At 50.2% G+C, this 576,716-nt stretch overlaps 2 protein-coding genes, 1 long non-coding RNA gene and 1 pseudogene across 4 annotated transcripts; 2 read left to right on the forward strand and 2 right to left on the reverse strand.

Moving 5' to 3' along the window:
- Positions 1-44,202: 44,202 nt before the first annotated feature.
- Positions 44,203-55,236, reverse strand: LOC147084234 (uncharacterized). Its single transcript, XM_085979325.1, has 2 exons — positions 55,159-55,236; positions 44,203-45,768 (listed from the first exon to the last, which is right to left on the reverse strand). The coding sequence occupies exon 2, from the start codon at positions 45,658-45,660 to the stop codon at positions 44,203-44,205; it is 1,458 nt and encodes a 485-aa protein (XP_085835451.1). The 5' UTR covers positions 45,661-45,768; positions 55,159-55,236.
- Positions 55,237-61,145: 5,909 nt separating this feature from the next.
- LOC147084235 (uncharacterized) lies at positions 61,146-95,420 on the forward strand. The gene is made up of 2 exons (XM_085979487.1): positions 61,146-61,245; positions 87,683-95,420. Exon 2 carries the CDS (start codon positions 87,793-87,795, stop codon positions 88,663-88,665), a length of 873 nt encoding a protein of 290 aa, XP_085835613.1. The 5' UTR covers positions 61,146-61,245; positions 87,683-87,792; the 3' UTR covers positions 88,666-95,420.
- Positions 72,975-74,677, reverse strand: LOC147084236 (syncytin-2-like; annotated as a pseudogene).
- Positions 95,421-104,275: 8,855 nt separating the features above from the next.
- Positions 104,276-309,194, forward strand: LOC147084237 (uncharacterized). 2 transcript variants are annotated; one of them, XR_015075850.1, is made up of 4 exons: positions 290,726-291,747; positions 294,494-295,255; positions 304,216-304,411; positions 308,640-309,194. It is a non-coding gene; the product is annotated as an uncharacterized LOC147084237 (long non-coding RNA). The 2 variants fall into 2 exon arrangements; XR_015075851.1 differs by lacking the exons at positions 290,726-291,747; positions 294,494-295,255; positions 304,216-304,411 and adding an exon at positions 104,276-104,449.
- Positions 309,195-576,716: the final 267,522 nt, after the last annotated feature.

Here is a 576,716-nt window from a genome sequence, read left to right on the forward strand (position 1 = left end):
TGTAGATGGTACACACTGCAGCCACGGTACGCCGATGGTGGAGGGAGTGAATGTTTAAGGTGGTGGACGGGGTGCCAATCAATAGGCTGCTTTGTCCTGGATGGCGTCGAGCTTCTTGAGTGTTGTTGGAGCTGCTCTCATCCAGGCAAGTGGAGAATATTCCATCACACTCCTGACTTGTGCCTTGTAGATGGTGGAAAGGCTTTGGGGAGTCAGAAGGTGAGACATGCGCCACAGAATTCCTAGCCTCTGACCTGCTCTTGTTGCCACAGTATTTATGTGGCTAGTCCAGTTAAGTTTCTGGTCAATGCTAACCCCCAGGATGTTGATGGTGGGGGATTCGGTGATGAAAATGCCATTGAATGTCAAGGGGAGGCGGTTAGACTCTTGCTTGTTGGAGATAATCATTGCCTGGCACTTGTGTGGTGCGAACATTATCTGCCACTTATCAGCCCAGACCTGAACGTCGGCCAGGTCTTGTTGCATGCGGGCATGGACTGCTTCATTATCTGAGGAGTTGTGAATGGTGCTGAACACTGTGCAGTCATCAGCGAACATCCCCATTTCTGACCTTATGTTGGAGGGAAGGACGTTGATGAACCAGCTGAAGATGGTTGGGCCTAGGACACTGCCCTAGGGAACTCCTGCCTCGATGTCCTGGGGCTGTGATGATTGACCTTCAACCACTACAACCATCTTCCTTTGTGCTAGGTATGACTCCAGCCAGTGGTGAGTTTTCCCCCCCGATTCCCATTGACTTCAGTTTTACTAGGGCTCGTTGATGCCACAGTTGGTCAAGTGCTGCCTTGATGTCAAGGGCAGTCACTCTCACCTCACCTCTGGAATTCAGCTCCTTTGTCCATGTTTGGACCAAGGCTGTAATGAGGTCGGGAGCCGAGTGGTCCTGGCGGAACCCAAACTGGGCATCATTGAGCAGGTTATTGGTGAGTAAGTGCCGCTTGATAGCACTGTCGATGACACCTTCCATCACTTTGCTGATCATTGAGGGTAGACTGATGGGGCGGTAATTGGCCTGGTTGGATTTGTCCTGCTTTCTGTGGACAGGACATACCTGGGCAGTTTTCCACATTGTCAGATAGATGCCAGTGTTGTAGCTGTACTGGAACAGCTTGGCTAGAGGCGCGACTAGTTCTGGAGCACAAGTCTTCAGCACGATAGCTGGGATGTTGTCGGGGCCCATATCCTTTGCTGTATCCAGTGCACTCAACCGTTTCTTGCTATCATGTGCGAACAGTATGTTTAAATCTGAGACACTGATTGGGACGGGGAGGGAACAGAATTCCTGGCAGGGGCCAAAGACCAAGTCTTTGGTCTTCGCAATGTTTAATTGGAGAAATGTGTAGCTCATCACAGATGGACGTCGGACAAGCAGCGTGAGAAAGCAGAGTCAGCGGAGGGTTCAAGAGAGCTGGTGGAGATGTGGAGCAGAGTGTCGTCAGGGTACATGTGAAAGCCGATCACTTGTCTTCGGCTGTCTCCAAGGGGTAGCACGTAGATGAGAAATAGGAGGGGGCAAGGATAGATCCATGGGGAACTCCAGAGGGAACAGTGCGGGAGCGGGAAGAGAAGCCATTGATGGAGATTCTCTGGCTACGACTGGATGGGTAAAAGTGGAGCCATGTGAGGACAGACCCACTGAGTTGGACAACGGGGGAGAGGCATTGGAGGATGTTGTGCTCGACCGTGTCAAAGACGGCAGAGGTCGAGAAGAATGAGGAGGGATCGTTTACCATGGTCACAGTCTCATAATGTGACGACTGGGACTTTGGTTGCTGCCATTTCAGTGCTGTGGCAGGAGCAGAAACCCGATTGGAGAGATTCAAACATGAGGCTGTGAAAAAGATGGGCAGAAATTCGGGAGGCGGCAAAACATTGAGGAAAGGGAGGCTGGAGATGGAGATGTACCTGCCTGACTCTTCACCCATGTGCCAAACGGGACGAGTCCCGTGAAATACCCTCCTCTGTGAAATACACAAACCTTATTTGTGATTCAATGTTATAGAAACAGTTTAACTCATTTCACTTTTACAGAATATTCCACGCGCTCTGGCTGGGCGACTGGAATCACCAGTTCCACCGGAGCAGTTTGCTTGTTGCAGCTACAGAGTTAGAGCAAAGCTTCTGATGTTCTCTTTATACCAAACTGTCTCAGAAAATGCAGCATCGTCACCTCCTGTGTTACATGGAATTAACAGCAGAGAAACAAGCTATTCAGCCCAAGTGTTCTGTGGCACTTTATGGTCCACACGAGCCTGCTGCCAGCGCTCTTCATCTACCCCCATCAGCATAACCTGAGATTCCTTTCTCCCTCATGCATTTATCAAACATCCCATTCAATGCACCTTTTATTTGCAGTGAGGCTCAGCAACATGGAACTTACCTTCTGACCGATCCTGTACAATTCAAGTGATGCTGATCCTCCGTCCCCCCACGGCCACCACCCCCCCCTCAAACTGGCTCAGCCCTCTGCCACCTCACTGGCCCAGATACCCGCCCCCTCCACTGGGCCAGGCCCCCGCCGCCCCCTCCAGCCCAGCACTCCGCACCCTCCCCGCCACACTGGCCTTGGCCGCCGCACCCCACACCCACTGGCACAGCTCCACGCCCTAATTAAAAAGTAATGGATAGCATTAGATTGAAAGAAGAAGCTTATAATGTTGCAAAGAATAATAGTAAGCCTGAGGATTGGGAGAGTTTCAGAAACCAGCAAAGGATGACCAAAAAATTAATAAGGGTAAAAAATAGAATGAGAAAAGTAGCAAGAAATGTAAAAGCAGATAGTAAGAGCCTCCACAAGTATGTAAAAAGGAAGAGAGTAGTAAAAGTAAATGTTGGTCTCCGAGAGGCTGAGACAGGAGAAATTATTATGGGGAATAAGGAAATGGCAGAAACGTTAAAACAAATATGTTGCATTTGTCTTCACAGTTAGCTCTGATGAAGTGGAATCTGTATGGGTAGAATTGAGAAATACCAAGGGGCAGAAAACATTAGTGGGAGTGGTATATAGACCTCCAAACAGCAAGGCAGAGGTTGGGGATGGCATTAAAAGGATGCCACTGTCTGATCTCACTGGGCCCATCCTCCCCGGGTTACACACTGTCTGATCTCACTGGGCCCATCCTCCCCGGGTTACACACTGTCTGATCTCACTGGGCCCATCCTCCCTGGGTTACACACTGTCTGATCTCACTGGGCCCATCCTCCCCGGGTTACACACTGTCTGATCTCACTGGGCCCATCCTCCCCGGGTTACACACTGTCTGATCTCACTGGGCCATCCTCCCTGGGTTACACACTTTCTGATCTCACTGGGCCCATCCTCCCCGGGTTACACACTGTCTGATCTCACTGGGCCCATCCTCCCCGGGTTACACACTGTCTGATCTCACTGGGCCATCCTCCCCGGGTTACACACTTTCTGATCTCACTGGGCCCATCCTCCCCGGGTTACACACTGTCTGATCTCACTGGGCCCATCCTCCCCGGGTTACACACTGTCTGATCTCACTGGGCCCATCCTCCCCGGGTTACACACTGTCTGATCTCACTGGGCCATCCTCCCCGGGTTACACACTTTCTGATCTCACTGGGCCCATCCTCCCCGGGTTACACACTGTCTGATCTCACTGGGCCATCCTCCCCGGGTTACACACTGTCTGATCACACTGGGCCCATCCTCCCCGGGTTACACACTGTCTGATCTCACTGGGCCCATCCTCCCCGGGTTACACACTGTCTGATCTCACTGGGCCCATCCTCCCCGGGTTACACACTGTCTGATCTCACTGGGCCCATCCTCCCCGGGTTACACACTGTCTGATCTCACTGGGCCCATCCTCCCCAGGTTACACACTGTCTGATCTCACTGTCTGATCTCACTGGGCCCATCCTCCCCGGGTTACACTGTCTGATCTCACTGGGCCCATCCTCCCCGGGTTACACACTGTCTGATCTCACTGGGCCCATCCTCCCCGGGTTACACACTGTCTGATCTCACTTGGCCCATCCTCCCTGGGTTACACACTGTCTGATCTCACTGGGCCCATCCTCCCCGGGTTACACACTGTCTGATCTCACTGGGCCCATCCTCCCCGGGTTGCACACTGTCTGATCTCACTGGGCCCATCCTCCCCGGGTTACACACTGTCTGATCTCACTGGGCCCATCCTCCCCGGGTTACACACTGTCTGATCTCACTGGGCCCATCCTCCCCGGGTTACACACTGTCTGATCTCACTGGGCCCATCCTCCCCGGGTTACACACTGTCTGATCTCACTGGGCCCATCCTCCCCGGGTTACACACTGTCTGATCTCACTGGGCCCATCCTCCCCGGGTTACACACTGTCTGATCTCACTGGACCCATCCTCCCCGGGTTACACACTGTCTGATCTCACTGGGCCCATCCTCCCCGGGTTACACACTGTCTGATCTCACTGGGCCCACCCTCCCCGGGTTACACACTGTCTGATCTCACTGGACCCATCCTCCCCGGGTTACACACTGTCTGATCTCACTGGGCCCATCCTCCCCGGGTTACACACTGTCTGATCTCACTGGGCCCACCCTCCCCGGGTTACACACACTCTGATCTCACTGGGCCCACCCTCCCTGGGTTACACACTGTCTGATCTCACTGGGCCCATCCTCCCCGGGTTACACAATCATAGAAACTTACTGCACAGAAGGCCGCCATTCGGCCCATCTTGTCCGAGCCGGCTGACAAAGATCTATCCACTCTAATCCCACTTTCCCGCACTTGGTCTGTAGCCGTGTAGCTTACGGCACTTCAAGCAGTTTTTAAACGTGATGAGTGTCTCTGCCTCAACCACCCTTTCAGGCAGTGAGTTCCAGACCTCCACCACCCTCTGGGTGTAAAAAACTCACCTTAAAACCCCTCTAATCCTTTGACCATCTGCTTTAAATCTGTGCCCCCCTGGTTATTGACCTCTCCACTAAGGGAAATAGGTCCTTCCTATCCACTCTATCTAGGCCCCTAATAATTTGATACACCTCAATCGAGTCTCCCCTTGGCCTTCTCTGTTCCAAAGAAAACAACCCCAGCCTATCCAATCGTTCCACATAGCAAAAATTCCCCAGCCCAGGCAAAATCCCCGTAAGTCTCCTCTGCACCCTCTGGTGCAATCACATCCTTCCTGTAATGTGGTGACCAGAACTGCACGCAGTATTCTAGCTGCGGCCTAGCCATACAGTTCACTCATTACCTCCCAGCTCTTATATTCTATGCCTCGGCTAGTAAAGACCTTTCTCCCCAGTCCATCCACTAGAGGGTGCAGAGCAGATGTAATTTTTTTCACCCAGAGGGTGATAGGGGTCTGGAACTCACTGCCTGAAAGGGTGGTAGAGGCAGAGACCCTCAGCACATTTAAAAAGTACTTGGGTGTACACTTGGAGCCATAACCTACAGGGCTGTGGAGCAAGAGTCTGCAGGACAAATTCATGGAATCCATTCGGGACAGTTTCCTGGAACAAAATGTCATGGAACCAACAATGTTAGAACTTGTATTGTGTAATAAGACAGGGTTAATTAGCAACCTCATAGTAAAGGATCCAGTGGGGCAGAGTGATCATAATATGTTAGAACTTCACATTAATTTTGAGAGAGTGACTTGCCTAAGTCCGAAACTAGTGTCTTAAACTTAAATAAAGCCAATTACATAGGTATGAGGGGTGAGTTGGCTGAGGTAGATTGGAAAAATAGATTAAAAGGTATGGCAGTAGATTAGCAGTGGCTAGCATTTAAAGAAATATTTCATAATTCTCAAATAAAATACATTCCATTGAGAAACAAAAACTCCACGGGAAGTGATCCAACCATGGCTAACTAAAGAAGGTAAGGATAGCATTAGATTGACAGAAGCTTATAATGTTGCAAAGAATAATAGTAAGCCTGAGGATTGAGAGAGTTTCAGAAACCAGCAAAGATTGACCAAAAATTGATTAAAAAAGGGGAAAAATGCAATGACAGAAAACGAGCAAGAAATCTAAAAGCAGATTGTAAGATTGTCTACAAGTATGTAGGAAGGAAGACAGTAGCAAAAGTAAACATTGGTCCCTTAGAGGCTGAGACAGGAGAAATGATTATGGGGAATAAGGAAATGGCAGAAACGTTAAACAAATATTTTGTATCTGTCTTCACAGTAGAAGACACAAAAAGCATATCAAAAATGGTGGGGAACCAAGGGTCTAATGAGGGTGAGGAACTTAACGTAATTCATATGAGTAGCGAAAAAGTACTTGAGAAACTAATAGGACTGAAAACCGACAAATCCCCTGGACCTGACCGCCTACATCCTAGGGTTGTAAAAGAGGTGGCTGAAGAGATAGTGGATACATTGGTTTTGATCTTCCAAAATTCCCTAGATTCTGGAATGGTCCCAGCAGATTGGAAGGTCGCAAATGTAACACCGCTATTCAAGAAAGGAGGGAGAGGAAAAACAGGGAATGACAGGCCAGTTAGCCCGACATCAGTCATTTGGAAAACACTGGAATCCATTGTTAAGGAACTGGTATCCAGGCACTTAGAAAAATCATAACATGATTAGACAAAGTCAACATGGTTTTATGAAAGGGAAATAGTGTTTGACAAATTTAGAGTTTTTTGATGATGTTACTAGCAGGGTAGATAAAGGGGAACCAGTGGATGTAGTATATTTAGATTTCCAAAAGGCAGTCGATAAGGTGTCACATAAAAGGTTATTGCACAAGATTAGGGCTCATGGGGTTAGGGTAATACAGTAGCATGGATCAAGGATTGGTTACCAGACAGAAAACAGAGTAGGGATAAATGGATCTTTTTCAGGTTGGCAGGCTGTAACTAGTGGGGTGCCACAAGGATCAGTGTTGGGGCCTCAGCTATTTACAATCTACATTAATGACCTAGATGAAGGGACAATGTGTAATGTATCCAAGTTTGCTGACGATACAAATCTAGGTGGGACGGTAAGCGGTGAGAAGAACACAAAGACTCTGCAAAGGGATATAGATAAGACTGTGAGTGGGCAGTAAGGTGGCAGATGGAGTGTAATGTGGGGAAATGTGAGGTTATTCACTTTGGTAGGAAGAATAGAAAAACAGAATATTTTTTAAATGGTGAGAAACTTTCAAATGTTGGTGTTCAGAAAGATTTGGGTGTCCTCGTGCAAGAAACACAAAAAGCTAGCGTGCAGGTACAACAAGCAATAAGGAAGGCAAGTGGCATATTGGCGTTTATTGCAAGGGGGTTGGAGTATAAGAGTAAGGAAGTCTTGCTCCAATTGTACAGGGCCTTGGTGAGACCACACCTGGAGTACTGGGCACAGTTTTAGTCTCCTTATCTAAGGAAGGATATACTTGCCTTGGAGGCGGTGCAACGAAGGTTCACTAGATTGATTCCTGGGATGAGAGGGCTGTCCTATGATGAGAGATTGTGTAGAATGGGCCGATACTCTCTGGAGTTTAGAAGAATGAGAGGTGATCCCATTGAAACATGTAAGATTCTGAAGGGGATTGACAGGGTAGATGCCGAGAGGTTGCTTCCCCGGGCTGGAGTGTCTAGAACTAGGGGGCATAGTCTCGGGGCATAGTCTCACAATGTGGACCACTTTCCATACCTCGGGAGCCTACTGTCAACAAGGACAGACGGCGATGACGAAGTCTAACACCGCCTTTAGTGTGCCAGTGCAGCCTTCGGTCGCCTGAGGAAGAGAGTGTTTGAAGACCAGGACCTCAAACCCTGCACTAAGCTCATGGTCTACTGTGGTGATTATTCTTTATGTTTAGTAAGAAGTATTGTGATTGGTTGTTTGTTTCCTGCCTTGGGATATATGCTGTAATCTCATTGGTAGTTGATGTCATGTGATTTGTGGTGGCCATCTTAAATTCAGTTCTTTCCAGCCTTTAGTTGGGACTGGGTGTTGAAAGATGTGCTACAGGATTTTTAAGTTAATAAAGCCTAGATTAGAAAGGCAAATCTATTCTTCATCTCAATTTATTAACTTTATGTCAGAATGGAGCGATATCTTCAACCAGAACGATTCAATGCTGACCCTAATTCTGCAGGAGTGGATGATAAATGGAAACACTGGTATTGTACATTTAAAAACTTTTTGGGCGTGTTGGATCAAGAGTCTCTAAATAAGCTGAATATGCTGATCAACTACATTGCTCTGGATGTGTATAAGTATATTTTGGACTGTAAAACTTACGAAGTGGCTATTTCTACATTGGAAAAGATTTTTGTTAAACCAAAGAATGAGGTATTTGCACGTCACCTTCTATCTGCCCGTAGGCAGCAGGTGGGAGAATCTTTGGATACTTATTTACAAGCACTTCGGTGCCTTAGTGTTAACTGTAATTATAAGGCCGTGACGGCTGAAGAATATAAGGAAGAATCGGTACGGGATGCTTTTATTAATGGATTACTGTCGAGATCAATTCGTCAGCGGTTGTTAGAAAATAAGACTTTGGATCTTAAGAGTGCTTTTGAGCAAGCTTCTACATTGGATGTGGCTCAGAGAAGTTCGGATTCTTATGCTCTTTTTAATCGGCCTGTCACTGTGGTTTTGGCAGTTCCGGATGAAAAGGAATTATGTGGACTTAATAGGAGTGGTTTACTAGATTCTGAAACAGTTTCTACTTCAGCGGCTGTTGCCTCTAGGATTCAGAAGTGTTATTTTTGTGGGAACGTCCGGCACCCTTGTCTGAAGTGTCCTGCTCGGGAGGCTGTGTGTAGTAGATGTGGCAAGAGAGGTCATTACGCACGTGTGTGTAAATCATCAGGTTCAATTACCTCCTCTGTGACTATTCAGCCTTTAGATAGGGCGTTTATTGCATCAATTTCTGCTGCATTTGCTCATGGCCTAAACAAAGCTATATTTACGGCCCAAGTTAATGGGTTGGAAGTGAAGGCCCTTATAGATACGGGCAGTACCGAGAGTTTTATAAGTCTTCAGTTTGCAAAGGAGAAGCATTTGAAAATTTCGCCTGTTTCCTATCAGGTGTGTATGGCTCAGACGACTCTCACTTCACAAGTAGCTGGTTGTTGCCTTGTGAAATTGATTCTTCTAGGTAATACGTATACTGATATACGCCTATCTGTTTTGCCTAATCTCTGTGCGGATATTTTGATTGGTCATGATGTGCTTCAGTTACACGAGTCTCTCAGTCTTTCATTTGGAGGGACTAAGCCACCTTTATCTATTTGTGGATTAACCTCTTTATCCATTTCTCCATTATCACTTTTTTCCAATTTGATGCCAGATTGTAAGCCAATTGCTACCAAGTCAAGAAGGTATAGCAGTCAGGATAGAGAATTTATTCATTCTGAAGTTCAACGTCTCTTATTGGAAGGAATCATTGAACCTAGTTGTTCGCCTTGGCGGGCACAGGTAGTTGTCACGACTAACGAGAGACATAAGAAATGAATGGTGATAGACTATTCCCAAACTATTAATAGGTATACTCAATTAGATGCGTACCCTTTGCCTAAGATTGATGAGCTTATCAATAAAGTATCTCAGTATAAAGTTTTTAGCACTATTGACCTAAAGAGTGCTTATCATCAGATTCCTATTGTTAAGAAGGATCAACCATATACGGCCTTTGAGGCTGGTGGAAAGCTGTATCAGTTTTGCCGAATACCATTTGGTGTTACTAATGGTGTTGCTTGTTTTCAACGGGCAATGGATGCTTTTATAAGTGATAACTCTCTCTCTGACACCTTTTCATACTTAGATGACATCACCGTGTGTGGCAAATCAAGGGTGGAGCATGATTCTAATTTAGAAAGATTCCTTCAAGCTGCGGAAAAAGTTGGTTTAACTTTCAATAAAGAGAAGTGTACCTTTTCGACCACTGAGGTAAATCTACTGGGGTACATTATCTCGGGAAACAAGATTAAACCAGACCCAGAACGTCTGCGACCATTGATTGATTTACCTTGTCCTACTAATTCTAAGGCTTTGCAACGAGTTGTTGGACTGTTTTCTTACTATTCTAATTGGATTGCAAATTTTTCACAGAAGATCTGGCCTCTTATTCGGGTTACGACATATCCTCTATCATGGGAGGCCAGGACGTGTTTTGATAATTTTAAAAAGGATATCCTTGGAGCAGTTGTGCATTCTATTGATGAGCAGGTTCCTTTTGTGATTGAGATGGATGCTTCTGATTTTGCAATTGGGGCTACTCTGAACCAAAATGGAAGGCCTGTGGCCTTTTTCTCACGTACCTTGAACAATAGTGAAAAAAGGCATTCTTCAATAGAGAAAGAGGCGTATGCAATAGTAGAAGCACTCCGTAAATGGAGACATTATTTATCGGGGCGACATTTTACATTGGTAACTGATCAAAAGTCTGTGTCCTTTATGTTTGATGTCAAACATTTTGGAAAGATTAAGAATGATAAAATAATGAGGTGGAGGATTGAGTTGGCATGTTACCATTTTGATATAGTTTATCGTCCGGGGAAGGATAATGTTGCTGCTGATGCGCTGTCGAGGGCTTATTGTTCTGTGATTCACGGACATACGCTTATTAATCTTCACAATGCCTTATGCCATCCTGGGGTTACGAGGATGATACACTTCGTACGCAGTAAGAATTTGCCCTTTTCAGTTGAAGACGTCAAGCGGATGGCTTCATCATGTTCTATCTGTGCTCGGTGTAAACCGAATTTCTTTAAGCCTCAACGAGCTCATCTTATAAAGGCTACTTCTCCTTTTGAACGTTTGAGCATCGATTTTAAGGGGCCTCTTCCTTCAACTACTCAAAACCGATATATATTTACTGTTGTGGATGAGTTTTCAAGGTTCCCTTTTGCTTTTCCTTGCACAGATGTATCAGCTGCTACATTTATCAAATGTCTGACTCAACTTTTTGTCATCTTTGGGATGCCTGCGTATATCCATTCGGATCAGGGAAGTTCTTTTATGTCTTCCCAGTTGAAGGAATACCTTCAGAGTCAGGGAATCTCTACTAGCAGAACTACCCCGTATAATCCCCAGGGTAACAGACAGTGCGAACGATACAATGGGGTGATCTGGAAGGCAGTTATGTTGGCTTTGACATCCCGGAACCTTAAGAATACACAGTGGGAAATGGTACTGCCTGATGCCCTGCATTCCATTAGATCATTGCTTTCAACGGCTACTAATGTGACCCCCCCATGAAAGGCTCTTTAACTATCCGCAGAGATCTACTACGGGATATTCGGTACCTTCATGGCTTACTATGCAGGGACCTGTGCTGCTTCGACGCCATGTTAGATTGTCAAAATATGATCCTTTAGTGGAGGAGGTGGAGCTGTTCGAGGCAAATTCCCAATATGCTCATATTCGATTCCAAGATGGGAAAGAAAGTACCGTTTCAATTAAAGACTTGGCTCCTTGTGGTGGCCAGCCCACTTCTGAGGATATTAACAATAGTCATGATTCAGATAATGTGGATGCTGTTACAGATACTACGAATATTTCCAATCCGACTGCAGATAATTATACTTCTATTAGTCAGCCCTCGATGGATGTTCATGACCGTCCCAGTTTACCTCCTGATGGGATTTCTAATCCGGAAACCGTTGAAAATCGGGATATGGATAGCCTTCCTGCAGAAGATACTTCTGTGTCTCCTGGTGTGGGAGGGCAAGGAATTTCACCAAGGTTAAGAAGGTCGACACGAACAGGATATCCGGTCGACCGATTGAAAATGGACTTTTAAATTGATAGTAATATTTTTAAATTGTTGAAATATTATATTATATTGTTTTAGTTGATAGATACTTAATACTTATGTGCAATGTTACTATTTGTTGTTGCTCACTTAGTATTGTGTCATGTTGAATAGTTTTATTTTGTCTGTGCATAGTTTTAGTTGTAAATAATTAATTATAAATTGTAAAGGTTATTTAGGTTGGAGTATATTTTAAAAGGAGGGGTGAATGTGGTGATTACTCTTTATGTTTAGTAAGAAGCATTGTGATTGGTTGTTTGTTTCCTGCCTTGGGATATATGCTGTAATCTCATTGGTAGTTGATGTCATGTAATTTGTGGTGGCCATCTTAAATTCAGTTCTTTCTGGCCTTTAGTTGGGACTGGGTGTTGAAAGATGTGCTACACGATTTTTAAGTTAATAAAGCCTAGATTAGAAAGGCAAATCTATTCTTCATCTGCAGAGCAGCAGTGATACCCGCCCTGCTGTATGCCTCAGAGACATGGACCATGTACAGCAGGCACCTCAAATCACTGGAGAGGTACCGCCAACGCTGCCTCCGCAAGATCCTGCAAATCTATTGGCAGGATAGGCGCACCAACGTTGGTGTTCTCGCTCAGGCCAACATCCCCAGCATCGAAGCTTTGACCACACTCGATCAGCTCCAATGGACGGGTCACATTCTCCACATGCCCGATACGAGACTCCCAAAACAAATGCTCTACTCGGAGCTCCGACACAGCAAGAGAGCCCCAGGTGGGCAGAGGAAACGCTTCAAGGACACCCTCAAAGACTCCTTGAAAAAGTGTAACATCCCCACCGACACCTGGGCATCCCTGGCCCAAGACCGCACAAAGTGGGGGAGAAGCATCCGGGAAGGCACCGAACACCAAGTCTCCTCGCGGGAGCAATCAGAAGACAAACGCAGGCAGCGCAAGGAGCGCACATCAACCCAAACCCCCACCCCACCCACCCAAAGAACCATCCCCTAGAGCCCGCTCCCCCCCAACCAAGTGCCTGCTTCCAACCCCCCCTCCTCCTCCTCCTCGGGCCCCGTGCCCGCTTCGCCCCCACAGCCCGCTCCACCCCAACCAGGTGCCCGCTTCCTCCACCACCCCCCGGGGCCCGCTTCCAGCCCCCCGGGGCCCGCTTCCAGCCCCCCGGGCCCCGCGCCCGCTTCGCCCCCAGGTTCCCAGAGATTGCCTGAGAAAGGCCGGCGCTGCTGTAAATGCCGGAGATTCTCTGATCCACACTCACCGCACCATCCACCGCTCCTCAGTCCTGCCGCCATTTTATCTCCTTCCTCAAACCGGAACCTCATCCGGGGACTGCGCACAGCACCGAGCATGCGCACGGCGGGCACGCAGCCCGCGCTTAAAGTTCCTCACTGAGTCCGTCTCTTCTATTGGCTGCAACTCGCAGATGGACAGCTGCGCTCAGCAATCGCAGCCCGCAATGCCTCGGGGCCCCACCCACTGTGTTGAAAGGCCGCCGCCAGCTCCGGGGTCACGTGGCTCCTGATCGGCCGTTCAACCGCCTCAGCACGCGGGTGAGGTCATAGCCCCGCCCACCCATGAGCCCTTGTTGCCCAAGGTGCCGGCCGACTGCTGGCCCTTCTCCCCGGGCGGGCGGCGGCTGTCCTTCCCCCGGGGGTGCGGACTCCTATCTAACTCTGTTCTCCAACTGCTCCTCCCCGCTCCGGGCTGCGGCTTTTATAGCAGCCACCGGCCCCGCCCAGCCCAGCCCAGCCATGCCTTCTGATTGGCTGAAAACCCGGCAACTCTCCGCCTCTGATTGGCGCGTTTTTCAATCCGCTCCAACCTCGGATACCAACGAAAAAGGCGGCTTATAGAATAAGAGCTGGTCTGTGAATCAGACTGGTTATTGTTAAAGTGATGGCCCTCTGTGGGACTGAATATTAACCAGTTCTTAAAATCATTGCATCTGTGGGCCTGAATATTAACCAGTTAATGAAATCATTGCATCTGTGAGACTGAATAATAATCATTATTGTTTAAATTATTGCATCTGTGGGATTGAATAATAATCATTATTGTTTAAATTATTGCATCTGTGGGACTGAATATTAACCAGTTATTAAAATCATTGCATCTGTGGGACTGAATATTAACCAGTTAATGAAATCATTGCATCTGTGGGACTGAATATTAACCAGTTATTAAAATCATTGCATCTGTGGGATTGAATAATAATCATTATTGTTTAAATCATTGCATCTGTGGGACTGAATATTAACCAGTTAATGAAATCATTGCATCTGTGGGACTGAATATTAACCAGTTATTAAAATCATTGCATCTGTGGGATTGAATAATAATCATTATTGTTTAAATCATTGCATCTGTGGGACTGAATATTAACCAGTTATTAAAATCATTGCATCTGTGGGATTGAATATGAACCAGTTAATGAAATCATTGCATCTGTGGGACTGAATATTAACCAGTTATTGAAATCATTGCATCTGTGGGACTGAATATTAACCAGTTATTAAAATCATTGCATCTGTGGGACTGAATATTAACCAGTTATTAAAATCATTGCATCTGTGGGACTGAACAATAATCATAGTTGTTTAAATCATTGCATCTCTGGGATTGAATAATGATCATTATTGTTTAAATCATTGCATCTGTGGGATTGAATAATAATCATTATTGTTAAAATTATTGCATCTGTGGGACTGAATAATAATCATTATTGTTTAAATCATTGCATCTGTGGGACTGAATAATAATCATGATTGTTTAAATCATTGCATCTGTGGGACTGAATATTAACCAGTTATTAAAATCATTGCATCTGCAGGACTGAATATTAACCAGTTATTAAAATCATTGCATCTGTGGGACTGAATAATAACCAGTTATTAAAATCATTGCATCTGTGGGACTGAACAATAACCATAGTTGTTTAAATCATTGCATCTCTGGATTTAATAATGATCATTATTGTTTAAATCATTGCATCTGTGGGATTGAATAATAATCATTATTGTTAAAATTATTGCATCTGTGGGACTGAATAATAATCATTATTGTTTAAATCATTGCATCTGTGGGACTGAATAATAATCATTATTGTTTAAATCATTGCATCTGTGGGACTGAATAATAATCATTATTGTTTAAATCATTGCATCTGTGGGACTGAATAATAATCATTATTGTTTAAATCATTGCATCTGTGGGACTGAATATTAACCAGTTATTAAAATCATTGCATCTGCGGGACTGAATATTAACCAGTTATTAAAATCATTGCATCTGTGGGACTGAATATTAACCAGTTATTAAAATCATTGCATCTGTGAGACTGAACAATAACCATAGTTGTTTAAATCATTGCGTCTCTGGGATTGAATAATGATCATTATTGTTTAAATCATTGCATCTGTGGGATTGAATAATAATCATTATTGTTAAAATTATTGCATCTGTGGGACTGAATAATAATCATTATTGTTTAAATCATTGCATCTGTGGAACGGAATAATAATCATTATTGTTTAAATCATTGCATCTGTGGGACTGAATAATAATCATTATTGTTTAAATCATTGCATCTGTGGGACTGAATAATAATCATTATTGTTTAAATCATTGCATCTGTGGGACTGAATAATAATATTATTGTTTAAATTATTGCATCTGTGGGATTGAATAATAATCATTATTGTCGAAATTATTGCATCTGTGGGATTGAATAATAATCATTATTGTTTAAATTATTGCATCTGTGGGATTGAATAATAATCATTATTGTTTAAATTATTGCATCTGTGAGATTGAATAATAATCATTATTGTTTAAATTATTGCATCTGTTGGATTGAATAATGATCATTATTGTTTAAATTATTGCATCTGTGGGATTGAATAATAATCATTATAGTCTAAATTATTGCATCTGTGGGATTGAATAATAATCATTATTGTTTAAATTATTGCATCTGTGGGATTGAATAATAATCATTATTGTCTAAATCATTGCATCTGTGGGATTGAATAATAATCATTATTGTCTAAATTATTGCATCTGTGGGATTGAATAATAATCATTATTGTTTAAATTATTGCATCTGTGGGATTGAATAATAATCATTATTGTCTAAATTATTGCATCTGTGGGATTGAATAATAATCATTATTGTTTAAATTATTGCATCTGTGGGATTGAATAATACTCATTATTGTTTAAATTATTGCATCTGTGGGATTGAATAATAATCATTATTCTTTAAATTATTGCATCTGTTGGATTGAATAATGATCATTATTGTTTAAATTATTGCATCTGTGGATTGAATAATAATCATTATTGTTTAAATTATTGCATCTGTGGGATTGAATAATAATCATTATTGTTTAAATTATTGCATCTGTGGGATTGAATAATAATCATTATTGTCTAAATCATTGCATCTGTGGGATTGAATAATAATCATTATTGTCTAAATTATTGCATCTGTGGGATTGAATAATAATCATTATTGTTTAAATTATTGCATCTGTGGGATTGAATAATAATCATTATTGTTTAAATTATTGCATCTGTGGGATTGAATAATAATCAATATTGTTTAAATTAGTGTATCTGTTGGATTGAATAATAATCGTTATTGTTTAAATTATTGCATCTGTGGGATTGAATAATAATCATTATTGTTAAAATTATTGCATCTGTGGGATTGAATAATAATCATTATTGTTAAATTATTGCACCTGTGGGATTGAATAATAATCATTATTGTCTAAATTATTGCATCTGTTGGATTGAATAATAATCATTATTGTTTAAATTATTGCATCTGTGGGATTGAATAATAATCATTATTGTTTAAATTATTGCATCTGTGGGATTGAATAATAATCATTACTGTTTAAATTATTGCATCTGTGGATTGAATAATAATCATTATTGTTTAAATTATTGCATCTGTGGGATTGAATAATAATCATTATTGTTTAAATTATTGCATCTGTGGATTGAATAATAATCATTATTGTTTAAATTATTGCATCTGTGGATTGAATAATAATCATTATTGTTTAAATTATTGCATCTGTGGGATTGAATAATAATCATTATTGTTTAAATTATTGCATCTGTGGATTGAATAATAATCATTATTGTTTAAATTATTGCATCTGTGGGATTGAATAATAATCATTATTGTTTAAATTATTGCATCTGTGGATTGAATAATAATCATTATTGTTTAAATTATTGCATCTGTGGGATTGAATAATAATCATTATTGTTTAAATTATTGCATCTGTGGGTTGAATAATAATCATTATTGTTTAAATTATTGCATCTGTGGGTTGAATAATAATCATTATTGTTAAAATTATTGCATCTGTGGGACTGAATAATAATCATTATTGTTTAAATCATTGCATCTGTGGGACTGAATAATAATCATTATTGTTTAAATCATTGCATCTGTGGGACTGAATATTAACCAATATTAACCAGTTATTAAAATCATTGCATCTGCGGGACTGAATATTAACCAGTTATTAAAATCATTGCATCTGTGGGACTGAATATTAACCAGTTATTAAAATCATTGCATCTGTGGGACTGAACAATAACCATAGTTGTTTAAATCATTGCATCTCTGGGATTGAATAATGATCATTATTGTTTAAATCATTGCATCTGTGGGATTGAATAATAATCATTATTGTTAAAATTATTGCATCTGTGGGACTGAATAATAATCATTATTGTTTAAATCATTGCATCTGTGGAACTGAATAATAATCATTATTGTTTAAATCATTGCATCTGTGGGACTGAATAATAATCATTATTGTTTAAATCATTGCATCTGTGGGACTGAATAATAATCATTATTGTTTAAATCATTGCATCTGTGGGACTGAATAATAATCATTATTGTTTAAATTATTGCATCTGTGGGATTGAATAATAATCATTATTGTTTAAATTATTGCATCTGTGGGATTGAATAATAATCATTATTGTCTAAATTATTGCATCTGTGGGATTGAATAATAATCATTATTGTTTAAATTATTGCATCTGTGGGATTGAATAATAATCATTATTGTTTAAATTATTGCATCTGTGGGATTGAATAATAATCATTATTGTTTAAATTATTGCATCTGTTGGATTGAATAATGATCATTATTGTTTAAATTATTGCATCTGTGGATTGAATAATAATCATTATTGTTTAAATTATTGCATCTGTGGGATTGAATAATAATAATTATTGTCTGAATTATTGCATCTGTGGGATTGAATAATAATCATTATTGTTTAAATTATTGCATCTGTGGGATTGAATAATAATCATTATTGTTTAAATTATTGCATCTGTTGGATTGAATAATAATCATTATTGTTTAAATTATTGCATCTGTGGGATTGAATAATAATCATTATTGTCTAAATTATTGCATCTGTTGGATTGAATAATAATCATTATTGTTTAAATTATTGCATCTGTGGGATTCAATAATAATCATTATTGTTTAAATTATTGCATCTGTGGGATTGAATAATAATCATTATTGTTTAAATTATTGCATCTGTGGATTGAATAATAATCATTATTGTTTAAATTATTGCATCTGTGGATTGAATAATAATCATTATTGTTTAAATTATTGCATCTGTGGGATTGAATAATAATCATTATTGTTTAAATTATTGCATCTGTGGATTGAATAATAATCATTATTGTTTAAATTATTGCATCTGTGGGATTGAATAATAATCATTATTGTTTAAATTATTGCATCTGTGGGTTGAATAATAATCATTATTGTTTAAATTATTGCATCTGTGGATTGAATAATAATCATTATTGTTTAAATTATTGCATCTGTGGGATTGAATAATAATCATTATTGTTTAAATTATTGCATCTGTGGGATTGAATAATAATCATTATTGTCTAAATTATTGCATCTGTGAGATTGAATAATAATCATTATTGTTTAAATTATTACATCTGTGGGATTGAATAATAATCATTATTGTCTAAATTATTGCATCTGTGGGATTGAATAATGATCATTATTGTTTAAATTATTGCATCCATGGGATTGAATAATAATCATTATTGTTTAAATTATTACATCTGTGGGATTGAATAATAATCATTATTGTTTAAATCATTGCATCTGTGGGACTGAATAATAATCATTATTGTTTAAATCATTGCATCTGTGGGACTGAATAATAATCATTATTGTTTAAATCATTGCATCTGTGGGACTGAATAATAATCATTATTGTTTAAATTATTGCAGCTGTGGGATTGAATAATAATCATTATTGTTTAAATTATTGCATCTGTGGGATTGAATAATAATCATTATTGTCTAAATTATTGCATCTGTGGGATTGAATAATAATCATTATTGTTTAAATTATTGCATCTGTGGGATTGAATAATAATCATTATTGTTTAAATTATTGCATCTGTGGGATTGAATAATAATCATTATTGTTTAAATTATTGCATCTGTTGGATTGAATAATGATCATTATTGTTTAAATTATTGCATCTGTGGATTGAATAATAATCATTATTGTTTAAATTATTGCATCTGTGGGATTGAATAATAATCATTATTGTCTGAATTATTGCATCTGTGGGATTGAATAATAATCATTATTGTTTAAATTATTGCATCTGTGGGATTGAATAATAATCATTATTGTTTAAATTATTGCATCTGTTGGATTGAATAATAATCATTATTGTTTAAATTATTGCATCTGTGTGATTGAATAATAATCATTATTGTTTAAATTATTGCATCTGTGGATTGAATAATAATCATTATTGTTTAAATTATTGCATCTGTGGGATTGAATAATAATCATTATTGTTTAAATTATTGCATCTGTGGGATTGAATAATAATCATTATTGTCTAAATTATTGCATCTGTGAGATTGAATAATAATCATTATTGTTTAAATTATTACATCTGTGGGATTGAATAATAATCATTATTGTCTAAATTATTGCATCTGTGGGATTGAATAATGATCATTATTGTTTAAATTATTGCATCCATGGGATTGAATAATAATCATTATTGTTTAAATTATTGCATCTGTGGGATTGAATAATAATCATTATTGTTTAAATTATTGCATCTGTGGGATTGAATAATAATCATTATTGTTTAAATTATTGCATCTGTGGGATTGAATAATAATCATTATTGTTTAAATTATTGCATCTGTGGGATTGAATAATAATCGTTAAAATTATGGTATCTGGAACTGAATAATTAAAACTATGGCATTTGTGAGACTAAATAATAATCATTACTGCTAAAGATTGTCATCTGTGGGATTGAATAATCATTTGAATTAAAATTATAGCGTCTGTGGGACTGAATAATCATTAAAATGGCATCTGTGAGACTGAATAATTCATTATTAAATTTGAATTATGGCAAATTGATCCTTTAAAATTACTGGTTCCTGAATTGACAGATTTAATTTCATTTTAGCTTTTCAGCGACCCGCTTATAAATGAGTGCTTTGTATAAAACAGGGCATTGACAATACATCACTTTGTTGTATATTTGTTAAATTTCAATCTATTTTAAATTAACGATATACTGTGTTACAAAAACACACCAGCAAAATCTGAACATACGACAAAAAAATGCAAGTGAGGGTCAAATAAAGAAAGGATGATAAAACATTTTTTAAAAGAGTTTCATTCTTTATGCTGTCCATATTTCAAATGTCATTAGTCAAATGAAAATAAATAGTCCCTTCTGGATCTCGTGAGTGGCTCTGAAAAGAGCCTTTGGGTTGAGTTTTTAAGGTGGGAGGAACGAGAGGCTTTATTTGCAGCTGGTGTATTTGGTGACTGCTTTCATCCCCTCTGAGACGGCGTGCTTGGCCAGTTCCCCCGGGCAGCAGGAGGCGGACGGCGGTCTGGATCTCCCGGGAGGAGATGGTCTGGCGTTTGGTGTAATGGATCAGGCGGGAGGCCTCGCAGGACTCTGAGTGATTGATAGGGAATAAGGCGGACGTCGACCCTTTATATCAGAGGGGAGAAGAAGCTCTCCCGGTTTACCCTTACTGAAGTGCCAAACAACAGTCTGAATCCAAGAGGTTAAGGCTTATAACTCAAGGCTTTTATTAAGTAAGGACATAACATAATATTAACACAGGGCAACCATCATTCATCACCGACCCAGCCCTTATGAGTACAACCCAGCTCTTATAAGTAAGACTCACACCAATCCAGAGGGGCCGGGCTAGGGAAGAGCATTTGTGATTACACCTGTAAAACATTCCAAACATTAACAAGTACAACACAATAGCCAATACAAATGCCAGAACACAAATGCCAGAACACAGAGTTATTTCATCACATTCACCCCCTGCTATAGATTCAGTCTGTCAGGAGGTCTGATAGTCCTCTGGGAATGACGTAACTCTTGCTGAGGCTCCTCCCAGGGTACTAACTCCGGTTCATTCAAAGTCCCAGAATGATCAGTGTTTTCCACATTGAGAGTTTGTGTCTCTAAAGGTCCAATACCATGATTAAAAACTCTACTCTCAGAGTCAAACTCTTCTTGAGCTCCAGCAGGTGCAAGATCTTTAATAGAGACCGTATCCTCTCACCCATCCAGATATTGAATGTACTCATACTGGGGATTAGCATGGAGGAGTTGTACTTCCTCCACCAGTGGATCAGTCTTGTGGCCTCTCACATGTCTGCGCAACAGCACAGGGCCCGTGGTCGTCAACCATGTGGGTAACGATACTCCATTGGTAGCTTTTCTTGGAAAGCTAAACATCCTTTCATGAGGGGTGGCATTCGTCGCTGTACACAAAAGAGACCTTATGGAATGCAGCACGTCTGGCAGGACATCCTGCCAGTGAGAGGTCGGCAGGCCTCGCGACTTCAGAGATAGTACGATAGCCTTCCACACTGTCACATTTTCTTTCTCGACCTGCCCATTACCACAAGGGTTATAGCTGGTAGTTCTACTCGTTGCAATCCCTTTCGATAGCAAAAACTGTCGCAATTCTTCGCTCATAAAGGCAGAACCCCTATCACTATGTATATAGTTAGGCATGCCAAACAAAGAAAACAGTTGGCAGAGGCATTTAATTACAACAGCACTGGTCACATCCAGACAGGGGATAACAAAAGGGAACCGAGAGTACTCGTCTATAATATTAAGAAAATAGACATTACGGTCACTCGATGGAAGGGGACCTTTAAAATCAAGACTCAAACGCTCAAATGGTCGAGTTGCTTTAATAAGATGAGCTGGCTCGGACGGCTTATTGAAGCGGGGTTTGCATTCAGCACAAACACGACAGGTTCTGGTCATTGTCCGGACCTCCTCAATAGAGTAGTGTAGATTGTGAGACTTAATGAAGTGGTTCATTCTGGTAACCCCAGGGTGGCAGAGTGCGTCGTGGAGACTTTGAAGCTTATCTATACCCAGACTAGCACATACTCCTCGTGACAAAGCATCTGATGGCTCATTGAATACTCCAGGCCTGTACTGAATATCATAGTCATATGTTGACAGTTCTATTCGCCATCTTAAAATCTTATCATTTTTGATCTTGCCTCTCTGCTTAGTATTGAACATAAAGGCCACAGATCGTTGGTCAGTAATGAGCGTAAAATGTCGGCCAGCGAGATAATGCCTCCAATACCTGACTGCTTCAATAATTGCCTGTGCCTCCTTTTCCACTGAAGAATGTCGAACTTCTGGTCCTTGCAATGTACGAGAGAAGAAAGCTACTGGTCTACCAGCTTGATTAAGAGTTGCTGCCAACGCAAAATCAGATGCATCACTTTCCACTTGAAAAGGGATCTTCTCATCCACGGCACATACCACTGCCTTCTCAATGTCCCGTTTGATATTAAAAAAAGCCTCCTGAGCTTCCACCGACAGCGGAAAAGATGTCAACTTAATAAGAGGTCGGACTTTATCTGAGTAGTTAGCCACCCACTGGGCAAAGTACGAGAAGAATCCCAGACACCTTCTTAAAGCTTTTACAGTGTGAGGTAAAGGTAATTCCTTAAGTGGGCGTTGTGGCGTACCGATCACAGAAAGGACACAATCCGCTTTTCGGTCCGTAGACTATAAATCAGGCGTCATGCCTTTAAGAAGGATCACACCTTTAAGAAACTCGATCTGCAACATAGTTAAGCCCAGAGCGGGTGAGGAGCAGTCGAAGCTGTGGACTGATGAAAGGCAGTCGGACTTGGTGTAGTCTCTGATGCCATTTTTGTGTTCAACATGCAGTCTCAACAATTAAACCTTTTCTGTTGAACATCTCCGAGTTCAGTATTTTTTGCTAGGAGTAAGTAGACTCCTACATTGGTGACCCCGACGCTCAGGATGACTCCTAAGCGTAACCATGGCTGACACAAATGCAGTTTCTGTGAAGCTGCTGGAGTTCTGGGAGAACCTAGCCACCGCCTGGTTCCTTCAAGCCGAATCGCAATTCCGACTCCGCAGCATCACCACCGACACAACGATGTACGACTACCTCCTCACCTCCCTGGGCAGCTCCACGATCACAAAAGTCTGGACAACACTACAAAACCCTTTGGAGGAAGGCAAGTACGCACATCTCAAGGCCGCGCTCCTTAAAAAATTCACAGCCTCCCAATTTTTGCGCAACTGCCACCTCCTCGACCTCCCAGGCCTCGGTGACTCCACGCCGTCAGACTTGCTCTCACACATGCTTGCTCTGACCGACGAGAAACCGCCCAGCTCCCTCTTCTGCATGCTCTTTATCCGCCAACTACCTCCCAGCTTCCGCCCGGCGATTGTGGCGTCCAGCCTCACGGATCTCGAGGCCCTGGCCGATGAAGTCGATAAGCTCCTGTCCGTCGGCTCCAACGATGCCGTCACCCCCGACCTGGCCTCCGCAGCGTCGGCGCGCGCTCCACCCTCTATCGCGTGGCCACACAGCTCGGCCACGAGGCCCCCACGTCCCCCAAGCCCTCCGACCCAGGGCTACTGCTACATCCATACCCGGTTCGGCGCACGGGCACGCCGCTGCAGCCATCCCTGCACGTTTCAAACTGCCCCCACACCGGCCTACACGATGGCCATGGGGCAAGCAGGCACGCTGCTGTACGTTACGGACAGCGCCTCCGGACGCCATTTCCTATGCGACACGGGCATGCAGCGCAGCATCAAGCCCGCGTCCGCCCTCGAGATCCAGCGAGGCGGCCGCGGCCCTGCACTGGCTGTCACCAACGGCACCGACATCCGGACGTACGGCACCCGCACCGTCACCATCGACCTCGCAGGCCACCGCTACCACTGGGAGTTTTTCACCGCCAAGGTGCTCTCCCCGCTCCTCGGTGCAGATTTCCTGTGCGCCCACGGCCTGTTGGTCGACATGCCTCGGCGCTGCTTCGTGGACATGAACACCATGTCACCTATCCCGGGCGCTATGGCCCCCTCCCAACCCGCCGAAATGGCGTGGCAGTGCCGCGCCCACTCAACGGACGACTACTCAGCACTCCTGGCTGAGTTCCCAGCCCTCACCAACCCGACCTTCTCCGCGAAAGTTGCTAAGCACGGGGTAGAACACTTCATCCACACCACAGGCACACCGGTGTATGCCCACGCCCGCAGGCTGGACCCGGCCAAGCTGGAGATCGCGCGGGCCGAGTTCGCCACAATGGAACAGCTCGGCATCATCCGCTGCTCCAACAGCCCCTGGGCCTCCCCACTCCACATCGTCACCAAACCCGATGGGGGATGGCACCCCTGCGGGGACTACCAGCGCCTAAACTACGCCACCACGCCGGATCGGTACCCCATACCGCACATTCAAGACTTCTTGGCTAGACTGGCCGGCCGCTCAGTCTTCTCCAAAGTCGACCTGGTGTGCGGTTACCATCAGGTGCAAGTCCACCCCACGGACGTTCCCAAAACGGCCATAATCACCCCTTTTGGGCTATTAGAGTTCCTCCGAATGCCCTTCGGCCTCAAAAACGCGGCCCAGGCCTTCCAGTGGCGCATGGACTCGGTCCTCCGGGACCTGAAGTTCCTCTTTGTCTACCTGGATGACATCCTGGTAGCTAGTTCCTCCAAGCAGCAACACATCGAGCACCTCCGCACCCTGTTCCAGCGGCTCAGTAAGCACGGGCTCATCATCAGCCAAGCCAAGTGCCAATTCGGCCTCAGCAGGATCGAATTCCTCGGCCACCACATCACGCAGGACGGAGCCATTCCCCTGCCCGCCAAGGTGCAAGCCGTCCAGCAGTTCCCCCGGCCCACCACCAAAGGCCTACAGGAGTTCTTGGGGATGATCAACTTTTACAACCGCTTCATTCCCGGAGCGGCCTCCCTCATGCGGCCCCTATACGAAGCCCTCCGGGGTAAGAAAGACAGAATGGCGATCGAGTGGTCGGCGGACATGTTGACCGCATTCGACTCGACCAAAAAGGCGCTCGCCGACAGCACCATGCTTGCTCACCCACAGCCCAACGCCAGGGTGGCCCTCACCATGGATGCCTCCGACCACACGGTCGGCGCCGTGTACGAACAGTGGGTTGACGGGGCCTGGCAACCGCTGGCCTTTTTCAGCCGCCAACTGCGCCCCCCGGAGGCCAAATACAGCGCCTTTGACCGCGAGCTCCTCGCACTGTACCTGGCAGTCCGCCATTTTAGATTTCTTCTGGAGGGCCGCCCCTTCACCGCGTTCGTCGACCACAAACCCCTGACATTCGCGATGGTAAAATCTGCGGACCTGTGGTCAGCCAGGCAACAACGCCAGCTCACCGCGGTGTCCGAATTCACCACGAACATCCAGCATGTCTCCGGTCAAGACAACGTGGTGGCCAACTGCCTATCCCGCCCCGCCATCCACGGCGCCCACCTGGCAGTGGACTATGCTCAACTGGCAGCGGAGCAACGCACCGACGCCGATCTGCTCTCTGCGCCCACAACCCTCCCAGGGCAGCGACTAACCAACGTCGCCTGCGGCCCGTCCGCCATCACAGTCAAATGCGACACCTCCTTGGCGCAACTCCGCCCCGTAGTCCCGGCGTCCTGGCGAAAACGGTTGTTCGACATCGTCCATGGCCTCTCACACCCCGGCACCCGCGCGTCCATTAGACTGGTGGCCAACTGATTTGTCTGGCGTGGCCTGCGCAAAGATGTGTGCGTCTGGTCCAGATCCTGCATAGCTTGCCAGCGTGCCAAAATCCACCAGCACGTCAAAGCCCCACTCGAGGAGTTCACCGTGCCAGAAAGAAGGTTTGACCACGTCCACATTGACCTCGTCGGCCCCCTGCCGCCATCACAAGGTCACACGCACCTGCTGACAATCGTGGACCGTACCACCCGCTGGCCCGAGGCCATTCCACTGACGTCCACCACCACCGCCGACATCGCGAGGGCGTTACGGGGATAGGATGGGATATGTGTTGGTGTAGGGGTTACGGGGATCGGGTGGGATATGTGTCGGTGCAGGCTCGATGGGCCGAAATGGCCTCTATCTGCATTGTGGGGTTTCTGTGATTCTGTGATGACATCGGATAGAGGCCCGCAGTTCACTTCTGATCTGTGGGCCGCCATCGCCCGAAACCTCGGGGTGGCCATTCACCGCACCACGGCTTACCACCCCCAAGCCAACGGACTGTGCGAGCGATTCCGCAGGTCCATGAAGGCGTCCCTCCACGCCAGCCTCGAGGATGAGGCTTGGATCGACCGCCTCCTGTGGGTGCTACTTGGCCTACGCTCCGCGGTCAAGGAAGACCTGCAAGCCTCGGCGGCAGAACTTGTGTACAGCCAGCCGCTGCGCATACCCGGAGAGTTCCTGCCCAACACCACGACCCCCTGGTCGGCTGACCAGCAACGCCGCGCTTTCACCAACTGAGCACAACAGTTCGCTCCGGTACCCACCAGCCGGCACGGCGAACCAGCAACCCAGAGAAGGTCATAGACTTAGGTAGCAGTGGGGAAATTAAAAACCAGAGCGTGTCAGGAAGGGGCAGAAGGTATGGAGTAAAAGGTAAAGAAATAAAAAGGGCAAAAGCAGGAACTAAGTGTCACAAAACATCTTTGAAAGTTCTCTATCGTAGCATTCGTAACAAAATAGATGAGTTAATGGCACAAATAACAACATATGGGTATGATCTTGTGGCCATTACAGAAACATGGCTGCAGGGTGACAATGCCTGGGAATTAAACATACCAGGTTATTTAACGATCAGGAAGGACAGGCAGGAAGGAAGGGGAGGTGGGATGGCTATGTTAATAAAGGAAGGAATCACTGTAATACAGAGAAATGATATTGAGTCAAAAGATCAGGATAATGAAACAATTTGGGTGGAGGTAAGGAATAATAAGGGGAAAAAAACATTAGTGGGCGTAGTCTATAGGCCGCCGAACAGTGGCAACTCTGTTGGACGGAGTATCGATCAGGAAATAGTTGAGGCTTGTAATAAGGGAACATCTATAATTATGGGGGATTTCAACTACCATATTAATTGGACAAATAAAATTGGGCAGGGCAGCCTTGAGGATGAGTTCATTGACTGTATTAGGGATGGGTTTCTTGAGCAGTATGTAACCGAACTGACCAGGGGGCAAGCAACCTTAGATCTGGTCCTGTGCAACGAGACGGGATTAATTAAAAATGTCCTAGTAAAGGATCCCCTTGGAATGAGTGACCATAACATGGTTGAATTCCATATTCAATTAGAGGGTGAGAAGGTTGGATCTCAAACAAGCGGGCTAAGCTTGAATAAAGGAAACTATGAAGGTATGAGAGTGGAATTGAGTAGAGCGGATTGGGAAAATAGATTAAAGGGTAAGACGATACATGATCAGTGGTGTACATTGAAGGAGTTATTTTACAACTTCCAAAAAATATATATTCCACTGAGAAGAAAAGGGTGTAAAAGAAAAGACAGCCATCCGTGGCTAAGTAAAGAAATTAAGGATAGTACTCGACTAAAAACAAGGGCATATAAGGTAGCCAAATCTAGTGGGAGGATAGAGGATTGGGAAAACTTTAAAAGACAGCAAAAAATAACAAAAAGATTGATTAAGAAAGGGAAGATAGACTATGAAAGTAAATTAGCAAAAAATATAAAAACAGATAGTAAGAGTTTTTATAGTTATATAAAAAGAAAAAGGGTGGCTAAAGTAAATGTTGGTCCCTTAGAGGATGAGACCGGGAAATTAATGGTGGGAAATATGGAGATGGCAAAAACACTGAATGAATATTTTACATCAGTCTTTACAGTAGAAGACACTAAGAATATCCCAACACTGGACAAACAGGGGGCTAAAGGGGGGGAGGAGCTAAACACGATCAAAATCACTAAGGAAGTGGTACTCGGTAAAATAATGGGACTCAAGGCGGATAAATCACCTGGACCTGATGGCTTACACCCTAGGATCTTGAGGGAAGTGATGGTAGGGATTGTGGATGCATTGGTAATAATTTTCCAAAACTCCCTGGACTCGGCAAAGGTACCGGCAGACTGGAAAACTGCTAATGTAACACCCTTATTTAAAAAGGGCAGTAGACAGAAGGCTGGAAACTATAGACCGGTTAGCCTAACATCTGTGGTAGGTAAAAGTTTGGAGTCCATTACTAAGGAGACAGTAACAGGACATTTGGATAATCATAATTTAATAGGACAAAGTCAGCATGGTTTTATGAAGGGGAAGTCATGTTTGACAAATTTGCTGGAGTTCTTTGAGGCAGCACGGTGGCATAGTGGTTAGCACTGTTGCCTCACAGCGCCAGGGACCCGGGTTCGAATCCGGCCTCGGATGACTGTCTGTGTGGAGTTTGCACATTCTCCCCGTGTTTGCGTGGGTTTCCTCCGGGTGCTCCGGTTTCCTCCCACAGTCCAAAGATGTGCGGGTTAGGTTGATTGGCTATGATAAATTGACCCTTCGTGTTAGGGGGATTAAATACATGGGGTTACGGGGATAGGGTGGGATATGTGTTGGTGTAGGGGTTACGGGGATCGGGTGGGATATGTGTCGGTGCAGGCTCGATGGGCCGAAATGGCCTCAATCTGCACTGTGGGGTTTCTGGTTTCTGGTTTTCTGGTTTAACGTATAGGGTGGATAAAGGGGAACCAGTGGACGTAGTGTATTTAGACTTCCAAAAGGCATTTGACAAGGTGCCACACAAAAGATTATTGCTTAAGATAAAAAATCACGGGATTGGGGGTAATATTCTGGCATGGATAGAGGATTGGCTATCTAACAGAAGGCAGAGAGTTGGGAAAAATGGTTCATTCTCAGACTGGCAATCAGTAACTAGTGGTGTTCCGCAGGGGTCAGTGCTGGGTCCCTAGCTCTTTACAATCTATATTAATGATTTGGAGGAGGGGACCGAGTGTAACATATCAAAGTTTGCAGATGATACTAAGATGGGAGGGAAAGTAGTGAGTGAGGAGGACATAAAAAACCTGCAAGGGGACATCGACAGGCTAAGTAAGTGGGCAGAGATTTGGCAGATGGAATACAATACTGGAAAGTGTGAGGTTATGCACTTTGGCAGGAAAAATCGTAGAGCAAGTTATTATCTTAATGGCAAGAAACTGGAAAGTACTGAAGTACAAAGGGATCTGGGGGTCCTGGTGCACGAAACTCAAAAGGTTAGTGTGCAGCAAGTGATTAAGAAGGCCAATGGAATGTTGGCTTTCATTGCTAGGGGGATAGAATATAAAAATAGGGAGGTATTGCTTCAGTTGTACAAGGTATTGGTGAGACCGCACCTGGAATACTGCGTACAGTTTTGGTGTCCTTACTTAAGAAAGGACATACTTGCTCTCGAGTCAGTACAGAGAAGGTTCACTCGGTTAATCCCGGGGATGAGGGGATGGACATATGAGGAGAGGTTGAGTAGATTGGGACTCTCCTCATTGGAGTTCAGAAGAATGAGAGGCGATCTTATTGAAACATATAAGATTGTGAAGGGGTTGGATCGGGTGGATGCGGGGAAGATGTTCCCGATGATGGGTAAAACTAGAACTAGGGGGCATAGTCTTAGAATAAGGGGCTGCTCTTTCAAAACTGAGATGAGGAGGAACTACTTCACTCAGAGGGTGGTAGGTCCATGGAATATGCTGCCCCAAAAAGCTGTAGAAGCTACATCATTACATAAATTTAAAACAGAAATAGACAGATTCCTAGAAGTAAAGGGAATTAAGGGTTACGGGGAGCGGGCAGGAATTTGGACATGAGTCCAGGTTCGGATTGGTCATGGCACTGTGGGTAGCGGAGCGGGCCCAGGGGCCGTGTAGCCTGATCCTGCTCCTATTTCGTGTGTCTAATTCTGTTAGATTCAGGAGATGGTTCTGTGATAGGGGATTGGCGGTTAGGATCAGATCAGCCATGATCTTATTGAATGGCGGAGCAGGCTTGAGGGGCCGATTGGCCTACTCCTGCTCCTATTTCTTATGTTCTTATGTTCTTATGTACCACCTAGCCTGCACATGGCCAAATTTGTTTTCATGCGCCATGACGCCCACTGAGGACCTCTACGGCCCCCATACGACGGACCCTACAAGGTACTCCAGACGGGGAACAAGTTCTTCCTCCTCGAAGTGGGCGGCAGAACTGACAAGGTGTCGGTCGACCGGCTCAAGCTGGCGCACCTAGAGCCCGATGAACCCGTTCAAGTGGGCCAACCCCCACCGCGGGGCAGACTGCCTAAGAGCCCGACGCGTCCGACCGCCCCGCTCCCGACACCAACCGCCAAGAGCCATTCCGGCCGTGCCATCAAGCCGCCATGCCGGTTCGTACACTCCCTACTAGCGGATTCTGGGGGGAGCTGTGTGGCGTACCGATCACAGAAAGGACACAATCCGCTTTTCGGTCCGTAGACTATAAATCAGGCGTCATGCCTTTAAGAAGGATCACACCTTTAAGAAACTCGATCTGCAACATAGTTAAGCCCAGAGCGGGGGAGGAGCAGTCGAAGCTGTGGACTGATGAAAGGCAGTCGGACTTGGTGTAGTCTTTGACGCCATTTTTGTGTTCAACATGCAGTCTCAACAATTAAACCTTTTCTGTTGAACCTCCCCGAGTTCAGTATTTTTTGCTAGGAGTACGTAGACTCCTACAGCATAATCTTTCAGGATCCGGCCCAATTACCCCATTCTCCACACCACAACCAAGAATACACAAACGTGTAGTATTGAAGGTACACTTGTTTTCGTTGTAGGTCAGGTTTAACCTCTTTGCAGTCTTTAGGAACTTCGTGAGATTTTGATCATGCTCCCATTGGTCGTGCCCACGGATAGTAACATTGTCCAGGTACGGGAATGTTGCTTCCAATGCATATTCATCCACCATACGATCCATCTCCCGTTGGAAGATGGATACCCCATTCGTCACTCCAAAGGGCACCCTAAGGAATTGGTACAGTTGCCCATTAGCTTCGAAGGCCGTATAAGGTCGGTCTTCTATTTTAATGGGGAGTTGATGGTAGGCAGACTTTAAATCAATGGTGGAGAACACGCGGTACTGAACTATCTGGTTCACCATCTCAGAAATACGAGGCAAAGGATAGGCGTCTAATTGGGTATAAAAGTTTATAGTCTGGCTATAATCGACCACAAGTCTTTTCTTTTCATTAGTTTTAACCACCACCACCTGGGCACGCCACGGGCTATTACTGTGTTCGATGATTCCCTCCCGTTGAAGCCTTTCCACTTCCTCTTTTATAAATTTTTTATCTTCTGAACTATACCGTCGACTCTTAGTCGCTATAGGTCTACAATTAGGAGCAAGGTTCATGAACAAAGAAGGCGGACTTATTTTTAAAGTAGAAAGGCCGCAGACTGTGAGCGGAGGCTGGGATCCACCATACTTAAGGGTGACGCTCTCATGCTGACACTGGAAGTCTAAGCCTAAAATTAAGTTCACACACAACTGAGGTAATATGAGGAGTTTAATGTCCTTATACTCCGTATCCTTAATGGTCAATGTGACTTTACAATGTCCAGTTACCTCCGAAGTAAGGGACTTAGATGCCATCATGATTTCACTTTGAGTAGGATACACCTTCAATGAACAGGAGTTAACAAGGTTGGGGTGTATAAAACTTTCAGTACTGCCACAGTCTATCAAACACCCAGTAGGACGACCATTACTCTTGATGTCCATCATAGATTTCGACAAGGAACTCGGTATGGGCTGGTCAACCGTAACCGAGGCAACAGCAGAGAAAACATCGGGTACAGGATTACCCTTACACACTTTACTAAAATGTCCCCGTTTCTTACATTTAAAACAGGTAGCCTCTCTGGCTGGGCATCTTTGCCTGGGATGTTTAGATTGGCCACAAAAATAACACTTAGACCCATGGGGTACAGCCGCAACAATAGGATTAAGTGGAGGCTCCTTTGGTGTTATGGGTGCCTCCATACTCGGAACACACGAGGCTGAAAGAGATGCATGGGCTGATGCATACACTTCTAAATTCTTCTGGGCTACCTCTAATGATCGAGCAGTAGCGACGACCGTTTTTAAAACTAACGAGTCATTCTCGAGAAGTCTCTGTCTAATATAATTAGATCGGAGACCAGATATGAAAGAGAGCGGATGGCTTCTTCCTGATACACTATGGCAGAGATAGCCTTGTAGTTGCAATCCTTAGCCAAAGCCTTAAGGTCCTGCAGGAAATTGTCCAGAGATTCCTCGGGTAATTGCCTGTGAGTAGACAAAAGATACCTGGCGTATACTTCGTTGACCGACTTAAGGTACTGGGCTTTAAGGGCTGCCAGGGCCTCTTCATAAGTAGTAATATCTTCAATTATGAAGTAAGTTTGATGACTTACCAAGTTGGTTAAAAGACCCAACTTGTTAACCGTCGGATCAGTGAATGATGCGATGAAGTGTTCAAAACATCGAAGCCAATGCATAAATTTCTTCGACGCATCTGCCGAATGGGGATCGATATCCAAACGCTCTGGTTTCAATAATCGATCCATCTTCCAAAAGTTGTTACTTAATAAAATTGAAGTGCCGAACAATGGTCTGAATCCAAGAATTTAAGACTTAAAACTCAAGACTTTTATTAAGTAAGAACAGAACATAATATTAACACAGGGCAACCATCATTCATCACCGACCCAGCCCTTATGAGTAAAACCCAGCTCTTATAAGTAAGACTCCCACCAATCCAAAGGATCCAGAGGGGCACTCTTTTGGTTGAACCAAACATAAACAAATAGACTGTAGCTAATAAAACTTTAAATAAACCTTAACAAATCAAATTAAAATTTGGTTGTCCAAATCAATTATGCACTCCAGTCCCCGCGGCACCCACCGGTCGCGGAAATACTCGAGCGTGCCAGCGGACACCGCGTGCTCCATCTCCAGGGCCACCTGGGCGCGAACATGGCTGCGGAAGAGAGGCAGGCAATCCAGCTGGACGACCCCCTCGACCGCCCGCTGCCTGGACCAATTGATGGCTTTTTTAGCCAGGCCCAGGAGCAGACCCACGAGGAGGTCCTCCAACCTGCCCGCTCCCCTGTGCACTGGGTGACCATAGATCAAGAGCGTGGGACTGAAGTGCAACCAAAAATCGAGGAGCAGCCCCTTCAAGTAATGGAAGAGGGGCTGCAACCTCTCACACTCCGTATATATATGAAAAATGGACTCCTCCAGTCCGCAGAAAAAACAGGTGGCCTGGGAGTCCGTGAACCTATTTAAAAATATATTGCACGGGACTGCTCCGTGCAACACCCTCCAGGCCAAGTCCCCAATAGAACAAGGGAGGACTCCCGCATAGAGAGCCCTCCAGTGGGGACCTCCGCCTCTGCCGGAAGGCAAGATGGCACGCCAAGGCGTGTCCGGGCGGCAGGCGAAGATGGCAAAGTGGAGAGTGTGCAGGAGCAGCCCGTACAGGAAACACCTCCGTGTGGAATGAAAAGGCACGGAGGGTATTTCCTCGAGACGGCTCAAGTTGTGAGGCGCCGGTTCCCGAGGGGAGTTTCGGGGCCGGGCGCCGATGAGGAATTCCGTCCGAACGGGGGAAAGCTCAGGCGGGATCGCCCCACGAGCTTGAGCCGCCTCGATACACCTTGTGGCGCCGGGGCACAGTGTCGCTTCCATCGACTCGATGGCTTTGACCGCAAGCTGGACGTTGTCCCAAGACATGCGCCGCGCCAACTCCTCCGGCGCCATCCAGCCCACTCCTCCACCATCGAGCAGGTCCCCGACTCTAGTCACATTGCCAGGCACAGCCCTGTGCTCCGCCAGCCAACCAAACCCGCGGACGTGGAGGTGCGGATTCCTGAGCAGCGGCTCCCGAAGGACAGCCGCCATTCCTGACGGGGGAGAGCTCTGCCTGGAAGCGACATAGTTCCAAACCCATAGCAGTTCCTGGTAGAAAACAGGCAGCTCCCGCAGGCTGGCACGCCTGCCGCCCACTTTCACAAACAGGAGCTGCATGTCATAATTGAGGCCGTGCAGCTGGCGGAAGAACTACGTCGCCAGCGCACACCATCTCGGAGGATTCTCGATGTACAGGTATCTCTGCAGCATCTGAAGACGGAAAGTTGCAGCCTGGGTGCGAAGGCACACCAGCGCCTGACCGCCCTCCCTAAGCGGGATACTCAGAACCATGGCAGAGACCCAGTGCTTCCTTTTGCCCCAGAAGAAGTCGATGAGCTTCTTCTGCATCTTGGCGACAAACGCAGGGGGAGGGATCAAAGTGACCAACCGGTACCACAACATGGCAGACACCAGCCGGTTTATGACCAGCGCTCGACCCCTGTAGGACAACACTCGGAGCAGTCCTGTCCGGTGTCCTAAGCGAGTGGTGACTTTGGCCTCTAACTCTTGCCAGTTCGCCGGCCAGGCGTCCTTGGCAGGGCTAAGGTAGACTCCCAAGTAGAGGAGGTGGTGCGTGGTGCTCCAGGCGAAGGGCCTGAACTCCTCCGGCAGGGAGTCCACCCGCCACTGACTCACCAGGAGTCCGGAACATTTCTCCCAGTTGATCTTGGCGGAGGATGCGTCCGAGTAAATCTGCTGGCATTCCCGCATCCTCCGCAAGTCAGCGGGATCCGTGACCATGAGGAGCATGTCATCGGCGTAAGCCGAGAGGACCACCTCCATGCCCGGCCCTTGCAGAGCCAGTCCCGTCAACCTCTTCCGCAAGAGGTGCAGGAAAGGCTCTACGCAAACGGCGTATAACTGACCGGACACGGGGCATCCCTGACCCACCCCCCTCCCGAAGCGAAGGGGCACCGTCAAGGACCCGTTAACTTTAATCAGACACACTGCGGCAGCGTACAGAAGACAAAATGCGTCCCGAACCCGAAAGCGCACAGAGTCCCAAAGAGATACTCATGATCCACCCTGTCGAACGCCTTCTCCTGATCCAGGGAAAGGAAGGTGACCAGCAGACCAGCCCTCTGGGAATGGTGGACCAGGTCCCGGACCAGATGGATGTTATCGTGGATAGTCCGGCCCAGGACCGTTTGGACTGGTCGGGTGGATCATGTGGGCCAGCATGGTACCAAGGCGGGCAGACATGGCCCTGGCAAAAATTTTATAATCCGTGCTGAGAAGGGAGACCGGGCGCCAGTTTTTTAATAGGCGGAGATCGCCCCTCTTAGGCAGCAGGACAATGACCGCCCTGCACCAAGAGAGGGGCATCTCCCCGGTTGCCAGACTTTCCCCCAGGACCCGCACGTAGTCGCCCCCCAGGACATCCCAGAACACCCTGTGGAACTCCACGGTCAGCACATCCAGCCCCGGGGACTTTATATTCGAGAGCTGGCCGAGGGCGCCGGTCAGCTCTGCCAAGCTTAGCAGAGTGTCCAATTTTTCGGCGCCCTCCGGGCCGACCTTCAGCAAGACCTCCCACAAAACTCTGCACACATCCTTGCTGGACGGATCCGGAGAGAACAGAGCCCCGTAATAGGCCCGGGTCTCCGCGCTGATCCCCTCCGGATCCGAGACCAGAGATCCGTTGTCGGCCAGCAGCCCCAAGAGCTGCTTACGGACCAGGTCCCGGAGGATCTGGGTCTGCGACCTCATGTACGCGCCTCGGGACCCGATGAGCTGCAGGTCCTTCAGTGTGCCCTACTTCTCTTCGTACACCTTCTGCAGGGCCGGGTCATCGACGACTTGACCAAGATGGGACTCCAGGTCGAGCACCTCCCTCTCCAACTGCCTGACCCAGGCCTCCCGCCTCTTGGTCGAGCCCCTCGTGTATTCCTGACAGAAGAGACGGATGTGAGCCTTGCCCATATCCCACCATAGCCTCAAGGAGGGGAAGCCCCCCCGCTTCCTTCTCCAGTCGGCCCAGAACCAACGAAACGAATTCCGGAACCGCTCGTCCTTCAGCAGCAGGTTGTTAAAATGCCAGTACACGGACCCCCCGGCGTGCGCAACGCAGCGAGCTCCACCCACACCAGGTGGTGGTCCGTGCACGGCACCGGCCGCATGGAAGCCGCCGGGACGCAGGAGACGTACGCCCGGGAAATGTAAAGGCGGTCAATTCTGGACCTTCCTCCTCCAGACCTCACGTAAGTGAAGGCGCTGGAGTCGGGATGGAGATTTCGCCAGATGTCCACCAAGTCGAAGGACCCGACCAGGTCCCTCAACTTCTCCACCGATGCCAGGCTGTGCGGGGGACCCAAACGGTCCCTCGCCTCGAGGGTGCAATTAAAATCACCCCCGAGGATGACGCACTCGCCGACGTCGATGGAGCCCAGAAGAGCGGACACTTCTTCAAAGAAGCACACTTGCTGCGCACCGGCAACAGTGACCTGAAGCAAGCGGCCCGGCACGTGCTCCTTGACCCACTAGGTAACCGGCTGAAAATGCAGGGCCAGCAAGATAGCCACCCCGCTGGAATAGTTGGAGAGGTGACTCATGCTGACCCCTCCTTGCCACTCCAGGAGCCACGTGGCCTCGTCCTCCGGAACGGTGTGGGTTTCTTGCAGGAAGCACACTGCATACCTCCCGTCCTGGAGGACCAAGAAGTTATTAAATCTACGGCGCGCATCTCTGCTGCCGTTGATGTTGAGGCTGGCTATGGTTATCTTCATGACAAGAGCATAGTGCAACCTCTACTTAACCTAACGGGAGGAGGGAGAGCGGACGCTATTCGACCACCACTCCCTCAGCAGCCCAGCGAGGAACTTGTTGATCCGACGCTGCTCCCATGGCCCTGTGCCCTCGTCCGTGCCCATGGATTTGACAGCGGCATGTATGGAGCCGACGAGCAGCAGCAGATCCAACCATCTGTCTAGGGCCTTGGAGGCAGGGCAGTTCTTTTGTATGTGCCCCACCTCCTTACAGGCGTGGCACTGCACACCGTCTGATGTCGAAATGACGCGGTGGGGAGCCCCCTCATGGCACATGATAAAAGCGCCCTCGGTGTCCTCCTCCCGGGCCAGCTGAACAAAAAGCTGGTGCTGGAAGGAGAAGACATGCCGGAGGCTGGCTCCCTGCATCCGAGCGGGATGGGTGTGATCCCCAACCTCGCCTCCCCCAGTTGACGTAGGTGGGGGGAGGAGGAGCTCAGCCAAAACAAAGGGCGGAATGTTTGACAAGAGGATCCTTTGCACGGTGGCCTCGAGAGGATCCACTGGCAGGAAGGGCCCGCCCATGGTGAGCCCCTTGGTTACAGCCAGGGACACTGCCCACTCTGATGCCAGGAAGAACACCACCTTGCCGTACATTTGAGGTGGCGACGATGGCTGAAGGGCCGACAACCCCAGCCATGGCCTTCATGCACGCCTCGATAGTCATGTTGGGGTGAGTGTAGCTCTTCACCCCGTGTTTTTTAGTGATGAGGCGGAATGGTGACGGGGCAGCAGAAGCAGTGGGAGCAGCCATGGCCGTGGCTGCCACACTTGCGTATGACCTTACTGGCCCCGTCACCAGCGATGATGTGGTCGCCATCGTGGGGCGCTTATTATCAAGGGCTACACCCACCCAAGTCACAGGCCTGGTGATGTTAATGGCCTCAGTGGTTGTTTTCCCTGAGCAGAGGGAGCTTTAAAAGTGAAGGCACACCTCTCCCCTTGTTGATTAAATTGGGAGAGCGGCCTTCTCTCCTCTGCTCAATAGGCAATTAATGGATATGAGGTGCCTCTTTAGAGAGAGACAAAGAGAGAGAGAAAGGGGGGTGGGAAGGAGGGAGGCCGCAGGGGCTGGGTCTCCACTCAAGATGGTGGGTGGGTGCTCGCAGGGGTGCACTCTCCAAAAAATAAGACTCTATTGATGGTCTTCTTGTGGGGGGAGAAGATGTCTTCACCTGGGCAAATAAAGCTGGAGATGCCCAGGCTCAGTCCACCACCAGGTCTTAACGATGTGATAATTAAATGATGACTTCGCCTGGCCAGCTCCAGCTGTCCCAGGTCAAGCAATAGGGAGGGGTGTTTGCTAGTGGTGTGTGTGGCCTAGTTTTACAAGAGCCACACACACTCACACACACCCCTAGATGTTTTCTTTTCCTTCTTCTTTCCTCCTCCCCACTTAAATACAAAGTCTTTATGAGAGTGCACCATGAAACACCCACCTGTAGAAGTTTTCCAACGGCTCTCCCTCCTTCTGAACAGATGTAGGATGTTTGTTTTTCTCCCCTCTCTCCCTCTCCTGTAATGGAGACCAGTTGGGGAAACAGTGATGGGATGGCTTCCCTTTGTTGTTAGCTCTGGTCTGGTCTCCTGGTCTCTCCTCTCCTCTGGCACCCCAATAGTAGCTGCAGCAGCAACAGATGTGGTCTCTCCTCCTGGACACAGAGAGAGAGACCTCACCTGTCCTGTCCTCTCCTCTCCTCTCCTCTCTTCTGGCACAGCAGCAGCACAAGATCCTGGCTGGCTATCAGGGATCCCGAGGTTCATTAACCCGCTCCCTGAGCGTTCCAGATCCCAACAACTCTCTGAGTGAAAACATTTCTCCTCATCTTTGTCATCCGTTTGAGATTGGGCCATTTTTCACCACCTGTAGGGGTGACTCTGAGTTGCCCCAGTGACACCAGACGGGAGCAAAACCCATGAAGGCAAGTGCCCCAGTGCCCTCCAGATAATAAACAACCAATAACCGGTTACTTGGGTTTATAAACAGAGGAATAGAATATAAAAGCAAAGAGATGATGCTGGAACTTCATAAATCACAGGTTATGCCTCAGCTGGAGTGTTGTGGACAAGTCTGGGCCCCACACTTGAGGAAAGGTGTAAAGGCCTTAGAAAGGGTCCAGAGGAGGTTTACCAGGATGTTACCCGGGATGAGGGACTTCAGTTATGAGGAGAGGTTGGAAAAGTAATAAAATTAATTGAAATTAATAATCCGGTAGGGTTGTCCTGGTACATTCTACTGCCTTATGATTTGGGCTTTAAGCAGAAGTCCAAATTGCTCAGGCAGTATTGTGTAAGCCACAAAGAATATACTCCATCTATTATTCTATAATAAGGGCTGAGACTGAAGGTTTTTATGGCCACAGATCAAGAGATTATAATAGAAGCATATTGACAGACTGGTGAGGCCACACCTGGAATACTGCGTACAGTTTTGTTTTCCATATTTAAGAAAAGATATACTTGCTCTCGAGGCAGTTCAGAGAAGGTTCACTCGGTTGATTCCGGAGATGAGGGGGTTGACTTATGAGGAAAGGTTGAGTAGGTTGGGCCTCTACTCATTGGAATTCAGAAGAATGAGAGGGGATCTTATCGAAACATATAAGGTTGTGAGGGGGCTTGATCGGGTGGATGCGGTGAGGATGTTTCCACTGATGGGTGAGACTACTGTAGAACTAGGGGGCATAATCTTAGAATAAGGGGCTGCCCTTTCAAAACTGAGATGAGGAGAAACTTCTTCACTCAGAGGGTAGTAAATCTATGGAATTTGCTACCTCAGAGAGTTGTGGAAGCTGCGACATTAAATAAATTTAAAACGGAGATAGACAGTTTCCTAGCTGATAAGGGAATTAGGGGTTACGGGGAGTGGGCAGGGAAGTGGATGTGAGTCTAGGTTCGGATCAGCCATGATCCTGTTGAATGGCGGAGCAGGCCCGAGGGGCCGTATGGCCGACTCCTGCTCCTACTTCTTATGTTCTAAGTTCGGACTGTCCTCCTTGGAACAGGGAAGGTTCAGAGGTGATTTAATAGAGGTTTTCAAGATGGTGAGCGATTTTGATAGAATAAATTGGGAAAGAAACATTCGCTCTGGTGAGTGGGTCAATAACTAGAGAAGATTCAAAGATATTGGCAAAAGATCTAGAGGAGAGATGAGGAGAAATGTTTCCACTCAGAGTTGTGGGGATCTGGAACACTCGACCTGAAAAGATGGTGGAAGCTGATTCCGTTAATAATTGTAAAGCAGAGTTGGACGGGAACTTGAGCAACTGACAGGGTTACAGACAAAAAGTGAGGATGTGGGACTAAACACGACGACTCTTTCAAAGAGCTGGCACAGGCACGATGGGCCGAATGGCCTCCTTCTGTGCTGTAAGTCTCTATGAATCTATTCTATGAATAATAACTGTGTACAATACAGTGACACTCACAAATAATAATTCAATCATAATGTGATTGTGAGGATCGATTATCGCCTCTTAGAATCATAGAAAGTTACAGCACGGAAGGAGGCCATTTCAGCCCATCGTGTCTGCGCCGGCCAACAAAGAGCGATCCAGCCTAATCTCACTTCCCAGCTCTTGGTCCGTAGCCCTGCAGGGTAAAGCATCCCAAGTGCACATCCAAGTACTTTTTAAATGTGGTTAGGGTTCCTGCCTCTACCACCCTTTCAGGCAGTGAGTTCCAGACCCCCACCACCCTCTGGGTGAAGAAATTTCCCCTCAAATCTCCTCTAAACCTTCCACCAATTACTTTAAATCTGTGGCCCCTGGTTTTTGACCCCTCTGCTAAGGGAAATAGGTCCTTTCTATCCACTTTATCTAGGCCCCTCATAATTTTATACACCTCAATAAGGTCTCCCCTCAGCCTCCTCTGTTCCAAGGAAAACAGACCCAGCCGATCCAGTCTTTCCTCATAGCTAAGATTCTCTACTCCCGGCAACATCCTTATAAATCTCCTCTGTACCCTCTCTAGTGCAATCACATCTTTCCTAACTAGTGTTTTATACAGTTGAAGCATAACCCCCCTGCTCTTGTATTCTATGCCACGGCTAATAAAGGCAAGCATTCCGTATGCCTTCTTAACCACCTTATCTACCTGGCCCGCTACCTTCAGGGATCTGTGGACATGCACTCCAAGGTCCCTTTGTTCCTCTACACTACTCAGTGTCCTAACATTTAATGTGTATTCCCTTTCCTTGTTAGTCCTCCCCAAATGCATTACCTCACACTTCCCCGGATTGAATTCCATTTGCCACTGTTCTGCCCAACTGACCAATGTATTGATCTCTTCCTGCAGTCTATAGCTTCCTTCTTCAGTATCAACCACGCAGCCGATTTTAGTATCATCTGCAAACTTCTGAATCATACCCTCTTTAACCTGAGGCGCCCACCGGTCACAGAAGGCATCAAGCGTACCGGTCAAAACACCACCTGCTCCCTCTCCAGGGCCACCCAGGCACGGACAAGACCACGGGAGAGGGGCAGGCAGCCAGAGTGACACCACCCCATGGGCCCCGCCCATCCTGGACCTACAAATTGCTGTTTTCACCAGGCCCAAGAGCAGGTCCAGGAGAAGATCCTCTGACTTACCCACCCCCCTCCGCACCGGGCGGCCAAAGATTAGGAGCGTGGGGCTAAAGTGTAACCAAGAGTTGAGGAGCAGCCCCTTCAGGGAACTATACAGGGGCTGTAACCTCTCACATTGAATATATACACGGCCCGTGGACTCCTCTAGGCCGCAAAAAACACATCTGGACTTGCAATGCTGCAGGGAAGGACTCCCACATAGAGGGCCCTCCATTGGGAACCCTCACCTCTGTCAGACAGCAAGATGACCCACCAGTCTGATTGAGATTCAGCAATAAACAAAATGAATCAATAAATGACACAGAAACCCGAGTCCCCGGGTCCTCAGCCCTGGTGTGAAGTACGCTGGCCACCAATTTTCCGTTACTAACTGGCACCTCAGGCCCCGCCCAGTCTGGTTTAATTACTAAATGTTTTCTAACTCGGGTTCAGGCCTGTCATTCTGAGGGAAACAAGGCCTCATTTATTGGGGTGTCCCACCCGAGCGGCTGTTAATGGCTTTAATAAACTGGCAGCAAGGTTTTATTTAAAAGTGGAAAGAGGTGAAAAACGCAAATAGCGATGCCTCAAAACTCACAGACAGAGAAATCCACTTCATCAGCGCCCCTGCCACAGGACTCAATATCCACCCCCTCCACCACTGGTGCACTGTGTCTGCAGTATGTATGGTCTACAAGATGACCACGGTCAGGCCGTGTGGAGTCAAGGGCCAGGCAACAGAATGGATGGAAAGATCGCTACAAACTTCCCTTAACTCCAACCCTCTGAGTTCTGTTTTGTAGCCAGCTTTCCATCCATTCTGCTGCCTTGCCCTTCACTCCACACGGCCTGACCTTGGTCATCGTGTCGATCTTACATACTGTTTATGGCTAGCAAGCTGGTTACAAAACAGAAAACAGAGAGTAGGGGTTGGGAGTAGCTACTCAGACTGGCAAAAGGTGGGAAGTGGTGTTCCACAGGGATCGGTGCTGGGACCAGTTTTGTTCACCATTTACAGAAACGATTTGGACTTGGGAATCAGAGGTACAATTTCAAAATTTGTTGAGGACACCAAATTGGGAGGTAGAGTTAATCCTGAGGAAGACAAAATGCAAGAAGACATTAAAAAATTTCAGAATGGGCATGTAATTGGCTAATGAATTTCACTGTAGATCAGTGTGAGGTGGTGTGTTAATGAATTTCACTGTAGATCAGTGTGAGGTGGTGTGTTGATGAATTTCACGATAGAACAGTGTAAGGTGGTGTGTTAATGAATTTCACTGTAGTTCAGTGTGAGGTGGTGTGATAATGAATTTCACTGTAGATCAGTGTAAGGTGGTGTGTTAATGAATTTCACTATAGATCAGTGTGAGGTGGTGTGTTAATGAATTTCACTATAGATCAGTGTGAGGTGGTGTGTTAATGAATTTCACTGTAGGTCAGTGTGAGGTGGTGTGTTAATGAATTTCACTGTAGATCAGTGTGAGGTGGTGTGTTTATGAATTTCACTATAGATCAGTGTGAGGTGGTGTGTTAATGAATTTCACTGTAGATCAGTGTGAGGTGGTGTGTTGATGAATTTCACGATAGATCAGTGTGAGGTGGTGTGTTAATGAATTTCACTGTAGATCAGTGTGAGGTGGTGTGTTGATGAATTTCACTATAGATCAGTGTGAGGCAGTGTGTTAATGAATTTCACTGTAGATCAGTGTGAGGTGGTGTGTTGATGAATTTCACTATAGATCAGTGTGAGGCGGTGTGTTAATGAATTTCACTATAGATCAGTGTGAGGTGGTGTGTTTTGGTGGGAAGAATAAGGAGGCCACACACTACTTGGACAAGGGGGTGAAATTGGGTTGCTTTGTGCCTCCCGCGGTATTCAGCGGGAGTTTAGTGGCGGCGGTAGCCGGTAGCACCCCGCAGCACTGCACCGCCGGCAATGACGTCATCGCCATGCGCAGCACCCTGGCTGCAACCTTGGGTTGCGACCCCTGACCTATCGCCGGATGATATGTCCGACAGGGTCAGGGGTCATTCTTGCCGCCGCAGCAGCGCCACTTAAAGGGCAGGTGTCGGGCGGCAACTTTTTATTTTGGCCGACTGCCAGCACCTGCCCCCTTCCCCTTTCTTCTTCGGGGTGTCGGCTGCAATCGCTCAGCCCGGCGCTCCTCTTGATCCGACACCCCGCTCCCCGGTGGTCCAGCAGGGCCCCGGTGTGCGCAGTGCTAAATGGGCTGGAGGAGCAGAGGGATCCAGGGATACAGATACACAAATCACTAAAAGTAGCAACACAGGTTAAAAAGGCCATTAAAAAAAAAAGCACTGGGGTACATTCCTAAAGGAGCCTTCTGTTCCGTGCCTAGGAGCTCTGAACCATGGCAGAGAGCGGCTGGGACACGTTTCTCACACGCCTCGAGATTAACCCTCATGGGGACTTTGCTGTCAGTGAAGAGAGACGAGAAAGACCAAAGTGCCGTTTGCCCCTCTCAGTGTGACCCTGAAGGACTGTGTCCAGGCTGGAGTTCTGTTCCCACTGTACGATCCTCCCCCAGATTGTCCTTTCTGAGCTCCAGCCAGGTGATGCTAAACACTCAGGTGGGAAAGGCAAAAATCTACAACAATGTGTTTAAAACAAAGCTGACTTATTTGACATCTATCCAGAATATTAAACTCCAGCCCATTTATAGGGGTTATTAACATCAGCAGAAACAAACCCTAACTGTCAGAATGAACATGGTTCAGTCCTGGATGTGATTAACAGCAGCAACAACAACAGAATCCAACCCCTGCAGTCACTTGTGAACTCGCTGGTGTCTCAGCAGGATGGATGACTGAGTGAATCCCTTCCCACACTCAGAGCAGGTGAACGGCCTCTCCCCAGTGTGAACTCGCTGGTGTCTCAGCAGGGTGGATGAACAAGTGAATCCCTTCCCACACTCAGGGCAGGTGAACGGCCTCTCCCCAGTGTGAGTGCGCTGGTGTACAGTGAGCTCAGATGACTGCCTGAACCCAGTCCCACAGTGCGAGCACCTGAACGGTCTCTCCCCAATGTGAACACGTTGATGGCATATCAGTTCCCCGGAACTTTTAAAGCACTTCCCACAGTCCGAGCAGTTAAAAGGTCTCTCGTCAGAGTGAACTCGCTGGTGTCTCAGCAGGGTGGATGACTCAGTGAATCCCTTCCCACACTCAGAGCAGGTGAATGGCCTCTCCCCAGTGTGAACTCGCTGGTGTGTCAGCAGGGTGGCTAACCGAGTGAATCCCTTCCCACACTCAGAGCAGGTGAACGACCTCTCCCCAGTGTGAACTCGCTGGTGTGTCAGCAGGTGGGATGAATTAGTGAATCCCTTCCCACACTCAGGGCAGGTGAACGGCCTCTCCCCGGTGTGAACACGCTGGTGTGTCAGGAGGTGGGATAACTGAGTGAATCCCTTCCCACACACGGAGCAGGTGAACGGCCTCTCCCCAGTGTGAGTGCGCAGGTGTACAGTGAGGTCAGATGATCGCCTGAACCCAGTCCCGCAGTGAGAGCACCTGAACGGTCTCTCGTCAGTGTGAACACGTTGATGGCGTATCAGTTCCCCGGAACCTTTATAGCACTTCCCGCAGTCCGGGCAGTTAAAAGGTCTCTCATCAGTGTGAACTCGCTGGTGTGTCAGCAGGTGGGATGAATTAGTGAATCCCTTCCCACACTCAGAGCAGGTGAACGGTCTCTCCCCAGTGTGAGTGCGCTGGTGTATAGTGAGCTCAGATGACTGCCTGAACCCAGTCCCACAGTGAGAGCACCTGAATGGTCTCTCGTCAGTGTGAACACGTTGATGGCGTATCAGTTCCCCGGAACTTTTAAAGCACTGCCCACAGTCCGAGCAGTTAAAAGGTCTCTCATCAGTGTGAACTCGCTGGTGTCTCAGCAGGTTGGAAGAATCAGTGAATCCCTTCCCACACTCAGGGCAGGTGAACGGTCTCTCCCCAGTGTGAACTCGCTGGTGTGTCAGCAGGGTGGATAACCGAGTGAATCCCTTCCCACACTCAGAGCAGGTGAATGGTCTCTCTCCAGTGTGAACTCGCTGGTGTGTCAGTAGGTGGGATGACTGAGTGAATCCCTTCCCACACTCAGAGCAGGTGAACGGCCTCTCCCCGGTGTGAATGCGCTTGTGTCTCGATAGGTCAGAGGGTTGGCTGAAGCTTCGTCCACACACAGAACACGTGTACAGTTTCTCCCCGCTGTGAACAGTGCTTTTTGCTTCCATGTTCAGAGGCCAGTGATATTCAGATCCGATGAGTCGAGTGACTCTGTCAGATCTTGACGTGATGTTTGGTTTGAGTTTCCTGTCTGTAAATCCTCCCCTTCCAGTGCCCTGTAAAATTAATTTAAAACAGGGAGCGTGAGAGACAACCCACAAGAAAACAAAGGCAGGTTGTGAAATTGAGCTCAGTGAATCTGGTCATTTGTGGGGCCGGCACTAGAAAAGTGACCATGAAAGCTGCCGGATTGCCATAAAAACCCAACTGGTTCACTAATGTCCTTCAGGGAAGGGAATCCGCCACCTGGTCTGGGCCGACACAAGACTCTGGCCTCTATGGGAGGAGAGAGAGAGAGAGAGAGAGGTGGGAGTGGGAGGGGGAGGGGGCGAAGGAAAGGAACTTTATACATCTGCAACTCGACCAGAACTTTGATAAAACCTCCAAAACCCGCAACCTCCACCACCTAGAAGGACAAGGGCAGCTGTTGTATGGGAGCACCATCACATCCAAGTTCCCCTCCAAGTCACACACCATCCTGACTCAGATATATTCATCGTTGCTGGGTCATAATCCTGGAACTCCTTACCGAACAACATTGTGGGAATACCTTCACCACACGGACTGCAGTAGTTCAAGAAGGTGACTCACCACCCCCTTCTCAACGGGAAACTGGGGATTGGCAATATTTGCTGCTCTTGCGAGCTACGCCCACATCCCAAGAATGAATTAAAACAAATCTGTAGATATAAACTGGATTAAAAGCCTGTACAGAAATACTTGTTCCTAAAACAATACTCTTTTACATTGTACGGACAGTGTCTGTTTAACAACCTAATCTCCCCCAGAATCCACCTCCCTTGACAGTCTCACATTGGAAATTGTTGGGTCCTCCTGGACTCAGAAGTACTGGGGGTTTGTGGTAAACCACTGTTTGTATACTGTTTGTATTCCACTGTAGACATGCCTGGACATGCCTCGGCTGACTCCTCCCACAAGTCCTAGTATAAAGGTGGCTGCTCCCCAGCCCTTTGTATTCCTGGACCGGTCGACCACTCGAGGCAGACCTTCATTCTTTTTGTTAATAAAAGCCTTTAGTTACTCTCTTAACTCTCAGTCTTTTATGAGTAATTGATAGCGCATCAATTTTATTAACAAAATTTTTATAATGGAGAAGATCCTCACACCAGCATGCCTGGACTTAGATCATCGGGAGGCGGACTCATCCACCAAGTTTACTCACTGGCTTAAGTGTTTCGAAAAATTCCTGACCGCCTCCGAAGCAATCAAATCGGAAGAGGACAAACTGGATGTCCTGACCTCCAAAGTGAACCACCGAGTGTACTCGGTCATCCAAGACGCGACCTCGTACGCGGACGCCATCAAGCTCCTCAAGGACCAGTACACGCGCCCAGTGAACGAAGTGTACGCCCGGCACCTTCTGGGGAGTCGTAAACAACAACCTGGGGAATCGACCGTGGAATACCTTCAGGCACTGTCTGTGCTTGGCCGGGCCTGTGGTTGTAAGGATGTAAATGCCGCCGTGTACACAGAGGAACTTATCCGGGACGCTTTTGTAGCGGGCCACAGGTCCAACTACACCCGACTGTGACTGTTGGAGCAGAGTGACCTCGATCTCAACAAGGCCTCTGAACTCGCACTTTCATTGGATGCAGCCTACCAGGGCATGGATGCCTACTCCTCTGCACCGTGGACGCCGTGGGGAATGACAGCCTGGGACACGGTAGGACCGTCTCATAGCGCCGTGCCACCCCAGCCACACCCCAGCAACGGCCCAACTACCGCAGCAGTGTCCCAAGGCCAGACAGCAGTGCCCCAAGGCCAGAAATGCTACTTCTGTGGCCGGGCAAAACACCCCAGAGCGCGCTGCCCGGCGAAAAACACGACCTGCTCGGGCTGCGGGAAGAAGGGACACTACGCTAGCATCTGCAGGGCTAAAGCCACCCCGAACCCCAGCAGCGCCGCGTGTGGGCCATGCGGGCCGCCATCTTGGGCCTCCCCGGCCATGTGCGAACCACCGGTACAGCAGCCATTTTGGACGCCTCCAGCCACATGGGGATCATGGACGCCGCCATCTTGGACGACAGCCGGAACGCAGCAGGCCCCCAACACCGCCTCATCTGATACCCGCAGCGACACACCGACCCCTACGCTGGCATCCGTTACACTGGACCAAGCGAGACCGCACCAGCTGGCCAGCTCCACAATGGACATTAAGGTAAATGGTCACGATACAATCTGCCTTTTTGACTCTGGGAGCACGGAGAGCTTCATCCACCCCGACACGGTGCGGCGTTGCTCTCTCCCAGTCCTGCCTGCGCACCAGCGGATTTCTATGGCCTCCGAGTCCCAGTCGGCGGACATTGGCGGCTACTGCGTGGTGACACTCGTAGTAGACGGGACTGTGTATGATAATTTTAAACTTCTGGTCCTGCCCGACCTCTGCGCTGCCGTTCTACTGGGGTTAGATTTTCAGTGCCACCTTAAAAGTGTTACGATGGCGTACGGTGGACCCCTCCCCCCACTCACAGTCCGCAGCCAGCAGCTTCCAAATTGCCCGCCGCGCACCAGGTGCAACCTCTCCACACTCAGAGTCACCCCCCCCCCCACTGTTTGCTAACCTCACCCCCGACTGTAAGCCCATCGCCACAAAGAGCAGGCGATACAGTGCCGGGGACAGGGTTTTCATTAAAACCGAAGTGGAGCGGCTCCTGAAGGAAGGGATTATTGAGGGCAGCACCAGCCCCTGGCGAGCCCAGGTTGTGGTCGTTAAGACCGGCGAGAAGCAGCGCCTGGTCATCGACTACAGCCAGACAATAAATCGCTACACCCTACTGGACGCTTCCCCACTCCCCCGCATAGCTGATATGGTCAACCAGATCGTGCAGTACTGCGTCTTCTCAACCATTGACCTGAAATCAGCGTACCACCAGCTCCCTATCAGCCCTGAGGACCACCAGTATACTGCCTTTGAGGCAAACGGCCGCCTCTATCACTTCCTTAGGGTTCCCTTTGGCGTCACCAACGGGGTCTCCGTCTTCCAAAGGGAGATGGACCGGATGGTAGATCAAAATGCGTTGCAGGCCGCTTTCCCATACCTGGACAATGTGACCATCTGCGGCCGTGACTTGCAGGACCATGACGCAAACCTCGAAAAATTCCTCCGCACCACCCAACTCCTGAACCTGACATATAACAAGGAGAAGTGCATATTCCGCACAAACCGCCTCGCCATCCTTGGATGTGTTGTGGAACACGGAGTCATCGGCCCCGACCCCGACCGGATGCGTCCCCTTATGGAACTCCCACTGCCCCACTGCCTCAAGGCCCTGAAGAGGTGCCTAGGGTTTTTCTCCTATTACGCCCAGTGGGTCCCCTACTATGCGGACAAGGCCCGTCCGCTGATCAAGTCCACCTCTTTTCCCTTGACGGCAGAGGCCCGCTTAGCCTTCCACCGTATCAAGGAGGACATTGCCAAAGCCACCATGCACGCAGTGGACGAATCCATCCCCTTCCAGGTGGAAAGCGACGCGTCCGACTTTGCCCTGGCCGCTACCCTCAATCAGGCGGGGAGACCCGTGGCCTTCTTTTCACGAACCCTCCAAGGTCCGGAGACCAGACACTCCGCTGTTGAGAAGGAGGCCCAGGCGATTGTGGAGGCTGTGCGTCATTGGAGGCACTACCTGGCCGGAAAACGATTTACCCTGCTCACTGACCAGCGTTCAGTTGCTTTTATGTTTAACAACAAGCAGAGGGGCAAAATCAAAAATGACAAGATCTTGAGGTGGAGAATCGAACTTTCCACCTACAACTACGAGATCTTGTACCGGCCCGGGAAGCTAAATGAACCCCCGGATGCGCTATCGCGTGGCACCTGCGCCAGCGCGCAGATCGATAGACTGCGGGCCCTCCACAATGACCTCTGCCACCCGGGGGTCACCAGGTTCTTCCATCTCATCAAGGCCCGCAACCTGCCTTACTCTATCGAGGAGGTCAGGACCATGACCAGGAACTGCGAAGTCTGCGCTGAGTGCAAACCGCACTTTTATAGACCAGGCAGGGCCCACCTGATAAAAGCCACTCGCCCCTTCGAGCGCCTGAGCGTCGATTTTAAAGGGCCTCTCCCCTCCTCCGACCGCAATGTGTACTTCCTCAATATTATCGATGAGTACTCCCGTTTCCCGTTCGCCTTCCCCTGCCCGGACATGACCAGTGCCACGGTCATTAAATGTCTGAACGACCTCTTCACCCTGTTCGGCTTCCCCAGCTATATCCATAGCGACCGGGGCTCATCGTTTATGAGCGATGAACTCCGTCAGTACCTGCTAACTAGGGGTATTGCCACAAGCAGGACCACCAGTTACAACCCCCGGGGGAACGGACAGGTGGAAAGAGAAAATGCGACAGTTTGGAAGGCCGTCCTGCTAGCCTTAAAGTCTAGGGGCCTTCCAACCTCCCGCTGGCAGGATGTGCTACCCGATGCGCTCCACTCTATTCGGTCACTGCTCTGCACTGCCACTAACGCCACCCCTCATGAGAAAATGTTTGTCTTCCCAAGGAAGTCCACATCGGGGACATCGCTACCGCCATGGCTGACGTCCCCAGGGCCGGTCCTACTGAGAAGACACGTGAGGACCCATAAAACGGAGCCCCTGGTCGAGAGGGTCGACCTCCTCCACGCCAACCCCCAGTATGCTTACATTGCGTACCCGGACGGGGGGAGGACACAGTCTCCATAAGAGACCTTGCACCCTCGGGGGCCGCAGTAACCCACTACCCACTACCACCCCCCCCACGATCCGATATCCAGCCCCAGCAGACGGCAGGCCTGGGTCCCGCGACCCGCTCGACATCTACGAGGACGACACGCCAGCGCCACAGCCTACGCGGGACTTGACGCCGGAAGCTTCACGACCCCTGCCATCGCCACGCCGATCACAGCGGCAGACAAGACCTCCGGAGCGACTCCAATGCACTGACTTTTGATACACTTCACCCCGCCGGACTCAATTTTAAACAAGGGGTGAATGTGGTAAACCACTGTTTGTATACTGTTTGTATTCCACTGTAGACATGCCTGGACATGCCTCGGCTGACTCCTCCCACAAGTCCTAGTATAAAGGTGGCTGCTCCCCAGCCCTTTGTATTCCTGGACCGGTCGACCACTCGAGGCAGACCTTCATTCTTTTTGTTAATAAAAGCCTTTAGTTACTCTCTTAACTCTCAGTCTTTTATGAGTAATTGATAGCGCATCAGGGTTAAACCCAGCAGCTTCTCCTGCATCTCCACTCCAGTTCAAACTGAAACATACAAACACAGAAACATGGAAGATAGGAGCAGGAGTAGGCCATTCGACCCCTCTAGCCTGCTCCGCCATTCAATGCGATCATGGCTGATCATCAAAATTCAGTACCCGGTCCCTGCTTTCTCCCCATACCCCTTGATCCCTTTAGCCTTAAGAAATATATCCAACTCCTTCTTGAATATATTTAATATATTGTCCTGTACTGCCTTCTGTGGTAGAGAATTCCACAGGTTCACCACTCTCTGGGTGAAGAAATTCCTCCTCATTTCTGTCCTAAATGGCTTACCCCTTATCCTTAGACTGTGACCCCTGGCTCTGGACTCCCCGGCCATCGGGAACATCCTTCCTGCATCTAGTCTGTCCAGTCCTGTCAGAATTTTATAAGTTTCAATGAGATCCCCTCTCATTCTTCTAAACTCCAGTGAGTACAAGCCCAATCGTCCCAATCTCTCCTCATACGTCATTCCTGCCATCCCAGGTATCAGCCTGGTGAATCTTCATTGAACTCCTTCCACGGCAAGAACATCCTTCCTCAGATAAGGCGACCAAAACTGCACACAATACTCAAGATGTGGTCTCACCAAGGCCCTGTACAACTGCAGCAAGACATCCTTGTTCCTGTACTCAAACCCTCTCGCTACGAAGGCCAACATACCATTTGCCTTCTTAACCGCCTGCTGCACCTGCATGCTTACCTTCAGCGACTGGTGCACAAGGACACCCAGGTCTCATTGCACTTCCCCTTCTCCCAATCTATTGCCATTCAGATAATAATCTGCCTTCCTGTTTTTGCCACCAAAGCGGATAACCTCGCATTTATCCACATTATACTGCATCTGCCATGCTTCTGCCCAATCACCCAACCTGTCCAAATCACACTGGAGTTTTTCGGCATCCTCCTCACACACGCCCACCCTGCTTTGTGTCATCTGCAAACTTGGAGATGTTACATCTAGTTCCCTCGTCTAGATCATTAATATATATTGTGAATAGCTGGGGTCCTGGGACCGATCCCTGCGGTACCCCACTAGTCACTGCCTGCCACTCGGAAAAAGACCTGTTTATTCCAACTCTTTGCTTCCTGTCTGCCAACCAGTTCTCTATCCAAGTCAGTACCTTGCCACCAATCCCATGTGCCTTAACTTTACACGCTAATCAACTATACGGTACCTTATCGAAAGCCTTCTGAAAGTCCAAATACACCACATCCACTGGTTCTCCCATATCTATTCTACCAGTTACATCCTCAAAAAATTCTAGTAGATTAGTCAAGCATGATTTACCTTTTGTAAATCCATGTTGACTTTGTCCGATCCTGTCACTGTTTTCCAAGTGCTCTGCTATTACATCTTTTACAATGGACTCTAGCATTTTCCCCATGACTGATATGATTCCCCGTTTTCTCTCTACCACCTTTTTTGAATAGTGGGGTAATATAAGCTACCCTTCAATCCATGGGAACTGTTCCAGAGACTAGCGAATTTTGGAAGATGACCAGCAATGCATCTACTATTTCTTAGGCTACTTCCTTAAGTACCCTAGGATGTCGATTATCAGGCCCTGGGGAATTATCGGCCTTCAATCCCGTCAATTTCCCTAACACCATTTCCCTACAAATACTGATTTCTTTCACTTCCTCCCTCTCATTAGACCCTATGTTCTCCGACATCTCTGGGAGGTTATTTGTGTCCTCCTTTGTGAAGACAGAACCAAAGTATGTATTTAATTGGCCTGCCATTTCTTTGTTCCCCATTATAAATTCCCCTGATTCTGACTGCAAGGGTCCTATGCTTGACTTCACCAATCTTTTTCCCTTCACATATCTACAGTTAGTTTTTATGTTCCCTGAAAGCTTACTCTCATACTCTATTTTCCCCCTCTTAATTAATCCCTTTGTCCTCCTTTGCTGAATCCTAAACTGCTCCCAATCCTCAGGTTTATATGTCCTCTCCTTGGATCTTATGCTATCCCTAATTTCCCTTGTTAGCCACGGTTGAGTCACCCTTTTTGTTTTATTTTTATGCCAAACAGGGATGAACAAATTCTGTAGTTCATCCATGCGATCTTTGAATGTTTGCCATTGCTTATCCACCGTCAACCCTTTGAGTAACATTCCCCAATCAATCCTACCCAACTTGCGCCTCATACCATCGTAGTTTCCTTTATTTAAATTCAGGACCCGAGTCTCTGAGTCAACTACTTCACTCTCCATCTTAATGAAAAATTCTATCATATTATGATCACTCTGACCCAAGGGGCATCGCACAAGAAGATTGCTAATTAATCCTTTCTCATTACATAATACCCAGTCTAAGATGGCCTGATCTCTAGTTGGTTCCTCGACATATTGGTCCAGGAAACCATCCCGTATACACGCCAGCATTCCTCCTCCACAGTATGGATACTAATTTGGTTAGCCCAATCTATATGTAGATTAAAGTCACCCATGATAACTGCTGTGCCCTTATTGCACGCATCTCTAATTTCCCATTTAATGCCATCCCCAGCCTCCGCATTACTGTTTGGAGGTCTGTATAACACTCCCACTAACATTTTCTGCCCCTTGGTATTTCTCAGCTCTACCCATACAGATTCCACATCATCAGAGCTAATATCCTTCCTTTCAATTGTGTTAATCTCCTCTTTAAAATGCAATGCTACCCCACCTCCTTTTCCTTTTTGCCTATCTTTCCTGAATATTGAATACCCCTGGATGTTGTGTTCCCAGCCTTGGTCACCCTGGAGCCATATTTCTGGAATCCCAATCATATCATATCCGTTTACCTCTATTTGTGCAACTAATTAATCCACCTTATTACGAATGCTCTTCGCATTAAGACACAAGGCCTTCAGGCTTGTTTTTTTAACACTCTTACACCTTTTAGAATTATTATTTACTGTGGCTATGTTTGATTTAAAACCATGATTTCGCTGACCACCACCTTTGTTTTTCTCCTTCCTGTCTTTTGCTTCTATCCTTGTTTCCCTTTCCTCTGTCTCCCTGCTCAGGTTCCCAACCCCCTGCCATTTTAGTTTAAACCCTCCCCCAGAGCACTAGCAAACACTCCCCCAGGACATCGGTCCCGGTCCTGCCCAGGTGCAAACCGTCCGGTTTGTACTAGCCCCACCTCCCCCAGAACCAATGTCCCAGGAATTTGAATCCCTCCCCCTGGCACCATTCCTCTAGCCACGTATTCATCTGAAATATCCTTCTATTTCTACTCTGACTAGCACGTAGCACTGGTCGCAATCCTGAGATTACTACCTTGGAGGTCCTATTTTTTAAATTTACCTCCTAACCCCCTATATTCAGCTTTTAGGACCACATTCTGTTTTTTTTACCTATATCGTTGGTACCTATATGCACCACGACAATTGGCTGTTCACTCTCCCCTTCCAAAATGTTCTGCAGCTGCTCTGAGACATCCTTGACCCTTGCACCAGGAAGACAACATACCATCCTGGAGTCACGTTTGCGGCCGCAGAAACGCCTATCTATTCCCCTTACAATAGAATCCCTTATTACTGTAGCTCTTCCACTCTTTTTCCTCCCGTCCTGTGCAGAACAACCCACGGTGCCAGGAAGTTGGCTGCTGCTGCCTTCCCCTGATAAGCCATCCTCCCCAACGATATCCAAATCGGTATATCTGTTTGAGAGGGGGATGGTCACAGGGGACCCCTGCACTACCTGCTTGCGCCTACTACTCTGCCTGGTGGTCACCCATTCTCTTCCTGCCTGTGCAGCCTTTACCTGCGGTGTGACCAACTCCCTAAACGTGCTATCCACGATGTCCTCAGCATCGCGAGTGCTCCAGTATGTATCCACTCGCAGCTCCAGCGCCGCAATGCGGTCTGTCAGTAGCTGCAGCTGGATACACTTCCTGCACACATGGTTATCAGGGACACAGGAAGTGCCACAAGAATTACAGACACCCTATAAACTCCGCCGCCTCGCTCTTTATATCACCGCCACCGCTGCTGTGGGGCCTACCTGCTCCACCACCTCGCTTTATATCACCACCGCCGCTCCTCACAGGTCCGCCGCCACTGTGGGGCCTACCTGTGCCTCGGATAATGGATACATAGAAGATAGGAGCAGGAGTTGGCCATTCGGCCGCTCGAGTACTTGAAGGAAAGAAATTTGCAGGGTTACGGGGAAAGGGCGGGGAGTGGGACTCACTTAAGTGGTTTTGCAGATAGCCGGCACGGGTTCGACGGGCCGAATGGCCTCCTTCTGTGCTGTAACCATTCTATGATTCTATAAAATATTAGAAAGTTTGTTCCACAGAAGCACGAGGTTTATCTGCTTTTATTGATGAATTTAAAAAGTCTCTATTAAAACCTGAGCCAGTGTGTTGTGAGCCAAAGAGCCTTGTGTCCAATGCGGGGAATAAAGGCCCACAGCCTCCCCGGGCCCCGGGCCCTGAACAAGGGACTGGAGAAACTCGCTGCCCCGCGGATCAATCAGCCAGCACTAGTCCCGCCCCTCGGGCTCCCCGATTGGTTGGAGGACACGCCACCGGCTCGCTCCTCCAGCCCCGCCCACTGGGTGCCGCTAGTCCCGCCCCTCGGGCTCCCCGATTGGTTGGAGGGCCCGCCGCCGGCTCGCTTCTCCAGCCCGCCCACTGGGTGCCGCAAGTCCCGCCCCTCTAGCTCCCCGATTGGTTGGAGGACCCGCCGCCGGCTCGCTCCTCCAGCCCCGCCCACTGGGTGCCGGTAGTCCCGCCCCTCGGGCTCCCCGATTGGTTGGAGGACCCGCCGCCGGCTCGCTCCTCCAGCCCCGCCCACTGGGTGCCGCTAGCCCCGCCCCTCGGGCTCCCCGATTGGTTGGAGGACCCCCGCAGGCTTGCTCCTCCAGTCCCGCCCCGCTCGCTCCCTACTGGTGGGAAGCTGCCGTCAATCAGGCCGCGGGACCGGGTGACGTGTCCCCGAGGAGATCACGTGTACCGTCGACGTGCCGCCGCTCGGTCCGGGGCCTCGCGGACTCTGAGGTTTTTCTATTTCTCTCGATTCTCTCCCGATCCACCCCGCGCCATTTTCCACCCAATCGGAGCGGAGAAAACTCACTTCGCGTCACCGATCGCGACTCTGGAACCGACACCAAGGCCTTTCCCCGGAATGGCCCCGCGCCGACTCCGTCCGGCAGGATCCGAGTGCGCAGGCGCAGCTCCGTGTGGGGGAGGGGGTTTGGTCTTTTCTGGGCATGCGCGGTCATTACCCTTGGTGACCGGGAGGGGTCGCTGTGCCGGACTCGGCCCAAACCGCCGCTCCGTGTGCGCATGCGCGGACTCTCGGCTGTCAATCCACCAACCGCCAGAAGAGGTCGCTGGTGAGACCAGTGAAGGAAGAAAGACTTGCATTTATATAGCGCCTTTCACCACCACCGGACGTCCCAAAGTACTTTGCAGCCAATGAAGTACTTTTGCAGTGTAGTCACTGTTGTAATGTAGGAAATGCGGCAGTCAGTTAGCGCACAGCAAGCTCCCACAAACAGCACTGTGATAATGACCAGATAATCTATCATTTTTTATATTGATTGAGGGATAAACATTGGCTCGGACACTGGGGTTAATTCCCCTGTTCTTTCCCACATTACAACGGTGACTACTTCATTGTAGTACTTCATTGGCTGTAAAGCACTTTAGGATATCTGGTGGCACTATATAAATGCAAGTCTTTCTTTCCTGAAATAATGCCATGGGATCTTTTACATCCACCTGAGAGAGCAAACAGGGCCTCAATTTAACATCTCATCCGATAGACGGCACCTCCGACAGTGCCGCACTCCCTCAGCGCTGCACTGGAGTGTCAGCCTGGATTTTTGTGCTCAAGTCTCTGGAGTGGGACTATGAACCCACAACTTTCTGACTCAGAGGCGCGAGTGCTGCCCACTGAGCCACTGGCTGACACTAAAGAGCAAGCAGTTCTGATGAATGGTCATCGACCTGAAACGTTAACTCTGTTTCTCTCTCCACAGATGCTGCCTGACCTGCTGAGTATTTCCAGCATTTTCTGTTTTTATTAAAGAAACGAGGGAGTGATTGCTGACGGGAAGAATGTTGGGTCGTCCTGCGCATGCACACCTCCCTGGCGGCTGAGGCGGAACACTGACTTGCCCCCACCTGAGCCGCTCACGCGTACCAGATGTTGCGGCTCCGCATGCACGCCCGATGTTCCAACCGCGGGGTTTTGTGTGCTGAGCACGCGTGTTGCAGACTGATCGGGACGGGCGGTTGTAGAGCAGGAGGGAGAGCGCGGGGGCCATGAGCACATGCGCGGGACTCAGAGTCAACAGAGTGCTTTCTGGAGCGCGGAGGCTTGTGGGTATTACAGCCGCCATTACTGCTGATCCTTTCAACCAACCTGTGCAGCAGCTGGGGCCTGAAAATCAGCTTCACTGCCCCTAGGTTCGGAAAGGGGAAAATTAAACAACAGTTTGCCTCTGATCCTTTTCTGATCTCAATTTACAGGGTTATAGAAGTGGAGCAGTTACAGGCGGGAAGCTCAGACCAAACATCACGTCATGATCTGACAGAGTCGCTGGATTCATCAGGACCTGAATATCATCGGCCTTTGCACATGGAAGGAGAGAGCAGGGATCGCAACGCAGACAAAAACTGCACACGTGTTCAGTGTGTGGACGCGGATTCAGCCGATCGCCTGACCTGGTGAGACACGTGCACCGTCACACCGGGGAGAAACCGGGTAAAGGTGGGGACGGCGGGAAGGGCTTCAGTTCCCCGTCTGCATTGAAAGTTCAACGGCGCTGTCACACCAGGGACAGTCTGTTCACCTGCTCCGTGTGTGGAAAGGGATTTGTTTGTTCATCCCACCTGCAAACACACCAGGGAGTTCACACTGGGGAGAGACCATTTCAGTGTCCTGACTGTGGGAAGAGCTTTAAAAGCGCTCTGTATCTGAAGGGACACCAGCTTGTTCACACTGATGAGAGACCATTTCAATGTTCTGACTGTGGGAAGAGCTTTAAAAGCCCCCGGGAGCTGAAGAAACACTGGTTCCTACACACTGGGGAGAGGCCATTCACCTGCTCCGTGTGTGGGAAGGGATTCGCTCAGTCATCCAACCTGCTGGAAGATCAGCGAGTTCACACTGACGAGAGGCCCTTTAAATGTTCTGACTGTGGGAAGAGCTTTAAAAGCTCCGGGGAGCTGAAGGGACACCAGCGAGTTCACACTGACGAGAGGCCCTTTAAATGTTCTGACTGTGGGAAGAGTTTTAAAAGCTCCGGGGAGCTCAAGAAACACCAACACCTACACACTGGGGAGAGGCCGTTCAGCTGCTCTGTGTGTGGGAAGGGATTCGCTGATTCATCCAACCTGCTGGTACATCAGCGAGGTCACACTGGGGAGACGCCGTTCACCTGCTCTGTGTGTGGGAAGGGATTCACTCATTTGTCCAACCTGCTGACACATCAGCGAGTTCACACTGACGAGAGGCCCTTTAAATGTTCTGACTGTGGGAAGAGCTTTAAAAGCTCCAGGGACCTGAGGGTACACCAGTGAGTTCACACTGGGGAGAGACAGTTCACCTGCTCTTGTGTGTGGGAAGGGATTCACTCAGTTACCCAACCTGCTGACACATCAGCGAGTTCACACTGACGAGAGGCCCTTTAAATGTTCTGACTGTGGGAAGAGCTTTAAAAGCTCAGGGGAGCTGAAGGGGCACCAGCGAGTTCACACTAACGAGAGACCCTTTAAATGTTCTGAGTGTGGGAATAGTTTTAAAAGCTCCCGGGAGCTCAAGAGACACCAACAGCTGCACACTGGGGAGAGGCCGTTCACCTGCTCCGTGTGTGGGAAGGGATTCACTCGGTCATCCTACGTGCTGGTACATCAGCGAGTTCACACTGGGGAGAGGACATTCATCTGCTCCGTGTGTGGGAAGGGATTCACTCAGTCATCCCGCCTGCTGTTACATCAGCGAGTTCACACTGGGGAGAGACCGTTCACCTGCTCCGTGTGTGGGAAGGGATTCACTCAGTCATCCAACCTGATGACACACCAGCGACTTCACACTGATCATAGAATCTAACAGCACAGAAGGAGGTGATTCGGCCCATCGTGTCTGTGCCCATCGTGTCTTTGAAAGAGCTGTCCAATTTAGTCCCAAACCCCAGCTTTATCCCCAGAACTCTGCAAACTAGTCCTCTTCAAGGACTCGTCCAATTACTGTTTGAAAGTTCCTGTGGAACCTGATTCCAGCATCCTTTCAGATGGTGCGTTCCAGATCTGAACAACCCTCTGTATGAAAACAATTCTCCTCATTTCACCTATAGTTCTTTTAGTAACTATTTTAAATCTGTGACCTTTGGTTACCGACCCACTTGCCAGAGTGAACAGTTTCTCTCTACTTGCTCGATCAAAACCCCTCATCATTTTGAACACCTCTATTAGGTCTCCTCTTAACCTTCTCTGCTCTAAGGGGAACAATCCCAGCTTCTCCAGTCTCTCCACATAACTGAAGTCCCTCATCCCTGGTACCATCCTGGTCAACCTCCTCTGCACCCTCTCCAAGGCCTTGACATCCTTCCTAAAGTGTGGTGCCCAGAACTGTACACAAGACTCCAGCTGAGGCCAAAACACTGCAGCTGTACAAAACCCAAGTTAGACCACACCTGGAGCACTGTGAGCAGTTCTGGGCACCACACCTTAGGAAGGATATATTGGCCTTGGAGGGAGTGCAGCGTAGGTTTACCAGAATGATACCTGGACTTCAAGGGTTAAGTTACGAGGAGGGATTACACAAATTAGGGTTGTATTCCCTGGAATTTAGAAAGTTAAGGGGTCATCTGATCGAAGTTTTCAGGATATTAAGGGGAACAGATAGGGTAGATAGAGAGAAACTATTTCCGATGGTTGTGGATTCTAGGACTGGGGGCAGAGTCTAAAAATTAGAGCCAGACCTTTCAGGAGTGAAATTAGGAAACACTTCTACACACAAAGGGTGGTAGAGGTTTGGAACTCTCTTCCGCAAACAGCAATTGATGCTCGATCAATTGTTAATTTTCAATCTGAGATTGATAGGTTTTTGTTACCCAAAGGTATTGAGGGAAATGGGCCAAAGGCGGGTGTATGGAGTTAGGTCGCAGATCAGCCATGATCTCATTGAATGGCGGAACAGGCTCGAGGGGCTGAATGGCCTCCTCCTGTCCTATGTTCCTAACTAGTGATTTGTAAAGGTTTAGTGTAACTTCCTTGTTTTTGTATTCAATGGCACTATTTACAAAGCCAAGTATCCCATACGCTTTCTGAACCGCCTCACCAACTTGCCGTGGCACTTTCAAAGACTTGTGAATATGGACCCCCAGGTCCCTCTGCTCTTGCACCCCCTCAAAATAGTCCCATTTAGATTATACGGCCTCTCCCTGTTGTTTCTCCCAAAATGCATCACTTCTCACTTATCCTCATTTAATGTCATCTGCCTTGTGTCTGCTCATTTCACAGTCTGTCTCTGTCCTTCTGAAGTCTGCTACTACTACACTCACAAAACTTGGCAACATAGTAAATAGTATCATCCGTAAACTTTGAAATTGTTCACCTATACCCAAGTCCAGGTCATTTATATATAACAAGAAAAGCAATGGTCCTAATCCCGACCCCTGGGGGAGCCCACTGCATACTTCCCTCCAGTCAGAAAAACATCCCTCAGCACTGCTCACTGCCTCCTCTCCCTTAGCCAATTATATACCCAAATTAGCATCAGCCCTAATAAATTCCCCCGAGGGAAAAAACTTGTCCTTTAACTCCCAAATATTAAAAAGTTTGTGCCACAGAAGCACGAAGTTTATCTGCTTTTATTGATGAATTTAAAAAGTCTCTATTAAAACCTGAGCCAGTGTGTTGTGAGACAAAGAGCCTTGTGTCCAATGCGGGGAATAAAGGCCCACAGCCTCCCCGGGCCCCGGGCCCTGAACAAGGGACTGGAGAAACTCGCTGCCCTGCGGATCAGACAATCAGCCGGCGCTAGTCCCGCCCCTCGGGCTCCCCGATTGGTTGGAGGACCCGCCGCCGGCTCGCTCCTCCAGCCCCGCCCACTGGGTGCCGCTAGTCCCGCCCCTCGGGCTCCCCAATTGGTTGGAGGACCCGCCGCCGGCTCGCTCCTCCAGCCCCGCCCTGCTCGCTCCCTATTGGTCGGAAGCTCCCGTCAATCAGGCCGCGGGCCCGGTTCACGTGTCTCTGAGGAAGTCTGACCCGCTCCGCGAGGCTGAATCCGCTCCGTTCGATTCCCGGGACCCTCGGACTCCCAGGTTTGTGTTTACCGTCAGTTATTTCCCCGTCTCTCTCCGCTCGTCCGTCCAGATGAAAAAACTCGCTTTCGGCCGGTAATTCCGACTCTTCAACCGTTAACGACCGTCACCCAGAGTGTCACCCCTGAGCATGCGCATTAGCAGCTGGTCCTGGGACTCTGCTCCTGAGCATGCTTACTAGCAGCTGGTCCTGGGACTCCGCTGCCCCTGAGCATGCCCACTAGCAGCTGGTCCTGGGACTCTGCCCCTGAGCATGCCCACTAGCAGCTGGTCCTGGGACTCTGCCCCTGAGCATGCCCAGTAGCAGCTGGTCCTGGGACTCTGCCCCTGAGCATGCCCACTAGCAGCTGGTCCTGGGACTCTGCCCCTGAGCATGCCCACTAGCAGCTGGTTCTGGGACTCTGCCCCTGAGCATGCGCACTAGCAGCTGGTCCTGGGACTCTGCCCCTGAGCATGCCCAGTAGCAGCTGGTCCTGGGACTCTGGGCCCCTGAGCATGCCCACTAGCAGCTGGTCCTGGGACTCTGCCCCTGAGCATGCTCACTAGCAGCTGGTCCTGGGACTCTGGGCCCCTGAGCATGCGCACTAGCAGCTGGTCCTGGGACTCCGCTGCCCCTGAGCATGCCCACTAGCAGCTGGTCCTGGGACTCTGCCCTGAGCATGCCCACTAGCAGCTGGTCCTGGGACTCTGCTGTCCCTGTGCATGCCCACTAGCAGCTGGTCCTGGGACTCTGCCCCTGAGCATGCTCACTAGCAGCTGGTCCTGGGACTCTGCTGTCCCTGTGCATGCCCACTAGCAGCTGGTCCTGGGACTCTGGGCTCCTGAGCATGCCCACTAGCAGCTGGTCCTGGGTCTCTGCTGCCCCTGAGCATGCCCACTAGCAGCTGATCCTGGGAGTCTGCCCCTGAGCATGCCCACTAGCAACTGGTCCTAGGACTCCGCTGCCCCTGAGTATGCCCACTAGCAGCTGGTCCTGGGACTCTGGGCTCCTGAGCATGCCCACTAGCAGCTGGTCCTGGGTCTCTGCTGCCCCTGAGCATGCCCACTAGCAGCTGGTCCTGGGACTCTGCCCCCTGAGCATGCCCACTAGCAGCTGGTCCTGGGACTCTGCTGTCCCTGTGCATGCCCACTAGCAGCTGGTCCTGGGACTCTGGGCCTCTGAGCATGCCCACTAGCAGCTGGTCCTGGGACTCCGCTGCCCCTGAGCATGCGCGTTGTAAACCCCAAGAAGCATGCGGACGTTGAGGTGCCCAGAGAGGAATCTTTCATTTGCCTTTGATCAATAACCCTCATGGTCTTGAGGACCTCTTTCAGGCTGGCCCTCATCCTTCGCTGCTTCAGTGCAAAGAAAAGCCCCAAACTTCTCCAATCTCTGTTACTAACTGCTCTTTGGAACAGAGGAGACTGAGGGAGACTTGATTGAGGTGTATAAAATTATGAGGGGCCTGGATAGAGTGGGTAGGAAGGACCTATTTTCCTTAGCAGCGAGGTCAATAACCAGGGGCCATAGATTTAAAGTAATTGGTAGAAGGATTACAGGGGAGTTGAGGAGAACTTTTTTCACTCAGAGCGTGGTCGGGGTCTGGAACTTTCTGCCTGAAAGGGTGGTAGAGGCAGAAACCCTCATCTCAGTTAAAAAGTACTTGGAGATGCACATGAAGTGCTGTCACCTGCAGGGCTACGGGCCAAGAGCTGGAAAGTGAGATTAGGCTGGAAAGCTGTTTTTTGGCCGGCTCAGGCACAATGTGCTGAATGGCCTCCTTCTGTGCCCTAAATTTCTGTGATTCTATGATAACCCCTCCATTGCTCGACAGTCTGGGTCAAAATGGAGTGAAAAAGAACTTAAAGAAAGAAAAGAAAGACTTGCATTTATATAGCGCCTTTCACGTCCATCGCACGTCCCAAAGCGCTTTACAGCCAATGAAGTGGAGTCACTGTTGTAATGTAGGAAAAGCGGCAGCCAATTAGCGCACAGCAAGCTCCCACAAACAGCAATTCCAAAATTCTATAGATTATGGAACAGTTCCTGCAAATTGGAGGGTGGCAAATGTAACCCCGCTATTAGCCTAACATCAGTAGTAGGGAAAATGCTAGACTCGATTATAAAGGATGTGATAACACGACACTTAGAAAATATCAATGGGATTAGACCGAGTCAACATGGATTGATGAAAGGGAAATCGAGTTTGACAAACCGACTGGAGTTTTTTGAGGATGTAACTGGTAGAATAGATAAGGGAGAACCAGTGGATGTGGTGTATTTGGATTTTCAGAAGGCCTTTGATTAAAGTCCCACATCAGAGGTTAGTGTGCAAAATTAAAGCTCATGGGATTGGGGGTAATATACTGGCATGGATTAAAAATTGGTTAACAGACAGGAAACAGAGAATAGGAATAAATGGGTCTTTTTCTGGGTGGCAGGTGGTGACTAGTGGGGTACCGCAGGGATCAGTGCTTGGGCCCCAGCTATTCACAATATAGATCAATGATTTGGATGAGAGAACCAAATGTAATATTTCCAAGTTTGCTGATGACACGAAACTAGGTGGGATTGTGAGTTGTGAGGAGGATGCAAAGAGGCTTCAAGGCGATTTAGACAAGTTGAGTGAGCGGGCAAATACATGGCAGATACAGTATAAAGTGGATAAATGTGAAGTTATCCACTTCGGTAGAAAAAACAGAAAGGCAGAGTATTATTTAAATGGTGATAGATTGGGAAATGTTGATGTACAAAGGGACCTGGGTGTCCTTGTGCACCAGTCACTGAAAGCACACATGCAGGTACAGCAAGCAGTTAGGAAGGCAAATGGTATGCTGGCCTTCATTGCAAGAGGATTTGAGTACAGGAGCAAGGATGTCTTACTGCAGTTATACAGGGCCTTGGTGAGACCACACCTGGAGTACTGTGTGCTGTTTTAGTCTCCTTACCTAAGAAAGGATATACTTGCCACAGAGGGAGTGCAGCGAAGGTTCACCAGACTGATTTCTGGGATGGCAGGGCTGTCGTATGAGGAGAGATTGGGTCGACTAGGCCTGTATTCACTAGAGTTTAGAAGAATGAGAGGGGATCTCATTGAAACGTATAAAATTCTGACAGGGCTAGTCTGGGTGCAGGGAGGATGTTTTCCCTGGCTGGGGGTTTCGAACAAGGGGTCACAGTCTCAGGATATGGGGTCGGCTATTTAGGACTGAGATGAGGAGAAATTTCTTCACTCAGAGGGTGGTGAACCTGTGGAATTCTCTACCACAGCAGGCTGTGGAGGCCAAGTCACTCAATATATTTAAGAAGGTAGATAGATAGATTTCTAGACACAAAAGGCATCAAGGGGTATGGGGAGAGAGCGGGAATATGGTATTGAGATAGAGGATCAGCCATGATCATATTGAATGGTGGAGCAGGCTCGAAGGGCCGAATGGCCTACTCCTGCTCCTATTTTTCTATGTTTCTATGCAACGTAATAATGACTAGATAATCTGTTTTTTTTTAGTGATGTTGATATTGGCCAGGACACCGGGGATAATTCCCCTAATCTTCTTCGAAATAGTGCCCTGGGATCATTTACGTCCACCCGAGAGAGCAGACGAGGCCTCGGTTTAACGTCTGATCTGAAAGACGGCACCTCCGACAGTGCCGCACTCCCTCAGCACTGCACTGGAGTGTCAGCCTGGATTTTTGGGCTCAAGTCTCTGGAGTGGGACTTGAACCCACAACCTCTGACTCAGAGGCGAGGGTGCATTTACTCGCCGCCCTTCACGACCCCAGGATGCCCATAACACTTCAGGGCCAATTCATTGATTTTGAATTGCTGTCGCTGTTGTAATGTGGGGAAAGGTGCCAGCCAATTTATACTCGGGGACCCTCCGTTATTCCTTCCCCTGGCTTCCCTCAGAATCCTCGGATGGAAACCATCATGTCCCTGGGATTTGTTCCCCCTCCGTTTGAGGAACGTCTTCAGTCCCGTATCTTGTAGCTTTTAAAAGCTCTTTAGAATAATTTGTCCGTGACGACACTGTTGTGGAGTATTTTAAACCAACACTCGACACAAGGTTTTAGATCGATAGTCAAGTTGTCTTTATTGCAATGGTGGGGAAACAGTCTGCTCTGTCTTAGCCAGACCTTTCCAAATTGGTACAGCAAACACTACATTTTTATACATTACAATACACATGTCAAAATTCATTCCTGCCACCCGATTGGACCTTGGCCCACATGCACCTTCACTGATTGGTTGCCTATGCTGCGTTACATTAAAGCACCACCTTTATCATCGGCCGTTATCCCACAAGCTGTTGTTGCACCCATGACCTTTGTTTATGCCAGATGGGTCTCATCAACATTGTACTTCTGACTCATTGTCCTCCTTTCCTGCCTCTCTCGGCCTCTTTCATTGGTTTACTTCCCTGCCAGAACAGAACTTACATCCTCTTAGGTCTCTTATGGTTTCCACATCCAACTATGTTATCAATTTAGAAAAAGCTTACTACTGCAAAAGGCCCATTAGATTATTGTCTTTATTACACCATTCAGTGAAACTGCCAGCGATGTCAGTTTAACTCTTTCCCCACTGCAATCCCCCCTTTTGGTACTTGGCCCTTGCCCAAGTTAAACCACATGTAGAAGCAGCGCTGTGCCTCCTGCCCCATGCGGTGATCAGGCGCTGGTTCGGGAGGCCCTGCATACCCATCATGTTTAGAGCAATCTTGTGTTTTCTGACTCGCTTTAGCTCTTTGTTTGGTCCGTTTCTTTTTACAAGTGGTGCATGCTGCTATTCCCCATCCTATAGCCATGACTAACTGTACTATCACTAATATATGAGAAATGATGCGGATCCATGGGTGTATGTTGACATTCACTCCCCAATCCCACAGCTTCTCATACCACGGGACGTCCTGTAGCTCTACCTCGATGTCCCTTTTGTCGAAATCTCGACTCTCAGTGGGACTCTGAAACGATCAGCTCCAGTAGATGTTCTTTTTTAATAAATTTTTACTTGTCACAAGGAGCGTCCCGCTCAGTCAAAAGCTAGCAGAGACTCTCCAGAATTACAGATTAACAACACATTTATACAGTAAAGTAAACAGGTTATGGTTTCTTCATGTGTCTTTCAAGTCAGACAAAGGGACAAAGAGTTCTTCAATCCTTAACTAAGTTTCTACATATTTCTAAAGTCTGGCGTAGCGAAAGACTATTGATAATACAATGGGTAGTTATTTATTCTAGACTATTTAATTAAGACCATCAGTATTGAATGGAATGTAGATACTTCATACAGTATGTTTCTTCTGTTATCTGGTGGCCAAGCCTCTGGCCAGGTGGCTTGCGTAAGGTTCCCTTTACTCATGTAAATGGTCTTTGTTTGCAACGCAGATAAGCAACAGTTTACAGTGTTTAGTCAAGGTTAATATGTTTAAGGAAGGAATAGAGGACATTTCTGCAGAGGCTTCTGGGAGGACTGGGACTCCATTTTGTTTGTCAAAAAGGGGCACATGTAACTATATTCAGCTTTAAAAGGTACATTTCCACCCTTTCTAACTCCCCAAGATCCCTTTGCAGCACTATGTACTGTTTCACCATCTTACTTAAATCCTCTTTCATTTCTTGCAGATCCTCTTGCAGGCGGGGTATTGGGGCCCTGACTGGATCTTCATAATTAACCAACTCGTCCTTTAGACTATCTGGCACATTTAGTTTTATCTCCTCCCTTGAATGTACATACACCAATCTGGTGTGTCCAATTGTCACAGGGACCTTTGGCGTAAAGCAAAAGTTAGGCATTGTGATTGCACATACAAGGTTACTATATTGGTACTCAGTCTCTGTGGTGGCTATACAATACTCCCCTTCGCCTCTATATCTCGAGCGGGTGTGATGGTGATCAACATGTGATAATTCCAACACACATCCCTCTGTCTTATTATAGCCGCACTCATCCTTACGGCCTTCTCCTACCGGATGTGGGCATATCGTAAGCGTGCCTTTCCCGTGGCATCTGTTTAGGGAGACTCCTCTCATAGTACCATTCTTCCTGATGGCATAGGTATCAATTGGATAGTATTGGAGACATGTCTCACCCCTCACTATGCCTATGTTTGTTACCTGGTACTGTGGGTATGGAGTCGTGTCTAGTCCCACCACTGGTATCAGGAGTACCATGCCTATCATTGCTGTCACTTCTGCTTTACATTTTTGTATCACTGGATATACTCTGGTTATCCCTTTGAGGGTGCAAGCACTCCGAGGGCCTGGATTATGGCTCAGGCCATAGAGCTGTGTGCTGTTAATCCAGTCTGGTACCTCGCCTTGCTGTATCTGTGCCAGATTATGTTTTAACTGTCCGGTGATCCATTGGCCATAGGCATGACACAAGCCTCTCCCTACCCCATCTTTTGCCTGTTCCTCATCTCTATGGTTTAGTTTGTTGATAATGCTAGCATGGTCCTCTATAACCTTGATTCCCTCGAGTAATTTCCTTATCGTATGTCCTCCCAACTCTGATCCTTGTCGAACCAAACTAGTTTCCTTCTCTAAAATCTGTTGTATTACCCTTTGTAGTCGTTCCACATGGCTCTGGACTCCTTGTATATCTAGGGCATTAATGAATGATGTCCCCATGTTTATTCCCGTGAGTATATTGGTTCCTAAGCTCCTCTTAATCCTTTGGTGGAATGCAGCATGTCCCCTGAAACTAGTGGCCCCTGTCGGATCATCATCAGCTTGGTTAATTACATTCTTCATCATATATGCTTACAATTCTCTAGTTTTAGTAAACCTTTCACAATATCCTGGCCATTGTAACATGGTTAAGTTCATTAGTACCGGTACAATTTTGTGTGTCCCGTTACCATACAATTGTTCTCCCTCGGTAAATAATACTAGTCCATTCATGGGTCCAGGTTTCATATCTGGACATTGTAGCATCCTCGGTTCGCTTGTCTCTTCTTTCTGTGTATTGGGAGCCGTGGATGAGACTCCGAATGTGATTGTTCCATTAAAACATGGTGCTTCTTCATCATGTACTTGTCGTGTAATGTGGGATATCCCTTTGCTTATTTCGTGTCCCAGCAGTAATCCCACCTTCATGGTGAAGTTTCCCTGTAAATTAAGCAGAAGCCCGGTCGTCACCAGAGGTTAGTTTATCTCCGGTGTTTATTCCATTGTTCCTGTGGGATTTAAGATCAGATGGGTTATTGCTTTATTGTTTTAATTGGGTCCAATGTTTCCATCTAACCTTTCCCCCTCCTATCTATACATGCGCACGTATCGCTGGTCATGATAACCTCAAATGGTCTGGTCCATCTAGGTGAGAATGCCGATCTCTCTGGCAATATTTTAACAAATACCTGCTCGCCCACCTTGGGTAGGGACTCCGAGGCCCCCTGCTTTTGTGTATTTTTATCTCTGATGTCTTGTTGTTCTTTAACTTCTTGTTTGAGCTCCTTCAATTGATTATCCAATGTTTGTACGTATTTCTTAATTTTATCTTTTAAGGGTCCTAGTCCCTCGCTACCAGATGCTGCTCCTTTTAAAGGGAAATTAAAGAAGCGTGCAATAAGGGCACAGCAGTCATCATGGGTGACTTTAATCTACATATAGATTGGGCTAACCAAATTAGTAACAATACTGTGGAGGAGGAATTCCTGGAGTGTTTACGGGATGGTTTCCTGGACCAATATGTCGAGGAACCAACCAGGGATCAGGCCATCTTAGACTGGGTATTATGTAACGAGAAAGGATTAATTAGCAATCTTGTTGTACGAGGCCCCTTGGGTCGGAGCGATCATAATATGATAGAATTCTTCATTAAGATGGAGAATGAAGTAGTTGAATCAGAAACTAGGGTCCTCAATTTAAATAAAGGAAACTACGATGGTCTGAGGAGCGAGTTGGGTAGGATTGATTGGGGAATGGCACTCAAAGGGTTGACGGTGGATAGGCAATGGCAAACATTCAAAGACCGAATGGATGAACTACAGAAGTTGTTCATCCCAGTTTGGCATAAAAATAAAACAAAAAAGGTGACTCAACCGTGGCTAACAAGGGAAATTAGGGATAGCATAAGATCCAAGGAGAGGACATACAAATTGGTCAGAAAAAGCAATAATCCCGAGGAGTGGGAGCAGTTCAGGATTCAACAAAGGAGGACAAAGGGATTAATTAAGAAAGGGAAAATAGAATATGAGAGTAAGCTTGCAGGGAACATAAAAACTGACTGTAAAAGCTTTTATAGATATGTGAAGAGAAAAAGATTGGTGAAGTCAAGCGTAGGCCCCTTGCATTCAGAATCGGGGGAATTTATAATGGGGAACAAAGAAATGGCAGACCAACTAAATACATATTTTGCTTCTGTCTTCACAAAGGAGGACACAAATAACCTCCCAGAAATACCGGGGAACTTAGGGTCTGCTGAAAGGGTGGAACTGAAAGAAATCAGTATTTGTAGGGAAATGGTGTTAGGAAAATTGATGGGACTGAAGGCCGATAAATCCCCAGGGCCTGATAATCTACATCCCAGGGTACTTAAGGAAGTGGCCCTAGAAATAGTAGATGCATTGCTGGTCATCTTCCAGAACTCAATAGACTCTGGAACAGTACCCATGGATTGGAGGGTAGCTAATGTTACCCTACTATTCAAAAAAGGTGGCAGAGAAAAAGTGGGGAATTATAGACCGGTAAGCCTGACATCGGTAGTGGGGAAAATGCTAGAGTCCATTATAAAAGATGTAATAGCAGAGCACTTGGAAAGCAGTGACAGGATCGGACAAAGTCAACATGGATTTACAAAAGGTAAATCATGCTTGACTAATCTACTGGAATTTTTTGAGGATGTAACTAGTAAAATAGATAAGGGAGAACCAGTGGATGTGGTGTATTTGGTCTTTCAGAAGGCTTTTGATAAGGTCCCGCATAAGAGATTAGCGTGCAAAATTAAGGCACATGGGATTGGGGGCAAGGTATTGACTTGGATAGAGAACTGGTTGGCGGACAGAAAGCAAAGAGTTGGAATAAACGGGTCGTTTTCCGAGTGGTAGGCAGTGACTAGTGGGGTACCGCAAGGATCAGTCCTAGGACCCCAGCTGTTCACAATATATATTAATGATCTGGATGAGGGAATTGGATGTAATATCTCCAAATTTGCAGATGACACAAAGCTGGCTGGGAGGGTATGCTGTGAGGAGGATGTCATGAAACTCCAGTACGATTTGGACAGGTTAGGTGATTGGGCAGAAACATGGCAAATGCACTATAATGTGGATAAATGTGAGGTTATCCACTTTGGAGGCAAAAACAGGAAGGCAGATTATTATTTGAATGGCAATAGATTGGGTGAAGGGGAAGTGCAGAGAGACCTGGGTGTTCTTGTGCACCAGTCGCTGAAAGTAAGCATGCAGGCGCAGCAGGCGGTTAAGAAGGCAAATGGTATGTTGGCCTTCGTAGCAAGAGGGTTCGAGTACAAGAACAAGGATGTCTTGCTGCAGTTGTACAGGGCCTTGGTGAGACCACACCTTGAGTATTGTGTGCAGTTTTGGTCGCCTTATCTGAGGAAGGACGTTCTTGCCATGGAAGGAGTGCAGCGAAGATTCACCAGGCTGATACCTGGGATGGCAGGAATGACGTATGAGGAGAGATTGCGTCGATTGGGCTTATACTCACTGGAGTTTAGAAGATTGAGAGGGGATCTCATCGAAACCTATAAAATTCTTTCAGGCCTGGACAAATTAGATGCTGGAAGGATGTTCCCGATGGTCGGGGAGTCCAGAACCAGGGGTCATAGTCTAAGGATAAGGGGTAGGACATTTAGGACTAAAATGAGGAGGAATTTCTTCACCCAAAGAGTGGTGAACCTGTGGAATTCTCTGCCACAGAGGGCGGTGGAGGCCAGTTCATTAAATATATTCAAGAAAGAGTTGGATATATTTCTTGAGGCTAAAGGGATCAAGGGATATGGGGAGAAGGCAGGGACAGGGTACTGAATTTGAATGGCGGAGCAGGCTCGAAGGGCTGAATGGCCCACTCCTGCTCCTATCTTCTATGTTTCTATGACACATTGCTCGTCCAGTCCTGAGTTCAGATGGTGTCAGTCCGGTCACCCTGTGATCCTTTTTCCATATTCCATCTCTACCTCTGGCTGCGCCTCTCTTTGTCCACTGCTCCTGCTCCTCCATTTCAGTCTCCTCTTGGATTCTTTTAATGTTCACTTCCTTTGCTGTTATTCTACCTGCTGCTCTTGCCTGATCAGCTAACATATTTCCTTTTTGTTGCTCGTTCACTATCTTGCGGTGTGCCTTTATTCTAATCACTGCTACCTCTTCTGCTCCTTTTACCACTTCTAGGTCTCTCACTACCTCCTCATGCTGTATTTGTCCTCCTCCGGAGGTTACATATCCTCTCCTATTCCACGCTATCATATAAACATGCACTACCCCAAACGCATACCCACTATCGGTGTATATATTTACTCATTTTCCCTTTGCCAATTTCAATGTTTCTGTGAGAGCCACTGGTTCTGCTACTTGAGCTGAGGTTCCCCCTTCAAGCCCTCCCTTTGCGACTGTTTCTCCGTTCTCGGATACTACTGCCCGACCGTGTGTGGCTCCCCATTTATATATCGGCGCGATCCGTCAACATAAAAGGTGTTTTGGGGATTTTCAAGGGGCGATTCTGATACGGTTCCTCTGACCTCTTCTTCGATTACTAACTGACACTCGTGTGCCTCACCCTCTGTTAGCATTCCCTCTGCGGGGTTGACTCTGTGTTCCCTTATGATCTGGACTAATCTGTCCTTGGGTATCAATACTGCTTCCCAAGCCGCCCTCCTTCTGTCTGATACAGCCTTCATTTTGCCTGTGTTTAGCAGGTCCACACTGTGTTGTGTGTGTAATATCAGCTGTCCTGACATAGTGACGGGCTCGCATATCCGCACCACCCATGTGGCGCAGTCGAGGGCCGCCACACATCTCGCCATTCCTTTAGCCACGGGGGTTTGTTGGGTGGAGTAATAGGCAATTGGCCTCATATCTCCCCCGTACTCTTGGGTGACTACAGCATTATAGAAGTTCCCGTCTATACTATAATATATATGGAATGGTTTGACTATATTTGGCAATCCTAGTGCGGGTGCGGATGTCAGGGCTGCTTTTAATTTTACATAAGCCTCGTCATGCTCCGATTCCCATTCTATCTTATCAGTGGCGGGTCTCCCCCTTTAACTAACCGTTAAATCGGCTCTGCTTTCCCTGCAAAGTCTGATATAAAATTCCTGCAGTAGTTAAACAGTCCCAACACTTTCCTTACTCCCCGGACGGTCACTGGCCTTGGCATGTCTTTTATGGCTGCCTTTTGTTCCTGCGGGAGTGCCTTATACCCCTGGCTAATTTCGTGCCCTAGATACTTGACTTTGGACAGTCCAACCTTTGCCTTTTTTTGGGGGGTTCAGTTTAAAGCCAGCTTTCTTAAGTGTCTGGAGGGTGGCTAGTAATGCTCCCATGTATCCTTTGGCATCCTCTGATGCAATCATTATGTCATCGACATATTGGAGTAGGGCTCTCTGGTACTTTGACAGGTCTAACCCGTCTAAGGCTTGACTCAGTACATGGTGGAATATATTTGGACTGTTGTGGAACCCCTGCGGGACCCTGGTCCATGTATACTGTCTATCCTGTAAGAACCGGGTTTTTCTGGTCCTCTTCTTGAGTTCCGTAGTGCGAAGAATTCCAGGCTCGAGGGTTCGGAGAGTTAAAACAACATCATTTTATTCATTACTGTTCGGAGTGGTCATACAGCATATCGACAGTACATTCGTGTCCCGAGGGTCACACCGGGTTAGACACGTGGTGCCAGCATTTACGTTCCCGGGAGATGTCTGACCCTCTTGATGTTCCACACGCCTTCTGGCTAAGAGAGAGAATACCTGTGGGGAAGCCCCTATTATACCTTGGGACAAGGGTCACTACATCACTTTCCTGGCAACAAGTGTTTTGTTACATCACTTCCCTGGCAACAAGCGTTCTCCAATGGGAATCACTAAAGCCCTTTCAGTTTGACCATGCTCTGTTCTTCAGTCTGGCAAGCAGGTCCTGACTTGTCTCACTGCTGTGGGCACCGAACAATGGCTAGTCAATCATTCTCTAGTCAGCAGTTAGGCCCTTTCAGTGACCCTGATCTGGTCGTTAGCACTTCGTTAATACTTGGCCTCAGGCTGGGGCAGGTATTTCTCTGTTCTGCTAGCTTTTGCACTCTGCAAAGCTGGGGCTGCTTTTTAATCTAATCTAGACTTTTCTTGTGTGAAGCCATTTTGTAAGCCAATTCATTGTCCATTTTATTCACGTTTCCACATCCCTCCCTTTGATTCTTTATACAACCTACAAGAATCATTATATACAAGGTATCCTCTTGATAGTGCACTTTATCAAGAACATACCCAGTGGCTCCGTTTTGTTTGTGTTCTGGCCATGAACACAACCAAAAGGGTTTTAATTTTGAATTTACAGATAACTGTGTAGGACCGAACAGGCTTCCTCTGGGGGTTTCCCCTGCTTTGCTGTGTCTACTTCTACCCTAATTCGGGAGAGGCGAGGGGGTATAGTAGCTCCTGCACGACTTATACAACATTTGATAATATTTACAAAAATAATAATTCCCAAAATTACACCACTTATAACAATCAAACCATACAGTAATTTCTGTCCCAATGTTTTCAGCCATGTAAACCATCCTTCACCCCCTCCGGCTTCAATGAAGTCGGCCAGTTGATTTTTAATCTTGTCTATAGCGTCTTGGATATTTTGTCTCTCTCTATTGACGTTTGTAATGCATTTGTCTCCTATAATCATACACACACCTCCCTCTTGTGCCAAGAGGTAGTCCAAAGCATATCGGTTTTGCATGCTAAAAAGACGTAGGGTTGCCATTTCCTTATTTATGGCGGTTAATGCTTTAATAGTGCTATTGCCCAGGAGGGTGATTCCGCACATTAGATAATTCCTATTCTTGGCTGCTATCACTCCTGCGCCCCCTCCCAATGATATGGCCGATAGAATACCCCACCCTACTGAGCTACCCAGTGTGGTCGGATCTCGCCAATCTGCACAGAACTCCTCGGAGACTGCCCGGCATTTCCGTCTGGATGGTGTACTGGTGGGGCAGGGAACAGCTACGGGGGCGATTACTCCTACTGCGAAGAGAGAGGGGAGTTTTGGCGTTGCTGTTGTATACGTTCCATTGAGGAGGAACGCAAACCCGTGCTTTGCTCGGTAACATTTGACCTCCCGGTTATCAACCTTCGCAAACTGTGTATAATAATAGTTAAGGGGGTCATTTGAGTTCCCCCAGACCCGGACAGCTGGAAAGTATCAAATGGGAAGATCCATTTACCGGATGATACATGGGTCCCGTTACACTGACCACAAATGAATTGTCTTCCTGCTGTGACATTAAAGCACCTTTGTTCCTCGCATGTACAGGCCAGCTGGCCCCTGTGTACCTGACAGTGGTGTCGGGCACATTGTTGCTGTATGCAGGTATTGTCCTGGGGGACAAGGGCATATACGCATCCCCATCCTTTACCCGTAAAACACAGGGGATAGCTACCTGACGTTGTGCAATTCTCACCCACGAGCCCTCGGCAACCGGGGTCTGTTGAGCTTATTAGCTGCACGCATTGCCCCCGAACGCCCTGGCTATGTCGACCCGTCTGGCCCTTGCATGTCTGTTTCGTTGTGTCGGCGGTATATAGTGGGAGGGGTTGCCAACCTGGTGTGGCTGCAAACAAGGATTCCACTGATGTGGCCAGGGGGTAGCATACACTCCGGTTTCCGTGTATCTGTAGGTGGGTCCGATAAAATAAGTTATTCTCTATGCCTCCTACCCATGTTAGAAAAGGGGTAAAGGAGATGGCTAGCAATATGTTGATGGGAATCATGGTACACAATAAGTCCAATTTATTCTTCTGTTGGGGCTCCTGTCGTATCTCTTTTCACGTGTGACGTGTGTATCCAAGCCTTCTTTCCTTGTACTTTCACGGCTGCTCCTGTGGTCAACAGGATGACATACGGACCTTCCCACTTGTCTTCCAGGGGGGCTGGCTTTATTTTCTTTACCCAAACTTGTAGCCCGGGGACTAAACTGTGTCCTCCCGGTGGGGGTTCTTGCCAAGCTGCGCTGACCTGTTGGGAAGCAAAACTGACAGCATCTGTTAGATCTTTGCAATACTTTAGTACTGTGTCACTTAGAAGATGAATGTCAGCCCTACGTAGATCTATTGTTCCGGGTAGCGACATTGGTCTACCGGTAACGACCTCATAGGGGCTGAGTCCAGTGGTCCTATTCGGAGTGGCTCGAATACTACATAGGACAAGGGGTAGGGCCTGAGGTCATGGCACTCCTTCAGAGTGGTACTTAGTGAGCCGTTGTTTAATTGTCCTGTTTGCTCTTTCCACTTGTCCCGATGATTGAGGGTGGTATGGGCAATGCAATGACCATTGTATTTGTAGTAGTCTGCAAAGTTCTTTTTCCCTTGTTTCATGGGGGCCGAAACACAAGGTCATTTTGTGGGTTCTATCGAATTCTGTTGTAACCGCCCACCCTGCCAATCGGGTTCCTTTTTTCACAAAGGATGACCCATCCGTGTAAAGGACCATTTCGGGATTGTGTAAGGGTAGTTCCTGTGTCTCAGCCCTCTGCTGCTCAACTTTCGGCACTTTCTCGAGAGCCAGTTTCTTCCCCGTGATTTCCCTCGGTCGATTACACTGTAGTTAAAAGTCTCACTTGCTAAATACACCACCTTAGTCTTTCCATCTAATGGGCAGTCTTGGGCATATTGTGTGGGGAAGACCGTTAATTCTGCTCCTGTATCCAATAGGCAGTCTACTTCCAGTGGGGGTGAGTTATCTATTTTTCCCGCCAACAAAGTCATATAGAGGCCGTCCCTGGCTTGGGTGATTAAAGCTCTCAGTTGCCAAGGTACCTCTACCTTCGGGGGTTCGTTGGTGGGGTCTATTAGTTTTTTGAATGCTGTCGGGCCATGTTGTCGAAGGTTTCCCTTCCGGTGGAGTTTGAGTTCCGGTACATTTCTACCATCGCCATCTCTCCAGGGCTAAGGGTCGGTGGGGAGGGGGTAATTGCCTGGGTGTCATACAGGCCGGCGGCGCCCAGGGTCTGCCACGGATTTGTGCCGGGTTGATTATCTGGGACTGCCTGTCCTTGCCATTGTCCTCCCCCACCTCTTCCTCTACCCCTGTTGCCCACTCGGCATGTTCTAGCCCAGTGTCCCTCTTTCCCACATTTGTGGCAATTGCCTGGTTTCTTATCTGGGTTTTCCCAGGGGGGTGCAGAGTTTACTCGCTCCAGGGGGTTTAGTTTCATGGCTCGGAGCTGGGCACAGTGTCCTCTATCCTGGGTTACGGCTTGTTGGGTCAGGTCCGCAAAAGAAACTGCGTTTGTTTTCCAGTTTGCCATTGTTAATTTTACCAATTTTGCCAGGTCAGGTCGCAAACCATTCATAAAGGCGTTTTTCAATGGTTCATGGGTGCAGGCATCCACCTCTGCTTCGGTATTCTGTCCCATGCCAGAGTACTCTAACCACTGATTGGCGAAACGACCGGCGAAGTCATTGGGGTCTTCTTTTTCTTTTTGGACACAGGAGGCTATTTTGGACCAGTCTGGATTGGTCGGGCCCCTTTCCTGTAGCCAATTTCTAATGGCCGTCCACCCTTCTGTCCTATCGGCTTCTGATTCTATCAGAGCTAGGTCAGGGGGGACTATTAAGACTGGTGGTGCTGGAGGTGGTACGGCGGGGGGTTGGGCTCCGACAGCTGGAGGTGGGTTGGCTGCTTGGTGCGCCGCTAAGGCCACTTGGTGTGCTTGTCTGGCTGCGTTAAGTAGGGCGTTTGCTCGTCTGGTGACGGCCATATTTACTATTGCCGTCAGGGCGGCCGACTCTCTTGCGCTAACTACTACTGCTATAACCTGGCATCCATCAAATGGGTGCAGGTTATAGATTGTCCTTTTTCGTTCCAGGAACTGCCAGGCTTTTACTCCGCTTTTCTTTGGGTGCAGCATATCAGTTGCCCATTGATCCATATCTTTTGGGTTGGCCGGGTAGTAGGTATAAATTCGGAGATTTCGGCCGCCTACTTCATGTTTTTGTAACCTGATGGGGGCAAGGCGTGGGGGTGGTTTCTTGGTTATATCTTCTTCGCCTGATGAGTCCGTAAGAGGTATTTATTATAGCAATATGGGCTTCGTTTGATCGGGTTTGGAGCGTGGGCTGTTCATATGCCGGAGGGGCTGTAGGGGGCGCTGCAGGATAGGTAAGGTACAAGGGCGTCGGAGTAATTGTCACCACTCCTGGGCTTTCCCTGTATGCCTCCCTTTCCTTCTTGGTTTTTGCCTTCCACTTTTCTGCTCTTTCATTTGCTTTTTCAAGGCATTTTTGGTGTTTCTCTAACTCGGTTTTGTATTTTGTTATCTGTTCATGGAGAGCTGTTTTTTGCTCTTTCTCTTTGGCCTCTGCCGCCTTCCGAGTAATTTCCCCTCTCTGCCTACACTGTTTCAAGGTGGCCAATACCCAGCCCGTTTTTCTTTTCCCTCCTTTCATACGGGTGGTCTTGCCCCATGCTCTTTTTATATCATCAAGGGACCATTGTCCTTTTGAGGCACCAAATTTTTGTTCGATATTATATTCATGTTGTGGGACATCGAATGTACTTTCTATATACTGTTTGAGTTGGATTACTATTTCTTCTAACGTGGTCTCAGGAGGGGCTCTGCCTCCTTTTTCCGCCGTTGGTTTTCTACTTGGTTCCGTCGTGTTGCCACAGGTCGTAGACTTAACGAATAAGTTTAAAATAGATTGGCGTCGTCCCGGACTCCGCCGCGTGCTAGCTAGCAATGGGACCTGTGCTCCTGTTGCCACAGGTCGTAGACTTAACGAATAAGTTTAAAATAGACTAGAGTCGTCCCGGACTCTACTGCGTGCTAGCTAGCAATGGGACCTGTGCTCCGTTAACCGCCAGCCAGAGGGTACGCTACCCGGTTGGTTCGTTCAATAAAGATCGCAGAGACAGGATGTAAAAAGGGCACAATAAATTCCAGTGCTTACCTTTTTCCCCTTTCTTGATGTCTTGCGATCCTGCCGACTACGCCAAGTTGTAAGAACCGGGTTTTTCTGGTCCTCTTCTTGAGTTCCGTAGTACGAAGAATTCCAGGCTCGAGGGTTCGGAGAGTTAAAACAACATCATTTTATTCATTACTGTTCGGAGTGGTCATACAGCATATCGACAGTACATTCGTGTCCCGAGGGTCACACCAGGTTAGACACGTGGTGCCAGCATTTACGCCCCCGGGAGATGTCTGACCCTCTTGATGTTCCACACGCCTTCTGGCTAAGAGAGAGAATACCTGTGGGGAAGCCCCTATTATACCTTGGGACAAGGGTCACTACATCACTTTCCTGGCAACAAGTGTTTTGTTACATCACTTCCCTGGCAACAAGCGTTCTCCAATGGGAATCACTAAAGCCCTTTCAGTTTGACCATGCTCTGTTCTTCAGTCTGGCAAGCAGGTCCTGACTTGTCTCACTGCTGTGGGCACCGAACAATGGCTAGTCAATCATTCTCTAGTCAGCAGTTAGGCCCTTTCAGTGACCCTGATCTGGTCATTAGCACTTCGTTAATACTTGGCCTCAGGCTGGGGCAGGTATTTCTCTGTCCTGCTAGCTTTTGCACTCTGCAAAGCTGGGGCTGCTTTTTAATCTAATCTAGACTTTTCTTGTGTGAAGCCATTTTGTGAGCCAATTCATTGCCCATTTTATTCCCATTTCCACATCCAAACCCTTTTTGTAAGCCAATCCATTGTCCATTTTATTCACGTTTCCACAATCCCCACACAGGTTTGAATCCTGTTTGTGATGCCAATTGTTGTGGAGTATTTTAAACCAACACTCAACACACGGTTTTAGATCGATAGTCAAGTTGTCTTTATTGCCCCGGTGGGGAGACAGTCTGCTCTGTCTTAGCCAGACCTTTCCAAATTGCCACAGCAAACACTACATTTTTATACATTACAATACACACGGCCATCTCATGCACAATTCATTCCTGCCACCCGATTGGACCGTGGCCCGCATGCATCTTCACTGATTGGTTGCCTATGCCGCGTTACATTAAAGTACCGCCTTATTATCGGAAAAGTATATGTCAAGCTGTTGTTGCACTTCTGACCTCTGTTGGTTCCATGTCTGGCTATGTTATCTCCACTGCCAATTCAGCAACTTCGAAAAAGCTTATTACTGCAAAGTATGGTCTTTATTACACCATTCAGTGAAACTGCCAGCGATGTCCGTTTAACTCTTTCCCCACTGCAACACTCCTCCTCCTTGATTGCAATGTCTACATCGTCCCTCTCTTTTGTGAAAACAGACGCAAAGTATTCATTAAGAACCATATTCATGTCTTCCGCTTCCACACACAGGTTACCTTTATAGTCCCTAATATGCTCCACTTGTTTTCCTTGCCAATATTTTTTCATGCCCTCTCTTTGTTTTTCTTCTTTCAAATAGTGCCATCGGATCTTTGATGTCCACCTGAGAGAGCAGACGGGGCCTCGGTTTAACGCCTACTCCAAAAATCGGCACCTCCAACAGTACAGCACTCCCTCAGCACTGCACTGGAGTGTCAGCCTAGATTTTTGTCCTCAAGTCTCTGGAGTGGGACTATGAACCCACAACTTTCTGACTCAGAGGCAAGAGTGCTACCCACTGAGCCACTGGCTGACACTAAAGAACAAGCAGTTCTGATAGGTCAGAGCGATCATAATATGATAGAATTCTTCATGAAGATGGAGAATGAAGTAGTTGACTCAGAGACTAGGGTCCTCAATTTAAATAAAGGAAACTACAATGGTATGAGGCGTGAGTTGGGTAGGATTGATTGGGGAATGTCACTCAAAGGGTTGACGGTGGATAGGCAATGGCAAACATTCAAAGATTGCATGGATGAACGATAGAATTTGTTCATCCCTGTTTGGCATAAAAATAAAACAAAGAAGGTGACTCAACTGTGGCTAACAAGGGAAATTAGGGATAGCCCTGACAACATTCCGGCAATAGTACTGAAGACTTGTGCTCCAGAACTAGCTGCACCCCTAGCCAAGCTGTTCCAGTACAGCTCCAACACTGGCATCTACCCGGCAATGTGGAAAATTGCCCAAGTATGTCCTGTCTACAAAAAGCAGGACAAATCCGATCCGGCCAATTACCGTCCCATCAGTCTATTCTCAATCATCAGCAAAGTGATGGAAGGTGTCGTTGACAGTGCTATCAAGCGGCACTTACTCAGCAATAACCTGCGAACTGACGCCCAGTTTGGGTTCCGCCAGGGCCACTCAGCTCCTGACCTCATTACAGCTTTGGTCCAAACATGGACAAAAGAGCTGAACTCAAGAGGTGAGGTGAGAGTGACTGCCCTTGACATCAAGGCAGCATTTGATCGAGTGTGGCATCAAGGAGCCCTAGCAAAACTGAAGTCAATGGGAATCGAGGGGAAAACTCTCCATTGGTTGGAATCATACCTAGCACAAAGGAAATTGGCTGTGGTTGTTGGAGGTCATTCATCTCAATCACATAACATCATTGCAGGAGTTCCTCAGGGCAGTGTCCTAGGCCCAACCATCTTCAGCTGTTTCATCAATGACCTTCCCTCCATCATAAGGTCAGAAGTGGGGATTGTTGTATCCGTGTGTTAATGAAGACACGGAATGCAGGAGTTGGTTTACAGGTGTTTACTGGACAAAGTCTGCAGGTGAACTAACATACAAGACAATATACAGGCTTATATAGCCTGAGTGGCCATCACCGGCACTACAGTACACAGGGGGCTCTTAAAGGCACATACACCACAATTCCTCCCCTTTTAGACAACCAGTACATAATATTTTAAGTAATCATTAATTAACATGTTACAAGAACAATAATCTACACATTGCTGCAGTTAATCAATTATAAGTCAGTCTCTCTGGAGGCTTCCTGACTCGGTCCGGATAACGCCTCGGTGGTGTAGTAGTTTCTGGTGGTGTAGTAGGTTCTTTTGGCAAGGCTGATTCGGTTTGAATGCCAGTGTCGGGTTCATCTGGCTCCAGTATCACCGGATCGGAGGTAGATACTATGGGTATCTCTACTTCATCATTAGGCGTACAGAGTTGTGGTGTAGGTTGTCCCTTTTCGGATGACTCTATGATCTGGTCAGCATGGCGCCTTATTATGCTTTCTCCAATGTCCACGGTATACATCAGCGGTCCTAGTCGTGTGCAAATAGTTCCAGGCTGCCATTTCTCGGTACGGTAGTCCCGGGCCAAAACTTGTTGACCTATCTGGAAGGTTCTAGTTGGCCTTTCATTCATGCCTTGAAATTGCCGGTTCTCCACGTCCCTTCTGATGTTTGGCTTGATCAAATCCAGACGGCATCTTAGGCTTCTATTGAAGAACATCATGGCGGGAGTTTGGTTTGTAACCACATGTGTTGCATTCCTGTATGCAAACAAGAAGTTATCTACCTTATGCTGCAGTTTTATGTCTTCAAGAAGGCCATAAAGGCCATGGGTAATGAAGGTCTGGACATACCTTTCAGCCAATCCATTGGTGGCGGGATGGTATGGGGCGGACGTGTAGTGCTTAACCCCATTGTTTTTTAAGAACTTCCTGAATTCTTCGGACACAAATTGCGGTCCATTATCAGAACAGATCTGTTCAGGCAGCCCATTCCTGGCAAATATGGTCCTTAATACTGTGATGGTTTTTTCCGTGGTGGTGGAGAACATCTTTAACACCTCCGGCCACTTGGAGTGTGCATCAACCGCGATTAAGAACATTGAGTCCATAAATGGACCAGCAAAGTCGATGTGTACCCTTTGCCAGGGAGATGAGGGCCACTCCCATGGATGTAGAGGGGCTTGTGGTGGGGCGTTTTGGACCTTCTGGCATCCTAGGCAGCTCTTGGTCATTTCTTCGATGTCTCCATCGATACCTGGCCACCACACAAACACTCTGGCTAGGTTCTTCATTTTCACTCCACCCAGATGCCCCTCATGAAGCTCCTTTAGCACTTTATCCTGGAGTTTGGGTGGAATCACCACTCTGGATCCACACATCAAGGTTCCTCGGCACACTGACAGCTGTTCTCTTCTTTGCGAGAATGCTGGAAACAGTGGTTCGCCATGTGCTGGCCATCCCTTCACCGTTAAATCGTAGACTCGTGAGAGAGTCGGGTCATTTCTCGTTTCCTTTTCAATGGCAGAATTTGTTACTGGTAGACATTCCACTATGGTTGAGTGGAACATCTCCACTGGGTCTACTGTAGGTGCCTCTTCTACTGTTGGCAATGGTAGGCGCGATAAACCGTCAGCATTCCCATGCTGTTTTGATCCTTTGTATTCTATGTCATATTGGTGTGCCCCTAGGAAAAGGGACCACCTCTGTAGCCTTTGCGCTGTCATAATGGGAACACCCTTTTTAGGGTTGAATATGGAGACGAGGGGTTGATGGTCAGTCAACAAGGTAAATTTTTGTCTGTGTAGGTAATGGTTGAATTTCTTCACTCCCCATACCAGGCTGAGTGCTTCCCTGTCAATCTGGGCATAGTTACGCTCCGCTGAGTTCACTGAGCGTGACGCAAAAGCTATCGGCTGTTCTGAGCCATCAGGGAATCTATGTGATAATACCGCTCCTACGCCGTAAGGGGATGCATCGCACGCCAGTCTGATTGGCAGTGATGGGTTGTAATGAGCCAAAATTTCCTTGGACGTGATCAAGCCTTTACATTTATGGAAGGCACGTTTACAGTCCTCTCTCCATTCCCAAATTACACCCGTTTGTAGCAGTTCATTAAGAGGGTGCAGAATAGTTCACAAGTTCGGTAAAAATTTATGGTAGTAATTTATCAATCCCAGGAACGACCTTAATTGTGAGACATTTTCAGGTGCTGGTGCTTTTATGACCGCTTCAATTTTCTCAGGGGACTTATGCAACCCTTCTTCATTAATTATGTGGCCACAATATGATATTTGTTTCTGGAAAAATTCGCACTTGGGGCGGTTTGCTCGTAGGCCCCGTTCTCTCAGCCTAGTGAGCACCTTCTCCAAATTGGCAAGGTGTTCGTTGTCGTTTTCTCCTGTTACAAGGATGTCGCCTAGGTAGCATTGAGTCCCAGGAATCCCTTGCAGGACTTCTTCCATAGCTCTTTGCCAGATTGCTGGAGCTGATGCTATTCCGAAAACCAGTCGATTGTACTGGTACAGGCCTTTGTGTGTGTTTATTGTGAGATACTTTTTCGAGGCCTCCTCAACCTCCATCTGTAGATATGCCTGTGCCAAGTCAATTTTTGTGAAACGTTTCCCTCCGGATAGTGAGGCAAAAATATCTTCTATCCTCGGAAGAGGATACTGTACCGTGTGAAGGACTGGGTTTACAGTCACCTTGAAGTCCCCACAGATGCGAATTTTTCTCTGTTCTTCAGATTTATCATTGTTTAACGTTTTCTTTATGACCGGGACGCTGGGTGTTGCCCACTCACTCCAATCTATCTTGGATAACACGCCTCTCTGTTCCAAATTCTCCAGCTCTGCCTCGACTGCTGGACGAATTGCGTATGGCACCGGCCTTGCCTTAAAAAACTTGGGAATTGCCGCATCTTCCACCTTTATTGAGGCGGTGACACCTTTCAAGGTTCCTAGTTCCTGTTGGAACACTTCTTTGGCGTTGGCCAAGATGTCTTTTAATCGTTCAGGTATGATGTCATCATCATTTTTTTTTCTTACTGGTCACCGTCAGTGCCTGAATGGAGTGCCAGTCCAAACGTATCTTCCTGATCCATTCACGTCCCAACAGCGGTGGACCACCATCTTGCAGAACGTATAAATACAACTTCTGTATTTCTTTGCCGTTGTATACAACAGGCACCCTTATTTTTCCTTTGGGGTATACTTTCTGCCCCGTATATGTTTTTAAGATAATGGATGTGTCTTTTAGAGGTATATGCGAAAATAGCCTCTCGTAATCCCGTCGATTTATTACGGTTAGAGCTGATCCTGTATCTAGCTCCATTTTAACTGGGGACCCTGCTATCGTGAGGGTAACCCAAATGGTTTGGTAATCATCTTTGGCAAGTACATTATGTAATTTGAGACAACTTAGTCTCTTGTTTTCGAAGTCGCTATCACTCTTATGGTCTTCGGAGCTACTGTCCGTCATCATTTGTACCTTCCTGTACTTTTCTTTATTGATTTTTTTTCTGTCTGTGGATTTATTCTGTCCAGATCGGCATACCTGTGCAATGTGTCCAATCTTTCCGCATTGCCTGCATGCTTTGTCCTTGAACCAGCAGTCCCTCTGGTTATGGGTGGATCTGCCGCAGCGATAACATCTTTCGAAACCCTGTGTCATTTCATGGGTGCCGAAGTCCTGTGTCTTTTGTTGTATCTCTGCAGCTCCTCTTGCTGCTGCTTCGTAGGATACAGCCATACTGAAAGCTTTGTCCAATGTTAAATCTTTTTCAGAAAGCAGCCTTTTTTGTATTCCTTCACTTAAGAGACCGCAAACGAATTTGTCTCAAAGATAATCTGATAGTCCTGCCCCGAATTGGCAGTACTTTGATAGCTTTCTTAATTTGGTTAGGTAATCAGCGTTACTTTCATTCTTGTGTTGATTTCTCTTGAAGAAGTTGAATCGTTCCGCTATCAGCAGCGGTGTTGGGTTTAAGTGCTCCTGCAGGGTATCAACAATTGCTTTAAAATTCTTGTCCTTTGGTTTGGCTGGAGTGATTAAATTTTGTAACAGCCCGTATGCCTTTGCGCCCATTAAGTTCAGAAGTACTGAAGCTTTTTTTTCATCTTCTATTCCATTTGCAGTGCAATATACCTCTACTCTTTCCACGTATGTGGTCCAATCCTCTATTTCGCTATCAAAAGCATCAATATTGCCAGACTTAGGCATTTCAGAAAAGATATGGCGCTTCCCGCGCTTTTTTTTCTTTTCTGCAGCAAAGATATGGCGCTTCCCGCGCTTTCCAGCCGCTGCTGCCGATGACAACGCTGTTTACTGCGGTTTCCGTTCTTTTTTTTCTTTTTTTATTTACTGTTGGAGACTCGTTCCCGCCGGAGTTTCTCTCCAGGTCTAAACGCTGACCTGCTTGCCGCGCCGGCCATCTCCCGAGTGCTCCCTCCCAGTCCGTTATTGCTTGCCTCCGATTTCGCTGCCTGTCTCAGCTGTAGAGCCAGCCACTGGAGCCCCAGCCTGACGCCCAGGAAGGATTAGCGCAGTACCTGCCACCAGCTTGGCCAGCTGGTGAAACCACAGCTTCTCTCACTTTCTTGAGTCTTCTGGATGCCCGAGGAATCGATGTCCTTGAGGTGCTGCCGAATTGCAGGTAAATCCGTTTCCACTTCGTTGCCACTGTAGTGTCCGTGTGTTGATAAAGACACTGAAGACAGGAGTTGGTTCATAGGTATTTACTAAGCAAAGTCTGGGGGGATGTTCTAACGGATATACACAATATACAGGCTTATATAGCCCGAGTCGTAATTACCGGCATTACAGCACACCTGGGGCTCTTAAAGGCACATACACTACAGTGCTTGACTAATCTACTGGAATTTTTTGAGGATGTAACCGGTAAAATAGATAAGGGAAAACCAGTGGATGTGGTGTATTTGGATTTTCAGAAGGCTTTCGATAAGGTCCCGCATAAGAGATTAGCGTGTAAAGTTAAGGCACATGGGATTGGGTGCAAGGTATTGTCTTGGAGAGAGAACTGGTTGGCAGACAGAAAGCAAAGAGTTGGAATAAACGGGTCTTTTTCCGAGTGGCAGGCAGTGACTCGTGGGGTACCGCAGGGATTGGTCCTAGGACCCCAGCTATTCACAATATATATTAATGATCTAGATGAGGGAACTAAATGAAATATCTGCAGGTTTGCAGACGACACAAAGCTGGGTGGGCGTGTGTGCTGTGAGGAGGATGCCGAGAAACTCCAGTATGATTTGGACAGGTTGGGTGATTGGACAGAAGCATGGCAGATGCAATATAATGTGGATAAATGCAAGGTTATCCACTTTGGTGTCAAAAACAGGAAAGCAGATTATTATCTGAATGGCAATAGATTGGGAGAAGGGGAAGTGCAACGAGACCTGGGTGTCCTTATGCACCAGTTGCTGAAGGTAAGCATGCAGGTGCAGCAGGTGGTTAAGAAGGCAAATGGTATGTTGGCCTTCGCAGCGAGAGGGTTCGAGTATAGGAACAAGGATATCTTGCTGCAGTTGTACAAGGCCTTGGTGAGACCACATCTTGAGTACTGTGTGCAGTTTTGGTCGCCTTATCTGAGGAAGGATGTTGTTGCCATGGAGGGAGTGCAGCGAAGATTCACCAGGCTGATACCTGGGACGGCAGGAATGACGTATGAGGAGAGATTGGGTCGATTGGGCTTATACTTGCTGGAGTTTAGAAGAATGAGAGGGGATCTCATTGAAACTTATAAAATTCTAACAGGACTAGACAGACTAGATGCAGGAAGGATGTTCCCGATGGTGGGGGAGTCCAGAACCAGGGGTCACAGTCTAAGGATAAGGGGTAAGCCATTTAGGACAGAGATGAGGAGGAATTTCTTCACCCAGAGAGTGGTGAACCTGTGGAATTCTCTACCACAGAAGGCAGTAGAGGCCAATTCATTAAATATATTCAAGAAGAAGTTAGATATATTTCTTAAGGCTAAAGGGATCAAGGGATATGGAGAGAAAGCAGGGACAGGGTACTGAATTTGGATGATCAGCCATAATCACATTGAATGGCGGAGAAGGATCGAGGGGCCGAATGGCCTACTCCTGCTCCTATCTTCTATGTTCCTATGTTTATGACGAAGGGTGATCGACCTGAAACATGAACTCTGTTTCTGTCTCCACAGATGCTGCCTGACCTGCTGAGTATTTCCAGCAGTTTCTGTTTTTATTAAAGAAATGAGGGAGTGTTTGCTGACAGGAAGAATGTTGGGTCGTCCTGCGCATGCGCACCTCCCTGGCGGCTGAGCCGAAACACCAAATCGCCCCCACCTGAGCCGCGCAAACGTACCAGATGTTGTGGCTCCGCATGCGCGCCCAATGTTCCAACCGCAGGGTTTTGTGCGCTGAGCATGCGCGTTGCGGACCGATCGGGATGGGCGATTGTAGAGCAGAAGGGAGAGCGCGGGGGCCATGAGCACATGCGCGGGACTCAGCGTCAACAGAGCACTTTCTGGAGCGTCGGGGCTTGTGGGTATTAAAGCCGCCATTACTGCTGATCCTTTCAACCAACCTGTGCAGCAGCTGGGGCCTGAAAATCAGCTTCACTGCCCCTAGGTTCAGAAAGGGGAAAATTAAACAACAGTTTGCCTCTGATCCTTTTCTGAACTCAATTTACAGGGTTATAGAAGTGGAGCAGTTACAGGCGGGAAGCTCATAACCAAACATCACGTCAAGATCTGACAGAGTCGCTGGATTCATCAGGACCTGAATATCATCGGCCTTTGCACATGGAAGGAGAAAGCAGCGATGACGAACCGCACATGTGTTCGGTGTGTGGACGCGGATTCAGCCGATCGCCTGACCTGGCGAGACACGTGCACCGTCAGACCGGGGAGAAACCGGGTAAAGGTGGGGACGGCGGGAAGGGATTCAGTTCCCCGTCTGCATTGGAAGTTCAACGGCGCAGTCACACCAGGGACTGTCCGTTCACCTGCTCCGTGTGTGGAAAGGGATTTGTTTGTTCATCCCACCTGCAAACACACCAGCGAGCTCACACTGAGGAGAGACCATTTCAATGTTCTGACTGTGGGAAGAGCTTTAAAAGCTCCGGGGGGCTGAACGGACACCAGCGAGGTCACACTGATGAGAGACCATTTCAGTGTCCTAACTGTGGGAAGAGCTTTAAAAGCTCCTGGGAACTGAAGCGACACCAGCGAGTTCACACTGATGAGAGACCATTTCAGTGTCCTAACTGTGAGAAGAGCTTTAAAAGCCCCCAGGGACTGAAGGGACACCAGCAAGTTCATACTGATGAGAGACCATTTCAATGTTCTGAGTGTGGGAAGAACTTTAAAAGCTCCGAGCATCTGAAGGGACACCAGCGAGTTCACACTGATGAGAGACCATTTCAGTGTCCTAACTGTGAGAAGAGCTTTAAAAGCTCCGAGGATCTGAAGGTTCACCAGCGAGTTCACACTGATGAGAGACCATTTCAGTGTCCTAACTGTGGGAAGAGCTTTAAAAGCCCCGGGGAACTGAAGCGACACCAGCGAGTTCACACTGATGAGAGACCATTTCAGTGTCCTAACTGTGAGAAGAGCTTTAAAAGCCCCCAGGATCTGAAGGGACACCAGCGAGTTCACACTGATGAGACCCTTTAAATGTTCTGACTGTGGGAAGAGCTTTAAAAGCTCTAAGATCCTTAAGAGTCACCAGCGTCTTCACACTGATCATCGAATCTAACAGCACAGAAGGAGGTGATTCGGCCCATCGTGTCTGTGCCGGCTCTTTGAAAGAGCTGTCCAATTTAGTCCCAAACCCCAGCTTTATCCCCAGAACTATGCAAACTAGTCCTCTTCAAGGACTCGTCCAATTACTGTTTGAAAGTTCCTGTGGAACCTGATTCCAGCATCCTTTCTGATGGTGTGTTCCAGATCTGAACAGCCCTCTGTGTGAAAACAATTCTCCTCATTTCCCCTCTAGTTCTTTTAGCAACTATTTTAAATCTGTGATCTTTGGTTACCGACCCACTTGCCAGAGTGAACAGTTTCTCCCTACTTGCTCGATCAAAACCCCTCTGTTGTGGCGAAATTAAATAATTAAGTCTGCACACTAGTCTGTAAATGGTAAAGAGCCAAGCAGTTTATTTAAAACACAAAACTATTCAACAGTACAATACAAACAGTCCGCGGAGGTAACTAAAGGCTGATCAGGGAGTACAGCTAGAGCTCCTTTAGCTTGTTCCTGGCTGTCTCCTCGATTGACTTCAATTTCTATTATTTAAGTGTACAAAAGCCGTGGCTACCTCGTGCACATTGTTCTAATTGGCTTAAAGCCCACATGCACAATTCGTTACATTGTTTTAATTGGCTTGAAGCACGCATGCACAATTGCTGATTGTCACATGATCTTTACGACATTATCTGTTGTTCCCCACGTGGTTTTACTTCCCTAGTTCGTGGTTGGTGCTTCTGTCTCCGCTGTCATCCTGTGTGCAAGCTGCACTGTTAACCCCTTAAGTCCTGAAGGGCACCTATGTTACCCTTCACTAAAAATCCACTTCAAACCCCCCTTTGGTCCTTGGCTACCCCAGCCCATGAGACCACACTGAACTAAGTTATGCCAATTTGTCCGGCCCCCTGTTTGGTGATCAGCCGATGGGTTAGGGAGGAATAGGTGCGTGATGTCAGCGGTTAAATTCCACTACTCATCAGATTCTTCCTTTTCTCGAGTACCTTTACTATCTGCTGGGCGTGGCGTCTTCTGCAGGATGAGCAAAACATGAAAGCATAACCAAGAACTAAGGCTAATTGTGTTGCCACCAATATGTGTGATATGATACGTATCCACGGGTGGATATTAACATTTAGTCCCCAATTCCACGCCTTCATATACCACGGAATGTAGCGAAGGTCTGTCTCAATGTCCTTGCCCAGCTGGCGCAGCTCCTTCTTGAGAACGTGGTATTTCTTATTCTTGGGCAGCTGGGGTATTGGTGCAGCCTATTCACTCTCATACTGGTACAAATCGTATTTCAAATCATCTGTTACAGTCAGGATAGTGGTTTGTCGCGCATATATGTATGTCATTCACGCTTGTCCGATCATGACCGGTAGCCTCGGGGTCAAACAGAAATTAGGATTAGTAATATTACATTCCAGACCATCATAGCCATATGTTCACTGATTTGTGACTACGCAGTATTCCCCCTTTCCGTGGTAGGCTGAGTGTGTGCGTTCGCACTCTGATGGGCTTATTTCAAGGGCACAACCGATTGGTTGGTTGAATCCGCACCCATCCTCACTTCCCTAGCCTACTAGGCTTCCTACCCTGTGGCACCCTGTTTATGAGACCCCTCTCATGGTTCCGTTCCGTTTGATCCCATAGGGTAGTACCACATGTAGTCCTCGCCCCGGATGAGTCCCAAGTTCTCTACCTCAACCTGGAGATATGGTCCCGATTCTCCCCTTGCCATCACCGGAATCATTAGGACCATTCTTACCAGGGCCGAATGTGAGTCTGTGCACGCACCAGTCACGGGAAAGACCCGAGTCGTTCCCTTCAAGGTGCACGCGTCTAGCGACTCTGGGTATTGTGCTAGGTGGAACAGGTGGGTACTGTTTATCCAATCTGGGACTTCGACTCGGTGTATTTGGTCGAGGTTCAACCATCCATCCCCCGTAAGCATGGCAGAGATCCCTTTGGACCTCCGTTCTTTCAGAATCAAATTCTCGATCGATTAGGCGATTAATGGTGGCAGCATGGCCCTCCAGGACTATAATCCCTTTGGCTAAGCTCCCTGCTGCCCCATCACCTTCCCACACAGCTCCTTTGTGTCTGCCTGCCCCTGCAGCAGCTTTCTGACTGTGTCTCTAAGAATGTCCGCCCGTACAGATTATCCATTTCCCCATGTCTGTCTTCTCCTCCTGACCCCGTTGGCCATGTATCGGGGAGAGGATGTCATCCCGGTATTCAGATGTTTGGACTCAGTAGTGTCCTTCCATGGCCATGCTGGGTTTGAACTTTACTCGCCCCCTGTTGAGATGCGTCGCTTCTGTTTTTTTTTTTATGGGGGTTGCTCTGCAAAGTATTAGGATCACAAGTCTTCTGCATAGTTCCTTCATTCTGTTAATTCGATATAGGCCCCCGAATGGGGTGTGTTAGATTCGTTTCAGTTGGGACCAGTGTTTCCATCGTCCCACACCATTCATACCCACACATGCACACGTATCACCACTGATCAATAGCTGTTTCATGGTCGGGGCCCCAGTCCACCAGCTCCTGGGATGGTTTCCCCCTTTGATCAGATCTTGTATAGGCTGGGCCATTTCTGCATATTCTGGGATAAAGTTCTGGCAATAATTAAATAGCCCTAGTACCTGCTTGACCCCCTCCCCTCTCTGGCGCGGTCCCTTCCTGCTAGCTTTCCTCTTTGTCCTAGTGCCCCTCCCATCTGTCTTCAGGCATTTGTCTCTTCCCTTGTGTTATTATGTATCCTAGGTAGATTACTTCGTCCTTCCCTACCTGTACCTTTCTAGGGTTTACCTTTAGTCCCGCATTCTGTAGGGCTCCCAGTACCGTAGTCAATTAAATATTGTAGAGGGACCTGTCACTATCGGATGTTCTTGCGGAGCAGAGTTATCTTATTCAATTCGGACTACACCAATTTACACCAACCAGAATTTAACCATGGCCACAATGGAAGTCTGGTTTTAGTAGATTAATTAACCTCATAACTCCAATTTAATCCAGATCAATTTCTTTTAAACTAACTTGGAAAACAAAGCAAGAAGCCACATTAACAAAGAAACAATTTTCTTCCAAGCACATTGGCAACTGTAACTTCAAGGCTGAAGCTTATCTTTTGTAAAACAGTGAACAGATAAAACAAAACAAAATAGCACATTCTTGCAGAAAACAGTAAATTACGTCGTATTTCTTACTGTCCTTTCTTCAGATATCTTTCCAAAATACTGTAAAAACATTGAATATAACTGGAGAAAAATTAGTTTTTCACATTTAAACAAATCAAATCAAACTGCTTTGGAAGATTTCACCATAGCAACCGCGACTCCACGGTTAAATCTTAGACTGAAACTTAATCTTTTGTTAAACAAACTTTAAGAACATAAGAAATAGGAGCAGGAGTAGGCCAATCGGCCCCTCAAGCCTGCTCCGCCATTCAATAAGATCATGGCTGATCTGATCCTAACCTCAAATCTACTTCCACTCTCCATCCCACCCGAACCCATGTGATCTCCCGGGAGAGGCGAAAAACCAGATAAAAAACCCAATGGCCAATTTGGGAGAAAAAATCTGGGAAATTCCTCTCCGACCCATCTAGGCGATCGAAACTCGTCCAGGAGATCACTCTGTCCCTGTATTTCCTGCAGTACTTTCCTTCTGTAAAAGTTGATCTCCACCCCAGCCAGGAACAGGCCCAATTTACTCTTGAAGGACTCCTAGCTGGCAGCCTGTTCCCGAGGTCTCCACTAATCCCTGTGAATAGAACCATCTCCTGAAATCTAACACAGAATTAGAACACAAGAAGTAGGAGCAGGACCAGGCTAAACGGCCCCTGGGCCTGCTCCGCCACCCACAGGGCCATGACCGTTCCGAACCTAGACTCATGTCCGATTTCCTGCCCACTCCCCGTAACCCCTAATTCCCTTTACTTCTAGGAAACTGTCTATTTCTGTTTTAAATTTATTTAATGATGTAGCTTCCACAGCTCTCTGGGGCAGCAAATTCCACCAACCTACCACCCTCTGAGTGAAGAAGTTTCTCCTCATCTCAGTTTTGAAAGAGCAGCCCCTTATTCTAAGATTATGCCCCCTAGTTCTAGTTTCACCCATCATTGGGAACATCCTCACCGCATCCACCCGATCAAGCCCCTTCACAATCTTTTATGTTTCAATAAGATCGCCTCTCATTCTTCTGAACTCCAATGAGTAGAGTCCCAATCTACTCAACCTCTCCTCTTATGTCCCCCCCACTCATCCCCGGGATTAACCGAGTGAACCTTCTTTGTACTGCCTCGAGAGCAAGTATGTCTTTTCTTAAGTATGGACACCAAAACTGTATGCAGTATTTCTGTTGGTCTTCTCAGTTTTTACACACCAGCTTAACTTAAATTAGTTCAAAGTTTTTTTATCAATTCTGGGGGCACAATCTTATTCACACATTCTTAAAACTTCCAAAATCCAAGACGACAAAAGGGTTAAATGCTTTTTTAACACAGAGAAGTGAGTGGAGCTAAAACAAACATGACAGAATCTTTCTTTTAAAGACAGACTTTCAGACAAAAGAAATACTGTAATTCTTAAACATTCATAGTCAGGAAAAGTTTCACACTTTAACACACATTCTCATACAAACTGAAATTCCAGCATATTTTTAAGGTTCCTTTCACTCAGCAAATCTTGTGTTTTATTTGTCTGGGCACAGATGATAACTTCCATGTTGGTAAAGCTTTAAGTTTCTCTTTTTTTCTTTTTAAATCGGTGACTCAGCAGCTTTTCCTGGCTTTCCAAATCCCTTTTTTCCCTCCTTTGCTGAGTTTTCAAATTGGTTCGCCTGCAAATTCGATCTTTTTCCTTCTTTATCTCTCCCTTCTGTTTCAATTCCTTACATTGTTTCTGGTAACAAGCTAAGATTACCATTCCCCCTTTTCCCTCTTTATCTTTGGTTTGTCCCCTCCACCAAGCCCTGTGGATCGATTAACGCTCCCAATTGTTCGAGAATGTCGATTCCTAATATTGTACCCTCCTTATTGGGACAAACATAAAATTGTGCAGGGGTTAGAATCTCTCCAATAATATTACTTCACTTAAATGCGTTCTTGTGGCAGATCCCCCAACCCCGGTGATCAAAACTGCCCATTGATTTGCTGCCTGTGCTCCTTGTGTCACCGTCAAAGGTGCAACGGCGAGGCCTTCTCCCTCCTCACTATCAGCATCATCTCCTTCCTCTGTTTTATTATACGGAGGAGGTGGTGGAGCGGTAGGTGTACATGATCGGGGACCAAAGAGTCCCCTTTCACTCTGACTCGCCTGAATTTCTCTCAGTTGTCATTTATTTCTGCTCTGGCTGCTTTTAATTCCTCTATTTTTGGTTTCAGTTTAAGGGGGTACATTGTAAAAGCTGTCGTACTATTATTACACCGGCCTTTTGGGTACGTTTAGTTTTCTCTTTTTGCCACCAAGTCTTTTGAATGACGGGTTCCTGACTTGGATCCCATCTGTCTCTTAACATTTTGTCGATTAAGCCCTTCCGGTCCTCTGCATAGAAGTAAGGGTTCCTTCCACACCCCAGTCTAATTCTTTCCCCGACGCCATTTTGTGGTCTGACCTTCCCCGGCTTTACATACAACTTCTACTTGAGTTTATGTCCATTCGGCCTCTCCACGCGACTTAAATCCTATCCCAAAATGTATTTACACAATAATATACGTAGTAAAAGACTCGACGTCAACACTCGTGCATTTACCTTTCACTCTGACTGGCTTTTATCGCAATGACAATGTCTCTTCCAATACTTTGTCTAATGTTTACGCGTAATATATCAAGATTATACTCACTACACGTCCAAACGCGTCCGTCGTTTTACCGCTTTATAGACTCGTCACGATTCGGATACTCGTTCCGCAGACAGATGGGTGACCGCCTGGATCACGTAATTTTTCCGGGTGGTGTCTCAAATCTACTCACCCCCTTGTGTCCTCGTGGCCGTTGTCCGTCTACATTCCGACATATCTTGCCGACTACGCCAAATGTTGTGGTGAAATTAAATAATTAAGTCCGCACACTAGTCTGTAAATGGTAAAGAGCCAAGCAGTTTATTTAAAACACAGAACTATTCAACAGTACAATACAAACAGTCCGCAGAGGTAACTAAAGGCTGATCAGGGAGCACAGCTAGAGCTCCTTTAGCTTGTTCCTGGCTGTCTCCTCGATTGACTTCAATTTCTATTATTTAAGTGTACAAAAGCCGTGGATACCTCGTGCACAGCTCATGACATTGTTCTAATTGGCTTAAAGCCCACATGCACAATTCGTTACATTGTTTTAATTGGCTGGAAGCCTGCATGCACAATTGCTGATTGTCACATGATCTTTACGACCTTATCTGTTGTTCCCCAAGTGGTTTTACTTCCCCAGTTCGTGGCTGGTGCTTCTGTCTCCGCTGTCATCCTGTGTGCAAGCTACACTGTTAACCCCGTAAGTCCTGAAGGGTACCTATGTTACCCTTCACTAAAAATCCACTTCACCCTCATCATTTTGAACACCTCTATTAGGTCTCCTCTTAACCTTTTCTGCTCTAAGGGGAACAATCCCAGCTTCTCCAATTTCTCCACATAACTGAAGTCCCTCATCCCTGGTACCATCCTGGTCAACCTCCTCTGCACCCTCTCCAAGGCCTTGACATCCTTCCTAAAGTGTGGTGCCCAGAACTGTACACAAGACTCCAGCTGAGGCCAAAACCCTGCAGCTGTACAAAACCCTGGTTAGACCACACCTGGAGCACTGTGAGCAGTTCTGGGCACCACATCTTAGGAAGGATATATTGGCCTTGGAGGGAGTGCAGCGCAGGTTTACCAGGATGACACCCAAACTTCAAGGGTTAAGTTACGGGGAGAGATTACATAAATTAGGGTTGTATTCCCTAGAATTTAGAAGGTTTTAGATCTGATCGAAGTTTTCAGGATATTAAGGGGAACAGATAGGGTAGATAGAGAGAAACTATTTCTGCTGGTTGGGGATTCTAGGACTGGGGGCAGAGTCTAAAAATTAGAGCCAGACCTCTCAGGAGTGAAATTAGGAAACACTTCTACACACAAAGGGTGGTAGAAGTTTGGAACTCTCTTCCGCAAATGGCAATTGATGTTAGATCAATTGTTAATTTTAAATCTGAGATTGATAGGTTTTTGTTAACCAAAGGTATTAAGGGATATGGGCCAAAGGCGGGTGTATGGAGTTAGGTCACAGATCAGCCATGATCTCATTGAATGGCGGAACAGGCTCGAGGGGCTGAATGGCCTCCTCCTGTCCCATGTTCCCAACTAGTGATTTGTGATGGTTTAGTGTAACTTCCTTGTTTTTGTATTCAATGGTCCTATTTATAAAGCCAAGTATCCCATACGTTTTCTGAACCGCCTCACCAAATTGCCGTGGCACTGTCAAAGACTTGTGAATATGGGCCCCCAGGTCCCTCTGCTCTTCCACCCCCTCAAAATAGTCCCATTTAGATTATACGGCCTCTCCCTGTTGTTTCTCCCAAAGTGCATCACTTCACACTTATCCTCATTTAATGTCATCTGCCTTGTGTCTGCTCATTTCACAATCTGTCTCTGTCCTTCTGAAGTCTGCTACTACTATGCTCACTATTTACTATGTTGCCAAGTTTTGTATCATCCGTAAACTTTGAAATTGTTCACCTATACCCAAGTCCAGGTCAGTTATATATAACAAGAAAAGCAATGGTCCTAATCCCGACCCCTGGGGGAGCCCACTGCATACTTCCCTCCAGTCAGAAAAACATCCCTCAGCACTGCTCACTGCCTCCTCTCCCTTAGCCAATTATATACCCTAATTACCATCGGCCCTTTAATTCCCTCTGCTTCTATTTTCCGAGTAAGTCTCTTATGTGGTACTTTATCAAATGCCTTTTAAAAGTCCATATGTACAACATCTGCTGCACTACCTTCATCAACCCTCTGTTACTTCATCAAAGAACTCAATCAGGTTAGTCAGACAGGATTTACCTTTAACAAATCCATACTGGCTGCCCCTTATTAACCCATGCTTCTCCAAGTGAGAATTAATTTTGTCCTTGACAATGGTCTCTAGTTGTTCACCCACCACTGACATTAGACTGATTGGCCTGTAGTTGCCAGGTTTATCCCTCTCCCCTTTTTTAAACAGGGGTGTAACATTTGCAATCCTCCAGTCCTCTGTCACCACTCCCATATATCTGAGGGAGATTGAAAGGTTGTGGTCGGAGCTTCTGCTATCTCCACCCTAGCTTCCCTCAGCAATCTAGGATGCATCCCATCTGGACCGGGTGACATGTTAACTTTCAGTGATGACAACCTATTTAGCACCTCCTTTCTATCCATTTTTATCCAATTTCTCTACTCCCCCTCCTCTACTGCGACATTAACTTCATCCTCTTTTGTGAAGACAGCTGCTAAGTACTCATTCAGTACCTCAGCCATGCCCTCTGCTTCCGTATGATGAGCTCCTATTTGGTCCCTAATCGGCCCCACCATTCCTTTAACTATCCTTTTACTTTTCATATGTTTATAGAAGATTTTTGGGTTCTCTTTTATGTTACCTGCTAATCTTTTCTCATATTGTCTCTTTGCCCTTCTTATATCCTGTTTCATTTCCCCCCCCCACTCTCTGTATTCTCCTGGTTTTTGACTGCATTCTGTACCTGACATTTGTCGTAAACCTCCTTTTTCTGTTTTATTCTAACCTCGATATCCTTTGTCATCGGGAGCTCTAGCTTTGGATGCCCCATCATTCCTCCTTATGGGAATATGCTTGGTTTGTACCCGAACTATCTCAGCCTTGAAGGCCTGCCATTGGTCATTCAGTTTTCCTGGACAATCTTTGTTTCCAGTCCACCTGTGCTCGATCCCTTCTCACATCACTGAAATTGGCTCTCTTCCAACTGGGTATTTTCACCGTTGATTTTTCTTTGTCCCTTTCCATGACTACTTTAAACCTATTGATATTGTGATCACCGTTAACCAGATCCCTCCTGTCCCAGAACCGATGAGAGACCCTTTAAATGTTCTGACTGTGTAAAGAGGTTTCAGAGTTCATCCAACCTGCTGACTCACCAGCGAGTTCATACAGATCCTCAAAGACAGGAAGATGTTTTAGAAAGGCTGGCGGCACTAAAAGTTCGCAGCCATCTCAGAGTAGTGACCCTTTAATTACAATCTCGCAGAACAAGGAGAATCACTGTCCCTTTAACTACCACAAATGCCTGTGTGGAGGAGAGGGGGAAGATACAGTCTGTCCCAGTAACTGTCGCAGAACAGAATTAGTGACCCTGTCCCATAAGGGCTTCACCCTCCCCCACTCCCTGCTTTTCCTCAAGTGTCTCATCCTTAAAATTCTTATCCTTGTTTTCAAATCCCTCCGTGGCCTCGCCCCTCCCTATCCCTGTAATTTCTGTTGTATCCGTGTGTTAATGGAGACACGGAATGCAGGAGTTGGTTTAACAGGTGTTTACTGAACAAAGTCTGGAGGTGAAATAGAAGATACAAGACGCCATATAGGCTTATATACCCGAGTGGTCACTACCGGTATTACAGTACACAGTGGCTCTTAAAAGTACATACACTACAATTCCTCCCCTTTTAGATTATTAGTACATAACATTTTAAGTAATCATTAATTAACATGTTTACAAGAACAATAATCTACACATTTGCTGCAGTTAATCAATTATAAGTCAGTCTCTCTGGAGGCTTCCTGACTCGGTCCGGATAACGCCTCGGTGGTGTAGTAGTTTTCGGTGGTGTAGTAGGTTCTTTTGGCAAGGTCGATTCGGCTTGAATGCCAGTTTCGGGTTCATCTGGTTCCAGTATCACCGGATCGGAGGTAGATACTATGGGTATCTCTGCTTCATCATTAGGCGTATAGAGTTGTGGTGTAGGTTGTCCCTTTTCGGATGACTATGATCTGGTCAGCATGGCGCCTTATTATGCTTTCACCAATGTCCACGGTATACATCAGCGGTCCTAGTTGTGTGCAAATAGTTCCAGGCTGCCATTTCTCGGTACGGTAGTCCCGGGCCAAAACTTGTTGACCTATCTGGAAGGTTCTAGTTGGCCTTTCATTCATGCCTTGAAATTGCCGGTTCTCTACGTCCCTTCTGATATTTGGCTTGATCAAATCCAGCCGGCATCTTAGTCTTCTATTGAAAAACATCATGGCGGGAGTTTGGTTTGTAACCACGTGTTGCATTCCTGTATGCAAACAAGAAGTTATCTACCTTATGTTGTAGATTTATGTCTTCATTACCCATGGCCTTTATGGCCTTCTTGAAGGTCTGGACAAACCTTTCAGCTAATCCATTGGTGGCGGGATGGTATGGGGCGGATGTGTAGTGCTTAACCCCATTGTTTTTTAAGAACTTCCTGAATTCTTCGGACACAAATTGCGGTCCATTATCAGAACAGATCTGTTCAGGCAGCCCATTCCTGGCAAATATGGTCCTTAATACTGTGATGGTTTTTTCCGTGGTGGTGGAGGACATCTTTATTACCTCCAGCCACTTGGAGTGTGCATCAACCGCGATTAAGAACATTGAGTCCATAAATGGACCAGCAAAGTCGATATGTACCCTTTGCCATGGAGATGAGGGCCACTCCCATGGATGTAGAGGGGCTTGTGGTGGGGCGTTTTGGACCTTCTGCCATCCTAGACAGCTCTTGGTCATTTCTTCGATGTCTCCATCGATACCTGGCCACCACACAAATGCTCTGGCTAGTTCTTCATTTTGACTCCACCCAGATGCCCCTCGTGAAGCTCCTTTAGCACTTTATCCTGGAGTTTGGGTGGAATCACCACTCTGGATCCACACATCAAGGTTCCTCGGCACACTGACAGCTGTTCTCTTCTTTGCAAGAATGCTGGCAACAGTGGTTCGCCATGTGCTGGCCATCCCTTCACCGTTAAGTCGTAGACTCATGAGAGAGTCGGGTCATTTCTCGTTTCCTTTTCAATGGTAGAATTTGTTACTGGCAGACATTCTACTATGGTTGAGTGGAACATCTCCACTGGGTCCACTGTAGGTGCCTCTTCTACCGTTGGCAACGGTAGGCGCGATAAACCGTCAGCATTCCCATGCTGTTTTGATTCTTTGTATTCTATGTCATATTGGTGTGCCCCTAGGAAAAGGGACCACCTCTGTAGCCTTTGCGCTGTCATAATGGGAACGCCCTTTTTAGGGTTGAATATGGAGACGAGGGGTTGATGGTCAGTCAACAAGGTAAATTTTTGTCCGTGTAGGTAATGGTTGAATTTCTTCACTCCCCACACCAGGCTGAGTGCTTCCCTGTCGATCTGGGCATAGTTACGCTCAGCTGAGTTCAATGAGCGTGACGCAAAAGCTATCGGCCGCTCCGAGCCATCAGGGAATCTATGCGATAATACCGCTCCTACGCCGTAAGGGGATGCATCGCATGCCAGTCTGATTGGCAGTGATGGGTTGTAATGAGCCAACACTTCCTTGGACGTGATCAAGCCTTTGCATTTATGGAAGGCACGTTTACAGTCTTCGCTCCATTTCCAAATTACTCCCGTTTGTAGCAGTGCGTTAAAAGGGTGCAGAACAGTTGACAAGTTCGGTAAAAATTTATGATAGTAATTTATCAATCCCAGGAATGACCTTAATTGTGAGACATTTTCAGGTGCTGGGGCTTTTATGACCGCTTCCATTTTTTCAGGTGACTTATGCAACCCTTCTTCATTAATTATATGGCCACAATATGAAATTTGTTTCTGGAAAAATTCGCACTTGGGGCGATTTGCTCATAGGCCCTGTTCTCTCAGCCTAGTGAGCACCTGCTCCAAATTGGCAAGGTGCTCATTGTCGTTTTCTCCTGTTACAAGGATGTCGTCTAGGTAGCATTGAGTCCCCGGAATCCCTTGCAGGACTTGCTCCATAGCTCTTTGCCAGATAGCTGGAGCTGATGCTATTCCGAAAACCAGTCGATTGTAGTGGTACAGGCCTTTGTGTGTGTTTATTGTGAGATACTTTTTAGAGGCCTCCTCAACCTCCATCTGTAGATATGCCTGTGCCAAGTCAATTTTGGTGAAACGTTTCCCTCCAGATAGTGAGGCGAAAATATCTTCTATCCTTGGAAGAGGATACTGTATCGTATGAAGGACCGGATTTACAGTCACCTTGAAGTCCCCACAGATGCAAATTTTTCTCTGTTCTTCAGATGTATCATTATTCAACATTTTCTTCATGACCGGGACGATGGGTGTTGCCCACTCGCTCCAATGTACCTTGGATAACACGCCTGCTTTTTCCAAATTCTCCAGCTCTGCCTCGACTGCTGGACGAATTGCGTATGGCACCGGCCTTGCCTTAAAAAACTTGGGAATTGCCGCATCTTCCACTTTTATTGAGGCGGTGACGCCTTTCAAGGTTCCTAGTTCCTGTTAAAACACTTCTTTGGCGTTAGCCAAGATGTCTTTTAATCGTTCAGGTATGACGTCATCATCATTTTTTTTCTTACTGGTCACCGTCAGTGCCTGAATGGAGTGCCAGTCTAAACGTATCTTCCTGATCCATTCACGTCCCAACAACAGCGGACCACCATCTTGCAGAACGTATAAATACAACTTCTGTATTTCCTTGCCGTTGTATACAACAGGCACCTTTATTTTCCCTCTGGGGTATACTTTCTGCCCCGTTTCTGTCTTCAAGATAATGGATGTGTCTTTCAAAGGTATATGCGGAAATAGCCGCTCGTAATCCCGTCGACTTATGACGGTCAGAGCTGATCCTGTATCTAGCTCCATTTTAATTGGGGACCCCGCTATCGTGAGGGTAACCCAAATGGTCTGGTAATCCTCTTTGGCAATTACATGATGTAATTTGAGACAGCTTAGTCTCTTGTTTCCGGAGTCGCTATCGTTCTTCTGGTCTTCGGAGCTACTGTCCGTCATCATTTGTACCTTTCTGTACTTTTCCTTATTGATTTTTTTTCTGTCAGTGGATTTTTTGTTTCCAGATCGGCATACACGTGCAATGTGTCCCATCTTTCCGCATTGCCTGCATGCTTTGTCCTTGAACCAGCAGTCCCTCTGGTCATGGGTGGATCTGCCGCAGCGATAACATCTCTCTCAACCCTGTGTCATTTCATGGGTGCTGAAGTCCTGTGGCTTTTGCTGTATCTCTGCAGCTCCTCTTGCTGCTGCTTCGTATGATACAGCCACACTGAAAACCTTGTCCAGTGTCAAATCTTTCTCAGAAAGTAGCCTTTTCTGTGTTCCTTCATTTAGGAGACCGCAGACGAATTTGTCTCGTAGAGAATCTGCCAGTCCTGCCCCGAATTGGCAGTGTTTTGACAGCTTTCTTAATTCAGTGAGGTAATCAGCGTTACTTTCATTCTTGTGCTGATTCCTCCTGAAGAATTTGAATCGTTCCGCTATCAGCAGCGGTGTTGGGTTTAAGTGCTCCTGTAGGGTATCAACAATCTCCTTAAAATTCTTGTCCATCGGTTTGGCTGGAGTGATTAAGTTTCGTAACAGCCCGTATGTCCTTGCGCCCATCAGATTTAGAAGTACCGATGCCTTTTTATCATCCTCTACTTCATTCGCTGTGCAATATACCTCCACTCTTTCCACATATGTGGTCCAATCCTCTATATCACTATCGAAAGCAGTAATATTGCCAGTCTTAGGCATCCTGAAAATCAAAAATGGCGCCTCCCACGCTTTCCTTTCTTCCCTGCCAAGAAAAATGGCACCTCCCGCGCTTTCCCGCCGCTGCTGCTGCTGACAACGCTGTTCTCCGCGGTTTTTCAATTACACAGATATTTTTAATAGTTGGAGACTCGTTCCCGCCGGACTCTCTGGGACTTTTCCCTCCCTCTGCTTGGTCCGAACGCCGACCTGCTTTGCAGCGCCGGCCGTCTCCCGAGTGCTCCACCCTCCGTCTCTGTTTGCCTCCGCCTTCCGACTCGCTGCTCGGCCCCGCTGCAGAGCCACCCGATCGAACCCCAGCCCGCCGCCCAGGAAAGATTAGTGCAGTACCTGCCACCAGCCCAGCTAGCTGGTGAAACCACAGTTTTTTTTTTCTTTTTCTTTGACCTTCGTCTGAGGAATCGATCTCCTTGAGGTGCTGCCGAATTGCAGGTAAGTCCATTTCCAATTCGTCGCCACTGTTGTATCCGTGTGTTAATGGAGACACGGAATGCAGGAGTTGGTTTAACAGGTGTTTACTGAACAAAGTCTGGAGGTGAACTAAAAGATACAAGACGCTACACAGGCTTATATACCTGAGTGGTCACTACCAGTATTACAGTAAGAAATCACACAACACCAGGTTACAGTATTACAGTACACAGGGGCTCTTAAAGGTACATACACTACAATTTCTTTCAGCCCCTACAATCTTCCGAGATATTAGCGCTTCTCTAATTCTGGCCTCTTGAGCATCCCCAATTTTAATCGCTCCACCATTGGTGGCTGTGCCTTCAGTTGCCTGGGCCCTGAGCTCTGGAATTCCTTCCCTAAACCTCTCCATCTCTCTACGTCTCTCTCCTTTAAGATGCTCCTCTTTGACCAAGCTTTTGGTCATCTGCCCGAATATCTTACGTGGCTTGGTGTCAAATTTTGTTTTCTAACACTCCTGTGAAGATCCTTGGGACGTTTCATTACATTAAAGGTGCTCTGTAAATACAAGTGGTTGTTGTTGTTTCCTGAAACTAATAACAAATTCCCCAGAGGGAAAAAAATTGTCCTTTTACTCCCAAATATTAAAAAGTTTATTCTACAGAAGCACGGGGTTTATCTGCTTTTATTGATGAATTTAAAAAGTCTCTATTAAAACCTGAGCGAGTGTGTTGTGGGACAAAGAGCCTTGTGTCCAAGACGGGGAATAAAGGCCCACAGCCTCCCCGGGCCCCGGGCCCTGAACAAGGGACTGGAGAAACTCGCTGCCCTGCGGATCAGACAATCAGCCGGCGCTAGTCCCGCCCCTCGGGCTCCCCGATTGGTTGGAGGACCCGCCGCCAGCTCGCTCCTCCAGCCCCGCCCACTGGGTGCCGCTAGTCCCGCCCCTCGGGCTCCCCGATTGGTTGGAGGACCCGCCCACTGGGTGCCACTTCTCCCGCCCCTCGGCTCCCCGATTGCTTGGAGGACCCGCCGCCGGCTCGCTCCTCCAGACCCGCCCACTGGGTGCCGCTAGTCCCGCCCCTCGGGCTCCCCGATTGGTTGGAGGACCCGCCCACTGGGTGCCGCTTCTCCCGCCCCTCGGGCTCCCCGATTGGTTGGAGGACCCGCCGCCGGCTCGCTCCTCCAACCCCGCCCACTGGGTGCCGCTAGTCCCGCCCCTCGGGCTCCCCGATTGGTTGGAGGACCCGCCGCCGGCTCGCTCCTCCAGCCCCGCCCACTGGGTGCCGCTAGTCCCGCCCCTCGGGCTCCCCGATTGGTTGGAGGACCCGCCGCCGGCTTGCTCCTCCAGCCCCGCCCACTGGGTGCCGCTAGTCCCGCCCCTCGGGCTCCCCGATTGGTTGGAGGACCCGCCGCCGGCTCGCTCCTCCAGCCCCACCCCGCTCACTCCCTATTGGTGGGAAGCTCCCGTCAATCAGTCCGCGGGCCCGGGTCACGTGTCTCTGAGGAAGTCTGACCCGCTCCGCGAGGCTGAATCCGCTCCGTTCGATTCCCGGGACCCTCGGACTCCCAGGTTTGTGTTTACCATCAGTTATTTCCCCGTCCCTCTCCGCTCGTCCGTCCAGCTGAAAAAACTCACTTTCGGCTGGTAATTCCCACTCTTCAACCGTTAACGACCGTCACCCAGAGTGTCGCCCCTGAGCATGCGCATTAGCAGCTGGTCCTGGAAATCTGGGCCCCTGAGCATGCCCACTAGCAGCTGGTCCTGGGAGTCTGCCCCTGAGCATGCGCACTAGCAGCTGGTCCTGGGACTCTGCCCCTGAGCATGCCCACTAGCAGCTGGTCCTGGGACTCTGCCCCTGAGCATGCCCACTAGCAGCTGGTCCTGAGACTCTGGGCCCCTGAGCATGCCCACTAGCAGCTGGTCCGAGGAATGTGCCCCTGAGCATGCCCACTAGCAGCTGGTCCTGGGACTCTGGGCCCCTGAACATGCCCACTAGCAGCTGGTCCTGGGACTCTGCCCCTGAGCATGCCCACTAGCAGCTGGTCCTGGGACTCTGGGCCCCTGAGCATGCCCACAAGCAGCTGGTCCTGGGACTCTGCCCCTGAGCATGCCCACTAGCAGCTGGTTCTGGGACTCTGCTGCCCCTGGACATGTCCACTAGCAGCTGGTCCTGGGACTCTGCTACCCCTGAGCATGCCCACTAGCAGCTGGTCCTGGGACTCTGCCCCTGAGCATGCGCACTAGCAGCTGGCCCTGGGACTCTGCCCCTGAGCATGCCCACTAGCAGCTGGTCCTGGGACTCTGCAGCCCTGAGCATGCCCACTAGCAGCTGGTCCTGGGACTCTGCCCCTGAGCATGCCCACTAGCAGCTGGTCCTGGGACTCTGCCCCTGAGCATACCCACTAGCAGCTGGTCCTGGGACTCTGGGCCCCTGAGCATGCCCACTAGCAGCTGGTCCTGGGACTCTGCCCCTGAGCATGCCCACTAGCAGCTGGTCCTGTGACTCTGCAGCCCTGAGCATGCCCACTAGCAGCTGGTCCTGGGAATCTGGGCCCCTGAGCATGCCCACTAGCAGCTGGTCCTGGGACTCTGCCCCTGAGCATGCCCACTAGCAGCTGGTCCTGGGACTCTGGGCCCCTGAGCATGCGCACTAGCAGCTGGTCCTGTGACTCTGCAGCCCTGAGCATGCCCACTAGCAGCTGGTCCTGGGAATCTGCCCATGAGCATGCGCACTAGCAGCTGGTCCTGGGACTCTGCCCCTGAGCATGCGCACTCGCAGCTTGTCCTGGGACTCTGCCCCTGAGTATGCCCACTAGCAGCTGGTCCTGGGACTCTGCCCCTGAGCATGCCCACTAGCAGCTGTTCCTGGGACTCTGCGCCCCTGAGCATGCACACTAGCAGCTTGTCCTGGGACTCTGTCCCTGAGCATGCCCACTAGCAGCTGGTCCTGGGACTCCGCTGCCCCTGAGCATGCCCACTAGCAGCTGGTCCTGGGAGTCTGGGCCCCTGAGCATGCCCACTAGCAGCTGGTCCTGGGACTCCGCTGCCCCTGAGCATGCGCACTAGCAGCTGGTCCTGGGACTCTGGGCCACTGAGCATGCGCACTAGCAGCTGGTCCTGGGACTCTCGGCCGCTGGGCATGCCCACTAGCAGCTGGTCCTGGGACTCTGCCCTGAGCATGCGCACTAGCAGCTGGTCCTGGGACTCTGCCCCTGAGCATGCACACTAGCAGCTGGTCCTGGGACTCTGCTGCCCCTGAGCATGCCCACCAGCAGCTGGTCCTGTGACTCTGCTGCCCCTGAGCATGCCCACTAGCAGCTGGTCCTGGGACTCTGCTGCCCCTGAGCATGCGCACTAGCAGCTGGTTCTGGGACTCTGCTGCCCCTGAGTTTGCCCACTAGCAGCTGGTCCTGGGACTCTGCCCCTGAACATGCCCACCAGCAGCTGGTCCTGGGACTCTGCCCCTGAGCATGCCCACTAGCAGCTGGTCCTGGGACACTGTCCCTGAGCATGTCCACTAGCAGCTGGTCCTGGGACTCTGCCCCTGAGCATGCCCACTAGCAGCTGGTCCTGGGACTCCGCCCCTGAGCATGCGCACTAGCAGCTGGTACTGGGACTCTGCCCCTGAGCATGCCCACTAGCAGCTGGTCCTGGGACTCTGTCCGTGAGCATACCCACTAGCAGCTGGTCCGAGGAATCTGCCCCTGAGCATGCCCACTAGCAGCTGGTCCTGGGACTCTGTCGCTGCGCATGCGCACTAGCAGCTGGTCCTGGGACTCTGCCCCTGAGCATGCGCACTAGCAGCTGGTCCTGGGACTCTGCCCCTGAGCATGCCCACGAGCAGCTGGTCCTGGGACTCTGCCCCTGAGCATGCCCACTAGCAGCTGGTCCTGAGACTCTGGGCCCCTGAGCATGCCCACGAGCAGCTGGTCCGAGGAATCTGCCCCTGAGCATGCCCACGAGCAGCTGGTCCTGGGACTCTGCCCCTGAGCATGCCCACTAGCAGCTGGTCCTGGGGCTCTGGGCCCCTGAGCATGCTCACTAGCAGCTGGTCCTGGGACTCCGCTGTCCCTGAGCATGCCCACTAGCAGCTGGTCCTGGGACTCTGGGCCCCTGAGCATGCGCACTAGCAGCTGGTCCTGGGACTCTGCCCCTGTGCATGCCCACTAGCAGCTGGTCCTGGGACTCTGCCTCTGAGCATACCCACTAGCAGCTGGTCCTGGGACTCTGCCCCTGAGCATGCCCACTAGCAGCTGGCCCTGGGACTCTGGGCCCCTGAGCATGCCCACTAGCAGCTGGTCCTGGGACTCTGTCCCTGAGCATGCCCACTAGCAGCTGCTCCTGGGACTCTGCAGCCCTGAGCATGCCCACTAGCAGCTGGTCCTGGGACTCTGCAGCCCTGAGCATGCCCACGAGCAGCTGGTCCTGGGACTCTGCCCCTGAGCATGCCCACTAGCAGCTGGTCCTGGGACTCTGCCCCTGAGCATGCCCACTAGCAGCTGGTCCTGGGACTCTGGGTCCATGAGCATGCCCACTAGCAGCTGGTCCTGGGACTCTGCCCCTGAGCATGCCCACTAGCAGCTGCTCCTGGGACTCTGCAGCCCTGAGCATGCCCACTAGCAGCTGGTCCTGGGACTCTGCAGCCCTGAGCATGCCCACTAGCAGCTGGTCCTGGGACTCTGCCCCTGAGCATGCCCACTAGCAGCTGGTCCTGGGACTCTGGGCCCCTGAGCATGCCCACTAGCAGCTGGTCCTGGGACTCTGGGCCCCTGAACATGCCCACAAGCAGCTGGTCCTGGGACTCTGGGCCCCTGAACATGCCCACTAGCAGCTGGTCCTGGGACTCTGCCCCTGAGCATGCCCACTAGCAGCTGGTCCTGGGATTCTGGGCCCCTGAGCATGCGCACTAGCAGCTGGTCCTGGGACCCTGCAGCCCTGAGCATGCCCACTAGCAGCTGGTCCTGGGACTCTGCCCCTAAGCATGCGCACTAGCAGCTGGTTCTGGGACTCTGCTACCCCTGAGCATGCCCACTAGCAGCTGGTCCTGGGACTCTGCCCCTGAGCATGCCCACTAGCAGCTGGTCCTGGGACTCTGGGCCCCTGAGCATGCCCACTAGCAGCTGGTCCTGGGACTCTGCCCCTGAGCATGCCCACTAGCAGCTGGTCCTGGGACTCTGCCCCTGAGCATGCCCACTAGCAGCTGGTCCTGGGACTCTGGGCCCCTGAGCATGCCCACTAGCAGCTGGTCCTGGGACTCTGCCCCTGAGCATGCCCACTAGCAGCTGGTCCTGGGAATCTGCAGCCCTGTGCATGCCCACTAGCAGCTGGTCCTGGGACTCTGCAGCCTTGAGCATGCCCACTAGCAGCTGGTCCTGGGACTCTGTCTCTGAGCATGCCCACTAGCAGCTGGTCCTGTGACACTCCTGCCCCTGAGCATGCCCACTAGCAGCTTGTCCTGGGACTCTGCCCCTGAGCATGCCCACTAGCAGCTTGTCCTGGGACTCTGCCCCTGAGCATGCCCACTAGCAGCTGGTCCTGGGACTCTGTCCCTGAGCATGCCCACTAGCAGCTGGTCCTGGGAATCTGCCCCTGAGCATGCCCACTAGCAGCTGGTCCTGGGACTCTGCCCCGGAGCATGCCCACCAGCAGCTGGTCCTGGGACTCTGTCCCTGAGCATGCCCACTAGCAGCTGGTCCTGGGACTCTGCCCCTGAGCATGCGCACTAGCAGCTGGTCCTGGGACACTGCCCCTGAGCATGCCCACTAGCAGCTGGTCCTGGAACTCTGGGCCCCTGAGCATGCCCACTAGCAGCTGGTCCTGGGACTCTGCTACCCCTGAGCATGCCCACTAGCAGCTGGTCCTGGGACTCTGGGCCCCTGAGCATGCCCACTAGCAGCTGGTCCTGGGACTCTGCCCCTGAGCATGCGCACAAGCAGCTGGTCCTGGGACTCTGCCCCTGAGCATGCCCACTAGCAGCTGGTCCTGGGACTCTGCCCCTGAGCATGCGCACAAGCAGCTGGTCCTGGGACTCTGCCCCTGAGCATGCCCACAAGCAGCTGGTCCTGGGACTCTGCCCCTGAGCATGCCCACTAGCAGCTGGTCCTGGGACTCATGGCCCCTGAGCATGCCCACTAGTAGCTGGTCCTGGGACTCTGGGCCCCTGAGCATGCCCACTAGCAGCTGGTCCTGGGACTCTGCCCCTGAGCATGCCCACTAACAGCTGGTCCTGGGACTCTGCCCCTGAGCATGCCCACTAGCAGCTGGTCCTGGGACTCTGGGCCCCTGAGCATGCCCACTAGCAGCTGGTCCTGGGACTCTGCCCCTGAGCATGCCCACTAGCAGCTGGTCCTGGGACTCTGGGCCCCTGAGCATACCCACTAGCAGCTGGTCCTGGGACTCTGCCCCCCTGAGCATGCCCACTAGCAGCTGGTCCTGGGACTCTGCCCCTGAGCATGCGCACTAGCAGCTGGTCCTGGGACTCTGGGCCCCTGAGCATGCCCACTAGCAGCTGGTCCTGGGACTCTGGGCCCCTGAGCATGCCCACTAGCAGCTGGTCCTGGGACTCATGGCCCCTGAGCATGCCCACTAGCAGCTGGTCCTGGGACTCTGCCCCTGAGCATGCGCACTAGCAGCTGGTCCTGGGACTCTGGGCCCCTGAGCATGCCCACTAGCAGCTGGTCCTGGGAATCTGCCCATGAGCATGCGCACTCGCAGCTGGTCCTGGGACTCTGCCCCTGAGTATGCCCACTAGCAGCTGGTCCTGGGACTCTGCCCCTGAGCATGCCCACTAGCAGCTGATGCTGGGACTCTGCGCCCCTCAGCATGCCCACTAGCAGCTGGTCCTGGGACTCTGCTGCCCCTGAGCATGCCCACTAGCAGCTGGTCCTGGGACTCTGCCCCTGAGCATGCCCACTAGCAGCTGTTCCTGGGACTCTGCGCCCCTGAGCATGCCCACTAGCAGCTTGTCCTGGGACTCTGTCCCTGAGCATGCCCACTAGCAGCTGGTCCTGGGACTCTGCTACCCCTGAGCATGCCCGCTAGCAGCTGGTCCTGGGACTCTGCTACCCCTGAGCATGCCCACTAGCAGCTGGTCCTGGGACTCTGCTACCCCTGAGCATGCCCACTAGCAGCTGGTCCTGGGACTCTGCCACCCCTGAGCATGCCCACTAGCAGCTGGTCCTGGGACTCTGCCCCTGAGCATGCCCACCAGCAGCTGGTCCTGGGACTCTGCCCCTGAGCATGCCCACTAGCAGCTGGTCCTGGGACTCTGTCCCTGAGCATGTCCACTAGCAACTGGTCCTGGGACGCTGCCCCTGAGCATGCCCACTAGCAGCTGGTCCTGGGACTCTGTCCCTGAGCATGCCCACTAGCAGCTGGTCCTGGGACTCTGGGCCCCTGAGCATGCCCACTAGCAGCTGGTCCTGGGACTCTGTCCCTGAGCATGCCCACTAGCAGCTGGTCCTGGGACTCTGGGCCCCTGAGCATGCGCACTAGCAACTGGTCCTGGGACGCTGCCCCTGAGCATGCGCACCAGCAGCTGGTCCTGGGACTCTGCCCCTGAGCATGCCCACTAGCAGCTGGTCCTGGGACTCCGCTGCCCCTGAGCATGCCCACTAGCAGCTGGTCCTGGGACTCTGCCCCTGAGCATGCCCACTAGCAGCTGGTCCTGGGACTCTGCCCCTGAGCATGCCCACTAGCAGCTGGTCCTGGGACTCCGCCCCTGAGCATGCGCACTAGCAGCTGGTCCTGGGACTCAGCCCTTGAGTATGCACACTAGCAGCTGGTCCTGGGACTCCGCTGCCCCTGAGCATGCCCACTAGCAGCTGGTCCTGGGAATCTGCCCCTGAGCATGCCCACTAGCAGCTGGTCCTGGGACTCTGCCCCTGAGCATGCCCACTAGCAGCTGGTCCTGGGACTCCGCCCCTGAGCATGCGCACTAGCAGCTGGTCCTGGGACTCTGCCCTTGAGTATGCACACTAGCAGCTGGTCCTGGGACTCTGCTGCCCCTGAGCATGCCCACTAGCAGCTGGTCCTGGGACTCTGCCCCTGTGCATGCCCACCAGCAGCTGGTCCTGGGACTCTGGGCCCCTGAAGATGCCCACTAGCAGCTGGTGCTGGGACACTGCCCCTGAGCATGCCGACTGGCAGCTGCTCCTGGGACTCTGCACCCCTGAGCATGCCCACAAGCAGCTGGTCCTGGGACTCTGCAGCCCTGAGCATGCCCACTAGCAGCTGGTCCTGGGACTCTGCCCCTGAGCATGCCCACTAGCAGCTGGTCCTGGGACTCTGCCCCTGAGCATGCGCACTAGCAGCTGGTCCTGGGACTCTGGGCCGCTGAGCATGCCCACTAGCAGCTGGTCCTGCGACTCTGGGTCCATGAGCATGCCCACTAGCAGCTGGTCCTGGGACTCTGGGCCCCTGAGCATGCCCACTAGCAGCTGGTCCTGGGACTCTGCCCCTGAGCATGCCCACTAGCAGCTGGTCCTGGGACTCTGCAGCCCTGAGCATGCCCACTAGCAGCTGGTCCTGGGACTCTGCAGCCCTGAGCATGCCCAACAGCAGCTGGTCCTGGGACTCTGCCCCTGAGCATGCGCACTAGCAGCTGGCCCTGGGACTCTGCCCCTGAGCATGCCCACTAGCAGCTGGTCCTGGGACTCTGTCCCTGAGCATGCGCACTTGCAGCTGGTCCTGGGACTCTGGGCCCCTGAGCATGCGCACTAGCAGCTGGTCCTGGGACTCTGGGCCCCTGAGCATGCTCACTAGCAGCTGGTCCTGGGAATCTGCCCATTAGCATGCCCACTAGCAGCTGGTCCTGGGAATCTGCCCATGAGCATGCGCACTAGCAGCTGGTCCTGGGACTCTGCCCCTGAGCATGCGCACTCGCAGCTGGTCCTGGGACTCTGCCCCTGAGTATGCCCACTAGCAGCTGGTCCTAGGACTCTGCCCCTGAGCATGCCGACTAGCAGCTGTTCCTGGGACTCTGCGCCCCTGAGCATGCCCACTAGCAGCTGGTCCTGGGACTCTGCTACCCCTGAGCATGCCCACTAGCAACTGGTCCTGGGACGCTGCCCCTGAGCATGCGCACTAGCAGCTGGTCCTGGGACTCTGCCCCTGAGCATGCCCACTAGCAGCTGGTCCTGGGACTCCGCTGCCCCTGAGCATGCCCACTAGCAGCTGGTCCTGGGAGTCTGGGCCCCTGAGCATGCCCACTAGCAGCTGGTCCTGGGACTCCGCTGCCCCTGAGCATGCGCACGAGCAGCTGGTCCTGGGACTCTGGGCCACTGAGCATGCCCACTAGCAGCTGCTCCTGGGACTCCGCTGCCCCTGAGCATGCGCACTAGCAGCTGGTCCTGGGACTCTCGGCCGCTGAGCATGCCCACTAGCAGCTGCTCCTGGGACTCTGCAGCCCTGAGCATGCCCACTAGCAGCTGGTCCTGGGACTCTGCAGCCCTGAGCATGCCCACTAGCAGCTGGTCCTGGGACTCTGCCCCTGAGCATGCCCACTAGCAGCTGGTCCTGGGACTCTGCCCCTGAGCATGCGCACTAGCAGCTGGTCCTGGGACTCTGGGCCGCTGAGCATGCCCACTAGCAGCTGGTCCTGGGACTCTGGGTCCATGAGCATGCCCACTAGCAGCTGGTCCTGGGACTCTGCGCCCCTGAGCATGCCCACTAGCAGCTGGTCCTGGGACTCTGCCCCTGAGCATGCCCACTAGCAGCTGGTCCTGGGACTCTGGGCCCCTGAGCATGCCCACTAGCAGCTGGTCCTGGGACTCTGCCCCTGAGCATGCCCACTAGCAGCTGGTCCTGGGACTCTGCAGCCCTGAGCATGCCCACTTGCAGCTGGTCCTGGGACTCTGCAGCCCTGAGCATGCCCACTAGCAGCTGGTCCTGGGACTCTGCCCCTGAGCATGCGCACTAGCAGCTGGTCCTGGGACTCTGTCCCTGAGCATGCGCACTAGCAGCTGGTCCTGGGACTCTGGGCCCCTGAGCATGCCCACTAGCAGCTGGTCCTGGGACTCTGGGCCCCTGAGCATGCGCACTAGCAGCTGGTCCTGGGACTCTGGGCCCCTGAGCATGCTCACTAGCAGCTGGTCCTGGGAATCTGCCCATGAGCATGCCCACTAGCAGCTGGTCCTGGGAATCTGCCCATGAGCATGCGCACTAGCAGCTGGTCCTGGGACTCTGCCCCTGAGCATGCGCACTCGCAGCTGGTCCTGGGACTCTGCCCCTGAGTATGCCCACTAGCAGCTGGTCCTAGGACTCTGCCCCTGAGCATGCCCACTAGCAGCTGTTCCTGGGACTCTGCGCCCCTGAGCATGCCCACTAGCAGCTGGTCCTGGGACTCTGCTACCCCTGAGCATGCGCACTAGCAGCTGGTCCTGGGACGCTGCCCCTGAGCATGCGCACTAGCAACTGGTCCTGGGACGCTGCCCCTGAGCATGCGCACTAGCAGCTGGTCCTGGGACTCTGCCCCTGAGCATGCCCACTAGCAGCTGGTCCTGGGACTCCGCTGCCCCTGAGCATGCCCACTAGCAGCTGGTCCTGGGAGTCTGGGCCCCTGAGCATGCCCACTAGCAGCTGGTCCTGGGACTCTGCCCCTGAGCATGCCCACTCGCAGCTGATGCTGGGACTCTGCCCCTGAGCATGCCCACTAGCAGCTGGTCCGAGGAATCTGCCCCTGAGCATGCCCACCAGCAGCTGATGCTGGGACTCTGCCCCTGAGCATGCCCACTAGCAGCTGATGCTGGGACTCTGCCCCTGAGCATGCCCACTAGCAGCTGGTCCGAGGAATCTGCCCCTGAGCATGCCCACTAGCAGCTGATGCTGGGACTCTGCCCCTGAGCATGCCCACTAGCAGCTGGTCCTGGGACTCTGCCCCTGAGCATGCCCACTAGCAGCTGGTCCTGGGACTCTGTCCGTGAGCATGCCCACTAGCAGCTGGTCCGAGGAATCTGCCCCTGAGCATGCCCACGAGCAGCTGGTCCTGGGACTCTGTCCCTGAGCATGCGCACTAGCAGCTGGTCCTGGGACTCTTCCCCGGAGCATGCCCACTAGCAGCTGGTCCTGGGACTCTGCCCCTGAGCATGCCCACTAGCAGCTGGTCCTGAGACTCTGGGCCCCTGAGCATGCCCACTAGCAGCTGGTCCTGGGACTCTGGGCCCCTGAACATGCCCACTAGCAGCTGGTCCTGGGACTCTGTCCCTGAGCATGCCCACTAGCAGCTGGTCCTGGGGACTCTGCCCCTGAGCATGCCCACTAGCAGCTGGTCCTGGGACTCTGACCCTGAGCATGCGCACTAGCAGCTGGTCCTGGGACTCCGCTGTCCCTGAGCATGCCCACTAGCAGCTGGTTATGGGACTCTGCCCCTGAGCATGCCCACTAGCAGCTGGCCCTGGGACTCTGGGCCCCTGAGCATGCCCACTAGCAGCTGGTCCTGGGACCTCTGGGCCCCTGAGCATGCCCACTAGCAGCTGGTCCTGGGACTCTGTGCCCCTGAGCATGCCCACCAGCAGCTGGTCCTGGGACTCTGCCCCTGTGCATGCCCACCAGCAGCTGGTCCTGGGACTCTGGGCCCCTGAGGATGCCCACTAGCAGCTGGTGCTGGGACACTGCCCCTGAGCATGCCGACTGGCAGCTGCTCCTGGGACTCTGCACCCCTGAGCATGCCCACAAGCAGCTGGTCCTGGGACTCTGCAGCCCTGAGCATGCCCACTAGCAGCTGGTCCTGGGACTCTGCCCCTGAGCATGCCCACTAGCAGCTGGTCCTGGGACTCTGCCCCTGAGCATGCGCACTAGCAGCTGGTCCTGCGACTCTGGGCCGCTGAGCATGCCCACTAGCAGCTGGTCCTGCGACTCTGGGTCCATGAGCATGCCCACTAGCAGCTGGTCCTGGGACTCTGGGCCCCTGAGCATGCCCACTAGCAGCTGGTCCTGGGACTCTGCCCCTGAGCATGCCCACTAGCAGCTGGTCCTGGGACTCTGGGCCCCTGAGCATGCCCACTAGCAGCTGGTCCTGGGACTCTGCCCCTGAGCATGCCCACTAGCAGCTGGTCCTGGGACTCTGCAGCCCTGAGCATGCCCACTAGCAGCTGGTCCTGGGACTCTGCAGCCCTGAGCATGCCCACCAGCAGCTGGTCCTGGGACTCTGCCCCTGAGCATGCGCACTAGCAGCTGGCCCTGGGACTCTGCCCCTGAGCATGCCCACTAGCAGCTGGTCCTGGGACTCTGTCCCTGAGCATGCGCACTAGCAGCTGGTCCTGGGACTCTGGGCCCCTGAGCATGCGCACTAGCAGCTGGTCCTGGGACTCTGGGCCCCTGAGCATGCTCACTAGCAGCTGGTCCTGGGAATCAGCCCATGAGCATGCGCACTAGCAGCTGGTCCTGGGACTCTGCCCCTGAGTATGCCCACTAGCAGCTGGTCCTAGGACTCTGCCCCTGAGCATGCCCACTAGCAGCTGTTCCTGGGACTCTGCGCCCCTGAGCATGCCCACTAGCAGCTGGTCCTGGGACTCTGCCCCTGAGCATGCCCACTAGCAACTGGTCCTGGGACTCTGCCCCTGAGCATGCGCACTAGCAGCTGGTCCTGGGACTCTGCCCCTGAGCATGCGCACTAGCAGCTGGTCCTGGGACTCCGCTGCCCCTGAGCATGCCCACTAGCAGCTGGTCCTGGGAGTCTGGGCCCCTGAGCATGCCCACTAGCAGCTGGTCCTGGGACTCCGCTGCCCCTGAGCATGCGCACTAGCAGCTGGTCCTGGGACTCTGGGCCACTGAGCATGCGCACTAGCAGCTGGTCCTGGGACTCTCGGCCGCTGAGCATGCCCACTAGCAGCTGCTCCTGGGACTCTGCAGCCCTGAGCATGCCCACTAGCAGCTGGTCCTGGGACTCTGCAGCCCTGAGCATGCCCACTAGCAGCTGGTCCTGGGACTCTGCCCCTGAGCATGCCCACTAGCAGCTGGTCCTGGGACTCTGCCCCTGAGCATGCGCACTAGCAGCTGGTCCTGGGACTCTGGGCCGCTGAGCATGCCCACTAGCAGCTGGTCCTGGGACTCTGGGTCCATGAGCATGCCCACTAGCAGCTGGTCCTGGGACTCTGCGCCCCTGAGCATGCCCACTAGCAGCTGGTCCTGGGACTCTGCCCCTGAGCATGCCCACTAGCAGCTGGTCCTGGGACTCTGGGCCCCTGAGCATGCCCACTAGCAGCTGGTCCTGGGACTCTGCCCCTGAGCATGCCCACTAGCAGCTGGTCCTGGGACTCTGCAGCCCTGAGCATGCCCACTTGCAGCTGGTCCTGGGACTCTGCAGCCCTGAGCATGCCCACTAGCAGCTGTTCCTGGGACTCTGCCCCTGAGCATGCGCACTAGCAGCTGGTCCTGGGACTCTGTCCCTGAGCATGCGCACTAGCAGCTGGTCCTGGGACTCTGGGCCCCTGAGCATGCCCACTAGCAGCTGGTCCTGGGACTCTGGGCCCCTGAGCATGCGCACTAGCAGCTGGTCCTGGGACTCTGGGCCCCTGAGCATGCTCACTAGCAGCTGGTCCTGGGAATCTGCCCATGAGCATGCCCACTAGCAGCTGGTCCTGGGAATCTGCCCATGAGCATGCGCACTAGCAGCTGGTCCTGGGACTCTGCCCCTGAGCATGCGCACTCGCAGCTGGTCCTGGGACTCTGCCCCTGAGTATGCCCACTAGCAGCTGGTCCTAGGACTCTGCCCCTGAGCATGCCCACTAGCAGCTGTTCCTGGGACTCTGCGCCCCTGAGCATGCCCACTAGCAGCTGGTCCTGGGACTCTGCTACCCCTGAGCATGCCCACTAGCAACTGGTCCTGGGACGCTGCCCCTGAGCATGCGCACTAGCAGCTGGTCCTGGGACTCTGTCCCTGAGCATGCCCACTAGCAGCTGGTCCTGGGACGCTGCCCCTGAGCATGCCCACTAGCAGCTGGTCCTGGGACTCTGCCCCTGAGCATGCCCACTAGCAGCTGGTCCTGGGACTCCGCTGCCCCTGAGCATGCCCACTAGCAGCTGGTCCTGGGAGTCTGGGCCCCTGAGCATGCCCACTAGCAGCTGGTCCTGGGACTCTGCCCTGAGCATGCGCACTAGCAGCTGGTCCTGGGACTCTGCCCCTGAGCATGCACACTAGCAGCTGGTCCTGGGACTCTGCTGCCCCTGAGCATGCCCACCAGCAGCTGGTCCTGTGACTCTGCTGCCCCTGAGCATGCCCACTAGCAGCTGGTCCTGGGACTCTGCTGCCCCTGAGCATGCGCACTAGCAGCTGGTTCTGGGACTCTGGGCCCCTGATTTTGCCCACAAGCAGCTGGTCCTGGGACTCTGCCCCTGAACATGCCCACCAGCAGCTGGTCCTGGGACTCTGCCCCTGAGCATGCCCACTAGCAGCTGGTCCTGGGACTCTGCCCCTGAGCATGCCCACTAGCAGCTGGTCCTGGGACTCTGCCCCTGAGCATGCCCACTAGCAGCTGGTCCTGGGACTCCGCCCCTGAGCATGCGCACTAGCAGCTGGTACTGGGACTCTGCCCCTGAGCATGCCCACTAGCAGCTGGTCCTGGGACTCTGCCCCTGAGCATGCACACTAGCAGCTGGTCCTGGGACTCTGCTGCCCCTGAGCATGCCCACTAGCAGCTGGTCCTGGGACTCTGCCCCTGAGCATGCCCACTAGCAGCTGGTCCTGGGACTCTGTCCGTGAGCATGCCCACTAGCAGCTGGTCCGAGGAATCTGCCCCTGAGCATGCCCACTAGCAGCTGGTCCTGGGACTCTGTCGCTGAGCATGCGCACTAGCAGCTGGTCCTGGGACTCTGCCCCTGAGCATGCCCACTAGCAGTTTGTCCTGGGACTCTGCCCCTGAGCATGCCCACGAGCAGCTGGTCTGAGGAATCTGCCCCCGAGCATGCCCACTAGCAGCTGGTCCTGGGACTCTGGGCCCCTGAGCATGCTCACTTGCAGCTGGTCCTGGGACTCTGCCCCTGAGCATGCCCACTAGCAGCTGGTCCTGGGACTCTGCCCCTGAGCATGCCCACTAGCAGCTGGTCCTGGGACTCTGGGCCCCTGAACATGCCCACTAGCAGCTGGTCCTGGGACTCTGGGCCCCTGAACATGCCCACTAGCAGCTGGTCCTGGGACTCTGCCCCTGAGCATGCGCACTAGCAGCTGGTCCTGGGACTCTGCCCCTGAGCATGCCCACTAGCAGCTGGTCCTGGGACTCTGTCCCTGAGCATGCCCACTAGCAGCTGGTCCTGGGACACTGCCCCTGAGCATGCCCACTAGCAGCTGGTCCTGGGACTCTGTCCCTGAGCATGCGCACTAGCAGCTGGTCCTGGGACCCTGCAGCCCTGAGCATGCCCACTAGCAGCTGGTCCTGGGACTCTGCCCCTAAGCATGCGCACTAGCAGCTGGTTCTGGGACTCTGCTACCCCTGAGCATGCCCACTAGCAGCTGGTCCTGGGACTCTGCCCCTGAGCATGCCCACTAGCAGCTGGTCCTGGGACTCTGGGCCCCTGAGCATGCCCACTAGCAGCTGGTCCTGGGACTCTGCCCCTGAGCATGCCCACTAGCAGCTGGTCCTGGGACTCTGCCCCTGAGCATGCCCACTAGCAGCTGGTCCTGGGACTCTGGGCCCCTGAGCATGCCCACTAGCAGCTGGTCCTGGGACTCTGCCCCTGAGCATGCCCACTAGCAGCTGGTCCTGGGACTCTGCACCCCTGAGCATGCCCACTAGCAGCTGGTCCTGGGACTCTGCAGCCCTGAGCATGCCCACTAGCAGCTGGTCCTGGGACTCTGCCCCTGAGCATGCCCACTAGCAGCTGGTCCTGGGACTCTGCCCCTGAGCATGCGCACTAGCAGCTGGTCCTGGGCCTCTGGGCCGCTGAGCATGCCCACTAGCAGCTGGTCCTGGGACTCTGGGTCCATGAGCATGCCCACTAGCAGCTGGTCCTGGGATTCTGGGCCCCTGAGCATGCCCACTAGCAGCTGGTCCTGGGACTCTGCCCCTGAGCATGCCCACTAGCAGCTGGTCCTGGGACTCTGGGCCCCTGAGAATGCCCACTAGCAGCTGGTCCTGGGACTCTGCCCCTGAGCATGCCCACTAGCAGCTGGTCCTGGGACTCTGCAGCCCTGAGCATGCCCACTAGCAGCTGGTCCTGGGACTCTGCAGCCCTGAGCATGCCCACTAGCAGCTGGTCCTGGGACTCTGCCCCTGAGCATGCGCACTAGCAGCTGGCCCTGGGACTCTGCCCCTGAGCATGCCCACTAGCAGCTGGTCCTGGGACTCTGTCCCTGAGCATGCGCCCTAGCAGCTGGTCCTGGGACTCTGGGCCCCTGAGCATGCGCACTAGCAGCTGGTCCTGGGACTCTGGGCCCCTGAGCATGCTCACCAGCAGCTGGTCCTGGGAATCTGCCCATGAGCATGCCCACTAGCAGCTGGTCCTGGGAATCTGCCCATGAGCATGCGCACTAGCAGCTGGTCCTGGGACTCTGCCCCTGAGCATGCGCACTCGCAGCTGGTCCTGGGACTCTGCCCCTGAGTATGCCCACTAGCAGCTGGTCCTAGGACTCTGCCCCTGAGCATGCCCACTAGCAGCTGTTCCTGGGACTCTGCGCCCCTGAGCATGCCCACTAGCAGCTGGTCCTGGGACTCTGCCCCTGAGCATGCCCACTAGCAGCTGGTCCTGGGACTCTGCCCCTGAGCATGCCCACTAGCAGCTGGTCCTGGGACTCCGCTGCCCCTGAGCATGCCCACTAGCAGCTGGTCCTGGGAGTCTGGGCCCCTGAGCATGCCCACTAGCAGCTGGTCCTGGGACTCCGCTGCCCCTGAGCATGCGCACTAGCAGCTGGTCCTGGGACTCTGGGCCACTGAGCATGCGCACTTGCAGCTGGTCCTGGGACTCTCGGCCGCTGAGCATGCCCACTAGCAGCTGCTCCTGGGACTCTGCAGCCCTGAGCATGCCCACTAGCAGCTGGTCCTGGGACTCTGCAGCCCTGAGCATGCCCACTAACAGCTGGTCCTGGGACTCTGCCCCTGAGCATGCCCACTAGCAGCTGGTCCTGGGACTCTGCCCCTGAGCATGCGCACTAGCAGCTGGTCCTGGGACTCTGGGCCGCTGAGCATGCCCACTAGCAGCTGGTCCTGGGACTCTGGGTCCATGAGCATGCCCACTAGCAGCTGGTCCTGGGACTCTGCGCCCCTGAGCATGCCCACTAGCAGCTGGTCCTGGGACTCTGCCCCTGAGCATGCCCACTAGCAGCTGGTCCTGGGACTCTGGGCCCCTGAGCATGCCCACTAGCAGCTGGTCCTGGGACTCTGCCCCTGAGCATGCCCACTAGCAGCTGGTCCTGGGACTCTGCAGCCCTGAGCATGCCCACTTGCAGCTGGTCCTGGGACTCTGCAGCCCTGAGCATGCCCACTAGCAGCTGGTCCTGGGACTCTGCCCCTGAGCATGCGCACCAGCAGCTGGTCCTGGGACTCTGTCCCTGAGCATGCGCACTAGCAGCTGGTCCTGGGACTCTGGGCCCCTGAGCATGCCCACTAGCAGCTGGTCCTGGGACTCTGGGCCCCTGAGCATGCGCACTAGCAGCTGGTCCTGGGACTCTGGGCCCCTGAGCATGCTCACTAGCAGCTGGTCCTGGGAATCTGCCCATGAGCATGCCCACTAGCAGCTGGTCCTGGGAATCTGCCCATGAGCATGCGCACTAGCAGCTGGTCCTGGGACTCTGCCCCTGAGCATGCGCACTCGCAGCTGGTCCTGGGACTCTGCCCCTGAGTATGCCCACTAGCAGCTGGTCCTAGGACTCTGCCCCTGAGCATGCCCACTAGCAGCTGTTCCTGGGACTCTGCGCCCCTGAGCATGCCCACTAGCAGCTGGTCCTGGGACTCTGCTACCCCTGAGCATGCCCACTAGCAACTGGTCCTGGGACGCTGCCCCTGAGCATGCGCACTCGCAGCTGGTCCTGGGACTCTGCCCCTGAGTATGCCCACTAGCAGCTGGTCCTAGGACTCTGCCCCTGAGCATGCCCACTAGCAGCTGTTCCTGGGACTCTGCGCCCCTGAGCATGCCCACTAGCAGCTGGTCCTGGGACTCCGCTGCCCCTGAGCATGCCCACTAGCAGCTGGTTCTGGGACTCTGGGCCCCTGGTTTTGCCCACTAGCAGCTGGTCCTGGGACTCTGCCCCTGAACATGCCCACCAGCAGCTGGTCCTGGGACTCTGCCGCTGAGCATGCCCACTAGCAGCTGGTCCTGGGACACTGTCCCTGAGCATGTCCACTAGCAGCTGGTCCTGGGACTCTGCCCCTGAGCATGCCCACTAGCAGCTGGTCCTGGGACTCCGCCCCTGAGCATGCCCACTAGCAGCTGGTCCTGGGACTCTGCTGCCCCTGAGCATGCCCACTAGCAGCTGGTCCTGGGACTCTGCCCCTGAGCATGCCCACTAGCAGCTGGTCCTGGGACTCTGCTGCCCCTGAGCATGCCCACTAGCAGCTGGTCCTGGGACTCTGCCCCTGAGCATGCCCACTAGCAGCTGGTCCTGGGACTCTGCCCCTGAGCATGCACACTAGCAGCTGGTCCTGGGACTCTGCTGCCCCTGAGCATGCCCACTAGCAGCTGGTCCTGGGACTCTGCCCCTGAGCATGCACACTAGCAGCTGGTCCTGGGACTCTGCTGCCCCTGAGCATGCCCACTCGCAGCTGGTCCTGGGACTCTGCCCCTGAGCATGCCCACTAGCAGCTGGTCCTGGGACTCTGTACGTGAGCATGCCCACTAGCAGCTGGTCCGAGGAATCTGCCCGAGCATGCCCACTAGCAGCTGGTCCTGGGACTCTGTCGCTGAGCATGCGCACTAGCAGCTGGTCCTGGGACTCTGCCCCTGAGCATGCCCACTAGCAGCTGGTCCTGGGACTCTGCCCCTGAGCATGCCCACTAGCAGCTGGTCTGAGGAATCTGCCCCCGAGCATGCCCACTAGCAGCTGGTCCTGGGACTCTGGGCCCCTGAGCATGCTCACTAGCAGCTGGTCCTGGGACTCTGCCCCTGAGCATGCCCACTAGCAGCTGGTCCTGGGACTCTGCCCCTGAGCATGCCCACTAGCAGCTGGTCCTGGGACTCTGGGCCCTTGAACATGCCCACTAGCAGCTGGTCCTGGGACTCTGGGCCCCTGAACATGCCCACTAGCAGCTGGTCCTGGGACTCTGCCCCTGAGCATGCGCACTAGCAGCTGGTCCTGGGACTCTGCCCCTGAGCATGCGCACTAGCAGCTGGTCCTGGGACTCTGCCCCTGAGCATGCCCACTAGCAGCTGGTCCTGGGACTCTGTCCCTGAGCATGCCCACTAGCAGCTGGTCCTGGGACACTGCCCCTGAGCATGCCCACTAGCAGCTGGTCCTGGGACTCTGGGCCCCTGAGCATGCGCACTAGCAGCTGGTCCTGGGACCCTGCAGCCCTGAGCATGCCCACTCGCAGCTGGTCCTGGGACTCTGCCCCTAAGCATGCGCACTAGCAGCTGGTTCTGGGACTCTGCTACCCCTGAGCATGCCCACTAGCAGCTGGTCCTGGGACTCTGCCCCTGAGCATGCCCACTAGCAGCTGGTCCTGGGACTCTGGGCCCCTGAGCATGCCCACTAGCAGCTGGTCCTGGGACTCTGCCCCTGAGCATGCCCACCAGCAGCTGGTCCTGGGACTCTGCCCCTGAGCATGCCCACTAGCAGCTGGTCCTGGGACTCTGGGCCCCTGAGCATGCCCACTAGCAGCTGGTCCTGGGACTCTGCCCTGAGCATGCCCACTAGCAGCTGGTCCTGGGAATCTGCAGCCCTGAGCATGCCCACTAGCAGCTGGTCCTGGGACTCTGCAGCCCTGAGCATGCCCACTAGCAGCTGGTCCTGGGACTCTGTCTCTGAGCATGCCCACTAGCAGCTGGTCCTGGGACTCTGGGTCCATGAGCATGCCCACTAGCAGCTGGTCCTGGGACTCTGCGCCCCTGAGCATGCCCACTAGCAGCTGGTCCTGGGACTCTGCCCCTGAGCATGCCCACTAGCAGCTGGTCCTGGGACTCTGGGCCCCTGAGCATGCCCACTAGCAGCTGGTCCTGGGACTCTGCCCCTGAGCATGCCCACTAGCAGCTGGTCCTGGGACTCTGCAGCCCTGAGCATGCCCACTTGCAGCTGGTCCTGGGACTCTGCAGCCCTGAGCATGCCCACTAGCAGCTGGTCCTGGGACTCTGCCCCTGAGCATGCGCACTAGCAGCTGGTCCTGGGACTCTGTCCCTGAGCATGCGCACTAGCAGCTGGTCCTGGGACTCTGGGCCCCTGAGCATGCCCACTAGCAGCTGGTCCTGGGACTCTGGGCCCCTGAGCATGCGCACTAGCAGCTGGTCCTGGGACTCTGGGCCCCTGAGCATGCTCACTAGCAGCTGGTCCTGGGAATCTGCCCATGAGCATGCCCACTAGCAGCTGGTCCTGGGAATCTGCCCATGAGCATGCGCACTAGCAGCTGGTCCTGGGACTCTGCCCCTGAGCATGCGCACTCGCAGCTGGTCCTGGGACTCTGCCCCTGAGTATGCCCACTAGCAGCTGGTCCTAGGACTCTGCCCCTGAGCATGCCCACTAGCAGCTGTTCCTGGGACTCTGCGCCCCTGAGCATGCCCACTAGCAGCTGTTCCTGGGACTCTGCTACCCCTGAGCATGCCCACTAGCAACTGGTCCTGGGACGCTGCCCCTGAGCATGCGCACTCGCAGCTGGTCCTGAGACTCTGCCCCTGAGTATGCCCACTAGCAGCTGGTCCTAGGACTCTGCCCCTGAGCATGCCCACTAGCAGCTGTTCCTGGGACTCTGCGCCCCTGAGCATGCCCACTAGCAGCTGGTCCTGGGACTCCGCTGCCCCTGAGCATGCCCACTAGCAGCTGGTTCTGGGACTCTGGGCCCCTGGTTTTGCCCACTAGCAGCTGGTCCTGGGACTCTGCCCCTGAACATGCCCACCAGCAGCTGGTCCTGGGACTCTGCCCCTGAGCATGCCCACTAGCAGCTGGTCCTGGGACACTGTCCCTGAGCATGTCCACTAGCAGCTGGTCCTGGGACTCTGCCCCTGAGCATGCCCACTAGCAGCTGGTCCTGGGACTCCGCCCCTGAGCATGCCCACTAGCAGCTGGTCCTGGGACTCTGCTGCCCCTGAGCATGCCCACTAGCAGCTGGTCCTGGGACTCTGCCCCTGAGCATGCACACTAGCAGCTGGTCCTGGGACTCTGCTGCCCCTGAGCATGCCCACTAGCAGCTGGTCCTGGGACTCTGCCCCTGAGCATGCACACTAGCAGCTGGTCCTGGGACTCTGCTGCCCCTGAGCATGCCCACTCGCAGCTGGTCCTGGGACTCTGCCCCTGAGCATGCCCACTAGCAGCTGGTCCTGGGACTCTGTCCGTGAGCATGCCCACTAGCAGCTGGTCCGAGGAATCTGCCCCTGAGCATGCCCACTAGCAGCTGGTCCTGGGACACTGCCCCTGAGCATGCCCACTAGCAGCTGGTCCTGGGACTCTGGGCCCCTGAGCATGCGCACTAGCAGCTGGTCCTGGGACCCTGCAGCCCTGAGCATGCCCACTCGCAGCTGGTCCTGGGACTCTGCCCCTAAGCATGCGCACTAGCAGCTGGTTCTGGGACTCTGCTACCCCTGAGCATGCCCACTAGCAGCTGGTCCTGGGACTCTGCCCCTGAGCATGCCCACTAGCAGCTGGTCCTGGGACTCTGGGCCCCTGAGCATGCCCACTAGCAGCTGGTCCTGGGACTCTGCCCCTGAGCATGCCCACCAGCAGCTGGTCCTGGGACTCTGCCCCTGAGCATGCCCACTAGCAGCTGGTCCTGGGACTCTGGGCCCCTGAGCATGCCCACTAGCAGCTGGTCCTGGGACTCTGCCCTGAGCATGCCCACTAGCAGCTGGTCCTGGGAATCTGCAGCCCTGAGCATGCCCACTAGCAGCTGGTCCTGGGACTCTGCAGCCCTGAGCATGCCCACTAGCAGCTGGTCCTGGGACTCTGTCTCTGAGCATGCCCACTAGCAGCTGGTCCTGGGACTCTGGGTCCATGAGCATGCCCACTAGCAGCTGGTCCTGGGACTCTGCGCCCCTGAGCATGCCCACTAGCAGCTGGTCCTGGGACTCTGCCCCTGAGCATGCCCACTAGCAGCTGGTCCTGGGACTCTGGGCCCCTGAGCATGCCCACTAGCAGCTGGTCCTGGGACTCTGCCCCTGAGCATGCCCACTAGCAGCTGGTCCTGGGACTCTGCAGCCCTGAGCATGCCCACTTGCAGCTGGTCCTGGGACTCTGCAGCCCTGAGCATGCCCACTAGCAGCTGGTCCTGGGACTCTGCCCCTGAGCATGCGCACTAGCAGCTGGTCCTGGGACTCTGTCCCTGAGCATGCGCACTAGCAGCTGGTCCTGGGACTCTGGGCCCCTGAGCATGCCCACTAGCAGCTGGTCCTGGGACTCTGGGCCCCTGAGCATGCGCACTAGCAGCTGGTCCTGGGACTCTGGGCCCCTGAGCATGCTCACTAGCAGCTGGTCCTGGGAATCTGCCCATGAGCATGCCCACTAGCAGCTGGTCCTGGGAATCTGCCCATGAGCATGCGCACTAGCAGCTGGTCCTGGGACTCTGCCCCTGAGCATGCGCACTCGCAGCTGGTCCTGGGACTCTGCCCCTGAGTATGCCCACTAGCAGCTGGTCCTAGGACTCTGCCCCTGAGCATGCCCACTAGCAGCTGTTCCTGGGACTCTGCGCCCCTGAGCATGCCCACTAGCAGCTGTTCCTGGGACTCTGCTACCCCTGAGCATGCCCACTAGCAACTGGTCCTGGGACGCTGCCCCTGAGCATGCGCACTCGCAGCTGGTCCTGAGACTCTGCCCCTGAGTATGCCCACTAGCAGCTGGTCCTAGGACTCTGCCCCTGAGCATGCCCACTAGCAGCTGTTCCTGGGACTCTGCGCCCCTGAGCATGCCCACTAGCAGCTGGTCCTGGGACTCCGCTGCCCCTGAGCATGCCCACTAGCAGCTGGTTCTGGGACTCTGGGCCCCTGGTTTTGCCCACTAGCAGCTGGTCCTGGGACTCTGCCCCTGAACATGCCCACCAGCAGCTGGTCCTGGGACTCTGCCCCTGAGCATGCCCACTAGCAGCTGGTCCTGGGACACTGTCCCTGAGCATGTCCACTAGCAGCTGGTCCTGGGACTCTGCCCCTGAGCATGCCCACTAGCAGCTGGTCCTGGGACTCCGCCCCTGAGCATGCCCACTAGCAGCTGGTCCTGGGACTCTGCTGCCCCTGAGCATGCCCACTAGCAGCTGGTCCTGGGACTCTGCCCCTGAGCATGCACACTAGCAGCTGGTCCTGGGACTCTGCTGCCCCTGAGCATGCCCACTAGCAGCTGGTCCTGGGACTCTGCCCCTGAGCATGCACACTAGCAGCTGGTCCTGGGACTCTGCTGCCCCTGAGCATGCCCACTCGCAGCTGGTCCTGGGACTCTGCCCCTGAGCATGCCCACTAGCAGCTGGTCCTGGGACTCTGTCCGTGAGCATGCCCACTAGCAGCTGGTCCGAGGAATCTGCCCCTGAGCATGCCCACTAGCAGCTGGTCCTGGGACTCTGTCGCTGAGCATGCGCACTAGCAGCTGGTCCTGGGACTCTGCCCCTGAGCATGCCCACTAGCAGCTGGTCCTGGGACTCTGCCCCTGAGCATGCCCACTAGCAGCTGGTCTGAGGAATCTGCCCCCGAGCATGCCCACTAGCAGCTGGTCCTGGGACTCTGGGCCCCTGAGCATGCTCACTAGCAGCTGGTCCTGGGACTCTGCCCCTGAGCATGCCCACTAGCAGCTGGTCCTGGGACTCTGCCCCTGAGCATGCCCACTAGCAGCTGGTCCTGGGACTCTGGGCCCTTGAACATGCCCACTAGCAGCTGGTCCTGGGACTCTGGGCCCCTGAACATGCCCACTAGCAGCTGGTCCTGGGACTCTGCCCCTGAGCATGCGCACTAGCAGCTGGTCCTGGGACTCTGCCCCTGAGCATGCGCACTAGCAGCTGGTCCTGGGACTCTGCCCCTGAGCATGCCCACTAGCAGCTGGTCCTGGGACTCTGGGCCCCTGAGCATGCGCACTAGCAGCTGGTCCTGGGACCCTGCAGCCCTGAGCATGCCCACTCGCAGCTGGTCCTGGGACTCTGCCCCTAAGCATGCGCACTAGCAGCTGGTTCTGGGACTCTGCTACCCCTGAGCATGCCCACTAGCAGCTGGTCCTGGGACTCTGCCCCTGAGCATGCCCACTAGCAGCTGGTCCTGGGACTCTGGGCCCCTGAGCATGCCCACTAGCAGCTGGTCCTGGGACTCTGCCCCTGAGCATGCCCACCAGCAGCTGGTCCTGGGACTCTGCCCCTGAGCATGCCCACTAGCAGCTGGTCCTGGGACTCTGGGCCCCTGAGCATGCCCACTAGCAGCTGGTCCTGGGACTCTGCCCCTGAGCATGCCCACTAGCAGCTGGTCCTGGGAATCTGCAGCCCTGAGCATGCCCACTAGCAGCTGGTCCTGGGACTCTGCAGCCCTGAGCATGCCCACTAGCAGCTGGTCCTGGGACTCTGTCTCTGAGCATGCCCACTAGCAGCTGGTCCTGGGACTCTGCAGCCCTGAGCATGCCCACTAGCAGCTGGTCCTGGGACTCTGTCTCTGAGCATGCCCACTAGCAGCTGGTCCTGGGACTCTGTCCGTGAGCATGCCCACTAGCAGCTGGTCCGAGGAATCTGCCCCTGAGCATGCCCACGAGCAGCTGGTCCTGGGACTCTGTCGCTGAGCATGCGCACTAGCAGCTGGTCCTGGGACTCTGCCCCTGAGCATGCCCACTAGCAGCTGGTCCTGGGACTCTGCCCCTGAGCATGCCCACTAGCAGCTGGTCTGAGGAATCTGCCCCCGAGCATGCCCACTAGCAGCTGGTCCTGGGACTCTGGGCCCCTGAGCATGCTCACTAGCAGCTGGTCCTGGGACTCTGCCCCTGAGCATGCCCACTAGCAGCTTGTCCTGGGACTCTGCCCCTGAGCATGCCCACTAGCCGCTGGTCCTGGGACTCTGCCCCTGAGCATGCCCACTAGCAGCTGGTCCTGGGACTCTGGGCCCCTGAGCATGCCCACTAGCAGCTGGTCCTGGGACTCTGCCCTGAGCATGCCCACTAGCAGCTGGTCCTGGGAATCTGCAGCCCTGAGCATGCCCACTAGCAGCTGGTCCTGGGACTCTGCAGCCCTGAGCATGCCCACTAGCAGCTGGTCCTGGGACTCTGTCTCTGAGCATGCCCACTAGCAGCTGGTCCTGGGACTCTGGGTCCATGAGCATGCCCACTAGCAGCTGGTCCTGGGACTCTGCGCCCCTGAGCATGCCCACTAGCAGCTGGTCCTGGGACTCTGCCCCTGAGCATGCCCACTAGCAGCTGGTCCTGGGACTCTGGGCCCCTGAGCATGCCCACTAGCAGCTGGTCCTGGGACTCTGCCCCTGAGCATGCCCACTAGCAGCTGGTCCTGGGACTCTGCAGCCCTGAGCATGCCCACTTGCAGCTGGTCCTGGGACTCTGCAGCCCTGAGCATGCCCACTAGCAGCTGGTCCTGGGACTCTGCCCCTGAGCATGCGCACTAGCAGCTGGTCCTGGGACTCTGTCCCTGAGCATGCGCACTAGCAGCTGGTCCTGGGACTCTGGGCCCCTGAGCATGCCCACTAGCAGCTGGTCCTGGGACTCTGGGCCCCTGAGCATGCGCACTAGCAGCTGGTCCTGGGACTCTGGGCCCCTGAGCATGCTCACTAGCAGCTGGTCCTGGGAATCTGCCCATGAGCATGCCCACTAGCAGCTGGTCCTGGGAATCTGCCCATGAGCATGCGCACTAGCAGCTGGTCCTGGGACTCTGCCCCTGAGCATGCGCACTCGCAGCTGGTCCTGGGACTCTGCCCCTGAGTATGCCCACTAGCAGCTGGTCCTAGGACTCTGCCCCTGAGCATGCCCACTAGCAGCTGTTCCTGGGACTCTGCGCCCCTGAGCATGCCCACTAGCAGCTGTTCCTGGGACTCTGCTACCCCTGAGCATGCCCACTAGCAACTGGTCCTGGGACGCTGCCCCTGAGCATGCGCACTCGCAGCTGGTCCTGGGACTCTGCCCCTGAGTATGCCCACTAGCAGCTGGTCCTAGGACTCTGCCCCTGAGCATGCCCACTAGCAGCTGTTCCTGGGACTCTGCGCCCCTGAGCATGCCCACTAGCAGCTGGTCCTGGGACTCCGCTGCCCCTGAGCATGCCCACTAGCAGCTGGTTCTGGGACTCTGGGCCCCTGGTTTTGCCCACTAGCAGCTGGTCCTGGGACTCTGCCCCTGAACATGCCCACCAGCAGCTGGTCCTGGGACTCTGCCCCTGAGCATGCCCACTAGCAGCTGGTCCTGGGACACTGTCCCTGAGCATGTCCACTAGCAGCTGGTCCTGGGACTCTGCCCCTGAGCATGCCCACTAGCAGCTGGTCCTGGGACTCCGCCCCTGAGCATGCCCACTAGCAGCTGGTCCTGGGACTCTGCTGCCCCTGAGCATGCCCACTAGCAGCTGGTCCTGGGACTCTGCCCCTGAGCATGCCCACTAGCAGCTGGTCCTGGGACTCTGCTGCCCCTGAGCATGCCCACTAGCAGCTGGTCCTGGGACTCTGCCCCTGAGCATGCCCACTAGCAGCTGGTCCTGGGACTCTGCCCCTGAGCATGCACACTAGCAGCTGGTCCTGGGACTCTGCTGCCCCTGAGCATGCCCACTAGCAGCTGGTCCTGGGACTCTGCCCCTGAGCATGCACACTAGCAGCTGGTCCTGGGACTCTGCTGCCCCTGAGCATGCCCACTCGCAGCTGGTCCTGGGACTCTGCCCCTGAGCATGCCCACTAGCAGCTGGTCCTGGGACTCTGTCCGTGAGCATGCCCACTAGCAGCTGGTCCGAGGAATCTGCCCCTGAGCATGCCCACTAGCAGCTGGTCCTGGGACTCTGTCGCTGAGCATGCGCACTAGCAGCTGGTCCTGGGACTCTGCCCCTGAGCATGCCCACTAGCAGCTGGTCCTGGGACTCTGCCCCTGAGCATGCCCACTAGCAGCTGGTCTGAGGAATCTGCCCCCGAGCATGCCCACTAGCAGCTGGTCCTGGGACTCTGGGCCCCTGAGCATGCTCACTAGCAGCTGGTCCTGGGACTCTGCCCCTGAGCATGCCCACTAGCAGCTGGTCCTGGGACTCTGCCCCTGAGCATGCCCACTAGCAGCTGGTCCTGGGACTCTGGGCCCTTGAACATGCCCACTAGCAGCTGGTCCTGGGACTCTGGGCCCCTGAACATGCCCACTAGCAGCTGGTCCTGGGACTCTGCCCCTGAGCATGCGCACTAGCAGCTGGTCCTGGGACTCTGCCCCTGAGCATGCGCACTAGCAGCTGGTCCTGGGACTCTGCCCCTGAGCATGCCCACTAGCAGCTGGTCCTGGGACTCTGGGCCCCTGAGCATGCGCACTAGCAGCTGGTCCTGGGACCCTGCAGCCCTGAGCATGCCCACTCGCAGCTGGTCCTGGGACTCTGCCCCTAAGCATGCGCACTAGCAGCTGGTTCTGGGACTCTGCTACCCCTGAGCATGCCCACTAGCAGCTGGTCCTGGGACTCTGCCCCTGAGCATGCCCACTAGCAGCTGGTCCTGGGACTCTGGGCCCCTGAGCATGCCCACTAGCAGCTGGTCCTGGGACTCTGCCCCTGAGCATGCCCACCAGCAGCTGGTCCTGGGACTCTGCCCCTGAGCATGCCCACTAGCAGCTGGTCCTGGGACTCTGGGCCCCTGAGCATGCCCACTAGCAGCTGGTCCTGGGACTCTGCCCCTGAGCATGCCCACTAGCAGCTGGTCCTGGGAATCTGCAGCCCTGAGCATGCCCACTAGCAGCTGGTCCTGGGACTCTGCAGCCCTGAGCATGCCCACTAGCAGCTGGTCCTGGGACTCTGTCTCTGAGCATGCCCACTAGCAGCTGGTCCTGGGACTCTGCAGCCCTGAGCATGCCCACTAGCAGCTGGTCCTGGGACTCTGTCTCTGAGCATGCCCACTAGCAGCTGGTCCTGGGACTCTGTCCGTGAGCATGCCCACTAGCAGCTGGTCCGAGGAATCTGCCCCTGAGCATGCCCACGAGCAGCTGGTCCTGGGACTCTGTCGCTGAGCATGCGCACTAGCAGCTGGTCCTGGGACTCTGCCCCTGAGCATGCCCACTAGCAGCTGGTCCTGGGACTCTGCCCCTGAGCATGCCCACTAGCAGCTGGTCTGAGGAATCTGCCCCCGAGCATGCCCACTAGCAGCTGGTCCTGGGACTCTGGGCCCCTGAGCATGCTCACTAGCAGCTGGTCCTGGGACTCTGCCCCTGAGCATGCCCACTAGCAGCTTGTCCTGGGACTCTGCCCCTGAGCATGCCCACTAGCCGCTGGTCCTGGGACTCTGCCCCTGAGCATGCGCACTAGCAGCTGGTCCTGGGACTCTGTCCCTGAGCATGCCCACTAGCAGCTGGTCCTGGGACTCTGCCCCTGAGCATGCCCACTAGCAGCTGGTCCTGGGACTCTGCCCCGGAGCATGCCCACCAGCAGCTGGTCCTGGGACTCTGTCCCTGAGAATGCCCACGAGCAGCTGGTCCTGGGACTCTGGGCCCCTGAGCATGCCCACTAGCAGCTGGTCCTGGGACTCTGGGCCCCTGAGCATGCCCACTAACAGCTGGCCCTGGGACTCTGCCCCTGAGCATGCCCACTAGCAGCTGGTCCTGTGACTCTGCTGACCCTGAGCATGCCCACTAGCAGCTGGTCCTGGGACTCTGCTACCCCTGAGCATGCCCACTAGCAGCTGGTCCTGGGACTCTGCCCCTGAGCATGCCCACTAGCAGCTGGTCCTGGGACTCTGCCCCTGAGCATGCGCACTAGCAGCTGGTCCTGGGACTCTGCCCCCCTGAGCATGCCCACTAGCAGCTGGTCCTGGGACTCTGCCCCTGAGCATGCGCACTAGCAGCTGGTCCTGGGACTCTGGGCCCCTGAGCATGCCCACTAGCAGCTGGTCCTGGGAATCTGCCCATGAGCATGCGCACTCGCAGCTGGTCCTGGGACTCTGCCCCTGAGTATGCCCACTAGCAGCTGGTCCTGGGACTCTGCCCCTGAGCATGCCCACTAGCAGCTGATGCTGGGACTCTGCGCCCCTCAGCATGCCCACTAGCAGCTGGTCCTGGGACTCTGCTGCCCCTGAGCATGCCCACTAGCAGCTGGTCCTGGGACTCTGCCCCTGAGCATGCCCACTAGCAGCTGTTCCTGGGACTCTGCGCCCCTGAGCATGCCCACTAGCAGCTTGTCCTGGGACTCTGTCCCTGAGCATGCCCACTAGCAGCTGGTCCTGGGACTCTGCAGCCCTGAGCATGCCCACTAGCAGCTGGTCCTGGGACTCTGTCTCTGAGCATGCCCACTAGCAGCTGGTCCTGGGACTCTGCAGCCCTGAGCATGCCCACTAGCAGCTGGTCCTGGGACTCTGTCTCTGAGCATGCCCACTAGCAGCTGGTCCTGTGACACTCCTGCCCCTGAGCATGCCCACTAGCAGCTTGTCCTGGGACTCTGCCCTTGAGCATGCCCACTAGCAGCTTGTCCTGGGACTCTGCCCCTGAGCATGCCCACTAGCAGCTGGTCCTGGGACTCTGTCCCTGAGCATGCCCACTAGCAGCTGGTCCTGGGACTCTGCCCCTGAGCATGCGCACTAGCAGCTGGTCCTGGGACTCTGTCCCTGAGCATGCCCACTAGCAGCTGGTCCTGGGACTCTGCCCCTGAGCATGCCCACTAGCAGCTGGTCCTGGGACTCTGCCCCGGAGCATGCCCACCAGCAGCTGGTCCTGGGACTCTGTTCCTGAGCATGCCCACGAGCAGCTGGTCCTGGGACTCTGCCCCTGAGCATGCGCACTAGCAGCTGGTCCTGGGATTCTGGGCCCCTGAGCATGCCCACTAGCAGCTGGTCCTGGGACTCTGCCCCTGAGCATGCCCACGAGCAGCTGGCCCTGGGACTCTGCCCCTGAGCATGCCCACTAGCAGCTGGTCCTGTGACTCTGCTGACCCTGAGCATGCCCACTAGCAGCTGGTCCTGGGACTCTGCTACCCCTGAGCATGCCCACTAGCAGCTGGTCCTGGGACTCTGCCCCTGAGCATGCGCACTAGCAGCTGGTCCTGGGACTCTGCCCCTGAGCATGCGCACTAGCAGCTGGTCCTGGGACTCTGCCCCTGAGCATGCGCACTAGCAGCTGGTCCTGGGACTCTGCCCCTGAGCATGCCCACTAGCAGCTGGTCCTGGGACTCATGGCCCCTGAGCATGCCCACTAGCAGCTGGTCCTGGGACTCTGGGCCCCTGAGCATGCGCACTAGCAGCTGGTCCTGGGACTCTGCCCCTGAGCATGCCCACTAGCAGCTGGTCCTGGGACTCTGCCCCTGAGCATGCGCACTAGCAGCTGGTCCTGGGACTCTGCCCCCCTGAGCATGCCCACTAGCAGCTGGTCCTGGGACTCTGCCCCTGAGCATGCGCACTAGCAGCTGGTCCTGGGACTCTGCCCCTGAGCATGCCCACTAGCAGCTGGTCCTGGGACTCTGGGCCCCTGAGCATGCCCACTAGCAGCTGGTCCTGGGACTCTGGACCCCTGAGCATGCCCACTAGCAGCTGGTCCTGGGACTCATGGCCCCTGAGCATGCCCACTAGCAGCTGGTCCTGGGACTCTGCCCCTGAGCATGCGCACTAGCAGCTGGTCCTGGGACTCTGGGCCCCTGAGCATGCCCACTAGCAGCTGGTCCTGGGAATCTGCCCATGAGCATGCGCACTCGCAGCTGGTCCTGGGACTCTGCCCCTGAGTATGCCCACTAGCAGCTGGTCCTGGGACTCTGCCCCTGAGCATGCCCACTAGCAGCTGATGCTGGGACTCTGCGCCCCTCAGCATGCCCACTAGCAGCTGGTCCTGGGACTCTGCTGCCCCTGAGCATGCCCACTAGCAGCTGGTCCTGGGACTCTGCCCCTGAGCATGCCCACTAGCAGCTGTTCCTGGGACTCTGCGCCCCTGAGCATGCCCACTAGCAGCTTGTCCTGGGACTCTGTGCCTGAGCATGCCCACTAGCAGCTGGTCCTGGGACTCTGCTACCCCTGAGCATGCCCACTAGCAGCTGGTCCTGGGACTCTGCTACCCCTGAGCATGCCCACTAGCAGCTGGTCCTGGGACTCTGCCCCTGAGCATGCCCACCAGCAGCTGGTCCTGGGACTCTGCCCCTGAGCATGCCCACTAGCAGCTGGTCCTGGGACTCTGTCCCTGAGCATGCCCACTAGCAACTGGTCCTGGGACACTGCCCGAGCATGCGCACTAGCAGCTGGTCCTGGGACTCTGCCCCTGAGCATGCCCACTAGCAGCTGGTCCTGGGACTCCGCTGCCCCTGAACATGCCCACTAGCAGCTGGTCCTGGGACTCTGCCCCTGAGCATGCCCACTAGCAGCTGGTCCTGGGACTCCGCCCCTGAGCATGCGCACTAGCAGCTGGTCCTGGGACTCTGCCCCTGAGCATGCCCACTAGCAGCTGGTCCTGGGACTCTGCTGCCCCTGAGCATGCCCACCAGCAGCTGGTCCTGTGACTCTGCTGCCCCTGAGCATGCGCACTAGCAGCTGGTTCTGGGACTCTGCTGCCCCTGAGTTTGCCCACTAGCAGCTGGTCCTGGGACTCTGCCCCTGAACATGCCCACCAGCAGCTGGTCCTGGGACTCTGCCCCTGAGCATGCCCACTAGCAGCTGGTCCTGGGACACTGTCCCTGAGCATGTCCACTCGCAGCTGGTCCTGGGACTCTGCCCCTGAGCATGCCCACTAGCAGCTGGTCCTGGGACTCCGCCCCTGAGCATGCGCACCAGCAGCTGGTACTGGGACTCTGCCCCTGAGCATGCCCACTAGCAGCTGGTCCGAGGAATCTGCCCCTGAGCATGCCCACTAGCAGCTGGTCCTGGGACTCTGCCCCTGAGCATGCCCACTAGCAGCTGGTCCTGGGACTCTGCCCCTGAGCATGCCCACTAGCAGCTGGTCCGAGGAATCTGCCCCTGAGCATGCCCACTAGCAGCTGATGCTGGGACTCTGCCCCTGAGCATGCCCACTAGCAGCTGATGCTGGGACTCTGCCCCTGAGCATGCCCACTAGCAGCTGGTCCTGGGACTCTGCCCCTGTGCATGCGCACTAGCAGCTGGTCCTGGGACTCTGCCCCGGAGCATGCCCACTAGCAGCTGGTCCTGGGACTCTCCCCCTGAGCATGCCCACTAGCAGCTGGTCCTGAGACTCTGGGCCCCTGAGCATGCCCACTAGCAGCTGGTCCGAGGAATCTGCCCCGGTGCATGCCCACTAGCAGCTGGTCCTGGGACTCTGGGCCCCTGAACATGCCCACTAGCAGCTGGTCCTGGGACTCTGTCCCTGAGCATGCCCACTAGCAGCTGGTCCTGGGACTCTGCCCCTGAGCATGCCCACTAGCAGCTGGTCCTGGGACTCTGACCCTGAGCATGCGCACTAGCAGCTGGTCCTGCGACTCTGCCCCCCTGAGCATGCGCACTCGCAGCTGGTTCTGGGACTCTGCCCCTGAGCATGCCCACTAGCCGCTGGTCCTGGTGCTCTGGGCCCCTGAGCATGCGCACTAGCAGCTGGTCCTGGGACTCCGCTGTTCCTGAGCATGCCCACTAGCAGCTGGTTATGGGACTCTGCCCCTGAGCATGCCCACTAGCAGCTGGTCCTGGGACTCTGGGCCCCTGAGCATGCCCACTAGCAGCTGGTCCTGGGACTCTGCAGCCCTGAGCATGCCCACTAGCAGCTGGTCCTGGGACTCTGTCTCTGAGCATGCCCACTAGCAGCTGGTCCTGGGACTCTGTCCGTGAGCATGCCCACTAGCAGCTGGTCCGAGGAATCTGCCCCTGAGCATGCCCACTAGCAGCTGGTCCTGGGACTCTGTCGCTGAGCATGCGCACTAGCAGCTGGTCCTGGGACTCTGCCCCTGAGCATGCCCACTAGCAGCTGGTCCTGGGACTCTGCCCCTGAGCATGCCCACTAGCAGCTGGTCTGAGGAATCTGCCCCCGAGCATGCCCACTAGCAGCTGGTCCTGGGACTCTGGGCCCCTGAGCATGCTCACTAGCAGCTGGTCCTGGGACTCTGCTACCCCTGAGCATGCTCACTAGCAGCTGGTCCTGGGACTCTGCCCCTGAGCATGCCCACTAGCAGCTGGTCCTGGGACTCTGCCCCTGAGCATGCCCACTAGCAGCTGGTCCTGGGACTCTGCCCCTGAGCATGCGCACTAGCAGCTGGTCCTGGGACTCTGCCCCCCTGAGCATGCCCACTAGCAGCTGGTCCTGGGACTCTGCCCCTGAGCATGCCCACTAGCAGCTGGTCCTGGGAATCTGCCCATGAGCATGCGCACTCGCAGCTGGTCCTGGGACTCTGCCCCTGAGTATGCCCACTAGCAGCTGGTCCTGGGACTCTGCCCCTGAGCATGCCCACTAGCAGCTGGTCCTGGGACTCTGCCCCTGAGCATGCGCACTAGCAGCTGATGCTGGGACTCTGCGCCCCTCAGCATGCCCACTAGCAGCTGGTCCTGGGACTCTGCTGCCCCTGAGCATGCCCACTAGCAGCTGGTCCTGGGACTCTGCCCCTGAGCATGCCCACTAGCAGCTGTTCCTGGGACTCTGCGCCCCTGAGCATGCCCACTAGCAGCTTGTCCTGGGACTCTGTCCCTGAGCATGCCCACTAGCAGCTGGTCCTGGGACTCTGCCCCTGAGCATGCCCACTAGCAGCTGGTCCTGGGACTCTGTCTCTGAGCATGCCCACTAGCAGCTGGTCCTGGGACTCTGCAGCCCTGAGCATGCCCACTAGCAGCTGGTCCTGGGACTCTGTCTCTGAGCATGCCCACTAGCAGCTGGTCCTGTGACACTCCTGCCCCTGAGCATGCCCACTAGCAGCTTGTCCTGGGACTCTGCCCTTGAGCATGCCCACTAGCAGCTTGTCCTGGGACTCTGCCCCTGAGCATGCCCACTAGCAGCTGGTCCTGGGACTCTGTCCCTGAGCATGCCCACTAGCAGCTGGTCCTGGGACTCTGCCCCTGAGCATGCGCACTAGCAGCTGGTCCTGGGACTCTGTCCCTGAGCATGCCCACTAGCAGCTGGTCCTGGGACTCTGCCCCTGAGCATGCCCACTAGCAGCTGGTCCTGGGACTCTGCCCCGGAGCATGCCCACCAGCAGCTGGTCCTGGGACTCTGTCCCTGAGCATGCCCACGAGCAGCTGGTCCTGGGACTCTGCCCCTGAGCATGCGCACTAGCAGCTGGTCCTGGGATTCTGGGCCCCTGAGCATGCCCACTAGCAGCTGGTCCTGGGACTCTGCCCCTGAGCATGCCCACTAGCAGCTGGCCCTGGGACTCTGCCCCTGAGCATGCCCACTAGCAGCTGGTCCTGTGACTCTGCTGACCCTGAGCATGCCCACTAGCAGCTGGTCCTGGGACTCTGCTACCCCTGAGCATGCCCACTAGCAGCTGGTCCTGGGACTCTGCCCCTGAGCATGCGCACTAGCAGCTGGTCCTGGGACTCTGCCCCTGAGCATGCGCACTAGCAGCTGGTCCTGGGACTCTGCCCCTGAGCATGCGCACTAGCAGCTGGTCCTGGGACTCTGCCCCTGAGCATGCCCACTAGCAGCTGGTCCTGGGACTCATGGCCCCTGAGCATGCCCACTAGCAGCTGGTCCTGGGACTCTGGGCCCCTGAGCATGCCCACCAGCAGCTGGTCCTGGGACTCTGCCCCTGAGCATGCCCACTAGCAGCTGGTCCTGGGACTCTGGGCCCCTGAGCATGCCCACTAGCAGCTGGTCCTGGGACTCTGCCCCTGAGCATGCCCACTAGCAGCTGGTCCTGGGAATCTGCAGCCCTGAGCATGCCCACTAGCAGCTGGTCCTGGGACTCTGCAGCCCTGAGCATGCCCACTAGCAGCTGGTCCTGGGACTCTGTCTCTGAGCATGCCCACTAGCAGCTGGTCCTGGGACTCTGCAGCCCTGAGCATGCCCACTAGCAGCTGGTCCTGGGACTCTGTCTCTGAGCATGCCCACTAGCAGCTGGTCCTGGGACTCTGTCCGTGAGCATGCCCACTAGCAGCTGGTCCGAGGAATCTGCCCCTGAGCATGCCCACTAGCAGCTGGTCCTGGGACTCTGTCGCTGAGCATGCGCACTAGCAGCTGGTCCTGGGACTCTGCCCCTGAGCATGCCCACTAGCAGCTGGTCCTGGGACTCTGCCCCTGAGCATGCCCACTAGCAGCTGGTCTGAGGAATCTGCCCCCGAGCATGCCCACTAGCAGCTGGTCCTGGGACTCTGGGCCCCTGAGCATGCTCACTAGCAGCTGGTCCTGGGACTCTGCCCCTGAGCATGCCCACTAGCAGCTGGTCCTGGGACTCTGCCCCTGAGCATGCCCACTAGCAGCTTGTCCTGGGACTCTGCCCCTGAGCATGCCCACTAGCAGCTGGTCCTGGGACTCTGCCCCTGAGCATGCGCACTAGCAGCTGGTCCTGGGACTCTGTCCCTGAGCATGCCCACTAGCAGCTGGTCCTGGGACTCTGCCCCTGAGCATGCCCACTAGCAGCTGGTCCTGGGACTCTGCCCCGGAGCATGCCCACCAGCAGCTGGTCCTGGGACTCTGTCCCTGAGCATGCCCACGAGCAGCTGGTCCTGGGACTCTGGGCCCCTGAGCATGCCCACTAGCAGCTGGTCCTGGGACTCTGGGCCCCTGAGCATGCCCACTAGCAGCTGGCCCTGGGACTCTGCCCCTGAGCATGCCCACTAGCAGCTGGTCCTGTGACTCTGCTGACCCTGAGCATGCCCACTAGCAGCTGGTCCTGGGACTCTGCTACCCCTGAGCATGCCCACTAGCAGCTGGTCCTGGGACTCTGCCCCTGAGCATGCCCACTAGCAGCTGGTCCTGGGACTCTGCCCCTGAGCATGCGCACTAGCAGCTGGTCCTGGGACTCTGCCCCCCTGAGCATGCCCACTAGCAGCTGGTCCTGGGACTCTGCCCCTGAGCATGCGCACTAGCAGCTGGTCCTGGGACTCTGGGCCCCTGAGCATGCCCACTAGCAGCTGGTCCTGGGAATCTGCCCATGAGCATGCGCACTCGCAGCTGGTCCTGGGACTCTGCCCCTGAGTATGCCCACTAGCAGCTGGTCCTGGGACTCTGCCCCTGAGCATGCCCACAAGCAGCTGATGCTGGGACTCTGCGCCCCTCAGCATGCCCACTAGCAGCTGGTCCTGGGACTCTGCTGCCCCTGAGCATGCCCACTAGCAGCTGGTCCTGGGACTCTGCCCCTGAGCATGCCCACTAGCAGCTGTTCCTGGGACTCTGCGCCCCTGAGCATGCCCACTAGCAGCTTGTCCTGGGACTCTGTCCCTGAGCATGCCCACTAGCAGCTGGTCCTGGGACTCTGCAGCCCTGAGCATGCCCACTAGCAGCTGGTCCTGGGACTCTGTCTCTGAGCATGCCCACTAGCAGCTGGTCCTGGGACTCTGCAGCCCTGAGCATGCCCACTAGCAGCTGGTCCTGGGACTCTGTCTCTGAGCATGCCCACTAGCAGCTGGTCCTGTGACACTCCTGCCCCTGAGCATGCCCACTAGCAGCTTGTCCTGGGACTCTGCCCTTGAGCATGCCCACTAGCAGCTTGTCCTGGGACTCTGCCCCTGAGCATGCCCACTAGCAGCTGGTCCTGGGACTCTGTCCCTGAGCATGCCCACTAGCAGCTGGTCCTGGGACTCTGCCCCTGAGCATGCGCACTAGCAGCTGGTCCTGGGACTCTGTCCCTGAGCATGCCCACTAGCAGCTGGTCCTGGGACTCTGCCCCTGAGCATGCCCACTAGCAGCTGGTCCTGGGACTCTGCCCCGGAGCATGCGCACTAGCAGCTGGTCCTGGGATTCTGGGCCCCTGAGCATGCCCACTAGCAGCTGGTCCTGGGACTCTGCCCCTGAGCATGCCCACTAGCAGCTGGCCCTGGGACTCTGCCCCTGAGCATGCCCACTAGCAGCTGGTCCTGTGACTCTGCTGACCCTGAGCATGCCCACTAGCAGCTGGTCCTGGGACTCTGCTACCCCTGAGCATGCCCACTAGCAGCTGGTCCTGGGACTCTGCCCCTGAGCATGCGCACTAGCAGCTGGTCCTGGGACTCTGCCCCTGAGCATGCGCACTAGCAGCTGGTCCTGGGACTCTGCCCCTGAGCATGCGCACTAGCAGCTGGTCCTGGGACTCTGCCCCTGAGCATGCCCACTAGCAGCTGGTCCTGGGACTCATGGCCCCTGAGCATGCCCACTAGCAGCTGGTCCTGGGACTCTGGGCCCCTGAGCATGCGCACTAGCAGCTGGTCCTGGGACTCTGCCCCTGAGCATGCCCACTAGCAGCTGGTCCTGGGACTCTGCCCCTGAGCATGCGCACTAGCAGCTGGTCCTGGGACTCTGCCCCCCTGAGCATGCCCACTAGCAGCTGGTCCTGGGACTCTGCCCCTGAGCATGCGCACTAGCAGCTGGTCCTGGGACTCTGCCCCTGAGCATGCCCACTAGCAGCTGGTCCTGGGACTCTGGGCCCCTGAGCATGCCCACTAGCAGCTGGTCCTGGGACTCTGGACCCCTGAGCATGCCCACTAGCAGCTGGTCCTGGGACTCATGGCCCCTGAGCATGCCCACTAGCAGCTGGTCCTGGGACTCTGCCCCTGAGCATGCGCACTAGCAGCTGGTCCTGGGACTCTGGGCCCCTGAGCATGCCCACTAGCAGCTGGTCCTGGGAATCTGCCCATGAGCATGCGCACTCGCAGCTGGTCCTGGGACTCTGCCCCTGAGTATGCCCACTAGCAGCTGGTCCTGGGACTCTGCCCCTGAGTATGCCCACTAGCAGCTGGTCCTGGGACTCTGCCCCTGAGCATGCCCACTAGCAGCTGATGCTGGGACTCTGCGCCCCTCAGCATGCCCACTAGCAGCTGGTCCTGGGACTCTGCTGCCCCTGAGCATGCCCACTAGCAGCTGGTCCTGGGACTCTGCCCCTGAGCATGCCCACTAGCAGCTGTTCCTGGGACTCTGCGCCCCTGAGCATGCCCACTAGCAGCTTGTCCTGGGACTCTGTGCCTGAGCATGCCCACTAGCAGCTGGTCCTGGGAATCTGCTACCCCTGAGCATGCCCACTAGCAGCTGGTCCTGGGACTCTGCTACCCCTGAGCATGCCCACTAGCAGCTGGTCCTGGGACTCTGCCCCTGAGCATGCCCACCAGCAGCTGGTCCTGGGACTCTGCCCCTGAGCATGCCCACTAGCAGCTGGTCCTGGGACTCTGCCCCTGAGCATGCCCACTAGCAGCTGGTCCGAGGAATCTGCCCCTGAGCATGCCCACTAGCAGCTGATGCTGGGACTCTGCCCCTGAGCATGCCCACTAGCAGCTGATGCTGGGACTCTGCCCCTGAGCATGCCCACTAGCAGCTGGTCCTGGGACTCTGCCCCTGTGCATGCGCACTAGCAGCTGGTCCTGGGACTCTGCCCCGGAGCATGCCCACTAGCAGCTGGTCCTGGGACTCTCCCCCTGAGCATGCCCACTAGCAGCTGGTCCTGAGACTCTGGGCCCCTGAGCATGCCCACTAGCAGCTGGTCCGAGGAATCTGCCCCGGTGCATGCCCACTAGCAGCTGGTCCTGGGACTCTGGGCCCCTGAACATGCCCACTAGCAGCTGGTCCTGGGACTCTGTCCCTGAGCATGCCCACTAGCAGCTGGTCCTGGGACTCTGCCCCTGAGCATGCCCACTAGCAGCTGGTCCTGGGACTCTGACCCTGAGCATGCGCACTAGCAGCTGGTCCTGCGACTCTGCCCCCCTGAGCATGCGCACTCGCAGCTGGTTCTGGGACTCTGCCCCTGAGCATGCCCACTAGCCGCTGGTCCTGGTGCTCTGGGCCCCTGAGCATGCGCACTAGCAGCTGGTCCTGGGACTCCGCTGTTCCTGAGCATGCCCACTAGCAGCTGGTTATGGGACTCTGCCCCTGAGCATGCCCACTAGCAGCTGGTCCTGGGACTCTGGGCCCCTGAGCATGCCCACTAGCAGCTGGTCCTGGGACTCTGCAGCCCTGAGCATGCCCACTAGCAGCTGGTCCTGGGACTCTGTCTCTGAGCATGCCCACTAGCAGCTGGTCCTGGGACTCTGTCCGTGAGCATGCCCACTAGCAGCTGGTCCGAGGAATCTGCCCCTGAGCATGCCCACTAGCAGCTGGTCCTGGGACTCTGTCGCTGAGCATGCGCACTAGCAGCTGGTCCTGGGACTCTGCCCCTGAGCATGCCCACTAGCAGCTGGTCCTGGGACTCTGCCCCTGAGCATGCCCACTAGCAGCTGGTCTGAGGAATCTGCCCCCGAGCATGCCCACTAGCAGCTGGTCCTGGGACTCTGGGCCCCTGAGCATGCTCACTAGCAGCTGGTCCTGGGACTCTGCTACCCCTGAGCATGCTCACTAGCAGCTGGTCCTGGGACTCTGCCCCTGAGCATGCCCACTAGCAGCTGGTCCTGGGACTCTGCCCCTGAGCATGCCCACTAGCAGCTGGTCCTGGGACTCTGCCCCTGAGCATGCGCACTAGCAGCTGGTCCTGGGACTCTGCCCCCCTGAGCATGCCCACTAGCAGCTGGTCCTGGGACTCTGCCCCTGAGCATGCCCACTAGCAGCTGGTCCTGGGAATCTGCCCATGAGCATGCGCACTCGCAGCTGGTCCTGGGACTCTGCCCCTGAGTATGCCCACTAGCAGCTGGTCCTGGGACTCTGCCCCTGAGCATGCCCACTAGCAGCTGGTCCTGGGACTCTGCCCCTGAGCATGCGCACTAGCAGCTGATGCTGGGACTCTGCGCCCCTCAGCATGCCCACTAGCAGCTGGTCCTGGGACTCTGCTGCCCCTGAGCATGCCCACTAGCAGCTGGTCCTGGGACTCTGCCCCTGAGCATGCCCACTAGCAGCTGTTCCTGGGACTCTGCGCCCCTGAGCATGCCCACTAGCAGCTTGTCCTGGGACTCTGTCCCTGAGCATGCCCACTAGCAGCTGGTCCTGGGACTCTGCCCCTGAGCATGCCCACTAGCAGCTGGTCCTGGGACTCTGTCTCTGAGCATGCCCACTAGCAGCTGGTCCTGGGACTCTGCAGCCCTGAGCATGCCCACTAGCAGCTGGTCCTGGGACTCTGTCTCTGAGCATGCCCACTAGCAGCTGGTCCTGTGACACTCCTGCCCCTGAGCATGCCCACTAGCAGCTTGTCCTGGGACTCTGCCCTTGAGCATGCCCACTAGCAGCTTGTCCTGGGACTCTGCCCCTGAGCATGCCCACTAGCAGCTGGTCCTGGGACTCTGTCCCTGAGCATGCCCACTAGCAGCTGGTCCTGGGACTCTGCCCCTGAGCATGCGCACTAGCAGCTGGTCCTGGGACTCTGTCCCTGAGCATGCCCACTAGCAGCTGGTCCTGGGACTCTGCCCCTGAGCATGCCCACTAGCAGCTGGTCCTGGGACTCTGCCCCGGAGCATGCCCACCAGCAGCTGGTCCTGGGACTCTGTCCCTGAGCATGCCCACGAGCAGCTGGTCCTGGGACTCTGCCCCTGAGCATGCGCACTAGCAGCTGGTCCTGGGATTCTGGGCCCCTGAGCATGCCCACTAGCAGCTGGTCCTGGGACTCTGCCCCTGAGCATGCCCACTAGCAGCTGGCCCTGGGACTCTGCCCCTGAGCATGCCCACTAGCAGCTGGTCCTGTGACTCTGCTGACCCTGAGCATGCCCACTAGCAGCTGGTCCTGGGACTCTGCTACCCCTGAGCATGCCCACTAGCAGCTGGTCCTGGGACTCTGCCCCTGAGCATGCGCACTAGCAGCTGGTCCTGGGACTCTGCCCCTGAGCATGCGCACTAGCAGCTGGTCCTGGGACTCTGCCCCTGAGCATGCGCACTAGCAGCTGGTCCTGGGACTCTGCCCCTGAGCATGCCCACTAGCAGCTGGTCCTGGGACTCATGGCCCCTGAGCATGCCCACTAGCAGCTGGTCCTGGGACTCTGGGCCCCTGAGCATGCCCACCAGCAGCTGGTCCTGGGACTCTGCCCCTGAGCATGCCCACTAGCAGCTGGTCCTGGGACTCTGGGCCCCTGAGCATGCCCACTAGCAGCTGGTCCTGGGACTCTGCCCCTGAGCATGCCCACTAGCAGCTGGTCCTGGGAATCTGCAGCCCTGAGCATGCCCACTAGCAGCTGGTCCTGGGACTCTGCAGCCCTGAGCATGCCCACTAGCAGCTGGTCCTGGGACTCTGTCTCTGAGCATGCCCACTAGCAGCTGGTCCTGGGACTCTGCAGCCCTGAGCATGCCCACTAGCAGCTGGTCCTGGGACTCTGTCTCTGAGCATGCCCACTAGCAGCTGGTCCTGGGACTCTGTCCGTGAGCATGCCCACTAGCAGCTGGTCCGAGGAATCTGCCCCTGAGCATGCCCACTAGCAGCTGGTCCTGGGACTCTGTCGCTGAGCATGCGCACTAGCAGCTGGTCCTGGGACTCTGCCCCTGAGCATGCCCACTAGCAGCTGGTCCTGGGACTCTGCCCCTGAGCATGCCCACTAGCAGCTGGTCTGAGGAATCTGCCCCCGAGCATGCCCACTAGCAGCTGGTCCTGGGACTCTGGGCCCCTGAGCATGCTCACTAGCAGCTGGTCCTGGGACTCTGCCCCTGAGCATGCCCACTAGCAGCTGGTCCTGGGACTCTGCCCCTGAGCATGCCCACTAGCAGCTTGTCCTGGGACTCTGCCCCTGAGCATGCCCACTAGCAGCTGGTCCTGGGACTCTGCCCCTGAGCATGCGCACTAGCAGCTGGTCCTGGGACTCTGTCCCTGAGCATGCCCACTAGCAGCTGGTCCTGGGACTCTGCCCCTGAGCATGCCCACTAGCAGCTGGTCCTGGGACTCTGCCCCGGAGCATGCCCACCAGCAGCTGGTCCTGGGACTCTGTCCCTGAGCATGCCCACGAGCAGCTGGTCCTGGGACTCTGGGCCCCTGAGCATGCCCACTAGCAGCTGGTCCTGGGACTCTGGGCCCCTGAGCATGCCCACTAGCAGCTGGCCCTGGGACTCTGCCCCTGAGCATGCCCACTAGCAGCTGGTCCTGTGACTCTGCTGACCCTGAGCATGCCCACTAGCAGCTGGTCCTGGGACTCTGCTACCCCTGAGCATGCCCACTAGCAGCTGGTCCTGGGACTCTGCCCCTGAGCATGCCCACTAGCAGCTGGTCCTGGGACTCTGCCCCTGAGCATGCGCACTAGCAGCTGGTCCTGGGACTCTGCCCCCCTGAGCATGCCCACTAGCAGCTGGTCCTGGGACTCTGCCCCTGAGCATGCGCACTAGCAGCTGGTCCTGGGACTCTGGGCCCCTGAGCATGCCCACTAGCAGCTGGTCCTGGGAATCTGCCCATGAGCATGCGCACTCGCAGCTGGTCCTGGGACTCTGCCCCTGAGTATGCCCACTAGCAGCTGGTCCTGGGACTCTGCCCCTGAGCATGCCCACAAGCAGCTGATGCTGGGACTCTGCGCCCCTCAGCATGCCCACTAGCAGCTGGTCCTGGGACTCTGCTGCCCCTGAGCATGCCCACTAGCAGCTGGTCCTGGGACTCTGCCCCTGAGCATGCCCACTAGCAGCTGTTCCTGGGACTCTGCGCCCCTGAGCATGCCCACTAGCAGCTTGTCCTGGGACTCTGTCCCTGAGCATGCCCACTAGCAGCTGGTCCTGGGACTCTGCAGCCCTGAGCATGCCCACTAGCAGCTGGTCCTGGGACTCTGTCTCTGAGCATGCCCACTAGCAGCTGGTCCTGGGACTCTGCAGCCCTGAGCATGCCCACTAGCAGCTGGTCCTGGGACTCTGTCTCTGAGCATGCCCACTAGCAGCTGGTCCTGTGACACTCCTGCCCCTGAGCATGCCCACTAGCAGCTTGTCCTGGGACTCTGCCCTTGAGCATGCCCACTAGCAGCTTGTCCTGGGACTCTGCCCCTGAGCATGCCCACTAGCAGCTGGTCCTGGGACTCTGTCCCTGAGCATGCCCACTAGCAGCTGGTCCTGGGACTCTGCCCCTGAGCATGCGCACTAGCAGCTGGTCCTGGGACTCTGTCCCTGAGCATGCCCACTAGCAGCTGGTCCTGGGACTCTGCCCCTGAGCATGCCCACTAGCAGCTGGTCCTGGGACTCTGCCCCGGAGCATGCGCACTAGCAGCTGGTCCTGGGATTCTGGGCCCCTGAGCATGCCCACTAGCAGCTGGTCCTGGGACTCTGCCCCTGAGCATGCCCACTAGCAGCTGGCCCTGGGACTCTGCCCCTGAGCATGCCCACTAGCAGCTGGTCCTGTGACTCTGCTGACCCTGAGCATGCCCACTAGCAGCTGGTCCTGGGACTCTGCCCCTGAGCATGCGCACTAGCAGCTGGTCCTGGGACTCTGCCCCTGAGCATGCGCACTAGCAGCTGGTCCTGGGACTCTGCCCCTGAGCATGCGCACTAGCAGCTGGTCCTGGGACTCTGCCCCTGAGCATGCCCACTAGCAGCTGGTCCTGGGACTCATGGCCCCTGAGCATGCCCACTAGCAGCTGGTCCTGGGACTCTGGGCCCCTGAGCATGCGCACTAGCAGCTGGTCCTGGGACTCTGCCCCTGAGCATGCCCACTAGCAGCTGGTCCTGGGACTCTGCCCCTGAGCATGCGCACTAGCAGCTGGTCCTGGGACTCTGCCCCCCTGAGCATGCCCACTAGCAGCTGGTCCTGGGACTCTGCCCCTGAGCATGCGCACTAGCAGCTGGTCCTGGGACTCTGCCCCTGAGCATGCCCACTAGCAGCTGGTCCTGGGACTCTGGGCCCCTGAGCATGCCCACTAGCAGCTGGTCCTGGGACTCTGGACCCCTGAGCATGCCCACTAGCAGCTGGTCCTGGGACTCATGGCCCCTGAGCATGCCCACTAGCAGCTGGTCCTGGGACTCTGCCCCTGAGCATGCGCACTAGCAGCTGGTCCTGGGACTCTGGGCCCCTGAGCATGCCCACTAGCAGCTGGTCCTGGGAATCTGCCCATGAGCATGCGCACTCGCAGCTGGTCCTGGGACTCTGCCCCTGAGTATGCCCACTAGCAGCTGGTCCTGGGACTCTGCCCCTGAGTATGCCCACTAGCAGCTGGTCCTGGGACTCTGCCCCTGAGCATGCCCACTAGCAGCTGATGCTGGGACTCTGCGCCCCTCAGCATGCCCACTAGCAGCTGGTCCTGGGACTCTGCTGCCCCTGAGCATGCCCACTAGCAGCTGGTCCTGGGACTCTGCCCCTGAGCATGCCCACTAGCAGCTGTTCCTGGGACTCTGCGCCCCTGAGCATGCCCACTAGCAGCTTGTCCTGGGACTCTGTGCCTGAGCATGCCCACTAGCAGCTGGTCCTGGGAATCTGCTACCCCTGAGCATGCCCACTAGCAGCTGGTCCTGGGACTCTGCTACCCCTGAGCATGCCCACTAGCAGCTGGTCCTGGGACTCTGCCCCTGAGCATGCCCACCAGCAGCTGGTCCTGGGACTCTGCCCCTGAGCATGCCCACTAGCAGCTGGTCCTGGGACTCTGTCCCTGAGCATGCCCACTAGCAACTGGTCCTGGGACACTGCCCGAGCATGCGCACTAGCAGCTGGTCCTGGGACTCTGCCCCTGAGCATGCCCACTAGCAGCTGGTCCTGGGACTCTGCCCCTGAGCATGCCCACTAGCAGCTGGTCCTGGGACTCCGCCCCTGAGCATGCGCACTAGCAGCTGGTCCTGGGACTCTGCCCCTGAGCATGCCCACTAGCAGCTGGTCCTGGGACTCTGCTGCCCCTGAGCATGCCCACCAGCAGCTGGTCCTGTGACTCTGCTGCCCCTGAGCATGCGCACTAGCAGCTGGTTCTGGGACTCTGCTGCCCCTGAGTTTGCCCACTAGCAGCTGGTCCTGGGACTCTGCCCCTGAACATGCCCACCAGCAGCTGGTCCTGGGACTCTGCCCCTGAGCATGCCCACTAGCAGCTGGTCCTGGGACACTGTCCCTGAGCATGTCCACTCGCAGCTGGTCCTGGGACTCTGCCCCTGAGCATGCCCACTAGCAGCTGGTCCTGGGACTCCGCCCCTGAGCATGCCCACTAGCAGCTGGTCCTGGGACTCTGCCCCTGAGCATGCCCACTAGCAGCTGGTCCTGGGACTCTGCCCCTGAGCATGCCCACTAGCAGCTGGTCCGAGGAATCTGCCCCTGAGCATGCCCACTAGCAGCTGATGCTGGGACTCTGCCCCTGAGCATGCCCACTAGCAGCTGATGCTGGGACTCTGCCCCTGAGCATGCCCACTAGCAGCTGGTCCTGGGACTCTGCCCCTGTGCATGCGCACTAGCAGCTGGTCCTGAGACTCTGGGCCCCTGAGCATGCCCACTAGCAGCTGGTCCGAGGAATCTGCCCCGGTGCATGCCCACTAGCAGCTGGTCCTGGGACTCTGGGCCCCTGAACATGCCCACTAGCAGCTGGTCCTGGGACTCTGTCCCTGAGCATGCCCACTAGCAGCTGGTCCTGGGACTCTGCCCCTGAGCATGCCCACTAGCAGCTGGTCCTGGGACTCTGACCCTGAGCATGCGCACTAGCAGCTGGTCCTGCGACTCTGCCCCCCTGAGCATGCGCACTCGCAGCTGGTTCTGGGACTCTGCCCCTGAGCATGCCCACTAGCCGCTGGTCCTGGTGCTCTGGGCCCCTGAGCATGCGCACTAGCAGCTGGTCCTGGGACTCCGCTGTTCCTGAGCATGCCCACTAGCAGCTGGTTATGGGACTCTGCCCCTGAGCATGCCCACTAGCAGCTGGCCCTGGGACTCTGGGCCCCTGAGCATGCCCACTAGCAGCTGGTCCTGGGACTCTGGGCCCCTGAGCATGCCCACTAGCAGCTGGTCCTGGGACTCTGCAGCCCTGAGCATGCCCACTAGCAGCTGGTCCTGGGACTCTGTCTCTGAGCATGCCCACTAGCAGCTGGTCCTGGGACTCTGTCCGTGAGCATGCCCACTAGCAGCTGGTCCGAGGAATCTGCCCCTGAGCATGCCCACTAGCAGCTGGTCCTGGGACTCTGTCGCTGAGCATGCGCACTAGCAGCTGGTCCTGGGACTCTGCCCCGGAGCATGCCCACTAGCAGCTGGTCCTGGGACTCTGCCCCTGAGCATGCCCACTAGCAGCTGGTCTGAGGAATCTGCCCCCGAGCATGCCCACTAGCAGCTGGTCCTGGGACTCTGGGCCCCTGAGCATGCTCACTAGCAGCTGGTCCTGGGACTCTGCCCCTGAGCATGCCCTCTAGCAGCTGGTCCTGGGACTCTGCCCCTGAGCATGCCCACTGGCAGCTTGTCCTGGGACTCTGCCCCTGAGCATGCCCACTAGCAGCTGGTCCTGGGACTCTGCCCCTGAGCATGCGCACTAGCAGCTGGTCCTGGGACTCTGTCCCTGAGCATGCCCACTAGCAGCTGGTCCTGGGACTCTGCCCCTGAGCATGCCCACTAGCAGCTGGTCCTGGGACTCTGCCCCGGAGCATGCCCACCAGCAGCTGGTCCTGGGACTCTGTCCCTGAGCATGCCCACGAGCAGCTGGTCCTGGGACTCTGGGCCCCTGAGCATGCCCACTAGCAGCTGGTCCTGGGACTCTGGGCCCCTGAGCATGCCCACTAGCAGCTGGCCCTGGGACTCTGCCCCTGAGCATGCCCACTAGCAGCTGGTCCTGTGACTCTGCTGACCCTGAGCATGCCCACTAGCAGCTGGTCCTGGGACTCTGCTACCCCTGAGCATGCTCACTAGCAGCTGGTCCTGGGACTCTGCCCCTGAGCATGCCCACTAGCAGCTGGTCCTGGGACTCTGCCCCTGAGCATGCCCACTAGCAGCTGGTCCTGGGACTCTGCCCCTGAGCATGCGCACTAGCAGCTGGTCCTGGGACTCTGCCCCCCTGAGCATGCCCACTAGCAGCTGGTCCTGGGACTCTGCCCCTGAGCATGCGCACTAGCAGCTGGTCCTGGGACTCTGGGCCCCTGAGCATGCCCACTAGCAGCTGGTCCTGGGAATCTGCCCATGAGCATGCGCACTCGCAGCTGGTCCTGGGACTCTGCCCCTGAGTATGCCCACTAGCAGCTGGTCCTGGGACTCTGCCCCTGAGCATGCCCACTAGCAGCTGGTCCTGGGACTCTGCCCCTGAGCATGCGCACTAGCAGCTGATGCTGGGACTCTGCGCCCCTCAGCATGCCCACTAGCAGCTGGTCCTGGGACTCTGCTGCCCCTGAGCATGCCCACTAGCAGCTGGTCCTGGGACTCTGCCCCTGAGCATGCCCACTAGCAGCTGTTCCTGGGACTCTGCGCCCCTGAGCATGCCCACTAGCAGCTTGTCCTGGGACTCTGTCCCTGAGCATGCCCACTAGCAGCTGGTCCTGGGACTCTGCCCCTGAGCATGCCCACTAGCAGCTGGTCCTGGGACTCTGTCTCTGAGCATGCCCACTAGCAGCTGGTCCTGGGACTCTGTCCCTGAGCATGCCCACTAGCAGCTGGTCCTGGGACTCTGCCCCTGAGCATGCCCACTAGCAGCTGGTCCTGGGACTCTGTCTCTGAGCATGCCCACTAGCAGCTGGTCCTGTGACACTCCTGCCCCTGAGCATGCCCACTAGCAGCTTGTCCTGGGACTCTGCCCTTGAGCATGCCCACTAGCAGCTTGTCCTGGGACTCTGCCCCTGAGCATGCACACTAGCAGCTGGTCCTGGGACTCTGCCCCTGAGCATGCGCACTAGCAGCTGGTCCTGGGACTCTGTCCCTGAGCATGCCCACTAGCAGCTGGTCCTGGGACTCTGCCCCTGAGCATGCCCACTAGCAGCTGGTCCTGGGACTCTGCCCCGGAGCATGCCCACCAGCAGCTGGTCCTGGGACTCTGTCCCTGAGCATGCCCACGAGCAGCTGGTCCTGGGACTCTGCCCCTGAGCATGCGCACTAGCAGCTGGTCCTGGGATTCTGGGCCCCTGAGCATGCCCACTAGCAGCTGGTCCTGGGACTCTGCCCCTGAGCATGCCCACTAGCAGCTGGCCCTGGGACTCTGCCCCTGAGCATGCCCACTAGCAGCTGGTCCTGTGACTCTGCTGACCCTGAGCATGCCCACTAGCAGCTGGTCCTGGGACTCTGCTACCCCTGAGCATGCCCACTAGCAGCTGGTCCTGGGACTCTGCCCCTGAGCATGCGCACTAGCAGCTGGTCCTGGGACTCTGCCCCTGAGCATGCGCACTAGCAGCTGGTCCTGGGACTCTGCCCCTGAGCATGCCCACTAGCAGCTGGTCCTGGGACTCATGGCCCCTGAGCATGCCCACTAGCAGCTGGTCCTGTGACTCTGCTGACCCTGAGCATGCCCACTAGCAGCTGGTCCTGGGACTCTGCTACCCCTGAGCATGCCCACTAGCAGCTGGTCCTGGGACTCTGCCCCTGAGCATGCGCACTAGCAGCTGGTCCTGGGACTCTGCCCCTGAGCATGCGCACTAGCAGCTGGTCCTGGGACTCTGCCCCTGAGCATGCGCACTAGCAGCTGGTCCTGGGACTCTGCCCCTGAGCATGCCCACTAGCAGCTGGTCCTGGGACTCATGGCCCCTGAGCATGCGCACTAGCAGCTGGTCCTGGGACTCTGCCCCTGAGCATGCCCACTAGCAGCTGGTCCTGGGACTCTGCCCCTGAGCATGCGCACTAGCAGCTGGTCCTGGGACTCTGCCCCCCTGAGCATGCCCACTAGCAGCTGGTCCTGGGACTCTGCCCCTGAGCATGCGCACTAGCAGCTGGTCCTGGGACTCTGCCCCTGAGCATGCCCACTAGCAGCTGGTCCTGGGACTCTGGGCCCCTGAGCATGCCCACTAGCAGCTGGTCCTGGGACTCTGGACCCCTGAGCATGCCCACTAGCAGCTGGTCCTGGGACTCATGGCCCCTGAGCATGCCCACTAGCAGCTGGTCCTGGGACTCTGCCCCTGAGCATGCGCACTAGCAGCTGGTCCTGGGACTCTGGGCCCCTGAGCATGCCCACTAGCAGCTGGTCCTGGGAATCTGCCCATGAGCATGCGCACTCGCAGCTGGTCCTGGGACTCTGCCCCTGAGTATGCCCACTAGCAGCTGGTCCTGGGACTCTGCCCCTGAGCATGCCCACTAGCAGCTGATGCTGGGACTCTGCGCCCCTCAGCATGCCCACTAGCAGCTGGTCCTGGGACTCTGCTGCCCCTGAGCATGCCCACTAGCAGCTGGTCCTGGGACTCTGCCCCTGAGCATGCCCACTAGCAGCTGTTCCTGGGACTCTGCGCCCCTGAGCATGCCCACTAGCAGCTTGTCCTGGGACTCTGTGCCTGAGCATGCCCACTAGCAGCTGGTCCTGGGACTCTGCTACCCCTGAGCATGCCCACTAGCAGCTGGTCCTGGGACTCTGCTACCCCTGAGCATGCCCACTAGCAGCTGGTCCTGGGATTCTGCCCCTGAGCATGCCCACCAGCAGCTGGTCCTGGGACTCTGCCCCTGAGCATGCCCACTAGCAGCTGGTCCTGGGACTCTGTCCCTGAGCATGCCCACTAGCAACTGGTCCTGGGACACTGCCCGAGCATGCGCACTAGCAGCTGGTCCTGGGACTCTGCCCCTGAGCATGCCCACTAGCAGCTGGTCCTGGGACTCCGCTGCCCCTGAACATGCCCACTAGCAGCTGGTCCTGGGACTCTGCCCCTGAGCATGCCCACTAGCAGCTGGTCCTGGGACTCCGCCCCTGAGCATGCGCACTAGCAGCTGGTCCTGGGACTCTGCCCCTGAGCATGCCCACTAGCAGCTGGTCCTGGGACTCTGCTGCCCCTGAGCATGCCCACCAGCAGCTGGTCCTGTGACTCTGCTGCCCCTGAGCATGCGCACTAGCAGCTGGTTCTGGGACTCTGCTGCCCCTGAGTTTGCCCACTAGCAGCTGGTCCTGGGACTCTGCCCCTGAACATGCCCACCAGCAGCTGGTCCTGGGACTCTGCCCCTGAGCATGCCCACTAGCAGCTGGTCCTGGGACACTGTCCCGGAGCATGTCCACTCGCAGCTGGTCCTGGGACTCTGCCCCTGAGCATGCCCACTAGCAGCTGGTCCTGGGACTCCGCCCCTGAGCATGCGCACCAGCAGCTGGTACTGGGACTCTGCCCCTGAGCATGCCCACTAGCAGCTGGTCCGAGGAATCTGCCCCTGAGCATGCCCACTAGCAGCTGGTCCTGGGACTCTGCCCCTGAGCATGCCCACTAGCAGCTGGTCCTGGGACTCTGCCCCTGAGCATGCCCACTAGCAGCTGGTCCGAGGAATCTGCCCCTGAGCATGCCCACTAGCAGCTGATGCTGGGACTCTGCCCCTGAGCATGCCCACTAGCAGCTGATGCTGGGACTCTGCCCCTGAGCATGCCCACTAGCAGCTGGTCCTGGGACTCTGCCCCTGTGCATGCGCACTAGCAGCTGGTCCTGGGACTCTGCCCCGGAGCATGCCCACTAGCAGCTGGTCCTGGGACTCTGCCCCTGAGCATGCCCACTAGCAGCTGGTCCTGAGACTCTGGGCCCCTGAGCATGCCCACTAGCAGCTGGTCCGAGGAATCTGCCCCGGTGCATGCCCACTAGCAGCTGGTCCTGGGACTCTGGGCCCCTGAACATGCCCACTAGCAGCTGGTCCTGGGACTCTGTCCCTGAGCATGCCCACTAGCAGCTGGTCCTGGGACTCTGCCCCTGAGCATGCCCACTAGCAGCTGGTCCTGGGACTCTGACCCTGAGCATGCGCACTAGCAGCTGGTCCTGCGACTCTGCCCCCCTGAGCATGCGCACTCGCAGCTGGTTCTGGGACTCTGCCCCTGAGCATGCCCACTAGCCGCTGGTCCTGGTGCTCTGGGCCCCTGAGCATGCGCACTAGCAGCTGGTCCTGGGACTCCGCTGTTCCTGAGCATGCCCACTAGCAGCTGGTTATGGGACTCTGCCCCTGAGCATGCCCACTAGCAGCTGGCCCTGGGACTCTGGGCCCCTGAGCATGCCCACTAGCAGCTGGTCCTGGGACTCTGGGCCCCTGAGCATGCCCACTAGCAGCTGGTCCTGGGACTCTGCCCCTGTGCATGCCCACCAGCAGCTGGTCCTGGGACTCTGGGCCCCTGAGGATGCCCACTAGCAGCTGGTGCTGGGACACTGCCCCTGAGCATGCCGACTGGCAGCTGCTCCTGGGACTCTGCACCCCTGAGCATGCCCACTAGCAGCTGGTCCTGGGACTCTGCAGCCCTGAGCATGCCCACTAGCAGCTGGTCCTGGGACTCTGCCCCTGAGCATGCCCACTAGCAGCTGGTCCTGGGACTCTGCCCCTGAGCATGCGCACTAGCAGCTGGTCCTGGGACTCTGGGCCGCTGAGCATGCCCACTAGCAGCTGGTCCTGGGACTCTGGGTCCATGAGCATGCCCACTAGCAGCTGGTCCTGGGACTCTGGGCCCCTGAGCATGCCCACTAGCAGCTGGTCCTGGGACTCTGCCCCTGAGCATGCCCACTAGCAGCTGGTCCTGGGACTCTGGGCCCCTGAGCATGCCCACTAGCAGCTGGTCCTGGGACTCTGCCCCTGAGCATGCCCACTAGCAGCTGGTCCTGGGACTCTGCAGCCCTGAGCATGCCCACTAGCAGCTGGTCCTGGGACTCTGCAGCCCTGAGCATGCCCACTAGCAGCTGGTCCTGGGACTCTGCCCCTGAGCATGCGCACTAGCAGCTGGCCCTGGGACTCTGCCCCTGAGCATGCCCACTAGCAGCTGGTCCTGGGACTCTGTCCCTGAGCATGCGCACTAGCAGCTGGTCCTGGGACTCTGGGCCCCTGAGCATGCGCACTAGCAGCTGGTCCTGGGACTCTGGGCCCCTGAGCATGCTCACTAGCAGCTGGTCCTGGCAATCTGCCCATGAGCATGCCCACTAGCAGCTGGTCCTGGGAATCTGCCCATGAGCATGCGCACTAGCAGCTGGTCCTGGGACTCTGCCCCTGTGCATGCGCACTAGCAGCTGGTCCTGGGACTCTGCCCCGGAGCATGCCCACTAGCAGCTGGTCCTGGGACTCTGCCCCTGAGCATGCCCACTAGCAGCTGGTCCTGAGACTCTGGGCCCCTGAGCATGCCCACTAGCAGCTGGTCCGAGGAATCTGCCCCGGTGCATGCCCACTAGCAGCTGGTCCTGGGACTCTGGGCCCCTGAACATGCCCACTAGCAGCTGGTCCTGGGACTCTGTCCCTGAGCATGCCCACTAGCAGCTGGTCCTGGGACTCTGCCCCTGAGCATGCCCACTAGCAGCTGGTCCTGGGACTCTGACCCTGAGCATGCGCACTAGCAGCTGGTCCTGCGACTCTGCCCCCCTGAGCATGCGCACTCGCAGCTGGTTCTGGGACTCTGCCCCTGAGCATGCCCACTAGCCGCTGGTCCTGGTGCTCTGGGCCCCTGAGCATGCGCACTAGCAGCTGGTCCTGGGACTCCGCTGTTCCTGAGCATGCCCACTAGCAGCTGGTTATGGGACTCTGCCCCTGAGCATGCCCACTAGCAGCTGGCCCTGGGACTCTGGGCCCCTGAGCATGCCCACTAGCAGCTGGTCCTGGGACTCTGGGCCCCTGAGCATGCCCACTAGCAGCTGGTCCTGGGACTCTGCCCCTGTGCATGCCCACCAGCAGCTGGTCCTGGGACTCTGGGCCCCTGAGGATGCCCACTAGCAGCTGGTGCTGGGACACTGCCCCTGAGCATGCCGACTGGCAGCTGCTCCTGGGACTCTGCACCCCTGAGCATGCCCACTAGCAGCTGGTCCTGGGACTCTGCAGCCCTGAGCATGCCCACTAGCAGCTGGTCCTGGGACTCTGCCCCTGAGCATGCCCACTAGCAGCTGGTCCTGGGACTCTGCCCCTGAGCATGCGCACTAGCAGCTGGTCCTGGGACTCTGGGCCGCTGAGCATGCCCACTAGCAGCTGGTCCTGGGACTCTGGGTCCATGAGCATGCCCACTAGCAGCTGGTCCTGGGACTCTGGGCCCCTGAGCATGCCCACTAGCAGCTGGTCCTGGGACTCTGCCCCTGAGCATGCCCACTAGCAGCTGGTCCTGGGACTCTGGGCCCCTGAGCATGCCCACTAGCAGCTGGTCCTGGGACTCTGCCCCTGAGCATGCCCACTAGCAGCTGGTCCTGGGACTCTGCAGCCCTGAGCATGCCCACTAGCAGCTGGTCCTGGGACTCTGCAGCCCTGAGCATGCCCACTAGCAGCTGGTCCTGGGACTCTGCCCCTGAGCATGCGCACTAGCAGCTGGCCCTGGGACTCTGCCCCTGAGCATGCCCACTAGCAGCTGGTCCTGGGACTCTGTCCCTGAGCATGCGCACTAGCAGCTGGTCCTGGGACTCTGGGCCCCTGAGCATGCGCACTAGCAGCTGGTCCTGGGACTCTGGGCCCCTGAGCATGCTCACTAGCAGCTGGTCCTGGCAATCTGCCCATGAGCATGCCCACTAGCAGCTGGTCCTGGGAATCTGCCCATGAGCATGCGCACTAGCAGCTGGTCCTGGGACTCTGCCCCTGAGCATGCGCACTCGCAGCTGGTCCTGGGACTCTGCCCCTGAGTATGCCCACTAGCAGCTGGTCCTAGGACTCTGCCCCTGAGCATGCCCACTAGCAGCTGTTCCTGGGACTCTGCGCCCCTGAGCATGCCCACTAGCAGCTGGTCCTGGGACTCTGCTACCCCTGAGCATGCCCACTAGCAGCTGGTCCTGGGACTCTGCCCCTGAGCATGCCCACTAGCAGCTGGTCCTGGGACTCTGCCCCTGAGCATGCGCACTAGCAGCTGGTCCTGGGACTCTGCCCCCCTGAGCATGCCCACTAGCAGCTGGTCCTGGGACTCTGCCCCTGAGCATGCGCACTAGCAGCTGGTCCTGGGACTCTGGGCCCCTGAGCATGCCCACTAGCAGCTGGTCCTGGGAATCTGCCCATGAGCATGCGCACTCGCAGCTGGTCCTGGGACTCTGCCCCTGAGTATGCCCACTAGCAGCTGGTCCTGGGACTCTGCCCCTGAGCATGCCCACAAGCAGCTGATGCTGGGACTCTGCGCCCCTCAGCATGCCCACTAGCAGCTGGTCCTGGGACTCTGCTGCCCCTGAGCATGCCCACTAGCAGCTGGTCCTGGGACTCTGCCCCTGAGCATGCCCACTAGCAGCTGTTCCTGGGACTCTGCGCCCCTGAGCATGCCCACTAGCAGCTTGTCCTGGGACTCTGTCCCTGAGCATGCCCACTAGCAGCTGGTCCTGGGACTCTGCAGCCCTGAGCATGCCCACTAGCAGCTGGTCCTGGGACTCTGTCTCTGAGCATGCCCACTAGCAGCTGGTCCTGGGACTCTGCAGCCCTGAGCATGCCCACTAGCAGCTGGTCCTGGGACTCTGTCTCTGAGCATGCCCACTAGCAGCTGGTCCTGTGACACTCCTGCCCCTGAGCATGCCCACTAGCAGCTTGTCCTGGGACTCTGCCCTTGAGCATGCCCACTAGCAGCTTGTCCTGGGACTCTGCCCCTGAGCATGCCCACTAGCAGCTGGTCCTGGGACTCTGTCCCTGAGCATGCCCACTAGCAGCTGGTCCTGGGACTCTGCCCCTGAGCATGCGCACTAGCAGCTGGTCCTGGGACTCTGTCCCTGAGCATGCCCACTAGCAGCTGGTCCTGGGACTCTGCCCCTGAGCATGCCCACTAGCAGCTGGTCCTGGGACTCTGCCCCGGAGCATGCGCACTAGCAGCTGGTCCTGGGATTCTGGGCCCCTGAGCATGCCCACTAGCAGCTGGTCCTGGGACTCTGCCCCTGAGCATGCCCACTAGCAGCTGGCCCTGGGACTCTGCCCCTGAGCATGCCCACTAGCAGCTGGTCCTGTGACTCTGCTGACCCTGAGCATGCCCACTAGCAGCTGGTCCTGGGACTCTGCTACCCCTGAGCATGCCCACTAGCAGCTGGTCCTGGGACTCTGCCCCTGAGCATGCGCACTAGCAGCTGGTCCTGGGACTCTGCCCCTGAGCATGCGCACTAGCAGCTGGTCCTGGGACTCTGCCCCTGAGCATGCGCACTAGCAGCTGGTCCTGGGACTCTGCCCCTGAGCATGCCCACTAGCAGCTGGTCCTGGGACTCATGGCCCCTGAGCATGCCCACTAGCAGCTGGTCCTGGGACTCTGGGCCCCTGAGCATGCGCACTAGCAGCTGGTCCTGGGACTCTGCCCCTGAGCATGCCCACTAGCAGCTGGTCCTGGGACTCTGCCCCTGAGCATGCGCACTAGCAGCTGGTCCTGGGACTCTGCCCCCCTGAGCATGCCCACTAGCAGCTGGTCCTGGGACTCTGCCCCTGAGCATGCGCGCTAGCAGCTGGTCCTGGGACTCTGCCCCTGAGCATGCCCACTAGCAGCTGGTCCTGGGACTCTGGGCCCCTGAGCATGCCCACTAGCAGCTGGTCCTGGGACTCTGGACCCCTGAGCATGCCCACTAGCAGCTGGTCCTGGGACTCATGGCCCCTGAGCATGCCCACTAGCAGCTGGTCCTGGGACTCTGCCCCTGAGCATGCGCACTAGCAGCTGGTCCTGGGACTCTGGGCCCCTGAGCATGCCCACTAGCAGCTGGTCCTGGGAATCTGCCCATGAGCATGCGCACTCGCAGCTGGTCCTGGGACTCTGCCCCTGAGTATGCCCACTAGCAGCTGGTCCTGGGACTCTGCCCCTGAGCATGCCCACTAGCAGCTGATGCTGGGACTCTGCGCCCCTCAGCATGCCCACTAGCAGCTGGTCCTGGGACTCTGCTGCCCCTGAGCATGCCCACTAGCAGCTGGTCCTGGGACTCTGCCCCTGAGCATGCCCACTAGCAGCTGTTCCTGGGACTCTGCGCCCCTGAGCATGCCCACTAGCAGCTTGTCCTGGGACTCTGTGCCTGAGCATGCCCACTAGCAGCTGGTCCTGGGACTCTGCTACCCCTGAGCATGCCCACTAGCAGCTGGTCCTGGGACTCTGCTACCCCTGAGCATGCCCACTAGCAGCTGGTCCTGGGACTCTGCCCCTGAGCATGCCCACCAGCAGCTGGTCCTGGGACTCTGCCCCTGAGCATGCCCACTAGCAGCTGGTCCTGGGACTCTGTCCCTGAGCATGCCCACTAGCAACTGGTCCTGGGACACTGCCCGAGCATGCGCACTAGCAGCTGGTCCTGGGACTCTGCCCCTGAGCATGCCCACTAGCAGCTGGTCCTGGGACTCTGCCCCTGAGCATGCCCACTAGCAGCTGGTCCTGGGACTCCGCCCCTGAGCATGCGCACTAGCAGCTGGTCCTGGGACTCTGCCCCTGAGCATGCCCACTAGCAGCTGGTCCTGGGACTCTGCTGCCCCTGAGCATGCCCACCAGCAGCTGGTCCTGTGACTCTGCTGCCCCTGAGCATGCGCACTAGCAGCTGGTTCTGGGACTCTGCTGCCCCTGAGTTTGCCCACTAGCAGCTGGTCCTGGGACTCTGCCCCTGAACATGCCCACCAGCAGCTGGTCCTGGGACTCTGCCCCTGAGCATGCCCACTAGCAGCTGGTCCTGGGACACTGTCCCTGAGCATGTCCACTCGCAGCTGGTCCTGGGACTCTGCCCCTGAGCATGCCCACTAGCAGCTGGTCCTGGGACTCCGCCCCTGAGCATGCCCACTAGCAGCTGGTCCTGGGACTCTGCCCCTGAGCATGCCCACTAGCAGCTGGTCCTGGGACTCTGCCCCTGAGCATGCCCACTAGCAGCTGGTCCGAGGAATCTGCCCCTGAGCATGCCCACTAGCAGCTGATGCTGGGACTCTGCCCCTGAGCATGCCCACTAGCAGCTGATGCTGGGACTCTGCCCCTGAGCATGCCCACTAGCAGCTGGTCCTGGGACTCTGCCCCTGTGCATGCGCACTAGCAGCTGGTCCTGAGACTCTGGGCCCCTGAGCATGCCCACTAGCAGCTGGTCCGAGGAATCTGCCCCGGTGCATGCCCACTAGCAGCTGGTCCTGGGACTCTGGGCCCCTGAACATGCCCACTAGCAGCTGGTCCTGGGACTCTGTCCCTGAGCATGCCCACTAGCAGCTGGTCCTGGGACTCTGCCCCTGAGCATGCCCACTAGCAGCTGGTCCTGGGACTCTGACCCTGAGCATGCGCACTAGCAGCTGGTCCTGCGACTCTGCCCCCCTGAGCATGCGCACTCGCAGCTGGTTCTGGGACTCTGCCCCTGAGCATGCCCACTAGCCGCTGGTCCTGGTGCTCTGGGCCCCTGAGCATGCGCACTAGCAGCTGGTCCTGGGACTCCGCTGTTCCTGAGCATGCCCACTAGCAGCTGGTTATGGGACTCTGCCCCTGAGCATGCCCACTAGCAGCTGGCCCTGGGACTCTGGGCCCCTGAGCATGCCCACTAGCAGCTGGTCCTGGGACTCTGGGCCCCTGAGCATGCCCAGTAGCAGCTGGTCCTGGGACTCTGCAGCCCTGAGCATGCCCACTAGCAGCTGGTCCTGGGACTCTGTCTCTGAGCATGCCCACTAGCAGCTGGTCCTGGGACTCTGTCCGTGAGCATGCCCACTAGCAGCTGGTCCGAGGAATCTGCCCCTGAGCATGCCCACTAGCAGCTGGTCCTGGGACTCTGTCGCTGAGCATGCGCACTAGCAGCTGGTCCTGGGACTCTGCCCCGGAGCATGCCCACTAGCAGCTGGTCCTGGGACTCTGCCCCTGAGCATGCCCACTAGCAGCTGGTCTGAGGAATCTGCCCCCGAGCATGCCCACTAGCAGCTGGTCCTGGGACTCTGGGCCCCTGAGCATGCTCACTAGCAGCTGGTCCTGGGACTCTGCCCCTGAGCATGCCCTCTAGCAGCTGGTCCTGGGACTCTGCCCCTGAGCATGCCCACTGGCAGCTTGTCCTGGGACTCTGCCCCTGAGCATGCCCACTAGCAGCTGGTCCTGGGACTCTGCCCCTGAGCATGCGCACTAGCAGCTGGTCCTGGGACTCTGTCCCTGAGCATGCCCACTAGCAGCTGGTCCTGGGACTCTGCCCCTGAGCATGCCCACTAGCAGCTGGTCCTGGGACTCTGCCCCGGAGCATGCCCACCAGCAGCTGGTCCTGGGACTCTGTCCCTGAGCATGCCCACGAGCAGCTGGTCCTGGGACTCTGGGCCCCTGAGCATGCCCACTAGCAGCTGGTCCTGGGACTCTGGGCCCCTGAGCATGCCCACTAGCAGCTGGCCCTGGGACTCTGCCCCTGAGCATGCCCACTAGCAGCTGGTCCTGTGACTCTGCTGACCCTGAGCATGCCCACTAGCAGCTGGTCCTGGGACTCTGCTACCCCTGAGCATGCTCACTAGCAGCTGGTCCTGGGACTCTGCCCCTGAGCATGCCCACTAGCAGCTGGTCCTGGGACTCTGCCCCTGAGCATGCCCACTAGCAGCTGGTCCTGGGATTCTGCCCCTGAGCATGCGCACTAGCAGCTGGTCCTGGGACTCTGCCCCCCTGAGCATGCCCACTAGCAGCTGGTCCTGGGACTCTGCCCCTGAGCATGCGCACTAGCAGCTGGTCCTGGGACTCTGGGCCCCTGAGCATGCCCACTAGCAGCTGGTCCTGGGAATCTGCCCATGAGCATGCGCACTCGCAGCTGGTCCTGGGACTCTGCCCCTGAGTATGCCCACTAGCAGCTGGTCCTGGGACTCTGCCCCTGAGCATGCCCACTAGCAGCTGGTCCTGGGACTCTGCCCCTGAGCATGCGCACTAGCAGCTGATGCTGGGACTCTGCGCCCCTCAGCATGCCCACTAGCAGCTGGTCCTGGGACTCTGCTGCCCCTGAGCATGCCCACTAGCAGCTGGTCCTGGGACTCTGCCCCTGAGCATGCCCACTAGCAGCTGTTCCTGGGACTCTGCGCCCCTGAGCATGCCCACTAGCAGCTTGTCCTGGGACTCTGTCCCTGAGCATGCCCACTAGCAGCTGGTCCTGGGACTCTGCCCCTGAGCATGCCCACTAGCAGCTGGTCCTGGGACTCTGTCTCTGAGCATGCCCACTAGCAGCTGGTCCTGGGACTCTGTCCCTGAGCATGCCCACTAGCAGCTGGTCCTGGGACTCTGCCCCTGAGCATGCCCACTAGCAGCTGGTCCTGGGACTCTGTCTCTGAGCATGCCCACTAGCAGCTGGTCCTGTGACACTCCTGCCCCTGAGCATGCCCACTAGCAGCTTGTCCTGGGACTCTGCCCTTGAGCATGCCCACTAGCAGCTTGTCCTGGGACTCTGCCCCTGAGCATGCACACTAGCAGCTGGTCCTGGGACTCTGCCCCTGAGCATGCGCACTAGCAGCTGGTCCTGGGACTCTGTCCCTGAGCATGCCCACTAGCAGCTGGTCCTGGGACTCTGCCCCTGAGCATGCCCACTAGCAGCTGGTCCTGGGACTCTGCCCCGGAGCATGCCCACCAGCAGCTGGTCCTGGGACTCTGTCCCTGAGCATGCCCACGAGCAGCTGGTCCTGGGACTCTGCCCCTGAGCATGCGCACTAGCAGCTGGTCCTGGGATTCTGGGCCCCTGAGCATGCCCACTAGCAGCTGGTCCTGGGACTCTGCCCCTGAGCATGCCCACTAGCAGCTGGCCCTGGGACTCTGCCCCTGAGCATGCCCACTAGCAGCTGGTCCTGTGACTCTGCTGACCCTGAGCATGCCCACTAGCAGCTGGTCCTGGGACTCTGCTACCCCTGAGCATGCCCACTAGCAGCTGGTCCTGGGACTCTGCCCCTGAGCATGCGCACTAGCAGCTGGTCCTGGGACTCTGCCCCTGAGCATGCGCACTAGCAGCTGGTCCTGGGACTCTGCCCCTGAGCATGCCCACTAGCAGCTGGTCCTGGGACTCATGGCCCCTGAGCATGCCCACTAGCAGCTGGTCCTGTGACTCTGCTGACCCTGAGCATGCCCACTAGCAGCTGGTCCTGGGACTCTGCTACCCCTGAGCATGCCCACTAGCAGCTGGTCCTGGGACTCTGCCCCTGAGCATGCGCACTAGCAGCTGGTCCTGGGACTCTGCCCCTGAGCATGCGCACTAGCAGCTGGTCCTGGGACTCTGCCCCTGAGCATGCGCACTAGCAGCTGGTCCTGGGACTCTGCCCCTGAGCATGCCCACTAGCAGCTGGTCCTGGGACTCATGGCCCCTGAGCATGCGCACTAGCAGCTGGTCCTGGGACTCTGCCCCTGAGCATGCCCACTAGCAGCTGGTCCTGGGACTCTGCCCCTGAGCATGCGCACTAGCAGCTGGTCCTGGGACTCTGCCCCCCTGAGCATGCCCACTAGCAGCTGGTCCTGGGACTCTGCCCCTGAGCATGCGCACTAGCAGCTGGTCCTGGGACTCTGCCCCTGAGCATGCCCACTAGCAGCTGGTCCTGGGACTCTGGGCCCCTGAGCATGCCCACTAGCAGCTGGTCCTGGGACTCTGGACCCCTGAGCATGCCCACTAGCAGCTGGTCCTGGGACTCATGGCCCCTGAGCATGCCCACTAGCAGCTGGTCCTGGGACTCTGCCCCTGAGCATGCGCACTAGCAGCTGGTCCTGGGACTCTGGGCCCCTGAGCATGCCCACTAGCAGCTGGTCCTGGGAATCTGCCCATGAGCATGCGCACTCGCAGCTGGTCCTGGGACTCTGCCCCTGAGTATGCCCACTAGCAGCTGGTCCTGGGACTCTGCCCCTGAGCATGCCCACTAGCAGCTGATGCTGGGACTCTGCGCCCCTCAGCATGCCCACTAGCAGCTGGTCCTGGGACTCTGCTGCCCCTGAGCATGCCCACTAGCAGCTGGTCCTGGGACTCTGCCCCTGAGCATGCCCACTAGCAGCTGTTCCTGGGACTCTGCGCCCCTGAGCATGCCCACTAGCAGCTTGTCCTGGGACTCTGTGCCTGAGCATGCCCACTAGCAGCTGGTCCTGGGACTCTGCTACCCCTGAGCATGCCCACTAGCAGCTGGTCCTGGGACTCTGCTACCCCTGAGCATGCCCACTAGCAGCTGGTCCTGGGATTCTGCCCCTGAGCATGCCCACCAGCAGCTGGTCCTGGGACTCTGCCCCTGAGCATGCCCACTAGCAGCTGGTCCTGGGACTCTGTCCCTGAGCATGCCCACTAGCAACTGGTCCTGGGACACTGCCCGAGCATGCGCACTAGCAGCTGGTCCTGGGACTCTGCCCCTGAGCATGCCCACTAGCAGCTGGTCCTGGGACTCCGCTGCCCCTGAACATGCCCACTAGCAGCTGGTCCTGGGACTCTGCCCCTGAGCATGCCCACTAGCAGCTGGTCCTGGGACTCCGCCCCTGAGCATGCGCACTAGCAGCTGGTCCTGGGACTCTGCCCCTGAGCATGCCCACTAGCAGCTGGTCCTGGGACTCTGCTGCCCCTGAGCATGCCCACCAGCAGCTGGTCCTGTGACTCTGCTGCCCCTGAGCATGCGCACTAGCAGCTGGTTCTGGGACTCTGCTGCCCCTGAGTTTGCCCACTAGCAGCTGGTCCTGGGACTCTGCCCCTGAACATGCCCACCAGCAGCTGGTCCTGGGACTCTGCCCCTGAGCATGCCCACTAGCAGCTGGTCCTGGGACACTGTCCCGGAGCATGTCCACTCGCAGCTGGTCCTGGGACTCTGCCCCTGAGCATGCCCACTAGCAGCTGGTCCTGGGACTCCGCCCCTGAGCATGCGCACCAGCAGCTGGTACTGGGACTCTGCCCCTGAGCATGCCCACTAGCAGCTGGTCCGAGGAATCTGCCCCTGAGCATGCCCACTAGCAGCTGGTCCTGGGACTCTGCCCCTGAGCATGCCCACTAGCAGCTGGTCCTGGGACTCTGCCCCTGAGCATGCCCACTAGCAGCTGGTCCGAGGAATCTGCCCCTGAGCATGCCCACTAGCAGCTGATGCTGGGACTCTGCCCCTGAGCATGCCCACTAGCAGCTGATGCTGGGACTCTGCCCCTGAGCATGCCCACTAGCAGCTGGTCCTGGGACTCTGCCCCTGTGCATGCGCACTAGCAGCTGGTCCTGGGACTCTGCCCCGGAGCATGCCCACTAGCAGCTGGTCCTGGGACTCTGCCCCTGAGCATGCCCACTAGCAGCTGGTCCTGAGACTCTGGGCCCCTGAGCATGCCCACTAGCAGCTGGTCCGAGGAATCTGCCCCGGTGCATGCCCACTAGCAGCTGGTCCTGGGACTCTGGGCCCCTGAACATGCCCACTAGCAGCTGGTCCTGGGACTCTGTCCCTGAGCATGCCCACTAGCAGCTGGTCCTGGGACTCTGCCCCTGAGCATGCCCACTAGCAGCTGGTCCTGGGACTCTGACCCTGAGCATGCGCACTAGCAGCTGGTCCTGCGACTCTGCCCCCCTGAGCATGCGCACTCGCAGCTGGTTCTGGGACTCTGCCCCTGAGCATGCCCACTAGCCGCTGGTCCTGGTGCTCTGGGCCCCTGAGCATGCGCACTAGCAGCTGGTCCTGGGACTCCGCTGTTCCTGAGCATGCCCACTAGCAGCTGGTTATGGGACTCTGCCCCTGAGCATGCCCACTAGCAGCTGGCCCTGGGACTCTGGGCCCCTGAGCATGCCCACTAGCAGCTGGTCCTGGGACTCTGGGCCCCTGAGCATGCCCACTAGCAGCTGGTCCTGGGACTCTGCCCCTGTGCATGCCCACCAGCAGCTGGTCCTGGGACTCTGGGCCCCTGAGGATGCCCACTAGCAGCTGGTGCTGGGACACTGCCCCTGAGCATGCCGACTGGCAGCTGCTCCTGGGACTCTGCACCCCTGAGCATGCCCACTAGCAGCTGGTCCTGGGACTCTGCAGCCCTGAGCATGCCCACTAGCAGCTGGTCCTGGGACTCTGCCCCTGAGCATGCCCACTAGCAGCTGGTCCTGGGACTCTGCCCCTGAGCATGCGCACTAGCAGCTGGTCCTGGGACTCTGGGCCGCTGAGCATGCCCACTAGCAGCTGGTCCTGGGACTCTGGGTCCATGAGCATGCCCACTAGCAGCTGGTCCTGGGACTCTGGGCCCCTGAGCATGCCCACTAGCAGCTGGTCCTGGGACTCTGCCCCTGAGCATGCCCACTAGCAGCTGGTCCTGGGACTCTGGGCCCCTGAGCATGCCCACTAGCAGCTGGTCCTGGGACTCTGCCCCTGAGCATGCCCACTAGCAGCTGGTCCTGGGACTCTGCAGCCCTGAGCATGCCCACTAGCAGCTGGTCCTGGGACTCTGCAGCCCTGAGCATGCCCACTAGCAGCTGGTCCTGGGACTCTGCCCCTGAGCATGCGCACTAGCAGCTGGCCCTGGGACTCTGCCCCTGAGCATGCCCACTAGCAGCTGGTCCTGGGACTCTGTCCCTGAGCATGCGCACTAGCAGCTGGTCCTGGGACTCTGGGCCCCTGAGCATGCGCACTAGCAGCTGGTCCTGGGACTCTGGGCCCCTGAGCATGCTCACTAGCAGCTGGTCCTGGCAATCTGCCCATGAGCATGCCCACTAGCAGCTGGTCCTGGGAATCTGCCCATGAGCATGCGCACTAGCAGCTGGTCCTGGGACTCTGCCCCTGAGCATGCGCACTCGCAGCTGGTCCTGGGACTCTGCCCCTGAGTATGCCCACTAGCAGCTGGTCCTAGGACTCTGCCCCTGAGCATGCCCACTAGCAGCTGTTCCTGGGACTCTGCGCCCCTGAGCATGCCCACTAGCAGCTGGTCCTGGGACTCTGCTACCCCTGAGCATGCCCACTAGCAGCTTGTCCTGGGACTCTGTCCCTGAGCATGCCCACTAGCAGCTGGTCCTGGGACTCTGCTACCCCTGAGCATGCCCACTAGCAGCTGGTCCTGGGACTCTGCCCCTGAGCATGCCCACTAGCAACTGGTCCTGGGACGCTGCCCCTGAGCATGCGCACTAGCAGCTGGTCCTGGGAGTCTGGGCCCCTGAGCATGCCCACTAGCAGCTGGTCCTGGGACTCCGCTGCCCCTGAGCATGCGCACTAGCAGCTGGTCCTGGGACTCTGGGCCACTGAGCATGCGCACTAGCAGCTGGTCCTGGGACTCTCGGCCGCTGAGCATGCCCACTAGCAGCTGCTCCTGGGACTCTGCAGCCCTGAGCATGCGCACTAGCAGCTGGTCCTGGGACTCTGTCCCTGAGCATGCGCACTAGCAGCTGGTCCTGGGACTCTGGGCCCCTGAGCATGCCCACTAGCAGCTGGTCCTGGGACTCTGCCCCTGAGCATGCCCACTAGCAGCTGGTCCTGGGACTCTGCCCCTGAGCATGCCCACTAGCAGCTGGTCCTGGGACTCTGTCCCTGAGCATGCACACTAGCAGCTGGTCCTGGGACTCTGCTGCCCCTGAGCATGCCCACTAGCAGCTGGTCCTGTGACTCTGCTGCCCCTGAGCATGCCCACTAGCAGCTGGTCCTGGGACTCTGCTGCCCCTGAGCATGCGCACTAGCAGCTGGTCCTGGGACTCTGCAGCCCTGAGCATGCCCACTAGCAGCTGGTCCTGGGACTCTGCCCCTGAGCATGCCCACTAGCAGCTGGTCCTGGGACTCTGCCCCTGAGCATGCGCACTAGCAGCTGGTCCTGGGACTCTGGGCCGCTGAGCATGCCCACAAGCAGCTGGTCCTGGGACTCTGGGTCCATGAGCATGCCCACTAGCAGCTGGTCCTGGGACTCTGCGCCCCTGAGCATGCCCACTAGCAGCTGGTCCTGGGACTCTGCCCCTGAGCATGCCCACTAGCAGCTGGTCCTGGGACTCTGGGCCCCTGAGCATGCCCACTCGCAGCTGGTCCTGGGACTCTGCCCCTGAGCATGCCCTCTAGCAGCTGGTCCTGGGACTCTGCAGCCCTGAGCATGCCCACTAGCAGCTGGTCCTGGGACTCTGCAGCCCTGAGCATGCCCACTAGCAGCTGGTCCTGGGACTCTGCCCCTGAGCATGCGCACTAGCAGCTGGTCCTGGGACTCTGTCCCTGAGCATGCGCACTAGCAGCTGGTCCTGGGACTCTGGGCCCCTGAGCATGCCCACTAGCAGCTGGTCCTGGGACTCTGCCCCTGAGCATGCCCACTAGCAGCTGGTCCTGGGACTCTGCCCCTGAGCATGCCCACTAGCAGCTGGTCCTGGGACTCTGTCCCTGAGCATGCACACTAGCAGCTGGTCCTGGGACTCTGCTGCCCCTGAGCATGCCCACTAGCAGCTGGTCCTGTGACTCTGCTGCCCCTGAGCATGCCCACTAGCAGCTGGTCCTGGGACTCTGCTGCCCCTGAGCATGCGCACTAGCAGCTGGTTCTGGGACTCTGCTGCCCCTGATTTTGCCCACTAGCAGCTGGTCCTGGGACTCTGCCCCTGAACATGCCCACCAGCAGCTGGTCCTGGGACTCTGCCCCTGAGCATGCCCACTAGCAGCTGGTCCTGGGACACTGTCCCTGAGCATGTCCACTAGCAGCTGGTCCTGGGACTCTGCCCCTGAGCATGCCCACTAGCAGCTGGTCCTGGGACTCCGCCCCTGAGCATGCGCACTAGCAGCTGGTACTGGGACTCTGCCCCTGAGCATGCCCACTAGCAGCTGGTCCTGGGACTCTGTCCGTGAGCATGCCCACTAGCAGCTGGTCCGAGGAATCTGCCCCTGAGCATGCCCACTAGCAGCTGGTCCTGGGACTCTGCCCCTGAGCATGCCCACTAGCAGCTGGTCCTGGGACTCTGCCCCTGAGCATGCCCACTAGCAGCTGGTCCTGGGACTCTGGGCCCCTGAGCATGCACACTAGCAGCTGGTCCTGGGGCTCTGCCCCTGAACATGCCCACTAGCAGCTGGTCCTGGGACTCTGCCCCTGAACATGCCCACTAGCAGCTGGTCCTGGGACTCTGCCCCTGAGCATGCCCACTAGCAGCTGGTCCTGGGACTCTGCCCCTGAGCATGCCCACTAGCAGCTGGTCCTGGGACTCTGCCCCTGAGCATGCCCACTAGCAGCTGGTCCTGGGACTCTGCCCCTGAGCATGCCCACTAGCAGCTGGTCCTGGGACTCTGCCCCTGAGCATGCCCACTAGCAGCTGGTCCTGGGAATCTGCAGCCCTGAGCATGCCCACTAGCAGCTGGTCCTGGGACTCTGCAGCCCTGAGCATGCCCACTAGCAGCTGGTCCTGGGACTCTGTAGCCCTGAGCATGCCCACTAGCAGCTGGTCCTGGGACTCTGCCCCTGAGCATGCCCACTAGCAGCTGGTCCTGGGACTCTGGGCCCCTGAGCATGCCCACTAGCAGCTGGTCCTGGGACTCTGGGCCCCTGATCATGCCCACTAGCAGCTGGTCCTGGGACTCATGGCCCCTGAGCATGCGCACTTGCAGCTGGTCCTGGGACTCTGCCCCTGAGCATGCGCACTCGCAGCTGGTCCTGGGAATCTGCCCCTGAGTATGCCCACTCGCAGCTGGTCCTAGGACTCTGCCCCTGAGCATGCCCACTAGCAGCTGTTCCTGGGACTCTGGGCCCCTGAGTATGCCCACTAGCAGCTGGTCCTGGGACTCTGCCCCTGAGCATGCCCACTAGCAGCTTGTCCTGGGACTCTGTTCCTGAGCATGCCCACTAGCAGCTGGTCCTGGGACTCTGCTACCCCTGAGCATGCGCACTAGCAGCTGGTCCTGGGACTCTGCCCCTGAGCATGCGCACTAGCAGCTGGTCCTGGGACTCCGCCCCTGAGCATGCCCACTAGCAGCTGGTCCTGGGACTCCGCTGCCCCTGAGCATGCCCACTAGCAGCTGGTCCTGGGACTCTGGGCCCCTGAGCATGCCCACTAGCAGCTGGTCCTGGGACTCTGGGCCACTGAGCATGCGCACTAGCAGCTGGTCCTGGGACTCTCGGCCGCTGAGCATGCCCACTAGCAGCTGGTCCTGGGACTCTGCCCCTGAGCATGCGCACTAGCAGCTGGTCCTGGGACTCTGCCCCTGAGCATGCCCACTAGCAGCTGGTCCTGTGACTCTGCTGCCCCTGAGCATGCGCACTAGCAGCTGGTCCTGGGACTCTGCTGCCCCTGAGCATGCCCACCAGCAGCTGGTCCTGTGACTCTGCTGCCCCTGAGCATGCGCACTAGCAGCTGGTCCTGGGACTCTGCCCCTGAGCATGCCCACTAGCAGCTGGTTCTGGGACTCTGCTGCCCCTGAGTTTGCCCACTCGCAGCTGGTCTTGGGACTCTGCCCCTGAACATGCCCACCAGCAGCTGGTCCTGGGACTCTGCCCCTGAGCATGCCCACTAGCAGCTGGTCTTGGGACACTGTCCCTGAGCATGTCCACTAGCAGCTGGTCCTGGGACTCTGCCCCTGAGCATGCCCACTAGCAGCTGGTCCTGGGACTCCGCCCCTGAGCATGCGCACTAGCAGCTGGTACTGGGACTCTGCCCCTGAGCATGCCCACGAGCAGCTGGTCCTGGGACTCTGTCCGTGAGCATGCCCACCAGCAGCTGGTCCGAGGAATCTGCCCCTGAGCATGCCCACTAGCAGCTGGTCCTGGGACTCTGTCGCTGAGCATGCGCACTAGCAGCTGGTCCTGGGACTCTGCCCCTGAGCATGCCCACTAGCAGCTGGTCCTGGGACTCTGCCCCTGAGCATGCCCACTAGCAGCTGGTCCTGAGACTCTGGGCCCCTGAGCATGCCCACTAGCAGCTGGTCCGAGGAATCTGCCCCTGAGCATGCCCACTATCAGCTGGTCCTGGGACTCTGGGCCCCTGAGCATGCGCACTAGCAGCTGGTCCTGGGACTCTGCCCCTGAGCATGCCCACTATCAGCTGGTCCTGGGACTCTGGGCCCCTGAGCATGCCCACTAGCAGCTGGTCCTGCGATTCTGCCCCTGAACATGCCCACTAGCAGCTGGTCCTGCGATTCTGCCCCTGAACATGCCCACTAGCCGCTGGTCCTGGGACTCTGGGCCCCTGAGCATGCCCACTAGCAGCTGGTCCTGGGACTCTGCTGCCCCTGAGCATGCCCACTAGCCGCTGGTCCTGGGACTCTGGGCCCCTGAGCATGCGCACTAGCAGCTGGTCCTGGGACTCCGCTGTCCCTGAGCATGCGCACAAGCAGCTGGTCCTGGGACTCTGCCCCTGAGCATGCGCACAAGCAGCTGGTCCTGGGACTCTGCCCCTGAGCATGCCCACTAGCAGCTGGTCCTGGGACTCTGCTGCCCCTGAGCATGCCCACTAGCAGCTGGTCCTGGGACTCTGCCCCTGAGCATGCCCACTAGCAGCTGGTCCTGTGACTCTGCCCCTGAGCATGCGCACTAGCAGCTGGTCCTGGGACTCTTGACCCCTGAGCATGCCCACTAGCAGCTGGTCCTGGGACTCTGCCCCCTGAGCATGCGCACTAGCAGCTGGTCCTGGGACTCTGCAGCTCTGAGCATGCCCACTAGCAGCTGGTCCTGGGACTCTGCAGCTCTGAGCATGCCCACTAGCAGCTGGTCCTGGGACTCTGCCCCTGAGCATGCCCACCAGCAGCTGGTCCTGGGACTCTGGGTCCATGAGCATGCCCACTAGCAGCTGGTCCTGGGACTCTGCCCCTGAGCATGCCCACTAGCAGCTGGTCCTGGGACTCTGCCCCTGAGCATACCCACTAGCAGCTGGTCCTGGGACTCTGCCCCTGAGCATGGCCATTAGCAGCTGGCCCTGGGACTCTGGGCCCCTGAGCATGCCCACTAGCAGCTGGCCCTGGGACTCTGGGCCCCTGAGCATGCCCACTAGCAGCTGGTCCTGGGACACTGCCCCTGAGCATGCCCACTAGCAGCTGGCCCTGGGACTCTGGGCCCCTGAGCATGCGCACTAGCAGCTGGTCCTGGGACTCTGCCCCTGAGCATGCCCACTAGCAGCTGGTCCTGGGACTCTGCCCCTGAGCATGCCCACTAGCAGCTGGTCCTGGGACTCTGCAGCCCTGAGCATGCCCACTAGCAGCTGGTCCTGGGACTCTGCAGCCCTTAGCATGGCCACTAGCAGCTGGTCCTGGGACTCTGCCCCTAAGCATGCACACTAGCAGCTGGTCCTGGGACTCTGCCCCTGAGCATGCCCACTAGCAGCTGGTCCTGGGACTCTGCCCCTGAGCATGCCCACTAGCAGCTGGTCCTGGGACTCTGGGCCCCTGAGCATGCCCACGAGCAGCTGGTCCTGGGACTCTGCCCCTGAGCATGCCCACTAGCAGCTGGTCCTGGGAATCTGCAGCCCTGAGCATGCCCACTAGCAGCTGGTCCTGGGACTCTGCAGCCCTGAGCATGCCCACTAGCAGCTGGTCCTGGGACTCTGCAGCCCTGAGCATGCCCACTAGCAGCTGGTCCTGGGACTCTGCAGCCCTGAGCATGCCCACTAGCAGCTGGTCCTGGGACTCTGCAGCCCTGAGCATGCCCACTAGCAGCTGGTCCTGGGACTCTGTCTCTGAGCATGCCCACTAGCAGCTGGTCCTGTGACTCTGCTGACCCTGAGCATGCCCACTAGCAGCTGGTCCTGGGACTCTGCTACCCCTGAGCATGCCCACCAGCAGCTGGTCCTGGGACTCTGTCTCTGAGCATGCCCACTAGCAGCTGGTCCTGTGACTCTGCTGACCCTGAGCATGCGCACTCGCAGCTGGTCCTGGGACTCTGGGCCCCTGAGCATGCGCACTAGCAGCTGGTCTGAGGAATCTGCCCCTGAGCATGCCCACTAGCAGCTGGTCCTGGGACTCTGCCCCTGAGCATGCGCACTAGCAGCTGGTCCTGGGATTCTGGGCCCCTGAGCATGCCCACTAGCAGCTGGTCCTGGGACTCTGCCCCTGAGCATGCGCACTAGCAGCTGGTCCTGGGACTCTGCCCCTGAGCATGCCCACAAGCAGCTGGTCCTGGGACTCTGCCCCTGAGCATGCCCACTAGCAGCTGGTCCTGGGACTCATGGCCCCTGAGCATGCGCACTAGCAGCTGGTCCTGGGACTCTGCCCCTGAGCATGCCCACTCGCAGCTGGTCCTGGGACTCTGCCCCTGAGCATGCCCACTAGCAGCTGTTCCTGGAACTCTGGGCCCCTGAGCATGCGCACTCGCAGCTGGTCCTGGGACTCTGCCCCTGAGCATGCGCACTAGCAGCTGGTTCTGGGACTCTGCCCCTGAGCATGCGCACTAGCAGCTGGTCCTGGGACTCTGGGCCCCTGAGCATGCCCACTAGCAGCTGGTCCTGGGACTCTGCCCCTGAGCATGCCCACTAGCAGCTGGTCCTGGGACTCTGCCCCTGAGCATGCGCACTCGCAGCTGGTCCTGGGACTCTGCCCCTGAGTATGCCCACTAGCAGCTGGTCCTGGGACTCTGCCCCTGAGCATGCCCACTAGCAGCTGATGCTGGGACTCTGCGCCCCTCAGCATGCCCACTAGCAGCTGGTCCTGGGACTCTGCTGCCCCTGAGCATGCCCACTAGCAGCTGGTCCTGGGACTCTGCCCCTGAGCATGCGCACTCGCAGCTGGTCCTGGGACTCTGCCCCTGAGTATGCCCACTAGCAGCTGGTCCTGGGACTCTGCCCCTGAGCATGCCCACTAGCAGCTGATGCTGGGACTCTGCGCCCCTCAGCATGCCCACTAGCAGCTGGTCCTGGGACTCTGCTGCCCCTGAGCATGCCCACTAGCAGCTGGTCCTGGGACTCTGCCCCTGAGCATGCCCACTAGCAGCTGTTCCTGGGACTCTGCGCCCCTGAGCATGCGCACTAGCAGCTTGTCCTGGGACTCTGTCCCTGAGCATGCCCACTAGCAGCTGGTCCTGGGACTCTGCTACCCCTGAGCATGCCCACTAGCAGCTGGTCCTGGGACTCTGCCCCTGAGCATGCCCACCAGCAGCTGGTCCTGGGACTCTGCCCCTGAGCATGCCCACTAGCAGCTGGTCCTGGGACTCTGCCCCTGAGCATGCCCACTAGCAGCTGGTCCTGGGACTCTGTCCCTGAGCATGCCCACTAGCAGCTGGTCCTGGGACTCCGCTGCCCCTGAGCATGCCCACTAGCAGCTGGTCCTGGGAATCTGGGCCCCTGAGCATGCCCGCTAGCAGCTGGTCCTGGGACTCTGCTGCCCCTGAGCATGCCCACCAGCAGCTGGTCCTGTGACTCTGCTGCCCCTGAGCATGCGCACTAGCAGCTGGTTCTGGGACTCTGCTGCCCCTGAGTTTGCCCACTAGCAGCTGGTCCTGGGACTCTGCCCCTGAACATGCCCACTAGCAGCTGGTCCTGGGACATTGTCCCTGAGCATGTCCACTAGCAGCTGGTCCTGGGACTCTGCCCCTGAGCATGCCCACTAGCAGCTGGTCCTGGGACTCCACCCCTGAGCATGCGCACTAGCAGCTGGTACTGGGACTCTGCCTCTGAGCATGCCCACTAGCAGCTGGTCCTGGGACTCTGCAGCTCTGAGCATGCCCACTAGCAGCTGGTCCTGGGACTCTGCAGCTCTGAGCATGCCCACTAGCAGCTGGTCCTGTGACTCTGCCGCTGAGCATGCGCACTAGCAGCTGGTCCTGGGACTCTTGACCCCTGAGCATGCCCACTAGCAGCTGGTCCTGGGACTCTGCCCCCTGAGCATGCGCACTAGCAGCTGGTCCTGGGACTCTGCAGCTCTGAGCATGCCCACTAGCAGCTGGTCCTGGGACTCTGCAGCTCTGAGCATGCCCACTAGCAGCTGGTCCTGGGACTCTGGGTCCATGAGCATGCCCACTAGCAGCTGGCCCTGGGACTCTGCCCCTGAGCATGCCCACTAGCAGCTGGTCCTGGGACTCTGCCCCTGAGCATACCCACTAGCAGCTGGTCCTGGGACTCTGCCCCGGAGCATGGCCACTAGCAGCTGGCCCTGGGACTCTGGGCCCCTGAGCATGCCCACTAGCAGCTGGCCCTGGGACTCTGGGCCCCTGAGCATGCCCACTAGCAGCTGGTCCTGGGACACTGCCCCTGAGCATGCCCACTAGCAGCTGGCCCTGGGACTCTGGGCCCCTGAGCATGCGCACTAGCAGCTGGTCCTGGGACTCTGCCCCTGAGCATGCCCACTAGCAGCTGGTCCTGGGACTCTGCCCCTGAGCATGCCCACTAGCAGCTGGTCCTGGGACTCTGCAGCCCTGAGCATGCCCACTAGCAGCTGGTCCTGGGACTCTGCAGCCCTGAGCATGGCCACTAGCAGCTGGTCCTGGGACTCTGCCCCTAAGCATGCGCACTAGCAGCTGGTCCTGGGACTCTGCCCCTGAGCATGCCCACTAGCAGCTGGTCCTGGGACTCTGCCCCTGAGCATGCCCACTAGCAGCTGGTCCTGGGACTCTGGGCCCCTGAGCATGCCCACGAGCAGCTGGTCCTGGGACTCTGCCCCTGAGCATGCCCACTAGCAGCTGGTCCTGGGAATCTGCAGCCCTGAGCATGCCCACTAGCAGCTGGTCCTGGGACTCTGCAGCCCTGAGCATGCCCACTAGCAGCTGGTCCTGGGACTCTGCAGCCCTGAGCATGCCCACTAGCAGCTGGTCCTGGGACTCTGCCCCTGAGCATGCCCACTAGCAGCTGGTCCTGGGACTCTGCAGCCCTGAGCATGCCCACTAGCAGCTGGTCCTGGGACTCTGTCTCTGAGCATGCCCACTAGCAGCTGGTCCTGTGACTCTGCTGCCCCTGAGCATGCCCACTAGCAGCTGGTCCTGGGACTCTGCCCCTGAGCATGCCCACTAGCAGCTGGTCCTGGGACTCTGCCCCTGAGCATGCGCACTAGCAGCTGGTCCTGGGACTCTGCCCCTGAGCATGCCCACTAGCAGCTGGTCCTGGGACTCTGCCCCTGAGCATGCGCACTCGCAGCTGGTCCTGGGACTCTGCCCCTGAGTATGCCCACTAGCAGCTGGTCCTGGGACTCTGCCCCTGAGCATGCCCACTAGCAGCTGATGCTGGGACTCTGCGCCCCTCAGCATGCCCACTAGCAGCTGGTCCTGGGACTCTGCTGCCCCTGAGCATGCCCACTAGCAGCTGGTCCTGGGACTCTGCCCCTGAGCATGCCCACTAGCAGCTGTTCCTGGGACTCTGCGCCCCTGAGCATGCCCACTAGCAGCTTGTCCTGGGACTCTGTCCCTGAGCATGCCCACTAGCAGCTGGTCCTGGGACTCTGCTACCCCTGAGCATGCCCACTAGCAGCTGGTCCTGGGACTCTGCCCCTGAGCATGCCCACCAGCAGCTGGTCCTGGGACTCTGCCCCTGAGCATGCCCACTAGCAGCTGGTCCTGGGACTCTGTCCCTGAGCATGCCCACCAGCAGCTGGTCCTGGGACTCTGCCCCTGAGCATGCCCACTAGCAGCTGGTCCTGGGACTCTGTCCCTGAGCATGCCCACTAGCAGCTGGTCCTGGGACTCTGCCCCTGAGCATGGCCACTAGCAGCTGGTCCTGGGACGCTGCCCCTGAGCATGCCCACTAGCAGCTGGTCCTGGGACTCCGCTGCCCCTGAGCATGCCCACTAGCAGCTGGTCCTGGGAATCTGGGCCCCTGAGCATGCCCACTAGCAGCTGGTCCTGGGACTCTGCTGCCCCTGAGCATGCCCACCAGCAGCTGGTCCTGGGACTCTGCTGCCCCTGAGCATGCGCACTAGCAGCTGGTTCTGGGACTCTGCTGCCCCTGAGTTTGCCCACTAGCAGCTGGTCCTGGGACTCTGCCCCTGAACATGCCCACCAGCAGCTGGTCCTGGGACTCTGCCCCTGAGCATGCCCACTAGCAGCTGGTCCTGGGACATTGTCCCTGAGCATGTCCACTAGCAGCTGGTCCTGGGACTCTGCCCCTGAGCATGCCCACTAGCAGCTGGTCCTGGGACTCCGCCCCTGAGCATGCGCACTAGCAGCTGGTACTGGGACTCTGCCTCTGAGCATGCCCACTAGCAGCTGGTCCTGGGACTCTGCAGCTCTGAGCATGCCCACTAGCAGCTGGTCCTGGGACTCTGCAGCTCTGAGCATGCCCACTAGCAGCTGGTCCTGTGACTCTGCCCCTGAGCATGCGCACTAGCAGCTGGTCCTGGGACTCTTGACCCCTGAGCATGCCCACTAGCAGCTGGTCCTGGGACTCTGCCCCCTGAGCATGCGCACTAGCAGCTGGTCCTGGGACTCTTGACCCCTGAGCATGCCCACTAGCAGCTGGTCCTGGGACTCTGCCCCCTGAGCATGCGCACTAGCAGCTGGTCCTGGGACTCTGCAGCTCTGAGCATGCCCACTAGCAGCTGGTCCTGGGACTCTGCAGCTCTGAGCATGCCCACTAGCAGCTGGTCCTGGGACTCTGCCCCTGAGCATGCCCACCAGCAGCTGGTCCTGGGACTCTGGGTCCATGAGCATGCCCACTAGCAGCTGGCCCTGGGACTCTGCCCCTGAGCATGCCCACTAGCAGCTGGTCCTGGGACTCTGCCCCTGAGCATACCCACTAGCAGCTGGTCCTGGGACTCTGCCCCGGAGCATGGCCACTAGCAGCTGGCCCTGGGACTCTGGGCCCCTGAGCATGCCCACTAGCAGCTGGCCCTGGGACTCTGGGCCCCTGAGCATGCCCACTAGCAGCTGGTCCTGGGACACTGCCCCTGAGCATGCCCACTAGCAGCTGGCCCTGGGACTCTGGGCCCCTGAGCATGCGCACTAGCAGCTGGTCCTGGGACTCTGCCCCTGAGCATGCCCACTAGCAGCTGGTCCTGGGACTCTGCCCCTGAGCATGCCCACTAGCAGCTGGTCCTGGGACTCTGCAGCCCTGAGCATGCCCACTAGCAGCTGGTCCTGGGACTCTGCAGCCCTGAGCATGGCCACTAGCAGCTGGTCCTGGGACTCTGCCCCTAAGCATGCGCACTAGCAGCTGGTCCTGGGACTCTGCCCCTGAGCATGCCCACTAGCAGCTGGTCCTGGGACTCTGCCCCTGAGCATGCCCACTAGCAGCTGGTCCTGGGACTCTGGGCCCCTGAGCATGCCCACGAGCAGCTGGTCCTGGGACTCTGCCCCTGAGCATGCCCACTAGCAGCTGGTCCTGGGAATCTGCAGCCCTGAGCATGCCCACTAGCAGCTGGTCCTGGGACTCTGCAGCCCTGAGCATGCCCACTAGCAGCTGGTCCTGGGACTCTGCAGCCCTGAGCATGCCCACTAGCAGCTGGTCCTGGGACTCTGCCCCTGAGCATGCCCCACTAGCAGCTGGTCCTGGGACTCTGCAGCCCTGAGCATGCCCACTAGCAGCTGGTCCTGGGACTCTGTCTCTGAGCATGCCCACTAGCAGCTGGTCCTGTGACTCTGCTGACCCTGAGCATGCCCACTAGCAGCTGGTCCTGGGACTCTGCTACCCCTGAGCATGCCCACCAGCAGCTGGTCCTGGGACTCTGTCTCTGAGCATGCCCACTAGCAGCTGGTCCTGTGACTCTGCTGACCCTGAGCATGCGCACTCGCAGCTGGTCCTGGGACTCTGGGCCCCTGAGCATGCGCACTAGCAGCTGGTCTGAGGAATCTGCCCCTGAGCATGCCCACTAGCAGCTGGTCCTGGGACTCTGCCCCTGAGCATGCGCACTAGCAGCTGGTCCTGGGATTCTGGGCCCCTGAGCATGCCCACTAGCAGCTGGTCCTGGGACTCTGCCCCTGAGCATGCGCACTAGCAGCTGGTCCTGGGACTCTGCCCCTGAGCATGCCCACAAGCAGCTGGTCCTGGGACTCTGCCCCTGAGCATGCCCACTAGCAGCTGGTCCTGGGACTCATGGCCCCTGAGCATGCGCACTAGCAGCTGGTCCTGGGACTCTGCCCCTGAGCATGCCCACTAGCAGCTGGTCCTGGGACTCTGCCCCTGAGCATGCCCACTAGCAGCTGTTCCTGGAACTCTGGGCCCCTGAGCATGCGCACTCGCAGCTGGTCCTGGGACTCTGCCCCTGAGCATGCGCACTAGCAGCTGGTTCTGGGACTCTGCCCCTGAGCATGCGCACTAGCAGCTGGTCCTGGGACACTGGGCCCCTGAGCATGCCCACTAGCAGCTGGTCCTGGGACTCTGCCCCTGAGCATGCCCACTAGCAGCTGGTCCTGGGACTCTGCCCCTGAGCATGCGCACTCGCAGCTGGTCCTGGGACTCTGCCCCTGAGTATGCCCACTAGCAGCTGGTCCTGGGACTCTGCCCCTGAGCATGCCCACTAGCAGCTGATGCTGGGACTCTGCGCCCCTCAGCATGCCCACTAGCAGCTGGTCCTGGGACTCTGCTGCCCCTGAGCATGCCCACTAGCAGCTGGTCCTGGGACTCTGCCCCTGAGCATGCGCACTCGCAGCTGGTCCTGGGACTCTGCCCCTGAGTATGCCCACTAGCAGCTGTTCCTGGGACTCTGCGCCCCTGAGCATGCGCACTAGCAGCTTGTCCTGGGACTCTGTCCCTGAGCATGCCCACTAGCAGCTGGTCCTGGGACTCTGCTACCCCTGAGCATGCCCACTAGCAGCTGGTCCTGGGACTCTGCCCCTGAGCATGCCCACCAGCAGCTGGTCCTGGGACTCTGCCCCTGAGCATGCCCACTAGCAGCTGGTCCTGGGACTCTGCCCCTGAGCATGCCCACTAGCAGCTGGTCCTGGGACTCTGTCCCTGAGCATGCCCACTAGCAGCTGGTCCTGGGACTCCGCTGCCCCTGAGCATGCCCACTAGCAGCTGGTCCTGGGAATCTGGGCCCCTGAGCATGCCCACTAGCAGCTGGTCCTGGGACTCTGCTGCCCCTGAGCATGCCCACCAGCAGCTGGTCCTGTGACTCTGCTGCCCCTGAGCATGCGCACTAGCAGCTGGTTCTGGGACTCTGCTGCCCCTGAGTTTGCCCACTAGCAGCTGGTCCTGGGACTCTGCCCCTGAACATGCCCACTAGCAGCTGGTCCTGGGACATTGTCCCTGAGCATGTCCACTAGCAGCTGGTCCTGGGACTCTGCCCCTGAGCATGCCCACTAGCAGCTGGTCCTGGGACTCCACCCCTGAGCATGCGCACTAGCAGCTGGTACTGGGACTCTGCCTCTGAGCATGCCCACTAGCAGCTGGTCCTGGGACTCTGCAGCTCTGAGCATGCCCACTAGCAGCTGGTCCTGGGACTCTGCAGCTCTGAGCATGCCCACTAGCAGCTGGTCCTGTGACTCTGCCCCTGAGCATGCGCACTAGCAGCTGGTCCTGGGACTCTTGACCCCTGAGCATGCCCACTAGCAGCTGGTCCTGGGACTCTGCCCCCTGAGCATGCGCACTAGCAGCTGGTCCTGGGACTCTGCAGCTCTGAGCATGCCCACTAGCAGCTGGTCCTGGGACTCTGCAGCTCTGAGCATGCCCACTAGCAGCTGGTCCTGGGACTCTGGGTCCATGAGCATGCCCACTAGCAGCTGGCCCTGGGACTCTGCCCCTGAGCATGCCCACTAGCAGCTGGTCCTGGGACTCTGCCCCTGAGCATACCCACTAGCAGCTGGTCCTGGGACTCTGCCCCGGAGCATGGCCACTAGCAGCTGGCCCTGGGACTCTGGGCCCCTGAGCATGCCCACTAGCAGCTGGCCCTGGGACTCTGGGCCCCTGAGCATGCCCACTAGCAGCTGGTCCTGGGACACTGCCCCTGAGCATGCCCACTAGCAGCTGGCCCTGGGACTCTGGGCCCCTGAGCATGCGCACTAGCAGCTGGTCCTGGGACTCTGCCCCTGAGCATGCCCACTAGCAGCTGGTCCTGGGACTCTGCCCCTGAGCATGCCCACTAGCAGCTGGTCCTGGGACTCTGCAGCCCTGAGCATGCCCACTAGCAGCTGGTCCTGGGACTCTGCAGCCCTGAGCATGGCCACTAGCAGCTGGTCCTGGGACTCTGCCCCTAAGCATGCGCACTAGCAGCTGGTCCTGGGACTCTGCCCCTGAGCATGCCCACTAGCAGCTGGTCCTGGGACTCTGCCCCTGAGCATGCCCACTAGCAGCTGGTCCTGGGACTCTGGGCCCCTGAGCATGCCCACGAGCAGCTGGTCCTGGGACTCTGCCCCTGAGCATGCCCACTAGCAGCTGGTCCTGGGAATCTGCAGCCCTGAGCATGCCCACTAGCAGCTGGTCCTGGGACTCTGCAGCCCTGAGCATGCCCACTAGCAGCTGGTCCTGGGACTCTGCAGCCCTGAGCATGCCCACTAGCAGCTGGTCCTGGGACTCTGCCCCTGAGCATGCCCACTAGCAGCTGGTCCTGGGACTCTGCAGCCCTGAGCATGCCCACTAGCAGCTGGTCCTGGGACTCTGTCTCTGAGCATGCCCACTAGCAGCTGGTCCTGTGACTCTGCTGCCCCTGAGCATGCCCACTAGCAGCTGGTCCTGGGACTCTGGGCCCCTGAGCATGCGCACTAGCAGCTGGTCTGAGGAATCTGCCCCTGAGCATGCCCACTAGCAGCTGGTCCTGGGACTCTGCCCCTGAGCATGCGCACTAGCAGCTGGTCCTGGGATTCTGGGCCCCTGAGCATGCCCACTAGCAGCTGGTCCTGGGACTCTGCCCCTGAGCATGCGCACTAGCAGCTGGTCCTGGGACTCTGCCCCTGAGCATGCCCACAAGCAGCTGGTCCTGGGACTCTGCCCCTGAGCATGCCCACTAGCAGCTGGTCCTGGGACTCATGGCCCCTGAGCATGCGCACTAGCAGCTGGTCCTGGGACTCTGCCCCTGAGCATGCCCACTAGCAGCTGGTCCTGGGACTCTGCCCCTGAGCATGCCCACTAGCAGCTGTTCCTGGAACTCTGGGCCCCTGAGCATGCGCACTCGCAGCTGGTCCTGGGACTCTGCCCCTGAGCATGCGCACTAGCAGCTGGTTCTGGGACTCTGCCCCTGAGCATGCGCACTAGCAGCTGGTCCTGGGACTCTGGGCCCCTGAGCATGCCCACTAGCAGCTGGTCCTGGGACTCTGCCCCTGAGCATGCCCACTAGCAGCTGGTCCTGGGACTCTGCCCCTGAGCATGCGCACTCGCAGCTGGTCCTGGGACTCTGCCCCTGAGTATGCCCACTAGCAGCTGGTCCTGGGACTCTGCCCCTGAGCATGCCCACTAGCAGCTGATGCTGGGACTCTGCGCCCCTCAGCATGCCCACTAGCAGCTGGTCCTGGGACTCTGCTGCCCCTGAGCATGCCCACTAGCAGCTGGTCCTGGGACTCTGCCCCTGAGCATGCGCACTCGCAGCTGGTCCTGGGACTCTGCCCCTGAGTATGCCCACTAGCAGCTGTTCCTGGGACTCTGCGCCCCTGAGCATGCGCACTAGCAGCTTGTCCTGGGACTCTGTCCCTGAGCATGCCCACTAGCAGCTGGTCCTGGGACTCTGCTACCCCTGAGCATGCCCACTAGCAGCTGGTCCTGGGACTCTGCCCCTGAGCATGCCCACCAGCAGCTGGTCCTGGGACTCTGCCCCTGAGCATGCCCACTAGCAGCTGGTCCTGGGACTCTGCCCCTGAGCATGCCCACTAGCAGCTGGTCCTGGGACTCTGTCCCTGAGCATGCCCACTAGCAGCTGGTCCTGGGACTCCGCTGCCCCTGAGCATGCCCACTAGCAGCTGGTCCTGGGAATCTGGGCCCCTGAGCATGCCCACTAGCAGCTGGTCCTGGGACTCTGCTGCCCCTGAGCATGCCCAACAGCAGCTGGTCCTGTGACTCTGCTGCCCCTGAGCATGCGCACTAGCAGCTGGTTCTGGGACTCTGCTGCCCCTGAGTTTGCCCACTAGCAGCTGGTCCTGGGACTCTGCCCCTGAACATGCCCACTAGCAGCTGGTCCTGGGACATTGTCCCTGAGCATGTCCACTAGCAGCTGGTCCTGGGACTCTGCCCCTGAGCATGCCCACTAGCAGCTGGTCCTGGGACTCCACCCCTGAGCATGCGCACTAGCAGCTGGTACTGGGACTCTGCCTCTGAGCATGCCCACTAGCAGCTGGTCCTGGGACTCTGCAGCTCTGAGCATGCCCACTAGCAGCTGGTCCTGGGACTCTGCAGCTCTGAGCATGCCCACTAGCAGCTGGTCCTGTGACTCTGCCCCTGAGCATGCGCACTAGCAGCTGGTCCTGGGACTCTTGACCCCTGAGCATGCCCACTAGCAGCTGGTCCTGGGACTCTGCCCCCTGAGCATGCGCACTAGCAGCTGGTCCTGGGACTCTGCAGCTCTGAGCATGCCCACTAGCAGCTGGTCCTGGGACTCTGCAGCTCTGAGCATGCCCACTAGCAGCTGGTCCTGGGACTCTGGGTCCATGAGCATGCCCACTAGCAGCTGGCCCTGGGACTCTGCCCCTGAGCATGCCCACTAGCAGCTGGTCCTGGGACTCTGCCCCTGAGCATACCCACTAGCAGCTGGTCCTGGGACTCTGCCCCGGAGCATGGCCACTAGCAGCTGGCCCTGGGACTCTGGGCCCCTGAGCATGCCCACTAGCAGCTGGCCCTGGGACTCTGGGCCCCTGAGCATGCCCACTAGCAGCTGGTCCTGGGACACTGCCCCTGAGCATGCCCACTAGCAGCTGGCCCTGGGACTCTGGGCCCCTGAGCATGCGCTCTAGCAGCTGGTCCTGGGACTCTGCCCCTGAGCATGCCCACTAGCAGCTGGTCCTGGGACTCTGCCCCTGAGCATGCCCACTAGCAGCTGGTCCTGGGACTCTGCAGCCCTGAGCATGCCCACTAGCAGCTGGTCCTGGGACTCTGCAGCCCTGAGCATGGCCACTAGCAGCTGGTCCTGGGACTCTGCCCCTAAGCATGCGCACTAGCAGCTGGTCCTGGGACTCTGCCCCTGAGCATGCCCACTAGCAGCTGGTCCTGGGACTCTGCCCCTGAGCATGCCCACTAGCAGCTGGTCCTGGGACTCTGGGCCCCTGAGCATGCCCACGAGCAGCTGGTCCTGGGACTCTGCCCCTGAGCATGCCCACTAGCAGCTGGTCCTGGGAATCTGCAGCCCTGAGCATGCCCACTAGCAGCTGGTCCTGGGACTCTGCAGCCCTGAGCATGCCCACTAGCAGCTGGTCCTGGGACTCTGCAGCCCTGAGCATGCCCACTAGCAGCTGGTCCTGGGACTCTGCCCCTGAGCATGCCCACTAGCAGCTGGTCCTGGGACTCTGCAGCCCTGAGCATGCCCACTAGCAGCTGGTCCTGGGACTCTGTCTCTGAGCATGCCCACTAGCAGCTGGTCCTGTGACTCTGCTGCCCCTGAGCATGCCCACTAGCAGCTGGTCCTGGGACTCTGCCCCTGAGCATGCCCACTAGCAGCTGGTCCTGGGACTCTGCCCCTGAGCATGCGCACTAGCAGCTGGTCCTGGGACTCTGCCCCTGAGCATGCCCACTAGCAGCTGGTCCTGGGACTCTGCCCCTGAGCATGCCCACTAGCAGCTGGTCCTGGGACTCTGCCCCTGAGCATGCGCACTAGCAGCTGGTCCTGGGACTCTGCCCCTGAGCATGCCCACTAGCAGCTGGTCCTGGGACTCTGCCCCTGAGCATGCGCACTCGCAGCTGGTCCTGGGACTCTGCCCCTGAGTATGCCCACTAGCAGCTGGTCCTGGGACTCTGCCCCTGAGCATGCCCACTAGCAGCTGATGCTGGGACTCTGCGCCCCTCAGCATGCCCACTAGCAGCTGGTCCTGGGACTCTGCTGCCCCTGAGCATGCCCACTAGCAGCTGGTCCTGGGACTCTGCCCCTGAGCATGCCCACTAGCAGCTGTTCCTGGGACTCTGCGCCCCTGAGCATGCCCACTAGCAGCTTGTCCTGGGACTCTGTCCCTGAGCATGCCCACTAGCAGCTGGTCCTGGGACTCTGCTACCCCTGAGCATGCCCACTAGCAGCTGGTCCTGGGACTCTGCCCCTGAGCATGCCCACCAGCAGCTGGTCCTGGGACTCTGCCCCTGAGCATGCCCACTAGCAGCTGGTCCTGGGACTCTGTCCCTGAGCATGCCCACCAGCAGCTGGTCCTGGGACTCTGCCCCTGAGCATGCCCACTAGCAGCTGGTCCTGGGACTCTGTCCCTGAGCATGCCCACTAGCAGCTGGTCCTGGGACTCTGCCCCTGAGCATGGCCACTAGCAGCTGGTCCTGGGACGCTGCCCCTGAGCATGCCCACTAGCAGCTGGTCCTGGGACTCCGCTGCCCCTGAGCATGCCCACTAGCAGCTGGTCCTGGGAATCTGGGCCCCTGAGCATGCCCACTAGCAGCTGGTCCTGGGACTCTGCTGCCCCTGAGCATGCCCACCAGCAGCTGGTCCTGTGACTCTGCTGCCCCTGAGCATGCGCACCAGCAGCTGGTTCTGGGACTCTGCTGCCCCTGAGTTTGCCCACTAGCAGCTGGTCCTGGGACTCTGCCCCTGAACATGCCCACCAGCAGCTGGTCCTGGGACTCTGCCCCTGAGCATGCCCACTAGCAGCTGGTCCTGGGACATTGTCCCTGAGCATGTCCACTAGCAGCTGGTCCTGGGACTCTGCCCCTGAGCATGCCCACTAGCAGCTGGTCCTGGGACTCCGCCCCTGAGCATGCGCACTAGCAGCTGGTACTGGGACTCTGCCTCTGAGCATGCCCACTAGCAGCTGGTCCTGGGACTCTGCAGCTCTGAGCATGCCCACTAGCAGCTGGTCCTGGGACTCTGCAGCTCTGAGCATGCCCACTAGCAGCTGGTCCTGGGACTCTGCTGCCCCTGAGCATGCCCACCAGCAGCTGGTCCTGTGACTCTGCTGCCCCTGAGCATGCGCACTAGCAGCTGGTTCTGGGACTCTGCTGCCCCTGAGTTTGCCCACTAGCAGCTGGTCCTGGGACTCTGCCCCTGAACATGCCCACTAGCAGCTGGTCCTGGGACATTGTCCCTGAGCATGTCCACTAGCAGCTGGTCCTGGGACTCTGCCCCTGAGCATGCCCACTAGCAGCTGGTCCTGGGACTCCACCCCTGAGCATGCGCACTAGCAGCTGGTACTGGGACTCTGCCTCTGAGCATGCCCACTAGCAGCTGGTCCTGGGACTCTGCAGCTCTGAGCATGCCCACTAGCAGCTGGTCCTGGGACTCTGCAGCTCTGAGCATGCCCACTAGCAGCTGGTCCTGTGACTCTGCCCCTGAGCATGCGCACTAGCAGCTGGTCCTGGGACTCTTGACCCCTGAGCATGCCCACTAGCAGCTGGTCCTGGGACTCTGCCCCCTGAGCATGCGCACTAGCAGCTGGTCCTGGGACTCTGCAGCTCTGAGCATGCCCACTAGCAGCTGGTCCTGGGACTCTGCAGCTCTGAGCATGCCCACTAGCAGCTGGTCCTGGGACTCTGGGTCCATGAGCATGCCCACTAGCAGCTGGCCCTGGGACTCTGCCCCTGAGCATGCCCACTAGCAGCTGGTCCTGGGACTCTGCCCCTGAGCATACCCACTAGCAGCTGGTCCTGGGACTCTGCCCCGGAGCATGGCCACTAGCAGCTGGCCCTGGGACTCTGGGCCCCTGAGCATGCCCACTAGCAGCTGGCCCTGGGACTCTGGGCCCCTGAGCATGCCCACTAGCAGCTGGTCCTGGGACACTGCCCCTGAGCATGCCCACTAGCAGCTGGCCCTGGGACTCTGGGCCCCTGAGCATGCGCACTAGCAGCTGGTCCTGGGACTCTGCCCCTGAGCATGCCCACTAGCAGCTGGTCCTGGGACTCTGCCCCTGAGCATGCCCACTAGCAGCTGGTCCTGGGACTCTGCAGCCCTGAGCATGCCCACTAGCAGCTGGTCCTGGGACTCTGCAGCCCTGAGCATGGCCACTAGCAGCTGGTCCTGGGACTCTGCCCCTAAGCATGCGCACTAGCAGCTGGTCCTGGGACTCTGCCCCTGAGCATGCCCACTAGCAGCTGGTCCTGGGACTCTGCCCCTGAGCATGCCCACTAGCAGCTGGTCCTGGGACTCTGGGCCCCTGAGCATGCCCACGAGCAGCTGGTCCTGGGACTCTGCCCCTGAGCATGCCCACTAGCAGCTGGTCCTGGGAATCTGCAGCCCTGAGCATGCCCACTAGCAGCTGGTCCTGGGACTCTGCAGCCCTGAGCATGCCCACTAGCAGCTGGTCCTGGGACTCTGCAGCCCTGAGCATGCCCACTAGCAGCTGGTCCTGGGACTCTGCCCCTGAGCATGCCCACTAGCAGCTGGTCCTGGGACTCTGCAGCCCTGAGCATGCCCACTAGCAGCTGGTCCTGGGACTCTGTCTCTGAGCATGCCCACTAGCAGCTGGTCCTGTGACTCTGCTGCCCCTGAGCATGCCCACTAGCAGCTGGTCCTGGGACTCTGCCCCTGAGCATGCCCACTAGCAGCTGGTCCTGGGACTCTGCCCCTGAGCATGCGCACTAGCAGCTGGTCCTGGGACTCTGCCCCTGAGCATGCCCACTAGCAGCTGGTCCTGGGACTCTGCCCCTGAGCATGCCCACTAGCAGCTGGTCCTGGGACTCTGCCCCTGAGCATGCGCACTAGCAGCTGGTCCTGGGACTCTGCCCCTGAGCATGCCCACTAGCAGCTGGTCCTGGGACTCTGCCCCTGAGCATGCGCACTCGCAGCTGGTCCTGGGACTCTGCCCCTGAGTATGCCCACTAGCAGCTGGTCCTGGGACTCTGCCCCTGAGCATGCCCACTAGCAGCTGATGCTGGGACTCTGCGCCCCTCAGCATGCCCACTAGCAGCTGGTCCTGGGACTCTGCTGCCCCTGAGCATGCCCACTAGCAGCTGGTCCTGGGACTCTGCCCCTGAGCATGCCCACTAGCAGCTGTTCCTGGGACTCTGCGCCCCTGAGCATGCCCACTAGCAGCTTGTCCTGGGACTCTGTCCCTGAGCATGCCCACTAGCAGCTGGTCCTGGGACTCTGCTACCCCTGAGCATGCCCACTAGCAGCTGGTCCTGGGACTCTGCCCCTGAGCATGCCCACCAGCAGCTGGTCCTGGGACTCTGCCCCTGAGCATGCCCACTAGCAGCTGGTCCTGGGACTCTGTCCCTGAGCATGCCCACCAGCAGCTGGTCCTGGGACTCTGCCCCTGAGCATGCCCACTAGCAGCTGGTCCTGGGACTCTGTCCCTGAGCATGCCCACTAGCAGCTGGTCCTGGGACTCTGCCCCTGAGCATGGCCACTAGCAGCTGGTCCTGGGACGCTGCCCCTGAGCATGCCCACTAGCAGCTGGTCCTGGGACTCCGCTGCCCCTGAGCATGCCCACTAGCAGCTGGTCCTGGGAATCTGGGCCCCTGAGCATGCCCACTAGCAGCTGGTCCTGGGACTCTGCTGCCCCTGAGCATGCCCACCAGCAGCTGGTCCTGTGACTCTGCTGCCCCTGAGCATGCGCACCAGCAGCTGGTTCTGGGACTCTGCTGCCCCTGAGTTTGCCCACTAGCAGCTGGTCCTGGGACTCTGCCCCTGAACATGCCCACCAGCAGCTGGTCCTGGGACTCTGCCCCTGAGCATGCCCACTAGCAGCTGGTCCTGGGACATTGTCCCTGAGCATGTCCACTAGCAGCTGGTCCTGGGACTCTGCCCCTGAGCATGCCCACTAGCAGCTGGTCCTGGGACTCCGCCCCTGAGCATGCGCACTAGCAGCTGGTACTGGGACTCTGCCTCTGAGCATGCCCACTAGCAGCTGGTCCTGGGACTCTGCAGCTCTGAGCATGCCCACTAGCAGCTGGTCCTGGGACTCTGCAGCTCTGAGCATGCCCACTAGCAGCTGGTCCTGTGACTCTGCCCCTGAGCATGCGCACTAGCAGCTGGTCCTGGGACTCTTGACCCCTGAGCATGCCCACTAGCAGCTGGTCCTGGGACTCTGCCCCCTGAGCATGCGCACTAGCAGCTGGTCCTGGGACTCTGCAGCTCTGAGCATGCCCTCTAGCAGCTGGTCCTGGGACTCTGCAGCTCTGAGCATGCCCACTAGCAGCTGGTCCTGGGACTCTGCCCCTGAGCATGCCCACCAGCAGCTGGTCCTGGGACTCTGGGTCCATGAGCATGCCCACTAGCAGCTGGCCCTGGGACTCTGCCCCTGAGCATGCCCACTAGCAGCTGGTCCTGGGACTCTGCCCCTGAGCATACCCACTAGCAGCTGGTCCTGGGACTCTGCCCCGGAGCATGGCCACTAGCAGCTGGTCCTGGGACTCTGGGCCCCTGAGCATGCCCACTAGCAGCTGGCCCTGGGACTCTGGGCCCCTGAGCATGCCCACTAGCAGCTGGTCCTGGGACACTGCCCCTGAGCATGCCCACTAGCAGCTGGTCCTGGGACTCTGCCCCTGAGCATGCCCACTAGCTGCTGGTCCTGGGACTCTGCCCCTGAACATGCCCACTAGCAGCTGGTCCTGGGACTCTGCCCCTGAGCATGCCCACTAGCAGCTGGTCCTGGGACTCTGCAGCCCTGAGCATGGCCACTAGCAGCTGGTCCTGGGACTCTGCCCCTAAGCATGCGCACTAGCAGCTGGTCCTGGGACTCTGCCCCTGAGCATGCCCACTAGCAGCTGGTCCTGGGACTCTTCCCCTGAGCATGCCCACTAGCAGCTGGTCCTGGGACTCTGGGCCCCTGAGCATGCCCACGAGCAGCTGGTCCTGGGACTCTGCCCCTGAGCATGCCCACTAGCAGCTGGTCCTGGGAATCTGCAGCCCTGAGCATGCCCACTAGCAGCTGGTCCTGGGACTCTGCAGCCCTGAGCATACCCACTAGCAGCTGGTCCTGGGACTCTGCAGCCCTGAGCATGCCCACTAGCAGCTGGTCCTGGGACTCTGCCCCTGAGCATGCCCACTAGCAGCTGGTCCTGGGACTCTGCAGCCCTGAGCATGCCCACTAGCAGCTGGTCCTGGGACTCTGTCTCTGAGCATGCCCACTAGCAGCTGGTCCTGTGACTCTGCTGACCCTGAGCATGCCCACTAGCAGCTGGTCCTGGGATTCTGCTACCCCTGAGCATGCCCACCAGCAGCTGGTCCTGGGACTCTGTCTCTGAGCATGCCCACTAGCAGCTGGTCCTGTGACTCTGCTGACCCTGAGCATGCGCACTCGCAGCTGGTCCTGGGACTCTGGGCCCCTGAGCATGCGCACTAGCAGCTGGTCCTGGGACTCTGCCCCTGAGCATGCCCACTAGCAGCTGTTCCTGGGACTCTGCCCCTGAGCATGCGCACTAGCAGCTGGTCCTGGGATTCTGGGCCCCTGAGCATGCCCACTAGCAGCTGGTCCTGGGACTCTGCCCCTGAGCATGCCCACTAGCAGCTGTTCCTGGGACTCTGCCCCTGAGCATGCCCACTAGCAGCTGGTCCTGGGACTCTGCCCCTGAGCATGCGCACTAGCAGCTGGTCCTGGGACTCTGCCCCTGAGCATGCCCACTAGCAGCTGGTCCTGGGACTCTGCCCCTGAGCATGCGCACTAGCAGCTGGTTCTGGGACTCTGCCCCTGAGCATGCGCACTAGCAGCTGGTCCTGGGACTCTGGGCCCCTGAGCATGCGCACTCGCAGCTGGTCCTGGGACTCTGCCCCTGAGCATGCGCACTAGCAGCTGGCCCTGGGACTCTGCCCCTGAGCATGCCCACTAGCAGCTGGTCCTGGGACTCTGCCCCCTGAGCATGCCCACTAGCAGCTGGTCCTGGGACACTGCCCCTGAGCATGCCCACTAGCAGCTGGTCCTGGGACTCTGCCCCTGAGCATGCCCACTCGCAGCTGGTCCTGGGACTCTGCCCCTGAGCATGCGCACTAGCAGCTGGCCCTGGGACTCTGCCCCTGAGCATGCCCACTAGCAGCTGGTCCTGGGACTCTGCCCCCTGAGCATGCCCACTAGCAGCTGGTCCTGGGACTCTGCCCCTGAGCATGCCCACTAGCAGCTGGTCCTGGGACTCTGCCCCTGAGCATGCCCACTAGCAGCTGGTCCTGGGACTCTGCTGCCCCTGAGCATGCCCACTAGCAGCTGGTCCTGGGGCTCTGCCCCTGAGCATGCCCACTAGCAGCTGGTCCTGGGACTCTGCCCCTGAGCATGCGCACTCGCAGCTGGTCCTGGGACTCTGCCCCTGAGTATGCCCACTAGCAGCTGGTCCTGGGACTCTGCCCCTGAGCATGCCCACTAGCAGCTGATGCTGGGACTCTGCGCCCCTCAGCATGCCCACTAGCAGCTGGTCCTGGGACTCTGCTGCCCCTGAGCATGCCCACTAGCAGCTGGTCCTGGGACTCTGCAGCTCTGAGCATGCCCACTAGCAGCTGGTCCTGGGACTCTGCCCCTGAGCATGCCCACCAGCAGCTGGTCCTGGGACTCTGGGTCCATGAGCATGCCCACTAGCAGCTGGCCCTGGGACTCTGCCCCTGAGCATGCCCACTAGCAGCTGGTCCTGGGACTCTGCCCCTGAGCATACCCACTAGCAGCTGGTCCTGGGACTCTGCCCCGGAGCATGGCCACTAGCAGCTGGCCCTGGGTCTCTGGGCCCCTGAGCATGCCCACTAGCAGCTGGCCCTGGGACTCTGGGCCCCTGAGCATGCCCACTAGCAGCTGGTCCTGGGACACTGCCCCTGAGCATGCCCACTAGCAGCTGGTCCTGGGACTCTGCCCCTGAGCATGCCCACTAGCAGCTGGTCCTGGGACTCTGCCCCTGAACATGCCCACTAGCAGCTGGTCCTGGGACTCTGCCCCTGAGCATGCCCACTAGCAGCTGGTCCTGGGACTCTGCAGCCCTGAGCATGGCCACTAGCAGCTGGTCCTGGGACTCTGCCCCTATGCATGCGCACTAGCAGCTGGTCCTGGGACTCTGCCCCTGAGCATGCCCACTAGCAGCTGGTCCTGGGACTCTTCCCCTGAGCATGCCCACTAGCAGCTGGTCCTGGGACTCTGGGCCCCTGAGCATGCCCATGAGCAGCTGGTCCTGGGACTCTGCCCCTGAGCATGCCCACTAGCAGCTGGTCCTGGGAATCTGCAGCCCTGAGCATGCCCACTAGCAGCTGGTCCTGGGACTCTGCAGCCCTGAGCATACCCACTAGCAGCTGGTCCTGGGACTCTGCAGCCCTGAGCATGCCCACTAGCAGCTGGTCCTGGGACTCTGCCCCTGAGCATGCCCACTAGCAGCTGGTCCTGGGACTCTGCAGCCCTGAGCATGCCCACTAGCAGCTGGTCCTGGGACTCTGTCTCTGAGCATGCCCACTAGCAGCTGGTCCTGTGACTCTGCTGACCCTGAGCATGCCCACTAGCAGCTGGTCCTGGGATTCTGCTACCCCTGAGCATGCCCACCAGCAGCTGGTCCTGGGACTCTGTCTCTGAGCATGCCCACTAGCAGCTGGTCCTGTGACTCTGCTGACCCTGAGCATGCGCACTCGCAGCTGGTCCTGGGACTCTGGGCCCCTGAGCATGCGCACTAGCAGCTGGTCCTGGGACTCTGCCCCTGAGCATGCCCACTAGCAGCTGTTCCTGGGACTCTGCCCCTGAGCATGCGCACTAGCAGCTGGTCCTGGGATTCTGGGCCCCTGAGCATGCCCACTAGCAGCTGGTCCTGGGACTCTGCCCCTGAGCATGCCCACTAGCAGCTGTTCCTGGGACTCTGCCCCTGAGCATGCCCACTAGCAGCTGGTCCTGGGACTCTGCCCCTGAGCATGCGCACTAGCAGCTGGTCCTGGGACTCTGCCCCTGAGCATGCCCACTAGCAGCTGGTCCTGGGACTCTGCCCCTGAGCATGCGCACTAGCAGCTGGTTCTGGGACTCTGCCCCTGAGCATGCCCACTAGCAGCTGGTCCTGGGACTCTGCCGCTGAGCATGCCCACTAGCAGCTGGTCCTGGGACTCTGGGCCCCTGAGCATGCGCACTCGCAGCTGGTCCTGGGACTCTGCCCCTGAGCATGCGCACTAGCAGCTGGCCCTGGGACTCTGCCCCTGAGCATGCCCACTAGCAGCTGGTCCTGGGACTCTGCCCCCTGAGCATGCCCACTAGCAGCTGGTCCTGGGACTCTGCCCCTGAGCATGCCCACTAGCAGCTGGTCCTGGGACTCTGCCCCTGAGCATGCCCACTAGCAGCTGGTCCTGGGACTCTGCTGCCCCTGAGCATGCCCACTAGCAGCTGGTCCTGGGGCTCTGCCCCTGAGCATGCCCACTAGCAGCTGGTCCTGGGACTCTGCCCCTGAGCATGCGCACTCGCAGCTGGTCCTGGGACTCTGCCCCTGAGTATGCCCACTAGCAGCTGGTCCTGGGACTCTGCCCCTGAGCATGCCCACTAGCAGCTGATGCTGGGACTCTGCGCCCCTCAGCATGCCCACTAGCAGCTGGTCCTGGGACTCTGCTGCCCCTGAGCATGCCCACTAGCAGCTGGTCCTGGGACTCTGCCCCTGAGCATGCCCACTAGCAGCTGTTCCTGGGACTCTGCGCCCCTGAGCATGCCCACTAGCAGCTTGTCCTGGGACTCTGTCCCTGAGCATGCCCACTAGCAGCTGGTCCTGGGACTCTGCTACCCCTGAGCATGCCCACTAGCAGCTGGTCCTGGGACTCTGCCCCTGAGCATGCCCACCAGCAGCTGGTCCTGGGACTCTGCCCCTGAGCATGCCCACTAGCAGCTGGTCCTGGGACATTGTCCCTGAGCATGTCCACTAGCAGCTGGTCCTGGGACTCTGCCCCTGAGCATGCCCACTAGCAGCTGGTCCTGGGACTCCGCCCCTGAGCATGCGCACTAGCAGCTGGTACTGGGACTCTGCCTCTGAGCATGCCCACTAGCAGCTGGTCCTGGGACTCTGCAGCTCTGAGCATGCCCACTAGCAGCTGGTCCTGGGACTCTGCAGCTCTGAGCATGCCCACTAGCAGCTGGTCCTGTGACTCTGCCCCTGAGCATGCGCACTAGCAGCTGGTCCTGGGACTCTTGACCCCTGAGCATGCCCACTAGCAGCTGGTCCTGGGACTCTGCCCCCTGAGCATGCGCACTAGCAGCTGGTCCTGGGACTCTGCAGCTCTGAGCATGCCCTCTAGCAGCTGGTCCTGGGACTCTGCAGCTCTGAGCATGCCCACTAGCAGCTGGTCCTGGGACTCTGCCCCTGAGCATGCCCACCAGCAGCTGGTCCTGGGACTCTGGGTCCATGAGCATGCCCACTAGCAGCTGGCCCTGGGACTCTGCCCCTGAGCATGCCCACTAGCAGCTGGTCCTGGGACTCTGCCCCTGAGCATACCCACTAGCAGCTGGTCCTGGGACTCTGCCCCGGAGCATGGCCACTAGCAGCTGGCCCTGGGACTCTGGGCCCCTGAGCATGCCCACTAGCAGCTGGCCCTGGGACTCTGGGCCCCTGAGCATGCCCACTAGCAGCTGGTCCTGGGACACTGCCCCTGAGCATGCCCACTAGCAGCTGGTCCTGGGACTCTGCCCCTGAGCATGCCCACTAGCTGCTGGTCCTGGGACTCTGCCCCTGAACATGCCCACTAGCAGCTGGTCCTGGGACTCTGCCCCTGAGCATGCCCACTAGCAGCTGGTCCTGGGACTCTGCAGCCCTGAGCATGGCCACTAGCAGCTGGTCCTGGGACTCTGCCCCTAAGCATGCGCACTAGCAGCTGGTCCTGGGACTCTGCCCCTGAGCATGCCCACTAGCAGCTGGTCCTGGGACTCTTCCCCTGAGCATGCCCACTAGCAGCTGGTCCTGGGACTCTGGGCCCCTGAGCATGCCCACGAGCAGCTGGTCCTGGGACTCTGCCCCTGAGCATGCCCACTAGCAGCTGGTCCTGGGAATCTGCAGCCCTGAGCATGCCCACTAGCAGCTGGTCCTGGGACTCTGCAGCCCTGAGCATACCCACTAGCAGCTGGTCCTGGGACTCTGCAGCCCTGAGCATGCCCACTAGCAGCTGGTCCTGGGACTCTGCCCCTGAGCATGCCCACTAGCAGCTGGTCCTGGGACTCTGCAGCCCTGAGCATGCCCACTAGCAGCTGGTCCTGGGACTCTGTCTCTGAGCATGCCCACTAGCAGCTGGTCCTGTGACTCTGCTGACCCTGAGCATGCCCACTAGCAGCTGGTCCTGGGATTCTGCTACCCCTGAGCATGCCCACCAGCAGCTGGTCCTGGGACTCTGTCTCTGAGCATGCCCACTAGCAGCTGGTCCTGTGACTCTGCTGACCCTGAGCATGCGCACTCGCAGCTGGTCCTGGGACTCTGGGCCCCTGAGCATGCGCACTAGCAGCTGGTCCTGGGACTCTGCCCCTGAGCATGCCCACTAGCAGCTGTTCCTGGGACTCTGCCCCTGAGCATGCGCACTAGCAGCTGGTCCTGGGATTCTGGGCCCCTGAGCATGCCCACTAGCAGCTGGTCCTGGGACTCTGCCCCTGAGCATGCCCACTAGCAGCTGTTCCTGGGACTCTGCCCCTGAGCATGCCCACTAGCAGCTGGTCCTGGGACTCTGCCCCTGAGCATGCACACTAGCAGCTGGTCCTGGGACTCTGCCCCTGAGCATGCCCACTAGCAGCTGGTCCTGGGACTCTGCCCCTGAGCATGCGCACTAGCAGCTGGTTCTGGGACTCTGCCCCTGAGCATGCGCACTAGCAGCTGGTCCTGGGACTCTGGGCCCCTGAGCATGCGCACTCGCAGCTGGTCCTGGGACTCTGCCCCTGAGCATGCGCACTAGCAGCTGGCCCTGGGACTCTGCCCCTGAGCATGCCCACTAGCAGCTGGTCCTGGGACTCTGCCCCCTGAGCATGCCCACTAGCAGCTGTCCTGGGACACTGCCCTGAGCATGCCCACTAGCAGCTGGTCCTGGGACTCTGCCCCTGAGCATGCCCACTCGCAGCTGGTCCTGGGACTCTGCCCCTGAGCATGCGCACTAGCAGCTGGCCCTGGGACTCTGCCCCTGAGCATGCCCACTAGCAGCTGGTCCTGGGACTCTGCCCCCTGAGCATGCCCACTAGCAGCTGGTCCTGGGACTCTGCCCCTGAGCATGCCCACTAGCAGCTGGTCCTGGGACTCTGCCCCTGAGCATGCCCACTAGCAGCTGGTCCTGGGACTCTGCTGCCCTGAGCATGCCCACTAGCAGCTGGTCTGGGGCTCTGCCCCTGAGCATGCCCACTAGCAGCTGGTCCTGGGACTCTGCCCCTGAGCATGCGCACTCGCAGCTGGTCCTGGGACTCTGCCCCTGAGTATGCCCACTAGCAGCTGGTCCTGGGACTCTGCCCCTGAGCATGCCCACTAGCAGCTGATGCTGGGACTCTGCGCCCCTCAGCATGCCCACTAGCAGCTGGTCCTGGGACTCTGCTGCCCCTGAGCATGCCACTAGCAGCTGGTCCTGGGACTTCTGCAGCTCTGAGCATGCCCACTAGCAGCTGGTCCTGGGACTCTGCCCCTGAGCATGCCCACCAGCAGCTGGTCCTGGGACTCTGTGTCCATGAGCATGCCCACTAGCAGCTGGCCCTGGGACTCTGCCCCTGAGCATGCCCACTAGCAGCTGGTCCTGGGACTCTGCCCCTGAGCATACCCACTAGCAGCTGGTCCTGGGACTCTGCCCCGGAGCATGGCCACTAGCAGCTGGCCCTGGGACTCTGGGCCCCTGAGCATGCCCACTAGCAGCTGGCCCTGGGACTCTGGGCCCCTGAGCATGCCCACTAGCAGCTGGTCCTGGGACACTGCCCCTGAGCATGCCCACTAGCAGCTGGTCCTGGGACTCTGCCCCTGAGCATGCCCACTAGCAGCTGGTCCTGGGACTCTGCCCCTGAACATGCCCACTAGCAGCTGGTCCTGGGACTCTGCCCCTGAGCATGCCCACTAGCAGCTGGTCCTGGGACTCTGCAGCCCTGAGCATGGCCACTAGCAGCTGGTCCTGGGACTCTGCCCCTATGCATGCGCACTAGCAGCTGGTCCTGGGACTCTGCCCCTGAGCATGGCCACTAGCAGCTGGTCCTGGGACTCTTCCCCTGAGCATGCCCACTAGCAGCTGGTCCTGGGACTCTGGGCCCCTGAGCATGCCCATGAGCAGCTGGTCCTGGGACTCTGCCCCTGAGCATGCCCACTAGCAGCTGGTCCTGGGAATCTGCAGCCCTGAGCATGCCCACTAGCAGCTGGTCCTGGGACTCTGCAGCCCTGAGCATACCCACTAGCAGCTGGTCCTGGGACTCTGCAGCCCTGAGCATGCCCACTAGCAGCTGGTCCTGGGACTCTGCCCCTGAGCATGCCCACTAGCAGCTGGTCCTGGGACTCTGCAGCCCTGAGCATGCCCACTAGCAGCTGGTCCTGGGACTCTGTCTCTGAGCATGCCCACTAGCAGCTGGTCCTGTGACTCTGCTGACCCTGAGCATGCCCACTAGCAGCTGGTCCTGGGATTCTGCTACCCCTGAGCATGCCCACCAGCAGCTGGTCCTGGGACTCTGTCTCTGAGCATGCCCACTAGCAGCTGGTCCTGTGACTCTGCTGACCCTGAGCATGCGCACTCGCAGCTGGTCCTGGGACTCTGGGCCCCTGAGCATGCGCACTAGCAGCTGGTCCTGGGACTCTGCCCCTGAGCATGCCCACTAGCAGCTGTTCCTGGGACTCTGCCCCTGAGCATGCGCACTAGCAGCTGGTCCTGGGATTCTGGGCCCCTGAGCATGCCCACTAGCAGCTGGTCCTGGGACTCTGCCCCTGAGCATGCCCACTAGCAGCTGTTCCTGGGACTCTGCCCCTGAGCATGCCCACTAGCAGCTGGTCCTGGGACTCTGCCCCTGAGCATGCGCACTAGCAGCTGGTCCTGGGACTCTGCCCCTGAGCATGCCCACTAGCAGCTGGTCCTGGGACTCTGCCCCTGAGCATGCGCACTAGCAGCTGGTTCTGGGACTCTGCCCCTGAGCATGCCCACTAGCAGCTGGTCCTGGGACTCTGCCGCTGAGCATGCCCACTAGCAGCTGGTCCTGGGACTCTGGGCCCCTGAGCATGCGCACTCGCAGCTGGTCCTGGGACTCTGCCCCTGAGCATGCGCACTAGCAGCTGGCCCTGGGACTCTGCCCCTGAGCATGCCCACTAGCAGCTGGTCCTGGGACTCTGCCCCCTGAGCATGCCCACTAGCAGCTGGTCCTGGGACTCTGCCCCTGAGCATGCCCACTAGCAGCTGGTCCTGGGACTCTGCCCCTGAGCATGCCCACTAGCAGCTGGTCCTGGGACTCTGCTGCCCCTGAGCATGCCCACTAGCAGCTGGTCCTGGGGCTCTGCCCCTGAGCATGCCCACTAGCAGCTGGTCCTGGGACTCTGCCCCTGAGCATGCGCACTCGCAGCTGGTCCTGGGACTCTGCCCCTGAGTATGCCCACTAGCAGCTGGTCCTGGGACTCTGCCCCTGAGCATGCCCACTAGCAGCTGATGCTGGGACTCTGCGCCCCTCAGCATGCCCACTAGCAGCTGGTCCTGGGACTCTGCTGCCCCTGAGCATGCCCACTAGCAGCTGGTCCTGGGACTCTGCCCCTGAGCATGCCCACTAGCAGCTGTTCCTGGGACTCTGCGCCCCTGAGCATGCCCACTAGCAGCTTGTCCTGGGACTCTGTCCCTGAGCATGCCCACTAGCAGCTGGTCCTGGGACTCTGCTACCCCTGAGCATGCCCACTAGCAGCTGGTCCTGGGACTCTGCCCCTGAGCATGCCCACCAGCAGCTGGTCCTGGGACTCTGTCCCTGAGCATGCCCACTAGCAGCTGGTCCTGGGACTCTGTCCCTGAGCATGCGCACTAGCAGCTGGTCCTGGGACTCTGCCCCTGAGCATGCCCACTAGCAACTGGTCCTGGGACGCTGCCCCTGAGCATGCGCACTAGCAGCTGGTCCTGGGACTCTGCCCCTGAGCATGCCCACTAGCAGCTGGTCCTGGGACTCCGCTGCCCCTGAGCATGCCCACTAGCAGCTGGTCCTGGGAATCTGGGCCCCTGAGCATGCCCACTAGCAGCTGGTCCTGGGACTCTGCTGCCCCTGAGCATGCCCACCAGCAGCTGGTCCTGTGACTCTGCCCCTGAGCATGCGCACGAGCAGCTGGTTCTGGGACTCTGCTGCCCCTGAACATGCCCACCAGCAGCTGGTCCTGGGACTCTGCCCCTGAGCATGCCCACTAGCAGCTGGTCCTGGGACATTGTCCCTGAGCATGTCCACTAGCAGCTGGTCCTGGGACTCTGCCCCTGAGCATGCCCACTAGCAGCTGGTCCTGGGACTCCGCCCCTGAGCATGCGCACTAGCAGCTGGTACTGGGACTCTGCAGCCCTGAGCATACCCACTAGCAGCTGGTCCTGGGACTCTGCAGCCCTGAGCATGCCCACTAGCAGCTGGTCCTGGGACTCTGCCCCTGAGCATGCCCACTAGCAGCTGGTCCTGGGACTCTGCCCCTGAGCATGCCCACTAGCAGCTGGTCCTGGGACTCTTCCCCTGAGCATGCCCACTAGCAGCTGGTCCTGGGACTCTGGGCCCCTGAGCATGCCCATGAGCAGCTGGTCCTGGGACTCTGCCCCTGAGCATGCCCACTAGCAGCTGGTCCTGGGAATCTGCAGCCCTGAGCATGCCCACTAGCAGCTGGTCCTGGGACTCTGCAGCCCTGAGCATACCCACTAGCAGCTGGTCCTGGGACTCTGCAGCCCTGAGCATGCCCACTAGCAGCTGGTCCTGGGACTCTGCCCCTGAGCATGCCCACTAGCAGCTGGTCCTGGGACTCTGCAGCCCTGAGCATGCCCACTAGCAGCTGGTCCTGGGACTCTGTCTCTGAGCATGCCCACTAGCAGCTGGTCCTGTGACTCTGCTGACCCTGAGCATGCCCACTAGCAGCTGGTCCTGGGATTCTGCTACCCCTGAGCATGCCCACCAGCAGCTGGTCCTGGGACTCTGTCTCTGAGCATGCCCACTAGCAGCTGGTCCTGTGACTCTGCTGACCCTGAGCATGCGCACTCGCAGCTGGTCCTGGGACTCTGGGCCCCTGAGCATGCGCACTAGCAGCTGGTCCTGGGACTCTGCCCCTGAGCATGCCCACTAGCAGCTGTTCCTGGGACTCTGCCCCTGAGCATGCGCACTAGCAGCTGGTCCTGGGATTCTGGGCCCCTGAGCATGCCCACTAGCAGCTGGTCCTGGGACTCTGCCCCTGAGCATGCCCACTAGCAGCTGTTCCTGGGACTCTGCCCCTGAGCATGCCCACTAGCAGCTGGTCCTGGGACTCTGCCCCTGAGCATGCGCACTAGCAGCTGGTCCTGGGACTCTGCCCCTGAGCATGCCCACTAGCAGCTGGTCCTGGGACTCTGCCCCTGAGCATGCGCACTAGCAGCTGGTTCTGGGACTCTGCCCCTGAGCATGCCCACTAGCAGCTGGTCCTGGGACTCTGCCGCTGAGCATGCCCACTAGCAGCTGGTCCTGGGACTCTGGGCCCCTGAGCATGCGCACTCGCAGCTGGTCCTGGGACTCTGCCCCTGAGCATGCGCACTAGCAGCTGGCCCTGGGACTCTGCCCCTGAGCATGCCCACTAGCAGCTGGTCCTGGGACTCTGCCCCCTGAGCATGCCCACTAGCAGCTGGTCCTGGGACTCTGCCCCTGAGCATGCCCACTAGCAGCTGGTCCTGGGACTCTGCCCCTGAGCATGCCCACTAGCAGCTGGTCCTGGGACTCTGCTGCCCCTGAGCATGCCCACTAGCAGCTGGTCCTGGGGCTCTGCCCCTGAGCATGCCCACTAGCAGCTGGTCCTGGGACTCTGCCCCTGAGCATGCGCACTCGCAGCTGGTCCTGGGACTCTGCCCCTGAGTATGCCCACTAGCAGCTGGTCCTGGGACTCTGCCCCTGAGCATGCCCACTAGCAGCTGATGCTGGGACTCTGCGCCCCTCAGCATGCCCACTAGCAGCTGGTCCTGGGACTCTGCTGCCCCTGAGCATGCCCACTAGCAGCTGGTCCTGGGACTCTGCCCCTGAGCATGCCCACTAGCAGCTGTTCCTGGGACTCTGCGCCCCTGAGCATGCCCACTAGCAGCTTGTCCTGGGACTCTGTCCCTGAGCATGCCCACTAGCAGCTGGTCCTGGGACTCTGCTACCCCTGAGCATGCCCACTAGCAGCTGGTCCTGGGACTCTGCCCCTGAGCATGCCCACCAGCAGCTGGTCCTGGGACTCTGTCCCTGAGCATGCCCACTAGCAGCTGGTCCTGGGACTCTGCCCCTGAGCATGCGCACTAGCAGCTGGTCCTGGGACTCTGCCCCTGAGCATGCCCACTAGCAACTGGTCCTGGGACGCTGCCCCTGAGCATGCGCACTAGCAGCTGGTCCTGGGACTCTGCCCCTGAGCATGCCCACTAGCAGCTGGTCCTGGGACTCCGCTGCCCCTGAGCATGCCCACTAGCAGCTGGTCCTGGGAATCTGGGCCCCTGAGCATGCCCACTAGCAGCTGGTCCTGGGACTCTGCTGCCCCTGAGCATGCCCACCAGCAGCTGGTCCTGTGACTCTGCCCCTGAGCATGCGCACGAGCAGCTGGTTCTGGGACTCTGCTGCCCCTGAACATGCCCACCAGCAGCTGGTCCTGGGACTCTGCCCCTGAGCATGCCCACTAGCAGCTGGTCCTGGGACATTGTCCCTGAGCATGTCCACTAGCAGCTGGTCCTGGGACTCTGCCCCTGAGCATGCCCACTAGCAGCTGGTCCTGGGACTCCGCCCCTGAGCATGCGCACTAGCAGCTGGTACTGGGACTCTGCCTCTGAGCATGCCCACTAGCAGCTGGTCCTGGGACTCTGTCCGTGAGCATGCCCACTAGCAGCTGGTCCGAGGAATCTGCCCCTGAGCATGCCCACTAGCAGCTGGTCCTGGGACTCTGCCCCTGAGCATGCGCACTAGCAGCTGGTCCTGGGACTCTGCCCCTGAGCATGCGCACTAGCAGCTGGTCCTGGGACACTGCCCCTGAGCATGCCCACTAGCAGCTGGTCCTGGGACTCTGGGCCCCTGAACATGCCCACTAGCAGCTGGTCCTGGGACTCTGGGCCCCTGAGCATGCCCACTAGCCGCTGGTCCTGGGGCTCTGGGCCCCTGAGCATGCTCACTAGCAGCTGGTCCTGGGACTCCGCTGTCCCTGAGCATGCGCACAAGCAGCTGGTCCTGGGACTCTGCCCCTGAGCATGCCCACTAGCAGCTGGTCCTGGGACTCTGGGCCCCTGAGCATGCCCACTAGCAGCTGGTCCTGGGACTCTGCAGCCCTGAGCATGCCCACTAGCAGCTGGTCCTGGGAGTCTGCCCCTGAGCATGCCCACTAGCAGCTGGTCCTGGGACTCTGCCCCTAAGCATGCGCACTAGCAGCTGGTTCTGGGACTCTGCTACCCCTGAGCATGCCTGATGCGCTATCAATTACTCATAAAAGACTGAGAGTTAGAAGAGTAACCAAAGGCTTTTATTAACAACAGAATGGAGGTCTGCCTCGCGTGGTCGACCGGTCCATGATACTAAGGGCTGGGGAGCAGTCACCTTTATACTAGGACCTGTGGGAGGAGTCAGCCGAGGCATGTCCAGGCATGTACACAGTGGAATACAAACAGGACAAACAGGAATACAAACAGTGGTTTACCACAATGCCCACTAGCAGCTGGTCCTGGGACTCTGCCCCTGAGCATGCCCACTAGCAGCTGGTCCTGGGACTCTGGGCCCCTGAGCATGCCCACTAGCAGCTGGTCCTGGGACTCTGCCCCTGAGCATGCCCACTAGCAGCTGGTCCTGGGACTCTGCCCCTGAGCATGCCCACTAGCAGCTGGTCCTGGGATTCTGCTACCCCTGAGCATGCCCACCAGCAGCTGGTCCTGGGACTCTGTCTCTGAGCATGCCCACTAGCAGCTGTTCCTGGGACTCTGCCCCTGAGCATGCGCACTAGCAGCTGGTCCTGGGATTCTGGGCCCCTGAGCATGCCCACTAGCAGCTGGTCCTGGGACTCTGCCCCTGAGCATGCCCACTAGCAGCTGTTCCTGGGACTCTGCCCCTGAGCATGCCCACAAGCAGCTGGTCCTGGGACTCTGCCCCTGAGCATGCCCACTAGCAGCTGGTCCTGGGACTCATGGCCCCTGAGCATGCCCACTAGCAGCTGGTCCTGGGACTCTGCCCCTGAGCATGCCCACTAGCAGCTGGTCCTGGGACTCATGGCCCCTGAGCATGCGCACTAGCAGCTGGTCCTGGGACTCTGCCCCTGAGCATGCGCACTAGCAGCTGGTCCTGGGACTCTGGGCCCCTGAGCATGCGCACTCGCAGCTGGTCCTGGGACTCTGCCCCTGAGCATGCGCACTAGCAGCTGGTCCTGGGACTCTGCCCCTGAGCATGTCCACTAGCAGCTGGTCCTGGGACTCTGCCCCTGAGCATGCCCACTAGCAGCTGGTCCTGGGACTCTGCCCCTGAGCATGCGCACTAGCAGCTGGTCCTGGGACTCTGCCCCTGAGTATGCCCACTAGCAGCTGGTCCTGGGACTCTGACCCTGAGCATGCCCACTAGCAGCTGGTCCTGGGACTCTGCCCCTGAGCATGCGCACTCGCAGCTGGTCCTGGGACTCTGCGCCCCTCAGCATGCCCACTAGCAGCTGGTCCTGGGACTCTGCTGCCCCTGAGCATGCCCACTAGCAGCTGGTCCTGGGACTCTGCCCCTGAGCATGCCCACTAGCAGCTGTTCCTGGGACTCTGCGCCCCTGAGCATGCCCACTAGCAGCTGGTCCTGGGACTCTTGACCCCTGAGCATGCCCACTAGCAGCTTGTCCTGGGACTCTGTCCCTGAGCATGCCCACTAGCAGCTGGTCCTGGGACTCTGCTACCCCTGAGCATGCCCACTAGCAGCTGGTCCTGGGACTCTGCCCCTGAGCATGCCCACCAGCAGCTGGTCCTGGGACTCTGCCCCTGAGCATGCCCACTAGCAGCTGGTCCTGGGACTCTGTCCCTGAGCATGCCCACTAGCAGCTGGTCCTGGGACTCTGCCCCTGAGCATGCGCACTAGCAGCTGGTCCTGGGACTCTGCCCCTGAGCATGCCCACTAGCAGCTGGTCCTGGGACTCTGTCCCTGAACATGCCCACTAGCAACTGGTCCTGGGACTCTGCCCCTGAGCATGCGCACTAGCAGCTGGTCCTGGGACTCTGCCCCTGAGCATGCGCACTAGCAGCTGGTCCTGGGACTCTGCCCCTGAGCATGCCCACTAGCAGCTGGTCCTGGGACTCCGCTGCCCCTGAGCATGCGCACTAGCAGCTGGTCCTGGGACTCCGCTGCCCCTGAGCATGCCCACTAGCAGCTGGTCCTGGGAATCTGGGCCCCTGAGCATGCCCACTAGCAGCTGGTCCTGGGACTCTGCTGCCCCTGAGCATGCCCACCAGCAGCTGGTCCTGTGACTCTGCTGCCCCTGAGCATGCGCACGAGCAGCTGGTTCTGGGACTCTGCTGCCCCTGAGTTTGCCCACTAGCAGCTGGTCCTGGGACTCTGCCCCTGAGCATGCCCACTAGCAGCTGGTCCTGGGACATTGTCCCTGAGCATGTCCACTAGCAGCTGGTCCTGGGACTCTGCCCCTGAGCATGCCCACTAGCAGCTGGTCCTGGGACTCCGCCCCTGAGCATGCGCACTAGCAGCTGGTACTGGGACTCTGCCTCTGAGCATGCCCACTAGCAGCTGGTCCTGGGACTCTGCCCCTGAGCATGCGCACTAGCAGCTGGTCCTGGGACTCTGCCCCTGAGCATGCCCACTAGCAGCTGGTCCTGGGACTCTGCTGCCCCTGAGCATGCCCACTAGCAGCTGGTCCTGGGGCTCTGCCCCTGAGCATGCCCACTAGCAGCTGGTCCTGGGACTCTGCCCCTGAGCATGCGCACTCGCAGCTGGTCCTGGGACTCTGCCCCTGAGTATGCCCACTAGCAGCTGGTCCTGGGACTCTGCCCCTGAGCATGCCCACTAGCAGCTGGTCCTGGGACTCTGGGCCCCTGAGCATGCCCACTAGCAGCTGGTCCTGGGACTCTGCCCCTGAGCATGCCCACTAGCAGCTGGTCCTGGGACTCTGCCCCTGAGCATGCCCACTAGCAGCTGGTCCTGGGACTCTGCCCCTGAGCATGCCCACTAGCAGCTGGTCCTGGGACTCTGGGCCCCTGAGCATGCCCACTAGCAGCTGGTCCTGGGACTCTGCCCCTGAGCATGCCCACTAGCAGCTGGTCCTGGGAATCTGCAGCCCTGAGCATGCCCACTAGCAGCTGGTCCTGGGACTCTGCAGCCCTGAGCATGCCCACTAGCAGCTGGTCCTGGGACTCTGTCTCTGAGCATGCCCACTAGCAGCTGGTCCTGTGACTCTGCCCCTGAGCATGCCCACTAGCAGCTGGTCCTGGGACTCTGCTACCCCTGAGCATGCGCACCAGCAGCTGGTTCTGGGACTCTGTCCCTGAGCATGCCCACTAGCAGCTGGTCCTGGGACTCTGCTGACCCTGAGCATGCCCACTAGCAGCTGGTCCTGGGACTCTGCTACCCCTGAGCATGCGCACTAGCAGCTGGTCCTGGGACTCTGGGCCCCTGAGCATCCCCACTAGCAGCTGGTCTGAGGAATCTGCCCCTGAGCATGCCCACTAGCAGCTGGTTCTGGGACTCTGTCCCTGAGCATGCCCACTAGCAGCTGGTCCTGGGACTCCGCTGCCCCTGAGCATGCCCACTAGCCGCTGGTCCTGGGACTCTGGGCCCCTGAGCATGCCCACTAGCAGCTGGTCCTGGGACTCTGCCCATGAGCATGCCCACTAGCAGCTGGTCCTGGGACTCTGGGCCCCTGAGCATGCGCACTAGCAGCTGGTCCTGGGACTCTGCAGCCCTGAGCATGCCCACTAGCAGCTGGTCCTGGGACTCTGCCCCTGAGCATGCCCACTAGCAGCTGGTCCTGGGAAACTGCCCCTGAGCATGCGCACTAGCAGCTGGTCCTGTGACCCTGCCCCTGAGCATGCCCACTAGCAGCTGGTCCTGGGACTCTGCCCCTGAGCATGCGCACTAGCAGCTGGCCCTGGGACTCTGCCCCTGAGCATGCCCACTAGCAGCTGGTCCTGGGACTCTGCCCCTGAGCATGCCCACTAGCAGCTGGTCCTGGGACTCTGGGCCCCTGAGCATGCCCACTAGCCGCTGGTCCTGGGACTCTGGGCCCCTGAGCATGCCCACTAGCAGCTGGTCCTGCGACACTGCCCCTGAGCATGCCCACTAGCAGCTGGTCCTGCGACACTGCCCCTGAGCATGCGCACTAGCAGCTGGTCCTGGGACTCTGGGCCCCTGAGCATGCCCACTAGCAGCTGGTCCTGGGACTCTGCCCATGAGCATGCCCACTAGCAGCTGGTCCTGGGACTCTGGGCCCCTGAGCATGCCCACTAGCAGCTGGTCCTGGGACTCTGCCCCTGAGCATGCGCACTAGCAGCTGGTCCTGGGACTCTGCCCCTGAGCATGCCCACTAGCAGCTGTTCCTGGGACTCTGCGCCCCTGAGCATGCCCACTAGCAGCTTGTCCTGGGACTCTGTCCCTGAGCATGCCCACTAGCAGCTGGTCCTGTGACTCTGCTGACCCTGAGCATGCGCACTCGCAGCAGGTCCTGGGACTCTGCCCCTGAGCATGCGCACTAGCAGCTGGTCCTGGGACACTGCCCCTGAGCATGCCCACTAGCAGCTGGTCCTGGGACTCTGCCCCTGAGCATGCGCACTCGCAGCTGGTCCTGGGACTCTGCCCCTGAGTATGCCCACGAGCAGCTGGTCCTGGGACTCTGCCCCTGAGCATGCCCACTTGCAGCTGATGCTGGGACTCTGCTGCCCCTGAGCATGCCCACTAGCAGCTGGTCCTGGGACTCTGCCCCTGAGCATGCCCACTAGCCGCTGTTCCTAGGACTCTGCGCCCCTGAGCATGCACACCAGCAGCTTGTCCTGGGACTCTGTCCCTGAGCATGCCCACTAGCAGCTGGTCCTGGGACTCTGCTACCCCTGAGCATGCCCACTAGCAGCTGGTCCTGGGACTCTGCCCCTGAGCATGCCCACCAGCAGCTGGTCCTGGGACTCTGCCCCTGAGCATGCCCACTAGCAGCTGGTCCTGGGACTCTGCCCCTGAGCATGCCCACTAGCAGCTGGTCCGAGGAATCTGCCCCTGAGCATGCCCACTATCAGCTGGTCCTGGGACTCTGTGCCCCTGAGCATGCGCACTAGCAGCTGGTCCTGGGACTCTGCCCCTGAGCATGCCCACTATCAGCTGGTCCTGGGACTCTGGGCCCCTGAGCATGCCCACTAGCAGCTGGTCCTGCGATTCTGCCCCTGAGCATGCCCACTAGCAGCTGGTCCTGCGATTCTGCCCCTGAACATGCCCACTAGCCGCTGGTCCTGGGACTCTGGGCCCCTGAGCATGCCCACTAGCAGCTGGTCCTGGGACTCTGCTGCCCCTGAGCATGCCCACTAGCCGCTGGTCCTGGGACTCTGGGCCCCTGAGCATGCGCACTAGCAGCTGGTCCTGGGACTCCGCTGTCCCTGAGCATGCGCACAAGCAGCTGGTCCTGGGACTCTGCCCCTGAGCATGCCCACTAGCAGCTGGTCCTGGGACTCTTGACCCCTGAGCATGCCCACTAGCAGCTGGTCCTGGGACTCTGCCCCTGAGCATGCCCACTAGCAGCTGGTCCTGGGACTCTGCCCCTGAGCATGCCCACCAGCAGCTGGTCCTGGGACTCTGCCCCTGAGCATGCCCACTAGCAGCTGGTCCTGTGACTCTGCCCCTGAGCATGCGCACTAGCAGCTGGTCCTGGGACTCTTGACCCCTGAGCATGCCCACTAGCAGCTGGTCCTGGGACTCTGCCCCCTGAGCATGCGCACTAGCAGCTGGTCCTGGGACTCTGCAGCTCTGAGCATGCCCACTAGCAGCTGGTCCTGGGACTCTGCAGCTCTGAGCATGCCCACTAGCAGCTGGTCCTGGGACTCTGCCCCTGAGCATGCCCACCAGCAGCTGGTCCTGGGACTCTGGGTCCATGAGCATGCCCACTAGCAGCTGGTCCTGGGACTCTGCCCCTGAGCATGCCCACTAGCAGCTGGTCCTGGGACTCTGCCCCTGAGCATACCCACTAGCAGCTGGTCCTGGGACTCTGCCCCTGAGCATGGCCACTAGCAGCTGGCCCTGGGACTCTGGGCCCCTGAGCATGCCCACTAGCAGCTGGCCCTGGGACTCTGGGCCCCTGAGCATGCCCACTAGCAGCTGGTCCTGGGACACTGCCCCTGAGCATGCCCACTAGCAGCTGGCCCTGGGACTCTGGGCCCCTGAGCATGCGCACTAGCAGCTGGTCCTGGGACTCTGCCCCTGAGCATGCCCACTAGCAGCTGGTCCTGGGACTCTGCCCCTGAGCATGCCCACTAGCAGCTGGTCCTGGGACTCTGCAGCCCTGAGCATGCCCACTAGCAGCTCGTCCTGGGACTCTGCAGCCCTGAGCATGGCCACTAGCAGCTGGTCCTGGGACTCTGCCCCTAAGCATGCGCACTAGCAGCTGGTCCTGGGACTCTGCCCCTGAGCATGCCCACTAGCAGCTGGTCCTGGGACTCTGCCCCTGAGCATGCCCACTAGCAGCTGGTCCTGGGACTCTGGGCCCCTGAGCATGCCCACGAGCAGCTGGTCCTGGGACTCTGCCCCTGAGCATGCCCACTAGCAGCTGGTCCTGGGAATCTGCAGCCCTGAGCATGCCCACTAGCAGCTGGTCCTGGGACTCTGCAGCCCTGAGCATGCCCACTAGCAGCTGGTCCTGGGACTCTGCAGCCCTGAGCATGCCCACTAGCAGCTGGTCCTGGGACTCTGCCCCTGAGTATGCCCACTAGCAGCTGGTCCTGGGACTCTGCAGCCCTGAGCATGCCCACTAGCAGCTGGTCCTGGGACTCTGCTACCCCTGAGCATGCCCACTAGCAGCTGGTCCTGTGACTCTGCTGACCCTGAGCATTCGCACTCGCAGCTGGTCCTGGGACTCTGGGCCCCTGAGCATGCGCACTAGCAGCTGGTCTGAGGAATCTGCCCGAGCATGCCCACTAGCAGCTGGTCCTGGGACTCTGCCCCTGAGCATGCGCACTAGCAGCTGGTCCTGGGATTCTGGGCCCCTGAGCATGCCCACTAGCAGCTGGTCCTGGGACTCTGCCCCTGAGCATGCCCACTAGCAGCTGTTCCTGGGACTCTGCCCCTGAGCATGCGCACTCGCAGCTGGTCCTGGGACTCTGCCCCTGAGCATGCGCACTAGCAGCTCGTTCTGGGACTCTGCCCCTGAGCATGCCCACTAGCAGCTGGTCCTGGGACTCTGCCCCTGAGCATGCCCACTAGCAGCTGGTCCTGGGACTCTGCCCCCTGAGCATGCCCACTAGCAGCTGGTCCTGGGACTCTGCCCCTGAGCATGCCCACTAGCAGCTGGTCCTGGGACTCTGCCCCTGAGCATGTCCACTAGCAGCTGGTCCTGGGACTCTGCCCCTGAGCATGCCCACTAGCAGCTGGTCCTGGGACTCTGCCCCTGAGCATGCGCACCAGCAGCTGGTCCTGGGACTCTGCCCCTGAGCATGCCCACTAGCAGCTGGTCCTGGGACTCTGCCCCTGAGCATGCGCACTCGCAGCTGGTCCTGGGACTCTGCCCCTGAGTATGCCCACTAGCAGCTGGTCCTGGGACTCTGCCCCTGAGCATGCCCACTTGCAGCTGATGCTGGGACTCTGCGCCCCTCAGCATGCCCACTAGCAGCTGGTCCTGGGACTCTGCTGCCCCTGAGCATGCCCACTAGCAGCTGGTCCTGGGACTCTGCCCCTGAGCATGCCCACTAGCAGCTGTTCCTGGGACTCTGCGCCCCTGAGCATGCACGCTAGCAGCTTGTCCTGGGACTCTGTCCCTGAGCATGCCCACTAGCAGCTGGTCCTGGGACTCTGCCCCTGAGCATGCCCGCTAGCAGCTGTTCCTGGGACTCTGCGCCCCTGAGCATGCACGCTAGCAGCTTGTCCTGGGACTCTGCCCCTGAGCATGCCCACTAGCAGCTGGTCCTGGGACTCTGCCCCTGAGCATGCCCACCAGCAGCTGGTCCTGGGACTCTGCCCCTGAGCATGCCCACTAGCAGCTGGTCCTGGGACTCTGTCCCTGAGCATGCCCACTAGCAACTGGTCCTGGGACTCTGCCCCTGAGCATGCCCACTAGCAGCTGGTCCTGGGACTCCGCTGCCCCTGAGCATGCCCACTAGCAGCTGGTCCTGGGAATCTGGGCCCCTGAGCATGCCCACTAGCTGCTGGTCCTGGGACTCCGCTGCCCCTGAGCATGCCCACTAGCAGCTGGTCCTGGGAATCTGGGCCCCTGAGCATGCGCACTAGCAGCTGGTCCTGGGACTCTGCTGCCCCTGAGCATGCCCACCAGCAGCTGGTCCTGTGACTCTGCTGCCCCTGAGCATGCGCACTAGCAGCTGGTTCTGGGACTCTGCTGCCCCTGAGTTTGCCCACTAGCAGCTGGTCCTGGGACTCTGCCCCTGAACATGCCCACCAGCAGCTGGTCCTGGGACTCTGCCCCTGAGCATGCCCACTAGCAGCTGGTCCTGGGACATTGTCCCTGAGCATGTCCACTAGCAGCTGGTCCTGGGACTCTGCCCCTGAGCATGCCCACTAGCAGCTGGTCCTGGGACTCCGCCCCTGAGCATGCGCACTAGCAGCTGGTACTGGGACTCTGCCTCTGAGCATGCCCACTAGCAGCTGGTCCTGGGACTCTGTCCGTGAGCATGCCCACTAGCAGCTGGTCCGAGGAATCTGCCCCTGAGCATGCCCACTAGCAGCTGGTCCTGGGACTCTGCCCCTGAGCATGCGCACTAGCAGCTGGTCCTGGGACTCTGCCCCTGAGCATGCCCACTAGCAGCTGGTCCTGGGACTCTGGGCCCCTGAACATGCCCACTAGCAGCTGGTCCTGGGACTCTGCCCCTGAGCATGCCCACTAGCAGCTGGTCCTGGGACTCTGGGCCCCTGAGCATGCCCACTAGCCGCTGGTCCTGGGGCTCTGGGCCCCTGAGCATGCTCACAAGCAGCTGGTCCTGGGACTCTGCCCCTGAGCATGCCCACTAGCAGCTGGTCCTGGGACTCTGGGCCCCTGAGCATGCCCACTAGCAGCTGGTCCTGGGACTCTGCAGCCCTGAGCATGCCCACTAGCAGCTGGTCCTGGGAGTCTGCCCCTGAGCATGCCCACTAGCAGCTGGTCCTGGGACTCTGCCCCTAAGCATGCGCACTAGCAGCTGGTTCTGGGACTCTGCTACCCCTGAGCATGCCTGATGCGCTATCAATTACTCATAAAAGACTGAGAGTTAGAAGAGTAACCAAAGGCTTTTATTAACAACAGAATGGAGGTCTGCCTCGCGTGGTCGACCGGTCCATGATACTAAGGGCTGGGGAGCAGTCACCTTTATACTAGGACCTGTGGGAGGAGTCAGCCGAGGCATGTCCAGGCATGTACACAGTGGAATACAAACAGGACAAACAGGAATACAAACAGTGGTTTACCACAATGCCCACTAGCAGCTGGTCCTGGGACTCTGCCCCTGAGCATGCGCACTAGCAGCTGGTCCTGGGACTCTGCCCCTGAGCATGCGCACTAGCAGCTGGTCCTGGGACTCTGCCCCTGAGCATGCCCACTAGCAGCTGGTCCTGGGACTCTGCCCCTGAGCATGCCCACCAGCAGCTGGTCCTGGGACTCTGCCCCTGAGCATGCCCACTAGCAGCTGGTCCTGGGACTCTGTCCCTGAGCATGCCCACTAGCAACTGGTCCTGGGACTCTGCCCCTGAGCATGCCCACTAGCAGCTGGTCCTGGGACTCCGCTGCCCCTGAGCATGCCCACTAGCAGCTGGTCCTGGGAATCTGGGCCCCTGAGCATGCCCACTAGCAGCTGGTCCTGGGACTCCGCTGCCCCTGAGCATGCCCACTAGCAGCTGGTCCTGGGAATCTGGGCCCCTGAGCATGCCCACCAGCAGCTGGTCCTGTGACTCTGCTGCCCCTGAGCATGCGCACTAGCAGCTGGTTCTGGGACTCTGCTGCCCCTGAGTTTGCCCACTAGCAGCTGGTCCTGGGACTCTGCCCCTGAACATGCCCACCAGCAGCTGGTCCTGGGACTCTGCCCCTGAGCATGCCCACTAGCAGCTGGTCCTGGGACATTGTCCCTGAGCATGTCCACTAGCAGCTGGTCCTGGGACTCTGCCCCTGAGCATGCCCACTAGCAGCTGGTCCTGGGACTCCGCCCCTGAGCATGCGCACTAGCAGCTGGTACTGGGACTCTGCCTCTGAGCATGCCCACTAGCAGCTGGTCCTGGGACTCTGTCCGTGAGCATGCCCACTAGCAGCTGGTCCGAGGAATCTGCCCCTGAGCATGCCCACTAGCAGCTGGTCCTGGGACTCTGCCCCTGAGCATGCGCACTAGCAGCTGGTCCTGGGACTCTGCCCCTGAGCATGCCCACTAGCAGCTGGTCCTGGGACTCTGGGCCCCTGAGCATGCCCACTAGCCGCTGGTCCTGGGGCTCTGGGCCCCTGAGCATGCTCACAAGCAGCTGGTCCTGGGACTCTGCCCCTGAGCATGCCCACTAGCAGCTGGTCCTGGGACTCTGGGCCCCTGAGCATGCCCACTAGCAGCTGGTCCTGGGACTCTGCAGCCCTGAGCATGCCCACTAGCAGCTGGTCCTGGGAGTCTGCCCCTGAGCATGCCCACTAGCAGCTGGTCCTGGGACTCTGCCCCTAAGCATGCGCACTAGCAGCTGGTTCTGGGACTCTGCTACCCCTGAGCATGCCTGATGCGCTATCAATTACTCATAAAAGACTGAGAGTTAGAAGAGTAACCAAAGGCTTTTATTAACAACAGAATGGAGGTCTGCCTCGCGTGGTCGACCGGTCCATGATACTAAGGGCTGGGGAGCAGTCACCTTTATACTAGGACCTGTGGGAGGAGTCAGCCGAGGCATGTCCAGGCATGTACACAGTGGAATACAAACAGGACAAACAGGAATACAAACAGTGGTTTACCACAATGCCCACTAGCAGCTGGTCCTGGGACTCTGCCCCTGAGCATGCGCACTAGCAGCTGGTCCTGGGACTCTGCCCCTGAGCATGCGCACTAGCAGCTGGTCCTGGGACTCTGCCCCTGAGCATGCGCACTAGCAGCTGGTCCTGGGACTCTTGACCCCTGAGCATGCCCACTAGCAGCTGGTCCTGGGACTCTGCCCCCTGAGCATGCGCACTAGCAGCTGGTCCTGGGACTCTGCAGCTCTGAGCATGCCCACTAGCAGCTGGTCCTGGGACTCTGCAGCTCTGAGCATGCCCACTAGCAGCTGGTCCTGGGACTCTGCCCCTGAGCATGCCCACCAGCAGCTGGTCCTGGGACTCTGGGTCCATGAGCATGCCCACTAGCAGCTGGTCCTGGGACTCTGCCCCTGAGCATGCCCACTAGCAGCTGGTCCTGGGACTCTGCCCCTGAGCATACCCACTAGCAGCTGGTCCTGGGACTCTGCCCCTGAGCATGGCCACTAGCAGCTGGCCCTGGGACTCTGGGCCCCTGAGCATGCCCACTAGCAGCTGGCCCTGGGACTCTGGGCCCCTGAGCATGCCCACTAGCAGCTGGTCCTGGGACACTGCCCCTGAGCATGCCCACTAGCAGCTGGCCCTGGGACTCTGGGCCCCTGAGCATGCGCACTAGCAGCTGGTCCTGGGACTCTGCCCCTGAGCATGCCCACTAGCAGCTGGTCCTGGGACTCTGCCCCTGAGCATGCCCACTAGCAGCTGGTCCTGGGACTCTGCAGCCCTGAGCATGCCCACTAGCAGCTCGTCCTGGGACTCTGCAGCCCTGAGCATGGCCACTAGCAGCTGGTCCTGGGACTCTGCCCCTAAGCATGCGCACTAGCAGCTGGTCCTGGGACTCTGCCCCTGAGCATGCCCACTAGCAGCTGGTCCTGGGACTCTGCCCCTGAGCATGCCCACTAGCAGCTGGTCCTGGGACTCTGGGCCCCTGAGCATGCCCACGAGCAGCTGGTCCTGGGACTCTGCCCCTGAGCATGCCCACTAGCAGCTGGTCCTGGGAATCTGCAGCCCTGAGCATGCCCACTAGCAGCTGGTCCTGGGACTCTGCAGCCCTGAGCATGCCCACTAGCAGCTGGTCCTGGGACTCTGCAGCCCTGAGCATGCCCACTAGCAGCTGGTCCTGGGACTCTGCCCCTGAGCATGCCCACTAGCAGCTGGTCCTGGGACTCTGCAGCCCTGAGCATGCCCACTAGCAGCTGGTCCTGGGACTCTGCTACCCCTGAGCATGCCCACTAGCAGCTGGTCCTGTGATTCTGCTGACCCTGAGCATGCGCACTCGCAGCTGGTCCTGGGACTCTGGGCCCCTGAGCATGCGCACTAGCAGCTGGTCTGAGGAATCTGCCCGAGCATGCCCACTAGCAGCTGGTCCTGGGACTCTGCCCCTGAGCATGCGCACTAGCAGCTGGTCCTGGGATTCTGGGCCCCTGAGCATGCCCACTAGCAGCTGGTCCTGGGACTCTGCCCCTGAGCATGCCCACTAGCAGCTGTTCCTGGGACTCTGCCCCTGAGCATGCGCACTCGCAGCTGGTCCTGGGACTCTGCCCCTGAGCATGCGCACTAGCAGCTCGTTCTGGGACTCTGCCCCTGAGCATGCCCACTAGCAGCTGGTCCTGGGACTCTGCCCCTGAGCATGCCCACTAGCAGCTGGTCCTGGGACTCTGCCCCCTGAGCATGCCCACTAGCAGCTGGTCCTGGGACTCTGCCCCTGAGCATGCGCACTAGCAGCTGGTCCTGGGACTCTGCCCCTGAGCATGTCCACTAGCAGCTGGTCCTGGGACTCTGCCCCTGAGCATGCCCACTAGCAGCTGGTCCTGGGACTCTGCCCCTGAGCATGCGCACCAGCAGCTGGTCCTGGGACTCTGCCCCTGAGCATGCCCACTAGCAGCTGGTCCTGGGACTCTGCCCCTGAGCATGCGCACTCGCAGCTGGTCCTGGGACTCTGCCCCTGAGTATGCCCACTAGCAGCTGGTCCTGGGACTCTGCCCCTGAGCATGCCCACTTGCAGCTGATGCTGGGACTCTGCGCCCCTCAGCATGCCCACTAGCAGCTGGTCCTGGGACTCTGCTGCCCCTGAGCATGCCCACTAGCAGCTGGTCCTGGGACTCTGCCCCTGAGCATGCCCACTAGCAGCTGTTCCTGGGACTCTGCGCCCCTGAGCATGCACGCTAGCAGCTTGTCCTGGGACTCTGTCCCTGAGCATGCCCACTAGCAGCTGGTCCTGGGACTCTGCCCCTGAGCATGCCCGCTAGCAGCTGTTCCTGGGACTCTGCGCCCCTGAGCATGCACGCTAGCAGCTTGTCCTGGGACTCTGCCCCTGAGCATGCCCACTAGCAGCTGGTCCTGGGACTCTGCCCCTGAGCATGCCCACCAGCAGCTGGTCCTGGGACTCTGCCCCTGAGCATGCCCACTAGCAGCTGGTCCTGGGACTCTGTCCCTGAGCATGCCCACTAGCAACTGGTCCTGGGACTCTGCCCCTGAGCATGCCCACTAGCAGCTGGTCCTGGGACTCCGCTGCCCCTGAGCATGCCCACTAGCAGCTGGTCCTGGGAATCTGGGCCCCTGAGCATGCCCACTAGCAGCTGGTCCTGGGACTCCGCTGCCCCTGAGCATGCCCACTAGCAGCTGGTCCTGGGAATCTGGGCCCCTGAGCATGCGCACTAGCAGCTGGTCCTGGGACTCTGCTGCCCCTGAGCATGCCCACCAGCAGCTGGTCCTGTGACTCTGCTGCCCCTGAGCATGCGCACTAGCAGCTGGTTCTGGGACTCTGCTGCCCCTGAGTTTGCCCACTAGCAGCTGGTCCTGGGACTCTGCCCCTGAACATGCCCACCAGCAGCTGGTCCTGGGACTCTGCCCCTGAGCATGCCCACTAGCAGCTGGTCCTGGGACATTGTCCCTGAGCATGTCCACTAGCAGCTGGTCCTGGGACTCTGCCCCTGAGCATGCCCACTAGCAGCTGGTCCTGGGACTCCGCCCCTGAGCATGCGCACTAGCAGCTGGTACTGGGACTCTGCCTCTGAGCATGCCCACTAGCAGCTGGTCCTGGGACTCTGTCCGTGAGCATGCCCACTAGCAGCTGGTCCGAGGAATCTGCCCCTGAGCATGCCCACTAGCAGCTGGTCCTGGGACTCTGCCCCTGAGCATGCGCACTAGCAGCTGGTCCTGGGACTCTGCCCCTGAGCATGCCCACTAGCAGCTGGTCCTGGGACTCTGGGCCCCTGAACATGCCCACTAGCAGCTGGTCCTGGGACTCTGCCCCTGAGCATGCCCACTAGCAGCTGGTCCTGGGACTCTGGGCCCCTGAGCATGCCCACTAGCCGCTGGTCCTGGGGCTCTGGGCCCCTGAGCATGCTCACAAGCAGCTGGTCCTGGGACTCTGCCCCTGAGCATGCCCACTAGCAGCTGGTCCTGGGACTCTGGGCCCCTGAGCATGCCCACTAGCAGCTGGTCCTGGGACTCTGCAGCCCTGAGCATGCCCACTAGCAGCTGGTCCTGGGAGTCTGCCCCTGAGCATGCCCACTAGCAGCTGGTCCTGGGACTCTGCCCCTAAGCATGCGCACTAGCAGCTGGTTCTGGGACTCTGCTACCCCTGAGCATGCCTGATGCGCTATCAATTACTCATAAAAGACTGAGAGTTAGAAGAGTAACCAAAGGCTTTTATTAACAACAGAATGGAGGTCTGCCTCGCGTGGTCGACCGGTCCATGATACTAAGGGCTGGGGAGCAGTCACCTTTATACTAGGACCTGTGGGAGGAGTCAGCCGAGGCATGTCCAGGCATGTACACAGTGGAATACAAACAGGACAAACAGGAATACAAACAGTGGTTTACCACAATGCCCACTAGCAGCTGGTCCTGGGACTCTGCCCCTGAGCATGCGCACTAGCAGCTGGTCCTGGGACTCTGCCCCTGAGCATGCGCACTAGCAGCTGGTCCTGGGACTCTGCCCCTGAGCATGCCCACTAGCAGCTGTTCCTGGGACTCTGCCCCTGAGCATGCGCACTCGCAGCTGGTCCTGGGACTCTGCCCCTGAGCATGCGCACTAGCAGCTCGTTCTGGGACTCTGCCCCTGAGCATGCCCACTAGCAGCTGGTCCTGGGACTCTGCCCCTGAGCATGCCCACTAGCAGCTGGTCCTGGGACTCTGCCCCCTGAGCATGCCCACTAGCAGCTGGTCCTGGGACTCTGCCCCTGAGCATGCGCACTAGCAGCTGGTCCTGGGACTCTGCCCCTGAGCATGTCCACTAGCAGCTGGTCCTGGGACTCTGCCCCTGAGCATGCCCACTAGCAGCTGGTCCTGGGACTCTGCCCCTGAGCATGCGCACCAGCAGCTGGTCCTGGGACTCTGCCCCTGAGCATGCCCACTAGCAGCTGGTCCTGGGACTCTGCCCCTGAGCATGCGCACTCGCAGCTGGTCCTGGGACTCTGCCCCTGAGTATGCCCACTAGCAGCTGGTCCTGGGACTCTGCCCCTGAGCATGCCCACTTGCAGCTGATGCTGGGACTCTGCGCCCCTCAGCATGCCCACTAGCAGCTGGTCCTGGGACTCTGCTGCCCCTGAGCATGCCCACTAGCAGCTGGTCCTGGGACTCTGCCCCTGAGCATGCCCACTAGCAGCTGTTCCTGGGACTCTGCGCCCCTGAGCATGCACGCTAGCAGCTTGTCCTGGGACTCTGTCCCTGAGCATGCCCACTAGCAGCTGGGCCTGGGACTCTGCCCCTGAGCATGCCCGCTAGCAGCTGTTCCTGGGACTCTGCGCCCCTGAGCATGCACGCTAGCAGCTTGTCCTGGGACTCTGCCCCTGAGCATGCCCACTAGCAGCTGGTCCTGGGACTCTGCCCCTGAGCATGCCCACCAGCAGCTGGTCCTGGGACTCTGCCCCTGAGCATGCCCACTAGCAGCTGGTCCTGGGACTCTGTCCCTGAGCATGCCCACTAGCAACTGGTCCTGGGACTCTGCCCCTGAGCATGCCCACTAGCAGCTGGTCCTGGGACTCCGCTGCCCCTGAGCATGCCCACTAGCAGCTGGTCCTGGGAATCTGGGCCCCTGAGCATGCCCACTAGCAGCTGGTCCTGGGACTCCGCTGCCCCTGAGCATGCCCACTAGCAGCTGGTCCTGGGAATCTGGGCCCCTGAGCATGCGCACTAGCAGCTGGTCCTGGGACTCTGCTGCCCCTGAGCATGCCCACCAGCAGCTGGTCCTGTGACTCTGCTGCCCCTGAGCATGCGCACTAGCAGCTGGTTCTGGGACTCTGCTGCCCCTGAGTTTGCCCACTAGCAGCTGGTCCTGGGACTCTGCCCCTGAACATGCCCACCAGCAGCTGGTCCTGGGACTCTGCCCCTGAGCATGCCCACTAGCAGCTGGTCCTGGGACATTGTCCCTGAGCATGTCCACTAGCAGCTGGTCCTGGGACTCTGCCCCTGAGCATGCCCACTAGCAGCTGGTCCTGGGACTCCGCCCCTGAGCATGCGCACTAGCAGCTGGTACTGGGACTCTGCCTCTGAGCATGCCCACTAGCAGCTGGTCCTGGGACTCTGTCCGTGAGCATGCCCACTAGCAGCTGGTCCGAGGAATCTGCCCCTGAGCATGCCCACTAGCAGCTGGTCCTGGGACTCTGCCCCTGAGCATGCGCACTAGCAGCTGGTCCTGGGACTCTGCCCCTGAGCATGCCCACTAGCAGCTGGTCCTGGGACTCTGGGCCCCTGAACATGCCCACTAGCAGCTGGTCCTGGGACTCTGCCCCTGAGCATGCCCACTAGCAGCTGGTCCTGGGACTCTGGGCCCCTGAGCATGCCCACTAGCCGCTGGTCCTGGGGCTCTGGGCCCCTGAGCATGCTCACAAGCAGCTGGTCCTGGGACTCTGCCCCTGAGCATGCCCACTAGCAGCTGGTCCTGGGACTCTGGGCCCCTGAGCATGCCCACTAGCAGCTGGTCCTGGGACTCTGCAGCCCTGAGCATGCCCACTAGCAGCTGGTCCTGGGAGTCTGCCCCTGAGCATGCCCACTAGCAGCTGGTCCTGGGACTCTGCCCCTAAGCATGCGCACTAGCAGCTGGTTCTGGGACTCTGCTACCCCTGAGCATGCCTGATGCGCTATCAATTACTCATAAAAGACTGAGAGTTAGAAGAGTAACCAAAGGCTTTTATTAACAACAGAATGGAGGTCTGCCTCGCGTGGTCGACCGGTCCATGATACTAAGGGCTGGGGAGCAGTCACCTTTATACTAGGACCTGTGGGAGGAGTCAGCCGAGGCATGTCCAGGCATGTACACAGTGGAATACAAACAGGACAAACAGGAATACAAACAGTGGTTTACCACAATGCCCACTAGCAGCTGGTCCTGGGACTCTGCCCCTGAGCATGCGCACTAGCAGCTGGTCCTGGGACTCTGCCCCTGAGCATGCGCACTAGCAGCTGGTCCTGGGACTCTGCCCCTGAGCATGCCCACTAGCAGCTGGTCCTGGGACTCTGCCCCTGAGCATGCCCACCAGCAGCTGGTCCTGGGACTCTGCCCCTGAGCATGCCCACTAGCAGCTGGTCCTGGGACTCTGTCCCTGAGCATGCCCACTAGCAACTGGTCCTGGGACTCTGCCCCTGAGCATGCCCACTAGCAGCTGGTCCTGGGACTCCGCTGCCCCTGAGCATGCCCACTAGCAGCTGGTCCTGGGAATCTGGGCCCCTGAGCATGCCCACTAGCAGCTGGTCCTGGGACTCCGCTGCCCCTGAGCATGCCCACTAGCAGCTGGTCCTGGGAATCTGGGCCCCTGAGCATGCCCACCAGCAGCTGGTCCTGTGACTCTGCTGCCCCTGAGCATGCGCACTAGCAGCTGGTTCTGGGACTCTGCTGCCCCTGAGTTTGCCCACTAGCAGCTGGTCCTGGGACTCTGCCCCTGAACATGCCCACCAGCAGCTGGTCCTGGGACTCTGCCCCTGAGCATGCCCACTAGCAGCTGGTCCTGGGACATTGTCCCTGAGCATGTCCACTAGCAGCTGGTCCTGGGACTCTGCCCCTGAGCATGCCCACTAGCAGCTGGTCCTGGGACTCCGCCCCTGAGCATGCGCACTAGCAGCTGGTACTGGGACTCTGCCTCTGAGCATGCCCACTAGCAGCTGGTCCTGGGACTCTGTCCGTGAGCATGCCCACTAGCAGCTGGTCCGAGGAATCTGCCCCTGAGCATGCCCACTAGCAGCTGGTCCTGGGACTCTGCCCCTGAGCATGCGCACTAGCAGCTGGTCCTGGGACTCTGCCCCTGAGCATGCCCACTAGCAGCTGGTCCTGGGACTCTGGGCCCCTGAGCATGCCCACTAGCCGCTGGTCCTGGGGCTCTGGGCCCCTGAGCATGCTCACAAGCAGCTGGTCCTGGGACTCTGCCCCTGAGCATGCCCACTAGCAGCTGGTCCTGGGACTCTGGGCCCCTGAGCATGCCCACTAGCAGCTGGTCCTGGGACTCTGCAGCCCTGAGCATGCCCACTAGCAGCTGGTCCTGGGAGTCTGCCCCTGAGCATGCCCACTAGCAGCTGGTCCTGGGACTCTGCCCCTAAGCATGCGCACTAGCAGCTGGTTCTGGGACTCTGCTACCCCTGAGCATGCCTGATGCGCTATCAATTACTCATAAAAGACTGAGAGTTAGAAGAGTAACCAAAGGCTTTTATTAACAACAGAATGGAGGTCTGCCTCGCGTGGTCGACCGGTCCATGATACTAAGGGCTGGGGAGCAGTCACCTTTATACTAGGACCTGTGGGAGGAGTCAGCCGAGGCATGTCCAGGCATGTACACAGTGGAATACAAACAGGACAAACAGGAATACAAACAGTGGTTTACCACAATGCCCACTAGCAGCTGGTCCTGGGACTCTGCCCCTGAGCATGCGCACTAGCAGCTGGTCCTGGGACTCTGCCCCTGAGCATGCGCACTAGCAGCTGGTCCTGGGACTCTGCCCCTGAGCATGCGCACTAGCAGCTGGTCCTGGGACTCTGGGCCCCTGAGCATGCCCACTAGCAGCTGGTCCTGGGACTCTGCCCCTGAGCATGCGCACTAGCAGCTGGTCCTGGGACTCTGCCCCTGAGCATGCCCACTAGCAGCTGGTCCTGGGACTCTGGGCCCCTGAGCATGCCCACTAGCAGCTGGTCCTGGGACTCTGCCCCTGAGCATGCCCACTAGCAGCTGGTCCTGGGAATCTGCAGCCCTGAGCATGCCCACTAGCAGCTGGTCCTGGGACTCTGCAGCCCTGAGCATGCCCACTAGCAGCTGGTCCTGGGACTCTGTCTCTGAGCATGCCCACTAGCAGCTGGTCCTGTGACTCTGCCCCTGAGCATGCCCACTAGCAGCTGGTCCTGGGACTCTGCTACCCCTGAGCATGCGCACTAGCAGCTGGTTCTGGGACTCTGTCCCTGAGCATGCCCACTAGCAGCTGGTCCTGGGACTCTGCTGACCCTGAGCATGCCCACTAGCAGCTGGTCCTGGGACTCTGCTACCCCTGAGCATGCGCACTAGCAGCTGGTCCTGGGACTCTGGGCCCCTGAGCATCCCCACTAGCAGCTGGTCTGAGGAATCTGCCCCTGAGCATGCCCACTAGCAGCTGGTTCTGGGACTCTGTCCCTGAGCATGCCCACTAGCAGCTGGTCCTGGGACTCCGCTGCCCCTGAGCATGCCCACTAGCCGCTGGTCCTGGGACTCTGGGCCCCTGAGCATGCGCACTAGCAGCTGGTCCTGGGACTCTGGGCCCCTGAGCATGCCCACTAGCAGCTGGTCCTGGGACTCTGCCCATGAGCATGCCCACTAGCAGCTGGTCCTGGGACTCTGGGCCCCTGAGCATGCGCACTAGCAGCTGGTCCTGGGACTCTGCAGCCCTGAGCATGCCCACTAGCAGCTGGTCCTGGGACTCTGCCCCTGAGCATGCCCACTAGCAGCTGGTCCTGGGACACTGCCCCTGAGCATGCGCACTAGCAGCTGGTCCTGGGACTCTCTCCCTGAGCATGCCCACTAGCAGCTGGTCCTGGGACTCTGCCCCTGAGCATGCGCACTAGCAGCTGGCCCTGGGACTCTGCCCCTGAGCATGCCCACTAGCAGCTGGTCCTGGGACTCTGCCCCTGAGCATGCCCACTAGCAGCTGGTCCTGGGACTCTGGGCCCCTGAGCATGCCCACTAGCCGCTGGTCCTGGGACTCTGGGCCCCTGAGCATGCCCACTAGCAGCTGGTCCTGCGACACTGCCCCTGAGCATGCCCACTAGCAGCTGGTCCTGCGACACTGCCCCTGAGCATGCGCACTAGCAGCTGGTCCTGGGACTCTGGGCCCCTGAGCATGCCCACTAGCAGCTGGTCCTGGGACTCTGCCCATGAGCATGCCCACTAGCAGCTGGTCCTGGGACTCTGGGCCCCTGAGCATGCCCACTAGCAGCTGGTCCTGGGACTCTGCCCCTGAGCATGCCCACTAGCAGCTGGTCCTGGGACTCTGGGCCCCTGAGCATGCCCACTAGCAGCTGGTCCTGGGACTCTGCCCCTGAGCATGCGCACTCGCAGCTGGTCCTGGGACTCTGCCCCTGAGTATGCCCACTAGCAGCTGGTCCTAGGACTCTGCCCCTGAGCATGCCCACTAGCAGCTGGTCCTGGGACTCTGGGCCCCTGAGTATGCCCACTAGCAGCTGGTCCTGGGACTCTGCCCCTGAGCATGCCCACTAGCAGCTTGTCCTGGGACTCTGTTCCTGAGCATGCCCACTAGCAGCTGGTCCTGGGACTCTGCTACCCCTGAGCATGCGCACTAGCAGCTGGTCCTGGGACTCTGCCCCTGAGCATGCCCACTAGCAGCTGGTCCTGGGACTCCGCTGCCCCTGAGCATGCCCACTAGCAGCTGGTCCTGGGACTCTGGGCCACTGAGCATGCGCACTAGCAGCTGGTCCTGGGACTCTGCCCCTGAGCATGCCCACTAGCAGCTGGTCCTGGGACTCTGCCCCTGAGCATGCCCACTAGCAGCTGGTTCTGGGACTCTGCTGCCCCTGAGTTTGCCCACTAGCAGCTGGTCCTGGGACTCTGCCCCTGAACATGCCCACCAGCAGCTGGTCCTGGGACTCTGCCCCTGAGCATGCCCACTAGCAGCTGGTCCTGGGACACTGTCCCTGAGCATGTCCACTAGCAGCTGGTCCTGGGACTCTGCCCCTGAGCATGCCCACTAGCAGCTGGTCCTGGGACTCCGCCCCTGAGCATGCGCACTAGCAGCTGGTACTGGGACTCTGCCCCTGAGCATGCCCACTAGCAGCTGGTCCTGGGACTCCGCCCCTGAGCATGCGCACTAGCAGCTGGTACTGGGACTCTGCCCCTGAGCATGCCCACTAGCAGCTGGTCCTGGGACTCTGTCCGTGAGCATGCCCACTAGCAGCTGGTCCGAGGAATCTGCCCCTGAGCATGCCCACTAGCAGCTGGTCCTGGGACTTTGTCGCTGAGCATGCCCACTAGCAGCTGGTCCTGGGACTCTGCCCCTGAGCATGCCCACTAGCAGCTGGTCCTGAGACTCTGGGCCCCTGAGCATGCCCACTAGCAGCTGGTCCGAGGAATCTGCCCCTGAGCATGCGCACTAGCAGCTGGTCCTGGGACTCTGGGCCCCTGAGCATGCGCACTAGCAGCTGGTCCTGGGACTCTGCCCCTGAGCATGCCCACTAGCAGCTGGTCCTGGGACTCTGGGCCCCTGAGCATGCCCACTAGCAGCTGGTCCTGGGACTCTGCCCCTGAGCATGCCCACTAGCAGCTGGTCCTGGGAATCTGCAGCCCTGAGCATGCCCACTAGCAGCTGGTCCTGGGACTCTGCAGCCCTGAGCATGCCCACTAGCAGCTGGTCCTGGGACTCTGTCTCTGAGCATGCCCACTAGCATCTGGTCCTGTGACTCTGCCCCTGAGCATGCCCACTAGCAGCTGGTCCTGGGACTCTGCTACCCCTGAGCATGCGCACTAGCAGCTGGTTCTGGGACTCTGTCCCTGAGCATGCCCACTAGCAGCTGGTCCTGGGACTCTGCTGACCCTGAGCATGCCCACTAGCAGCTGGTCCTGGGACTCTGCTACCCCTGAGCATGCGCACTAGCAGCTGGTCCTGGGACTCTGGGCCCCTGAGCATCCCCACTAGCAGCTGGTCTGAGGAATCTGCCCCTGAGCATGCCCACTAGCAGCTGGTTCTGGGACTCTGTCCCTGAGCATGCCCACTAGCAGCTGGTCCTGGGACTCCGCTGCCCCTGAGCATGCCCACTAGCCGCTGGTCCTGGGACTCTGGGCCCCTGAGCATGCCCACTAGCAGCTGGTCCTGGGACTCTGCCCATGAGCATGCCCACTAGCAGCTGGTCCTGGGACTCTGGGCCCCTGAGCATGCGCACTAGCAGCTAGTCCTGGGACTCTGCAGCCCTGAGCATGCCCACTAGCAGCTGGTCCTGGGACTCTGCCCCTGAGCATGCCCACTAGCAGCTGGTCCTGGGACACTGCCCCTGAGCATGCGCACTAGCAGCTGGTCCTGGGACTCTGCCCCTGAGCATGCCCACTAGCAGCTGGTCCTGGGACTCTGCCCCTGAGCATGCGCACTAGCAGCTGGCCCTGGGACTCTGCCCCTGAGCATGCCCACTAGCAGCTGGTCCTGGGACTCTGCCCCTGAGCATGCCCACTAGCAGCTGGTCCTGGGACTCTGGGCCCCTGAGCATGCCCACTAGCCGCTGGTCCTGGGACTCTGGGCCCCTGAGCATGCCCACTAGCAGCTGGTCCTGCGACACTGCCCCTGAGCATGCCCACTAGCAGCTGGTCCTGCGAAACTGCCCCTGAGCATGCGCACTAGCAGCTGGTCCTGGGACTCTGGGCCCCTGAGCATGCCCACTAGCAGCTGGTCCTGGGACTCTGCCCATGAGCATGCCCACTAGCAGCTGGTCCTGGGACTCTGGGCCCCTGAGCATGCCCACTAGCAGCTGGTCCTGGGACTCTGCCCCTGAGCATGCCCACTAGCAGCTGGTCCTGGGACTCTGGGCCCCTGAGCATGCCCACTAGCAGCTGGTCCTGGGACTCTGCCCCTGAGCATGCGCACTCGCAGCTGGTCCTGGGACTCTGCCCCTGAGTATGCCCACTAGCAGCTGGTCCTAGGACTCTGCCCCTGAGCATGCCCACTAGCAGCTGTTCCTGGGACTCTGGGCCCCTGAGTTTGCCCACTAGCAGCTGGTCCTGGGACTCTGCCCCTGAGCATGCCCACTAGCAGCTTGTCCTGGGACTCTGTTCCTGAGCATGCCCACTAGCAGCTGGTCCTGGGACTCTGCTACCCCTGAGCATGCGCACTAGCAGCTGGTCCTGGGACTCTGCCCCTGAGCATGCCCACTAGCAGCTGGTCCTGGGACTCCGCTGCCCCTGAGCATGCCCACTAGCAGCTGGTCCTGGGACTCTGGGCCACTGAGCATGCGCACTAGCAGCTGGTCTTGGGACTCTCGGCCGCTGAGCATGCCCACTAGCAGCTGGTCCTGGGACTCTGCCCTGAGCATGCGCACTAGCAGCTGGTCCTGGGACTCTGCCCCTGAGCATGCACACTAGCAGCTGGTCCTGGGATTCTGCTGCCCCTGAGCATGCCCACCAGCAGCTGGTCCTGTGACTCTGCTGCCCCTGAGCATGCCCACTAGCAGCTGGTCCTGGGACTCTGCTGCCCCTGAACATGCCCACCAGCAGCTGGTCCTGGGACTCTGCCCCTGAGCATGCCCACTAGCAGCTGGTCCTGGGACACTGTCCCTGAGCATGTCCACTAGCAGCTGGTCCTGGGACTCTGCCCCTGAGCATGCCCACTAGCAGCTGGTCCTGGGACTCCGCCCCTGAGCATGCGCACTAGCAGCTGGTACTGGGACTCTGCCCCTGAGCATGCCCACTAGCAGCTAGTCCTGGGACTCTGTCCGTGAGCATGCCCACTAGCAACTGGTCCGAGGAATCTGCCCCTGAGCATGCCCACTAGCAGCTGGTCCTGGGACTCTGTCGCTGAGCATGCCCACTAGCAGCTGGTCCTGGGACTCTGCCCCTGAGCATGCCCACTAGCAGCTGGTCCTGGGACTCTGCCCCTGAGCATGCGCACTAGCAGCTGGTCCTGGGACTCTGCCCCTGAGCATGCCCACTAGCAGCTGGTCCTGGGACTCTGACCCTGAGCATGCCCACTAGCAGCTGGTCCGAGGAATCTGCCCCTGAGCATGCCCACTATCAGCTGGTCCTGGGTCTCTGGGCCCCTGAGCATGCGCACTAGCAGCTGGTCCTGGGACTCTGCCCCTGAGCATGCCCACTATCAGCTGGTCCTGGGACTCTGGGCCCCTGAGCATGCCCACTAGCAGCTGGTCCTGCGATTCTGCCCCTGAGCATGCCCACTAGCAGCTGGTCCTGCGATTCTGCCCCTGAACATGCCCACTAGCCGCTGGTCCTGGGACTCTGGGCCCCTGAGCATGCCCACGAGCAGCTGGTCCTGGGACTCTGCTGCCCCTGAGCATGCCCACTAGCCGCTGGTCCTGGGACTCTGGGCCCCTGAGCATGCGCACTAGCAGCTGGTCCTGGGACTCCGCTGTCCCTGAGCATGCGCACAAGCAGCTGGTCCTGGGACTCTGCCCCTGAGCATGCCCACTAGCAGCTGGTCCTAGGACTCTTGACCCCTGAGCATGCCCACTAGCAGCTGGTCCTGGGACTCTGCCCCTGAGCATGCCCACTAGCAGCTGGTCCTGGGACTCTGCCCCTGAGCATGCCCACTAGCAGCTGGTCCTGGGACTCTGCCCCTGAGCATGCCCACTAGCAGCTGGTCCTGTGACTCTGCCCCTGAGCATGCGCACTAGCAGCTGGTCCTGGGACTCTTGACCCCTGAGCATGCCCACTAGCAGCTGGTCCTGGGACTCTGCCCCCTGAGCATGCGCACTAGCAGCTGGTCCTGGGACTCTGCAGCTCTGAGCATGCCCACTAGCAGCTGGTCCTGGGACTCTGCAGCTCTGAGCATGCCCACTAGCAGCTGGTCCTGGGACTCTGCCCCTGAGCATGCCCACCAGCAGCTGGTCCTGGGACTCTGGGTCCATGAGCATGCCCACTAGCAGCTGGTCCTGGGACTCTGCCCCGGAGCATGCCCACTAGCAGCTGGTCCTGGGACTCTGCCCCTGAGCATACCCACTAGCAGCTGGTCCTGGGACTCTGCCCCTGAGCATGGCCACTAGCAGCTGGCCCTGGGACTCAGGGTCCCTGAGCATGCCCACTAGCAGCTGGCCCTGGGACTCTGGGCCCCTGAGCATGCCCACTAGCAGCTGGTCCTGGGACACTGCCCCTGAGCATGCCCACTAGCAGCTGGCCCTGGGACTCTGGGCCCCTGAGCATGCGCACTAGCAGCTGGTCCTGGGTCTCTGCCCCTGAGCATGCCCACTAGCAGCTGGTCCTGGGACTCTGCCCCTGAGCATGCCCACTAGCAGCTGGTCCTGGGACTCTGCAGCCCTGAGCATGCCCACTAGCAGCTGGTCCTGGGACTCTGCAGCCCTGAGCATGGCCACTAGCAGCTGGTCCTGGGACTCTGCCCCTAAGCATGCGCACTAGCAGCTGGTCCTGGGACTCTGCCCCTGAGCATGCCCACTAGCAGCTGGTCCTGGGACTCTGCCCCTGAGCATGCCCACTAGCAGCTGGTCCTGGGACTCTGGGCCCCTGAGCATGCCCACGAGCAGCTGGTCCTGGGACTCTGCCCCTGAGCATGCCCACTAGCAGCTGGTCCTGGGAATCTGCAGCCCTGAGCATGCCCACTAGCAGCTGGTCCTGGGACTCTGCAGCCCTGAGCATGCCCACTAGCAGCTGGTCCTGGGACTCTGCAGCCCTGAGCATGCCCACTAGCAGCTGGTCCTGGGACTCTGCCCCTGAGCATGCCCACTAGCAGCTGGTCCTGAGACTCTGGGCCCCTGAGCATGCCCACTAGCAGCTGGTCCGAGGAATCTGCCCCTGAGCATGCCCACTATCAGCTGGTCCTGGGACTCTGGGCCCCTGAGCATGCGCACTAGCAGCTGGTCCTGGGACTCTGCCCCTGAGCATGCCCACTAGCAGCTGGTCCTGGGACTCTGGGCCCCTGAGCATGCCCACTAGCAGCTGGTCCTGGGACTCTGCCCCTGAGCATGCCCACTAGCAGCTGGTCCTGGGAATCTGCAGCCCTGAGCATGCCCACTAGCAGCTGGTCCTGGGACTCTGCAGCCCTGAGCATGCCCACTAGCAGCTGGTCCTGGGACTCTGTCTCTGAGCATGCCCACTAGCAGCTGGTCCTGTGACTCTGCCCCTGAGCATGCCCACTAGCAGCTGGTCCTGGGACTCTGCTACCCCTGAGCATGCGCACTAGCAGCTGGTTCTGGGACTCTGTCCCTGAGCATGCCCACTAGCAGCTGGTCCTGGGACTCTGCTACCCCTGAGCATGCGCACTAGCAGCTGGTCCTGGGACTCTGGGCCCCTGAGCATCCCCACTTGCAGCTGGTCTGAGGAATCTGCCCCTGAGCATGCCCACTAGCAGCTGGTTCTGGGACTCTGTCCCTGAGCATGCCCACTAGCAGCTGGTCCTGGGACTCCGCTGCCCCTGAGCATGCCCACTAGCCGCTGGTCCTGGGACTCTGGGCCCCTGAGCATGCCCACTAGCAGCTGGTCCTGGGACTCTGCCCATGAGCATGCCCACTAGCAGCTGGTCCTGGGACTCTAGGCCCCTGAGCATGCGCACTAGCAGCTAGTCCTGGGACTCTGCAGCCCTGAGCATGCCCACTAGCAGCTGGTCCTGGGACTCTGCCCCTGAGCATGCCCACTAGCAGCTGGTCCTGGGACACTGCCCCTGAGCATGCGCACTAGCAGCTGGTCCTGGGACTCTGCCCCTGAGCATGCCCACTAGCAGCTGGTCCTGGGACTCTGCCCCTGAGCATGCGCACTAGCAGCTGGCCCTGGGACTCTGCCCCTGAGCATGCCCACTAGCAGCTGGTCCTGGGACTCTGCCCCTGAGCATGCCCACTAGCAGCTGGTCCTGGGACTCTGGGCCCCTGAGCATGCCCACTAGCCGCTGGTCCTGGGACTCTGGGCCCCTGAGCATGCCCACTAGCAGCTGGTCCTGCGACACTGCCCCTGAGCATGCCCACTAGCAGCTGGTCCTGCGACACTGCCCCTGAGCATGCCCACTAGCAGCTGGTCCTGCGAAACTGCCCCTGAGCATGCGCACTAGCAGCTGGTCCTGGGACTCTGGGCCCCTGAGCATGCCCACTAGCAGCTGGTCCTGGGACTCTGCCCATGAGCATGCCCACTAGCAGCTGGTCCTGGGACTCTGGGCCCCTGAGCATGCCCACTAGCAGCTGGTCCTGGGACTCTGCCCCTGAGCATGCCCACTAGCAGCTGGTCCTGGGACTCTGGGCCCCTGAGCATGCCCACTAGCAGCTGGTCCTGGGACTCTGCCCCTGAGCATGCGCACTCGCAGCTGGTCCTGGGACTCTGCCCCTGAGTATGCCCACTAGCAGCTGGTCCTAGGACTCTGCCCCTGAGCATGCCCACTAGCAGCTGTTCCTGGGACTCTGGGCCCCTGAGTTTGCCCACTAGCAGCTGGTCCTGGGACTCTGCCCCTGAGCATGCCCACTAGCAGCTTGTCCTGGGACTCTGTTCCTGAGCATGCCCACGAGCAGCTGGTCCTGGGACTCTGCTACCCCTGAGCATGCGCACTAGCAGCTGGTCCTGGGACTCTGCCCCTGAGCATGCCCACTGGCAGCTGGTCCTGGGACACCGCTGCCCCTGAGCATGCCCACTAGCAGCTGGTCCTGGGACTCTGGGCCACTGAGCATGCGCACTAGCAGCTGGTCTTGGGACTCTCGGCCGCTGAGCATGCCCACTAGCAGCTGGTCCTGGGACTCTGCCCTGAGCATGCGCACTAGCAGCTGGTCCTGGGACTCTGCCCCTGAGCATGCACACTAGCAGCTGGTCCTGGGATTCTGCTGCCCCTGAGCATGCCCACCAGCAGCTGGTCCTGTGACTCTGCTGTCCCTGAGCATGCCCACTAGCAGCTGGTCCTGGGACTCTGCTGCCCCTGAGCATGCGCACTAGCAGCTGGTCCTGGGACTCTGCCCCTGAGCATGCCCACTAGCAGCTGGTTCTGGGGCTCTGCTGCCCCTGAGTTTGCCCACTAGCAGCTGGTCCTGGGACTCTGCCCCTGAACATGCCCACCAGCAGCTGGTCCTGGGACTCTGCCCCTGAGCATGCCCACTAGCAGCTGGTCCTGGGACACTGTCCCTGAGCATGTCCACTAGCAGCTGGTCCTGGGACTCTGCCCCTGAGCATGCCCACTAGCAGCTGGTCCTGGGACTCCGCCCCTGAGCATGCGCACTAGCAGCTGGTACTGGGACTCTGCCCCTGAGCATGCCCACTAGCAGCTGGTCCTGGGACTCTGTCCGTGAGCATGCCCACTAGCAACTGGTCCGAGGAATCTGCCCCTGAGCATGCCCACTAGCAGCTGGTCCTGGGACTCTGCCCCTGAGCATGCGCACTAGCAGCTGGTCCTGGGACTCTGCCCCTGAGCATGCCCACTAGCAGCTGGTCCTGGGACTCTGCCCCTGAGCATGCGCACTAGCAGCTGGTCCTGGGACTCTGCCCCTGAGCATGCCCACTAGCAGCTGGTCCTGGGACTCTGACCCTGAGCATGCCCACTAGCAGCTGGTCCGAGGAATCTGCCCCTGAGCATGCCCACTATCAGCTGGTCCTGGGTCTCTGGGCCCCTGAGCATGCGCACTAGCAGCTGGTCCTGGGACTCTGCCCCTGAGCATGCCCACTATCAGCTGGTCCTGGGACTCTGGGCCCCTGAGCATGCCCACTAGCAGCTGGTCCTGCGATTCTGCCCCTGAGCATGCCCACTAGCAGCTGGTCCTGCGATTCTGCCCCTGAACATGCCCACTAGCCGCTGGTCCTGGGACTCTGGGCCCCTGAGCATGCCCACGAGCAGCTGGTCCTGGGACTCTGCTGCCCCTGAGCATGCCCACTAGCCGCTGGTCCTGGGACTCTGGGCCCCTGAGCATGCGCACTAGCAGCTGGTCCTGGGACTCCGCTGTCCCTGAGCATGCGCACAAGCAGCTGGTCCTGGGACTCTGCCCCTGAGCATGCCCACTAGCAGCTGGTCCTAGGACTCTTGACCCCTGAGCATGCCCACTAGCAGCTGGTCCTGGGACTCTGCCCCTGAGCATGCCCACTAGCAGCTGGTCCTGGGACTCTGCCCCTGAGCATGCCCACTAGCAGCTGGTCCTGGGACTCTGCCCCTGAGCATGCCCACTAGCAGCTGGTCCTGTGACTCTGCCCCTGAGCATGCGCACTAGCAGCTGGTCCTGGGACTCTTGACCCCTGAGCATGCCCACTAGCAGCTGGTCCTGGGACTCTGCCCCCTGAGCATGCGCACTAGCAGCTGGTCCTGGGACTCTGCAGCTCTGAGCATGCCCACTAGCAGCTGGTCCTGGGACTCTGCAGCTCTGAGCATGCCCACTAGCAGCTGGTCCTGGGACTCTGCCCCTGAGCATGCCCACCAGCAGCTGGTCCTGGGACTCTGGGTCCATGAGCATGCCCACTAGCAGCTGGTCCTGGGACTCTGCCCCGGAGCATGCCCACTAGCAGCTGGTCCTGGGACTCTGCCCCTGAGCATACCCACTAGCAGCTGGTCCTGGGACTCTGCCCCTGAGCATGGCCACTAGCAACTGGCCCTGGGACTCAGGGTCCCTGAGCATGCCCACTAGCAGCTGGCCCTGGGACTCTGGGCCCCTGAGCATGCCCACTAGCAGCTGGTCCTGGGACACTGCCCCTGAGCATGCCCACTAGCAGCTGGCCCTGGGACTCTGGGCCCCTGAGCATGCGCACTAGCAGCTGGTCCTGGGACTCTGCCCCTGAGCATGCCCACTAGCAGCTGGTCCTGGGACTCTGCCCCTGAGCATGCCCACTAGCAGCTGGTCCTGGGACTCTGCAGCCCTGAGCATGCCCACTAGCAGCTGGTCCTGGGACTCTGCAGCCCTGAGCATGGCCACTAGCAGCTGGTCCTGGGACTCTGCCCCTAAGCATGCGCACTAGCAGCTGGTCCTGGGACTCTGCCCCTGAGCATGCCCACTAGCAGCTGGTCCTGGGACTCTGCCCCTGAGCATGCCCACTAGCAGCTGGTCCTGGGACTCTGGGCCCCTGAGCATGCCCACGAGCAGCTGGTCCTGGGACTCTGCCCCTGAGCATGCCCACTAGCAGCTGGTCCTGGGAATCTGCAGCCCTGAGCATGCCCACTAGCAGCTGGTCCTGGGACTCTGCAGCCCTGAGCATGCCCACTAGCAGCTGGTCCTGGGACTCTGCAGCCCTGAGCATGCCCACTAGCAGCTGGTCCTGGGACTCTGTCTCTGAGCATGCCCACTAGCAGCTGGTCCTGTGACTCTGCTGACCCTGAGCATGCCCACTAGCAGCTGGTCCTGGGACTCTGCTACCCCTGAGCATGCCCACTAGCAGCTGGTCCTGTGACTCTGCCCCTGAGCATGCCCACTAGCAGCTGGTCCTGGGACTCTGGGCCCCTGAGCATGCGCACTAGCAGCTGGTCTGAGGAATCTGCCCCTGAGCATGCCCACTAGCAGCTGGTCCTGGGACTCTGCCCCTGAGCATGCGCACTAGCAGCTGGTCCTGGGATTCTGGGCCCCTGAGCATGCCCACTAGCAGCTGGTCCTGGGACTCTGCCCCTGAGCATGCCCACTAGCAGCTGTTCCTGGGACTCTGCCCCTGAGCATGCGCACTCGCAGCTGGTTCTGGGACTCTGCCCCTGAGCATGCCCACTAGCAGCTGGTTCTGGGACTCTGCCCCTGAGCATGCCCACTAGCAGCTGGTCCTGGGACTCTGCCCCTGAGCATGCGCACTAGCAGCTGGTCCTGGGATTCTGGGCCCCTGAGCATGCCCACTAGCAGCTGGTCCTGGGACTCTGCCCCTGAGCATGCCCACTAGCAGCTGTTCCTGGGACTCTGCCCCTGAGCATGCGCACTCGCAGCTGGTTCTGGGACTCTGCCCCTGAGCATGCCCACTAGCAGCTGGTTCTGGGACTCTGCCCCTGAGCATGCCCACTAGCAGCTGGTCCTGGGACTCTGCCCCTGAGCATGCGCACTAGCAGCTGGTCCTGGGACTCTGCCCCTGAGCATGCCCACTAGCAGCTGGTCCTGGGACTCTGCCCCTGAGCATGTCCACTAGCAGCTGGTCCTGGGACTCTGCCCCTGAGCATGTCCACTCGCAGCTGGTCCTGGGACTCTGCCCCTGAGTATGCCCACTAGCAGCTGGTCCTGGGACTCTGCCCCTGAGCATGCCCACTTGCAGCTGATGCTGGGACTCTGCGCCCCTCAGCATGCCCACTAGCAGCTGGTCCTGGGACTCTGCTGCCCCTGAGCATGCCCACTAGCAGCTGGTCCTGGGACTCTGCCCCTGAGCATGCCCACTAGCAGCTGTTCCTGGGACTCTGCGCCCCTGAGCATGCACACTAGCAGCTTGTCCTGGGACTCTGTCCCTGAGCATGCCCACTAGCAGCTGGTCCTGGGACTCTGCTACCCCTGAGCATGCCCACTAGCAGCTGGTCCTGGGACTCTGCCCCTGAGCATGCCCACCAGCAGCTGGTCCTGGGACTCTGCCCCTGAGCATGCCCACTAGCAGCTGGTCCTGGGACTCTGTCCCTGAGCATGCCCACTAGCAACTGGTCCTGGGACTCTGCCCCTGAGCATGCCCACCAGCAGCTGGTCCTGGGACTCTGCCCCTGAGCATGCCCACTAGCAGCTGGTCCTGGGACTCTGCCCCTGAGCATGCCCACTAGCAGCTGGTCCTGGGAATCTGGGCCCCTGAGCATGCCCACTAGCAGCTGGTCCTGGGACTCCGCTGCCCCTGAGCATGCCCACTAGCAGCTGGTCCTGGGAATCTGGGCCCCTGAGCATGCCCACTAGCAGCTGGTCCTGGGACTCTGCTGCCCCTGAGCATGCCCACCAGCAGCTGGTCCTGTGACTCTGCTGCCCCTGAGCATGCGCACTAGCAGCTGGTTCTGGGACTCTGCTGCCCCTGAGTTTGCCCACTAGCTGCTGGTCCTGGGACTCTGGGCCCCTGAGCATGCCCACTAGCAGCTGGTCCTGGGACTCTGCCCCTGAGCATGCCCACTAGCAGCTGGTCCTGGGACTCTGGGCCCCTGAGCATGCCCACTAGCAGCTGGTCCTGGGACTCTGGGCCCCTGAGCATGCCCACTAGCAGCTGGTCCTGGGACTCTGCCCCTGAGCATGCGCACTCGCAGCTGGTCCTGGGACTCTGCCCCTGAGTATGCCCACTAGCAGCTGGTCCTAGGACTCTGCCCCTGAGCATGCCCACTAGCAGCTGGTCCTGGGACTCTGCCCCTGAGCATGCCCACTAGCAGCTGGTCCTGGGACTCTGGGCCCCTGAGTATGCCCACTAGCAGCTGGTCCTGGGACTCTGCCCCTGAGCATGCCCACTAGCAGCTTGTCCTGGGACTCTGTTCCTGAGCATGCCCACTAGCAGCTGGTCCTGGGACTCCGCTGCCCCTGAGCATGCCCACTAGCAGCTGGTCCTGGGACTCTGGACCACTGAGCATGCGCACTAGCAGCTGGTCCTGGGACTCTCGGCCGCTGAGAATGCCCACTAGCAGCTGGTCCTGGGACTCTGCCCTGAGCATGCGCACTAGCAGCTGGTCCTGGGACTCTGCCCCTGAGCATGCCCACTAGCAGCTGGTCCTGGGACTCTGCCCCTGAGCATGCCCACTAGCAGCTGGTCCTGGGACTCTGCCCCTGAGCATGCCCACTAGCAGCTGGTCCTGGGACTCTGCTGCCCCTGAGCATGCCCACCAGCAGCTGGTCCTGTGACTCTGCTGCCCCTGAGCATGCCCACTAGCAGCTGGTCCTGGGACTCTGCTGCCCCTGAGCATGCGCACCAGCAACTGGTCCTGGGACTCTGCCCCTGAGCATGCCCACTAGCAGCTGGTTCTGGGACTCTGCTGCCCCTGAGTTTGCCCACTAGCAGCTGGTCCTGGGACTCTGCCCCTGAACATGCCCACCAGCAGCTGGTCCTGGGACTCTGCCCCTGAGCATGCCCACTAGCAGCTGGTCCTGGGACACTGTCCCTGAGCATGTCCTCTAGCAGCTGGTCCTGGGACTCTGCCCCTGAGCATGCCCACTAGCAGCTGGTCCTGGGACTCCGCCCCTGAGCATGCGCACTAGCAGCTGGTACTGGGACTCTGCCCCTGAGCATGCCCACTAGCAGCTGGTCCTGGGACTCTGTCCGTGAGCATGCCCACTAGCAGCTGGTCCTGGGACTCCGCCCCTGAGCATGCGCACTAGCAGCTGGTACTGGGACTCTGCCCCTGAGCATGCCCACTAGCAGCTGGTCCTGGGACTTTGTCGCTGAGCATGCCCACTAGCAGCTGGTCCTGGGACTCTGCCCCTGAGCATGCCCACTAGCAGCTGGTCCTGAGACTCTGGGCCCCTGAGCATGCCCACTAGCAGCTGGTCCGAGGAATCTGCCCCTGAGCATGCCCACTATCAGCTGGTCCTGGGACTCTGGGCCCCTGAGCATGCGCACTAGCAGCTGGTCCTGGGACTCTGCCCCTGAGCATGCCCACTATCAGCTGTTCCTGGGACTCTGGGCCCCTGAGTATGCCCACTAGCAGCTTGTCCTGGGACTCTGCTACCCCTGAGCATGCCCACTAGCAGCTGGTCCTGGGACTCCGCTGCCCCTGAGCATGCCCACTAGCAGCTGGTCCTGGGACTCTGGGCCACTGAGCATGCGCACTAGCAGCTGGTCCTGGGACTCTCGGCCGCTGAGCATGCCCACTAGCAGCTGGTCCTGGGACTCTGCCCTGAGCATGCGCACTAGCAGCTGGTCCTGGGACTCTGCCCCTGAGCATGCCCACTAGCAGCTGGTCCTGGGACTCTGCCCCTGAGCATGCCCACTAGCAGCTGGTCCTGGGACTCTGCCCCTGAGCATGCCCACTAGCAGCTGGTCCTGGGACTCTGCTGCCCCTGAGCATGCCCACCAGCTGCTGGTCCTGTGACTCTGCTGCCCCTGAGCATGCCCACTAGCAGCTGGTCCTGGGACTCTGCTGCCCCTGAGCATGCGCACTAGCAGCTGGTCCTGGGACTCTGCCCCTGAGCATGCCCACTAGCAGCTGGTTCTGGGACTCTGCTGCCCCTGAGTTTGCCCACTAGCAGCTGGTCCTGGGACTCTGCCCCTGAACATGCCCACCAGCAGCTGGTCCTGGGACTCTGCCCCTGAGCATGCCCACTAGCAGCTGGTCCTGGGACACTGTCCCTGAGCATGTCCACTAGCAGCTGGTCCTGGGACACTGTCCCTGAGCATCTCCACTAGCAGCTGGTCCTGGGACACTGCCCCTGAGCATGCCCACTAGCAGCTGGTCCTGGGACTCCGCCCCTGAGCATGCGCACTAGCAGCTGGTACTGGGACTCTGCCCCTGAGCATGCCCACTAGCAGCTGGTCCTGGGACTCTGTCCGTGAGCATGCCCACTAGCAGCTGGTCCTGGGACTCTGCCCCTGAGCATGCCCACTAGCAGCTGGTCCTGGGACTCTGCCCTTGAGCATGCCCACTAGCAGCTGGTCCTGGGACTCTGGGCCCCTGAGCATGCCCACTAGCAGCTGGTCCTGGGACTCTGCCCCTGAGCATGCCCACTAGCAGCTGGTCCTGGGACTCTGCAGCCCTGAGCATGGCCACTAGCAGCTGGTCCTGGGACTCTGCCCCTAAGCATGCGCACTAGCAGCTGGTCCTGGGACTCTGCCCCTGAGCATGCCCACTAGCAGCTGGTCCTGGGACTCTGCCCCTGAGCATGCCCACTAGCAGCTGGTCCTGGGACTCTGGGCCCCTGAGCATGCCCACGAGCAGCTGGTCCTGGGAATCTGCAGCCCTGAGCATGCCCACTAGCAGCTGGTCCTGGGACTCTGCAGCCCTGAGCATGCCCACTAGCAGCTGGTCCTGGGACTCTGCAGCCCTGAGCATGCCCACTAGCAGCTGGTACTGGGACTCTGCAGCCCTGAGCATGCCCACTAGCAGCTGGTCCTGGGACTCTGTCTCTGAGCATGCCCACTAGCAGCTGGTCCTGTGACTCTGCTGACCCTGAGCATGCCCACTAGCAGCTGGTCCTGGGACTCTGCTACCCCTGAGCATGCCCACTAGCAGCTGGTCCTGTGACTCTGCCCCTGAGCATGCCCACTAGCAGCTGGTCCTGGGACTCTGGGCCCCTGAGCATGCGCACTAGCAGCTGGTCTGAGGAATCTGCCCCTGAGCATGCCCACTAGCAGCTGGTCCTGGGACTCTGCCCCTGAGCATGCGCACTAGCAGCTGGTCCTGGGATTCTGGGCCCCTGAGCATGCCCACTAGCAGCTGGTCCTGGGACTCTGCCCCTGAGCATGCCCACTAGCAGCTGTTCCTGGGACTCTGCCCCTGAGCATGCGCACTCGCAGCTGGTTCTGGGACTCTGCCCCTGAGCATGCCCACTAGCAGCTGGTTCTGGGACTCTGCCCCTGAGCATGCCCACTAGCAGCTGGTCCTGGGACTCTGCCCCTGAGCATGCGCACTAGCAGCTGGTCCTGGGATTCTGGGCCCCTGAGCATGCCCACTAGCAGCTGGTCCTGGGACTCTGCCCCTGAGCATGCCCACTAGCAGCTGTTCCTGGGACTCTGCCCCTGAGCATGCGCACTCGCAGCTGGTTCTGGGACTCTGCCCCTGAGCATGCCCACTAGCAGCTGGTTCTGGGACTCTGCCCCTGAGCATGCCCACTAGCAGCTGGTCCTGGGACTCTGCCCCTGAGCATGCGCACTAGCAGCTGGTCCTGGGACTCTGCCCCTGAGCATGCCCACTAGCAGCTGGTCCTGGGACTCTGCCCCTGAGCATGTCCACTAGCAGCTGGTCCTGGGACTCTGCCCCTGAGCATGTCCACTCGCAGCTGGTCCTGGGACTCTGCCCCTGAGTATGCCCACTAGCAGCTGGTCCTGGGACTCTGCCCCTGAGCATGCCCACTTGCAGCTGATGCTGGGACTCTGCGCCCCTCAGCATGCCCACTAGCAGCTGGTCCTGGGACTCTGCTGCCCCTGAGCATGCCCACTAGCAGCTGGTCCTGGGACTCTGCCCCTGAGCATGCCCACTAGCAGCTGTTCCTGGGACTCTGCGCCCCTGAGCATGCACACTAGCAGCTTGTCCTGGGACTCTGTCCCTGAGCATGCCCACTAGCAGCTGGTCCTGGGACTCTGCTACCCCTGAGCATGCCCACTAGCAGCTGGTCCTGGGACTCTGCCCCTGAGCATGCCCACCAGCAGCTGGTCCTGGGACTCTGCCCCTGAGCATGCCCACTAGCAGCTGGTCCTGGGACTCTGTCCCTGAGCATGCCCACTAGCAACTGGTCCTGGGACTCTGCCCCTGAGCATGCCCACCAGCAGCTGGTCCTGGGACTCTGCCCCTGAGCATGCCCACTAGCAGCTGGTCCTGGGACTCTGCCCCTGAGCATGCCCACTAGCAGCTGGTCCTGGGAATCTGGGCCCCTGAGCATGCCCACTAGCAGCTGGTCCTGGGACTCCGCTGCCCCTGAGCATGCCCACTAGCAGCTGGTCCTGGGAATCTGGGCCCCTGAGCATGCCCACTAGCAGCTGGTCCTGGGACTCTGCTGCCCCTGAGCATGCCCACCAGCAGCTGGTCCTGTGACTCTGCTGCCCCTGAGCATGCGCACTAGCAGCTGGTTCTGGGACTCTGCTGCCCCTGAGTTTGCCCACTAGCTGCTGGTCCTGGGACTCTGGGCCCCTGAGCATGCCCACTAGCAGCTGGTCCTGGGACTCTGCCCCTGAGCATGCCCACTAGCAGCTGGTCCTGGGACTCTGGGCCCCTGAGCATGCCCACTAGCAGCTGGTCCTGGGACTCTGGGCCCCTGAGCATGCCCACTAGCAGCTGGTCCTGGGACTCTGCCCCTGAGCATGCGCACTCGCAGCTGGTCCTGGGACTCTGCCCCTGAGTATGCCCACTAGCAGCTGGTCCTAGGACTCTGCCCCTGAGCATGCCCACTAGCAGCTGGTCCTGGGACTCTGCCCCTGAGCATGCCCACTAGCAGCTGGTCCTGGGACTCTGGGCCCCTGAGTATGCCCACTAGCAGCTGGTCCTGGGACTCTGCCCCTGAGCATGCCCACTAGCAGCTTGTCCTGGGACTCTGTTCCTGAGCATGCCCACTAGCAGCTGGTCCTGGGACTCCGCTGCCCCTGAGCATGCCCACTAGCAGCTGGTCCTGGGACTCTGGGCCACTGAGCATGCGCACTAGCAGCTGGTCCTGGGACTCTCGGCCGCTGAGAATGCCCACTAGCAGCTGGTCCTGGGACTCTGCCCTGAGCATGCGCACTAGCAGCTGGTCCTGGGACTCTGCCCCTGAGCATGCCCACTAGCAGCTGGTCCTGGGACTCTGCCCCTGAGCATGCCCACTAGCAGCTGGTCCTGGGACTCTGCCCCTGAGCATGCCCACTAGCAGCTGGTCCTGGGACTCTGCTGCCCCTGAGCATGCCCACCAGCAGCTGGTCCTGTGACTCTGCTGCCCCTGAGCATGCCCACTAGCAGCTGGTCCTGGGACTCTGCTGCCCCTGAGCATGCGCACTAGCAACTGGTCCTGGGACTCTGCCCCTGAGCATGCCCACTAGCAGCTGGTTCTGGGACTCTGCTGCCCCTGAGTTTGCCCACTAGCAGCTGGTCCTGGGACTCTGCCCCTGAACATGCCCACCAGCAGCTGGTCCTGGGACTCCGCTGCCCCTGAGCATGCCCACTAGCAGCTGGTCCTGGGACTCTGGGCCACTGAGCATGCGCACTAGCAGCTGGTCCTGGGACTCTCGGCCGCTGAGCATGCCCACTAGCAGCTGGTCCTGGGACTCTGCCCTGAGCATGCGCACTAGCAGCTGGTCCTGGGACTCTGCCCCTGAGCATGCCCACTAGCAGCTGGTCCTGGGACTCTGCCCCTGAGCATGCCCACTAGCAGCTGGTCCTGGGACTCTGCCCCTGAGCATGCCCACTAGCAGCTGGTCCTGGGACTCTGCTGCCCCTGAGCATGCCCACCAGCTGCTGGTCCTGTGACTCTGCTGCCCCTGAGCATGCCCACTAGCAGCTGGTCCTGGGACTCTGCTGCCCCTGAGCATGCGCACTAGCAGCTGGTCCTGGGACTCTGCCCCTGAGCATGCCCACTAGCAGCTGGTTCTGGGACTCTGCTGCCCCTGAGTTTGCCCACTAGCAGCTGGTCCTGGGACTCTGCCCCTGAACATGCCCACCAGCAGCTGGTCCTGGGACTCTGCCCCTGAGCATGCCCACTAGCAGCTGGTCCTGGGACACTGTCCCTGAGCATGTCCACTAGCAGCTGGTCCTGGGACACTGTCCCTGAGCATCTCCACTAGCAGCTGGTCCTGGGACACTGCCCCTGAGCATGCCCACTAGCAGCTGGTCCTGGGACTCCGCCCCTGAGCATGCGCACTAGCAGCTGGTACTGGGACTCTGCCCCTGAGCATGCCCACTAGCAGCTGGTCCTGGGACTCTGTCCGTGAGCATGCCCACTAGCAGCTGGTCCTGGGACTCTGCCCCTGAGCATGCCCACTAGCAGCTGGTCCTGGGACTCTGCCCTTGAGCATGCCCACTAGCAGCTGGTCCTGGGACTCTGGGCCCCTGAGCATGCCCACTAGCAGCTGGTCCTGGGACTCTGCCCCTGAGCATGCCCACTAGCAGCTGGTCCTGGGACTCTGCAGCCCTGAGCATGGCCACTAGCAGCTGGTCCTGGGACTCTGCCCCTAAGCATGCGCACTAGCAGCTGGTCCTGGGACTCTGCCCCTGAGCATGCCCACTAGCAGCTGGTCCTGGGACTCTGCCCCTGAGCATGCCCACTAGCAGCTGGTCCTGGGACTCTGGGCCCCTGAGCATGCCCACGAGCAGCTGGTCCTGGGAATCTGCAGCCCTGAGCATGCCCACTAGCAGCTGGTCCTGGGACTCTGCAGCCCTGAGCATGCCCACTAGCAGCTGGTCCTGGGACTCTGCAGCCCTGAGCATGCCCACTAGCAGCTGGTCCTGGGACTCTGCAGCCCTGAGCATGCCCACTAGCAGCTGGTCCTGGGACTCTGTCTCTGAGCATGCCCACTAGCAGCTGGTCCTGTGACTCTGCTGACCCTGAGCATGCCCACTAGCAGCTGGTCCTGGGACTCTGCTACCCCTGAGCATGCCCACTAGCAGCTGGTCCTGTGACTCTGCCCCTGAGCATGCCCACTAGCAGCTGGTCCTGGGACTCTGGGCCCCTGAGCATGCGCACTAGCAGCTGGTCTGAGGAATCTGCCCCTGAGCATGCCCACTAGCAGCTGGTCCTGGGACTCTGCCCCTGAGCATGCGCACTAGCAGCTGGTCCTGGGATTCTGGGCCCCTGAGCATGCCCACTAGCAGCTGGTCCTGGGACTCTGCCCCTGAGCATGCCCACTAGCAGCTGTTCCTGGGACTCTGCCCCTGAGCATGCGCACTCGCAGCTGGTTCTGGGACTCTGCCCCTGAGCATGCCCACTAGCAGCTGGTTCTGGGACTCTGCCCCTGAGCATGCCCACTAGCAGCTGGTCCTGGGACTCTGCCCCTGAGCATGCGCACTAGCAGCTGGTCCTGGGATTCTGGGCCCCTGAGCATGCCCACTAGCAGCTGGTCCTGGGACTCTGCCCCTGAGCATGCCCACTAGCAGCTGTTCCTGGGACTCTGCCCCTGAGCATGCGCACTCGCAGCTGGTTCTGGGACTCTGCCCCTGAGCATGCCCACTAGCAGCTGGTTCTGGGACTCTGCCCCTGAGCATGCCCACTAGCAGCTGGTCCTGGGACTCTGCCCCTGAGCATGCGCACTAGCAGCTGGTCCTGGGACTCTGCCCCTGAGCATGCCCACTAGCAGCTGGTCCTGGGACTCTGCCCCTGAGCATGTCCACTAGCAGCTGGTCCTGGGACTCTGCCCCTGAGCATGTCCACTCGCAGCTGGTCCTGGGACTCTGCCCCTGAGTATGCCCACTAGCAGCTGGTCCTGGGACTCTGCCCCTGAGCATGCCCACTTGCAGCTGATGCTGGGACTCTGCGCCCCTCAGCATGCCCACTAGCAGCTGGTCCTGGGACTCTGCTGCCCCTGAGCATGCCCACTAGCAGCTGGTCCTGGGACTCTGCCCCTGAGCATGCCCACTAGCAGCTGTTCCTGGGACTCTGCGCCCCTGAGCATGCACACTAGCAGCTTGTCCTGGGACTCTGTCCCTGAGCATGCCCACTAGCAGCTGGTCCTGGGACTCTGCTACCCCTGAGCATGCCCACTAGCAGCTGGTCCTGGGACTCTGCCCCTGAGCATGCCCACCAGCAGCTGGTCCTGGGACTCTGCCCCTGAGCATGCCCACTAGCAGCTGGTCCTGGGACTCTGTCCCTGAGCATGCCCACTAGCAACTGGTCCTGGGACTCTGCCCCTGAGCATGCCCACCAGCAGCTGGTCCTGGGACTCTGCCCCTGAGCATGCCCACTAGCAGCTGGTCCTGGGACTCTGCCCCTGAGCATGCCCACTAGCAGCTGGTCCTGGGAATCTGGGCCCCTGAGCATGCCCACTAGCAGCTGGTCCTGGGACTCCGCTGCCCCTGAGCATGCCCACTAGCAGCTGGTCCTGGGAATCTGGGCCCCTGAGCATGCCCACTAGCAGCTGGTCCTGGGACTCTGCTGCCCCTGAGCATGCCCACCAGCAGCTGGTCCTGTGACTCTGCTGCCCCTGAGCATGCGCACTAGCAGCTGGTTCTGGGACTCTGCTGCCCCTGAGTTTGCCCACTAGCTGCTGGTCCTGGGACTCTGGGCCCCTGAGCATGCCCACTAGCAGCTGGTCCTGGGACTCTGCCCCTGAGCATGCCCACTAGCAGCTGGTCCTGGGACTCTGGGCCCCTGAGCATGCCCACTAGCAGCTGGTCCTGGGACTCTGGGCCCCTGAGCATGCCCACTAGCAGCTGGTCCTGGGACTCTGCCCCTGAGCATGCGCACTCGCAGCTGGTCCTGGGACTCTGCCCCTGAGTATGCCCACTAGCAGCTGGTCCTAGGACTCTGCCCCTGAGCATGCCCACTAGCAGCTGGTCCTGGGACTCTGCCCCTGAGCATGCCCACTAGCAGCTGGTCCTGGGACTCTGGGCCCCTGAGTATGCCCACTAGCAGCTGGTCCTGGGACTCTGCCCCTGAGCATGCCCACTAGCAGCTTGTCCTGGGACTCTGTTCCTGAGCATGCCCACTAGCAGCTGGTCCTGGGACTCCGCTGCCCCTGAGCATGCCCACTAGCAGCTGGTCCTGGGACTCTGGGCCACTGAGCATGCGCACTAGCAGCTGGTCCTGGGACTCTCGGCCGCTGAGAATGCCCACTAGCAGCTGGTCCTGGGACTCTGCCCTGAGCATGCGCACTAGCAGCTGGTCCTGGGACTCTGCCCCTGAGCATGCCCACTAGCAGCTGGTCCTGGGACTCTGCCCCTGAGCATGCCCACTAGCAGCTGGTCCTGGGACTCTGCCCCTGAGCATGCCCACTAGCAGCTGGTCCTGGGACTCTGCTGCCCCTGAGCATGCCCACCAGCAGCTGGTCCTGTGACTCTGCTGCCCCTGAGCATGCCCACTAGCAGCTGGTCCTGGGACTCTGCTGCCCCTGAGCATGCGCACTAGCAACTGGTCCTGGGACTCTGCCCCTGAGCATGCCCACTAGCAGCTGGTTCTGGGACTCTGCTGCCCCTGAGTTTGCCCACTAGCAGCTGGTCCTGGGACTCTGCCCCTGAACATGCCCACCAGCAGCTGGTCCTGGGACTCTGCCCCTGAGCATGCCCACTAGCAGCTGGTCCTGGGACACTGTCCCTGAGCATGTCCACTAGCAGCTGGTCCTGGGACTCTGCCCCTGAGCATGCCCACTAGCAGCTGGTACTGGGACTCTGCCCCTGAGCATGCCCACTAGCAGCTGGTCCTGGGACTCTGTCCGTGAGCATGCCCACTAGCAGCTGGTCCTGGGACTCCGCCCCTGAGCATGCGCACTAGCAGCTGGTACTGGGACTCTGCCCCTGAGCATGCCCACTAGCAGCTGGTCCTGGGACTTTGTCGCTGAGCATGCCCACTAGCAGCTGGTCCTGGGACTCTGCTGCCCCTGAGCATGCGCACTAGCAACTGGTCCTGGGACTCTGCCCGTGAGCATGCCCACTAGCAGCTGGTTCTGGGACTCTGCTGCCCCTGAGTTTGCCCACTAGCAGCTGGTCCTGGGACTCTGCCCCTGAACATGCCCACCAGCAGCTGGTCCTGGGACTCTGCCCCTGAGCATGCCCACTAGCAGCTGGTCCTGGGACACTGTCCCTGAGCATGTCCACTAGCAGCTGGTCCTGGGACTCTGCCCCTGAGCATGCCCACTAGCAGCTGGTACTGGGACTCTGCCCCTGAGCATGCCCACTAGCAGCTGGTCCTGGGACTCTGTCCGTGAGCATGCCCACTAGCAGCTGGTCCTGGGACTCCGCCCCTGAGCATGCGCACTAGCAGCTGGTACTGGGACTCTGCCCCTGAGCATGCCCACTAGCAGCTGGTCCTGAGACTCTGGGCCCCTGAGCATGCCCACTAGCAGCTGGTCCTGGGACTCTGTCCGTGAGCATGCCCACTAGCAGCTGGTCCTGGGACTCCGCCCCTGAGCATGCCCACTAGCAGCTGGTCCTGGGACTCTGCCCCTGAGCATGCCCACTAGCAGCTGGTCCTGAGACTCTGGGCCCCTGAGCATGCCCACTAGCAGCTGGTCCGAGGAATCTGCCCCTGAGCATGCCCACTATCAGCTGGTCCTGGGACTCTGGGCCCCTGAGCATGCGCACTAGCAGCTGGTCCTGGGACTCTGCCCCTGAGCATGCCCACTAGCAGCTTGTCCTGGGACTCTGCTACCCCTGAGCATGCCCACTAGCAGCTGGTCCTGGGACTCCGCTGCCCCTGAGCATGCCCACTAGCAGCTGGTCCTGGGACTCTGGGCCACTGAGCATGCGCACTAGCAGCTGGTCCTGGGACTCTCGGCCGCTGAGCATGCCCACTAGCAGCTGGTCCTGGGACTCTGCCCTGAGCATGCGCACTAGCAGCTGGTCCTGGGACTCTGCCCCTGAGCATGCCCACTAGCAGCTGGTCCTGGGACTCTGCCCCTGAGCATGCCCACTAGCAGCTGGTCCTGGGACTCTGCCCCTGAGCATGCCCACTAGCAGCTGGTCCTGGGACTCTGCTGCCCCTGAGCATGCCCACCAGCAGCTGGTCCTGTGACTCTGCTGCCCCTGAGCATGCCCACTAGCAGCTGGTCCTGGGACTCTGCTGCCCCTGAGCATGCGCACTAGCAGCTGGTCCTGGGACTCTGCCCCTGAGCATGCCCACTAGCAGCTGGTTCTGGGACTCTGCTGCCCCTGAGTTTGCCCACTAGCAGCTGGTCCTGGGACTCTGCCCCTGAACATGCCCACCAGCAGCTGGTCCTGGGACTCTGCCCCTGAGCATGCCCACTAGCAGCTGGTCCTGGGACACTGTCCCTGAGCATGTCCACTATCAGCTGGTCCTGGGACACTGTCCCTGAGCATCTCCACTAGCAGCTGGTCCTGGGACACTGCCCCTGAGCATGCCCACTAGCAGCTGGTCCTGGGACTCCGCCCCTGAGCATGCGCACTAGCAGCTGGTACTGGGACTCTGCCCCTGAGCATGCCCACTAGCAGCTGGTCCTGGGACTCTGTCCGTGAGCATGCCCACTAGCAGCTGGTCCTGGGACTCTGCCCCTGAGCATGCCCACTAGCAGCTGGTCCTGGGACTCTGCCCCTGAGCATGCCCACTAGCAGCTGGTCCTGGGACTCTGCCCTTGAGCATGCCCACTAGCAGCTGGTCCTGGGACTCTGGGCCCCTGAGCATGCCCACTAGCAGCTGGTCCTGGGACTCTGCCCCTGAGCATGCCCACTAGCAGCTGGTCCTGGGAATCTGCAGCCCTGAGCATGCCCACTACCAGCTGGTCCTGGGACTCTGCGCCCCTGAGCATGCCCACTAGCAGCTGGTCCTGGGACTCTGCCCCCTGAGCATGCCCACTAGCAGCTGGTCCTGGGACTCTGCCCCTGAGCATGCCCACTAGCAGCTGGTCCTGGGACTCTGCCCCTGAGCATGCGCACTAGCAGCTGGTCCTGGGACTCTGGGCCCCTGAGCATGCCCACTAGCAGCTGGTTCTGGGACTCTGCTGCCCCTGAGTTTGCCCACTAGCAGCTGGTCCTGGGACTCTGCCCCTGAACATGCCCACCAGCAGCTGGTCCTGGGACTCTGCCCCTGAGCATGCCCACTAGCAGCTGGTCCTGGGACACTGTCCCTGAGCATGTCCACTAGCAGCTGGTCCTGGGACTCTGCCCCTGAGCATGCCCACTAGCAGCTGGTACTGGGACTCTGCCCCTGAGCATGCCCACTAGCAGCTGGTCCTGGGACTCTGTCCGTGAGCATGCCCACTAGCAGCTGGTCCTGGGACTCCGCCCCTGAGCATGCGCACTAGCAGCTGGTACTGGGACTCTGCCCCTGAGCATGCCCACTAGCAGCTGGTCCTGAGACTCTGGGCCCCTGAGCATGCCCACTAGCAGCTGGTCCTGGGACTCTGTCCGTGAGCATGCCCACTAGCAGCTGGTCCTGGGACTCCGCCCCTGAGCATGCCCACTAGCAGCTGGTCCTGGGACTCTGCCCCTGAGCATGCCCACTAGCAGCTGGTCCTGAGACTCTGGGCCCCTGAGCATGCCCACTAGCAGCTGGTCCGAGGAATCTGCCCCTGAGCATGCCCACTATCAGCTGGTCCTGGGACTCTGGGCCCCTGAGCATGCGCACTAGCAGCTGGTCCTGGGACTCTGCCCCTGAGCATGCCCACTATCAGCTGTTCCTGGGACTCTGGGCCCCTGAGTATGCCCACTAGCAGCTTGTCCTGGGACTCTGCTACCCCTGAGCATGCCCACTAGCAGCTGGTCCTGGGACTCCGCTGCCCCTGAGCATGCCCACTAGCAGCTGGTCCTGGGACTCTGGGCCACTGAGCATGCGCACTAGCAGCTGGTCCTGGGACTCTCGGCCGCTGAGCATGCCCACTAGCAGCTGGTCCTGGGACTCTGCCCTGAGCATGCGCACTAGCAGCTGGTCCTGGGACTCTGCCCCTGAGCATGCCCACTAGCAGCTGGTCCTGGGACTCTGCCCCTGAGCATGCCCACTAGCAGCTGGTCCTGGGACTCTGCCCCTGAGCATGCCCACTAGCAGCTGGTCCTGGGACTCTGCTGCCCCTGAGCATGCCCACCAGCAGCTGGTCCTGTGACTCTGCTGCCCCTGAGCATGCCCACTAGCAGCTGGTCCTGGGACTCTGCTGCCCCTGAGCATGCGCACTAGCAGCTGGTCCTGGGACTCTGCCCCTGAGCATGCCCACTAGCAGCTGGTTCTGGGACTCTGCTGCCCCTGAGTTTGCCCACTAGCAGCTGGTCCTGGGACTCTGCCCCTGAACATGCCCACCAGCAGCTGGTCCTGGGACTCTGCCCCTGAGCATGCCCACTAGCAGCTGGTCCTGGGACACTGTCCCTGAGCATGTCCACTATCAGCTGGTCCTGGGACACTGTCCCTGAGCATCTCCACTAGCAGCTGGTCCTGGGACACTGCCCCTGAGCATGCCCACTAGCAGCTGGTCCTGGGACTCCGCCCCTGAGCATGCGCACTAGCAGCTGGTACTGGGACTCTGCCCCTGAGCATGCCCACTAGCAGCTGGTCCTGGGACTCTGTCCGTGAGCATGCCCACTAGCAGCTGGTCCTGGGACTCTGCCCCTGAGCATGCCCACTAGCAGCTGGTCCTGGGACTCTGCCCCTGAGCATGCCCACTAGCAGCTGGTCCTGGGACTCTGCCCTTGAGCATGCCCACTAGCAGCTGGTCCTGGGACTCTGGGCCCCTGAGCATGCCCACTAGCAGCTGGTCCTGGGACTCTGCCCCTGAGCATGCCCACTAGCAGCTGGTCCTGGGAATCTGCAGCCCTGAGCATGCCCACTAGCAGCTGGTCCTGGGACTCTGCAGCCCTGTGCATGCCCACCAGCAGCTGGTCCTGGGACTCTGTCTCTGAGCATGCCCACTAGCAGCTGGTCCTGTGACTCTGCCCCTGAGCATGCCCACTAGCAGCTGGTCCTGGGACTCTGCTACCCCTGAGCATGCGCACTAGCAGCTGGTTCTGGGACTCTGTCCCTGAGCATGCCCACTAGCAGCTGGTCCTGGGACTCTGCTGACCCTGAGCATGCCCATTCGCAGCTGGTCCTGGGACTCTGCTACCCCTGAGCATGCGCACTAGCAGCTGGTCCTGGGACTCTGGGCCCCTGAGCATCCCCACTAGCAGCTGGTCTGAGGAATCTGCCCCTGAGCATGCCCACTAGCAGCTGGTTCTGGGACTCTGTCCCTGAGCATGCCCACTAGCAGCTGGTCCTGGGACTCCGCTGCCCCTGAGCATGCCCACTCGCAGCTGGTCCTGGGACTCTGCCCATGAGCATGCCCACTAGCAGCTGGTCCTGGGACTCTGCCCATGAGCATGCCCACTAGCAGCTGGTCCTGGGACTCTGGGCCCCTGAGCATGCGCACTAGCAGCTGGTCCTGGAACTCTGCAGCCCTGAGCATGCCCACCAGCAGCTGGTCCTGGGACTCTGCCCCTGAGCATGCCCACTAGCAGCTGGTCCTGGGACACTGCCCCTGAGCATGCGCACTAGCAGCTGGTCCTGGGACTCTGCCCCTGAGCATGCCCACTAGCAGCTGGTCCTGGGACTCTGCCCCTGAGCATGCCCACTAGCAGCTGGTCCTGGGACTCTGCCCCTGAGCATGCCCACTAGCAGCTGGTCCTGGGACTCTGCGCCCCTGAGCATGCCCACTACCAGCTGGTCCTGGGACTCTGCGCCCCTGAGCATGCCCACTAGCAGCTGGTCCTGGGACTCTGCCCCCTGAGCATGCCCACTAGCAGCTGGTCCTGGGACTCTGCCCCTGAGCATGCCCACTAGCAGCTGGTCCTGGGACTCTGCCCCTGAGCATGCGCACTAGCAGCTGGTCCTGGGACTCTGGGCCCCTGAGCATGCCCACTAGCAGCTGGTCCTGGGACTCTGCCCCTGAGCATGCCCACTAGCAGCTGGTCCTGGGACTCTGGGCCCCTGAGCATGCCCACTAGCAGCTGGTCCTGGGACTCTGGGCCCCTGAGCATGCCCACTAGCAGCTGGTCCTGGGACTCTGCCCCTGAGCATGCCCACTAGCAGCTGGTCCTGGGACTCTGCCCCTGAGCATGCCCACTAGCAGCTGGTCCTGGGACTCTGCCCCTGAGCATGCCCACTAGCAGCTGGCCCTGGGACTCTGGGCCCCTGAGCATGCCCACTAGCAGCTGGTCCTGGGACTCTGGGCCCCTGAGCATGCCCACTAGCAGCTGGTCCTGGGACTCTGGGCCCCTGAGCATGCCCACTAGCAGCTGGTCCTGGGACTCTGCCCCTGAGCATGCCCACTTGCAGCTGGTCCTGGGACTCTGGGCCCCTGAGCATGCCCACTCGCAGCTGGTCCTGGGACTCTGCCCCTGAGCATGCCCACTAGCAGCTGGTCCTGGGACTCTGCCCCTGAGCATGCCCACTAGCAGCTGGTCCTGGGACTCTACCCCTGAGCATGCCCACTAGCAGCTGGTCCTGGGACTCTGGGCCCCTGAGCATGTCCACTAGCAGCTGGTCCTGGGACTCTGCCCCTGAGCATGCCCACTAGCAGCTGGTCCTGGGACTCTGGGCCCCTGAGCATGCCCACTAGCAGCTGGTCCTGGGACTCTGGGCCCCTGAGCATGCCCACTAGCAGCTGGTCCTGGGACTCTGCCCCTGAGCATGCCCACTAGCAGCTGGTCCTGGGACTCTGGGCCCCTGAGCATGCCCACTCGCAGCTGGTCCTGGGACTCTGCCCCTGAGCATGCCCACTAGCAGCTGGTCCTGGGACTCTGCCCCTGAGCATGCCCACTAGCAGCTGGTCCTGGGACTCTGCCCCTGAGCATGCCCACTAGCAGCTGGTCCTGGGACTCTGGGCCCCTGAGCATGTCCACTAGCAGCTGGTCCTGGGACTCTGCCCCTGAGCATGCCCACTAGCAGCTGGTCCTGGGACTCTGCCCCTGAGCATGCCCACTAGCAGCTGGTCCTGGGACTCTGGGCCCCTGAGCATGTCCACTAGCAGCTGGTCCTGGGACTCTGCCCCTGAGCATGCCCACTAGCAGCTGGTCCTGGGACTCTGCCCCTGAGCATGCCCACTAGCAGCTGGTCCTGGGACTCTGGGCCCCTGAGCATGTCCACTAGCAGCTGGTCCTGGGACTCTGCCCCTGAGCATGCCCACTAGCAGCTGGTCCTGGGACTCTGGGCCCCTGAGCATGTCCACTAGCAGCTGGTCCTGGGACTCTGCCCCTGAGCATGCCCACTAGCAGCTGGTCCTGGGACACTGTCCCTGAGCATGTCCACTAGCAGCTGGTCCTGGGACTCTGCCCCTGAGCATCCCCACTAGCAGCTGGTCTGAGGAATCTGCCCCTGAGCATGCCCACTAGCAGCTGGTTCTGGGACTCTGTCCCTGAGCATGCCCACTAGCAGCTGGTCCTGGGACTCCGCTGCCCCTGAGCATGCCCTCTCGCATCTGGTCCTGGGACTCTGCCCATGAGCATGCCCACTAGCAGCTGGTCCTGGGACTCTGCCCATGAGCATGCCCACTAGCAGCTGGTCCTGGGACTCTGGGCCCCTGAGCATGCGCACTAGCAGCTGGTCCTGGAACTCTGCAGCCCTGAGCATGCCCACCAGCAGCTGGTCCTGGGACTCTGCCCCTGAGCATGCCCACTAGCAGCTGGTCCTGGGACACTGCCCCTGAGCATGCGCACTAGCAGCTGGTCCTGGGACTCTGCCCCTGAGCATGCCCACTAGCAGCTGGTCCTGGGACTCTGCCCCTGAGCATGCCCACTAGCAGCTGGTCCTGGGACTCTGCCCCTGAGCATGCCCACTAGCAGCTGGTCCTGGGACTCTGGGCCCCTGAGCATGCCCACTAGCCGCTGGTCCTGGGACTCTGGGCCCCTGAGCATGCCCACTAGCAGCTGGTCCTGCGACACTGCCCCTGAGCATGCCCACTAGCAGCTGGTCCTGCGACACTGCCCCTGAGCATGCGCACTAGCAGCTGGTCCTGGGACTCTGGGCCCCTGAGCATGCCCACTAGCAGCTGGTCCTGGGACTCTGCGCCCCTGAGCATGCCCACTAGCAGCTGGTCCTGGGACTCTGCGCCCCTGAGCATGCCCACTACCAGCTGGTCCTGGGACTCTGCGCCCCTGAGCATGCCCACTAGCAGCTGGTCCTGGGACTCTGCACCCTGAGCATGCCCACTAGCAGCTGGTCCTGGGACTCTGCCCCTGAGCATGCCCACTAGCAGCTGGTCCTGGGACTCTGCCCCTGAGCATGCGCACTAGCAGCTGGTCCTGGGACTCTGGGCCCCTGAGCATGCCCACTAGCAGCTGGTCCTGGGACTCTGCCCCTGAGCATGCCCACTAGCAGCTGGTCCTGGGACTCTGGGCCCCTGAGCATGCCCACTAGCAGCTGGTCCTGGGACTCTGGGCCCCTGAGCATGCCCACTAGCAGCTGGTCCTGGGACTCTGCCCCTGAGCATGCCCACTAGCAGCTGGTCCTGGGACTCTGCCCCTGAGCATGCCCACTAGCAGCTGGTCCTGGGACTCTGCCCCTGAGCATGCCCACTAGCAGCTGGCCCTGGGACTCTGGGCCCCTGAGCATGCCCACTAGCAGCTGGTCCTGGGACTCTGGGCCCCTGAGCATGCCCACTAGCAGCTGGTCCTGGGACTCTGGGCCCCTGAGCATGCCCACTAGCAGCTGGTCCTGGGACTCTGCCCCTGAGCATGCCCACTAGCAGCTGGTCCTGGGACTCTGGGCCCCTGAGCATGCCCACTCGCAGCTGGTCCTGGGACTCTGCCCCTGAGCATGCCCACTAGCAGCTGGTCCTGGGACTCTGCCCCTGAGCATGCCCACTAGCAGCTGGTCCTGGGACTCTGCCCCTGAGCATGCCCACTAGCAGCTGGTCCTGGGACTCTGGGCCCCTGAGCATGTCCACTAGCAGCTGGTCCTGGGACTCTGCCCCTGAGCATGCCCACTAGCAGCTGGTCCTGGGACTCTGGGCCCCTGAGCATGCCCACTAGCAGCTGGTCCTGGGACTCTGGGCCCCTGAGCATGCCCACTAGCAGCTGGTCCTGGGACTCTGCCCCTGAGCATGCCCACTAGCAGCTGGTCCTGGGAGTCTGGGCCCCTGAGCATGCCCACTCGCAGCTGGTCCTGGGACTCTGCCCCTGAGCATGCCCACTAGCAGCTGGTCCTGGGACTCTGCCCCTGAGCATGCCCACTAGCAGCTGGTCCTGGGACTCTGCCCCTGAGCATGCCCACTAGCAGCTGGTCCTGGGACTCTGGGCCCCTGAGCATGTCCACTAGCAGCTGGTCCTGGGACTCTGCCCCTGAGCATGCCCACTAGCAGCTGGTCCTGGGACTCTGCCCCTGAGCATGCCCACTAGCAGCTGGTCCTGGGACTCTGGGCCCCTGAGCATGTCCACTAGCAGCTGGTCCTGGGACTCTGCCCCTGAGCATGCCCACTAGCAGCTGGTCCTGGGACTCTGCCCCTGAGCATGCCCACTAGCAGCTGGTCCTGGGACTCTGGGCCCCTGAGCATGTCCACTAGCAGCTGGTCCTGGGACTCTGCCCCTGAGCATGCCCACTAGCAGCTGGTCCTGGGACTCTGGGCCCCTGAGCATGTCCACTAGCAGCTGGTCCTGGGACTCTGCCCCTGAGCATGCCCACTAGCAGCTGGTCCTGGGACACTGTCCCTGAGCATGTCCACTAGCAGCTGGTCCTGGGACTCTGCCCCTGAGCATGCCCACTAGCAGCTGGTCCTGGGACTCCGCCCCTGAGCATGCCCACTAGCAGCTGGTACTGGGACTCTGCCCCTGAGCATGCCCACTAGCAGCTGGTCCTGGGACTCTGTCCGTGAGCATGCCCACTAGCAGCTGGTCCGAGGAATCTGCCCCTGAGCATGCTCACTAGCAGCTGGTCCTGGGACTCTGTCGCTGAGCATGCGCACTAGCAGCTGGTCCTGGGACTCTGTCCGTGAGCATGCCCACTAGCAGCTGGTCCGAGGAATCTGCCCCTGAGCATGCTCACTAGCAGCTGGTCCTGGGACTCTGCCCCTGAGCATGCCCACTAGCAGCTGGTCCTGGGACTCTGGGCCCCTGAACATGCCCACTAGCAGCTGGTCCTGGGACTCTGCCCCTGAGCATGCCCACTAGCAGCTGGTCCTGGGACTCTGGGCCCCTGAGCATGCCCACTAGCAGCTGGTCCGAGGAATCTGCCCCTGAGCATGCCCACTAGCAGCTGGTCCTTGGACTCTGGGCCCCTGAACATGCCCACTAGCAGCTGGTCCTGGGACACTGCGCCTGAGCATGCCCACTAGCAGCTGGTCCTGGGACTCTGGGCCCCTGAGCATGCCCACTAGCAGCTGGTTATGGGACTCTGCCCCTGCGCATGCGCACTAGCAGCTGGTCCTGGGACTCTGCCCCTGAGCATGCCCACTAGCAGCTGGTCCTGGGACTCTGCCCCTGAGCATGCCCACTAGCAGCTGGTCCTGGGACTCTGCCCCTGAGCATGCCCACTAGCAGCTGGTCCTGGGACTCTGGGCCCCTGAGCATGTCCACTAGCAGCTGGTCCTGGGACTCTGCCCCTGAGCATGCCCACTAGCAGCTGGTCCTGGGACTCTGCCCCTGAGCATGCCCACTAGCAGCTGGTCCTGGGACTCTGGGCCCCTGAGCATGTCCACTAGCAGCTGGTCCTGGGACTCTGCCCCTGAGCTTGCCCACTAGCAGCTGGTCCTGGGACTCTGCCCCTGAGCATGCCCACTAGCAGCTGGTCCTGGGACTCTGGGCCCCTGAGCATGTCCACTAGCAGCTGGTCCTGGGACTCTGCCCCTGAGCATGCCCACTAGCAGCTGGTCCTGGGACACTGTCCCTGAGCATGTCCACTAGCAGCTGGTCCTGGGACTCTGCCCCTGAGCATGCCCACTAGCAGCTGGTCCTGGGACTCCGCCCCTGAGCATGCCCACTAGCAGCTGGTACTGGGACTCTGCCCCTGAGCATGCCCACTAGCAGCTGGTCCTGGGACTCTGTCCGTGAGCATGCCCACTAGCAGCTGGTCCGAGGAATCTGCCCCTGAGCATGCTCACTAGCAGCTGGTCCTGGGACTCTGTCGCTGAGCATGCGCACTAGCAGCTGGTCCTGGGACTCTGTCCGTGAGCATGCCCACTAGCAGCTGGTCCGAGGAATCTGCCCCTGAGCATGCTCACTAGCAGCTGGTCCTGGGACTCTGCCCCTGAGCATGCCCACTAGCAGCTGGTCCTGGGACTCTGGGCCCCTGAACATGCCCACTAGCAGCTGGTCCTGGGACTCTGCCCCTGAGCATGCCCACTAGCAGCTGGTCCTGGGACTCTGGGCCCCTGAGCATGCCCACTAGCAGCTGGTCCGAGGAATCTGCCCCTGAGCATGCCCACTAGCAGCTGGTCCTTGGACTCTGGGCCCCTGAACATGCCCACTAGCAGCTGGTCCTGGGACACTGCGCCTGAGCATGCCCACTAGCAGCTGGTCCTGGGACTCTGGGCCCCTGAGCATGCCCACTAGCAGCTGGTTATGGGACTCTACCCCTGCGCATGCGCACTAGCAGCTGGTCCTGGGACTCTGCCCCTGAGCATGCCCACTAGCAGCTGGCCCTGGGACTCTGGGCCCCTGAGCATGCCCACTAGCAGCTGGTCCTGGGACTCTGCCCCTGAGCATGCTCACTGGCAGCTGGCCCTGGGACTCTGCTACCCCTGAGCATGCCCACTAGCAGCTGGTCCTGGGACTCTGCCCCTGTGCATGCCCACTAGCAGCTGGCCCTGGGACTCTGGGCCCCTGAGCATGCCCACTAGCAGCTGGTCCTGGGACTCTGCCCCTGAGCATGCCCACTAGCAGCTGGTCCTGGGACTCTGCCCCTGAGCATGCGCACTAGCAGCTGCTCCTAGGACTCTGCTGCCCTGAGCATGCCCACTAGCAGCTGCTCCTGGGACTCTGCAGCCCTGAGCATGCCCACTAGCAGCTGCTCCTAGGACTCTGCTGCCCTGAGCATGCCCACTAGCAGCTGCTCCTGGGACTCTGGGCCCCTGAGCATGCGCACTTGCAGCTGGTCCTGGGACTCTGTCCCTGAGCATGCCCACCAGCAGCTGTTCCTGGGACTCTGGGCCCGAGCATGCCCACTAGCAGCTGGTCCTGGGACTCTGCCCCTGAGCATGCCCACTAGCAGCTGGTCCTGGGACTCTGGGTCCATGAGCATGCCCACTAGCAGCTGGTCCTGGGATTCTGCCCCTGAGCATGCCCACTAGCAGCTGGTCCTGGGACTCTGCCCCTGAGCATACCCACTAGCAGCTGGTCCTGGGACTCTGCCCCTGAGCATGCCCACTAGCAGCTGGCCCTGGGACTCTGGGCCCCTGAGCATGCCCACTAGCCGCTGGTCCTGGGACTCTGCAGCCCTGAGCATGCCCACTAGCAGCTGGTCCTGGGACTCTGCAGCCCTGAGCATGCCCACTAGCAGCTGGTCCTGGGAGTCTGCCCCTGAGCATGCGCACTAGCAGCTGGTCCTGGGACTCTGCCCCTAAGCATGCGCACTAGCAGCTGGTTCTGGGACTCTGCTACCCCTGAGCATGCCCACTAGCAGCTGGTCCTGGGACTCTGCCCCTGAGCATGCCCACTAGCAGCTGGTCCTGGGACTCTGGGCCCCTGAGCATGCCCACTAGCAGCTGGTCCTGGGACTCTGCCCCTGAGCATGCCCACTAGCAGCTGGTCCTGGGACACTGTCCCTGAGCATGTCCACTAGCAGCTGGTCCTGGGACTCTGCCCCTGAGCATGCCCACTAGCAGCTGGTCCTGGGACTCCGCCCCTGAGCATGCCCACTAGCAGCTGGTACTGGGACTCTGGGCCCGAGCATGCCCACTAGCAGCTGGTCCTGGGACTCTGCCCCTGAGCATGCCCACTAGCAGCTGGTCCTGGGACTCTGGGTCCATGAGCATGCCCACTAGCAGCTGGTCCTGGGATTCTGCCCCTGAGCATGCCCACTAGCAGCTGGTCCTGGGACTCTGCCCCTGAGCATACCCACTAGCAGCTGGTCCTGGGACTCTGCCCCTGAGCATGCCCACTAGCAGCTGGCCCTGGGACTCTGGGCCCCTGAGCATGCCCACTAGCCGCTGGTCCTGGGACTCTGCAGCCCTGAGCATGCCCACTAGCAGCTGGTCCTGGGACTCTGCAGCCCTGAGCATGCCCACTAGCAGCTGGTCCTGGGAGTCTGCCCCTGAGCATGCGCACTAGCAGCTGGTCCTGGGACTCTGCCCCTAAGCATGCGCACTAGCAGCTGGTTCTGGGACTCTGCTACCCCTGAGCATGCCCACTAGCAGCTGGTCCTGGGACTCTGCCCCTGAGCATGCCCACTAGCAGCTGGTCCTGGGACTCTGGGCCCCTGAGCATGCCCACTAGCAGCTGGTCCTGGGACTCTGCCCCTGAGCATGCCCACTAGCAGCTGGTCCTGGGACACTGTCCCTGAGCATGTCCACTAGCAGCTGGTCCTGGGACTCTGCCCCTGAGCATGCCCACTAGCAGCTGGTCCTGGGACTCCGCCCCTGAGCATGCCCACTAGCAGCTGGTACTGGGACTCTGCCCCTGAGCATGCCCACTAGCAGCTGGTCCTGGGACTCTGCCCCTGAGCATGCCCACTAGCAGCTGGTCCTGGGACTCTGCCCCTGAGCATGCCCACTAGCAGCTGGTCCTGGGACTCTGCCCCTGAGCATGCCCACTAGCAGCTGGCCCTGGGACTCTGGGCCCCTGAGCATGCCCACTAGCAGCTGGTCCTGGGACTCTGGGCCCCTGAGCATGCCCACTAGCAGCTGGTCCTGGGACTCTGGGCCCCTGAGCATGCCCACTAGCAGCTGGTCCTGGGACTCTGCCCCTGAGCATGCCCACTAGCAGCTGGTCCTGGGACTCTGGGCCCCTGAGCATGCCCACTCGCAGCTGGTCCTGGGACTCTGCCCCTGAGCATGCCCACTAGCAGCTGGTCCTGGGACTCTGCCCCTGAGCATGCCCACTAGCAGCTGGTCCTGGGACTCTGCCCCTGAGCATGCCCACTAGCAGCTGGTCCTGGGACTCTGGGCCCCTGAGCATGTCCACGAGCAGCTGCTCCTGGGACTCTGCCACTGAGCATGCCCACTAGCAGCTGGTCCTGGGACACTGTCCCTGAGCATGTCCACTAGCAGCTGGTCCTGGGACTCTGCCCCTGAGCATGCCCACTAGCAGCTGGTCCTGGGACTCCGCCCCTGAGCATGCCCACTAGCAGCTGGTACTGGGACTCTGCCCCTGAGCATGCCCACTAGCAGCTGGTCCTGGGACTCTGTCCGTGAGCATGCCCACTAGCAGCTGGTCCGAGGAATCTGCCCCTGAGCATGCTCACTAGCAGCTGGTCCTGGGACTCTGTCGCTGAGCATGCGCTCTAGCAGCTGGTCCTGGGACTCTGTCCGTGAGCATGCCCACTAGCAGCTGGTCCGAGGAATCTGCCCCTGAGCATGCTCACTCGCAGCTGGTCCTGGGACTCTGCCCCTGAGCATGCCCACTAGCAGCTGGTCCTGGGACTCTGGGCCCCTGAACATGCCCACTAGCAGCTGGTCCTGGGACTCTGCCCCTGAGCATGCCCACTAGCAGCTGGTCCTGGGACTCTGGGCCCCTGAGCATGCCCACTAGCAGCTGGTCCGAGGAATCTGCCCCTGAGCATGCCCACTAGCAGCTGGTCCTTGGACTCTGGGCCCCTGAACATGCCCACTAGCAGCTGGTCCTGGGACACTGCGCCTGAGCATGCCCACTAGCAGCTGGTCCTGGGACTCTGGGCCCCTGAGCATGCCCACTAGCAGCTGGTTATGGGACTCTGCCCCTGCGCATGCGCACTAGCAGCTGGTCCTGGGACTCTGCCCCTGAGCATGCCCACTAGCAGCTGGCCCTGGGACTCTGGGCCCCTGAGCATGCCCACTAGCAGCTGGTCCTGGGACTCTGCCCCTGAGCATGCTCACTGGCAGCTGGCCCTGGGACTCTGCTACCCCTGAGCATGCCCACTAGCAGCTGGTCCTGGGACTCTGCCCCTGTGCATGCCCACTAGCAGCTGGCCCTGGGACTCTGGGCCCCTGAGCATGCCCACTAGCAGCTGGTCCTGGGACTCTGCCCCTGAGCATGCCCACTAGCAGCTGGTCCTGGGACTCTGCCCCTGAGCATGCGCACTAGCAGCTGCTCCTAGGACTCTGCTGCCCTGAGCATGCCCACTAGCAGCTGCTCCTGGGACTCTGCAGCCCTGAGCATGCCCACTAGCAGCTGCTCCTAGGACTCTGCTGCCCTGAGCATGCCCACTAGCAGCTGCTCCTGGGACTCTGGGCCCCTGAGCATGCGCACTTGCAGCTGGTCCTGGGACTCTGTCCCTGAGCATGCCCACCAGCAGCTGTTCCTGGGACTCTGGGCCCGAGCATGCCCACTAGCAGCTGGTCCTGGGACTCTGCCCCTGAGCATGCCCACTAGCAGCTGGTCCTGGGACTCTGGGTCCATGAGCATGCCCACTAGCAGCTGGTCCTGGGACTCTGCCCCTGAGCATGCCCACTAGCAGCTGGTCCTGGGACTCTGCCCCTGAGCATACCCACTAGCAGCTGGTCCTGGGACTCTGCCCCTGAGCATGCCCACTAGCAGCTGGCCCTGGGACTCTGGGCCCCTGAGCATGCCCACTAGCCGCTGGTCCTGGGACTCTGCAGCCCTGAGCATGCCCACTAGCAGCTGGTCCTGGGACTCTGCAGCCCTGAGCATGCCCACTAGCAGCTGGTCCTGGGAGTCTGCCCCTGAGCATGCGCACTAGCAGCTGGTCCTGGGACTCTGCCCCTAAGCATGCGCACTAGCAGCTGGTTCTGGGACTCTGCTACCCCTGAGCATGCCCACTAGCAGCTGGTCCTGGGACTCTGCCCCTGAGCATGCCCACTAGCAGCTGGTCCTGGGACTCTGGGCCCCTGAGCATGCCCACTAGCAGCTGGTCCTGGGACTCTGCCCCTGAGCATGCCCACTAGCAGCTGGTCCTGGGACTCTGCAGCCCTGAGCATGCCCACTAGCAGCTGGTCCTGGGACTCTGCAGCCCTGAGCATGCCCACTAGCAGCTGGTCCTGGGACTCTGCAGCCCTGAGCATGCCCACAAGCAGCTGGTCCTGGGACTCTGCCCCTGAGCATGCGCACTAGCAGCTGGTCCTGGGACTCTGGGCCCCTGAGCATGCGCACTAGCAGCTGGTCCTGGGACCCTGCTGCCCCTGAGCATGCGCACTAGCAGCTGGTCCTGGGACTCTGGGCCCCTGAGCATGCCCACTAGCAGCTGGTCCTGGGACTCTGGGCCCTTGAGCATGCCCACTAGCAGCTGGTCCTGGGAATCTGCCCATGAGCATGCGCACTAGCAGCTGGTCCTGGGACTCTGCCCCTGAGCATGCGCACTCGCAGCTGGTCCTGGGACTCCGCCCCTGAGCATGCGCACTAGCAGCTGGTACTGGGACTCTGCCCCTGAGCATGCCCACTAGCAGCTGGTCCTGGGACTCTGTCCGTGAGCATGCCCACTAGCAGCTGGTCCGAGGAATCTGCCCCTGAGCATGCCCACTAGCAGCTGGTCCTGGGACTCTGTCGCTGAGCATGCGCACTAGCAGCTGGTCCTGGGACTCTGCCCCTGAGCATGCGCACAAGCAGCTGGTCCTGGGACTCTGCCCCTGAGCATGCCCACTAGCAGCTGCTCCTGGGACTCTGCCCCTGAGCATGCCCACTAGCAGCTGGTCCTGAGACTCTGGGCCCCTGAGCATGCCCACTCGCAGCTGGTTCGAGGAATCTGCCCCTGAGCATGCCCACTAGCAGCTGGTCCTGGGACTCTGGGCCCCTGAATATGCCCACTAGCAGCTGGTCCTGCGACTCTGCCCCTGAGCATGCCCACTAGCAGCTGGTCCTGGGACTCTGGGCCCCTGAGCATGCCCACTAGCTGCTGGTCCTGGGGCTCTGGGCCCCTGAGCATGCTCACTAGCAGCTGGTCCTGGGACTCCGCTGTCCCTGAGCATGCGCACAAGCAGCTGGTCCTGGGACTCTGCCCCTGAGCATGCCCACTAGCAGCTGGCCATGGGACTCTGGGCCCCTGAGCATGCGCACCAGCAGCTGGTCCTGGGACTCTGCCCCTGAGCATGCGCACTAGCAGCTGGTCCTGGGACTCTGGGCCCCTGAGCATGCGCACTAGCAGCTGGTCCTGGGACTCTGCCCCTGAGCATGCCCACTAGCAGCTGGTCCTGGGACTCTGCCCCTGTGCATGCCCACTAGCAGCTGGCCCTGGGACTCTGGGCCCCTGAGCATGCCCACTAGCAGCTGGTCCTGGGACTCTGCCCCTGAGCATGCCCACTAGCAGCTGTTCCTGGGACTCTGCAGCCCTGATCATGCCCACTAGCAGCTGGTCCTGGGACTCTGCAGCTCTGAGCATGCCCACTAGCAGCTGGTCCTGGGACTCTGCCCCTGAGCATGCCCACTAGCAGCTGGTCCTGGGACTCTGCCCCTGAGTATGCCCACTAGCAGCTGGTCCTGGTACTCTGGGTCCATGAGCATGCCCACTAGCAGCTGGTCCTGGGACTCTGCCCCTGAGCATGCCCACTAGCAGCTGGTCCTGGGACTCTGCCCCTGAGCATACCCACTAGCAGCTGGTCCTCGGACTCTGCCCCTGAGCATGCCCACTAGCAGCTGGCCCTGGGACTCTGGGCCACTGAGCATGCGCACTAGCAGCTGGTTCTGGGACTCTGCCCCTGAGCATGCCCACTAGCAGCTGGTCCTGGGACTCTGGGCCCCTGAGCATGCCCACTAGCAGCTGGTCCTGGGACTCTGCCCCTGAGCATGCGCACTCGCAGCTGGTCCTGGGACTCTGCCCCTGAGCATGCCCACTAGCAGCTGGTCCTGGGACTCTGGGCCCCTGAGCATGCCCACTAGCAGCTGGTCCTGGGACTCTGCCCCTGAGCATGCCCACTAGCAGCTGGTCCTGGGAATCTGCAGCCCTGAGCATGCCCACTAGCAGCTGGTCCTGGGACTCTGGGCCCCTGAGCATGCCCACTAGCAGCTGCTCCTGGGACTCTGGGCCCCTGAGCATGCGCACTTGCAGCTGGTCCTGGGACTCTGTCCCTGAGCATGCCCACCAGCAGCTGTTCCTGGGACTCTGGGCCCGAGCATGCCCACTAGCAGCTGGTCCTGGGACTCTGCCCCTGAGCATGCCCACTAGCAGCTGGTCCTGGGACTCTGGGTCCATGAGCATGCCCACTAGCAGCTGGTCCTGGGATTCTGCCCCTGAGCATGCCCACTAGCAGCTGGTCCTGGGACTCTGCCCCTGAGCATACCCACTAGCAGCTGGTCCTGGGACTCTGCCCCTGAGCATGCCCACTAGCAGCTGGCCCTGGGACTCTGGGCCCCTGAGCATGCCCACTAGCCGCTGGTCCTGGGACTCTGCAGCCCTGAGCATGCCCACTAGCAGCTGGTCCTGGGACTCTGCAGCCCTGAGCATGCCCACTAGCAGCTGGTCCTGGGAGTCTGCCCCTGAGCATGCGCACTAGCAGCTGGTCCTGGGACTCTGCCCCTAAGCATGCGCACTAGCAGCTGGTTCTGGGACTCTGCTACCCCTGAGCATGCCCACTAGCAGCTGGTCCTGGGACTCTGCCCCTGAGCATGCCCACTAGCAGCTGGTCCTGGGACTCTGGGCCCCTGAGCATGCCCACTAGCAGCTGGTCCTGGGACTCTGCCCCTGAGCATGCCCACTAGCAGCTGGTCCTGGGACACTGTCCCTGAGCATGTCCACTAGCAGCTGGTCCTGGGACTCTGCCCCTGAGCATGCCCACTAGCAGCTGGTCCTGGGACTCCGCCCCTGAGCATGCCCACTAGCAGCTGGTACTGGGACTCTGGGCCCGAGCATGCCCACTAGCAGCTGGTCCTGTGACTCTGCCCCTGAGCATGCCCACTAGCAGCTGGTCCTGGGACTCTGGGTCCATGAGCATGCCCACTAGCAGCTGGTCCTGGGATTCTGCCCCTGAGCATGCCCACTAGCAGCTGGTCCTGGGACTCTGCCCCTGAGCATACCCACTAGCAGCTGGTCCTGGGACTCTGCCCCTGAGCATGCCCACTAGCAGCTGGCCCTGGGACTCTGGGCCCCTGAGCATGCCCACTAGCCGCTGGTCCTGGGACTCTGCAGCCCTGAGCATGCCCACTAGCAGCTGGTCCTGGGACTCTGCAGCCCTGAGCATGCCCACTAGCAGCTGGTCCTGGGAGTCTGCCCCTGAGCATGCGCACTAGCAGCTGGTCCTGGGACTCTGCCCCTAAGCATGCGCACTAGCAGCTGGTTCTGGGACTCTGCTACCCCTGAGCATGCCCACTAGCAGCTGGTCCTGGGACTCTGCCCCTGAGCATGCCCACTAGCAGCTGGTCCTGGGACTCTGGGCCCCTGAGCATGCCCACTAGCAGCTGGTCCTGGGACTCTGCCCCTGAGCATGCCCACTAGCAGCTGGTCCTGGGACACTGTCCCTGAGCATGTCCACTAGCAGCTGGTCCTGGGACTCTGCCCCTGAGCATGCCCACTAGCAGCTGGTCCTGGGACTCCGCCCCTGAGCATGCCCACTAGCAGCTGGTACTGGGACTCTGCCCCTGAGCATGCCCACTAGCAGCTGGTCCTGGGACTCTGCCCCTGAGCATGCCCACTAGCAGCTGGTCCTGGGACTCTGCCCCTGAGCATGCCCACTAGCAGCTGGTCCTGGGACTCTGCCCCTGAGCATGCCCACTAGCAGCTGGCCCTGGGACTCTGGGCCCCTGAGCATGCCCACTAGCAGCTGGTCCTGGGACTCTGGGCCCCTGAGCATGCCCACTAGCAGCTGGTCCTGGGACTCTGGGCCCCTGAGCATGCCCACTAGCAGCTGGTCCTGGGACTCTGCCCCTGAGCATGCCCACTAGCAGCTGGTCCTGGGACTCTGGGCCCCTGAGCATGCCCACTCGCAGCTGGTCCTGGGACTCTGCCCCTGAGCATGCCCACTAGCAGCTGGTCCTGGGACTCTGCCCCTGAGCATGCCCACTAGCAGCTGGTCCTGGGACTCTGCCCCTGAGCATGCCCACTAGCAGCTGGTCCTGGGACTCTGGGCCCCTGAGCATGTCCACGAGCAGCTGCTCCTGGGACTCTGCCACTGAGCATGCCCACTAGCAGCTGGTCCTGGGACACTGTCCCTGAGCATGTCCACTAGCAGCTGGTCCTGGGACTCTGCCCCTGAGCATGCCCACTAGCAGCTGGTCCTGGGACTCCGCCCCTGAGCATGCCCACTAGCAGCTGGTACTGGGACTCTGCCCCTGAGCATGCCCACTAGCAGCTGGTCCTGGGACTCTGTCCGTGAGCATGCCCACTAGCAGCTGGTCCGAGGAATCTGCCCCTGAGCATGCTCACTAGCAGCTGGTCCTGGGACTCTGTCGCTGAGCATGCGCTCTAGCAGCTGGTCCTGGGACTCTGTCCGTGAGCATGCCCACTAGCAGCTGGTCCGAGGAATCTGCCCCTGAGCATGCTCACTAGCAGCTGGTCCTGGGACTCTGCCCCTGAGCATGCCCACTAGCAGCTGGTCCTGGGACTCTGGGCCCCTGAACATGCCCACTAGCAGCTGGTCCTGGGACTCTGCCCCTGAGCATGCCCACTAGCAGCTGGTCCTGGGACTCTGGGCCCCTGAGCATGCCCACTAGCAGCTGGTCCGAGGAATCTGCCCCTGAGCATGCCCACTAGCAGCTGGTCCTTGGACTCTGGGCCCCTGAACATGCCCACTAGCAGCTGGTCCTGGGACACTGCGCCTGAGCATGCCCACTAGCAGCTGGTCCTGGGACTCTGGGCCCCTGAGCATGCCCACTAGCAGCTGGTTATGGGACTCTGCCCCTGCGCATGCGCACTAGCAGCTGGTCCTGGGACTCTGCCCCTGAGCATGCCCACTAGCAGCTGGCCCTGGGACTCTGGGCCCCTGAGCATGCCCACTAGCAGCTGGTCCTGGGACTCTGCCCCTGAGCATGCTCACTGGCAGCTGGCCCTGGGACTCTGCTACCCCTGAGCATGCCCACTAGCAGCTGGTCCTGGGACTCTGCCCCTGTGCATGCCCACTAGCAGCTGGCCCTGGGACTCTGGGCCCCTGAGCATGCCCACTAGCAGCTGGTCCTGGGACTCTGCCCCTGAGCATGCCCACTAGCAGCTGGTCCTGGGACTCTGCCCCTGAGCATGCGCACTAGCAGCTGCTCCTAGGACTCTGCTGCCCTGAGCATGCCCACTAGCAGCTGCTCCTGGGACTCTGCAGCCCTGAGCATGCCCACTAGCAGCTGCTCCTAGGACTCTGCTGCCCTGAGCATGCCCACTAGCAGCTGCTCCTGGGACTCTGGGCCCCTGAGCATGCGCACTTGCAGCTGGTCCTGGGACTCTGTCCCTGAGCATGCCCACCAGCAGCTGTTCCTGGGACTCTGGGCCCGAGCATGCCCACTAGCAGCTGGTCCTGGGACTCTGCCCCTGAGCATGCCCACTAGCAGCTGGTCCTGGGACTCTGGGTCCATGAGCATGCCCACTAGCAGCTGGTCCTGGGACTCTGCCCCTGAGCATGCCCACTAGCAGCTGGTCCTGGGACTCTGCCCCTGAGCATACCCACTAGCAGCTGGTCCTGGGACTCTGCCCCTGAGCATGCCCACTAGCAGCTGGCCCTGGGACTCTGGGCCCCTGAGCATGCCCACTAGCCGCTGGTCCTGGGACTCTGCAGCCCTGAGCATGCCCACTAGCAGCTGGTCCTGGGACTCTGCAGCCCTGAGCATGCCCACTAGCAGCTGGTCCTGGGAGTCTGCCCCTGAGCATGCGCACTAGCAGCTGGTCCTGGGACTCTGCCCCTAAGCATGCGCACTAGCAGCTGGTTCTGGGACTCTGTTACCCCTGAGCATGCCCACTAGCAGCTGGTCCTGGGACTCTGCCCCTGAGCATGCCCACTAGCAGCTGGTCCTGGGACTCTGGGCCCCTGAGCATGCCCACTAGCAGCTGGTCCTGGGACTCTGCCCCTGAGCATGCCCACTAGCAGCTGGTCCTGGGACTCTGCAGCCCTGAGCATGCCCACTAGCAGCTGGTCCTGGGACTCTGCAGCCCTGAGCATGCCCACTAGCAGCTGGTCCTGGGACTCTGCAGCCCTGAGCATGCCCACAAGCAGCTGGTCCTGGGACTCTGCCCCTGAGCATGCGCACTAGCAGCTGGTCCTGGGACTCTGGGCCCCTGAGCATGCGCACTAGCAGCTGGTCCTGGGACCCTGCTGCCCCTGAGCATGCGCACTAGCAGCTGGTCCTGGGACTCTGGGCCCCTGAGCATGCCCACTAGCAGCTGGTCCTGGGACTCTGGGCCCTTGAGCATGCCCACTAGCAGCTGGTCCTGGGAATCTGCCCATGAGCATGCGCACTAGCAGCTGGTCCTGGGACTCTGCCCCTGAGCATGCGCACTCGCAGCTGGTCCTGGGACTCCGCCCCTGAGCATGCGCACTAGCAGCTGGTACTGGGACTCTGCCCCTGAGCATGCCCACTAGCAGCTGGTCCTGGGACTCTGTCCGTGAGCATGCCCACTAGCAGCTGGTCCGAGGAATCTGCCCCTGAGCATGCCCACTAGCAGCTGGTCCTGGGACTCTGTCGCTGAGCATGCGCACTAGCAGCTGGTCCTGGGACTCTGCCCCTGAGCATGCGCACAAGCAGCTGGTCCTGGGACTCTGCCCCTGAGCATGCCCACTAGCAGCTGCTCCTGGGACTCTGCCCCTGAGCATGCCCACTAGCAGCTGGTCCTGAGACTCTGGGCCCCTGAGCATGCCCACTCGCAGCTGGTTCGAGGAATCTGCCCCTGAGCATGCCCACTAGCAGCTGGTCCTGGGACTCTGGGCCCCTGAATATGCCCACTAGCAGCTGGTCCTGCGACTCTGCCCCTGAGCATGCCCACTAGCAGCTGGTCCTGGGACTCTGGGCCCCTGAGCATGCCCACTAGCTGCTGGTCCTGGGGCTCTGGGCCCCTGAGCATGCTCACTAGCAGCTGGTCCTGGGACTCCGCTGTCCCTGAGCATGCGCACAAGCAGCTGGTCCTGGGACTCTGCCCCTGAGCATGCCCACTAGCAGCTGGCCATGGGACTCTGGGCCCCTGAGCATGCGCACCAGCAGCTGGTCCTGGGACTCTGCCCCTGAGCATGCGCACTAGCAGCTGGTCCTGGGACTCTGGGCCCCTGAGCATGCGCACTAGCAGCTGGTCCTGGGACTCTGCCCCTGAGCATGCCCACTAGCAGCTGGTCCTGGGACTCTGCCCCTGTGCATGCCCACTAGCAGCTGGCCCTGGGACTCTGGGCCCCTGAGCATGCCCACTAGCAGCTGGTCCTGGGACTCTGCCCCTGAGCATGCCCACTAGCAGCTGTTCCTGGGACTCTGCAGCCCTGATCATGCCCACTAGCAGCTGGTCCTGGGACTCTGCAGCTCTGAGCATGCCCACTAGCAGCTGGTCCTGGGACTCTGCCCCTGAGCATGCCCACTAGCAGCTGGTCCTGGGACTCTGCCCCTGAGTATGCCCACTAGCAGCTGGTCCTGGTACTCTGGGTCCATGAGCATGCCCACTAGCAGCTGGTCCTGGGACTCTGCCCCTGAGCATGCCCACTAGCAGCTGGTCCTGGGACTCTGCCCCTGAGCATACCCACTAGCAGCTGGTCCTCGGACTCTGCCCCTGAGCATGCCCACTAGCAGCTGGCCCTGGGACTCTGGGCCACTGAGCATGCGCACTAGCAGCTGGTTCTGGGACTCTGCCCCTGAGCATGCCCACTAGCAGCTGGTCCTGGGACTCTGGGCCCCTGAGCATGCCCACTAGCAGCTGGTCCTGGGACTCTGCCCCTGAGCATGCGCACTCGCAGCTGGTCCTGGGACTCTGCCCCTGAGCATGCCCACTAGCAGCTGGTCCTGGGACTCTGGGCCCCTGTCATGCCCACTAGCAGCTGGTCCTGGGACTCTGCCCCTGAGCATGCCCACTAGCAGCTGGTCCTGGGAATCTGCAGCCCTGAGCATGCCCACTAGCAGCTGGTCCTGGGACTCTGGGCCCCTGAGCATGCCCACTAGCAGCTGGTCCTGGGACTCTGCAGCCCTGAGCATGCCCACTAGCAGCTGGTCCTGGGACTCTGCCTCTGAGCATGCGCAGTCGCAGCTGGTCCTGGGACTCTGCTGCCCCTGAGCATGCCCACCAGCAGCTGGTCCTGTGACTCTGCTGACCCTGAGCATGCCCACTAGCAGCTGGTCCTGGGACTCTGCTACCCCTGAGCATGCCCACTAGCAGCTGGTCCTGGGACTCTGCTGCCCCGGAGCATGCCCACCAGCAGCTGGTCCTGGGACTCTGTCCCTGAGCATGCCCACCAGCAGCTGGTCCTGGGACTCTGTCCCTGAGCATCCCCACGAGCAGCTGGTCTGAGGAATCTGCCCCTGAGCGTGCCCACAAGCAGCTGGTCCTGGGATTCTGGGCCCCTGAGCATGCCCACTAGCCGCTGGTCCTGGGACTCTGCCCCTGAGCATGCGCACTAGCAGCTGGTCCTGGGACTCTGCCCCTGAGCATGCCCACTAGCCGCTGGTCCTGGGACTCTGCCCCTGAGCATGCCCACTAGCAGCTGGTCCTGGGACTCTGCCCCTGAGCATGCCCACTAGCCGCTTGTCCTGGGACTCTGCCCCTGAGCATGCCCACTAGCCGCTGGTCCTGGGACTCTGCCCCTGAGCATGCCCACTAGCAGCTGGTCCTGGGACTCTGCCCCTGAGCATGCCCACTAGCAGCTGGTCCTGGGACTCTGGGCCCCTGAGCATGCCCACTAGCAGCTGGTCCTGGGACTCATGGCCCCTGAGCATGCCCACTAGCAGCTGGTCCTGGGACTCTGCCCCTGAGCATGCCCACTAGCAGCTGGTCCTGGGACTCTGCCCCTGAGCATGCCCACTAACAGCTGGTCCTGGGACTCATGGCCCCTGAGCATGCGCACTAGCAGCTGGTCCTGGGACTCTGGGTCCATGAGCATGCCCACTGGCAGCTGATTCTGGGACTCTGCCCCTGAGCATGCCCACTAGCAGCTGGTCCTGGGACTCTGCCCCTGAGCATGCGCACTCGCAGCTGGTCCTGGGACTCTGCCCCTGAGTATGCCCACTAGGAGCTGGTCCTGGGACTCTGCCCCTGAGCATGCCCACTAGCAGCTGATGCTGGGACTCTGCGCCCCTCAGCATGCCCACTAGCAGCTGGTCCTGGGACTCTGCTGCCCATGAGTATGCCCACTAGCAGCTGGTCCTTGGACTCTGCCCATGAGTATGCCCACTAGCAGCTGGTCCTGGGACTCTGCCCCTGAGCATGCCCACTAGCAGCTGTTCCTGGGACTCTGCGCCCCTGAGCATGCGCACTAGCAGCTGGTCCTTGGACTCTGCCCATGAGTATGCCCACTAGCAGCTGATGCTGGGACTCTGCGCCCCTCAGCATGCCCACTAGCAGCTGGTCCTTGGACTCTGCCCATGAGTATGCCCACTAGCAGCTGGTCCTGGGACTCTGCCCCTGAGCATGCCCACTAGCAGCTGGTCCTGTGACTCTGTCCCTGAGCATGCCCACTAGCAACTGGTCCTGGGACTCTGCCCCTGAGCATGCGCACTAGCAGCTGGTCCTGGGACTCTGCCCCTGAGCATGCCCACTAGCAGCTGGTCCTGGGACTCCGCTGCCCCTGAGCATGCCCACTAGCAGCTGGTCCTGGGAATCTGGGCCCCTGAGCATGCCCACTAGCAGCTGGTCCTGGGACTCCGCCCCTGAGCATGCGCACTAGCAGCTGGTCCTGGGACTCTGGGCCACTGAGCATGCGCACTAGCAGCTGGTCCTGGGACTCTCGGCCGCTGAGCATGCGCACTGGCAGCTGGTCCTGGGACTCTGCCCTGAGCATGCGCACTAGCAGCTGGTCCTGGGACTCTGCCCCTGATCATGCACACTAGCAGCTGGTCCTGGGACTCTGCTGCCCCTGAGCATGCCCACCAGCAGCTGGTCCTGTGACTCTGCTGCCCCTGAGCATGCGCACTAGCAGCTGGTCCTGGGACTCTGCTGCCCCTGAGCATGCGCACCAGCAGCTGGTTCTGGGACTCTGCTTCCCCTGACTATGCCCACTAGCAGCTGGTCCTGGGACTCTGCCCCTGAGCATGCCCACCAGCAGCTGGTCCTGGGACTCTGCCCCTGAGCATGCCCACTAGCAGCTGCTCCTGGGACACTGTCCCTGAGCATGTCCACTAGCAGCTGGTCCTGGGACTCTGCCCCTGAGCATGCCCACTAGCAGCTGGTCCTGGGACTCTGCCCCTGACCATGCGCACTAGCAGCTGGTCCTGGGAATCTGCAGCCCTGAGCATGCCCATTAGCAGCTGGTCCTGGGACTCTGCAGCCCTGAGCATGCCCACTAGCAGCTGGTCCTGGGACTCTGCCTCTGAGCATGCCCACCAGCAGCTGGTCCTGTGACTCTGCTGACCCTGAGCATGCCCACTAGCAGCTGGTCCTGGGATTCTGCTACCCCTGAGCATGCGCACAAGCAGCTGGTTCTGGGACTCTGCTGCCCCTGAGCATGCCCACTAGCAGCTGGTCCTGGGACTCTGTCCCTGAGCATGCCCACTTGCAGCTGGTCCTGGGACTCTGCCCCTGAGCATGCGCACTAGCAGCTGGTCCTGGGACTCTGGGCCCCTGAGCATGCCCACTCGCCGCTGGTCCTGGGACTCTGGGCCCCTGAGCATCCGCACTAGCAGCTGGTCCTGGGACTCTGGGCCCCTGAGCATGCGCACTAGCAGCTGGTCCTGGGACACTGCCCCTGAGCATGCGCACTAGCAGCTGGTCCTGGGACTCTGGGCCCCTGAGCATGCCCACTAGCAGCTGGTCCTGGGACTCTGCCCCTGAGCATGCGCACTCGCAGCTGGTCCTGGGACTCTGCCCCTGAGTATGCCCACTAGCAGCTGGTCCTGGGACTCTGCCCCTGAGCATGCCCACTAGCAACTGGTCCTGGGACGCTGCCCCTGAGCATGCGCACTAGCAGCTGGTCCTGGGACTCTGCCCCTGAGCATGCCCACTAGCAGCTGGTCCTGGGACTCCGCTGCCCCTGAGCATGCCCACTAGCAGCTGGTCCTGGGACTCTGCCCCTGAGCATGCCCACTAGCAGCTGGTCCTGGGAGTCTGGGCCCCTGAGCATGCCCACTAGCAGCTGGTCCTGGGACTCCGCTGCCCCTGAGCATGCGCACTAGCAGCTGGTCCTGGGACTCTCGGCCGCTGAGCATGCCCACTAGCAGCTGGTCCTGGGACTCTGCCCTGAGCATGCGCACTAGCAGCTGGTCCTGGGACTCTGCCCCTGAGCATGCACACTAGCAGCTGGTCCTGGGACTCTGCTGCCCCTGAGCATGCCCACCAGCAGCTGGTCCTGTGACTCTGCTGCCCCTGAGCATGCCCACTAGCAGCTGGTCCTGGGACTCTGCTGCCCCTGAGCATGCGCACTAGCAGCTGGTTCTGGGACTCTGCTGCCCCTGAGTTTGCCCACTAGCAGCTGGTCCTGGGACTCTGCCCCTGAACATGCCCACCAGCAGCTGGTCCTGGGACTCTGCCCCTGAGCATGCCCACTAGCAGCTGGTCCTGGGACACTGTCCCTGAGCATGTCCACTAGCAGCTGGTCCTGGGACTCTGCCCCTGAGCATGCCCACTAGCAGCTGGTCCTGGGACTCTGCCCCTGAGCATGCCAACTAGCAGCTGGTCCTGGGACTCCGCCCCTGAGCATGCGCACCAGCAGCTGGTACTGGGACTCTGCCCCTGAGCATGCCCACTAGCAGCTGGTCCTGGGACTCCGCCCCTGAGCATGCGCACTAGCAGCTGGTACTGGGACTCTGCCCCTGAGCATGCCCACTAGCAGCTGGTCCTGGGACTCTGTCCGTGAGCATGCCCACTAGCAGCTGGTCTGAGGAATCTGCCCCTGAGCATGCCCACTAGCAGCTGGTCCTGGGACTCTGCCCCTGAGCATGCCCACTAGCAGCTGGCCCTGGGACTCTGGGCCACTGAGCATGCGCACTAGCAGCTGGTTCTGGGACTCTGCCCCTGAGCATGCCCACTAGCAGCTGGTCCTGGGACTCTGGGCCCCTGAGCATGCCCACTAGCAGCTGGTCCTGGGACTCTGCCCCTGAGCATGCGCACTCGCAGCTGGTCCTGGGACTCTGCCCCTGAGCATGCCCACTAGCAGCTGGTCCTGGGACTCTGGGCCCCTGAGCATGCCCACTAGCAGCTGGTCCTGGGACTCTGCCCCTGAGCATGCCCACTAGCAGCTGGTCCTGGGAATCTGCAGCCCTGAGCATGCCCACTAGCAGCTGGTCCTGGGACTCTGGGCCCCTGAGCATGCCCACTAGCAGCTGGTCCTGGGACTCTGCAGCCCTGAGCATGCCCACTAGCAGCTGGTCCTGGGACTCTGCCTCTGAGCATGCGCACTCGCAGCTGGTCCTGGGACTCTGCTGCCCCTGAGCATGCCCACCAGCAGCTGGTCCTGTGACTCTGCTGACCCTGAGCATGCCCACTTGCAGCTGGTCCTGGGACTCTGCTACCCCTGAGCATGCCCACTAGCAGCTGGTCCTGGGACTCTGCTGCCCCGGAGCATGCCCACCAGCAGCTGGTCCTGGGACTCTGTCCCTGAGCATGCCCACCAGCAGCTGGTCCTGGGACTCTGTCCCTGAGCATCCCCACGAGCAGCTGGTCTGAGGAATCTGCCCCTGAGCGTGCCCACAAGCAGCTGGTCCTGGGACTCTGCCCCTGAGCATGCGCACTAGCAGCTGGTCCTGGGACTCTGCCCCTGAGCATGCCCACTAGCCGCTGGTCCTGGGACTCTGCCCCTGAGCATGCCCACTAGCAGCTGGTCCTGGGACTCTGCCCCTGAGCATGCCCACTAGCCGCTGGTCCTGGGACTCTGCCCCTGAGCATGCCCACTAGCCGCTGGTCCTGGGACTCTGCCCCTGAGCATGCCCACTAGCAGCTGGTCCTGGGACTCTGCCCCTGAGCATGCCCACTAGCAGCTGGTCCTGGGACTCTGGGCCCCTGAGCATGCCCACTAGCAGCTGGTCCTGGGACTCATGGCCCCTGAGCATGCCCACTAGCAGCTGGTCCTGGGACTCTGCCCCTGAACATGCCCACTAGCAGCTGGTCCTGGGACTCTGCCCCTGAGCATGCCCACTAACAGCTGGTCCTGGGACTCATGGCCCCTGAGCATGCGCACTAGCAGCTGGTCCTGGGACTCTGGGTCCATGAGCATGCCCACTGGCAGCTGATTCTGGGACTCTGCCCCTGAGCATGCCCACTAGCAGCTGGTCCTGGGACTCTGCCCCTGAGCATGCGCACTCGCAGCTGGTCCTGGGACTCTGCCCCTGAGTATGCCCACTAGCAGCTGATGCTGGGACTCTGCGCCCCTCAGCATGCCCACTAGCAGCTGGTCCTGGGACTCTGCCCTGGAGCATGCCCACTAGGAGCTGGTCCTGGGACTCTGCCCCTGAGCATGCCCACTAGCAGCTGATGCTGGGACTCTGCGCCCCTCAGCATGCCCACTAGCAGCTGGTCCTGGGACTCTGCTGCCCATGAGTATGCCCACTAGCAGCTGGTCCTTGGACTCTGCCCATGAGTATGCCCACTAGCAGCTGGTCCTGGGACTCTGCCCCTGAGCATGCCCACTAGCAGCTGTTCCTGGGACTCTGCGCCCCTGAGCATGCGCACTAGCAGCTGGTCCTTGGACTCTGCCCATGAGTATGCCCACTAGCAGCTGATGCTGGGACTCTGCGCCCCTCAGCATGCCCACTAGCAGCTGGTCCTTGGACTCTGCCCATGAGTATGCCCACTAGCAGCTGGTCCTGGGACTCTGCCCCTGAGCATGCCCACTAGCAGCTGGTCCTGTGACTCTGTCCCTGAGCATGCCCACTAGCAACTGGTCCTGGGACTCTGCCCCTGAGCATGCGCACTAGCAGCTGGTCCTGGGACTCTGCCCCTGAGCATGCCCACTAGCAGCTGGTCCTGGGACTCCGCTGCCCCTGAGCATGCCCACTAGCAGCTGGTCCTGGGAATCTGGGCCCCTGAGCATGCCCACTAGCAGCTGGTCCTGGGACTCTGGGCCACTGAGCATGCGCACTAGCAGCTGGTCCTGGGACTCTCGGCCGCTGAGCATGCGCACTGGCAGCTGGTCCTGGGACTCTGCCCTGAGCATGCGCACTAGCAGCTGGTCCTGGGACTCTGCCCCTGATCATGCACACTAGCAGCTGGTCCTGGGACTCTGCTGCCCCTGAGCATGCCCACCAGCAGCTGGTCCTGTGACTCTGCTGCCCCTGAGCATGCGCACTAGCAGCTGGTCCTGGGACTCTGCTGCCCCTGAGCATGCGCACCAGCAGCTGGTTCTGGGACTCTGCTTCCCCTGACTATGCCCACTAGCAGCTGGTCCTGGGACTCTGCCCCTGAGCATGCCCACCAGCAGCTGGTCCTGGGACTCTGCCCCTGAGCATGCCCACTAGCAGCTGCTCCTGGGACACTGTCCCTGAGCATGTCCACTAGCAGCTGGTCCTGGGACTCTGCCCCTGAGCATGCCCACTAGCAGCTGGTCCTGGGACTCTGCCCCTGACCATGCGCACTAGCAGCTGGTCCTGGGAATCTGCAGCCCTGAGCATGCCCATTAGCAGCTGGTCCTGGGACTCTGCAGCCCTGAGCATGCCCACTAGCAGCTGGTCCTGGGACTCTGCCTCTGAGCATGCCCACCAGCAGCTGGTCCTGTGACTCTGCTGACCCTGAGCATGCCCACTAGCAGCTGGTCCTGGGATTCTGCTACCCCTGAGCATGCGCACAAGCAGCTGGTTCTGGGACTCTGCTGCCCCTGAGCATGCCCACTAGCAGCTGGTCCTGGGACTCTGTCCCTGAGCATGCCCACTTGCAGCTGGTCCTGGGACTCTGCCCCTGAGCATGCGCACTAGCAGCTGGTCCTGGGACTCTGGGCCCCTGAGCATGCCCACTCGCCGCTGGTCCTGGGACTCTGGGCCCCTGAGCATCCGCACTAGCAGCTGGTCCTGGGACTCTGGGCCCCTGAGCATGCGCACTAGCAGCTGGTCCTGGGACACTGCCCCTGAGCATGCGCACTAGCAGCTGGTCCTGGGACTCTGCCCCTGAGCATGCGCACTCGCAGCTGGTCCTGGGACACTGCCCCTGAGCATGCCCACTAGCTACTGGTCCTGGGACTCTGCCCCTGAGCATGCGCACTCGCAGCTGGTCCTGGGACTCTGCCCCTGAGTATGCCCACTAGCAGCTGGTCCTGGGACTCTGCCCCTGAGCATGCCCACTAGCAACTGGTCCTGGGACGCTGCCCCTGAGCATGCGCACTAGCAGCTGGTCCTGGGACTCTGCCCCTGAGCATGCCCACTAGCAGCTGGTCCTGGGACTCCGCTGCCCCTGAGCATGCCCACTGGCAGCTGGTCCTGGGACTCTGCCCCTGAGCATGCCCACTAGCAGCTGGTCCTGGGAGTCTGGGCCCCTGAGCATGCCCACTAGCAGCTGGTCCTGGGACTCCGCTGCCCCTGAGCATGCGCACTAGCAGCTGGTCCTGGGACTCTCGGCCGCTGAGCATGCCCACTAGCAGCTGGTCCTGGGACTCTGCCCTGAGCATGCGCACTAGCAGCTGGTCCTGGGACTCTGCCCCTGAGCATGCACACTAGCAGCTGGTCCTGGGACTCTGCTGCCCCTGAGCATGCCCACCAGCAGCTGGTCCTGTGACTCTGCTGCCCCTGAGCATGCCCACTAGCAGCTGGTCCTGGGACTCTGCTGCCCCTGAGCATGCGCACTAGCAGCTGGTTCTGGGACTCTGCTGCCCCTGAGTTTGCCCACTAGCAGCTGGTCCTGGGACTCTGCCCCTGAACATGCCCACCAGCAGCTGGTCCTGGGACTCTGCCCCTGAGCATGCCCACTAGCAGCTGGTCCTGGGACACTGTCCCTGAGCATGTCCACTAGCAGCTGGTCCTGGGACTCTGCCCCTGAGCATGCCCACTAGCAGCTGGTCCTGGGACTCTGCCCCTGAGCATGCCAACTAGCAGCTGGTCCTGGGACTCCGCCCCTGAGCATGCGCACCAGCAGCTGGTACTGGGACTCTGCCCCTGAGCATGCCCACTAGCAGCTGGTCCTGGGACTCCGCCCCTGAGCATGCGCACTAGCAGCTGGTACTGGGACTCTGCCCCTGAGCATGCCCACTAGCAGCTGGTCCTGGGACTCTGTCCGTGAGCATGCCCACTAGCAGCTGGTCTGAGGAATCTGCCCCTGAGCATGCCCACTAGCAGCTGGTCCTGGGACTCTGCCCCTGAGCATGCGCACTAGCAGCTGGTCCTGGGACTCTGCCCCTGAGCATACCCACTAGCAGCTGGTTATGGGACTCTGCCCCTGAGCATGCCCACTAGCAGCTGGTCCTGGGACTCTGCCCCTGAGCATGCCCACTAGCAGCTGGTCCTGGGACTCTGGGCCCCTGAGCATGCCCACTAGCAGCTGGTCCTGGGACTCCGCCCCTGAGCATGCGCACTAGCAGCTGGTACTGGGACTCTGCCCCTGAGCATGCCCACTAGCAGCTGGTCCTGGGACTCTGTCCGTGAGCATGCCCACTAGCAGCTGGTCTGAGGAATCTGCCCCTGAGCATGCCCACTAGCAGCTGGTCCTGGGACTCTGCCCCTGAGCATGCGCACTAGCAGCTGGTCCTGGGACTCTGCCCCTGAGCATACCCACTAGCAGCTGGTTATGGGACTCTGCCCCTGAGCATGCCCACTAGCAGCTGGTCCTGGGACTCTGCCCCTGAGCATGCCCACTAGCAGCTGGTCCTGGGACTCTGGGCCCCTGAGCATGCCCACTAGCAGCTGGTCCTGGGACTCTGCCCCTGAGCATGCCCACTAGCAGCTGGCCCTGGGACTCTGGGCCCCTGAGCATGCCCACTAGCAGCTGGTCCTGGGACTCTGCTGTCCCTGAGCATGCCCACTAGCAGCTGGTCCTGGGACACTGTTTCTGAGCATGCCCACTAGCAGCTGGTCCTGGGACTCTGCCCCTGAGCATGCCCACTAGCAGCTGCTCCTGGGACTCTGCAGCCCTGAGCATGCCCACTAGCAGCTGTTCCTGGGACTCTGGGCCCCTGAGCATGCCCACTAGCAGCTGGTCCTGGGACTCTGGGCCCCTGAGCATGCCCACTAGAAGCTGGCCCTGGGACTCTGGGCCCCTGAGCATGCCCACTAGCAGCTGGTCCTGGGACACTGCCCCTGAGCATGCCCACTAGCAGCTGGTCCTGGGACTCTGCCCCTGAGCATGCCCACTAGCAGCTGGTCCTGGGACTCTGCAGCCCTGAGCATGCCCACTAGCAGCTGGTCCTGGGACTCTGCAGCCCTGAGCATGCCCACTAGCAGCTGGTCCTGGGACTCTGCCGCTAAGCATGCGCACTAGCAGCTGGTTCTGGGACTCTGCTACCCCTGAGGATGCCCACTAGCAGCTGGTCCTGGGACTCTGCCCCTGAGCATGTCCACTAGCAGCTGGTCCTGGGACTCTGCCCCCTGAGCATGCCCACTAGCAGCTGGTCCTGGGACTCTGCCCCTGAGCATGCCCACTAGCAGCTGGTCCTGGGACTCTGGGCCCCTGAGCATGCCCACTAGCAGCTGGTCCTGGGACTCTGCCCCTGAGCATGCCCACTAGCAGCTGGTCCTGGGACTCTGCCCCTGAGCATGCGCACTAGCAGCTGGTCCTGGGACTCTGCAGCCCTGAGCATGCCCACTAGCAGCTGGTCCTGGGACTCTGGGCCCCTGTGCATGCCCACGAGCAGCTGGTCCTGGGACTCTGGGCCCCTGAGCATGCCCACTAGCAGCTGGTCCTGGGACTCTGCCCCTGAGCATGCCCACTAGCAGCTGGTCCTGGGACTCTGCCCCTGAGCATGCCCACTAGCAGCTGGTCCTGGGACTCTGCCCCTGAACATGCCCACTAGCAGCTGGTCCTGGGACTCTGGGCCCCTGAGCATGCCCACTCGCAGCTGGTCCTGGGACTCTGCCCCTGAGCATGTCCTCTAGCAGCTGGTCCTGGGAATCTGCAGCCCTGAGCATGCCCACTAGCAGCTGGTCCTGGGACTCTGCAGCCCTGAGCATGCCCACTAGCAGCTGGTCCTGGGACTCTGCCTCTGAGCATGCCCACTAGCAGCTGGTCCTGTGACTCTGCTGACCCTGAGCATGCCCACTAGCAGCTGGTCCTGGGACTCTGCTACCCCTGAGCATGCGCACTAGCAGCTGGTTCTGGGACTCTGCTGCCCCGGAGCATGCCCACCAGCAGCTGGTCCTGGGACTCTGTCCCTGAGCATGCCCACTAGCAGCTGGTCCTGGGAATCTGCCCCTGAGCGTGCCCACTAGCAGCTGGTCCTGGGATTCTGGGCCCCTGAGCATGCCCACTAGCCGCTGGTCCTGGGACTCTGGGCCCCTGAGCATGCCCACTAGCAGCTGGTTATGGGACTCTGCCCCTGAGCATGCGCACTAGCAGCTGGTCCTGGGACTCATGGCCCCTGAGCATGCCCACTAGCAGCTGGTTCTGGGACTCTGCCCCTGAGCATGCGCACTAGCAGCTGGTCCTGGGACTCTGCCCCTGAGCATGCGCACTAGCAGCTGGTCCTGGGACTCTGGGCCCCTGAGCATGCCCACTAGCAGCTGGTCCTGGGACTCTGCCCCTGAGCATGCGCACTAGCAGCTGGTCCTGGGACTCTGGGCCCCTGAGCATGCCCACTAGCAGCTGGTCCTGGGACTCTGCCCATGAGCATGCGCACTCGCAGCTGGTCCTGGGACTCTGCCCCTGAGTATGCCCACTAGCAGCTGGTCCTGGGACTCTGCCCCTGAGCATGCCCACTCGCAGCTGGTCCTGGGAATCTGCCCATGAGCATGCGCACTAGCAGCTGGTCCTGGGACTATGCCCCTGAGCAGGCGCACTCGCAGCTGGTCCTGGGACTCTGCCCCTGAGTATGCCCACTAGCAGCTGGTCCTGGGACTCTGCCCCTGAGCATGCCCACTAGCAGCTGATGCTGGGACTCTGCGCCCCTCAGCATGCCCACTAGCAGCTGGTCCTGGGACTCTGCTGTCCCTGAGCATGCCCACTAGCAGCTGGTCCTGGGACACTGTTTCTGAGCATGCCCACTAGCAGCTGGTCCTGGGACTCTGCCCCTGAGCATGCCCACTAGCAGCTGCTCCTGGGACTCTGCAGCCCTGAGCATGCCCACTAGCAGCTGGTCCTGGGACTCTGCCCCTGAGCATGCCCACTAGCAGCTGTTCCTGGGACTCTGGGCCCCTGAGCATGCCCACTAGCAGCTGGTCCTGGGACTCTGGGCCCCTGAGCATGCCCACTAGAAGCTGGCCCTGGGACTCTGGGCCCCTGAGCATGCCCACTAGCAGCTGGTCCTGGGACACTGCCCCTGAGCATGCCCACAAGCAGCTGGTCCTGGGACTCTGCCCCTGAGCATGCCCACTAGCAGCTGGTCCTGGGACTCTGCAGCCCTGAGCATGCCCACTAGCAGCTGGTCCTGGGACTCTGCAGCCCTGAGCATGCCCACTAGCAGCTGGTCCTGGGACTCTGCCGCTAAGCATGCGCACTAGCAGCTGGTTCTGGGACTCTGCTACCCCTGAGGATGCCCACTCGCAGCTGGTCCTGGGACTCTGCCCCTGAGCATGTCCACTAGCAGCTGGTCCTGGGACTCTGCCCCCTGAGCATGCCCACTAGCAGCTGGTCCTGGGACTCTGCCCCTGAGCATGCCCACTAGCAGCTGGTCCTGGGACTCTGGCCCCCTGAGCATGCCCACTAGCAGCTGGTCCTGGGACTCTGCCCCTGAGCATGCCCACTAGCAGCTGGTCCTGGGACTCTGCCCCTGAGCATGCGCACTAGCAGCTGGTCCTGGGACTCTGCAGCCCTGAGCATGCCCACTAGCAGCTGGTCCTGGGACTCTGGGCCCCTGTGCATGCCCACGAGCAGCTGGTCCTGGGACTCTGGGCCCCTGAGCATGCCCACTAGCAGCTGGTCCTGGGACTCTGCCCCTGAGCATGCCCACTAGCAGCTGGTCCTGGGACTCTGCCCCTGAGCATGCCCACTAGCAGCTGGTCCTGGGACTCTGCCCCTGAACATGCCCACTAGCAGCTGGTCCTGGGACTCTGGGCCCCTGAGCATGCCCACTCGCAGCTGGTCCTGGGACTCTGCCCCTGAGCATGTCCTCTAGCAGCTGGTCCTGGGAATCTGCAGCCCTGAGCATGCCCACTGGCAGCTGGTCCTGGGACTCTGCAGCCCTGAGCATGCCCACTAGCAGCTGGTCCTGGGACTCTGCCTCTGAGCATGCCCACTAGCAGCTGGTCCTGTGACTCTGCTGACCCTGAGCATGCCCACTAGCAGCTGGTCCTGGGACTCTGCTACCCCTGAGCATGCGCACTAGCAGCTGGTTCTGGGACTCTGCTGCCCCGGAGCATGCCCACCAGCAGCTGGTCCTGGGAATCTGCCCCTGAGCGTGCCCACTAGCAGCTGGTCCTGGGATTCTGGGCCCCTGAGCATGCCCACTAGCCGCTGGTCCTGGGACTCTGGGCCCCTGAGCATGCCCACTAGCAGCTGGTTATGGGACTCTGCCCCTGAGCATGCGCACTAGCAGCTGGTCCTGGGACTCATGGCCCCTGAGCATGCCCACTAGCAGCTGGTTCTGGGACTCTGCCCCTGAGCATGTGCACTAGCAGCTGGTCCTGGGACTCTGCCCCTGAGCATGCGCACTAGCAGCTGGTCCTGGGACTCTGGGCCCCTGAGCATGCCCACTAGCAGCTGGTCCTGGGACTCTGCCCCTGAGCATGCGCACTAGCAGCTGGTCCTGGGACTCTGGGCCCCTGAGCATGCCCACTAGCAGCTGGTCCTGGGACTCTGCCCATGAGCATGCGCACTCGCAGCTGGTCCTGGGACTCTGCCCCTGAGAATGCCCACTAGCAGCTGGTCCTGGGACTCTGCCCCTGAGCATGCCCACTCGCAGCTGGTCCTGGGAATCTGCCCATGAGCATGCGCACTAGCAGCTGGTCCTGGGACTATGCCCCTGAGCATGCGCACTCGCAGCTGGTCCTGGGACTCTGCCCCTGAGTATGCCCACTAGCAGCTGGTCCTGGGACTCTGCCCCTGAGCATGCCCACTAGCAGCTGATGCTGGGACTCTGCGCCCCTCAGCATGCCCACTAGCAGCTGGTCCTGGGACTCTGCTGCCCCTGAGCATGCCCACTAGCAGCTGGTCCTTGGACTCTGCCCCTGAGTATGCCCACTAGCAGCTGGTCCTGGGACTCTGCCCCTGAGCATGCCCACTAGCAGCTGTTCCTGGGACTCTGCCCCTGAGCATGCCCACTAGCAGCTGGTCCTGGGACTCTGGGCCCCAGAGCATGCCCACTAGCAGCTGGTCCTGGGACTCTGCCCCTGAGCATGCCCACTAGCAGCTGGTCCTGGGACTCTGCCCCTGAGCATGCCCACTAGCAGCTGGTCCTGGGACTCTGCCCCTGAGCATGCCCACTAGCAGCTGGCCCTGGGACTCTGGGCCCCTGAGCATGCCCACTAGCAGCTGGTCCTGGGACTCTGGGCCCCTGAGCATGCCCACTAGCAGCTGGTCCTGGGACTCTGGGCCCCTGAGCATGCCCACTAGCAGCTGGTCCTGGGACTCTGCCCCTGAGCATGCCCACTAGCAGCTGGTCCTGGGACTCTGGGCCCCTGAGCATGCCCACTCGCAGCTGGTCCTGGGACTCTGCCCCTGAGCATGCCCACTAGCAGCTGGTCCTGGGACTCTGCCCCTGAGCATGCCCACTAGCAGCTGGTCCTGGGACTCTGCCCCTGAGCATGCCCACTAGCAGCTGGTCCTGGGACTCTGGGCCCCTGAGCATGTCCACTAGCAGCTGGTCCTGGGACTCTGCCCCTGAGCATGCCCACTAGCAGCTGGTCCTGGGACACTGTCCCTGAGCATGTCCACTAGCAGCTGGTCCTGGGACTCTGCCCCTGAGCATGCCCACTAGCAGCTGGTCCTGGGACTCCGCCCCTGAGCATGCCTACTAGCAGCTGGTACTGGGACTCTGCCCCTGAGCATGCCCACTAGCAGCTGGTCCTGGGACTCTGTCCGTGAGCATGCCCACTAGCAGCTGGTCCGAGGAATCTGCCCCTGAGCATGCTCACTAGCAGCTGGTCCTGGGACTCTGTCGCTGAGCATGCGCACTAGCAGCTGGTCCTGGGACTCTGTCCGTGAGCATGCCCACTAGCAGCTGGTCCGATGAATCTGCCCCTGAGCATGCTCACTAGCAGCTGGTCCTGGGACTCTGCCCCTGAGCATGCCCACTAGCAGCTGGTCCTGGGACTCTGGGCCCCTGAACATGCCCACTAGCAGCTGGTCCTGGGACTCTGCCCCTGAGCATGCCCACTAGCAGCTGGTCCTGGGACTCTGGGCCCCTGAGCATGCCCACTAGCAGCTGGTCCGAGGAATCTGCCCCTGAGCATGCCCACTAGCAGCTGGTCCTTGGACTCTGGGCCCCTGAACATGCCCACTAGCAGCTGGTCCTGGGACACTGCGCCTGAGCATGCCCACTAGCAGCTGGTCCTGGGACTCTGGGCCCCTGAGCATGCCCACTAGCAGCTGGTTATGGGACTCTGCCCCTGCGCATGCGCACTAGCAGCTGGTCCTGGGACTCTGCCCCTGAGCATGCCCACTAGCAGCTGGCCCTGGGACTCTGGGCCCCTGAGCATGCCCACTAGCAGCTGGTCCTGGGACTCTGCCCCTGAGCATGCCCACTAGCAGCTGGCCCTGGGACTCTGGGCCCCTGAGCATGCCCACTAGCAGCTGGTCCTGGGACTCTGCCCCTGAGCATGCTCACTGGCAGCTGGCCCTGGGACTCTGCTACCCCTGAGCATGCCCACTAGCAGCTGGTCCTGGGACTCTGCCCCTGTGCATGCCCACTAGCAGCTGGCCCTGGGACTCTGGGCCCCTGAGCATGCCCACTAGCAGCTGGTCCTGGGACTCTGCCCCTGAGCATGCCCACTAGCAGCTGGTCCTGGGACTCTGCCCCTGAGCATGCGCACTAGCAGCTGCTCCTAGGACTCTGCTGCCCTGAGCATGCCCACTAGCAGCTGCTCCTGGGACTCTGGGCCCCTGAGCATGCCCACTAGCAGCTGGTCCTGGGACTCTGCCCCTGAGCATGCCCACTAGCAGCTGGTCCTGGGACTCTGCCCCTGAGCATGCGCACTTGCAGCTGGTCCTGGGACTCTGTCCCTGAGCATGCCCACCAGCAGCTGTTCCTGGGACTCTGGGCCCGAGCATGCCCACTAGCAGCTGGTCCTGGGACTCTGCCCCTGAGCATGCCCACTAGCAGCTGGTCCTGGGACTCTGGGTCCATGAGCATGCCCACTAGCAGCTGGTCCTGGGACTCTGCCCCTGAGCATGCCCACTAGCAGCTGGTCCTGGGACTCTGCCCCTGAGCATACCCACTAGCAGCTGGTCCTGGGACTCTGCCCCTGAGCATGCCCACTAGCAGCTGGCCCTGGGACTCTGGGCCCCTGAGCATGCCCACTAGCCGCTGGTCCTGGGACTCTGCAGCCCTGAGCATGCCCACTAGCAGCTGGTCCTGGGACTCTGCAGCCCTGAGCATGCCCACTAGCAGCTGGTCCTGGGAGTCTGCCCCTGAGCATGCGCACTAGCAGCTGGTCCTGGGACTCTGCCCCTAAGCATGCGCACTAGCAGCTGGTTCTGGGACTCTGCTACCCCTGAGCATGCCCACTAGCAGCTGGTCCTGGGACTCTGCCCCTGAGCATGCCCACTAGCAGCTGGTCCTGGGACTCTGGGCCCCTGAGCATGCCCACTAGCAGCTGGTCCTGGGACTCTGCCCCTGAGCATGCCCACTAGCAGCTGGTCCTGGGACTCTGCAGCCCTGAGCATGCCCACTAGCAGCTGGTCCTGGGACTCTGCAGCCCTGAGCATGCCCACAAGCAGCTGGTCCTGGGACTCTGCCCCTGAGCATGCGCACTAGCAGCTGGTCCTGGGACTCTGGGCCCCTGAGCATGCGCACTAGCAGCTGGTCCTGGGACCCTGCTGCCCCTGAGCATGCGCACTAGCAGCTGGTCCTGGGACTCTGGGCCCCTGAGCATGCCCACTAGCAGCTGGTCCTGGGACTCTGGGCCCCTGAGCATGCCCACTAGCAGCTGGTCCTGGGAATCTGCCCATGAGCATGCGCACTAGCAGCTGGTCCTGGGACTCTGCCCCTGAGCATGCGCACTCGCAGCTGGTCCTGGGACTCTGCCCCTGAGTATGCCCACTGGCAGCTGGTCCTGGGACTCTGCCCCTGAGCATGCCCACTAGCAGCTGTTCCTGGGACTCTGCGCCCCTGAGCATGCCCACAAGCAGCTTGTCCTGGGACTCTGTCCCTGAGCATGCCCACTAGCAGCTGGTCCTGGGACTCTGCTACCCCTGAGCATGCCCACTAGCAACTGGTCCTGGGACTCTGCCCCTGAGCATGCGCACTAGCAGCTGCTCCTGGGACTCTGCCCCTGAGCATGCCCACTAGCAGCTGGTCCTGGGACTCCGCTGCCCCTGAGCATGCCCACTAGCAGCTGCTCCTGGGACTCTGCCCCTGAGCATGCCCACTAGCAGCTGGTCCTGGGACTCCGCTGCCCCTGAGCATGCCCACTAGCAGCTGGTCCTGGGACTCTGCTGCCCCTGAGCATGCCCACTAGCAGCTGGTCCTGGGACTCTGCCCCTGAGCATGCCCACTAGCAGCTGGTCCTGGGACTCTGGGCCCCTGAGCATGCCCACTAGCAGCTGGTCCGAGGAATCTGCCCCTGAGCATGCCCACTAGCAGCTGGTCCTTGGACTCTGGGCCCCTGAACATGCCCACTAGCAGCTGGTCCTGGGACACTGCGCCTGAGCATGCCCACTAGCAGCTGGTCCTGGGACTCTGGGCCCCTGAGCATGCCCACTAGCAGCTGGTTATGGGACTCTGCCCCTGCGCATGCGCACTAGCAGCTGGTCCTGGGACTCTGCCCCTGAGCATGCCCACTAGCAGCTGGCCCTGGGACTCTGGGCCCCTGAGCATGCCCACTAGCAGCTGGTCCTGGGACTCTGCCCCTGAGCATGCCCACTAGCAGCTGGCCCTGGGACTCTGGGCCCCTGAGCATGCCCACTAGCAGCTGGTCCTGGGACTCTGCCCCTGAGCATGCTCACTGGCAGCTGGCCCTGGGACTCTGCTACCCCTGAGCATGCCCACTAGCAGCTGGTCCTGGGACTCTGCCCCTGTGCATGCCCACTAGCAGCTGGCCCTGGGACTCTGGGCCCCTGAGCATGCCCACTAGCAGCTGGTCCTGGGACTCTGCCCCTGAGCATGCCCACTAGCAGCTGGTCCTGGGACTCTGCCCCTGAGCATGCGCACTAGCAGCTGCTCCTAGGACTCTGCTGCCCTGAGCATGCCCACTAGCAGCTGCTCCTGGGACTCTGGGCCCCTGAGCATGCCCACTAGCAGCTGGTCCTGGGACTCTGCCCCTGAGCATGCCCACTAGCAGCTCGTCCTGGGACTCTGCCCCTGAGCATGCGCACTTGCAGCTGGTCCTGGGACTCTGTCCCTGAGCATGCCCACCAGCAGCTGTTCCTGGGACTCTGGGCCCGAGCATGCCCACTAGCAGCTGGTCCTGGGACTCTGCCCCTGAGCATGCCCACTAGCAGCTGGTCCTGGGACTCTGGGTCCATGAGCATGCCCACTAGCAGCTGGTCCTGGGACTCTGCCCCTGAGCATGCCCACTAGCAGCTGGTCCTGGGACTCTGCCCCTGAGCATACCCACTAGCAGCTGGTCCTGGGACTCTGCCCCTGAGCATGCCCACTAGCAGCTGGCCCTGGGACTCTGGGCCCCTGAGCATGCCCACTAGCCGCTGGTCCTGGGACTCTGCAGCCCTGAGCATGCCCACTTGCAGCTGGTCCTGGGACTCTGCAGCCCTGAGCATGCCCACTAGCAGCTGGTCCTGGGAGTCTGCCCCTGAGCTTGCGCACTAGCAGCTGGTCCTGGGACTCTGCCCCTAAGCATGCGCACTAGCAGCTGGTTCTGGGACTCTGCTACCCCTGAGCATGCCCACTAGCAGCTGGTCCTGGGACTCTGCCCCTGAGCATGCCCACTAGCAGCTGGTCCTGGGACTCTGGGCCCCTGAGCATGCCCACTAGCAGCTGGTCCTGGGACTCTGCCCCTGAGCATGCCCACTAGCAGCTGGTCCTGGGACTCTGCAGCCCTGAGCATGCCCACTAGCAGCTGGTCCTGGGACTCTGCAGCCCTGAGCATGCCCACAAGCAGCTGGTCCTGGGACTCTGCCCCTGAGCATGCGCACTAGCAGCTGGTCCTGGGACTCTGGGCCCCTGAGCATGCGCACTAGCAGCTGGTCCTGGGACCCTGCTGCCCCTGAGCATGCGCACTAGCAGCTGGTCCTGGGACTCTGGGCCCCTGAGCATGCCCACTAGCAGCTGGTCCTGGGACTCTGGGCCCCTGAGCATGCCCACTAGCAGCTGGTCCTGGGAATCTGCCCATGAGCATGCGCACTAGCAGCTGGTCCTGGGACTCTGCCCCTGAGCATGCGCACTCGCAGCTGGTCCTGGGACTCTGCCCCTGAGTATGCCCACTGGCAGCTGGTCCTGGGACTCTGCCCCTGAGCATGCCCACTAGCAGCTGTTCCTGGGACTCTGCGCCCCTGAGCATGCCCACAAGCAGCTTGTCCTGGGACTCTGTCCCTGAGCATGCCCACTAGCAGCTGGTCCTGGGACTCTGCTACCCCTGAGCATGCCCACTAGCAACTGGTCCTGGGACTCTGCCCCTGAGCATGCGCACTAGCAGCTGCTCCTGGGACTCTGCCCCTGAGCATGCCCACTAGCAGCTGGTCCTGGGACTCCGCTGCCCCTGAGCATGCCCACTAGCAGCTGCTCCTGGGACTCTGCCCCTGAGCATGCCCACTAGCAGCTGGTCCTGGGACTCCGCTGCCCCTGAGCATGCCCACTAGCAGCTGGTCCTGGGAGTCTGGGCCCCTGAGCATGCCCACTAGCAGCTGGTCCTGGGACTCCGCTGCCCCTGAGCATGCGCACTAGCAGCTGGTCCTGGGACTCTGGGCCCCTGAGCATGCGCACTAGCAGCTGGTCCTGGGACTCTCGGCCGCTGAGCATGCCCACTAGCAGCTGGTCCTGGGACTCTGCCCTGAGCATGCGCACTAGCAGCTGGTCCTGGGACTCTGCCCTGAGCATGCCCACTAGCAGCTGGTCCTGGGACTCTGCCCCTGAGCATGCCCACTAGCAGCTGGTCCTGGGACTCTGCGCCCCTGAGCATGCGCACTAGCAGCTGGTCCTGGGACTCTGCCCCTGAGCATGCGCACTAGCAGCTGGTCCTGGGACTCTGCCCCTGAGCATGCCCACTAGCAGCTGGTCCTGGGACACTGTCCCTGAGCATGCCCACTAGCAGCTGGTCCTGGGACTCTGCCCCTGAGCATGCCCACTAGCAGCTGGTCCTGGGACTCCGCCCCTGAGCATGCGCACTAGCAGCTGGTACAGGGACTCTGCCCCTGAGCATGCCCACTAGCAGCTGGTCCTGGGACTCTGTCCGTGAGCATGCCCACTAGCAGCTGGTCCGAGGAATCTGCCCCTGAGCATGCCCACTAGCAGCTGGTCCTGGGACTCTGTCGCTGAGCATGCGCACTAGCAGCTGGTCCTGGGACTCTGCCCCTGAGCATGCGCACAAGCAGCTGGTCCTGGGACTCTGACCCTGAGCATGCCCACTTGCAGCTGGTCCTGGGACTCTGCCCCTGAGCATGCCCACTAGCAGCTGCTCCTGGGACTCTGCCCCTGAGCATGCCCACTAGCAGCTGGTCCTGAGACTCTGGGCCACTGAGCATGCCCACTCGCAGCTGGTTCGAGGAATCTGCCCCTGAGCATAGATACATAGATACATAGAAGATAGGAGCAGGAGTAGGCCATTCGGCCCTTCGTGCCTGCTCCGCCATTCGATGAGATCATGGCTGATCCTTTAATTCAGTATCCCGTCCCCGCCTTCTCTCCGTAACCCTTAACCCCTTTTGCCCGTAGAAATATATCTAATTCCCTCTTAAATATATTTAATGAGCTGGCGTACACTGCCCTCTGTGGCAATGAGTTCCACAGGTTCACCACTCTCTGAGTGAAGAAATTCCCCCTCATCTCTGTCCTAAATGGTTTAGCCCTTATCCTTAAATTATGTCCTCTAGTTCTGTTCTCACCCGCCAAGGGAAACATTCCTTCTGCATCCAGTCTGTCTAGACCTGTCAGAATTTTATACACTTCTATGAGGTCCCCTCTCAATCTTCTAAACTCCAGTGTGTACATCCCTAAACTACATAGTCTCTCCTCATAGGTCATTCCCGCCATTCCTGGTATCAGCCTGGTGAATCGCCGCTGCACCCCCTCCATGGCAAGAACATCCTTCCTCAGATGAGGCGACCAAAACTGTACACAGTACTCGAGGTGTGGTCTCACCAGTGCCCTGTACAGCTGCAGCAAGGTATCCCTGTTCCTGTATTCTAACCCTTTTGCTATGAAGGCCAGCATACCGTTTGCCTTCTTGACCGCCTGTTGCACCTGCATGCTCGCCTTCAGTGACTGGTGTACAAGAACACCCAGGTCTGAGGTGCTGTTGCTCGAGTTTACGTTGAGCTTCCGTGGAACAATGCAAGAGCCTGAGTACAGTGAGGTCTGAGTGGGAATGGGGTGGTGAATTAAAATGACAGGCGACCGGAAGCTCGGGGTCCCCCTTACGGACTGAATGGAGGTGTTCCGCAAAGCGGTCACCCAACCTGCGTTTGGTCTTCCCAATGTAGAGGAGACCGCATCATGAGCAGCGAATACAGTATACTAGATTGCAAGAAGTACAAGTAAATCACTGTTTCACCTGGAAGGGGTGTTTGGGGCCCTGGACAGTGGGAAGGGGGGAGGTATAGGGGCAGGTGTTACACCTCCTGCGCTTGCACGGGAAGGTGCCAGGAGAAGGGGAAGGGTTGTTGGGGGTGATAGAGGAGCGGACTAGGGTGTCTCGGAGGGAGCGGTCCCTACGGAATGCTGAAAGGGGAGGGGAAGATGTGTTTGGTGGTGGGATCATGTTGGAGGTGGCGGAAATGGCGGAGGATGATCCGTTGAATGTGGAGGCTGGTGGGGTGAAAGGTGAGGACAAGGGGAACCCTGTCGTGGTTTCGGGAGGGAGGGGCAGGGGTGAGGGCAGAAGTGCGGGAGATAGAACGGACCCGGTCGAGGGCCGTGTCAACCACGGTAGAGGGGAATCCTCGGTTGAGGAAAAAGGAAGACATGTCGGAAGCACTGGTGTGGAAGGTGGCATCATCGGAGCAGATACGGCGGAGACGGAGAAACTGGGAGAATGGAATAGAGTCCTTACAGGAGGCGGGGTGGGAGTCCTATCACCAACTCGTCTGGTTTTGAATACCTCTTAATGTCTCTCCTCTTTGGTTCTCTCCCAGCCGGCCTTTCAATCTATTTCATTCCCTGTACCTCTTTAGTCTTGACAAAGGTTAGACCTGAAACAATGACTCTAATTTCCCTGCACGGATGTTGCCCGGCCTGCTGAGTTTTGTAGCATTGTCTGTGGTGATTTTAGACCCTTTAACATCATTGTTCACTGTGGCCATGGAGAGGCCTGCCTGGCCTGCTGAGTTTCCCAGCATTGTCTGTGGTGATTTTAGACCCTTTAACACCATTGTTCACTGTGGCTATGGAGAGGCCTGCCTGGCCTGCTGAGTTTTGCAGCATTGTCTGTGGTGATTTTAGACCCTTTAGCACCATTGTTCACTGTGGCCATGGAGAGGCCTGCCTGGCCTGCTGAGTTTTGCAGCATTGTCTGTGGTGATTTTAGACCCTTTAACACCATTGTTCACTGTGGCCATGGAGAGGCCTGCCTGGCCTGCTGAGTTTTGCAGCTTTGTCTGTGGTGATTTTAGACCCTTTAACACCATTGTTCACTGTGGCCATGGAGAGGCCTGCCTGGCCTGCTGAGTTTCCCAGCATTGTCTGTGGTGATTTTAGACCCTTTAACATCATTGTTCACTGTGGCCATGGAGAGGCCTGCCTGGCCTGCTGAGTTTTGCAGCTTTGTCTGTGGTGATTTTAGACCCTTTAACACCATTGTTCACTGTGGCCATGGAGAGGCCTGCCTGGCCTGCTGAGTTTCCCAGCATTGTCTGTGGTGATTTTAGACCCTTTAACATCATTGTTCACTGTGGCCATGGAGAGGCCTGCCTGGCCTGCTGAGTTTTGCAGCATTGTCTGTGGTGATTTTAGACCCTTTAACATCATTGTTCACTGTGGCCATGGAGAGGCCTGCCTGGCCTGCTGAGTTTCCCAGCATTGTCTGTGGTGATTTTAGACCCTTTAACACCATTGTTCACTGTGGCTATGGAGAGGCCTGCCTGGCCTGCTGAGTTTTGCAGCATTGTCTGTGGTGATTTTAGACCCTTTAACACCATTGTTCACTGTGGCTATGGAGAGGCCTGCCTGGCCTGCTGAGTTTTGCAGCATTGTCTGTGGTGATTTTAGACCCTTTAACACCATTGTGCACTGTGGCCATGCAGAGGCCTGCCTGGCCTGCTGAGTTTTGCAGCTTTGTCTGTGGTGATTTTAGACCCTTTAACACCATTGTTCACTGTGGCCATGGAGAGGCCTGCCTGGCCTGCTGAGTTTCCCAGCATTGTCTGTGGTGATTTTAGACCCTTTAACATCATTGTTCACTGTGGCCATGGAGAGGCCTGCCTGGCCTGCTGAGTTTTGCAGCATTGTCTGTGGTGATTTTAGACCCTTTAACATCATTGTTCACTGTGGCCATGGAGAGGCCTGCCTGGCCTGCTGAGTTTCCCAGCATTGTCTGTGGTGATTTTAGACCCTTTAACATCATTGTTCACTGTGGCCATGGAGAGGCCTGCCTGGCCTGCTGAGTTTTGCAGCATTGTCTGTGGTGATTTTAGACCCTTTAACACCATTGTTCACTGTGGCCATGGAGAGGCCTGCCTGGCCTGCTGAGTTTTGCAGCATTGTCTGTGGTGATTTTAGACCCTTTAGCACCATTGTTCACTGTGGCCATGGAGAGGCCTGCCTGGCCTGCTGAGTTTTGCAGCATTGTCTGTGGTGATTTTAGACCCTTTAACACCATTGTGCACTGTGGCCATGGAGAGGCAGGGGGGGTGGGCGGGGGGGGGCGGGGGGGGTGGGCGGGGGGGGCGGCGGGGTCGGGGCGGCGGGGGGGGGGCGCGGGGGTGGGGGCGGGGCGGGGGGGGTTGTGTGTGTTTGGGTCGGAGGGGCGGGGGGGGTGTGTGTTTGGGTCGGAGGGGCGGGAGGGGGGGTGTGTTTGGGTCGGAGGGGCGCGGGGGTGTGTGTTTGGGTCGGAGGGGCGGGTGTTATTTGGGTCTAAGGAGGGGGGGCGGTGGGGAAGTGTTTGGGTCAGAGAGGAGAGGGGGCGGGGGGGGTTGTTTGGGGAGGAGAGGGGGTGGAGGTGTTTGGGTCAGAGAGGAGAGGGGGCGGGGGGTAGGTGTGTGTTTGGGTCGGAGGGGCCAGTGGGGGTGTGTTTGGGTCGGAGGGGCCGGGGGGTTGGGGGGGAAGGTTCACCTTCACCTGACGAAGGAGCAGCGCTCCGAAAGCTTGTGATTTCAAATAAAGCTGTTGGACGATAACCTGGTGTTGTATGACTTCTTACATTTGTCCACCTCAGACAGTGTGTAACATGGCAGAATGGGCCCATTGAGATCAGACAGTGTGTAACCTGGGTAGATTGGCCCAGTGAGATCAGACTGTGTAACCCGGGGAGGATGGGCCCAGTGAGATCAGACAGTGTGTAACCCGGGGAGGATGGGCCCAGTGAAATCAGGCAGTGTGTAACCCGGGGAGGATGGTCTCAGTGAGATCAGACAGTGTGCAACCCGGGGAGGATGGGCCCAGTGAAATCAGGCAGTGTGTAACCCGGGGAGGATGGGCCCAGTGAGATCAGACAGTGTAACCTGGGGAGGTGGGTCCAGTGAGATCAGACAGTGTGTAACCCGGGGAGGATGGGCCCAGTGAGATCAGACAGTGTGTAACCCAGGGAGGATGGGCCCAGTGAGATCAGACAGTGTGTAACCCGGAGAGGATGGGCCCAGTGAGATCAGATAGTGTGTAACCCGGGGAGGATGGGCCCAGTGAGATCATACAGTGTGTAACCCGGGGAGGATGGGCCCAGTGAGATCAGACAGTGTGTAACCCGGGGAGGATGGGCCCAGTGAGATCAGACAGTGTGTAACCCGGGGAGGATGGGCCCAGTGAGATCACAGTGTGTAACCCGGGGAGGATGGGCCCAGTGAGATCAGACAGTGTGTAACCCGGGGAGGATGGGCCCAGTGAGATCACAGTGTGTAACCCGGGGAGGATGGGCCCAGTGAGATCAGACAGTGTGATTTGCTGGAAGCCCTGGCGGGGATCTGAGAAAAGGGACAAAAATCAGACAGAAGCGCTCGGACCCAAACTTTTATTTTTATTAAGCAGAAGAAAAGTCTACATTACATTACTTCACACTCTTCATGTTGTTATTTTCAGTCCTGCCATAATTAGATCTCCCGGTGAAAGACTGAGTGATTGAGAAAGGTTCACAGCCGAGAGTAAACAGGGATTGTAGACTGAGGAACGACAGCAGGTGAACCAACACAGGATTGTGAGAGCACCAACCAGAGAGAACCCTTCCGATTCAAAGAGCTTCCAGAGATCGACCGGGGAAAAAAGTAAGAGGAAGTCCCATTGACTCAGATACACACTGGTCCTGGAGATAGACTGGGGAGAAAGGTCAGAGAGAGTCCCATTGACTCAGATACACACTGGTCCTGGAGATGGACTGGGGAGAAAGGTCAGAGAGAGTCCCATTGACTCAGATGATGTCCCCACACTATTACTGCAGATTTGGTTTTCCCAATCTATACATAGCTTATCATGATTTTAAGCTATTACCCTTACTACATGCACCTCTAGTTCCCTGAATTATACACCGCCCTACATTACAACTACATTTTGGGGGCCTATAAACACCTCCAACCAATGTTTTCTGCCTCTTGCTGTTTCTTGGCTCCACCCAAACTGATTTATTTACTTTATTTTTGGAGCTAAGATCATTTCTCCCTACTGTCTTTATCCCATCCTTTATCGATATGAGACCAAAACTGTGCCCGGTACTCCGGTGTTGTCTGACCAAAGCCCTGTCCAATTGTAGCAAGACTTCCTTACTGTTGTATTCCAACCCATTGTAATAAAGGCCAACATGCCATTCGCCTTCTCAATTGCTCGCTGTACCTGCATGCTAACTTTGTTTCCTGTACGAGAACACCTAAATCTCTCTGAACACTAACATTTAATCATTTTTCACCATTTAAAAAAGTTCTGTTTTTCTACTCTTCCTACTAAAGTGAATACGCACACATTTCCCCACATTATATTCCATCAGTCACCTTATTGCCCGCACACTTAGACTGCCCATATCCCTTTGCAGGCTCTGTGTCCCCATAGCTTACTTTCCCACCTAGCTTTGTATCAGCAGCAAACTTGGATCCATTACACTCGGTCCCTTCATCTAAGTCAGTAATATAGATTGTAAATAGCAGAGGCCCAAGCACTGATCCTTGTGGCACCCCACTAGCCTGCCAAGCTGAAAATGTCCTGTTTATCCCTACACTCTGTTTTCTGTCAGTTAACCAATCCTCTATCAATGCTGATAGTCATAACGGCACAGAAGGAGGCCATTCGGCCCATCGAGTCCGTGCCGGCTCTCTGTAGAGCAATCCAGTCAGTCCCACTCCCCCGCTCTATCCCCGTAGCCCTGCAAGTTTATTTCCCTCAAGTGTCTATCCAGTCTCCCCTTGAAAACATTGAGTGTCTCCGATTCCACCACTTCCATCGGCAGCGAGTTCCAGGTCCTCACCACTCGCTGTGTAAAAAGGTTTTTACTCACATTCGCCCCCTGTATCTCTTGCCCAAAACCTTAAATCTGTGTCCCCTAGTCCTCGTACCATCCATTAGTGGGAACAGCCTTTCCCTGTCTAGCCTATCCAAACCCATCATAATCTTGTACACCTCGATCAAATCACCCCTCAACCTCCTTTGCTCTAATGAAAACAAATCCAGCCTCTCCAACCTGTCCTTGTAGCTAATATATTACCCTCAACCCCATGAGTCCTTATCTTGCACAGCAACCTTTTATGTGGCACCTTATCAAATGCCTTTTGGCAATCCAAATATATTACATCCACCAGTTCCCCATTATCTATCCAGCTAGTTGCATCCTCAAAAAACACTAATAGCATGATTTCTCTTTCATAAAACCATGTTGACTCCGCCTGATCATATGATTTTCTAAGTGCCCTCTTACCCCTCCCTTAATAATGGATTCCAGCATTTTCCTGACGCCAGGCTCACTGGCCTGTAGTGCCCTGCTTTCTCTCTTCCCCCTTTCTAGAATAGCGGGGTTACTTTTTCTACCTTCTAATCCGCTGGGACTGTTCCAGAATCTAGGGAATTTTGGAAGATCACAACCAATGCATCCACTCTCTCTTCAGCCACCTCTTGTAGAACCCTAGGATGTCGGCCGTCAGGTCCAGGGGATTTGTCGGCTTTTAGTCCCATTAGTTTCTCAAGTACTTTTTTCCTCGAAGGAACTTAAAGTAATTGATGTCAGCACTTTCATTAGTCCCTTGGTTCCCTGCTATTTTTGGTGCGCTATTTGTGTCTTCTACTGTGAAGACAGATACAAAATATTTGTTTAAAATCTGCCATTTCCTTATTTCCCATTATAATTTCTCCTGTCTCGGCCTCTAAGGGACCAATGCTTACTTTTGCTACTCTCCATGTTTACTTACTTTCAGAAGCTCCTACAATTTTTAAATGTTTCTTGCTAGTATACTCAATCGATTTTCTCCCTTTTTTTTAAAATCAATTTTTGGTCATAGTTTGCTGGTTAACAGAATTAAACTTCCAAATGCAATTTCACACGCTAAAGGTCTGCTTCTGTAAATAGCATTCAGGTACATTTATCGTTTATTACTCGCTCAGGAACAAAGTTCGAGGTTGATACCATAGAAACTTGGGACCAGACAGCACAGAATGAGGTCATTGGGCCCAGCGGGCCTGTACCGGCTCTTTGAAAGAGCAGGCCAATGTGTCCCACTCCCCTGCTCTGTGCCCAGAGCACTGCTAATGTTCTCCCCTTCGTGTGTTTCACTAATTCAGGTTTAAAAGTTACTATTGTCTCTGCTCCCATCACTCATTCAGACATTGCTTTCCAGGTCATCATAACACGATGCCTAAAAACAATCTTATCGTACCTCCCCTCTGGCGTTTTGTCAATTACATTAAATCCGTCTCCTCTGTTTACCGACCCTTCTGTCAGTGGGTACAGTTGCTCCTTATTTACTCTATGGAAACACCTTCATGATTTTGAGCACCTCTATTAAATCTCCGAATTAAAATTTTTCTGCTCTAAAGAGAACCTGTGAGGAGTTGGCAGCAGCAGCGAGGAGGCATAAATACAGCGGGAGGCCGAGGACAGCGCGGACCTGCGAGGAGTCGGCAGCAGCAGCGAGGAGGCATAAATACAGCGGGAGGCCGAGGACAGCGTGGACCTGCGAGGAGTCGGCAGCAGCAGCGAGGAGGCATAAATACAGCGGGAGGCCGAGGACAGCGTGGACCTGCGAGGAGTTGGCAGCAGCAGCGAGGAGGCATAAATACAGCGGGAGGCCGAGGACAGCGCGGACCTGCGAGGAGTCGGCAGCAGCAGCGAGGAGGCATAAATACAGCGGGAGGCCGAGGACAGCGTGGACCTGCGAGGAGTCGGCAGCAGCAGTGAGGAGGCATAAATAGAGCGGGAGGCCGAGGACAGCGCGGACCTTCAAGGAGTCGGCAGCAGTGAGGAGGCATAAATAGAGCGGGAGGCCGAGGACAGTGCGGACCTGCGAGGAGGCATAAATACAGCGTGAGGCCGAGGACAGCGCGGACCTTCAAGGAGTCGGCAGCAGTGAGGAGGCATAAATAGAGCGGGAGGCCGAGGACAGCGTGGACCTTCAAGGAGTCGGCAGCAGTGAGGAGGCAGATACAAGTCCAGCGAATTCCAAAAGTACAACAAAATCGAGGAGAGACGTCACAGGACTGCAGGAAAGAGTCTGAGAGCGGGAGCAGTCAAACTACAACTGCAAAACCGCTAAAGTGACGTCGCAACCAGGGAAGGAGCTGATTGGGAAGTAGGACCTGGTGAGTATTTCTACAGTCCTGTCGTTAAAGTAAAAGTAAGGTCTCTAGTTTAGCGTAAGTAGTGTTTAAAGGGAAGTAAGGTCCCTAGTGTATTTAATATTCTTTAAAGGGAGTAAATTAAGGGTAGGACATGGCAGGGCAGCTCGGCAGTGTGGAGTGCTCCTCCTGTGCTGTGTGGGAAGTCAGGGACACTTTCGGTGTCCAGGGCGAACATGTGTGCAGGAAGTGTCTCCAGCTGCAGCTACTCGAAATCCACGTTTCTGAGCTGGAGCTGCGGCTGGAGTCACTGTGGAGCATCCGCAAAGCTGAGATCTTCATAGATAGCTCGTCTAACGAGGTGGTCAGACGGAATGGGTGACCGCCAGACAGAGTAAAAGAACTAGGAAGGTAGTGCAGGGTCCATCTCCCTCGCCAACAGATTTTCTGTTTTGGATACTGCTGGGGAGATGCTTTCTTGGGAATGCAGCAAGAGCCAAGTCCGTGGCACTACGAGTGGCTCAGCTGCACAGGAGGGGAGGAAAAGAGTGGGAGAGCAATAGTGATAGGGGATTCTATCGTAAGGGGAACAGATAGACGTTTCTGTGGCTGCAGATGTGACTCCAGGATGGTATGTTGCCTCCCTGGTGCCAGGGTCAAGGATGTCACTGAACGGCTGCAGGGCATTCTGAAGGGGGAGGGCGAACAGTCAGAGGTCGTGGTTCACATTGGTACCAAGGACATAGATAGAAGCGGGATGAGGTCCTGCAACAAGAATTTAGGGAGCTAGGTAGCAGATTAAAAAGCAGGACCTCAAAGACTGTAATCTCTGGATTACTCCCGGTGCCATGTGCTAGTGAGTATATAGGAATAGGTGGATAGAGCAGATGAATGTGTGGCTGAAGAGTTGGTGCAGGAGGGAGGGCTTTAGTTTCCTGGATCACTGGCTCTGTTTCTGGGGAAGGTGGGACCTGTACAAGTTGGACGGTTTGCACCTGAACCGGAACGGGACCAACATCCTTGCAGGGAGGTTTGTTCGTACTGTTGGGGGGGGTTTAAACTAACTTGGCAGGGGGATGGGATACAGAGTGGAGCTACAGTAGAGGGTGATGCACAGCCAAATATAGAGGAAAAAACAGGTCAGCCTGCAAGGCAGAGCAAATATGTAACGGCACAAGGGAGTATGGCAAGGCTGGATGGCATTTATTTTAATGCAAGGAGTCTTGCGAGTAAAGCAGATGAATTGAAGGTGTTGATGAACACATGGGAGTATGATATTGTTGCTATCACAGAGACATGGTTGAGGGAGGGGCAGGACTGGCAGCTCAGTATTCCAGGGTATAGAATCTTCAGGCAAGATAGGGGTGTAAAAGAGGAGGGGGTGTTGCAATATTAATCAAGGAGTCAATTACTGCTGTAAGGAGAGATGATATCTTAGCAGGTTCTCATTGATTTATCTCCAGAAGGTTCCTGAACACCGGCACTAGACTGATTCGCCTGTAGTTCATTGGTTTACCACACGCTCCATTTTTAAACAAGGGGTAACATTTGCAAATCCCCAGTCCTGTGGCACCACTCCCCTATCCAAGGAGGATTCAAAGATTGTGGCCAGAGCCTTCCTTCTCTCAGTAACCTAGGATGCATCCCATCCAGACCATGACACTTCCACTTTGAGCGCTGTCAACTGTTTCACTACATCCTCTTGGTCTATTTATATCCTGTCCAATTTCACTACCACCCTCTCCTTCACTGTAACATTAGCAGCATCCTCTTCTTTAGTGAAGGCAGATGCAAAGTACTCATTCAGTACCTCAGCCATGCCCACTGCATCCACCAGAAGATTGCCCTTTTGCACCTTAATCATCGCACCTTTCCATTGACTCTCCTTTTAGGCTTTACATGTTTAAGAAAGATTTTAATGTTCCCTATTATATTCCCACTAATCTTTCCTCAGTTTTTCCGTGCCCCTCTTAGTTTGTTTTTGATTTCTCCTCTGTACTTTCTGTATTCAGCTTGATTCCCTACGGTGCTGCTGCTGTTGTCGTGTGTTTATTATACCAGAGTCTGCGTGTGTCAAACAGCAGAAAACTCCATCTTACAAGGTCTCAAATTGGGTTATAACTTAATGCCGGCGAATAACATCAACTTAAGTTTGGAGAAATTACTGATCCGGGACTGAATCGCTTTCACATTTCCCCAGTGGGGAAAGGGAAGGACGCTGACTGAGTTTGTTAGACACACAGCGGGACACGCGCACACGTGGAGAATTATAATTGTAAAACAGCAGTCGACCAGTTATGTAGTTAAGAGGTTTCCAGATATTGTAAGACCCCTAAAGATATTGCGTCACCAATCTGCTTAAAGTTACACAACTGTTAATATTAGTGGAGCAGTGGTGAATGTCCTCCCCTCCGACAGTGCTCATTAGTCAAGTGCTGACACCATGAGCGAGGTCCTCGGCTTTATTACAAGAGGAATAGCGAATAACAGCAAGGAAGTTATGTTAAACTCTTATAAAAGACTGGTTAGGCCTCAGCTGGAGTATGGTTTTCAATTCTGGGCACCACACTTTAGGAAGGATATCAAGGCCTTGGAGATGGTGCAGAAGAGATTTGAGAGAATTGTACTAAGGATCAGGTACTTCAGTTCTGGGGAGAGACTGGTTTGTTCTCTTTAGAGCAGAGTTGGTTAAATGAAGATTTTATAGAGCTGTTGAAACTCATGAATGGTTTTGATGAGTAAATAAGGAGGAACTGTTTCCATTGGCAGAAGGGTCAGTAACCAGACGATGCAGATTTAAAGTGAGTGGAAAAAGAACCACAGGCGAGGTGAGGAAACATTGTGTTACACAGCGAGTTAGTGAGATCTGGAATGCATTGCCCGAAAGGGTGGAGGAAGCAGATTCTGTTGTAACATTGAAAAGGGAATTGGATAAATACTTGAAGGGAAAACATTTACAGGGCTATGGGGAAAGAGAGGGACAGTGGTAATAATGGGATATCATATTATGGGTCTATGATGCAGCCTCGCCTAGTCAATGGAGGTGCCTGATGGGCTGAATGACCTTCTGTGCTGTATCATTATGGGTCTATGATGCAGCCTCGCCTAGTCAATGGAGGTGCCTGATGGGCTGAATGACCTTCTGTGCTGTATCATATTATGGGTCTATGATGCAGCCTCGCCTAGTCAATGGAGGTGCCTGATGAGGCGATAAATCCAAAAGAGCAGTGGTCCTAATCCCGCCCCCTGGGGACACTGTAAACTTCCCTCCAGTGTGAACAATATCGGTTCACAACTACTGTCTGTTTTCTGTCCCTTCGCCAATTTAGTATCCACGCTGCCACTGCTCCTTTAATATCATTGGCTCCAATTTTGTTAACCAGTCTATTATGAGGTACTTTATCAAAGGCCTTCTGAAAGTCCAGAAACAGAACATCAACTGCACTACCTTCATCAACCCTCTCCTATTTCATCCATTGGCTCATTCAAGTCAGCCAGGTTAGATTTGCCTTTAAATAAAATCCATTTTGTCTGTCGCTAATAAACCCATGTTCTTCCAAGTGACGGTTAATTGTGTTTCGGAAATAACACCAATGTTAAGCTGAGTCGCCTGTAGTTATTTGGTTCATCGCGCTCTCCTTTTTTGAACAGGGAAGTAACGTTTGCAACCCTCCCGTCCTCTGGCACCTTTCCCATATCTAAGGATTGGAAGATTGTGGCAGAGCGGGTGACATTTCTACTTTGAGCCCTGCCAACCGTTTTAGTACATCGTCCTAATCGATTTATATCCTGTCCAATTTCTCTACCACCTCCTCCTTTACTGTACGATTGGCAGCATCCTCTCCTTTAGTGAATACGGACACAAAGTGTTAATTTAGTACCTCAGCCATGTCCTCTGCTTCCACAAGATGATTGCCTTTTTGGTCAGTAATCGGTCCCACCTTTCCTTGGACTATTCTTTCACGCTTTATATGTTTATAAAAGGCATTAGTGTTCCCTATTATGTTACCACTAATCATTTCTCATACATTCTCCCTGCCCCTCTGTTGCTGTTGTGTGTTTATTACACTAGTGGCAGCGTTAGTGAAACAGCAAAGTACTGAATTTTACAAAGACTCAAACTGGTACTGAATTGACAATCGCTTTTACATTTCCACAGTGGGGAAAGGAAAGGCCGCTGATTGATAGTTATAATGCACGGGCACACACACAAATGGAGAATTATGATTGTAAAGCAGCAGTCAAATCCACCAGTTGTATATTCATGGTGTTTTCTGAGATCCCAGAGGTTGGGTGATTGGGCAGAAGCGTGACAGATGCAATATAACGTGGATAAATGCGAGGTTATCCACTTTAGTGTCAAAAACAGAAAGGCAGACTGTTATCTGAATGGCAATAGATTGGGAGAAGGGGAAGTGCAACGAGACCTGGGTGTCCTTGTGCACCAGTCGCTGAAGGTAAGCATGCAGGTGTAGCAGGCGGTGAAGAAGGCAAATGGTATGTTGGCCTTCATAGCAAAAGGGTTTGAGTACAGGAGCAAGGATGTCCTGCTGCAGTTGTACAGGGCCTTGGTGAGACCACACCTTGAGTATTGTGTGCAGTTTTGGTCGCCTTATCTGAGGAAGGATGTTCTTGCCATGGAAGGAGTTCAGCGAAGATTCACAAGGCTGATCCCTGGGATGGCAGGAATGACATATGAGGAGAGATTGGGTCGATTGGACTTATACTCGCTGGAGTTTAGAAGAATGAGCGGGGATCTCATCGAAACTTATAAAATTCTGACAGGTCTGGACAAATTAGATGCAGGTAGAATGTTCCTGATGGTCGGAGAGTCCAGAACCAGGGGTCATAGTCTAAGGATAAGGGGTAAGCCATTTAGGACAGAGATGAGGAAGAATTTCTTCACCCAGAGAGTGGTGAACCTGTGGAATTCTCTACCACAGAAGGCGGTTGAGGCCAAGTCTTTAAATATATTCAAGAAGGAGTTAGATATATTTCTTAGAGCTAAAGGGATCAAGGGATATGGGGAGAAGGCAGGGACAGGGTACTGAATTTGGATGATCAGCCATGATCTCATTGAATGGCAGAGCAGGCTCGAGGGGCCGAATGGCCTACTCCTGCTCCTATCTTCTATGTTTCTATGTAAACGGAGCAAGCTTGGGGTTTGATGTGGTAGAAGGCGAACGAGATGAGAACGGAAATAATCTAGAGTAAGAAAAGGCCCAAAAATTAAACAGTCTGGAACAGAACATCAATTCGTCTTCTCTTATCATGGAGAAATCAAATATTTGACACACTGTGGCCTAGAAATTCGGTTGTGGGTCCGCCAGGGCTTTAGCGCCCGAAATTTTGCGCCGGCGTTAATGCCGCTGTGCCCGACGAAAATTTGGTTGCCCCGGGCCCAGCCGGCGGCGGGCGCCAATGGAGGGTTTTTGCGCCTCACTATGGGCGTTCAGTGCAGTTTTGAGGCGCTAATCCCCCGCTGCGGCACCCGAGGCGGTGCGGCAGGCTGGGGTACTGCAGGCCTCCTCCTTCTGTTAAGGAGGAGCTGCCTGCAGCCGACCGCTGGCCGGTCGATTCGCCCGACAAATGAGCCCGGCACCTCGGGGAAGAGCCGGGCTCGCGGGCCACACACATCAGTGCCGCGGGGGGGTGGTGGAGGAGTCCGGGGAGGGAGGTGCGGGCAGGCGGCCGCCGGGAAATTGGCCGGCCGCCGCTCCACCTTTATGCGCCGGCGCAAAGGAGTGTATCATCCCTTTCAACAATCGTTGGTTGCGGCTGCCACGGGCGAGGCGGCCGCAACTGAATTTGGGCTTGGGGCCGGGTTACCACGGCAACCGGGACGCTGCGCACACCGATGACGTCATCGGTGCCGGCGCAGCGCTACCGGCTAACGCCGATGGTAGGGCCCAACGCAATTTCGTTACCAGCTATAATTCCGGCGCAAGACCCTCTAACGCCCCTAATTGGGCGCTAACCCCACCGAATTTCTAGGCCCGTGTGTTTGAAACAAAGCTTATTTATTCACTGAAATAAGAACAGAAAATGCTGGAAATACTCAGCAGGCCAGGCAGCATCCGTGGAGAGAGAAACAGAGTTAACGTTTCAGGTCTGGGACCCTTCATCAGAACTGGAAAAAGCTGGAGATGTAACAGATATTACTAAGGTAAGAGGCAGGAAAGTTATCCTGGGTGGATCTGAAACACGAAGGGTGGAAGTTCAATTGGAATCCACGTGGAATAAGTTGGAACGGGAGACAGTTGCTGAGGAAAGAGATGTGGCTGTGAAACCGAGTCTTGGAAAATGTTGCAAATGGGGATGGCAAAATCATACAGCATGAAAAATGGGAGTAAGGGTTAAAGTCTGAAATTGTTGAACTCAATGTTGAGTCCAGAAGGCTGTAAAGTGCCTAATTGAAAGATGAGGTGCTGTTCCTCGAGCTTTATTTATTCACTATTTAAACAGAATATTAATCTCCAGCGCAGGTACAGGGGTTATTAAGATCAGCAGAAACAAACCATGACTACCAGAATAAACATGGTTCAGTCCTCAATCTGATCACAGTAAATCATGTTCCATTCACTAATCTGGCCTTTTACCCAGCATTCCCCGCGGTGGACCACGTGCCGCACCCAGACTACAAGAGCCCAGCGCGCAGGCGCAGGAGGGGGTTGGTATATTGAGCATGCGCAGTGTGTTACTGGAGATGGAGAGGGGCTGAAGCCGGGAGCGCGATGGTGCAGCGGTTAAAAATCGCGACGGAAGGGAGTAATGGGCCGGTAGGTGGGTGGGGAGGTTTCATAAACAACTCGTGCAGGAGGCAAGCCCCCAATAATAAGCTGAAGATCCCGTGTTTGCAGTTGCGGGGATTTCTTCCCCTTACAGGCCCAGGTTAACGGCAGCCATCTTTGTAAAGGAGGGCAGAAAGTTTCAGTGCGACGTCACCCTGTGCCTGAGATGAAGAGCCTTGTGTTCAATGCGGGGGATAAAGGCCCACAGCCGCCCCGGGCCCTGAACAAGGGACTGGAGAAACTCGCTGCCCTGTGGATCAGACAATCAGCCGGCGCTAGTCCCACCCCTCGGGCTCCCGGATTGGTTGGAGGACCCGCCGCCGGCTCGCTCCTCCAGCCCCGCCCACTGGGTGCTGCAAGCTCCGCCCCTCGGGCTCCCCGATTGGTTGGAGGACCCGCCGCCGGCTCGCTCCTCCAGCCCCGCCCACTGGGTGTCGCTAGTCCCGCCCCTCGGGCTCCCCGATTGGTTGGAGGGCCCGCCGCCAGCTCGCTCCTCCAGCCCCGCCCACTGGGTGCCGCTAGTCCCGCCCCTCGGGCTCCCCGATTGGTTGGAGGACCCGCCGCCGGCTCGGTCCTCCAGCCCCGCCGTGCTCGCTCCCTCCCTATTGGTGGGAAGCTGCCGTCAATCAGGCCGTGGGCCTGGGTGACGTGTCCCCGAGGAGATCACGTGCACCGTCCAAGTGCCGCCGCTCGGTCCGGGGCCTCGCGGACTCTGAGGTTTTTCTATTTCTCTCGATTCCCGATCCACCCCGCGCCATTCTCCGCCCAATCGGAGCGGAGAAAACTCACTTCGCATCACCGACCACGACTCTGGAACCGACACCAAGGCCATTCCCCGGAATGGCCCCGCGCCGACTCCGTCCAGCAGGATCCGAGTGCGCAGGCGCAGCTCTGACTGGGGGGAGGGGGGTTGGTCTCCTCTGGGCATGCGCGGTCATTACCCTTTGTGACCGGGAGGGGTCGCTGTGCCGGACTCGGCCCAAACCGCCGCTCCCTGTGCGCATGCGCGGACTCTCGTCTGTCAATCAAACAACCGCCAGAAGAGGTCGCTGGTGAGACCAGTGAAGAAAGAAAGACTTGCATTTATATAGTGCCTTTCACCACCACCGGACGTCCCAAAGTACTTTACAGCCAATGAAGTACTTTTGCAGTGTAGTCACTGTTGTAATGTAGGAAATGCGGCAGTCAGTTAGCGCACAGCAAGCTCCCACAGACAGCAATGTGATAATGACCAGATAATCTATCATTTTTTATGTTGATTGAGGGATAAACATTGGCTCGGACACTGGGGATAATTCCCCTGCTCTTTCCCACATTACAACAGTGACTACTTCATTGTAGTACTTCATTGGCTGTAAAGCACTTTAGGATATCTGGTGGCACTATATAAATGCAAGTCTTTCTTTCCTGAAATAATGCCATGGGACCTTTTACATCCACCTGAGAGCGCAAACAGGGCCTCAATTTAACCTCTCTTCCAAAAGACAGCACCTCCGACAGTGCCGCACTCCCTCAGCACTGCACTGGAGTGTCAGCCTGGATTTTTGTGCTCAAGTCTCTGGAGTGGGACTATGAACCCACAACTTTCTGACTCAGAGGCGAGAGTGCTACCCACTGAGCCACTGGCTGACACTAAAGAGCAAGCAGTTCTGACGAATGGTCATTGACCTGAAATGTTAACTCTGTTTCTCTCTCCACAGATGCTGCCTGACCAGCTGAATATTTCCAGCATTTTCTGTTTTTATTAAAGAAACGAGGGAGTGATTGCTGACAGGAAGAATGTTGGGTCGTCCTGCGCATGCGCACCTCCCTGGCGGCTGAGGCGAAACACCGACTCGCCCCCACCTGAGCCGCTCACGCGTACCAGATGTTGCGGCTCTGCATGCACGCCCGATGTTCCAACCGCGGGGTTTTGTGTGCTGAGCACGCGTGTTGCAGACCGATCAGGACGGGTGATTGTAGAGCAGGAGGGAGAGCGCGGGGCCATGAGCACATGCGCGGGACTCAGAGTCAACAGAGCACTTTCTGCAGAGCCGGGGGCTTGTGGGTATTACAGCCACCATTACTGCTGATCCTTTCAACCAACCTGTGCAGCAGCTGGGGCCTGAAAATCAGCTTCACTGCCCCTAGGTTCGGAAAGGGGAAAATTAAACAACAGTTTGCCTCTGATCCTTTTCTGATCTCAATTTACAGGGTTATAGAAGTGGAGCAGTTACAGGCGGGAAGCTCAGACCAAACATCACGTCAAGATCTGACAGAGTCGCTGGATTCATCAGGATCTGAATATCATCGACCTTTGCACATGGAAGGAGAGAGCAGGGATCGCAACGCAGACAAACCGCACACGTGTTCGGTGTGTGGACTCGGATTCAGCCGATCGCCGGACCTGGTGAGACACGTGCACCGTCACACCAGGGAGAAACCGGGTAAAGGTGGGGACGGCGGGAATGGCTTCAGTTCCCCGTCTGCATTGGAAGTTCAACGGGGCAGTCACACCAGGGACAGTCTGTTCACCTGCTCCGTGTGTGGAAAGGGATTTGTTTGTTCATCCCACCTGCAAACACACCAGGGAGTTCACACTGAGGAGAGACCATTTCAATGTTCTGACTGTGGGAAGAGCTTTAAAAGCCCCGGGGAACTAAAGCTACACCAACTTGTCCACACTGATGAGAGACCATTTCAATGTTCTGACTGTGGGAAGAGCTTTAAAAGCCCCGGGGAACTAAAGCGACACCAACTTGTCCACACTGAGGAGAGACCATTTCAATGTTCTGACTGGGAAGAGCTTTAAAAGCGCTCGGTGTCTGAAGGGACACCAGGGAGTTCACACTGATGGGAGGCCATTTCAGTGTCCTAACTGTGGGAAGAGCTTTAAAAGCCCCGAGAAACTAAAGCTACACCAACTTATTCACACTGACGAGAGACCCTTTAAATGTTCTGACTGTGGGAAGAGCTTTAAAAGCTCCCGGGGTTTGAAGAGACACCAACACCTACATACTGGGGAGAGGCCATTCACCTGCTCCGTGTGTGGGAAGGGATTCACTCAGTCATCCGGCCTGCTGGTACACCAGCGAGTTCACACTGGGGAGAGACCGTTCACCTGCTACGTGTGTGGGAAGGGATTCACTCAGTCATCCAACCTGCTGGCACATCGGCGAGTTCACACTGGGGAGATACTGTTCCCCTGCTCCGTGTGTGGGAAGGGATTCACTGATTCATCCCACCTGCTGATACATCAGCGAGTTCACACTGACGAGAGGCCCTTTAAATGTTCTGACTGTGGGAAGAGCTTTAAAAGCTCCGGGGAGCTGAAGGGGCACCAGCGAGTTCACACTAACGAGAGACCCTTTAAATGTTCTGAGTGTGGGAATAGTTTTAAAAGCTCCCGGGAGCTCAAGAGACACCAACGCCTACACACTGGGGAGAGGCCGTTCAGCTGCTCTGTGTGTGGGAAGGGATTCGCTGATTCGTCCGACCTGCTGGCACATTGGCGAGTTCACACGGACGAGAGGCCCTTTAAATGTTCTGACTGTGGGAAGAGCTTTAAAAGCTCAGGGGATCTGAAGGGACACCAGCGAGTTCACACTGGGGAGAGGGCGTTCACCTGCTCTGTGTGTGGGAAGGGATTCACTCAGTCATCCAACCTGCTGACACATCAGCGAGTTCACACTGACGAGAGGCCCTTTAAATGTTCTGACTGTGGGAAGAGCTTTAAAAGCTCCGGGGAGTTGAAGAGACCCCAGCGACTTCACACTGATCATAGAATCTAACAGCACAGAAGGTGGTGATTCGGCCCATCGTGTCTTTGAAAGAGCGGTCCAATTTAGTACCACACCCCAGCTTTATCCCCAGAACTCTGCAAACTAGTCCTCTTCAAGGACTCGTCCAATTACTGTTTGAAAGTTCCTGTGGAACCTGATTCCAGCATCCTTTCAGATGGTGCGTTCCAGATCTTAACAACCCTCTGTATGAAAACAATTCTCCTCATTTCCCCTCTAGTTCTTTTAGCAACCATTTTAAATCTGTGACCTTTGGTTACCGACCCACTTGCCAGAGTGAACAGTTTCTCTCTACTTGCTCGAACAAAACCCCTCATCATTTTGAACACATCTATTAGGTCTCCTCTTAACCTTCTCTGCTCTAAGGGAAACAATCCCAGCTTCTCCAATCTCTCTACATAACTGAAGTCCCTCATCCCTGGTACCATCCTGGTCGACCTCCTCTGCACCCTCTCCAAGGCCTTGACATCCTTCCTGAAGTGTGGTGCCCAGAACTGTACACAAGACTCCAGCTGAGGCCAAAACCCTGCAGCTGTACAAAACCCTGGTTAGACCACACCTGGAGCACTGTGAGCAGTTCTGGGCATCACACCTTAGGAAGGATATATTGGCCTTGGAGGGAGTGCAGCGTAGGTTTACCAGAATGATACCCGGACTTCAAGGGTTAAGTTACGAGGAGGGATTACACAAATTAGGGTTGTATTCCCTGGAATTTAGAAGATTAAGGGGTGATCTGATCGAAGTTTTCAGAATATTAAGGGGAACAGATAGGGTAGATAGAGAGAAACTATTTCCGCTGGTTGGGGACTCTAGGACTGGGGGCAGAGTCTAAAAATTAGAGCCAGACCTTTCAGGAGTGAAATTAGGAAACACTTCTACACACAAAGGGTGGTAGAAGTTTGGAACTCTCTTCCGCAAACAGCAATTGATGCTCGATCAATTGTTAATTTTAAATCTGAGATTGATAGGTTTTTGTTAACCAAATGTATTAAGGGATATGGGCCAAAGGCGGGTGTATGGAGTTAGGTCACAGATCAGCCATGATCTTGTTGAATGGTGGAACAGGCTCGAGGGGCTGAATGGCCTCCTCCTGTCCTATGTTCCTAACTAGTGATTTGTAAAGGTTTAGTGTAACTTCCTTGCTTTTGTATTGAATGGCACTATTTACAAAGCCAAGTATCCCATACGCTTTCTGAACCGCCTCACCAACTTGCCGTGGCACTTTCAAAGACTTGTGAATATGGACCCCCAGGTCCCTCTGCTCTTGCACCCCCTCAAACTAGTCCCATTTAGATTATACAGCCTCTCCCTGTTGTTTGTCCCAAAGTGCATCACTTCACACTTATCCTCATTGAATGTCATCTGCCTTGTGTCTGCTCATTTCACAGTCTGTCTCTGTCCTTCTGAAGTCTGCTACTACTACACTCACAAAACTTGGCAACATAGTAAATAGTATCATCCATAAACTTTGAAATTGTTCACCTATACCCAAGTCCAGGTCATTTATATATAACAAGAAAAGCAATGGTCCTAATTCCGACCACTGGGGGAGCCCACTGCATACTTCCCTCCAGTCAGAAAAACATCCCTCAGCACTGCTCACTGCCTCCTCTCCCTTAGCCAATTATATACCCAAATTACCATCAGCCCTTTAATTCCCTCTGCTTCTATTTTCCGAGTAAGTCTTTTATGTGGTATTTTATCAAATGCCTTTTGAAAGTCCATATATACAACATCTGCTGCACTACCTTCATCAACCCTCTGTCACTTCATCAGAGAACTCAATCAGGTTAATCAGACACGATTTAGCTTTAACAAATCCATACTGGCTGCCCCTTATGAACCCATGCTTCTCCAAGTGTGAATTAATTTTGTCCTTGACAATGGTCTCTAGTCGTTCACCCACCACTGACGATAGACTGATTGGCCTGTAGTTACCAGCTTTATCCCTCCCTTTTTTTAAACAGGGTGTAACATTTGCAATCCTCCAGTCCTCTGTCACCACTCCCATATATCTGAGGGAGATTGAAAGATTGTGGTCGGAGCTTCTGCTATCTCCACCCTCGCTTCCCTCTGCAATCGAGGATGCATCCACCTGGACTGGGTGACTTGTTAACTTTGAGTGATGACAACCTATTTAGCACCTCCTTTCTATCCATTTTTATCCAATTTCTCTACTCCCCCCTCCTCTACTGCGACATTAACTTCATCCTCTTCTTTTGTGAAGACAGATGCTAAGTACTCATTCAGTACCTCAGCCACGCCCTCTGCCTCTGTATGATGAGCTCCTATTTGGTCCCTAATCGACCCCACCATTCCTTTAACTCACCCCCACCTGAGCCGCTCACGCGTACCAATTTTATTGAGCTCCCATCATCAAAGACCCTACCCACCCCAGCCACAGTCTGTTCGCCCTCCGACCATCTGGAAGACGCTACAGATGCATTCGCACCCGTACGACCAGATTTAGGAACAGCTTCTTTCCCAGGGCTGTCATCCTACTGAACTCCACAAATAAACACTAAAGCCTGCACATCTGCCGATGCACTTTATTATGGTCATATTTATGCTAATATATATGTACAAATGTATGTTGAAATGTTTAAGTGTCCTAATCCAAATTCTACACTCTCGGGAGCCGCAAGCCTACATTTCGTTGTACTGCACTTGTGCACTAAGAATGACAATAAAAGTTGATTTGATTTGATTTGATTTGATCCTTACAACCAACCTGTGCAGCAGCTGGGGCCTGAAAATCAGCTTCACTGCCCCTAGGTTCGGAAAGGGGAAAATTAAACAACAGTTTGCCTCTGATCCTTTTCTGATCTCAATTTACAGGGTTATAGAAGTGGAGCAGTTACAGGTGGGAAGCTCATAACCAAACATCACGTCAAGCTCTGACAGAGTCACTCGATTCATCAGGACCTGAATATCATCGGCCTTTGCACATGGAAGGAGAAAGCAGCGATCGCAGCGATGACGAACCGCACATGTGTTCGGTGTGTGGATGCGGATTCAGCCGATGGCCTGACCTGGTGAGACACGTGCACCGTCAGACCGGGGAGAAACCGGGTAAAGGTGGGGACGGCGGGAAGGGATTTAGTTCCCCGTCTGCATTGGAAATTTAAAGGCGCAGTCACAGCATGGACAGTCTGTTCACCTGCTCCGTGTGTGGAAAGGGATTTGTTTGTTCATCCCACCTGCAACCACACCAGCGAGTTCACACTGATGAGAGACCATTTCAATGTTCTGACTGTGGGAATAGCTTTAAAAGCTCCAAGGTGCTGAAGGGACACCAGCAATTTCCCATTGATGAGAGACCATTTCAATGTTCTGACTGTGGGAAGAGCTTTAAAAGCCCCAGGGAGCTGAAGTGACACCAGCAAGTTCACACTGATGAGAGACCATTTCAATGTTCTGACTGTGGGAAGAGCTTTAAAAGCTCCAGGGTGCTGAAGGGGCACCAGCAAGTTCACACTGATGAGAGACCATTTCAATGTTCTGACTGTGGGAAGAGCTTTAAAAGCTCCGGGGAGCTGAAGGGACACCAGCGAATTGGCACTGGGGAGAGCCCGTTCACCTGCTCCGTGTGTGGGAAGGGATTCGCTCAGCCCTCCAACCTGCTGGTACATCAGCGAGTTCACACTGATGAGAGACCATTTCAGTGTCCTAACTGTGGGAAGAGCTTTAAAAGCCCCAGGGAACTGAAGGGACACCAGCGAGTTCACACTGATGAGAGACAATTTCAGTGTCCTAACTGTGGGAAGAGCTTTAAAAGCCCCCAGGGTCTGAAGGGACACCAGCGAGTTCACACTGATGAGAGACCATTTCAGTGTCCTAACTGTGGGAAGAGCTTTAAAAGCGACCAGGATCTGAAGGGACACCAGCGAGTTCACACTGATGAGAGACCCTTTGAATGTTCTGACTGTGGCAAGAGCTTTAAAAGCTCTAAGATCCTTAAGAGACACCAGCGTCTTCACACTGATCATCGAATCGAACAGCGCAGAAGGAGGTGATTCGGCCCATCGTGTCTGTGCCGGCTCTTTGAAAGAGCTGTCCAATTTAGTCCCAAACCCCAGTTTTATCCCCTGAACTCTGCAAACTAGTCCTCTTCAAGTACATGTCCAATTACCGTTTGAAAGTTCCTGTGGAACCTGATTCCAGCATCCTTTCAGATGGTGCGTTCCAGTTCTTAACAACCCTCTGTGTGGAAACAATTCTCCTCATTTCCCCTCTAGTTCTTTTAGCAACTATTTTAAATCTGTGACCTTTGGTTACCGACCCACCTGCCAGAGTGAACAGTTTCTCCCTACTTGCTCGATCAAAACCCCTCTGTTGTGGCGAAATTAAATAATTAAGTCTGCACACTAGTCTGTAAATGGTAAAGAGCCAAACAGTTTATTTAAAACACAAAACTATTCAACAGTACAATACAAACAGTCCGCAGAGGTAACTAAAGGCTGATCAGGGAGTACAGCTAGAGCTCCTTCAGCTCGTTCCTGGCTGTCTCCTCGATTGACTTCAATTTCTATTATTTAAGTACAAAAGCCGTGGATACCTCATGCACAGCTCATGACATTGTTCTAATTGGCTTAAAGCCCACATGCACAATTCGTTACATTGTTTTAATTGGCTTGAAGCCCGCATGCACAATTGCTGATTGTCACATGATCTTTACGAACTTATCTGTTGTTCCCCAAGTGGTTTTACTTCCCTAGTTCGTGGCTGGTGCTTCTGTCTCCGCTGTCATCCTGTGTGCAAGCTGAACTGTTAACCCCTTAAGTCCTGAAGGGCACCTATGTTACCCTTCACTAAAAATCCACTTCAAACCCCCCTTTGGTCCTTGGCTACCCCAGCACATGAGACCACACTAAACTAAGTTATGCCAATTTGTCCGGCCCCCTGTTTGGTGATCAGCCGATGGGTTAGGGAGGAATAGGTGCGTGATGTCAGCGGTTAAATTCCACTACTCATCAGATGCTTCCTTTCCTCAAGTACCTTTACTATCTGCTGGGCGTGGCGTCTTCTGCAGGATGAGCAAAACATGAAAGCATAACCAAGAACTAAGACTAATTGTGCTGACACCAATATGTGTGATATGATATGTATCCACGGGTGGATATTAACATTTAGTCCCCAATTCCACACCTTCATATATCACGGAATGTAGCGAAGGTCTGTCTCAATGTCCTTGCCCAGCTGGCGCAGCTCCTTCTTGAGAACGTGGTATCTCTTATTCTTGGGCAGCTGGGGTATTGGTGCAGCCAATTCACTCTCATACTGGTACAAATCGTATTTCAAATCATCTGTTACAGTCAGGATAGTGGTTTGCCGCGCATATATGTATGTCATTCGCGCTTGTCCGATCGTGACCGGTAGCCTCGGGGTCAAACAGAAATTAGGATTAGTAATGTTACATTCCAGACCATCATTGCCATATGTTCACTGATTTGTGACTACGCAGTATTCCCCCTTTCTGTGGTAGGCTGAGTGTGTGCGTTCGCACTCTGATGGGCTTATTTCAAGGGCACAACCGATTGTTTGGTTGAATCCGCACCCATCCTCACTTCCCCAGCCTACTGGATGTGGACATATAGTTAGGCTTCCGACCCTGTGGCGCCCTGTTTATGAGACCCCTCTCATGGTTCCGTTCCGTTTGATCCCATAGGGTAGTACCACATGTAGTCCTCACCCCGGATGTGTTCCAAGTTCTCTACCTCAACCTGGCGATATGGTCCCAATTCTCCCCTTGCCATCACCGGAATCATTAGGACCATTCTCACCAGGGCCGAATGTGAGTCTGTGCACGCACCTGTCACGGGAAAGACCCGAGTCATTCCCTTCAAGGTGCACACGTCTAGCGACCCTGGGTGTTGTGCTAGGTGGAACAGGTGGGTACTGTTTATCCAATCTGGGACTTCGCCTCGGTGTATTTGGTCGAGGTTCAACCATCCATCCCCCGTAAGCATGGCAGAGATCCCTTTGGACCTCCGTTTTTTCAGAATCAAATTCTCGATCGATTAGGCGATTAATGGTGGCAGCATGGCCCTCCAGGACTATAATCCCTTTGGCTAAGCTCCCTGCTGCCCCATCACCTTCCCGCACAGCTCCTTTGTGTCTGCCTGCCCCTGCAGCAGCTTTCTGACTGTGTCTCTAAGAATGTCCGCCCATACAGATTATCCATTTCCCCATGTCTGTCTTCTCCTCCTGACCCTGTTGGCCATGTATCGGGGAGAGGATGTCATCCCGGTATTCAGATGTTTGGACTCGGTAGTGTCCTTCCACGGCCATGCTGGGTTTGAACTTTACTCGCCCCCTGTTGTGATGCGTCGCTTCTGGGTTTTTTTTCATGGGTGTTGCTCTGTATTAGGATCACAAGTCTTCCGCATAGTTCCTTCATTCTGTTAATTCGATATAGGCCCCCGAATGGGGTGTGTTAGATTCGTTTCAGTTGGGACCAGTGTTTCCATCATCCCACACCATTCATATCTACACATGCACATTTATCACCACTGATCAATAGCTGTTTCATGGTCGGGGCCCCAGTTCACCAGCTCCTGGGATGGTTTCCCCCCTTTGATCAGATCTTGTATAGGCTGGGCCATTTCTGCATATTCTGGGATAAAGTTCTGGCAATAATTAAATAGCCCTAGTACCTGCTTGACCCCCTCCCCTCTCTGGCGCGGTCCCTTCCTTCTAGCTTTCCTCTTGGTCCTAGTGCCTCTCCCATCTGTCTTCGGGCATTTGTCTCTTCCCTTGTGTTATTATGTATCCTAGGTAGATTACTTCGTCCTTCCCTACCTGTACCTTTCTAGGGTTTACCTTTAGTCCCGCATTCTGTAGGGCTCCCAGTACCGTAGTCAATTAAATATTGTAGAGGGACCTGTCACTATTGGATGTTCTTGCGGAGCAGAGTTATCTTATTCAATTCGGACTACACCAATTTACACCAACCAGAATTTCACCGTGGCCACAATGGAAGTCTGGTTTTAGTAGATTAATTAACCTCATAACTCCAATTTAATCCAGATCAATTTCTTTTAAACTAACTTGGAAAACAAAGCAAGAAGCCACATTAACAAAGAAACAATTTTCTTCCAAGCACATTGGCAACTGTAACTTCAAGGCTGAAGCTTATCTTTTGTAAAACAGTGAACAGATAAAACAAAACAAAATAGCACATTCTTGCAGAAAACAGTAAATTACGTCGTATTTCTTATTGTCCTTTCTTCAGAAATCTTTCCAAAATACTGTAAAAACATTGACTATAACTGGAGAAAAATTAGTTTTTCACATTTAAACAAATCAAATCAAACTGCTTTGGAAGATTTCACCACAGCAACCGCGACTCCAAGGTTAAACCTTAGACTGAAACTTAATCTTTTGTTAAACAAACTTTAAGAACATAAGAACATAAGAAATAGGAGCAGGAGTAGGTCAATCGGCCCCTCGAGCCTGCTCCGCCATTCAATAAGATCATGGCTGATCTGATCCTAACCTCAAATCTACTTCTGCTCTCCATCCCACCCGAACCCATGTGATCTCCCAGGAGAGGCGAAAAACCTGATTAGAAACATAGAAACATAGAGATAGGAACAGGAGTAGGCCATTCGGCCCTTCGAGCCTGCTCCGCCATTCAATGAGATCATGGCTGATCTTCGTCTGAGATCTTAGCTGATCTTACCAGTTCAGTACCCCGTCCCCGCCTTTTCTCCGTAACCCTTAATCCCCTTAGCCTTCAGAAATATATCCAATTCTCTCTTGAAAATATTTATTGAATTAGCCTTCACAGCCCTCTGTGGCAGGGAATTCCACAGGCTCACCACTCTTTGAGTGAAGAAATTCTTCCTCATCTCTGTTTTAAATGATTTGCCCGCTATTTTTAGACTGTGGCCCCTGGTTCTGTGCTCCCCTGCCATTGGAAACATTCTCTCTGAATTCAGCCTGTCCAGGCCTGCCATAATTTTATATGTTTCGATGAGATCCCCTCTCAATCTTCTAAACTCCAGTGAGTACAAGCCCAAACTATTCAATCTCTCCTCGTAGGTCATTCCCGCCATTCCAGGTATCAGCCTGGTGAATCGCCGCTGCACTCTTTCCATGGCAAGAACATCCTTCCGCAGATGGGGCGACCAAAACTGTACACAATACTCCAGATGCGGTCTCACCAGCACCTTGTACAGCTGTAGTAAGGTATCCCTATTCCTATACTCGAACCCCCTTGATATGAAGGCCAACATACCATTTGCCTTCTTAATCACCTGTTGCACCTGCATGCTCTCCTTCAGTGACTGGTGCACAAGAACACCCAGGTCCCTCTGCACTTCCCCATCTCCCAATCTATTGCCATTTAGATAATAATCTACCCTCCTGTTTTTACCCCCAAAGTGGATAACCTCGCATTTATCCACATTATAGTGCATCTGCCACGTATCCGCCCATTCCCCCAACCTGTCCAAATCGCACTGTAGCCTCCTGACATCCTCATCAGAGCCCACCCCTCCTCCTAGTTTAGTGTCGTCAGCGAATTTGGAAATATTGCATCCAATTCCCTGATCCAGATCATTTATATATATTGTGAACAGCTGGGGTCCCAGGACAGATCCTTGCGGCACCCCGCTGGTCACTGCCTGCCACTCCGAAAACGAGCCGTTTATTCCAACTCTCTGTTTTCTATCCGCCAGCCAGTTCTCTATCCACGTTAATACTTTGCCCCCAATCCCATGAGCCTTAATTTTGCATGATAATCTTTTGTGTGGAACCTTATCGAAGGCTTTCTGGAAGTCAAGGTACACCACATCCACTGGCTCTCCCCCATCTAATTTACCAGTTACTTCCTCAAAAAATTCCAGCAGATTAGTCAAACACGATTTACCCTTTGTAAATCCATGTTGACTCTGTCCGATCCTTTCCCCATTTGTCAAGTGCTCCGCTATTTTATCCTTAATAATGGACTCTAGCATTTTGCCCACAACCGATGTAAGGCTTACTGGTCTATAATTCCCTGCTTTCTCTCTACCCCCCTTTTTAAATATTGGGGTAACATTAGCTACCCTCCAATCCACGGGTACTGTTCCCGAGTCAATGGAGTTCCGGAAGATGATCCTTAGAGCATCTGCTATCTCCAGGGCCACCTCCTTAAGTACCCTAGGATGTAGTTTATCAGGCCCCGGGGATTTGTCGGCCTTCAGTCCCCTCAACTTACCCAACACCATATCCCTAGAGATACTAATTTCTGTCAGCTCCTCCCTCTCATTAGTCCCTATGTTTGCCGATATTCCTGGGAGGTTATTTGTGTCCTCCTTTGTGAATACAGAACCAAAGTATGAGTTTAATTGGTCTGCCATTTCCTTATTCTCCATTATATATTCTCCCGAATCGGACTGCAAGGGACCGACTTGGGATTTTACCAGTCTTTTCCTCCTGATATACCGATAAAAGCTTTTGCAGTCTGTCTTTATGTTTGCTGCAAGTTTACTTTCGTATTCTATTTTCCCCTTCCTGATTAATCCCTTTGTCCTCTTTTGCTGTATCCTGTACTGCCCCCAATCTTCCGGTCTGGTGCTTTTTTTTGCCAGTTGATATGCCCTTTTTTTTGATTTTATGCTGTCCCTAATTTCCCTCGTTATCCACGGTTGAGCCACCTTTTTAGGTTTATTTTTATGCCAAACCGGTATAAACATGTTCTGGAATTCTTCCATTCTATCTTTGAATGCTTGCCATTGTCTATCCACTGTCAATCCCCCCAGAAACACCACCCAATCAATCTTACCCAATTCCCGTCTCATACCCTCGTAATTCCCTTTATTTAAGTTCTGGACCTTAGTCTCTGATTCAATTTCCTCACTCTCCATCTCGACTGAGAGCTCGATCATATTATGATCGCTCTGACCCAAGGGGCCTCATACAAGAAGATTGTTGATAAGTCCCTTCTCATTGCACAATACCCAGTCTAAAATGGCCTGATCTCGAGTCGGCTCCTCGACATATTGGTCCAGATAACCATCCCGAAAACATTCCAGGAATTCCTCCTCCTCAGAATTTTTACTAATTTGGGTAGTCCAATCAATATGTAAATTAAAGTCACCCATGATGACAGCTGTGCTCTTATCGCACGCTTCTCTAATTTCCCTTTTTATGCCTTCCCTCACCTCCATATTACTATTTGGAGGCCTATATATCACACCCAATGGCCAATTTGGGAGAAAAAATCTGGGAAATTCCTCTCCGACCCATCTAGGCGATCGAAACTCGTCCAGGAGATCACTCTGTCCCTGTATTTCCTGCCGTACTTACCTTCTGTAAAAGGTGATCTCCACCCCAGCCAGGAACAGGCCCAATTTACTCTTGAAGGACTCCTAGCTGGCAGCCTGTTCCCGAGGTCTCCACTAATCCCTGTGAATAGAACCATCTCCTGAAATCTAACACAGAATTAGAACACAAGAAGTAGGAGCAGGACCAGGCTACATGGCCCCTGGGCCTGCTCCGCCACCCACAGGGCCATGACCGTTCCGAACCTAGACTCATGTCCGATTTCCTGCCGACTCCCCGTAACCCCTAATTCCCTTTACTTCTGGGAAACTGTCTATTTCTGTTTTAAATTTATTTAATGATGTAGCTTCCACAGCTCTCTGGGGCAGCAAATTCCAAAAACCTACCACCCTCTGAGTGAAGAAGTTTCTCCTCATCTCAGTTTGAAAGAGCAGCCCCTTATTCTAAGATTATGCCCCCTAGTTCTAGTTTCACCCATCATTGGGAACATCCTCACCGCATCCACCCAATCAAGCCCCGTCACAATCTTATATTTTTCAATAAGATCGCCTCTCATTCTTCTGAACTCCAATGAGTAGAGTCCCAATCTATTCAACCTCTCCTCTTATGCCCATCCCCTCATCCCCGGGATTAACCGAGTGAACCTTCTTTGTACTGACTCGAGAGCAAGTATGTCCTTTCTTAAGTATGGACACCAAAACTGTACGCAGTATTCCAGGTGCGGTCTCACCAATACCTTGTACAACTGAAGCAATACCTCCCTATTTTTATATGCTATCCCCCTAGCAATGAAAGCCAACATTCCATTGGCCTTCTTAATCACTTGCTGCACCTGCATACTAACCTTTTGAGTTTCGTGCACCAGGACCCCCAGATCCCTTTGTACTTCAGTACTTTCCAGTTTCTTGCCATTAAGATAATAACTTGCTCTATGATTTCTCCTGCCAAAGTGCATTACCTCACACTTTCCAGTATTGTGTTCCATCTGCCAAATCCCTGCCCACTAACTTAGCCTGTCTATGTCCCCTTGAAGGTTTTTTATGTCCTCTTCACTCACTACTTTCCCCCCCATCTTAGTATCATCTGCAAACTTTGATATGTTACACTCGGTCCCCTCCTCCAAATCGTTAATATAGATTGTAAAGAGTTGGGGACCCAGCACTGACCCCTGCGGAACACCACTAGTTACTGATTGCCAGTCTGAGAATGAACCATTTATCCCAACTCTCTGCCTTCTGTTAGATAGCCAATCCTCTATCCATGCCAGAATATTACCCCCAATCCTGTGATTTTTTATCTTAAGCAATAATCTTTTGTGTGGCACCTTGTAAAATGTCTTTTGGAAGTCTAAATACACTCCGTCCACTGGTTCCCCTTTATCCACCCTATACGTTACTTCCTCAAAGAACTCCAGCAAATTTGTCAAACATGACTTCCCCTTCATAAAACCATGCTGACTTTGTCCTATTAAATTATGATTATCCAAATGTCCTGTTACTGTCTCCTTAATAATGGAGTCCAAAATTTCACCTAACGCAGATGTTAGGCTAACCAGTCTATAGTTTCCAGCCTTCTGTCTGCTGCCCTTTTTAAATAAGAGTGTTACATTAGCAGTTTTCCAGTCTGCCGGGACCTTTGCTGAGTCCAGGGAGTTTTGGAAAATTATTACCAATGCATCCACAATCCCTACCGCCACTTCCCTCAAGACCCTAGGATGTAAGCCATCAGGTCCAGGTGATTTATCCGCCTTGAGTCCCATTATTTTACCGAGTACCACTTCCTTAGTTCTGACTGTGGGAAGAGCTTTAAAAGCTCCAGGGAGTTGAATAGACACCAGCGACTTCACACTGATCATAGAATCTAACAGCACAGAAGGAGGTGATTCGGCCCATCGTGTCTTTGAAAGAGCTGTCCAATTTAGTCCCACACCCCAGCTTTATCCCCAGAACTCTGCAAACTAGTCCTCTTCAAGGACTCGCCCAATTACTGTTTGAAAGTTCCTGTGGAACCTGATTCCAGCATCCTTTCAGATGATGCGTTCCAGATCTGAACAACCCTCTGTATGAAAACAATTCTCCTCATTCCCCCTCTAGTTCTTTTAGCAACTATTTTCAATCTGTGACCTTTGGTTACCGACCCACTTGCCAGAGTGAACAGTTTCTCTCTACTTGCTCGATCAAAACCCCTCATCATTTTGAACACCTCTATTAGGTCTCCTCTTAACCTTCTCTGCTCTAAGGGGAACAATCCCAGCCTCTCCAATCTCTCCACATAACTGAAGTCCCACATCCCTGGTACCATCCTAGTCAACCTCCTCTGCACCCTCTCCAAGGCCTTGACATCCTTCCTGAAGTGTGGCGCCCAGAAATGTACACAAGACTCCAGCTGAGGCCAAAACCCTGCAGCTGTACAAAACCCGGGTTAGACCACACCTGGAGCACTGTGAGCAGTTCTGGGCATCATACCTTGGGAAGGATATATTGGCCTTGGAGGGAGTGCAGCGTAGGTTTACCAGAATGATACCTGGACTTCAATGGTTAAGTTACGAGGAGGGATTACACAAACTAGGGTTGTATTCCCTGGAATTTAGAAAGTTAAGGGGTGATCTGATCGAAGTTTTCAGGATATTAAGGGGAACAGATAGGGTAGATAGAGAGAAACTATTTCCGCTGGTTGGGGATTCTAGGACTGGGGACATAGTCTAAAAATTAGAGCCAGACATTTCAGGAGTGAAATTAGGAAACACTTCGACACACAAAGGGTGGTAGAAGTTTGGAATTCTCTTCCGCAAACAGCAATTGATGCTCGATCAATTGTTAATTTTAAATCTGAGATTGATAGGTTTTTGTTAACCAAAGGTATTAAGGGATATAGGCCAAAGGCGGGTGTATGGAGTTAGGTCACAGATCAGCCATGATCTCATTGAATGGCGGAACAGGCTCGAGGGGCTGAATGGCCTCCTCCTGTCCTATGTTCCTAACTAGTGATTTGTAAAGGTTCAGTGTAACTTCCTTGTTTTTGTATTCAATGGCCCTATTGACAAAGCCAAGCATCCCATACGCTTTCTGAACTGCCTCACCAACTTGCCGTGGCACTTTCAAAGACTTGTGAATATGGACCCCCAGGTCCCTCTGCTCTTGCACCCACTCAAAATAGTCCCATTTAGATTATGCGGCCTCTCCCTGTTGTTTCTCCTAAAGTGCATCACTTCACACTTATCCTCATTTAATGTCATCTGCCTTGTGTCTGCACATTTAACAGTCTGTCTCTGTCCTTCTGAAGTCTGCTACTACTACACTCACAAAACTTGGCAACACAGTAAATAGTATCATCCGTAAACTTTGAAATTGTTCACCTTTACCCAAGTCCAGGTCAGTTATATATAACAAGAAAAGCAATGGTCCTAATCCCGACCCCTGGGGGAGCCCACTGCATACTTCCCTCCAGTCAGAAAAACATCCCTCAGCACTGCTCACTGCCTCCTCTCCCTTAGCCAATTATATACCCAAATTACCATCAGCCCTTTAATTCCCTCTGCTTCTATTTTCAGAGTAAGTCTCTCATGTGGTATTTTATCAAATGCCTTTTGAAAGTCCATATATACAACATCTGCTGCACTACCTTCATCAACCCTCTGTTACTTCATCAGAGAACTCAATCAGGTTAATCAGACACGATTTACCTTTAACAAATCCATACTGGCTGCCCCTTATTAACCCATGCTTCTCCAAGTGAGAATTAATTTTGTCCTTGACAATGGTCTCTAGTCGTTCACCCACCACTGTAGGGGTCGCAAAATCCCCTCAGTCCCCGAAGATCGGGAAATGTTAATCCACATCGTGGACGAAGACTTGTGTGATTTAAATTGTCTCTGGGTTGGACAATGTTTTAAAACATACCCAGAACCGCAAAAGGCTGCGTTAAAAAGCTCGTAAGCTCGGCAGCACTTGGACACTGGAATCAAAGAACTTTGTGAAAATCGCACACTTTAAGATTGTACATTTTATTAAAAGATGTACTCTTGAGTTTTGGACTGTTTAAATTGCCCAGGGCATAAAAATGGCTGAACAGACCTCATGGAAACAGAATTTTAAAAGGCAGCAGAAAAGGACAGACAGGCTGTTAGCATATGAAAAGCTCAGTGCTGCCCTGTAGTAAGTTTGAATGGAGCCCGAGCTGTCAGTCACCCTGTGGTATTGGGCGGGTCCGGTGACCGACAAGCTGCTTGTTTACACTGGGGAGTAGCCCGTTTGAATCAGCCAATCATCGGACGGCAAGCACAATGGGATGTTAACACACATCCATTCACTGAAATTGACTCTACTACGTGATGTCTCCATGTATGAATGGAGGAAGTTAAAAGCCCTTCTCTTGTGTATTCGGACTTTTTGGCGCGAAAACAGCAGGGACTCCCAGGGTATAAAGATTAAGCCCAGGAAGTCCTCTGCCCCCTTTTTTGTCTCTTTTACTCTTTGGACTGCAGGTGAACAAGGCTTCTGACCCACTAGCAGGACAATCTAGTGAGAAGTAAAGGGGTGGTAATTTAAGGGAAATTTTGCTAAGATTGTAAGGTTAACATTGTAGCCATTTATCCCTCGTTTTTGCCATCTGCCTTCCCCTGTTAAGCAATTTTACCGTGATTACTTTGATCATGTGGTGTAGTTTCTTTAGTTTTAATAAAATTTGACTTTCTTGCATCCAGACCATTTGTCTGTTTTTAATATATCATTAATTATAAGTTCCTCCAGTCAGAACTGGAGGATTTTTTTTAGTGATTCGAAATCGCTGATTGAAATTGGTCACAGTGCAGTGGCAAAGGCTGCCTGACCAGTTAAATTACCATAAACCAGGTAAAGGATGCCCACCTACAAATTGGCGACCGCAGCAGGACTGGAGGCAGTTTTTGATATGATAAGTGGTCTGGATCTGGAGAAAGCATCAGCTCTTGCTTTTCTTGCTTTCAGTCTGTGGGTAGCCCTGCAGAAGTTAGCGGCAGCATGTAAGCTGACCTATTATATTATAGGTGGCTGGGTTAAGAAGGGTGAGATGAGGGTGCGAGCGGAGGTTACAGAGGCCAAGAATCGGGAGTCAGAGTTTGAAAAATGGCAGGCGGAGGTAGAACGCCTCATAAGAGAGGTGAATGAGGCCAGAGATAGTGGGATGAGGGTGTGGGAAGAAAATGCACGCCTCACACTAGAGGTCACAAAATGCCAGGCAGAAGTCACAGAGGCTAGGGATAGTGAGATGAGGCTACAGGAGGAAAACGCACATCTCACCCAAGAAGCCAGCGAGTGCAAAAGCCACACGAGGCACAAGATAGAGTTCCTAAAGTGCCAAATTACAGAAGCAAAGAGTAACGAGATGAGACTGCGGGAAGAGAATGCCCGCCTCACCTCAGAAGTAACAGAGCAGGAAGAAAAGGTTAGGGAGGTAAAGGCAACTTATAGGCTGGCCTGCGACCAAAGATTTAGTGGAGCAGATCATACCCCATGTAACAAAAAGATAGAGAGTTTGGGTATGGAGTTATTAAGGACTAAAGGGATGGTATGTCTCATAAGTCCGAAGGGAAGTCCGTCGGACAGTACCAGCAGCCCATATCAAACCACCCCACAGGCAGCACCCAGAACAGAGCTGGCTAGGGAATTAGAGATCCCAAGACCGCAGCCCACAGCTCCGAGTTTTGAGGAGCTCTGGCAGCAAGAAGGGGTGGACAATGGGGCCGTAGGAGAACGCCAGCAAGTCCCACTAGGCAGGCGGGGACCAGGGCCAGTGTACCCCCTCCGACAACGGAAGTATGGTCCGCCCGTGAACGATAATGACCCAGGGGCTGTTCAGCATACCTATCTGGTACCTTATGATACCCAACAACTCAGAGGCCTGGTGAAACATATTCCGCTGCTCTCCGAAAAGGGAAACCCTCAATGCACTTCCAAGAGATAGAACAGGCAGCCTGTGTTAACGACTGTGATGACGAAGAGAAAGCCAAAATGTTGCTTTTCTCTGTAGATAGTAAGCTCTATCAGACCCTTTCAGATGAGGCTAAGAGACGGCAGAAGGGTTTTGAGGACCTAAAGGAGGAAACACTGGAAGCCATGGGCACGAACGACGGCATTCCGTTCGATCGCATAGGAAAACTCTGCAGAAGGAAGGGGAGACCCCACAGGCATTTGCAGACAGGCTGTGGCCAGTCTACAACAGCGCGTTTACAGGGGGACAAGATAGGCCACACCTGAACCAGCGGCAGCGGACCCAATGGCTTCGTTGCCTGGTGTCCAATTGCCTGCCCCAGATAACAGCAAAGGCTGATACTTGGTTTGACCACCGAGACCCCCTAGCAACCGAAGAGACTGTAATCCGGCAGCTCACGGTAGCATATAGGAACGGTAGGAATAGTGGGACCCCCCAGCAAAAGGGTAAGGTCCACGAGGTTAAACCTGGGGCTCAATACAAGAAAGAGTGGCGCCAGGAGGGGAGCCGTCCCTCCCAGAACAAGGTCACTTGTTACAGGTGCGGGGAGGATGGCCACTGGCACAAGGATTGTGAAAAGCCTCGGAGAGATGATAAAGCCAGGACCCCCGAGGCCCAACTCAGAAGGCAGAGACAGAAACTTCTCCCAATACAGTCGAGTCCGTCATGGATTCGATAAAATCTTTCCTCAGGGCCAATCAGGGAAAGGTAGCAGCCATCAGTGGTGCTGCAGCCCCCTCGCCCACCTCTGCCTCCCCACAATGACTGGAGCCCATGCAGCCTGTCCGTCTGTGTAATCTCCGGTACGATGAATGGAAGAGACCGCTCGTACAGATGGAGGTAGAGAAGGTTACAAGGACATATCTATTGGATACGGGGGCATCATGCACCGTGATCCATACAGATAATCCCACCACCTCACCTCATACTATCGGGGTTCACCGGTCAGGAGCAGGCGGGGGTAATTCATGGGCAGGCAGCAGACAGCATGGGGAAGCAGCATCGGAATAACCTGCTGCTGCTCGAGCCCAGCAAGAGCCACCAGTGGGAGATAGGAGACCTAGTGATGTAAGAAACTATGCCCAGGTGGGAAGTTTAGAGCCACTCTACATGGGACCGTATAGTATAGTTGATAGGGCCAGCCCCATGGTCTATGCAGTAAAACTACCCCGGTGCACAAAGTGGTTCCACGCCAACCAATGTAAATTGTATAAATCTGACCATACAAGTTCAAGTTCACAGGCTGTAAAGACAGGCGCTGTGGCTTGTTTCAAAGGAAAAGTTGTCCGGGCCACCAATTGGGACACTTCCCCGCCCCAGTGGGACCTAAGTTTTGTCCAAAGTTTAAATTTGAACCAGTTATTTAGTTCAGAAACAGAGAAACCGCAGCCTGAGAGTAGAAATCTGCAGGCTGCTGCAAGTTCATTCACAGAAAATCGCTTGGGGGGCTCCAGGGAGGAGCCGCTTTTTGAAGAGACTGCCTGCTCATGTGTAGTCGCCGGTCTGGAGACAGGAATTCCCCAGTCTTTTGAATGGCCTGTTCGCGCAGGTGCAGTTCCCCAGCCCGTGACCACAGCAGCTCCTCTTCAGTTTTCTCACGCAGGCGCTGTCACCTGGTTAAAGGGACAAGCTTCCCAGCCCACTTCTAGAGTGGTTCCCCCTATGGTGTGGGACTCTGGGATGAAGGGATAGCAATTCCTCTTGCAGGGGACATATGGAAGGAGCTGGTACCAGGTTTTGGACCTGGAGAGGAAGATTTTCAGCCACCAGCAGTGGGTGGTGAGGGGATACCTGCCCCCAGTACAGGATTGGGTAGGGAAAAGGAGACAAACCCGGATTACTGGCAGGCTGCCAGGTATGTTAAACAGTGCGGGCTGTTTGCATCAGGGGAGAAGGTTCCCAGCCAGCTCGGGCTGTGACCCAGGCTCAGGGTCCGTCAGCCAAAGTTTCCCCCACAGAGACGCCCCTCAGAAGGTCTCAGCGGGTCCACAAGCCCAAGATAAGATGGTCACCAGAGTACCCGCCACAAAGAGCAAACTCCCGAGCCCGGGAGGAAACAGACCACAGAGGTCCCCAACTAGCAGCCATAAGCTGCCAGGGACAAGAAGCAGGAGGCAGTCCAGCTTTGCTGCAGGCAGCAGTAATCTGCGACAGTGACACCAGAGATTAACCTGGCCATCCGGAGATGGGCGGCATTTGTATTATAGCTTTGTGTTAAGTTACCAATGTTTATAGCTTGCTTTTAAGGTGTTTAAATTTTAAGTTTAGAATGTAAAAGTTTAAGCTTATAAGTGTGCCAAATGCTTGTATTTTGGTCCGAGGTCGGGGGACCCGACCATGTCTCCACCTAAGACAGGGTCTGGAGGAACCTGCCTATTCATCCTATGTGGAAGAGATGGCCCCAGCTGGGTGGGGCATGGCCCCAACCCAGCACTATCCTGACCGAATTCCACTTGCAGGAAACCTAGCTATTGAGGAGTCATGGTGGTGAAGCACGGGCACCTTGTCAGATAGGGACGAGTTGCCCGGAGGTGGGTGGTGGTGGCCCGGGAAAGATTGTAAAGGGAGGGAGAGACCCAAGAGTCACGTGGGTGCGTTCGGGGAAGGGAAGAACTCACCCGGGGCCCACGGGTAAAGTTAGAGTGTAATTGTGGCTGGGAAGGATGAGTGGGTGGCCGGATCTGGGATCCAAGTTTGAGTGTAGGGCCAGTGACAGCCGCCACACAGGCACCCATCATTTTCTGCAGCCAGTTGAGGGAAGGCGGGAGGGGGAGGGACTGGGAGTCGCGATCCCATACTCCCCAGTCTCGATCTGTGAAACATGAGGGGTACCCCGCCTCCACAAAAGGGCAAGGGAACGGCTCGGGGCTGGTGGATCAGACTGTTCTGTAAAATCCATTTTGTATGTTTTAAAAGTTTAAGACCATTAAAGGGGGGGGGGGTGGAAGGAACATTTACTGCCCGGGTGGGAGGAGCAATACCCACTCGAATTTCATGACCCATCATTGGCACGTGATTATCGGGGTTTATTTTAGCGTTTTGTTTCAAATGTTTAATGAAGATTTTTGTATTTTGTTTTACAGTTCCAAGCGGTGCAGAGGCGCAGGAACCCCTCCGTGCTTGGGATCATTTTGATTACATTGTATAACCAAGATTGCAACACTTTGTAACATGTTATAATGTAACAAGTGGTGCAGGGGTAGGAGGCCCCTTATTGTAACATTTTGTAATTGATGTATCGGTAGATGCCTACCATACCATGGTTTTCCTCGGATTTGAGGGGAATAGATGGGTCGGGAAATCAGTGATAGGTAGTTTTAGGTAAATACAGGGGATAATTGTTTGTGGGGGGTCAGAAAATTTTGCTCACTTCTTCAAGAGGATACTACAAGCAAGTTGGAAGTATCGAAGGGGGGAATGTAGGGGTCGCAAAATCCCTCAGCCCCCGAAGATTGGGAAATATTAATCCACATCGTAGATGAAGACTTGTGTGATTTAAATTGTCTCTGGGTTGGACAATGTTTTAAAACATACCCAGAACCGCAAAAGGCTGCGTTAAAAAGCTCGTAAGCTCGGCAGCACTTGGACACTGGAATCAAAGAACTTTGTGAAAATCGCACACTTTAAGAGTGTACATTTTATTAAAAGATGTACTCTTGAGTTTTGGACTGTTTAAATTGCCCAGGGAATAAAAATGGCTGAATAGACCTCATGGAAACAGAATTTTAAAAGGCAGCAGAAAAGGACAGACAGGCTGTTAGCATATGAAAAGCTCAGCGCTGCCCTGTAGTAAGTTTGAATGGAGCCCGAGCTGTCAGTCACCCTGTGGTATTGGGCGGGTCCGGTAACCTACAAGCTGCTTGTTTACACTGGGGAGTAGCCCGTTTGAATCAGCCAATCATCGGACAGCAAGCACAATGGGTTGTTTACACACATCCATTCACTGAAATTGACTCTACTACGTGATGTCTCCATGTATGAATGGAGGAAGTTAAAAGCCCTTCTCTTGTGTATTCGGACTTTTCGGCGTGAAATTGCACACGGACCTTTTCGGCGCGGTAACAGCAGGGACTCTCAGGGTATAAAGATTAAGCCCAGGAAGTCCTCTGCCCCCTTTTTTGTCTCTTACTCTTTGGACTGCAGGTGAGCAAGGTTTTGGCCCACTAGCAAGACAATCTAGTGAGAAGTAAAGGGGTGGTAATTTAAGGGAAATGTTGCTAAGATTGTAAGGTTAACATTGTAGTCATTTATCCCTCGTTTTTGCCATCTGCCTTCCCCTGTTAAGCAATTTTACCATGATTACTTTGATCGTGTGGTGTAGTTTCCTTAGTTTTAATAAAATTTGACTTTCTTGCATCCAGACCATTTGTCCGTTTTTAATATATCATTAATTATAAGTTCCTCAAATCAGAGCTGGAGGGGCGGGGGGTTTAGCGATTCAAAACCGCTGATTGGAATTGGTCACAGTGCAGTGGCAAAGGCTGCCTGACCAGGTAAATTACCATAAACCAGGTAAAGGATGCTCAGCTACACCACTGACATTAGACTGATTGGCCTGTAGTTACCAGGTTTATCCCTCTTCCCTTTTTTTAAACAGGGTGTAACATTTGCAATCCTCCAGTCATCTGGCACCACTCCCATATATCTGAGGGAGATTGAAAGATTGTGGTCGGAGCTTCTGCTCTCTCCACCCTAGCTTCCCTCTGCAATCTAGGATGCATCCACCTGGACTGGGTGACTTGTTAACTTTGAGTGATGACAACCTATTTAGCACCTCCTTTCTATCCATTTTTATCCAATTTCTCTACTCCCCCCTCCTCTACTGTGACATTAACTTCATCCTCTTCTTTTGTGAAGACAGATGCTAAGTACACATTCAGTACCTCAGCCACGCCCTCTGCCTCCATATGTTGAGCTCCTATTTGGTCCCTAATCGGCCCCACCATTCCTTTAACTATCCTTTTACTTTTCATATGTTTGTAAAAGAATTTTCGTTTCCCTTTTACATTACCCACTAATCTTTTCTTGTCCTCTCTCCCTTGTGTCAGCTGTGGCTCAGTGGGTAGCACACTTGCTATCTACGTCAGAAGGTTGTGGGTTCTTGTCCCACTCCAAGGGACTTAAGCTCATAAAGCTAGGTTGACACTCCAGTGACAGTGCTGAGGGAGTGCTGCACTATTTCTGATGAGACTTTAAACTGAGGCCCCCATCTGCACTCTCAGGTGGATGTATAAGATCCCATGGTGCTCTTTTGAAGAAGAGTAGGGGAGTTATCCCCAGTGTCCTGGCCAATATTTATCCCTCAACCAACATAACAAAAACAGATTACCTGGTTATTATCACAACGCTGTTTGTGGGAGCTTGCTGAGGGAGCTTGCTGAGCACAAATTGGCTGCCGTGTTTCCCACATTACAACAATGACTCCACTTCAAAAGCACTTCATTGTGTGTAAAGAGCTTTGAGATGTCTGGTGGTCGTGAAAGGCACTATATCAATGCAAGTCTTTCTTTCATATATCCTTTTTCAATTTCCCCCCACTCTCTGTATTCTCCTGGTTTTTGACTGCAATCTGTACCTGACATTTGTCGTAAACCTCCTTTTTCTGTTTTATTCTAACGTCTACATTCTTTGTCATCCAGGGAGCTTGAGCTTTCGACACCCCATCTTTCCTCCTTATGGGAATATGCTTGGTTTGTACCTGGTGTCAAATTCTGTTTTATAACGCTCCCATGAAGCACGTTGGGACATTTTACTACATTAAATACGTTCTATAAATACAAATCGTTGTTATTGTCTGAAACTAACAAATTCCACAGAGGAAAAATATCAGTATTTTTACTCCCAAATATTAAATATTTTGTTCCACGAGATTTATCTGCTTTTATTGATGAATTAAAAAAGTCTCTATTAAAACCTGAGCCAGTGTGTTGTGAGACAAAGAGCCTTGTGTCCAATGTGGGGAATAAAGGCCCACAGCCTCCCATGGCCCCGGGCCCTGAACAAGGGACTGGAGAAACTAGCTGCCCTGCCGATCAGACAATCAGCCGGCGCTCGTCCTGCCCCTCGGGCACCCCGATTGGTTGGAGGACCCGCCGCCGGCTCCCTATTGGTCGGAAGCTCCTGTCAATCACCCGGGCAGTGTGAGCTGAGCATGCGCGGACCTTGGCAGCTGCTGCTGACACATCAGGTGAGAGAGCTCAGGGAGCGGGTTAATGAACCCCAGGGGAGGCTGCGAGATTCTCAGCAGCTCAGCTCTGCTCGGTGCTGTGTGAACGGGCTGCTCCACACCCCGGCTGCTCACGGGGAATGTCAGTGCGGAGGACCCAGTGCAGAAGGCCCAGGGTGGACGACCCAGAGGAGAGTGTCCTAGGTGGGAGGCCCAGCACGGAGGACCCCAGGTGGGGGGCCCAGCATGGAGGACCACAGGCGGGAGGCCCAGGGCGGAGGACCACAGGCGGGAGGCCCAGGGTGGGGGGCCCAGGGCGGAGTACCCCAGGCGGGGGCCCAGGATGGAGTGCCCAGGTGGGAGGCCCAGCGCAGAGGACCCCAGGCGGTGGGCCCAGCACGGAGGACCCCAGGCGGGGGGCCCAGCATGGAGGACACCAGGTGGGGGGCCCAGCATGGAGGACTCTAGGTGGGAGGCCCAGCATGGAGGACCAAAGGCGGGAGGCCCAGGGCGGGGGGCCCAGGGTGGAGGACCCCTGGCGGGAGGCCCAGCACAGAGGACCCCAGGCGAGGGGCCCAGCATGGAGGACCCCAGGCAGGAGGCCCAGCACGGAGGACCCTAGGCTGGGTCCCCAGCATGAAGGACCCTAGGCGGGAGGCCCAGGTGGGAGGCCCAGCATGGAGGACCCCAGGCAGGGGGCCCAGGGCGGAGGAACCCAGGCGAGGGGCCCAGAGTGGAGGACTCCAGGTGGGAGGCCCAGCACAGAGGACCCCAGGCGAGGGGCCCAGCATGGAGGACCCCAGGCAGGAGGCCCAGCATGGAGGACCCTAGGCTGGGTGCCCAGCATGAAGGACCCTAGGCGGGAGGCCTAGCACGGAGGACCCCAGGTGGGAGGCCCAGCACGGAGGACCCAGAGGAGAGTGTCCTAGGTGGGAGGCCCAGCATGGAGGGTCTCAGGCGGGGGGACCAGCACAGAGGACCCCAGGTGGGGGGCCCAGCACAGAGGACCCCAGGCGGGGGGCCGAGGGCTGAGCGACTGGTCGACAGAAGTGGAGTGGGGAGATGCTGTGGGTGAGCATGCTGCACGGTTTCTAAAGTTGAAGAACGGTCTCCGGCCCGAATGAGTTCCAGCGGCCCCGCCTGTGCTTCGTCTGGTGGCAGCTGTGAGGCTTTGTTTCGGTGATGGGATCGGGTTTGTGTGCTGCCATATTGGTGGAGGAAAGACAGACTGTTCCTATCTACAGTATGGTGCTTGAACAGCCATAAGATGGGAAAAGAGAAAGGGATAAAAGTGAAAAAGGTTAAAAGGAAAATAAAAGACAAAACAAGGTATATCGGCAAGGAATAACCAATGTCTTGATGGCTGGGTTCTGTGAGTGATAACAGCAAGAAAAAGGACATTTGAGTACTCGTTTTCCTCTTTTACGGGATTTGAGAAAGTGGTTGGCTTCTTTTCTGTGGAAAGGTTGAAGACTGTGGATAAGGATTATGACATTGTATGGTTGGATAACATCAAGTGAAGACGAGGAGTTATTAGAGTGCCAATAGGACTGGCGTAGAACTGGTATTACTTGTTTTTTGAAGAAGTTTCGGGTTCTGGTTAAAAGTAGTTTACTTGAAGTCTTAAGTGATCTTTTGATATGGTTGTAGGACTTTGTATATTGTGGTGTTATTTAGTGTTAAAGCCTTCCTTAATCGAACGAACGAATGCCCTTGTGAACGCACGCACGCGGATACAAATATATGCACACACGCACGCATGCACAATGGAACTTACGTTCGACCGAATGAAGGGCCCGCTCCCGAGGACGGGGGTCACTCGGTGAGTGTGAGGCCTGCTGGATGGATGAACGAATGCACACATGCACACAGGTAGACAAATGATACGCACACATACACAATGGCACTTACGTTCGATCGAATGAAGGGCCCGCCCCCCAGGACAGGGGTCACTCGGTGAGTGTGAGGCCTGCTGGATGGATGAACGAACGCACGCATGCACGCAGACAGAAATGACACACATGTACACAGTCATGCACAATGGAACTTATGCTTGAGCGAACGAACGGACGAATGGAGGAATGAATGATTGACCGATGCCAGTTGGACTGGTGTGTATGGATTCTTGGTTTATTAAATAGTTGCAGTTTGTACTGTAAACATTATTGATTTACCTGTAAAATTTATTGTTGTATTTATATTGTTGACCATAATTGGTCAATGAATGTAATGGATTTACTATGTAACTGATGAGTTGTATAAGTACTGTTGTACTTGAATGTTAAAATTTTAAAAAGGACAACAGGTTATACCAAGCAAAAATGACGAGTTACTACATTGCCAGTAGGACTGGGATGTATTGTTTTTTACTACGGGTACCTGTATTGTTGACATTGGTTTTGTCTAGAAAAATGTATTATTGTATTTGTACTGTTAATCTTAAAGCTGTTTTTTAAGGCATGGCCTTATTGTGGTTAATGAATGTAATGGATTTATCATGTAATTGATGAGTTGTAACAAGTACTACCAGATTTAAATAAAAGAGAAAAAATGAACCTCGGGATCCCTGATAGCCAGCCAGGAATCTTGTGCTGCTGCTGTGCCAGAAGAGAAGAGAGGAGAGGAGAGGACAGGACAGGTGAGGTCTCTCTCTCTGTGTCCAGGAGGAGAGACCACATCTGTTGCTGCTGCAGCTACTATTGGGGTGCCAGAGGAGAGGAGAGACCAGGAGACCAGACCAGAGCTAACAACAAAGGGAAGCTATTCCATCGCTGTTTCCCCAACTGTTCTCCATTACAGGAGAGGGAGAGAGGTGAGAAAAACAAACATCCTACATCTGTTCAGAAGGAGGGAGAGCTGTTGGAAAACTTCTACAGGTGGGTGTTTCATGGTGCACTCTCATAAAGACTTTGGCCTAGAAATTCAGTATAGCCACGTTTGGGGCGCTATAGCCGGGCGGTCGCTAAATTTTGCGCCCGGCGCAACTTAGCTCCATCTTCGCCGATATTCAGTTGCATCACCCCAAGAGGTTGCTGCTGCGCTAAAGCAGGCGATGCATGACTATCATTAGGTGCTAAGCCGGCGATCCGGGGTGCTAACACCGAGGACGGGTGCAGCGCAGGTGCGGCGAGTTGCTCAATGAAGGCAGACACGCTGGCGGCGGTCAGCTCTTAAAGGGGAAGGGTCGACTTGTTTGGCTGCCATGCCCTGCACACTGCAGCCCTGAAGCAAGGCCTGAGCATTGCTGGTTCATCAGTTCTATGCCCTCAACCATGGGGAAGCCCGCTATTCTTCCAAATCCCATTGTATGCTCTTGCTGCTTGTCCAGGGTCATGGGGAAGGAGATGTCCTGACGTCTCCTTCTGAAAAGGGCATTGTTCACCTGGCAGATGCAGCAATGTACCGTGAACTGGGAGATGTTGGCAATGTCCCCAGTAGCGGATTGGAAGGAGCCGGTGGCATAGAAGTTGAGAGCCACCGTCACCTTCACTGCCACCGACAGAAACATCCTGCTCCTCAGCTGTGGCTGCAGATCTCTGCGAAGCAGGTGGCAGATCTCAGTGCCCACCTCCCTTCTGAATCGCAGCCTCTGAACACACTGCTCCTCAGACATGTTCAGATATGAGAACTGCTGGCGGTATACCCTGGGTGGGTAAGGCCTCCTGTGCCGACACCTGTTGGCCCTTCTCCATCTGGCCATGACTGGCACTCTCTCACGGCATCTCTGATCCCTTTGAATGCAATGCAGAAAGCCAACGTTTCCACCCATTGTAGCCCCCATTACAGTATATGTGGCGACTCAAGGCTATGGCACTGAAAGTGAAATCCAAGTGCAAAACTCTGGCCTGAAACCAGAAGTACCTGTGCGAGCGCTGAGTCAAAGCAGAAACCTCTCTGCCTTTGTCTCCCACACTGAAGGATTGGCACAAAATGGTTGTCACTTATAATGCAGGAGGAGTCCCCTTTAAATAGCGCCCCCCACGCCCCGCAGTGACTGGGAACTGTTCCACTCTACCAGTCGCTGGGGGCACCAGGTGCAAAGAAGGGCGGCGCCACTGAAGTTCCGGTTCGGGGCGCACCAAGGGCGTTGCACCATGAAATGACATCACGATCTGCGCGCGCAGCTGAGCGGGTGCTGCGGTTTAGCGCCGCCGCTAAATCTTGAGTGAAGTTCGCGAGAGGCACAGATCGCGCAGCGCCCGGGCGCTAGCCAATTAGCGCCCCGCTTCTCCTCCTCCTAATGTGCTAGTGGCTGGCGCTAACAACTGAAATTCTAGGCCTTTGTATTTAAGTGGGGGGGAGGAAAGAAGAAGGAGTAGCAAACATCTAGGGGTGTGTGTGGCTCTTGTAAAAACTAGGCCACACACACCACTAGCAAACACCCCTCCCTATTGCTTGACCTGGGACAGCTGGAGCTGCCCAGGCGAAGTCATCATTTAATTATCACATCATTAAGGCCTCGTGGTGGACTGAGCCTGGGCATCTCCAGCTTTATGTTCCCAGGTGAAGACATCTTCTCCCCCACAAGAAGACCATCAATAGAGACTTATTTTTCAGAGAGTGCACCCCTGCGAGCACCCACCCACCATCTTGAGTGGAGACCCAGCCCCTGCGGCCTCCCTCCTTCCCACCCCCCTTTCTCTCTCTCTTTGGCCCTCTTTATCTCTCTCTAAAGAGGCACCTCATATCCATTAATTGCCCATTGAGCAGAGGAGAGAAAGCCCCTCTCCCAATTTAATCAACAAGGGGAGAGGTGTGCCTTCACTTTTAAAGCTCCCTCTGCTCAGGGAAAACAACCACTGAGGCCATTACCATCACCAGGCCTGTGACTTGGGTGGGTGTAGCACTTTATAATAAGTGCTCCACGATGGCGACCACATCATCGCTGGTGACGGGGCCAGCAAGGTCATACGCAAGTGTGGCAGCCACAGCCACAGCTGCTCCCACTGCTTCTGCTGCCCCATCACCATTCCGCCTCATCACTAAAAAACACGGGGTGAAGAGCTACACTCACCCCAACATGACTATCGAAGCGTGCGTGAATGCCATGGCTGGGGTTGTCGGCCCTTCAGCCATCATCACCGCCTCGAAAACGTACGGCAAGGCTGTGTTCTTCCTGGCGTTGGAGCGGGCGGTGTCCCTGGCTGTAACCAAGGGGCTCAAAGTGGGCAGGACCTTCCTGCCGGTGGATCCTCTCGAGGCCACTGTGCAAAGGATCTTCTTGTCAAACGTCCTGCCCTTTGTTTTGGCTGAGCTCCTCCTCCCCCCACCTATGTCAACTGGGGGAGGTGAGGTCGGGATCACACCCATCCCGCTTGGATGCAGGGAGACCAGCCTCCGGCACGTCTTCTCCTTCCAGCACCAGCTTTTTGTTCAGCTGGCCCGGGAGGAGGACACCGAGGGCGCTTTTATCATGTGCCACGAGGAGGCTGCCCACCGCGTCTTTTGGATGTCGGACGGTGTGCAGTGCCACGCCTGTAAGGAGGTGGGGCACGTATGAAAGTACTGCCCTGCCTCCAAGGCCCTAGACAGATGGTCGGATCTGGTTCTGCTCATTGGCTCCGTACGTGCCACTGTCAAATCCATGGGCGGGACGAGGGCGCGGGGCCATGGGAGCAGCATCGGATCAACAAGTTCCTCGCTGGGCTGCTGAGGGAGTGGCGGTCGAATAGCAGCCGCTCTCCCTCCTCCCGTTAGGTTAAGTAGAGGTTGCATTATGCTCTTGTCATGAAGATATATATAGCCAGCCTCAACATCAACGGCAGCAGAGATGCGCGCCGTAGATTTAATAACTTCTTGGTCCTCCAGGACGGGAGGTATGTGGTGTGCTTCCTGTAACAAACCCACACCGTTCTGGAGGACGAGGCCACGTGGCTCCTGGAGTGGCAAGGAGGGGTCAGCATGTGTCACCTCTCCAACTATTCCAGCGGGGTGGCTATCTTGCTGGCCCTGCATTTTAGGCCAGTTATCTTGTGGGTCAAGGAGCACGTGCTGGGCCACTTGCTTCAGGTCACTGCGGCCGGTGCACAGCAAGTGTGCTTTTTTGAAGAAGTGTCCGCTCTTCTGGGCTCCATCGACGTCGGCGAGTGCGTCATCCTCGGGGGAGGTTTTAATTGCACCCTCGAGGCGAGGGACCGTTCGGGTCCCCCGCGCAGCCTGCTGTTGGTGGAGAAGTTGAGGGACCTGGTCGGGTCCTTCGACTTGGTGGGCATCTGGCGAAATCGCCATCCTGACTCCAGCGCCTTCACTTACGTGAGGTCTGGAGGAGGAAGGTCCAGAATTGACCGCCTTTACATTTCCCGGGCGTACATCTCCTGCGTCCCGGCGGCTTCCATGCGGCCGGTGCCGTGCACGGACCACCACCTGGTGTGGGCGGAGCTCTCTCCATTGCACACACCGGGGTGGTCCACGTACTGGCATTTTAACAACCTGCTGCTGGAGAATGAGCGGTTCCGGGATTCGTTTCATCGGTTCTGGGCCGACTGGAGAAGGAAGCGGGGGGTGTTCCCCTCCTTGAGGCTATGGTGGGGCGTGGGCAAGGCTCACGTCCATCTCTTCTGTCAGGAGTACACGAGGGGGTCGACCAAGAGGCGACAGGCCTGGGTCAGGTGGTTGGAGAGGGAGGTGCTCGACCTGGAGTCCCGTCTCGGTAAAGTCGACGATGACCCGGCCCTGCGGAAGGTGTACGAAGAGAAGAAGGGCACACTGAAGGACCTGCAGCTCGTCAGGTCCCAAGGCGCGTACGTGAGGTCACGGATCCAGATCCTCCGGGACCTGGACCACGTCTCCCCCTTCTTCTACTCGCTGGAAAAAATGGGGGGTCCGTAAGCAGCGCTTGGGGCTGCTGGCCGATGACGGATCTCTGGTCTCAGATCCGGAGGGGATCAGCGCAGAGACCCAGGCCTATTACGGGGCTCTGTTCTCTCCGGATCCGTCCAGCGAGGATGTGCACAGAGTTTTGTGGGAGGACTTGTTGAAGGTCGGCCCAGAGGGCGCCGAAAAATTGGACGCTCCGCTAAGCATGGCGGAGCTGACCGGCGCCCTCAGCCAGCTCTCGAGGGGAAAGTCCCCGGGGCTGGACGGGCTGACCATGGAGTCCCACAGGGCATTCTGGGACATTCTGGGGGGTGACAACCTGCCGGCCCTGGGGGAAAGCCTGGCGACCGGGGAGATGCCCCTCTCTTGGTGCAGGGTGGTCATTGTCCTGCTGCCTAAGAGGGGCGATCTCCGCCTTTTAAAAAACTGGCGCACGGTCTCCCACCTCAGTACGGATTATAAATTTTTTGCCAGGGCCATGTCTGCCCGCCTTGGCACCGTGCTGGCCCACATGATCCACCCGACCAGTCCTACACAGTCCTGGGCCGGACTATTGATGATAACATCCATCTGGTCCGGGACCTGGTCCACCATTCCGAGAGATCTGGTCTGTGTGTCGCCTTCCTTTCCCTGGACCAGGAGAAGGCATTCAACAGGGTGGATCACGAGTATCTCTTTGGAACTCTACGCACATACGGGTTTGGGATGCATTTCATCATCCGGATCCGACTTCTGTACACCGCCGCAGAGTGTCTGATAAAAGTTAACGGGTCATTGACGGCGCCCCTTTGTTTCGGGAGGGGTGTGCGTCAGGGATGCCCCATGTCTGGCCAGTTATACGCTGTCTGCATGGAGCCTTTCCTGCGCCTCTTGCGGAAGAGGTTGACGGGACTGGTTCTGCAAGGGCCGGGTGTGGAGGTCATCCTCTCGGCTGACGCCGATGACATGCTCCTCATGGTCACGGATCCCGCTGACTTACGGAGGATACGAGAATGCCAGCAGATTTACTTGGATGCATCCTCTGCCAGGATCAACTGGGAGAAATGTTCTGGACTCCTGGTGGGCCAATGGCGGGTGGACTCCCTGCCGGAGGAGTTCAGGCCCTTTGCCTGGAGCACCATGCACCTCCTCTATTTGGGAGTCTACCTCAGCCCCGCCGAGGATGCCTGGCCGGCGAACTGGCAAGAGCTGGAGGCCAAAGTCACCGCTCGCCTAGGACGCTGGACAGAACTGCTCCAATTGTTGTCCTACAGGGGTCGAGCGCTGGTCATAAACCAGCTGGTGGCCGTCATGTTGTGGTACCGGTTGGTCACTTTGATCCTGCCCCCTGCGTTTGTCGCCAAGATGCAGAAGAAGCTCATCGACTTCTTCTGGGACAAATGGAAGCACTGGGTCTCTGCCATGGTTCTGAGTCTCCCGCTTAGGGAGGGTGGTCATGCACTGGTGTGCCTTCGCACCCAGGTGGCGACTTTCCATCTTCAGACCCTGCAGAGATACCTGAATATTAAGAATCCTCTTCGGTGGTGTGCGCTGGTGATGTATTTCTCTCACCAGCTGCACGGCCTCAACTACAACACGCAGCTCCTGTTTGTGGAATTGGGCCATGCGTGTGCCTGCCTGTGGGAGCTGCCTGTCTTTTACCAGGAACTGCTATGGGTCTGGAACAGCGTCACCTCCAGGCAGAGTTCTCCCCTGTCAGGAGTGGAGGCTCCCCTTCAGGAGCCGCTGCTCAGGAATCCGCACCTCCGTGACTGCTGGATCGGGCGGCTGGCGGAGGGCAGGGCTGTGCCTGGTAAGGTGACCAGGGTCGGGGACCTGCTCGATGGTGGAGGAGCGGGCTGGATGGTGCCAGAGGAGCTGGCAAAGCACCTGTCCTGGGCCAATGTCTGGCTCACGGCCAAATCCATCGAGACGCTGAAAGTGGCACTGGGCCTCGACTCCACTAGGTGTACCAAGGAGGCTCAGGCACGTGGGGCAATCCCGTCCGAACTGACCCCTGTTTGGACGGAATTCCTCATTGGTGCATGGCCCCAAAACCCCTCTTGGGAACCGGTGCCTCACAACTTGAGCCATCTCGAGGAAATGCCCTCCGTGCCTTTTAGTTCTGCGCGGAGGGGTTTCCTGTATGGGCTGCTCCTGCACACTCTCTGCTTTGTCATCTTTGCCTGCCATCCGCACACGCCTTGGCATGCCATCTTGCCATCCGGTGGAGGCAGAGATCCCCAATGGGGGGCTCTCTATGCGGGAGTCCTCCCTTTATCTATTGGGGACTTGGCCTGGAGGGTGTTGCATGGAGCAGTCCTGTGCAATAAGATTTTAAGTAAGTTCACGGACTCCCAGGCCTCTTGCTATTTTTGCAGCCTAGAGGAGTCCGTGTTCCATGTTTATGTGGAATGTGAGAGGTTGCAGCCCCTGTTCCATTATTTGAAGGGGCTGCTCCTCGATTTTTGGCTGCACTTCATTCCCACGCTCCTGATCTAAGGCCACCCGGTGCGGAGGAGAGAGGGCAAGTCAGAGGACCTCCTTGTAGGACTGCTCCTGGGCCTGGCCAAAGTGGCCATAAACAGGTCCAGGCAGCGAGCGGTCGAGGGGGTCGTTCGGCCTGATTGCCTGCCTCTCTTCCACGGCTATGTTCACGCCCGGGTTTCCCTGGAGATGGAGCACGGGGTGTCTGCTGGCACACTTGAGACCTTCCGAGACAGGTGGGCACCGTGGGGACTGGAGTGCATCATCACTCCTATCAATGTGATTTTAATTTAATTTGATTCGTTTTTAAAATTAATCCAGTGTTTTTAAGCTTCTTTACAGTCCATCTGTTCGGCTGGGAGAGGGGGAGGCTCCGCTCGGTGATGCAGAGAGCCCTGCAGATGGAGAAGAATGTCGACCAGAGTCTGCTGGATCTGCACAAACTCTCCACTGGGAACGCTGACCCTCAACTGTGTGAATTCCTGGAGACCCACTATCTGGATGAACAAGTGAAGATGATCAAGAAGCTTGGAGATCACATCATTAACTTGCAGAGACTGGGACCCCTGCCTTGTAGGCATGAGGGCTTGTGACTTTGTACAAAGAGCCGAGACTGTGAATGTCATTAAAAAAAAGCAAAAAAAAAAGAACTAAAAAAAATATTTAAAAAAATTAAAAAATATATATAAAAAAATATAAACTAAAAAAAAATAAACTGCGGGTAGGCCGCGCCGCAGGGTTTATAAAGTTGGAGAATGGTCTCAGGCTCAAATGAGATCCACCGGCTGGATGTGTTCCGTCGGACGGCAGCGGTGAGGCTTTTTCTCGGTGACAGGCCCGGGTTGGTGGCAAAAACAGGAAGGCAGATTATTATTTGAATGGCAATAGATTGGGAGAAGGGGAAGAGCAAAGAGACCTGGGTGTTATTGTGCACCAGTTGCTGAAGGTAAGCATGCAGGTGCAGCAGGCGGTTAAGAAGACAAATGGTATGTTGACGTTCGTAGCAAGAGGGTTCGAGTACAAGAACAAGGATGTCTTGCTGCAGTTGTACAGGGCCTTGGTGAGACTGCACCTTGAGTATTGTGTGCAGTTTTGGTCACCTTACCTGAGGAAGGACGTTCTTGCCATGGAGGGAGTGCAGCGAAGATTCACCAGGCTGATACCTGGGATGGCAGGAATGACGTACGAGGAGAGATTGTGTCGATTTGGCTTATACTCACTGGAGTTTAGAAGATTGAGAAGGGATCTCATTGAAACCTATAAAATTCTGTCAGGTCTGGACAGACGAGATGCAGAAAGGATGTTTCTGATGGCTGGGGAGTCCGGAACCAGGGGTCATAGTCTAAGGATAAGGGGTAAGCCATTTAGAACTTAAATGAGGAGGAATTTCTTCACCCAGAGAGTGGTGAACCTGTGGAATTCTCTGCCACAGAGGGCGGTGGAGGCCAGTTCATTAAATATATTCAAGAAAGAGTTGGATATATTTCTTGAGGCTAAAGGGATCAAGGGATATGGGGAGAAGGCAGGGACAGGGTGATGCGCTATCAATTACTCAAAAGACTGAGGTTAAGCGAGTAACTAACAGGCTTTTATTAACAAGAGAATGAAGGTGTGCCTCGAGTGTTCGACCAATCCAGAATACAGAGGGACTGTGGAGCAGTCACCTTTATACCTGGACTCGTGGGAGGAGTCAGCCGAGGCATGTACAGACATGTACAGAGTGGAATACAAACACACACACAGGCAGGTATAACAGTGGTTTACCACATTCACCCCTTGTTTAAAAATGAGTCCGGCGGGGTGAGGTGTATTAAAAGTTTGTGTATTGGAGTCTCTCCGGAGGTCTTGTCTGCCACTGTGATCGACGTGGCGATGGCAGGGGTAGTGAAGCTTCCGGCGTCGAGTCCCGCGTAGGCTGGGGCACTGGTGTGTAGTCCTCGTGGGTGTCGAGCGGGTCACGGGGCCCAGGCGTGCTGTCTGCTAGGGTTGGATATTGGATCGTGGGGGGGGTGGTAGTGGTAAGTGGGTTACTGGGGCCCCCGAGGGTGCGAGGTCTCGTATAGAGACTGTGTCCTCCCGCCCATCCTTGTACACAATGTAAGCATACTGGGGTTTGGCGTGGAGGAGGTCGACCCTCTCGACCAGGGGGTCCGTTTTATGGTTCCTCACGTGTCTTCTCATTAGGACCGGCCCTGGGGACGTCAGCCAAGGTGGTAGCGATGTCCCCAATGTGGACTTCCTTGGGAAGACAAACATTTTCTCATGAGGGGTGGCGTTAGTGGCAGTGCAGAGCAGTGAATGAATAGAGTGGAGCGCATCAGGGAGCACATCCTGCCAGCAGGAGGTCGGAAGACCCCTAGACTTTAAGGCTAGCAGGGCGGCCTTCCAAACTGTCGCATTTTCTCTTTCCACCTGTCCGTTCACCCGGGGGTTGTAACTGGTGGTCCTGCTTGTGGCAATACCCCTAGCGAGCAGGTACTGATGGAGTTCATCGCTCATAAACGATGAGCCCCGGTCGCTATGGATATAGCTGGGGAAACCGAACAGGGTGAAGAGGTCGTTCAGACATTTAATGACCGTGGCACTGGTCATGTCCGGGCAGGGGATGGAGAATGGGAAACGGGAGTACTCATCAATAATGTTGAGGAAGTACACATTGCAGTCGGAGGAGGGGAGAGGCCCTTTAAAATCAACGCTCAGGTGCTCGTAGGGGCGAGTGGCTTTTATCAGATGAGCCCTGTCTGGTCTATAAAAGTGCGGTTTGCACTCAGCGCAGACTTGGCAGTTCCTGGTCATGGTCCTGACCTCCTCAATGGAGTAAGGCAGGTTGCGGGCCTTGATGAAGTGGAAGAACCTGGTGACCCCCGGGTGGCAGAGGTCATTGTGGAGGGCCCACAGTCTATCGATCTGCGCGCTGGTGCAGGTGCCACGCGATAGCGCATCCGGGGGTTCATTGAGCTTCCCGGGCCGGTACAAGATCTCGTAATTGTAGATGGAAAGTTCGATTCTCCACCTCAAGATCTTGTCGTTTTTGATTTTGCCCCTCTGCTTGTTGTTAAACATAAAAGCAACCGAATGCTGGTCAGTGAGCAGGGTAAATCGTTTTCCGGCCAGGTAGTGCCTCCAATGATGCACAGCCTCCACAATAGCCTGGGCCTCCTTCTCAACAGCGGAGTGTCTGGTCTCCGGGCCCTGGAGGGATCGTGAAAAGAAGGCCACGGGTCTCCCCGCCTGATTAAGGGTAGCGGCCAGGGCAAAGTCGGATGCGTCGCTTTCCACCTGGAAGGGGATGGATTCGTCCACTGCGTGCATGGTGGCTTTGGCAATGTCTTCCTTGATACGGTGGAAGGCTAAGCGGGCCTCTGCCATCAAGGGAAAAGAGGTGGACTTGATCAGCAGATGGGCCTTGCCCGCATAGTAGGGGACCCACTGGGCGTAATAGTAGAAACACCCTAGGCACCTCTTCAGGGCCTTGAGGCAGTGGGGCAGTGGGAGTTCCATAAGGGGACGCATCCAGTCGGGGTCGGGACCGATGACTCCATGTTCCACAACACAGCCAAGGATGGTGAGGCGGGTTGTGCGGAATATGCACTTCTCCTTGTTATACATCAGGTTCAGGAGTTGGGTGGTGCAGAGGAATTTTTTGAGGTTTGCGTCATGGTCCTGCAAGTCATGGCCGCAGATGGTCACATTGTCCAGATATGGGAAAGTGGCCTGCAACGCATTTTGATCGACCATCCGGTCCATCTCCCTTTGAAAGATGGAGACCCCGTTGGTGAGGCAAAAGGGAACCCTAAGGAAGTGATAGAGGTGGCCGTTTGCCTCAAAGGCAGTATACTGGCGGTCCTCAGGGCGGATAGGGAGCTGGTGGTACGCTGATTTCAGGTCAATGGTCGAGAAGACGCGGTACTGCGCGATCTGGTTGACCATATCAGCTATGCGGGGGAGAGGGTAAGCATCCAGCAGGGTGTAGCGATTTATTGTCTGACTGTAGTCGATGACCAGGCGCTGCTTCTCGCTGGTCTTAACGACCACAACCTGGGCTCGCCAGGGGCTGGTGCTGCCCTCAATAATCCCCTCCTTCAGGAGCCGCTCCACTTCGGTTTTAATGAAAACCCTATCCCCGGCACTGTATCGCCTGCTCTTTGTGGCGATGGGCTTACAGTCGGGGGTGAGGTTAGCAAACAGTGGGGGGGGGGTGACTCTGAGTGTGGAGAGGTTGCACCTGGTGCACGGTGGGCAATTTGGAAGCTGCTGGCTGCGGACTGTAAGTGGGGGGAGGGGTCCACCGTACGCCATTGTAACACTTTTAAGGTGGCACTGAAAATCTAACCCCAGTAGAATGGCAGCGCAGAGGTGGGGCAGGACCAGAAGTTTAAAATTATCGTACACAGTCCCGTCTACTAAGAGTGTCACCATGCAGTAGCCGCCAATGTCCGCCGACTGGGACTCGGAGGCCATAGAAATCCGCTGGTGCGCAGGCAGGACTGGGAGAGAGCAACGCCGTACCGTGTCGGGGTGGATGAAGCTCTCCGTGCTCCCAGAGTCAAAAAGGCAGGTTGTTTCATGACCATTTACCTTAATGTCCATTGTGGACCGGGCCAGCTGGTGCGGTCTCGCTTGGTCCAGCATAAAGGAGGCCAGCGTAGGGGTCGGTGTGTCGCTGCGGGTATCAGATGAGGCGGTGTTGGGGACCTGCTGCGTCCCGACTGGTGTCCAAGATGGCAGCGTCCATGATCCCCATGTGGCTGGAGGCGTCCAAAATGGCTGCTGTTCCGGTGGTTCGCACATGGCTGGGGAGGCCCAAGATGGCGGCCCGCACAGCCCACATGCGGCGCTGCTGGGGTTTGGGGTGGCTTTGGCCCTGCAGGCACTGGCGTAGTGTCCCTTCTTCCCACAGCCCAAGCAGATCGCATTTTTCGCCAGGCAGCGCGCTCTGGGGTGTTTGGCCTGGCCACAGAAGTAGCATTTCTGGCCTTGGGACACTGCTGCGGTAGTTGGGCCGTTGCTGGGATGTGGCTGGGGTGGCACGGCGCTATGAGACGGTCCTACCGTGTCCCAGGCTGTCGTTCCCCGTGGCGTCCATGGTGCAGAGGAGTAGGCATCCATGCCCCGGTAGGCTGCGTCCAATGATAGTGCGAGTTCAGAGGCCTTGTTGAGGTCGAGGTCACTCTGCTCCAACAGTCGCTGTCGGGTGTAATTGGACCTGTGGCCTGCTACAAAAGCATCCCGGATAAGTTCCTCTTTGTACACGGCGGCCTTTACATCCTTACAACCATAGGCCCGGCCAAGCACAGACAGTGCCTGAAGGTATTCCTCGGTCGATTCACCAGGTTGTTGTTTACGACTCCCCAGGAGGTGCCTGGCGTGCACCTCATTCACTGGGTGCGTGTACTGATCCTTGAGGAGCTTGAGAGCAGCCGAGTATGAGGTCGTGTCCTGGATGACCGAGTACGCTCGGTGGTTCACTTTGGAGGTCAGGACATCCAGTTTGTCCTCATCCGATTTGACCGTTGCAGCGGAGGCGATCAGGAATCTTTCAAAGCACTTAAGCCAGTGAGCAAACTTGGTGGATGCGTCCGCCTCCCGATGGTCTAAGTCCAGGCATGCTGGTGTGAGGATCTTCTCCATTATAAAAAATCTTGTTAATAAAATTGATGCGCTATCAATTACTCAAAAGACTGAGGTTAAGCGAGTAACTAACAGGCTTTTATTAACAAGAGAATGAAGGTGTGCCTCGAGTGGTCGACCAGTCCAGAATACAGAGGGTCTGTGGAGCAGTCACCTTTATACCTGGACTCGTGGGAGGAGTCAGCCGAGGCATGTACAGACATGTACACAGTGGAATACAAACACACACACAGGCAGGTATAACAGTAGTTTAACACACATGGTACTGAATTTGGATGATCAGCCATGATCTCATTGAATGGCGCAGCAGGCTCGAAGGGCCGAATGGCCTACTCCTGCTCCTATCTACTATGTTACGCGCTGCCATCTTGGTGAAGGAAAGACAGGCCGGTTCTACCTGCAGCAGGGCGCATGCGTGGCCATCTTTGTACAGGAAAAGAGAGTGGGCAGGGCTTCAGGGTCCCAGCGACTCATTAATTTTATTCTCACTCTGCACACAGCAGGTGGAGAACTGAAGGTTTCAGGGTCCCAGTGACCAGGAGAGACAATCATTGACTCATTGATTTTATTCTCACTCTGCACACTGTGGGTGTAGAACTGAAGGTTTCAGGGTCCCAGTGAACAGGAGAGACAATCATTGACTCATTGATTTTGTTGTCACTCTGCACACAGCGGGTGTAGAACTGAACCCAACGAGAGCAGAGGGAGGGAGAAAACTGGGAGTGGAGGAAAGAAATGTTGGAGATGGTGCGATGGGTTTGGATTTCAGCACAGGGAGGAGCGAGAGTGTGTGGGACAGGGATTTACAGCTTTGGGGTTAAATGTGTTATTTTGGTCATATTTCTAGATTTGCCATTTTCTGCCCATAGGGCTATCACAGTGCACTGACCAACACCTCAGCTTGTCAGAATAGGGCAGGTGGAACCGAGCCAGAGGCAGCTCTGGGACTTCATCTTCTGAGCATTGGGTTGGGAAAGAAGAATTCCATTGTTTATTGGGCCCTGGGTGAGCACTGCCCTCCCTCCCACAATTTTAATATTTTGATGCAGCTGTCTATTTATATACTAGGAATGTTTTAATTACTTTCACAGCAAAATGCATTTATTATTAAACCTTCACAGAAGGCAACTGTGGTAACAATTGAATAAAACTCAGAGAGTTGTCGGGATCTGGAACGCTCGACCTGAAAAGGTCATGAGCTGATTCCATCAATGAGTTTAAAAGGGAGTTGGGCGGGTACTTGAGGATGAGGATCTTACAGGGTTACGGACAACAAGCAGGGATGTGGGACGAAGCACGAGTGCTCTTTCTAAGAGACAGCACAGGCATGATAGGCCGAATGGCCTCCTTCGTGCTGTACGTTTCCATGATTCTATGAAAACTAACAGAACCAAACAAAGAAATGATCTTCCTTGGTTATTGATCATTTCACTAAATTTCAACAGAGTTCTCTGTATACTAACAACAACTTACCTTTATATAGAGCTTTTAAAACATCTCAAGGCACTTTACAGTAGGGTAATAAGACAACAATCGACACACATGCTTTGTTTGCGATCCAATGCACTGACACAAAGTTCCTTCACAACTGTAACAATTTTATTGCGGTTGCTGTGAAGGCTGCGCTCACTCTGCTCGTACACCTGGTCTCCAAAGGAGGCAAAACAGGACTAATGCTGCTGAGCTCAGCCCTTTTTGATCAGAAAATATCAACTGTTTTGCCTCGCCAGGAAATGCACAAAAGAGGCAGCAGTGCTGATTGGCTGCCCAGAAAAGTCCTATTTAGATTAAACTCCTTCACCCAGCGGGTGCTGTGAATGTGGAACTTGCTGCCACAGGGAGTAGTTGAGGCGAAGAGCATGGATGTATTTAAGGGGAAGCTGGATAAACACATGGGAGAAAGGAATAGAAGGAGATGCTGATAGGGTGAGATGAAGAGAGATGGGAGGAGGCTCATGTGAAGCATAAACACCACATGGACCAGTTGGGCCGATTGGCCTGTTTCTGTGCTGTACAATCTGTGTAATTCTATGTAGTAAGAGAGGAGAGAATGTTCCATAGAAACTAGAATTATCTGTTCCGAATTTTAATCCTGAACTTACAGTGATGTCTTTTGTAAACTGCTTTTACAGGGAATATCATCGGCCTTTGAATGTGGAAGGAGAAATGTTTGCCTGTTCTGTATGTGGGAAAAGATTTCAAAGAAGTACCGAGACACACACACGCGAGTGAGTGTTCCAGTGCACTGACTGTGGAAAGAGCTTTAACCAGTTGCACAGTCTGAAAAAGCATCACACCATTCACAGCGGGGAGAAACCGTACACGTGTTCGGTGTGTGGACGAGGCTCAACTGATTCAGCTCCCTGTCCCGGCTGGAAACTCATCGATGCAGCGAGTTTACACCGGGGACAGACCGTTCACCTGCTCCGAGTGTGGGAAGGGATTTAGTCAGTCATCCCACCTTCTGACACACCAGCGAGTTCACATAGAGGAGAGACCGTTCAGTTGCTCTCACTGTGGGAAGAGGTTCAGGTGCTCATCTCACCTCATTGCACACCAGCGAAATCACACTGGGGCGAGGCCGTTCACCTGCCCTGTGCGTGGGAAGGGATTCACTAATTCATCCAACTTGCTGATACACCAGCGCATGAACCCCAGGGAGAGGCCATTCACTTGCTCCATGTGTGGAAAAGGATTAATTCGGTTAACCCACCTTCTTACACACCAGTGAGTTCACACTGGGGAGATGCCATTCACCTGCTCTGTGTGTGGGAAGGGATTCACTCATTCATCCAACCTGCTGACACACCAGTGAGTTCCCACTGGAGAGAGACTGTTCACCAGCTCCGTGTGTGGGAAGGGATTCAATCAGTCATCCAACCTGCTGAGACACCAGCGAGTTCACAAGTGACTGCAGAGTTTGGATTCTGCTGTTATTGCTCCTGTTAATCACATCCAGGACTGAACGTTGTTGATTCTGACAGTTGGGGTTTGTTTCTGCTGATGTTAATAACCCCTATTACTGGGCTGGAGTTTAATATTCTAGATATATAGCTGATTGAGTTGTCGGGGCTGCAGTGTTCGTTTAAGAATCGCTGTCTGATCTTTCCCCTAAATTTCTGATGAGAGTCCCTGAATTATCTTAAAATAAAATTCTGAACTTTTACTTCAATCTTAAATTGATATTTGGTACAAAAGCTACAATTCAGTGCCTGAAAGGTTCCACTGATTAACATCTCCAATTAGAAAGTGCTGATTAATCCTCGCTGACAACTCATACTGACTTGCACATTACACACAGTGGCACCTCCATTATCCACCAGAAAGAAGTGGAATGGGAATTGGTGGAGAATCGAGAGTCCCCAAATGTTGCCCCTCCCATCTGGTACAGCAATCCCCTCGGCACGGGAATGGAGACAAGTCCAGTTATAGTGATGGGATGAGTTAAAGGTATTTACTCAGATGGGTGGAACTTCTGTAAGGGGTTCTCCTCTTTGGATCGCAGAGGTTTCTCTCTCTAGAGGCCTCTCTCTCCCTCTTGCACAGTAAAACCTTGAGTGGTTCGACCCACTCACCCCTTAGGTTCTAGACACTGGACTTAGGTGCAGAAGCTACAATGCAGAGAATACTCTTATAGACCAAGTTTAATGAAACGAAATGAAATTTTATTGCATAAGGTAAAACAAATCAAATGCAAGCAAATAAGAGGGTACATTGGAGGGAAAAACAAATCAAAATACAGTAGTAACTAAGATAGATACAGGCATATTATACTTTATGAAGATCATCATGAAATGGGGAAAACACACGGAACATCGAGGGACAACAACTCTTGTTAATTATACCCAAAATGCCCACCCCCTTAAACATATCTAGGTCCGATTATGAAGGGCCAGAAACATGCTCACCAATCCAGCTAGAAATTGCAAAGTTTGGAAACAGGTCTGCGTTTTGATCCTTTCAGGCGTCCTGCTTCCTCGTGGTCAGCGCTGCAGGCTACGAGCTGCAACACACCTTCTCTCCCTCGAGGTGAAGGTGACGGACAGGCTGGACCTCAGCAGGCCTGGACGTCGATGTGGGGGAAACCAACTGTTTCACCATTTTCAAATAGGTCTCTTCGTGGAGTCTAGCTAGTTAAGATTTTCAGCTAGATTTCTTCGGTAAGGCTGCTGCCCTTTTGTCTCGTCAATGGCCCGGCGTTTGTCAATGATCTCCCGATGGTTACCCCGGGGTGGGACGCAGACTCAAATGGCTGCTTGCTTTCTTCTCGATTGCTGGTTCTTCCTGATCGCTAGTTCTTTCTGATTGCTCGTTCTTCCTGATCGCTAGTTCTTTCTGATCGCTCGTTCTTCCTGATCACTCGTTCTTCCTGATCGCTACCGATGGCAACCCCGGGACTCCAAATATGCTTCTCAAGAGAAGCCTTTATCTCCCGCCAAATCACGGATAGTCTTTGTTTAACTTTTGGCGGGCTTGTATTACAACGGGGAGTTATTATATTTTTAAGTACTTTCGGGATGGCCGGTAAAGGGCCATCTCTGGTCTGGAATGACCTTACGTTGTTTTAAATGTCTTCTTGATGTCTTTAACGGGTCCTTGATGTTATTCTCATGAATGTGTAACTGTTTCCCTTTGTCTGGGTAAACATTTAGATGGCCTTTATCTACAGGCCGATCTGACTGGATTTGCATCCAATCTATATGTATGTGTTTGTGTCTGGTTTCGTTTTCTCAGAAACGGCTTCCAGAACTTACTGTGTCTGGGGACTGCAGGAACCATTTTAAAGTGTCCCAATAAGTCGGTCACGGGGTCTGGCGGCCATTTTGGATGCCCCTTTTTCCTGGGCTTCTTTTAAAACAGTCTTTAAAATCAAGGCCTCTTCTGCCATTAAACCCTTATAATACAATATTAATTTTGTGGACCTGACAGTCCCCCCTGATGATACTATAACTTGCTTGAAGTATCATAATTCTGAGTGAGCAAAATTTTCTGACTCTCCATAATTAAACCATCCCCTGTATTTACCTATCTATGACCCCACGACACATGCATTTACCATTTCAGAAAAACCTACAGTGTACAATATGCATCTATAGATGGCAACACATTGGATTTAAAATCTGGCACACTTACTTCCAGGCGTGGAGGGGGGCCTAATACCCCTACACCACCTGGTTCATACACATTATCTTTTATTAAAAACAACTTGCATAATGAATTTCGATAATAAAAATAAAGTACACCCACAAAATTGCACATGAACAAACATCAAACATACAGGAGGGAGGGAAACGTTAACTTTATACATAGCAACAAAAATCTAAACGGGTGTCTCTTCTTTGACCCGCACATAATGCTCCCTCCATTCCCCTCAGTTCTCATACTTTTGTGAATGTTTGACCTTTTTACAGTGTACAAACAGTAAATAAATCACAATAAAAATCTGACACACTACTAGGATATGAGAGGCTATCCTAATCCAAGAAGGGACCTCTATATTAGTGAACAGGTCCCACCACGGTGGGGTCACTATATCTAATATGTCTGCCCCTATTTCCAAAGTCTTCTGCTCCAGTGTATAAAAATGTTTCTGTGAAACGACAATGGCTTTTATTATCTTGGTGAGGTGTTCAGGGAGAGGGGGAATGATATATCCAAAATGTGCAACGAATCGTTGCAGATCGGTGAAATTCTCTTCAACAGTGATGTGAACAGTGGAAGGTTCAGGAATGGGGACAATTCGCTCTTGGGCCACTTGAACCTCTGCCTTGGGTTTGAAGCAGAAACTGCTGTCACTCACCGGACACCAGCCGTGCTGTCCATGTTGGTAGTGGGGCACTGCAGTGGTGACACAGTCTGTCCCATCTCCTATATATGCCACCTGCGGGGGCACATGGCCTTGTGCCATTGCCTCCATGGTGCAATTTATAGGATTCACGCCAGCAGTTCTGAACCCGCACTGTGGTTTTGAATAGGCATTCAAGTGCTGGGGACACAGGATGATGTGTGCTCCCCGGCTCCGGCACCCCGAGAGATCGGTACCCATCATTGCATGCTCCCATCGAATGACATAAGGCAGGACCGCTGTGTAGCGAATGTGTGCACCCCCCTGAATGACTCCAATGTTCTCCACCCTGTATACCGGGGCGGGTTTAGCCGTCCTTCCCATCACCGGCATTCTTACCACTATACCCATAATGGTGTGATTAGACCGTCCACAGTCCACTGGGACTGGGTAGGCCTCTGAAGCTAGTCTGAGCTGGCACGGACTCAATGCATTCTCAAAAGGGTGGAGGGCTGTGAGATGCCTGTTGCTGATCCAGGAGGGGACTAAACCTTGCTTTAAATCCTCCAGATTACTGCGGCCCTCGTCCAGTAACCAAGCTCCATACAGCACACACGCTTCGTTCTGCGCAGCCTGATTGGACACATTCCGATCCTCTCTGATGAGAGCATTTACCATTTTGGCGTGTTTCTCCAGCTCAGCTATTATTTCCTTTAAGTGTACTGTCGTGGCCTGGTCCTCATGTAACTCAGAACCCACTACCTTATTCTCGTCAGTCAGTATCTTTCTTAACTGTGTTTTTAAACCATTGATCTGGGTCTGCAGCTCTACGTCATCTAGAGTGTTGATGACAGAAGTCCCTGTGTTAAAGGCGGTAAAAATATCATTGACTGCACCCCTTCTTTGTCTCCCTATCCTGTCCAAGACCTCATGTGGTGTGGTGTACAATTCAGCTCTGTTGACATCGGCAAAGTCGAATTGATAAAATTGTCTGAACATATTTGTTAACAGGACCTCGTATAATTGCTCCATTTCCCTGGGGCACCATTCAGGCAACCGCACCTCGGTGAGGTTTAAAATCACCGAGGCTACCACGTAGTGCACCCATTGGTACAGCACCTGACCTGTGGGTACCAATACCAGTCCATTCCCGGGTCCCTTGGTGGTGGTGGGGCACCCTTCCTTGCGGGCTTGGGCTACCGGAATCGTGGGCAGGGGCTTGCGGGGGCGGGTGATGAGCTCAGTGGCATTCACTGGGATCTGAGAGTATGGGACTCCACACGCCCACGTGCTGATGTCCCACCTCATCCCTTTCCCAGCATCCTGCCACTGTCTTTGGAAAAAGATGGAGACGCCTGTGGGGCAAGCGCGTTCTGAACCCCACATACAGATGTAAATCCCCTCATCTGGTTCCCACCATTTGTCCCAACAGACACTCAACCCCCCATGAGTCCTCGTAATAGTCCGATGGGTATTGATACCCAGTCTCTCCCACTCGACCGTGGAGTTCTTCATGGTTTTGCTCAACTTGTGCAACCACTACCATCTGTCCAAAGGAACACGTCCGTTACAGTTCAAACAAATCTTCTTCCCGATGGTAACGCTGACTCTGGGCATGATGATCCTCACCCTGGGACACATTAGAGAAGTCACTCTATATGCGAATCCTGTCTGGCTGGAGTATTCCGTAGAGTTCGACCCCAGCCATCCTGGCCATCTCCCTTTGTGGAAGTAGGTGGCATTTTCTTCAACGTCCCGTGTGCCTGTCCCATCGGTCGCGATGGGGGCTGTGTCTCCAGAACATCCGTAAATCGTGGAGTCCTTGGTGCGGCCCCGATAGGTCACGCTCCACCCGATCACTGCAAATGCAATGAGAATCCCTTTCATTATCCTTTTGGTTCCTGTAACAAATTAAACAATACAGCAAGGCTCCCGAGAGATTCTGGCCTAGGTGAAGGCATGATCGGGTCTTTTGACCTCGATCCAAGCAAACACACACACTGAGCAGATCTGAAAACTACTTATAACACTAATCACTTTAATATTTACACACCTTAAACTTAACTAAACCTAAACTTATGTACAGCGCCGCCCATCTCCGGGCGGCCTGCCTAATCCCTGTTTGGACTGCAGCTCGCCGCTCCCTGTGGCGGGGCTGCAGTGACCTGTGGCTTGGGTTCCCCGCAGCCTTTTGCTGTCAATTGGGGACTGTGTTTTGCCAGGGATTTCCCAAGTCGGCGTTTACTGAAGTCGGGAAAATCGGGCCAAGGTTTCCTTGGCTGAGGTGTCCGAGACGACCTGCAAGGGGGTACTTCGGGTGAGGCTCCCTTAGCGAGTGGACCTTTGGGTGGGACTTTAGCCCTCACAGCTCGTGGCTCCTCCTTGACTACTGGCTTCAGCTCCCTTCCCTCAGGCTCTGCCCCTTTGGGATTTGGGTCTGTGGCAGACGACTCCTCCTCACCTGTCCCTACAGGTGGAGGATCTCCGCCCCCAATTTTTACCTCCCCTAAGCTTGAGTCGAGGGTGGGATCTCCGTCCTCCGACTCCACCTCCTCCAGAATCTTATCAAGGGCGGGGCGTTGCTGTTCGCGCTTCCCCCCTGATGGCGTTTGGATCAGGGGGAGGGCCTTGATCTTCGGGCTCCTCCTCGTCTGAGTCCCAGGCCATTGGGGAAACCTCCCAGGTGGGCGGGACAGCTTCTCCCTCCAAGCAGGCTACAGTTCCAGCCTATGGGGTCTGTGACTTATTGCACGTCTCAGGCTGAGGATATTCACCCTCAGACCTGGCTTCAGTTACTGGTTTTTTTGCACCCAGCTTAAACAGTTTGCACTGATTGATGTGAAACCATTTAGTGCACCGGGGCAACTTCACTGTGTACCCCATGGGGCTGGCTTTATCCACAATGCTGTAGGGCCCCATGTACAGTGGTTCTAGACTCCCCACTCGGGCATAGTTTCTCACCATGACCTGATCTCCAACTTCCCACTCCTGTGTGTTTTGGGGTTCGAGCAGCAATCGGTTGCCCTGATGCTGCCTCCCCATGTCCCCAGCCGCTTGCCCATAAACCTGTTTTAGGCGTGAAATAAAGAATAGATTTGCCTTTCTAATCTAGGCTCTATTAACTTAAAAATCCGGTAGCACATCTTCAACACCCAGTCCCAACTAAAGGCTGGAAAGACCTGAATTTAAGATGGCCACCACAAATCACAAGACATCAACTACCAATGAGATTACAGCATATATCCCAAGGCAGGAAACAAACAACCAATCACAATACTTCTTACTAAACATAAAGAATAATCACCACATTCACCCCTCCTTTTAAAATATACTCCAACCTAAATAACCTTTACAATTTATAATTAATTATTTATAACTAAAACTATGCACAGACAAAATAAAACTATTCAACATGACACAATACTAAGTGAGCAACAACAAATAGTAACATTGCACATAAGTATTAAGTATCTCTCAACTAAAACAATACAATATAATATTTCAACAATTTTAAAACATTACTATCAATTTAAAAGTCAATTTTCAATCGGTCGACTGGATATCTTGTTCATGTCGACCTTCTTAACCTTGGTGAAATTCCTTGCCCTCCCACACCAGGAGACACAGAAGTATCTTCTGCAGGAAGGCTATCCATATCCCGATTTCCAACGGTTTCTGGATTAGAAATCCCATCAGGAGGTAAACTGGGACGGTCATGAACATCCATCGAGGGCTGACTAATAGAAGTATAATTATCTGCAGTCGGATTGGAAATATTCGTAGTATCTGTAACAGCATCCACATTATCTGAATCATGACTATTGTTAATATCCTCAGAAGAAGGCTGGCCACCACAAGGAGCCAAGTCTTTAATTGAAACGGTACTTTCTTTCCCATCTTGGAATCGAATATGAGCATATTGGGAATTTGCTTCCAACAGCTCCACCTCCTCCACTAAAGGATCATATTTTGACAATCTAACATGGCGTCGAAGCAGCACAGGTCCCTGCATAGTAAGCCATGAAGTTACCGAATATCCTGTAGTAGATCACCGCGGATAGGTAAAGAGCCTTTCATGGGGGGTCACATTAGTAGCCGTTGAAAGCAATGATCTAATGGAATGCAGGGCATCAGGCAGTACCATTTCACACTGTGTATTCTTAAGGTTCTGGGATGTCAAAGCCAACATAACTGCCTTCCAGATCACCCCATTGTATCGTTCGCACTGTCCATTACCCTGGGGATTATACGGGGTAGTTCTGCTAGTAGAAATTCCCCGACTCTGAAGGTATTCCTTCAACTGGGAAGACATAAAAGAACTTCACTGATCCGAATGGATATACGCAGGCATCCCAAAGATGACAAAAAGTTGAGTCAGACATTTGATAACTGTAGCAGCTGATACATCTGTGCAAGGAAAAGCAAAAGGGAACCTTGAAAACTCATCCACAACAGTAAATATATATCGGTTTTGAGTAGTTGAAGGAAGAGGCCCCTTGAAATCGATGCTCAAACGTTCAAAAGGAGAAGTAGCCTTTATAAGATGAGCTCGTTGAGGCTTAAAGAAATTCGGTTTACACCGAGCACAGATAGCACATGATGAAGTCATCCGCTTGACGTCTTCAACTGAAAAGGGCAAATTCTTACTGCGTACGAAGTGTATCATCCTCGTAGCCCCAGGATGGCATAAGGCATTGTGAAGATTAATAAGCGTATCTCTGTGAATAACAGAACAATAAGCCCTCAAAAGCGCATCAGCAGCAACATTATCCTTCCCCGGACGATAAACTATATCAAAATGGTAACATGCCAACTCAATCCTCCATCTCATTATTTTATCATTCTTAATCTTTCCAAAATGTTTGACATCAAACATAAAGGACACAGGGCTAGATTTTCAGTTGCTTGCGCCAGCAGTTAGCGCCTTAAGAGAAGTGATTTTCGGGCGCTATGCGTGTAGCGCCTGGGCGCAGCGCAGTTTGCGCCCCGCCCCAAATTAAGTTGCCCGTTAGCGCCGGCGCAAAGTTTAGCGGCCGGCCGGATGCGCGCGCAGAAAATGACGTCACATCCTCGTGCAACGCCCTTTGGCCGCCCCGAATCCAAACTTCAGTCGGACCGCCCCATTGTGCGCCTGGCGTCCAGAGCGTTTGTAAAATGGAACGCAACACACCCTGGGGAGCGCAAATTAAAGGGCACTCGTACAAAAGGCACTCTGAATGTGTTGTGTGGAAGTAAGCTGTGTGTTGTTCTGAACGGTCTATTTATGTTTCCGGGCACCAATCATCATCTCCTCCTCCTCCTCCTCCTCCTCCTCCTCCTCCTCCTCCTCCTCCTCCTCCTCCTCCTCCTCCTCCTCCTCCTCCTCCTCCTCCTCCTCCTCCTCCTCCTCCTCCTCCTCCTCCTCCTTTCTCCCCAGACTTTGCATTTGAAAAAAATACATGCACCCTTCCCCTTTAAGAGCTCACTGGCACCAGAGTGTCTGCCGTGCGCTGCGCCCGAGCTCGGGTGTTGCGCTCTCCACCGCCGGCTTAACGCCTAAAGATACTAGTGGAACGCCTCTTTTAGCGCTCCACCAACCTCTTAGGGCGAAGCCACTGAATTTCCGGCAACGGGGCGCTACTTTGGGGCGGGCGATAACTTCGGGCGGGCGCTAAGCTTAGCGCCCCAAAACTGTCTATACTGAAAATCTAGCCCACAGACTTTTGATCAGTTACCAACGTAAAATGTCGCCCCGATAAATAATGTCTCCATTTACGCAGTGCTTCTACTATTGCATACGCCTCTTTCTCTATTGAAGAATGCCTCTTTTCACTATTGTTCAAGGTACGTGAGAAAAAGGCCACAGGTCTTCCATTTTGGTTCAGAGTAGCCCCAATTGCAAAATCAGAAGCGTCCGTCTCAATCACAAAAGGAACCTGCTCATCAATAGAATGCACAACTGCTCCAAGGATATCCTTTTTAAAATTATCAAAACACGTCCTGGCCTCCCATGATAGAGGATATGTCGTAACCCGAATAAGAGGCCGGATCTTCTGTGAAAAATTTGCAATCCAATGAGAATAGTAAGAAAACAGTCCAACAACTCGTTGCAAAGCCTTAGAATTAGTAGGACAAGGTAAATCAATCAATGGTCACAGACGTTCTGGGCCTGGTTTAATCTTGTTTCCCGAGATAATGTACCCCAGTAGATTTACCTCAATGGTCGAAAAGGTACACTTCTCTTTATTGAAAGATAAACCAACTTTTTCCGCAGCTTGAAGGAATCTTTCTAAATTAGAATCATGCTCCACCCTTGATTTGACACACACCGTGATGTCATCTAAATATGAAAAGGTGTCAGAGAGAGGGTTATCACTTATAAAAGCATCCATTGCCCGTTGAAAACAAGCAACACCATTAGTAACACCAAATGGTATTCGGCAAAACCGATACAGCTTTCCACCAGCCTCAAAGGCCGAATATGGTTGATCCTTCTTAACAATAGGAATCTGATGATAAGCACTCTTTAGGTCAATAATGCTAAAAACCTTATACTGAGATACTTTATTGATAAGCTCATCAATCTTAGGCAAAGGGTACGCATCTAATTGAGTATACCTATTAATAGTTTGGGAATAGTCTATCACCATTCGTTTCTTATGTCTCTCGTTAGTCGTGACAACTACCTGTGCCCGCCAAGGCGAACAACTAGGTTCAATGATTCCTTCCAATAAGAGACGTTGAACTTCAGAATTAATAAATTCTCTATCCTGACTGCTATACCTTCTTGACTTGATAGCAATTGGCTTACAATCCGGCATCAAATTGGAAAAAAGTGATAATGGAGAAATGGATAAAGAGGTTAATCCACAAATAGATAAAGGTGGCTTAGTCCCTCCAAATGAAAGACTGAGACTCTCGTGTAATTGAAGCACATCATGACAAATCAAAATATCCGCACAGAGATTAGGCAAAACAGATAGGCGTATATCAGTATACGTATTACCTAGAAGAATCAATTTCACAAGGCAACAACCAGCTACTTGTGAAGTGAGAGTCGTCTGAGCCATACACACCTGATAGGAAACAGGCGAAATTTTCAAATGCTTCTCCTTTGCAAACTGAAGACTTATAAAACTCTCTGTACTGCCCGTATCGAAAAGGGCCTTCACTTCCAACCCATTAACATGGGCCGTAACTATAGCTTTGTTTAGGCCATGAGCAAATGCAGCAGAAATTGATGTAATAAACGCCCTATCTAAAGGCTGAATAGTCACAGAGGAGGTAATTGAACCTGATGATTTACACACACGTGCGTAATGACCTCTCTTGCCACATTTACTACACACAGCCTCCCGAGCAGGACACTTCAGACGAGGGTGCTGGACGTTCCCACAAAAATAACACTTCTGAATCCTAGAGGCAACAGCCGCTGAAGTAGAAACTGTTTCTGAATCTAGTAAACCGCTCCTATAAAGTCCACATAATTCCTTTTCACCCGGAACTGCCGAAACCACAGTCACGGGCTGATTAAAAAGAGCATAAGAATCCGAACTTCTCTGAGCCACATCCAATGTAGAAGCTTGATCAAAAGCACTCTTAAGATCCAAAGTCTTATTTTCTAACAACCGCTGACGAATTGATCCAGACAGTAATCCATTAATAAAAGCATCCCGTACCGATTCTTCCTTATATTCTTCAGCCGTCACGGCCTTATAATTACAGTTAACACTAAGGCACCGAAGTGCTTGTAAATAAGTATCCAAAGATTCTCCCACCTGCTGCCTACGGGCAGATAGAAGGTGACGTGCAAATACCTCATTCTTTGGTTTAACAAAAATATTTTCCAATGTAGAAATAGCCACTTCGTAAGTTTTACAGTCCAAAATATACTTATACACATCCGGAGCAATGTAGTTGATCAGCATATTCAGCTTATTTAGAGACTCTTGATCCAACACGCCCAAAAAGTTTTTAAATGTACAATACCAATGTTTCCATTTATCATCCACTCCTGCAGAATTAGGGTCAGCATTGAATCGTTCTGGTTGAAGATATCGCTCCATTCTGACATAAAGTTAATAAATTGAAATAAAGAATAGATTTGCCTTTCTAATCTAGGCTCTATTAACTTATAAATCCGGCAGCACATCTTCAACACCCAGTCCCAACTAAAGGCTGGAAAGAACTGAATTTAAGATGGCCACCACAAATCACAAGACATCAACTACCAATGAGATTACAGCATATATCCCAAGGCAGGAAACAAACAACCAATCACAATACTTCTTACTAAACATAAAGAATAATCACCACAAGGCGCTCCAAAAGGGTTCGGGCAAACCAGTCCCAATTTACCTCTCGGAGCTGACCCTCAGTGAGCACCGGGGCTAGTACATGGGTGGGGGTTCGCATGACACTTCCAGTCATTAATTCGTGTGGGGAGTACCCCGTACTTTTAGACTGTCTAGCCCGGATCCCCATGAGGACTAGAGGCTGGACCTCCGCCCATTTCTGGGGCGAGTCCATCGTCTCTTTCCTCAGTTTTTCTTTGAGGGTGTGGTTCATGCGTTCCACAATCCCGGATGACTGAGGATTGTGGGCTGCTGCACCGTATGGACCCTCTACCTCCCTTCAATGCCCAGGAGCATGAGGGTGTCATGCATCACTTGGCCAGTGAAATGAGCCCCTTGGTCAGACCCCACAAATCATGGTAGTCCCCACCACGAGAAAACTTCCCGGACCAAGATCCTGGCAGTGCTAAGCGCTGTGGCTGTTCGTCTTGGGAAGGCTTCTACCCATTTGGTGAACACATCCACCAGGACAAGGCAATACTTATAGCCTCCCTGGGCAGTGGGCAGGGGCCCAATGTTATCGACTTTTATCGACTGCCATGTTCCCTCTACTCTCCTGATGTGCCCCAAGGGCACCTTCCTTTTCTGGGGGTCTGGGTTGTTTGCAGCACACACGAGGCAATTGGCACAGAACTCGCGGACATCGTCCCGAAGTTCCAGCCACCATCCCGCCTGTTCCACCCGTTGCCAGGTGACCTCAGGCCCGGGGTGTCCCGCTCCTGGACCCTCATGGGCCAGTTGAAGGAATTCCCTCCAGTGCTGCTGCAGCAAAACCCACTGCTCTTCTCGGAACAGCATGCCTTCCTTGATGGAGAGGGCTGCTGCACCGTATGGACCCTCTACCTCCTTGCCCTCAGTGATGGCCTTGAGGACTGTTTTTAGGGCGGGATCTAGGGTTTGGATGGTCTTGAGGTCTGGGGGCAGTATTACCCCTGTGGTCCCCTGAGTCCCATCCCTGCCTCGGATCACTGCCATGGGTTTGGACCCATAGGGATCCCAGAAAGTGCCAGTGCGGGCACCCTCCCTGGCTAACGTATCCGCTTGCTGGTTACCCTGGTTGCGGGGTTCCGTGGAGGAATGGGCCTTCACCTTGTGGATGAATACTACCCCTTCCTCCCCCACTGCAGCCAGGATTTTTTCTAATAGGGGCTTTGCGGTTAAGGGTCGCCCGTCCGCAGAGGTATATCTGTGGTGGGACCAGATGGCCAAGTATTCCGTACACGAGTTGCATGTGAACATGCTGTCCGAGCAAATCGTGTATGCGGTGGGGAAGATCTCGGGGTGTGTAACGACATACACTACCATGGACAGTTCAGCCTGCTGGGCGCTCATAGTGCTGGGGAGCTTAATCGCCAGGGCAATGTTTGCTGTGGGGTCATAAACTCCACACCCTGTGAGCCGCTCACCAGCGGATACCGTGCTTGAACCGTCTACGTAGATCTCGCAGCCCGTGGGATCGGTGCTGGGTCCCTTGCTGTTTGTGATCTACATTAATGATTTGGATGAGAATGTAAAGGGTATGATCAGTAAGTTCGCGGATGACACGAAAATTGGTGGGGTGGTAAATTGCGAGGAGGAAAGCCTCAGGCTACAGGACGATATTAACGGGTTGGTCAGATGGGCGGAAAAGTGGCAAATGGAATTTAACCCGGAAAAGTGTGAGGTGATGCATTTTGGACGGACAAATAAGCCAAGGGAATACACAATGAGTGGTAGGACCCTAGGAAGTACAGAGGGTCAGAGGGACCTTGGTGTACATGTACATAGATCCCTGAAGGCAGCGGAACAGGTAGATAAGGTGGTTAAAAAGGCATATGGGATACTTGCCTTCATTAGCAGAGGCATAGAGTATAAGAGCAGGGAGGTTATGATGGAGCTGTACAAAACGCTGGTGAGGCCACAGCTGGAGTATTGTGTGCAGTTCTGGTCCCCTCACTATAGGAAGGATGTGATTGCTTTGGAGAGGGTGCAGAGAAGATTCACGAGGATGTTACCTGGGATGGAGCGCCTCAGCTATGAAGAAAGACTAAACAGGCTGGGGTTGTTTTCCTTGGAGCAAAGGAGGCTGAGGGGGGACCTGATTGAGGTGTACAAAATGATGAGGGGCATAGATAGGGTAGATAAAGAGGAACTTTTCCCCATAGTAGGGGTGTCAATAACAAGGGGGCATAGATTCAGGGTAAGGGGCAGGAGATTTAGAGGGGATTTGAGGAGGAACTTTTTCACCCAGAGGGTGGTTGGAAGCTGGAACCCACTGCCTGAAAGGGTGGTAGAGGCAGGAACCCTCACAACATTCAAGAAGCATTTGGATGGGCACTTGAAATGCCATTGCATACAAGGCTATGGACCAAATGCTGGAAAATGGGATTAGACTGGACAGGGATTGATGGTCGGCGCAGACACGATGGGCCGAAGGGCCTCTTTCTGCGCTGTAAAACTCTATGACTCTATGACTCTATGAACACAGTCTTTTAAAAATAAGGCCTCTTCTGCCATTAGACCCTTATAATATAATGTTCAATTTTGCGGATCCTACAATTGGGCCTCTACTCATTGGAGTTCAGAAGAATGAGAGGCGATCTTATCGAAATGTATAAGATTGTGAAGGGGCTTGATCGGGTGGATGCGGTGAGGATGTTCCCAATGATGGGTGAAACTACAACTAGGGGGCATAATCTTAGAATAAGGGGCTGCTCTTTCAAAACTGAGATGAGGAGAAACTTCTTCACTAAGAGGGTGGTAGGTTTGTGGAATTTGCTGCCCCAGAAAGCTGTGGAAGCTACATCATTAAATAAATTTAAAACAGAAATAGGCAGTTTCCTAGAAGTAAAGGGAATCAGGGGTTATGGGGAGCGGGCAGGAAATTGGACATGAGTCTAGGTTCGGAATGGTCATGGCCCTGTGGGTAGCGGAGCAGGCCCAGGGGCCATGTAGCCTGGTTCTGCTCCTACTTCTTGTGTTCTAATTCTGTGTTATATTTCAGGAGATGGTTCTATTCCTGTTCCTCGTTGGGGTGGAGATTGCCTTTACAGAAGGTAAGTACTGTAGAAAATATAGGGACAGAGTGATCTTCTGGATGAGTTTCGATCGCCTAGATGGGTCGGAGAGAAATTTCCAAGATTCTTTTCTCCCAAATTGGCCATTGGGTTTTGTATCTGGTTTTTCGCCTCTTCCGGGAGATCACATGGGTTTGGGATGGATGGAGAGTGATGGAAGATTTGAGGTTGGGTTAAGATCAGCCATTATCTTATTGAATGGTGGAGCAGGCTCGAGGGGCCGATTGGCCTACTCCTGCTCCTATTTCTTATGTTCTTATGAGCTTATGAACCCCAGGGGAGGCTGTGAGATTCTCAGCAGCTCAGCTCTGCTCGGTGCTGTGTGAACGGGCTGCTCCACACCCCGGCTGCTCACAGGGAATATCAGTGCGGAGGGCCCAGTGTAGAAGGCCCAGGGTGGAAGACCCAAAGGAGTGTGTCCTAGGCGGGAGGCCCAGCACAGATGACACCAGGCAGGAGGCCCAGCACGAAGGATCCCAGGCGGGGGGCCCAGCATGGAGGACCCTAGGTGGGAGGCCCAGCACGGAGGGTCCCAGGCGGGGGGCCCAGGGCGGAGCGGCTGGTCGACAGAAGCGGAGTCGGGAGATGCTGTGGGTGAACATGCTGCACGGTTTCTAAAGTTGAAGAACGGTCTCCGGCCCGAATGAGTTCCAGCGGCCCCGCCTGTGCTTCATCTGGTGGCAGCTGTGAGGCTTTGTTTCGGTGATGGGATCTGGTTTGTGCGCTGCCATTTTGGTGGAGGAAAGACAGACTCTTCCTATCTATAGTCTGGTGCTTGAACAGCCATAAGCTGGGAAAAGAGAACGGGATAAAAGTGAAAAAGGAATAAAGGAAAATAAAAGACAAAACAAGGTATATCGGCAAGGAATAACCAATGTCTTGATGGCTGGGTCCTGTGAGTGATAACAGCAAGAAGAAGGAAATTTGAGTACTTGTTTTCCTCTTTTACGGGATTTGAGAAAGTGGTCGGCTTCTTTTCTGTGGAAAGGTTGAAGACTGTGGATAAGGATTATGACATTATATGGTTGGATAACATCAAGTGAAGACCAGGAGTTATTAGAGTGCCAATGGGACTGGCGTTGAACTGGTATTACTTGTTTTTTGAAGAAGTTTCGGGTTCTGGTTAAAAGTAGTTTACTTGAAGTCTTAAGTGATTTTTTGATATGGTTGTAGGAGTTTGTATATTGTGCTGTTATTTAGTGTTAAAGCCTTCCTTAATCGAACGAACGAACGCTCTAGTGAACACACGCATGCGGATACAAATATATGCATGCACACACGCATACACAATGGAACTTACGTTAAACCGAATGAAGGGCCCGCTCCCCAGGACGGGGGTCACTCGGTGAGCGTGAGGCCTGCCGGATGGATGAATGAACGCACACATGCACACAGGTAGACAAATGATACGCACACATACGCAATGGAACTTACGTTCGACTGAATGAAGGGACTGCTCCCCAGGACGGGGGTCACTCGGTGAGTGTGAGGCCTGCCGGACGGATGAATGAACGTACGCATGCAGAAAGCAATGGCACACATGTACACAGTCATGCACAATGGAACTTACGCTTGAGCGAACGAATGGACGAATGGAGGAATGAATGATTGAACGATGCCAGTTGGACTGGTGTGTACGGATTCTTGGTTTATTAACTAGTTGCAGTTTGTACTGTAAATATTATTGATTTACCTGTAAAATTTATTGTTGTATTTACATTGTTGACCACAATTGGTCAATGAATGTAATGGATTTACTATGTAACTGATGAGTTGTATAAGTACTGTTGTACTTGAATGTTAAAATTTTAAAAAGGACAACAGGTTATACCAAGCAAAAATGATGAGTTACTAGATTGCCAGTAGGACTGGTATGTATTGTTTTTTACTACAGGTACCTGTATTGGTGACATTGGTTTTGACTGGAAAAATGTATTATTGTATTTGTACTGTTAATCTTAAAGCTGTTTTTTGAGGCTTAGCCTTATTGTGGTTAATGAATGTAATGGATTTATCATGTAATTGATGAGTTGTAACAAGTACTACCAGATTTAAATAACAGAGAAAAAATGAACCTCGGGATCCCTGATAGCTAGCCAGGAATCTTGTGCGGCTGCTGTGCCAGAAGAGAGGAGAGGAGAGGAGAGGACAGGACAGGTGAGGTCTCTCTGTCTGTGTCCAGGAGGAGGGATCACATCTGTTGCTGCTGCAGCTACTATTGGGGTGCCAGAGGAGAGGAGAGGAGAGACCAGGAGACCAGACCAGAGCTAACAACAAAGGGAAGCCATTCCATCACTGTTTCCCCAACTGGTCTCCATTACAGGAGAGGGAGAGAGGTGAGAAAAACGAACATCCTACATCTGTTCAGAAGGAGGGAGAGCCGTTGGAAAACTTCTGCAGGTGGGTGTTTCATGGTGCACTCTCATAAAGACTTTGTATTTAAGTGGGGGGGGGAGGAAAGAAGAAGGAGAAGAAAACATCTAGGGGTGTGTGTGAGTGTGTGTAGCTCTTGTAAAAACTAGGCCACACACACCACTAGCAAACACCCCTCCCTATTGCTTGACCTGGGACAGCTGGAGCTGCCCAGGCGAAGTCATCATTTAATTATCACATCGTTAAGACCTGGTGGTGGACTGAGCCTGGGCATCTCCAGCTTTATGTTCCCAGGTGAATACATCTTCTCCCCCCACAAGAAGACCATCAATAGAGACTTAGTTTTCGAAGAGTGCACCCCTGCGAGCACCCACCCACCATCTTGAGTGGAGACCCAGCCCCTGCGGCCTCCCTCCTTCCCACCCCCCTTTCCCTCTCTCTTTGCCTCTCTCTTTGGCTCTCTCTAAAGAGGCACCTCATATCCATTAATTGCCCATTGAGCAGAGGGGAGAAGGCCCCTCTCCCAATTTAATCAACAAGGGGAGAGGTGTGCCTTCACTTTTAAAGCTCCCTCTGCTCAGGGAAAACAACCACTGAGGCCATTAACATCACCAGGCCTGTGACTTGGGTGGGTGTAGCCCTTTATAATAAGCGCCCCATGATGGCGACCACATCATCGCTGGTGACAGGGCCAGCAAGGTCATACGCAAGTGTGGCAGCCACAGCTGCTCCCGCTGCTTCTGCTGCCCCATCACCATTCCACCTCATCACTAAAAAACACGGGGTGAAGAGCTACACTCACCCCAACATGACTATCGAGGCGTGCGTGAAGGCCATGGCTGGGGTTGTCGGCCCATCAGCCATCGTCGCCACCTCGAAAATGTACGGCAAGGCGGTGTTCTTCCTGGCATTGGAGCGGGCGGTGTCCCTGGCTGTAACCAAGGGTCTCACCGTGGGCGGGACCTTCCTGCCGGTGGATCCTCTCGAGGCCACCGCACAAAGGATCCTCTTGTCAAACGTCCCGCCCTTTGTTTTGGCTGAGCTCCTCCTCCCCCCACCTACGTCAACTGGGGGAGGTGAGGTCGGGATCACACCCATCCCGCTCGGATGCAGGGAGGCCAGCCTTCGGCACGTCTTCACCTTCCAGCACCAGCTTTTTGTTCAGCTGGCCCGGGAGGAGGACACCGAGGGGGCTTTTATCATGTGCCACGAGGGGGCTGCCCACCACGGCTTTTGGACATCGGATGGTGTGCGGTGCCATGCCTGTAAGGAGGTGGGGCATGTACGAAAGTACTGCCCGCCTCCAAGGCCCTAGACAGATGGTCGGATCTGGTGCTGCTCGTCGGCTCCGTACGTGCCGCTGTCAAATCCATGGGCGTGGACGAGGGCACAGGGCCACGGGAGCAGCTTCGAATCAACAAGTTCCTCGCTGGGCTGCTGAGGGAGTGGCGGTCAAAAAGTGGCCGCTCTCCCTCCTCCCGTTAGGTTAAGTAGAGGTTGCACTATGCTCTTGTCATGAAGATAACCATAGCCAGCCTCAACATCAACGGCAGCAGAGATGCGCGCCCTAGATTTAATAACTTCCTGGTCCTCCGGGACGGGAGGTATGCGGTGTGCTTCCTGCAAGAAACCCATACCGTTCCGGAGGACGAGGCCACGTGGCTCCTGGCGTGGCAAGGAGGGGTCAGCATGAGTCACCTCTCCAACTATTCCAGCGGGGTGGCTATCTTGCTGGCCCTGCATTTTAGGCCGGTTATCTTGTGGGTCAAGGAGCACATGCCAGGCCGCTTCCTTCAGGTCACTGCGGCTGGTGCGCAGCAAGTGTGCTTCTTTAAAGAAGTGTCCGCTCTTCTGGGCTCCATCGACGTCGGCGAGTGCGTCATCCTTGGGGGAGATTTTAATTGCACCCTCGAGGCGAGGGAACGCTCGGGTTCCCCGCGCAGCCTGCCATTGGTGGAGAAGTTGAGGGACCTGGTTGGGTCCTTCGACTTGGTGGACACCTGGCGAAATCTCCATCCCGACTCCAGCGCCTTCACTTACGTGAGGTCTGGAGGAGGAAGGTCCAGAATCGACCACCTTTACATTTCCCGGGCGTACATCTCCTGCGTCCCGGCAGCTTCCATGCGGCCGGTGCCGTGCATGGACCACCACCTGGTGTGGGCGGAGCTCGCTCCATTGCACACGCCGGGGTGGTCCGCGTACTGGCATTTTAACAACCTGCTGCTGGAGGACAAGCGGTTCCGGGATTCATTTCGTCGGTTCTGGGCCGACTGGAGGAGGAAGTGGGGCGGCTTCCCCTCCTTGAGGCTATGGTGGGACGTGGGCAAGGCTGACGTCCGTCTCTTCTGTCAGGAGTACACGAGGGGGTCGACCAAAAGGCGGGAGGCCCAGGTCGGGCGGTTGGAGAGGGAGGTGCTCGACCTGGAGTCCCGTCTCGGTCAAGTCGTCAAGGACCCATCCCTGCGGAAGGGGCACGAAGAGAAGAAGTGCGCACTGAAGGACCTGCAGCTCGTCGGGTCCCGAGGCGCGTACATGAGGTCGCAGATCCAGATCCTCCGGGACCTGGACCGCGGCTCCCCCTTCTTCTACTCACTGGAAAAAATGGGGGGTCCGTAAGCAGCTCTTGGGGCTGCTGGCCAATGACGGATCGCTGGTCTCGGATCCAGAGGGGGTCAGCGTGAAGACCTGGGCCTATTACGGGGCTCTGTTCTCTCCGGATCCGTCCAGCGAGGATGCGCGCAGAGTTTTGTGGGAGGACTTGTTGAAGGTCGGCCCGGTGGGCGCCGAAAAATTGGACGCTCCGCTAAGCTTGGCGGAGCTGACCGGCGCCCTTGCCCTGCTCTCGAAGGGACAGTCCCCGGGGCTGGACGGGCTGACCGTGGAGTTCCACAGGGCATTCTGGGACGTCCTGGGGGTGACTATGTGCGGGTCCTGGGGGAAAGTCTGGCGGCCGGGGAGATGCCCCTCTCTTGGCGCAGGGCGGTCATTGTCCTGCTGCCTAAGAGGGTCGATCTCCGCCTTTTAAAAAACTGGTGCCCGGTCTCCCTTCTCAGCACCGATTATAAAATTTTTGCCAGGGCCATGTCTTCCCGCCTTGGCACTGTGCTGGCCCACATGATCCACCCCGGCCAGTCCTACATGGTCCCGGGCTGGACTATCCACGATAACATTCATCTGGTCCGGGACCAGGTCCACCATTCCCAGAGGGCTTGTCTGTCGGTCGCCTTCCTTTTCCTGGATCAGGAGAAGGCCTTCGACAGGGTGGTTCATGAGTATCTCTTCAGAACTCTGCACGTATTTGGGTTTGGGATGCATTTCATCGCCCGGATCTGACTTCTGTACACCGCCGCGGAGTGTCTGATAAAAGTTAACGGGTCTTTGATGGCGCCCCTTTGTTTCGGGAGTGGGGTGCATCAGGGATGCCCCATGTCCGGTTAGTTATACGCCGTTTGCATGGAGCCTTTCCTGCGCCTCTTGTGGAAGAGGTTGATGGGACTGGCTCTGCAAGGGCCAGTCATGGAGGTCGTCCTCTCGGCTTGCACCAATGACGTGCGCCTCACGGTCATGTATCCCGCTGACTTGCGGAGGATGCGAGAATGCCATCAGATTTACTCGGACACATCCTCCGCCAGGATCAACTGGGAGAAATGCTCCGGGCTCCAGGTGGGCCAGTGGCGAGTGGACTCCCTGCCGGAGGAGTTCAGGCCCTTCACCTGGAGCACCACGCACCTCCTCTACTTGGGAGTCTACCTCAGCCCTGCCGAGGACGCCTGGCCGGTGAACTGGCAAGAGCTGGAGGCCAAAGTCACCGCTCGCCTAGGACGCTGGACAGGACTGCTCCGAGTGTTGTCCTACAGGGGTCGAGCGCTGGTCATAAACCGGCTGGTGGCCGCCATGTTGTGGTACCAGTTGGTCACTTTGATCCCACCCCCTGCGTTTGTCGCCAAGATGCAGAAGAAGCTCATCGACTTCTTCTGGGACAAAGGAAAGCAGTGGGTCTCTGCCACGGTTCTGAGTCTCCCACTTCGGGAGGGTGGTCAGGCACTGGTGTACCTTCACACCCGGGTGGCGACTTTCCATCTTCGGATGCTGCAGAGATACCTGTACATCCAGAATCCTCTTCGATGGTGTGCACTGGCGACATATTTCTTCCGCCAGCTGCACGGCCTCAACTACGACATGCAGCTCCTGTTTGTGGAATTGGGCCATGCACGTGCCTACCAGGAACTGCTATGGGCCTGGAACAGCGTCGCCTCCAGGCGGAGTTCTCCCCCATCAGGAGTGGTGGCTCTCCTTCAGGAGCCGCTGCTCAGGAATCCGCACCTCCTTGACCACTGGATCGGGCGGCTGGCGGAGGGCAGGGCTGTGCCTGGTAAGGTGACCAGGGTCGGGGACCTGCTCGATGGCGGAGGAGCGGGCTGGATGGTGCCGGAGGAGCAGGTGCAGCGCCTGTCCTGGGCCAACATCCAGCTCATGGCCAAATCCATCGAGACGCTGAAAGCGGCACTGGGCCTCGACTCCACTAGGTGTATCGAGGAGGCTCAGGCACGTGGGGCGATCCCGTCTGAACTGACCCCTGTTCGGACAGAATTCCTCATCGGCGTGCTGCCCCAAAACCCCTCTCGGGAACCGACGCCTCACAACTTGAGCCGCCTCAAGGAAATGCCCTCCATGCCTTTTAGTTCTGCGCAGAGGGGTTTCCTGTACGGGCTGATTCTGCACACTCTCCACTTTGTCATCTTCGCCTGCCATCTGGACATGCCTTGGCGTTCCATCTTGCTGTCTGGCGGAGGTGGAGGTCCCCAATGGGGGGCTCTCTACGCGGGAGTCCTCCCTTTATCTATTGGGGACTTGGCCTGGAGGGTGTTGCATGGAGCAGTCCCGTGCAATAAGATTTTAGATAAGTTCACGGACTCCCAGGCCTCTTGCTATTTTTGTGGCCTAGAGGAGTCTGTGTTCCATGTTTATGTGCAATGTGAGAGGTTGCAGCTCCTGTTCCATTATTTGAATGGGCTGCTCCTCGATTTTTGGCTGCACTTCAGTCCCATGCTCCTGATCAACGGCCACCCGGTGCGGAGGAGAGAGGGCAGGTCAGAGGACCTCCTTGTGGGACTGCTCCTCGGCCTGGCCAAAGTGGCCATAAACAGGTCCAGGCAGCAGGCGGTCGAGGCGTTCGTTCGGCCCGATTGCCTGCCTCTCTTCCGTGGCTATGTTCGAACCCGCTGGCCCTGGAGATGGAGCACGTGGTGTCTGCTGGCACACTTGACACCTTCCGAGAGCGGTGGGTGCTGCGGGGACTGGAGTGCATCATCACCCCGGCCAATGTGATTTTAATTTAATTTGATTCGTTTTTTAAATTAATCCAGTGTTTTTAAGCTTCTTTTCAGTCCATCTGTTCGGCTGGGAGAGGGGGAGTCTCCGCTCGGCGATGCAGAGAGCCCTGCAGATGGAGAAGAATGTCGGCCAGAGTCTGCTGGATCTGCACAAGCTCTCCACTGGGAACGACGACCCTCAACTTTGTGAATTCCTGGAGACCCACTATCCGGATGAACAAGTGAAGATGATCAAGAAGCTTGGAGACCACATCATTAACTTGAAAAGACTGGGACCCCGGCCTTGTAGGCATGAGGGCTTGTGACTTTGTACACGAGCCGAGACTTGGGCTCTGTGAATGTCATTTAAAAAAAGCACATAAAAAATGAACCAAAAAAAATATTAAAAAATATATATAAAAAAATATAAACTAAAAAAAAATAAACTGCAGGAAGGCTGTGTCGCAGGGTTTATAAAGTTGGAGAATGGTATCAGGCCCGAATGAGATCCAGCGACTGAATGTGTTCTGCCGGATGGCAGCAGTGAGGCTTTTTCTTGGTGACAGGCCCGGGTTACGTGCCACCATTTTGGTGAAGGAAAGATAGACCGGTTCTACCTGCAGCAGGGCGCATGCATGGCCATCTTTGTACAGGAACAGAGAGTGGGCAGGGCTTCCGGGTCCCAGTGACCAAGAGGGGCAATCATTGACTCATTGATTTAATCTCACTCTGCACACAGCGGGTGTGGAACTGAAGGTTTCAGCGTCCCAGTGACCAAGAGGGGCAATCATTGACTCATTGATTTTATTCTCACTCTGCACACAGCGGGTGTGGAACTGAAGGTTTCAGGGTCCCAGTGACCAAGAGGGACAATCATTGACTCATTGATTTTCTTCTCACACATCGGGTGTAGAACTGAACCCAACCAAAGTAGAGGGAGGGGGAAAACTGGGAGTGGAGGAAAGAAATGTTGGAGATGGTGTGATGGGTTTGGATTTCAGCACAGGGAGGAGGGAGAGTGTGTGGGATGGGGATTTACAGCTTTGGGGTTAAAATGTGTTATTTTGGTAATATTTCTAGATTTGCCATTTTCTGCCCACAGGGCAATCACAGTGCACTGACCAACACCTCAGCTTGTCAGAATAGGGCAGGTGGAACTGAGCCAGAGGCAGCTCTGGGACTTCATCTTCTGAGCATTGGGTTGGGAAACAAGAATTCCATTGTTCATTGGGCCCAGGGCGAGCACTGCCCTCCCTCCCACAATTTTAATATTTTGATGCATCTGTCCATTTATATACTAGGAATGTTTTAATTGCTTTCATAGCAAAATGCATTTATTATTAAACCTTCACAGAAGGCAACTGTGGTAACAATTGAATAAAACTCAGAGAATTGTCGGGAGCTGGAACGCTCGACCTGAAAAGGTCATGAGCTGATTCCATCACTGATTTTAAAAGGGAGTTGGGCATGTACTTGCAGACGAGGATCTTACAGGGTTACGGACAACAAGCAGGGATGTGGGACGAAGCACGAGTGCTCTTTCTAAGAGACAGCACAGGCACGATGGGCCGAATGGCCTCCTTCGTGCTGTACGTTTCCATGATTCTATGAAAACTAACAGAACCAAACAAAGAAATGATCTTCCTTGGTTATTGATCATTTCACTAAATTTCAACAGAGTTCTCTATACACCAACAGCAACTTACCTTTATATAGAGCTTTTAAAACATCTCAAGGCACTTTACAGTAGGGTAATAAGACAACAATCGACACACATATTTTGTTTGTGGTCCAGTGCACTGACACAAAGTTCCTTCACAACTGTAACAATTTTATTGCGGTTGCTGTGAAGGCTGCGCTCACTCTGCTCGTACCCCTTGTCTCCAAAGGAGGCAAAACAGGACTAATGCTGCCGAGCTCAGCTCTTTTTGATCAGAAAATATCAACTGTTTCGCCTCGCCAGGAAATGCACAAAAGAGGCAGCAGTGCTGATTGGCTGCCCAGGGAAGTCCTATTTAGATTAAACTCCTTCACCCAGAGGGTGCTGAGAATGTGGAACTTGCTGCCACAGGGAGTGGTTGAGGCAAAGAGCATGGATGTATTTAAGGGGAAGCTGGATAAACACATGGGAGAAAGGAATAGAAGGAGATGCTGATAGGGTGAGCTGAAGAGACATGGGAGGAGGCTCGTGTGGAGCATAAACACCACATGGACCAGTTGGGACGATTGGGCTGTTTCGGTGCTGTACAATCTGTGTAATTCTATGTAATAAGAGAGGAGAGAATGTTCCATAGAAACTAAAATTATCTGATCTGAATTTTAATCCTGAACTTACAGTGATGTCTTTTGTAAACTGCTTTTACAGGGAATATCATCGGCCTTTGAATGTGGAAGGAGAAATGTTTGCCTGTTCTGTCTGTGGGAAAAGATTTCAAAGATCGGTGTGACTGGAAAAGCACCGAGACACACACACCCGAGTGAGAGTGTTCCAGTGCACTGACTGTGGAAAGAGCTTTAACCAGTTACACAATCTGAAAAAACATCGCACCTTTCACAGCGGGGAGAAACCGTACACGTGTTGTGTGTGTGGATGAGGCTTCAACCGATCATGCAACCTGGAGAGACACAAAGACACCCACACCACGGAGAAACTGTGGGAATGTGGGGACTGTGGGAAGGGATTCAGCTCCCCGTCCCAGCTGGAAACTCATCATGCAGTCACACCGGGGAGAGACCGTTCACCTGCTCTGAGTGTAGGAAGGGATTCAGTCAGTCATCACAGCTTCTGACACACCAGCGAGTTCACACAGAGGAGAGACCATTCAGTTGCTCTCACTGTGGGAAGAGGTTCAGGCAATCATCTCACCTCATTGAGCACCAGTGCATTCACACTGGGGAGAGTCCGTTCACCTGCCCTGTGTATGAGAAGGGATTCACTAATTCCTCCGACCTTCTGAGACACCAGCGCATTCACACTGGGGAGAGGCCGTTCACCTGCCCTGTGTGTGGGAAGGGATTCACTCATTCATCCAACCAGCTGATACACCAGCGCATTCACAGTGGGGAGAGGCCGTTCACCTGCTCCGTGTGTGGGAAAGAATTCATTCGGTCATCCAATCTGCTGACACACCAGCGAGTTCACACTGGGGAGAAGGCGTTCACATGCTCCCTGTGTGGGAAGGGATTCACTCAGTCATCCAATCTGCTGACACACCAGCGAGTTCACACTGGGGAGAGACCGTTCACCTGCTCTGTGCATGGGAAGGGATTCAATCATTCATCCAACCTGCTGACCAACAAGCGAGTTCACACTGGGGAGAGGCCATTCACCTGCTCCGTGTGTGGGAAGGGATTCACTCAGTCATCCCGCCTGCTGTCACACCAGCGAGTTCACAAGTGACTGCAGGAGTTGGATTCTGCTGTTATTGCTGCTGTTGATCACATCCAGGACTGAACCTTGTTCATTCTGACAGTTGGGGTTTGTTTCTGCTGATAGTAATAACCCCTATAATTGGCTGGAGTTTAATATTCTGGATATATAGCTGATTGAGTTGTCGGGTCTGCAGTGTTCATTTAAGAACCGCTGTCTGATCTTTCCCCTTAATTTCTGATGAGAGTCCCTGAATTATTTTACAATAAAATTATGAACTTTTACTTCAATCGTATATTAATCTTTAGTTCACGATGCTGAGGACAACGTGAATAGCACATTTACGGAGTTGGACACACCGCAGGTAGAGGTTGGACAGGAAGAAAGGGAACGGGTGACCAACAGGCAGAGTACTAGGCACAGGCAGGTAGTGCAGGGGTCCCCTGTGGCCATCCCCCTCTCCAACAGATACACCACTTTGAGTACTGTTGGGGGGGATGGCTTATCAGAGGAAGGCAGCAGCAGCCAACTTCCTGGCACCAGGGGTGGCTCTGCTGCACAGAATGGGAGGAAAAAGAGGGGTAGAGCTATAGTAATAGGGGATTCAATTGTAAGGGGAATAGATAGGCGTTTCTGCGGCCGCAAACGAGACTCCAGGATGGTGTGTTGCCTCCCTGGTGCAAGGGTTAAGGACATCTCCGAGCGACTCCAGAATATCTTGGAAGGGAAGGGTGAAGAGCCAGTTGTCGTGGTGCATATAGGCACCAACGATATAGGTAAAAAGTGGGATGAGGTCCTAAAAGCGGAGTATAGGGAGTTAGGAGATAAATTAAAAAACAGGACCTCAAAGGTAGTAATCTCAGGATTGCTACCAGTGCCACGTGCTAGTCAGAGTAGAAATAGAAGGATACTTCAGATGAATACATGGCTAGACGAATGGTGCCAGGGGGAGGGATTCAAGTTCCTGGGACATTGGAACCGGTTCTGGGGGAGGTGGGACCAGTTCAAACCGGACGGTCTGCACCTGGGCAGGGCTGGAACCAATGTCCTAGGGGGAGTGTTTGCTAGTGCTGTGGGAGAGGGTTTAAACTAAAATGGCAGGGGGTTGGGAACCTGAGCAGGGAGACAGAGGAAAGGGAAACAAGGATAAAAGCAAAAGATAGGAAGGAGAAAAACAAAAGTGGCAGTCAGAGAAATCAACGGTTTAAATCAAACATGGCCACAGTAAATAATAATTCTAATAGGTCTAAGTGCGTTAAAAAAACAAGCCTGAAGGCTTTGTGTCTTAATGCAAGGAGCATTTGTAATAAGGTGGATGAATTGGCTGCGCAAATAGAAGTAAACAAATACGATTTGTTTGGGATTACGGAAACGTGGCTCAAGGAAGGCCAGGACTGGGAACTCAACATCCAGGGGTATTCGATATTCAGGAAAGATAGGCAAAAAGGAAAGGGAGGTGGGGTAGCATTACTGGTTAAAGAAGGGATTAACACAATTGTAATGAAGGATATTAGCTCTGATGAGGTGGAATCTGTATGGGTAGAATTGAGAAATACTAAGGGGAAAAAAACGTTAGTGGGAGTGGTTTATAGACCTCCAAACAGTAAGGCGGAGGTTGGGGATGGCATTCAAAGAGAAATTAAAGAAGCGTGCAATAAGGGCACAGGAGTCATCATGGGTGACTTTAATCTACAAATAGATTGGGCCAACCAAATGAGTAACAATACTCTGGAGGAGGAATTCCTGGAGTGTTTACGGGATGGTTTCCTGGACCAATATGTCGAGGAACCAACCAGAGATCAGGCCATCTTAGACTGGGTATTATGTAACGAGAAAGGATTAATTAGCAATCTTGTTGTACGAGGCCCCTTGGGTCGAAGCGATCATAATATGATCGAATTCTTCATTAAGATGGAGAATGAAGTAGTTGACTCGGAGACCAGGGTCCTCAATTTAAATAAAGGAAACTATGATGGTCTGAGGAGCGAGTTGGGTAGGATTGATTGGGGAATTGCACTCAAAGTGTTGATGGTGGATAGGCAATGGCAAACATTCAAAGACCGAATGGATGAACTACAGAATTTGTTCATCCCAGTTTGGCATAAAAATAAAACAAAAAATGTGACCCAACCGTGGCTAAAAAGGGAAATTAGGGATAGCATAAGGTCCAAGGAGAGGGCATATAAATTGGCCAGAAAAAGTAATAACCCTGAGGATTGGGAGCAGTTTAGGATTCAACAAAGGAGGACAAAGGGATTAATTAAGAAAGGGAAAACAGAATATGAGAGTAAGCTTGCAGAGAACATAAAAATTGACTGTAAAAGATTTTATAGATATGTGAAGAGAAAAAGATTGGTGAAGTCAAGCGTAGGTCCCTTGCAGTCAGAATCGGGGGAATTTATAATGGGGAACAAAGAAATGGCTGACCAACTAAATACATATTTTGGTTCTGTCTTCACAAAGGAGGACACAAATAACCTCCCAGAGATGCCGGGGAACATAGGGTCTGATGAAAGGGTGGAACTGAAAGAAATCAGTATTTGTACGGAAATGGTGTTAGGAAAATTGCTGGGACTGAAGGCCGATAAATCCCCAGGGCCTGATAATCTACATCCCAGGGTACTTAAGGAAGTGGCCCTAGAAATAGTAGATGCATTGCTGGTCATCTTCCAGAACTCGATAGACTCTGGAACGGTACCCATGGATTGGCGGGTAGCTAATGTTACCCCACTATTCAAAAAAGGTGGTAGAGAAAAGGCGGGGAATTATAGACCGGTAAGCTTGACATCGGTAGTGGGGAAAATGCTAGAGTCCATTATAAAAGATGTAATAGCAGAGCACTTGGAAAGCAGTGACTGGATCAGAGAAAGTCAACATGGATTTACAAAAGGTAAATCATGCTTGACTAATCTACTGGAATTTTTTGTGGATGCAACTGGTAAAATAGATAAGGGAGAACCAGTGGATGTGGTGTATTTGGACTTTCAGAAGGCTTTCGATAAGGTCCCGCATAAGAGATTAGCGTGCAAAATTAAGGCACATGGGGTTGGGGGCAAGGTATTGACTTGGATAGAGAACTGGTTGGCGGACAGAAAGCAAAGAGCTGGAAAAAACGGGTCATTTTCCGAGTGGCAGGCAGTGACTAGTGGGGTACCACAAGGATCGGTCCGAGGACCCCAGCTGTTCACAATATGTATTACTGATCTGGATGAGGGAATTGGATGTAATATCTCCAAATTTGCAGACGACACAAAGCTGGGTGGGAGGGTAAGCTGTGAGTAGGATGTCGTGGAACTCCAGCACGATTTGGACAGGTTGGGTGATTGGGCAGAAACATGGCAAATGCACTATAATGTGGATAAATGTGAGCTTATCCACTTTGGTGGCAAAAACAGGAAGGCAGATTATTATTTGAATGGTAATAGTTTGGGAGAAGGGGACTTGCAAAGAGACCTGGGTGTTCTTGTACACCAGTCGCTGAAGGTAAGCATGCAGGTGCAGCAGGCGGTTAAGAAGGCAAATGGTATGTTGGCCTTCGTAGCAAGAGGGTTCGAGTACAAGAACAAGGATGTCTTGCTACAGTTGTACAGGGCCTTGGTGAGACCACACCTTGAGTATTGTGTGCAGTTTTGGTCGCCTTACCTGAGGAAGCACGTTCTTGCCATGGAAGGAGTGCAGCGAAGATTCACCAGGCTGATACCTGGGATGGCAGGAATGACGTATGAGGAGAGATTGGGTCGATTGGGCTTATACTCACTGGAGTTTAGAAGATTGAGAGGGGATCTCATCGAAACCTATAAAATTCTGTCAGGCCTGGACAGACTAGATGCAGGAAGGATGTTTCTGATGGCCGGGGAGTCCAGAACCAGGGGTCATAGCCTAAGGATAAGGGGTAAGCCATTTAGGACTGAAAGGAGGAGGAATTTCTTCACCCAGAAAGTGGTGAACCTGTGGAATTCTCTGCCACAGAGGGCGGTGGAGGCCAGTTCATTAAGTATATTCAAGAAAGAGTTGGATATATTTCTTAAGGCTAAAGGGATCAAGGGATATGGGGAGAAGGCAGGGGCCGGGTACTGGATTTGGATGATCAGCCATGATCTCATTGAATGGTGGAGCAGGCTCGAAGGGCCGAATGGCCTACTCCTGCTCCTATCTTCTATGTATCTATGTATAAAATCTACAATTCATTATCTGAAAGGGTCCACTGATTAACATCTCCAATTAGAAAGTGCTGATTAATCCTCGCTGATAACTCTTACTGACTTGCACATTACGCACAGTGGCATCTCCATTATCCACCAGAAAGAAGGGGAATGGGAATTGGTGGAGAATCGAGAGTCCCCAAATGTTGCCCCTTCCGTCTGGTACAGCAATCCCCTCGGCACGGGAATGGAGACAATTCCAGTTATAGTGACGGGATGAGTTAAAGGTACTTACTCAGACGGGCGGAAGGTGGGAAGTGGTGTTCCACGGGGATCGGTGCTGGGACCACTGTTGTTCACCATTTACATGAATGGTTTGGACTTGGGAATCAGAAGTACAATTTCAAAATTTGCTGATGACACTAAATTGGGGGGTTTAGTTAATACTGAGGAAGACTGTGATAGCATCCTTGTAGAATTATTCAGTTGTGTTCAGTAAATAGCACCATCTGTTAATTTGCTTTGACTGATCACATCACTATATAGATATAGGAGAAGCATCCGGGAAGGCGCCGAACTCCTCGAGTCTCTTCGCTGTGAGCAAGCGGAAGCCAAGCGCAGGCAGCGCAAGGAGCGCACGTCAAACCAAGCACCCCACCCACCCGCCCCTTCAACCACCGCCTCCCCACCTGTGACAGAGACTGTAGGTCCCGCATTGGACTAATCAGTCACCTGCAAGCTCATTTTTAATGTGGAAGCAAGCCATCCTCGGTTCCGAGGGACTGCCTAAGAAGAAGAAGAAGATAGTTAGGTGAAGAACAGAAATCAATAACAGCTCCCAATTTCAGAATTGTCAGATTCAAACTAAACTTCTTCCAAGTACAATCTAACATTTCAAAAATTGTAATGGATGTAGGCGAGATATTAGGGCCCAGAAATTCAGTTGGTTGTGCCAGCCGGTAGCGCCTTAGGAGGAGGAGATGTTGGGCGCTAGGCGGCTAGTGGCCAGGTGCAGCACGATCTGCACCTCTCCCCAACTTCACTGACGATTTAGCGATGGCGCAAAGTCTTTGCGCACGCTCAGCTGCACGCGCAGATCCTGACGTCACTTCCTTGTGCAACGCCCTTTGTGCGCCCCAAACCGGAAATTCAATTGCGACGCCCTATTGTGCACCTGGCACCCCTAGCGACTGGTGGAGGGGAACGGTTCTCAGTCAATGCGGGGCACGGGGGGCGCAAATTAAAGGGCACTCCTCCTGCACTAGAAAAGGCTGCCATTTTGCAGCACTCCTTCTTGAGAAACGGATCTTTGCAGAGAGACCAAGGTAGAGAGCTTTCTGCTTTGGCTCAACACTCGGACAGATACTTCTGGCTTCAGGTCACAGCTTTCCACTTGTCTTTGCCTTCATTGACATATCATTGTTTGCTAACATATAATGGGGGCTGCAATGGGTGCAAACGCTGGCCTGCTCCATTGCATCCAAAGGGCTCACAGACGCCGTGAGAGAGTGGCAGTCCTGGCTAGATGGAGAGGGGGCAACAGGCGTCAGGAACGGAGGCCTTACCCACCCAGGGTAGACCGCCGGCACTTCTCCTATCTGAACATGTCTGATGAGCAGTGTGTTTGGAGGCTGCGATTCCGAAGGGAGGTGGTCACAGAGATCTGCCACCTGCTTGGCGGTGATCTGCAGCCACATCTGAGGAGCAGGATGTCTCTGTCGGTGGCAGTGAAGGTGACGGTGGCTCTCAACTTCTATGCCACCGGCTCCTTCCAATCCGCTACTGGGGACATTTCCAACATCTCCCAGATCACCGTGCATTGCTGCATCCGCCAGGTGACCAATGCCCTTTTCAAAAGGAGACATCAGTTCATCTCCTTCTCCATGGCCCTTGTCAAACAGCAACAGCGTGCAATGGGCTTTGCAGCATTCGCGGTCTTCCCCATGGTGCAGGTCGCCATTGACTGCACGCATGTGGCTTTGTGGGCACCTCTGGAGAATGCCGAGGATTACCACAACCGGAAGGGCTACTATTCGCTCAACGTCCAGCTGGTGTGTGACCACAGGCAGCTCATCCTAGCTGTCAATGCCCACTTTCCAGGCAGCAGCCACGATGCCTTCATCCTGTGCCAGACTTCTGTGGCAGACATGTTCCAGGCCCAGCCTCACCTACGAGGATGGCTTCTCGGGGACAAAGGCTATCCTTTGTGTACCTGGCTGATGACCCCGCTCCATGCGCCCAGCACCCCTGCTGAAGAGGGATACAACGACAGCCATCAAGCGACCAGGAACTTCATTGAGCAAACAATCGGCATCCTGAAGCAACGGTTCGGCTGTCTGGATCGTTCCGGTGGAGCCTTACAATATTCGCCGGAATGAGTCTCCCATTTCGTGGTCGTGTGCTGCATGCTGCACCACCTGGCTATCCACAGGACTCAGCCACTGCCACCAGAGATTGGAGGACCACCTGAGGAGGAGGAGGAGGAGGAGGAGGAGGAGGAGGAGGAGGACCAGCACAGGAGGGAGGCAGAAAGTGCAAGGGCCGCCCGTCGCCGGCTTATTGAACGTTGGTTCTAGGCCCCCTCTCAGGGAATGGCTTATGCCAATGTCAGCAGATGAATGTAGCCGCTCCACAAGCCCTCAGCCGAGCAGGGCAACCAGGACTTGCAAAAAAAACCATGCACAGTGCGATTTAAGAACATTAATTTATTGCAAACCTCTGCCCTTCCCACATTTCAACCTCATGTTGAGAAGCCCCCTCCAAAAACACAAAACTTACAGTCTTGGCCTTACAAAAACAAAGAAAGACACCAGTCTCGGCCTTACAAAAACAAAGAAAGACACCAGTCTCGGCCTTACAAAAAGAAAGAAAGGCACCAGTCTCGGCCTTACAAAAACACAAATACACCAGTCTCGGCCTTTCAACAAACACAAAGCATTTGTGCAGACCTTCTACTTTTTGCCCTGTGAGGGCGATGCCTTTCGCATCCTTGCCTGGCCCCTGCCCGCCCTGCAGCTCCTACTCAATGGGAGCCCAGTGGCTGCAGCAAGGCTGGGGGAAGGCTGCTGAGGGTCAGATGGCGAGATGGCAGATGCCCTTGGGGGTCAGCCTGCACTAGCTCTGGCCCTGGAGGGGCCGGCTGCTGACTGCTTCAACTCTGTTTGGGTGGCAGCAGTCTGTCCAGCGGCTCATCACAGCTGCAATGGCGGGGTGGCAGTGTCGGCTGCAGGACTGGTGCCAACCTGACAGATCGCAGGTGCTCCCTGGTCGCCTGATACATTGGCACTCACACGGGCCAGCACTGCAGCATGCGCAGCAAACAGCTGAAGAGCAGACTGCTGGGCTGCTGCTGCACGGCGAGTGCCCTGGCAATGCCTGGCTGATCCAGCGAGGGTGGCAGCAGTTAGTGCCCGTGTGGCCCTGGTATGTATCCGTATGACAACAGCCAGTGAATGGATGGCACGACTGAGCATTTGGCTCGAAGCCGCCTGTGCTGCCGCGAAGTCCTGTAGACTCCTGACCTGTGCTGCTCCAAATTGCTGCACACTCCTTGACAGAGACTCAATGGAGTCAGGCATCCTTGCCACTGCAGCCATGAGCTCATTGTGCCTGCGCTCAGCCTGGACGGCCCTTTCCTCCAGGAGCCGCACCTCCTCTGCGCTCACCGTTGCAGGACTGGAGGCCGCACTCACTCTCTGGGGAGAAGTCCACCGAGCTTCCCCACCCCTCCCGCCTTGCTGCAGGCCGCTGGGCCCCGGAGCTTCACTCTCCTTCGACCCTTCCCCCCGGCTCCCCTCCAGGGAAGACGTGTCCCCTTCATCGCCATGGGCTGGCGCGGCTGAGGGTGGCACTGATGGGCCAGCTTCCTCTTCCTCCTCCTCGAATTCAGAATCGCTGACAGTGGCAGCTTGTGGGCCCGCCTCCTCACCTGGCGATTCACCATCTGAAAGCAGGAAGGCACAAGAGTAGCTTTAGAGTGAGGACAGGGCGGCAGCGAGGGAGGCATGAGTGCTGCCATGCACTGCATTGGTCGGACAGTGGCAAAGGATGCTGATCTGAGGTGCAAGTGGAAAGAGAGAGGTCAAAAAGGTGATGCCCTTACCATTGGTGCCCAGAACAGGGTCGGCATCTCCACTGGCGACGGGGCCAATCAGCCGGCCTGCCAGAATGCGCTCCACACGCTGGTCGAAGTTGGAGAGCTCTTTGAGGTCAGGATGGCCTCCCCCGGTCTCACGCTGGTTCCTCCTGTTGTGCGCCACCTTGGCCTGCAAGAGAAAGGACGGCCTCTAAGTACAGTGTGAAGCCCTGATCTTGTCTGCAATGCCTCCCATGGTAGAATAGATTGGACAGTGTGAAGCCCTGATCTTGCCTGCAATGCCTCCCATGGTCGAATAGCTTGGACAGTGTGTAAAGTGCTGAATGTGCAAGTGATTTTCATGACAGTCCCAGAGCTGCTGGATGAGGGCTGGCCATTAGGGCTTTCAGGTCCCTTTGCCCATAAACTGAGGTGCACATGCAGGGATGAGGAGGACACTGGAAAGGGTACTCACCCTGACAACCCGAGTGAGGTCGTTGAACTTTTTCCGGCATTGCACATGAGTCCTGGCAACCACGCTATTGGAAGACACCCTGTTGGAGACCTCCCTCCAGGCTTTCCGGTAGGCACTGGGCAGCAGCCTCCTGCCACATTCTGGGAACAGAACATGGTGCCTGCGCTCCACTCCGCCAATCAGCACCCTCAGGTCACCGTCGCTGAAGCGCTGCGCTCTCTCCCTGGCCTTCTCAATAGCCCTGGGCGTTGTGCAGATGAAGTAGAAGTGGTCAGGCCTAGGTTGAGGGCTGCAGTGTGCAGGGCATGGCAGGCAAACAAATCCACACTCCCCCTTTAAGAGCTGACCAGCGCCAGAGTGTCTGCCATCAATCAACAACTCGCAGCAGCTGCGCTGCGCCCAGCCTCGGGGGTATCGCTCAGCACCGCCGGCTTAGCACCTAAAGATAGTCATGCATCATCTGTTTTAGCGCAGCAGCAACCTCTTGGGGCGATGCGACTGAATATCGGCGAAGGTGGCGTGACTTCGCGCCAGGCGCAAACTTTAGCGGCCGCCCGACTTTAGCACCCCAAACGTGGCTATACTGAATTTCTAGGCCTAGGACTGTTGTCCAACACAATCCAAACACAGTGACACACAGACAGATGGGCAGGTGTAGCTTCACAGCGAGCCCTTTCAAGCCTCACTAAAAAGTGGCAGACTGGCAATCCATTGTTCACTAATGGAATTGTAATCTTTGTAAATTAAGAAATGGAAATGTGTCAAAGAGTTGATTAACAGAGTGGTGCATCATCTCCTTTTGATTTCTATTTCTGACACCAGGCAACAGAAAAAGGTCATTACAACACGACATAAACAGACTCTTCAGGTGTGCGACATCAGACTTCAGAACAACACATCTGCCAGCTCTGGCCACAAACCTCAGTACAATCAATCTTTCAGCAGCTGCAGCCCTGATTAAATAACTAGTAGTTTACCATGTCGAGTAGAACTTTTGTATCAAAATAGAATAAATGTATTTGTGACACACACACAATTAATAATTCAATCACAATGTGATTGTGAGGATCGATTATCGCATCTTGATACCTTCCGTGTCCACCAGTCAAGGAAGGTATCAAGTGAACCAGTGGACACCGCCTGCTCCCTCTCCAGGGTCACCCGGGCAGGGACAAGACCATGAGAGAGAGGCAGGCAGCCAGAGGGACGCCCCATGGGCCCCGCCCATCCAGGGCCTACAAATTGCTGTTTTCACCAGGCCCAAGAGCAGGTCCAGGAGAAGATCCTCTGACTTACCCACCCCCACTCCGCACCGGGCGGCCAAAGAATCGGAGCGTGGGGCTAAAGTATAACCAAGAGTTGAGGAGCAGCCCCTTAAGGTAACTATACAGGGGCGGTAACCTCTCACATTGAATATATACATGGCACGTGGACTCCTCTAGGTCGCAAACATCACATCTGACATTGGAGTCTGGAAAGGAGCTTAAACTGTTGCACACGACAGCTGCCTGCAACAGTCTCCACCCCAGATCCCCAATGGTGCTGGGAAGGACTCCCGCATAGAGAGCCCTCCATTGGGGACCCTCGCCTCTGTCAGACAGCAAGATGACCCGCCAATCTGATTGAGATTCAGCAATAAACAAAATTAATCAATAAATGACACAGAAACCCGAGTCCCCAGGTCCTCAGCCCTGGTGTGAAGTACGCTGCCCACCAATTTTCCGTTACTAACTCGCACCTCAGGCCCCGCCCAGTCTGGTTTAATTACTAAATGTTTTCTAACTCGGGTTCAGGCCTCTCATTCTGAGGGAAACAAGGCCTCATTTATTGGTGTGTCCCACCCGAGCGGCTGTTAATGGCTTTAATGAACTGGCAGCAAGGTTTTATTTAAAGGTGGAAAGAGGTGAAAAACGCAACCAGCAATGCCTCAAAACTCACGGACAGAGAAATCCACTTCATCAGCGCCCCTGTCACAGGACTCAATATCCACCCCCTCCACCACTGGTGCACTGTGTCTGCAGTATGTACGGTCTACAAGATGACCATGGTCAGGCCGTGTGGAGTCAAGGGCCAGGCAACAGAATGGATGGAAAGATCGCTACAAACTTCCCTTAACTCCAACCCTCTGATTTCTGTTTTGTAGCCAGCTTTCCATCCAATCTGCTGCCTGGCCCTTCACTCCACACGGCCTGACCTTGGTCATCTTGTCGATCTTACATACTGTTATGGATAGCAAGCTGGTCACAAAACAGAAAACAGAGAGTAGGGGTTAAGAGTAGCTACTCAGACTGGCAAAAGGTGGGAAGTGGTGATCCACAGGGATCGGCGCTGGGATCACTATTGTTCACCACTTACATAAACGATTTGGACACGTGAATCAGAAGAACAATTTCAATGTTTGTCGATAACACCAAATTGGGAGGTAGAGTTAATACTGAGGAAGACAAATTGCAAGAAGACATTAATAAATTTCAGAATGGGCATGTAATTGGCAAATGAATTTTACTGCAGATCAGTGTGAGGTGGTGTGTTAATGAATTTTACTGTAGATCAGTGTGAGGTGGTGTGTTAATGAATTTCACGATAGGTCAGTGTGAGGTGGTGTGTTAAAGAATTTCACTATAGGTCAGTGTGAGATGGTGTGTTAATGAATTTCACTATAGGTCAGTGTGAGGTGGTGTGTGAATGAATTTCACTATAGATCAGTGTGAGGTGGTATGTTAATGAATTTCACTATAGGTCAGTGTGAGGGGCGTGTTAATGAATTTCACTGTAGATCAGTGTGATGGGGTGTGTTGAAGAATTTCACGATAGATCAGTGTGAGGTGGTGTGTTAATTACTTTCACGGTAGATCAGTGTGAGGTTGTGGGTTAATGAATTTCACAGTAGATCAGTGTCAGGTGGTGTGTTAATGAATTTCACTATAGATCAGTGTGAGGGGGTGTGTTAATTGATTTCACAGTAGATCGGTGTGAGGTGGTGTGTTAATCAGTTTCACTCTAGATCAGTGTGAGGTGGTGTGTTAATGAATTTCACTATAGATCAGTGTGAGGTGGTGTGTGAATGAATTTCACTGTAGATCAGTGTGAGGTGGTGTGTTAATGAATTTCACTATAGATCAGTGTGAGGTGGTATGTTTATTAATTTCACTATAGATTAGTGTGAGGTGGTGTGTTAATGACGTTCACTGTAGATCAGGGTGAGATGGTGTGTTAATAAATTTCACTGTAGATCATTGTGAGGTGGTGTGTTAATAAATTTCACTATAGATCAGTGTGAGGGGTGTGTTAATGAATTTCACTATAGATCAGTGTGAGGTGGTGTGTTAATGAATTTCACTGCAGATCAGGTTGATGGTGTGAGTTAATGGATTTCACAGTAGATCAGTGCGAGGTGGCAGGTTAATGAATTTCACTATGAATCAGTGTGAGGTGGTGTGTTAAGGTATTTCACGAGAGATCAGTGTGAGGAGGCTAGTTAATGAATTTCACTATCGATCAGTGTGAGGTGGTGTGTTAATGAATTTCATGAGAGATCAGTGTGAGGAGGCATGTTAATGAATTTTACTGTAGATCTGTTTTAGGTCGTGTGTTAATGAATTTCACTGTAGAGTCAGTGTGAGGTGGTGTGTTAATGAATTTCACTATAGATCAGAGTGAGGTTGTGTTTTAATGAATTTCACTGCAGATCAGTGTGAGGTGGTGTGTTTATGAATTACACTATAGATCAGTGTGAGGTGGTGTGTTAATGAATTTTACTGTAGATCAGTGTGAGGTGGTGTGTTAATGAATTTCACGATAGGTCAGTGAGAGGTGGTGTGTTAATGAATTTCATTATAGGTCAGTGTGAGGTGGTGTGTTAATGAATTTCACTATAGATCAGTATGAGATGGTGTGTTAATGAATTTCAGTATAGATCAGAGTGAGGGGGCGTGTTAATGAATTTCACTATAGATCAGTGTGAGGGGGTGTGTTAATGAATTTCACTATAGATCAGTGTGAGGTGGTGTGTTCATGAATTTCACTGTAGATCAGTGTGAGGTGGTGTGTTAATGCATTACACTGCAGATTAGTGTGAGGTGGTGTGTTAATAAATTTCACTGTCGATCAGTGTGAGGTGGCAGGTTAAAGAATTTCACTATGGATCAGTATGAGGTGGTGTGTTAACGAATTTCATGAGAGATCAATGTGAGGAGGTGAGTTAATGAATTTCACTTCAGATCGGTGTGAGGTGGTGTGTTAATTAATTTTAATGTAGATCAGTGTGAGGTGGTGTGTTAATGAATTTCACTATAGGTCACTGTGAGGTGGTGTGTTAAAGAATTTCACTATAGGTCAGTGTGAGATGGTGTGTTAATGAATTTCACTATAGGTCAGTGTGAGGTGGTGTGTTAATGAATTTCACTATAGATCAGTGTGAGGTGGTATGTTAATGAATTTCACGATAGATCAGTGTGAGATGGTGTGTTAATGAATTTCACTATAGGTCAGTGTGAGGGGCGTGTTAATGAATTTCACTGTAGATCAGTGTGATGGGGTGTGTTAAAGAATTTCACGATAGATCAGTGTGAGGTGGTGTGTTAATTACTTTCACGGTAGATCAGTGTGAGGTTGTGGGTTAATGAATTTCACTGTAGATCAGTGTCAGGTGGTGTGTTAATGAATTTCACTATAGATCAGTGTGAGGGGGTGTGTTAATTGATTTCACAGCAGATCGGTGTGAGGTGGTGTGTTAATCAATTTCACTCTAGATCAGTGTGAGGTGGTGTGTTAATGAATTTCACTATAGATCAGTGTGAGGTGGTGTGTGAATGAATTTCACTGTAGATCAGTGTGAGGTGGTGTGTTAATGAATTTCACTATAGATCAGTGTGAGGTGGTATGTTTATTAATTTCACTATAGATCAGTGTGAGGTTGTGTGCTAATGACGTTCACTGTAGATCAGGGTGAGGTGGTTTGTTAATGAATTTCACTGTAGATAATTGTGAGGTGGTGTGTTAATAAATTTCACTATAGATCAGTGTGAGGGGTGTGTTAATGAATTTCACTATAGATCAGTGTGAGGTGGTGTGTTAATGAATTTCACTGCAGATCAGGTTGATGATGCGAGTTAATGGATTTCACAGTAGATCAGTGTGAGGTGGCAGGTTAATGAATTTCACTATGAATCAGTGTGAGGTGGTGCGTTAAGGTATTTCACGAGAGATCAGTGTGAGGAGGCTAGTTAATGAATTTCACTATCGATCAGTGTGAGGTGGTGTGTTAATGAATTTCATGAGAGATCAGTGTGAGGAGGCATGTTAATGAATTTTACTGTAGATCTGTTTCAGGTCGTGTGTTAATGAATTTCACTGCAGAGTCAGTGTGAGGTGGTGTGTTAATGAATTTCACTATAGGTCAGTGTGAGGTGATGTTTCAATGAATTTCACTGTAGCTCAGTGTGAGGTGGTGAGTTAATGAATTTCAATATAGATCAGTGTGAGGTGGTGTGTTAATGAATTTCACTATCGATCAGTCTGAGGGCGTGTGTTAATGAATTTCACTTTTGATCAGTGTGAGTGGGTGTGTTAATGAATTTCATTGTAGATCAGTTCGAGGTGGCGTGTTAATGAATTTCACTATAGATCAGTGTGAGGTGGTGCGTTAATGAATTTTACTGTAGATCCGTTTGAGGTGGTGTGTTAATGAATTTCACTATAGGTCAGTGTGAGGTGGTGTGTTAATGAATTTCACTATAATTCAGTGTGAGATGGTGTGTTAATGAATTTCACTATAGGTCAGTGTGAGGTGGTTTGTTAATGAATTTCCCTACAGATCAGTGTGAGATGGTATGTTAATGAATTTCACGATAGATCAGTGTGAGATGGTGTGTTATTGAATTTCACTATAGATCAGTGTGAGGGGGCGTGTTAATGAATTTCACTGCAGATCAGTGTGATGGAGTGTGTTAAGAATTTCACTATAGACCAGTGTGAGGTGGTGTGTTAATTACTTTCATGGTAGATGGGTGTGAGGTTGTGGGTTAATGAATTTCACTGTAGATCAGTTTCAGGTGGTGTGTTATTGAATTTCACTATAGATCAGTGTGAGGGAGTGTGTTAATTGATTTCACAGTAGATCGGTGTGAGGTGGTGTGTTAATCAATTTCACTCTAGATCAGTGTGAGGTGGTGTGTTAATGAATTTCACTATAGACCAGTGTGAGGTGGTGTGTGAATGAATTTCACTGTCGATCAGTGTGAGGTGGTGTGTTAATGAATTTCACTATAGATCAGTGTGAGGTGGTGTCTTAATGAATTTCAATATAGATCAGTGTGAGGTGGTGTGTTAATGAATTTCACTATCGATCAGTCTGAGGGGGTGTTTTAATGAATTTCGCTTTTGATCAGTGTGAAGGGGTTTGTAAATGAATTTCACTGTAGATCAGTTCGAGGTGGCGTGTTAATGAATTTCACTGTAGATCAGTGTGAGGTGGTGTGTTAATGAATTTTACTGTAGATCGGTTTGAGGTGGTGTGTTACTGAATTTCACGATAGGTCAGTGTGAGGTGGTGTGTTAATGAATTTCATTATAGGTCAAGTAAGGTGGTGTGTTAATGAATTTCACTATAGATCAGTATGAGATGGTGTGTTAATGAATTTCAGTATAGATCAGAGTGAGGGGGCGTGTTAATGAATTTCACTATAGATCAGTGTGAGGAGGTGTGTTAATGAATTTCGCTATAGATCAGTGTGAGGTGGTGTGTTCATGAATTTCACTGTAGATCAGTGTGAGGTGGTGTGTTAATGCATTACACTGCAGATTAGTGTGAGGTGGTGTGTTAATAAATTTCACTACAGATCAGTGTGAGGTGGCAGGTTAAAGAATTTCACTATGGATCAGTGTGAGGTGGTGTGCTAATGAATTTCATGAGAGATCAATGTGAGGAGGTGAGTTAATGAATTTCACTTCAGATCAGTGTGAGGTGGTGCGTTAATTAATTTTACTGTAGATCAGTGTGAGGTGGTGTGTTAATGAATTTCTCTACAGGTCACTGTGAGGTGATGTGTTAAAGAATTTCACTAAAGGTCAGTGTGAGATGGTGTGTTAATGAATTTCACTATAGATCAGTGTGAGGTGGTATGTTAATGAATTTCACGATAGAACAGTGTGAGATGGTGTGTTAATGAATTTCACTGTAGATCAGTGTGATGGGGTGTGTTAAAGAATTTCACTTTCGATCAGTGTGAGGTGGTGTGTTAATTACTTTCACAGTAGATCAGTGTGAGGTTGTGGGTTAAAGAATTTCACTGTAGATCAGTGTCAGGTGGTGTGTTAATGAATTTCACTGTAGATCAGTGTGAGGGGGTGTGTTAATTGATTTCACAGCAGATCGGTGTGAGGTGGTGTGTTAATCAATTTCACTGTAGATCCGTGTGAGGTGGTGTGTTAATGAATTTCACTATAGATCAGTGTGAGGTGGTGTGTGAATGAATTTCACTGTAGATCAGTGTGAGGTGGTGTGTTAATGAATTTCACTATAGATCAGTGTGAGGTGGTATGATTATTAAATTCACTATAGATCCGTGTGAGGTGGTGTGTTAATGTTGTTCACTGTAGATCAGGGCGAGGTGGTGTGTTAATGAATTTCACTGTAGATAATTGTGAGGTGGTGTGTTAAAAAATTTCACTATCGATCAGTGTGAGGGGTGCGTTAATGAATTTCACTATAGATCAGTGTGAGGTGGTGTGTTAATGAATTTCACTGCAGATCAGGTAGATGATGTGAGTTAATGGATTTCACAGTAGATCAGTGTGAGGTGGCAGGTTAATGAATTTCACTCTGAATCAGTGTGAGGTGGTGTGTTAAGGTATTTCACAAGACATCAGTGTGAGGAGGCTAGTTAATGATTTTCACTATCGATCAGTGTGAGGTGGTGTGTTAATGAATTTCATGAGAGATCAGTGTGAGGAGGCATGTTAATAAATTTTACTGCAGATCTGTTTCAGGTCGTGTGTTAATGAATTTCACTGCAGAGTCAGTGTGAGGTGGTGTGTTAATGAATTTCACTGTAGGTCAGTGTGAGGTGCTGTGTTAATGAATTTCACTATAGCTCAATGTGAGGTGGTGTGTTAATTAATTTCAATATAGATCAGTGTGAGGTGGTGTGTTAATGAATTTCACTATCGATCAGTCTGAGGGTGTGTGTTAATGAATTTCACTTTTGATCAGTGTGAGGGGGTTTGTTAATGAATTTCACTGTAGATCAGTTCGAGGTGGCATGTTAATGAATTTCACTATAGGTCAGTGTGAGGTGGTGTGTTAATGAATTTTACTGTAGATCAGTTTGAGGTGGTGTGTTAATGAATTTCACTATAGGTCAGTGTGAGGTGGTGTGTTAATGAATTTCCCTATAGATCAGTGTGAGGTGGTATGTTAATGAATTTCACGATAGATCAGTGTGAGATGGTGTGTTAATGAATTTCACTATAGATCAGTGTGAGGGGGCGTGTTAATGAATTTCACTGTAGATCAGTGTGATGGAGTGTGTTAAAGAATTTCACGATAGATCAGTGTGAGGTGGTGTGTTAATTACATTCATGGTAGATGAGTATGAGGTTGTGGGTTAATGAATTTCACTGTAGATCAGTGTCAGGTGGTGTGTTAATGAATTTCACTATAGATCAGTGTGAGGTGGTGTGTTAATGAATTTCACTGTAGATCAGTGTGAGGTGGTGTGTGAATGAATTTCACTATAGATCAGTGTGAGGTGGTGTCTTAATGAATTTCAATATAGATCAGTGTGAGGTGGTGTGTTAATGAATTTCACTATCGATCAGTCTGAGGGGGTGTTTTAATGAATTTCACTTTTGATCAGTGTGAGGGGGTTTGTAAATGAATTTCACTGTAGATCAGTTTGAGGTGGCGTGTTAATGAATTTCACTGTAGGTCAGTGTGAGGTGGTGTGTCAATGAATTTTACTGTAGATCGGTTTGAGGTGGTGTGTTAATGAATTTCACTATAGGTCAGTGTGAGGTGGTGTGTTAATGAATTTTACTGTAGATCAGTGTGAGGTGGTGTGTTAATGAATTTCACGATGGGTCAGTGTGAGGTGGTGTGTTAATGAATTTCATTATAGGTCAGTGTGAGGTGGTGTGTTAATGAATTTCACTATAGATCAGTATGAGATGGTGTGTTAATGAATTTCAGTATAGATCAGAGTGAGGGGGCGTGTTAATGAATTTTACTATAGATCAGTGTGAGGAGGTGTGTTAATGAATTTCGCTATAGATCAGTGTGAGGTGGTGTGTTCATGAATTTCAATGTAGATCAGTGTGAGGTGGTGTGTTAATGCATTACACTGCAGATCAGTGTGAGGTGGCAGGTTAAATAATTTCACTATGGATCAGTGTGAGGTGGTGTGCTAATGAATTTCATGAGAGATCAATGTGAGGAGGTGAGTTAATGAATTTCACTTCAGATCAGTGTGAGGTGGTGTGTTAATTAATTTTACTGTAGATCAGTGTGAGGTGGTGTGTTAATGAATTTCTCTATAGGTCACTGTGAGGTGATGTGTTAAAGAATTTCACTATAGGTCAGTGTGAGATGGTGTGTTAATGAATTTCACTATAGGTCAGTGTGAGGTGGTGTGTTAATGAGTTTCACTATAGATCAGTCTGAGGTGGTATGTTAATGAATTTCACGATAGATCCGTGTGAGATGGTGTGTTAATGAATTTCACTATAGGTCAGTGTGAGGGGCGTGTTAATGAATTTCACTGTAGATCAGTTTGATGGGGTGTGTTAAAGAATTTCACTATAGATCAGTGTGAGGTGGTGTGATAATTACTTTCACGGTAGATCAGTGTGAGGTTGTGGGTTAAAGAATTTCACTGTAGATCAGTGTCAGGTGGTGTGTTAATGAATTTCACTATAGATCAGTGTGAGGGGGTGTGTTAATTGATTTCACAGCAGATCGGTGTGAGGTGGTGTGTTAATCAATTTCACTGTAGATCAGTGTGAGGTGGTGTGTTAATGAATTTCACGAAAGATCAGTGTGAGGTGGTGTGTGAATGAATTTCACTGTAGATCAGTGTGACGTGGTGTGTTAATGAATTTCACTACAGATCAGTGTGAGGTGGTATGTTTATTAAATTCACTCTAGATCAGTTTGAGGTGGTGTGTTAATGTCGTTCACTGTAGATCAGGGTGAGGTGGTGTGTTAATGAATTTCACTGTAGATAATTGTGAGGTGGTGTGTTAAAAAATGTCACTATAGATCAGTGTGAGGGGTGTGTTAATGAATTTCACTATAGATCAGTGTGAGGTGGTGTGTTAATGAATTTCACTGCAGATCAGGTTGATGATGTGAGTTAATGGATTTCACAGTCGATCTTTGTGAGTTGGCAGGATAATGAGTTTCACTATGAATCAGTGTGAGGTGGTGTGTTAAGGTATTTCGCGAGACATCAGTGTGAGGAGGTTGTTAATGAATTTCACTATCGATCAGTGTGAGGTGGTGTGTTAATGAATTTCATGAGAGATCAGTGTGAGGACGCATGTTAATAAATTTTACTGTAGATCTGTTTCAGGTCGTGTGTTAATGAATTTCACTGCAGAGTCAGTGTGAGGTGGTGTGTTAATGAATTTCACTATAGGTCAGTGTGAGGTGCTGTGTCAATGAATTTCACTATAGCTCAGTGTGAGGTGGTGTGTTAATGAATTTCAATATAGATCAGTGTGAGGTGGTGTGTTAATGAATTTCACTATCGATCAGTCTGAGGGGGTGTGTTAATGAATTTCACTTTTGATCAGTGTGAGGGGGTTTGTTAATGAATTTCACTGTAGATCAGTTCGAGGTGGCGTGTTAATGAATTTCACCATAGATCAGTGTGAGGAAGTGTGTTAATGAATTTCGCTTTCGATCAGTGTGAGGTGGTGTGTTCATGAATTTCACTGTAGATCAGTGTGAGGTGGTGTGTTAATGCATTACACTGCAGATTAGTTTGAGGTGGTGTGTTAATAAATTTCACTATAGATCAGTGTGAGGTGGCAGGTTAAAGAATTTCACTATGGATCAGTGTGAGGTGGTGTGCTAATGAATTTCATGAGAGATCAATGTGAGGAGGTGAGTTAATGAATTTCACTTCAGATCAGTATGAGGTGGTGTGTTAATTAATTTTACTGTTCATCAGTGTGAGGTGGTGTGTTAATGAATTTCTCCATAGGTCACTGTGAGGTGATGTGTTAAAGAATTTCACTATAGGTCAGTGTGAGATGGTGTGTTAATGAATTTCACTATAGATCAGTGTGAGGTGGTATGTTAATGAATTTCACGATAGATCAGTGTGAGATGGTGTGTTAATGAATTTCACTATAGGTCAGTGTGAGGGGCGTGTTAATGAATTTCACTGTAGATCAGTGTGATGGGGTGTGTTAAAGAATTTCACTATAGATCAGTGTGAGGTGGTGTGTTAATTACTTTCATGGTAGATCAGTGTGAGGTTGTGGGTTAAAGAATTTCACTGTAGATCAGTGTCATGTGGTGTGTTAATGAATTTCACTATAGATCAGTGTGAGGGGGTGTGTTAATTGATTTCACAGCAGATCGGTGTGAGGTAGTGTGTTAATCAATTTCACTGTAGATCAGTGTGAGGTGGCGTGTTAATGAATTTCACTATAGATCAGTGTGAGGTGGTGTGTGAATGAATTTCACTGTAGATCAGTGTGAGGTGGTGTGTTAATGAATTTCACTATAGATCAGTGTGAGGTGGTATGTTTATTAAATTCACTATAGATCAGTGTGAGGTGGTGTGTTAATGCCGTTCACTGTAGATCAGGGTGAGGTGGTGTGTTAATGAATTTCACTGTCGATAATTGTGAGGTTGTGTGTTAAAAAATTTCACTATAGATCAGTGTGAGGGGTGTGTTAATGAATTTCACTATAGATCAGTGTGAGGTGGTGTGTTAATGAATTTCACTGCAGATCAGGTTGATGATGTGAGTTAATGGATTTCACAGTAGATCAGTGTGAGGTGGCAGGTTAATGAATTTCACTATGAATCAGTGTGAGGTGGTGTGTTAAGGTATTTCACGAGACATCAGTGTGAGGAGGCTAGTTAATGAATTTCACTATCGATCAGTGTGAGGTGGTGTGTTAATGAATTTCATGAGAGATCATTGTGAGGAGGCATGTTAATAAATTTTACTGTAGATCTGTTTCAGGTCGTGTGTTAATGAATTTCACTGCAGAGTCAGTGTGAGGTGGTGTGTGAATGAATTTCACTATAGGTCAGTGTGAGGTGCTGTGTTAATGAATTTCACTATCGCTCAGTGTGAGGTGGTGTGTTAATGAATTTCAATATAGATCAGTGTGAGGTGGTGTGTTAATGAATTTCACTATCGATCAGTCTGAGGGGGTGTGTTAATGAATTTCACTTTTGATCAGTGTGAGGGGCTTTGTTAATGAATTTCACTGTAGATCAGTTCGAGGGGGCGTGTTAATGAATTTCACAATAGGTCAGTGTGAGGTGGTGTGTTAATGAATTTCACTGTAGGTCAGTGTGAGATGGTGTGTTAATGAATTTCACTATAGGTCAGTGTGAGGTGGTGTGTTAATGAATTTCACTATAGATCAGTTTGAGGTGGTATGTTAATGAATTTCACGATAGATCAGTGTGAGATGGTGTGTTAATGAATTTCGCTATCGATCAGTGTGAGGTGGTGTGTTAATGAATTTCATGAGAGATCAGTGTGAGGATGCATGTTAATGAATTTTACTGTAGATCTGTTTGAGGTCGTGTGTTAATGAATTTCACTGTAGAGTCAGTGTGAGGTGGTGTGTTAATGAATTTCACTTTCGATCAGAGTGAGGTTGTGTTTTAATGAATTTCACTGTAGATCAGTGTGAGGTGGTGTGTTAATGAATTTTACTGTAGATCAGTGTGAGGTGGTGTGTTAATGAATTTCACGATAGGTCAGTGTGAGGTGGTGTGTTAATGAATTTCATTATAGGTCAGTGTGAGGTGGTGTGTTAATGAATTTCACTATAGATCAGTATGAGATGGTGTGTTAATGAATTTCAGTATAGATCAGAATGAGGGGGCGTGTTAATGAATTTCACTATAGATCAGTGTGAGGGGGTGTGTTAATGAATTTCACTATAGATCAGTGTGTGGTGGTGTGTTCATGAATTTCACTGTAGATCAGTGCGAGGTGGTGTGTTAATGCATTACACTGCAGATTAGTGTGAGGTGGTGTGTTAATAAATTTCACTGTAGAACAGTGTGAGGTGGCAGGTTAAAGAATTTCACTATTGATCAGTGTGAGGTGGTGTGATAACGAATTTCATGAGAGATCAATGTGAGGAGGTGAGTTAATGAATTTCACTTCAGATCAGTGTGAGGTGGTGTGTCAATTAATTTTACTGCAGATCAGTGTGAGGTGGTGTGTTAATGAATTTCACTATAGGTCACTGTGAGGTGGTGTGTTAAAGAATTTCACTATAGGTCAGTGTGAGATGGTGTGTTAATGAATTTCACTATAGGTCAGTGTGAGGTGGTGTGTTAATGAATTTCACTATAGATCAGTATGAGGTGGTATGTTAATGAATTTCATGATAGATCAGTGTGAGATGGTGTGTTAATGAATTTCACTATAGGTCAGTGTGAGGGGCGTGTTAATGAATTTCACTGTAGATCAGTGTGATGGGGTGTGTTAAAGAATTTCACAATAGATCGGTGTGAGGTGATGTGTTAATTACTTTCACGGTAGATCAGTGTGAGGTTGTGGGTTAATGAATTTCACTGTAGATCAGTGTCAGGTGGTGTGTTAATGAATTTCACGATAGATCAGTGTGAGGGGGTGTGTTAATTGATTTCACAGCAGATCGGTGTGAGGTGGTGTGTTAATCAATTTCACTCTCGATCAGTTTGAGGTGGTGTGTTAATGAATTTCACTATAGATCAGTGTGAGGTGGTGTTTGAATGAATTTCACTGTAGATCAGTGTGAGATGGTGTGTTAATGAATTTCACAATAGATCAGTATGAGGTGGTATGTTTATTAATTTCACTATAGATCAGTGTGAGGTGGTGTGTTAATGACGTTCACTGTAGATCTGGGTGAGGTGGTGTGTTAATGAATTTCACTGTAGATAATTGTGAGGTGGTGTGTTAATAAATTTCACTATAGATCAGTGTGAGGGGTGTGTTAATGAATTTCACTATAGATCAGTGTGAGGTGGTGTGTTAATGAATTTCACTGCAGATCAGGTTGATGATGCGAGTTAATGGATTTCACAGTAGATCAGTGTGAGGTGGCAGGTTAATGAATTTCACTATGAATCAATGTGAGGTGGTGTGTTAAGGTATTTCACGAGAGATCAGTGTGAGGAGGCTGTTAATGAATTTCACTATCGATCAGTGTGAAGTGGTTTGTTAATGAATTTCATGAGAGATCAGTGTGAGGAGGCATGTTAATGAATTTTACTGTAGACCTGTTTCAGGTCGTGTGTTAATGAATTTCACTGCAGAGTCAGTGTGAGGTGGAGTGTTAATGAATTTCACTATAGCTCAGTGTGAGGTGGTGAGTTAATGAATTTCAATATAGATCAGTGTGAGGTGGTGTGTTAATGAATTTCACGATCGATCAGTCTGAGGGGGTGTGTTAATGAATTTCCCTTTTGATCAGTGTGAGGTGGTGTGTTAATTACTTTCACGGTAGATCAGTGTGAGGTTGTGGGTTAATGAATTTCACTGTAGATCAGTGTCAGGTGGTGTGTTAATGAATTTCACTGCAGATCAGTGTGAGGTGGAGTGTTAATGAATTTCACTGTAGATCAGTTTGAGGTGGTGTGTTAATGAATTTCACAATAGGTCAGTGTGAGGTGGTGTGTTAATGAATTTCACTATAGTTCAGTGTGAGATGGTGTGTTAATGAATTTCACTTTAGGTCAGTGTGAGGTGGTGTGTTAATGAATTTCACTATAGATGAGTGTGAGGTGGTATGTTAATGAATTTCACGATAGATCAGTGTGAGATGGTGTGTTAATGAATTTCATTATAGATCAGTGTGAGGGGGCGTGTTAATGAATTTCACTGCAGATCAGTGTGATGGAGTGTGTTAAAGAATTTCACTATAGATCAGTGTGAGGTGGTGTGTTAATTACTTTCATGGTAGATCAGTGTGAGGTTGTGGGTTAATGAATTTCACTGTAGATCAGTGTCAGGTGGTGTGTTAATGAATTTCACTATAGATCAGTGTGAGGGGGTGTGTTAATTGATTTCACAGTAGATCGGTGTGAGGTGGTGTGTTAATCAATTTCACTCTAGATCAGTGTGAGATGGTGTGTTAATGAATTTCACTATAGATCAGTGTGAGGTGGTGTGTGAATGAATTTCACTGTAGATCAGTGTGAGGTGGTGTGTTAATGAATTTCACTATAGATCAGTGTGAGGTGGTATGTTTATTAATTTCACTATAGATCAGTGTGAGGTGGTGTGTTAATGACGTTCACTGAAGATCAGGGTGAGTTGGTGTGTTAATGAATTTCACTGTAGATCATTGTGAGGTGGTGTGTTAATAAATTTCACTATAGATCAGTGTGAGGGGTGTGTTAATGAATTTCACGATAGATCAGTGTGAGGTGGTGTGTTAATGAATTTCACTGCCGATCAGGTTGATGGTGTGAGGTAATGGATTTCACAGTAGATCAGTGTGAGGTGGCAGGTTAATGAATTTCACTATGAATCAGTGTGAGGTAGTGTGTTAAGGTATTTCACGAGAGATCAGTGTGAGGAGGCTAGTTAATGAATTTCACTATCGATCAGTGTGAGGTGGTGTGTTAATGAATTTCATGAGAGATCAGTGTGAGGAGGTATGTTAATGAATTTTACTGTAGATCTGTATGAGGTCGTGTGTTAATGAATTTCACTGTAGAGTCAGTGTGAGGTGGTGTGTTAATGAATTTCACTATAGATCAGAGTGAGGTTGTGTTTTAATGAATTTCACTGTCGACCAGTGTGAGGTGGTGTGTTTATGAATTTCACTATAGATCAGTGTGAGGTGGTGTGTTAATGAATTTTACTGTAGATCAGTGTGAGGTGGTGTGTTAATGAATTTCACGATAGGTCAGTGTGAGGTGGTGTGGCAATGAATTTCATTATAGGTCAGTGTGAGGTGGTGTGTTAATGAATTTCACTATAGATCAGTATGAGATGGTGTGTTAATGAATTTCAATATAGATCAGAATGAGGGGGCGTGTTAATGAATTTCACTATAGATCAGTGTGAGGAGGTGTGTTAAAGAATTTCGCTGTAGATCAGTGTGAGGTGGTGTGTTCATGAATTTCACTGTAGATCAGTGTGAGGTGGTGTGTTAATGCATTACACTGCAGATTAGTGTGAGGTGGTGTGTTAATAAATTTCACTGTCGATCAGTGTGAGGTGGCAGGTTAAAGAATTTCACTATGGATCAGTGTGAGGTGGTGTGCTAATGAATTTCATGAGAGATCAATGTGAGGAGGTGAGGTAATGAATTTCACTTCAGATCAGTGTGAGGTGGTGTGTTAATTAATTTTACTGTAGATCAGTGTGAGGTGGTGTGTTAATGAATTTCTCTATAGGTCACTGTGAGGTGGTGTGTTAAATAATTTCACTATAGGTCAGTGTGAGATGGTGTGTTAATGAATTTCACCATAGGTCAGTGTGAGGTGGTGTGTTAATGAATTTCACTATAGATCAGTGTGAGGTGGTATGTTAATGAATTTCACGACAGATCAGTTTGAGATGGTGTGTTAATGAATTTCACTATAGGTCAGTGTGAGGGGGTGTGTTAAAGAATTTCACTATAGATCAGTGTGAGGTGGTGTGTTAATTAATTTCATGGTAGATCAGTGTGAGGTTGTGGGTTAATGAATTTAACTGTAGATCAGTGTCAGGTGGTGTGTTAATGAATTTCACTATAGATCAGTGTGAGGGGGTGTGTTAATTGATTTCACAGCAGATCGGTGTGAGGTGGTGTGTTAATCAATTTCACTGTAGATCAGTGTGAGGTGGTGTGTTAATGAATTTCACTATAGATCAGTGTGAGTTGGTGTGTGAATGAATTTCACTGTAGATCAGTGTTAGGTGGTGTGTTAAGGAATTTCACTATAGATCAGTGTGAGGTGGTATGTTTATTAATTACACGACAGATCAGTTTGAGGTGGTGTGTTAATGTCGTTCACTGTAGATCAGGGAGGGGTGTGTTAATGAATTTCACTGCAGATAATTGTGAGGTGGTGTGTTAATAAATTTCACTATAAATCAGTGTGAGGGGTGTGTTAATGAATTTCACTATAGATCAGTGTGAGGTGGTGTGTTAATGAATTTCACTGCAGATCAGGTTGATGATTTGAGTTAATGGATTTCACAGTAGATCAGTGTGAGGTGGCAGGTTGATGAATTTCACTATGAATCAGTGTGAGGTGGCGTGTTAAGGTATTTCACGAGAGATCAGTGTGAGGACGCTAGTTAATGAATTTCACTATCGATCAGTGTGAGGTGGTGTGTCAATGAATTTCATGAGAGATGAGTGTGAGGAGGCATGTTAATGAATTTTACTGTAGATCTGTTTCAGGTCGTGTGTTAATGAATTTAACTGCAGAGTCAGTGTGAGGTGGTGTGTTAATGAATTTCACAATAGGTCAGTGTGAGGTGCTGTGTTAATGAATTTCACTATAGCTCAGTGTGAGGTGGTGTGTTAAGGAATTTCAATATAGATCAGTCTGAGGGGGTGTGTTAATGAATTTCACTTTTGATCAGTGTGAGGGGGTTTGTTAATGAATTTCACTGTAGATCAGTTCGAGGTGGCATGTTAATGAATTTCACTATAGATCAGTGTGAGGTGGTGTGTTAATGAATTTTACTGTAGATCGGTTTGAGGTGGTGTGTTAATGAATTTCACTATAAGTCAGTGTGAGATGGTGTGTTAATGAATTTCACGAAAGATCAGTGTGAGATGGTGTGTTAATGAATTTCACTATCGTTCAGTGTGAGGGGGCGTGTTAATGAATTTCACTGTCGATCAGTGTGACGGGGTGTGTTAAAGAATTTCACTTTCGATCAGTGTGAGGTGGTGTGTTAATTACTTTCATGGTAGATCAGTGTGAGATTGTGGGTTAATGAATTTCACTGTAGATCAGTGTCAGGTGGTGTTTTAATGAATTTCACTGTAGATCAGTGTGAGGGGGTGTGTTAATTAATTTCACAGTAGATCGTTGTGAGGTGGTGTGTTGATGAATTTCACTATAGATCAGTGTGAAGTGGTGTGTTAATGAAGTTCACTGTAGATCAGTGTGAGGTGATGTGTTAATGAATTTCACTGTAGATCAGTGTGAGGTATGTGTTAATGAATGTCACGGTAGTTCAGTTTGAGGTGGTGTGTTAATGAATTTCACTGTAGATCAGTTCGAGGTGGCGTGTTAATGAATTTCACTATAGATCAGTGTGAGGTGGTGTGTTAATGAATTTTACTGTAGATCAGTTTGAGGTGGTGTGTTAATGAATTTCACTATAGGTCAGCGTGAGGTGGTGTGTTAATGAATTTCACTGTAGGTCAGTGATAGATGGTGTGTTAATGAATTTCACGATAGGTCAGTGTGAGGTGGTGTGTTAATGAATTTCACTATAGATCAGTGTGAGGTGGTATGTTAATGAATTTCACGATAGATCAGTGTGAGATGGTGTGTTAATGAATTTCACTATAGATCAGTGTGAGGGGGCGTGTTAATGAATTTCACTGTAGATTAGTGTGATGGGGTGTGTTAAAGAATTTCACTATAGATCAGTGTGATGTGGTGTGTTAATTACTTTCATGGTAGATCAGTGTGAGGTTGTGGGTTAATGAATTTCACTGTAGATCAGTGTCAGGTGGTGTGTTAATGAATTTCACTTTCGATCAGTGTGAGGGGGTGTGTTAATTGATTTCACAGTAGATCGGTGTGAGGTGGTGTGTTAATGAATTTCACTCTAGATCAGTTTGAGGTGGTGTGTTCATGAATTTCACTATAGATCAGTGTGAGGTGGTGTGTGAATGAATTTCACTGTAGATCAGTGTGAGGTGGTGTGTTAATGAATTTCACCATAGATCAGTGTGAGGTGGTATGTTTATTAATTTCACTATAGATCAGTGTGAGGTGGTGTGTTAATGACGTTCACTGTAGATCAGGGTAAGGTGGTGTGTTAATGAATTTCACTGTAGATCATTGTGAGGTGGTGTGTTAATAAATTTCACTATAGATCAGTGTGAGGGGTGTGTTAATGAATTTCACTATAGATCAGTGTGAGGTGGTGTGTTAATGAATTTCACTGCAGATCAGGTTGATGGTGTGAGTTAATGGATTTCACAGCAGATCAGTGTGAGGTGGCAGGTTAATGAATTTCACTATGAATCAGTGTGAGTTGGTATGTTAAGGTATTTCACGAGAGATCAGTGTGAGGAGGCACGTTAGTGAATTTCACTATCGATCAGTGTGAGGTGGTGTGTTAATGAATTTCATGAGAGATCAGTGTGAGGAGGAATGTTAACGAATTTTACTGTAGATCTGTTTGAGGTCGTGTGTTAATGAATTTCACTGTAGAGTCAGTGTGAGGTGGTGTGTTAATGAATTTCACTATAGATCAGAGTGTGGTTGTGTTTTAATGAATTTCACTGTAGATCACTGTGAGGTGGTGTGTTTATGAATTTCACTGTAGATCAGTGTGAGGTGGTGTGTTAATGAATTTTACTGTAGATCAGTGTGAGGTGGTGTGTTAATGAATTTCACGGTAGGTCAGTGTGAGGTGGTGTGTTAATGAATTTCACTATAGATCAGTATGAGATGGTGTGTTAATGAATTTCAGTACAGATCAGAGTGAGGGGGCGTGTTAATGAATTTCACCATAGATCAGTGTGAGGGTGTGTGTTAATGAATTTCACTATAGATCAGTGTGAGGTGGTGTGTTAACGAATTTCACTGTAGATCAGTGTGAGTTGGTGTGGTAATGCATTACACTGCAGATTAGTGTGAGGTGGTGTGTTAGTAAATTTCACTGTAGATCAGTGTGAGGTGGCAGGTTAAAGAATTTCACTATGGATCAGTGTGAGGTGGTGTGTTAATTAATTTCATGAGAGATCAATGTGAGGAGGTGAGTTAATGAATTTCACTTCAGATCAGTGTGAGGTGGTGTGTTAATTAATTTTACAGTAGATCAGTGTGAGGTGGTGTGTTAATGAATTTCACTATAGGTCACTGTGAGGTGGTGTGTTAAAGAATTTCACTACAGGTCAGTGTGAGATGGTGTGCTAATGAATTTCACGAAAGGTCAGTGTGAGGTTGTGGGTTAATGAATTTCACTGTAGATCAGTGTGAGCTGGTTTGTTATTGAATTTCACGATAGATCAGTGTGAGATGGTGTGTTAATGAATTTCACTATAGATCAGTGTGAGGGGGCGTGTTAATGAATTTCACTATAGGTCAGTGTGAGGTGGTGTGTTAATGAATTTCACTATAGATCAGTGTGAGGTGGTGTGTGAATGAATTTCACTGTAGATCAGTGTGAGGTGGTGTGTTAATGAATTTCACTATAGGTCAGTGTGAGGTGGTATGTTTATTAATTTCACTATAGATCAGTGTGAGGTGGTGTGTTAATGACGTTCACTGTAGATCAGGGTGAGGTGGTGTGTTAATGAATTTCACTGTAGATCAGTGTGAGGGGTGTGTTAATAAATTTCACGATAGATCAGTGTGAGGTGGTGTGTTAATGAATTTCACTGCAGATCAGGTTGATGGTGTGAGTTAATGGAGTGCACAGTAGATCAGTGTGAGGTGGCAGGTTAATGAATTTCACTATGAATCAGTGTGAGGTAGTGTGTTAAGGTATTTCACGAGAGATCAGTGTGAGGAGGCTCGTTAATGAATTTCACTATCGATCAGTGTGAGGTGGTGTGTTAATGAATTTCATGAGAGATCAGTGTGAGGAGGCATGTTAATGAATTTTACTGTAGATCTGTTTGAGGTCGTGTGTTAATGAATTTCACTGTGGAGTCAGTGTGAGGTGGTGTGTTAATGAATTTCACTAGAGATCAGAGTGAGGTTGTGTTTTAATGAATTTCACTGTCGATCAGTGTGAGGTGGTGTGTTTATGAATTTCACTATAGATCAGTGTGAGGTGGTGTGTTAATGAATTTTACTGTAGATCAGTTTGAGGTGGTGTGTTAATGAATTTATCGAGAGGTCAGTGTGAGGTGGTGTGTTAATGAATTTCATTATAGGTCAGTGTGAGGTGGTGTGTTAATGAATTTCACTATAGATCAGTATGAGATGGTGTGTTAATGAATTCCAGTATAGATCAGAGAGAGGGGGCGTGTTAATGAATTTCACTATAGATCAGTGTGAGGAGGTGTGTTAATGAATTTCGCTATAGATCAGTGTGAGGTGGTGTGTTCATGAATTTCACTGTAGATCAGTGTGAGGTGGTGTGTTAATGCATTACACTGCAGATTAGTGTGAGGTGGTATGTTAATAAATTTCACTGTAGATCAGTGTGAGGTGGCAGGTTAAAGAATTTCACTATGGATCAGTGTGAGGTGGTGAGCTAATGAATTTCATGAGAGATCAATGTGAGGATGTGAGTTAATGAATTTCACTTCAGATCAGTGTGAGGTGGTGTGTTAATTAATTTTACTGCAGATCAGTGTGAGATGGTGTGTTAATGAATTTCTCTGTAGGTCACTGTGAGGTGTTGTGTTAAGAATTTCACTATAGGTCAGTGTGAGATGGTGTGTTAATGAATTTCACTATAGATCAGTGTGAGATGGTGTGTTAATGAATTTCTCTATAGGTCAGTGTAAGGGGCGTGTTAATGAATTTCACGGTAGATCAGTGTGATGGGGTGTGTTAAAGAATTTCACTATAGATCAGTGTGAGGTGGTGTGTTAATTACTTTCACGGTAGATCAGTTTGAGGTTGTGGGTTAATGAATTTCACTGTAGATCAGTGTCAAGTGGTGTGTTAATGAATTTCACTATAGATCAGTGTGAGGGGGTGTGTTAATCAATTTCACAGTAGATCAGTGTGAGGTGGTGTGTGAATGAATTTCACTGTAGATCAGTGTGAGGTGGTGTGTTAATGAATTTCGCTATAGATCAGTGTGAGGTGGTATGTTTATTAATTTCACTATAGATCAGTGTGATGTGGTGTGTTAATGTCGTTCACTGTAGATCAGGGTGAGGTGGTGTGTTAATGAATTTCACTGTAGATTATTGTGAGGTGGTGTGTTAATAAATTTCACTATCGATCAGTGTGAGGGGTGTGTTAATGAATTTCTCTATAGATCAGTGTGAGGTGGCAGGTTAATGAATTTCACTATGAATCAGTGTGAGGTGGTGTGTTAAGGTATTTCACGAGAGATCAGTGTGAGGAGGCTAGTTAATGAATTTCACTATCGATCAGTGTGAGGTGGTGTGTTAATGAATTTCATGAGAGATCAGAGTGAGGAGGCATGTTAATGAATTTTACTGTAGATCTGTTTCAGGTCGTGTGTTAATGAATTTCACTGCAGAGTCAGTGTGAGGTGGTGTGTTAATGAATTTCACTATAGGTCAGTGTGAGGTGCTGTGTTAATGAATTTCACTATAGCTCAGTGTGAGGTGGTGTGTTAATGAATTTCAATACAGATCAGTGTGAGGTGGTGTGTTAATGAATTTCACTATCGATCAGTCTGAGGGGGTGTGTTAATGAATTTCACTTTTGATCAGTGTGAGGGGGTTTGTTAATGAATTTCACTGTAGATCAGTTCGAGGTGGCGTGTTAATGAATTTCACTATAGATCAGTGTGAGGTGGTGTGTTAATGAATTTTACTGTAGATCGGATTGAGGTGGTGTGTTAATGAATTTCACAATAGGTCAGTGTGAGGTGGTGTGTTAATGAATTTCACTATAGGTCAGTGTGAGATGGTGTGTTAATGAATTTCACTATAGGTCAATGTGAGGTGGTGTGTTAATGAATTTCACTATAGATCAGTGTGAGGTGGTATGTTAATGAATTTCACGATAGATCAGTGTGAGATGGTGTGTTAATGAATTTCACTGTAGATCAGTGTGAGGGGGTGTGTTAATGAATTTCACTGTAGATCAGTGTGATGGGGTGTGTTAAAGAATTTCACTATAGATCAGTGTGAGGTGGGGTGTTAATTACTTTCATGTTAGATCAGTGTGAGGTTGTGGGTTAATGAATTTCACTGTAGATCAGTGTCAGGTGGTGTGTGAATGAATTTCACTGTAGATCAGTATGAGGGGGGGTGTTAATTAATTTCACAGTAGATCGTTGTGAGGTGGTGTGTTAATCAATTTCACTCCAGATCAGTGTGAGGTGGTGTATTAATGAATTTCACTATAGATCAGTGTGAGGTGGTGTGTTAATGAATTTCACTGTAGATCAGTGTGAGGTGGTGTGTTAATGAATTTCACTATAGGTCAGTGTGAGGGGTGTGTTAATGAATTTCACTGTAGATCAGTGTGAGGTGGTGTGTTAATGCATTACACTGCAGATTAGTGTGAGGTGGTATGTTAATAAATTTCACTGTTGCTCAGTGTGAGGTGGCAGGTTAAAGAATTTCACTATGGATCAGTGTGAGGTGGTGTGCAAATGAATTTCATGAGAGATCAATGTGAGGAGGTGAGTTAATGAATTTCACTTCAGATCAGTGTGAGGTGGTGTGTTAATTAATTTTACTGTAGATCAGTGTGAGGTGGTGTGTTAATGAATTTCTCTATAGGTCACTGTGAGGTGGTGTGTTAAAGAATTTCACTATAGGTCAGTGAGAGATGGTGTGTTAATGAATTTCACTATAGGTCAGTGTGAGGTGGTGTGTTAATGAATTTCACTATAGATCAGTGTGAGGTGGTATGTTAATGAATTTCCCGATAGATCAGTGTGAGATGGTGTGTTAATGAATTTCACTATAGGTCAGTGTGAGGGGCGTGTTAATGAATTTCACGGTAGATCAGTGTGATGGGGTGTGTTAAAGAATTTCACTATAGATCAGTGTGAGGTGGTGTGTTAATTACTTTCACGGTACATCAGTGTGAGGTTGTGGGTTAATGAATTTCACTGTAGATCAGTGTCAAGTGGTGTGTTAATGAATTTCACTATAGATCAGTGTGAGGGGGTGTGTTAATTGATTTCACAGCAGATCGGTGTGAGGTGGTGTGTTAATCATTTTCACTGTAGATCAGTTTGAGGTGGTGTGTGAATGAATTTCACTGTAGATCAGTGTGAGGTGGTGTGTTAATGAATTTCACTATAGATCAGTGTGAGGTGCTTTGTTTATTAATTTCACTATAGATCAGTGTGAGGTGGTGTGTTAATGTCGTTCACTGTAGATCAGGGTGAGGTGGTGTGTTAATGAATTTTACTGTAGATCAGTTTGAGGTGGTGTGTTAATGAATTTCACTGTAGGTCAGCGTGAGGTGGTGTGTTAATGAATTTCACTGTAGGTCAGTGATAGATGGTGTGTTAATGAATTTCACTATAGGTCAGTGTGAGGTGGTGTGTTAATGAATTTCACTATAGATCAGTGTGAGGTGGTATGTTAATGAATTTCACGATAGATCAGTGTGAGATGGTGTGTTAATGAATTTCACTATAGATCAGTGTGAGGGGGCTTGTTAATGAATTTCACTGTAGATCAGTGTGATGGGGTGTGTTAAAGAATTTCACTATAGATCAGTGTGATGTGGTGTGTTAATTACTTTCATGGTAGATCAGTGTGAGGTTGTGGGTTAATGAATTTCACTGTAGATCAGTGTCAGGTGGTGTGTTAATGAATTTCACTATAGATCAGTGTGAGGGGGTGTGTTAATTGATTTCACAGTAGATCGGTGTGAGGTGGTGTGTTAATGAATTTCACTCTAGATCAGTGTGAGGTGGTGTGTTCATGAATTTCACTATAGATCAGTGTGAGGTGGTGTGTGAATGAATTTCACTGTAGATCAGTGTGAGGTGGTGTGTTAATGAATTTCACTATAGATCAGTGTGAGGTGGTATGTTTATTAATTTCACTGTAGATCAGTGTGAGGTGGTGTGTTAATGAATTTCACTGTAGATCATTGTGAGGTGGTGTGTTAATAAATTTCACTATAGATCCGTGTGAGGGGTGTGTTAATGAATTTCACTATAGATCAGTGTGAGGTGGTGTGTTAATGAATTTCACTGCACATCAGGTTGATGGTGTGAGTTAATGGATTTCACAGTAGATCAGTGTGAGGTGGCAGGTTAATGAATTTCACTATGAATCAGTGTGAGGTGGTGTGTTAAGGTATTTCACGAGAGATCAGTGTGAGGAGGCACGTTAGTGAATTTCACTATCGATCAGTGTGAGGTGGTGTGTTAATGAATTTCATGAGAGATCAGTGTGAGGAGGAATGATGATGAATTTTACTGTAGATCTGTTTGAGGTCGTGTGTTAATGAATGTCACTGTAGAGTCAGTGTGAGGTGGTGTGTTAATGAATTTCACTATAGATCAGAGTGAGGTTGTGTTTTAATGAATTTCACTGTAGATCAGTGTGAGGTGGTGTGTTTATGAATTTCACTATAGATCTGTGTGAGGTGGTGTGTTAATGAATTACACTATAGATCAGTATGAGATGGTGTGTTAATGAATTTCAGTTTAGATCAGAATGAGGGGGCGTGTTAATGAATTTCACCATAGATCAGTGTGAGGGGGTGTGTTAATGAATTTCACGATAGATCAGTGTGAGGTGGCAGGTTAAAGAATTTCACTATGGATCAGTGTGAGGTGGTGTGTTAATGAATTTCATGAGAGATCAATGTGAGGAGGTGAGTTAATGAATTTCACTTCAGATCAGTGTGAGGTGGTGTGTTAATTAATTTTACTGTAGATCAGGGTAAGGTGGTGTGTTAATGAATTTCACTGTAGGTCACTGTGAGGTGGTGTGTTAAAGAATTTCACTGAAGGTCAGTGTGAGATGGTGTGTTAATGAATTTCACGAAAGGTCAGTGTGAGGTGGTGTGTTAATGAATTTCACTATAGATCAGTGTGAGCTGGTATGTTATTGAATTTCACGATAGATCAGTGTGAAATGGTGTGTTAATGAATTTCACTATAGATCAGTGTGAGGGGGCGTGTTAATGAATTTCACTGTCGATCAGTGTGATGGAGTGTGTTAAAGAATTTCACTATAGTTCAGTGTGAGGTGGTGTGTTAATTACTTTCATGGTAGATCAGTGTGAGGTTGTGGGTTAATGAATTTCACTGTAGATCAGTGTCAGGTGGTGTGTTAATGAATTTCACTATAGATCAGTGTGAGGGGGTGTGTTAATTGATTTCACAGTAGATCGGTGTGAGGTGGTGTGTTATTCAATTTCACTTTAGATCAGTGTGAGGGGGCGTGTTAATGAATTTCACTGTAGATCAGTGTCAGGTGGTGTGTTAATGAATTTCACTATAGATCAGTGTGAGGTGGTGTGTGAATGAATTTCACTGTAGATCAGTGTGAGGTGGTGTGTTAATGAATTTCACTATAGATCAGTGTGAGGTGGTATGTTTATTAATTTCACTATAGATCAGTGTGAGGTGGTGTGTTAATGACGTTCACTGTAGATCAGGGTGAGGTGGTGTGTTAATGAATTTCACTGTAGATCATTGTGAGGTGGTGTGTTAATTAATTTCACGATGGATCAGTGTGAGGTGGTGTGTTAATGAATTTCACTATAGATCAGTGTGAGGTGGTGTGTTAATGACGTTCACTGTAGATCAGGGTGAGGTGGTGTGTTAATGAATTTCACTGTAGATCATTGTGAGGTTTTGTGTTAATTAATTTCACGATGGATCAGTGTGAGGTGGTGTGTTAATGAATTTCACTATAGATCAGTGTGAGGTGGTATGTTTATTAATTTCACTATAGATCAGTGTGAGGTGGTGTGTTAATGACGTTCACTGTAGATCAGGGTGAGGTGGTATGTTAATGAATTTCCCGATAGATCAGTGTGAGATGGTGTGTTAATGAATTTCACTATAGGTTAGTGTAAGGGGCGTGTTAATGAATTTCACGGTAGATCAGTGTGATGGGGTGTGTTAAAGAATTTCACTATAGATCAGTGTGAGGTGGTGTGTTAATTACTTTCACGGTAGATCAGTGTGAGGTTGTGGGTTAATGAATTTCACTGTAGATCAGTGTCAAGTGGTGTGTTAATGAATTGCACTACAGATCAGTGTGAGGGGGTGTGTTAATTGATTTCACAGCAGATCGGTGTGAGGTGGTGTGTTAATCAATTTCACTGTAGATCAGTGTGAGGTGGTGTGTGAATGAATTTCACTGTAGATCAGTGTGAGGTGGTGTGTTAATGAATTTCACTATAGATCAGTGTGAGGTGGTATGTTTATTAATTTCACTATAGATCAGTGTGAGGTGGTGTGTTAATGTCGTTCACTGTAGATCAGGGTGAGGTGGTGTGTTAATGATTTTCACTGTAGATTATTGTGAGGTGGTGTGTTAATAGATTTCACTATAGATCAGTGTGAGGGGTGTGTTAATGAATTTCTCTATAGATCAGTGAGAGGTGGTGTGTTAATGAATTTCACTGCAGATCAGGTTGATGATGTGAGTTAATGGATTTCACAGTAGATCAGTGTGAGGTGGCAGGTTAATGAATTTCACTATGAATCAGTGTGAGGTGGTGTGTTAAGGTATTTCACGACAGATCAGTGTGAGGAGGCAAGTTAATGAATTTCACTATCGATCAGTGTGAGGTGGTGTGTTAATGAATTTCATGAGAGATCAGTGTGAGGAGGCATGTTAATGAATTTTACTGTAGATCTGTTTGAGGTCGTGTGTTAATGGATTTCACTGTAGAGTCAGTGTGAGGTGGTGTGTTAATGAATTTCACTATAGATCAGAGTGAGGTTGTGTTTTAATGAATTTCACTGTCGATCAGTGTGAGGTGGTGTGTTTATGAATTTCACTATAGATCAGTGTGAGGTGGTGTGTTAATGAATTTTACTGTAGATCAGTGTGAGGTGGTGTGTTAATGAATTTCACGATAGGTCAGTGTGAGGTGGTGTGTTAATGAATTTCATTATAGGTCAGTGTGAGGTGGTGTGTTAATGAATTTCACTATAGATCAGTATGAGCTGGTGTGTTAATGAATTTCAGTATAGATCAGCGTGAGGGGGCGTGTTAATGAATTTCACTATAGATCACTGTGAGGAGGTGTGTTAATGAATTTCGCTATAGATCAGTGTGAGGTGGTGTGTTCATGAATTTCACTGTAGATCAGTGTGAGGTGGTGTGTTAATGCATTACGCTGCAGATTAGTATGAGATGGTATGTTAATAAATTTCACTGTAGATCAGTGTGAGGTGGCAGGTTAAAGAATTTCACTATGGATCAGTGTGAGGTGGTGTGTTAATGAATTTTACTGTAGATCAGTTTGAGGTGGTGTGTTGATGAATTTCACAATAGGTCAGTGTGAGGTGGTGTGTTAATGAATTTCACGATAGGTCAGTTTGAGATGGTGTGTTAATGAATTTCACTATAGGTCAGTATGAGGTGGTGTGTTAATGAATTTCACTATAGATCAGTGTGAGGTGGTATGTTAATGAATTTCACGATAGATCAGTTTGAGATGGTGTGTTAATGAATTTCACTATAGACCAGTGTGAGGGGGCGTGTTAATGAATTTCACTGTAGATCAGTGTGATGGGATGTGTTAAAGAATTTCACTATAGATCAGTGTGAGGTGGTGTGTTAATTACTTTCATGGTAGATCAGTGTGAGGTTGTGGGTTAATGAATTTCACTGTAGATCAGTGTCAGGTGGTGTGTTAATGAATTTCACTATAGATCAGTGTGAGGGGGTGTGTTAATTAATTTCATAGTAGATCGGTGTGAGGTGGTGTCTTAATCAATTTCACTCTAGATCAGTGTGAGGTGGTGTGTTAATGAATTTCTCTATAGATCAGTGTGAGGTGGTGTGTTAATGAATTTCACTGTAGATCAGTGTGAGGTGGTGTGTTAATGAATTTCTCTATAGATCAGTGTGAGGTGGTGTGTTAATGAAGTTCACTGTAGATCAGTGTGAGGTGGTGTGTTAATGAATTTCACTGTAGATCAGTGTGAGGTGGTGTGTTAATAAATTTCACTATAGATCAGTGTGAGGGGTGTGTTAATGAATTTCACTATAGATCAGTGTGAGGTGGTGTTTTAATGAATTTCACTGCAGATCAGGTTGATGGTTTGAGTTAATGGATTTCACAGTAGATCAGTGTGAGGTGGCAGGTTAATGAATTTCACTATGAATCAGTGTGCGGTGGTGTGTTAAGGCATTTCACGAGAGATCAGTGTGAGGAGGCGTGTTAATGAATTTCAATATAGATCAGTGTGAGGTGGTGTGTTAATTAATTTCACGGTAGATCAGTGTGAGGGGCTGTGTTAATGAATTTCATTATAAATCAGTGTGAGGTGATGTGTTAATGAATTGCACTGTAGATCAGTGTCAGGTGGTGTGTTGATGAATTTCACGATAGATCAGTGTGAGGTGGTGTGATAATGAATTTCACTGCAGATCAGTGTGAGGTGGTGTGTTAATGAATTTCACTGTAGATCAGTATGAGGTGGTGTGTTAATGAATTTCATTATAGGTCAGTGTGAGGTGGTGTTTTCATGAATTTCACTATAGAGCAGTATGACGTGGTATGTTAATGAATTTCACTATAGGTCAGTGTGAGGTGGTGTGTTAATGAATTTCGCTATAGATCAGTCTGAGGTGGTAGGTTAATGATTTACACTATGGATCAGTGTGAGGTGGTGTGACAATGAATTTCATGAGAGATCAGTGTGAGGAGGCGTGTTAATGAATTTCACTGTAGATCTGTGTGAGGTGGTGTGTTAATGAATTTCACTGTAGATCAGAGTGAGGTGGTGTGTTAATAAATTTCACTATAGATCAGTGTGAGGTGGTGTGATAATGAATTTCACTATAGATCAGTGTGAGTTGGTGTGTTAATGAATTTCAGTATAGATCAGTGTGAGGGGGTGTGTTAATGAATTTCACATCAGATCAGTGTGAGCTGGCAGGTTAATGAATTTCACTATGGATCCGTGTGAGGTGGTGTGTTAATGAATTTCACTATAGATCAGTGTGAGGTGCTGTGTTAATGAATTTCATTGTAGATCAGTGTGAGGTGGTGTGTTAATGAATTTCACTGTAGATCAGTGTGAGTTGGTGTGTTAAAGAATTTCACTGTTGATCACTTTGAGGTGGTGTGTTAATGAATTTTACAATAGATCAGTGTGAGTTAGTGTGTTAATGAATTTCACTGTAGATCAGTATGAGGTGGTGTGTTAATGAATTTCACTGTAGATCAGTGTGAGGTGGTGTGTTAAAGAATTTCACTGTAGATCAGTTTGAGGTGGTGTGTTAATGAATTTCATTATAGATCAGTGTGAGGTGGTGTGTTCATGAATATCACTATAGATCAGTGTGACGTGGTGCGTTAATGAATTTCACTAAATATCAGTGTGAGGTGGTGTGTTAATGAATTTCATGAGTGATCAGTTTGAGGTGGCAGGTTAATGAATTTCACTATCGATCAGTGTGAGGTGGTGTGTTAATGAATTTCATGACAGATCAGTGTGAGGAGGCGTGCTAATGAATTTTACTGTAGATCTGTTTGAGGTGGTTTGTTAATGAATTTCACTGCAGAGTCAGTGTGATGTGGTGTGTTAATGAATTTCACTATAGATCAGTGTGAGGTGGTGTGTTAATGAATTTCACTGTAGATCAGTGTGAGGTGGTGTGTTTATGAATTTTACTATTGATCAGTGTGAGGCGGTGTGTCAATGAATTTTAATGTAGATCAGATTGTGGTGGTGTTTTAATGAATTTCACGATAGGTCAGTGTGAGGTGGTGTGTTAATGAATTTCACTATAGATCAGTGTGAGGTGGTGTGTTAATGAATTTCACTGTAGATCAGTGTGAGGTGTTGTGTTAATGAATTTCACTATAGATCAGTGTGAGGTGGTGTGTTAATGAAGTTCACTGCAGATCACTGTGAGGTGGTGTCTTAATGAATTTCACTGTAGTTCAGTTTGAGGTGGTGTGTTAATGAATTTCAATGTAGATCATTGTGAGGTGGTGTGTTAATAAATTTCACTTTAGATCAGTGTGAGGGGTGTGTTAATGAATTTCACTATAGATCAGTGTAAGGTGGTGTGTTAATGAATTTCACTGCAGATCAGGTTGATGGTTTGAGTTAATGGATTTCACAGTAGATCAGTGTGAGGTGGCAGGTTAATGAATTTCACTATGAATCAGTGTGCGGTGGTGTGTTAAGGCATTTCACGAGAGATCAGTGTGAGGAGGCGTGTTAATGAATTTCACTATAGATCAGTGTGAGGTGGTGTGTTAATTAATTTCACGGTAGATCAATGTGAGGGGGTGTGTTAATGAATTTCATTATAAATCAGTGTGAGGTGATGTGTTAATGAATTTCACTATAGATCAGTGTGAGGTGGTGTGCTAATGAATTTCACTGCATATCAGTGTGAGTTGGTGTGTTAATGAATTTTTCTATATATCAGTGTGAGTTAGTGTGTTAATGAATTTCACTGCAGATCAGTGTGAGGTGGTGGGTTAATGAATTTCACTGTAGATCAGTGTGAGGTGGTGTGTTAATGAATTTCACTATAGATCAGTGTGAGGTGGTGTGGTAATGAATTTCACTGTAGATCAGTGTGAGGTGGTGTGTTAATGCATTTCACTGTAGATCAGTATGAGGTGGTGTGTTAATGAATTTCACTATAGAGCAGTGTGACGTGGTATGTTAATGAATTTCACTATAGGTCAGTGTGAGGTGGTGTGTTAATGAATTATACTATGGATCAGTGTGAGGTGGTGTGATAATGAATTTCATGAGAGATCAGTGTGAGGAGGCGTGTTAATGAATTTCACTGTAGATCTGTGTGAGGTGGTGTGTTAATGAATTTCACTATAGATCAGAATGAGGTGGTGTGTTAATAAATTTCACTATAGATCAGCGTGAGGTGGTGTGATAATGAATTTCAGTATAGATCAGTGTGAGGTGGTGTGTTAATGAATTTCACTATAGATCAGTGTGAGGGGGTGTGTTAATGAATTTCACTACAGATCAGGTTGAGGGTGTGTGTTAATGAATTTCACAGTAGATCAGTGTGAGCTGGCAGGTTAATGAATTTCACTATGGATCCGTGTGAGGTGGTGTGTTAATGAATTTCACCATAGATCAGTGTGAGGTGGTGTGTTAATGAATTTTATTGTAGATCAGTGTGAGGTGGTGTGTTACTGAATTTCACTGTAGATCAGTGTGAGGTGGTGTGTTAAAAATTTCACTGTAGATCAGTTTGAGGTGGTGTGTTAATGAATTTTACTATAGATCAGTATGAGTTAGTGTGTTACTGAATTTCACTGTAGATCAGTGTGAGGTGGTGTGTTAAAGAATTTCACTGTAGATCAGTTTGAGGTGGTGTGTTAATGAATTATACGATAGATCAGTGTGAGTTAGTGTGTTAATGAATTTCACTGTAGATCAGTGTGAGGTGGTGTGTTAAAGAATTTCACTGTAGATCAGTTTGAGGTGGTGTGTTAATGAATTTCATTATAGATCAGTGTGAGGTGGTGTGTTCATGAATATCACTATAGATCAGTGTGACGTGATGCCTTAATGAATTTCACTAAATATCAGTGTGAGGTGGTGTGTTAATGAATTGCATGAGAGATCAGTTTGAGGTGGCAGGTTAATGAATTTCACTGTCGAGTCAGTGTGATGTGGTGTGTTAATGAATTTCACGAAAGATCAGTGTGAGGTGGTGTGTTAATGAATTTCACTGTAGATCAGTATGAGGTGGTGTGTTTATGAATTTTACTATTGATCAGTGTGAGGCGGTGTGTCAACGAATTTTAATGTAGATCAGTTTGTGGTGGTGTTTTAATGAATTTCACGATAGGTCAGTGTGAGGTGGTGTGTTAATGAATTTCATTATAGGTCAGTGTGAGGTGGTGTGTTCATGAATTTCACTATAGAGCAGTGTGACGTGGTATGTTCATGAATTTCACTATAGATCAGTTTGTGGTGGTGTTTTAATGAATTTCACTATAGGTCAGTTTGAGGTGGTGTGTTAATGAATTTCACTATAGATCAGTGTGAGGTGGTGTGTTAATGAATTTCACTGTAGATCAGTGTGAGGTGGTGTGTTAATGAATTTCACTGCAGATCATTGTGAGGTGGTGTGTTAATGAATTTCACTGCAGATCAGGTTGATGGTTTGAGTTAATGGATTTCGCAGTAGATCAGTGTGAGGTGGCAGGTTAATGAATTTCACAATGAATCATTGTGCAGTGGTGTGTTAAGGCATTTCACGAGAGATCAGTGTGAGGAGGCGTGTTAATGAATTCAACTATAGATCAGTGTGAGGTGGTGTGTTAATTAATTTCACGGTAGATCAGTGTGAGGTGGTGTGTTAATGAATTTCACTGTAGATCAGTGTGAGTTGGTGTGTTAATGAATTTTACTATAGATCAGTGTGAGTTACTGTGTTGATGAATTTCACTGCAGATCAGTTTGAGGTGGTGGGTTAATGAATTTCACTGTAGATCAGTGTGAGGTGGTGTGTTAATGAATTTCACTGTAGATCAGTTTGAGGTGGTGTGGTAATGAATTTCACTGTAGATCAGTGTGAGGTGGTGTGTTAATGAATTTCACTGTAGATCAGTATGAGGTGGTGTGTTAATGAATTTCATTATAGGTCAGTGTGAGGTGGTGTGTTCATGAATTTCACTATAGAGCAGTGTGACGTGGTATGTTCATGAATTTCACTATAGGTCAGTGTGAGGTGGTGTATAAATGAATTTCACTATAGATCAGTGTGAGGTGGTAGGTTAATGAATTACACTATGGATCAGTGTGAGGTGGTGTGTTAATGAATTTCATGAGAGATCAGTTTGAGGTGGCAGGTTAATGAATTTCACTATCGATCAGTGTGAGGTGGTGTGTTAATGAATTTCATGATGGATCAGTGTGAGGAGGCGTGCTAATGAATTTTCCTGTAGATCTGTTTGAGGTGGTTTGTTAATGAATTTAAATGTAGAGTCAGTGTGATGTGGTGTGTTAATGAATTTCACTATAGTTCAGTGTGAGGTGGTGTGTTAATGAATTTCACGGTAGATCAGTGTGAGGTGGTGTGTTTATGAATTTTACTATTGATCAGTGTGAGGCGGTGTGTCAATGAATTTTAATGCAGATCAGATTGTGGTGGTGTTTTAATGAATTTCACGATAGGTCAGTGTGAGGTGGTGTGTTAATGAATTTCACTATAGATCAGTGTGAGGTGGTGTGTTAATGAATTTCACTGTAGATCAGTGTGAGGTGGTGTGTTAATGAATTTCACTATAGATCAGTGTGAGGTGGTGTGTTAATGAAGTTCACTGTAGATCACTGTGAGGTGGTGTCTTAATGAAATTCACTGTAGATCAGTGTGAGGTATGTGTTAATGAATGTCACTGTAGTTCAGTTTGAGGTGGTGTGTTAATGAATTTCAATGTAGATCATTGTGAGGTGGTGTGTTAATAAATTTCACTATAGATCAGTGTGAGGTGGTGTGTTAATGAATTTCACTATAGATCAGTGTAAGGTGGTGTGTTAATGAATTTCACTGCAGATCAGGTTGATGGTTTGAGTTAATGGATTTCACAGTAGATCAGTGTGAGGTGGCAGGTTAATGAATTTCACTATGAATCAGTGTGCGGTGGTTTGTTAAGGCATTTCACGAGAGATCAGTGTGAGGAGGCGTGTTAATGAATTTCACTATAGATCAGTGTGAGGTGGTGTGTTAATTAATTTCACGGTAGATCAATGTGAGGGGGTGTGTTAATGAATTTCATTATAAATCAGTGTAAGGTGATGTGTTAATGAATTTCACTATAGATCAGTGTGAGGTGGTGAGCTAATGAATTTCGCTGCAGATCAGTGTGAGGTGGTGTGTTAATGAATTTCACTATAGATCAGTGTGAGGTGGTGTGGTAATGAATTTCACTGCAGATCAGTATGAGGTGGTGTGTTAATGAATTTCAGTGTAGATCAGTATGAGGTGGTGTGTTAATGAATTTCATTATAGGTCAGTGTGTGGTGGTGTGTTAATGAATTTCACTATAGAGCAGTGTGACGTGGTATGTTAATGAATTTCACTATAGGTCAGTGTGAGGTGGTGTGTTAATGAATTTCACTATGGATCAGTTGGAGGTGGTAGGTTAATGAATTACACTATGGATCAGTTTGAGGTGGTGTGATAATGAATTTCATGAGAGATCAGTGTGAGGAGGCGTGTTAATGAATTTCACTGTAGATCTGTGTGAGGTGGTGTGTTAATGAATTTCACTATAGATTAGAATGAGGTGGTGTGTTAATAAATTTCACTATAGATCAGCGTGAGGTGGTGTGATAATGAATTTCAGTATAGATCAGTGTGAGGTGGTGTGTTAATGAATTTCACTATAGATCAGTGTGAGGGGGTGTGTTAATGAATTTCACTACAGATCAGGTTGAGGGTGTGTGTTAATGAATTTCACAGTAGATCAGTGTGAGCTGGCAGGTTAATGAATTTCACTATAGATCAGTGTGAGGTGGTGTGTTAATTAATTTCACGGTAGATCAGTGTGAGGTGGTGTGTTAATGAATTTCACTGTAGATCAGTGTGAGTTGGTGTGTTAATGAATTTTACTATAGATCAGTGTGAGTTAGTGTGTTGATGAATTTCACTGCAGATCAGTGTGAGGTGGTGGGTTAATGAATTTCACTGTAGATCAGTGTGAGGTGGTGTGTTAATGAATTTCACTGTAGATCAGTGTGAGGTGGTGTGTTAATGAATTTCACTGTAGATCAGTATGAGGTGGTGTGTAAATGAATTTCATTATAGGTCAGTGTGAGGTGGTGTGTTAATGAATTTCACTATAGAGCAGTGTGACGTGGTATGTTAATGAATTTCACTATAGGTCAGTGTGAGGTGGTGTATAAATGAATTTCACTATAGATCAGTGTGAGGTGGTAGGTTAATGAATTACAATGTGGATCAGTGTGAGGTGGTGTGATAATGAATTTCATGAGAGATCAGTGTGAGGAGGCGTGTTAATGAATTTCACTGTAGATCTGTGTGAGGTGGTGTGTTAATGAATTTCACTATAGATCAGAGTGAGGTGGTATGTTAATAAATTTCACTATAGATCAGTGTGAGGTGGTGTGATAATGAATTTCACTATAGATCAGTGTGAGGTGGTGTGTTAATGAATTTCACTGTAGATCAGTGTGAGGGGGTGTGTTAATGAATTTCACTACAGATCAGGTTGAGGGTGTGTGTTAATGAATTTCACAGTAGATCAGTGTGAGCTGGCAGGTTAATGAATTTCACTATGGATCCGTGTGAGGTGGTTTGTTAATGAATTTCACTAGAGATCAGTGTGAGGAGGCGAGTTAATGAATTTCACTGTAGATCAGTGTGAGGTGGTGTGTTAATGAATTTCATTGTAGATCAGTGTGAGGTGGTGTGTTAATGAATTTCACTATAGATCAGTGTGAGGTGGTGTGTTAAAGAATTTCACTGTAGATCAGTTTGAGGTGGTGTGTTAATGAATTTTACTATAGATCAGTGTGAGTTAGTGTGTTAATGAATTTCACTGTAGATCAGTAAGAAGGTGGTGTGTTAATGAATTTCACTGTAGATCAGTGTGAGGTGGTGAGTTAAAGAATTTCACTGTAGATCAGTTTGAGGTGGTGTTTTAATGAATTTCATTATAGATCAGTGTGAGGTGGTGTGTTCATGAATATCACTATAGATCAGTGTGACGTGGTGCGTTAATGAATTTCACTAAATATCAGTGTGAGGTGGTGTGTTAATGAATTTCATGAGAGATCAGTTTGAGGTGGCAGGTTAATGAATTTCACTATCGATCAGTTTGAGGTGGTGTGTTAATGTATTTCATGATAGATCAGTGTGAGGAGGCGTGCTAATGAATTTTACTGTAGATCTGTTTGAGGTGGTTTGTTAATGAATTTCACTGTAGAGTCAGTGTGATGTGGTGTGTTAATGAATTTCACTGTAGATCAGTGTGAGGTGGTCTGTTAATGAATTTCACTGTAGATCAGTTTGAGGTGGTGAGTTTATGAATTTTACTATTGATCAGTGTGAGGCGGTGGGTCAATGAATTTCAATGTAGATCAGTTTGTGGTGGTGTTTTAATGAATTTCACGATAGGTCAGTGTGAGGTGGTGTGTTCATGAATTTCACGATAGGTCAGTGTGAGGTGGTGTGTTAATGAATTTCACTATAGAGCAGTGTGACGTGGTTTGTTAATGAATTTCACTATAGGTCAGTGTGAGGTGGTGTGTTAATGAATTTCACTATAGATCAGTGTGAGGTGGCAGGTTAATGAATTACACTATGGATCAGTGTGAGGTGGTGTGATAATGAATTTCATGAGAGATCAGTGTGAGGAGGCGTGTTAATGAATTTCACTGTAGATCTGTATGAGGTGGTGTGTTAATGAATTTCACTATAGATCAGAGTGAGGTGGTGTGTTAATAAATTTCACTATAGATCAGTGTGAGGTGGTGTGATACTGAATTTCACTATAGATCAGTGTGAGGTGGTGTGTTAATGAATTTTATTGAAGATCAGTTTGTGGTGGTGTTTTAATGAATTTCACGATAGTTCAGTGTGAGGTGGTGTGTTAATGAATTTCACTATAGGTCAGTGTGAGGTGGTGTGTTAATGAATTTCACTATAGAGCAGTGTGACGTGGTATGTTAATGAATTTCACTATAGGTCAGTGTGAGGTGGTGTGTTAATAAATTTCACTACAGATCAGAGTGAGGTGGTTTGTTCATAAATTTCACTGTAGATCAGTGTGAGATGGTGTTTTAATGAATTTCACTATAGATCAGTGTGAGGGGCTGTGTTAATGAATTTCACTACAGATCAGGTTGAGGGTGTGTGTTAATGAATTTCACAGTAGATCAGTGTGAGCTGGCAGGTTAATGAATTTCACTTTGGATCCGTGTGAGGTGGTGTGTTAATGAATTTCACTAGAGATCTGTGTGAGGAGGCGAGTTAATGAATTTCACTATAGATCAGTGTGAGGTGGTGTGTTAAAGAATTTCACTGTAGATCAGTTTGAGGTGGTGTGTTAATGAATTTTACTATAGATCAGTGTGAGTTAGTGTGTTAATGAATTTCACTGTAGATCAGTATGAGGTGGTATGTTAATGAATTTCACTGTAGAACAGTGTGAGGTGGTGTGTTAAAGAATTTCACTGCAGATCAGTTTGAGGTGGTGTGTTAATGAATTTCATTATAGATCAGTGTGAGGTGGTGTGTTCATGAATATCACTATAGATCAGTGTGACGTGGTGCTTTAATGAATTTCACTAAATATCAGTGTGAGGTGGTGTGTTAATGAATTTCATGAGAGATCAGTTTGAGGTGGCAGGTTAATGAATTTCACTATCGATCAGTGTGAGGTGATGTGTTAATGAATCTCATGATAGATCAGTGTGAGGAGGCATCCTAATGAATTTTACTGTAGATCTGTTTGAGGTGGTTTGTTAATGAATTTCACTATAGATCAGTGTGAGGTGGTGTGTTAATGAATTTCACTGTAGATCAGTGTGAGGTGGTGTGTTAATGAATTTTATTGAAGATCAGTTTGTGGTGGTGTTTTAATGAATTTCACGATAGTTCAGTGTGAGGTGGTGTGTTAATGAATTTCACTATAGAGCAGTGTGACGTGGTATGTTAATGAATTTCACTATAGGTCAGTGTGAGGTGGTGTGTTAATAAATTTCACTACAGATCAGAGTGAGGTGGTTTGTTCATAAATTTCACTATAGATCAGTGTGAGATGGTGTTTTAATGAATTTCACTATAGATCAGTGTGAGGGGCTGTGTTAATGAATTTCACTACAGATCAGGTTGAGGGTGTGTGTTAATGAATTTCACAGTAGATCAGTGTGAGCTGGCAGGTTAATGAATTTCACTTTGGATCCGTGTGAGGTGGTGTGTTAATGAATTTCACTAGAGATCTGTGTGAGGAGGCGAGTTAATGAATTTCACTATAGATCAGTGTGAGGTGGTGTGTTAATGAATTTCATTGTAGATCAGTGTGAGGTGGTGTGTTAATGAATTTCACTATAGATCAGTGTGAGGTGGTGTGTTAAAGAATTTCACTGTAGATCAGTTTGAGGTGGTGTGTTAATGAATTTTACTATAGATCAGTATGAGGGGGTGTGTTAATTGATTTCACAGCAGATCGGTGTGAGGTGGTGTGTTAATCAATTTCACTGTAGATCAGTGTGAGGTGGTGTGTTAATGAATTTCATGAAAGATCAGTGTGAGGTGGTGTGTGAATGAATTTCACTGTAGATCAGTGTGACGTGGTGTGTTAATGAATTTCACTACAGATCAGTGTGAGGTGGTATGTTTATTAAATTCACTCTAGATCAGTTTGAGGTGGTGTGTTAATGTCGTTCACTGTAGATCAGGGTGAGGTGGTGTGTTAATGAATTTCACTGTAGATAATTGTGAGGTGGTGTGTTAAAAAATGTCACTATAGATCAGTGTGAGGGGTGTGTTAATGAATTTCACTATAGATCAGTGTGAGGTGGTGTGTTAATGAATTTCACTGCAGATCAGGTTGATGATGTGAGTTAATGGATTTCACAGTCGATCTTTGTGAGTTGGCAGGATAATGAGTTTCACTATGAATCAGTGTGAGGTGGTGTGTTAAGGTATTTCGCGAGACATCAGTGTGAGGAGGTTGTTAATGAATTTCACTATCGATCAGTGTGAGGTGGTGTGTTAATGAATTTCATGAGAGATCAGTGTGAGGACGCATGTTAATAAATTTTACTGTAGATCTGTTTCAGGTCGTGTGTTAATGAATTTCACTGCAGAGTCAGTGTGAGGTGGTGTGTTAATGAATTTCACTATAGGTCAGTGTGAGGTGCTGTGTCAATGAATTTCACTATAGCTCAGTGTGAGGTGGTGTGTTAAAGAATTTCACTGTAGATCAGTTTGAGGTGGTGTGTTAATGAATTTTACTATAGATCAGTATGAGGGGGTGTGTTAATTGATTTCACAGCAGATCGGTGTGAGGTGGTGTGTTAATCAATTTCACTGTAGATCAGTGTGAGGTGGTGTGTTAATGAATTTCATGAAAGATCAGTGTGAGGTGGTGTGTGAATGAATTTCACTGTAGATCAGTGTGACGTGGTGTGTTAATGAATTTCACTACAGATCAGTGTGAGGTGGTATGTTTATTAAATTCACTCTAGATCAGTTTGAGGTGGTGTGTTAATGTCGTTCACTGTAGATCAGGGTGAGGTGGTGTGTTAATGAATTTCACTGTAGATAATTGTGAGGTGGTGTGTTAAAAAATGTCAGTATAGATCAGTGTGAGGGGTGTGTTAATGAATTTCACTATAGATCAGTGTGAGGTGGTGTGTTAATGAATTTCACTGCAGATCAGGTTGATGATGTGAGTTAATGGATTTCACAGTCGATCTTTGTGAGTTGGCAGGATAATGAGTTTCACTATGAATCAGTGTGAGGTGGTGTGTTAAGGTATTTCGCGAGACATCAGTGTGAGGAGGTTGTTAATGAATTTCACTATCGATCAGTGTGAGGTGGTGTGTTAATGAATTTCATGAGAGATCAGTGTGAGGACGCATGTTAATAAATTTTACTGTAGATCTGTTTCAGGTCGTGTGTTAATGAATTTCACTGCAGAGTCAGTGTGAGGTGGTGTGTTAATGAATTTCACTATAGGTCAGTGTGAGGTGCTGTGTCAATGAATTTCACTATAGCTCAGTGTGAGGTGGTGTGTTAATGAATTTCAATATAGATCAGTGTGAGGTGGTGTGTTAATGAATTTCACTCTCGATCAGTCTGAGGGGGTGTGTTAATGAATTTCACTTTTGATCAGTGTGAGGGGGTTTGTTAATGAATTTCACTGTAGATCAGTTCGAGGTGGCGTGTTAATGAATTTCACCATAGATCAGTGTGAGGAAGTGTGTTAATGAATTTCGCTATAGATCAGTGTGAGGTGGTGTGTTCATGAATTTCACTGTAGATCAGTGTGAGGTGGTGTGTTAATGCATTACACTGCAGATTAGTTTGAGGTGGTGTGTTAATAAATTTCACTATAGATCAGTGTGAGGTGGCAGGTTAAAGAATTTCACTATGGATCAGTGTGAGGTGGTGTGCTAATGAATTTCATGAGAGATCAATGTGAGGAGGTGAGTTAATGAATTTCACTTCAGATCAGTATGAGGTGGTGTGTTAATTAATTTTACTGTTCATCAGTGTGAGGTGGTGTGTTAATGAATTTCTCCATAGGTCACTGTGAGGTGATGTGTTAAAGAATTTCACTATAGGTCAGTGTGGGATGGTGTGTTAATGAATTTCACTATAGATCAGTGTGAGGTGGTATGTTAATGAATTTCACGATAGATCAGTGTGAGATGGTGTGTTAATGAATTTCACGATAGGTCAGTGTGAGGGGCGTGTTAATGAATTTCACTGTAGATCAGTGTGATGGGGTGTGTTAAAGAATTTCACTATAGATCAGTGTGAGGTGGTGTGTTAATTACTTTCATGGTAGATCAGTGTGAGGTTGTGGGTTAAAGAATTTCACTGTAGATCAGTGTCATGTGGTGTGTTAATGAATTTCACTATAGATCAGTGTGAGGGGGTGTGTTAATTGATTTGACAGCAGATCGGTGTGAGGTAGTGTGTTAATCAATTTCACTGTAGATCAGTGTGAGGTGGTGTGTTAATGAATTTCACTATAGATCAGTGTGAGGTGGTGTGTGAATGAATTTCACTGTAGATCAGTGTGAGGTGGTGTGTTAATGAATTTCACTATAGATCAGTGTGAGGTGGTATGTTTATTAAATTCACTATAGATCAGTGTGAGGTGGTGTGTTAATGCCGTTCACTGTAGATCAGGGTGAGGTGGTGTGTTAATGCATTTCACTGTCGATAATTGTGAGGTTGTGTGTTAAAAAATTTCACTATAGATCAGTGTGAGGGGTGTGTTAATGAATTTCACTATAGATCAGTGTGAGGTGGTGTGTTAATGAATTTCACTGCAGATCAGGTTGATGATGTGAGTTAATGGATTTCACAGTAGATCAGTGTGAGGTGGCAGGTTAATGAATTTCACTATGAATCAGTGTGAGGTGGTGTGTTAAGGTATTTCACGAGACATCAGTGTGAGGAGGCTAGTTAATGAATTTCACTATCGATCAGTGTGAGGTGGTGTGTTAATGAATTTCATGAGAGATCATTGTGAGGAGGCATGTTAATAAATTTTACTGTAGATCTGTTTCAGGTCGTGTGTTAATGAATTTCACTGCAGAGTCAGTGTGAGGTGGTGTGTGAATGAATTTCACTATAGGTCAGTGTGAGGTGCTGTGTTAATGAATTTCACTATCGCTCAGTGTGAGGTGGTGTGTTAATGAATTTCAATATAGATCAGTGTGAGGTGGTGTGTTAATGAATTTCACTATCGATCAGTCTGAGGGGGTGTGTTAATGAATTTCACTTTTGATCAGTGTGAGGGGGTTTGTTAATGAATTTCACTGTAGATCAGTTCGAGGGGGCGTGTTAATGAATTTCACAATAGGTCAGTGTGAGGTGGTGTGTTAATGAATTTCACTGTAGGTCAGTGTGAGATGGTGTGTTAATGAATTTCACTATAGGTCAGTGTGAGGTGGTGTGTTAATGAATTTCACTATAGATCAGTTTGAGGTGGTATGTTAATGAATTTCACGATAGATCAGTGTGAGATGGTGTGTTAATGAATTTCGCTATCGATCAGTGTGAGGTGGTGTGTTAATGAATTTCATGAGAGATCAGTGTGAGGATGCATGTTAATGAATTTTACTGTAGATCTGTTTGAGGTCGTGTGTTAATGAATTTCACTGTAGAGTCAGTGTGAGGTGGTGTGTTAATGAATTTCACTTTCGATCAGAGTGAGGTTGTGTTTTAATGAATTTCACTGTAGATCAGTGTGAGGTGGTGTGTTAATGAATTTTACTGTAGATCAGTGTGAGGTGGTGTGTTAATGAATTTCACGATAGGTCAGTTTGAGGTGGTGTGTTAATGAATTTCATTATAGGTCAGTGTGAGGTGGTGTGTTAATGAATTTCACTATAGATCAGTATGAGATGGTGTGTTAATGAATTTCAGTATAGATCAGAATGAGGGGGCGTGTTAATGAATTTCACTATAGATCAGTGTGAGGGGGTGTGTTAATGAATTTCACTATAGATCAGTGTGTGGTGGTGTGTTCATGAATTTCACTGTAGATCAGTGCGAGGTGGTGTGTTAATGCATTACACTGCAGATTAGTGTGAGGTGGTGTGTTAATAAATTTCACTGTAGAACAGTGTCAGGTGGCAGGTTAAAGAATTTCACTATGGATCAGTGTGAGGTGGTGTGTTAACGAATTTCATGAGAGATCAATGTGAGGAGGTGAGTTAATGAATTTCACTTCAGATCAGTGTGAGGTGGTGTGTCAATTAATTTTACTGCAGATCAGTGTGAGGTGGTGTGTTAATGAATTTCACTATAGGTCACTGTGAGGTGGTGTGTTAAAGAATTTCACTATAGGTCAGTGTGAGATGGTGTGTTAATGAATTTCACTACAGGTCAGTGTGAGGTGGTGTGTTAATGAATTTCACTATAGATCAGTATGAGGTGGTATGTTAATGAATTTCATGATAGATCAGTGTGAGATGGTGTGTTAATGAATTTCACTATAGGTCAGTGTGAGGGGCGTGTTAATGAATTTCACTGTAGATCAGTGTGATGGGGTGTGTTAAAGAATTTCACAATAGATCGGTGTGAGGTGATGTGTTAATTACTTTCACGATAGATCAGTGTGAGGTTGTGGGTTAATGAATTTCACTGTAGATCAGTGTCAGGTGGTGTGTTAATGAATTTCACGATAGATCAGTGTGAGGGGGTGTGTTAATTGATTTCACAGCAGATCGGTGTGAGGTGGTGTGTTAATCAATTTCACTCTAGAACAGTTTGAGGTGGTGTGTTAATGAATTTCACTATAGATCAGTGTGAGGTGGTGTTTGAATGAATTTCACTGTAGATCAGTGTGAGATGGTGTGTTAATGAATTTCACAATAGATCAGTATGAGGTGGTATATTTATTAATTTCACTATAGATCAGTGTGAGGTGGTGTGTTAATGACGTTCACTGTAGATCAGGGTGAGGTGGTGTGTTAATGAATTTCACTGTAGATAATTGTGAGGTGGTGTGTTAATAAATTTCACTATAGATCAGTGTGAGGGGTGTGTTAATGAATTTCACTATAGATCAGTGTGAGGTGGTGTGTTAATGAATTTCACTGCAGATCAGGTTGATGATGCGAGTTAATGGATTTCACAGTAGATCAGTGTGAGGTGGCAGGTTAATGAATTTCACTATGAATCAGTGTGAGGTGGTGTGTTAAGGTATTTCACGAGAGATCAGTGTGAGGAGGCTAGTTAATGAATTTCACTATCGATCAGTGTGAGGTGGTTTGTTAATGAATTTCATGAGAGATCAGTGTGAGGAGGCATGTTAATGAATTTTACTGTAGACCTGTTTCAGGTCGTGTGTTAATGAATTTCACTGCAGAGTCAGTGTGAGGTGGAGTGTTAATGAATTTCACTATAGCTCAGTGTGAGGTGGTGAGTTAATGAATTTCAATATAGATCAGTGTGAGGTGGTGTGTTAATGAATTTCACGATCGATCAGTCTGAGGGGGTGTGTTAATGAATTTCCCTTTTGATCAGTGTGAGGTGGTGTGTTAATTACTTTCACGGTAGATCAGTGTGAGGTTGTGGGTTAATGAATTTCACTGTAGATCAGTGTCAGGTGGTGTGTTAATGAATTTCACTGCAGATCAGTGTGAGGTGGAGTGTTAATGAATTTTACTGTAGATCAGTTTGAGGTGGTGTGTTAATGAATTTCACTATAGGTCAGTGTGAGGTGGTGTGTTAATGAATTTCACTATAGTTCAGTGTGAGATGGTGTGTTAATGAATTTCACTTTAGGTCAGTGTGAGGTGGTGTGTTAATGAATTTCACTGTAGATGAGTGTGAGGTGGTATGTTAATGAATTTCACGATAGATCAGTGTGAGATGGTGTGTTAATGAATTTCATTATAGATCAGTGTGAGGGGGCGTGTTAATGAATTTCACTGCAGATCAGTGTGATGGAGTGTGTTGAAGAATTTCACTATAGATCAGTGTGAGGTGGTGTGTTAATTACTTTCATGGTAGATCAGTGTGAGGTTGTGGGTTAATGAATTTCACTGTAGATCAGTGTCAGGTGGTGTGTTAATGAATTTCACTATAGATCAGTGTGAGGGGGTGTGTTAATTGATTTCACAGTAGATCGGTGTGAGGTGGTGTGTTAATCAATTTCACTCTAGATCAGTGTGAGATGGTGTGTTAATGAATTTCACTATAGATCAGTGTGAGGTGGTGTGTGAATGAATTTCACTGTAGATCAGTGTGAGGTGGTGTGTTAATGAATTTCACTATAGATCAGTGTGAGGTGGTATGTTTATTAATTTCACTATAGATCAGTGTGAGGTGGTGTGTTAATGACGTTCACTGAAGATCAGGGTGAGTTGGTGTGTTAATGAATTTCACTGTAGATCATTGTGAGGTGGTGTGTTAATAAATTTCACTATAGATCAGTGTGAGGGGTGGGTTAATGAATTTCACGATAGATCAGTGTGAGGTGGTGTGTTAATGAATTTCACTGCCGATCAGGTTGATGGTGTGATGTAATGGATTTCACAGTAGATCAGTGTGAGGTGGCAGGTTAATGAATTTCACTATGAATCAGTGTGAGGTAGTGTGTTAAGGTATTTCACGAGAGATCAGTGTGAGGAGGCTAGTTAATGAATTTCACTGTCGATCAGTGTGAGGTGGTGTGTTAATGAATTTCATGAGAGATCAGTGTGAGGAGGTATGTTAATGAATTTTACTGTAGATCTGTATGAGGTCGTGTGTTAATGAATTTCACTGTAGAGTCAGTGTGAGGTGGTGTGTTAATGAATTTCACTATAGATCAGAGTGAGGTTGTGTTTTAATGAATTTCACTGTCGACCAGTGTGAGGTGGTGTGTTTATGAATTTCACTATAGATCAGTGTGAGGTGGTGTGTTAATGAATTTTACTGTAGATCAGTGTGAGGTGGTGTGTTAATGAATTTCACGATAGGTCAGTGTGAGGTGGTGTGGCAATGAATTTCATTATAGGTCAGTGTGAGGTGGTGTGTTAATGAATTTCACTATAGATCAGTATGAGATGGTGTGTTAATGAATTTCAATACAGATCAGAATGAGGGGGCGTGTTAAGGAATTTCACTATAGATCAGTGTGAGGAGGTGTGTTAATGAATTTCGCTGTAGATCAGTGTGAGGTGGTGTGTTCATGAATTTCACTGTAGATCAGTGTGAGGTGGTGTGTTAATGCATTACACTGCAGATTAGTGTGAGGTGGTGTGTTAATAAATTTCACTGTCGATCAGTGTGAGGTGGCAGGTTAAAGAATTTCACTATGGATCAGTGTGAGGTGGTGTGCTAATGAATTTCATGAGAGATCAATGTGAGGAGGTGAGGTAATGAATTTCACTTCAGATCAGTGTGAGGTGGTGTGTTAATTAATTTTACTGTAGATCAGTGTGAGGTGGTGTGTTAATGAATTTCTCTATAGGTCACTGTGAGGTGGTGTGTTAAATAATTTCACTATAGGTCAGTGTGAGATGGTGTGTTAATGAATTTCACCATAGGTCAGTGTGAGGTGGTGTGTTAATGAATTTCACTATAGATCAGTGTGAGGTGGTATGTTAATGAATTTCACGACAGATCAGTTTGAGATGGTGTGTTAATGAATTTCACTATAGGTCAGTGTGAGGGGGTGTGTTAAAGAATTTCACTATAGATCAGTGTGAGGTGGTGTGTTAATTAATTTCACGGTAGATCAGTGTGAGGTGGTGGGTTAATGAATTTAACTGTAGATCAGTGTCAGGTGGTGTGTTAATGAATTTCACTATAGATCAGTGTGAGGGGGTGTGTTAATTGATTTCACAGCAGATCGGTGTGAGGTGGTGTGTTAATCAATTTCACTGTAGATCAGTGTGAGGTGGTGTGTTATTGAATTTCACTATAGATCAGTGTGAGGTGGTGTGTGAATGAATTTCACTGTAGATCAGTGTTAGGTGGTGTGTTAAGGAATTTCACTATAGATCAGTGTGAGGTGGTATGTTTATTAATTACACGACAGATCAGTTTGAGGTGGTGTGTTAATGTCGTTCACTGTAGATCAGGGAGGGGTGTGTTAATGAATTTCACTGCAGATAATTGTGAGGTGGTGTGTTAATAAATTTCACTATAAATCAGTGTGAGGGGTGTGTTAATGAATTTCACTATAGATCAGTGTGAGGTGGTGTGTTAATGAATTTCACTGCAGATCAGGTTGATGATTTGAGTTAATGGATTTCACAGTAGATCAGTGTGAGGTGGCAGGTTGATGAATTTCACTATGAATCAGTGTGAGGTGGCGTGTTAAGGTATTTCACGAGAGATCAGTGTGAGGACGCTAGTTAATGAATTTCACTATCGATCAGTGTGAGGTGGTGTGTCAATGAATTTCATGAGAGATGAGTGTGAGGAGGCATGTTAATGAATTTTACTGTAGATCTGTTTCAGGTCGTGTGTTAATGAATTTAACTGCAGAGTCAGTGTGAGGTGGTGTGTTAATGAATTTCACAATAGGTCAGTGTGAGGTGCTGTGTTAATGAATTTCACTATAGCTCAGTGTGAGGTGGTGTGTTAAGGAATTTCAATATAGATCAGTCTGAGGGGGTGTGTTAATGAATTTCACTTTTGATCAGTGTGAGGGGGTTTGTTAATGAATTTCACTGTAGATCAGTTCGAGGTGGCATGTTAATGAATTTCACTATAGATCAGTGTGAGGTGGTGTGTTAATGAATTTTACTGTAGATCGGTTTGAGGTGGTGTGTTAATGAATTTCACTATAAGTCAGTGTGAGATGGTGTGTTAATGAATTTCACGAAAGATCAGTGTGAGATGGTGTGTTAATGAATTTCACTATCGTTCAGTGTGAGGGGGCGTGTTAATGAATTTCACTGTCGATCAGTGTGACGGGGTGTGTTAAAGAATTTCACTTTCGATCAGTGTGAGGTGGTGTGTTAATTACTTTCATGGTAGATCAGTGTGAGATTGTGGGTTAATGAATTTCACTGTAGATCAGTGTCAGGTGGTGTTTTAATGAATTTCACTGTAGATCAGTGTGAGGGGGTGTGTTAATTAATTTCACAGTAGATCGTTGTGAGGTGGTGTGTTGATGAATTTCACTATAGATCAGTGTGAAGTGGTGTGTTAATGAAGTTCACTGTAGATCAGTGTGAGGTGATGTGTTAATGAATTTCACTGTAGATCAGTGTGAGGTATGTGTTAATGAATGTCACGGTAGTTCAGTTTGAGGTGGTGTGTTAATGAATTTCACTGTAGATCAGTTCGAGGTGGCGTGTTAATGAATTTCACTATAGATCAGTGTGAGGTGGTGTGTTAATGAATTTTACTGTAGATCAGTTTGAGGTGGTGTGTTAATGAATTTCACTATAGGTCAGCGTGAGGTGGTGTGTTAATGAATTTCACTGTAGGTCAGTGATAGATGGTGTGTTAATGAATTTCACTATAGGTCAGTGTGAGGTGGTGTGTTAATGAATTTCACTATAGATCAGTGTGAGGTGGTATGTTAATGAATTTCACGATAGATCAGTGTGAGATGGTGTGTTAATGAATTTCACTATAGATCAGTGTGAGGGGGCGTGTTAATGAATTTCACTGTAGATTAGTGTGATGGGGTGTGTTAAAGAATTTCACTATAGATCAGTGTGATGTGGTGTGTTAATTACTTTCATGGTAGATCAGTGTGAGGTTGTGGGTTAATGAATTTCACTGTAGATCAGTGTCAGGTGGTGTGTTAATGAATTTCACTTTCGATCAGTGTGAGGGGGTGTGTTAATTGATTTCACAGTAGATCGGAGTGAGGTGGTGTGTTAATGAATTTCACTCTAGATCAGTATGAGGTGGTGTGTTCATGAATTTCACTATAGATCAGTGTGAGGTGGTGTGTGAATGAATTTCACTGTAGATCAGTTTGAGGTGGTGTGTTAATGAATTTCACTATAGATCAGTGTGAGGTGGTATGTTTATTAATTTCACTATAGATCAGTGTGAGGTGGTGTGTTAATGACGTTCACTGTAGATCAGGGTAAGGTGGTGTGTTAATGAATTTCACTGTAGATCATTGTGAGGTGGTGTGTTAATAAATTTCACTATAGATCAGTGTGAGGGGTGTGTTAATGAATTTCACTATAGATCAGTGTGAGGTGGTGTGTTAATGAATTTCACTGCAGATCAGGTTGATGGTGTGAGTTAATGGATTTCACAGCAGATCAGTGTGAGGTGGCAGGTTAATGAATTTCACTATGAATCAGTGTGAGGTGGTATGTTAAGGTATTTCACGAGAGATCAGTGTGAGGAGGCACGTTAGTGAATTTCACTATCGATCAGTGTGAGGTGGTGTGTTAATGAATTTCATGAGAGATCAGTGTGAGGAGGAATGTTAACGAATTTTACTGTAGATCTGTTTGAGGTCGTGTGTTAATGAATTTCACTGTAGAGTCAGTGTGAGGTGGTGTGTTAATGAATTTCACTATAGATCAGAGTGAGGTTGTGTTTTAATGAATTTCACTGTAGATCACTGTGAGGTGGTGTGTTTATGAATTTCACTATAGATCAGTGTGAGGTGGTGTGTTAATGAATTTTACTGTAGATCAGTGTGAGGTGGTGTGTTAATGAATTTCATGGTAGGTCAGTGTGAGGTGGTGTGTTAATGAATTTCACTATAGATCAGTATGAGATGGTGTGTTAATGAATTTCAGTACAGATCAGAGTGAGGGGGCGTGTTAATGAATTTCACCATAGATCAGTGTGAGGGTGTGTGTTAATGAATTTCACTATAGATCAGTGTGAGGTGGTGTGTTAACGAATTTCACTGTAGATCAGTGTGAGTTGGTGTGGTAATGCATTACACTGCAGATTAGTGTGAGGTGGTGTGTTAGTAAATTTCACTGTAGAACAGTGTGAGGTGGCAGGTTAAAGAATTTCACTATGGATCAGTGTGAGGTGGTGTGTTAATTAATTTCATGAGAGATCAATGTGAGGAGGTGAGTTAATGAATTTCACTTCAGATCAGTGTGAGGTGGTGTGTTAATTAATTTTACAGTAGATCAGTGTGAGGTGGTGTGTTAATGAATTTCACTATAGGTCACTGTGAGGTGGAGTGTTAAAGAATTTCACTACAGGTCAGTGTGAGATGGTGTGCTAATGAATTTCACGAAAGGTCAGTGTGAGGTGGTGTGTTAATGAATTTCACTGTAGATCAGTGTGAGCTGGTTTGTTATTGAATTTCACGATAGATCAGTGTGAGGGGGCGTGTTAAGGAATTTCACTATAGGTCAGTGTGAGGTGGTGTGTTAATGAATTTCACTATAGATCAGTGTGAGGTGGTGTGTGAATGAATTTCACTGTAGATCAGTGTGAGGTGGTGTGTTAATGAATTTCACTATAGATCAGTGTGAGGTGGTATGTTTATTAATTTCACTATAGATCAGCGTGAGGTGGTGTGTTAATGACGTTCACTGTAGATCAGGGTGAGGTGGTGTGTTAATGAATTTCACTGTAGATCAGTGTGAGGGGTGTGTTAATAAATTTCACGATAGTTCAGTGTGAGGTGGTGTGTTAATGAATTTCACTGCAGATCAGGTTGATGGTGTGAGTTAATGGAGTTCACAGTAGATCAGTGTGAGGTGGCAGGTTAATGAATTTCACTATGAATCAGTGTGAGGTAGTGTGTTAAGGTATTTCACGAGAGATCAGTGTGAGGAGGCTAGTTAATGAATTTCACTATCGATCAGTGTGAGGTGGTGTGTTAATGAATTTCATGAGAGATCAGTGTGAGGAGGCATGTTAATGAATTTTACTGTAGATCTGTTTGAGGTCGTGTGTTAATGAATTTCACTGTGGAGTCAGTGTGAGGTGGTGTGTTAATGAATTTCACTAGAGATCAGAGTGAGGTTGTGTTTTAATGAATTTCACTGTCGATCAGTGTGAGGTGGTGTGTTTATGAATTTCACTATAGATCAGTGTGAGGTGGTGTGTTAATGAATTTTACTGTAGATCAGTGTGAGGTGGTGTGTTAATGAATTTCACGAGAGGTCAGTGTGAGGTGGTGTGTTAATGAATTTCATTATAGGTCAGTGTGAGGTGGTGTGTTAATGAATTTCACTATAGATCAGTATGAGATGGTGTGTTAATGAATTCCAGTATAGATCAGAGAGAGGGGGCGTGTTAATGAATTTCACTATAGATCAGTGTGAGGAGGTGTGTTAATGAATTTCGCTGTAGATCAGTGTGAGGTGGTGTGTTCATGAATTTCGCTGTAGATCAGTGTGAGGTGGTATGTTAATAAATTTCACTGTAGATCAGTGTGAGGTGGCAGGTTAAAGAATTTCACTATGGATCAGTGTGAGGTGGTGAGCTAATGAATTTCATGAGAGATCAATGTGAGGATGTGAGTTAATGAATTTCACTTCAGATCAGTGTGAGGTGGTGTGTTAATTAATTTTACTGCAGATCAGTGTGAGGTGGTGTGTTAATGAATTTCTCTGTAGGTCACTGTGAGGTGTTGTGTTAAGAATTTCACTATAGGTCAGTGTGAGATGGTGTGTTAATGAATTTCACTATAGATCAGTGTGAGATGGTGTGTTAATGAATTTCTCTATAGGTCAGTGTAAGGGGCGTGTTAATGAATTTCACGGTAGATCAGTGTGATGGGGTGTGTTAAAGAATTTCACTATAGATCAGTGTGAGGTGGTGTGTTAATTACTTTCACGGTAGATCAGTTTGAGGTTGTGGGTTAATGAATTTCACTGTAGATCAGTGTCAAGTGGTGTGTTAATGAATTTCACTATAGATCAGTGTGAGGGGGTGTGTTAATCAATTTCACAGTAGATCAGTGTGAGGTGGTGTGTGAATGAATTTCACTGTAGATCAGTGTGAGGTGGTGTGTTAATGAATTTCGCTATAGATCAGTGTGAGGTGGTATGTTTATTAATTTCACTATAGATCAGTGTGATGTGGTGTGTTAATGTCGTTCACTGTAGATCAGGGTGAGGTGGTGTGTTAATGAATTTCACTGTAGATTATTGTGAGGTGGTGTGTTAATAAATTTCACTATCGATCAGTGTGAGGGGTGTGTTAATGAATTTCTCTATCGATCAGTGTGAGGTGGCAGGTTAATGAATTTCACTATGAATCAGTGTGAGGTGGTGTGTTAAGGTATTTCACGAGAGATCAGTGTGAGGAGGCTAGTTAATGAATTTCACTATCGATCAGTGTGAGGTGGTGTGTTAATGAATTTCATGAGAGATCAGAGTGAGGAGGCATGTTAATGAATTTTACTGTAGATCTGTTTCAGGTCGTGTGTTAATGAATTTCACTGCAGAGTCAGTGTGAGGTGGTGTGTTAATGAATTTCACTATAGGTCAGTGTGAGGTGCTGTGTTAATGAATTTCACTATAGCTCAGTGTGAGGTGGTGTGTTAATGAATTTCAATACAGATCAGTGTGAGGTGGTGTGTTAATGAATTTCACTATCGATCAGTCTGAGGGGGTGTGTTAATGAATTTCACTTTTGATCAGTGTGAGGGGGTTTGTTAATGAATTTCACTGTAGATCAGTTCGAGGTGGCGTGTTAATGAATTTCACTATAGATCAGTGTGAGGTGGTGTGTTAATGAATTTTACTGTAGATCGGTTTGAGGTGGTGTGTTAATGAATTTCACAATAGGTCAGTGTGAGGTGGTGTGTTAATGAATTTCACTATAGGTCAGTGTGAGATGGTGTGTTAATGAATTTCACTATAGGTCAATGTGAGGTGGTGTGTTAATGAATTTCACTATAGATCAGTGTGAGGTGGTATGTTAATGAATTTCACGATAGATCAGTGTGAGATGGTGTGTTAATGAATTTCACTGCAGATCAGTGTGAGGGGGTGTGTTAATGAATTTCACTGTAGATCAGTGTGATGGGGTGTGTTAAAGAATTTCACTATAGATCAGTGTGAGGTGGGGTGTTAATTACTTTCATGTTAGATCAGTGTGAGGTTGTGGGTTAATGAATTTCACTGTAGATCAGTGTCAGGTGGTGTGTGAATGAATTTCACTGTAGATCAGTATGAGGGGGGGTGTTAATTAATTTCACAGTAGATCGTTGTGAGGTGGTGTGTTAATCAATTTCACTCCAGATCAGTGTGAGGTGGTGTATTAATGAATTTCACTATAGATCAGTGTGAGGTGGTGTGTTAATGAATTTCACTGTAGATCAGTGTGAGGTGGTGTGTTAATGAATTTCACTATAGGTCAGTGTGAGGGGTGTGTTAATGAATTTCACTGTAGATCAGTGTGAGGTGGTGTGTTAATGCATTACACTGCAGATTAGTGTGAGGTGGTATGTTAATAAATTTCACTGTTGCTCAGTGTGAGGTGGCAGGTTAAAGAATTTCACTATGGATCAGTGTGAGGTGGTGTGCAAATGAATTTCATGAGAGATCAATGTGAGGAGGTGAGTTAATGAATTTCACTTCAGATCAGTGTGAGGTGGTGTGTTAATTAATTTTACTGTAGATCAGTGTGAGGTGGTGTGTTAATGAATTTCTCTATAGGTCACTGTGAGGTGGTGTGTTAAAGAATTTCACTATAGATCAGTGTGAGGTGGTATGTTAATGAATTTCCCGATAGATCAGTGTGAGATGGTGTGTTAATGAATTTCACTATAGGTCAGTGTGAGGGGCGTGTTAATGAATTTCACGGTAGATCAGTGTGATGGGGTGTGTTAAAGAATTTCACTATAGATCAGTGTGAGGTGGTGTGTTAATTACTTTCACGGTACATCAGTGTGAGGTTGTGGGTTAATGAATTTCACTGTAGATCAGTGTCAAGTGGTGTGTTAATGAATTTCACTATAGATCAGTGTGAGGGGGTGTGTTAATTGATTTCACAGCAGATCGGTGTGAGGTGGTGTGTTAATCATTTTCACTGTAGATCAGTTTGAGGTGGTGTGTGAATGAATTTCACTGTAGATCAGTGTGAGGTGGTGTGTTAATGAATTTCACTATAGATCAGTGTGAGGTGGTATGTTTATTAATTTCACTATAGATCAGTGTGAGGTGGTGTGTTAATGTCGTTCACTGTAGATCAGGGTGAGGTGGTGTGTTAATGAATTTTACTGTAGATCAGTTTGAGGTGGTGTGTTAATGAATTTCACTGTAGGTCAGCGTGAGGTGGTGTGTTAATGAATTTCACTGTAGGTCAGTGATAGATGGTGTGTTAATGAATTTCACTATAGGTCAGTGTGAGGTGGTGTGTTAATGAATTTCACTATAGATCAGTGTGAGGTGGTATGTTAATGAATTTCACGATAGATCAGTGTGAGATGGTGTGTTAATGAATTTCACTATAGATCAGTGTGAGGGGGCTTGTTAATGAATTTCACTGTAGATCAGTGTGATGTGGTGTGTTAATTACTTTCATGGTAGATCAGTGTGAGGTTGTGGGTTAATGAATTTCACTGTAGATCAGTGTCAGGTGGTGTGTTAATGAATTTCACTATAGATCTGTGTGAGGGGGTGTGTTAATTGATTTCACAGTAGATCGGTGTGAGGTGGTGTGTTAATCAATTTCACTCTAGATCAGTGTGAGGTGGTGTGTTCATGAATTTCACTATAGATCAGTGTGAGGTGGTGTGTGAATGAATTTCACTGTAGATCAGTGTGAGGTGGTGTGTTAATGAATTTCACTATAGATCAGTGTGAGGTGGTATGTTTATTAATTTCACTGTAGATCAGTGTGAGGTGGTGTGTTAATGACGTTCACTGTAGATCAGGGTAAGGTGGTGTGTTAATGAATTTCACTGTAGATCATTGTGAGGTGGTGTGTTAATAAATTTCACTATAGATCAGTGTGAGGGGTGTGTTAATGAATTTCACTATAGATCAGTGTGAGATGGTGTGTTAATGAATTTCACTGCACATCAGGTTGATGGTGTGAGTTAATGGATTTCACAGTAGATCAGTGTGAGGTGGCAGGTTAATGAATTTCACTATGAATCAGTGTGAGGTGGTGTGTTAAGGTATTTCACGAGAGATCAGTGTGAGGAGGCACGTTAGTGAATTTCACTATCGATCAGTGTGAGGTGGTGTGTTAATGAATTTCATGAGAGATCAGTGTGAGGAGGAATGATAATGAATTTTACTGTAGATCTGTTTGAGGTCGTGTGTTAATGAATGTCACTGTAGAATCAGTGTGAGGTGGTGTGTTAATGAATTTCACTGTAGATCAGAGTGAGGTTGTGTTTTAATGAATTTCACTGTAGATCAGTGTGAGGTGGTGTGTTTATGAATTTCACTATAGATCTGTGTGAGGTGGTGTGTTAATGAATTTTACTGTAGATCAGTGTGAGGTGGTGTGTTAATGAATTTCACGGTAGGTCAGTGTGAGGTGGTGTGTTAATGAATTACACTATAGATCAGTATGAGATGGTGTGTTAATGAATTTCAGTTTAGATCAGAATGAGGGGGCGTGTTAATGAATTTCACCATAGATCAGTGTGAGGGGGTGTGTTAATGAATTTCACTATAGATCAGTGTGAGGTGGCAGGTTAAAGAATTTCACTATGGATCAGTGTGAGGTGGTGTGTTAATGAATTTCATGAGAGATCAATGTGAGGAGGTGAGTTAATGAATTTCACTTCAGATCAGTGTGAGGTGGTGTGTTAATTAATTTTACTGTAGATCAGTGTGAGGTGGTGTGTTAATGAATTTCACTATAGGTCACTGTGAGGTGGTGTGTTAAAGAATTTCACTGAAGGTCAGTGTGAGATGGTGTGTTAATGAATTTCACGAAAGGTCAGTGTGAGGTGGTGTGTTAATGAATTTCACTATAGATCAGTGTGAGCTGGTATGTTATTGAATTTCACGATAGATCAGTGTGAAATGGTGTGTTAATGAATTTCACTATAGATCAGTGTGAGGGGGCGTGTTAATGAATTTCACTGTCGATCAGTGTGATGGAGTGTGTTAAAGAATTTCACTATAGTTCAGTGTGAGGTGGTGTGTTAATTACTTTCATGGTAGATCAGTGTGAGGTTGTGGGTTAATGAATTTCACTGTAGATCAGTGTCAGGTGGTGTGTTAATGAATTTCACTATAGATCAGTGTGAGGGGGTGTGTTAATTGATTTCACAGTAGATCGGTGTGAGGTGGTGTGTTATTCAATTTCACTTTAGATCAGTGTGAGGGGGCGTGTTAATGAATTTCACTGTAGATCAGTGTCAGGTGGTGTGTTAATGAATTTCACTATAGATCAGTGTGAGGTGGTGTGTGAATGAATTTCACTGTAGATCAGTGTGAGGTGGTGTGTTAATGAATTTCACTATAGATCAGTGTGAGGTGGTATGTTTATTAATTTCACTATAGATCAGTGTGAGGTGGTGTGTTAATGACGTTCACTGTAGATCAGGGTGAGGTGGTGTGTTAATGAATTTCACTGTAGATCATTGTGAGGTGGTGTGTTAATTAATTTCACGATGGATCAGTGTGAGGTGGTGTGTTAATGAATTTCACTATAGATCAGTGTGAGGTGGTGTGTTAATGACGTTCACTGTAGATCAGGGTGAGGTGGTGTGTTAATGAATTTCACTGTAGATCATTGTGAGGTGGTGTGTTAATTAATTTCACGATGGATCAGTGTGAGGTGGTGTGTTAATGAATTTCACTATAGATCAGTGTGAGGTGGTATGTTTATTAATTTCACTGTAGATCAGTGTGAGGTGGTGTGTTAATGACGTTCACTGTAGATCAGGGTGAGGTGGTATGTTAATGAATTTCCCGATAGATCAGTGTGAGATGGTGTGTTAATGAATTTCACTATAGGTCAGTGTAAGGGGCGTGTTAATGAATTTCACGGTAGATCAGTGTGATGGGGTGTGTTAAAGAATTTCATTATAGATCAGTGTGAGGTGGTGTGTTAATTACTTTCACGGTAGATCAGTGTGAGGTTGTGGGTTAATGAATTTCACTGTAGATCAGTGTCAAGTGGTGTGTTAATGAATTGCACTACAGATCAGTGTGAGGGGGTGTGTTAATTGATTTCACAGCAGATCGGTGTGAGGTGGTGTGTTAATCAATTTCACTGTAGATCAGTGTGAGGTGGTGTGTGAATGAATTTCACTGTAGATCAGTGTGAGGTGGTGTGTTAATGAATTTCACTATAGATCAGTGTGAGGTGGTATGTTTATTAATTTCACTATAGATCAGTGTGAGGTGGTGTGTTAATGTCGTTCACTGTAGATCAGGGTGAGGTGGTGTGTTAATGATTTTCACTGTAGATTATTGTGAGGTGGTGTGTTAATAGATTTCACTATAGTTCAGTGTGAGGGGTGTGTTAATGAATTTCTCTATAGATCAGTGAGAGGTGGTGTGTTAATGAATTTCACTGCAGATCAGGTTGATGATGTGAGTTAATGGATTTCACAGTAGATCAGTGTGAGGTGGCAGGTTAATGAATTTCACTATGAATCAGTGTGAGGTGGTGTGTTAAGGTATTTCACGAGAGATCAGTGTGAGGAGGCAAGTTAATGAATTTCACTATCGATCAGTGTGAGTTGGTGTGTTAATGAATTTCATGAGAGATCAGTGTGAGGAGGCATGTTAATGAATTTTACTGTAGATCTGTTTGAGGTCGTGTGTTAATGGATTTCACTGTAGAATCAGTGTGAGGTGGTGTGTTAATGAATTTCACTATCGATCAGAGTGAGGTTGTGTTTTAATGAATTTCACTGTCGATCAGTGTGAGGTGGTGTGTTTATGAATTTCACTATAGATCAGTGTGAGGTGGTGTGTTAATGAATTTTACTGTAGATCAGTGTGAGGTGGTGTGTTAATGAATTTCACGATAGGTCAGTGTGAGGTGGTGTGTTAATGAATTTCATTATAGGTCAGTGTGAGGTGGTGTGTTAATGAATTTCACTATAGATCAGTATGAGCTGGTGTGTTAATAAATTTCAGTATAGATCAGCGTGAGGGGGCGTGTTAATGAATTTCACTATAGATCACTGTGAGGAGGTGTGTTAATGAATTTCGCTATAGATCAGTGTGAGGTGGTGTGTTCATGAATTTCACTGTAGATCAGTGTGAGGTGGTGTGTTAATGCATTACGCTGCAGATTAGTATGAGGTGGTATGTTAATAAATTTCACTGTAGATCAGTGTGAGGTGGCAGGTTAAAGAATTTCACTATGGATCAGTGTGAGGTGGTGTGTTAATGAATTTTACTGTAGATCAGTTTGAGGTGGTGTGTTGATGAATTTCACAATAGGTCAGTGTGAGGTGGTGTGTTAATGAATTTCACGATAGGTCAGTTTGAGATGGTGTGTTAATGAATTTCACTATAGGTCAGTATGAGGTGGTGTGTTAATGAATTTCACTATAGATCAGTGTGAGGTGGTATGTTAATGAATTTCACGATAGATCAGTTTGAGATGGTGTGTTAATGAATTTCACTATAGACCAGTGTGAGGGGGCGTGTTAATGAATTTCACTGTAGATCAGTGTGATGGGATGTGTTAAAGAATTTAACTATAGATCAGTGTGAGGTGGTGTGTTAATTACTTTCATGGTAGATCAGTGTGAGGTTGTGGGTTAATGAATTTCACTGTAGATCAGTGTCAGGTGGTGTGTTAATGAATTTCACGATAGATCAGTGTGAGGGGGTGTGTTAATTAATTTCATAGTAGATCGGTGTGAGGTGGTGTCTTAATCAATTTCACTCTAGATCAGTGTGAGGTGGTGTGTTAATGAATTTCTCTATAGATCAGTGTGAGGTGGTGTGTTAATGAATTTCACTGTAGATCAGTGTGAGGTGGTGTGTTAATGAATTTCTCTATAGATCAGTGTGAGGTGGTGTGTTAATGAAGTTCACTGTAGATCAGTGTGAGGTGGTGTGTTAATGAATTTCACTGTAGATCAGTGTGAGGTGGTGTGTTAATAAATTTCACTATAGATCAGTGTGAGGGGTGTGTTAATGAATTTCACTATAGATCAGTGTGAGGTGGTGTTTTAATGAATTTCACTGCAGATCAGGTTGATGGTTTGAGTTAATGGATTTCACAGTAGATCAGTGTGAGGTGGCAGGTTAATGAATTTCACTATGAATCAGTGTGCGGTGGTGTGTTAAGGCATTTCACGAGAGATCAGTGTGAGGAGGCGTGTTAATGAATTTCAATATAGATCAGTGTGAGGTGGTGTGTTAATTAATTTCACGGTAGATCAGTGTGAGGGGCTGTGTTAATGAATTTCATTATAAATCAGTGTGAGGTGATGTGTTAATGAATTGCACTGTAGATCAGTGTCAGGTGGTGTGTTGATGAATTTCACGATAGATCAGTGTGAGGTGGTGTGATAATGAATTTCACTGCAGATCAGTGTGAGGTGGTGTGTTAATGAATTTCACTGTAGATCAGTATGAGGTGGTGTGTTAATGAATTTCATTATAGGTCAGTGTGAGGTGGTGTTTTCATGAATTTCACTATAGAGCAGTGTGACGTGGTATGTTAATGAATTTCACTATAGGTCAGTGTGAGGTGGTGTGTTAATGAATTTCGCTATAGATCAGTCTGAGGTGGTAGGTTAATGATTTACACTATGGATCAGTGTGAGGTGGTGTGATAATGAATTTCATGAGAGATCAGTGCGAGGAGGCATGTTAATGAATTTCACTGTAGATCTGTGTGAGGTGGTGTGTTAATGAATTTCACTGTAGATCAGAGTGAGCTGGTGTGTTAATAAATTTCACTATAGATCAGTGTGAGGTGGTGTGATAATGAATTTCACTATAGATCAGTGTGAGTTGGTGTGTTAATGAATTTCAGTATAGATCAGTGTGAGGGGGTGTGTTAATGAATTTCACATCAGATCAGTGTGAGCTGGCAGGTTAATGAATTTCACTATGGATCCGTGTGAGGTGGTGTGTTAATGAATTTCACTATAGATCAGTGTGAGGTGCTGTGTTAATGAATTTCATTGTAGATCAGTGTGAGGTGGTGTGTTAATGAATTTCACTGTAGATCAGTGTGAGTTGGTGTGTTAAAGAATTTCACTGTTGATCAGTTTGAGGTGGTGTGTTAATGAATTTTACAATAGATCAGTGTGAGTTAGTGTGTTAATGAATTTCACTGTAGATCAGTTTGAGGTGGTGTGTTAATGAATTTCATTATAGATCAGTGTGAGGTGGTGTGTTCATGAATATCACTATAGATCAGTGTGACGTGGTGCGTTAATGAATTTCACTAAATATCAGTGTGAGGTGGTGTGTTAATGAATTTCATGAGTGATCAGTTTGAGGTGGCAGGTTAATGAATTTCACTATCGATCAGTGTGAGGTGGTGTGTTAATGAATTTCATGATAGATCAGTGTGAGGAGGCGTGCTAATGAATTTTACTGTAGATCTGTTTGAGGTGGTTTGTTAATGAATTTCACTGCAGTGTCAGTGTGATGTGGTGTGTTAATGAATTTCACTATAGATCAGTGTGAGGTGGTGTGTTAATGAATTTCACTGTAGATCAGTGTGAGGTGGTGTGTTTATGAATTTTACTATTGATCAGTGTGAGGCGGTGTGTCAATGAATTTTAATGTAGATCAGATTGTGGTGGTGTTTTAATGAATTTCACGATAGGTCAGTGTGAGGTGGTGTGTTAATGAATTTCACTATAGATCAGTGTGAGGTGGTGTGTTAATGAATTTCACTGTAGATCAGTGTGAGGTGGTGTGTTAATGAATTTCACTATAGATCAGTGTGAGGTGGTGTGTTAATGAAGTTCACTGCAGATCACTGTGAGGTGGTGTCTTAATGAATTTCACTGTAGATCAGTGTGAGGTATGTGTTAATGAATGTCACTGTAGTTCAGTTTGAGGTGGTGTGTTAATGAATTTCAATGTAGATCATTGTGAGGTGGTGTGTTAATAAATTTCACTTTAGATCAGTGTGAGGGGTGTGTTAATGAATTTCACTATAGATCAGTGTAAGGTGGTGTGTTAATGAATTTCACTGCAGATCAGGTTGATGGTTTGAGTTAATGGATTTCACAGTAGATCAGTGTGAGGTGGCAGGTTAATGAATTTCACTATGAATCAGTGTGCGGTGGTGTGTTAAGGCATTTCACGAGAGATCAGTGTGAGGAGGCGTGTTAATGAATTTCACTATAGATCAGTGTGAGGTGGTGTGTTAATTAATTTCACGGTAGATCAATGTGAGGGGGTGTGTTAATGAATTTCATTATAAATCAGTGTGAGGTGATGTGTTAATGAATTTCACTATAGATCAGTGTGAGGTGGTGTGCTAATGAATTTCACTGCATATCAGTGTGAGTTGGTGTGTTAATGAATTTTTCTATATATCAGTGTGAGTTAGTGTGTTAATGAATTTCACTGCAGATCAGTGTGAGGTGGTGGGTTAATGAATTTCACTGTAGATCAGTGTGAGGTGGTGTGTTAATGAATTTCACTATAGATCAGTGTGAGGTGGTGTGGCAATGAATTTCACTGTAGATCAGTGTGAGGTGGTGTGTTAATGCATTTCACTGTAGATCAGTATGAGGTGGTGTGTTAATGAATTTCACTATAGAGCAGTGTGACGTGGTATGTTAATGAATTTCACTATAGGTCAGTGTGAGGTGGTGTGTTAATGAATTATACTATGGATCAGTGTGAGGTGGTGTGATAATGAATTTCATGAGAGATCAGTGTGAGGAGGCGTGTTAATGAATTTCACTGTAGATCTGTGTGAGGTGGTGTGTTAATGAATTTCACTATAGATCAGAATGAGGTGGTGTGTTAATAAATTTCACTATAGATCAGCGTGAGGTGGTGTGATAATGAATTTCAGTATAGATCAGTGTGAGGTGGTGTGTTAATGAATTTCACTATAGATCAGTGTGAGGGGGTGTGTTAATGAATTTCACTACAGATCAGGTTGAGGGTGTGTGTTAATGAATTTCACAGTAGATCAGTGTGAGCTGGCAGGTTAATGAATTTCGCTATGGATCCGTGTGAGGTGGTGTGTTAATGAATTTCACCATAGATCAGTGTGAGGTGGTGTGTTAATGAATTTTATTGTAGATCAGTGTGAGGTGGTGTGTTACTGAATTTCACTGTAGATCAGTGTGAGGTGGTGTGTTAAAAATTTCACTGTAGATCAGTTTGAGGTGGTGTGTTAATGAATTTTACTATAGATCAGTGTGAGTTAGTGTGTTACTGAATTTCACTGTAGATCAGTGTGAGGTGGTGTGTTAAAGAATTTCACTGTAGATCAGTTTGAGGTGGTGTGTTAATGAATTATACGATAGATCAGTGTGAGTTAGTGTGTTAATGAATTTCACTGTAGATCAGTGTGAGGTGGTGTGTTAAAGAATTTCACTGTAGATCAGTGTGACGTGATGCCTTAATGAATTTCACTAAATATCAGTGTGAGGTGGTGTGTTAATGAATTGCATGAGAGATCAGTTTGAGGTGGCAGGTTAATGAATTTCACTGTCGAGTCAGTGTGATGTGGTGTGTTAATGAATTTCACGAAAGATCAGTGTGAGGTGGTGTGTTAATGATTTTCACTGTAGATCAGTATGAGGTGGTGTGTTTATGAATTTTACTATTGATCAGTGTGAGGCGGTGTGTCAACGAATTTTAATGTAGATCAGTTTGTGGTGGTGTTTTAATGAATTTCACGATAGGTCAGTGTGAGGTGGTGTGTTAATGAATTTCATTATAGGTCAGTGTGAGGTGGTGTGTTCATGAATTTCACTATAGAGCAGTGTGACGTGGTATGTTCATGAATTTCACTATAGATCAGTTTGTGGTGGTGTTTTAATGAATTTCACTATAGGTCAGTTTGAGGTGGTGTGTTAATGAATTTCACTATAGATCAGTGTGAGGTGGTGTGTTAATGAATTTCACTGTAGATCAGTGTGAGGTGGTGTGTTAATGAATTTCACTGCAGATCATTGTGAGGTGGTGTGTTAATGAATTTCACTGCAGATCAGGTTGATGGTTTGAGTTAATGGATTTCGCAGTAGATCAGTGTGAGGTGGCAGGTTAATGAATTTCACTATGAATCATTGTGCAGTGGTGTGTTAAGGCATTTCACGAGAGATCAGTGTGAGGAGGCGTGTTAATGAATTCAACTATAGATCAGTGTGAGGTGGTGTGTTAATTAATTTCACGGTAGATCAGTGTGAGGTGGTGTGTTAATGAATTTCACTGTAGATCAGTGTGAGTTGGTGTGTTAATGAATTTTACTATAGATCAGTGTGAGTTACTGTGTTGATGAATTTCACTGCAGATCAGTTTGAGGTGGTGGGTTAATGAATTTCACTGTAGATCAGTGTGAGGTGGTGTGTTAATGAATTTCACTGTAGATCAGTTTGAGGTGGTGTGGTAATGAATTTCACTGTAGATCAGTGTGAGGTGGTGTGTTAATGAATTTCACTGTAGATCAGTATGAGGTGGTGTGTTAATGATTTTCATTATAGGTCAGTGTGAGGTGGTGTGTTCATGAATTTCACTATAGAGCAGTGTGACGTGGTATGTTCATGAATGTCACTATAGGTCAGTGTGAGGTGGTGTATAAATGAATTTCACTATAGATCAGTGTGAGGTGGTAGGTTAATGAATTACACTATGGATCAGTGTGAGGTGGTGTGTTAATGAATTTCATGAGAGATCAGTTTGAGGTGGCAGGTTAATGAATTTCACTATCGATCAGTGTGAGGTGGTGTGTTAATGAATTTCATGATGGATCAGTGTGAGGAGGCGTGCTAATGAATTTTCCTGTAGATCTGTTTGAGGTGGTTTGTTAATGAATTTAAATGTAGAGTCAGTGTGATGTGGTGTGTTAATGAATTTCACTATAGTTCAGTGTGAGGTGGTGTGTTAATGAATTTCACGGTAGATCAGTGTGAGGTGGTGTGTTTATGAATTTTACTATTGATCAGTGTGAGGCGGTGTGTCAATGAATTTTAATGCAGATCAGATTGTGGTGGTGTTTTAATGAATTTCACGATAGGTCAGTGTGAGGTGGTGTGTTAATGAATTTCACTATAGATCAGTGTGAGGTGGTGTGTTACTGAATTTCACTGTAGATCAGTGTGAGGTGGTGTGTTAATGAATTTCACTATAGATCAGTGTGAGGTGGTGTGTTAATGAAGTTCACTGTAGATCACTGTGAGGTGGTGTCTTAATGAATTTCACTGTAGATCAGTGTGAGGTATGTGTTAATGAATGTCACTGTAGTTCAGTTTGAGGTGGTGTGTTAATGAATTTCAATGTAGATCATTGTGAGGTGGTGTGTTAATAAATTTCACTATAGATCAGTGTGAGGTGGTGTGTTAATGAATTTCACTATAGATCAGTGTAAGGTGGTGTGTTAATGAATTTCACTGCAGATCAGGTTGATGGTTTGAGTTAATGGATTTCACAGTAGATCAGTGTGAGGTGGCAGGTTAATGAATTTCACTATGAATCAGTGTGCGGTGGTTTGTTAAGGCATTTCACGAGAGATCAGTGTGAGGAGGCGTGTTAATGAATTTCACTATAGATCAGTGTGAGGTGGTGTGTTAATTAATTTAACGGTAGATCAATGTGAGGGGGTGTGTTAATGAATTTCATTATAAATCAGTGTAAGGTGATGTGTTAATTAATTTCACTATAGATCAGTGTGAGGTGGTGAGCTAATGAATTTCACTGCAGATCAGTGTGAGGTGGTGTGTTAATGAATTTCACTATAGATCAGTGTGAGGTGGTGTGGTAATGAATTTCACTGCAGATCAGTATGAGGTGGTGTGTTAATGAATTTCAGTGTAGATCAGTATGAGGTGGTGTGTTAATGAATTTCATTATAGGTCAGTGTGAGGTGGTGTGTTAATGAATTTCACTATAGAGCAGTGTGACGTGGTATGTTAATGAATTTCACTATAGGTCAGTGTGAGGTGGTGTGTTAATGAATTTCACTATGGATCAGTTGGAGGTGGTAGGTTAATGAATTACACTATGGATCAGTTTGAGGTGGTGTGATAATGAATTTCATGAGAGATCAGTGTGAGGAGGCGTGTTAATGAATTTCACTGTAGATCTGTGTGAGGTGGTGTGTTAATGAATTTCACTATAGATCAGAATGAGGTGGTGTGTTAATAAATTTCACTATAGATCAGCGTGAGGTGGTGTGATAATGAATTTCAGTATAGATCAGTGTGAGGTGGTGTGTTAATGAATTTCACTATAGATCAGTGTGAGGGGGTGTGTTAATGAATTTCACTACAGATCAGGTTGAGGGTGTGTGTTAATGAATTTCACAGTAGATCAGTGTGAGCTGGCAGGTTAATGAATTTCACTATAGATCAGTGTGAGGTGGTGTGTTAATTAATTTCACGGTAGATCAGTGTGAGGTGGTGTGTTAATGAATTTCACTGTAGATCAGTGTGAGTTGGTGTGTTAATGAATTTTACTATAGATCAGTGTGAGTTAGTGTGTTGATGAATTTCACTGCAGATCAGTGTGAGGTGGTGGGTTAATGAATTTCACTGTAGATCAGTGTGAGGTGGTGTGTTAATGAATTTCACTGTAGATCAGTGTGAGGTGGTGTGTTAATGAATTTCACTGTAGATCAGTATGAGGTGGTGTGTAAATGAATTTCATTATAGGTCAGTGTGAGGTGGTGTGTTAATGAATTTCACTATAGAGCAGTGTGACGTGGTATGTTAATGAATTTCACTATAGGTCAGTGTGAGGTGGTGTATAAATGAATTTCACTATAGATCAGTGTGAGGTGGTAGGTTAATGAATTACAATGTGGATCAGTGTGAGGTGGTGTGATAATGAATTTCATGAGAGATCAGTGTGAGGAGGCGTGTTAATGAATTTCACTGTAGATCTGTGTGAGGTGGTGTGTTAATGAATTTCACTATAGATCAGAGTGAGATGGTATGTTAATAAATTTCACTATAGATCAGTGTGAGGTGGTGTGATAATGAATTTCACTATAGATCAGTGTGAGGTGGTGTGTTAATGAATTTCACTGTAGATCAGTGTGAGGGGGTGTGTTAATGAATTTCACTACAGATCAGGTTGAGGGTGTGTGTTAATGAATTTCACAGTAGATCAGTGTGAGCTGGCAGGTTAATGAATTTCACTATGGATCCGTGTGAGGTGGTTTGTTAATGAATTTCACTAGAGATCAGTGTGAGGAGGCGAGTTAATGAATTTCACTGTAGATCAGTGTGAGGTGGTGTGTTAATGAATTTCATTGTAGATCAGTGTGAGGTGGTGTGTTAATGAATTTCACTATAGATCAGTGTGAGGTGGTGTGTTAAAGAATTTCACTGTAGATCAGTTTGAGGTGGTGTGTTAATGAATTTTACTATAGATCAGTGTGAGTTAGTGTGTTAATGAATTTCACTGTAGATCAGTAAGAAGGTGGTGTGTTAATGAATTTCACTGTAGATCAGTGTGAGGTGGTGAGTTAAAGAATTTCACTGTAGATCAGTTTGAGGTGGTGTTTTAATGAATTTCATTATAGATCAGTGTGAGGTGGTGTGTTCATGAATATCACTATAGATCAGTGTGACGTGGTGCGTTAATGAATTTCACTAAATATCAGTGTGAGGTGGTGTGTTAATGAATTTCATGAGAGATCAGTTTGAGGTGGCAGGTTAATGAATTTCACTATCGATCAGTTTGAGGTGGTGTGTTAATGTATTTCATGATAGATCAGTGTGAGGAGGCGTGCTAATGAATTTTACTGTAGATCTGTTTGAGGTGGTTTGTTAATGAATTTCACTGTAGAGTCAGTGTGATGTGGTGTGTTAATGAATTTCACTGTAGATCAGTGTGAGGTGGTCTGTTAATGAATTTCACTGTAGATCAGTTTGAGGTGGTGAGTTTATGAATTTTACTATTGATCAGTGTGAGGCGGTGGGTCAATGAATTTCAATGTAGATCAGTTTGTGGTGGTGTTTTAATGAATTTCACGATAGGTCAGTGTGAGGTGGTGTGTTCATGAATTTCACGATAGGTCAGTGTGAGGTGGTGTGTTAATGAATTTCACTATAGAGCAGTGTGACATGGTTTGTTAATGAATTTCACTATAGGTCAGTGTGAGGTGGTGTGTTAATGAATTTCACTATAGATCAGTGTGAGGTGGCAGGTTAATGAATTACACTATGGATCAGTGTGAGGTGGTGTGATAATGAATTTCATGAGAGATCAGTGTGAGGAGGCGTGTTAATGAATTTCACTGTAGATCTGTATGAGGTGGTGTGTTAATGAATTTCACTACAGATCAGAGTGAGGTGGTGTGTTAATAAATTTCACTATAGATCAGTGTGAGGTGGTGTGATACTGAATTTCACTATAGATCAGTGTGAGGTGGTGTGTTAATGAATTTTATTGAAGATCAGTTTGTGGTGGTGTTTTAATGAATTTCACGATAGTTCAGTGTGAGGTGGTGTGTTAATGAATTTCACTATAGGTCAGTGTGAGGTGGTGTGTTAATGAATTTCACTATAGAGCAGTGTGACGTGGTATGTTAATGAATTTCACTATAGGTCAGTGTGAGGTGGTGTGTTAATAAATTTCACTACAGATCAGAGTGAGGTGGTTTGTTCATAAATTTCACTATAGATCAGTGTGAGATGGTGTTTTAATGAATTTCACTATAGATCAGTGTGAGGGGCTGTGTTAATGAATTTCACTACAGATCAGGTTGAGGGTGTGTGTTAATGAATTTCACAGTAGATCAGTGTGAGCTGGCAGGTTAATGAATTTCACTTTGGATCCGTGTGAGGTGGTGTGTTAATGAATTTCACTAGAGATCTGTGTGAGGAGGCGAGTTAATGAATTTCACTATAGATCAGTGTGAGGTGGTGTGTTAATGAATTTCATTGTAGATCAGTGTGAGGTGGTGTGTTAATGAATTTCACTATAGATCAGTGTGAGGTGGTGTGTTAAAGAATTTCACTGTAGATCAGTTTGAGGTGGTGTGTTAATGAATTTTACTATAGATCAGTGTGAGTTAGTGTGTTAATGAATTTCACTGTAGATCAGTATGAGGTGGTATGTTAATGAATTTCACTGTAGAACAGTGTGAGGTGGTGTGTTAAAGAATTTCACTGCAGATCAGTTTGAGGTGGTGTGTTAATGAATTTCATTATAGATCAGTGTGAGGTGGTGTGTTCATGAATATCACTATAGATCAGTGTGACGTGGTGCTTTAATGAATTTCACTAAATATCAGTCTGAGGTGGTGTGTTAATGAATTTCATGAGAGATCAGTTTGAGGTGGCAGGTTAATGAATTTCACTATCGATCAGTGTGAGGTGATGTGTTAATGAATCTCATGATAGATCAGTGTGAGGAGGCATCCTAATGAATTTTACTGTAGATCTGTTTGAGGTGGTTTGATAATGAATTTCACTATAGATCAGTGTGAGGTGGTGTGTTAATGAATTTCATTGTAGATCAGTGTGAGGTGGTGTGTTTATGAATTTTACTATTGATCAGTGTGAGGCGGTGTGTCAATGAATTTTAATGTAGATCAGTTTGTGGTGGTGTTTTAATGAATTTCACTATAGGTCAGTGTGAGGTGGTGTGTTAATGAATTTCACTATAGATCAGTGTGAGGTGGTGTGTTAATGAATTTCACTTTTGATCAGTGTGAGATGGTGTTTTAATGATTTTCAGTGTAGATCAGTTTGAGGCGGTGTGTTAATGAAATTCACTAAAGATCAGTGTTAGTTGGTGTGTTAATGAATTTCACTGTAGATCAGTGTGGGTGTGTTAATGAATTTCACTGTAGATCAGTGTGAGTTGGTGTGATAATGAATTTCACTGTAGATCAGTTTGAGGTGGCAGGTTAATGAATTTCACTATGGATCAGTGTGAGGTGGCGTGTTAATGAATTTCACGAGAGATCAGTTTGAGGTGGTGTGTTAATGAATTTCATTGCAGATCAGTGTGAGGTGGTGTGTTAAGGAATTTAATTTTTGATCACTGTGAGGTGGTGTTTTAATAAATTTCACTGTAGATGAGGGCGAGGTGGTGTGTTAATGAATTTTACTATAGATCAGTGAGAGTTAGTATGTTAATGAATTTCACTGTAGATCAGTGTGAGGTGGTGTGATAATAAATTTCACTGTAGATCAGTGTGAGGTGGTGTGTTAATGAATTACATTATAGGTCAGTGTGAGGTGGTGTGTTAATGAATTTTACTATAGATCAGTGTGAGGAATTGTGTTAATGAATTTCACTTTAGATCAGTGTGATGGGTGCGTTAATGAATTTCACTGTAGATCAGTGTGAGGTGGTGTTTTATTGAATTTCACTATAGATCAGTGTGATGGGTGTGTTACTGAATTTCACTATAGATCAGTGTGAGGTGGTGTGTTAATGAATTTCCTGACAGATCAGGTTGAGGGTGTGCATTAATGAATTTTACAGTAGATCAGTGTGAGGAGGCTAGTTAATGAATTTCACTGTAGATCAGTGTGAGGTGGTGGGTTAAAGAATTTTACTGTCGATCAGTATGAGGTGGTGTGTTAAAGAATTTCACTATAGATAAGCGTGAAGTGGTGTGTTAATGAATTTCACTGTAGATCAGTGTGAGGTGGTGTGTTAATGAATTTCACTGTAGATCAGTGTGAGGTGGTGTGTTAATGAATTTCACTGCAGATCATTGTGAGGTGGTGTGTTAATGAATTTAACTGCAGATCAGGTTGATGGTTTGAGTTAATGGATTTCGCAGTAGATCAGTGTGAGGTGGCAGGTTAATGAATTTCACTATGAATCATTGTGCAGTGGTGTGTTAAGGCATTTCACGAGAGATCAGTGTGAGGAGGCGTGTTAATGAATTCAACTATAGATCAGTGTGAGGTGGTGTGTTAATTAATTTCACGGTAGATCAGTGTGAGGTGGTGTGTTAATGAATTTCACTGTAGATCAGTGTGAGTTGGTGTGTTAATGAATTTTACTATAGATCAGTGTGAGTTACTGTGTTGATGAATTTCACTGCAGATCAGTTTGAGGTGGTGGGTTAATGAATTTCACTGTAGATCAGTGTGAGGTGGTGTGTTAATGAATTTCACTGTAGATCAGTTTGAGGTGGTGTGGTAATGAATTTCACTGTAGATCAGTGTGAGGTGGTGTGTTAATGAATTTCACTGTAGATCAGTATGAGGTGGTGTGTTAATGAATTTCATTATAGGTCAGTGTGAGGTGGTGTGTTCATGAATTTCACTATAGAGCAGTGTGACGTGGTATGTTCATGAATTTCACTATAGGTCAGTGTGAGGTGGTGTATTAATGAATTTCACTATAGATCAGTGTGAGGTGGTAGGTTAATGAATTACACTATGGATCAGTGTGAGGTGGTGTGTTAATGAATTTCATGAGAGATCAGTTTGAGGTGGCAGGTTAATGAATTTCACTATCGATCAGTGTGAGGTGGTGTGTTAATGAATTTTATGATGGATCAGTGTGAGGAGGCGTGCTAATGAATTTTCCTGTAGATCTTTTTGAGGTGGTTTGTTAATGAATTTAAATGTAGAGTCAGTGTGATGTGGTGTGTTAATGAATTTCACTATAGTTCAGTGTGAGGTGGTGTGTTAATGAATTTCACGGTAGATCAGTGTGAGGTGGTGTGTTTATGAATTTTACTATTGATCAGTGTGAGGCGGTGTGTCAATGAATTTTAATGCAGATCAGATTGTGGTGATGTTTTAATGAATTTCACGATAGGTCAGTGTGAGGTGGTGTGTTAATGAATTTCACTATAGATCAGTGTGAGGTGGTGTGTTAATGAATTTCACTGTAGATCAGTGTGAGGTGGTGTGTTAATGAATTTCACTATAGATCCGTGTGAGGTGGTGTGTTAATGAAGTTCACTGTAGATCACTGTGAGGTGGTGTCTTAATGAATTTCACTGTAGATCAGTGTGAGGTATGTGTTAATGAATGTCACTGTAGTTCAGTTTGAGGTGGTGTGTTAATGAATTTCAATGTAGATCATTGTGAGGTGGTGTGTTAATAAATTTCACTATAGATCAGTGTGAGGTGGTGTGTTAATGAATTTCACTATAGATCAGTGTAAGGTGGTGTGTTAATGAATTTCACTGCAGATCAGGTTGATGGTTTGAGTTAATGGATTTCACAGTAGATCAGTGTGAGGTGGCAGGTTAATGAATTTCACTATGAATCAGTGTGCGGTGGTTTGTTAAGGCATTTCACGAGAGATCAGTGTGAGGAGGCGTGTTAATGAATTTCACTATAGATCAGTGTGAGGTGGTGTGTTAATTAATTTCACGGTAGATCAATGTGAGGGGGTGTGTTAATGAATTTCATTATAAATCAGTGTAAGGTGATGTGTTAATGAATTTCACTATAGATCAGTGTGAGGTGGTGAGCTAATGAATTTCACTGCAGATCAGTGTGAGGTGGTGTGTTAATGAATTTCACTATAGATCAGTGTGAGGTGGTGTGGTAATGAATTTCACTGCAGATCAGTATGAGGTGGTGTGCTAATGAATTTCAGTGTAGATCAGTATGAGGTGGTGTGTTAAAGAATTTCATTATAGGTCAGTGTGAGGTGGTGTGTTAATGAATTTCACTATAGAGCAGTGTGACGTGGTATGTTAATGAATTTCACTATAGGTCAGTGTGAGGTGGTGTGTTAATGAATTTCACTATGGATCAGTTGGAGGTGGTAGGTTAATGAATTACACTATGGATCAGTTTGAGGTGGTGTGATAATGAATTTCATGAGAGATCAGTGTGAGGAGGCGTGTTAATGAATTTCACTGTAGATCTGTGTGAGGTGGTGTGTTAATGAATTTCACTATAGATCAGAATGAGGTGGTGTGTTAATAAATTTCACTATAGATCAGCGTGAGGTGGTGTGATAATGAATTTCAGTATAGATCAGTGTGAGGTGGTGTGTTAATGAATTTCACTATAGTTCAGTGTGAGGGGGTGTGTTAATGAATTTCACTACAGATCAGGTTGAGGGTGTGTGTTAATGAATTTCACAGTAGATCAGTGTGAGCTGGCAGGTTAATGAATTTCACTATAGATCAGTGTGAGGTGGTGTGTTAATTAATTTCACGGTAGATCAGTGTGAGGTGGTGTGTTAATGAATTTCACTGTAGATCAGTGTGAGTTGGTGTGTTAATGAATTTTACTATAGATCAGTGTGAGTTAGTGTGTTGATGAATTTCACTGCAGATCAGTGTGAGGTGGTGGGTTAATGAATTTCACTGTAGATCAGTGTGAGGTGGTGTGTTAATGAATTTCACTGTAGATCAGTGTGAGGTGGTGTGTTAATGAATTTCACTGTAGATCAGTATGAGGTGGTGTGTAAATGAATTTCATTATAGGTCAGTGTGAGGTGGTGTATAAATGAATTTCACTATAGATCAGTGTGAGGTGGTAGGTTAATGAATTACAATGTGGATCAGTGTGAGGTGGTGTGATAATGAATTTCATGAGAGATCAGTGTGAGGAGGCGTGTTAATGAATTTCACTGTAGATCTGTGTGAGGTGGTGTGTTAATGAATTTCACTATAGATCAGAGTGAGGTGGTATGTTAATAAATTTCACTATAGATCAGTGTGAGGTGGTGTGATAATGAATTTCACTATAGATCAGTGTGAGGTGGTGTGTTAATGAATTTCACTGTAGATCAGTGTGAGGGGGTGTGTTAATGAATTTCACTACAGATCAGGTTGAGGGTGTGTGTTAATGAATTTCACAGTAGATCAGTGTGAGCTGGCAGGTTAATGAATTTCACTATGGATCCGTGTGAGGTGGTTTGTTAATGAATTTCACTAGAGATCAGTGTGAGGAGGCGAGTTAATGAATTTCACTGTAGATCAGTGTGAGGTGGTGTGTTAATGAATTTCATTGTAGATCAGTGTGAGGTGGTGTGTTAATGAATTTCACTATAGATCAGTGTGAGGTGGTGTGTTAAAGAATTTCACTGTAGATCAGTTTGAGGTGGTGTGTTAATGAATTTCACTGTAGATCAGTGTGTGGTGGTGAGTTAAAGAATTTCACTGTAGATCAGTGTGAGGTGGTGTTTTAATGAATTTCATTATAGATCAGTGTGAGGTGGTGTGTTCATGAATATCACTATAGATCAGTGTGACGTGGTGCGTTAATGAATTTCACTAAATATCAGTGTGAGGTGGTGTGTTAATGAATTTCATGAGAAATCAGTTTGAGGTGGCAGGTTAATGAATTTCACTATCGATCAGTTTGAGGTGGTGTGTTAATGTATTTCATGATAGATCAGTGTGAGGAGGCGTGCTAATGAATTTTACTGTAGATCTGTTTGAGGTGGTTTGTTAATGAATTTCACTGTAGAGTCAGTGTGATGTGGTGTGTTAATGAATTTCACTGTAGATCAGTGTGAGGTGGTCTGTTAATGAATTTCACTGTAGATCAGTTTGAGGTGGTGAGTTTATGAATTTTACTATTGATCAGTGTGAGGCGGTGGGTCAATGAATTTCAATGTAGATCAGTTTGTGGTGGTGTTTTAATGAATTTCACGATAGGTCAGTGTGAGGTAGTGTGTTCATGAATTTCACGATAGGTCAGTGTGAGGTGGTGTGTTAATGAATTTCACTATAGAGCAGTGTGACATGGTTTGTTAATGAATTTCACTATAGGTCAGTGTGAGGTGGTGTGTTAATGAATTTCACTATAGATCAGTGTGAGGTGGCAGGTTAATGAATTACACTATGGATCAGTGTGAGGTGGTGTGATAATGAATTTCATGAGAGATCAGTGTGAGGAGGCGTGTTAATGAATTTCACTGTAGATCTGTATGAGGTGGTGTGTTAATGAATTTCACTATAGATCAGAGTGAGGTGGTGTGTTAATAAATTTCACTATAGATCAGTGTGAGGTGGTGTGATACTGAATTTCACTATAGATCAGTGTGAGGTGGTGTGTTAATGAATTTTATTGAAGATCAGTTTGTGGTGGTGTTTTAATGAATTTCACGATAGTTCAGTGTGAGGTGGTGTGTTAATGAATTTCACTATAGGTCAGTGTGAGGTGGTGTGTTAATGAATTTCACTATAGAGCAGTGTGACGTGGTATGTTAATGAATTTCACTATAGGTCAGTGTGAGGTGGTGTGTTAATAAATTTCACTACAGATCAGAGTGAGGTGGTTTGTTCATAAATTTCACTATAGATCAGTGTGAGATGGTGTTTTAATGAATTTCACTATAGATCAGTGTGAGGGGCTGTGTTAATGAATTTCACTACAGATCAGGTTGAGGGTGTGTGTTAATGAATTTCACAGTAGATCAGTGTGAGCTGGCAGGTTAATGAATTTCACTTTGGATCCGTGTGAGGTGGTGTGTTAATGAATTTCACTAGAGATCTGTGTGAGGAGGCGAGTTAATGAATTTCACTATAGATCAGTGTGAGGTGGTGTGTTAATGAATTTCATTGTAGATCAGTGTGAGGTGGTGTGTTAATGAATTTCACTATAGATCAGTGTGAGGTGGTGTGTTAAAGAATTTCACTGTAGATCAGTTTGAGGTGGTGTGTTAATGAATTTTACTATAGATCAGTGTGAGTTAGTGTGTTAATGAATTTCACTGTAGATCAGTATGAGGTGGTATGTTAATGAATTTCACTGTAGAACAGTGTGAGGTGGTGTGTTAAAGAATTTCACTGCAGATCAGTTTGAGGTGGTGTGTTAATGAATTTCATTATAGATCAGTGTGAGATGGTGTGTTCATGAATATCACTATAGATCAGTGTGACGTGGTGCTTTAATGAATTTCACTAAATATCAGTGTGAGGTGGTGTGTTAATGAATTTCATGAGAGATCAGTTTGAGGTGGCAGATTAATGAATTTCACTATCGATCAGTGTGAGGTGATGTGTTAATGAATCTCATGATAGATCAGTGTGAGGAGGCATCCTAATGAATTTTACTGTAGATCTGTTTGAGGTGGTTTGTTAATGAATTTCACTATAGATCAGTGTGAGGTGGTGTGTTAATGAATTTCACTGTAGATCAGTGTGAGGTGGTGTGTTTATGAATTTTACTATTGATCAGTGTGAGGCGGTGTGTCAATGAATTTTAATGTAGATCAGTTTGTGGTGGTGTTTTAATGAATTTCACGATAGGTCAGTCTGAGGTGGTGTGTTAATGAATTTCACTATAGGTCAGTGTGAGGTGGTGTGTTAATGAATTTCACTATAGATCAGTGTGAGGTGGTGTGTTAATGAATTTCACTTTTGATCAGTGTGAGATGGTGTTTTAATGATTTTCAGTATAGATCAGTTTGAGGCGGTGTGTTAATGAAATTCACTAAAGATCAGTGTTAGTTGGTGTGTTAATGAATTTCACTGTAGATCAGTGTGAGTTGGTGTGATAATGAATTTCACTGTAGATCAGTTTGAGGTGGCAGGTTAATGAATTTCACTATGGATCAGTGTGAGGTGGCGTGTTAATGAATTTCACGAGAGATCAGTTTGAGGTGGTGTGTTAATGAATTTCATTGCAGATCAGTGTGAGGTGGTGTGTTAAGGAATTTAATTTTTGATCACTGTGAGGTGGTGTTTTAATAAATTTCACTGTAGATGAGGGCGAGGTGGTGTGTTAATGAATTTTACTATAGATCAGTGAGAGTTAGTATGTTAATGAATTTCACTGTAGATCAGTGTGAGGTGGTGTGATAATAAATTTCACTGTAGATCAGTGTGAGGTGGTGTGTTAATGAATTACATTATAGGTCAGTGTGAGGTGGTGTGTTAATGAATTTCACTTTAGATCAGTGTGTGGGGGAGTGTTAATGAATTTCACTGTAGATCAGTGTGAGGTGGTGTGTTAATGAATTTCACTATAGATCAGTGTGATGGGTGCGTTAATGAATTTCACTGTAGATCAGTGTGAGGTGGTGTTTTATTGAATTTCACTATAGATCAGTGTGATGGGTGTGTTACTGAATTTCACTATAGATCAGTGTGAGGTGGTGTGTTAATGAATTTCCTGACAGATCAGGTTGAGGGTGTGCATTAATGAATTTTACAGTAGATCAGTGTGAGGAGGCTAGTTAATGAATTTCACTGTAGATCAGTGTGAGGTGGTGGGTTAAAGAATTTTACTGTCGATCAGTATGAGGTGGTGTGTTAAAGAATTTCACTATAGATAAGCGTGAAGTGGTGTGTTAATGAATTTCATTATATGTCAGTGTGAGGTGGTGTGTTTATGAATTTCACTATAGATCAGATTAACGTGGTGCATTAATGAATTTCACTATAGGTCAGTGTGAGGTGGTGTGTTAATGAATTTCATGAGAGATCAGTGTGAGGTGGCAGGTTAATGAATTTCACTATGGGTCAGTTTGAGGTGGTGTGTTAATAAATTTCACGAGAGATCAGTGTGAGGAGGCGTGTTAATGAATTCCCTGTAGATCTGTGTGAGGTGGTGTGTTAATGAATTTCACTGTAGAGTCAGTGTGAGGTGGTGTGTTCATGAATTTCACTATAGACCAGTGTGAGGTGGTGTGTTAATGAATTTCACTTTTGATCAGTGTGAGATGGTGTGTTAATGATTTTCTGTATAGATCAGTTTCAGGGGGCGTGTTAATGAATTTCACTATAGATCAGTGTGAGGTGCTGTGTTAATGAATTTCACTGTAGATGAGGGCGAGGTGGTGTGTTAATGAATTTTACTATAGATCAGTGAGAGTTAGTGTGTTAATGAATTTCACTGTAGATCAGTGTGAGGTGGTGTGATAATGAATTTCACTGTAGATCAGTGTGAGGTGGTGTGTTAATGAGTTACATTATAGGTCAGTGTTAGGTGGTGTGTTAATGAATTTTACTGTAGATCAGTGTCAGGAATTGTGTTAATGAATTTCACTATAGATCAGTGTCTGGGGGTGTGTTAATGAATTTCACTGTAGATCAGTGTGAGCTGGTGTGTTAATGAATTTCAATATAGATCAGTGTGATGGGTGCGTTAATCAATTTCACTATTGATCAGTGTGAGGTGGTGTTTTAATGAATTCCAATATAGATCAGTGTGATGGGTGCGTTAATGAATTTCACTACAGATCAGTGTGAGGTGGTGTGTTAATGAATTTCCCGACAGACCAGGTTGAGGGTGTGCATTAATGAATTTAACAGTAGATCAGTGTGAGGAGGCTAGTTAATGAAATTCACTGTAGATCAGTGTGAGGTGGTGGGTTAAAGAATTTCACTGTCGATCAGTCTGAGTTGGTGTGTTAATGAATTTCACTATAGGTCAGTGTGAGGTAGTGCATTAAAGAATGTCACTGTAGATCTGCGTGAGGTTGTGTGTTAATGAATTTCACTGTAGATCAGTGTGAGTTGGTGTGTTAATAAATTTCACTATAGATCAGTCTGTGGTGGTGTGTAATTGGCAAATGAATTTCACTGTAGTTCAGTGTGAGGTGGTGTGTTAATAAATTTCACTATAGATCAGTGTGAGGCGGTGTGTTAATGAAATTCACTAAAGATCAGTGTTAGTTGGTGTGTTAATGAATTTCACTGTAGATCAGTGTGGGTGTGTTAATGAATTTCACTGTTGATCAATGTGAGTTGGTGTGATAATGAATTTCACTGTAGATCAGTTTGAGGTGGCAGGTTAATGAATTTCACTATGGATCAGTGTGAGGTGGCGTGTTAAGGAATTTCACGAGAGATCAGTGTGAGGTGGTGTGTTAATGAATTTCATTGCAGATCAGTGTGAGGTGGTGTGTTAAGGAATTTAATTATAAATCACTGTGAGGTGGTGTTTTAATAAATTTCACTGTAGATGAGGGCGAGGTGGTGTGTTAATGAATTTTACTATAGATCAGTGAGAGTTAGTGTGTTAATGAATTTCACTGTAGATCAGTGTGAGGTGGTGTGATAATGAATTTCACTGTAGATCAGTGTGAGGTGGTGTGTTAATGAATTACATTATAGGTAAGTGTGAGGTGGTGTGTTAATGAATTTTACTATAGATCAGTGTGAGGAATTGTGTTAATGAATTTCACTTTAGATCAGTGTGTGGGGGAGTGTTAATGAATTTCACTGTAGATCAGGTTGAGGTGGTGTGTTAATGAATTTCACTTTAGGTCAGTGTGATGGGTGCGTTAATGAATTTCACTGTAGATCAGTGTGAGGTGGTGTTTTATTGAATTTCACTATAGATCAGTGTGATGGGTGTGTTACTGAATTTCACTGTAGATCAGTGTGAGGTGGTGTGTTAATGAATTTCCTGACAGATCAGGTTGAGGGTGTGCATTAATGAATTTTACAGTAGATCAGTGTGAGGAGGCTCGTTAATGAATTTCACTGTAGATCAGTGTGAGGTGGTGGGTTAAAGAATTTCACTGTCGATCAGTATGAGGTGGTGTGTTAAAGAATTTCACTATAGATAAGCGTGAAGTGGTGTGTTAATGAATTTCATTATATGTCAGTGTGAGGTGGTGTGTTTATGAATTTCACTATAGATCAGAGTAACGTGGTGCGTTAATGAATTTCACTATAGGTCAGTGTGAGGTGGTGTGTTAATGAATTTCATGAGAGATCAGTGTGAGGTGGCAGGTTAATGAATTTCACTATGGGTCAGTTTCAGGTGGTGTGTTAATAAATTTCACGAGAGATCAGTGTGAGGAGGCGTGTTAATGATTTCCCTGTAGATCTGTGTGAGGTGGTGTGTTAATGAATTTCACTGTAGAGTCAGTGTGAGGTGGTGTGTTCATGAATTTCACTGTAGATCAGTGTGAGGTGGTGTGTTAATGAATTTCACTGTAGAAAAGTGTGAGGGCGAGTGTTAATGAATTTCACTGTAGATCTGTATGAGGTGGTGTGTTAATGAGTTTCACTGTAGATCAGTGTGAGGTGGTGTGTTAATGAATTGCACTGTAGATCAGTTTGAGGTGGTGTGTTAATAAATTTCAGTATAGATCAGTGTGAGGGGTGTGTTAATGAATTTCACTCGATCAGTGTGAGGTGGTGTGTTCATGAAATTCACTGTAGATCAGTCTGAGGTGGTGTGTTAATGAATTTCACTATAGATCACTGTGAGGTGGTGTGTTAATTAATTTCACTATAGATCAGTGTGAGGTGGTGTGTTAATGAAGTTCACTGTAGATCAGTGTGAGGTGATGTGTTAATGAATTTCACTGTATATCATTGTGAGGTGGTGTGTTAATGAATTTCCTTATAGGTCAGTGTGAGGTGGTGTGTTAATGAATTTCACTGTAGATCAGTGTGAGTTGGTGTGTTGATGAATTTCACAATTGTTCAGTGTCAGGTGGTGTGTTAATGAATGTCAATGCAGATCAGTGTGAGGTGGTGTGTTAATGAATTGCACTGTAGATCAGTGTGACGTGGTGTGTTAATAAATTTCAGTATAGATCAGTGTGAGGTGGTGTTTTAATGAACTTCACTACAGATCAGTTTGAGGGTGTGCGTTAATGAATTACACTGTAGATCAGTATGAGGTGGTGGGTTAATGATTTTCACTATAGAGCATTGTGAGGTGGTGTGTTAATGAATTTCACTAGATCAGTGTGAGGTGGTGTGTTAATGAATTTTACTGTAGATCAGTATGAGTTGGTGTGTTAATGAATTTCACAATAGATCAGTATGAGGTGGCAGGTTAATGAATTTCACTATGGATCAGTCTGAGGTGGTGTGTTCATGAATTTCACTATAGATCAGTGTGAGGTGGTGTGTTAATGAAGTTCACTGTAGATCAGTGTGAGGTGATGTGTTAGTGAATTTCACTGTATATCATTGTGAGGTGGTGTGTTAATGAATTTCATTATAGGTCAGTGTGAGGTGGTGTGTTAATGAATTTCACTATAGATCAGTATGACATGGTTCGTTAATGATTTTCTCCATAGGTCATTTTGAGGTGGTGTGTTAATGAATTTCACGATAGATCAGTGTGAGGTGGTGAGTTAATGAATTTCACTGTAGATCAGTGTGAGGTGGTGTGTTGAAGAATTTCACAATTGGTCAGTGTGAGGTGGTGTGTTAATGAATGTCACTGCAGATCAGTGTGACGTGGTGGGTTAATGAATTTCACTGTAGATCAGTGTCAGGTGGTGTGTTAATGAATTTCACTATAGATCAGTGTGAGGGGGTGTGTAAATGAATTTCACAGTAGATCGGTGTGAGGTGGTGTGTTAATGAATTTCACTGTAGATCAGTGTGAAGTGGTGTGTTAATGAATTTCACGAGAGATCAATGTGAGGAGGCGAGTTAATGAATTTCAATTTAGATCAGTGTGAGGTGGTGTGTTAATTAATTTCATGGTAGATCAGTGTGAGGGGGTGTGTTAATGAATTTCAATGTAGATCAGTGTGAGGTGGTGTGTTAATGATTTTCACAATAGATCAGTGTGAGGTGGTGCATTAATGAATTTCACTGTAGATCAGTGTGAGGTGGTGTGTTAATGAATTTTACTATAGATCAGTGTGAGTTAGTGTGTTAATGAAGTTCACTGTAGATCAGTGCGAGGTGATGTGTTAATGAATTTCACTGTATATCATTGTGAGGTGGTGTGTTAATGAATTTCATTATAGGTCAGTGTGAGGTGGTGTGTTAATGAATTTCACTATAGATCAGAGTGATGTGGTGAGTTGATGAATTTCACTGTAGATCAGGGTGAGGCGGTGTGTTGATGAATTTCACAATTGGTCAGTGTGAGGTGGTGTGTTAATGAATGTCACTGTAGATCAGTGTGAGTCAGTGTGTTAATGAATTTCACTGTAGATCAGTGTGACGTGGTGGGTTAATGAATTTCACTGTAGATCAGTTTCAGGTGGTGTGTTAATGAATTTCACTATAGATCAGTGTGAGGGGGTGTGCTAATGAATTTCACAGTAGATCGGTGTGAGGTGGTGTGTTAATGAATTTCACTGTAGATCAGTGTGCAGTGGTGTGTTAATGAATTTTACTATAGGTCAGTGTGATGTGGTGCGTTAATGATTTTCTCCATAGGTTAGTTTGAGGTGGTGTGTTAATGAATTTCACTATAGATCAGTGTGATGTGGTGAGTTAATGAATTTCACTGTAGATCAGTGCGAGTTGGTGTGTTGAAGAATTTCACAATTGGTCAGTGTGAGGTGGTGTGTTAATGAATGTCACTGTAGATCAGTGTGAGGTTGTGTGTTAATGAATTGCACTGTAAATCAGTGTGAGGTGGTGTGTTAATAAATTTCAGTATAGATCAGTGTGAGGGGTGTGTTCATGAATTTCACTATAGATCAGTGTGAAGTGGTGTGTTAATGAATTTCACTCCAGATCAGGTTGAGGGCGTGTGTTAATGAATTTCACAGTAGATCAGTGTGAGGTGGTGTGTTAATTAATTTCACGGTAGATCAGTGTGAGGGGATCTGTTAATGAATTTCATTGTAGATCAGTGTGAGGTGGCAGGTTAATGAATTTCACTATGGATCAGTCTGAGGTGGTGTGTTAATGAATTTCACGATAGATCAGTGTGAGGTGGTGTTTTAATGAAGTTCACTGTAGATCAGTGTGAGGTGATGTGTTAATGAATTTCACTGTATATCATTGTGAGGTGGTGTGTTAATGAATTTCATTATAGGTCAGTGTGAGGTGGTGTGTTAATGAATTTCACTGTAGATCAGTGTGAAGTGGTTCGTTAATGATTTTCTCCATAGGACATTTTGAGGTGGTGTGTTAATGAATTTCACGATAGATCAGTGTGAGGTGGTGAGTTAATGAAGTTCACTGTAGATCAGTGTGAGGTGGTGTGTTGATTAATTTCACAATTGGTCAGAGTGAGGTGGTGTGTTAATGAATGTCACTGTAGATCAGTGTGAGTTAGCGTGTTAATGAATTTCACTGTAGATCAGTGTGACGTTGGGGGTTAATGAATTTCACTATGGATCAGTCTGAGGTGGTGTGTTAATGAATTTCACGATAGATCAGTGTGAGGTGGTGTTTTAATGAAGTTCACTGTAGATCAGTGTGAGGTGATGTGTTAATGAATTTCACTGTATATCATTGTGAGGTGGTGTGTTAATGAATTTCATTATAGGTCAGTGTGAGGTGGTGTGTTAATGAATTTCACTGTAGATCAGTGTGAAGTGGTTCGTTAATGATTTTCTCCATAGGACATTTTGAGGTGGTGTGTTAATGAATTTCACGATAGATCAGTGTGAGGTGGTGAGTTAATGAAGTTCACTGTAGATCAGTGTGAGGTGGTGTGTTGATTAATTTCACAATTGGTCAGTGTGAGGTGGTGTGTTAATGAATGTCACTGTAGATCAGTGTGAGTTAGCGTGTTAATGAATTTCACTGTAGATCAGTGTGACGTTGGGGGTTAATGAATTTCACTGTAGATCAGTGGCAGGTGGTGTGTTAATGAATTTCACTATAGATCAGTGTGAGGGGGTGTGTTAATGAATTTCACAGCAGATCGGTGTGAGGTGGTGTGTTAATGAATTTCACTGTAGATCAGTGTGAAGTGGTGTGTTAATGAATTTCACGAGAGATCAATGTGAGGAGGCGAGTTAATGAATTTCAATTTAGATCAGTGTGAGGTGGTGTGTTAATTAATTTCATGGTAGATCAGTGTGAGGGGGTGTGTTAATGAATTTCAATGTAGATCAGTTTGAGGTGGTGTGTTAATGATTTTCACAATAGATCAGTGTGAGGTGGTGTATTAATGAATTTCACTGTAGATCAGAGTGAGGTGGTGTGTTAATGAATTTCACTGTATATCATTGTGAGGTGGTGTGTTAATGAATTTCATTATAGGTCAGTGTGAGGTGGTGTGTTAATGAATTTCACTATAGATCCGAGTGATGTGGTGAGTTGATGAATTTCACTGTAGATCAGTGTGAGGTGGTGTGTTGATGAATTTCACAATTGGTCAGTTTGAGGTGGTGTGTTAATGAATGTCACTGTAGATAAGTGTGAGTTTGTGTGTTCATGAATTTCACTGTAGGTCAGTGTGACGTGGTGGGTTAATGAATTTCACTGTACATCAGTGTCAGGTGGTGTGTTAATGAATTTCACTATAGATCAGTGTGAGGCGGTGTATTAATGAATTTCACAGTAGATCGGTGTGAGGTGGTGTGTTAATGAATTTCGCTGTCGATCAGTGTGAAGTGGTGTGTTAATGAATTTCACGATAGATCAGTGTGATGTGGTGCGTTAATGATTTTTTCCATAGGTTAGTTTGATGTGGTGTGTTAATGAATTTCACTATAGATCAGTGTGATATGGTGAGTTAATGAATTTCACTGTAGATCAGTGTGAGTTGGTGTGTTGATGAATTTCAAAATTGGTCAATGTGAGGTGGTGTGTTAATGAATGTCACTGTAGATCAGTGTGAGGTTGTGTGTTAATGAATTGCACTGTAAATCAGTGTGAGGTGGTGTGTTAATAAATTCCAGTATAGATCAGTGTGAGGGGTGTGTTAATGAATTTCACTGTAGATCAGTATGAGATGGTGTGTTTATGAATTTTACTATTGATCAGTGTGAGGCGGTGCGTCAACGAATTTTAATGTAGATCAGTTTGTGGTGGTGTTTTAATGAATTTCACGATAGGTCAGTATGAGGTGGTGTGTTAATGAATTTCACTAAAAGTCAGTTTGAGGTGGTGTGTTAATGAATTTCGCTATAGATCAGTGTGAGGTGATGTGTTAATGAATTTCACTGTAGATCAGTGTGAGGTGGTGTGTTAATGAATTTCACTGTAGATCATTGTGAGGTGGTGTGTTAATAAATTTCACTATAGATCAGTGTGAGGGGTGAGTTAATGAATTTCACTATAGATCAGTGTGAGGTGGTGTGTTAATGAATTTCACTGCAGATCAGGTTGATGGTTTGAGTTAATGGATTGCGCAGTAGATCAGTGTGAGGTGGCAGGTTAATGAATTTCACTATGAATCATTGTGCGGTGGTGTGTTAAGGCATTTCACGAGAGATCAGTGTGAGGAGGCGTGTTAATGAATTTCACTATAGATCAGTGTGAGGTGGTGTGTTAATTAATTTCATGGTAGATCAGTGTGAGGTGGTGTGTTAATGAATTTCACTGTAGATCAGTGTGAGTTGGTGTGTTAATAAATTTTACTGTAGATCAGTGTGAGTTAGTGTGTTGATGAATTTCACTGCAGATCAGTGTGAGGTGGTGGGTTAATGAATTTCACTGTAGATCTGTGTGAGGTGGTGTGTTAATGAATTTCACTGTAGATCAGTGTGAGGTGGTGTGTTAATGAATTTCACTGTAGATCAGTATGAGGTGGTGTGTAAATGAATTTCATTATAGGTCAGTGTGAGGTGGTGTGTTAATGAATTTCACTATAGAGCAGTGTGACGTGGTATGTTAATGAATTTCACTATAGGTCAGTGTGAGGTGGTGTATAAATGAATTTCACTATAGATCAGTGTGAGGTGGTAGGTTAATGAATTACAATGTGGATCAGTGTGAGGTGGTGTGATAATGAATTTCATGAGAGATCAGTTTGAGGAGGCGTGTTAATGAATTTCACTGTAGATCTGTGTGAGGTGGTGTGTTAATGAATTTCACTATAGATCAGAGTGAGGTGGTATGTTAATAAATTTCACTATAGATCAGTGTGAGGTGGTGTGATAATGAATTTCACTATAGATCAGTGTGAGGTGGTGTGTTAATGAATTTCACTGTAGATCAGTGTGAGGGGGTGTGTTAATGAATTTCACTACAGATCAGGTTGAGGGTGTGTGTTAATGAATTTCACAGTAGATCAGTGTGAGCTGGCAGGTTAATGAATTTCACTATGGATCCGTGTGAGGTGGTGTGTTAATGAATTTCACTAGAGATCAGTGTGAGGAGGCGAGTTAATGAATTTCACTATAGATCAGTGTGAGGTGGTGTGTTAATGAATTTCATTGTAGATCAGTGTGAGGTGGTGTGTTAATGAATTTCACTATAGATCAGTGTGAGGTGGTGTGTTAAAGAATTTCACTGTAGATCAGTTTGAGGTGGTGTGTTAATGAATTTTACTATAGATCAGTGTGAGTTAGTGTGTTAATGAATTTCACTGTAGATCAGTAAGAAGGTGGTGTGTTAATGAATTTCACTGTAGATCAGTGTGAGGTGGTGAGTTAAAGAATTTCACTGTAGATCAGTTTGAGGTGGTGTTTTAATGAATTTCATTATAGATCAGTGTGAGGTGGTGTGTTCATGAATATCACTATAGATCAGTGTGACGTGGTGCGTTAATGAATTTCACTAAATATCAGTGTGAGGTGGTGTGTTAATGAATTTCATGAGAGATCAGTTTGAGGTGGCAGGTTAATGAATTTCACTATCGATCAGTGTGAGGTGGTGTGTTAATGTATTTCATGATAGATCAGTGTGAGGAGGCGTGCTAATGAATTTTACTGTAGATCTGTTTGAGGTGGTTTGTTAATGAATTTCACTGTAGAGTCAGTGTGATGTGGTGTGTTAATGAATTTCACTATAGATCAGTGTGAGGTGGTCTGTTAATGATTTTCACTGTAGATCAGTTTGAGGTGGTGTGTTTATGAATTTTACTATTGATCAGTGTGAGGCGGTGGGTCAATGAATTTCAATGTAGATCAGTTTGTGGTGGTGTTTTAATGAATTTCACGATAGGTCAGTGTGAGGTGGTGTGTTCATGAATTTCACGATAGGTCAGTGTGAGGTGGTGTGTTAATGAATTTCACTATAGAGCAGTGTGACGTGGTTTGTTAATGAATTTCACTATAGGACAGTGTGAGGTGGTGTGTTAATGAATTTCACTATAGATCAGTGTGAGGTGGCAGGTTAATGAATTACACTATGGATCAGTGTGAGGTGGTGTGATAATGAATTTCATGAGAGATCAGTGTGAGGAGGCGTGTTAATGAATTTCACTATAGATCAGTGTGAGGTGGTGTGTTAATGAATTTCACTGTAGATCAGTGTGAGGGGGTGTGTTAATGAATTTCACTACAGATCAGGTTGAGGGTGTGTGTTAATGAATTTCACAGTAGATCAGTGTGAGCTGGCAGGTTAATGAATTTCACTATGGATCCGTGTGAGGTGGTGTGTTAATGAATTTCACTAGAGATCAGTGTGAGGAGGCGAGTTAATGAATTTCACTATAGATCAGTGTGAGGTGGTGTGTTAATGAATTTCATTGTAGATCAGTGTGAGGTGGTGTGTTAATGAATTTCACTATAGATCAGTGTGAGGTGGTGTGTTAAAGAATTTCACTGTAGATCAGTTTGAGGTGGTGTGTTAATGAATTTTACTATAGATCAGTGTGAGTTAGTGTGTTAATGAATTTCACTGTAGATCAGTAAGAAGGTGGTGTGTTAATGAATTTCACTGTAGATCAGTGTGAGGTGGTGAGTTAAAGAATTTCACTGTAGATCAGTTTGAGGTGGTGTTTTAATGAATTTCATTATAGATCAGTGTGAGGTGGTGTGTTCATGAATATCACTATAGATCAGTGTGACGTGGTGCGTTAATGAATTTCACTAAATATCAGTGTGAGGTGGTGTGTTAATGAATTTCATGAGAGATCAGTTTGAGGTGGCAGGTTAATGAATTTCACTATCGATCAGTGTGAGGTGGTGTGTTAATGTATTTCATGATAGATCAGTGTGAGGAGGCGTGCTAATGAATTTTACTGTAGATCTGTTTGAGGTGGTTTGTTAATGAATTTCACTGTAGAGTCAGTGTGATGTGGTGTGTTAATGAATTTCACTATAGATCAGTGTGAGGTGGTCTGTTAATGATTTTCACTGTAGATCAGTTTGAGGTGGTGTGTTTATGAATTTTACTATTGATCAGTGTGAGGCGGTGGGTCAATGAATTTCAATGTAGATCAGTTTGTGGTGGTGTTTTAATGAATTTCACGATAGGTCAGTGTGAGGTGGTGTGTTCATGAATTTCACGATAGGTCAGTGTGAGGTGGTGTGTTAATGAATTTCACTATAGAGCAGTGTGACGTGGTTTGTTAATGAATTTCACTATAGGACAGTGTGAGGTGGTGTGTTAATGAATTTCACTATAGATCAGTGTGAGGTGGCAGGTTAATGAATTACACTATGGATCAGTGTGAGGTGGTGTGATAATGAATTTCATGAGAGATCAGTGTGAGGAGGCGTGTTAATGAATTTCACTGTAGATCTGTATGAGGTGGTGTGTTAATGAATTTCACTATAGATCAGAGTGAGGTGGTGTGTTAATAAATTTCACTATAGATCAGTGTGAGGTGGTGTGATACTGAATTTCACTATAGATCAGTGTGAGGTGGTGTGTTAATGAATTTTAATGTAGATCAGTTTGTGGTGGTGTTTTAATGAATTTCACGATAGTTCAGTGTGAGGTGGTGTGTTAATGAATTTCACTATAGGTCAGTGTGAGGTGGTGGGTTAATGAATTAAACTATAGAGCAGTGTGACGTGGTATGTTAATGAATTTCACTATAGGTCAGTGTGAGATGGTGTGTTAATAAATTTCACTATAGATCAGAGTGAGGTGGTGTGTTCATAAATTTCACTATAGATCAGTGTGAGATGGTGTTTTAATGAATTTCACTATAGATCAGTGTGAGGGGCTGTGTTAATGAATTTCACTACAGATCAGGTTGAGGGTGTGTGTTAATGAATTTCACAGTAGATCAGTGTGAGCTGGCAGGTTAATGAATTTCACTTTGGATCCGTGTGAGGTGGTGTGTTAATGAATTTCACTGGAGATCTGTGTGAGGAGGCGAGTTAATGAATTTCACTATAGATCAGTGTGAGGTGGTGTGTTAATGAATTTCATTGTAGATCAGTGTGAGGTGGTGTGTTAATGAATTTCACTCTAGATCAGTGTGAGGTGGTGTGTTAAAGAATTTCACTGTAGATCAGTTTGAGGTGGTGTGTTAATGAATTTTACTATAGATCAGTGTGAGTTAGTGTGTTAATGAATTTCACTGTAGATCAGTATGAGGTGGTATGTTAATGAATTTCACTGTAGATCAGTGTGAGGTGGTGTGTTAAAGAATTTCACTGTAAATCAGTTTGAGGTGGTGTGTTAATGAATTTCATTACAGATCAGTGTGAGGTGGTGTGTTCATGAATATCACTATAGATCAGTGTGACGTGGTGCTTTAATGAATTTCACTAAATATCAGTATGAGGTGGTGTGTTAATGAATTTCATGAGAGATCAGTTTGAGGTGGCAGGTTAATGAATTTCACTATCGATCAGTGTGAGGTGATGTGTTAATGAATATCATGATAGATCAGTGTGAGGAGGCATCCTAATGAATTTTACTGTAGATCTGTTTGAGGTGGTTTGTTAATGAATTTCACTATAGATCAGTGTGAGGTGGTGTGTTAATGAATTTCACTGTAGATCAGTGTGAGGTGGTGTGTTTATGAATTTTACTATTGATCAGTGTGAGGCGGTGTGTCAATGAATTTTAATGTAGATCATTTTGTGGTGGTGTTTTAATGAATTTCACGATAGGTCAGTCTGAGGTGGTGTGTTAATGAATTTCACTATAGGTCAGTGTGAGGTGGTGTGTTAATGAATTTCACTATAGATCAGTGTGAGGTGGTGTGTTAATGAATTTCACTTTTGATCAGTGTGAGATGGTGTGTTAATGATTTTCAGTATAGATCAGTTTGAGGCGGTGTGTTAATGAAATTCACTAAAGATCAGTGTTAGTTGGTGTGTTAATGAATTTCACTGTAGATCAGTGTGGGTGTGTTAATGAATTTCACTGTAGATCAGTGTGAGTTGGTGTGATAATGAATTTCACTGTAGATCAGTTTGAGGTGGCAGGTTAATGAATTTCACTATGGATCAGTGTGAGGTGGCGTGTTAATGAATTTCACGAGAGATCAGTTTGCGGTGGTGTGTTAATGAATTTCATTGCAGATCAGTGTGAGGTGGTGTGTTAAGGAATTTAATTTTTGATCACTGTGAGGTGGTGTTTTAATAAATTTCACTGTAGATGAGGGCGAGGTGGTGTGTTAATGAATTTTACTATAGATCAGTGAGAGTTAGTATGTTAATGAATTTCACTGTAGATCAGTGTGAGGTGGTGTGATAATAAATTTCACTGTAGATCAGTGTGAGGTGGTGTGTTAATGAATTACATTATAGGTCAGTGTGAGGTGGTGTGTTAATGAATTTTACTATAGATCAGAGTGAGGAATTGTGTTAATGAATTTCACTTTAGATCAGTGTGTGGGGGAGTGTTAATGAATTTCACTGTAGATCAGTGTGAGGTGGTGTGTTAATGAATTTCACTGTAGATCAGTGTGATGGGTGCGTTAATGAATTTCACTGTAGATCAGTGTGAGGTGGTGTTTTATTGAATTTCACTATAGATCAGTGTGATGGGTGTGTTACTGAATTTCACTATAGATCAGTGTGAGGTGGTGTGTTAATGAATTTCCTGACAGATCAGGTTGAGGGTGTGCATTAATGAATTTTACAGTAGATCAGTGTGAGGAGGCTAGTTAATGAATTTCACTGTAGATCAGTGTGAGGTGGTGGGTTAAAGAATTTTACTGTCGATCAGTATGAGTTGGTGTGTTAAAGAATTTCACTATAGATAAGCGTGAAGTGGTGTGTTAATGAATTTCATTATATGTCAGTGTGAGGTGGTGTGTTTATGAATTTCACTATAGATCAGATTAACGTGGTGCATTAATGAATTTCACTATAGGTCAGTGTGAGGTGGTGTGTTAATGAATTTCATGAGAGATCAGTGTGAGGTGGCAGGTTAATGAATTTCACTATGGGTCAGTTTGAGGTGGTGTGTTAATAAATTTCACGAGAGATCAGTGTGAGGAGGCGTGTTAATGAATTCCCTGTAGATCTGTGTGAGGTGGTGTGTTAATGAATTTAACTGTAGAGTCAGTGTGAGGTGGTGTGTTCATGAATTTCACTATAGACCAGTGTGAGGTGGTGTGTTAATGAATTTCACTTTTGATCAGTGTGAGATGGTGTGTTAATGATTTTCTGTATAGATCAGTTTGAGGGGGCGTGTTAATGAATTTCACTATAGATCAGTGTGAGGTGCTGTGTTAATGAATTTCACTGTAGATGAGGGCGAGGTGGTGTGTTAATGAATTTTACTATAGATCAGTGAGAGTTAGTGTGTTAATGAATTTCACTGTAGATCAGTGTGAGGTGGTGTGATAATGAATTTCACTGTAGATCAGTGTGAGGTGGTGTGTTAATGAATTACATTATAGGTCAGTGTTAGGTGGTGTGTTAATGAATTTTACTATAGATCAGTGTCAGGAATTGTGTTAATGAATTTCACTATAGATCAGTGTCTGGGGGTGTGTTAATGAATTTCACTGTAGATCAGTGTGAGGTGGTGTGTTAATGAATTTCAATATAGATCAGTGTGATGGGTGCGTTAATGAATTTCACTATTGATCAGTGTGAGGTAGTGTTTTAATGAATTCCAATATAGATCAGTGTGATGGGTGCGTTAATGAATTTCACTACAGATCAGTGTGAGGTGGTGTGTTAATGAATTTCCCGACAGACCAGGTTGAGGGTGTGCATTAATGAATTTAACAGTAGATCAGTGTGAGGAGGCTAGTTAATGAAATTCACTGTAGATCAGTGTGAGGTGATGGGTTAAAGAATTTCACTGTCGATCAGTCTGAGTTGGTGTGTCAATGAATTTCACTATAGGTCAGTGTGAGGTAGTGCATTAAAGAATGTCACTGTAGATCTGCGTGAGGTTGTGTGTTAATGAATTTCACTGTAGATCAGTGTGAGTTGGTGTGTTAATAAATTTCACTATAGGTCAGTCTGTGGTGGTGTGTAATTGGCAAATGAATTTCACTGTAGTTCAGTGTGAGGTGGTGTGTTAATAAATTTCACTATAGATCAGTGTGAGGCGGTGTGTTAATGAAATTCACTAAAGATCAGTGTTAGTTGGTGTGTTAATGAATTTCACTGTAGATCAGTGTGGGTGTGTTAATGAATTTCACTGTTGATCAATGTGAGTTGGTGTGATAATGAATTTCACTGTAGATCAGTTTGAGGTGGCAGGTTAATGAATTTCACTATGGATCAGTGTGAGGTGGCGTGTTAATGAATTTCACGAGAGATCAGTGTGAGGTGGTGTGTTAATGAATTTCATTGCAGATCAGTGTGAGGTGGTGTGTTAAGGAATTTAATTATAGATCACTGCGAGGTGGTGTTTTAATAAATTTCACTGTAGATGAGGGCGAGGTGGTGTGTTAATGAATTTTGCTATAGATCAGTGAGAGTTAGTGTGTTAATGAATTTCACTGTAGATCAGTGTGAGGTGGTGTGATAATGAATTTCACTGTAGATCAGTGTGAGGTGGTGTGTTAATGAATTACATTATAGGTAAGTGTGAGGTGGTGTGTTAATGAATTTTACTATAGATCAGTGTGAGGAATTGTGTTAATGAATTTCACTTTAGATCAGTGTATGGGGGAGTGTTAATGAATTTCACTGTAGATCAGTGTGAGGTGGTGTGTTAATGAATTTCACTATAGGTCAGTGTGATGGGTGCGTTAATGAATTTCACTGTAGATCAGTGTGAGGTGGTGTTTTATTGAATTTCACTATAGATCAGTGTGATGGGTGTGTTACTGAATTTCACTGTAGATCAGTGTGAGGTGGTGTGTTAATGAATTTCCTGACAGGTCAGGTTGAGGGTGTGCATTAATGAATTTTACAGTAGATCAGTGTGAGGAGGCTCGTTAATGAATTTCACTGTAGATCAGTGTGAGGTGGTGGGTTAAAGAATTTCACTATAGATAAGCTTGAAGTGGTGTGTTAATGAATTTCATTATATGTCAGTGTGAGGTGGTGTGTTTATGAATTTCACTATAGATCAGAGTAACGTGGTGCGTTAATGAATTTCACTATAGGTCAGTGTGAGGTGGTGTGTTAATGAATTTCATGAGAGATCAGTGTGAGGTGGCTGGTTAATGAATTTCACTATGGGTCAGTTTCAGGTGGTGTGTTAATAAATTTCACGAGAGATCAGTGTGAGGAGGCGTGTTAATGATTTCCCTGTAGATCTGTGTGAGGTGGTGTGTTAATGAATTTCACTGTAGAGTCAGTGTGAGGTGGTGTGTTAATGAATTTCACTATAGAGCAGTGTGACGTGGTTTGTTAATGAATTTCACTATAGGACAGTGTGAGGTGGTGTGTTAATGAATTTCACTATAGATCAGTGTGAGGTGGCAGGTTAATGAATTACACTATGGATCAGTGTGAGGTGGTGTGATAATGAATTTCATGAGAGATCAGTGTGAGGAGGCGTGTTAATGAATTTCACTGTAGATCTGTATGAGGTGGTGTGTTAATGAATTTCACTATAGATCAGAGTGAGGTGGTGTGTTAATAAATTTCACTATAGATCAGTGTGAGGTGGTGTGATACTGAATTTCACTATAGATCAGTGTGAGGTGGTGTGTTAATGAATTTTAATGTAGATCAGTTTGTGGTGGTGTTTTAATGAATTTCACGATAGTTCAGTGTGAGGTGGTGTGTTAATGAATTTCACTATAGGTCAGTGTGAGGTGGTGGGTTAATGAATTAAACTATAGAGCAGTGTGACGTGGTATGTTAATGAATTTCACTATAGGTCAGTGTGAGATGGTGTGTTAATAAATTTCACTATAGATCAGAGTGAGGTGGTGTGTTCATAAATTTCACTATAGATCAGTGTGAGATGGTGTTTTAATGAATTTCACTATAGATCAGTGTGAGGGGCTGTGTTAATGAATTTCACTACAGATCAGGTTGAGGGTGTGTGTTAATGAATTTCACAGTAGATCAGTGTGAGCTGGCAGGTTAATGAATTTCACTTTGGATCCGTGTGAGGTGGTGTGTTAATGAATTTCACTGGAGATCTGTGTGAGGAGGCGAGTTAATGAATTTCACTATAGATCAGTGTGAGGTGGTGTGTTAATGAATTTCATTGTAGATCAGTGTGAGGTGGTGTGTTAATGAATTTCACTCTAGATCAGTGTGAGGTGGTGTGTTAAAGAATTTCACTGTAGATCAGTTTGAGGTGGTGTGTTAATGAATTTTACTATAGATCAGTGTGAGTTAGTGTGTTAATGAATTTCACTGTAGATCAGTATGAGGTGGTATGTTAATGAATTTCACTGTAGATCAGTGTGAGGTGGTGTGTTAAAGAATTTCACTGTAAATCAGTTTGAGGTGGTGTGTTAATGAATTTCATTACAGATCAGTGTGAGGTGGTGTGTTCATGAATATCACTATAGATCAGTGTGACGTGGTGCTTTAATGAATTTCACTAAATATCAGTATGAGGTGGTGTGTTAATGAATTTCATGAGAGATCAGTTTGAGGTGGCAGGTTAATGAATTTCACTATCGATCAGTGTGAGGTGATGTGTTAATGAATATCATGATAGATCAGTGTGAGGAGGCATCCTAATGAATTTTACTGTAGATCTGTTTGAGGTGGTTTGTTAATGAATTTCACTATAGATCAGTGTGAGGTGGTGTGTTAATGAATTTCACTGTAGATCAGTGTGAGGTGGTGTGTTTATGAATTTTACTATTGATCAGTGTGAGGCGGTGTGTCAATGAATTTTAATGTAGATCATTTTGTGGTGGTGTTTTAATGAATTTCACGATAGGTCAGTCTGAGGTGGTGTGTTAATGAATTTCACTATAGGTCAGTGTGAGGTGGTGTGTTAATGAATTTCACTATAGATCAGTGTGAGGTGGTGTGTTAATGAATTTCACTTTTGATCAGTGTGAGATGGTGTGTTAATGATTTTCAGTATAGATCAGTTTGAGGCGGTGTGTTAATGAAATTCACTAAAGATCAGTGTTAGTTGGTGTGTTAATGAATTTCACTGTAGATCAGTGTGGGTGTGTTAATGAATTTCACTGTAGATCAGTGTGAGTTGGTGTGATAATGAATTTCACTGTAGATCAGTTTGAGGTGGCAGGTTAATGAATTTCACTATGGATCAGTGTGAGGTGGCGTGTTAATGAATTTCACGAGAGATCAGTTTGCGGTGGTGTGTTAATGAATTTCATTGCAGATCAGTGTGAGGTGGTGTGTTAAGGAATTTAATTTTTGATCACTGTGAGGTGGTGTTTTAATAAATTTCACTGTAGATGAGGGCGAGGTGGTGTGTTAATGAATTTTACTATAGATCAGTGAGAGTTAGTATGTTAATGAATTTCACTGTAGATCAGTGTGAGGTGGTGTGATAATAAATTTCACTGTAGATCAGTGTGAGGTGGTGTGTTAATGAATTACATTATAGGTCAGTGTGAGGTGGTGTGTTAATGAATTTTACTATAGATCAGAGTGAGGAATTGTGTTAATGAATTTCACTTTAGATCAGTGTGTGGGGGAGTGTTAATGAATTTCACTGTAGATCAGTGTGAGGTGGTGTGTTAATGAATTTCACTGTAGATCAGTGTGATGGGTGCGTTAATGAATTTCACTGTAGATCAGTGTGAGGTGGTGTTTTATTGAATTTCACTATAGATCAGTGTGATGGGTGTGTTACTGAATTTCACTATAGATCAGTGTGAGGTGGTGTGTTAATGAATTTCCTGACAGATCAGGTTGAGGGTGTGCATTAATGAATTTTACAGTAGATCAGTGTGAGGAGGCTAGTTAATGAATTTCACTGTAGATCAGTGTGAGGTGGTGGGTTAAAGAATTTTACTGTCGATCAGTATGAGGTGGTGTGTTAAAGAATTTCACTATAGATAAGCGTGAAGTGGTGTGTTAATGAATTTCATTATATGTCAGTGTGAGGTGGTGTGTTTATGAATTTCACTATAGATCAGATTAACGTGGTGCATTAATGAATTTCACTATAGGTCAGTGTGAGGTGGTGTGTTAATGAATTTCATGAGAGATCAGTGTGAGGTGGCAGGTTAATGAATTTCACTATGGGTCAGTTTGAGGTGGTGTGTTAATAAATTTCACGAGAGATCAGTGTGAGGAGGCGTGTTAATGAATTCCCTGTAGATCTGTGTGAGGTGGTGTGTTAATGAATTTAACTGTAGAGTCAGTGTGAGGTGGTGTGTTCATGAATTTCACTATAGACCAGTGTGAGGTGGTGTGTTAATGAATTTCACTTTTGATCAGTGTGAGATGGTGTGTTAATGATTTTCTGTATAGATCAGTTTGAGGGGGCGTGTTAATGAATTTCACTATAGATCAGTGTGAGGTGCTGTGTTAATGAATTTCACTGTAGATGAGGGCGAGGTGGTGTGTTAATGAATTTTACTATAGATCAGTGAGAGTTAGTGTGTTAATGAATTTCACTGTAGATCAGTGTGAGGTGGTGTGATAATGAATTACATTATAGGTCAGTGTGAGGTGGTGTGTTAATGAATTTTACTATAGATCAGAGTGAGGAATTGTGTTAATGAATTTCACTTTAGATCAGTGTGTGGGGGAGTGTTAATGAATTTCACTGTAGATCAGTGTGAGGTGGTGTGTTAATGAATTTCACTGTAGATCAGTGTGATGGGTGCGTTAATGAATTTCACTGTAGATCAGTGTGAGGTGGTGTTTTATTGAATTTCACTATAGATCAGTGTGATGGGTGTGTTACTGAATTTCACTATAGATCAGTGTGAGGTGGTGTGTTAATGAATTTCCTGACAGATCAGGTTGAGGGTGTGCATTAATGAATTTTACAGTAGATCAGTGTGAGGAGGCTAGTTAATGAATTTCACTGTAGATCAGTGTGAGGTGGTGGGTTAAAGAATTTTACTGTCGATCAGTATGAGGTGGTGTGTTAAAGAATTTCACTATAGATAAGCGTGAAGTGGTGTGTTAATGAATTTCATTATATGTCAGTGTGAGGTGGTGTGTTTATGAATTTCACTATAGATCAGATTAACGTGGTGCATTAATGAATTTCACTATAGGTCAGTGTGAGGTGGTGTGTTAATGAATTTCATGAGAGATCAGTGTGAGGTGGCAGGTTAATGAATTTCACTATGGGTCAGTTTGAGGTGGTGTGTTAATAAATTTCACGAGAGATCAGTGTGAGGAGGCGTGTTAATGAATTCCCTGTAGATCTGTGTGAGGTGGTGTGTTAATGAATTTAACTGTAGAGTCAGTGTGAGGTGGTGTGTTCATGAATTTCACTATAGACCAGTGTGAGGTGGTGTGTTAATGAATTTCACTTTTGATCAGTGTGAGATGGTGTGTTAATGATTTTCTGTATAGATCAGTTTGAGGGGGCGTGTTAATGAATTTCACTATAGATCAGTGTGAGGTGCTGTGTTAATGAATTTCACTGTAGATGAGGGCGAGGTGGTGTGTTAATGAATTTTACTATAGATCAGTGAGAGTTAGTGTGTTAATGAATTTCACTGTAGATCAGTGTGAGGTGGTGTGATAATGAATTTCACTGTAGATCAGTGTGAGGTGGTGTGTTAATGAATTACATTATAGGTCAGTGTTAGGTGGTGTGTTAATGAATTTTACTATAGATCAGTGTCAGGAATTGTGTTAATGAATTTCACTATAGATCAGTGTCTGGGGGTGTGTTAATGAATTTCACTGTAGATCAGTGTGAGGTGGTGTGTTAATGAATTTCAATATAGATCAGTGTGATGGGTGCGTTAATGAATTTCACTATTGATCAGTGTGAGGTAGTGTTTTAATGAATTCCAATATAGATCAGTGTGATGGGTGCGTTAATGAATTTCACTACAGATCAGTGTGAGGTGGTGTGTTAATGAATTTCCCGACAGACCAGGTTGAGGGTGTGCATTAATGAATTTAACAGTAGATCAGTGTGAGGAGGCTAGTTAATGAAATTCACTGTAGATCAGTGTGAGGTGATGGGTTAAAGAATTTCACTGTCGATCAGTCTGAGTTGGTGTGTCAATGAATTTCACTATAGGTCAGTGTGAGGTAGTGCATTAAAGAATGTCACTGTAGATCTGCGTGAGGTTGTGTGTTAATGAATTTCACTGTAGATCAGTGTGAGTTGGTGTGTTAATAAATTTCACTATAGGTCAGTCTGTGGTGGTGTGTAATTGGCAAATGAATTTCACTGTAGTTCAGTGTGAGGTGGTGTGTTAATAAATTTCACTATAGATCAGTGTGAGGCGGTGTGTTAATGAAATTCACTAAAGATCAGTGTTAGTTGGTGTGTTAATGAATTTCACTGTAGATCAGTGTGGGTGTGTTAATGAATTTCACTGTTGATCAATGTGAGTTGGTGTGATAATGAATTTCACTGTAGATCAGTTTGAGGTGGCAGGTTAATGAATTTCACTATGGATCAGTGTGAGGTGGCGTGTTAATGAATTTCACGAGAGATCAGTGTGAGGTGGTGTGTTAATGAATTTCATTGCAGATCAGTGTGAGGTGGTGTGTTAAGGAATTTAATTATAGATCACTGCGAGGTGGTGTTTTAATAAATTTCACTGTAGATGAGGGCGAGGTGGTGTGTTAATGAATTTTGCTATAGATCAGTGAGAGTTAGTGTGTTAATGAATTTCACTGTAGATCAGTGTGAGGTGGTGTGATAATGAATTTCACTGTAGATCAGTGTGAGGTGGTGTGTTAATGAATTACATTATAGGTAAGTGTGAGGTGGTGTGTTAATGAATTTTACTATAGATCAGTGTGAGGAATTGTGTTAATGAATTTCACTTTAGATCAGTGTATGGGGGAGTGTTAATGAATTTCACTGTAGATCAGTGTGAGGTGGTGTGTTAATGAATTTCACTATAGGTCAGTGTGATGGGTGCGTTAATGAATTTCACTGTAGATCAGTGTGAGGTGGTGTTTTATTGAATTTCACTATAGATCAGTGTGATGGGTGTGTTACTGAATTTCACTGTAGATCAGTGTGAGGTGGTGTGTTAATGAATTTCCTGACAGGTCAGGTTGAGGGTGTGCATTAATGAATTTTACAGTAGATCAGTGTGAGGAAGCTCGTTAATGAATTTCACTGTAGATCAGTGTGAGGTGGTGGGTTAAAGAATTTCACTATAGATAAGCTTGAAGTGGTGTGTTAATGAATTTCATTATATGTCAGTGTGAGGTGGTGTGTTTATGAATTTCACTATAGATCAGAGTAACGTGGTGCGTTAATGAATTTCACTATAGGTCAGTGTGAGGTGGTGTGTTAATGAATTTCATGAGAGATCAGTGTGAGGTGGCTGGTTAATGAATTTCACTATGGGTCAGTTTCAGGTGGTGTGTTAATAAATTTCACGAGAGATCAGTGTGAGGAGGCGTGTTAATGATTTCCCTGTAGATCTGTGTGAGGTGGTGTGTTAATGAATTTCACTGTAGAGTCAGTGTGAGGTGGTGTGTTCATGAATTTCACTGTAGATCAGTGTGAGGTGGTGTGTTAATGAATTTCACTGTAGATCAGTGTGAGGGCGAGTGTTAATGAATTTCACTGTAGATCTGTGTGAGGTGGTGTGTTAATGAATTTCACTGTAGATCAGTGTGAGGTGGTGTGTTAATGAATTGCACTGTAGATCAGTTTGAGGTGGTGTGTTAATAAATTTCAGTATAGATCAGTGTGAGGGGTGTGTTAATGAATTTCACTCGATCAGTGTGAGGTGGTGTGTTCATGAAATTCACTGTAGATCAGTCTGAGGTGGTGTGTTAATGAATTTCACTATAGATCAATGTGAGGTGGTGTGTTAATTAATTTCACGAAAGATCAGTGTGAGGTGGTGTGTTAATGAAGTTCACTGTAGATCAGTGTGAGGTGATGTGTTAATGAATTTCACTGTATATCATTGTGAGGTGGTGTGTTAATGAATTTCCTTATAGGTCAGTGTGAGGTGATGTGTTAATGAATTTCACTGTAGATCAGTGTGAGTTGGTGTGTTGATGAATTTCACAATTGTTCAGTGTCAGGTGGTGTGTTAATGAATGTCAATGTAGATCAGTGTGAGGTGGTGTGTTAATGAATTGCACTGTAGATCAGTGTGACGTGGTGTGTTAATAAATTTCAGTATAGATCAGTGTGAGGTGGTGTTTTAATGAACTTCACTACAGATCAGTTTGAGGGTGTGCGTTAATGAATTACACTGTAGATCAGTGTGAGGTGGTGGGTTAATGATTTTCACTATAGAGCATTGTGAGGTGGTGTGTTAATGAATTTCACTAGATCAGTGTGAGGTGGTGTGTTAATGAATTTTACTGTAGATCAGTGTGAGTTGGTGTGTTAATGAATTTCACTATAGATCAGTGTGAGGTGGCAGGTTAATGAATTTCACTATGGATCAGTCTGAGGTGGTGTGTTAATGAATTTCACTATAGATCAGTGTGAGGTGGTGTGTTAATGAAGTTCACTGTAGATCAGTGTGAGGTGATGTGTTAGTGAATTTCACTGTATATCATTTTGAGGTGGTGTGTTAATGAATTTCATTATAGGTCAGTGTGAGGTGGTGTGTTAATGAATTTCACTGTAGATCAGTGTGACATGGTTCGTTAATGATTTTCTCCATAGGTCATTTTGAGGTGGTGTGTTAATGAATTTCACGATAGATCAGTGTGAGGTGGTGAGTTAATGAATTTCACTGTAGATCAGTGTGAGGTGGTGTGTTGAAGAATTTCACAATTGGTCAGTGTGAGGTGGTGTGTTAATGAATGTCACTGCAGATCAGTGTGACGTGGTGGGTTAATGAATTTCACTGTAGATCAGTGTCAGGTGGTGTGTTAATGAATTTCACTATAGATCAGTGTGAGGGGTTGTGTAAATGAATTTCACAGTAGATCGGTGTGAGGTGGTGTGTTAATGAATTTCACTGTAGATCAGTGTGAAGTGGTGTGTTAATGAATTTCACGAGAGATCAATGTGAGGAGGCGAGTTAATGAATTTCAATTTAGATCAGTGTGAGGTGGTGTGTTAATTAATTTCATGGTAGATCAGTGTGAGGGGGTGTGTTAATGAATTTCAATGTAGATCAGTGTGAGGTGGTGTGTTAATGATTTTCACAATAGATCAGTGTGAGGTGGTGCATTAATGAATTTCACTGTAGATCAGTGTGAGGTGGTGTGTTAATGAATTTTACTATAGATCAGTGTGAGTTAGTGTGTTAATGAAGTTCACTGTAGATCAGTGTGAGGTGATGTGTTAATGAATTTCACTGTATATCATTGTGAGGTGGTGTGTTAATGAATTTCATTATAGGTCAGTGTGAGGTGGTGTGTTAATGAATTTCACTATAGATCAGAGTGATGTGGTGAGTTGATGAATTTCACTGTAGATCAGGGTGAGACGGTGTGTTGATGAATTTCACAATTGGTCAGTGTGAGGTGGTGTGTTAATGAATGTCACTGTAGATCAGTGTGAGTCAGTGTGTTAATGAATTTCACTGTAGATCAGTGTGATGTGGTGGGTTAATGAATTTCACTGTAGATCAGTGTCAGGTGGTGTGTTAATGAATTTCACTATAGATCAGTGTGAGGGGGTGTGCTAATGAATTTCACAGTAGATCGGTGTGAGGTGGTGTGTTAATGAATTTCACTGTAGATCAGTGTGCAGTGGTGTGTTAATGAATTTTACTATAGGTCAGTGTGATGTGGTGCGTTAATGATTTTCTCCATAGGTTAGTTTGAGGTGGTGTGTTAATGAATTTCACTATAGATCACTGTGATGTGGTGAGTTAATGAATTTCACTGTAGATCAGTGCGAGTTGGTGTGTTGAAGAATTTCACAATTGGTCAGTGTGAGGTGGTGTGTTAATGAATGTCACTGTAGATCAGTGTGAGGTTGTGTGTTAATGAATTGCACTGTAAATCAGTGTGAGGTGGTGTGTTAATAAATTTCAGTATAGATCAGTGTGAGGGGTGTGTTCATGAATTTCACTATAGATCAGTGTGAAGTGGTGTGTTAATGAATTTCACTCCAGATCAGGTTGAGGGCGTGTGTTAATGAATTTCACAGTAGATCAGTGTGAGGTGGTGTGTTAATTAATTTCACGGTAGATCAGTGTGAGGGGATCTGTTAATGAATTTCATTGTAGATCAGTGTGAGGTGGCAGGTTAATGAATTTCACTATGGATCAGTCTGAGGTGGTGTGTTAATGAATTTCACGATAGATCAGTGTGAGGTGGTGTTTTAATGAAGTTCACTGTAGATCAGTGTGAGGTGATGTGTTAATGAATTTCACTGTATATCATTGTGAGGTGGTGTGTTAATGAATTTCATTATAGGTCAGTGTGAGGTGGTGTGTTAATGAATTTCACTGTAGATCAGTGTGAAGTGGTTCGTTAATGATTTTCTCCATAGGACATTTTGAGGTGGTGTGTTAATGAATTTCACGATAGATCAGTGTGAGGTGGTGAGTTAATGAAGTTCACTGTAGATCAGTGTGAGGTGGTGTGTTGATTAATTTCACAATTGGTCAGTGTGAGGTGGTGTGTTAATGAATGTCACTGTAGATCAGTGTGAGTTGGCGTGTTAATGGATTTCACTGTAGATCAGTTTGACGTTGGGGGTTAATGAATTTCACTGTAGATCAGTGGCAGGTGGTGTGTTAATGAATTTCACGATAGATCAGTGTGAGGGGGTGTGTTAATGAATTTCACAGTAGATCGGTGTGAGGTGGTGTGTTAATGAATTTCACTGTAGATCAGTGTGAAGTGGTGTGTTAATGAATTTCACGAGAGATCAATGTGAGGAGGCGAGTTAATGAATTTCAATTTAGATCAGTGTGAGGTGGTGTGTTAATTAATTTCATGGTAGATCAGTGTAAGGGGGTGTGTTAATGAATTTCAATGTAGATCAGTTTGAGGTGGTGTGTTAATGATTTTCACAATAGATCAGTGTGAGGTGGTGTATTAATGAATTTCACTGTAGATCAGAGTGAGGTGGTGTGTTAATGAATTTCACTGTATATCATTGTGAGGTGGTGTGTTAATGAATTTCATTATAGGTCAGTGTGAGGTGGTGTGTTAATGAATTTCACTGTAGATCCGAGTGATGTGGTGAGTTGATGAATTTTACTGTAGATCAGTGTGAGGTGGTGTGTTGATGAATTTCACAATTGGTCAGTTTGAGGTGGTGTGTTAATGAATGTCACTGTAGATAAGTGTGAGTTTGTGTGTTCATGAATTTCACTGTAGATCAGTGTGACGTGGTGGGTTAATGAATTTCACTGTACATCAGTGTCAGGTGGTGTGTTAATGAATTTCACTATAGATCAGTGTGAGGCGGTGTATTAATGAATTTCACAGTAGATCGGTGTGAGGTGGTGTGTTAATGAATTTCGCTGTCGATCAGTGTGAAGTGGTGTGTTAATGAATTTCACGATAGATCAGTGTGATGTGGTGCGTTAATGATTTTTTCCATAGGTTAGTTTGAGGTGGTGTGTTAATGAATTTCACTATAGATCAGTGTGATATGGTGAGTTAATGAATTTCACTGTAGATCAGTGTGAGTTGGTGTGTTGATGAATTTCGAAATTGGTCAGTGTGAGGTGGTGTGTTAATGAATGTCACTGTAGATCAGTGTGAGGTTGTGTGTTAATGAATTGCACTGTAAATCAGTGTGAGGTGGTGTGTTAATAAATTCCAGTATAGATCAGTATGAGGGGTTTGTTAATGAATTTCACTATAGATCAGTGTGAAGTGGTGTGTTAATGAATTTCACTACAGATCAGGTTGAGGGTGTGTGTTAATGAATTTCACAGTAGATCAGTGTGAGGTGGTGTGTTATTTAATTTCATGGTAGATCAGTGTGAGGGGATGTGTTAATGAATTTCATTGTAGATCAGTGTGAGGTGGTGTGTTAATGATTTTCACTATAGATCAGTGTGAGGTGGTGTGTTAATGAATTTCACTGTAGATCAGTGTGAGGTGGTGTGTTAATGAATTTTACTATAGATCAGTTTGAGTTCGTGTGTTCATGAATTTCACTTTAGATCAGTGTGAGGTGGTGGCTTAATGAAGTTCACTGTAGATCAGTGTGAAGTGGTGTGTTAATGAATTTCACTAGATCAGTATGAGGTGGTGTGTTAATGAATTTTACAGTAGATCAGTTTGAGGTGGTGTGTTAATGAATTTCACTATAGATCAGTGTGAGGTGGTGTCTTAATGAATTTCACTGTATATCAGTATGAGCTGGTGTGTTAATGAATTCCATTATAGGTCAGTGTGAGGTGCTGTGTTAATGAATTTCACTAAAGATGAGTGTGACGTGGTGCGTAAATGAATTTCACTATAGGTCAGAGTGAGGTGGTGTGTTAATAAATTTCACAAAAGATCAGTGTGAGGTGGTGTGTTAATGAATTTCACTGTTGATCAGTTTGAGGTGGTGTGTTAATGAATTTCACAGTGGGTCAGTGTGAGGTGGTGTGTGAATGAATGTCACTGTAGATCAGTGTGAGGTGGTGTGTTAATGAATTGCACTGTGGATCAGTATGAGGTGGTGAGTTAATAAATTTCAGTATAGATCAGTGTTAGTGGTGTGTTATTGAATTTCACTGTAGATCAGTGTAAGGTGGTGTGTTAATGAATTACACTACAGATCAGTTTGAGGGTGTGTGTTAATGAATTTCACAGTAGATCAGTGTGAGGTGGTGTGTTAATAAATTTCACAGTAGATCAGTGTGAGGGAGTGTGTTAATGAATTTCATTGTAGATCAGTGTGAGGTGGTGAGTTAATGAATTTCACTATAGATCAGTGTGACATGGTGATTTAATGAATTTCACTATGGGTCAGTGTGAGGTGGTGTGTTAATGAATTTCACAAGAGATCAGTGCGAAGTGGCAGGTTAATGAACTTCACTATGCAACAGTGTGAGGTGGTGTATTAACAAATTTCACAAGAGATCAGTGTGAAGAGGCATGTTAATGAATTTCACTCTAGATCTGTGTGAGGTGGTGTGTTAATGAATTTCACTGTAGATCAGTGTGAGGGGTTGTGTTAATGAATTACACTTTAGATCTGTTTGAGGTGGTGTGTTAATGAATTTCACTGTAGATCAGTGTGAGGTGGTGTGTTAATGAATTTCACTATAGATCAGTGTGAGGTGGTGTGTTAATGAATTTCACTATCGATCAGTGAGAGGTGGTTGTGTTAATGAATTTCACTGTCGATCAGTGTGAGGGGTTGTGTTAATGAATTTCACTTTAGATCTGTTTGAGGTGGTGTGTTACTGAATTTCACTGCAGATCAGTGTGAGGTGGTGTGTTAATGAATTTCACTATAGCTCAGTGTGAGGTGGACTGTTAATGAATTTTACTGAAGATCAGTATGAGGTGGTGTGTTAATGAATTTCACTATAGGTCAGTGTGAGGTGCTTTGTTAATGAATTTCACTGCAGATCAGGTTGAGGGTGTGTGTTAAAGAATTTAACAGTAGATCAGTGTGAGGTGGCAGGTTAATGAATTTCACTATGGATCAGTGTGCGGTGGTGTGTTAATGAATTTCACGAGAGATCAGTGTGAGGAGGCTAGTTAATGAATTTCACTGTAGATCAGTGTGAAGTGGTGATTTAATGAATTTCATTATAGATCAGCCTGAAGTGGTGTGTTAATGAATTTCATTGTAGATCAGTGTGAGGTGGTGTGTTAATGAATTTCACTGTAGACCAGTGTGAGGTGGTGTGTTAATGAATTTCACGATAGATCAGTTTGATGTGGTGCGTTAATGAATTTCACTGTAGGTCAGAGTGAGGTGGTGTATTAATGCATTTCACGAGAGATCAGTGTGAGGTGGCAGGTTAATGAATTTCACTATGGATCAGTGTGAGGTGGTGTGTTAATAAATTTCATGAGAAATCAGTGTGAGGAGGCGTGTTAATGAATTTCACTGGAGATCTGTGTGAGGTGTTGTGTTAATGAATTTCACTGTAGATTCAGTGTGAGGTGGTGTGTTCATGAATTTCACTATAGATCAGTGTGAGGTAGTGTGTTAATGAATTTCACTGCAGACCAGTGTGAGGGGGTGTGTACAAGAATTTCACTATAGATCTGTGTGAGGTGGTGTGTTAATGAATTTCACTGTAGATCAGTGTGAGGTGGTGTGTTAATGAATTTCACTATAGCTCAGTGTGAGGTGGTGTGTTAATGAATTTCACTATAGGTCAGTTGGAGGTGGTGTATTAATGAATTTCACAAGAGATCAGTGCGAAGTGGCAGCTTAATGAATTTCACTCTGCATCAGTGTGAGGTGGTGTTTTAATAAATTTCACAAGAGATCAGTGTGAAGTGGCATGTTAATGAATTTCACTGTAGATCTGTGTGAGGTGGTGTGTTAATGAATTTCACTGTAGATCAGTGTGAGGGGTTGTGTTAATGAATTTCACTTTAGATCTGTTTGAGGTGGAGTGTTAATGAATTTCACTGTAGATCAGTATGAGGTGGTGTGTTAATGAATTTCTCTATAGATCAGTGTGAGGTTGTGTGTTAATGAATTTCACTATAGATCAGTTTGATGTGGTGTGTTAATGAATTTCACTGTAGATCAGTGTGAGGGGTTGTGTTAATGAATTTCACCTTAGATCTGTTTGAGGTGGTGTGTTACTGAATTTCACTGTAGATCAGTGTGAGGTGGTGTGTTAATGAATTTCACTATAGATCAGTGTGAGGTGGTGTGTTAATGAATTTTACTGAAGAGCAGTGTGAGGTGGTGTGTTAATGAATTTCACTATAGATCAGTGTGAGGGGTGTGTTAATGAATTTCACTATAGATCAGTGTGAGGTGCTTAGTTAATGAGTTTCACTGCAGATCAGGTTGAGGGTGTGTGTTAATGAATTTAACAGTAGATCAGTGTGAGGTGGCAGGTTAATGAATTTCACTATGGATCAGTTTGCTGTGGTGTGTTAATGAATTTCACGAGAGAACAGTGTGAGGAGGCTAGTTAATGAATTTCACTGTAGATCAGTGTGAGGTGGAGGGTTAAAGAATTTCACTGTAGACCAGTTTGAGGTGGTGTGTTAATGGATTTCACTATAGATCAGTTTGATGTGGTGCGTTAATGAATTTCACTATAGGTCAGAGTGAGGTTGTGTATTAATGCATTTCACGAGAGATCAGTGTGAGGTGGCAGTTTAATGATTTTCACCATGGATCAGCGTGATGTGGTGTGTTAATAAATTTCATGAGAGATCAGTGTGAGGAGGCGTGTTAATGAATTTCACTGGAGATCTGTGTGAGGTGTTGTGTTAATGAATTTCACTGTAGATTCAGTGTGAGGTGGTGTGTGAATGAATTTCACTATAGATCAGTGTGAGGTGGTGTGTTAATGAATTTCATTGCAGACCAGTGTGAGGGGGTGTGTACAAGAATTTCACTATAGATCTGTGTGAGGTGGTGTGTTAATGAATTTCACTGTAGATCAGTGTGAGGTGGTGTGTTAATGAATTTCACTATAGCTCAGTGTGAGGTGGTGTGTTAATGAATTTCACTATAGGTCAGTTGGAGGTGGTGTATTAATGAATTTCACAAGAGATCAGTGCGAAGTGGCAGGTTAATGAATTTCACTCTGCATCAGTGTGAGGTGGTGTTTTAATAAATTTCACAAGAGATCAGTGTGAAGTGGCATGTTAATGAATTTCACTGTAGATCTGTGTGAGGTGGTGTGTTAATGAATTTCACTGTAGATCAGTGTGAGGGGTTGTGTTAATGAATTTCACTTTAGATCTGTTTGAGGTGGAGTGTTAATGAATTTCACTGTAGATCAGTATGAGGTGGTGTGTTAATGAATTTCTCTATAGATCAGTGTGAGGTTGTGTGTTAATGAATTTCACTATAGATCAGTTTGATGTGGTGTGTTAATGAATTTCACTGTAGATCAGTGTGAGGGGTTGTGTTAATGAATTTCACCTTAGATCTGTTTGAGGTGGTGTGTTACTGAATTTCACTGTAGATCAGTGTGAGGTGGTGTGTTAATGAATTTCACTATAGATCAGTGTGAGGTGGTGTGTTAATGAATTTTACTGAAGAGCAGTGTGAGGTGGTGTGTTAATGAATTTCACTATAGATCAGTGTGAGGGGTGTGTTAATGAATTTCACTATAGATCAGTGTGAGGTGCTTAGTTAATGAGTTTCACTGCAGATCAGGTTGAGGGTGTGTGTTAATGAATTTAACAGTAGATCAGTGTGAGGTGGCAGGTTAATGAATTTCACTATGGATCAGTTTGCTGTGGTGTGTTAATGAATTTCACGAGAGAACAGTGTGAGGAGGCTAGTTAATGAATTTCACTGTAGATCAGTGTGAGGTGGAGGGTTAAAGAATTTCACTGTAGACCAGTTTGAGGTGGTGTGTTAATGGATTTCACTATAGATCAGTTTGATGTGGTGCGTTAATGAATTTCACTATAGGTCAGAGTGAGGTTGTGTATTAATGCATTTCACGAGAGATCAGTGTGAGGTGGCAGTTTAATGATTTTCACCATGGATCAGCGTGATGTGGTGTGTTAATAAATTTCATGAGAGATCAGTGTGAGGAGGCGTGTTAATGAATTTCACTGGAGATCTGTGTGAGGTGTTGTGTTAATGAATTTCACTGTAGATTCAGTGTGAGGTGGTGTGTGAATGAATTTCACTATAGATCAGTGTGAGGTGGTGTGTTAATGAATTTCATTGTAGACCAGTGTGAGGGGGTGTGTTCATGTATTTCATTAGATCGGTGTGAGGTGGTGTGTTAATGAAATTCACTGTAGATCAGTCTGAGGTAGTGTGTTAATGAATTTCACTAAAGATCACTGTGAGGTGGTGTGTTAATTAATTTCACTATAGATCATTGTGAGGTGGTGTGTTAATGAATTTTCTAATAGGCCAGTGTGAGGTGGTGTGTTAATGAATTTCTCTATAGATCAGTGTGACGTGGTGCATTAATGATTTTCTCCATAGGTTAGTTTGAGGTGGTGTGTCAATGAATTTCACTATAGCTCAGTGTGATGTGGTGAGTTAATGAATTTCACTGTAGATCAGTGTGAGTTGGTGTGTTGATGAATTTCACAATTGGTCAGTTTCAGGTGGTGTGTTAATGAATGTCACTGTAGATCAGTGTGAGGTGGTGTGTTAAGGAATTGCACTGTACATCAGTGTGACGTGGTGTGTTAATAAATTTCAGTATAGATCAGTGTGAGGGGTGTGTTAATGAATTTCACTATGGCTCAGTGTGAGGTGGTGTTTTAATGAACCTCACTACAGATCAGTTTGAGGGTGTGCGTTAATGAATTCCACTGTAGATCAGTGTGAGGTGGTGGGTTAATGATTTTCATTTTGGAGCAGTGTGAGGTGGTGTGTTAATGAATTTCACTCGATCAGTGTGAGGTGGTGTGTTAATGAATTTTACTGTAGATCAGTGTGAGTTGGTGTGTTAATGAATTTCACTATAGATCAGTGTGAGGTGGCAGGTTAATGAATTTCACTATAGATCTGTCTGAGGTGGTGTGTTAATGAATTTCACTGTAGATCAGTGTGAGGTGGTCTGTTAATGAAGTTCACTGTAGATCAGTGTGAGGTGATGTGTTAATGAATTTCACTGTATATCATTGTGAGGTGGTGTGTTAATGAATTTCATTATAGGTCAGTGTGAGGTGGTGTGTTAATGAATTTCACTATAGATCAGTGTGAGTTAGTGTGTTAATGAATTTCACTGTAGATCAGTCTGACGTGGTGGGTTAATGATTTTCACTGTAGATCAGTGTCAGGTGGGGTGATAATGAATTTCACTGTAGATCAGTGTGAGGGGGTGTGTTAATGAATTTCACAGTAGATCGGTGTGAGGTGGTGTGTTAATGAATGTCACTGTAGATCAGTGTGAAGTGGTGTGTTAATGAATTTCACGAGAGATCAATGTGAGGAGGCGAGTTAATGAATTTCAATTTAGATCAGTGTGAGGTGGTGTGTTAATTAATTTCATGGTAGATCAGTGTGAGGGGGTGTGATAATTCATTTCAATGTAGATCAGTGTGAGGTGGTGTGTTAATGATTTTCACAATAGATCAGTGTGAGGTGGAGGGTTAAAGAATTTCACTGTAGACCAGTTTGAGGTGGTGTGTTAATGGATTTCACTATAGATCAGTTTGATGTGGTGCGTTAATGAATTTCACTATAGGTCAGAGTGAGGTTGTGTATTAATGCATTTCACGAGAGATCAGTGTGAGGTGGCAGTTTAATGATTTTCACCATGGATCAGCGTGATGTGGTGTGTTAATAAATTTCATGAGAGATCAGTGTGAGGAGGCGTGTTAATGAATTTCACTGGAGATCTGTGTGAGGTGTTGTGTTAATGAATTTCACTGTAGATTCAGTGTGAGGTGGTGTGTGAATGAATTTCACTATAGATCAGTGTGAGGTGGTGTGTTAATGAATTTCATTGCAGACCAGTGTGAGGGGGTGTGTACAAGAATTTCACTATAGATCTGTGTGAGGTGGTGTGTTAATGAATTTCACTGTAGATCAGTGTGAGGTGGTGTGTTAATGAATTTCACTATAGCTCAGTGTGAGGTGGTGTGTTAATGAATTTCACTATAGGTCAGTTGGAGGTGGTGTATTAATGAATTTCACAAGAGATCAGTGCGAAGTGGCAGGTTAATGAATTTCACTCTGCATCAGTGTGAGGTGGTGTTTTAATAAATTTCACAAGAGATCAGTGTGAAGTGGCATGTTAATGAATTTCACTGTAGATCTGTGTGAGGTGGTGTGTTAATGAATTTCACTGTAGATCAGTGTGAGGGGTTGTGTTAATGAATTTCACTTTAGATCTGTTTGAGGTGGAGTGTTAATGAATTTCACTGTAGATCAGTATGAGGTGGTGTGTTAATGAATTTCTCTATAGATCAGTGTGAGGTTGTGTGTTAATGAATTTCACTATAGATCAGTTTGATGTGGTGTGTTAATGAATTTCACTGTAGATCAGTGTGAGGGGTTGTGTTAATGAATTTCACCTTAGATCTGTTTGAGGTGGTGTGTTACTGAATTTCACTGTAGATCAGTGTGAGGTGGTGTGTTAATGAATTTCACTATAGATCAGTGTGAGGTGGTGTGTTAATGAATTTTACTGAAGAGCAGTGTGAGGTGGTGTGTTAATGAATTTCACTATAGATCAGTGTGAGGGGTGTGTTAATGAATTTCACTATAGATCAGTGTGAGGTGCTTAGTTAATGAGTTTCACTGCAGATCAGGTTGAGGGTGTGTGTTAATGAATTTAACAGTAGATCAGTGTGAGGTGGCAGGTTAATGAATTTCACTATGGATCAGTTTGCTGTGGTGTGTTAATGAATTTCACGAGAGAACAGTGTGAGGAGGCTAGTTAATGAATTTCACTGTAGATCAGTGTGAGGTGGAGGGTTAAAGAATTTCACTGTAGACCAGTTTGAGGTGGTGTGTTAATGGATTTCACTATAGATCAGTTTGATGTGGTGCGTTAATGAATTTCACTATAGGTCAGAGTGAGGTTGTGTATTAATGCATTTCACGAGAGATCAGTGTGAGGTGGCAGTTTAATGATTTTCACCATGGATCAGCGTGATGTGGTGTGTTAATAAATTTCATGAGAGATCAGTGTGAGGAGGCGTGTTAATGAATTTCACTGGAGATCTGTGTGAGGTGTTGTGTTAATGAATTTCACTGTAGATTCAGTGTGAGGTGGTGTGTGAATGAATTTCACTATAGATCAGTGTGAGGTGGTGTGTTAATGAATTTCATTGTAGACCAGTGTGAGGGGGTGTGTTCATGTATTTCATTAGATCGGTGTGAGGTGGTGTGTTAATGAAATTCACTGTAGATCAGTCTGAGGTAGTGTGTTAATGAATTTCACTAAAGATCACTGTGAGGTGGTGTGTTAATTAATTTCACTATAGATCATTGTGAGGTGGTGTGTTAATGAATTTTCTAATAGGCCAGTGTGAGGTGGTGTGTTAATGAATTTCTCTATAGATCAGTGTGACGTGGTGCATTAATGATTTTCTCCATAGGTTAGTTTGAGGTGGTGTGTCAATGAATTTCACTATAGCTCAGTGTGATGTGGTGAGTTAATGAATTTCACTGTAGATCAGTGTGAGTTGGTGTGTTGATGAATTTCACAATTGGTCAGTTTCAGGTGGTGTGTTAATGAATGTCACTGTAGATCAGTGTGAGGTGGTGTGTTAATGAATTGCACTGTACATCAGTGTGACGTGGTGTGTTAATAAATTTCAGTATAGATCAGTGTGAGGGGTGTGTTAATGAATTTCACTATGGCTCAGTGTGAGGTGGTGTTTTAATGAACCTCACTACAGATCAGTTTGAGGGTGTGCGTTAATGAATTCCACTGTAGATCAGTGTGAGGTGGTGGGTTAATGATTTTCATTTTGGAGCAGTGTGAGGTGGTGTGTTAATGAATTTCACTCGATCAGTGTGAGGTGGTGTGTTAATGAATTTTACTGTAGATCAGTGTGAGTTGGTGTGTTAATGAATTTCACTATAGATCAGTGTGAGGTGGCAGGTTAATGAATTTCACTATAGATCTGTCTGAGGTGGTGTGTTAATGAATTTCACTGTAGATCAGTGTGAGGTGGTCTGTTAATGAAGTTCACTGTAGATCAGTGTGAGGTGATGTGTTAATGAATTTCACTGTATATCATTGTGAGGTGGTGTGTTAATGAATTTCATTATAGGTCAGTGTGAGGTGGTGTGTTAATGAATTTCACTATAGATCAGTGTGAGTTAGTGTGTTAATGAATTTCACTGTAGATCAGTGTGACGTGGTGGGTTAATGATTTTCACTGTAGATCAGTGTCAGGTGGGGTGATAATGAATTTCACTGTAGATCAGTGTGAGGGGGTGTGTTAATGAATTTCACAGTAGATCGGTGTGAGGTGGTGTGTTAATGAATGTCACTGTAGATCAGTGTGAAGTGGTGTGTTAATGAATTTCACGAGAGATCAATGTGAGGAGGCGAGTTAATGAATTTCAATTTAGATCAGTGTGAGGTGGTGTGTTAATTAATTTCATGGTAGATCAGTGTGAGGGGGTGTGATAATTCATTTCAATGTAGATCAGTGTGAGGTGGTGTGTTAATGATTTTCACAATAGATCAGTGTGAGGTGGTGTATTAATGAATTTCACTGTAGATCAGTGTGAGGTGGTGTGTTAATGAATTTTACTGTAGATCAGTTTGAGTTAGTGTGTTAATGAAGTTCACTGTAGATCAGTGTGAGGTGATGTGTCAATGAATTTCACTGTATATCATTGTGAGGTGGTGTGTTAATGAATTTCATTGTAGGTCAGTGTGAGGTGGTGTGTTAATGAATTTCAGTATAGATCAGAGTGATGTGGTGAGTTGATGAATTTCACTGTAGATCAGGGTGAGGTGGTGTGTTGATGAATTTCACAATTGGTCAGTGTGAGGTGGTGTGTTAATGAATGTCACTGTAGATCAGTGTGAGTTAGTGTGTTAATGAATTTCACTGTAGATCAGTGTGACGTGGTGGGTTAATGAATTTCACTGTAGATCAGTGTCAGGTGGTGTGTTAATGAATTTCACTATAGATCAGTGTGAGGGGGTGTGTTAATGAATTTCACAGTAGATCGGTGTGAGGTGGTGTGTTAATGAATTTCACTGTAGATCAGTGTGTTCACTATGGATAAGTGTGAGGTGGTGTGTTAATGAATTTCACGAGAGATTAGTGTGAGGAGGTTAGTTAATGAATTTCACTATAGATCTGTGAGAGGGGGAGTGTTAATGAATTTCACTATAGATCAGTGTGAGGTGGTGTGTTAATGCATTTCACTGCAGATCAGTGTGAGGTGGTGTGTTAATTAATTTCACGGTAGATCAGTGTGACGGGGTGTGTTAATAAATTTCACTGTACAGCAGTGTGAAGTGGTGTGTTAATGAATTTCACTCGATCAGTTTGAGGTGGTGTGTTAATGAATTTTACTATAGATCAGTGTGAGTTAGTGTGTTAATGAATTTCATTGTAGATCGGTGTGAGGTGGTGGTTAAATGAATTTAACTGTAGATCAGTTTCAGGTGGTGTGTTAATGAATTTCACTGTAGATCAGTGTGAGGTGGTGTGTGAATGAATTTCACTACAGATCAGGTTAAGTGTGTGTGTTAATGAATTTCACAGTAGATCAGTGTGAGGTGGCATGTTAATGAATTTCACATTAGATCTGTGTATGGTGGTGTGTTAATGAATTTCTCTTTAGAGTCAGTGTGAGGTGGTGTATGAATGAATTTCACTATAAATCAGTGTGAGGTGGTGTGTTAATGAATTTCACTGTAGATCAGTATGAGGTGGAAGGTTAATGAAATTCACTATCGATCAGCGTGCGGTGGTGTGTTAATGAATTTCACGAGAGATCAGTGTGAGGAGGCTAGTTAATGAATTTCATTGTAGATCAGTGTGAGGTGGTGGGTTAAAGAATTTCACTGCAGATCAGTGTGAGGAGGCGTGTTAATGAATTTCACTGTAGATCTGTGTATGGTGGTGTGTTAATGAATTTCAATGTAGAGTCAGTGTGAGGTGGTGTGTTAATGAATTTCACTGTAGATCAGTGTGTGGTGGTGTGTCAATGAATTTCACTGCAGATCAGTGTGAGGTGGTGTGTAAATGAATTTCATTGTACGTCAGTGTGAGGTGGTGCGTTAACGAATTTCACTATAGATCAGTGTGAGGTGGTGTGTTAATGAATTTTACTGAAGTTCAGTGAGAGGTGATGTGTTAATGAATTTCACTATAGCTCAGTGTGAGGTGGTGTGTTAATGAATTTCACTGTAGGTGAGTGTGAGATGGTGTTTTAATGAATTTCAATATAGATCAGTGTGAGGTGGTGTGCTAATGAATTTCACAATAGATCAGTGTGATGGGGTGCAATAATGAACTTCACTGCAGATCAGTGTGAGGTGGTGTGTTAATGAATTTCACTATAGATCAGTGTGAGGGGTGTGTTAATGAATTTCACTATAGATCAGTGTGAGGTGCTTTGTTAATGAATTTCACTTCAGATCAGGTTGAGGGTGTGTGTTAATGAATTAAGCAGTAGATCAGTGTGAGGTGGAAGATTAATGAATTTCACTATGGATCAGTGTGCGGTGGTGTGTTAATGAATTTCACGAGAGATCAGTGTGAGGAGGCTAGTTAATGAATTTCACTGTAGATCAGTGTGAGGTGGTGGGTTAAAGAATTTCACTGTAGATCAGTGTGAAGTGGTGTATTAATGAATTTCACTATAGATCAGCGTGAAGTGGTGAGTTAATGAATTTCATTGTAGATCAGTGTGAGGTGGTGTGTTAATGAATTTCACTGTAGACCAGTGTGAGGGGGTGTGTTCATGTATTTCATTAGATCGGTGTGAGGTGGTGTGTTAATGAAATTCACTGTAGATCAGTCTGAGGTAGTGTGTTAATGAATTTCACTAAAGATCACTGTGAGGTGGTGTGTTAATTAATTTCACTATAGATCATTGTGAGGTGGTGTGTTAATGAATTTTCTAATAGGCCAGTGTGAGGTGGTGTGTTAATGAATTTCTCTATAGATCAGTGTGACGTGGTGCATTAATGATTTTCTCCATAGGTTAGTTTGAGGTGGTGTGTCAATGAATTTCACTATAGCTCAGTGTGATGTGGTGAGTTAATGAATTTCACTGTAGATCAGTGTGAGTTGGTGTGTTGATGAATTTCACAATTGGTCAGTTTCAGGTGGTGTGTTAATGAATGTCACTGTAGATCAGTGTGAGGTGGTGTGTTAATGAATTGCACTGTACATCAGTGTGACGTGGTGTGTTAATAAATTTCAGTATAGATCAGTGTGAGGGGTGTGTTAATGAATTTCACTATGGCTCAGTGTGAGGTGGTGTTTTAATGAACCTCACTACAGATCAGTTTGAGGGTGTGCGTTAATGAATTCCACTGTAGATCAGTGTGAGGTGGTGGGTTAATGATTTTCATTTTGGAGCAGTGTGAGGTGGTGTGTTAATGAATTTCACTCGATCAGTGTGAGGTGGTGTGTTAATGAATTTTACTGTAGATCAGTGTGAGTTGGTGTGTTAATGAATTTCACTATAGATCAGTGTGAGGTGGCAGGTTAATGAATTTCACTATAGATCTGTCTGAGGTGGTGTGTTAATGAATTTCACTGTAGATCAGTGTGAGGTGGTCTGTTAATGAAGTTCACTGTAGATCAGTGTGAGGTGATGTGTTAATGAATTTCACTGTATATCATTGTGAGGTGGTGTGTTAATGAATTTCATTATAGGTCAGTGTGAGGTGGTGTGTTAATGAATTTCACTATAGATCAGTGTGAGTTAGTCATAGAGTCATAGAGTCATAGAGTAATACAGCACGGATAGAGGCCCTTCGGCCCATCGTGTCCATGCCGGCCATCAAGCCCTGTCTAATCTAATCCCATATTCCAGCATTTGGCCCGTAGCCTTGTATGCTATGGCATTTCAAATGCTCATCCAAATGCTTCTTAAATGTTGTGAGGGTTTCTGCCTCCACAACCCTTTCAGGCAGTGAGTTCCAGATTCCAACCACCCTCTGGGTGAAAAAGTTCTTTCTCAAATCCCCTCTAAACCTCCCGCCCTTTACCTTGAATCTATGCCCCCTAGTTATTGACCCCTCTACTAAGGGGAAAAGCTCCTCAGCATCCATCCTATCTATGCCCCTCACAATTTTGTACACCTCAATCATGTCCCCCCTCAGCCTCCTCTGCTCCAAGGAAAACAAACCCAATCTGCCCAGTCTCTCTTCATAGCTGAAGCGCTCCAGCCCTGGTAACATCCTGGTGAACCTCCTCTGCACCCTCTCTAACGCGATCACATCTTTCCTGTAGTGTGGCGACCAGAACTGCACACAGTATTCCAGCTGTGGCCTAACCAGTGTTTTATACAGCTCCATCATAACCTCCTTGCTCTTATATTCTATGCCTCGGCTAATGAAGGCAAGTATCCCATATGCCTTTTTTACCACCTTATCCACCTGTTCCGCCGCCTTCAGGGATCTGTGTACCTGCACACCCAGATCCCTCTGACCCTCCGTCTTGCCTAGGGTCTTTCCCTTCATTGTGTATTCCCTTGCCTTGTTAGACCCCCCAAAGTGCATCACCTCGCACTTTTCCGGGTTAAATTCCATTTGCCACTGTTCCGCCCATCTGACCAACCCATCTATATCGTTCTGCAGACTGAGGCTACCCTCCTCGCTATTTACCACCCTACCAATTTTAGTATCATCCGCGAATTTACTGATCATACCCTTTACATTCATATCCAAGTCATTAATGTAGACCACAAACAGCAAGGGACCCAGCACCGATCCCTGTGGTACCCCACTGGCCACAGGTTTCCAGTCACAAAAACAACCTTCGACCATCACCCTCTGCCTTCTGCCACTAAGCCAGTTTTGTATCCAATGTGCCAAGGCACCCTGGATTCCATGGGCTCTTACCTTCTTGACCAGTCTCCTGTGCGGGACTTTATCGAAGGCCTTACTGAAATCCATGTATACCACATCCACTGCGTTACCCTCATCCACACACCTAGTCACCCCCTCAAAAAATTCAATCAAATTAGTCAGACATGATCTTCCCTTGACAAAGCCATGTTGACTATCCCTGATTAATCCTTGCCTCTCCAAGTGGAGACAAATTTTGTCCCTCAGGATTTTTTCCAGTAATTTTCCTACCACTGATGTTAGGCTCACTGGCCTGTAGTTCCCCGGTTTTTCCCTACTACCCTTCTTGAATAATGGTACTACATTAGCGGTTCTCCAGTCCTCTGGCACATCCCCTGTGGCCAGAGAGGTCCTGAATATATGTGTTAGAGCCCCCGCAATCTCCTCCTTTGCCTCACACAGCAGCCTGGGGTACATTTCATCCGGGCCTGGGGATTTATCCATTTTTAGGCCAGCTAAAACCGCCAATACCTCCTCCCTCTCGATGTTAATATGTTCGAGCATATCACAGTCCCCCCGCCCTATTTCTATGTCTACATCGTCCTTCTCCATAGTGAAAACAGATGCAAAAAATTCATTTAGAACCCCTCCTACATCTTCCGGCTCCACACACAGATTGCCACTTTTGTCCCTAATGGGCCCTATTTTTTCCCTAGTTATCCTTTTACCCTTAATATACTTATAAAACATCTTCGGATTTTCCTTTATTTTGCTCGCCAGTGTTATTTCATGGCCCCTCCTTGATCTCCTAATTTCTTTTTTAAGTATCCCCCTGCACTTTTTGTACTCCTCTAGGGCTTCCTCCGTCTTTAGCCTTTTGTATCTACCAAAAGCCCTCCTTTTTTTCCTAATCCATTCCCGTATATCCCCTGACATCCACGGTTCCCTGTGGTTTTTGGAACCACTCTTGACCTTTATGGGAACATGTTGCCCTTGTATGATCTCAATCTCCCTTCTGAAAGCCTCCCATTGCTCCGATGCGGATTTTCCTACAAGTAGCTGATCCCAGTCCATTTTGGCCAGATCCTGCCTTATCCTATTAAAATCGGCCTTCCCCCAATTTAGAACCTTTATTTCCGGCCCATCCCTGTCCTTTTCCATGACCACCTTAAATCTTACCATATTATGGTCACTATCACCAAAGTGCTCACCTACTAGCACTTTTTCCACTTGGCCGGCCACATTCCCTAGAATTAGGTCCAGTACCGCCCCCTCTCTTGTAGGACTTTCTACATGCTGGCTCAAAAAGCTCTCCTGGATGCACTTTAAGAATTCTACACCCTCTGAGCCTTCCACACTTTGACTATCCCAGTTAATATTGGGGAAGTTGAAATCCCCCATTATTATTACCCTATTATTTGCACATTTCTCTGAGATTTGCCTACATATCTGTTCCTCTATCTCGCCCTGACTGTTTGGAGGCCTATAGTACACTCCCAGCAAAGTGCTTGCCCCCTTTTTGTTTTTAAGCTCCACCCATATGGCCTCATTAGAGGACCCTGCTAATATATCATCCCTCCTTAGTGCAGTAATTGACTCCTTAATTAATATTGCGACAGTGTTAATGAATTTCACTGTAGATCAGTGTGACGTGGTGGGTTAATGATTTTCACTGTAGATCAGTGTCAGGTGGGGTGATAATGAATTTCACTGTAGATCAGTGTGAGGGGGTGTGTTAATGAATTTCACAGTAGATCGGTGTGAGGTGGTGTGTTAATGAATGTCACTGTAGATCAGTGTGAAGTGGTGTGTTAATGAATTTCACGAGAGATCAATGTGAGGAGGCGAGTTAATGAATTTCAATTTAGATCAGTGTGAGGTGGTGTGTTAATTAATTTCATGGTAGATCAGTGTGAGGGGGTGTGATAATTCATTTCAATGTAGATCAGTGTGAGGTGGTGTGTTAATGATTTTCACAATAGATCAGTGTGAGGTGGTGTATTAATGAATTTCACTGTAGATCAGTGTGAGGTGGTGTGTTAATGAATTTTACTGTAGATCAGTTTGAGTTAGTGTGTTAATGAAGTTCACTGTAGATCAGTGTGAGGTGATGTGTCAATGAATTTCACTGTATATCATTGTGAGGTGGTGTGTTAATGAATTTCATTGTAGGTCAGTGTGAGGTGGTGTGTTAATGAATTTCAGTATAGATCAGAGTGATGTGGTGAGTTGATGAATTTCACTGTAGATCAGGGTGAGGTGGTGTGTTGATGAATTTCACAATTGGTCAGTGTGAGGTGGTGTGTTAATGAATGTCACTGTAGATCAGTGTGAGTTAGTGTGTTAATGAATTTCACTGTAGATCAGTGTGACGTGGTGGGTTAATGAATTTCACTGTAGATCAGTGTCAGGTGGTGTGTTAATGAATTTCACTATAGATCAGTGTGAGGGGGTGTGTTAATGAATTTCACAGTAGATCGGTGTGAGGTGGTGTGTTAATGAATTTCACTGTAGATCAGTGTGTTCACTATGGATAAGTGTGAGGTGGTGTGTTAATGAATTTCACGAGAGATTAGTGTGAGGAGGTTAGTTAATGAATTTCACTATAGATCTGTGAGAGGGGGAGTGTTAATGAATTTCACTATAGATCAGTGTGAGGTGGTGTGTTAATGCATTTCACTGCAGATCAGTGTGAGGTGGTGTGTTAATTAATTTCACGGTAGATCAGTGTGACGGGGTGTGTTAATAAATTTCACTGTACAGCAGTGTGAAGTGGTGTGTTAATGAATTTCACTCGATCAGTTTGAGGTGGTGTGTTAATGAATTTTACTATAGATCAGTGTGAGTTAGTGTGCTAATGAATTTCATTGTAGATCGGTGTGAGGTGGTGGTTAAATGAATTTAACTGTAGATCAGTTTCAGGTGGTATGTTAATGAATTTCACTGTAGATCAGTGTGAGGTGGTGTGTGAATGAATTTCACTACAGATCAGGTTAAGTGTGTGTGTTAATGAATTTCACAGTAGATCAGTGTGAGGTGGCATGTTAATGAATTTCACATTAGATCTGTGTATGGTGGTGTGTTAATGAATTTCTCTTTAGAGTCAGTGTGAGGTGGTGTATGAATGAATTTCACTATAAATCAGTGTGAGGTGGTGTGTTAATGAATTTCACTGTAGATCAGTATGAGGTGGAAGGTTAATGAAATTCACTATCGATCAGCGTGCGGTGGTGTGTTAATGAATTTCACGAGAGATCAGTGTGAGGAGGCTAGTTAATGAATTTCATTGTAGATCAGTGTGAGGTGGTGGGTTAAAGAATTTCACTGCAGATCAGTGTGAGGAGGCGTGTTAATGAATTTCACTGTAGATCTGTGTATGGTGGTGTGTTAATGAATTTCAATGTAGAGTCAGTGTGAGGTGGTGTGTTAATGAATTTCACTGTAGATCAGTGTGTGGTGGTGTGTCAATGAATTTCACTGCAGATCAGTGTGAGGTGGTGTGTAAATGAATTTCATTGTAGGTCAGTGTGAGGTGGTGCGTTAACGAATTTCACTATAGATCAGTGTGAGGTGGTGTGTTAATGAATTTTACTGAAGTTCAGTGAGAGGTGATGTGTTAATGAATTTCACTATAGCTCAGTGTGAGGTGGTGTGTTAATGAATTTCACTGTAGGTGAGTGTGAGATGGTGTTTTATTGAATTTCAATATAGATCAGTGTGAGGTGGTGTGCTAATGAATTTCACAATAGATCAGTGTGATGGGGTGCAATAATGAACTTCACTGCAGATCAGTGTGAGGTGGTGTGTTAATGAATTTCACTATAGATCAGTGTGAGGGGTGTGTTAATGAATTTCACTATAGATCAGTGTGAGGTGCTTTGTTAATGAATTTCACTTCAGATCAGGTTGAGGGTGTGTGTTAATGAATTAAGCAGTAGATCAGTGTGAGGTGGAAGATTAATGAATTTCACTATGGATCAGTGTGCGGTGGTGTGTTAATGAATTTCACGAGAGATCAGTGTGAGGAGGCTAGTTAATGAATTTCACTGTAGATCAGTGTGAGGTGGTGGGTTAATGAATTTCACTATAGATCAGCGTGAAGTGGTGAGTTAATGAATTTCATTGTAGATCAGTGTGAGGTGGTGTGTTAATGAATTTCACTGTAGACCAGTGTGAGGTGGTGTGTTAATGAATTTCACTATAGATCAGTTTGACGTGGTGCATCAATGCATTTGATTATGAGACAGTGTGAGGTGGTGTGTTAATGAATTTCACTATAGATCAGTGTGAGGTGGTGTGTTAATAAATTTCACTGTTGATCAGTGTGAGGTGGTGTGTAAATGAATTTCACAATAGGTCAGTTTGAGGTGGTGTATTAATGAATGTCAGTGTAGATCAGTGTGAGGTGGTGTGTTAATGAATTTCACTGTAGATCAGTGTGCGGTGGTGTGCTAATGAATTTCACTATGGATCAGTGTGAGGTGGTGTGTTAATGAATTTTACGAGAGATTAGTGTGAGGAGGTTAGTTAATGAATTTCACTATAGATCTGTGAGAGGGGGAGTGTTAATGAATTTCACTATAGATCAGTGTGAGGTGGTGTGTTAAGGCATTTCACTGCAGATCAGTGTGAGGTGGTGTGTTAATTAATTTCACGGTAGATCAGTGTGACGGGGTGTGTTAATGAATTTCACTGTACAGCAGTGTGAAGTGGTGTGTTAATGAATTTCACTAGATCAGTTTGAGGTGGTGTGTTAATGAATTTTACAATAGATCAGTATGAGTTAGTGTGTTAATGAATTTCATTGTAGATCGGTGTGAGGTGGTGGGTAAATGAATTTCACTGTAGATCAGTTTCAGGTGGTGTGTTGATGAATTTCACTACAGATCAGTGTGAGGTGGTGTGTTAATGAATTTCACTACAGATCAGGTTGAGGTTGTGTGTTAATGAATTTCACAGTAGATCAGTGTGAGGTGGCAGGTTAATGAATTTCACTATGGATCAGTGTGAGGTGGTGTGTTAATGAATTTCACTGTAGATCTGTGTTTGGTGGTGTGTTAATGAATTTCACTGTAGAGTCAGTGTGAGGTGGTGTATTAATGAATTTCACTATAAATCAGTGTGAGGTGGTGTGTTAATGAATTTCACTGTAGATCAGTGTGAGGTGGCAGGTTAATGAATTTCACTATCGATCAGTGTGCGGTGGTGTGTTAATGAATTTCACGAGAGATCAGTGTGAGGAGGCTAGTTAATGAATTTCATTGTAGATCAGTGTGAGGTGGTGGGTTAAAGAATTTCACTGCAGATCAGTGTGAGGAGGCGTGTTAATGAATTTCACTGTAGATCTGTGTGTGGTGGTGTGTTAATGAATTTCACTGTAGAGTCAGTGTGAGGTGGTGTGTTCATGAATTTCACTGTAGATCAGTGTGAGGTGGTGTGTTAATGAATTTCACTGTAGATCAGTGTGAGGTGGTGTGTAATGAATTTCATTGTAGGGCAGTGTGAGGTGGTGTGTTAATGAATTTCACTATAGATCAGTGTGAGGTGGTGTGTTAATGAATTTTACTGAAGTTCAGTGAGAGGTGATGTGTTAATGAATTTCACTATAGCTCAGTGTGAGGTGGTGTGCTAATGAATTTCACTGTAGGTGAGTGTGAGGTGGTGTGCTAATGAATTTCACTATAGATCAGTGTGATGGGGTGCAATAATGAATTTCACTGCAGATCAGTGTGAGGTGGTGTGTTAATGAATTTCACTATAGATCAGTGTGAGGGGTGTATTAATGAATTTCACTACAGATCAGTGTGAGCTGCTTTGTTAATGAATTTCACTACAGATCAGGTTGAGGGTGTGTGTTAATGAATTTAACAGTAGATCAGTGTGAGGTGGCAGGTTAATGAATTTCACTATCGATCAGTGTGCGGTGGTGTGTAAATCAATTTCACGAGAGATCAGTGTGAGGAGGCTAGTTAATGAATTTCATTGTAGATCAGTGTGAGGTGGTGGGTTAAAGAATTTCACTGCAGATCAGTGTGAGGTGGTGTGTTAATGAATTTCACTATAGATCAGCATGAAGTTGTGTGTCAATGAATTTCACTATAGATCAGTTTGACGTGGTGCATTAATGAATTTCACTATAGGTCAGAGTGAGGTGGTATGTTAATGCATTTCACGAGAGAGCAGTGTGAGGTGGCAGGTTAATGAATTTCACTATGCATCAGTGTGAGGTGGTGTGTTAAAAAATTTCACGAGAGATCAGTGTGAGGAGGCTAGTTAATGAATTTCACTTTAGGTCAGTGTGAGGTGGTGGGTTAAATAATTTCACTGTAGATCAGTCTGAGGTGGTGTGTTAATGAATTTCACGAGAGGTCAGTGTGAGGAGGATAGTTAATGAATTTCACTGCAGATCAGTGTGAGGTGGTGGGTTAAAGAATTTCACTGTAGATCAGTGTGAGGTGGTGTGTTAATGAATTTCACTATAGATCAGTGTGATGTCTTGTGTTAAAGAATTTCATTGTACATCAGTGTGAGGTGGTGTGTTAAATAATTTCACTATAGATCAGTGTGATGTGGTGCGTCAATGAATTTCACTATAGGTCAGTGTGAGGTGGTGTGTTTATGAATTTCACAAGAGATCAGTGCGAAGTGGCAGGTTAATGAATTTCACTATGCATCAGTGTGAGGTGGTGTGTTCATAAATTTCACAAGAGATCAGTGTGAAGAGGCATGTTAATGAATTTTACTGTAGATCAGTGTGAGGTGGTGTGTTAATGAATTTCACTGTAGATCAGTGTGAGGTGGTGTGTTAATGAATTTCACTGTAGATCAGTGTGAGGGGTTGTGTTAATGAATTTCACTTTAGATCTGTTTGAGGTGGTGTGTTAATAAATTTCACTGTAGATCAGTTTGAGGTGGCGTGTTAATGAATTTCACTATAGATCAGTGTGAGGTGGTATGTTAATGAATTTTACTGAAGATCAGTGTGAGGTGGTGTGTTAATGAATTTCACTATAGGTCAGTGTGAGGGGTGTGTTAATGAATTTCACTATAGATCAGTGTGAGGTGCTTTGTTAATGAATTTCACTAGAGATCAGTTTGAGGGTGTGTGTTAATGAATTTCACTATATGTCAGGGTGAGGTGGTGTATTAATGCATTTCACGAGAGATCAGTGTGAGGTGGCAGGTTAATGAATTTCACTATGGATCAGCGTGAGTTGGTGTGTTAATAAATTTCATGAGAGATCAGTGTGAGGAGGCGTGTTAATGAATTTCACTGGAGGTCTGTGTGAGGTGTTGTGTTAATGAATTTCACTGTAGATTCAGTGTGAGGTGGTGTGTTAATGAATTTCACTATAGATCAGTGTGAGGTGGTGTGTTAATGAATTTCACTGTAGACCAGTGTGAGGGGGTGTGTTCATGAATTTCACTGCAGATCAGTGTGAGCTGGCAGGTTAATGAATTTCACTGTGGATCAGCGTGAGGTGGTGTGTTAATAAATTTCATGAGAGATCAGTGTGAGGAGGCGTGTTAATAAATTTCACTGGAGATCTGTGTGAGGTGATGTGTTAATGAATTTCACTGTAGATTCAGTGTGAGGTGGTGTGTTAATGAATTTCACTATAGATCAGTGTGAGGTGGTGTGTTAATGAATTTCACTGTAGACCAGTTTGAGGGGGTGTGTTCATGAATTTCACTGTAGATCTGTGTGAGGTGGTGTGTTAATGAATTTCACTGTAGATCAGTGTGAGGTGGTGTGTTAATGAATTTCACTTTTGGTCAGTTAGAGGTGGTGTGTTAATGAATTTCACGATTGATCAGTGTGAGGTGGTGTGTTAATGAATTTCATTGTAGATCAGTGTGAGGGGGTGTTAATGAATTTCACTGTAGATCAGTGTGAGGTGGTGTGTTAATGAATTTCATTAAAGATCAGTGTGAGGTGGTGTGTTAATGAATTTTACTATAGATCAGTGTGAGTTAGTGTGTTAATGAATTTCATTGTAGATCGGTGTGAGGTGGTGGGTAAATGAATTTAACTGTAGATCAGTTTCAGGTGGTGTGTTGATGAATTACACTATAGATCAGTGTGAGGTGGTGTGTTAATGAATTTCACTACAGATCAGGTTGAGGGTGTGTGTTAATGAATTTCACAGTAGATCAGTGTGAGGTGGCAGGTTAATGAATTTCACTATGGATCAGGGTGAGGTGGTGTGTTAATAAATTTCACTGTAGATCAGTGTGAGGAGGCGTGTTAATGAATTTCACTGTAGATCTGTGTTTGGTGGTGTGTTAATGAATTTCACTGTAGAGTCAGTGTGAGGTGGTGTATTAATGAATTTCACTATAAATCAGTGTGAGGTGGTGTGTTAATGAGTTTCACTGTAGATCAGTTTGAGGTGGCAGGTTAATGAATTTCACTATCGATCAGTGTGCGGTGGTGTGTTAATGAATTTCACGAGAGATCAGTGTGAGGAGGCTAGTTGATGAATTTCATTGTAGATCAGTGTGAGGTGGTGGGTTAATGAATTTCACTGTAGATCAGTGTGAGGTGGTGTGTTAATGAATTTCACTATAGCTCAGTGTGAGGTGGTGTGTTAATGAATTTCACTATAGGTCAGTTGGAGGTGGTGTATTAATGAATTTCACAAGAGATCAGTGCGAAGTGGCAGGTTAATGAATTTCACTATGCATCAGTGTGAGGTGGTGTTTTAATAAATTTCACAAGAGATCAGTGTGAAGTGGCATGTTAATGAATTTCACTGTAGATCTGTGTGAGGTGGTGTGTTAATGAATTTCACTGTAGATCAGTGTGAGGGGTTGTGTTAATGAATTTCACTTTAGATCTGTTTGAGGTGGAGTGTTAATGAATTTCACTGTAGATCAGTGTGAGGTGGTGTGTTAATGAATTTCTCTATAGATCAGTGTGAGGTTGTGTGTTAATGAATTTCACTATAGATCAGTTTGAGGTGGTGTGTTAATGAATTTCACTGTAGATCAGTGTGAGGGGTTGTGTTAATGAATTTCACCTTAGATCTGTTTGAGGTGGTGTGTTACTGAATTTCACTGTAGATCAGTGTGAGGTGGTGTGTAATGAATTTCATTGTAGGGCAGTGTGAGGTGGTGTGTTAATGAATTTCACTATAGATCAGTGTGAGGTGGTGTGTTAATGAATTTTACTGAAGTTCAGTGAGAGGTGATGTGTTAATGAATTTCACTATAGCTCAGTGTGAGGTGGTGTGCTAATGAATTTCACTGTAGGTGAGTGTGAGGTGGTGTGCTAATGAATTTCACTATAGATCAGTGTGATGGGGTGCAATAATGAATTTCACTGCAGATCAGTGTGAGGTGGTGTGTTAATGAATTTCACTATAGATCAGTGTGAGGGGTGTATTAATGAATTTCACTACAGATCAGGTTGAGGGTGTGTGTTAATGAATTTAACAGTAGATCAGTGTGAGGTGGCAGGTTAATGAATTTCACTATCGATCAGTGTGCGGTGGTGTGTAAATCAATTTCACGAGAGATCAGTGTGAGGAGGCTAGTTAATGAATTTCATTGTAGATCAGTGTGAGGTGGTGGGTTAAAGAATTTCACTGCAGATCAGTGTGAGGTGGTGTGTTAATGAATTTCACTATAGATCAGCATGAAGTTGTGTGTCAATGAATTTCACTATAGATCAGTTTGACGTGGTGCATTAATGAATTTCACTATAGGTCAGAGTGAGGTGGTATGTTAATGCATTTCACGAGAGAGCAGTGTGAGGTGGCAGGTTAATGAATTTCACTATGCATCAGTGTGAGGTGGTGTGTTAAAAAATTTCACGAGAGATCAGTGTGAGGAGGCTAGTTAATGAATTTCACTTTAGGTCAGTGTGAGGTGGTGGGTTAAATAATTTCACTGTAGATCAGTCTGAGGTGGTGTGTTAATGAATTTCACGAGAGGTCAGTGTGAGGAGGATAGTTAATGAATTTCACTGCAGATCAGTGTGAGGTGGTGGGTTAAAGAATTTCACTGTAGATCAGTGTGAGGTGGTGTGTTAATGAATTTCACTATAGATCAGTGTGATGTCTTGTGTTAAAGAATTTCATTGTACATCAGTGTGAGGTGGTGTGTTAAATAATTTCACTATAGATCAGTGTGATGTGGTGCGTCAATGAATTTCACTATAGGTCAGTGTGAGGTGGTGTGTTTATGAATTTCACAAGAGATCAGTGCGAAGTGGCAGGTTAATGAATTTCACTATGCATCAGTGTGAGGTGGTGTGTTCATAAATTTCACAAGAGATCAGTGTGAAGAGGCATGTTAATGAATTTTACTGTAGATCAGTGTGAGGTGGTGTGTTAATGAATTTCACTGTAGATCAGTGTGAGGTGGTGTGTTAATGAATTTCACTGTAGATCAGTGTGAGGGGTTGTGTTAATGAATTTCACTTTAGATCTGTTTGAGGTGGTGTGTTAATAAATTTCACTGTAGATCAGTTTGAGGTGGCGTGTTAATGAATTTCACTATAGATCAGTGTGAGGTGGTATGTTAATGAATTTTACTGAAGATCAGTGTGAGGTGGTGTGTTAATGAATTTCACTATAGGTCAGTGTGAGGGGTGTGTTAATGAATTTCACTATAGATCAGTGTGAGGTGCTTTGTTAATGAATTTCACTAGAGATCAGTTTGAGGGTGTGTGTTAATGAATTTCACTATATGTCAGGGTGAGGTGGTGTATTAATGCATTTCACGAGAGATCAGTGTGAGGTGGCAGGTTAATGAATTTCACTATGGATCAGCGTGAGTTGGTGTGTTAATAAATTTCATGAGAGATCAGTGTGAGGAGGCGTGTTAATGAATTTCACTGGAGGTCTGTGTGAGGTGTTGTGTTAATGAATTTCACTGTAGATTCAGTGTGAGGTGGTGTGTTAATGAATTTCACTATAGATCAGTGTGAGGTGGTGTGTTAATGAATTTCACTGTAGACCAGTGTGAGGGGGTGTGTTCATGAATTTCACTGCAGATCAGTGTGAGCTGGCAGGTTAATGAATTTCACTGTGGATCAGCGTGAGGTGGTGTGTTAATAAATTTCATGAGAGATCAGTGTGAGGAGGCGTGTTAATAAATTTCACTGGAGATCTGTGTGAGGTGATGTGTTAATGAATTTCACTGTAGATTCAGTGTGAGGTGGTGTGTTAATGAATTTCACTATAGATCAGTGTGAGGTGGTGTGTTAATGAATTTCACTGTAGACCAGTTTGAGGGGGTGTGTTCATGAATTTCACTGTAGATCTGTGTGAGGTGGTGTGTTAATGAATTTCACTGTAGATCAGTGTGAGGTGGTGTGTTAATGAATTTCACTTTTGGTCAGTTAGAGGTGGTGTGTTAATGAATTTCACGATTGATCAGTGTGAGGTGGTGTGTTAATGAATTTCATTGTAGATCAGTGTGAGGGGGTGTTAATGAATTTCACTGTAGATCAGTGTGAGGTGGTGTGTTAATGAATTTCATTAAAGATCAGTGTGAGGTGGTGTGTTAATGAATTTTACTATAGATCAGTGTGAGTTAGTGTGTTAATGAATTTCATTGTAGATCGGTGTGAGGTGGTGGGTAAATGAATTTAACTGTAGATCAGTTTCAGGTGGTGTGTTGATGAATTTCACTATAGATCAGTGTGAGGTGGTGTGTTAATGAATTTCACTACAGATCAGGTTGAGGGTGTGTGTTAATGAATTTCACAGTAGATCAGTGTGAGGTGGCAGGTTAATGAATTTCACTATGGATCAGGGTGAGGTGGTGTGTTAATAAATTTCACTGTAGATCAGTGTGAGGAGGCGTGTTAATGAATTTCACTGTAGATCTGTGTTTGGTGGTGTGTTAATGAATTTCACTGTAGAGTCAGTGTGAGGTGGTGTATTAATGAATTTCACTATAAATCAGTGTGAGGAGGCTAGTTGATGAATTTCATTGTAGATCAGTGTGAGGTGGTGGGTTAATGAATTTCACTGTAGATCAGTGTGAGGTGGTGTGTTAATGAATTTCACTATAGCTCAGTGTGAGGTGGTGTGTTAATGAATTTCACTATAGGTCAGTTGGAGGTGGTGTATTAATGAATTTCACAAGAGATCAGTGCGAAGTGGCAGGTTAATGAATTTCACTATGCATCAGTGTGAGGTGGTGTTTTAATAAATTTCACAAGAGATCAGTGTGAAGTGGCATGTTAATGAATTTCACTGTAGATCTGTGTGAGGTGGTGTGTTAATGAATTTCACTGTAGATCAGTGTGAGGGGTTGTGTTAATGAATTTCACTTTAGATCTGTTTGAGGTGGAGTGTTAATGAATTTCACTGTAGATCAGTGTGAGGTGGTGTGTTAATGAATTTCTCTATAGATCAGTGTGAGGTTGTGTGTTAATGAATTTCACTATAGATCAGTTTGAGGTGGTGTGTTAATGAATTTCACTGTAGATCAGTGTGAGGGGTTGTGTTAATGAATTTCACCTTAGATCTGTTTGAGGTGGTGTGTTACTGAATTTCACTGTAGATCAGTGTGAGGTGGTGTGTGAATGAATTTCACTGTAGATCAGTGTGAGGTGGTGTGTTAATGAATTTTACTGAAGAGCAGTGTGAGGTGGTGTGTTAATGAATTTCACTATAGATCAGTGTGAGGGGTGTGTTAATGAATTTCACTATAGATCAGTGTGAGGTGCTTTGTTAATGAATTTCACTGCAGATCAGGTTGAGGGTGTGTGTTAATGAATTTAACAGTAGATCAGTGTGAGGTGGCAGGTTAATGAATTTCACTATGGATCAGTTTGCGGTGGTGTGTTAATGAATTTCACGAGAGAACAGTGTGAGGAGGCTAGTTAATGAATTTCACTGTAGATCAGTGTGAGGTGGAGGGTTAAAGAATTTCCCTGTAGACCAGTGTGAGGTGCTGTGTTAATGGATTTCACTATAGATCAGTTTGATGTGGTGCGTTAATGAATTTCACTATAGGTCAGAGTGAGGTTGTGTATTAATGCATTTCACGAGAGATCAGTGTGAGGTGGCAGTTTAATGATTTTCACTATGGATCAGCGTGAGGTGGTGTGTTAATAAATTTCGTGAGAGATCAGTGTGAGGAGGCGTGTTAATGAATTTCACTGGAGATCTGTGTGAGGTGTTGTGTTAATGAATTTCACTGTAGATTCAGTGTGAGGTGGTGTGTGAATGAATTTCATTATAGATCAGTGTGAGGTGGTGTGTTAATGAATTTCATTGCAGACCAATGTGAGGGGGTGTGTTCAGGTATTTCATTAGATCAGTGTGAGGTGGTGTGTTAATGAAATTCACTGTAGATCAGTCTGAGGTAGTGTGTTAATGAATTTCACTATAGATCACTGTGAGGTGGTGTGTTAATTAATTTCACTATAGATCAGTGTGAGGTGGTGTGTTAATGAAGTTCACTGTAGATCATTGTGAGGTGGTGTGTTAATGAATTTTCTAATAGGCCAGTGTGAGGTGGTGTGTTAATGAATTTCTCTATAGATCAGTGTGACGTGGTGCATTAATGATTTTCTCCATAGGTTAGTTTGAGGTGGTGTGTCAATGAATTTCACTATAGCTCAGTGTGATGTGGTGAGTTAATGAATTTCACTGTAGATCAGTGTGAGTTGGTGTGTTGATGAATTTCACAATTGGTCGGTGTCAGGTGGTGTGTTAATGAATGTCACTGTAGATCAGTGTGAGGTGGTGTGTTAATGAATTGCACTGTACATCAGTGTGACGTGGTGTGTTAATAAATTTCAGTATAGATCAGAGTGAGGGGTGTGTTAATGAATTTCACTGTGGATCAGTGTGAGGTGGTGTTTTAATAAACCTCACTACAGATCAGTTTGAGGGTGTGCGTTAATGAATTCCACTGTAGATCAGTGTGAGGTGGTGGGTTAATGATTTTCATTTTGGAGCAGTGTGAGGTGGTGTGTTAATGAATTTCACTCGATCAGTGTGAGGTGGTGTGTTAATGAATTTTACTGTAGATCAGTGTGAGTTGGTGTGTGAATGAATTTCACTATAGATCAGTGTGAGGTGGCAGGTTAATGAATTTCACTATAGATCTGTCTGAGGTGGTGTGTTAATGAATTTCACTATAGATCAGTGTGAGGTGGTCTGTTAATGAAGTTCACTGTAGATCAGTGTGAGGTGATGTGTAAATGAATTTCACTGTATATCATTGTGAGGTGGTGTGTTAATGAATTTCATTATAGGTCAGTGTGAGGTGGTGTGTTAATGAATTTCACTATAGATCAGTGTGAGTTAGTGTGTTAATGAATTTCACTGTAGATCAGTGTGACGTGGTGGGTTAATGAATTTCACTGTAGATCAGTGTCAGGTGGTGTGATAATGAATTTCACTGTAGATCAGTGTGAGGGGGTGTGTTAATGAATTTCACAGTAGATCGGTGTGAGGTGGTGTGTTAATGAATTTCACTGTAGATCAGTGTGAAGTGGTGTGTTAATGAATTTCACGAGAGATCAATGTGAGGAGGCGAGTTAATGAATTTCAATTTAGATCAGTGTGAGGTGGTGTGTTAATTAATTTCATGGTAGATCAGTGTGAGGGGGTGTGATAATTAATTTCAATGTAGATCAGTGTGAGGTGGTGTGTTAATGATTTTCACAATAGATCAGTGTGAGGTGGTGTATTAATGAATTTCACTGTAGATCAGTGTGAGGTGGTGTGTTAATGAATTTTACTGTAGATCAGTTTGAGTTAATGTGTTAATGAAGTTCACTGTAGATCAGTGTGAGGTGATGTGTCAATGAATTTCACTGTATATCATTGTGAGGTGGTGTGTTAATGAATTTCATTGTAGGTTAGTGTGAGGTGGTGTGTTAATGAATTTCAGTATAGATCAGAGTGATGTGGTGAGTTGATGAATTTCACTGTAGATCAGGGTGAGGTGGTGTGTTGATGAATTTCACAATTGGTCAGTGTGAGTTAGTGTGTTAATGAATTTCACTGTAGATCAGTGTGAGGGGGTGTGTTAATGAATGTCACTGTAGATCAGTGTCAGGTGGTGTGTTAATGAATTTCACTATAGATCAGTGTGAGGGGGTGTGTTAATGAATTTCACAGTAGATCGGTGTGAGGTGGTGTGTTAATGAATTTCACTGTAGATCAGTGTGTTCACTATGGATAAGTGTGAGGTGGTGTGTTAATGAATTTCACGAGAGATTAGTGTGAGGAGGTTAGTTAATGAATTTCACTATAGATCTGTGAGAGGGGGAGTGTTAATGAATTTCACTATAGATCAGTGTGAGGTGGTGTGTTAATGCATTTCACTGCAGATCAGTGTGAGGTGGTGTGTTAATTAATTTCACGGTAGATCAGTGTGACGGGGTGTGTTAATGAATTTCACTGTACAACAGTGTGAAGTGGTGTGTTAATGAATTTCACTCGATCAGTTTGAGGTGGTGTGTTAATGAATTTTACTATAGATCAGTGTGAGTTAGTGTGTTAATGAATTTCATTGTATATCGGTGTGAGGTGGTGGTTAAATGAATTTCACTGTAGATCAGTTTCAGGTGGTGTGTTAATGAATTTGACTGTAGATCAGTGTGAGGTGGTGTGTGAATGAATTTCACTACAGATCAGGTTAAGTGTGTGTGTTAATGAATTTCACAGTAGATCAGTGTGAGGTGGCATGTTAATGAATTTCACATTAGATCTGTGTATGGTGGTGTGTTAATGAATTTCTCTTTAGAGTCAGTGTGAGGTGGTGTATGAATGAATTTCACTATAAATCAGTGTGAGGTGGTGTGTTAATGAATTTCACTGTAGATCAGTGTGAGGTGGCAGGTTAATGAATTTCACTATCGATCAGCGTGCGGTGGTGTGTTAATGAATTTCACGAGAGATCAGTGTGAGGACGCTAGTTAATGAATTTCATTGTAGATCAGTGTGAGGTGGTGGTTTAAAGAATTTCACTGCAGATCAGTGTGAGGAGGCGTGTTAATGAATTTCACTGTAGATCTGTGTGTGGTGGTGTGTTAATGAATTTCACTGTAGAGTCAGTGTGAGGTGGTGTGTTAATGAATTTCACTGTAGATCAGTGTTTGGTGGTGTGTCAATGAATTTCACTGTAGATCAGTGTGAGGTGGTGTGTAAATGAATTTCATTGTAGGTCAGTGTGAGGTGGTGTGTTAACGAATTTCACTATAGATCAGTGTGAGGTGGTGTGTTAATGAATTTTACAGAAGTTCAGTGAGAGGTGATGTGTTAATGAATTTCACTATAGCTCAGTGTGAGGTGGTGTGTTAATGAATTTTACTGTAGGTGAGTATGAGATGGTGTTTTAATGAATTTCAATATAGATCAGTGTGAGGTGGTGTGCTAATGAATTTCACTATAGATCAGTGTGATGGAGTGCAATAATGAACTTCACTGCAGATCAGTGTGAGGTGGTGTGTTAATGAATTTCACTATAGATCAGTGTGAGGGGTGTGTTAATGAATTTCACTATAGATCAGTGTGAGGTGCTTTGTTAATGAATTTCACTTCAGATCAGGTTGAGGGTGTGTGTTAATGAATTAAGCAGTAGATCAGTGTGAGGTGGAAGATGAATGAATTTCACTATGGATCAGTGTGCGGTGGTGTGTTAATGAATTTCACGAGAGATCAGTTTGAGGAGGCTAGTTAATGAATTTCACTGTAGATCAGTGTGAGGTGGTGGGTTAAAGAATTTCACTGTAGATCAGTGTGAAGTGGTGTATTAATGAATTTCACTATAGATCAGCGTGAAGTGGTGAGTTAATGAATTTCATTGTAGATCAGTGTGAGGTGGTGTGTTAATGAATTTCACTGTAGACCAGTGTGAGGTGGTGTGTTAATGAATTTCACTATAGATCAGTTTGACGTGGTGCATCAATGCATTTGATTATGAGACAGTGTGAGGTGGTGTGTTAATGAATTTCACTATAGATCAGTGTGAGGTGGTGTGTTAATAAATTTCACTGTAGATCAGTGTGAGGTGGTGTGTAAATTAATTTCACAATAGGTCAGTGTGAGGTGGTGTATTAATGAATGTCAGTGTAGATCAGTGTGAGGTGGTGTGTTAATGAATTTCACTGTAGATCAGTGTGCGGTGGTGTGCTAATGAATTTCACTATGGATCAGTGTGAGGTGGTGTGTTAATGAATTTTACGAGAGATTAGTGTGAGGAGGTTAGTTATTGAATTTCACTATAGATCTGTGAGAGGGGGAGTGTTAATGAATTTCACTATAGATCAGTGTGAGGTGGTGTGTTAATGCATTTCACTGCAGATCAGTGTGAGGTGGTGTGTTAATTAATTTCACGGTAGATCAGTGTGACGGGGTGTGTTAATGAATTTCACTGTACAGCAGTGTGAAGTGGTGTGTTAATGAATTTCACTAGATCAGTTTGAGGTGGTGTGTTAATGAATTTTACGATAGATCAGTGTGAGTTAGTGTGTTAATGAATTTCATTGTAGATCGGTGTGAGGTGGTGGGTAAATGAATTTCACTGTAGATCAGTTTCAGGTGGTGTGTTGATGAATTTCACTATAGATCAGTGTGAGGTGGTGTGTTAATGAATTTCACTGCAGATCAGGTTGAGGTTGTGTGTTAATGAATTTCACAGTAGATCAGTGTGAGGTGGCAGGTTAATGAATTTCACTATGGATCAGTGTGAGGTGGTGTGTTAATGAATTTCACTGTAGATCTGTGTTTGGTGGTGTGTTAATGAATTTCACTGTAGAGTCAGTGTGAGGTGGTGTATTAATGAATTTCACTATAAATCAGTGTGAGGTGGTGTGTTAATGAATTTCACTGTAGATCAGTGTGAGGTGGCAGGTTAATGAATTTCACTATCGATCAGTTTGCGGTGGTGTGTTAATGAATTTCACGAGAGATCAGTGTGAGGAGGCTAGTTAATGAATTTCATTGTAGATCAGTGTGAGGTGGTGGGTTAAAGAATTTCACTGCAGATCAGTGTGAGGAGGCGTGTTAATGAATTTCACTATAGATCTGTGTATGGTGGTGTGTTAATGAATTTCACTGTAGAGTCAGTGTGAGGTGGTGTGTTCATGAATTTCACTGTAGATCAGTGTGAGGTGGTGTGTTAATGAATTTCACTGTAGATCAGTGTGAGGTGGTGTGTAATGAATTTCATGGTAGGGCAGTGTGAGGTGGTGCGTTAATGAATTTCACTATAGATCAGTGTGAGGTGGTGTGTTAATGAATTTTACTGAAGTTCAGTGAGAGGTGATGTGTTAATGAATTTCACTATAGCTCAGTGTGAGGTGGTGTGCTAATGAATTTCACTGTAGGTGAGTGTGAGGTGGTGTGCTAATGAATTTTACGATAGATCAGTGTGATGGGGTGCAATAATGAATTTCACTGCAGATCAGTGTGAGGTGGTGTGTTAATGAATTTCACTATAGATCAGTGTGAGGGGTGTGTTAATGAATTTCACTACAGATCAGTGTGAGCTGCTTTGTTAATGAATTTCACTACAGATCAGGTTGAGGGTGTGTGTTAATGAATTTAACAGTAGATCAGTGTGAGGTGGCAGGTTAATGAATTTCACTATCGATCAGTGTGCGGTGGTGTGTAAATGAATTTCACGAGAGATCAGTGTGAGGAGGCTAGTTAATGAATTTCATTGTAGATCAGTGTGAGGTGGTGGGTTAAAGAATTTCACTGCAGATCAGTGTGAGGTGGTGTGTTAATGAATTTCACTATAGATCAGCATGAAGTTGTGTGTCAATGAATTTCACTATAGATCAGTTTGACGTGATGCATTAATGAATTTCACTATAGGTCAGAGTGAGGTGGTATGTTAATGCATTTCACGAGAGAGCAGTGTGAGGTGGCAGGTTAATGAATTTCACTATGCATCAGTGTGAGGTGGTGTGTTAAATAATTTCACTATAGATCAGTGTGATGTGGTGCGTTAATGAATTTCACTATAGGTCAGTGTGAGTTGGTGTGTTTATGAATTTCACAAGAGATCAGTGCGAAGTGGCAGGTTAATGAATTTCACTATGCATCAGTGTGAGGTGGTGTGTTCATAAATTTCACAAGAGATCAGTGCGAAGAGGCATGTTAATTAATTTTCACTGTAGATCTGTGTGAGGTGGTGTGTTAATGAATTTCACTGTAAATCAGTGTGAGTGGTTGTGTTAATGAATTTCACTTTAGAACTGTTTGAGGTGGTGTGTTAATGAAATTCACTGTAGATCAGTGTGAGGTGGTGTGTTAATGAATTTTACTGTAGATCAGTGTGAGGTGGTGTGTTAATGAATTTCACTGTAGATCAGTGTGAGGTGGTGTGTTAATGAATTTCACTGTAGATCAGTGTGAGGGGTTGTGTTAATGAATTTCACTTTAGATCTGTTTGAGGTGGTGTGTTAATGAATTTCACTGTAGATCAGTTTGAGGTGGTATGTTAATGAATTTTACTGAAGATCAGTGTGAGGTGGTGTGTTAATGAATTTCACTATCGATCAGTGTGAGGTGCTTTGTTAATGAATTTCACTACAGATCAGTTTGAGGGTGTGTGTTAATGAATTTCACTATATGTCAGAGTGAGGTGGTGTGTTAATGCATTTCACGAGAGATCAGTGTGAGGTGGCAGGTTAATGAATTTCACTATGGATCAGCGTGAGTTGGTGTGTTAATAAATTTCATGAGTGATCAGTGTGAGGAGGCGTGTTAATGAATTTCACTGGAGGTCTGTGTGAGGTGTTGTGTTAATGAATTTCACTGTAGATTCAGTGTGAGGTGGTGTGTTAATGAATTTCACTATAGATCAGTGTGAGGTGGTGTGTTAATGAATTTCACTGTAGACCAGTGTGAGGGGGTGTGTTCATGAATTTCACTGCAGATCTGTGTGAGGTGGTGTGTTAGTGAATTTCAGTGTAGACCAGTGTGAGGTGGTGTGTTAATGAATTTCACAATTGATCAGTTTGAAGTGGTGCGTTAATGAATTTCACTGTAGATCAGTGTGAGGTGGTGTGTTAATGAATTTCATTAAAGATCAGTGTGAGGTGGTGTGTTAATGAATTTTACTATAGATCAGTGTGAGTTAGTGTGTTAATGAATTTCATTGTAGATCGGTGTGAGGTGGTGGGTAAATGAATTTCACTGTAGATCAGTTTCAGGTGGTGTGTTGATGAATTTCACTGTAGATCAGTGTGAGGTGGTGTGTTAATGAATTTCACTACAGATCAGGTTGAGGGTGTGTGTTAATGAATTTCACAGTAGATCAGTGTGAGGTGGCAGGTTAATGAATTTCACTATGGATCAGGGTGAGGTGGTGTGTTAATAAATTTCACTGTAGATCAGTGTGAGGAGGCGTGTTAATGAATTTCACTGTAGATCTGTGTTTGGTGGTGTGTTAATGAATTTCACTGTAGAGTCAGTGTGAGGTGGTGTATTAATGAATTTCAGTATAAATCAGTGTGAGGTGGTGTGTTAATGAATTTCACTGTAGATCAGTGTGAGGTGGCAGGTTAATGAATTTCACTATCGATCAGTGTGCGGTGGTGTGTTAATGAATTTTACGAGAGATCAGTGTGAGGAGGCTAGTTGATGAATTTCATTGTAGATCAGTGTGAGGTGGTGGGTTAAAGAATTTCACTGCAGATCAGTGTGAGGAGGCGTGTTAATGAATTTCACTGTAGATCTGTGTGTGGTGGTGTGTTAATGAATTTCACTGTAGAGTCAGTGTGAGGTGGTGTGTTCATGAATTTCACTGTAGATCAGTGTGAGGTGGTGTGTTAATGAATTTCACTGTAGATCAGTGTGAGGTGGTGTGTAATGAATTTCATTGTAGGGCAGTGTGAGGTGGTGTGTTAATGAATTTCACTATAGATCAGTGTGAGGTGGTGTGTTAATGAATTTTACTGAAGTTCAGTGAGAGGTGATGTGTTAATGAATTTCACTATAGCTCAGTGTGAGGTGGTGTGTTAATGAATTTCACTGTAGGTGAGTGTGAGGTGGTGTGCTAATGAATTTCACTATAGATCAGTGTGATGGGGTGCAATAATGAATTTCACTGCAGATCAGTGTGAGGTGGTGTGTTAATGAATTTCACTATAGATCAGTGTGATGGGTGTGTTAATGAATTTCACTACAGATCAGTGTGAGCTGCTTTGTTAATGAATTTCACTACAGATCAGGTTGAGGGTGTGTGTTAATGAATTTAACAGTAGATCAGTGTGAGGTGGCAGGTTAATGAATTTCACTATCGATCAGTGTGCGGTGGTGTGTAAATGAATTTCACTATAGATCAGCATGAAGTTGTGTGTCAATGAATTTCACTATAGATCAGTTTGACGTGATGCATTAATGAATTTCACTATAGGTCAGAGTGAGGTGGTATGTTAATGCATTTCACGAGAGAGCAGTGTGAGGTGGCAGGTTAATGAATTTCACTATGCATCAGTGTGAGGTGGTGTGTTAAAAAATTTCACGAGAGATCAGTGTGAGGAGGCTAGTTAATGAATTTCACTTTAGATCAGTGTGAGGTGGTGGGTTAAATAATTTCACTGTAGATCAGTCTGAGGTGGTGTGTTAATGAATTTCTCGAGAGGTCAGTGTGAGGAGGATAGTTAATGAATTTCACTGCAGATCAGTGTGAGGTGGTGGGTTAAAGAATTTCACTGTAGATCAGTGTGAGGTGGTGTGTTAATGAATTTCACTATAGATCAGTGTGAAGTCTTGTGTTAAAGAATTTCATTGTACATCAGTGTGAGGTGGTGTGTTAAATAATTTCACTATAGATCAGTGTGATGTGGTGCGTTAATGAATTTCACTATGCATCAGTGTGAGGTGGTGTGTTCATAAATTTCACAAGAGATCAGTGTGAAGAGGCATGTTAATGAATTTCACTGCAGATCAGTGTGAGGAGGCGTGTTAATGAATTTCACTGTAGATCTGTGTGTGGTGGTGTGTTAATGAATTTCACTGTAGAGTCAGTGTGAGGTGGTGTGTTAATGAATTTCACTGTAGATCAGTGTGTGGTGGTGTGTCAATGAATTTCACTGTAGATCAGTGTGAGGTGGTGTGTAAATGAATTTCATTGTAGGTCAGTGTGAGGTGGTGTGTTAACGAATTTCACTATAGATCAGTGTGAGGTGGTGTGTTAATGAATTTTACAGAAGTTCAGTGAGAGGTGATGTGTTAATGAATTTCACTATAGATCAGTTTGATGTGGTGCGTTAATGAATTTCACTATAGGTCAGAGTGAGGTTGTGTATTAATGCATTTCACGAGAGATCAGTGTGAGGTGGCAGTTTAATGATTTTCACTATGGATCAGCGTGAGGTGGTGTGTTAATAAATTTCGTGAGAGATCAGTGTGAGGAGGCGTGTTAATGAATTTCACTGGAGATCTGTGTGAGGTGTTGTGTTAATGAATTTCACTGTAGATTCAGTGTGAGGTGGTGTGTGAATGAATTTCATTATAGATCAGTGTGAGGTGGTGTGTTAATGAATTTCATTGCAGACCAGTGTGAGGGGGTGTGTTCATGTATTTCATTAGATCAGTGTGAGGTGGTGTGTTAATGAAATTCACTGTAGATCAGTCTGAGGTAGTGTGTTAATGAGTTTCACTATAGATCACTGTGAGGTGGTGTGTTAATTAATTTCACTATAGATCAGTGTGAGGTGGTGTGTTAATGAAGTTCACTGTAGATCATTGTGAGGTGGTGTGTTAATGAATTTTCTAATAGGCCAGTGTGAGGTGGTGTGTTAATGAATTTCTCTATAGATCAGTGTGACGTGGTGCATTAATGATTTTCTCCATAGGTTAGTTTGAGGTGGTGTGTCAATGAATTTCACTATAGCTCAGTGTGATGTGGTGAGTTAATGAATTTCACTGTAGATCAGTGTGAGTTGGTGTGTTGATGAATTTCACAATTGGTCGGTGTCAGGTGGTGTGTTAATGAATGTCACTGTAGATCAGTGTGAGGTGGTGTGTTAATGAATTGCACTGTACATCAGTGTGACGTGGTGTGTTAATAAATTTCAGTATAGATCAGAGTGAGGGGTGTGTTAATGAATTTCACTGTGGATCAGTGTGAGGTGGTGTTTTAATAAACCTCACTACAGATCAGTTTGAGGGTGTGCGTTAATGAATTCCACTGTAGATCAGTGTGAGGTGGTGGGTTAATGATTTTCATTTTGGAGCAGTGTGAGGTGGTGTGTTAATGAATTTCACTCGATCAGTGTGAGGTGGTGTGTTAATGAATTTTACTGTAGATCAGTGTGAGTTGGTGTGTGAATGAATTTCACTATAGATCAGTGTGAGGTGGCAGGTTAATGAATTTCACTATAGATCTGTCTGAGGTGGTGTGTTAATGAATTTCACTATAGATCAGTGTGAGGTGGTCTGTTAATGAAGTTCACTGTAGATCAGTGTGAGGTGATGTGTAAATGAATTTCACTGTATATCATTGTGAGGTGGTGTGTTAATGAATTTCATTATAGGTCAGTGTGAGGTGGTGTGTTAATGAATTTCACTATAGATCAGTGTGAGTTAGTGTGTTAATGAATTTCACTGTAGATCAGTGTGACGTGGTGGGTTAATGAATTTCACTGTAGATCAGTATCAGGTGGTGTGATAATGAATTTCACTGTAGATCAGTGTGAGGGGGTGTGTTAATGAATTTCACAGTAGATCGGTGTGAGGTGGTGTGTTAATGAATTTCACTGTAGATCAGTGTGACGTGGTGTGTTAATGAATTTCACGAGAGATCAATGTGAGGAGGCGAGTTAATGAATTTCAATTTAGATCAGTGTGAGGTGGTGTGTTAATTAATTTCATGGTAGATCAGTGTGAGGGGGTGTGATAATTAATTTCAATGTAGATCAGTGTGAGGTGGTGTGTTAATGATTTTCACAATAGATCAGTGTGAGGTGGTGTATTAATGAATTTCACTGTAGATCAGTGTGAGGTGGTGTGTTAATGAATTTTACTGTAGATCAGTTTGAGTTAATGTGTTAATGAAGTTCACTGTAGATCAGTGTGAGGTGATGTGTCAATGAATTTCACTGTATATCATTGTGAGGTGGTGTGTTAATGAATTTCATTGTAGGTTAGTGTGAGGTGGTGTGTTAATGAATTTCAGTATAGATCAGAGTGATGTGGTGAGTTGATGAATTTCACTGTAGATCAGGGTGAGGTGGTGTGTTGATGAATTTCACAATTGGTCAGTGTGAGGTGGTGTGTTAATGAATGTCACTGTAGATCAGTGTGAGTTAGTGTGTTAATGAATTTCACTGTAGATCAGTGTGACGTGGTGGGTTAATGAATTTCACTGTAGATCAGTGTCAGGTGGTGTGTTAATGAATTTCACTATAGATCAGTGTGAGGGGGTGTGTTAATGAATTTCACAGTAGATCGGTGTGAGGTGGTGTGTTAATGAATTTCACTGTAGATCAGTGTGTTCACTATGGATAAGTGTGAGGTGGTGTGTTAATGAATTTCACGAGAGATTAGTGTGAGGAGGTTAGTTAATGAATTTCACTATAGATCTGTGAGAGGGGGAGTGTTAATGAATTTCACTATAGATCAGTGTGAGGTGGTGTGTTAATGCATTTCACTGCAGATCAGTGTGAGGAGTTGTGTTAATTAATTTCACGGTAGATCAGTGTGACGGGGTGTGTTAATGAATTTCACTGTACAACAGTGTGAAGTGGTGTGTTAATGAATTTCACTCGATCAGTTTGAGGTGGTGTGTTAATGAATTTTACTATAGATCAGTGTGAGTTAGTGTGTTAATGAATTTCATTGTATATCGGTGTGAGGTGGTGGTTAAATGAATTTCACTGTAGATCAGTTTCAGGTGGTGTGTTAATGAATTTGACTGTAGATCAGTGTGAGGTGGTGTGTGAATGAATTTCACTACAGATCAGGTTAAGTGTGTGTGTTAATGAATTTCACAGTAGATCAGTGTGAGGTGGCATGTTAATGAATTTCACATTAGATCTGTGTATGGTGGTGTGTTAATGAATTTCTCTTTAGAGTCAGTGTGAGGTGGTGTATGAATGAATTTCACTATAAATCAGTGTGAGGTGGTGTGTTAATGAATTTCACTGTAGATCAGTGTGAGGTGGCAGGTTAATGAATTTCACTATCGATCAGCGTGCGGTGGTGTGTTAATGAATTTCACGAGAGATCAGTGTGAGGACGCTAGTTAATGAATTTCATTGTAGATCAGTGTGAGGTGGTGGGTTAAAGAATTTCACTGCAGATCAGTGTGAGGAGGCGTGTTAATGAATTTCACTGTAGATCTGTGTGTGGTGGTGTGTTAATGAATTTCACTGTAGAGTCAGTGTGAGGTGGTGTGTTAATGAATTTCACTGTAGATCAGTGTTTGGTGGTGTGTCAATGAATTTCACTGTAGATCAGTGTGAGGTGGTGTGTAAATGAATTTCATTGTAGGTCAGTGTGAGGTGGTGTATTAACGAATTTCACTATAGATCAGTGTGAGGTGGTGTGTTAATGAATTTTACAGAAGTTCAGTGAGAGGTGATGTGTTAATGAATTTCACTATAGCTCAGTGTGAGGTGGTGTGTTAATGAATTTTACTGTAGGTGAGTGTTAGATGGTGTTTTAATGAATTTCAATATAGATCAGTGTGAGGTGGTGTGCTAATGAATTTCACTATAGATCAGTGTGATGGAGTGCAATAATGAACTTCACTGCAGATCAGTGTGAGGTGGTGTGTTAATGAATTTCACTATAGATCAGTGTGAGGGGTGTGTTAATGAATTTCACTATAGATCAGTGTGAGGTTCTTTGTTAATGAATTTCACTTCAGATCAGGTTGAGGGTGTGTGTTAATGAATTAAGCAGTAGATCAGTGTGAGGTGGAAGATGAATGAATTTCACTATGGATCAGTGTGCGGTGGTGTGTTAATGAATTTCACGAGAGATCAGTTTGAGGAGGCTAGTTAATGAATTTCACTGTAGATCAGTGTGAGGTGGTGGGTTAAAGAATTTCACTGTAGATCAGTGTGAAGTGGTGTATTAATGAATTTCACTATAGATCAGCGTGAAGTGGTGAGTTAATGAATTTCATTGTAGATCAGTGTGAGGTGGTGTGTTAATGAATTTCACTGTAGACCAGTGTGAGGTGGTGTGTTAATGAATTTCACTATAGATCAGTTTGACGTGGTGCATCAATGCATTTGATTATGAGACAGTGTGAGGTGGTGTGTTAATGAATTTCACTATAGATCAGTGTGAGGTGGTGTGTTAATAAATTTCACTGTAGATCAGTGTGAGGTGGTGTGTAAATTAATTTCACAATAGGTCAGTGTGAGGTGGTGTATTAATGAATGTCAGTGTAGATCAGTGTGAGGTGGTGTGTTAATGAATTTCACTGTAGATCAGTGTGCGGTGGTGTGCTAATGAATTTCACTATGGATCAGTGTGAGGTGGTGTGTTAATGAATTTTACGAGAGATTAGTGTGAGGAGGTTAGTTATTGAATTTCACTATAGATCTGTGAGAGGGGGAGTGTTAATGAATTTCACTATAGATCAGTGTGAGGTGGTGTGTTAATGCATTTCACTGCAGATCAGTGTGAGGTGGTGTGTTAATTAATTTCACGGTAGATCAGTGTGACGGGGTGTGTTAATGAATTTCACTGTACAGCAGTGTGAAGTGGTGTGTTAATGAATTTCACTAGATCAGTTTGAGGTGGTGTGTTAATGAATTTTACGATAGATCAGTGTGAGTTAGTGTGTTAATGAATTTCATTGTAGATCGGTGTGAGGTGGTGGGTAAATGAATTTCACTGTAGATCAGTTTCAGGTGGTGTGTTGATGAATTTCACTATAGATCAGTGTGAGGTGGTGTGTTAATGAATTTCACTGCAGATCAGGTTGAGGTTGTGTGTTAATGAATTTCACAGTAGATCAGTGTGAGGTGGCAGGTTAATGAATTTCACTATGGATCAGTGTGAGGTGGTGTGTTAATGAATTTCACTGTAGATCTGTGTTTGGTGGTGTGTTAATGAATTTCACTGTAGAGTCAGTGTGAGGTGGTGTATTAATGAATTTCACTATAAATCAGTGTGAGGTGGTGTGTTAATGAATTTCACTGTAGATCAGTGTGAGGTGGCAGGTTAATGAATTTCACTATCGATCAGTTTGCGGTGGTGTGTTAATGAATTTCACGAGAGATCAGTGTGAGGAGGCTAGTTAATGAATTTCATTGTAGATCAGTGTGAGGTGGTGGGTTAAAGAATTTCACTGCAGATCAGTGTGAGGAGGCGTGTTAATGAATTTCACTGTAGATCTGTGTGTGGTGGTGTGTTAATGAATTTCACTGTAGAGTCAGTGTGAGGTGGTGTGTTCATGAATTTCACTGTAGATCAGTGTTTGGTGGTGTGTCAATGAATTTCACTGTAGATCAGTGTGAGGTGGTGTGTAAATGAATTTCATTGTAGGTCAGTGTGAGGTGGTGTGTTAACGAATTTCACTATAGATCAGTGTGAGGTGGTGTGTTAATGAATTTTACAGAAGTTCAGTGAGAGGTGATGTGTTAATGAATTTCACTATAGCTCAGTGTGAGGTGGTGTGTTAATGAATTTTACTGTAGGTGAGTATGAGATGGTGTTTTAATGAATTTCAATATAGATCAGTGTGAGGTGGTGTGCTAATGAATTTCACTATAGATCAGTGTGATGGAGTGCAATAATGAACTTCACTGCAGATCAGTGTGAGGTGGTGTGTTAATGAATTTCACTATAGATCAGTGTGAGGGGTGTGTTAATGAATTTCACTATAGATCAGTGTGAGGTGCTTTGTTAATGAATTTCACTTCAGATCAGGTTGAGGGTGTGTGTTAATGAATTAAGCAGTAGATCAGTGTGAGGTGGAAGATGAATGAATTTCACTATGGATCAGTGTGCGGTGGTGTGTTAATGAATTTCACGAGAGATCAGTTTGAGGAGGCTAGTTAATGAATTTCACTGTAGATCAGTGTGAGGTGGTGGGTTAAAGAATTTCACTGTAGATCAGTGTGAAGTGGTGTATTAATGAATTTCACTATAGATCAGCGTGAAGTGGTGAGTTAATGAATTTCATTGTAGATCAGTGTGAGGTGGTGTGTTAATGAATTACACTGTAGACCAGTGTGAGGTGGTGTGTTAATGAATTTCACTATAGATCAGTTTGACGTGGTGCATCAATGCATTTGATTATGAGACAGTGTGAGGTGGTGTGTTAATGAATTTCACTATAGATCAGTGTGAGGTGGTGTGTTAATAAATTTCACTGTAGATCAGTGTGAGGTGGTGTGTAAATTAATTTCACAATAGGTCAGTGTGAGGTGGTGTATTAATGAATGTCAGTGTAGATCAGTGTGAGGTGGTGTGTTAATGAATTTCACTGTAGATCAGTGTGCGGTGGTGTGCTAATGAATTTCACTATGGATCAGTGTGAGGTGGTGTGTTAATGAATTTTACGAGAGATTAGTGTGAGGAGGTTAGTTATTGAATTTCACTATAGATCTGTGAGAGGGGGAGTGTTAATGAATTTCACTATAGATCAGTGTGAGGTGGTGTGTTAATGCATTTCACTGCAGATCAGTGTGAGGTGGTGTGTTAATTAATTTCACGGTAGATCAGTGTGACGGGGTGTGTTAATGAATTTCACTGTACAGCAGTGTGAAGTGGTGTGTTAATGAATTTCACGAGATCAGTTTGAGGTGGTGTGTTAATGAATTTTACGATAGATCAGTGTGAGTTAGTGTGTTAATGAATTTCATTGTAGATCGGTGTGAGGTGGTGGGTAAATGAATTTCACTGTAGATCAGTTTCAGGTGGTGTGTTGATGAATTTCACTATAGATCAGTGTGAGGTGGTGTGTTAATGAATTTCACTGCAGATCAGGTTGAGGTTGTGTGTTAATGAATTTCACAGTAGATCAGTGTGAGGTGGCAGGTTAATGAATTTCACTATGGATCAGTGTGAGGTGGTGTGTTAATGAATTTCACTGTAGATCTGTGTTTGGTGGTGTGTTAATGAATTTCACTGTAGAGTCAGTGTGAGGTGGTGTATTAATGAATTTCACTATAAATCAGTGTGAGGTGGTGTGTTAATGCATTTCACTGCAGATCAGTGTGAGGTGGTGTGTTAATTAATTTCACGGTAGATCAGTGTGACGGGGTGTGTTAATGAATTTCACTGTACAGCAGTGTGAAGTGGTGTGTTAATGAATTTCACTAGATCAGTTTGAGGTGGTGTGTTAATGAATTTTACGATAGATCAGTGTGAGTTAGTGTGTTAATGAATTTCATTGTAGATCGGTGTGAGGTGGTGGGTAAATGAATTTCACTGTAGATCAGTTTCAGGTGGTGTGTTGATGAATTTCACTATAGATCAGTGTGAGGTGGTGTGTTAATGAATTTCACTGCAGATCAGGTTGAGGTTGTGTGTTAATGAATTTCACAGTAGATCAGTGTGAGGTGGCAGGTTAATGAATTTCACTATGGATCAGTGTGAGGTGGTGTGTTAATGAATTTCACTGTAGATCTGTGCTTGGTGGTGTGTTAATGAATTTCACTGTAGAGTCAGTGTGAGGTGGTGTATTAATGAATTTCACTATAAATCAGTGTGAGGTGGTGTGTTAATGAATTTCACTGTAGATCAGTGTGAGGTGGCAGGTTAATGAATTTCACTATCGATCAGTTTGCGGTGGTGTGTTAATGAATTTCACGAGAGATCAGTGTGAGGAGGCTAGTTAATGAATTTCATTGTAGATCAGTGTGAGGTGGTGGGTTAAAGAATTTCACTGCAGATCAGTGTGAGGAGGCGTGTTAATGAATTTCACTATAGATCTGTGTATGGTGGTGTGTTAATGAATTTCACTGTAGAGTCAGTGTGAGGTGGTGTGTTCATGAATTTCACTGTAGATCAGTGTGAGGTGGTGTGTTAATGAATTTCACTGTAGATCAGTGTGAGGTGGTGTGTAATGAATTTCATGGTAGGGCAGTGTGAGGTGGTGCGTTAATGAATTTCACTATAGATCAGTGTGAGGTGGTGTGTTAATGAATTTTACTGAAGTTCAGTGAGAGGTGATGTGTTAATGAATTTCACTATAGCTCAGTGTGAGGTGGTGTGCTAATGAATTTCACTGTAGGTGAGTGTGAGGTGGTGTGCTAATGAATTTTACGATAGATCAGTGTGATGGGGTGCAATAATGAATTTCACTGCAGATCAGTGTGAGGTGGTGTGTTAATGAATTTCACTATAGATCAGTGTGAGGGGTGTGTTAATGAATTTCACTACAGATCAGTGTGAGCTGCTTTGTTAATGAATTTCACTACAGATCAGGTTGAGGGTGTGTGTTAATGAATTTAACAGTAGATCAGTGTGAGGTGGCAGGTTAATGAATTTCACTATCGATCAGTGTGCGGTGGTGTGTAAATGAATTTCACGAGAGATCAGTGTGAGGAGGCTAGTTAATGAATTTCATTGTAGATCAGTGTGAGGGGGTGGGTTAAAGAATTTCACTGCAGATCAGTGTGAGGTGGTGTGTTAATGAATTTCACTATAGATCAGCATGAAGTTGTGTGTCAATGAATTTCACGATAGATCAGTTTGACGTGGTGCATTAATGAATTTCAGTATAGGTCAGAGTGAGGTGGTATGTTAATGCATTTCACGAGAGAGCAGTGTGAGGTGGCAGGTTAATGAATTTCACTATGCATCAGTGTGAGGTGGTGTGTTAAAAAATTTCACGAGAGATCAGTGTGAGGAGACTAGTTAATGAATTTCACTTTAGGTCAGTGTGAGGTGGTGGGTTAAATAATTTCACTGTAGATCAGTCTGAGGTGGTGTGTTAATGAATTTCACTATAGATCAGTGTGAAGTCTTGTGTTAAAGAATTTCATTGTACATCAGTGTGAGGTGGTGTGTTAAATAATTTCACTATAGATCAGTGTGATGTGGTGCGTTAATGAATTTCACTATAGGTCAGTGTGAGGTGGTGTGTTTATGAATTTCACAAGAGATCAGTGCGAAGTGGCAGGTTAATGAATTTCACTATGCATCAGTGTGAGGTGGTGTGTTCATAAATTTCACAAGAGATCAGTGCGAAGAGGCATGTTAATTAATTTTCACTGTAGATCTGTGTGAGGTGGTGTGTTAATGAATTTCACTGTAAATCAGTGTGAGTGGTTGTGTTAATGAATTTCACTTTAGAACTGTTTGAGGTGGTGTGTTAATGAAATTCACTGTAGATCAGTGTGAGGTGGTGTGTTAATGAATTTTACTGTAGATCAGTGTGAGGTGGTGTGTTAATGAATTTCACTGTAGATCAGTGTGAGGTGGTGTGTTAATGAATTTCACTGTAGATCAGTGTGAGGGGTTGTGTTAATGAATTTCACTTTAGATCTGTTTGAGGTGGTGTGTTAATGAATTTCACTGTAGATCAGTTTGAGGTGGTATGTTAATGAATTTTACTGAAGATCAGTGTGAGGTGGTGTGTTAATGAATTTCACTATCGATCAGTGTGAGGTGCTTTGTTAATGAATTTCACTACAGATCAGTTTGAGGGTGTGTGTTAATGAATTTCACTATATGTCAGAGTGAGGTGGTGTGTTAATGCATTTCACGAGAGATCAGTGTGAGGTGGCAGGTTAATGAATTTCACTATGGATCAGCGTGAGTTGGTGTGTTAATAAATTTCATGAGAGATCAGTGTGAGGAGGCGTGTTAATGAATTTCACTGGAGGTCTGTGTGAGGTGTTGTGTTAATGAATTTCACTGTAGATTCAGTGTGAGGTGGTGTGTTAATGAATTTCACTATAGATCAGTGTGAGGTGGTGTGTTAATGAATTTCACTGTAGACCAGTGTGAGGGGGTGTGTTCATGAATTTCACTGCAGATCTGTGTGAGGTGGTGTGTTAGTGAATTTCAGTGTAGACCAGTGTGAGGTGGTGTGTTAATGAATTTCACAATTGATCAGTTTGAAGTGGTGCGTTAATGAATTTCACTGTAGATCAGTGTGAGGTGGTGTGTTAATGAATTTCATTAAAGATCAGTGTGAGGTGGTGTGTTAATGAATTTTACTATAGATCAGTGTGAGTTAGTGTGTTAATGAATTTCATTGTAGATCGGTGTGAGGTGGTGGGTAAATGAATTTCACTGTAGATCAGATTCAGGTGGTGTGTTGATGAATTTCACTGTAGATCAGTGTGAGGTGGTGTGTTAATGAATTTCACTACAGATCAGGTTGAGGGTGTGTGTTAATGAATTTCACAGTAGATCAGTGTGAGGTGGCAGGTTAATGAATTTCACTATGGATCAGGGTGAGGTGGTGTGTTAATAAATTTCACTGTAGATCAGTGTGAGGAGGCGTGTTAATGAATTTCACTGTAGATCTGTGTTTGGTGGTGTGTTAATGAATTTCACTGTAGAGTCAGTGTGAGGTGGTGTATTAATGAATTTCACTATAAATCAGTGTGAGGTGGTGTGTTAATGAATTTCACTGTAGATCAGTGTGAGGTGGCAGGTTAATGAATTTCACTATCGATCAGTGTGCGGTGGTGTGTTAATGAATTTTACGAGAGATCAGTGTGAGGAGGCTAGTTGATGAATTTCATTGTAGATCAGTGTGAGGTGGTGGGTTAAAGAATTTCACTGCAGATCAGTGTGAGGAGGCGTGTTAATGAATTTCACTGTAGATCTGTGTGTGGTGGTGTGTTAATGAATTTCACTGTAGAGTCAGTGTGAGGTGGTGTGTTCATGAATTTCACTGTAGATCAGTGTGAGGTGGTGTGTTAATGAATTTCACTGTAGATCAGTGTGAGGTGGTGTGTAATGAATTTCATTGTAGGGCAGTGTGAGGTGGTGTGTTAATGAATTTCACTATAGATCAGTGTGAGGTGGTGTGTTAATGAATTTTACTGAAGTTCAGTGAGAGGTGATGTGTTAATGAATTTCACTATAGCTCAGTGTGAGGTGGTGTGTTAATGAATTTCACTGTAGGTGAGTGTGAGGTGGTGTGCTAATGAATTTCACTATAGATCAGTGTGATGGGGTGCAATAATGAATTTCACTGCAGATCAGTGTGAGGTGGTGTGTTAATGAATTTCACTATAGATCAGTGTGAGGGGTGTGTTAATGAATTTCACTACAGATCAGTGTGAGCTGCTTTGTTAATGAATTTCACTACAGATCAGGTTGAGGGTGTGTGTTAATGAATTTAACAGTAGATCAGTGTGAGGTGGCAGGTTAATGAATTTCACTATCGATCAGTGTGCGGTGGTGTGTAAATGAATTTCACGAGAGATCAGTGTGAGGAGGCTAGTTAATGAATTTCATTGTAGATCAGTGTGAGGTGGTGGGTTAAAGAATTTCACTGCAGATCAGTGTGAGGTGGTGTGTTAATGAATTTCACTATAGATCAGCATGAAGTTGTGTGTCAATGAATTTCACTGTAGATCAGTTTGACGTGATGCATTAATGAATTTCACTATAGGTCAGAGTGAGGTGGTATGTTAATGCATTTCACGAGAGAGCAGTGTGAGGTGGCAGGTTAATGAATTTCACTATGCATCAGTGTGAGGTGGTGTGTTAAAAAATTTCACGAGAGATCAGTGTGAGGAGGCTAGTTAATGAATTTCACTTTAGATCAGTGTGAGGTGGTGGGTTAAATAATTTCACTGTAGATCAGTCTGAGGTGGTGTGTTAATGAATTTCTCGAGAGGTCAGTGTGAGGAGGATAGTTAATGAATTTCACTGCAGATCAGTGTGAGGTGGTGGGTTAAAGAATTTCACTGTGGATCAGTGTGAGGTGGTGTGTTAATGAATTTCACTATAGATCAGTGTGAAGTCTTGTGTTAAAGAATTTCATTGTACATCAGTGTGAGGTGGTGTGTTAAATAATTTCACTATAGATCAGTGTGAGGGGTTGTGTTAATGAATTTCACTTTAGATCTGTTTGAGGTGGTGTGTTAATGAATTTTACGAGAGATTAGTGTGAGGAGGTTAGTTATTGAATTTCACTATAGATCTGTGAGAGGGGGAGTGTTAATGAATTTCACTATAGATCAGTGTGAGGTGGTGTGTTAATGCATTTCACTGCAGATCAGTGTGAGGTGGTGTGTTAATTAATTTCACGGTAGATCAGTGTGACGGGGTGTGTTAATGAATTTCACTGTACAGCAGTGTGAAGTGGTGTGTTAATGAATTTCACGAGATCAGTTTGAGGTGGTGTGTTAATGAATTTTACGATAGATCAGTGTGAGTTAGTGTGTTAATGAATTTCATTGTAGATCGGTGTGAGGTGGTGGGTAAATGAATTTCACTGTAGATCAGTTTCAGGTGGTGTGTTGATGAATTTCACTATAGATCAGTGTGAGGTGGTGTGTTAATGAATTTCACTGCAGATCAGGTTGAGGTTGTGTGTTAATGAATTTCACAGTAGATCAGTGTGAGGTGGCAGGTTAATGAATTTCACTATGGATCAGTGTGAGGTGGTGTGTTAATGAATTTCACTGTAGATCTGTGTTTGGTGGTGTGTTAATGAATTTCACTGTAGAGTCAGTGTGAGGTGGTGTATTAATGAATTTCACTATAAATCAGTGTGAGGTGGTGTGTTAATGAATTTCACTGTAGATCAGTGTGAGGTGGCAGGTTAATGAATTTCACTATCGATCAGTTTGCGGTGGTGTGTTAATGAATTTCACGAGAGATCAGTGTGAGGAGGCTAGTTAATGAATTTCATTGTAGATCAGTGTGAGGTGGTGGGTTAAAGAATTTCACTGCAGATCAGTGTGAGGAGGCGTGTTAATGAATTTCACTGTAGATCTGTGTGTGGTGGTGTGTTAATGAATTTCACTGTAGAGTCAGTGTGAGGTGGTGTGTTCATGAATTTCACTGTAGATCAGTGTGAGGTGGTGTGTTAATGAATTTCACTGTAGATCAGTGTGAGGTGGTGTGTAATGAATTTCATGGTAGGGCAGTGTGAGGTGGTGCGTTAATGAATTTCACTATAGATCAGTGTGAGGTGGTGTGTTAATGAATTTTACTGAAGTTCAGTGAGAGGTGATGTGTTAATGAATTTCACTATAGCTCAGTGTGAGGTGGTGTGCTAATGAATTTCACTGTAGGTGAGTGTGAGGTGGTGTGCTAATGAATTTCACGATAGATCAGTGTGATGGGGTGCAATAATGAATTTCACTGCAGATCAGTGTGAGGTGGTGTGTTAATGAATTTCACTATAGATCAGTGTGAGGGGTGTGTTAATGAATTTCACTACAGATCAGTGTGAGCTGCTTTGTTAATGAATTTCACTACAGATCAGGTTGAGTGTGTGTGTTAATGAATTTAACAGTAGATCAGTGTGAGGTGGCAGGTTAATGAATTTCACTATCGATCAGTGTGCGGTGGTGTGTAAATGAATTTCACGAGAGATCAGTGTGAGGAGGCTAGTTAATGAATTTCATTGTAGATCAGTGTGAGGTGGTGGGTTAAAGAATTTCACTGCAGATCAGTGTGAGGTGGTGTGTTAATGAATTTCACTATAGATCAGCATGAAGTTGTGTGTCAATGAATTTCACTATAGATCAGTTTGACGTGGTGCATTAATGAATTTCAGTATAGGTCAGAGTGAGGTGGTATGTTAATGCATTTCACGAGAGAGCAGTGTGAGGTGGCAGGTTAATGAATTTCACTATGCATCAGTGTGAGGTGGTGTGTTAAAAAATTTCACGAGAGATCAGTGTGAGGAGACTAGTTAATGAATTTCACTTTAGGTCAGTGTGAGGTGGTGGGTTAAATAATTTCACTGTAGATCAGTCTGAGGTGGTGTGTTAATGAATTTCACTATAGATCAGTGTGAAGTCTTGTGTTAAAGAATTTCATTGTACATCAGTGTGAGGTGGTGTGTTAAATAATTTCACTATAGATCAGTGTGATGTGGTGCGTTAATGAATTTCACTATAGGTCAGTGTGAGGTGGTGTGTTTATGAATTTCACAAGAGATCAGTGCGAAGTGGCAGGTTAATGAATTTCACTATGCATCAGTGTGAGGTGGTGTGTTCATAAATTTCACAAGAGATCAGTGCGAAGAGGCATGTTAATTAATTTTCACTGTAGATCTGTGTGAGGTGGTGTGTTAATGAATTTCACTGTAAATCAGTGTGAGTGGTTGTGTTAATGAATTTCACTTTAGAACTGTTTGAGGTGGTGTGTTAATGAAATTCACTGTAGATCAGTGTGAGGTGGTGTGTTAATGAATTTTACTGTAGATCAGTGTGAGGTGGTGTGTTAATGAATTTCACTGTAGATCAGTGTGAGGTGGTGTGTTAATGAATTTCACTGTAGATCAGTGTGAGGGGTTGTGTTAATGAATTTCACTTTAGATCTGTTTGAGGTGGTGTGTTAATGAATTTCACTGTAGATCAGTTTGAGGTGGCGTGTTAATGAATTTCACTATAGATCAGTGTGAGGTGGTATGTTAATGAATTTTACTGAAGATCAGTGTGAGGTGGTGTGTTAATGAATTTCACTATCGATCAGTGTGAGGTGCTTTGTTAATGAATTTCACTACAGATCAGTTTGAGGGTGTGTGTTAATGAATTTCACTATATGTCAGAGTGAGGTGGTGTGTTAATGCATTTCACGAGAGATCAGTGTGAGGTGGCAGGTTAATGAATTTCACTATGGATCAGCGTGAGTTGGTGTGTTAATAAATTTCATGAGAGATCAGTGTGAGGAGGCGTGTTAATGAATTTCACTGGAGGTCTGTGTGAGGTGTTGTGTTAATGAATTTCACTGTAGATTCAGTGTGAGGTGGTGTGTTAATGAATTTCACTATAGATCAGTGTGAGGTGGTGTGTTAATGAATTTCACTGTAGACCAGTGTGAGGGGGTGTGTTCATGAATTTCACTGCAGATCTGTGTGAGGTGGTGTGTTAGTGAATTTCAGTGTAGACCAGTGTGAGGTGGTGTGTTAATGAATTTCACAATTGATCAGTTTGAAGTGGTGCGTTAATGAATTTCACTGTAGATCAGTGTGAGGTGGTGTGTTAATGAATTTCATTAAAGATCAGTGTGAGGTGGTGTGTTAATGAATTTTACTATAGATCAGTGTGAGTTAGTGTGTTAATGAATTTCATTGTAGATCGGTGTGAGGTGGTGGGTAAATGAATTTCACTGTAGATCAGTTTCAGGTGGTGTGTTGATGAATTTCACTATAGATCAGTGTGAGGTGGTGTGTTAATGAATTTCACTACAGATCAGGTTGAGGGTGTGTGTTAATGAATTTCACAGTAGATCAGTGTGAGGTGGCAGGTTAATGAATTTCACTATGGATCAGGGTGAGGTGGTGTGTTAATAAATTTCACTGTAGATCAGTGTGAGGAGGCGTGTTAATGAATTTCACTGTAGATCTGTGTTTGGTGGTGTGTTAATGAATTTCACTGTAGAGTCAGTGTGAGGTGGTGTATTAATGAATTTCACTATAAATCAGTGTGAGGTGGTGTGTTAATGAATTTCACTGTAGATCAGTGTGAGGTGGCAGGTTAATGAATTTCACTATCGATCAGTGTGCGGTTGTGTGTTAATGAATTTTACGAGAGATCAGTGTGAGGAGGCTAGTTGATGAATTTCATTGTAGATCAGTGTGAGGTGGTGGGTTAAAGAATTTCACTGCAGATCAGTGTGAGGAGTCGTGTTAATGAATTTCACTGTAGATCTGTGTGTGGTGGTGTGTTAATGAATTTCACTGTAGAGTCAGTGTGAGGTGGTGTGTTCATGAATTTCACTGTAGATCAGTGTGAGGTGGTGTGTTAATGAATTTCACTGTAGATCAGTGTGAGGTGGTGTGTAATGAATTTCATTGCAGGGCAGTGTGAGGTGGTGTGTTAATGAATTTCACTATAGATCAGTGTGAGGTGGTGTGTTAATGAATTTTACTGAAGTTCAGTGAGAGGTGATGTGTTAATGAATTTCACTATAGCTCAGTGTGAGGTGGTGTGTTAATGAATTTCACTGTAGGTGAGTGTGAGGTGGTGTGCTAATGAATTTCACTATAGATCAGTGTGATGGGGTGCAATAATGAATTTCACTGCAGATCAGTGTGAGGTGGTGTGTTAATGAATTTCACTATAGATCAGTGTGAGGGGTGTGTTAATGAATTTCACTACAGATCAGTGTGAGCTGCTTTGTTAATGAATTTCACTACAGATCAGGTTGAGGGTGTGTGTTAATGAATTTAACAGTAGATCAGTGTGAGGTGGCAGGTTAATGAATTTCACTATCGATCAGTGTGCGGTGGTGTGTAAATGAATTTCACGAGAGATCAGTGTGAGGAGGCTAGTTAATGAATTTCATTGTAGATCAGTGTGAGGTGGTGGGTTAAAGAATTTCACTGCAGATCAGTGTGAGGTGGTGTGTTAATGAATTTCACTATAGATCAGCATGAAGTTGTGTGTCAATGAATTTCACTATAGATCAGTTTGACGTGATGCATTAATGAATTTCACTATAGGTCAGAGTGAGGTGGTATGTTAATGCATTTCACGAGAGAGCAGTGTGAGGTGGCAGGTTAATGAATTTCACTATGCATCAGTGTGAGGTGGTGTGTTAAAACATTTCACGAGAGATCAGTGTGAGGAGGCTAGTTAATGAATTTCACTTTAGATCAGTGTGAGGTGGTGGGTTAAATAATTTCACTGTAGATCAGTCTGAGGTGGTGTGTTAATGAATTTCTCGAGAGGTCAGTGTGAGGAGGATAGTTAATGAATTTCACTGCAGATCAGTGTGAGGTGGTGGGTTAAAGAATTTCACTGTAGATCAGTGTGAGGTGGTGTGTTAATGAATTTCACTATAGATCAGTGTGAAGTCTTGTGTTAAAGAATTTCATTGTACATCAGTGTGAGGTGGTGTGTTAAATAATTTCACTATAGATCAGTGTGATGTGGTGCGTTAATGAATTTCACTATGCATCAGTGTGAGGTGGTGTGTTCATAAATTTCACAAGAGATCAGTGTGAAGAGGCATGTTAATGAATTTCACTGCAGATCAGTGTGAGGAGGCGTGTTAATGAATTTCACTGTAGATCTGTGTGTGGTGGTGTGTTAATGAATTTCACTGTAGAGTCAGTGTGAGGTGGTGTGTTAATGAATTTCACTGTAGATCAGTGTGTGGTGGTGTGTCAATGAATTTCACTGTAGATCAGTGTGAGGTGGTGTGTAAATGAATTTCATTGTAGGTCAGTGTGAGGTGGTGTGTTAACGAATTTCACTATAGATCAGTGTGAGGTGGTGTGTTAATGAATTTTACAGAAGTTCAGTGAGAGGTGATGTGTTAATGAATTTCACTATAGCTCAGTGTGAGGTGGTGTGTTAATGAATTTTACTGTAGGTGAGTGTGAGATGGTGTTTTAATGAATTTCAATATAGATCAGTGTGAGGTGGTGTGCTAATGAATTTCACTATAGATCAGTGTGATGGAGTGCAATAATGAACTTCACTGCAGATCAGTGTGAGGTGGTGTGTTAATGAATTTCACTATAGATCAGTGTGAGGGGTGTGTTAATGAATTTCACTATAGATCAGTGTGAGGTGCTTTGTTAATGAATTTCACTTCAGATCAGGTTGAGGGTGTGTGTTAATGAATTAAGCAGTAGATCAGTGTGAGGTGGAAGATGAATGAATTTCACTATGGATCAGTGTGCGGTGGTGTGTTAATGAATTTCACGAGAGATCAGTTTGAGGAGGCTAGTTAATGAATTTCACTGTAGATCAGTGTGAGGTGGTGGGTTAAAGAATTTCACTGTAGATCAGTGTGAAGTGGTGTATTAATGAATTTCACTATAGATCAGCGTGAAGTGGTGAGTTAATGAATTTCATTGTAGATCAGTGTGAGGTGGTGTGTTAATGAATTTCACTGTAGACCAGTGTGAGGTGGTGTGTTAATGAATTTCACTATAGATCAGTTTGACGTGGTGCATCAATGCATTTGATTATGAGACAGTGTGAGGTGGTGTGTTAATGAATTTCACTATAGATCAGTGTGAGGTGGTGTGTTAATAAATTTCACTGTAGATCAGTGTGAGGTGGTGTGTAAATTAATTTCACAATAGGTCAGTGTGAGGTGGTGTATTAATGAATGTCAGTGTAGATCAGTGTGAGGTGGTGTGTTAATGAATTTCACTGTAGATCAGTGTGCGGTGGTGTGCTAATGAATTTCACTATGGATCAGTGTGAGGTGGTGTGTTAATGAATTTTACGAGAGATTAGTGTGAGGAGGTTAGTTATTGAATTTCACTATAGATCTGTGAGAGGGGGAGTGTTAATGAATTTCACTATAGATCAGTGTGAGGTGGTGTGTTAATGCATTTCACTGCAGATCAGTGTGAGGTGGTGTGTTAATTAATTTCACGGTAGATCAGTGTGACGGGGTGTGTTAATGAATTTCACTGTACAGCAGTGTGAAGTGGTGTGTTAATGAATTTCACTAGATCAGTTTGAGGTGGTGTGTTAATGAATTTTACGATAGATCAGTGTGAGTTAGTGTGTTAATGAATTTCATTGTAGATCGGTGTGAGGTGGTGGGTAAATGAATTTCACTGTAGATCAGTTTCAGGTGGTGTGTTGATGAATTTCACTATAGATCAGTGTGAGGTGGTGTGTTAATGAATTTCACTGCAGATCAGGTTGAGGTTGTGTGTTAATGAATTTCACAGTAGATCAGTGTGAGGTGGCAGGTTAATGAATTTCACTATGGATCAGTGTGAGGTGGTGTGTTAATGAATTTCACTGTAGATCTGTGTTTGGTGGTGTGTTAATGAATTTCACTGTAGAGTCAGTGTGAGGTGGTGTATTAATGAATTTCACTATAAATCAGTGTGAGGTGGTGTGTTAATGAATTTCACTGTAGATCAGTGTGAGGTGGCAGGTTAATGAATTTCACTATCGATCAGTTTGCGGTGGTGTGTTAATGAATTTCACGAGAGATCAGTGTGAGGAGGCTAGTTAATGAATTTCATTGTAGATCAGTGTGAGGTGGTGGGTTAAAGAATTTCACTGCAGATCAGTGTGAGGAGGCGTGTTAATGAATTTCACTGTAGATCTGTGTGTGGTGGTGTGTTAATGAATTTCACTGTAGAGTCAGTGTGAGGTGGTGTGTTCATGAATTTCACTGTAGATCAGTGTGAGGTGGTGTGTTAATTAATTTCACTGTAGATCAGTGTGAGGTGGTGTGTAATGAATTTCATTGTAGGGCAGTGTGAGGTGGTGCGTTAATGAATTTCACTATAGATCAGTGTGAGGTGGTGTGTTAATGAATTTTACTGAAGTTCAGTGAGAGGTGATGTGTTAATGAATTTCACTATAGCTCAGTGTGAGGTGGTGTGCTAATGAATTTCACTGTAGGTGAGTGTGAGGTGGTGTGCTAATGAATTTCACGATAGATCAGTGTGATGGGGTGCAATAATGAATTTCACTGCAGATCAGTGTGAGGTGGTGTGTTAATGAATTTCACGATAGATCAGTGTGATGGGGTGCAATAATGAATTTCACTGTAGATCGGTGCTAGGTGGTGGGTAAATGAATTTCACTGTAGATTACTTTCAGGTGGTGTGTTAATGAATTTCACTATAGATCAGTGTGAGGTGGTGTGTTAATGAGGTACACTGTAGATCAGTGTGAGGTGGTGTGTTAATGATTTTCACTGTATAACAGTGTGAGGTGGTGTGTTAATGAATTTCGTTATAGGTCAGAGTGAGGTGGTGTGCTAATGAATTTCACTATAGATCAGTGTGACGCGGTGCATCAATGAATTTCACTATAAGACAGTGTGAGGTGGTGTGTTAATGAATTTCACCACAGATCAGTGTGAGGTGGTGTGTTAATAAATTTCACTGTAGATCAGTGTGAGGTGGTGTGTTGATGAATTTCACTGTAGATCAGTGTGCGGTGGCGTGTTAATTAATTGCACTATGGATCAGTGTGAGGTGGTGTGTTAATGAATTTCACGAGAGATCAGTGTGAGGAGGTTAGTTAATGAATTTCACTATAGATCTGTGTGACGGGGAGTGTTAATGAATTTCACTATAGATCAGTGTGAGGTGGTGTGTTAATGCATTTCACTGCAGATCAGTGTGAGGTTGTGGGTTAATGAATTTCATTGTAGATCAGTATGAGGTGGCAGGTTAATGAATTTCACTATGGATCAGTGTGAGGTGGTGTGTTAATGAAATTCACAAGAGATCAATGTGAGGAGGCGAGTTAATGAATTTCACTTTAGATCAGTGTGAGGTGGTGTGTTAATTAATTTCACGGTAGATCTGTGTGACGGGGTGTGTTAATGAATTTCACTGTACAGCAGTGTGAGGTGGTGTTTTAATGAATTTCACTAGATCAGTTTGAGCTGGTGTGTTAATGACTTTCACAATAGGTCAGTTTGAGGTGGTGTATTAATGAATGTCACTGTAGATCAGTATGAGGTGGTGTGTTAATGAAATTCACTGTAGATCAGTGTGAGGTGGTGTGTTAATGAATTTCACTGTAGATCAGTGTGAGGTGGTGAGTTAATGAATTTTACTATAGATCAGTGTGAGTTAGTGTGTTAATGAATTTCACTGTCGATCGGTGTGAGGTGGTGGGTAAATGAATTTCACTAGATCAGTTTGAGGTGGTGTGTTAATGAATTTCACAATAGGTCAGTTTGAGGTGGTGTATTAATGAATGTCACTGTAGATCAGTGTGAGGTGGTGTGTTTATGAAATTCACTGTAGATCAGTGTGAGGTGGTGTGTTAATGAATTTCACTGTAGATCAGTGTGAGGTGGTGTGTTAATGAATTTTACTATTGATCAGTGTGAGTTAGTGTGTTAATGAATTTCACTGTCGATCGGTGTGAGGTGGTGGGTAAATGAATTTCACTGTAGATCAGTTTCAGGTGGTGCGTTAATGAATTTCACTATAGATCAGTGTGAGGTGGTGTGTTAATGAATTTCACGGTAGATCAGTGTGAGGTGGTGTGTTAATGAATTTCACTATATATCTGTGTGAGGTGGTGTGTTAATGAATTTCATTATACGTCAGTGTGAGGTGGTGTGTTAATGAATTTCATTATAGATCAGTGTGACATGGTGCATTAATGAATTTCACTATAGCTCAGTGTGAGGTGGCATGTGAATGAATTTCACTATAGATCAGTGTGAGGTGGTGTCTTAATGAATTTCACTGTAGATCAGTTTGAGGTGGTGTGTTAATGAATTTCACAATAGGTCAGTGTGAGGTGGTGTGTTAATGAATGTCACTGTAGATCAGTGTGAGGTGGTGTGTTAATGAATTTCACTGCAGATCAGTGTGAGGTGGTGTGTTAATAAATTTCAGGATAGATCAGTGTGAGGTGGTGTGTTAATTAATTTCTCTATAGGTCAGTGTGAGGTGGTGTGTTAATGAATTTTACTACAGATCAGGATGAGGGTGTGTGTTAATGATTTTCACAGTAGTTCAGTGTGAGGTGGCAGGTTAATGAATTTCACTATGGGTCAGTGTGAGGAGGCTAGTTAATGAATTTCACTGCAGATCTGTTTGAGGTGGTGAGTTAATGAATTTCAGTGTAGACCAGTGTGAGGTGGTGTGTTAATGAGTTTCACAATAGATCAGTTTGAAGTGATGCGTTAATGAATTTCACTATAGGTCAGAGTGAGGTGGTGTATTAATGCATTTCATGAGAGATCAGTGTGAGGAGGCGTGTTAATCAATTTCACTGGAGATCTGTGTGAGGTGATGTGTTAATGAATTTCACTGTAGATTCAGTGTGAGGTGGTGTGTTAATGAATTTCACTATAGATCAGTGTGAGGTGGTGTGTTAATGAATTTCACTGTAGACCAGTTTGAGGGGGTGTGTTCATGAATTTCACTGTAGATCTGTGTGAGGTGGTGTGTTAATGAATTTCACTGTAGATCAGTGTGAGGTGGTGTGTTAATGAATTTCACTTTTGGTCAGTGAGAGGTGGTGTGTTAATGAATTTCACGAATGATCAGTGTGAGGTGGTGTGTTAATGAATTTCATTGGAGATCAGTGTGAGGGGGTGTGTTAATGAATTTCACTGTAGATCAGTGTGAGGTGGTGTGTTAATGAATTTCATTAAAGATCAGTGTGAGGTGGTGTGTTAAAGCATTTCACTGCAGATCAGTTTGAGGTGGTGTGTTAATGAATTTCACTGTAGATCAGTGTGAGGTGGCAGGTTCATGAATTTCACTATGGATCAATTTGAGGAGGTGTGTTAATGAATATCACGAGAGATCAATGTGAGGAGGCGAATTAATGAATTTCACTTTAGATCAGTGTGAGGTGGTGTGTTAATTAATTTCATGGTAGATCAGTGTGAGGGGGTATTTTAATGAATTTCATTGTAGATCAATGTGAGGTGGTGTGTTAATGATTTTCACTATAGATCAGTGTGAGGTGGTGTGTTAATGAATTTCACTGTAGATCAGAGAGAGGTGGTGTGTTAATGAATTTTACTATAGATCAGTGTGAGTTAGTGTGTTAATGAATTTCACTGTAGATCAGTGTGAGGTGGTGGGTTAATGAATTTCACTGTAGATCAGTGTCAGGTGGTGTGTTAATGAATTTCACTATAGATCAGTGTGAGGGGGTGTGTTAATGAATTTCACAGTAGATCGGTGTGAGGTGGTGTGTTAATGAATTTCAATGTAGATCAGTGTGAGGTGGTGTGTTAATGAATTTCGCAAATCAGTGTGAGGTGGTGTGTTAATGAATTTCACTGTAGATCAGTGTGAGGTGGTGTGTTAATGAATTTCACTATAGATCAGTGTGAGGTGGTGTGTTAAATAATTTCATTATAGATCAGTGTGAGGTGGTGTGTTAATGAATTTCACGGTAGATCAGTGCGAGGTGGTGTGTTAATGAATGTCACTGTAGATCAGTGTGAGGTGGTGTGTTAATGAATTTCACTGCAGATCAGTGTGAGGTGGTGTGTTAATAAATTTCAGTATAGATCAGTGTGAGGTGGTGTGTTAATGAATTTCATTATAGATCAGTGTGACATGGTGCATTAATGAATTTCACTATAGCTCAGTGTGAGGTGGCATGTTAATGAATTTCACTATAGATCAGTGTGAGGTGGTGTCTTAATGAATTGCACTGTAGATCAGTGTGAGGTGGTGTGTTAATGAATTTCACAATAGGTCAGTGTGAGGTGGTGTGTTAATGAATGTCACTGTAGATCAGTGTGAGGTGGTGTGTTAATGAATTTCACTGCAGATCAGTGTGAGGTGTTGTGTTAATAAATTTCAGTATTGATCAGTGTGAGGTGGTGTGTTAATGAATTTCTCTATAGGTCAGTTTGAGGTGGTGTGTTAATGAATTTTACTACAGATCAGGATGAGGGTGTGTGTTAATGATTTTCACAGTAGTTCAGTGTGAGGTGGCAGGTTAATGAATTTCACTATGGGTCAGTGTGAGGAGGCTAGTTAATGAATTTCATGAAAGATCAGTGTGAGGTGGTGTGTTAATTAATTTCATGATACACCAGTTTGAGGGAGTGTGTTAATGAATTTCACTTTAGCTCTGTTTGAGGTGGTGTGTTAATGAATTTCACTGTAGAACAGTGTGAGGTGGTGTGTTAATGAATTTCACTGTAGATCAGTGTGAGGTGGTGTGTTAATGAATTTCACTATAGGTCAGTATGAGGTGGTGTGTTAATGAATTTCACTGTAGATCAGTGTGAGGGGTTGTGTTAATGAATTTCACTTAAGATCTGTTTGAGGTGGTGTGTTAATGAATTTAACTATAGATCAGTGTGAGGATGTGTGTTAATGAATGTTACTGAAGATCAGTGTGAGGTGGTGTGTTAATGAATTTCACTATATGTCAGTGTGAGGGGTGTGTTAATGAATTTCACTATAGATCAGTGTGAGGTGCTTTTTTAATTAATTTCACTACAGATCAGGTTGATGGTGCGTGTTAATGAATTTAACAGTAGATCAGTGTGAGGTGGCAGGTAAATGAATTTCACTGTAGATCAGTGTGAGGTTGTGTGTTAATGAATTTCACTATAGATCAGTGTGAGGTGTTGTGTTAATGAATTTCACTGTAGATCAGTGTGAGGTGGTGGGTTAAAGAATTTCACTGTAGATCAGTGAGAAGTGGTGTGTTAATAAATTGCACTATAGATCAGCTTGAAGTGGTGTGTTAATGAATTTCTTTGTAGATCAGTGTGAGGTGGTGTGTGAATGAATTTCACTGTAGACCAGTGTGAGGTGGTGTGTTAATGAATTTCACTATAGGTCAGAGTGAGGTGGTGTATTAATGCATTTCACGAGAGATCAGTGTGAGGTGGGAGGTTAATGAATTTCACTATTGGATCAGCGTGAGGTGGTGTGTTAATAAATTTCATGAGAGATCAGTGTGAGGAGGCGTGTTAATGAATTTCACTGGAGATCTGTGTGAGGTGTTGTGTTAATGAATTTCACTGTAGTTTCAATGTGAGGTGGTGTGTTAATGAATTTCAACGTAGACCAGTGTGAGGGTGTGTGTTCTTGAATTTCAATATAGATGTGTGTGAGGTGGTGTGTTAATGAATTTCACTGTAGATCAGTATGAGGTGGTGCGTTAATGAATTTCGCTATAGCTCAGTGTGAGGTGGTGTGTTAATGAATTTCACTATAGGTCAGTTTGAGGTGGTGTGTTAATCAATTTCACGATAGATCAGTGTGAGGTGGTGTGTTAATGAATTTCACTGTAGATCAGTGTGAGGTGGTGTGTTAATGAATTTCACTGTAGTTCAGTGTGAGGTGGTGTATTGATGAATTTCACTATAGATCAGTGTGAGGTGGTGTGTTAATTCATTTCGCTGCAGGTCAGTGTGAGGTGGTGTGTTAATGAATTTCACTGTAGATCAGTGTGAGGTGGCAGGTTAATGAATTTCACTATGGATCAGTGTGAGGTGGTGTGTTAATGAATTTCACGAGAGATCAATGTGAGGAGGCGAGTTAATGAATTTCACTTTAGATCAATGTGAGATGGTGTGTTAATTAATTTCATGGTAGATCAGTGTGAGGGGGTGTGTTAATGAATTTCATTGTAGATCAGTGTGAGGTGGTGTTAATGATTTTCACTATAGATCAGTGTGAGGTGGTTTGTTAATGAATTTCACTGTAGATCAGTGTGAGGTGGTGTGTTAATGAATTTTACTGTAGTTCAGTGTGAGTTAGTGTGTTAATGAATTTCACTGTGGATCAGTGTGAGGTGGTGGGTTAATGAATTTCACTGTAGATCAGTTTCAGGTGGTGTGTTAATGAATTTCACTATAGATCAGTGTGAGGGGTGTGTTAATGAATTTCTCAGTAGATCGGTGTGAGGTGGTGTGTTAATGAATTTCATTGTAGATCAGTGTGAGGTGGTGTGTTAATGAATTTCATTGTAGATCAGTTTGAGGTGGTGTGTTAATGCATTTCACTATAGATCAGCGTGAGGTGGTGTGCTAATGAATTTCACTGTAGTTCAGTGTGAGTTGGTGTGTTAATTAATTTCACTGTATATCAGTGCGAGGTGGTGTGTTAATGAATGTCACTGTAGATCAGTGTGAGGTGGTGTGTTAATGAATTTCACTGCAGATCAGTGTGAGGTGGTGTGTTAATAAATTTCAGTATAGATCAGTGTGAGGTGGTGTGTTAATGAATTTCACTATGGATCAGAGTGAGGAGGCTAGTTAATGAATTTCAGTATAGATCAGTGTGAGGGGTTGTGTTTATGAATTCCACGAAAGATCAGTGTGAGGTGGTGTGTTAATTAATTTCATGGTAGACCAATGTGAGGGAGTATGTTAATGAATTTCATTGTAGATCAGTGGGAGGTGGTGTGTTAATGAATTACAGTTTAGATCAGTGTGAGGTGGTGTGTTAATGAATTTCACTGTAGATGAGGGCGAGGTGGTGTGTTAATGAATTTTACTATAGATCAGTGTGAGTTAGTGTGTTAATGAATTTCACTGTAGATCGGTGTTAGGTGGTGGGTAAATGAATTTCACTGTCGATTACTTTCAGGTGGTGTGTTAATGAATTTCACTATAGATCAGTATGAGGTGGTGTGTTAATGAGGTTCACTATAGATCAGTATGAGGTGGTGTGTTAATGAGGTTCACTGTAGATCAGTGTGAGGTGGTGTGTTAATGAATTTCACGGCAGATCAGTGTGAGGTGGTGTCTTAATGAATTTCTCTGTAGATCAGTGTGAGGTGGTGTGTTAATGAATTTCACAATAGGTCAGTGTGAGGTGGTGTGTTAATGAATGTCACTGTAGATCAGTGTGAGGTGGTGTGTTAATGAATTTCACTGCAGATCAGTGTGAGGTGGTGTGTTAATAAATTTCAGTATAGATCAGTGTGAGGTGGTGTGTTAATGAACTTCTCTATAGGTCAGTGTGAGGTGGTGTGTTAATGAATTTTACTACAGATCAGGATGAGGGTGTGTGTTAATGATTTTCACAGTAGTTCAGTGTGAGGTGGCAGGTTAATGAATTTCACTGTGGGTCAGTGTGAGGAGGCTAGTTAATGAATTTCATGAATGATCAGTGTGAGGTGGTGTGTTAATTAATTTCATGGTACACCAGTGTGAGGGAGGGTGTTAATGAATTCCACTTTAGATCTGTTTGAGGTGGTGTGTTAATGAATTTCACTGTAGAACAGTGTGAGGTGGTGTGTTAATGAATTTCACTATCGATCAGTGTGAGGTGGTGTGTTAATGAATTTCACTGTAGGTCAGTATGAGGTGGTGTGTTAATGAATTTCACTGTAGATCAGTATGAGGGGTTGTGTTAATGAATTTCACTTAAGATCTGTTTGAGGTGGTGTGTTAATGAATTTCACTATAGCTCAGTGTGAGGATGTGTGTTAATGAATGTTACTGAAGATCAGTGTGAGGTGGTGTGTTAATGAATTTCACTATATGTCAGTGTGAGGGGTGTGTTAATGAATTTCACTATAGATCAGTGTGAGGTGCTTTGTTAATTAATTTCACTACAGATCTGGTTGATGGTGCGTGTTAATGAATTTAACAGTAGATCAGTGTGAGGTGGCAGGTAAATGAATTTCACTGTAGATCAGTGTGAGGTTGTGTGTTAATGAATTTCACTATAGATCAGTGTGAGGTGCTGTGTTAATGAATTTCACTGTAGATCAGTGTGAGGTGGTGGGTTAAAGAATTTCACTGCAGATCAGTGAGAAGTGGTGTGTTAATAAATTGCACTATAGATCAGCTTGAAGTGGTGTGTTAATGAATTTCATTGTAGATCAGTTTGAGGTGGTGTGTTAATGAATTGCACTGTAGACCAGTGTGAGGTGGTGTGTTAATGAATTTCACTATAGATCAGTGTGAGGGGGTGTGTTAATGAATTTCACAGTAGATCGGTGAGAGGTGGTGTGTTAATGAATTTCAATGTAGATCAGTATGAGGTGGTGTGTTAATGAATTTCACGGTAGATCAGTGTGAGGTGGTGTGTTAATGAATGTCACTGTAGATCAGTGTGAGGTGGTGTGTTAATGAATTTCACTGCAGATCAGTGTGAGGTGGTGTGTTAATAAATTTCAGTATAGATCAGTGTGAGGTGGTGTGTTAATGAATTTCATTATAGATCAGTATGACATGGTGCATTAATGAATTTCACTATAGCTCAGTGTGAGGTGGCATGTTAATGAATTTCACTATAGATCAGTGTGAGGTGGTGTCTTAATGAATTGCACTGTAGATCAGTGTGAGGTGGTGTGTTAATGAATTTCACAATAGGTCAGTGTGAGGTGGTGTGTTAATGAATGTCACTGTAGATCAGTGTGAGGTGGTGTGTTAATGAATTTCACTGCAGATCAGTGTGAGGTGGTGTGTTAATAAATTTCAGTATTGATCAGTGTGAGGTGGTGTGTTAATGAATTTCTCTATAGGTCAGTGTGAGGTGGTGTGTTAATGAATTTTACTACAGATCAGGATGAGGGTGTGTGTTAATGATTTTCACAGTAGTTCAGTGTGAGGTGGCAGGTTAATGAATTTCACTATGGGTCAGTGTGAGGAGGCTAGTTAATGAATTTCATGAAAGATCAGTGTGAGGTGGTGTGTTAATTAATTTCATGATACACCAGTTTGAGGGAGTGTGTTAATGAATTTCACTTTAGATCTGTTTGAGGTGGTGTGTTAATGAATTTCACTGTAGAACAGTGTGAGGTGGTGTGTTAATGAATTTCACTGTAGATCAGTGTGAGGTGGTGTGTTAATGAATTTCACTATAGGTCAGTATGAGGTGGTGTGTTAATGAATTTCACTGTAGATCAGTGTGAGGGGTTGTGTTAATGAATTTCACTTAAGATCTGTTTGAGGTGGTGTGTTAATGAATTTAACTATAGATCAGTGTGAGGATGTGTGTTAATGAATGTTACTGAAGATCAGTGTGAGGTGGTGTGTTAATGAATTTCACTATATGTCAGTGTGAGGGGTGTGTTAATGAATTTCACTATAGATCAGTGTGAGGTGCTTTTTTAATTAATTTCACTACAGATCAGGTTGATGGTGCGTGTTAATGAATTTAACAGTAGATCAGTGTGAGGTGGCAGGTAAATGAATCTCACTGTAGATCAGTGTGAGGTTGTGTGTTAATGAATTTCACTATAGATCAGTGTGAGGTGTTGTGTTAATGAATTTCACTGTAGATCAGTGTGAGGTGGTGGGTTAAAGAATTTCACTGTAGATCAGTGAGAAGTGGTGTGTTAATAAATTGCACTATAGATCAGCTTGAAGTGGTGTGTTAATGAATTTCATTGTAGATCAGTGTGAGGTGGTGTGTGAATGAATTTCACTGTAGACCAGTGTGAGGTGGTGTGTTAATGAATTTCACTATAGGTCAGAGTGAGGTGGTGTATTAATGCATTTCACGAGAGATCAGTGTGAGGTGGGAGGTTAATGAATTTCACTATTGGATCAGCGTGAGGTGGTGTGTTAATAAATTTCATGAGAGATCAGTGTGAGGAGGCGTGTTAATGAATTTCACTGGAGATCTGTGTGAGGTGTTGTGTTAATGAATTTCACTGTAGTTTCAATGTGAGGTGGTGTGTTAATGAATTTCAACGTAGACCAGTGTGAGGGTGTGTGTTCTTGAATTTCAATATAGATGTGTGTGAGGTGGTGTGTTAATGAATTTCACTGTAGATCAGTTTGAGGTGGTGCGTTAATGAATTTCGCTAAAGCTCAGTGTGAGGTGGTGTGTTAATGAATTTCACTGTAGGTCAGTTTGAGGTGGTGTGTTAATCAATTTCACGATAGATCAGTGTGAGGTGGTGTGTTAATGAATTTCACTGTAGATCAGTGTGAGGTGGTGTGTTAATGAATTTCACTGTAGTTCAGTGTGAGGTGGTGTATTGATGAATTTCACTATAGATCAGTGTGAGGTGGTGTGTTAATTCATTTCGCTGCAGGTCAGTGTGAGGTGGTGTGTTAATGAATTTCACTGTAGATCAGTGTGAGGTGGCAGGTTAATGAATTTCACTATGGATCAGTGTGAGGTGGTGTGTTAATGAATTTCACGAGAGATCAATGTGAGGAGGCGAGTTAATGAATTTCACTTTAGATCAATGTGAGATGGTGTGTTAATTAATTTCATGGTAGATCAGTGTGAGGGGGTGTGTTAATGAATTTCATTGTAGATCAGTGTGAGGTGGTGTTAATGATTTTCACTATAGATCAGTGTGAGGTGGTTTGTTAATGAATTTCACTGTAGATCAGTGTGAGGTGGTGTGTTAATGAATTTTACTGTAGTTCAGTTTGAGTTAGTGTGTTAATGAATTTCACTGTGGATCAGTGTGAGGTGGTGGGTTAATGAATTTCACTGCAGATCAGTTTCAGGTGGTGTGTTAATGAATTTCACTATAGATCAGTGTGAGGGGTGTGTTAATGAATTTCTCAGTAGATCGGTGTGAGGTGGTGTGTTAATGAATTTCATTGTAGATCAGTGTGAGGTGGTGTGTTAATGAATTTCGCAAATCAGTTTGAGGTGGTGTGTTAATGAATTTCACTGTAGATCAGTTTGAGGTGGTGTGTTAATGCATTTCACTATAGATCAGCGTGAGGTGGTGTGCTAATGAATTTCACTGTAGATCAGTGTGAGTTGGTGTGTTAATTAATTTCACTGTATATCAGTGCGAGGTGGTGTGTTAATGAATGTCACTGTAGATCAGTGTGAGGTGGTGTGTTAATGAATTTCACTGCAGATCAGTGTGAGGTGGTGTGTTAATAAATTTCAGTATAGATCAGTGTGAGGTGGTGTGTTAATGAATTTCACTATGGATGAGAGTGAGGAGGCTAGTTAATGAATTTCAGTATAGATCAGTGTGAGGGGTTGTGTTTATGAATTCCACGAAAGATCAGTGTGAGGTGGTGTGTTAATTAATTTCATGGAACACCAATGTGAGGGAGTATGTTAATGAATTTCATTGTAGATCAGTGGGAGGTGGTGTGTTAATGAATTACAGTTTAGATCAGTGTGAGGTGGTGTGTTAATGAATTTCACTGTAGATGAGGGCGAGGTGGTGTGTTAATGAATTTTACTATAGATCAGTGTGAGTTAGTGTGTTAATGAATTTCACTGTAGATCGGTGTTAGGTGGTGGGTAAATGAATTTCACTGTAGATTACTTTCAGGTGGTGTGTTAATGAATTTCACTATAGATCAGTGTGAGGTGGTGTGTTAATGAGGTTCACTGTAGATCAGTGTGAGGTGGTGTGTTAATGATTTTCACTGTATAACAGTGTGAGGTGGTGTGTTAATGAATTTCGTTATAGGTCAGAGTGAGGTGGTGTGCTAATGAATTTCACTATAGATCAGTGTGACGCGGTGCATCAATGAATTTCACTATAAGACAGTGTGAGGTGGTGTGTTAATGAAATTCACCACAGATCAGTGTGAGGTGGTGTGTTAATAAATTTCACTGTAGATCAGTGTGAGGTGGTGTGTTGATGAATTTCACTGTAGATCAGTGTGCGGTGGTGTGTTAATTAATTTCACTATGGATCAGTGTGAGGTGGTGTGTTAATGAATTTCACGAGAGATCAGTGTGAGGAGGTTAGTTAATGAATTTCACTATAGATCTGTGTGACGGGGAGTGTTAATGAATTTCACTATAGATCAGTGTGAGGTGGTGTGTTAATGCATTTCACTGCAGATCAGTGTGAGGTTGTGGGTTAATGAATTTCATTGTAGATCAGTATGAGGTGGCAGGTTAATGAATTTCACTATGGATCAGTGTGAGGTGGTGTGTTAATGAAATTCACAAGAGATCAATGTGAGGAGGCGAGTTAATGAATTTCACTTTAGATCAGTGTGAGGTGGTGTGTTAATTAATTTCACGGTAGATCTGTGTGACGGGGTGTGTTAATGAATTTCACTGTACAGCAGTGTGAGGTGGTGTTTTAATGAATTTAACTAGATCAGTTTGAGGTGGTGTGTTAATGACTTTCACAATAGATCAGTTTGAGGTGGTGTATTAATGAATGTCACTGTAGATCAGTGTGAGGTGGTGTGTTAATGAAATTCACTGTAGATCAGTGTGAGGTGGTGTGTTAATGAATTTAATTGTAGATCAGTGTGAGGTGGTGAGTTAATGAATTTTACTATAGATCAGTGTGAGTTAGTGTGTTAATGAATTTCACTGTCGATCGGTGTGAGGTGGTGGGTAAATGAATTTCACTAGACCAGTTTGAGGTGGTGTGTTAATGAATTTCACAATAGGTCAGTTTGAGGTGGTGTATTAATGAATGTCACTGTAGATCAGTGTGAGGTGGTGTGTTTATGAAATTCACTGTAGATCAGTGTGAGGTGGTGTGTTAATGAATTTCATTGTAGATCAGTGTGAGGTGGTGAGTTAATGAATTTTACTATAGATCAGTGTGAGTTAGTGTGTTAATGAATTTCACTGTCGATCGGTGTGAGGTGGTGGGTAAATGAATTTCACTAGACCAGTTTGAGGTGGTGTGTTAATGAATTTCACAATAGGTCAGTTTGAGGTGGTGTATTAATGAATGTCACTGTAGATCAGTTTCAGGTGGTGCGTTAATGAATTTCACTATAGATCAGTGTGAGGTGGTGTGTTAATTAATTTCACGGCAGATCAGTGTGAGGTGGTGTCTTAATGAATTTCTCTGTAGATCAGTGTGAGGTGGTGTGTTAATGAATTTCACAATAGGTCAGTGTGAGGTGGTGTGTTAATGAATGTCACTGTAGATCAGTGTGAGGTGGTGTGTTAATGAATTTCACTGCAGATCAGTGTGAGGTGGTGTGTTAATAAATTTCAGTATAGATCAGTGTGAGGTGGTGTGTTAATGAACTTCTCTATAGGTCAGTGTGAGGTGGTGTGTTAATGAATTTTACTACAGATCAGGATGAGGGTGTGTGTTAATGATTTTCACAGTAGTTCAGTGTGAGGTGGCAGGTTAATGAATTTCACTGTGGGTCAGTGTGAGGAGGCTAGTTAATGAATTTCATGAAAGATCAGTGTGAGGTGGTGTGTTAATTAATTTCATGGTACACCAGTGTGAGGGAGTGTGTTAATGAATTTCACTTTGGATCTGTTTGAGGTGGTGTGTTAATGAATTTCACTGTAGAACAGTGTGAGGTGGTGTGTTAATGAGTTTCACTATCGATCAGTGTGAGGTGGTGTGTTAATGAATTTCACTGTAGGTCAGTATGAGGTGGTGTGTTAATGAATTTCACTGTAGATCAGTGTGAGGGGTTGTGTTAATGAATTTCACTTAAGATCTGTTTGAGGTGGTGTGTTAATGAATTTCACTATAGCTCAGTGTGAGGATGTGTGTTAATGAATGTTACTGAAGATCAGTGTGAGGTGGTGTGTTAATGAATTTCACTATATGTCAATGTGAGGGGTGTGTTAATGAATTTCACTATAGATCAGTGTGAGGTGCTTTGTTAATTAATTTCACTACAGATCTGGTTGATGGTGCGTGTTAATGAATTTAACAGTAGATCAGTGTGAGGTGGCAGGTAAATGAATTTCACTGTAGATCAGTGTGAAGTTGTGTGTTAATGAATTTCACTATAGATCAGTGTGAGGTGTTGTGTTAATGAATTTCACTGTAGATCAGTGTGAGGTGGTGGGTTAAAGAATTTCACTGCAGGTCAGTGAGAAGTGGTGTGTTAATAAATTGCACTATAGATCAGCTTGAAGTGGTGTTTTAATGAATTTCATTGTAGATCAGTTTGAGGTGGTGTGTTAATGAATTGCACTGTAGACCAGTGTGAGGTGGTGTGTTAATGAATTTCACTATAGGTCAGAGTGAGGTGGTGTATTAATGCATTTCACGAGAGATCAGTGTGAGGTGGGAGGTTAATGAATTTCACTATTGGATCAGCGTGAGGTGGTGTGTTAATAAATTTCATGAGAGATCAGTGTGAGGAGGCGTGTTAATGAATTTCACTGGAGATCTGTGTGAGGTGTTGTGTTAATGAATTTCACTGTTGTTTCAATGTGAGGTGGTGTGTTAATGAATTTCACTTTAGATCAGTGTGAGGTGGTGTGTTAATGAATTTCAACGTAGACCAGTGTGAGGGTGTGTGTTGTTGAATTTCAATATAGATGTGTGTGAGGTGGTGTGTTAATGAATTTCACTGTAGATCAGTGAGTGGTGGTGCGTTAATGAATTTCGCTATAGCTCAGTGTGAGGTGGTGTGTTAATGAATTTCACTATAGGTCAGTTTGAGGTGGTGTGTTAATCAATTTCACGATAGATCAGTGTGAGGTGGTGTGTTAATGAATTTCACTGTAGATCAGTGTGAGGTGGAGTGTTAATGAATTTCACTGTAGATCAGTGTGAGGTGGTGTATTGATGAATTTCACTATAGATCAGTGTGAGGTGGTGTGTTAATTCATTTTGCTGCAGGTCAGTGTGAGGTGGTGTGTTAATGAATTTCACTGTAGATCAGTGTGAGGTGGCAGGTTAAGGAATTTCACTATGGATCAGTGTGAGGTGGTGTGTTAATGAATTTCACGAGAGATCAATGTGAGGAGGCGAGTTAATGAATTACACTTTAGATCAGTGTGAGATGGTGTGTTAATTAATTTCATGGTAGATCAGTGTGAGGGGGTGTGTTAATGAATTTCATTGTAGATCAGTGTGAGGTGGTGTTAATGATTTTCACTATAGATCAGTGTGAGGTGGTTTGTTAATGAATTTCACTGTAGATCAGTGTGAGGTGGTGTGTTAATGAATTTTACTATAGTTCAGTGTGAGTTAGTGTGTTAATGAATTTCACTGTAGATCAGTGTGAGGTGGTGGGTTAATGAATTTCACTGTAGATCAGTTTCAGGTGGTGTGTTAATGAATTTCACTATAGATCAGTGTGAGGGGGTGTGTTAATGAATTTCTCAGTAGATCGGTGTGAGGCGGTGTGTTAATGAATTTCATTGTAGATCAGTGTGAGGTGGTGTGTTAATGAATTTCGCAAATCAGTTTGAGGTGGTGTGTTAATGAATTTCACTGTAGATCAGTTTGAGGTGGTGTGTTAATGAATTTCACTATAGATCAGCGTGAGGTGGTGTGCTAATGAATGTCACTGTAGATCAGTGTGAGGTGGTGTGTTAATGAATTTCACTGCAGATCAGTGTGATGTGGTGTGTTAATAAATTTCAGTATAGATCAGTGTGAGGTGGTGTGTTAATGAATTTCACTATGGATCAGAGTGAGGAGGCTAGTTAATGAATTTCAGTATAGATCAGTGTGAGGGGTTGTGTTTATGAATTTCACGAAAGATCAGTGTGAGGTGGTGTGTTAATTAATTTCATGGTAGACCAGTGTGAGGGAGTATGTTAATGAATTTCATTGTAGATCAGTGGGAGGTGGTGTGTTAATGAATTACAATTTAGATCAGTGTGAGGTGGTGCATTAATGAATTTTACTATAGATCAGTGTGAGTTAGTGTGTTAATGAATTTCACAGTAGATCGGTGTTAGGTGGTGGGTAAATGAATTTCACTGTAGATTACTTTCAGGTGGTGTGTTAATGAATTTCACTATAGATCAGTGTGAGGTGGTGTGTTAATGAGGTTCACTGTAGATCTGTGTGAGGTGGTGTGTTAATGATTTTCACTGTATAACAGTGTGAGGTGGTGTGTTAATGAATTTCGTTATAGGTCAGAGTGAGGTGGTGTGCTAATGAATTTCACTATAGATCAGTGTGACGCGGTGCATCAATGAATTTCACTATAAGACAGTGTGAGGTGGTGTGTTAATGAATTTCACCACAGATCAGTGTGAGGTGGTGTGTTAATAAATTTCACTGTAGATCAGTGTGAGGTGGTGTGTTGATGAATTTCACTGTAGATCAGTGTGCGGTGGTGTGTTACTTAATTTCACTATGGATCAGTGTGAGGTGGTGTGTTAATGAATTTCACGAGAGATCAGTGTGAGGAGGTTAGTTAATGAATTTCACTATAGATCTGTGTGACGGGGAGTGTTAATGAATTTCACTGTAGATCAGTGTGAGGTGGTGTGTTAATGCATTTCACTGCAGATCAGTGTGAGGTTGTGGATTAATGAATTTCATTGTCGATCAGTATGAGGTGGCAGGTTAAAGAATTTCACTATGGATCAGTGTGAGGTGGTGTGTTAATGAAATTCACAAGAGATCAATGTGAGGAGGCGAGTTAATGAATTTCACTTTAGATCAGTGTGAGGTGGTGTGTTAATTAATTTCACGGTAGATCTGTGTGACGGGGTGTGTTAATGAATTTCACTGTACAGCAGTGTGAGGTGGTGTTTTAATGAATTTCACTAGATCAGTTTGAGGTGGTGTGTTAATGAATTTCACAATAGGTCAGTTTGAGGTGGTGTATTAATGAATGTCACTGGAGATCAGTATGAGGTGGTGTGTTAATGAAATTCACTGTAGATCAGTGTGAGGTGGTGTGTTAATGAATATCACTGTAGATCAGTGTGAGGTGGTGAGTTAATGAATTTTACTATAGATCAGTGTGAGTTAGTGTGTTAATGAATTTCACTGTCGATCGGTGTGAGGTGGTGGGTAAATGAATTTCACTGTAGATCAGTTTCAGGTGGTGCGTTAATGAATTTCACTATAGATCAGTGTGAGGTGGTGTGTTAATGAATTTCACAGTAGATCAGTGCGAGGTGGTGTGTTAATGAATTTCACTACAGATCAGGTTGAGGGTGTGTGTTAATGAATTTCACAGTAGATCAGTGTGAGGTGGCAGGTTAATGAATTTCACTGTAGAGTCAGTGTGAGGTGGTGTATTAATGAATTTCACTGCAGATCAGTTTGAGGTGGCAGGTTAATGAATTTCACTATCGATCAGTGTGCAGTGGTGTGTGAATGAATTTTACTATAGATCAGTGTGAGTTAGTGTGTTAATGAATTTCACTGTAGATCGGTGTGAGGAGGTGGGTAAATGAATTTCACGGTAGATCTGTTTCAGGTGGTGTGTTAATGAATTTCACTATAGATCAGTGTGAGGTGGTGTGTTAATGAGGTTCACTGTAGATCAGTGTGAGGTGGTGTGTTTATGATTTTCACTGTATAACAGTGTGAGGTGGTGTGTTAATGAATTTCGTTGTAGGTCAGAGTGAGGTGGTGTGCTAATGAATTTCACTATAGATCAGTGTGACGCAGTGCATCAATGAATTTCACTATAAGACAGTGTGAGGTGGTGTGTTAATGAATTTCACCACAGATCAGTGTGAGGTGGTGTGTTAATAAATTTCACTGTAGATCAGTGTGAGGTGGTGTGTTGATGAATTTCACTGTAGATCAGTGTGCGGTGGTGTGTTAATTAATTTCACTATGGATCAGTGTGAGGTGGTGTGTTAATGAATTTCACGAGAGATCAGTGTGAGGAGGTTAGTTAATGAATTTCACTATAGATCTGTGTGACGGGGAGTGTTAATGAATTTCACTATAGATCAGTGTGAGGTGGTGTGTTAATGCATTTCACTGCAGATCAGTGTGAGGTTGTGGGTTAATGAATTTCATTGTAGATCAGTATGAGGTGGCAGGTTAATGAATTTCACTGTGGATCAGTGTGAGGTGGTGTGTTAATGAAATTCACAAGAGATCAATGTGAGGAGGCGAGTTAATGAATTTCACTTTAGATCAGTGTGAGGTGGTGTGTTAATTAATTTCACGGTAGATCTGTGTGACGGGGTGTGTTAATGAATTTCACTGTACAGCAGTGTGAGGTGGTGTTTTAATGAATTTCACTAGATCAGTTTGAGGTGGTGTGTTAATGAATTTCACAATAGGTCAGTTTGAGGTGGTGTATTAATGAATGTCACTGTAGATCAGTGTGAGGTGGTGTGTTAATGAAATTCACTGTAGATCAGTGTGAGGTGGTGTGTTAATGAATTTCACTGTAGATCAGTGTGAGGTGGTGAGTTAATGAATTTTACTATAGATCAGTGTGAGTTAGTGTGTTAATGAATTTCACTGTCGATCGGTGTGAGGTGGTGGGTAAATGAATTTCACTGTAGATCAGTTTCAGGTGGTGCGTTAATGAATTTCACTATAGATCAGTGTGAGGTGGTGTGTTAATGAATTTCACTACAGATCAGGTTGAGGGTGGGTGTTATTGAATTTCACAGTAGATCAGTGTGAGTTGGCAGGTTAATGAATTTCACTTTGTATAAGTGTGAGGTGGTGTGATAATAAATTTCACTGTAGATCAGTGTGAGGAGGCGTGTTAATGAATTTCACTGCAGATCTGTGTGTGGTGGTATGTTAATGAATTTCACTGTAGAGTCAGTGTGAGGTGGTGTATTAATGAATTTCTCTGTAGATCAGTTTGAGGTGGCAGGTTAATGAATTTCACTATCGATCAGTGTGCAGCGGTGAGTGAATGAATTTTACAATAGATCAGTGTGAGTTAGTGTGTTAATGAATTTCACTGTAGATCGGTGTGAGGAGGTGGGTAAATGAATTTCATGGTAGATCAGTTTCAGGTGGTGTGTTAATGAATTTCACTATAGATCAGTGTGAGGTGGTGTGTTAATGAGGTTCACTGTAGATCAGTGTGAGGTGGTGTGTTAATGATTTTCACTGTATAACAGTGTGAGGTGGTGTGTTAATGAATTTCGTTATAGGTCAGAGTGAGGTGGTGTGCTAATGAATTTCACTATAGATCAGTGTGACACGGTGCATCAATGAATTTCACTATAAGACAGTGTGAGGTGGTGTGTTAATGAATTTCACCACAGATCAGTGTGAGGTGGTGTGTTAATAAATTTCACTGTAGATCAGTGTGAGGTGGTGTGTTGATGAATTTCACTGTAGGTCAGTGTGCGGTGGTGTGTTAATTAATTTCACTATGGATCAGTGTGAGGTGGTGTGTTAATGAATTTCACGAGAGATCAGTGTGAGGAGGTTAGTTAATGAATTTCACTGTAGATCAGTGTGAGGTGGTGTGTTAATGCATTTCACTGCAGATCAGTGTGAGGTTGTGGGTTAATGAATTTCATTGTAGATCAGTATGAGGTGGCAGGTTAATGAATTTCACTATGGATCAGTGTGAGGTGGTGTGTTAATGAAATTCACAAGAGATCAATGTGAGGAGGCGAGTTAATGAATTTCACTTTAGATCAGTGTGAGGTGGTGTGTTAATTAATTTCACGGTAGATCTGTGTGACGGGGTGTGTTAATGAATTTCACTGTACAGCAGTGTGAGGTGGTGTTTTAATGAATTTCACTAGATCAGTTTGAGGTGGTGTGTTAATGAATTTAACAATAGGTCAGTTTGAGGTGGTGTATTAATGAATGTCACTGTAGATCAGTGTGAGGTGGTGTGTTAATGAAATTCACTGTAGATCAGTGTGAGGTGGTGTGTTAATGAATTTCACTGTAGATCAGTGTGAGGTGGTGAGTTAATGAATTTTACTATAGATCAGTGTGAGTTAGTGTGTTAATGAATTTCACTGTCGATCGGTGTGAGGTGGTGGGTAAATGAATTTCACTAGATCAGTTTGAGGTGGTGTGTTAATGAATTTCACAATAGGTCAGTTTGAGGTGGTGTATTAATGAATGTCACTGTAGATCAGTGTGAGGTGGTGTGTTTATGAAATTCACTGTAGATCAGTGTGAGGTGGTGTGTTAATGAATTTCACTGTAGATCAGTGTGAGGTGGTGTGTTAATGAATTTTACTATTGATCAGTGTGAGTTAGTGTGTTAATGAATTTCACTGTCGATCGGTGTGAGGTGGTGGGTAAATGAATTTCACTGTAGATCAGTTTCAGGTGGTGCGTTAATGAATTTCACTATAGATCAGTGTGAGGTGGTGTGTTAATGAATTTCACAGTAGATCAGTGTGAGTTGGCAGGTTAATGAATTTCACATTGGATAAGTGTGAGGTGGTGTGATAATAAATTTCACTGTAGATCAGTGTGAGGAGGCGTGTTAATGAATTTCACTGTAGATCTGTGTGTGGTGGTGTGTTAATGAATTTCACTGTAGAGTCAGTGAGAGGTGGTGTGTTAATGAATTTCACTGTAGATCAGTGTGAGGTGGCGAGTTAATGAAATTCACTTTAGATCAGTGTGAGGTGGTGTGTTAAGTAATTTCACGGTAGATCAGAATGACGGGGTTTGTTAATGAATTTCACTGTACAGCAGTGTGAGGTGGTGTGTTAATGAATTTCATAATAGGTCAGTTTGAGATGGTGTATTAATGAATGTCACTGTAGATCAGTGTGAGGTGGTGTGTTAATGAATTTCACTGTAGATAAGTGTGAGGTGGTGTGTTAATTAATTTTACTATAGATCAGTGTGAGTTAGTGTGTTAATGAATTTCACTGTAGATCGGTGTGAGGTGGTGTGTAAATGAATTTTACTGTAGATCAGTTTCAGGTGGTGTGTTAATGAATTTCACTATAGATCAGTGTGAGGTGGTGTGTTAATGAATTTCACTACAGATCAGTTTGAGGGTGTGTGTTAATGAATTTCACAGTAGATCAGTGTGAGGTGGCAGGTTAATGAATTTCACTATAAATCAGTGTGAGGTGGTGTGTTAATGAATTTCACTGTCGACAAGTGTGAGGGGTTGTGTTAAGGAATTTCACTTTAGATCTGTTTGAGGTGGTGTGTTAATGAATTTCACTGTAGATCAGTGTGAGGTGGTGTGTTAATGAATTTTACTGAAGTTCAGTGAGAGGTGGTGTGTAAATGAATTTCACTATAGCTCAGTGTGACGTGGTGTGTTAATGAATTTCACTGTAGATCAGTGTGAGGTGGTGTTTTAATGAATTTCACTATAGATCAGCGTGAAGTGTTGTGTTAATGAATTTCGTTGTACATCAGCGTGAGGTGGTGTGTTAAATAATTTTACTATAGATCAGTGTGACGTGGTGCGTTAAAGGATTTCACTATAGGTCAGTGTGAGGTGGTGTGTTAATGAATTTCACAAGAGATCAGTGCGAAGTGGCAGTTTGATGAATTTCACTATGCATCAGTGTGAGGTGGTGTGTTTATAAATTGCACAAGAGATCAGTGTGAAGAGGCATGTTAATGAATTTCACCGTAGATTTGTGTGTGGTGGTGTGTTAATGAATTTCACTTTAGATCAGTTTGAGTGGTTGTGTTAATGAATTTCACTTTAGATCTGTCTGAGGTGGTGTGTTAATGAATTTCACTGTAGATCAGTGTGAGGTGGTGTGTTAATGAATTTTACTATAGATCAGTATGAGGTTGTGTGTTAATGAAGTTCACTATAGATCAGTGTGAGGTGGCGTGTTAATGAATTTCACTGTAGATCAGTGTGAGATGTTGTGTTAATGAATTCCACTTTAGATCTGTTTGAGGTGGTGTGTTAATGAATTTCACTCTATATCAGTGTGAGGTGGCGTGATAATAAATTTAACTATAGATCAGTGTGAGGTGGTATGTTAATGAATTTTACTGAAGATCAGTGTGAGGTGGTGTGTTAATGAATTTCACAGTAGATCAGTGCGAGGTGGTGTGTTAATGAATTTCACTACAGATCAGGTTGAGGGTGTGTGTTAATGAATTTCACAGTAGATCAGTGTGAGGTGGCAGGTTAATGAATTTCACTGTAGAGTCAGTGTGAGGTGGTGTATTAATGAATTTCACTGCAGATCAGTTTGAGGTGGCAGGTTAATGAATTTCACTATCGATCAGTGTGCAGTGGTGTGTGAATGAATTTTACTATAGATCAGTGTGAGTTAGTGTGTTAATGAATTTCACTGTAGATCGGTGTGAGGAGGTGGGTAAATGAATTTCACGGTAGATCTGTTTCAGGTGGTGTGTTAATGAATTTCACTATAGATCAGTGTGAGGTGGTGTGTTAATGAGGTTCACTGTAGATCAGTGTGAGGTGGTGTGTTTATGATTTTCACTGTATAACAGTGTGAGGTGGTGTGTTAATGAATTTCGTTGTAGGTCAGAGTGAGGTGGTGTGCTAATGAATTTCACTATAGATCAGTGTGACGCAGTGCATCAATGAATTTCACTATAAGACAGTGTGAGGTGGTGTGTTAATGAATTTCACCACAGATCAGTGTGAGGTGGTGTGTTAATAAATTTCACTGTAGATCAGTGTGAGGTGGTGTGTTGATGAATTTCACTGTAGATCAGTGTGCGGTGGTGTGTTAATTAATTTCACTATGGATCAGTGTGAGGTGGTGTGTTAATGAATTTCACGAGAGATCAGTGTGAGGAGGTTAGTTAATGAATTTCACTATAGATCTGTGTGACGGGGAGTGTTAATGAATTTCACTATAGATCAGTGTGAGGTGGTGTGTTAATGCATTTCACTGCAGATCAGTGTGAGGTTGTGGGTTAATGAATTTCATTGTAGATCAGTATGAGGTGGCAGGTTAATGAATTTCACTGTGGATCAGTGTGAGGTGGTGTGTTAATGAAATTCACAAGAGATCAATGTGAGGAGGCGAGTTAATGAATTTCACTTTAGATCAGTGTGAGGTGGTGTGTTAATTAATTTCACGGTAGATCTGTGTGACGGGGTGTGTTAATGAATTTCACTGTACAGCAGTGTGAGGTGGTGTTTTAATGAATTTCACTAGATCAGTTTGAGGTGGTGTGTTAATGAATTTCACAATAGGTCAGTTTGAGGTGGTGTATTAATGAATGTCACTGTAGATCAGTGTGAGGTGGTGTGTTAATGAAATTCACTGTAGATCAGTGTGAGGTGGTGTGTTAATGAATTTCACTGTAGATCAGTGTGAGGTGGTGAGTTAATGAATTTTACTATAGATCAGTGTGAGTTAGTGTGTTAATGAATTTCACTGTCGATCGGTGTGAGGTGGTGGGTAAATGAATTTCACTGTAGATCAGTTTCAGGTGGTGCGTTAATGAATTTCACTATAGATCAGTGTGAGGTGGTGTGTTAATGAATTTCACTACAGATCAGGTTGAGGGTGGGTGTTATTGAATTTCACAGTAGATCAGTGTGAGTTGGCAGGTTAATGAATTTCACTTTGTATAAGTGTGAGGTGGTGTGATAATAAATTTCACTGTAGATCAGTGTGAGGAGGCGTGTTAATGAATTTCACTGCAGATCTGTGTGTGGTGGTATGTTAATGAATTTCACTGTAGAGTCAGTGTGAGGTGGTGTATTAATGAATTTCTCTGTAGATCAGTTTGAGGTGGCAGGTTAATGAATTTCACTATCGATCAGTGTGCAGCGGTGAGTGAATGAATTTTACAATAGATCAGTGTGAGTTAGTGTGTTAATGAATTTCACTGTAGATCGGTGTGAGGAGGTGGGTAAATGAATTTCATGGTAGATCAGTTTCAGGTGGTGTGTTAATGAATTTCACTATAGATCAGTGTGAGGTGGTGTGTTAATGAGGTTCACTGTAGATCAGTGTGAGGTGGTGTGTTAATGATTTTCACTGTATAACAGTGTGAGGTGGTGTGTTAATGAATTTCGTTATAGGTCAGAGTGAGGTGGTGTGCTAATGAATTTCACTATAGATCAGTGTGACACGGTGCATCAATGAATTTCACTATAAGACAGTGTGAGGTGGTGTGTTAATGAATTTCACCACAGATCAGTGTGAGGTGGTGTGTTAATAAATTTCACTGTAGATCAGTGTGAGGTGGTGTGTTGATGAATTTCACTGTAGGTCAGTGTGCGGTGGTGTGTTAATTAATTTCACTATGGATCAGTGTGAGGTGGTGTGTTAATGAATTTCACGAGAGATCAGTGTGAGGAGGTTAGTTAATGAATTTCACTGTAGATCAGTGTGAGGTGGTGTGTTAATGCATTTCACTGCAGATCAGTGTGAGGTTGTGGGTTAATGAATTTCATTGTAGATCAGTATGAGGTGGCAGGTTAATGAATTTCACTATGGATCAGTGTGAGGTGGTGTGTTAATGAAATTCACAAGAGATCAATGTGAGGAGGCGAGTTAATGAATTTCACTTTAGATCAGTGTGAGGTGGTGTGTTAATTAATTTCACGGTAGATCTGTGTGACGGGGTGTGTTAATGAATTTCACTGTACAGCAGTGTGAGGAGGTGTTTTAATGAATTTCACTAGATCAGTTTGAGGTGGTGTGTTAATGAATTTAACAATAGGTCAGTTTGAGGTGGTGTATTAATGAATGTCACTGTAGATCAGTGTGAGGTGGTGTGTTAATGAAATTCACTGTAGATCAGTGTGAGGTGGTGTGTTAATGAATTTCACTGTAGATCAGTGTGAGGTGGTGAGTTAATGAATTTTACTATAGATCAGTGTGAGTTAGTGTGTTAATGAATTTCACTGTCGATCGGTGTGAGGTGGTGGGTAAATGAATTTCACTAGATCAGTTTGAGGTGGTGTGTTAATGAATTTCACAATAGGTCAGTTTGAGGTGGTGTATTAATGAATGTCACTGTAGATCAGTGTGAGGTGGTGTGTTTATGAAATTCACTGTAGATCAGTGTGAGGTGGTGTGTTAATGAATTTCACTGTAGATCAGTGTGAGGTGGTGTGTTAATGAATTTTACTATTGATCAGTGTGAGTTAGTGTGTTAATGAATTTCACTGTCGATCGGTGTGAGGTGGTGGGTAAATGAATTTCACTGTAGATCAGTTTCAGGTGGTGCGTTAATGAATTTCACTATAGATCAGTGTGAGGTGGTGTGTTAATGAATTTCACAGTAGATCAGTGTGAGTTGGCAGGTTAATGAATTTCACATTGGATAAGTGTGAGGTGGTGTGATAATAAATTTCACTGTAGATCAGTGTGAGGAGGCGTGTTAATGAATTTCACTGTAGATCTGTGTGTGGTGGTGTGTTAATGAATTTCACTGTAGAGTCAGTGAGAGGTGGTGTGTTAATGAATTTCACTGTAGATCAGTGTGAGGTGGCGAGTTAATGAAATTCACTTTAGATCAGTGTGAGGTGGTGTGTTAAGTAATTTCACGGTAGATCAGAATGACGGGGTTTGTTAATGAATTTCACTGTACAGCAGTGTGAGGTGGTGTGTTAATGAATTTCATAATAGGTCAGTTTGAGATGGTGTATTAATGAATGTCACTGTAGATCAGTGTGAGGTGGTGTGTTAATGAATTTCACTGTAGATAAGTGTGAGGTGGTGTGTTAATTAATTTTACTATAGATCAGTGTGAGTTAGTGTGTTAATGAATTTCACTGTAGATCGGTGTGAGGTGGTGTGTAAATGAATTTTACTGTAGATCAGTTTCAGGTGGTGTGTTAATGAATTTCACTATAGATCAGTGTGAGGTGGTGTGTTAATGAATTTCACTACAGATCAGTTTGAGGGTGTGTGTTAATGAATTTCACAGTAGATCAGTGTGAGGTGGCAGGTTAATGAATTTCACTATGGATCAGTGTGAGGTGGTGTGTTAATAAATTTCACTGTAGATCAGTGTGAGGAGGCGTGTTAATGAATTTCACTGCAGATCTGTGTGTGGTGGTGCGTTAATGAATTTCACTGTAGAGTCAGCTTGAGGTGGTGTATTAATGAATTTCACTATAAATCAGTGTGAGGTGGTGTGTTAATGAATTTCACTGTCGACAAGTGTGAGGGGTTGTGTTAAGGAATTTCACTTTAGATCTGTTTGAGGTGGTGTGTTAATGAATTTCACTGTAGATCAGTGTGAGGTGGTGTGTTAATGAATTTTACTGAAGTTCAGTGAGAGGTGGTGTGTAAATGAATTTCACTATAGCTCAGTGTGACGTGGTGTGTTAATGAATTTCACTGTAGATCAGTGTGAGGTGGTGTTTTAATGAATTTCACTATAGATCAGCGTGAAGTGTTGTGTTAATGAATTTCGTTGTACATCAGCGTGAGGTGGTGTGTTAAATAATTTTACTATAGATCAGTGTGACGTGGTGCGTTAAAGGATTTCACTATAGGTCAGTGTGAGGTGGTGTGTTAATGAATTTCACAAGAGATCAGTGCGAAGTGGCAGTTTGATGAATTTCACTATGCATCAGTGTGAGGTGGTGTGTTTATAAATTGCACAAGAGATCAGTGTGAAGAGGCATGTTAATGAATTTCACCGTAGATTTGTGTGTGGTGGTGTGTTAATGAATTTCACTTTAGATCAGTTTGAGTGGTTGTGTTAATGAATTTCACTTTAGATCTGTCTGAGGTGGTGTGTTAATGAATTTCACTGTAGATCAGTGTGAGGTGGTGTGTTAATGAATTTTACTATAGATCAGTATGAGGTTGTGTGTTAATGAAGTTCACTATAGATCAGTGTGAGGTGGCGTGTTAATGAATTTCACTGTAGATCAGTGTGAGATGTTGTGTTAATGAATTCCACTTTAGATCTGTTTGAGGTGGTGTGTTAATGAATTTCACTCTATATCAGTGTGAGGTGGCGTGATAATAAATTTAACTATAGATCAGTGTGAGGTGGTATGTTAATGAATTTTACTGAAGATCAGTGTGAGGTGGTGTGATAATGAATTTCACTACAGATCAGTGTGAGGTGCTTTGTTAATGAATTTCACTACAGATCAGGTTGAGGGTGTGTGTTAATGAATTTAACAGTAGAACAGTGTGAGCTGGCAGATTAATGAATTTCACTATGGATCAGTGTGCGGTGGTGTGTTAATGAATTTCACGAGAGATCAGTGTGAGGAGGCTAGTAAATGAATTTCACTGTAGATCAGTGTGAGGTGGTGGGTTAAAGAATTTCACTGTAGAACAGAGTGAAGTGGTGTGTTAATGAATTTCACTATAGATCAGCGTGAAGTGGTGAGTTAATGAATTTCATTGTAGATCAGTGAGGGTGGTGTGTTAATGAATTTCACTGTAGACCAGTGTGAGGTGGTGTGTTAATGAATTTCACTATAGATCAGTGTGACGTGGTGCATCAATGAATTTCATTATAAGACAGTGTGAGGTGGTGTGTTAATGAATTTCACCATAGATCAGTGTGAGGTGGTGTGTTAATAAATTTCACTGTAGATCAGTGTGAGGTGGTGTGTTAATGAATTTCACAATAGGTCAGTGTGAGGTGGTGTATTAATGAATGTCAGTGTAGATCAGTGTGAGGTGGTGTGTTAATGAATTTCACTGCAGATCACTGTGCGGTGGTGTGTTAATGAATTTCACTATGGATCAGTTTGAGGTGGTGTTTTAATGAATTTCACTGTAGACCAGTGTGAGGGGGTGTGTTCATGAATTTCACTGCAGATCTGTGTGAGGTGGAGTGTTAATGAATTTCAGTGTAGACCAGTGTGAGGTGGTGTGTTAATGAATTTCACAATAGATCAGTTTGAAGTGGTGCGTTAATGAATTTCACTATAGGTCAGAGTGAGGTGGTGTATTAATGCATTTCACGAGAGATCAGTGTGAGGTGGCAGGTTAATGAATTTCACTATGGATCAGCGTGAGGTGGTGTGTTAATAAATTTCATGAGAGATCAGTGTGAGGAGGCATGTTAATCAATTTCTCTGGAGATCTGTGTGAGGTGATGTGTTAATGAATTTCACTGTAGATTCAGTGTGAGGTGGTGTGTTAATGAATTTCACTATAGATCAGTGTGAGGTGGTGTGTTAATGAATTTTACTGTAGACCAGTTTGAGGGGGTGTGTTCATGAATTTCACTGTAGATCTGTGTGAGGTGGTGTGTTAATGAATTTCACTGCAGATCAGTGTGAGGTGGTGTGTTAATGAATTTCACTTTTGGTCAGTGAGAGGTGGTGTGTTAATGAATTTCACGATTGATCAGTGTGAGGTGGTGTGTTAATGAATTTCATTGTAGACCAGTGTGAGGGGGTGTGTTAATGAATTTCACTGCAGATCAGTGTGAGCTGGTGTGTTAATGAATTTCATTAAAGATCAGTGTGAGGTGGTGTGTTAAAGCATTTCACTGCAGATCAGTGTGAGGTGGTGTGTTAATGAATTTCATTGTAGATCAGTGTGAGGTGGCAGGTTAATGAATTTCACTATGGATCAGTTTGAGGAGGTGTGTTAATGAATATCACGAGAGATCAATGTGAGGAGGCGAGTTAATGAATTTCACTTTAGATCAGTGTGAGGTGGTGTGTTAATTAATTTCATGGTAGATCAGTGTGAGGTGGTGGGTTAATGAATTTCACTGTAGATCAGTGTCAGGTGGTGTGTTAATGAATTTCACTATAGATCAGTGTGAGGGGGTGTGTTAATGAATTTCACAGTGGATCGGTGTGAGGTGGTGTGTTAATGAATTTCAATGTAGATCAGTGTGAGGTGGTGTGTTAATGAATTTCGCAAATCAGTGTGAGGTGGTGTGTTAATGAATTTCACTGTAGATCAGTGTGAGGTGGTGTGTTAATGAATTTCACTATAGATCAGTGTGAGGTGGTGTGTTAAATAATTTCACTATAGATCAGTGTGAGGTGGTGTGTTAATGAATTTCATTATACGTCAGTGTGAGGTGGTGTGTTAATGAATTTCATTATAGATCAGTGTGACATGGTGCATTAATGAATTTCACTATAGCTCAGTGTGAGGTGGCATGTTAATGAATTTCACTATAGATCAGTGTGAGGTTGTGTCTTAATGAATTTCACTGTAGATCAGTGTGAGGTGGTGTGTTAATGAATTTCACAATAGGTCAGTGTGAGGTGGTGTGTTAATGAATGTCACTGTAGATCAGTGTGAGGTGGTGTGTTAATGAATTTCACTGCAGATCAGTGTGAGGTGGTGTGTTAATAAATTTCAGTATAGATCAATGTGAGGTGGTGTGTTAATGAATTTCTCTATAGATCAGTGTGAGGTGGTGTGTTAATGAATTTTACTACAGATCAGAATGAGGGTGTGTGTTAATGATTTTCACAGTAGTTCAGTGTGAGGTGGCAGGTTAATGAATTTCACTATCGGTCAGTGTGAGGAGGCTAGTTAATGAATTTCATGAAAGATCAGTGTGAGGTGGTGTGTTAATTAATTTAATGGTACTCCAGTGTGAGGGAGTGTGTTAATGAATTTAATGGTACTCCAGTGTGAGGGAGTGTGTTAATGAATTTCACTTTAGATCTGTTTGAGGTGGTGTGTTAATGAATTTCACTGTAGATCAGTGTGAGGTGGTGTGTTAATGAATTTCACTATAGATCAGTGTGAGGTGGTGTGTTAATGAATTTCACTATAGATCAGTGTGAGGATGTGTGTTAATGAATGTTACTGAAGATCAGTGTGAGGTGGTGTGTTAATGAATTTCACTGTAGATCAGTGTGGGGGGTTGTGTTAATGAATTTCACTTTAGATCTGTTTGAGGTGGTGTGTTAATGAATTTCACTGTAGATCAGTGTGAGGTGGTGTGTGAATGAATTTCACTGTAGATCAGTGTGAGGTGGTGTGTTAATGAATTTTACTGAAGTTCAGTGAGAGGTGGTGTGTAAATGAATTTCACTATAGCTCAGTGTGACGTGGTGTGTTAATGAATTTCACTGTAGGTGAGTGTGAGATGGTGTTTTAATGAATTTCAGTATAGGTCAGTGTGAGGTGGTGTGCTGATGAATTTCACTATAGATCAGTGTGATGGGGTGCATTAATGAATTTAACTGTGGATCAGTGTGAGGTGGTGGGTTAAAGAATTTCACTGTAGATCAGTGTGAGGTGGTGTGTTAATGAATTTCACTAGAGATCAGCGTGAAGTGTTGTGTTAATGAATTTCGTTGTACATCAGCGTGAGGTGGTGTGTTAAATAATTTCACTATAGATCAGTGTGACGTGGTGCGTTAAAGGATTTCACTATAGGTCAGTGTGAGGTGGTGTGTTAATTAATTTCACAAGAGATCAGTGCGAAGTGGCAGGTTGATGAATTTCACTATGCATCAGTGTGAGGTGGTGTGTTTATAAATTGCACAAGAGATCAGTGTGAAGAGGCATGTTAATGAATTTCACTGTAGATCTGTGTGAGGTGGTGTGTTAATGAATTTCTCTGCAGATCAGTGTGAGTGGTTGTGTTAATGAATTTCACTTTAGATCTGTTTGAGGTGGTGTGTTAATGAATTTCACTGTAGATCAGTGTGAGGTGGTGTGTTAATGAATTTTACTATAGATCAGTATGAGGTTGTGTGTTAATGAAGTTCACTATAGATCAGTGTGAGGTGGTGTGTTAATGAATTTCACTGCAGATCAGTGTGAGATGTTGTGTTAATGAATTCCACTTTAGATCTGTTTGAGGTGGTGTGTTAATGAATTTCACTCTATATCAGTGTGAGGTGGCGTGATAATAAATTTCACTCTAGATCAGTGTGAGGTGGTATGTTAATGAATTTTACTGAAGATCAGTGTGAGGTGGTGTGATAATGAATTTCACTATAGGTCAGTGTGAGGGGTGTGTTAATGAATTTCACTATAGATCAGTGTGAGGTGCTTTGTTAATGATTTTCACTACTGATCAGGTTGAGGGTGTGTGTTAATGAATTTAACAGTAGAACAGTGTGAGGTGGCAGATTAATGAATTTCACTATGGATCAATGTGCGGTGGTGTGTTAATGAATTTCACTATGTATCAGTTTGAGGTGGTGTGTTAATGAATTTCACTGTAGACCAGTGTGAGGGGGTGTGTTCATGAATTTCACTGTAGATCAATGTGCGGTGGTGTGTTAATGAATTTCACTATGTATCAGTTTGAGGTGGTGTGTTAATGAATTTCACTGTAGACCAGTGTGAGGGGGTGTGTTCATGAATTTCACTGCAGATCTGTGTGAGGTGGAGTGTTAATGAATTTCAGTGTAGACCAGTGTGAGGTGCTGTGTTAATGAATTTCACAATAGATCAGTTTGAAGTGGTGCGTTAATGAATTTCACTATAGGTCAGAGTGAGGTGGTGTATTAATGCATTTCACGAGAGATCAGTGTGAGGTGGCAGGTTAATGAATTTCACTATGGATCAGCGTGAGGTGGTGTGTTAATAAATTTCATGAGAGATCAGTGTGAGGAGGCGTGTTAATCAATTTCACTGGAGATCTGTGTGAGGTGATGTGTTAATGAATTTCACTGTAGATTCAGTGTGAGGTGGTGTGTTAATGAATTTCACTATAGATCAGTGTGAGGTGGTGTGTTAATGAATTTCACTGTAGACCAGTTTGAGGGGGTGTGTTCATGAATTTCACTGTAGATCTGTGTGAGGTGGTGTGTTAATGAATTTCACTGCAGATCAGTTTGAGGTGGTGTGTTAATGAATTTCACTTTTGGTCAGTGAGAGGTGGTGTGTTAATGAATTTCACGATTGATCAGTGTGAGGTGGTGTTTTAATGAATTTCATTGTAGATCAGTGTGAGGGGGTGTGTTAATGAATTTCACTGCAGATCAGTGTGAGGTGGTGTGTTAATGAATTTCATTAAAGATCAGTGTGAGGTGGTGTGTTGAAGCATTTCACTGCAGATCAGTGTGAGGTGGTGTGTTAATGAATTTCACTGTAGATCAGTATGAGGTGGCAGGTTAATGAATTTCACTGTGGATCAGTTTGAGGAGGTGTGTTAATGAATATCACGAGAGATCAATGTGAGGAGGCGAGTTAATGAATTTCACTTTAGATCAGTGTGAGTTAGTGTGTTAATGAATTTCACTGTAGATCAGTGTGAGGTGGTGGGTTAATGAATTTCACTGTAGATCAGTGTCAGGTGGTATGTTAATGAATTTCACTATAGATCAGTGTGAGGGGGTGTGTTAATGAATTTCACAGTAGATCGGTGTGAGGTGGTGTGTTAATGAATTTCAATGTAGATCAGTGTGAGGTGGTGTGTTAATGAATTTCGCAAATCAGTATGAGGTGGTGTGTTAATGAATTACACTGTAGATCAGTGTGAGGTGGTGTGTTAATGAATTTCACTATAGATCAGTGTGAGGTGGTGTGTTAAATAATTTCACTATAGATCAGTGTGAGGTGGTGTGTTAATGAATTTCACGGTAGATCAGTGTGAGGTGGTGTGTTAATGAATTTCGCTATATATCTGTGTGAGGTGGTGTGTTAATGAATTTCATTATACGTCAGTGTGAGGTGGTGTGTTAATGAATTTCACTATAGCTCAGTGTGAGGTGGCATGTTAATGAACTTCACTATAGATCAGTGTGAGGTGGTGTGTTAATGAATTTCACTATAGATCAGTGTGAGGTGGTGTGTTAAATAATTTCACTATAGATCAGTGTGAGGTGGTGTGTTAATGAATTTCACGGTAGATCAGTGTCAGGTGGTGTGTTAATGAATTTCACTATATATCTGTGTGAGGTGGTGTGTTAATGAATTTCATTATAGATCAGTGTGAGGTGGTGTGTTAATGAATTTCTCTATAGATCAGTGTGAGGTGGTGTGTTAATGAATTTTACTACAGATCAGGATGAGGGTGTGTGTTAATGATTTTCACAGTAGCTCAGTTTGAGGTGGCAGGTTAATGAATTTCACTATGGGTCAGTGTGAGGAGGCTAGTTAATGAATTTCATGAAAGATCAGTGTGAGGTGGTGTGTTAATTAATTTCATGATACACCAGTGTGAGGGAGTGTGTTAATGAATTTCACTTTAGATCTGTTTGAGGTGGTGTGTTAATGAATTTCACTGTAGATCAGTGTGAGGTGGTGTGTTAATGAATTTCACTATAGATCAGTGTGAGGTGGTGTGTTAATGAATTTCACTATAGGTCAGTGTGAGGTGGTGTGTTAATGAATTTCACTGTAGATCAGTGTGAGGGGTTGTGTTAATGAATTTCACTTAAGATCTGTTTGAGGTGGTGTGTTAATGAATTTCACTATAGATCAGTGTGAGGATGTGTGTTAATGAATGTTACTGAAGATCAGTGTGAGGTGGTGTGTTAATGAATTTCAATATATGTCAGTGTGAGGGGTGTGTTAATGAATTTCACTATAGATCAGTGTGAGGTGCTTTGTTAATTAATTTCACTACAGATCAGGTTGCGGGTGCGTGTTAATGAATTTAACAGTAGATCAGTGTGAGGTGGCAGGTAAATGAATTTCACTGTAGATCAGTGTGAGGTTGTGTGTTAATGAATTTCACTATAGCTCAGTGTGAGGTGTTGTGTTAATTAATTTCACTGTAGATCAGTGTCAGGTGGTGTGTTAATGAATTTCACTATAGATCAGTGTGAGGGGGTGTGTTAATGAATTTCACAGTAGATCGGTGTGAGGTGGTGTGTTAATGAATTTCAATGTAGATCAGTGTGAGGTGGTGTGTTAATGAATTTCGCAAATCAGTGTGAGGTGGTGTGTGAATGAATTTCACTGTAGATCAGTGTGAGGTGGTGTGTTAATGAATTTCACTATAGATCAGTGTGAGGTGGTGTGTTAAATAATTTCACTATAGATCAGTGTGAGGTGGTGTGTTAATGAATTTCACGGTAGATCAGTGTGAGGTGGTGTGTTAATGAATTTCACTATATATCTGTGTGAGGTGGTGTGTTAATGAATTTCATTATACGTCAGTGTGAGGTGGTGTGTTAATGAATTTCATTATAGATCAGTGTGACATGGTGCATTAATGAATTTCACTATAGCTCAGTGTGAGGTGGCATGTTAATGAATTTCACTATAGATCAGTGTGAGGTGGTGTGTTAATGAATTTCACTGTAGATCAGTGTGAGGTGGTGTGTTAATGAATTGCACAATAGGTCAGTGTGAGGTGGTGTGTTAATGAATGTCACTGTAGATCAGTGTGAGGTGGTGTGTTAATGAATTTCTCTATAGATCAGTTTGAGGTGGTGTGTTAATGAATTTTACTACAGATCAGGATGAGGGTGTGTGTTAATGATTTTCACAGTAGTTCAGTGTGAGGTGGCAGGTTAATGAATTTCACTATGGGTCAGTGTGAGGAGGCTAGTTAATGAATTTCATGAAAGATCAGTGTGAGGTGGTGTGTTAATTAATTTCATGGTACACCAGTGTGAGGGAGTGTGTTAATGAATTTCACTTTAGATCTGTTTGAGGTGGTGTGTTAATGAATTTCACTGTAGATCAGTGTGAGTTGGTGTGTTAATGAATTTCAGTATAGATCAGTGTGAGGTGGTGTGTTAATGAATTTCACTATAGGTCAGTGTGAGGTGGTGTGTTAATGAATTTCACTGTAGATCAGTGTGAGGGGTTGTGTTAATGAATTTCACTTAAGATCTGTTTGAGGTGGTGTGTTAATGAATTTCACTATAGATCAGTGTGAGGATGTGTGTTAATGAATGTTACTGAAGATCAGTGTGAGGTGGTGTGTTAATGAATTTCACTATATGTCAGTGTGAGGGGTGTGTTAATGAATTTCACTATAGATCAGTGTGAGGTTCTTTGTTAATTAATTTCACTACAGATCAGGTTGAGGGTGCGTGTTAATGAATTTAACAGTAGATCAGTGTGAGGTGGCAGGGAAATGAATTTCACTGTAGATCAGTGTGAGGTGTTGTGTTAATGAATTTCACTGTAGATCAGTGTGAGGTGGTGGGTTAAAGAATTTCACTGTAGATCAGTGAGAAGTGGTGTGTTAATAAATTGCACTATAGATCAGCTTGAAGTGGTGTGTTAATGAATTTCATTGTAGATCAGTGTGAGGTGGTGTGTTAATGAATTTCACTGTAGACCAGTGTGAGGTGGTGTGTTAATGAATTTCACTATAGGTCAGAGTGAGGTGGTGTATTAATGCATTTCACGAGAGATCAGTGTGAGGTGGGAGGTTAATGAATTTCACTATTGGATCAGCGTGAGGTGGTGTGTTAATAAATTTCATGAGAGATCAGTGTGAGGAGGCGTGTTAATGAATTTCACTGGAGATCTGTGTGAGGTGTTGTGTTAATGAATTTCACTGTAGTTTCAATGTGAGGTGGTGTGTTAATGAATTTCACTTTAGATCAGTGTGAGGTGGTGTGTTAATGAATTTCAACGTAGACCAGTGTGAGGGTGTGTGTTCTTGAATTTCACTATAGATGTGTGTGAGGTGGTGTGTTAATGAATTTCACTGTCGATCAGTGTGAGGTGGTGCGTTAATGAATTTCACTATAGCTCAGTGTGAGGTGGTGTGTTAATGAATTTCACTATAGGTCAGTGTGAGGTGGTGTGTTAATCAATTTCACGATAGATCAGTGTGAGGTGGTGTGTTAATGAATTTCACTGTAGATCAGTGTGAGGTGGTGTGTTAATGAATTTCACTGTAGATCAGTGTGAGGTGGTGTATTGATGAATTTCACTATAGATCAGTGTGAGGTGGTGTGTTAATTAATTTCGCTGCAGGTCAGTGTGAGGTGGTGTGTTAATGAATTTCACTGTAGATCAGTGTGAGGTGGCAGGTTAATGAATTTCACTATGTATCAGTGTGAGGTGGTGTGTTAATGAATTTCACGAGAGATCAATGTGAGGAGGCGAGTTAATGAATTTCACTTTAGATCAGTGTGAGATGGTGTGTTAATTAATTTCATGGTAGATCAGTGTGAGGGGGTGTGTTAATGAATTTCATTGTAGATCAGTGTGAGGTGGTGTTAATGATTTTCACTATAGATCAGTGTGAGGTGGTTTGTTAATGAATTTCACTGTAGATCAGTGTGAGGTGGTGTGTTAATGAATTTTACTAAAAATCAGTGTGAGTTAGTGTGTTAATGAATTTCACTGTAGATCAGTGTGAGGTGGTGGGTTAATGAATTTCACTGTAGATCAGTTTCAGATGGTGTGTTAATGAATTTCACTATAGATCAGTGTGAGGGGGTGTGTTAATGAATTTCTCAGTAGATCGGTGTGAGGTGGTGTGTTAATGAATTTCAATGTAGATCAGTGTGAGGTGGTGTGTTAATGAATTTCGCAAATCAGTTTGAGGTGGTGTGTTAATGAATTTCACTGTAGATCAGTTAGAGGTGGTGTGTTAATGAATTTCACTATAGATCAGCGTGAGGTGGTGTGCTAATGAATTTCACTGTAGATCAGTGTGAGTTGGTGTGTTAATGAATTTCACTGTATATCTGTGTGAGGTGGTGTGTTAATGAATTTCCTTATACATCAGTGTAGGTGGTGTGTTAATGAATTTCATTATAGATCAGTGTGACGTGGTGCATTAATGAATTTCACTATAGCTCAGTGTGAGGTGGTGTGTTAATGAATTTCACTATAGATCAGTGTGAGGTGGTGTGTTAATGAATTTCACTGTAGATCAGTGTGAGGTGGTGTGTTAATGAATTTCACAATAGGTCAGTGTGAGGTGGTGTGTTAATGAATGTCACTGCAGATCAGTGTGAGGTGGTGTGTTAATGAATTTCACTGCAGATCAGTGTGAGGTGGTGTGTTAATAAATTTCAGTATAGATCAGTGTGAGGTGGTGTGTTAATGAATTTCACTATGAATCAGAGTGAGGAGGCTAGTTAATGAATTTCAGTACAGATCAGTGTGAGGGGTTGTGTTTATGAATTTCACGAAAGATCAGTGTGAGGTGGTGTGTTAATTAATTTCATGGTAGACCAGTGTGAGGGAGTATGTTAATGAATTTCATTGTAGATCAGTGGGAGGTGGTGTGTTAATGAATTACAGTTTAGATCAGTGTGAGGTGGTGCATTAATGAATTTTACTATAGATCAGTATGAGTTAGTGTGTTAATGAATTTCACTGTAGATCGGTGTTAGGTGGTGGGTAAATGAATTTCACTGTAGATTACTTTCAGGTGGTGTGTTAATGAATTTCACTATAGATCAGTGTGAGGTGGTGTGTTAATGAGGTTCACTGTAGATCAGTGTGAGGTGGTGTGTTAATTATTTTCACTGTATAACAGTGTGAGGTGGTGTGTTAATGAATTTCGTTATAGGTCAGAGTGAGGTGGTGTGCTGATGAATTTCACTATAGATCAGTGTGAGGTGGTGTGTTAATGAATTTCACCACAGATCAGTGTGAGGTGGTGTGTTAATAAATTTCACTGTAGATCAGTGTGAGGTGGTGTGTTGATGAATTTCACTGTGGATCAGTGTGCGGTGGTGTGTTAATTAATTTCACTATGGATCAGTGTGAGGTGGTGTGTTAATGAATTTCAGGAGAGATCAGTGTGAGGAGGTTAGTTAATGAATTTCACTATAGATCTGTGTGACGGGGAGTGTTAATGAATTTCACTATAGATCAGTGTGAGGTGGTGTGTTAATGCATTTCACTGCAGATCAGTGTGAGGTTGTGGGTTAATGAATTTCATTGTAGATCAGTATGAGGTGGCAGGTTAATGAATTTCACTTTGGATCAGTGTGAGGTGGTGTGTTAATGAAATTCACAAGAGATCAATGTGAGGAGTTAAGTTAATGAATTTAACTTTAGATCAGTGTGAGGTGGTGTGTTAATTAATTTCACGGTAGATCTGTGTGACGGGGTGTGTTAATGAATTTCACTGTACAGCAGTGTGAGGTGGTGTTTTAATGAATTTCACTAGATCAGTTTGAGGTGGTGTGTTAATGAATTTCACAATAGGTCAGTTTGAGGTGGTGTATTAATGAATGTCACTGTAGATCAGTGTGAGGTGGTGTGTTAATGAAATTCACTGTAGATCAGTGTGAGGTGGTGTGTTAATGAATTTCACTGTAGATCAGTGTGAGGTGGTGTGTTAATGAATTTTACTGTAGATCAGTTTCAGGTGGTGCGTTAATGAATTTCATTATAGATCAGTGTGAGGTGGTGTGTTAATGAATTTCACTGCAGATCAGTGTGAGGTGGTGTGTTAATGAAATTCACTGTAGATCAGTGTGAGGTGGTGTGTTAATGAATTTCACTGTAGATCAGTGTGAGGTGGTGTGTTAATGAATTTTACTATAGATCAGTTTGAGTTAGTGTGTTAATGAATTTCACTGTAGATCGGTGTGAGGTGGTGGGTAAATGAATTTCACTGTAGATCAGTTTCAGGTGGTGTGTTAATGAATTTCACTATAGATCAGTGTGAGGTGGTGTGTTAATGAATTTCACTACAGATCAGGTTGAGGGTGTGTGTTAATGAATTTCACAGTAGATCAGTGTGAGGTGGCAGGTTAATGAATTTCACTGTGGATCAGTGTGATGTGGTGTGTTAATAAATTTCACTGTAGATCAGTGTGAGGAGGCGTGTTAATGAATTTCACTGCAGATCTGTGTGTGGTGGTGCGTTAATGAATTTCACTGTAGAGTCAGTGTGAGGTGGTGTATTAATGAATTTCACTATAAATCAGTGTGAGGTGCTGTGTTAATGAATTTCACTGTCGACCAGTGTGAGGGGTTGTGTTAAGGAATTTCACTTTAGAACTGTTTGAGGTGGTGTGTTAATGAATTTCACTGTAGATCAGTGTGAGGTGGTGTGTGAATGAATTTCACTATAGATCAGTGTGAGGTGGTGTGTTAATGAATTTTACTAAAGTTCAGTGAGAGGTGGTGTGTAAATGAATTTCACTATAGCTCAGTGTGACGTGGTGTGTTAATGAATTTCACTGTAGGTGAGTGTGAGATGGTGTTTTAATGAATTTCAGTATAGGTCAGTGTGAGGTGGTGTGCTAATGAATTTCACTATAGATCAGTGTGATGGGGTGCATTAATGAATTTAACTGTGGAGCAGTGTGAGGT

This window comes from Somniosus microcephalus, unplaced genomic scaffold (assembly GCF_052327205.1).
Source record: "Somniosus microcephalus isolate GS21.2 unplaced genomic scaffold, FLI_Smic_1.0 unresolved_chr9, whole genome shotgun sequence".
NCBI classification, from domain to species: Eukaryota; Metazoa; Chordata; class Chondrichthyes; order Squaliformes; family Somniosidae; genus Somniosus; species Somniosus microcephalus.

Excerpts from the sequence above, each read along its gene's own strand:
- LOC147084235 (XM_085979487.1), top strand. The coding sequence starts at position 87,793 with ATGGAAGGAGAAAGCAGCGATGACGAACCGCACATGTGTTCGGTGTGT.
- LOC147084234 (XM_085979325.1), bottom strand. The coding sequence starts at position 45,660 with ATGGAAGCAAAAAGCACTGTTCACAGCGGGGAGAAACTGTACACGTGT.